Source organism: Apteryx mantelli, chromosome 14 (genome assembly GCF_036417845.1).
Source record: "Apteryx mantelli isolate bAptMan1 chromosome 14, bAptMan1.hap1, whole genome shotgun sequence".
Lineage (NCBI taxonomy): Eukaryota > Metazoa > Chordata > Aves > Apterygiformes > Apterygidae > Apteryx > Apteryx mantelli.
In genome coordinates, this window is record NC_089991.1 from 18,821,687 (window position 1) to 19,398,402 (window position 576,716).

Below are 576,716 nucleotides of genomic sequence, written 5' to 3' on the forward strand. Positions count from 1 at the left end.
TCTTGCCGTCTACTCTGACCACTTACTCTGCGCTCTCTCCTTGAGCGAGGTGGGACCACCTGCGGCTCCGGAGCTGGCGGGTCCACCCCACCTCCAGGCTGCCGCGCACCTGCCGGAGCTGCTGCCTTTACGGGCTTCCCTTTCTTTCCAGGGCGCTCCCCACAGCGCCCGCACGAACACCCCTCTGCCCCGGCACCACCCAGCTACCCACGCCTGGAGGGCTCCTCCGCGGAAGGCCACGCTGGGCTTGCACGCAAGCTCCAGGGAGCAGCGGCGCTTTAACACACACGACAGAGGCCGGGCGCGACCGCTGCTGCAGAAGTCGCCCTCCTCCGCCCCGTCTCCCCACAAGCGCGCTGCCGCCGCAGCAGGCGCGACCGTTACCCGCGCGCTGCTCGCGCCTCCCCCGCGCATGCGCCGCGCTGGGCAGCGGCTGGGGGCGGGGGGAGGGGCAGGCGGATGGCGGCCGCTCTCGCGAGGCTTGGGCGGCGCCGCGGAGGCCGTTTTGAACGGCGGCAGCGGGGCCGGCGCGGCCGTTGGGCTGAGGTAGCTCTGGCGTCTGCGTGCGAGGGGGGTTTCCTTCGCGCGGGGCCTTTGCTGTCTCCTTGCTGCCCCTCGCCCGGAGAAGGGGGGGCTCCCGCGGCCGCTTCCCTGGCTGCGGAGCGGCGGCGCTGCGCGGGCCGGGTCGCCTCCTCTGCGTGCGGGCCGCGGGGCTCTCGGGTGCGGAGCCGTCCGTCCGTCCGTCCGTTCTCTCGGGCTCGCGTCTGGGGGCTGGGCCGGGGGCCTCGCGGTCTTCGTCAGGTCCCTCCCGTCGCCGGGCTCGCCCCGCCGGTCGCTCTGCTCGCTCCTTTGTTAGGCGAAGCACCGACGGAGCCAGGTGTCGGTTGGCTAAGTGCTCTGTAGTGACTGAAAACTCAGGTTAGAGTCGGATTTTCTTCTTTTTAATACTTGTCCACCCAAGAATATGTTCTGTGGAAGCTGAGTAGCCCCCAAGTTATCTCTGTTGTTGAGTGTCTCAGTTTGGCAGGTGAAGAAGTGGACTTGTTTGAGTAACTGAAATGAATTGTAAGGAGAATGCCTGCTCTGGGGGAGAGAAATTATGTTGCTATTTATGGTAGTGGTCAGCAGACTTCTGTAAGTACCTCTGAAGTGACTGGTGAAGGGATTAGTTGTCTTCAGAATGAAGACAAGTGTTAGATATGGTCCCTGGGATTAGCAGTGTAGTCTTGGAGGGGAGCGGGAGACTTGCATGCCAGGGCAGTGCCTTTTCATCTCCTCCCGTTACTTTTATCAAGGAGTACTTAAACGATTGAGTAAACAAGGTCCAGAGCCTTCAGTACAGAATCTGTCATAAAACGTTTGAAGGTATCTAGCCAAAAGTGAGTGACTTGGAGTTCTTAATAGATGTAAGGAGACTGGTTTCTGTCGCGCCCACCTGCTGCCTCAGGGTTGGAGACCGTTCCTCATGCTGGCAGTTACACACTGACTAGAGGGAGCACACAATACAAAGTTAGGTAAGTGTTTTAAAAGTGATTTTGGTCTTTGTTGTGGATACTGAAATGTGACTGTTTCCCAGGGACTGAAAAGCTAGAACTCTGTCTAAGCAGCAGAGTATGAAAACTGATTAATTCTGTTTTGAATCTTGGGTTTATTAGCTAGCTAATTTATTTTAAAACAGAATTCTTGAATAATCTATTGCATGTGTGGCAGGAAACTGCAAGCAGTGACTTCCCTTTATAACGTTATAGGCTTGTGAACAAAGCTTCTTGGAGCTCTCTGTTCAACCTTCTCCGAAACAGATAATAAAGTTGAGGATCTCTGTGCTCCTGCAGTGTCAGAAAAGCCATATTTATTTGTTTTCCTAATACTCAGTGTAGTATGTATACTTTCTGTTATAGTTGGAAACCCATTTGTCTTTTCCCCCCATACTTTGGGTGTAAAATTAAAGAAAACCAGAACCTAAAATCTTTTAGACAGTATCCAGTAAGTGATTTGTTAACATACAAAGATCTTGTATGCAAAACTGGAGGAGAGTGCAAAAGAGACTGAAGGAGTAGGGGAGAGAGAAAGATAAAATTCCCAAACACCCTTTAGAAATGAAATATGTATTAGAAGTAGGTGACCCTGGGTGTAGCCTGTTCCCTACTCTACAGGCTAACTGCAGAGCATCTGTCCCTTGGCAGCATTGCCTAATCTGGCTATTTGTCAACTATCTGACAGCTGCCTTAAGTGAGATTTGAATAAGATTTGCATTTCTGTGGGGTTTTAACTAGTGATCTGCATTTTTCATGAGACAGACCCAGGCATCAAGCTGTTTCAGAAAAGGACTGTTATGGAGAGCTTTGCTCTAGCTGTGGTTTATACTCATCCAGACTAGACAACTGTTGCCATCTTTAAAAAGGCAGAACAAGAGAATAAACTCAAAGACTTAAATGGACTTCTGAAGGTGAGTTAAAAATGTCATTCAAAGTTAACTTCGTAAGCTAGGAGCAATCAAATTACTGTATCTGAAATCTTAGTGTGTTATTGTTGTTTGATCAGAAAATAAACATAGGTTTTCTTATTCCTTTTTTGAAATGAATAAGGATTAATCAATCTCCTTTGTCTACACAAATTCACACCACGAGCTCTTGCCTACTTATGTTTGTAACATTACAAATTACCATCATGCATTTCGTTACTAAATTCTGTACAGTGTTTACTGTAGTTGTCCTTGTGCTAGTAATAATATTGTTGACACTTCTTAGATATTATAGGTATGCCAAATTCCTGTGTGTTCAAACTTTTTTTTTTTGGAGTAAGTGTGCAGACTTTAGAGTAAGTGTTTCAAACATAGCAGTAGATGAATATGAATACTTGAAGTTTCAGAGCCTGGCCAGATCAAGTCTATGACATGTGTTCAACAACAACAAATGCTTGAAAATATGATAAATAGAATTCAATAATTTCTGTCTTGTCACTGTGAAAGAAAGTAGCACAGTTTTGGCATGATGTCCTTCTATATTACAAAATAAGTTTTTGTTTAAACAGAAAGTTGTGAAACTCTAGTAGAAGTACCTTTATTGCATAAAAGTTAGCAAACAAAATGTGAAGGCATTACATTACAGTGGTGACTCATTAATAATCTTTTCTTTATTAAACTGTGAAATTTGGTGCGGATTAAGACAAGCATCTTTCTAACATTCACAAGGGTAATGTATGTGCCAATAAGAAATGGTAACAATTAAATTACATACGTAAAACCAAAAAACACTGAGAAAGCTCTTCAATGAAGAATGACTTTAATTTTGAGGAGTAAGTGATGCAAGAATTATGAACCTTGGCTTTGAAAAAATTGACCACAAAGATTTTTTTTTTTGTAATTGTATATTGTTGTCACTGTATAGTTTCTGAGAGAAAATTCTTTGTTCATGTTGTGCAGAGCATGACACACTTGGCAATTTCTGTCTTAATAGCATTTTTCTTCAATGTGCAGGTTTACTAGGTATTAGATTTGGGAGCTAGCTGTCGTACAAAACCATGAAGTTAGTTTGACTCCTTCTAGGTTTTTTTTTGTTTTTTTGGGGGGGAGGGGTATTTTGACCTCCTCCTGCAAAAGCAACCTTTATTTATGTCTTATGATATGAAGATGGAAGTGGATGAGTTTTCTGAAATACATGGCAAAGAGATGGTATAGCAGGGCATATGGCAAACAGATATGTTACCTGAACTGATCTAAGTTTAAAGTTGAGAACAGTGATGAAAGACGCAATTAAGCATTATGCTTTGCTCTAAAAAAGGAGGGAGGGTGGAGATGGCCCATGTTAAAATTCCTTTTTTTTTCTTAACATGAAATCTATTCTTACATAATTTCTTCCACCTCTATCTGTTTGTATATCCTGTATAATGTTGTTAGGAGTAAAATATTCTGCTAATACAGCTGCCTATATGAATCTTATTAAGTGTTACTTATGTACACAAGTAATGTTCTAGTTGGACCAGGTTTATTCTAGTCTTGTTTTTTTGTATTATGGTGGAAGATTGAGAACTGACCAATTTGTATTCTGTCCAACTGTGAAAAGAGTTTGGGATAACTCTATGCTTTGTGCTATTTTTGATAACACTAAAAATATCAGTCATATTATATGCATAATAGCATTTTTAGGAGGTTATTTCCTAGCTTGTTGCCTGCTCTTCCATTATATATGGCATGATGGCTATATATTAGATGAACTCTGTGTTTCTAATGAACAAGTTCTGTATGCTGTGAAACTGGGCAAGGTATGCAGGAATTGTATTTCTATTATGTTCCTTGTAGTTATCTGAATTTTTTTTGCATGCTTTTGAATTATGTAAGATAGCCTCTTGAAACAAGATTGGAAGTTTGAACAAGTAAACAGTTGTGAGGCTAAGGGGCTCCACTTGAATTGTTCTAGTTTAGAGCTACTTTGGTTTTGATATGGACTTTTTCTGTTGAGCATTTTATATGTGCATCACCTTTATTTTTTCTTCATATAAGATACCTCATAGTCCTATTATTCTAAATAGCTTTAGCTAGGATTTGCTTCAATTACCTCTAAAATTCATTGGTAGTATTGTTCAATGGAAATTAGTGAAGGTTTTGTTTTCCTGTTGGCTTAACTTCTCAGCCTAGGACTGAATTTTGTCCCTTCAATTGTGTTTGAATTCAGTTTAAGATGATCCTTCTACCTAGTCCAGCCTCTTTGTGTGTTTTTGTTTGTTTGTTTGTTTTCCCCCACCAGGTTGCCCTTAATAAAGGGGGTCAGGCAGAAAGTTTAAATTGTCGTATCATTGACAATATAAATGTGTTGGAATAGAGATTAGCTTGTTATTTGAAGCGGGAGTTGGAATAATGGCATGAAATGCTCAAAATGCATTTTTCTTAAAACTTTGTTATGAGCTTGTGACAGATTATGTTTTTTTGTAAGCTGTTTGACTTTGGCATTGTAGGATGTAGCTGCGTTTGTATTCAGCAGCTATTCCTTGAGCATTCATCCAAGAGTTGTATTTCTTCCAGGAACATCCTGCTGAGCTGTTTCATCGCATGCTATCACTTAAGATACAGTGAGGAATAAGATATTAACCAGGTTGACAAAGAAATAGCTAATGTTTCACTGTTCGCAAGACCATTTGTTAGTGAGCTATTTATTTTTATCTCATAGTGATACAAAAACATACTCTTGTATCCTAATTAAGAAAGAAAATCCAAATTTTCTTTCAGATTAATACAATAATTCATTACAGTATATTTTTGTTTTGTTAATCGTTTTGTGTTTGTAGTCTGGAAGTAACAAAAGCAAGAGAAATGGAAACAGAGACCATTTTAAGTCTTCGACAACAACTCAAGGAAGCAGAGAATGAACGAAGGAAGGCAGCACAGTATGGCTTGCATTTATTGGAATCTCAAAGTGAAGTTCAAAATCAGTTGGATCAAACACGTCGTGAATTGACTGACAAAACTGAGGTGCTGTTTTATACTCCTGGAATAAGAAAAAAGTCAAGAATTTTGATTTTAATTTAACTGTTTTCTGAAAAACACAAATGTTTTAGTGCCCTTTAGAGTCTAGATTAATTTTAATAAACCTTTTTCATTTAGATATTTGTAGGGAGGATTTTTTTATCTCTGCTCTAAGACACTGGGCACAATTTTATCTAGGTGGGACAGGATTTTATAGCTAATTTTACACCAAGTTGTAAGACTGGTATATGGATGTTGTGCTCACTATCATGTAGAATTAATTGTATCTAATGTGAAATGGATATTAATTCCTAAATAAATTTGTTTTAGAGCATGCATTTTGTGCATGTTTTAACAGTTGATTTATGTTATCTTCTCCCTACAAAATTTGTATTACTTAAAGCTGGAACAATAACACTACAAGGTTGTAAAATTGATTTCTTCAGTAGTAAACTTGGTTTCACACTTTCTAACTTACTAAATACCAAGGAATTCTGGATTTATTGGTACAGTTCTTTACAGTTTAGAAAAGAGAAGAGTGTAAATATTATAAGGTAGAGGTTTGTTTAATCTTTTAATATTCCTCTTAGTAATTTTGCAAAACACTTTCAATCTTGGGAATCTCTTTCACTTTTCATAAATATTTAATATTGATTTTTAGCCTGTCCATGCTTCAGATCTGCCATTTCTTTTAATCTGGTCTGCTTCTGGCTGTGGATTGCAATCCCTTGCCTGGTGATAGAGCTAATGTTTGTTTGTTTTGTGTGACCCCTGGAGGAGAGTTGCATCACCCTGCTGTTCTGAATGCACTTATTTTTATCAGTTTGCCGTTAGTGGGCTTAGTGCAAGAGAGGCAGCTGTAAAGCACATGTGAAATGGAAGCACAGCTGAATGGATGAGCAAAATGAAGCTGCCCTTCATAGTTCGCAAATGTATCTGATCAGATATAGATGGAAGCTGATTTTAAAAAGTAATTTTCAATCTGGAGAATTTAATGGGATTTATCACAAAACAATAGACATTATAAATGTCTTTACCAGACAGAATCCATCTCTTCAACAGTAAGAGAAGATTCAATACACTGTAATAATTTTTGAGACAGTTCTGTTCCATTAGTGGTAGAAATAGGACACACAAGCTCTCACTGAAGTTTTTTGTTATAATTGCAGAAAAAATGCCCATGCGCTTTGAGTGGGAAGAAATATACAGTCTGTATGAAAGAGACTGTTATACAACCAAATAAACCCTAAAAATTTAAAGCAGACTGTTATATTTTGAAACGTGGGTATGAAATCTCAATTCCCTAAGTCGGGCTGAAGCACTTTAGCAGTGAAGCTAAAGGCCTTAAGCAGATAGTGTCTTGGTTCTGAGCCTGTATCTAGTAAATTGTTCCTCAAGCATTTATGAATACTACATTTAGAATTTACTATGTTGTTTTTTCAGAAATTTGAACAAGAGAAATACTCTCTTCAGAGAGAAATTGAACTCAAGAATAGAATGCTGGAAAGCTTGAGTTTTGAATGTGATGCTCTCAAGCAACAGCAAAACATGCAACTGGAAAAACAGAAGGAACAGCTTGCCAGAGTTCATGGACAGGAAATCAGTGACCTTAAAAACAAGGTTTGGAGCTTAATATACTGCTAAAATGTTGCAGATAGCATTTTATATAATAGGTATTGAATTCATAATTGCACACTTACTACCCAAACAAATCTAACCAATAGTTATGTTGTGTAGCCCTATCTTATTTTCTCATATAAATTGAGTAGTTCGATTCAGAACTAAGCTCATAAGGTTTTTTAAACTACTTATTGCAAAAGAAAATTAAAATTTTAATGATAGCTTTTATTAAAGCTAGAACTAGAGAGAAAAGATCAAGAATGTTTAATGCAAGTATTGTTGATAAATAACAAGGTGAGTGTATTCTGCATCTTGCTAAGAATAAGTGTATAATTTAGATCAAAAAGATGTTGTCACAGGCTTAAATTATTGGCCTTAGGATAAGAGCTTGTTTGGGTTTTTTGTTTTTTTTAAACAAGCATCTGCATAGTTGCCTTGTGAATTACATCAATTTTCAAAGCTTATTTTTAAAAGCTTACTGTTAAGTTGTATCTCCAAGACACTTCTGTGATCAGAATGTGAACCAAAAGTATTGTGCTTTTGAAGAACTTATTATAAAATGGTATCACTGGGTTGTCAATTGTCTTTAAGTTGGAGAACCTGAAAGCAGAACTAGATGAAACTCGACTCACAGAGAAACAACTGAGACACAAAGTGGATCATCAGAAGGAGATAATTGCTGCCAAATCAGAGGAATTGCATATGATGTCTGAACGTGTGCATGAGACCATGTCTTCAGAAATGCTCAGTCTTCAGATGGAACTCACTGAACTAGAAAGTGTGAAGGTGTGTGACTAGTACTTGGTTGTTAGGAATGTAGGCTACTTGATAAAATTAAGCCCTTTGCACATTTCTTTTTTAGGTGCTGTGTATGTATTGCTACCTTAATATTGGCTTAACAATAAGAAAATAGCCACAGAACAAACAATGATAGCTGTAACGACCAAACCTTGATGCAACCTCTTTCTCAAAATAGTATTTTGTAATAAAAATAATTACTACTAACAGACCTGTTTGGCTCATTTGGACTTGCTTTTCTTAAAATCGTGTTCTGTAAGCTTATTATTTTGTACGATTTTTGTGATTAGGCCAATGTTGAAGAGAAGCTGAATGAATTGCAGTACAGTAAAGAACAACTGGAACTTGTAAATAGCAACTTACGTAATCAGCTGGAGCGTCTACAGGGAGAAAAAGAAGAGAGGGAAAAAGAAGTTGTTTCTTACTGTAACGCATTAGAGGTATTCCGTTAATCTTACACGACAGTACTGGATAATCCCTGAATTTCATGAGTGATTAGTGCTAGCTTCTCACTGAAATAAGGAAGGAATTTTGGGGAGGGAGGGGGAAAGAAAGAGAAGACAGAAGTGGGATGGAGGGTGTTTTGACTTACTTGCATTTTTGTTAGTATGGTATTACCTGTTCCTAAGTACTCTCTATATTGGCATTATCCTGTGGAAGGCTGCATATGGAGATGTCTTTCATAGCGTTATTCAGCCTCTTAACAGGAACTTTTCACAGGTCACTGTGATATAATTATCATTATATTTCAAGTTCCCACTGAATGCCTTTTCAAAGTTTGTTCTGGGGAGTGAAGAGTCTGAGATTCACTAACACAGCAAGGCTAATTCTCTCAGTACTATTAGTTGAATTGATAAATATCCAAGTTTTCCTTTGGAGGACTTAGTTCTGCTGTTGTCCTGAATAGCAAGCAAAATATTAAATCCTGTAGTGAAAGAAGTTTGTCTTTTTCTGACTAGAACTGCAGGCATAATTAAATACTGCAGTGCAAGATAAAATCTGTGATAAAGGTATAGGAAATGAAAAAGAGGTAAAACTATCTGACTTAATTTTTATATGCAGTATATCTGATTCTTAATTGACTAATATCTTTTTGATTTAATTTAGAAAGCTCGTGAGGCTAATCAAGAGCTTCAGGTTCAGCTGGATCATGCACTACAGCAATCTTTGGACCCTACAAGTAAAGGCAACTCTCTCTTTGCTGAGGTACAACTATGCCACATATACCTGAGAATGTATAGAGGAGAGAAGAAGAAACAATCAAAGTCTTATTTATTATGTTGCATTGAAAATATTAGAGTATCTGTGTCTGATCTGTCAGGCTTGAGTCTCCATTTCTCAAGTATTACTTTGGTGTTGAACTGTGTCTGGGAGCTGACCTATGGGGGGGGGGGGAAATTTAACCCCCTCTGAAGTTGGGGAGATGGTAACCTTAATGGAATCACTTATTTACCTGGGTTTCAGGATGGAAGACAAAGGGGCTGTGAGGGTTCATGACAGCTCTGTCTGCAGCTCTTAGTTCTGAATTTTGTTCAGCTGGTGACCCTTCTTTAATACATACGTTAACACATTCAATATTAAAAGATCACGATAACTGCCCATTTAAAGAACTTGCTGAAAATGGCTGGATGTCTGAGCATCTGAGAGGACTTTTGAATTAGTGCTGGATTGATAGTTAAGCTGGTATTAAATGGAAAGTTGTCTTCTGGTCACATCCAGGCAATCTGTTGAATTGATTTGTAGTTCATATTTTCTCCAAATAACTTGTTCTGATGCCCATGGACAAAACTGTGCTACAGTACCACTGAAGCAGATTAAATGTTACTTTATTCTGCTAGCAAAAGAACGAAAGAAAAACCTCTATTGCACTTTATTGGTTTGGCTTCAGCTGCTATAGCAGTGTATACTTACTTTGGTCTCAGAAGTAATGCCAATAGCAGATATTTTCAAGTACTCTTGTTAGAAAAGTGTTATTTTCAAAGCCAACATTGATTGTTGGATAACATTCTCATGGTAAAACTCTGCATCTGAGTGACAAATGTTATAATTTTCATCGTAATAATTGTTAACAATGTTCTGTAGGTGGAGGACCGTAGGGCAGAAATGGAACGACAGCTGATCAGTGTGAAAATAAAATATCAGTCGCTACAAAAACAGCATGCATTCACTAGAGAACAATTGCAAAGGATGAAGGTATGACCACTACTGTAATACTCCAGGGTTTCCTTGGGGTCTGGTAAGACAATGCTTTGGAACACAGCCTAGAGAATTTGATTCTCTTTAAACCAGGCACGAAATATGATGCAGCAGTCTATATGGGGGGGAAAATGGGAGAAAAGACAAGTCAGAGGGCATTGTGCTGTTTGAATTTAATAGTGCATCAGCATTTTTCTATTGCATATAGCGCTACTGTTTTATCCCAGAACTCTGAATTATGCTGGAAGTACTATGTCTGCTGACATTGCTGGCAGTAGTTGTTAGATGGAAAAAAAAGTGAAACAGCCCCTGTCAGTCAAACTGTAGCATTCAATTTGTCTTGACAATTGCTTTTTCTTTCTCTCTCTAATCTTGGTAGTGTATAAATAATTTATCTGTGTATTAATTGAGGTTATCAGTAGTGGATGTCGTCTCTGGGAAAAGGGAAAGTTTTCATTCTTTCCTCTGATCGTGCTGTTGTTTGCACCCACCACTGGATTGCTTCCTTGTCTTTTCTGGTTGTCCCTGACTTGCTTCTCACAATATTTAGTGCAAGGATAAAAGTCTGTTTTTGTCTTAGACTATTCAATTGAGGCAATACTTTAGGATAGCAGCTGGTTGGTTAATGAAAACTGTTAACTAATAAAATCTAACATCAATTGTTGAGAAACCTAGATAGTGAAGCTGTTTTACAAGGTATTGTAAAGGGGATGCCACAAAACTTTTACCTGTTTCATGTTGGTCTTGTGATTTCCCAAAACAAGGTTGGATCTTCTAGTTTTAAGCAAATATCTGGTCACACAGTTTGTCTGAGAAGAGTGCTTAATTCTCAGAATGACGATAACAAGTAGCAGTGGAGATACAGACCTGTGTTACCTAAGTTCCTGTCTTAAATCCCTGTTAGGATTCTCTCTGCTTTGCTTTGTATTGTGATTCTGTGTGTTAAAACTCAATGTATAATTAATTGGTCTCTGCTCATTCAGCGGCTGAGTCCAATAGTGTAGTTAATTATGTTGTAAAAGCATTCGGTTGCCAAAATGTCTGAATGTGACATTTACTGATACCTTCTGAACAGAAAGTAAACCATACTCCTGTAAAAGTCTTAAGGTTTCTGGAGTACTTTCTGCAGCCCATTTTATCCTTTCCAGCTTCTTTGTGTGTGTGTTCTGTTTTTTTTCCTTTGTGGAGAGGAACTGCAATTTGCAATTCTGCCACTTAGAAAGTGGGCTCTTCCGTTAAGTGAAAGCTGTGGAAAAAGGTTAGGTGTCTTCATGCTTGGAAAATGAAAGGAAAGGATTAACATTCACCTGCCCCCTACATCCTGTAAAGGCTAGTAAAGGAAATGATGTGTCAGAATCATGAATATTATTTATTTGACATAAGAGATGTCTATACGGTAAGTGCTCTTCTCTAGCTTTCTCTGTTAATCTGCAGTCTAAACTGTTTCAGTTAATCTCTTCCCTGTGACTTTGTGTCCTACAGTGTTACCTTATCAATACTGACTAAACTGGTAAAAATGCTACAGTATCACTAACAGCCTGTTAAGTGTTGCCATTGATATATTTGTGTTGTTTCTCCATCTGTTTGAATATCTAGTGTGTCACTTGTAACTGAATGTATTAAGGCCTGTATGTTATAATATTGTTATGTTAACAATACCAGAAAAATCTCCTTGAAGTGCAAGACTTGACTTTGGTAAATTTTTCCTTTTGTAATGACAAAGGATGCTTCTTTGCTTGAAATGATGCCTTCTGTTGAAGGCATAGAACTAGCTGAAATTCTTTGAATATTACAGAATGCCAATATTAAGTGCTATCTATACCTCAGAATCAGGACCTCAAAAAATGGTTGGTAAACTAGGGTGTGGGGTGTGGGTGTGGTTTTTTTGTTTTATTTTATTTTTTTATTAACGTAAGTTCTTGATGGTGTATGCATATTAGCCCTGATAAGCAAGCGTGGATTGTAGTTTGATTCTGGTTATCTTGGTGTTTAAGGTTTGAATGTGAAGTGCTTTGTGTGTCCTTGACAGCATATTAAAGGTTACTTAGTCACTAAAGAGAGAGATATGACACCTTCAGGTGTGTTCCTTAAGTTTTTGGCTCTCTTAAAGATTTTTAGTATCACCTGTTATGATAATTGAGAAGACAGGGTTTAATTATGAGTATTTAGTTAAGCATCCTGTGCTCTTTTACATTTGGGATTAGAAAAGTAATGACTAGTAGGTGAAGTTCAAGGTTTGTAGTTCCCAAAGGTTTCTGGGTAAGAGATTGGGGTATGTTCCATCACTTAAACCACTGTTTGTTTTGAGGATCTTGCTTTTCTTTTTTCCAGTTGCAAATGGCTACACTGCTACAAATGAAAGGTTCTCAGGCAGAATTTGAGCAGCTGGAACGCTTACAGTCAATGTTAGAACAAAAGAATGGTGAGATTGAAGATCTTCTTATGAAAGTGAGGCAACTAGAAAAATTTAAGGTATGTGGTCTGTGATCAAGTAGAAAAGCCTTATAATGAAAGGCTAAAATACGAGAAGATGAATTATGAAAAATCTAAAGGCCATGTTCAGGTATGAAAAGTAATCCAAAGGCTACTCATGGCTTTATTTGACTACTAATGTTACATCTTATATCTGGACAACACATACTTCTGAAGTTCAGAGAAGCAAAAAGCCTTTCTCTCTTTTTTTTTTTTTTTTTTTTTTTTCCCCCTTCCTGTTTTGGAAAAAGTTTTATCAGTGTTCCTGTGTCACACCTTTGTATTTTACATAGTTATGTCTAGTGATTCAATTCAACTATTTGAGCAAAGACATCTGATCTTAATTTCGAAGAAATGAAAAATATGTATTTTACTGCTTTTCCACTTCTTTACTGTGTGTATTTAGTCTTTATAAGTGATTTCTAATCTCAGCTATATTAGAAGTCTTGGGTACTTATTTCCTTTCTGTGATGACATATTGACTTTGCAGTTGAAGCATTATCTTTTTACCAGATGGAATTGCTGTATCATTCTGGTAAGGCACTTTTTTTTTAGCCCTCTTCAACCCTCTTTTGCAACTTGACAGCATCTTGTGAATATTTTAGAAGGTGAGAAATACAAATGAGAGCACCTGTATACACTACCGTAGTGTTTTTGATGGTAATATGTGTAGAGGTGTAAGCCTTGCTTAGTCTGACATACTCACTGACTGGTTTGGTACTTTCTTATCACAGCCTTAGAATGTGATCTTGGGTTTATTAGCTTATTCATTAAGATTATGCTCTGCAGGATAGTGTATTCTATTCTGCATTTAACCAAAGTGGCATAAAGCTAGGCTTGACCCATTTTAAAAAGCAATCAAGACAGCTTGATTGCTTGGTTGCTTCACCAGTTTTGTCATCTGCAAGCTTGACTGGCATTTGTTTTGTCTTAAGGCTATAAAAAAACAGTGTCAGGACATGGAATGATCAATTCAAGTAGCCGTCAAAAGTACCTGTGTTCAGTGAATGACATAAGGCTCTGGTATCTATGGGACAGTTGTAAATCTGAGTAGTGTTTGTTCTAAAAATATGCTAATTTGGTGACCACAGTGTCACATACAAAATGGATGTGTTTTATAAGAAGTTCATTACATCTATGGCACTTTTACTATGAACCAAATGTATCAAATTGATCACATTCTTTAGATGAGAAGATTTTGGCAATAAAAGGCTATTCACTGTCATCAGTTGTGTTCTTGACAGAAGCACAAGCTGCATCATGTATCATGTTTGCTTTTACCTTGTGACTGAAGTCCAACCCACAACTGTTAGTTCTATTTACCCTTTTAGGCACTTTTTTGGCAGTAGCACTCTTCAGTATGTTTTGCTATGCTTTATGGAATACTCTTAAACTTATTCCAGGACTATTGGTAACTTGAAACACTGACAAACAGTAATTTTTCTGCACAGGTCATAAGGAGTGGCTGTGTTCACATGAATATTTCAATCTAGATGGAGCAGTAGTAACTACTTTTTCCTCCTGAAGTGAAAATCTTTGCAATTAGTGTAAGATTATCTATTTAAATCTATCCCCAGCAACAAACTCTAATTCTGTTGCCAGCTTTTTTTTTTTTTAGTTATGTGTGTACATGTACTTCTGCTAACTCAACCAATAGGAAAACTTGCCAGCAATTTGCAGCAGGCAGAGAAAGAAAGGGAGAAATATCTATATGTCAGAAGTTGCGCAGGCCCTTCCTTTTGACCAATTGAGACAAAACCACTTGAAAGGTCTACTCTTTCAACTGAATTTATGCTGCAGACCAGAAGGTCTGAAATCTTATTTCTTGTTACTAGGTTCTGGCCCCTTCTGATGTTTTGTGCATTTTTCACACAGCCTCAGCTAGCATTTTTTCCTCTAACTGCTTTTTATCTTCTTTCATTTGCCACAATAGCATGCAAGTATGAGAGTCTAACTGGCCTAAACTAAAGAAGCACTTCAGTTCGTTGTTGAGCACTTAAAGCAGAAAACCTCTAAAAATCAGCTAGTGTAACTGAAGCCTAAGTATACTACTCCTCCTCCCCCCCTCCCCCCCCCGTATGGTTTGCTTGAATACTGGGGAGGACAATGCTCGATTTGGGCATACTTGCTGCTGTACAGACAAGTGTCTAAGCCCTTGTCCAGATCAAAATAATCTTAATGAAATTGTGATGTGAAATTGCTCTGGCTTTTGGAAGAAAACTCTAAGAAATCTGCAGTTGTCTTAACATTCAGTAAAACAAACTTCACTGGATAACAGTAATGGGTGCTGCTACACAAGTTTCCAGGGTCCGAACATTAGTCTTTCTCCCTCAGACTCCTGCACTGGAGACAAATGCTAACCTGCCTTGTGAGCTAATGGAAAGGGAAGAGAATAACATTGCAGAGAAATTTTTAAACTGGTAGTGATGTTTCCTGTGAAGTTTGCAGCTGTAGGGGTCATCATCTTTGTGTCTTTGAATGTTTCTTGTTGAAATTAGCTACCTTTTGAGATTTTGGCTGCTGAAGTCCAGAAATAAAGGCTGAAGGAAATCCCCCATAATTATGCTAAGTATTCTGTATTCTAAAGTAGAAAAAGAAGATATTCTTTTATAAATCCATCTAAAAACCTTCTAGAGTTGATAACTTGCTTTTTTTCCTTTTAGTGAATAGGAGAGAACTGTAAATTTTGGTGCTCTTTGACACTAACAAACTGCTAAGTGCTCAGAGCAACTAAGGTTTCCTGTATATTTAAATGCTTCTGCAGAGAAGGCTTCTTGATAAAAATGGATGAAAATTTCACTTAAGGACTAAGCTAGTGTCCTTCAGAAATTTCACTAGTTGTTGACAACCTGATACTTTTTCTTTTATCAGATCTTACATGAGAACACAGAAGAATTGAGAGCTAGTACTAGTTCAAAAGGAGGAGAATCTGAAGATGGTTACTATGCAGACTTGCTTCAAATGAAACTTGACAACTCAAAGTAAGTGCCTAGGGGTCTGAGGCCTAGAAGTTGGTTGTAGTCTGAGCATCTTCTAGCTATTTTTTTTTTTTAATTTTCACTCTTCTGTTAGTGTTTCTCTGTATGTAGTCCATTGACTGTATGTATGAATATGCACATTATCTAATGTTGTTGAACATTTGTTTGAACTTTGTTTGTAACAGGAGCTCAGACATGTTCTCATTGTCATTCTGTTTATTGTCGCAACAGATAGTTGCGAAACTAATTTTTGTTTGTTCTTTTTAGAAATAAGTTGTTAATACAGTGTTAGATATGAATAAGATAGTTGATAGTTGTCAATTTAAAAAAGGTGATATCTTTGTTTTTGCTTTGTTTTAACATACAAGGGATCTTCATGAATTTTCTTAAAACTTATAGGCTGTAAATATTTCTCTTTTTTCTGAAAAGAGCCTAAAATCTAGATGATAATAACACCTGAAATTTTTCACTAGGCTATCTAGGTGAGATATGGAATTCACTACCAAAAAAAATATATCTATTAATTAGAAATTCCGTAGCAGTTGGTGGCCTCAGGACTGTTTTTAAACCCTCAGGTGAGACTATCTTCTCCTAGGAGGAGATACTGATCTGCTGTAGGAGTTGCTGTTTCATTGTTGCTATTATTATGAGAAACCGGCATGTTCTGAGTGCCTTGGGAGCACTGAGGACTGATGATTCTGTGCTTATGGTGTGGAGATTAATGGCCTCTGAAACAGTACTGAGTACTCCACTGAGTACTAACATAATCATTTGTGGTGGTTATTTATGGTACCACCTTTGGGTAAAGCTTGTGTTGTCACGAATAGAAGTATTTATATAATTTATGCACAGACTAAACTTAATAGTGAATTTGTAAGCTAGGGGAAAGTTCTCAAATTAGTTAAATATGCATATATGTGTATTTCTGTACAGCTTTGTTTTTAACAAGCATTAGGTCTTTAGTAACTTATCTTGCTGCTTTCTGTCAAGTTCAAGTGGTAACTTTCACTGTACTAGAAGACTGCTTCCAGATATTGGTACTTTCTGCACTAATGTATAAATACATGAGTTTCATGTGAAGTAGTTGAATGTTTAGTTGACTTTGTACTTGCTGCCTAAAAAAACTGTCTGATTAGTGAATACATAATTTTCCCCTCTACCCCTCCCCAGTAAAGAAACTGAAACCTTGAGAAATGAACTATCCTTGCAGAGAATGAAAGCTTTGTATGAGAGCCAAAGGGTTCTGGAAGTTGAAAGGAAACTCTTCACAAATGAGAGGCATTTGCAAGCTTGTCAGAGTGAGAATATGAACTTGAGAGTTATGCTGGATGAGCTAAAATTGAAATATGAACCTGAAGGTAAATATTTCTTCTCTCTATGGAAGAAAGAATATATCTGGTCTTCTCAACCTCTGTTTAATTAATGTCATTCACCTTATAGAGACGTTTGGTTAGTTTCAGATATAAGCTAATGGTAAAATGGTTGCTTTTGTGTAATAACCTGGTACAAAAAACTGATGAACTGAAATAATAAAACCTTACATTGCTCAAGGACCTTACTTTGGTATGTACACTAACAGTAATTCTAGACTGAAGCGTAAAAAATCAGTGTTCTGAGGCTTTAGAAAATAGCTAGATATGCCGAGTGAAGTGCACAGGAATGAATCCTCAGGAGGTACTTTCTGTAATAGCAGCGATATCCATGTCAATGAGAAGTACTGACTTTCTCAATATGGGCTGCTGATGTGAGCTTTGTGATAAATATGAAACAAATTAAGGAAAAACTGACTAGCTCGACTTGATGTGGACTAAGTTTTGACAACAGTGGCCCACCTGAAAAACAGCTGGCACCTGTGTATCTATACACACAAGGGAGTTGTTTTCTGTGGAGGAAGATGAACAGGGAAATAGATGAGTGCATTGGTTTTGGTACTTGTCCAAACCCAAGGGTTTTACTGAAGACTTCTTTTAAAATCTTAATGGTTGGAAGCTTACCTCAGCAGCCTCCAAAATGGAAATAAAATAACTGAGAGCATATTCATGTTGTTCAGAATGTGCACTTAAAAGTCTGGGCAAAAGTTAAGGTAAAGGTGATGGGGAGAAGGAGGTCTTTTTCTTCTTCTTCTTTTTTTTTTTTGGTGCTAACTTCAGTTGCTGATAACAGACTGAAAAATGAAGAATGGGTATTCTTTAAGGGATATGTGTTGGTTATTAAGAACTATTCCAAGATCTTTGGCAGTGTGAATTGTGTTCTTTATCAGTTTTGATAGCTCGTATGAACATGTTGGTGGACAGTAGATTAACTCTAGTTTTGTTTGTGTACAAACAGTATATTCCTTTTTTCTTTCTCCTCAGAGTTACTTAAAGTTACTAAAGCTAAAAAGAAGAGGGAGAAAATTCCAGTGGACTCTACCTGTGAATACCTGGACAGCAAAAATATTTCAACAAAAGAAACTGCTCTCACTCAATTGCCAAGTAAGGATGAAACAAAGATGAGTTCCAAGAACTTGGAGCAAAGTGATGCCCCTCCAAAAAAACATGCCCTTGAATCACCACCAATAAATAGAGCTCTTCAAGCAACGCACAAAGTAGTAGAAGCTGAAAAAGGAAGAAAGAGAGTTAAAATCAGAGATGAGCATCATGACACCTGTACTTCACATGACAGAAATGGAAATAATTCTTTGACTTCAGCTGCCCCCAGGTCAGTGTCAGCTTCTGTGTATGCTCAAGGCAATCAGCCAAGACCTGCATCTCTTTTCTTTCGCTGCATGAACTATGCTGTCCAATTCTTTATCTGTTTCCTAAGTGTTGCATGCAATGTAATTCCTCAACTCCAGCTGCCTACATTGAACATCTCAAAACTTTTTAGGAAGACTAAAATGATGGCTAATGAAAAGGACTCTTAAAACTGTGTAATAGCATCTTCGAAATAATAATGTTCCTATTGGTTTAAAATGTTTAAGATGTGCAGGTAGCATGACAGTTCACTCAGTTTGTTCTTGCTTCAAAACAGGACTGTTTTCTCGGTCCATTCAAAGCTGCCAGACAACTGGGTTGCATATCCAAGTGACATGAATAGGTATCATGCTTCAGTTTCATACCAATTCCAGCCCCTGCCAGCTTTCAAATTTTAGCCTTAAATATAAAATAATTTAAATAGTTCTTCATCTAAACTGGGTTAACAGAACTTTCATTTTATAAGATAACATTTAATTATGCTATTAATTCATCTGTGTTGACAGACAATTGACTTTCATAATCTGTATGCATCACAGTTTTTGAAACAACTCTTAAACCAAGATAAAGCTTTTTCCCTGAACTGAGAACTTAAGTCATTTTCTGATAAATAGTAAAGTAACTTAGCACAGTAATTAGCTCCAACTTTTTTGCCTTGGTAAAAGGGATGCTGCTTTTTTCCTGCTGATGCTTTTGTCTTCTGTTCATGTTCCTAATCTAAGTAATCTACATTTTTTTGGATATTTGAAAAAAATCTGGGCTAGTGTTAGATGGTTTGAGCTTACAGCCTGCTAATGTCTGCTACTAAAAACAAGAACATTTTCTCTTCCCTCCCCATCCTTCCTTCTAGCTTTCTTTACCATTTAACTTGTGATTCCGTACACATCTGATATCTGAGCAGACAATTGTTTTAAACCATCCTTCAGGAAGATATGAATAGATTGTTTGGCAAATGTACAATGAAGTTTTTCCTAAACTTTTTTAGTTTTGTGAACCCTCCCACATTTGCAACTTTCTTTTACTCTTCTGCCTTAGTTGTAACACTGCACTGATACGAGGGTGGGGAGGAGAGACCAGGGTAGTTTAGGAAGCTGGAGTGCCTTAAAACCTAAACAATCCCAGTCCAGAAAGCTGTATTCTTGTCTGCCCCACAGTTAAGTTTCCATTCTTCTCCTTCAATGAGTATTTTGGCTGTTGCTTACAGGGAGGGTTACTTACCATGTTCACAGTATCAGTAGCTTTATATTCAGCAGAAGCATCTAATGAGGCTGCAGCAGTATTCTGAAAGAAGTAAATTAACAGTTTCTTTAGATGATAAGTTTGTGTTGTTTTTATGAAAACTTTATTCTAGACATGACTGGTTATGAGATGAACTGAGGAAGCTTCATTAATAGTATCGCTGACTAGTGATGGTATCATTTACTGACACTTTTAAAAATAGCAGTGTAACTAGAGTTGAAATTTAAATGATTTGATTAAAGAAAACAATGTATCTTGATATTTGACATTCCAGAGGGCATGTTTGTTCCAGAACAGGCTCTGACTTGGATTGAAACACAGAAGTGAAGAAAGCTTAAAGATCCTTTAGTGTGGTATGGTAAGATACTGTAGTTACTGTCTGGGAAAGACTATGATTACTTGAACAATATTTCAGGTCTTGTCAATAATGAGTACCTTTCAGACCAGTTTGAGTCTGGAATGGCAGCCAACTTCAAAGATAGCAAAATAACTATACACATAGAATTCTGTACAGTATATCCAAAATTAAGGACATTCAGAAGTAATTGAATTGATACTTTGACTTTTGGATCAATTCTTTACAGTTTTGTTGGATACAATTAACAGACTTAGTGCAACTGAACAGTACTGTCTTCTGAAACGGTCTGGAAAGACTGTTGTGGAAATAGTTTAAATAGCTATGTCAAAGTACGCAGAGACTGTTATTGAGGAGGAAAGAGCAGGGAGGTCAAAAATGGGTGGCGAAAGTTGATCGGAGAGGCTGGATAGCAATAATAGTGCTGAGTTCTGATGATATTCTGTACACATGAAGAGACAAATAGCATGTAACCGGGGTGTGAAAAATGTAACTTCAGTTTGTCGTATTTGCTCTGGAGAGGAAGGTACAATGTCTGCCAAGAGGGAGTTGTTGGAAAGTTTGTGTGAACTGAAGAGGCAAACTACCAGAGAGGAGGCAGCGACAGGAAGTTATTGTATGGAGCTGATGTTTGGAGGCAGAGAGTAAGATGCAGTAAGAGGAAGGTGAAATAATAGTTCAGAGGGGAGTCCTAATTTTCCACGTGTATTTCTTTATGGCATTTGAAATGGCAATAAGAACCTATAAAAGGCAAATCCAGATAGGTTCTGTTCATATTTCTGATTGCATAAATGGACAACTAAATCCCCAGTTAGTGATCTTGTTAAGTTAACGATGAAGACTTCCTTAACACTAACCTGTTCTGATTTCTTATGAGATAGGAAGTCATGATGAAATCTGAATATTTGAGAAGTTGGGTTCTTAAAGACTAAAAGAAACTAGGGACTGTTCTCTCTTGGATGTGGTAAAACCTACGTATGAATTATAGCTAATGCAAAGGCACAGAAATACAGGCAAGTTGAGCTGGATTGTAGACTTAAAAATGGAAAGTTCTGGGGAGAAGAAATCACTGGCATTTGCATGGTTGATAATTGTGAAAGTGATTTACTTTGTGTTCAGCTAGTGTGACGCTGCAGCTGAGGAGGCTAATGTCATTGGAGATTATTTTTGGCACTTGAGTGGTTTACTTGTGCAATAATTTGTCTAGTTCTGTTATTGCTAGTCCATGAAAGGAGGCAGTGAACAGAAGGGCTGCAGCAACTGTGAATGCATTAGAAACTTCATTCCTACCAAATGGTATTGAAAAGCTTTGTCTTTCTAGATTAGGAGGTGATTGGAAAAAATGGTCAGAGGTGATCAGTATGTACTTATATGGGTGATAAATTGCATTGCTTGATGAAGAGTCTTGCTTAATATAATTTAACAAAGGAAAGCTAAATAACTTCTGCCTAACAATTAGTGAATGTTCATATATGTGCAGTGAGTATGTGTATGTTTACAAATGCTTAAAGTTAAAGAAGCTTAGAATACGTTATCAGGTTATGGTAGATTTGTGATCATTGAAAACACAATTTAGACTGACTATTTAAATATTTAATTGTTTGGGTTTTTTAACTGTCACTGCTGTTGTAATATAGGCAATGCAAAGCTTATAGGCAGTGATATCTTCTGTTAGGCCAACTGGTCTATAAAAAGATATGCTTCTGCATTGAAATGCTGTTCTTTGCTTCTGAAATTGAAATAGCAAGTTTCAGCTCTCACTGTCCAGGTTAGTTTACATTTACATTTGAATGTGCTTGCTTCGGTTTGATCTAAAAAAGTGATTGTATGCCCAAAGTTTATCTGCTCTATTAAATTGGCTAGTGAAGCTGGATGACATATACATCATCTACCTTTTCTGGACTTCTTTCAAACAGGAGTTCTTTAACAGAATGCCTGTGGCCATTTGACTGAGCATGACATCTAGATAACTAATAATCTGTTTGGTGTTTTAGGCATGGCATTCATTTTCAGGAAGTAAAGCCCCATCTGATGAGATTGATTAATCTTCCTAAATGGGTAGAAAGAGCCTCTGTCATGCCACCTTTATCAAGACTGCAAAGCCGAAACTTGGTAGAATCAAATCATAGTTCCACAAACATTTCTTTCAGTGGAAGAGTTTATTTAAATAGCTTCTGCTCTTGTTTCTGGCCCATCAATTTCCCTCTGCGAATGCTTTATGGGATGTGCCAGTGCTGTAGGGGATATTGCGTGAGCTGACTTTAGAGACTTACCAGGGTTTCAAAATTGCTTGTGGCTGGCTTGTTTTTTACCTGGATTAGTGCCTTGCTTCTGTGGGGCCATGCAACAAAGAGTTGTACTGGCAACAGTAACAAGCTACAGTTAGAGGACAAGAGGTGAAAACAAGCAGAAAACAGAGGTAAGAGCTTCTGAGGGGAAACAGTGCTGTCAAAAGAGGAGTTGTTATTGAAATGACATTTTTTCTTGGTCAACAGTAGGTTCACTTTGAAATTAAGACTACCTCTTTGGGGATAGCTGTCCTTCATGCAGGAGTTCTTGAGATAACTTATGCACCTTAACTTGCAACAAACCTTGAATTTATGCTTATGTCAGCCCATATTCACTTGGCTTGGGGAGGGGGTCGTTCATGAATTCGGAGTTGTTGCATTTGCAGTTAGTTTCCTATGGTGCAAAATAAATTGTGTCACAAAACTGTTGAAGCTTCTTTATGGAAAAAAGGGTTGCTGAATTCTGAAGTCGGGCACAAGAACCAGACTGTATGAAAGAACTGAAAAACACAGAAGTGTTCTCATGCAATTTCTCAAGAATTGCTAGGTTAAATTACTAATTGAAAAATTCAAAGGATGTTGAATGAATGGTCAGCAAGGCAGTCCATACAAGAGCTGTAGGGCAGCATGAGCTCAGTAATGTTACTTTTTAATAATATTGCTTACTGAGGTACAAATGGCAATTTGGTGTTTTACAAGTAAACTGGGATTAGGGTAGTAACTTTCAGCTCACTTAAACTGTGACATAAGTTTCAAAGAACTTACTTGCCCTAACTTTTCAGATGAAACTTATTTATCAGTTAATCTCATTCCATACATCTTGGAGGTGTAATAGGAGTTTGGGAAAGGGGATACAGTTTCCTCTGGAAATTCTGTAGGGTTACGTAACTTTGAATAATGAATGTATTTAAAGTAAATTGCTTTTCTTTTGATTTTCAGCATAGCAAATGAAAGTATGTACTCCAAGGTGGGATGTTTTAAATGTGTTCATATTTAACATAGGAATATGAACATCCATGCAAAATGATTGTGATTGTATTAAAAAAAAAAAAAGAAATAGTGCTACTGAGGATTAATTTTTGCATTTAAGTTGGAAAAAAACAATTACTCCTGAAAGCTGTTTAAGTTGTGCGGTTTTGTTTGTGTTGGGGAAGCTTTCTTCTTACCACTAGTGAAGAGCAGACCTCCTAAACTCTTGACTATAATAGCAGATGGAGTCTTTTTGTGCTGAGTACTTACCTTTTTATGCATAACTTGTCATCCGACTGAAGTATTTTACTAAGAAGTATATCCATTTTAGAGTTAAACTGAGGCACACAGTTGAAATCAAAATCCATATTTGGAGGGTGACTGCAGAAATAGTAGATATTGGGGATCTTAAACATGTTTGAAACTTGTACTTGCAAGGGGGGTGAGGGGTTCTATAGTAGGTAGCAGTGTGGTGGTCCTGAGTATATTGAAGAGATGGTACAGTTTTTCCGGGCCTTTAAGGTGCTTAACAGTATTGCTTCCAACTTGGAGTGTAGTTTGAAAAAGCTCACTCTCCAACACTGCCACTGCAGGCGGTCATTGGATCAGACGCTTGTAGCCACCCTGTGTTGCACTGGCATCACGGTGAACCAAATGGAGGAAGTGGCCTTTTGAGGTTTTCCAAAATTTAAACGGTGTTTCTTGGGTCAGAACCCTTTTTTGAAAGAAATAGTAAGAGTGCTCAGCTGGTTTATTGAGGCTGTAGATATTTACTGTAACAGGCTCGCACTAGAGTGCTCAAAGATGTGATAATGTAACATGTTACTACTAGAAGGCTGTTAGGAAAAAAACGAAAAAAGTGGCTGAGTTTGAACTCTACGAGACTTCATTTCGTAACAAAATGCGGAGCTGTTCTCTCTTATAGAGCCTGTTAACTGAACTCACAGTAATTTGTCCCTTTTATATGTAGCAGCATGCAGACATTATCTATTACACACTAAAACAGATAATTTTCCAAAAATTGGATTCAGCATAGTAATGAAAGTATGGTTCAACAACTTGTAGGCTGTAGAACAGCCAGTGCTGAAGCGTTTGCAGGCCAACTGTAAGATGCTAAGAATGAAAAGTCTGGAGCTTGGCATGAGTTGCTGCCATTCGTTTGCTTGGATTGTAGGCCTTATCTTCTCTCTGCTACCTTAAAGCTCAGACTCTTTGAATCTTCAGGCATTTCTGAATATCCCAGTATATATTACCTTAAACCAAGGTTTTTGTAAGTGGACGTAAATCATGCTAATCTATTGTTGATCCAGATAATAGATGTAAAAACTTAAAAAAGGGGGGGGGGAGGGGAGCGCACCAATGTGAAATGGCTCGTTTGTTTCATTTTCACAAGTCGGTGTCTGTCCTCTGATAACTTCTTTTAGGTATTTATTAACATAGTTCTATTCTGAGGAAATTACATTACTGGATGTTGACTTGTATACACATTTTGCTGTGCATCAGTAGCTTAAAAAGATGAATTTTTTCTTTCTTGTTGAAGTAATGAATTCTAATACCTGTTCCCTTTCATTTTATGAAAATATGGTGTTTCTGACATGAATTTGCTTTCTAGAGGTAGCACATTCTGCATTAACACAACTACCTATTACTGTAAAATGGAAGTGTTTTGTATAAACCCAGTTATGCTGTTTTGGAACTTGTTTAAAGTTAACTAAATTTCATTTGGCCTTTTGATTTGTGTTTGAGGTTTTGCTTTTTCTGTTTTTTTAACTTTGTAGGGCCTTCTGGCTGGAAATTTTGACCACTAGGCTAATGTTTGGGGGGGGGGGAGGGTGCAGTTTTTTAAGGTAAAAGAAAGGCAGAACAAAGGAAGAGAATCTAACATGGAAATGGATGCTTAGGCACAAGCTATCTGTTCCTAATTACAGCTGTAATGGAAGCTGTAGACTAAAAACTAATGAGAATATGATTACTAAGAATACACTTTTTTTGTCTTCCCTAAATTGGTGGTGGTTCTTGTCATCACGTAGTTGTCTGACCGCTTAGAAGTTGCGGCACACCTAAAACGGGGTGACAGCTGGTGAGAGGACAAAAGATGGTTAGCCATCAGAATGACAGTGGTTTAGGAGCAGAGGAGGTTCTTGGGTAGAATGTAGCTTAATGAGACGAGAGATTTCTCGCAAAGTGAGTGGTGGAGCAAACATTGCTCGCCTAGGGGGAAATGCTCAGCTCCTCAATCTACTGAGACAGTGCTTGCAGGAAAAATATATGTAGAAAAAGGTATGCAGCATGCTTAAAAATGGATAAGAAGGCTTTATCTGATATATTTGTTTATAAAGATAGACTTAGGAGTGAAAATTCAAAAAAAAAACAAAACAAAAAAAACGGTTGTAGCTCCTTTCACAGTCCTTATCTTCTGCTGTATGTCTGTAATATTAGAGGTAAGTCTCTAACAACTGCAGCAGCTGTTCTTGTTTGGAAAAGCACTATTGAAAGCAGCTGTAGATGGTTGTAGGTTAGCCTATAATCAGTAGATGTTCTTGAGATCACTAGAAGCCCACACAGTTATTAGGGAATTGCTTTCAAAGATAAGTGGCAGTGAGTCAGCATATAATTTGCATTGCTATGTAAAGAAATGCTTAAGAACTTCATTTGCCATAATCTGTTTTGCTGTGGAAACAATCATGTGTAATAGTTAATTGGTTGCAACTGATTTGGCTGAGTAAATACCACTGGTTAGCAACTTGTCTTAATGAGTCATTTGTATGCTCTTTAAGTAATTCTTAAATAATTTATACATCCGGTTGAGCTCAGATGTCTAAATCTTGTTTTTAAGTTACCTCTTTAAAAGCAATATGGTAGTTAACATTGTATTCCTGTTTAGGTTCATAGTAGAGTTAAAACATGTCACTGGAAAATGATGCAACTTAGATCCTGAAGAAGTGGGAAGAAACTTGCTATATTTTCAGATGTTCAGGAATCAAGATAAGGGTAGTAGTAGCACAGAATCTGGTTGGAGATTAGTATGTTGCTTTGTTTGGTCCCTATTTTTTTTTCCTATTGTTAATACAAAATGTTCAGCTTTCTCTCTTTTGTATTATATTGCTGAGACTTGTTTTCGCTTGGAGTTGTGCTTTCATGTGACTTCATCTTTTACATGCATGGCACCAGAGGTTCTTTTTGAAGGCTGATCACAACCAGTTATCACTGCAGCAGATAAGACTTTAAAAAACGCACGCGCTATCAAAGTGATGAAATGTGGGGGAGAGTGATATAAATGAATGCTTTGTTTTTGTCTCATTTTATTCTTAAAAGCTACTTGCTCTATCTTCATGTATGGCTGAGCCCTGTGTTCTAGTTGGCTTGTTGATTTTGTTTAAAGTTTTGTTTTAGCCCTGTTTTTTATTAACTAAATATGTATTTAGAATGGTTGCTTTGCCTATAGGTTAACTGCTGAATCCAGACTTGAAACTACGGAAGATGAAGAGAAGAAAGAAAATATAATCACGACTGAGAAGAAAACACACAAGAAAAAATATACTACATTATATGTATCTTCTAAGCCAAGTCCTGAAACACAATGTGCTCAGCAATAAAACTTGCATTTCTGGAAGGAACCTTAATAATTTGCAGTTTTGCTTCAGCAGGAATTACTGAGTAAACTTATGTTGCACAAATATACACAGGTTCCTAACTTAGATGTCTATCTGCCTTGTTTTATGAAGAGTATGACTGCACTTTTGGTGTCTTAAGTTCTGAGAGGTCACCTATTAAATTCGCTGGCAACATGACCTGAAGTATTGCCTTGTCTTCAGTTTTGGATAAAACTGAACGTTTGTTCGGCATTGTTTCTGTGACGCATACTACTATTCTGAATGATAACAAGGTGCTGTGGAATTTCTATTAGGTAATAAAACAGGGGTCAGCTCCGAGCAAGAGTTCACCAGACAATGCTGATGCAAGACTCAACTAAGTCATGTGTAATTGCTCCTGAATTTCTTCCAATTCCTAAATCCAGGTTTCTTAACTTTTCCCCTAATGTGTAATTGTTTAACTCTCAGACTGACTTGATTGTGAAGGTATATGTGAATGTTTTATGCATTTTGTGGGATAGTACTTTTTTGAAACTCTAAATCCTTGTATTTATACTAGTAATTAAAATAAAGCTTTCTTTTTATTTCTTTCTAAAATGCTAGTCAATATTGCATTTGATACAAAGCATCATTTTTCTGAAGGTGTCAATTTTTTTGAGTGACGGGTTTTGTAGAAAGGTTTTTGTATAAATACCACTTAATAAAAGCGAAGTAGTTGTTTGTAATTCACGTGTGTCTTATTCTTAGGGGCTTTCTGTAATTTTCTGATGATGTTTGCTTTACTAGTATTTACTTTACTTTTAGCTCGTTCTACTGACTTTCAGTGCTTCTGTGTGAACTTAAGGTCATCTCGTTTGTTTGCTTGTTTTTAATACTATATTTAGTTTAGCTCCCTCTAGTGAATGGCTTAGCCATTTTCCAAACAAAAGATACAGCAGTCAAGATGGTAGAAACTCTTCAGGATTTTTTCATTTTAAAGCCATTAGGGACAAGATCTCTTGAGAAAAATCTTATTCACAACCCAGAGATTTTAGATTTAATGACATGCCCAGCTGTGTGTTAACTACCATCTGTAATTCTGAACCTGAAACTCTCATTATGCTTTCTGTACCTAAACAGATGCAACTTCAAGCTTATTTCAGATACAGCTAGTTAGGACCAGGACATAGTGGGGAATAATAAAAGGAAACATGCTATATAAAGAAGTTCTTACTATATTCAAGCTTTGGTCAAATCATTGTTTCATTTGGTAGTTTGTACTATGGCAGTGATGCTGACTGAAATTTCCTCCCTTCTAATAAGAACTTTTCTAGGCTACATAAAAGTGTGTCTTAGAAGTATAATGTCTTGGTTTAGGTCATCTTTGGTCAAAATATGATTTTCCCCACCCCCCCAGGTTAAAAAAAAAAAAAGGGGGGGGGCATGATGATCTCTTGCTTTATAGGTACCTGTAAATTTTATAGATAACTTTTGAACAAATTGCTAAATAAAATGCCTTTATGGATTCTGTTGAATGTACTTGTCTAAAGACAGCTGCAGGTATGGATAGACTTGCATATGTTTGTTTAAATTTGACAGTTCTTGAACAGAGGTGATGCCTAGTTTTGTTAACTCTGACTCTGCCAGGTGGTAGCTTTAGGTTATGTCGGTCACAAGTTGTTTTCTCTTGGACATGAAGATTATACTCAACAAATAATTAGCTATGATATTCTTAGTAATAACAGAAGTGACTAAAGATGTGGTAAAATAAACATAATGAGCAGATGTGGCTTGTCACTTTCTAATACACTGATCATACCAAGTTAATTCTGTATTTCTACGTGGTTGAATTTATTCATAGCGTTGGCTGTTACTGTTCTTGTTGAACAAAATCATACAATCAGTGTATCATACAATTAGATTGTATGCTCTGAAGTAGACTTTGACAACTTAAGGGATATAATATCTATCCAAATCCTTCAGTCTCTTTATTAGTTAACAGGAAATAAGTTTTAGACTTAAGTTTTTGCTCATGTATTCCATGCTATTATAGGAAGCTAATGTATAGCCCTAAATCAGTTCTTCTGCACGACGTTCGCTTCATGTGTCCTTACATATACCACATTGAAGAAATCATACTTTTCATGGAACAAAATGTTAGCAAAACTCTTGTTTCTGTAACTGGTAAAACAGTTGATTTCATTTTCTCGCTGTACACTGAAATGCAAATAGCATGGAATAACTAAACTACATAACTGTTTTAATAAGTTGATACTGAATGCACATGCCTTTAAATGGGCATATTGAACTGTTATGTAGATTGTCAACTAGGACAGTTAACTGTTATCTTGCATGTGAAATTTCTAAATGAGTTTTTTAAATTGAAATAACTATTACATCATTAGTTAATGCTATAATAAAACATCCACATCATTTCAACAAATGAAGAAAAACTGCTTAAGGTTATCAGTTAACCCAAAAAACTATCACTTTTTGACCTGTAATGCTTTGGTTTATTTTGAGCATGCAGTCTCTATCATCATAGGTAATACATGCACACTTACAAATCTTTTATAGAATTACAGCTAGCAAGTGGGGGAAGGTGTCTGGAATCGAGGCTTTTGTTGCTGTGACATTTTTAAGGCTTTGTCCTCTATAAAATGTATGAAAACACTTCTGTTTGTTTTTTTTTCTTTAACTTCTACAATGTTACAGCAGTTGCTTTACTGCAACTGTGCTCAGAGATCTTGGAATATAAAATCTTTTCAGCAAGTCAGATGCAACTGTTTATTTCTGTTTAATTTTTTTTCTGTATAACAGAAAAAAAGTATAGCTAAAAATTGATTAGTATAGAACTAGCCTTTTGTAAGAAGATCCTGTATTCTAGAAGTGATAGCAGTATTAAAGGAAGTAAGAAGTCTCTCCCTTTCTTCCCCTGCCTGTTTCCCAGCCCCCCGCAAGTAAGTTCTACCTGTGTGTTCCCTAGGTAGAACTTTTCTACTACTTTTCTACTTGCCTGCGGAAGACCCTCTTGGGCCTGGAAAAAGAAGACTTAAGGAGAAGACAACACCTGAGGTACATCAGGGTAAAGAATGATTATCCAGCCCCTAGTTTCTTTATTGATGATGAAATATGGCATAGTAATTACACAAACGACAAATATTTTGAACAAATGTCTTCCCCAACAAAGGGCTTGCTTATCTTCCACTTTAATTCTCTAGATCCTTGTTGAGGTATGTCCCTGGCTGTAGTAATATAGGATTTTAGGGCTACCTTGCCTGCTTAGTTCCTTGGATGTGTTTTCCTTTCTTAAATCCCTGATGGAGCAGGATTTTGGTCTTGTTTCTGTTGCTTAATCCATTTGTTAAATAATCCATTTGTTAAAACTCTAGCTAGGACTTTCTCGGAGAAGGTCAGATGAGGAGAGTGTCTTAGCCAACTTCCTTTCCTAATGGGAAAGTGGCAGTAGGTGTCAGTAGATAATGATGAGATCTGAGAAAGCTTTATCATGAAAACATGGGAGAAGGAAGCATAGCAGATGCATGTAATGGTGAGAGTTGGATGTGGGGGAAGGGATCCCAAGGGGAAGCAGCAAGGACTTGAGCGGCCTGAGTCAGAACGCTCAGGGTCAGGGCATTTTTGATGAGTTGGGATGGTTAGAGGGGGCAGGGGCTCTGATCAGCTGGGGGCAGAGTTGCATGCTTTGCAGTGATGTTTGGATGCCATGTAGACTTGCAGGATCAGATCTCTAAGACAGAAGAGACTCAGCAGATCACAAGAATACTTCTAATTGGATCCCAGTTCGGAGGTGAAATTTTTTTTATCACCTCTTTTCAAAATATAGTAATCTTTTTATCAATTTTACTAGTTTAAATGAGTTTCACTTTAACAGGAAGCTGCCTGGTCTGCAAATGATGGTACTTATAAAAAATTATTAGACCTACTTGATCACCCTTGCTTTTAAATGAAAGGAACAATTTTCCTCAAGGCCTTTGTATTATAGGGGAGCATCTAAGGAAGAGCAATATAGAAGAAATTAAACGCGAGTCATGATCTCCTGGCCAAATAAGGTGTGTGGGAAGGGGTGAATTGCTGCAGCAGGGATTCAGAGGAGTAAGGAAGTCATCACTGGTTAGGAAGTTGTCTATCAAAATACATGGTAAACTAAAACATCAATTGATTCGGCCTCCAAATCCATGTTTGGGAGATAAATAGTATAAATTAGGTATTCAATGGAAAAGAAAGATTTAGAACTCCATAGATGAAGCTGATTTGTAGATGGAGATAATCTCAGTTGCTCAGAATCTAGCACACTTAAAATTAATATTTTATCCTTATTAAATGCTGTTTTATGAGGAAAAAATAACCGAGGGAAGCACTAGCTAAATCCTTTTACTAAGTTGGTATGTGTATGTGCTTGAGACTGTGGCAATTCAAGCAAATCTGTGCTAAAATTTAAGCTTTGTTTCCTCCAGAAATGGGTATTAGAATACCATCTGCAACAAGGTAAAGTTAAGATTAGCAATCTGTGCTTCTCATGACTGTTGGATAAAACCACCAAGTGACATGTCATGTGTTATCAGAGAGTATCCTGACGGCTGTAGCACAACACTCTGTTGGACAGTTTTGATAAACAGTGATTGTTAATTTACCATGTAATACCCAGAGGACAGGACTGTCATATGAATTTGTTATATTTGGGGGGGGGGGAGAGGGATAAAACAAGCAACAGTACATCTTCTAAAGCGTTTTCTCTTGTTTAATTCCCAGCTGCAAGTAGAGACATGAGTGAAGGTGACCTGACTTGTCTTCAATTTAGTATGCTGTCCTTAATCCAAACTAGGAATGCCTTGGCTAGGTCTTTGCACACTCCAAATTTCAGTACATAAGTTAGTTCACACAGGAGCCTGTGTGAAAGTGAAGGCTGTAAATATGTAATGAATCAGTTTCTGAAGTTTTGTTTTGACAATGGTTCTTTAAGAAAGTGCTTCTTTGTTTAGAGAATAAAGGGGAAAATCTCCTAGTTATTCCTCCAAACTTAAAATGAGAGAAATAGTTTCAAACCGCACCCATTCCTTTTTGTGGTGTGTGTTCATCTCATTTGTCATAAAGGGGAAGTATGCTATGAAAAACAAATCTCCATTCCAGGACAGGTTAAAGTAAAGTAGTTCTTCAGATGGGAGTGTCTTGTAAAGCAGACTGTTAAAATCTGTTTTTTCATGTAGTTCAAGAAATGAAGGCCCCTCTCTACATTTCAGACCTGACCTAAGCATTCGGTGTTGAGAGCTTTGGTTAGTGGAGCCAGGCTTTGCAGCCAGGAGCCTTCCAGCTCAGATCCAGGTTAGCAGTGCGGTAGGTGGGGGAGGGCGTAGGTGTTGGCTCCTCTTTGCCTGTTCCTATGTTACTGCCTGTAGCATGTAACCGAAACAGCCAGCCTGGGTTTCCCCTCCCCCACAGAAGGCAGGACACTGGGTACAAGTCTCTTGAGTTGAGAAAAGAGGAAGGAAGGAAGCTCAGTGCTCTCGGCAGCAAATCTCTCAGAACCTTAGCAGCTGCCTCAGCCATCTCAGTCTCCTCCTAGTCATCGCTGACAGTAGCTGGGAAACGGATCCTGCTTCCAGCTCCTTTGTTTGTTGACCATCTTGGAGTTTGCATCCTGTAAATCTTGCTTTTTGGTGGCGGGCATCCTTTGGAGCCTCACGAACTCGTGTATGATGGCCAGATGGCACAAGACGGACAAGAAGAGCGGCGTGGGTATGTAACTCAGTAAGCTGCCATTTGAGTCTTGTGCTCTAGCTTGTGAGCAGGATGTGGGCAGGTGTTTTCTCTAGTGTGATGAGTTAACACCCTCTGCTTTACTGTCTTGGGCTTAATTGAACCAAATGATTTCATATAAAGTTCTAATCTTTTCAAAGAAAATTATAAGAAACAAATGAGTGTCAATTTGGGAGACGTAAGCCTCTTCCGCCACACATACCTCCCAAATCTTGAACTTTTTATGGAATATTGCATTTCTATTCTCACACTAAGGCAGCGTTTCTCACCTCAATATTCCAGCAACAGACTGAATAATTAAGTAGCATATTGTATGATGAGTAGCAGCTAGAAATTATGGTGAACAAACGTTGTAGGGGAAGGGAAATGCTACAGTTGCTTCTGAGAGATGATGAGCACTGTCACTTGAGCTGGCATTACGGCCAAACCTGTATATGAGTTAAATTAAGACCCTTGTACTTTTTGGAAGGAACACCTTTTTCCAATGCTTTTTTTTTAAAAAATAAATGTTAATTTGCATAATGGACTGAATTTTAGTGGGGAAAAAAAAAACAAAAAAACTTTAAGCAAATTAGGAGTTGGAGCTGAAACACTTGAAAACTGTCCTGCTGAAGTTAGCTGCAGTTTCTCAGGACAGTGGTTGGTGTTGGGTAGGTTTTGTGTTTTCTTTGCTTTCTACCTACTAGTGCATAGTTATTAATCTGAGATCCCCAAATTATTCTAAAAAACAATCATCATAATTTGTGATATTAACTAAAAATGACACCTCCCCCTCACCTGTCTTCATGAGGTAAAATGACTCATTAGGGAATTAATAAAGGGAAAAGAATGCCTTCCTGTTCAGCTTCCATGTGCAGAAGTGGCAGAATTGTGAAATGGAAGTATCCTGTTCTGGTGGCAGTTTATATTACAAAATGAAGGATCTAAAGATGTGTTTTGTTTCAGTTTTACAAATAGAAAGAAGAAACAAGTTACTTCATTTAATTTCGCACTTGTTTTTCTGAAAGCTACTGATTTGGCAGAATACAACCGGATTTGTGTTGGGTGCTGGCTCTGTATCTGGATGGCAGTTATGGATGAGAGCTCACATGTGGATGGAAGTATTTATCAGTTACAGGACTAATATGAAACAAGCTTCACCTTTACAGGCTTTTTTTATAGGGCACATTGTGGGTCAGGGTGTATTTTATACAACTACAAAAAAGTTGTACTATTCTTGCACTGCAGTTTTTAACATGGGGGACCATTATATAATCTAACCTCATGTTAATTGGGGCGTTAGCAAATGAATTTCACACGTATCCCTGCAGTGGATCTACTGCTTTCAACAAACCTGTCCCCTGAAAAGGCACCTAGTTTTGATGGGTCTTGGCCATTTCCTCAACAGTCGGGCTGCCATGCTTTGTTTACAGTGAAGTTTTGACAATTTCTAACTTATAATCATGGAGTACTTAAAAGATCATAAGATCTGGGAGTATTTATAGTCTTGGAAAGCTGCAGCAAACTGCACAAAATAAAAGCAGTCTTATGAAATACAGTATTTCATAAACTGATGATAATTTAATCCAGTGAAGTTTGTTTTCATGAAGATTAACAAAGACGCATCTTGGCTGAACAATTCACTGCACTGTTTTATTCAAAATGTGCTACTTGGAACATGTGATTTTTTTGCATAGCAGTAGAGTGGCTTTTCAGAACTTGTATACCTCTGATCAAAGTGTATATATATTAAAATAGTAAGTCTTTAACTGGAATTATTTATCATGAACATTTTAATGCATAAAAGGAAATCAATTATAGAAAATAACATTTAATGGCAGTATTTAATGTTAAGTTTAAACTGCCATAGAGGTAGTACAAACTCGAGAATTTTTAAAAACTCTCAAGGACTAGATTTTATCTTATGTGGCAGGGGAGCAGTGAACTTGCTTTCTCAATCCTATGTTGTCAGCCCTAACAACTATAGCTGTCGCATTTTAGAGTGAATATGTACTATGTGTACCTCATAGGGTGATATACGTACAATCACTTACATACAGGTATCATTTTCTAAAATGCAGTCTGCTCTGAATATTGCTTCTCCTTCTCCCTCTCCTACCCATCTGCCGGATAAGACTGTTGTTTCCTTGAATATGATTATTTGGGTTTAATGACAGAGCCTGGAATTCTTGAAAATGCTCTGTTAGCATAGGAAGTCTGTGATCCTTAGAGCTGCTCATATGCTAAAGTCATATTTGTATTACTTGGGTTAGACCCCTCGCTCAGTACTCTGGAATCTCTTGCATGATGTGGATGAGGAGTCTTGGGACTTTGGAAATTTGTAGGTTCCACCATAGTGGAAGGTAGCTTGTGGACTAGGGGTCAGAACTGGTGGAAGTAATCTGCTGTCATATAAGCATTTAGGACATTAATGACAGTTGTCTCATGAACAGCGAAGATGATGGCAAAGTAGAATTTTGTAAGGTTCTTTTTTTGTATTTGCAGGTTATCTCAAATTCATTTCCTGTTGCAAATGAAGAACAAAGTTGGTTAGCATTTGAATTACTGTTGAGATTATTTCGAAGAACCAAACAGCTGCAGTTTGTCTGTGAAAAATCAGCAGTGAGCATGAATAATGAAAATTAAGTGCACAAACTAGGAAATGGTGCAATTTATTATCTGCATCTTTAAGGAACTCTGCTAGTGTTTAAAAGCAGATAACAGATTTATCATAGTTTGATGAATATTCTTTAAATGAGCAAAGGAAGTGATATATCCAGTTTGTGATGCAGTGGATGGATTTCTGCTTTACACTATGATAACTATCAAAAATATTACCTTTTCATGTATCTTTGTCCATAAAGTAAACCTGGTTAGACAGAAAGGAATTTGCTCAAGAATAAAGAATGTACAGCCTCGGTGTGCAGGACTAACAATAGATCAAGTGAGATTTGACCTACTGTTTATAGGAATATTTCATCAAGTTTTACGGCCCTGGGGCTTAGGGCAAATTTGTTTACTAAGTTATCATTTGCAGCTGGCAGATATCAGATCTCAAAGAACCCCTGACAATGCATTTCAGAGCAGGAGAATAACAGTAGCTGTTTAAGATTCAAGTCACATGTCCGCCTTTAATATACAGCTCTGTGCTGCAGTTACCTTAGCCATAACTGATCATCGCACTGCTCAACTAATTGTTTCAGATTCCTCCGCTGTGTGTATTTAACTGCCCTTTGAAGAAGGGTGGGCGTGATTGTGCTTTCCAGTAGGGAATCCAAACCAGAATCATATGATTTGAAGTTCTAGAGCAGGTCACTGGGAAGAACTGTGGCTGCAGACCCAGTACCCGCTGTTCTAGGGTACACGTGCATATGTGATCTTGATATAACAGAGAAGCTACGCGAGCTGTGTGATGGTGTATGGTAATAGTAATGCCACTGTTCTCAGTGTTTCTCTGCTCACCCCAAGTAAATCCACTTCCTGGGTTACAGAAGGTTTTTCAGTGAAATGTTGTATTAAGAGATTTTTTTTGTACTTCTATGTCAAAATCTATAATCATATCCATGTTGGAAGATTGTTCTGTTACAAAGCAGAACACAAAATGAGAAGAGTGGTTAAATGGACTTTCCAATAATAATAAAATAGAAGTTAATGAGTACTCATGCATTTTTTTTTTGTAGGTCTTTTTTTCAGTAGTGTGTGCTCTGTTTCTGCTGTTGTACAGTTGTTTTAAGTTCATGCATAACTGCAAATCCAGGAAAGTCTGCAAGCTGAAAGAAAAGCTGTACCTTATATACAGGAATTCTTTCTTGGCTAAGCTAACTATTGGCTCATTCTGTTTCATTTTGCATTATTTATGTTTGGAACTAAGTGCATTTGCTCTTTCATTACATAAGTTGGTGAGACTAGTCGGAGAATCTTTTGCCCAGAATAGCTAAAAAGAACAGTTGCGGAGTCACACTTAGGTTTTAGTTACAGGCCTTTTTTGGAAAGGTGTTCAAAGAAGTTTCTGGAAATGAAATAAGCTTATACTTTTAGAATTTGCAGGAAGAATAGCATAATTTAACTTTCCCTGTAGCCAACTCATGGATGGAATATGGGGTAATGATAACTACAGTCACAAATTGAGTGCTTTCTTAATTTAAGGTTTGTGTTGTAATCATAATTTCTGTCTCTCAGGAAAATCCAGAGAAACAGGCAAACTGAGTCCACTGACACATGAAGTATGTTAAAGTGGACAAGTTTTTGGAGTAATACAGATTGGAAGCTTTGTGACCACACAGGGCTATTTCTTGTTTCACTTGTTTTCAAAAACCTTTGTTTTCACATCTCTGAATAGTTGTCATATTGAATGTCTAAACCTTTTATTAACAGTGTGTCTGACACCTTCCAATTCAGCTCCCATTGATGAGCACAGTTTCAGCTTGACAGTGTTTGGCCTAACCTACTTTGGGTCAGGCTGAGTAGGTTTGGAAGACAAAGCAATCCCAGTTGGGATTCCTGGTTGTAGGCCATGTCCCCACTTCTGTCTTTTACCTAATTAAATAGCATACTCCAGATACCGGATTTTCAGCCTTGCACCTGGAAACCAGATTACTGCTCTTATGCATGAAGCTTGCTCTTAGTCCTGAAGCTTTCCCAGCCAGCACGGATGTGTACTACTTGTATGACCCGTACAAGACAGAAACATGGTGGAAGGCTGTTTGTTTAGGATGACGGTTTCCTAGTAATGTATAGGATGACAACTGGTTGATATCTGCTCAGACCTTGAGGAAACTGTTGCATTAGTGAAAAAGTTAAGAGTTCGCAAAATATTATGCCTGCACACTAAACTTGAGTGTCAGTTTTACTCCTGTACTGCTGAATCCGAAAATGGTTTGTTGTGGATTTGAAGCATCAGTCGGGGGTAGGGGAGGAGGGGCTGACTCTTAAAACTGTAGAAAAGCATTATGCTCAGCATGAACTCAGAGGGCTGTGACTAGCTTGTCTGCTTTCATCTGTTGAGCACCCTTAAATTACTTTAAATCTGTATAAAACGTAAACAGATTGAGATCTAAGGGAGACATAGGTCAGTTCAGGGTAGGTTACCTATTCCATTAAATGTGGCCCCTGAACCCCACCACACTGTTTCAGTGTTTGGGAAGCAACAGCTTTCAAGTGAAATATAGTTCATGGCACAACAGAAAGTGAAGCAAGATGAAGACAAATCTGTGAAGGGAATCCCTTTATACACGATCTTTCAGAATAAAGAAGAACACAGTAATATATCCTGTTCTTGAGAGAGATCTCTACCAGAAATGACCATACTACTATTTTCTACGTAAAGGTAAAGAGTCAGAAACTGTAACTTTCTGTAATTTGGCATGTTAGAAGTTACAGCTTCTTGTATTCCATGCTAGCTTTGTAACATTTAAGAAGAAAAATAGGTAGTGTGTTAGCTAAGTCTCCATTTGGCCACAAGGTGAGCCATATGAAGAAATCTGTTTTCAGCTCAGCTTGGTATCTGAGAACTGAAAAGTTATTCTTTGCTGAGCCTGATTTACAATGGTTCATAAGTCAAATTAGACTCTAACCCACCTTGAACTTTGCACATGAATTGGATCTGTGAAATCCTAGTTAGAGCTCAATCTATGTTATGTTCATTATAGCTGACTGGCTTTGTGGAAGTTAGAGATATTCTTAACTCAGAATACTGGAACACAGATTTTTGTAGCTTCCCCCCACCCCCAGAAGTCAAGAAATCCCATTAGGGCTGCACAGGATTCTCACACAAGGTTTGTCAGTGTCTGTATTGGGTAATCTTGCACTGGTTTTCCTGAGAAGGAAATAGTAGATGGATACAAGGACTTGATTGATCAGGAGAAAAGGTACTATTTTTATTCTTAACAAAAGTAGAGTTGCAATAAAAAGCTTGTTTAAAAGCAAAATGGAGCAGGTTATTCATTAGAAGTTGTTTGAACACTCAATGAGGTATTACATAGAAATCATTCCAGGTAATTCTCTTGCTGGGGTAAAATGAAATTAAGAGCTGGTTCAGCAAAGCTGTGCCTCAGAGGAAAAACTTTGCAATTCTGTTTAAGTGGAAAGGGGGAAAGTAGCCTGGGAAGCCAACTGGAAAGAAGGCTATTGCTAAAAGGTACATCTGAAAACCAAAGCAATTTGGTGGCTGCATTTGTTGTAAAGAGTAGGATAAATGACTTACCATGAAGAAACATAGGCAGGAAAGACAGGGAGATTAGGGTAATAAATGGCTTCAGTGTTACAGGTTTGTGGGATTTTCCTTACTCACCATTCCTGTCTTGCATTAGCTTACAGTCTGATCATGCCAATACCAAGAAGCTAGGGCTTCTGTTAAAATAAACGATCACTGAGGAAACTTAGCTTTTGAAGGAAGGGATTCTGTTACCTCGATTCCTGTGGGGTTCCTACAGGGTTTTGTGTGTGACCCTCTCCATTGAGGCACAAAGTACGATTTCTGATTTGTCCTCTTCTATCCTGAGGACATGTAATCTAAATTAAATAAAATGTTAACTGCTTCCATGTCTTAATCTGCAGTTATTCAAATTCACATTTTTAATAGGAATCTACTCTGAGCAAAGAGTGACTGTTTGCTTTACCTTGTGTGTTGGATTGTCAAGATAAATGTCCTTTACAGATTTTCATGATTATTTTACTTTGGAAAACATGTGCATGCTTGATGACTTAATGAAAGATGCTTCATAGTCATACAAATTCAATACCATATAGATGCATTGTATATATTTAGTGGGGGGAATGTGCATATGTTGCACACTATGGCCATATATGTGCAATAACCTATCTGGCAGCACTGGCTTTAACAGGTATATAGGAATTAAATGTGAATATAAGCGTTCAGTTTAGTCTTCATACTGACTTTTTGCTGCTGGGATGGACTTTGTTAGGTGTCTTGATGCTCTGGGGCCGAATGCGGGAGAGAGTTAGACACTGAAACTTCTTTGAGTAATTTTCTTTACAGTGCACGTGGCTTTTGGCTGAAAGAGAAAGGATTCCCGGGCATTTCACATTAAGATGTCACTTGCATCTTTCCTAGGTAGAATTCAAAGCCCACTGGTGCCAGTGCAGAGTTCAGTTTGGAACATCTTTCATGTGACCTGTCTGACCTAGTTTTGTTTAAGTTTGCTTTGTGAAGCAATATTGTGATTGTGTTGGCTTTCAGTTGATGATCTCCTGAGGCAGATACAACAAACACCTGTATTTTAAGGGTTTTCTGGTATTGCATTGGTGTGTGTGTGTGGGGGGGGGGGGTTTCTTTCTTTCCCTCCCTGCCCCCTTCTCCATCTCCTAGCTATAAAATTCAAGACTGTGGTTTTGGAGGGCTCTAGAAAGTTGGCATTTTTCATTCTTTGCTGGGGTGGGGGAGTATTTGGCAACTGTATTCTTCATTAACGAACTCTATCATCCATGTCTTGGGACAATGTTTTAAGGACGTGAGGTCCTGGGCGTTCTTCATGCCTTTCTGGGCACATGCGGTTAATTCTACAGCATCTGTATACAGATGTGTTCATGATATAGAAACCTCAGCATATTACGGATAAAATGCATGCTGGCTGCTGGGGAGGGGATATGCTGTCCAAGTCTCTCCCACTAATCTTACTGCCATGATATCAGTGGCTCCTGAGCTCAGTAACTGCTATTGGGATTAAGAAAGAATGTGGAGCCTTAAGCAGGCTCCCTTCTGCTTCCTGCGGACAGCATCTCCTTTTGTATTCACGGCTGGATAGAGGACACGGGAGTGGAATGGGAAGAGGGTCTTCAGAGTACATAAATTTGAAGGAGCCTTTCTACTGACTGGAGAGCTTATTTTTAAAAAGCCTTGTTGTGGATATCCTACCAAATAACCTTTATGTTCATACAGGTTTTTCATACACTATTTTTGAAGAGCAAAATAAAACATGTGAATGTGTGTGTGCATGTGTATATACATACTTCTCCCCCCCCCCAAAAAAAAAAAAAAAAAAAAGGAAATCCCTAAGGAGGGGAGAGGAGGAAGGGAGAGGTATTGTGGCTGCTGAAGTCTGAGATGATCCTCGCAGTGGAAGAGGGTCACAGTTTGTGAGGGAAGTGGTGCTGGCTGGAGCTGATAAAAGATACAGTAATCCCTTTTTCATTCACAGTTAATAGTTCAAAAATTAACTGGTGTGGTAGTTAGGCTGCCTGGTGCTGTAGGTAATACATCTGAGGGTAGGTGATTGTATTAGGTTGAGTGGTTTATAGAATTTTTTGCAGCTGTATGTGGGAGATAATTTCTTATCATGAAATGTCTGGATATGTCTATTGTTTAAAGTTTTGTAAAGGATTTTGTTAAACTCATCATACCAAACAATCCAAATTCTACTATGAAAGCTGTTTCATCAGTAAGTTTCCACTTACTCATTTAGAAAAGGCTTAGTTGATAAAGCCACTTCCTTTGTCAGTTATTGGGCTTTTCAATATAATAATTAGTGTTAAAAGAAGTTATTGCCAGAGGGCAAAACCAATACGCAACGTGAATGTACGACTCAGTAATTTGCATCTGTGTTTCGACACAAATGCAACAGTAAGTAGAGTGGTGCATATTTTCAAATACAAAGTATATGCTAGTCAACACTAATCTTAACCCGTACGGACATTTCAGGAAAATAATAACAGCCCATCTCCACCCTTGCACTGATGGAATCGAGTGGCAAATTGCTTTAAATGTTGTGTTACCTTACTTATGAAGATTGTTTGCCATCTTCATTTACTGAAATCAGTTTCAAGACTTAATGAAATGAACTCAATCAGATATGATTACATATCTACCACTGAAACTCAGTTTCTTGTTGAGCCAAGTCAGTTCTCTGAGGATCATTCAGATCAAGATTCAGATCAAGATTCTGTTGAATAAATGGCTTAATCTGGAAAGCAGAGCATCACTTCAAGGCTTTTCTTCTTACGTCTAAAGATTCAAGCCCTGCTCTACCCAACCAGGAAGAGGGAGTGGGGGAAAGGCATCTTCATGTGAACTGAAGTAACTTATTTTTGGTCAAATAAGACTTCTTATTAAATAGGAAATTCCTTTTAATTTCTGTTCCAGAAATGTAATGAAATCATGGCAAAAGAAATAAGTAACATTGTTTATGGAACATTTAAGGAAGTGAAGAGGATGAACTGATTTATGTCTACTCCTGCCTTAGGCTCTTTCTTGAAAGGCAATTTCACTTGATTTTAAACCTCATTTTAAGTAAAATGTTTAAGTAAAAGGTGTCATTAGTATATATTTTGACACAGCAGAAACCAAAATCCTGCCTCAGAAGCCTGGAGAGGGGAGCAAAATGCAAGAAATGCAGGAATATGTTTTCTAGATCAGTCTTCCCCTACTTCAAAATATTGCAAGTTTGAGCACTATGTGTGTATATATATGTGTGGATGGCCTGGAAGACGGTCATGAGAAAAGAAAGAAAACCCTGCCAACTAATCTCTTTACTGCACAACAGAGGTCATGGTTGTTAGGGTATTGTTCCTTGTTGTGCAGTTTAACTGTGGTTTCAGGCTTGCATATTTTAAATCATTTCCCTTGGTGATGTTAGCTTCAATAACCATTTCTATCCTGTAACATTATTGTAAAAGTCTATAGCCAAACCCATGAAGAAAAGAATATACAGAAACAAATGCTTTCCTTAGCAGCCCACATCCTGTAGCCCTAGAATGTAAGAACTAATAAAGCTTTTTTTTTTTTTTTTGAATTCTTGCTGAAACCTAGCTTTTTTTTTTTTTTTTTTTTTTTTTTTAAACCACATACAGATAAGCTCCTGGTTAGAAGAATTTTCAGATCTGCTGCTTCGGGGTCCTTTTCACAGTGATTAAACACACAAAATGAAGAAACTTACTGTTCCTATATGAAACATGATTTCATGTTAAGATGAAACATTCTAACCCAGGAAAGAATTCAGTAAATTCAGTTTTCATGGGTTTCTGTGCCCCTTCTCCCCAGAGCCTGGACATAAATTTATGTAAACTGTGCACTTTAAGTCTTAGACCAGTAGACTAACAAGTCTCCAGTACAATGCACGTGCATATATTGAAGACCCACACCTAAATAGGTGTTCTAAAACCTGTGCAAAACAGTTGCTATAAATCACTTGTTCTCAAGCATATGCTGTTTTTTTTTCCAGTCCCAGCCATTTTTGACACCTTAGCATTTTCACAAGGAAATGATAACAGAAGAAGCTTGTCGATAGAATTATGGTTCCATTTGCTTGCTTATTCTAGACTATTTATCCTAGTACCAAAATCTTAATAAGCATACATGTTTTTCAATAAAATTGTAGTGTATGGCAGTATTGAAAACTAGTATTTTTGTCCTTTAATTTTTCAGCTATATACAATTTCAAAGGTACAGGAATACCACAGCTACCTCTTCAGATTGGTGATGTGGTCCATATCTTGGAGTCCTGTGAAGGTAAGTCAGTTGCCTTCAGGCTACAAATTTCTCTGGTTACATAATTTAATCCTGTTGTTTCATACCAGTTGCCCATTTTACATAAGTAGTTGTCTAATGGTATTATTTGTATTGGTGGTGTTAGTCTATTTTGAGGAAGAACTTACTCATTTTTGGAGACCCAAAATCAGAAGTGTTATAATACATGTGGTTTCCCTGGGAAGCAATTATCAAATGAGGAAGTCAAGGTGAACTCTTGTCTGTGAATTCATACCAGTTTGTATTATAGCTGATGGAAGATCTAATGGAATACACGTGTGCCTCTAAATTAAATATTTGTTCTTAGGGAGTATTCAGTACCCTAATCATCTGATAGTACGAGATGGAATGCTAGTATTTTTAAAGTAGTCTGTAAATTAGCATGATGGATACTTCTGAAAACCATCTAACTTAGCGGACATGCTAAACAGCAGTAGTTCTAGTTAGGTTAGACATGGTACGGATACTCAGAAGGCTGATCCAAACATATGGAGTAGCTGCATGGAGATATCTGACCAATAGGCAGAACTGTAAAATAAATACAAGCAGGAAAAAAAAAGAGATTATAAAAAGAAAACTTAGTAGATTTGTGAAGCTGAAATCATTGTCTGTACTACAGTGGTAGTGTATTTCTCCTTATTGCTTTGATTTGTACCTTCACAATCTTACTGAATTCTCTCTGAGCCATCCAGAGCTACAGAAAACTCTTATTTGTATAAAAGCAACGAGAGTGCAATTATTGTCACTAACTCAATAGTTGAGCGTCTTTTGAAAAGTCACTGTAATAGTAACTTTTTTTACAACCTGCAATGATGTTCTTTTTGGGTAAGAGATTTAAAAAAAAAAAAAGGAAGAAGTGTTTCAAGCTTTGCAAAATGAATTAAAAATTATCTTCTCCTTCATCCTACTCCAACTCTGTCAGTTGTATCTTAATAACTACACATGTTAAAGAGAGAGGGCTGCTGCTGCATTCTGCAGTTGTAGAGACAGCTCAGTTTTGCAAGACACCCGTAATATGTTGTGGTTATAAAATTGCAAAGAATCTGGGAAGCTGCCTGAACCCAACGCATTCCAGCATGTAGAGCTGTAGGTTGCTCTGGTCAGAAACAACGAGTACTTGGGCTTTTAAGAAAAGAGCATCTGAGGAAACCATATCCCCTTAAATCAATGCAATGTTTTGGAATGCAGAAGCAATTTTTCTATTTGTAAAGGAAATCCAGTAGCTTTAAACATAATTGAAAAATGGATGCCAGTCACTAGACTACTAGTGAACAGATGCATCTCTCAGTCATGAGTGAGGAAATGTCCCCTCTTAAAACATGAGAGGTTTGGATAATGCTTTAAGCCTCCATAAGTCTTCTAAACATTTAGCTAAGGGGAAAAAATACATTGGCAAAACAAAGCTCCTCATCTTTTATCCTATATCATCTCTGTTTAACATCTGCAGAAACGAGAGGTTTTTCTGGTTTCTGGCTCATGTGCTATGTCTGTAGTCAAGTCGTCAGCCCAGCCTGACAAGTTGAGTGGTAATATTATGGGTTTGTTTGTTTTCCTAGAAATCTGTTCTAAATCCTCTGCCCTTAACATGCGATGTCACAGCTTGCTTTATGAAATGTATTTGTCGGTGAAGAAGTGGAATCTTTCATGTTATGCAAATGAGGAAGTTCCTCTTGTATCAGTATCTGAAAAGAAATATGCTGCCAGTTGCAGCTGATGACTGAACAAGAAAAACAATTATTTTGTGTGCACATTCTATAGGCCATTTTTGCTCATTTTGCATGTACAAAATATGCACATAGAATGTTTGTAGTCACGGCAAATGGGATGAAATAGAATAGATTTTCCACAGTTTGTTGTAAATTAGACATTATGTGCAAATAATTCAGTTTTAAAAGTGAGTTGGAACTCTACTTGTTGAGAAGATACTGGCAAAAATTCTTAGCGCTGAGAAATTTGACAAAATCTCTTTCCTGAGACTTTGCTTAAAGTCAGCGATACCCCTGAGATTTTTAATAATGCCTTTCCCACAGCATTGTTTGATTTCAGTGCTTTGGTTGCCTGGCTGAAATACCTTTGTGTTAGAGATGTGAGAAAGAAAAAATGGTAGGAAAAAGTAGCATCTGTTCATGAAAATATAGTCAAAATTGTGAGCTTCTAGTCATAAACCCCCTTCTCTGGGGCTAAAACAGAAGTCAATACAGAGTTGAATACTGCTGCTCTGCAGGTAGTGTTTCATGGTGATGGAGTGTATGAGCAGTGGACACTGCTCCTTTGCTTGAGTAAGGCTGAATTCTTCATTTTATGCTCTTTAGAGAGGTTTGTTGTGCTTTAGCAGAGCTATAGGCAGTACAAAGCCTGATTTAGGGTTTTTAATTACTGCTACTGCAGTATTGAACTTTGGGTTTGGGTTTTTTTTTTTCCCAAAAGCAGTTCCTAATTGATGAATGGAGCAAAAGCCCCATAGCAGCCCTTCATTTTTTAAGAGTCTAACTTGAACTTTATACTTGGAAGCTGCTTTTTTGAGTTGGCTCCAGAAGCTATAGTTCCTCATGACAGAAAGAAGACTTTCAGGGAAGTTGGATATGTAAGAGCCATGTATTGCATTGATTTAATACTGCACCTAGAACACAATCAGAAGACCTTCATGGGCTTTCTATCACCATGAGTGATCTTAGTTTTTATATATTTATACAATATATCTATATATGTGTGTGTGTGTGTGTAATATAAAAATTCTTATCTTATCCTATCTCTTTTTTTTGGAGGGTGGTGTAAATTCTATGTAAAGTTATCTGTTCTTTACAACACTGGAAAGCAGATCATATGATCATCCTTGTTAATGTATAAGCCATGCTAAGTGTGTTTCCTGCCACTTGCTTTGCTTTCACTTGCATATTTTTCAAGTAACTACTGAATTTTTAAGCATCCTATGACAGATGGTCCTTATATAAAACACAAAACATGACTTTATTATATGCTGGTTTATGTACGTGTTCTGTTATACTCAGTGTGCTCTTTCTTCCTTACTTCTAGATTGGTACAAGGGTTATCTAGTAAGGCATAAAGGATCAGAGGTAAGATGACGGTATTCATAACTATGAGACTCTGGGTTTAAGGAATCAGCACATTAAATGAGGCAATTTTTTTTGTCTTTTTTCAGTATGTCTTATCAGATGGTCTTATACTGATCACTGAAGTCAGCCATATCCATCCTCTCTTCTTTCAAGATGAATAGAACGATCAGCATTTATTCTGAACAGTGTTAGTTAATATTAGAAGTCAGGACTGGGAGAAGCAAATCAAAGAAAAAAATAATTACTGTGCCTTCAGGTTAACAGGCTGATGAAGATGGCACCTGAAATAACTTATTGAGGTTAATTTACTGCAAAATGTGTATGCTTCTGCATTTTTTTTCTAAGGGTTCCTAGGGCTGCATTCAATATAAACACCTCCCATGAGGCACAAGCTTGTAAATACATCTTTAAGCTAAGAATTTAGTAATCAGAAAAGTCAATATTCTTATATGTAAAGATGGAAAAACACAAATGATAGTTTTTAACCTGAGCAGGATAATTCCAGAATCAGGTTATGAGAGGATTTCTTAATAATATGCACCTTTCTGGAAGAAAAACGGATTTTGGATCTTGTTATTAGTATCAGACTTTTTTTGAAGCAGCAATGCCAAGGGCATTTGAAGCTAGAGACTCATGGCTATATAACAGTGAAAACATTTGGAGGAAGTTGCTTCTCTGTAGCCTGGAAAAAGGATGTAAAACCTTCACAGCCACTTAAAAAGGAATATCTGGGGAGCAGAAGGACAGTTCTTTGCAGGGAATATATCATCAGAAAAAATCGGAACAGTCTTAAGCCATCTGTTCTTCATGTTTTCTTATTTTGTATTCAACAGCTTGTAGGTATTGGCAATAACTTGCTGATCTTGGAGCAACTAATTTGTGTTATGTGACTGTAGATGATAGTAAAATATTTTAGCTTCCTTTATTGAAGTATTAGATGGTTGACTTATCATTTAACTGCTCAATGATAGCACATCCTAAAAGACAGAGATGAGTAATTGTTTGTGGTGATAACTATGCATAATCTTTTTATCCAGACTTCTATCTATTTCTTCTGTTTTATGAGCTCTAATAATACTGAGCAGCACCTTATTTGCTTGCTTCCATTTCTAGATTGCCACCGATGAGGTAGAAGCAGGTCTAGTGATAAGGTAGTTTACCATAGCTTCTTGATATACTGTAGCATTTCACAGGAAGCTATGCAAAGTAGTTACTGTGTAGTTACTATGACCATGTTTCCTCTAAGGCCCAGTCCTAATAGAAAGGATGTTTAAAAGAAAATGGCTATAAACTGTAATCTAACTGAAAAAAAGGCATTGTAAAGTTTCAGATATGGATGTCAGTTGTTTAATAGAGATGAATTCAAGCAAATCCTAGCTCCATTACCAAGCCTAGCTTTTCTAGCTAACCTGAGGGTTGTCATGGATGGATTGACAGTCAAACTTTCCTTTAGGATAAATTAAAATGCCTCAGCTGTTGTAGTGCCAGGGCCCATCACAACAAATAACCTTGTCTGGTCACCTTTTTTCTGCATAGGTCAATTAGAATAAATTCTGAAAATGGGATGAAATCTGATGCCTTCTTTGCTACACCTTGCTGGGCATCTTACTGCTTAGCCTCAAGTTGCACAAAATGAGCTCATACTCTCAACTGTAGTGGTGCCACATCTGCCTAAGGGTGCTGAAGAGTTTATGGTTATACTAAGTATCTCCCTTTATGCTTTGCAAAAGAAAGGATTTTCTTTTCTCCTTAAAGCAATTTTGAGTCTTATGCACAGTGTTCTTGACTTGCATGCTTCAAAATAAACTTTGGGTCTGATGAGTGCATCATCCTTCATGTCAATGGGAATGCTAATCTGTGCTGTGCTGCTCCTCCTGGCTCATTTCCTCCACCTATCGATATTGCTTTCACTTGTCAAGCTTATCTTATATCAGTTTATCTCCTTTGGCTTGATAATTTAATCTTTAAATTAGGCTGCATTTTTTTCCTAGAATGAGAAATATATGGGGTATAGTGCTCAGTATCTGTGTCTTCCTTTAGAAGAAAGAAGTCAATGCACAGAGAAAATGTTTTTTTACTGTATTTACATTGTATGTATTGTTTTTCAGGGGAGAGAACGTGGGAGGGGAGGGGGTTCCCTTAGAAGGAAATATAATTCAATGCATTCTGTGTTTCCAGAAGAGGATATATATATATATATATATATATATATATATATATAAAATTGCTACTATTCTTCTGTCAAACAGAAATACATCTATCTGGACAGAACATCACTAGAAAACCAAACTTGGAGTGGTTAATTTGAGGATTACAGGTTATGTTCATGGTAACAGTTTTAGGAAAAATAACTGATTAAAAGTAGGTTTTGGAAAGCTCTCATTTATGTAACCTAACTGTTCTTGGAGATTTATAAGTGAGTGGATTCTCTTGTTTCTTTTTTTTTTCCTTCCCCAACAGGGAATATTTCCTAAATCTTTTATCCACATCAAGGAAGTTACTGTTGAAAAGAAAAGGTATTGAATTTTATTGTTTTAATAAGTTAAGGATCTTGTCTGCTAAAGAATGAATTTTAAGGCATTTATATGCCTTAAACATGGTAACTACAATATAAAGCCATGAAACTGAAATATTCTTTTATATTGTGTTAAATTTTCTTCTCTTTCCTAGACATACAGAAAATATAATACCTGCTGAAATTCCTTTAGTACAAGAACTTACCACTACACTCTGGGAATGGGGCAGCATCTGGAAACAGCTCTATGTGGTATGGCTTTTGTATGCCACATGTGGCCTGTTCATTAGTGCTATTTATGTATTTTGAGGCCTTATTCAAATTAGTGTCTTTCCCTAGATGGAAGGCAGGGATTGGCAGGATTTAAGAAATTATTTCTTCATCACCACTTAGCTCAATGCAGTTTTCTTCTATGACTTTAAGTTAAAAGTTATTGCTGAGAAGTAGTGTAATTTCATGCCTCTAGATTCAACATTTAGTATCCTGTGCTTGATAAAATTTTTCATGATTATTCTATGTAGAGTTGATAATTTTCAAGATGGAAATATAAACATAAGATGTTCAAACAAGTTTCAACGTGTGTTTGGGACTCTAGAATAAAAGCTATTCAAGGATTACTGGTAGTGTGTAGGTCTTAGTGACAATTGACAATTTCCAGAAATCAGTCCCTTTTTCACTTGCAATGTCTTCATTTTATATTCCTTAAAAAGAAACAAAAATCTATTTTTCCATCTGAGAGAAATCTGTTTTTTCCTACCAACTCTTTGTTATGCAAAACCAATATATAAAATGTGCACTGAATTCAGAGAAATTGGTCAAAATGGCCTCCATACTGAGCATCTGCCTTCCTTGCAAATAAGTTATATGCAATGATGGTGCTTCTTTGCATGCAATTGTAATGGCCACCTGGTAGTGTCCTGTTACAAAAAGGTATTGCATAGTTTTGGAGAAAAAAAAACAAACAAAAATAGAACTGTGAGAAGTGATTCATGAATATTTAAAATGACCCCCTTTTATAGGAACACAAAATAGTTTTGCAGGCCTCAATTATACTTTATCGAGAGACAAAATCTTTCTTATAATAATCTACCTGTGCTGCTGACCAGTGGATTTTGAGTTCTCTGTAGTCCCCTTAAGTATAGACGGACCTGGGTGGCCAGCAGGACCTAGAATGTTGTCAGCAAGTGGCAGGGGGAAGAAAGCAGGTCTAGAGGACACTCAGAGAGATATAACTCAAAATTTAAGTAAAGAAGGCTAATCTGAGTGCCTGCATATCATAGAGTTTTTTTCATGCTGTAAACTAGTATTAATCTCTATTGATTTTAGTGACTTGTTTAACTTAGGCCTAATCACCAGAAATGCATCAAGTATTGATTGGAGAACATCAGTAAGATGCTGAATTCTCCAGTACCCTTAATAGTCTGTTCTAGTAGATAACCCATTCCAACGAATTGCACTGTCATTTGACTGTGTCTTGCTGCAGATTCCCAGCCATTGGATTGCGCTTTTTCTCTGTTGGGAAGCCTTGAATACTGTGTGTTTTTCCTCATTGATGTATTTATATTCTGAAACTGGTCACTTCTCAGTCTTCCTCTTGTTAAAGTCAACAGATAGAACATTTTATATTTCAGCGGATGACTCTGGAATTGCTCTAGTGATTTCTATGCATTCACCCACTTTTCCCAGTAGCTTCTTAAATGTATTAACACACTGCAGTCAAATGTTCTTATTTCCAGCATGCTCTCATCAGTACCCTAAACAGAGGTAAATTGCTTCCATAATAATTTCTACTGATGAGGCTTCAGTTAATGATTTTTAGTCCACAGAAAAGCACAATTATATAAACAAAAATTAATGTCATTCCCTACCCACTCATGAATTGATTGAATTTTATGTAATTTCTTTCCTATAACATGGGGGATTGTCCTTAAAACTTTGTATAATGAGAGGAGGAAGGGAGCCAGGCTCGGTGACCTTAAATTGCATGGGAGGATTCTTGGAGGAATGAGCAGAAGTAAAGAAACAAAACAGGACTTGGATTGGTGGGGAACTCTGCTTAATTCTTGACCCTGGGAGCTGAATGTTTAGCAGTAACTATGATGCATCCTTTAATTGTCAAGGCCAATGTTTCACTTCAACTTTCTACAAGGCTTGAAACCTTTTATCTTAAACCTATTATTTATCTTAGGCAAATAAGAAAGAACGGTTCCAGCAGGTACAGTCTATGATGTATGACTTAATGGAATGGAGATCACAACTTCTCTCTGGGACTCTGCCAAAAGATGAACTCAAAGAACTTAAACAGAAAGTCACTTCCAAAATTGACTATGGTAACAAGTAAGTGGGCTACATTGCTTCTGGAAAAGCACCCAGCAAGAACAGAGATGATAAATTTTTTCTGCTTGCACTTTTGTAGCCCACAAATGTGGGATGTAGATGTGTTAAACCCTTGTTTTCAAAATTCTCCCTGTTAATTCCTGTGGTAAAAAAAGTTCCCATGTTGAGGTTTCTTACCCCAAAGAGCTTTTTCAAAATATTTCACTTGTTAACTATGGAATATAAACTTGTCAAATATTCTAGGTCAGGTGACTGTCCTTTATATACATATAAAGTCAGTGTACTCGGGACCAGAACCTTTCACCCATCCTTCAAAAACACAGCCTACCTCCTAGTAGCATCATGCTACTGCATGAACAGTGGTGTTGAGAGACTTTAGTGGTGGATGAATAGCAGAAGTCTGAAGTGTAAAAAGCCTATCTTGAAGGCAAAATCCCCATATTTACTAGGGAATTTCCAGGCAGAACTCTGGTTCTGGTAATGGAAGTGAAACTACTGTAGATAGGATAGTTGCTTGACAAATGCCTTGTCTGTCTGTTGCTGATGAAATGTCATTGCAGCACAAGGCATTTTTTAGCAAAAATGGGGTTATGTGGGGTTATGAATGGTACTCCACTATCTGATAGAGGGGAGAGTAAGCTTGGTAAACTAATTTTCATCATACTGATATTATGAGGCAATCTGCCCATAAATTGTCTTGAGCTATTGCAAACGACTGTGGTTGTTGTGGCTTGAAGGCCTATATATGGCTGAAAGCCTCAAGCTGCCTGTGGCTAGACATAAGCAATGACCATGAGATGTTAGGAAGCTCTACTTGTTCACTGTGATTTGGACCCACAGATTGATGAGTTCTATTCTTACAGAATATACTCTGGGAATACACATAACCTGTGATACACTACGTGGAGCTGAATGTAATTCCAAGACAGATTTTTACTTAGAAATGCTCCAGCCAAAGAAGCTCTTAGCTCTGTTCAAGACAGCAGCTAGGGGAACTGTAAGACAGAAAACTGTAGTTTCTTTGCCCTTAGATTTCCCTTTTCCACTCTTCTTTCCAAATTATGAGGACAATAAACTTCTTCCTTCGGAGGAGCAGGAATGGAGGGGATGTTTAAAATGGCTTGGGATTGTATAGGGGAAGAGCGCAAGCTAGATTAGCTCTTATAAGAGGCTGAGAGTGGAGGATGGAGGAATGAGATCCTGGATAGGCAAGAAAGGAGATCCTTTGGCTGAGGCAAAACCACAGCCCTGTGGGCAAGAATACATAGGCCCTAGGGTGATGAGACTCAAGAGTTTTGAACATGGGGCAAAAAGTAAGAGCTGAAGGAAAAGAAAAAGGTATGACTTGTATGAGAAGAAGAGAACAAAGCATAGCTGTTAGAGCCAAGTAACAACACCAAGAGAGTAAGAGCAATGTAAAAGCAAAAGGTATGTGGAAAAACCTATGCACCTTACAAAGGTTTACACAATAAAACACAAAAGAGATGATGACTCATTGAAGTGAAATATGAATTTGAACACAGAGAATGTATTATGTGCTAGGTGCTTGAATGCTTTAGAGACAAAGTTATAAATTCCAAAACAGAAAAATATTGGACAAGAGCTTGAAAAAATGGTAGTTTTTGATTAAAATTTCTTTAATGAAATAGCACTGCATGTATTTAAACTGATTTTATCGCTTTAAAACCTGAAGAACTCAGAGTGCATTACATCTGTGAATATGCTCCAACTTGATTTTTATAGAAGAAAATAACCCTGCCATATTGATCTTTTTATTTTCACAGGATACTTGAGCTAGACCTAATAGTTAGAGATGAAGATGGGAATATCTTGGATCCAGATAAAACCAGTGTCATTAGCCTATTTCATGCACATGAAGAAGCAACTAATAAAATCACTGAGCGGATTAAGGAGGAAATGGTAGGAATGATGGGCCAAACCTAACACTTTGCTAAAACCAAAACAAACAAACAAAAAAAACAAGTAGAAGGCTCAAAGGATGGAACCTTCTACCATAAAAATTGGTAGAAACTTTTGCCTCTGATTTAAATTATTTTCACATTCCTATGTTGCAAATATGGAGATTTCCATCTGTTAACTCCTAACTTGTAGAAGTAACAGTTCTGTGAAAATGTATTTGAACAATTTGTCTTCAAGAACTTGTGCCTCAGACTGAGTTAGTTGCATTTTTATGTGTGCTAATTCAAGGAGGAAGAATGGAGGATGTGCAGTGACTGGCACTCGATTCAGTCTGTGGGCTAGGCTGAAAGCCTATCTCTAAAGCTGGCTCTAAATCCATTCTTGGGTTTCTGAATGGAAGTAGGTCTTAAGCAGTAGACTGTTTAATAGGCTGATTCAGACAGTGGTTATATACTTTGAGTTCAGGCTGCAAGCCATGACTAACCAAAGCTCCTTTCTAAAGGATCCTTTGACAATATTGGTTGTTTACGTTGCTGCTTGTCAGATAGCCTGACAGAACTGAAGAATTTAAGTTCACTAAAGTAGGAAGCTGGTGAACTTAGAATAACCCTGCGGACACCAGCAGTTACCATGCCTAAGCAAAGCTGATGAGTGCAGAAGTTTCATATTTTAAAATGCAAAGCAGGTGGTAACACTTCCTTGACCTTTTCAATATTAAATTTGTTCAGGGACATGATGACTTGGGTTCTTTTGTTCATTCATGAGAAAGTGAACAGTGCTAAAGGAAATAAAACATTTGACAGAAAAAGTTGTGCCATCATGACATTTTAATAATGCCCATCAGAAATCTCTGGAAAACTCCATCTGAGTTTTCTATCACAATAAATGTCACTGAATAACTTTTGCTTCCCAGATAACAAAATGTAATTAGCTGACAATATAAGTATGGAAAGTTTAAACCTGGTACTCTGCAGTAGAATGTGTTGGCTTCTTTTTAAAGAAAGAGCAAAACAATGGATAAAAGGAGCTTTAGGCCTGAAACCCGTAAGTGATTCCTTCTAGGTGGTTAAAATGAGACGTGGGTAGAACTTAGGTGCCTATTTCTGAGACAGTGATCCTGGTCAGCTCTCTCCAGATCTCAGCATATGCCCCTTTGATGTGATTAGTCCCCTCTTCAGGAAGCTGTACTTTGTCTTGCTAGTGTTCCTAGAAATGCCCCAATCTTGAGAGCTGAGCATTGAGTTTTGCCTGAAGCATACTCAATCAAACCCTAATAGGATGCACACAATAGGCCTTCTGCTACGTACTGCTGGGTTCAAAAATAATCTCTAGCATATTTGTAGGATTGCCTCTGTAGTGACAGCATGATATTTTCTCTTCTGCCATTTAAAAGAAAGAAGCGGCAATAGTGTTTCACCCTTTATATAATTTCTTGGTGGCTGAAGAACTGGCCTAGAATATGGAAGTCAAGTTACAATCTCTTCTCTTAAAGGGATTTAAATTTTCACACTGTAGCAAAAATATCCTGAAAACTTTTAGGCACAGTCCTTTATGGAAATTTTAATGAAGGACTTCTGGATGTTTCCATTGAAAGCATCCTGCTTTCCTTGAGAGGTAAGGTTTTGAATGTATTCGTACACAGGAGGGGAACTTAACCTGGCTCTTATCTCCTGAGTGAAAGTAAATAGATTTTCAAAAGGAAGGCTTCTGCAGGTAATGGGAGAAGGGAAGGGAAACAGCCTAACTATTGTGTTCTTTGGAAATATTTGCAAAATAAAAAGAAATAAGTGATCCCTGTTCCTTTTCTAAAAAGAGATGCAGAGATGATACCTACTTAGTGAGGATAATAAGATTTGAATTCCAGACAGGAAGTTCTTACTGGTAATACTGATCAAGTCCCCTAAATCCTGCAGAAGAGTGGATTAAGGCATGTCTATCATCAGGGTTTTCATTATTTGCATGTTTAAGTAGCTTCCCCACTCTGGGTACAGCATTTTGAAGAACCCACTCTCAGCTATCTTGCTTCATGGTAGGAAAGGATGTTGAAACACTGGTGAAATATGAGGTGGGGGAGAGGGATGCTCAGAAACTTATTTCTTAGTCACATTTGCATTATTCAGTAATCTCTCTCTGGGGAACATACAGGACAATGGTTATTTACTGGAAATAAGGTTTTTTTGGTTCAAATTTTGTTGTCTGATGGTTCTTTAACTGCACAGAATGTGGCAATTTTCAAGATTAACTGCTATATATAGGAAAACTTGAAGTTGTTTCTAGTGTCCTACCATGGATCTAGCTAATAATTCTCTTCCTTCTGAGTAGTCAAAGGATCAACCAGATTATGCATCGTACTCCCGAATGTCTTCATCCCCCACCCACAGTGTGTATGTTTTTGTGCGGAATTTTGTTTGCCGAATTGGGGAGGATGCAGAACTCTTTATGTCACTATATGATCCACAGAAACTAACAATTATAAGGTAAGTTTACTTTTTTTATTCCCCAAAATAATAGTGAAGGGAGCTGGCCAAAACGGAGCGTAATAGTTGCCAACATACTAGTAACGCAGAGAACACATAAATAAAAGGAAGAAAACCAAAGGGAAAAATGGGCATGGACAGATATAGGCTTTGACTACTAAAGGATTCTAGGGCATGTGATTCCAAATCTTTTGATGGGTAATTCCTGGACTGTGAGTATTTCAAAGTTTTAGAGAATTCCAAGATGACTTCGAAGTTTAGAGATTATTACAGTATAGTGGAGGGATTTTTCTTTTAAATAAAGAAAATTTCTTTGCTGTTACCTTTAGAGCTTGTACAGGTCTCAGAGAGAAACATCATGCAATAGATGTAGCAACTGAGACATAACATACCAAATTTTATGACTGCCAACCCAGCCAGAGGCACTCAGTCAGACTAGGTAGAATCTGAGGCAATTGTTAAAACTGGTTCAAAAAGGGGTGAAGGAAGAGGGAAAAATAAAATCCCGCTGTATGGTCATTGTTTTTGCTGGTAATCTGAAGACATCCTTGAGGCTGTCTCCATAAATAGATGGAGATTCTTCTATTCTGAGGATGTCTGCCTGATTGCCAAAGCAGAAATTTTTACAAGGAACAATAGGGAATTCAAATATTTGACCATCAATAATAGCTAAAACTAATTTAACTGCAATAAATGCTCTACTTCTTTACCTAGGATCATTACAGAAGAAACTATATTTGTAGAAAAGCACATAGACATGCATATGTATATGTGTATCTATTTATTTATATAAAAGCATATGGGCCAGAATACAAAAATGGAAGTTCAGAATGCAACAAAAATAAATGCTTTATAGCATCTAGATGATATATCAAGAAGACTTGATTAGGAACACACAGATTTAACTTCATGTTCATCATCACTTATAGAGTCAGTTTTTAAGTAAGCAAATAAAAAGAACTTGTGCCCTGGGGAGTTTAACAAAGCTAATAAAGCTTGTAAATTTTTAACTGATGCCATTCAATGAGAACTCCTGCTTTCAGAATAAGATGGTAAATATACCTAAAACTTAAATCCAGCATTTAGAGGGTCTTTTTTTTTTTCTTTTTTCTTTTTTTAGCAAGAGGATAATTACATCAGGTTTGTGCCCCCTGCCCTGATAGTGCAGTACTGTTATTCCTATCAGGAAATAGAATATTAGAAGAGTAAGATATAGAATAAGTTATAGAATGAGAATAAGTTCTGAAGTAGAGTAACTTAGATTAGAAGGAACATCTGGAGGTTAACTAGTCCAACCTGCCTCTCAAAGCAGGGCCAGCTTAGATCAGACTGTTCAGTCAAGTTCTGATCATCAAGGATGGAGATTCAGTAGCCTCTTTGTGTGCTTTGTGATTATTCTAATTTCTCTGAGTATGGCCCTTCTTAGCTGTATGAGGAGAAAATAATATTAGATTGTGACTGTCTAATGTCACTTCCAGGCCTGTATATGAAGTCTTGATTTGTTTTGCTAGGCATTCTGTACAGATGCAATGAAAACAGCCTTTATTATTGAAATTTGTCAAAACCGGGTGCCTAACAAAAAAAAGCCAAATACTGATCAGGATAAGGAACCAAGAATGACTTGGAATATCACTGGCTTCACTACACAAGCTTCTTGATGAGGAATGTTCTGTGGTCTGGGATAAAATGCTCAGACAGTGGGGAGGGAGGGATAAGATGGGAGGGACTTGTGAATGCAAAGATCAAGTAAAATCTTTTTGACTGTTCCTATTGAACAGATTACATGGATATTAATGTTTCCTCCAAAAAGGGTACCATTCTGTATGTTCTGTTTAAGTTATCTTTTGTAACTTGCTGATTACTTGTGTTGTATAGTCTTTTTCTTTTAGTCTGACTTTTGCTTTCAAACAGTCAGCACAGAATGTTGTCTGTTACTCAGCTTATATATTGTGAGTTTTTTTATATACTCTAAAAAGGTGATTTTTAAAACACGTGGTAATAAGTTGTTTATCTTCAAAATAGTGAGAACTACTTGGTGAGATGGGGGAGCAGAGGCTTTCCAAAGGAAATCGACATGCTCAACAATCTGAAAGTAGTGTTCACGGTGAGTACGTGTTTTCCGGTTCTTCGTACTTTTCATTTGCAAATCAGATTCTCTCTTCTCTGTGGTTGCTATCAGAATCCATAAAATTTGAGTAAGATGAGAAAGAAAGCAAGAAGGCATCTTAGAAACAGGGCAAGATCACCAGAGTCAGAGTACGTCATGGCAGTGATAATGAATACTTCAATATCTTTCCTCAAATCAATTTCTCAAGCATTTCTCTAATGCCCGCCCCATCAATTTCCAGATGATTTGATGCTTCTTATCTGCTGTAACTCTTGGTGCCTTCCTCCATTTATTTTTTCTTACATTTTCTTCTAATGTTGAAGTGTCAGATTTCCTTACACTATGTTAAAACACTGTTTTCATCCTTACTTTGGACTCGGTTTCTTTTTCTATTACTTACTGAAGCTCAACTTATTACTAGAGGTCCTGTTTAAATTTTACAACTTAAAATTCTTCCCCAAACAATACTTTAGCTTTCCTTTTTGTTTGCATCTTAGGATCTTGGAAATAAAGACCTTAGTAGAGACAAAGTTTATTTAGTTTGTCAAATAGTCCGAGTTGGAAGGATGGATCTCAAAGATAGCAACTCCAAAAAATGCACGCAAGGACTGAGACGGCCTTTTGGAGTAGCAGGTAACTGGTGCCTCTTATGCTATACTTGAAGCAGGAGTCCATTGATGCTTGCCAGTCTTGGATGGTAGAATGTCTACCACGACATGCCAGAATATGAAACAGCTGTATCAACCATCTTCCATCTGATTTTTGGAGTCCACAAAGACTGTATCTATGCTAAAGTTTTAGTTCAGCTCAGAAATGTGTTTTTGAAATGAATTTCCCAATAATGCACACTTATCGCTACACAGCGCAAACCAAAGCACAGTACCAGAGTATAACAGTAGGAATTGTGCATGGCTGCTGGCGATGTGGGGGGAGCCAGGGTCCCTGGGCTGGTGCCCTGCCTTGGCCAGCGCCTAGCAGCTGACTAGGAACTGATGTGGACCAGGGGGATCTGACTGTTTAATAAAAAGAAAGCATCGTGAAGGCCTGCGGCAAGTGTTAATGCAATGTGATTCTTTTTGCCCAGTGCTCTGCCCACCCAACCTGTCTTGAAACATGGACCAAGGAGTCTAGTATGTGCTTGTCAGCAGCTTCTTGAAAGCCCACAGTGCAATTCCTTTTGGGTGAAATAAAATCAATGACGGTGCTCTAAGAGTGCCCCTAAGGCATTCATACCTTTATTCCCAGGCTCAGACCAGAGCTACTCCGAAGTAACTCTTGCCTCCTTTCCCAGCCACATCTGTAGTGTGGACATTGCACTAAATGTTCTGCTCCATAAATCTGTCCCTATTGAGCTACGCTCCTTGCTAATGTAGACATAAGCAATGGTTGTGGTTGTCATGTAGAATGTTACTCCCCTAAAAGAATGGTAGGAGGCACAGGGTCGCGTGTGCAGCTGAGACTCTCATAAAAGAAATGTCAGCTCACGTGTATGCTGGATCATGTGTGCTTGCAGTTTTGTCTGCGTTGATGAGAAATACATTCAAGAACAATGCTTTTTTATGGACTCAGTTGAGAGAGTAACCCTTGTGTGTCACTGTTGGAAGTTCCAAACTACAAGTTGCTATTTTTGGTGCTTCTTAGTATTAATTTGGAGAACAAAGAGCAAAGTTATCTAACTTTTTTTTTTTTTTTTAAGTGGAGGTTTGTGAACCCATACTGCTAATTCAGCTGAAAACTATTTTGAGTAGGAGAAATAGAGCAAACATGTTTGGGCAGGAAAAAAATGTAACAGAATCTGAAGAGCATTTTTCTTCAAATTTCATAAAATTAGGGATAGCAATGTAAGAAGGGCTATGCAGCATCACTTCTTTTCATGTTAATGGAAATCCTCAAAGGATTTGTGTGTCTGTTTCTCATGTAGAATTCATCTTGCTCCAAATACAGCAGTAGCTTCCATGTAACTTAAATTGGCAACATTCAGCCAAAATGTTTGCATTCTTTAAGTCTGAGAGATCTAGGTTGCAGTTAAAAAAAAAAAAAAAAAAAAAGAAAAAAAAGAAAGAGAGAGAGAGAGAGAGAAACATAATTTTAGCAGCTTTTCTTAAGGTAAGAACAGCAGCAGAAAATTACTACAGTACTTTCTCCCTCCTGTAATTATCTGAAACAGGCCATAATACTGTTAGGATTGTTTGATCCTAATTAGAAATGCTATAAAATAGAATTATGATGCTTGGTCATTTTCAAATGAACTTTGAGAAGAATTGTGGTTGCACTTGTAAACCTTTGGAAGAAGGTTGCAGAACAGTCATCTTCTTTAAAGATGGACATTAACGACATGAACATTTAAAGCAAGCCACTGTGAGGTATTTAAACATGAGCTGCCAGAACCATGTTTTCTAATAGCAAAGGAACCCAGTATCCTGTAAAGAAGTAACACTTCCTGAATTGTTCCAAAGTTTATATTTCATCTTTAACTAAGAAATCATTATGCCTCAGATTACTCCACAGTCGCATTTTCATTATTATTCTTGTTCTATTGAGCCACATGTTCTTTAATTGGGAGGTTTTTGTTTTTGTTTTTATTTCAAAGCCAAGAGGGGGCGGCCTACAGAGGGAAGAAGAGAAGGGATTCCCACCCACTGGAAATGTTCACGTTTGGGTGTGTGTTTATCTTCCCTCCTCCCCAACCATATGTCAACAACTGGCATTCCAGCCTGAACATAACTTCTTTTTATGATAAAGATCATCCATATACTGTAGAGGAAATACTTTGTACTGATGACAATAACTGATGAAATACTGACATTAGAGCACACAGTGCTACTCTAATAAACTCTTGAAAATGTGTAGTTACCTTGAGGCACAAGAATATATAATAAACTGCATAATACATGAATAAGAGGAGACTTTTTTCAATGCCATTATATGTTTTGATGATTTTTCTTTTACTTTTCTAGTTATGGATATTACAGATATCATAAAAGGAAAAGCTGAAAGTGATGAAGAAAAGCAGCATTTCATTCCCTTTCACCCGTAAGATGGTCATAAATATCTTAATTTTATACTTATGCAAAGATATTTCTACATGAAGAAATATCTCTGTGAATGCAATGATCTCTGAAATGTTTTATGAAAAACAATCACTCTTCCTTTTAATATTTTTGAACTGATATGTAAATAATTAGCACTACTACAATATAAAGCGCATTTAAGACTTGACAAGGTTTCCATAGCATGTCAAATAAAGGTGTATTCCTATAAATGTCTTCCTTCAGCCATGTGGTAACATGTCCTATTTAATAAAAACCAAGCAAGTTAAGAAACATCTGTACATTCTAAACAATAAGCTTCCCAAATATGGGTAACTAGTAATTTATGTGCTTCATTTTGTTATGAATTTGAGAAAAATCTGAGTAAAACTGTATTTGAGTAAAAGTAGTTGAATTGCCACACATTAACCATCTTCAGAAGCAATGCCAGACCAGCTGTCTCAAAATGAGACACACACAAATCAAATGGATAGGTATCAGTACCTGCTGGAAACATCTTTTAAATAGCATTCTATATAACACTGCTTCTATGTTCTATGGAGAAAAAATTTGAGAGTAAATAATTTTGTTAAACTTTGGGTCCACCTCACTTGTGTACCATTTGATCTGACTTGTTTGCTACATGAGAATTAGTTCCTAAGTTGAATAGTAGTTGAAAAGAATTCAAAGTTCATTTGTTTGGCTGTTCATTAGGAAACTGGATTGGGCAGATGTGTTGCTGAATATATTCAGGTTCTGCATTCCTACAAAATGATAGGCTTTGGCAGTGTGGTCAGTCTCATGGTGTGGGCCTCCTGAGTTGTCACTTCCATCTTTTCTTCCCTTCAGTCTGCACGTAAACTTAACATGAATGGTCCCTCACTTCAGCATTGTGTCCTTGTTTCTGCAACTCATAGGGCAATAGATTATGAAATTAAAGAACACATCCTGTTTAGGTGGTCACAGGGTGTGTCTAGGTCAGTATTTTAATCTGAGTCAGGAGTGTCCTTCTAAGGTAACCTGATGCAGCGCAGAGCAGTCTTGGACAATATGAACGGGATTTCTTTTGAATCCACTCCAAGAATGCAGCTGAGGCATCCCAGCTGCTAAAGGGCGACCAGAGCCACTCTGAAGTTAAACTCCCCAAACGCTTGTAGTGTGGATATCAGCTCCTCAGCACCAACGGTTTCGTGCCACAGAGCTGCTCTTATGGCACCACACTACTTGCTGATGCAAACAATGTCTTGCTGAAATTTGATATTCCAGTTAGAGGCGTGGGTTGGTTTTTTTTTTTTTTTTTTTTTTTTTTTTTTTTTGCTTTTTTGAGTTTTGTGCTACTACTTAGATGGGGCCTATGATTCCCAGGCGTTTTCAAAACTTCTTTTGCTAGATTTTTGACAAGAACATAAAGGATGTTTCTGGAGTTCTTATTCATATTTTTTCCACAAGTCCTGGTCCCCATTTGTCCTATCTCTGTGGTGCCTAAATCACTGAACTGTCATAAAAGTGGTTTTTCTTTGTAACTGAAAGTATATGGGTCTATTTAATTTTCTGCTGAATAACTATCTAAAATTGTTAGACACGTTGAAGTAGCTAAGTTCAGTCATTGTAGAATTGTATTATAAAGGGTACATCTGAAGGCATTTTCAGTTGTAATTAATATGCATAATAATCTCTGAAATAGAAGGAACTCTGGCAATGTTGTCTAACTGCAAGTAAAAATTATATTTTTAGGGTGATTTTTAAGTGCCTGGTGATGGAATGTATTATAAAATCAAGTATTGGAAAGAGAACGAAAGCTGAGTCATGTGTGTTTGTTTGATATATTTAGTGCTTAATTTCTAGTAGACATTGTTTTCTTTCTCCTGTAGGGTAGTGGCAGAGAGTGACTTTTTACACAGTCTCCTAAGCAAAGTCACAGCATCAAAAGGAGACAGTGGTGGACAAGGTAAAGTAGATTATTTTTGCAGAGTAAAGTAACAAGGTATTTTAGTGGAACTTCACTCCATATTGTTTACATTTTAGTGTACAGCTTTTATATTTTAGCCATAGCATCACCATGGAGATAGGTGAACTGTGCAGCTGAAAGTGATAGATCATGAGACTATGGCAGAGTGTGGGAGGCTATTTAAATTACTAGCTATTGTTTTGGATTATATAGCATTTTTTCCAGTTACAGGAAGTGAATTCTTATCACAGTTTTAGTGGAGGAGAAAGAGATGATAATCATCTGAAGAGAGGTTTTTTCCTTAACATAAATGTGTTGTAATTTTTTCCTCTTACTAGGTCTCTGGGTAACTGTGAAAATGCTTGTTGGGGATGTGATTCAAACTAGGAAGGACTATCCACACCTCGTAGATAGAACCACAGTTGTTGCTAGAAAGCTGGGATTTCCTGAAATAATCATGCCAGGTAGGATACGATTTTTTTTTTCTTCTGTAATAGAACTAGATTTTTGTCATTCTCTGGGTTAATGAGCATCAACTACAAGCTTAATTAGTGATTTCTGTAATGGGTAACTCAGAGGTTGTTTAGAACTCACTCTTTATGATAAGTAGTGTTCCAATATTAGAGATATACATCAGAGTGAAATCCTTGGAAAGTATTATACAGTACTTAAACAGGAAAAAAGAAATCAAAACAGTGACAGATAATCCAAGTTCTCTGCACATAGCTTTCTTGCCTGCTATGTAAATTATAGTAGATTCTTCCTTGAAATTTAAGTTAACCTTATTTTTTGTAAATTAATAAACATATGAGTTCACAATCTCTTTTTGGGTTTATGATAAAATATTTGCCAATTAAAGTCACTTATGGTCTGCAGTCCTCCTTTAAAAGTGTCAGGATTTGAATTAAAGGGGTTTATTCTTTAATGTCATCTTAATTTCCTCACAAGAGAAAATTAAAACATGATGTTCCCTCTGGAAAAAGAGCTGTGTATTTGGGTAAAACTCTCTAATTACATCTTGACGTCGCCTCACCAGCAGGTGTCAGTGCAGGACGAGATTTAGTTGAAGTTGCTTTCAGGAAACCCATTTGGTTGCTTTCACTGCACACTGTACTATCTTCTTTGCTTAGAATAGCAGAACTGAAAATTTAGGTTCAGATGGAAAATATGACCGTTTAATATGTTTTGTTGCAGAAAAACAGGTGCTCTTGTGAAGCTAAGCTGAGCTGACCCTGTCCTCTCAGCGTTTTCACTGATTTTTAATCTTTCCATTTCTCTTGTAGGAGACATAAGAAATGACATTTATATTACATTGTTGTCTGGAGATTTTGATAAATACAATAAAACAACTCAGAGAAATGTAGAAGTGATAATGTGTGTTTGTGATGAAGAAGGAAAAATGATACCAGTAAGTTTTGTTTTGTTTTTTCTAAATGATGGACATGTAAATCTAAAATATATTTTAAAAGTAAGCCTTAACCTTGTCATATATTTTCGTACAACACCACTGGACAATAACGTGCAGTCTTCACTTGTGTTGTCTTTTTACTGATGTATTTTATGATGTTTAAAGTGACATATCTATTAAAGTCCCATAAACGTCTTGCATAGAAAACACAATACTGATGGAATGGAGAAATAACACTGAATGACCTATTTTAGCTTTGACTAATGAACAAACAGATGAAATGCTGCTTCTGACAATTGCCACAGTTTTACTCCAAGATTTTCTTGTGGAAATTCCTGGAGGAGTGCTAGCAATGCATTAAAATGTTAAAGTACCATCTCCTTTGCATAACTAACTGCTGGCTTGGGCCAGGAAGACAGATTTTGTCCCTTGAATGAAAGAAGTGCACAGTAGATTAAGCTGGTGGCAATAGAAGAATGTGGACACTGCACATATGCAACATAAATATTTAGTGTTTTCATGCTTGTCTTTTTCTGTTTTGAGGAGCTTTTCTTAAGGCTTTCTAACACCTGCCCAGTGCCCACGGGGATTTTTGGCCTTTCCTTTTTGAGCTGGTTTCTGGAGCTGTACTGTGATCATGAGGGTGAAATCATAATGGCACTTCTGGTGATAAAATAAACATGGAGAAACTCATTATGGCTCACGACTTGCTGAAATGGCTGTGTGTTTATGAAATTACAGTTACATGCTTGACCTAAAATGTAACTTTAAAGTTTGAATGAAGAAAATCCTAAACCCACACAGTGTCCAGGATCCATGCAACAAAATGTAACCCTGGTGGTGAAAGAGTACTAACTGCTGTGAAAGCAGCTCACCACGACTTGCGTGTACAGGAGAGAACTCTGTTGTGACGCAGGCTTCGGTTACAGACTGTACTACGTTGTTGTCACAGATAATATACTTAAAATATATTTGCTCAAGCACTCTTTAATGCAATTAACCTATCATAATGCATTAAAATGTCACTTCTTTTAAACTTTTCATTCCAATATTATGTATGTCTAGTTCTGCAAATGCATTAGCAAAAAACAGATTAGTCCCTTTGTCTGACCAAAGTATATGGTCATGTGCGCTTTCTGTAGTAATATACCTTTAGACATGTTTAAGCAACCATTTTGACAACATTTAAATGCTGCTGAATGCTGATAACAAGAGTGGTTTTCCCCATTAGCTTACAGAAAATCAATGAATATTAATAAATTTTCAAACACACAAATTTATAGGAAGTTCAGTGCTTCTCCTTACTGCATTATCTATGAACCAAATAAGTCTGCGAAATTTGTGTTCATTAACAGGGAATTTGTTGGCTCTAAGTAAATGTCGCAGAGCCCATTTAAACTTACTTCTGGCTGGTGCATAAAGCTCAAAAAGCCTCCTTTGGGTAGATGGACATACCCTGCCGCAGCACGGCGTTTCACGAGCTCAGAGCCAGCTCCAAATCTTCCTCGGGTACCACACGCTTTTGGTGCTGCAGATGTTAGCCAGAGGGCTTCCTCGTGTTTCAGGCAGATTTCTTCCAAGTTTCACTGGCTTTTTAGCAGGAAGCAGCTCCGCCTTTGCAGTAGTCAGCATAGCCAGCACGAGGTTAGCTTCACCTGTGCCTCCAGCAGAGGACTGAGCACCTTTGCTGGTCTCATGTATCGGGGAGGCAGGGAGTTTCGCAGCCGGTGCCCGGTGAGGTGTCGGCGATGCTGCTTCCTCCGTTAGCAGCGGTGGCAGTGACTTGTTCCGCACGTGCGACCGACCCTCCGCGGCGATGGGCGGAGGGGGCAGAAGTCGCTGAGGCTCTCCACGGGTTGACTAAACCAACTGAGCTCCTCCGTTACAAGGAATTTTGGCCAGCTTGATCAAAACTGAAGCTAGCTCCGTACTGTAGTTCAGATTTTCATTAGAACATAGTAATTTATGGTGTGGAGTGTGATCAGATGAGAAATAAATTGATAAAATTGTTGGGGAAATAGGCAAAATTGATCGGAAATTAAAATATGAAGAAAAAAATGTTTAAAGTGTTTGCTAAGGAGATTTAGAATAGGCTGTTGTGAGAAATGTGAGAAAGGATATCTATAATGAATAAAAAAAGCTAGACTACAATCCAAATGGTGAAAAAGAGGAGGGAAGGCACACTAAGAATGCATCTACTGTATTTTCATTTGGAAATCACCTTCCTAGTATATGACTAAATGATTGTTAAATTTTGCTGGAGCAGAGTACTTAAAAAGAAACGGAGAACTCCACAAAAGAAAGAACTGTATCATTATTACTTTGCACGTTTCTCCTCTTAGTTTAGACTATGCCTTGGTTAGTGAAGTGCCTTAGTTACTCCGAAAACGGGAATTGGGCCTCTGCCTTCCGCGCCTAGCTCCTCTCACAGGCCTAACGGGTGTAACGCACTAACCGCAGAGCGGGGCCCCGAGGCCGGGCCCTCGAACGCGGCCGCCGCCTCCAGCGCCGTTCTGGGGCGCAGGCCGCGGGGCGGGGCCCGGCCGGGGGCGGGGGCGGGGCCGGGGCCGGGGCGGGGGCTGGGGCCGGCGCCGGGCGGCCCAGCGGCCTCGGCGTGAGGCGGCGCGTGGCGGGGGCGCGCCCTGAGGCGAGGCTGCCGCGGGCCGCTTTCTCGGCGGGAGGCTGCTGTTTATTGCCGTTATCATTTCTAGCTCAAGCGACAGAAACTCGCAGAAATTATTGAGGCGCTAAGCACGATTTATTTTTCTTCTTTCTGGAAGAATGCTGTTTGCTTGGGAGCAGGGGACAAGCCTGTGAGCGAATATAGATCGGTTCTCTACTACCAGGTTAAACAGCCACGTTGGATGGAAACATTAAAGGTATGGCACAGGTAGCTTTCATTTGCCTTTTTCTGCTCATTTGTTGGCACCTCGCTAAAAAACAAACAAAAAAACCAAGCTGATGCTGTGCAACTTTAAGGAAAAAAAAAAAAAAAACAAGCCTCAGTCCTGAATGCAGCTAGAAGCATGGCGCCTTAGTCATACATCAGTTATAGGATATGCGATCACCGAAGCTGAAAATTTGGCCTGGAAAATGATGTTAAGATTTTGTGTAGCAAAGCAAATGAGATCATCTTAGATGACCTTGTGCCCTAACGTGCCTCGTCAAAGAAGAGGTACTGCATTTGTGCTGCTGCTCTAAAATAGTGGTGATACGAGCCTCGACTGCATGAGAAAAACTTAAAAATATACATTTTTAGAAATAGCCATCTTGGATTTCTTTAGAGAGACACAAATAATTGCATAATCTTTAATGTAAGCTTGGAAAATGCCCAGAAGCTGCTAAAAGATGTTCTTATAAAGCATGTCCCATGTTTGCTAGTAAGCACGGTTGTTTGAAGAGCGTTACAGAAGATGATGCTGCTATGCCCAGTAAGCCTGCCGTTACACTACGGTGTATTGCTGAGATTGAGCAGGAGAGGACAACGAAAGGTCATGTGCAGCAGAAACTTGTGTTTCTTTAAAAATGCTGACGAGCCCTGTGTTTTGCATAACATACTTGTTTCTTTTTAAATTTCAGCTATAATTCAGACTTTTACACAGAATCATTAACAGTAGTTCCTTTTGAAAAGTGCAGGTAATGTAAAGGAGTGTTGTACAATAAGAATTGTATAGGGAAGTTATGTGAATGAACATAAAGGAATGTGTTCATTCGCAGACGTTTAAAGTTTTAGAACTTGATAATGTAAAAATCAAACTTTTTTTTTTTTAAGACAATTGGAGGGTTCTTTTTCTTGTATATCTGTTATAAGCAAGTATGCTACTTTAAGAAAAAGTGACCATGATTCCTTGGGATTCTGTTCAAGGCTTTGAAATGGAATTAATTTGGTCCTGAAAATAGACTTAATTATATTGCTAAAATTTTCTTTCTAATCTTACAAGCAGATTTAAAAAAAAAAGTTGTTATCTGTGTAAAATGTGGAAGGTTCGTAATGCTGAGGTATTGCATAATATGGTTAACATGGTAAAGCATAAGACTGTAGTATGTTTATCTTCTAGTGTACAAGCACATCTGCCTTAACTTACTGGGTTTAGTGCTTCATTTCCTTGATGGTGCTAGACTTTGAGCAAAGCTTAACACGTAATTCAATATCTTCCACCTCTTCTGTTACTGTGATCAAGCTCAATAGTTTTACATGGTTTACAGAAGGCATTGTGGGGCGAGCAGAAATGGCAAATGTTTATTTGAAAAAAGAAGCTTAAAATGAAAAAGGTGACTTTACCCATTCTTTTACATAACTCTATTCATTATTTTCTGATTTTACAAAAGGTAGCAGTCCCAATTGAAGACATGCAAAGGATACATCTGCGCTTCATGTTCAGACACAGGTCATCTCAAGAGTGTAAGTAGGGAATTTTTGCTTTAGTGAATTTTAATTGATTGATAGTCAACTGAAAGTATTACTTTGCTTTGCAGCTAAAGATAAAGGAGAAAAGAATTTTGCAATGGCCTACATAAGGCTAATGAAAGAAGATGGAACAACTCTTCAAGATGGTGTTCATGATTTGTTAGTCCTAAAGGTATTTATTGGAACAACCTTTTTGTTCAACCTTTCCTTTTTCCCTCCCATGAGACCTTTTTTAACACTGTGATGTTTAACTGTGTTGTTTACTTTTCTAGTGCTAGTTACATCTTATTATTTCATCAAAGACAAATATTAAATCTTCCATCTGAAAAAAAAAAGGTTTGATGTAGTTTCTTTCATGATTACTAAACATTACTCTAAATTTTAATCACTGATAGATGTATCAAAGAACAATGAGAAACAATTGCTCTTCCTCCTATTTTTAATGTAGTTAAAATGCTTTTGGCCTTTCCTAGTATTGAGGAAGTTGCAGCAAAACTCAGTATGTGGATGTAGATCATCATTCAGGTCATAGGGAAGAAAAGTGAATAATCGAGGAATGTGATCTTAGGTAATTTGTTGTCTGAGACTGCTTTTACTGTGTAGTTACATACAGAAAAAAACTCAGAAGTTTCATGAATTTGATTTTGAACAGGAAGAATATTGTTCTTGTCCAGCCTTGGACAGAGATAGGGTTTTTGTGAATCAAAGCAGGGAGCAGATGTTCTTAAGGTTTTTTTTTTTTTTTAATTTCCCTTGCAAATTACTCACTAGTAAGAACTTTGAAATTACTGCCAATATACTAGAACAATTATTTATTTCTTAACGTTCTTAATAAACTGGTTTGATGTTAGTTTAATAGCAAGTGGGATACATACAAGTAAACTAAACTGTTCAGATAGTCCAACAGAGATGAATGGCACTGTATGGTTATTTGTCTGCTCTTCACTGATACTAAAGCTGATAAATATTTATACCAGAAGGACACACAGTAATCATGTTGTTTGACTGGTTAATGTTTGTTACAAAAATTCATCAAATGTTTTCCTGTATCAACCCTGTAATTTTTGATTAAGTGAGAGCATATATGAAAGAAATGCAGTTGCCCTACTTTATTTTTGGGAGAAATGGACAGATTTTCTGACATATGTTTGCCTATTCTAGAGTTAAATACAGCAATTGCAAGCTGTAAATGTTTTTAAACAGTTGTGCATCTGGGCCTTCAAAATAAGTCAAATAAAAATTGCAAGGTTTAAAACGTGTGCATTATTTTCACTGCCTTCTGGCACTACCTCTTTTTGAGAGACTTTTGGATCAAATTTTCAGGTCTTTTCCCCATGTCTAATTAACTTGTCTCAGAAAAGGGAAGTCAAGATTCTCTTCTAGTTCCAGAAATTCTAAATGGTGAGAGTTAGTAACACTGTCTGTCTTGCTGTATTTTGCCTTTTGTCTGTCTAGATCTCTTTATTGTCAGTTTTGGACCTTTCTTCTTGTTTGATAGGAAATAGAAACTGTACCTGTACATTTATGGAAGCACATAAAAACCAAATCATTAGAAAACCATTCTAGATGATCTTTTTCATAACTCCTTGTTCAGGTGTGATTGTAGTCTTGAGAGTATGATGTTATGCTTGACTGAATCAGATCTGTCATGTTGTGGTAGTTGTAAGTGACAGAGCTCATCAACACATTGGAAACATTTTCTAGACTAGTTTTGTTAACAAAAACTGTAAACAAATTTAGGAATGCTGTTTTGATTTTTATTTGTCTAAAAACTCTTGCTGTCCACAGCATCAGTCAGAAGTTCATACATACCAAAGCTCTGTTGTGAGTTGTGGCATGCAACTTGATGAAATCAGGAAAAAAAATATGCATTTGGTTTGTTTAGTACCATTTATCCTGCTGAAAAGCATAAATTCCATGATCTCTTTGTCTGTGGCTTATAGAGTCACTTCTTCACTACAGCATATTTTTTAGTTTAAAGTATAATCTCACTGTGTCCTGAAATTTTTACTGAAGGTCCGGGTATTGAGTTAAAATGGACATACTGCAACAGAGCTGCTATTCTTTCCCTATTGGTCCCTTTTTTTATTCTTGTGTGCAGACATTGTAACTGTATCATGTATATCGTGTTTACAGTCTTCAAGGTGATGCTCATCACTCTTGTGTGTACATTAGCTACTGACATTTTAATGAGAAGTCTGGTCTTGCCTTTATTCTGCCAGTGATGTCACCTGTCATAATTCCTCATGGCACCTTAAAACACATAGCTTTATATTTTCAATATTTTATTTTTCCTGTGTGCCCATTGCAGCCTGTCTTGCTGACAAGCATTGATTCTTGGTTTAGCTGCACTAGCCGTTCTGGGACTTTCATATTCCTTATCGCTAAATGCATGCATTTAATTCCATAGAAACATAGGTTTTTTGCTCACTTTTGCAGTATGTCTTTTATAATACTTTTTATATCCAGTGTCGTAAAATATGTAATAAATGATATGTTGTTTTTTCAGGGTGACAGTAAAAAAATGGAGGATGCTAGTGCTTATTTGACATTACCTTCTACACGTCAACATGTAGAAAGTAAAGGAACAACCATAGGCAGGAACTCAAGTATTGTAGGAGGGCTCTCAGTAAGCTCACGAGATGCGTTTTTTATTTCAACTCTTGTTTGTTCTACAAAATTAACTCAAAATGGTATGTATTTTCTAACCAGGTTGAAGTTTTAGAAGAATACTTTTGCACAAATGATAAATCACATATTTAAAATTTTAATATCTGTCTGTTTTTTATTAGTGGGTTTACTAGGTCTCTTGAAGTGGCGTATGAAGCCAGAGCTGCTACAGGAGAACCTGGAAAAATTGAAGATTGTGGATGGAGAGGAAGTTGTGAAGGTAGATCATCTTTTGCTGTTGGGACTTTGCAGAGAGTGGGCAACAATGCAAAACTGTTCTTTTCTGGATGCTTTTACCAGCTTTTTGCTTTTCCTTTGACACAGAAAAATGCTTTATTCACTATGTGTTTGTGTATATCTGTGTGTGGGTGTATGTATTTACATATATACAGACAAACATAAAATAATGCTGGTAAAGACAGAGAAGTATATGAGCTGGTACTGATCATGAAGTTAGTGGAGCAAGAACACCACTGTTGCTCTAGAACTTTCCCCCTTTTCCTTTTCTTGACTAAAACTGGCTGACTGTACTTTAGGAATAGATTTTCCATTCTGTTTGTTTTTTCAGAATTCGGTTGTTTTGCTTATGTTTTGTCAAGTAGACTGAACTTCTTACAGGAGTGCTTTGCTGCATTGTGCTGTGAATTATGCTGAATAAATAATTTGGAAGATGCTTTTCTAAGTATGAATTTGTGCTCCTATTGAGGTAGATTCTCTATTTTGATGCAAAAAGAAAAGGAAACAATAATCTTCAAAATGCTCAAAGTTATAAGCTGATAGGTTTGAAGGAGTGTTTTGCTGTCAAGTCTGAAATGAGGAAACAATAAGTAACTGGTACCTGCTGTTAGATTTGATCAAACTTAATAAAAGTATGTCCTTGAATATCTATTTTTAGTTACCACTAAAATCTTAGTTAACTTAATAGCTTGGCCTTAAGTCTTACGTCTTTTCTCCACTTGGTACTATGGTTAAGTACTCTAGTGTATTAGGCATCTGCCATCTGTCAACACTTGATTTATTTTAGGAAATTTTCCCTAAAAGGTTTGAGATGGAGAATGTTGTGTTCTGTATATTAAGGCATCTAACTTGCAATATTGTAGTCTTTGGCCAAAGTAACAGTATGTATTGGCCAGTTCTAATCGTTCTTGCTCGTGCTTATCTGTTAAATTACCTAGTTACTTCCCTTGTTTTTTCTCAAAGACTCATCTGATTTCTATTTTTATTTGTAACCAGTGACCTATTTTAGTGCTTACTAAAGAAAAATATGTGCAAGGAGGTATTTGTAGAGGACTAGATGGTACTCTGCACTTGAAGGGTGGCATGATTTTTACAGACAAGATTCGATGAGAAGGGCATCCTTTACACTTCCTTGGCCACTGCACCATTACAAGATACTGCTGTTCAGCAGATGTAAAATTACATAGGCACTGATCTGTGGTAGTACGCAATCAAGTGAGAACTGCCTAACAGTGCTTCAGCACGGTCCCTGAAGTCTGCCTTTCTACTGAGGAAGCTGATATATCTTAAGTTTGATGTACCATATCTGTGATTCCTCATACTCTAGCTTTTTTGTTTTGGTGTCAATAGAATGTCATATTTTTCCATCTCAAAATGGAAGACAAAGCAAATGTTCACCTCACTGAAGCTCCAAGAAATGACCATTGTTCAGAAAATCCTTTCATAATTTGTTTTTTAGATTGTTTACTAAGTTTGACTTAAGGTAGTGATGCTGGTTTTGTTCTTCAGAAGCCTTTAGTGCTGTTGGTTTTCCATCCTTCTCCTGAAAACATGGATGCTTTTTAGTCATACAAGAAGTATTCATGGCTAAACTCCATGGTAATGCGTATCCCAGCTGTTGGAATATTTACCCTATGGGATAAGTCTTAAGAATAGCACATAATTTGGTATCATAAGAGAGTAAAGCAATAAAGCCCAACTTCAGTTCTTAAAATGTACTGTATCTTGAGGTTACTTCACTCTGGTTTTAGATTATTATTTTTTTCCCTCTCTCTTTACAAATGTAGAGAATAGAAAGTGAGTTGACATTTGGGTTGTACTTTCTAGTATACCATTTGCATCTTTTCAGTACAAATGCAGTGTTGAAGAAGAGTGTCCATGTGCTGATGGCCGAAAGCTTTGAGAGCAAGAAAGATTAAAAATTAATAGTTGTGGGAATTGCCAGTAGAAACTGGAAATATTTGAGTTGCATTGTCACTGGGCTTCATGTTGCAATTAAAACACAACTGTGTACAGGCTGTTAACATATCGGAACTGAAGAAAATGATTGTTATAAGTCACTTGATGCTATGTTCCTGAAGAAGAGCTTTTTTTCCTTCACTGCAGTATATTATCCAGCAGTCTTTTTTTGTCTGGGACATACTACTGTGAGATTTCAGTGAGCTGATGCATCCGTTCATCATTTGTCTTCATAAGACTTCTTAGAATATTACCTTGTGATACTGAGCAGCCCTTCTAGAATGGCATGTTTTTGGTTTCTCTGTCAGATTGTTTGTGTTCTGACAAACTAAATCTATCAAACATTAAGCTATTCCTGTAGCATGCTACCTAGTACATTTCTGAGCATTTAAACAGTATGTCTGTGCTGTCCTGTGGGAATTCATGGCTGCTGTTCTTTGTTGGAGAGGGTGCATACTAGAATCCTAATGAAAGGGGAAACAGATAGAAAATGGACAGGAGCAGAATTCCCCACAGCTTGTGAACAAGTTTCACTTCAGTAACAAGAACCCTGATGAGAGCAATATTAAAAATTGTAGAAGTAAAATGCAGATTGAGTAGTGGTATTTATATAAATTTTGAAGATGCACAGAACTGAGTAGACCAGTATTTTTCCAAAGGCTGTATTTCTGTTGAAGAATAGTAACAGTATGAGTGAAGCCCATTTCATAGCGGTTCTGGTTCTTTCTACGGATTATATAATGTATTTGAAAAATATGTATGTAATTTTATTTAGATCAGCTTCAGTTTCTCTTAGCACTCATATTCCAAATTGTTATTAACCTCCCTTGCCAATTCCAGCACCCAAAAAAAGCCTTTTGTCTGACTTGTTAATGACAGTTTGCAAAAGACATGATCCAAGCTCCGTGTTAGAGAGGGAGCAAGAAAGCGAGCTTCTGGACAGGATTCTCCATAGTGTTAGCCTTTTACAGAGCTTTCTACTGGTTTCTCCCAAACATCTCTGGTATTGGCTGCTGTCAGACAGACTGTTGAGGTTAGCTAAATGTCTGCTTGAATCTGCCTGTTATCACTGGTAATTAATTTTTTTGGATTCTTGCTACTTTCTGTTGTTTTATGTTACTGGAAACTTTGTGCAGTGAATGCAGAATTCAATCCCAAGAGTATTAGTTAGAGACATTGTTGCTTTGACCAGATGCTCAGCTATATATTATAGGTAAAATATAATTTTGAGCTTGTCATGCACAGGCAATTTTATTTAAAAAAAAAAAAAAAAGGATATGAGGGCAACAATAGTAAAATATTGTCCACAGTGTTCGTTAAGGGCGTATTTGCTCCACTGTTTGCTTTGTCTATCTGATATAACATAAACAATTCTTCCCCCATTCTTTATGCTTCTTAATATTAAATAAATGTAGATTAAAAAAAAAAGTTCAAAATGTGTGGTCTATCCAGTGGAATGCTATGTTAATTTCATGTGTATAATATGTATAAAAATTTATTAATATTCTGGAAAATGGCAGATTTCAGCCTTCACATTAGGAGTCTATTATATTTGTGTTACTCTTTAAATATGAGCAGTAGATGCCTCTCTTGAGAAAGAGGAGGAAGGAGAACCTACAAAAAGGAATTTTGAACCAAGCAAAGATTTGGTTGCCAAGTCAGTGGGAACCTTTCCTTTGATTCAAAGCTGGCTTTGCATCAGACCGCAGAAGTATGAAGCGTGCTTTTAATTATCACTGAAGGGTGCAAATAGCAACTACTAATCCGTATCATTAAGGAACGAGGAATTCTGTTTTAGAAACTGTTATATGTAATATTATAGAATATTTTTAACTTAATTCCATAAGCTTTGAGCTAAGCATGTATTACTGAGTGCTTATGTGTCTGAGGATTTAGATTCTTAAATTAAAGAAACTAGAACCTAAATCCTCTGAAGTGCATTCTGAATTTAATGATATTTCAGTAAAGGTTTCTGAAATTCCAACTTAAGGGGGAAAAAATTTTTGCTGTCTGGAAACTGAGTTGTGTGGCTTTCAAGCTGAATTGATTGCTAATTTGTCATTTCATGTTATTGTTGGTATTGTGTAGTTTCTCCAAGACACGCTGGATGCCCTGTTTAACATCATGATGGAACATTCCCATAGTAATGAGTATGACATCCTTGTCTTTGATGCACTGGTAAGAATTAGCACTGAAAAGTTTAAGATGTCTAAGTAAAGAAACGAATGCAGATGAGCCATCAGATTGTTTACAGCAAAGAATTAGTATTACAATCTCTGCATAATTTTTAACTTTTTAACTGAAAAGCAATTTTTTTTAAAAACTCTTAAAGTAAATAATGGATTATCATAAATTTGCAAGGACATTAATATTTTTGACCTCATGATAAATGCTAATCATATCCGTCTCTTTTTAGATATATATAATAGGACTTATTGCAGACCGCAAGTTTCAACATTTCAACACTGTTTTGGAAGCATATATCCAACAGCATTTTAGTGCAACTTTGGCATACAAGTAAGTTTCTTTTCTTTCTTTTTGTTTTAAACCTCACCATTTCATTAAAAGAGAAAGTAAATTCTGTTTTGCGTTTTCTGATGTAATTGATGATGGCTGTTGTTTTGGTGCTGTTGTCTGTTCATCTGGAAGCAGACCTACCTGTGAGAAACAGATATGATTATACGTAGAATTAATTGACAAAAATAATTGATTTGGGGTTAATTGATCGTCTTTGACAATTTTCTGGATTTCCCTGTGTCTGAGCACTTCACCTGTATCCTGTCAAATTTGTCAGAAGATACTTTGGTGTAAGGCCTCTTCCTTTACATTCCTGAACTTAAATGCTCTAAGTGGGGACTTAAGAATATCTTTAGCACTTTTGTATAGGCTTCCACATATTCTTTTACAGCAAACAAACTTACTGGAAAAATCTGTTTGGGAACTGTCAGATCTCTTCATATGCCACTAGAAAGGTTTCACTATTCGGTACTGTGAATGGCAATCTTCAGATTTGTTATGTAGTCGTGCCAGTTGGGAAGCAGAATCTGGGGAAGGTTTTGTTTTTTGGAGTTTCCAGATGTGCCCGGAGGGAAAGGCATGGGTACATAGAAGAGAACAAAAGCTGTACGGATGTGTCCAAGTCCAAAAACTCAAGATTTCATAGAGTTCGCACCACAGGAGATTTGAAAGGAGAGTAAAAAGCTTAGGGTGTGAGGCATGACAATTTATAGCATATGGAAATAGACTGCAAATTTAGCGATAGATTGACATAGGTCATTGCATAGGAGAGGGGAAGTAGGCTTTTTCTGATGCTGGCAATGATGCATTGCTAATTATCCTTGCTCTCAGTGTGATGTGAAGAGATTTCTCACAGCCTGTGTTTAAAACTGAGCGCTGACCCCCCTTATCAGGTGCCACTGACAAGGCTAATTGAATCTGTCATTCAGCTGAGCAAGGATGATTTGGTGAAAGTCATTCCTAATAGGTGTTTTGACTCCATTAGGTGATATAGTATTTTGGCCAAACTGTGAGGGCTTTATTCAGTTTCTGTGTAGTCATCCATTTGCACCTAACTTTTATAGACTTCAGAGATGACTTAACATTTAGACGATTGAGGGCCCTTGAGTGGACTGACACTGCATAAAAATTAGTGGGTGATTTTTTTCCAACTTAGTACAAAGGTGCAATTTCAGAGAACCAATACAAAGGAGTAATCAGAAATACAACACGGATGTAGTGCCTGTGAGGATGAGTGGCCAAAAGCCTGCTATTTTGATCCTGAAATCTGAGTTGAGATTTGAGTGCAGAGGATGTATCCATCAGTTAACACAGCTGTATATATTCTGTGCAGTAGTTAGCAGTGTTTGGAACTATTATTTCTGTGTAGGTATGTCCCAAATGTCATACTTATCACTCAGTAATGTTTCATCAGTCCCATTGATGAACTGTTAAACTTTGTCAACAAGTAAGTGCTAGTTTTGTTTTTTAAGCTAGGGTATGGTAAATTCCCATTCTGGTAATGGTGTAAGAAATAAAATTCAGCTCTTGGTGTCTCTATTAAGATAAAGATTACATCGTTAATATCTATTTCATCATTTAAGATAGAAACTATAACTATATAAATGGAGGGACTTGAAAGCCCAGTTTGGAGCTTATTTTAGTCAAAAGTAACTTCTGTTTTCCCTTTTTCAAAAGAGCTCTTGCATTTTATTATTGTGAGCAGGTTAGGTATTAGTTTAGCCAAAATTGTCTTGGGATACAAAAGCAGGGAAGTATGTAAATAATGTATGTAATTTAGGCAGATACTGTAGTCTACCAGAAGGTTGTACCACTTGCATTCAGTTAATTTAGAGCATATAGTAGTGTTTAATCACTGTATTGCTGCTTTGTGTCCTTGAGGTGGTAGGCAAAAGTAACATTTTGTATTATCTTGTGCATGTATGTTTTAAACTTTTGTAAGAGCAATGTTGACGGTTTGGGGAAGCCTCTGAATAAGCAGCTGAAAGAGCTTCCAGAGTTGTGTGAATTACGCTGCTGTTTTGAGATACCAGCTTGCTTTCTTGCTTGTACAGTTAGGAATTTTCTCTTCATTTGTGTTATACTGATAGAATTTGTGTAACAAACACAAAAAATAAATGCAGTATGTTTTTCTCTTCTGCTTGGCTAAGCATAAACATTTATTTAGTGTGGCCAAACTAGTTAGAGAAATTAATTTAAAAATATCATTTGAATTTTTTTTTTTTTTTTTTTTTAACTTCAGGAAATTAATGACTGTTCTGAAGACTTACTTGGATACCTCTAGCCGAGGGGAGCAATGTGAACCGATCCTAAGAACTCTGAAAGCTCTGGAATATGTTTTCAAGTTCATTGTTAGGTCAAGGACATTATTTTCACAGTAAGTACTCATTTGACTGCATGAGCAGTGCAATATCACGAATAGCAGTAGACCTGTAGAATAGAAAAAACTGATTCCAGAACAGAACTCTGTTTTTCCTTTTTACAAATATAACATAAAAACTTACTTATATCTGATGATGTGTCTGGCCTAAAATACAGACATTGCTGAGATAAGTTTTTTGGGAGGGAATCATCAAAAATCTACTTTCTGATTCAGAGTGTAAGTTATAGAAATCTATTTAGTAATAGTGACCAATTTCAAAAGGTGATCGTTGCTTGCGTCAGCTGGCTTGGCCCAACATGGGTGAATGGCCTAACATTGTGACAGATGGCTTGAGGCTGGATGCTTGTCCTTGAGATCATTGTATTCAATAGTTCAGGCTGTGCATGGCACAGTACAATTTTAGATAATTGTTGTCTAACTGAATTTAGAGTTTCAGACCTCCTTATTTATAGGGAAGACTAAAAGGACTAGTTATGTATAGTTCAGCCAAACATATGGGACATATGTTTAAAAGTGGTATTCAGCTATAGGAAAAAGAGATAGGAGGAGAATGAAAGAGTTTAAATCTGAAGGAAGAAAAACTATTTCACAGAAACTGTGACACCCTTTTCCTCTTCTAGCCCTAGTGGACCCTTACTACATCCCACAAATCCCATCCACATCTTTTTTCCTCTCTCCTTTTTTTGCTGTGTCTCCATTTATCCTCAGCTGCTTTCCCCCATAATAGTTGTATTGCTTTTCTACCTCTGCTACCTGGAATTTAGATACGCAGTGGCAAACTCAGAGCTATGAATACACCAAGTGGTTGGCTGTTACATCTGTGTTTAATAGCCAACAGAACAGAAATGTTTTTGTTTTGTCTGCCTTTTGGTCAGTATGTGCTCTGGTAGTACTTTTTTTCTGCTATTCTGGTGCCTTTTCTCCACAAAATCTGGGGGTGGGAGGGAGTTTTGTAATATTAAGTATAGTATTAGATAAATTATGAAATGTTGGTTGAAACAGGGGTAGACTCAGAAGTTACTGGCTGCTGATAGATAGTCCCTTAGCAGACATATTCTTGTTTCTAATAACTTAAAATTTATAGATGGATACAGACAAACAAGGTGAGAAACTGTAGAAGCAAGGAGGTGATGTTCATGAGAGTAGAATACAGCTGGTAGTTCAAATACACCTGCAGCTTTGCCCTTAATTTTTTTATAGGTGCCATAGCAAAAGGGGATATTAGAAGAGTTTTGGTGGAGAAAGTTTTGAGATAGGTTGCAGAAAACTTATTGCAAGGATGAAGGGTATAGTCGTTCTGTCAGATTTAGTCAGGAAAGCTCCAAATTTCCACTTACATAAAAATAATTTTAAAGAAACTTTATTTACTTTTGCAGCAATGTTGATAGTTAATAAAAGCTATATCAGTGCATTACCTAAGTGACTTTAATAAACACTTGTACTGATACAAAGTCGCATTGTTACAATTTACCTGTACCTCATTACTATTGAAAAATAGCTGTAGTAGTAAATAGCCCACATATCTTAGACTCCAGTATATGAAAAAAACTCATTTAACCAAAAAACAACCTTCTAAAACAGAGCTTGATAAATAATAACTTTTCTTTATAAACATTGTTATTTTAGAGCTTTATTTATTTCGTTCTTTCATATCTTGTCTTTCATATCTAAGTTTTTCTATTATGCATTTTTTTTAAATCTAAAATGCTTTATTGGGGTAGTACCTCAAGCAGTGTGCGTTGTGTATGTGTGTGTATATGTCTATATAACTTTTTGTCCTCCAGTTAATGTTTTGGATTTTGAGGTCCCTTTCCAATGATTGACTTAAACCTCATTGACAAGCATTGATCCAAACAGTGCAGAGGCCACTGACCTCAAAAGGATACCTCAGTGTTTTCTTTCCCTCAGAGGTTCTTGTCAGTCACTGTGTGCTTAGCGCCTTTGATTTGCCTTGCTATAGACAAAAGTTCTTCATTTGTCTTTTTTCTTTTTTTCTTTTTTTCCCCTATTCTGAAAGATAAGGCAGTGCATCTGAGGTGCAGAATTTAGTTCACAGTATACCACATGTGTTTCAGGCTTCTGTTGTTGCCTTGTTTTTTTTCTTAACTTATTTATTTGACTTTTGACAGCTGTTTTAGATAACTAACATGATACTAATATTTTTTACTATTTATGTAAGCAGTAGCTAGTATTAACAGCTAGTGCTAACAGTACTGAAGAGATACGCTGAAGGATTTAAGCTTTAAGAAAGGGAATGGAAAAATAATACAATGAACTAATTTAAATTTACATTAAATATGTAATTTTGTGTTTAAGTGTTTAAGAACATGAATGAATTGGTTGAGAAAGAGCACATAGGCTGAAAAGGTGAATTGTGAGCTGAAAGCTGCCTGATCTTTTCATGATTTTTTTTTTAAGCATCAAGCAGAGACTCACTTGTTTCAAAAAGAAAACTGATAGGTCATGAAAGTAAAAAATAGCTACTTGAAATAGTGATAACAGAAGTACAAAATGGTGATAATGATTATAGTAAATCAGAAAGTAGGAAACGTTGAACATTGATAAGGGGGGAATAATTTTGCTGTTGTTAATGTATTGTATGCTTGGCAGAAATAAAAGCATTGATTTAACTTTCATCTTCTTGCCAACATCATATCTAACTTTTGGCAGATATGAGTTCATCTTGAAATAATAACTAAAACCTTCATATGAAATTCTTATCTAGCATGTCAAGAACTCATCACTAACATACCTGATCAGTCATTTAGAACTCTTGTTCATTACAAACTATTTTCCATGTTTGCAGCGGATTCCTCAGGCCACTGATGGTTTTGGCAGTTTACTGATGTTTGGTCAGGAGTATTGCCAGAAATAATTGAAGGGGCAGCTGAAGAAACTGAATTCACATAGCATTAGCTGTGATTAAAAAAGAAAAGAAAAACAAAAAAATCCACAAAAATCCACTGTTTCGGTATGGTTAGCTTACATCTACCTTTATGACTGCTCTGTAGAGTTATGGATTAATATTCATATAATACTTACATTCAATAAGTGTAGGATGGAGCCATGTTTGAGATGACTCCAGCTCACCTTCTGCTCTCCTATGGGACAGAAATGCAACAAATGGGTAGCTACCTGAGACTTCTCCAGAACTTTCAGATGACTTTCAAACTAGTAGTCTTTACTACGTAAATGTACGCAGGCAGAGGCTTATCTCAGAAAACTTTACTTACAGGTGAATGACTTCCATTTTGTAGTGCTATGCATGTATGTGTGTATGTAGCAAGACTTTAAAGGTTCTTATTATTTTGTACTTGGATGTGGAAATCTGTTATGCAGTCAAATGTTAAAATCTTTATGAAGTCCGTGTGCTTCAGATATTGCTTGATTATGAAGAGGGGAGTTGTAATGGTGAGCTTACTCACTGCGATGGCATTGTGAAAAAGACCATGTTGAAGTTCAATCATCCTGCGCCTAGTACTGATTGTGTAGGACAGCTATAGTAAGACCCTACTTCCGCACACCCAAAATGTGTTAGAAAGTTTTGAGATAGTGCTGAGATCTCGCTATCCTACATGAATGCAAAACAGGAGAGTACCTAAGAAAACGAGTTGGTTTGATAGAAAGTGTCATCAAGTTATGATGTGCATAAAAATTCAGTGCAACTCTCCTGTAAGTGAAGATGAATTGGCTTTTATAGCTGATATTATTCAAGGTGCTAATAATCTCTGCTCTTCTGATCAGCAAAATGTGTAGTTTGACATATGGCTAGTGGTGAACATCTTAATGGGGAGTTAGGTCTTTTGAGCACTAAAACACCTGTGAACAATTTATACAGCTATATTACAAGGTAGTTTTATCCCACTGTTAGGTCTATTTCACATTATGCTTCTGTAGGAATCACTGTTGCTCTCATTTGTAAATTCCTATCAGTCTGTGTTTGTGGAATTCATTTCATGGCAGGGGAGGTGAATTCATTACTTTATAGAGCACAAACAACCTATACTTGTGCCTGAAATCACCTGCCTTGCATTCTCCAGACAGCTCAATCCAATCCTTTGCATTGTCTTTTCATAATCTGTCATGTACTCGCACTGGCCTTTTCCTTTGTTCTCAGCATCAGTTTTGCCACCTCTGTTTGCCTAGCAGTTAAATAGTAACAGCACTAACTTGCATGATTCCAACATTTGGGAGTTGTCAAAGGCTTTGCATTTAGCTTGACTGCTTAAGCAAGTGAAGGCATTTGAAGAATATGATTTACTTCACCTGTCACTGAACTCCAGGAGGAATGGAAAGGGTCAGGGCTGAAAGCTGTTCAGTCTCCTGTGGCTGTTTGGTATGGAACCTGATTAACTGCACCTGTATGAACCAACAGAATAAAAATGTGCAGATTATGACTGCAGTGTAGTGAAGTTCGTGTACTGACAGTGCTAGGATTCTGTAGAAACAGTATCCTAAGGTTGTGAGTACTCAGAGGTAAGTTCATGTCTGCATTGATCTTTAAGACATGACAAAAGCAAATATGTGTTGACTTCTGTCTCTTATAATGGTTTTGAGGTCATCAGCTCCATTTCTTAAGAAGGTGCAAGTAAACTGGTATAGTCTTTTTATATTAAGACTTCATAATAAAATAGATAAAAATGTGAAGATATGTGGGGTATGAAGCTCATGGATGCCTCCTCCAGTGCTACTTCTGTTATGCTAAATATATCTGAAGGAAAGCCGTACCCCGGAAATTTTGGACACAACCTGTGTTTTGAAAACAGAAATTGGATAACTGATACACAGTGAGGATATACAGTGGGATATACAGTGAGCTTTGGTTTGAGAGGACCTCAAGAGTTGGGCTTGTGTGGTGTGATTCAGTTTGAACGTGACTCATGATTCCTTTGAGTGTGTACAAATCCTCCACTCACAAAAGACTTCTAATTTGGTTAGACTTGTGCAAGCATGAGGAGGCATGTACTAGGGGCAATATGTTTGCCAGTGCTTTTATGTAAATACTTTTCTTTCATTTCTTATGATGATGTTAGTGCTTGTGTATGTGTTGTCCTTGTTGCTTTTAAAGGGTATAAGTATTTTTAATACAGGCAAAATAATATTGTTTTTTCTCTGCTCTTGAGTTGAGAAATGACTGAACTGTTTGGCCTGTTGTTTAGAAAACTACAGGCTCAGCCAAACCACACATGTGAAAAATACTATCTGAGAGTAGCTCAGTTATAAGTGAAAAAAGTGTATCACAATGTGTCTATTTTGCATGCAAGTCACTTGGAAAGTGAAATGCCATTTTTTTTTATTTCTGAAACTTCAAATCTGGAAAGTTTTATTATTTAGAGGCTTTTTCAAGGAAAAAAAATGGAAAACTTTTTTATGTTGTGTCAAGTTGAAGACTCTCTACTCAATAGAATGAGTAACATATATCCCTTGGGCGAGGTATATATGTACCTAATATTGGCTCAACTTTTAAGATATATTCTAAATGAATATTGGATTTGGTATGCTCAGAACTATGATACTTTCTGATTCTGAAACTATAACACAATGCATCTCTCAACAGGTTATATGAAGGCAAAGAACAAACAGAATTTGAGGAATCTATGAGGAGACTCTTTGAATCTATCAACAACCTGATGAAAAGTCAGCACAAAACAGCCATTTTATTGCAGGTTGGTGTGCTTGGAAACAACGTTATGTTTTTTCTTGTTTTGTGGGGGGTTTTTTGAAATTGAGGGGAAGACACTCTGAGATAATTTTTCCTTTGCTACTCTCTCACATTTGTCCTTTATTGGAAGACCAAGTAAGTAGGTGAACATAGCTAACATATGGATGCTAGAATTTTTCAAGGAATCTAAGGAGGCTCTGGTGGGAGTTGAATATTTAATTCTTGAGTTTTTTCAGCTAACGCTAAACAGCTACCATTTTAGTTTGAAAAGTAAACTTTATAATATCAGCCTTTTGGAGGTATGTAACTTAACTGAAAAGGCTGACTAGGATCAAGGTTTTCCATTTATGCCAATGTTAGCTACTCTTGTGTTTTGGAATCTGTTACTATTCTAAGAAAAACAGAAAAGAAGGAGCTGTTAAGACCATTAATAGCAAATAATTGCTATGTCATTCTGTTTCCAAATAGAAAATTACCAAGGCTGAATGTACACTTAAAGTAGAAAGCGGAGGATTTTATTGGACAGCCATAATATTAATGCTTTGTGATTTTTTTTTTTTTTTTTTTTTTTTTTTTTTACTGTGAACTCTGTGTATGATTGGGATTTTTCTCTTGTTATGTTGTGATTCTTTTTTGCTTTAAAATCAGTAGAAATGGGAGCCATGAAAAACTTTCTGCCATAGCTGAGTGAACGTTCAGGTGACTGATCTTTCTGAGATTTGTGTTCTTGGACACTTTGCAAGGAATGATGCACATAACTTCAAAGGAACTAAAAACATAAGTGTCTACTTTAGTGGCAAAATACTATGACTGCAATAATATTCTAAATGCATTTGAAAATAATTCAGGTATTCTCTGTGGCTATTTGACAGTTCTGTAGAGAGCTTGCTGGAAATAGTTTATATATTTGGAAAACATTGCATCAGAAGCAAGGAAGTTTTTTGGATAAAACATAGTCTTTGCTATGAAGTAATGCTGGAAGAGTTTGTATAATAATGCTTGTTCTTGTGTTACTTGCACTGCATTAATATGTTGATTATCTACCAAATAGATTTTGGAGGCTTTTATCCTCTGCAAGAGGGACATGTCATGTCATTAGCTGCCTGCCTGTCTTAATCTCAAAATGGTCGGGTGGGATTGTCTGTCTGTGTTTCCTCTAATGTCTAGGGTAGTTTCTTCGGCCTCTTTGAGAGTGACAAGAGGTAGTCATAGAAACAATTTTGCTTGCTTAACCATTGCTGAGATATGTTAAATGGGTTTGAAAGCTGCAGCATTGACTCTGAACCAGCTGACTTGTGAGTTTAAAATTGGTCATATTGTAACACGAATGGCAATATGGCTGTGTGTACTAATGGGTATGTAGATTGTGTTTCTTATGATTTTCATATTTCATGCTAGTTTTTAATATTTTACCTGTTTTGAAAAAATACTCTATAATTTTACTAAAACTACTGTGGAACAGCAAAATCTTGAAAGCATAACTAAGCATCTTATCTCAGAGATTAAAAGACAACAGAAGTCTATGTTAATTGTAATAAGCATGATGAAATAGTGATGCTTTGGTGGGACTATTTTGTATTTCAGATGCTCAGCTCATGCATTTGCAATGCTTATTCATAAAATTTTTTGTCTAGACTAATCCTTGTGTAGTAATTGAAAAGATTTTCCTATTGTGTGAAACCAAGATACAGAACCTCAGGAAGAAGAAAATCTAATAGTTTGTTAGATGTTGTCTGCCTGAGATTCAGTGACTTGTTGACTGCACACAGTTTATCTATTAAAACATATATGGTTCTGTTGTGTATTTGTATTTCAGTTGAGACTTCTCTGCTGAGAATGGCCTAAACTTGGATATAATTTCTGGTTTGGTCTCATTTGAGTGTTGCTTACCCTTTTTCAGTCAGGACAGGGATGAAAGTCGTACAAGAAATGACAACTGATCTATTTTAAAAGGATAGCAGGTGTATATAGTATGATTTCTTTGCCTGTTTATTTTGTTGTATGGAAGTCCAGAACAGCGTGGCTTTGCATGAGATGGAGCAACAAGTTGATGTAGAAATCTTATAGAATATCTGCATTATTTTCCAGTTCCAGCTCTATGATCTAATTACAGCTCTTGTTAGAGCTTCTGCTGTTGGGAGAATCAGTCTTGTGAGTTGTTGCAGATTCCTAGCAATTCTCTAGGTTTGTTGTGTAGGTTTGTGTAGGACAAAGACTTGGATCTTCTGTCCATGTCCCAGTCATAAACCTTCTGTTCTTTTTTTACTTCATGTCAATCTCATGATTCAGGAATGCTTTTCTGACTCTCCCTCCAAAACTCTTCTCGAGTTTCTTCTCCAGGAGAGAAGCGTTTAGCTTAATGGTTAAAATATGAGTTGTATTGAGTCTTATTGAAATGACAGGAGAATTTCTTGTAACACATGTGTTACAAGAAATGTGTTGATTTGTGAGACATATCTTTAGTCCAGTCATGTTAAAATTGACTTTTGCTTTTTCTTCGTAGTAACCATGAAACCACTTTCCACCAGTGATTTCTGAAATCTAGTGTGAGAGATGGAAGCTGCTTTTATAGTATTATTTTGAAAACACATCACCTTGAAACCTGAAATATTTTTGTTTAAAAGCAACTCTAGACTTATGTCTACGCATAAGTGTTCAAGAATTTACCTAGATCTTTCTGTAATAACTTTTTGAATTAGTGGCTTACTGTAGACTTAACTAAACCATTTGTTTTACCTTGTTGCAATTTAAATTACCTTATACTGAATTTAAGATACTTAAACGATTAAGAATTGTGTTATGTTGTTTTCCCCATTTACAGTGGTTTGAGACTTCCTATGATCTGTAGCAGTAGTTCATAATTAAAAAGCACATTTGCTTGCAGTTAATTAATTCAGTCTGTTCAGTTTAAATATCTATGGACTTCAGGGTCTAGTGGAAAAATGCTTCTGTTTTGGCTTTTTTCAAAATTTGTTTTGGTTTTATGATTTGCCAGTGTAAAGCTGAATGTGTGATCTCTTCTGGGTTATTACAGTTCATACAAACAAATGACACAAAGCAAGAGCTGTTCCTGCTTGCAAGGCAAGCAATAAATTCTACTGTTCTAGGTGAAAAGAACATATGTAATTTCAGCATGCGTGTGCTGAATCAATCCTGTAGGGTACACCTTAATGCCTAGAAGAGAAGACAGTAAGCCTCTATGAAACCCATATTTTTGAGATTGTTCTAACTCCTTTCAGGAGGCCAGTGTAAATTACAGGTGGTACAGGCCTAATACATAAAGTAGAGCTATATCAGTAATGGAAGAGTTCATGTTACTGTAACATAGATCTCAGCAAAATGTTAGTAGAATTTTACACCCTCAAATTGCATAATGAAATAAAACTGTTATTACCTTTGTAACGCTCATAATCTGGACCAAGAAGAGGTTAGTCAAACTATAACTTCGTGCCCCTTTTCTGTTTGGTAAGGTTGAATTTGTAGCAGCATGAAAAAGTAATTGCTGTAATTATTGGAAAGCTTTTTCTTCAGTTGTTAGTTAATCTCTGCTGCCATCATGAACTATAGCTTTTGCCAAAGATTTTTGCACAATGACATAAAATGGATACTATGGCAAGAAGACATTCTGGTCACTTGAAGTAAGGATGGGGAAGATATCTGATCTCTTCTAGAGAAACAGCTATCCGTAGATGATGTTCTTCTTGACAGTGAATGGTTGCACTGCATCTGGATGCAGATTTGAATTTCTCATATGGTTTCCATGAAAAGAGCCTACTGTACGTGACATGTATTGAAACAGAAAGGTGGGAGTGAAGAAATAAGACTGATGTCCTGCTCCAGATCTGTATTGAAATGGCCAGGTTCTCCTTTTTGATAAATCATGCAGAACTTTGAAAATATTTTTAAAATCCATGAAGTGTATTTTTAACTTGAATTCATTACCGCTTTTAGCCAAGAAGTATAGCATATCCTTTTGGCTGTGTGAAGTATTTGAGAAATACATTCTTGTTAGTGGAAAGATATAATTACAGGCCATTTTGTCAACATAAAAATCCTTGTAGGAAGTTCTTAATATCCAAAAGATAGGTAAAGAAAAATGCAGATAATGGCCCAGTGGGTGTTTAACATGTTTAACATTTCTGCTTTTTACTGTAAGCTTTTTCACTATGTGTGTTTTCAAAAGCTATTATAGAGGCTATACACTTTGAATCTACAAAGGAACTTTACGGACCCCGAGTAGTGCAAGTTAATGTCTTCAGGGATGTTTGCCTTAAATGTTGATGATAATTTTGAGCTTGAAGATTACCTGCTTGAGTATTCTTGTCTGTGCAAGAATAGTAATGTGTGTCTTTTTTCTTACTCTTGTCATCTTTTAGTGTTCTCTTATTCCATTAGACTGTCAAAATACAGTTAAGAAATGGATGGGATAAGATTTATCTTCAGGCAGTTCAGCTGCAGAAGGTTGGCTACAGAGATGACACTGTTTGCTCTTTTCCTGAAAGTATATCTTGTAGAGTGGATACATGGCAGTTATCACTTCTGCCTACTGCATGGCACATTCTGGGACAGAATTGATGCAAAAGATGTCCAAGAGCTCCTACTTCGATCGATGCTTTACACTTTTGCATGATAAAGACATTCTTATTCTGTGCCAGTTTTGGAGGCCCTTCTTTGGCCTATGAAGAGAATATGAACCACTCCATACTATTGTATTTAAGTTCCTCTGCATATCCTCAGCAGAGGAGCCCTCCTGTGACAAGTGCTCTATGATGAAATTTATGTTAAAGTATAAACTTTGAATCTGAAGGACAAAGTCCAAATTTACCTAGTTTGGTTTGTACGTGTATACGTGTACGTTTCAATGGTGTGCTCTGTATTACGTTTGTACGCTGCATGCAGAGAGAAACCTGCAATAGTAACACAATCTATTTGTCAATTCAGGTTGCTGCCTTGAAGTACATACCATCAGTTCTTCATGATGTCGAAACTGTCTTTGATGCCAAGCTACTGAGGTAGGCTGCTTTTGAACATTTAGTAGATGTATCAGATGATGTTTCCAATGCCATGCAGATTCTCACCCAGAATAAATTATTATTGATCAGTTTAAGTCAATAGAGCTATGCCAATTTATACTAATCAAGACAGTGATGGAATTCAGAGCATGTGTTTTTAAAAGGGAGTTCTGATCTTACTTGTATAATGATAGTATTTAGTATTGAGGCTCAATCCTTATACATTAACTCAGTGACTGGAATTAGCAAGTGGAGCAATGCATCTTTTTTTTTCCCCCTTGAGTAAGCACTATTTCAGGAAACCAAATCTGTTTTTAGTGGTTTGAAATTAGTAGCTTAATTTACTTATCAGATGAAGATAAGCTTATTGGCCCCCCACATACAAAAATATTTGTATTGCATGGAAGAAATGGAAAGTAATAAATATTTGCAAATATGGCCAAAATCTAGTTCATCCTTTTCTTGTTTCTCTCTGAAGATATCTTTCAAACCTGCTATTGATCTCTTCCCAATGTGATATAGGAAATAAATCCTAAAAAGAAATAAATATTTAGAAGTATATAATTTTTTGCTCTTGCTGTCTTTCTTATTAACATACGATGAATTGATCTGTATCTTATTTGTGACATTTTTCCTATATGTGCAGCCAACTACTATATGAATTTTACACTTGCATTCCACCAGTGAAACTGCAGAAGCAGAAAGTGCAGTCCATGAAGGAAATAGTACGCAGCAACCTTTTTAAAAAACAAGGTAAAGATAAAATGTCTTTAGAATTTAAATTAAATAGGTACAAAAATGTTGACTGACTTTAGTGTAATTCATGTTTGAAATTGACCTAAGAGTTAAGCGAGAGTGAATTTTGGAAGTCCTAGTTCTGAAGAAGATTGACCACTTTCTGCAAAATGACTAGTGTGCAAAACCATGGTTGCTAGGCTAGAACCGAGAGTAGCTGGGTCTCAGAGGAGTAGTTTGGTGTGTACTTCCTGTGATACAGTATTTTGATAGATGGATCTGTATGTGTCCTTTTAAGCTGTATAGTGAAATAGGAACATAAAATGAAACCTTGTGAAGGCAGCTTATGTTGTGTTTTAATATGAGGTCTATGCCTGGGCAGAGGAGAAAATTTTGATAGTGCAGCTGTAGTATAGTTCAGCTGCAATGCAGCCTCCCTGCCCTTTAGGGGAATCAGGATTTTTCACAGCTTTTATTAGAACTTTGCAGAATCGACCCACTGTTCCAAGCTCTTAAGAGCAGATGAAACTAGTTAATTTTCCAACAGATGTAATTTTGTATTCACAAATTTTTTTGGATGGCTTACTGTATTTAGAAGTACATTCTGATATATCATTGTGTTAGCAGTTACAGTCCTTGCTGCTGCTAAGGTCAGAAGTGCCTGTCATAAGTTTTATCTCTGCTTCTTGTGGCAAGTGGCATTTAGACCAGAAGAAAAAATATTCTCTTATAAATTTGAAAGACCTTTGGGTTAAAATAATGCACTCTCCTGACGTGTTAGAATTCAGTCAGTTACCTTGACTGAAGTTAACAGTAAGAAATGACCCAATGCAAGCTATAATCACCAGCTCTTTCTGCAGTGCTAATGATTTTCTGTGCAGACTGTAGATACATAAGATGCTAGCCCAGACTGTCAGGCAGTGAAAGCTGTAGTTCATCTCCAGTAAACCCACTGCGTTATTATCTGCAAGAACAGTCAGAGATTTAAAGCAGCTGTGTAAATCTGGTTCTAATAGTACTGAGGTTATTACTTTTCCTAATCTGCCTTTTGCTAACTTTTATGCTTTTACTGTGATACATTAGTCTCCAGTCAAATACCTCCTTTGCTGGAAGTAAAACTCAAATTTTCATCATTGTCTCAGAATCTTCAGAGTCAGAGAGTCAGAGCTGGCACTGCTGTGGTGTAACAATAGTTTCATAACTTTTTCCTTTAAAGAGCTTGTCTTATTGAAATGCATTTGTGCTGGTTTGTGTATCAGGAGTGTTTATCAGGATGACAGCTTGTATAAAAAGGAACAAAGTCCTAATAAAGATCCAGAAGCAAAATAAGTGAACATACAGTAACCTGCATGCTTTGCAGTTGTATAAACTTGCATCTTACTCCTTTTGGTGTACATCACACATTTAGCTCCTTCCTTCCATATCTATCTATGCTCCAGAGGAGAAAAGAGTTTGTTTGGTTTTGTTTTTGTTTGACTACATTGTTTAGGACTATTCAGGGATATTTGGGGATACTCTGTGCTGAGTATTGTACAAAAGTGGAAGAACAAGTTGCTTGATAGCAGGAGCTAGCAGTTTTAGTAAAAGGAGTGAGACAGTGTGGCTCCTTGTGATATTGGTGCACCAGCAGCATAATGATTGTGTGGCATTTTCCCTCTTAGTTGAGAGAAGGGAAGATGTTCAGTGTTGCTGCACCATATCTCTGACCCTTCCCTTACTGTTAACAGCACTGTAACCTTACTTTGTCCCATAGTTTATGTAGCTAGTGAAGGTGTAGTCCTACTGCTGGTATCAATGCAGTTATGGAGGCTTTTTCTTTCTTTCCTGTTGCATGGAAACTATTATGCTGAATTAAGTTGTTGTTATTACCACTTCTGAAATGTATTGCATCAAAATTCTAGTAAGCTTGAGTTCGCAAGCTCCCCTCAGAGTGCTGGGCTTGGGGGGGGGGGGGGGGCTCTGCTAGGTTGGTACAAGGATACAGGAGTCTCTCATGCAGCACTCAAGCTGGAACTTCGATGCTTGAGGCTGCTGGACTAAGAATATTTTGAAGTGTCATGACAGAGAACAGTTTTGTTTATGGCTTTAGTTGCTGTGTCTTTCTAAGTAAATTTTGGGATCATTCAAAATTGTTCTCATGCAAAAGAGATACAAAAAAGGTGGAGATTACAGGAGTTTGTATGCAAAGGCTTGAAATCTTCTGTGAGGATTGACTGCAGCAATGTAACATTTAAGAGGTCTGTATTGACATGGCTAAATATGCGCTGCCAGATATCTGAAGATGAATTTGAAGAGTGTTAAACCGGAAGTGGAGTTATGTAATAGTAATGGTGGTTTTATGACCTTATAGTGAAGCAGCGTGAGGTAAGTTACCTTCATTATACTGTAGCCAAGTGTCTGTGTTCACTTCCTAACCCAGTGGTGCCATTTTGGCTACTACTTTTGTGCTGGGGAGTTCATAGGTGTCCAGCGGAAGTTAGGCATTTACAGCATTTCCTACAGTGTCAGAATTCAAGATCTGCTGAATACTTAAATAGAAAGATGCAGTAAAATTGTTGTGAGTTGGTGTGCACTGTTACTTTTAGGCAGACCCTTCTTTTTTGAAATTTTGGGAGTTTGTGTGTTTTGATTTGATTATTTAGGTCAACAACCTTATTGATGCATGTGAACCACTAGTTTTGCACTTGATTAGAAATATGTGGCTTCAGTTAAGTAATGAAAACTGAAATTTGCCACTAAGAGTAGGATTCGCATCAAGTAATATTAAATGTTGAAGTCTAACATCTGCATTTGAATTAGTGATTTTAGATTCCCTTTATAGTACTTGGAGACAGATGAGCATGTCTGAAGAGCTATTCATCTCACCTTAATGTCCTCTCTAAGTACATCTGCTTCAACAAATTGCTACAGGGTGAAAAGTTACTTTTTGTTACTTTGTGATACCTGTTCAATGGTGATGTGAGATACTTCATTTACCCCAGAGGAATAGTCTGTCTTGAATTCATTTACTATGGGGTAAAATCATATATGCAGGCATTTATTAGGGAAATTATGAAGCAGGGACATTTTTTCTTGTGGTAGGTGTTTTTAGGTACTTGTTAAAGCATTGGAGCTTGGAGGCCAACCCAGTATTTAGAACTGAAGTTCTAAATGAAGTTATTCACTGAATGCTCCACAAGTGTGTAAGTAATGAATTTGAAGATGGTGTATCGATGTCAAACCAAAAACTTGTGTTGGACAAATTCATGCTTTTGTGGTAGAACATTTTTGACAATCATAAGCATGTGTATAATACTAATACGAAATATCAGTAGAGTGATCTTGAACGTGGTGATCTCAACATATACATACAGCACATGAGAAATGGAAATATTTTCTTGGCAAATATAGCAATAAACCCATATCTGAAGTTTTCTGGGTATGTAAGCTCATGTTAAGTGTCTCTTAGAGTGGAAGTTCTGGCAATGTTAGCCTGCTGAGACAGTCTCCTGCCATAGGGCAGTAATGTAATGCAGGTGCCTTCAGCGTTGTCCAGGCATGTAGTTGCCATCCAAAAGACTTTTTTTTTTTTTTTCCTGTTACAGCCCCAGTATTTAATGCTTTCAGAGCATTTGATTGCTTGTTGTCAACCAGAGTTTCACCTGGCTGCAACCAGTAAAAGATTTTTCAGAGGGATAAGGAAGCTGCTTCCCTGTTTTCAGATAACAGACTTGTTGGTGCCAGCAAGTAGCCTTGAGTCTGGAATCTCCTGGGGCTATGGCCTTTTTTGTTTGAATTGGATTGGTAAAACTGGAATTTATTCAGCAAACAGACTGCAGGATCAGTGCCTAGGTGTGTGAGAAAATCCTGTGCTCAGGCTATGCTCAGCTAATGCAGAGAGTTAGGGGTGGAAGGACGAAGAAGGTATATGGAGATAAGGAGAGAATCGGGGCTGGGGTGTGGGTGGGTAGACTTTTGGTTAAACCGTTGCCCTAGGTTGTTGCGGTACCTAATGGCAAACATCTCCTTTACGCAATTTACAGTTCTCTTCCTAGGTATCAGCCTTTGGTTATTAGAGCATCCTAGGCCATCTTTGCTGTTGTTTACTTTGTTTATATTATGCTTTTATTGTTAGCCTGTGTGCTACTCGTGTGTCCTTTCTCCAAGTCTGCAGTTTGTCTAAAGGTGCTGCACTTGTTCTTAGTTGTGAAATGGCGTCCCGCTGTAAGAGAACATACAGCTTTTATCTGATTGTGTTGAAGGAGAGTCTTTTTCTTAGCTCGCTGTTGAAGAATATGTCCTTGTGTGGGAAGGCACAATTGTCCACTTAAGTGTGAAATGTTTGTTACTCCGCTTTTCAGTACTGTCCTTCCCGTTGACATCACTCAGGCTTGGAGTGCGTTGTACTACTTGACCTTGGAAATCTGGCAGCTGAAAAGGTGTGCGGTTGGTGAGCTCTCCCCTAGCTCTGGGGAATCCAGCCATCCTGCAGATTTTAAGGAGGTTGTATGCTATGGGAGTCATTTGGTCTTGGTCACCGTTGCGCAGTAAATGAAAGCTCTGTTCTGTGTTTGTTGTCTTGGGCAATCACTGTAGGATTGTTAATAGCTTAAGTACTGAACCCATGGCTGGTAAGGGGAGGGAAGAGGGACTCGCAGTTGTGGGTTTTTTTTTTTTTTTCCTTCCTGTTTTATCTAAGCCAAAATAAAATTTTCATGTATTTACTTATTGTGCTTACTTTGGATATGTTTATTTGATGGCTACGTCAGTAATCTTATTCTAAGCATAGCTTTGGAATTTACTATAAAGTCTGTAGAAGATGTTAATTGACAACTGCCCACAGTATGAAATCATCAAATAAGCCTTTTAAAGCAACTTCATTTTCAGCTATTGGAGGTGTTAGTGAAGCAGCAGCTATGTCTTGTTGTAAATGAATATATGTATGTATATTTATATTGATTAGGGAATTAGAGATCACTTTGGTGGGAGTGTTTAGAAGACTAAATGGTTGGTTTTAAACTTCAAAACACAATTCTATTGGACTGACGTTCATTAGCAACATATTTCAGGCAAATGGTTAGTTCTTGCACATGACTAACCATTATCATTATATATTCAAACAGTTAGTCTCCTTAACAATGTTATCTTAAAGTAGCTGCGAATATGTAATACCAAAGAGCTGATATTGTGTAGCTGGCACTGAGGGTCCTTGATGCGCTTAATTGCTTGATTCCCTTTGACAAGCGAAGCCAGAACTGAAGCAGGTGACTTCTCCCCCCATTTGGGATCTCCTGTTTCTAGCCAATCTCCAGCCTCTGGTCTCTGCTCCTGGACTAGGTGCTACAAGAGGCTCCCGGGGGGAGGTGGGGGGTTCCTTTCCAAGGCCGTGGCATGTACTTTATTCTGATGCTTGGCTGTTTGCTCCCCGCCCTTTGCGAAGTGCCTTTCCCGAAGCGAAAGCAGTCTTCTCCCAGTTCTCAAGGTTATCCTTGTTTAGTGGTCTTTAATCGACAGTCAGTAAGTTACTGGTTGTTCTGGGGTCTTTGTTTTCAACCTGCCCCCATTTTTTGAGACCTTTGCTGTTACTTCCTGCTTAAATTCTTCATCATAATAAGAGATGCCTGGTACCAAGCTCTGGTTCACACAGCAGGATCTCAGAATAAGTTGTTAACAAGTCTAAAGGGACAGGGCTTGGGTAAAGCACGGGTAGTGTGAAGCATGGTTAGCTTAAGGCCTGCTATTAGTAATGGCAGGACTAGTTTTACTGGGCCTCAAGGTACAGAAATGCTTACACGTTTGTGTGTACGAGGATGCTTATGTTGGGATTCAAAACAAGCTAATGTTAAAGTCTGCTAGTGTGGTTCTAGTTTTATGGGTTTAACAGGCCTTTGCTTTAGCTACGGTCTGTTAATGCAAAATATTCTGTAAAGGTCTTACTGCTTGCAATAAATAGTAAGAATAGATTGCTGTTTCTTTGTAAATACAGCTTGTCTGAAGTCTTGAAATATATAGCTGGTATATCATCAAAAAATGTCTACCATAGAACATGTCATGAGTTATAAAAGGGATATAAATTTTCTGTTTGAAAATTTTAGGGTAATAATAAAAAATTTTGCTGAAAAGATTTCTAAATCTGAGGAGCTTGTTTCAAAGCAGTAAGTGGTGCTTTTGTATACTGCTGACCAGATAATCAATACGTTTTTAATTGTTCCCAGAGGAATAGGCAGTGGGTTCGTTTATTCTTAAATTTGTGAATTTAAAAATAAATAATGCTTAAAACCTCTTGATGTGGAATTTTTGCTAATTTCAAACATTTGACAAAAAACAAAGCAGTTGACTGTTTGCGTCAATCTTCTTTTCCCTCTTATCTCTTGATATACAATGATTTTTCAATCACTTATAGAAAGCTTTCTGAAAATTCCCTATTTTGTGGAAAGAAACAGTTTTCACTTTCATTTTTTTAAGCATTATCATCAAGACAAAGTTAGCTTGTTAAATTCCCTTATTTGCTGCACACTTCTGCAGAGTAAGCATGAATAGTAAAACACACCTTGTCCCAGATATTAAGCAGTAAAGAGGGTTATTAAAAAGACACCCTGCCTTCCCCCCCCCAAAAACAAAACAAAACAAAACAAAACCCTACCAAGTCCATGTGGTGTCTGAAAGGCAGTGGTATCAGTTGTTCCCATATGGACTGTCTGGCCAGTATGCTGCTGCTCTGCTTTTCTACAGATAGCATAGTTTTTCTCACCTTTTTGTACTGCCTTTAGAAATCTTCGTTTTCCCGTTTTGGTTGAAGACCCATCCCACAAGATTCCTAAGCAGTGCAAAAGCCATGAGACTTTTTGCCTATTTCATTTATTGAATCTTTTTATAAACCAGTGCAATGCCATGTATTTCATAAACTTCATAATTGTTATGTTCATATAGCTTTTAACGCAGTTTTTCTACTGGAAACCACCTTTGGGACTTCATGATTTGTAAGTCAGTCGGTCTCTTGGTCGGTTTTTTCTTGTCCCTGAACATAGATAATGTGTGAGAAGTCAAGGCTGTATTTACCAATATGGAAGTTCAAGTTCTATTTCATTAAATCTGGACAAAAAGCAGAATGTACATATGGGAAAAGGAAAATTGAGACGGGTTAATTACTTTTCTCAAGAATGTTGATTTCTAAATATGAAAAATTGAATTTTTGCAAATACACTTCTTTGTTTAAAAAATACATACACATATTTCCTTAGTTCTTCACCTTTAGCAGCAATTCCTAGGAATGTTGCTTTGTGTGCACTGACATTGTGAGCAGTTCTGTATTTCCTAACTTTGGCAGATATAACTTAGTCAAAAAAATTACCAATTGTATATCTTGACTGAAATTAAAATAACTCTAAACACTTGAAGTAGTGTTTTTTTTTTCTCGTGTTCTAGAAAGTGTTACCATAAAGAATTTTTGACATAGCTAATGTTAAGCCATGTGAACAGAAAGCCAGGTATTCTCAGTAGTGCTATCCAGTGATTCGACAAGTGGGTCAGCACTAATAATAAATTGAGTTTAAAAAAAAAAAAAGAATAAAAAAGTGAAAAGTCGTAAGCAATAACCGTAAGATAAAGAGAGAAGCTGCAGCCTGAGTGACAGGTTTTCTGTCCTAGATGAAAAAATGTGTATATATGTACAGAAAGCAGTGTGTTTGTAGCAGTCTCACTTCAAAGAGGGGTTTTCTTTGTGTGTAATCATGGATGATTCGTTGTTAATCTGCCCTGTATTTTGCTTTTCCATAAATTACTAAGGGTTATTGAAACACTAAAATAGTTATTTGTACATAGAATGAATAATATATGTATGAATATAATTCAGTTTTAAAATTACAGCATTTTTTCCTGTAACTGTCATGTTAACAGATTTTAAAAGTGTGTGTATTCCTGCAAAGTCATAAAAATCTTTAGTATCTGAACGGGTCACTGTGATCCAAACTTGCTCTAGGAGTTGACTGTGAAAGCGTGTGCAACTGATAAGCACAGAAGCAAGCTAGTATCTGTACATATTAAGGTAGCTCTTGCATATGCAATTACCGTAAGATGAGCTTACTGTTATATTTAGATTACTAGAAAATACCTAGAAGTTATTGTTTTCAAAGGAGCATGGGGATGATTTTTCACTTACTAGCTTAAAGTAAAAGATGATTTTCTGAAGAAGCCGTTCCCCAAAACGGAGAGAAATCAAGTGGATGTGCTTTCTGTAAAACATGTTTCTATTAGCTGATTTCAGCCATTTTGGATTCAAAACAGCCCTGAAAATAATAGATACAATCAAATTTCATATAATGCAATAACTGTTTAAAATTATGCCTGTTGAAATACAAAAGTGTCCAATTAATATCTAGACTGAAATACTACATTTTGTTCACTTCAGATCATCACATCTATAGCAGGAACTTATTATCTCTTGTTAGTAAATAGGAATTGCATAAGAAAAGCACCATAAGGAAACAGAACATGCAAATTAAGAGGAATTTTTAGTATATTATTTAAAACCAGGTTTGTAGAAATGCGTTTAAAAAAACCAAAACAATCCCAAACCTTGTGAAAGTATGTACTGAAAAAACACGGTAGTAAGTAAAAGATGACAAATCTTAAAGTATTACCTTAATTACTATTGTTAATACAGCATAAACATGTACTTATTTAACAGAACCAATGGCTAAATGGCTAATTTACCAAAAAATTGATTACACCGTACTTCCTCCCTTTTCCATTGTTATTCCTTCATTACCTCCCACTGCTGTCTTGCTCTCCCTCCCGTTTCGGTCTGCCCACCAAGGAAAACTGGAAGTGTAGTCTGCAGATCAGGAAAATTCTTGCTTTTTGATTCCTGATCCTTCACATACCATGCAGTGCGCACACTGCTCAGCCTTAACTTGGACCGTGTACTACCATATTCTTTTTAAAATAAAGCTAAAATATGCACAGCATAAGTCATTATCTTGCTAATTAGAGAGTAATTTTTTAAATATTTTGTACTTCAATATTTTGATGAAGTGACAAAATAAAGCTGCTTCTCACCATCACTGTTAAGAGCTAAAAGTTCATACGTATATGGACCTGGCAGGTTCTCTGCTCTGTGATGCACTTTGATCTGGTGCATTCCTTTTTCTCTACCCTCAGTGCAACCCAGTGGCGGCCCAATGGACACTTCCTTTTCATCAGACCTATCACTGAAAAAGTTGTCATCCCTCTGACACTCACCAGCCAGCAAACAGCATTACTGTTTCCAAATCGCAAACATGGTGGTGTCTGGGTGTCTTGGGTATGGCATTTATTCATGGTTTCTCTTTTGGGTGATGATTGTAACTTTCCTTGCCCCCACCATGTCCTAATGCTGCTAATGGCAGAAAATCAGTCTTCAAATAAATGCAAGGTGTTCTTACATCTATGTGATATTTTACAGTTATTTCCATTTATTTTTTGCTTTCATATTACTTGGAGTTAGCCAGCAAATCATAATTAATATAGGAAAAATCTATAACATGTTTATTTGCAGGCACTGGAAAATGTGAAAACACTGATACACAGTTATGTATCTCTGATATTATAGTAGTATGAAAAAGTTTTTGTACTGTGCTGTTGTAAAGCTGTGCAGAATAAATGGGAAATGGGAAACAAGTCCTTTGCCTTTTATGTTGCCATGATTTAAGAAAAGAAAGAAACCTCTGAAAGAAAGCTTTTAGTGCTATACATTAAATACGATTGATTCTAAAATTAATTCTATAGAAAACCAACTGTGTTTATAAGGGTATAGACACAATGCCTGATTCATTACTCCAAGCAATGAGATGGAAAGTGTTTTATGAGAAGGAAAACATATGTAGTGTAGCACAAAACAGGATGCAGCAGGATAATTAAGGTAAGATTGTCAACAGTATCGTTAACTAAAGTTCACATTCATCTAGAGCCAGGTAATAGGTTTCTGTCATAAATATGAAATACATTTTACTACATTGCCAATTACAATGGAGTCTATTAATTTGTGTGCATTTCAGATTATCCATTTTTCCTCCAGGCTCTAGTGTTTAGCCTCTTTCCATCTAGTTCATTAGAGTTCCAGTTCAGTTCATTTGCTTTCCTTCCCAATGGTATTGTCTATATTCTTTATAATTTAATTAGATTTTGTATGTTGGTATTTCTCTTCCTTCATCAGTTGATGTTCACAGCATTTTCTCAGGAAGTGGCATTGGGGAAATGCAACTGAAAATGTGTTTTAAAAAAAACCAACTCTATTGGTTTTATTAAATAAATTACATGTGAACCTGAAGTTGGAAGCTGATAAGCTCTGAGTTTAAACTGAATTTTCTGGTATCTAGTTCCAGGCATTCGAAAGGTTTCACTGTAGATATCTTAAACAGAGTGCTTTTATCAGCTAGGATGTGCAGTTAGTGCTGCAGTAACTGATCCTCAGAAACCCCACAAAGTTACAGCACTTCTACAAGCTTTTAGATTTCACTGTCCTTTTTTTGGTGAGTCATTGATTTCTTGTTCCCACTCTATAATTATATTTACTACTAACAGAGCTATGGTGGTTCAGCTGTTTCAGTGGTTGAAAGTGTCTGTCCAAAGGAAGATTGATGCTTTCAGCTGCTTGTGGACTTTCACTGTAAAGTCTAGGAACATTCTTGCGTGATGTGTGAGCACGTGGACAGATATTTATCCAGATTGTGTCTTCAGATGTTCTTTCTTGATCAGAAAATGAAATATTTATCTTTAACTTCATTTCTGATACTTTCCTTCCAGACCCCTTGAAACAATTCATATTTTAAAAATATTAGAGGGGGAAAAATGGATCTTGCTGTGTATAAGCGCCCCTTACTGGATTTCAAAGTCTCACCTATGACGCAGGGAATGGGTCTCCTGTCGAACATCTTTCCCTTTGTATAGTTCGATGTAATGGCGGCTTCTTTCGCTTGAAATTCTCTGTTTGACCTGCCAAGATTTCCAAGGAGAGTTTTGTTAGGATTGTTTGGTTTCTGTGTAAAGCTGCTTTTGATACATTGTTGCTTTTTAGGAACCTATTGCCAAAATTCCCTAGCCGTTTCTTCTTTCTTGAGAGATCACTGGATTTGGACATATTTTTTAAATTACATGTGATTTTTTTTTTTTTTTTTTTTTTTTGGAGTCAGTATTTCTGAGCTTACAGTGTTTGGAACATTGATTTTTATTTTAAGCTGTCCGTGGAATATTCACTGACATAATTATGTTGAAATTTATAAACCAGTTGGCCTTGGGAGGACTGTTTATGGGTATGAATATGAAAAACTTTAAAATTAAAGCATTTAATAAATCAGTTAAATCATTTAAATAAATTTTTATTTAAATTATATTATTATATTTATTTAAATAAAACAAATCAGTTAAAGCAGTTTATATAAAGTGTGTATTCACGTTGTCGCTTTTGGCTTAGTACTCTCTAGAAGTCCTGTCCAGATGAGGAGCTTGGCTGTGCTGTAGCAGAGCACAGTGAGACAAGCTACTCCAAAGAATATAAACTAAGTAGGTCACGCAGATGGTCACTGGCAGGGGTGGGAATAGAGCTTCAGTCTCTTGGCTCTAAACGCAGGGCCTCTGCTCACTGTGGCTGTAAACACAGCTACTACATGCTCAGCATATGCAAACCACTTGCTGATTTCTGCAAGAACATATGCAAAAGGCATATGTTAACACTAGGGGTTAATTTGCCAGAAGAAATGATGAGACTGTAGTGTGGTGTGTGTGTTTTTTGTTTCTTTTTATTGCAAAGCTCATTCTACTTAGTATTGTTTAAACAAGATATGTGCTTGTGTATATCCATAATTACACTGATCTAATATTGGTGTATACATGTGCAAGTTATATGCATGACAGCAGCTCAAGAAAAAAGGAAATTTCTGCAAGTTACAGAGTTTCGATATCAATAGAATATGCTGATTCTTTCACTTTACTGCTTAAAACCCCCTGAAATTTCTTGTGTTGGTGATCTAGGAGGGCAAAGATACAAGTCAGGTCTGGGATTCATCCCTTAATAAACAATACACATATAAATATTTGCTTAATTTTTGAGATGCAGCTGAGGAAAACTGTCAATTGACTGGTCCTGTGCTATCCATGTTATGTGTGTTGTTAATTATGGTATCTTTTAAATCAGATCATGATCTTAAATACTGTAATATTAAATTTAAGCAGTCACAGTAACTTGAAATAAAATGGATAAACTATGAAATTTGTAGTACATACCACATTTCTCTGCCTGTAGTTTTAATTGGCAACCGGAACCATAAATTATGCATATATATAGTGCATAGTATAATAACGATTTAGATTCTTGCTTAATCCTTGAAAAATGTGGAAAGTGTAATATGCTTCAGTAGCTACTAGTCATCTTTGGGTTTAATACAGATAGGTAGATCTGACAGTTGTATGAAAGATAAGTTACATCACTACTAATAAAAAAAATTTAACATGATAAATAGTGCAACAGCTAAGTTGCATGTAGTACTAATGGCAGAGGCATTAATTCCTGCATCACCACGCATAGATCAAAGGCTCTGTACAACAAACATCCATCGGCATCAGAACCAGATATGTGGTTGTTAGAATTGCCCCAAGGCAGTTTACTTCTTTGTGTAGTATGAAAGATTCTTACACTTACTACAAGCAAAAAGAATGTACCGTAAACAACAAATTTATTTCAATCACAAATTGTTTCTTTGGAGTATATATGTATTCCTCTAGTATGAGTGAAAATATTTTTGGATTGTAAAGTTGAAGCAGAGAAAGGTACAAACTGTAAAGCCTGTCCCTCTCATTTTTCAGAAACAGAAATACTTGCGTGCACTTCTAACAACCAGCGAACGAGACGGTGTTAGGGGCCTTGGCGGGTGTGAGGAGAAGGCGTTGCCTTGGGTAACATGGCCTGACCTGAACACGAACGGGGCTCGTAACGCTACGTTTTCATACAGGAGAGCCCTAGCGATGTAAGCTTGTCCTGTGAGGTACTTCACCAAGCTTCTCTGTCGGAGAGAGCAGGAGCATAATGACTTCTACTTCCATGTCTTTTGAATCCTTCTTTCTAAAGATTTGAATCTGTTACATATGGGGCATGATACATCAGGAAATGCAGGTTTGTCTCGTAGAAACTGTGTAATACCTAAGTTGCACAAGGAATTTGTACCCTTTGATCTTTTTTTCTTTTAAGCATTCAGACTGTAAGTGCATGTTTTGATTTCAGAGAAGTGCAAGTCAGGGTCAACTAACGGAAATAATTGGCATAAAAGTGACAGAGAACCATTAGAATCATGTCTGTGGTCTTTCTTCTGTGTAACACAATTAAAAACTTGGAAATATATTGGTTTTGCCTTCAAAACTTTTAAGATAGTTTGGTTGAAAAACAGTAAAAGGAATACTGGTAATTTCTGATTAAGCCTCTTGCCATTTAATTATTATTATTTTAACTAGTTTTAACTGTTACTAAAATCTTAGGTTGTGCTGGTAGTGATGTGAGCTCCTTCAGCCTAACTTTGATTTTTCATTTTCTGTCATTGTTTTCCTGCTTTGTGTTCAGCACAACTTCCCAAAATTTTTAAATGTTTGAATGTAGGAGTTTGTTAATGCATTTGACTCTCCCGTTTTTAACTATTGGGAAACTGAAAATGGCCACTGTTCATAAAAGTTGGCTCTAAGTTGAAATACAAGTCAAGTCTTTTGTGTGGATTCATTCTTGAATTTTGTACTTAGCTTAAAAAAAAAATCATCTAAGGAACATACTTTTGAGTGTTGTTTTTATTCCTTCCTCCCTTATAATATGCATGAGTGTTTTTAGGAGCACATTATCTTTAAAGCATTCCTTCTCAGATCCTTTAGTCACTTTATGTCAGTTTTATTCCTGCAAGAGTTTGATATGGATAGGGATGGTATATGCATGTGTTAAGGTATCTGCATACATTTGTGGTGATGCATGTAAATGAAAGCTGTTAGTTTCTCCTGTTTGTAGAGGAGTATGTGCCCCTGGTATCTTTTTGTTAGTCTTGACCCATTGTGGCAGTTTTTTGGTTATAGTTTAAAAAAAAAACAAAAAACTTTCTATATGGAGGAAAACATATCAAATTAGCATGAAATTAAGATGCTAATGAAATTTTTTTAATGGTGAATTTATTCTAAGTTCATATCCAGAAACTCCTCTGTTTACAGCTACTTTAAGTAGAAAACAGAACAAGTATGTCACAGAAGTTCATATAAAACTATTACTTAATTTAGAAAAATCCTGTATATATATTAGAAGAAGTGGAGGAAAAATGTTGGAAATCATCAATATTCTATTTTCTATGTCCAAACACAAGGCAAACTTCTAAATCTGCCAGAATAGATATGCTGACTAGCATTTGTTGCAGGCTGACAGACTATCAAGTTTGCAAACCATATGGCGTCTAAAGAGGTGGGAAAAGGGACTGAAAGCTCTCAGAGGGTTGTTTTTGTGACAGCCATGGTGTAGTGTTAGATGTTGCTGTGGCTGCCTTTGAATTCGTGGTGTTACTCTGTTCCAGTGAGGAGTGGCTGAACTTGAAGATAGCCCTGTTAGCTGGGAAGGAGATGCATTCTTCAGGGTTTTAAGTAAGTGTGGTGGTGGTGTGCTGTGACTGTTAACGCTATACCTGTTGCACATGTAACCTCGCTTGCTGATATTTGCTTTGAACAGTCAGCCTCAGTGTCGTGTGCCATCTCCATGGGATTAGCCGTTGCGGTTCTCCTCCTTGGGTTGGCACGAGGTTCCAGGAGAGGAAAAAATGCAGGGCTTCCAGCGCTGCCCGAGAGTCTGCTGGTCACCTATGGTACTTCCCCTTCCTGTGGCTCTTGCCTAAACTGAAATTTGAATGTAGATGTACCAACTGAAAACGCGTACAATTTTTCTGCACCACTGTTGTGTTCAGAACAGAGTTAAACAGTGAGTAATGAGGAGGAAGACCTTTAACAGAGAGATGCCCGCAGCTGTGAGCGGATGTCCTCCTTTGTGAAGAAGCACGGAGCTTTATTTGCGCACGGACTGCCATGAGACGTCTCGCCTTGTTGAAAGGACGTTGTTCGCTGATTTTGTTTTTAAAGCTTTGCTCTGAATCTGTATTCAGATGACACCTATGCCCGTATTAAATTGGCACACCAGTTTTTAAGTGGGCATGAGGCCATCCTGACAGATGGATGCGACTACAGGCATGCCAGGGAATCAAGAATAGTGTTTTCGAAGGGAGACGCAAGTGATGTTGAATCTTTATTACCATTTTGGCTGCACATATGAGGCACTTGGGAATGAAGCCTGCCTGTGATTTATTTATTTTTTTCTGAAGGAGACACAAATGTCTCTTCTAATGATACTATTGCATTAATGATTTATAGTGTTTGAATTTCACTTACCTGGTACAGAAGAAATCATTAGATATCTTCTGGAAATCTCATTTACCTGGAGGTGGATGAGGAGAATAGAGAAATTAGAAAATTATATGCAGCTGTGCTTAATCTTTTACCAGACTGTAGCTACCTGACTCTGTTCAGGAAGCTACTGCCAGGAAACTTCTCTGAGAGGCATGTTGGAATTTGGGGCTGATCACTTCATAAGGAAATATGTGTTTCTTTTGATACATGTTAATGAAATAAATGTGAGTTGTTCAAGCTATGGTGTTGATGTTTTATGTGCCCCAATACAGTTTGGGACAAGACATGTTTTTTTTATTTAGTGCATTCTAGGTTCTGGGAAAGGCAAGTAGTGGAACAGTTGCTTTATCATGGATTTTAACATTAAGAAAGAATGTGCATCTCTGTGCTGGACACCTTTCTTATTACATTGCTTATCAAGCCCAAAAGTAGGTGGTGCTTAAGCTTGAAGCTCCTCCCCCAAGCACCCCTCCCCTGGGTCAGGCTTGCTTTTTTTTTGGGGGGGGGGGGGGGTTGCTTCATGAATTCAAGTCAGCAGATACCACAACAGAAACTTTTACTTTGGCTCTTTTCTCCATTGCTCTAACCTTTCCTGTGATTTTCCTAGGTACCACTGCCTTTTTCTAGCCAGCGAGCTGTTGATGCACAAATGAGCACTTTCCTTATTTCATGTACTTAAAATATATTTTCTTCTGTGGTGATACTTTAATAGTATAAGCAATAATTAGCCCTTGAATAAAGTTTTCTTTGTCCTGAGATAAAAGGAGGATTTCACGTGTTGTATAACTTTCTAGTGAAATGGATTTAATGTAAATATCTCTTTTCTTAAAATGAGAAGGCATGATGACAGTTTTATGTTTGTATTTATCCACCTGTAGGTTCAGGCTGAGATTAAGGCTCATTTTTTGCAAATACTTCAATTTTTCAGCAAATTTTTCAATTTGTTTGATGCATTTGTTTGTCAGAACCTCGTGGAATTGCATCTTCATGTGGGATGTCTTTAGCTGGTGGGTACTTTAAGTAACCTAACTCTTTTTCGTACTTGAAGACCATTGATTTTATTTCTGCATAATGCTCTAGAAGTGCATTATCCGAGTTCTTTCCTACACAGAAAATGAAGGAAGGCTTCTCTATTGCCTTAAATAACAAGCTTTTATCTAGCAGCCAGTCACAAATTGCAACTGTATAGCATAATCTAAACCCAAATAATTAATGCAATAAATAAGATTTGCTTATAAAAGTATATTGAACAGTTCCCCATTATTTACAATTGCAGGGATAAAAAGAAAAGGAGGGGGCGGGGGGAGTAATAAAGCTAAGGCTGTTTAAACAACCTTTGAACTTCCATATAGTTTGGCACTTCAACATTGTTCACATCTGAAAATTCACTGTAAATAATTGATCAGCTGCATATGTTAAGTCCTTATAATAGAATCTACACATATCAAATGTGGGCTCTTTTAATTTATAATGGGAAGCATTACTGTGAGTCATGAAGCTTGTACAGAAATTAGCTTTTCAAACTGGGGGAGTCAATTGTACATTCTGCCTCACTGTCCTCGAAGTAAAATAGGAAAATTTTGTATACACAAGAAGCCCTGCTTTCTTCATGTTTATGAAATTTGGAATGACTTCATGCAGAAAAAGAAAAACTATGTTAAAGATTTATTTCTTTTACCTTTTTGTTTGTGTGTGTGTGTGAGATTTAGTCAGCAGTGGGCACTTTACACTCTGGTAGGAAAAATTTTAAATGGCCTCTGAAACTCTGACATGAAGGAATTCTAAATTGCTTCAAAAAATGAACATTAACTTCTCTTTAAGGTGTTTCAGTTAGAGCTCATGATCTTCTCCCTACTGTCCAATTATTGGTCAAATGGGTAAAGATTTTATCTATACTGGTGTCACTGGCGTGAGAAGTGAGATTTAGTTGTTATTAATATGCACAATATAATACCTACCTTGAAGTCCTGACTTTTTTTCTATATAAGTACAAATTTTAAATGCACTTGAGCTAAAACACAGTATTTCCCTGGGGTAATGTCTCTGCTCAGTTTGGTCTCTTACTTTAGAAATCAAGCTCTGTAATACAGATTTTTATTATGATTTATTATCCAGGTGCTTCCTCTAACTTTAAAAGCTACCCTAACAAAATTTTTTATTTCTGCTAGGTGTCCAGTATCTTGAGAGGAGACCTTATTGGTTTAAAAATGGAGCTGTATATTGTTTTTGGGGAGTGGGGGCAATAAATAAATAAATATGTTTATCCTGGTGGGTGTGAAACTGGAATGTGCACATAATGGTCCGTGCTGTGAAAGGTGGCTGAGGTGCCACATAACTTAACGACTTTGAACTTCGCTATTATCAGGGGGCCTGTTAAAGTGATTATGTAGAAGTTCCTAGTGATTTTTTTAAGTGGAAATATTGAATAATAGATAATATGATAAACTTTTTAAGAAAGGGCGTTTGGCTGTAAGAAAACAGCTGCCAGTTAAATTTCTTACATACTGTCATTTGGAATGTCTATTTCTACAAATGTGATTGCAGATCAGTTAAAGGTTGGATGTTTGTGTCTAAATGTACCAGTTTTTCATGTTACATTCATTTTAGCTGTTATTGTGCCTGTTGCAGAATGTCGGATTAACAGTTATGTATCTTTATAGAAAGTGGAGTTTATATACAGCAGGTTTAGAGCAGAGAATATTTGTGATCCAAAATCTTGCAATGTGTAGGTTTAGATGTAACTGTTTGCACATGACAGTTATATGTATGCAATATGCAAATCTGTTTTATTGCCTATCATTTGGGTTTGCATGTTGGCTCCACAGTACTATGAGAAAGATGGTTTCTTTTCTAGCTTATATGTTACTCCTTATTATAATGAATTATTCCTTCAGCATATCTAGCATGCAGTTAGAGAATCTGAAAAGGAAGGCAAGGATGAGGTAGAATCAGAAATAAGAGAAATAGAAATCTTCATAACCCTCACTGCTTGCTGCATGGGTATTTTAATACAGGATAAGTGTACATGCGGCAATTTTTCCTGCCTCTCTTCAGGTGTTGTGTAAGTGCTATGAGATTGGATCAAGAAGAAATATGTTTCACCCATGTGTCTTTAGAATTAAGATTTTAGTTTGGGGTATTGATGTCATCAGTTCTGGTACAGCAAGCCTTGATGTTTGAGTCTGATGTGGATGAAAAAATGACAAACATCAAAAAATATCAAGACTTTAACTGCATCTGTATGCATGTGAAGGTTGTATGTAGAGATGTATCTTCATTCATAACATGCTGAAGGTCTCCATTTCCCCAAGACTCAAGATCCAGCTGTCCCTGTAGATTTCTTGCTCTGTGCTGGCACTTGGTTGTTTCCAGCAACCAGCTGCTGAATCTTCTGTACCTGAGGATTAGCAACTGGTCGTTTGTACTGCACCAAGCTACCACTAGGCTATCATTAGTTAAGAATCTTAACAGTACAGGATCATAGGATAATTCAAGTTGCAATAGACTTGAAGTCTCTAGTCCAACCTCCCACTCAGAGCATGTCAATATATGTGTGAGACTGAAATATAACTTGCTATTTGTATCAGTTCCCCAAATTCAAATAAGGACAGATGTATGCACAGCTCTTGCTCTTTGAAAATGAGCTTGAAAAGCCTTTCATTAGAGTCCTTTCTTTGTCTGTATTCTTTTAAATGTTTTTAGTAGGTAAGTTTTAAAATGGTATTCGTAGAACACTTCCACTGTTATTTGCAAAGAATAACTAACAAAGTATTGTGTTTGTCTTGCATTAAAATCCTGTCCCTCCTTAAGCATAGTGTATTTCCAGGTACTTCATATGTAAAGTCCCTAAACACTTGGGACAAATTAAACAGCCTTCAGAATTCAGCTGAAGCATTTTAGTTGGATCGGGGGGTTGTTTTTTATATATGACAAATACTGTTGACATACAAAAATACCACACAGGTTTAAGAGAATCCCTGAGGCCTGGCTGAGAAATCAAGAATTTCACAGTGGAAGAGACTGTGGTTGTTCAAGCGTATTGTGTTTTGCTGTTTGGAGGAGGATTTATTTGCAAATAGTATTTGATTTACCTTTGTTCTTAAAATCTTTTTTTCTGCTTTCAGAATGCAGGGACATTCTGCTTCCCGTGATCACTAAAGAGCTGAAGGAGTTGCTGGAACAAAGAGATGAGCAGCAGCTCCAAGTCCAAGAGAAGAAGTACTGTGTTGAATTACTAAATAGCATCCTGGAGGTTCTGAGCTGTCAAGACCCTGTGAGTATTGATGATCTTGTAAATGGCCCAAGACTGTAGTAAGCCTGAGCTGATTAAGTTGTAAATTATTGATACTGATGAATTTCATTTAAATTTTTAATACAAGTCAGTGGCAAATTGAACTTTCCTCCTATTTTTCATAAGCTTAAATCCAATAGCAGTTAGGTATTAAAGATAAAATGCTGAAATCCATGGTATCTTTTTTTTTTATTTCTCAATTTAATATTCCTTAAACAGTTGGTTGCTGTAAATGACTATAGTAGTATTAAAGACAGTGAGGCTGCATTGATTTACTCTACCAGAGGCTCTGGCACTGCTAGTTTTGACTGTTAAAGATCAACAGAATAAATACTATTTTTCTAAGTATTTGAAATAATTTTCAAATTTAATGTTGTTTCCTTTTATAAAAACCTTCCTGGCTCCTGAAAGAAATGTTTTCCAATGTGCAAATATTGCAAATTATGCTTTTTGCTTTCAGCAATATGTGAGTAAAACAGATTACTCTTCCATTTACTATACCTCGTTTTGAGATTGTCGTTTCTTTCTTGAGCTCCCATAATTAGGAATACTGTAGAAATTGCAGTTTGGGTGACTTTTTTCCTTAGAGAATATTGAACTGACTTTTTAGTGCTTTGCTTTTTAATGACTAGTAGGTTGTTCAGTGAAGTTTCAATATCATTTGAGGAATTTTTTCTGAAAAGAGCTCAGAGTTAATTACCATAGGAAAGCTGTAATTCTTCCCTTATCTAGTTGCTCATTTATCTTGAACTATATTTTCTGATACATGTCTCCGAACTACACAGGCTTTGGATGAAGGCAAGTTCTCATTTCAGTCTCTATTTTTCACTAGGGAGCACTGGGTCGTTTTCTAGTACTGGCGTTGTTACCAGGCATTGTTTGGTTTCATGTTTGAGAGTTTGAGACTGAAAAGGCTTGTCTGCACAGGGCAAATCTTTTTCATGTGTTTTATGAGCCATTTTCCTTATTGTTTTAGACTTTGTTTGGAATTGTTTGAATTTCAAATGGAATTTGTAAGAGAAATGGTGAAAGTATGATCGATTGGGCAAAGAGTGAGTTTAAGCATATGGGGTTGTAAAGCAAAGCACTTATGTTACTGTACACGTTAAAAGATGACGATACAGCTGAAAGCGAGATAGGTTGATACTTTCTGTATGTGTATCACATACATTAAGTTTATTTTCAAATCAGCAGTCACTGTTTGTAGTGAAAGTGATGGATGTGATGTAGAAGTATTGTTAGCTCCTACGGAGAGGCACAGCCGTGAGCATGGGTTTGCAGCTCGCGTTCATCTGGGTGAGCAATAACTGCTCTCTGTAGGGCAGTATGAAGAAGTCGAACTGCTGTTGCTGGTGTGCATGTATGTAGCCCCTTGCTGTCTGAAGACTATTTTGTTCCTTTTAACTTACCTGATTTCCAAGAGCAGGAACTGGGTTATCCAGGTTGATGCAGAAACTCAATGCGTTGTTTTTCAAAGAAGAAACTGTCTTTTTATTCTAAAAATGTCTCTCTTTTGACATTCCATATTATTTATTCCTCAAATGTCGATTTCTAAAGAAAAACCACCCTTTTCAACATGTGTCCTGGTCATATTTTATTTTGAGTGTGCCTGTTGGCACAAAACCTGTTACTCAGTAGAAGTCTTGGTAAGAAATGTGTTTCTGTTCATTTTTGGAAATGCCTGAAAGTTTCCATCTTGGGAAAAACATTTTAAAGTGTAGCTAGACTTTTATTCCTTAATATTAGTAAAATCCATAAAGCTTGAGGGATAGGAGATGACCTATATCAGAAGTCATACATTTCCAGTGAAGTGCGAAGGTGATTGAACAGAAGCCAGTATTTGTTTAAGTAAATGAAGGATTTTGTTTGATGTTTGTTACTGCTGGTTTTGGATGGTTCTGAAAACAAGTTAATCTGTATATGCCTCAAGGATAGGAGAAAGAAATCATTAGACATTTTAGGTTTCCATTGGAAACATTTTAGTTTGAAAACTATTTGGTTACTGTTGTGTTGCTAAGAGCTTTTAAAAAAGGCAGTTACTTTTTTTTTTCCCCCCCTCATAACAGGAAATCATTTTTTCCTTAATATGTGGCAAATGCTTAGCTGTATTTAAAATGAAATGCACTTTCTTTATTAGGGAGAATTATGTCTTTAATAATAGATTTTTTTTTCTCTTTAAACCCATCAATAATATGATGCATATGTCTAAACACAGTTGGAGACCAGAGGTTTTATGGGTGTTTATACTGTTCAGAGGTTTGGATGTCAGTCTTTCTTTAAGTTTTTTAAAGTCTAATTAAAATGATGTAATTATTTGTACAAAATGATGTTGCATAAAAAACATATAATGGATCGGTCCATTAACCCCCATTGGAAGAGGTAATTACCAGAGAGATTTCAAGTACAGTAGAACATAAATATTCTGGTACAATAAATCTTTACTAAAGCTAAACAAAATCAAAGTAAAGGTGTCTAACTTTACATAAAAGCCTCATTTGCATAACTGAAAAGATTGAAAACCTGAATAGAAAAAGAAAATCCATTAAGTCCTCAACTTTGATATGATTAATTGAATTTAGAAAGTGAACATTATCGTTTTGGGTTCTTTGCCCAAGAGGACTTCTCACTTGGGTTCTTGAGAAGTAGCCAGACAAGCTTTTTTCGTGATGATGAACAATGGCTTTTTAGGCAACATATTACCAATTATGTCCTGATAGAATTTAAACCTAGATTTAAAACAAATACAGTAGCATTTCTTCAATAACTTCTTTTAAGGAAGGTAACCTGTCTAACTGGAAATACTCTGTGGGATATTTGGGTGGCAGTTATCTACAGTGTTTGCAATAAATATTAATAAATTTTTAATGTAAGGAGAAAAGGCCCTTGGAGTAGGTTTAAATCCAATAGTAGTATTAGCGTGTGACTGCCCCTCTGGAAGCATCGTATTCCTGATTATAGGAAACATTGTAGGATAATTGGGACATCAGCAAAAGAACCAGACGCTTCTGCTGGGAAAAATACATTCCCTGTCATGCCTTGTGACAGTATAATTGCTGCTCAGAGACAGCATGGGTGTTAGAATGCGTTTAGGTAAATGTCATTAAATGCGCAGTGGTTTTTGTAACTTTACAAGAGAAAATGTGGAACTATCACTAGCAGTTTTTCTTCCTTTGGCAGATAATATGCAGATCATGAGCTCATTTCTTCTTTAACTATGCTAGATGCCAGTCCTGCTTTAGTAGAGGAAATCCACTTTTGAGATGAGTTATCTGAAGGAGGAAAGAAAGACCAAAGGAAAGGAGCATCTTCAATACAGCAGTGTCTTTGGCACCAGACAGTAATTTATCTTTCTTACCAAGGCAGTGCAGAAGACTTCCCCCTTGAGTGCATCATGGATGTTTGCTCTCTAGGTAGTGTGGAAAAATCTTGGTTGAAGGATACACAGTTTTATGTATTCTTGTGTATCCTTTGTGAAATACGTTTCACAATGTATTGAACATTGTGAAAGCCTTGCTAACCTAACTAAATGAGAAAGACTCACTATATGAACAGATTATTATTACAGAATTATTAAGGTGGGATCCTTCAGAATGCCTTCTTACTGTGTTTATCGTATATGCTTACCTTAATATATACCAGTGATGAATTTTTGCATTCAGTGTGTTCTAGATATAGAGTATTTTTTGGTATTTAATCCAATTATTCCTTTCCTCCCTTCATGGAATTGCTCTTGAAGTTACAAGATTAATGAAGTTCTGTGTTGAGCAGTTAATTTCCTGTATCTTTTCACATCTTTCTAGGAAAATGGATGATTTGACCCACTGGAGGAGAAAACTTCAGGCTTTAGTGGTAGACTCACTTTACAATATTAATCATAAGTTTAACTCTTTCTTGAAAGCACTAGCTTCTTGTCCATATTCCTTCCATTTTTCCATCTCAATAGAGAAATACTGTTTTGGAGCAGTATTTAAAATATTATTTGTATAAACTGAGCTTTGATACTTCTGTGTTGGGTTTGTTATGTGAATGTCATCAAAAGCAGCCACTGCTTTTTAAGCTGTTAACTGTATTAGCAAGCAAATTTAGAAGCATATTATAGTTGTGTAAAAATTCATATGACATTTGCCTAACGTGTCAGATTTTAGGAATTTAGCAAAAGAAAATTTCAAATTAATTCAGTCAGGGCACCCACATTCTTTTAAGGCCAGATGTTGAAGTTCTTCTGCAGACAAAATTTTTAGTCAGAACAATGTATGATTGTGGACTATTGGATTAAACAAAAAGGAAAGATGGTTCTGCTTTTACGTGTACTTTTTGTGTGTGTGTGTGTTAGAGATAGAACATAGGAAGAAAATTAAAGTACTGGATGCATAAGAGAGATAGAGAAAGAAAATATGGTTACTCTAAATAAATGCCACTTTTGCTTAGTAGTTATCAGAGACACCATAGGTATTTTCTATTTTCTAATACTGGGGAAATGGCAAAGCCTGAAACACTGTGTTTTAGTAAGTGCTGGCAAATGCTTCACATAACTAGTGGCTGAGAGAGTAAGAACACCTGGCTCTCTGAAATTCCTGGCAACAATTTTAATTCTAGGATTGCTTTTAAAGGTAGCCTGCCTTGTTGAAGAGCTACCTACGTGTTGTTGGCTCTCTTCTTCAGTCCATTCTGAGCATTTTTGTAGGATCTACCCACACAAGTCTCTGTTAGAGGGGAATTTTATAGTAGAATTCTATGTAGAAGAATATAATCCTTCGGAGTACACTAACCCTTATGTGTTGAACATTCCTTTTGAGCTGTATATCCTAGCGGGGGGTGGAAAGGGAGTTGGCTGTGTTCAGGTGATAGTATTAGGTGGATACCACTTGCCTTCCTTTAAGCAAACTTTTACATCCCAGGATTCTCTGAAACTGCGTACAGATGCCAACTAAGTTCTTGTGTTCATGTGAATTTTAGCTGGTTTTGTTTAAAATCAGAGAAGGAAAAATAATTATCCTCTTCATCCTACAGTTGAGACATTTGCAGGTGACACTGTTGCCTAAGCATGGTCATGCAACATTGAAAAGTGTTTCTCGTTAGTAGTCTCACTTAAGTATTGTCTGCTGTTCCTTCTGCCAAGGCTTGGAGTTTTTTCTTCAAAGTAAAACTAAATGTGATAAAAAATTACATCCCATTCTTACCAATGTTCCTTCTCCTTAAACTGGCCATGATGATTTTTAAAAGTGCCTATCTATGTCAAATCTGACCACTGTTTTTTCTGTCAAGCAGACCACTGATGGCAGCTTATTCCAAAGTCTTCAGGAAAAGAAAATCTGTGTTTTATATCCATCCTAATAACCGTGATTGGATATCTAAAGTAGGAATTTCTGTGCAACGGTCATGTAATTTTGTAATTCTGAAAGAGTTATTTGGTTAGTCCAAGTTTGTCACTGTCAAAATACTTGAGCACTGTGTCACACTGGAAGGAGCATGGTTGTCCCTGAGACAACAGAATCATTCTGTTTTTGTCACAACATTGTGAAAGCTCGTATACAACGTGAAAGCTAAATCAAACTATAGTTGTTATTACCCTGCACTGATGATTTTAAAGAGAATGAAGTTTTGTTTGTTTTGGATTTTCTTTTAACTTATGTGTATCAATCTGGTGGGGTTTTTTGTTGTTTGTTTCTTTTTTTCTGCCTTGGCTGTGTAAGAAGTTTTGGTTATGTCTACGTTCATAAGGAATTTACTGCAACAGGAGCAGGTCAGTAGATTGCTGTGGTTTGCTGTGAGGCTCTGGATGACTATTGTATATGTCTTGGGGAGTTTACTTTGAATAAGATGTGATTGATCCTCTCGGTCAAACATCTCTGTTTGTGCATATGGCTCACAGCTTTCTGAAAGCAAAACATGTTAGAAGCATGCTGGGGGACCTTGAAATGCTGTGACCAAACATTGATTCAGGGCCTAGTGTCCTCATTTGAAGCATTGCAGAGGAGCTTCTAGTTAATCCTTATCCAGAAGCAGTCTAGTTTGTGTGCAACGAAACCGCTCAGAACAGAAGCAGTACATAGTAAATGGAGGTGACCAAGGGTTTTGCCTGAAAATTGTTCTGAACCAAATTGCTAATGTAGACACAGGCATATAACTTTGATTTCAAGGGACTTGATTTATGCTTAAGATAAAGGTGTTATAATTGCTGTATTTCATTGTTGTAGTTATGAGGAGTAAGTTATACAAATAATAAAGTTTCTCAATCTGATGTTTGTTTTCTCCAGCGATGTAAATAAGAAATGAAAAAATTGGGGATGGACTATATAATTGTTTAAACTTTTGTTGTAGTCCAGATTGCCTCCTTTTTCTTCTACTGCTGTGTTAACTAGTAGCTTGATTAAAATTATGTATTTTATGACGTAGGTCCTCTGCTGTCCTAGTATACATTCTTTCAACGATAGACAAACACTGTTGTTTGAAACAAAATGCTAAATTTTGACTATTACCCTGATGAACAATGGCAACAAATGGTCTGCACTTCAAAACAAAACCTCGGAATTATGTAATAAATGTAAGACTCTGGGGTAAGTGGTGGCTAACTGCTTTTGGGCAGAAGAACACGACTAAAAAAATCCATTGCTGTACAATCAAAGTTCAAGAAGAATATACAAAAAAGGTTTAAAACAAAACAAAAAAGCTGTGCAGACCTCTGTGCAAGTAAAAAAATGTTCATCAAGAGCATGCTCTGAAGCTATGTTAAAATCTCGTCCAGAGTGTAGATTATCAAAAGCTAATTATCTCCAGAAAGTTATGTTTGACAATATAATAATGCTAATAATTATGCAAACCATTCAAGTTCAAAGAATAAATAAGATGCTTTTTTCAGAAACACAAAATCCTACTGAAAACAGCAGGCGTCTGTAGCAGGTGGATGGGTTTCGCTGCGAGGTAACAATTCTGCATCTGTATCTGCAATGCTGTTGTTTCCTCCATCTGTCACTAAGTGTAAGCTGTGTTATTAAATAGAGATTATTAAATTAATAATGATTATTAAATAAATAATAACTGCAATGTAGTATTTTGAAAGAGTAGTGAAGAATCTGTGATCCAATCAAATGTTTCTGTAATGCATATTATAGCCTGGGGAAGAATAATAGAGATGGTAAGAACAGCTTGTTCATCCTGTGAGTCCAATAAAATTTATTCTGTTTTACTAAGGATGTGTTTCAAATGATGTTTTGCTTTCTAGTCATATAAACCAGTTTAAAAAGTGAAAAAAGGTAAAAACGTTTGGGCACAGTCTGGTGCCAGAGGCTGCCACTGTTCAATAATCCAGCTGCTAGGCTGCACTTTCCTTTTCCTGCTGTGAGGTCGGCTAAGCTGGTACAATTGTGCGGAGGACTCCGATATACCGCTTCTCTGGACTGTAAGCTAGCCAGAGCTGGGTATCGCTGCGTGTTATAGGTACTTGCCTTGAGGTGCTATTGGCTCCCAGCACTCTGCTGCCTGCTCCTCAAAAGCTGCTAACGTATGCTGATTCCTAGTTTGGTGTACGTAAGAGATAAGTATAGGAAATTAGTGTAATACAGTTCTGTGTGAGATCTTACAGAAGGGGAAAGTGGTTTTATTTTACAAAACGTCTAAATAAGTTGGTTTTATCCATGCTAGCATCTGGGTACTCCCCAGCCCAAGGAGTATGTCTTGCAGGGGGTCTGACTAAGATCGCTCATGTGCAACATAGAGGAGAAAGGATTCTGGTTGTCGAGCCCTCACCATGCCTTCTTGGTTCTTTTCCATTGGTGGCTATGGTTTTTAGATGCACCTTTTACATTATTTAGGAGTGGGTGGTGTTTGGTTGTCTGCCTCATTCTTTTGTCTTTTAAGTCTTTGCCTGGTTAACTTATTTTAAGTAGTTTGTTCTTGATCTTGCTGTCTAGTCATTTGAATGAAATCATACATTCTGTGCTCTGCTGACAGATAGCTTTCTTTAACCCTCGTTTCTGCTGTTAATTCTGGTGTGCTCGCCCACACGTGTGCATTTCCATTTGTACCAATCTTAGTATCTGTCACAAATCTCTTCAGAAAAATTTCGAGGTGAGAGATTAAGATTCTGAAGTTGGCTATCTTGAAAGCAGTAAATTTTGTAAAACTTAGGACAGTGACAGTTCAGTCAATGGCACAATATAAATATGCAATTAATTGATTTATCTTAGATTTAAAATGAACTGAAAACTAGCTATGTAGCAGGAAATTGAAGTTATGAGACTACATACTGGGTTTTTATTGCTCTGCAGTCAGTTAATATTAGATAACTAGTATTTCTGAAAAAAATTAGTAAAATTAAGGTTAGAATTTTGTTTTTCTAACCTGTTTCTTCAGATGATAATGTTGGGTTGACTGGAATGAAGAAAGGAAATTTTTTGCAAGTTTTCAAAGTTGTTTGAGAATGATGGAATGGTGTTGTGCACTTTTTTAAATTAGCCTTTTAAGAAGACTTTGATAAAACTACAGGCAAATTCATTAGGTGTTTGCTGTGATTTGAGACATATTTCAGAAACAGTGTCTTGAATGCTGTCAATAATCCTTATTTTGAAAACTTACAGTGAATATGGTAACAAGTAAACCATGCAAACAACTTGAGTGAAAAGTGTTTGATTGCAACTTTGCATAAGTCTGAAGAATTTGGTTTATGAACTTTGTCTAGACAAAAAGTGGTTATGTTTTACTGTACAAAAGTACAATTTTATCTCAGAAGTTTTTCGGGCGATTTAAAAAAGAAAAGCCGGTAGAGACAAATTTATTTTGGTAATCATTCAAGTTGACTTGGTGAAGAGATGTATGGAAGGTTTTATTTTAAATTTCATATAGATATTTTTAGTGCATTTAAAAAACAAAGCCAACCCACTGGATGGTTTTGTATTGTTTGATTGGTATAAGCCTGCAAGCTGACAGTGTGTACATGGGAAAGGGAAGGAGGTGGAAGAGTGGCTTTGTAAAAGTACTCTAACATTTGTCTTCTATGCAGCAACTGTCAAGTGTGGTCTTTATAAATCCAGGGGTGTACCAGAAGAGTTTAAAATTTAAAAAATATATATATATATTTTTATATATATATATATACTGCAAATATGAATACCCTGGTCATTTGTAGAATATAGTAAGTTTTGAAAGGCTGTGACTGGCAAGAAGACCATGGAGTGTGTCAAAATAAAGGGACATAGACTGTATATGGTAACTATAAAATTGGTAGGTAGGATGGATGTGACATTTGCTAAGGTATGCTGGCCTGATCGAGATTAATCAAAACAGGAGAAAGAGAAGGGTGGCAGTGTTGGACATCTTGGAAAGGAGGAGTGAGAAGCAGTTTCTTGTGGGTTGGTTTTGGAGCTCAGCCACCTGGCATACTGTTGAGATATCCCTGTGGCTTCTGTGGCTGTGGTGTTCATCCAAGACTTCATGTGAGGTTAAAGGGGTGGCTTGTTTGGTGTAGAGTAAATTTCATTTTTTACTTTTCTATTAGATATTTTTTAGACCTTTAACTGAGAGCCAAGCCTTTTTCTTTGCTGGAATATGTTGCTTGCTTTTTTCCTAAGTTTGTCTAGTGATTGGAGTAAACTTAATGAAATTGGTAAGCATGAGATGATACTACTCTACCCAGTCTGAAAAAAAGGAAATGCTTTATGCATGCAACATGCCAGGTGTATCTATCATTTGATGCAACTTGGTCAGTATTTGCCACTGAACTGCAAAGGTCAGTCAAAACTTGGTGTTGACAGATGGTGGGTCTCTGCTTCAGCCTCCGCTGGCCCGGTAGACCAGTAGTTCTTTGTTAATGGGTTCAAAGAGCTGACCATCTTCAATGCGGTGTCCTCCCAGAGCCCCAAAGTGAAACTAAGATGCCTTTCTCTTTTAATGATTAAATTCTTTGCGACTGCAAGCTAAGAATGGTATTGAGTTCCAGACTATCTTGAGGACCACTGATACATGTGGAAATCTATGATACAGTTCTGCTCGATTATCTGTTGTCAGGATGTTGATATTAAGTTATAGCCTATTCAATTAATGGTAAAACACGAGCCCCTTGAGTGGGGGGTAGGAAGTGGCTCTTTGAAACGAAACAATTATGGGATAGGACTAAATCTGGATTGTGTCACTTGAAATGAGTATTCCCCTGAACTTGCTGAAACTAACGAGCAGTGTGAGCAAACAGGATTAGTATCATTCTTTCAGGAGGGTGGTGGCATTGAACAACTGGAACTGTCCACATGGAAGTAATTGGTTTCTTCCTTGTTTTACAGGAGATAGGGATTTAATATGAAAATTGCTTTTTCTGATTTACAGACATCAACTTATCACCATATTCAAGAAATAATGGTACAGTTATTACGCACAGTGAACAGAACTGTTATTACGATGAGACGAGATGACCCCTTAATTGTGAGTAATATTTTTAATGCTTTGAAAGTCATTTCATAGTTAACTGTAAAAATGAAAATACAGTACTTGTTGAGTGTTTGTGGTCTTAGATAAGCTACCTGTTTAGATTTAAAATGAAAAGTTCAAAGCTTTATTCTCTCTTCATTCATCCATGCCACCGTACTGTCTTTCAGAGTGTAACTGAACACTGCTAGTGAGATTTGTGCTTTAAAAAAAACTATCTAAAATTAATTGCTCTCTGAAGAAAATAACTAAATAAATAAATATATATAAAGGGCACACTAACACATTGAAAATAGTGTTTCTACTAATCTAAAGAGGATTGCTGGGTAAAATTAAAAAAACTATTCTGAGTAGCATATATAAATAATTAAATTTGTGAGTGCTTTTCTTCTTCTAATTTTTCCAAATGCTTTACTTTTCAGAGAGTTAGAGTTGCTATGGAACAGCTGCTGTTCCCAGCTTTTTTTTTTTTCTGTAGAAGGAAGATGAACACTTATTATTGACAGAGGGAAAATGTCTTGAGGTGCTCTTGCACAGAATACTTGTCTGGGGTTCTTGCAGAGAGTCCATGGGTTGAGAGTTATATTCAAGGACAGATTCTGCAGTTTACCTAGATTTAAGTACATATCTGATAAGCACTTCTCTTGACTCAGGCTATTTGTAACAAGGAAGGCCAGTCTCTGACTCCTCAGGCAGCAGGAGATAAGGAAGTTGCCCTTCCGATTGTGCGCTTAAGAGATTATGTACATTAATTTTTAGTCTTACAGATGTTTACAATTTTCTGCAAAATCATGAGCAGCATTTACTTGATTGTTTCAGCCACAAAGGATCCATGATATATCTTCTCAAATGTAATTTGTTTCCATGTTCATTTCTGTTGGAAAACCAAGATAAATGTTTTGGAACACTGTCAGTCTGTCGTACGTGTGTGTCATATGGTGTTTTAGGATCCTTATAATTAAGTTCTTCAGAAGGATATTTGTCAATAGTTGCTTGACGTAAGCTTTTTGAAACTCCATGATGGTGGATCTGCAAGTTTCAGAAATCACATCATTATATATTTATAAAAATTCAGGTCTCGTTCTTTTTTTTCTGTGCAACCCTTTAACATGTGTGTATGGTCATAACAGGAAGAGGTTTTGAATAAAGATCCAAAGAAGCTTTCAGTTCTCTGCGGTTCTTGAAAATGTTTCTGTACTTGCAAACAAAGCATCATATGAGTTGGATGCCTGATGTAATCAATCCACCAATGAATTATTTCTGGGTACCATAAATAATAAATGAAGAGGCAAAATGAAACTGTAGTAATCATTCAAAAAAGGATCCTTATCATCAGGAAACAAGGGCTGGTTACAGTCAATTGAAATGGTTTGGAAAATCAAATTTTTTCTCATCTACTGTAATGTTCTGCCATTCTTAATTAAAAAGATCAAATCCAGTGTTAATTTGGGAATCCAGATGTCTGAATGCTGATAATGCTCATCAGCACCTGTGCATCTGTGTATATTGGACACGTCAGACATGTATCAAAGCAGAAACCATTAGAGTTTGCTGGAACTGACACAAGGTCTCTCAACAGAATGGTCCTTTACACATGAAGAAATTGTTCGTAATGAAGAAAATTCTTTTGCATTCAGAAAGAATTTGCAAAATAAGCTAGTTTTATGCTCAGGGGACTATCTTTAGTTCAATCAGTTAATTTGCAGGTTTACTTTAGAAACTCTTGAAAGGGCCAAACTTCTTGATGGCTTGAAAACTTGTGTTTTTAAAAATCAATCAGACAGAAATTGTGGCTCTCCACAGAATGCGTAGGTGAGCTACGGTTACTGAAAGTGTGGAGATTTGGCACTGCAAGGACAGGCAGAACGTACGGGGTAGCTGCAGTCCAACAATTGCTTTTAGTGTTGACTTGCGGCTGACTTCATCTCCCATTTGCTTTTGGGAAAAGGGGAAGTTGCTCTTCAGACTCTTTAGTTTGTTTCTATGTTTTTGAATATTGGAAGTATTTCATGATCTTCTGCTGTGTAGTTCTGCATAAGTTCAAAACAGAGGGCCTATTATGTGAAAAACAATGCCAATACCGTTATTTTAATATTATAAACAGAATGATTACAGTTTATGTGACCTGTAATTCTTTGAAAGTTTAAATCTCTTGTGCCTGATAGAGTCCTGCCTTTTATCTGTTTGAGATCTCTTGCTTTTTGGCAAGGAGGAGCAGGTAAATTTTCCTCTTCAGGTGTTCTTTTCATGATCTTCTAGGCTGTCAGTAGAGAGGGAGTTGAAAGGCATTTAGGCTTACAGCTGCCTTTATTTTTTCTTGTGGCAATGTCAGTTGAACTCTGCCTTGTGCTCAGCAGGGTAACAGTGCTCTGTGAAATGCGTTTATGTAATTACTAGAAAGGGTCAGGCTAAGATGGGCACGATTTCTATTTGGGAAAAGGTGGCAGTGGTGAAAACATAATTTGGCTCTCTGTAGCTACTGTGGAGAAGGCTTGCTTAAATGCCACGGAGGGCTTCACTGTGATGTCTTGCCAATTGAAGTCTTTAATGATGCATTGAAATCCTAGTTCAGGAATTATAGAAGTAAAATGCTGTACTTGTTTTCTGTATGGACTTGGTTATATGAACAAAAATATAATAAATACACCATATGTGTTTTAAAGCTCTCCTTTGGTAGACCCAAACTTGGTTTTGTTTGCATTAGCAGTTTAGCATGGTAAAAAGGCTTGTAGTTAGGCTACATACATCAATTTTGAGGCAATATTTGTATAAAATATTGTAAAAATAAAGATTTTGCAAAAAGGAAGCTAGGTGGAGTTTCTTCTTTTTTTTGTTGGTTTTCATCCAAAGGCAAGTATAAAAGTAAGGATTCTGGACATAGACAATTACTGGCGTTTTAAGGGGATTCCCAGTATCCTAAAAAATAGGAAGATGTGAAAAGCCTATGCTCTGTTAACCAAAGCAGCCATGGTATACTTTGTCTTCAAAATACTTTATTACTATGCAACATTGATTTATAATGAGAATTAAAAATGTGTAAACTTTAGATGGCATATTCTTGCAAAAAACAAAAACCTTTTGGGGAGATAGTGACCAAAGCAGCCATTTTGCAGGGCTGACGTAGTTGGTAAATGTTATATTCAAACGTTCACATGAACTATCTAAAGCTTTACAATATTTTTGTTCAGTATTCCGGTCCAATTTGAGTCCAATCCAATCACTACAGAATATGATTCTGTAAAAGAACCATTACCCATTCTTTTTCCTTTTCCAAAGAATAGTCTTTTACTCCTTGGTAATGTTATTGAGTCCTGAAACCTAAGAAAAGTATCTCATTTTATTGCAAAAGATAACATCCCATTTAAAGAACCTAGAAATGTACAAAACATACATTTGATTAATACATTTCCTTAGGAAGTTGTTTTGTATTTGGGCTAGCATAAGGATCAAGTATTATGGCTTTTTCAAAGAGCTATAGTTTATGAAACTACGAAAACCCCTACATCAACTGATGTTACATGATAGAGAGAAATCAGTATTTTATTCATACCTTCTGAATTTTTTAAAAATGTTAGGTTGACTCTTTCCATAAAGCAGCAAGTTCAAATGCAATAATTGAATGTGCCGTGTGCTGTACAGTATTTTACAAATAGCATATTGTAGATCTCATTTAAATATGTATTTTTAGAGAAGCCTATTATATTATATATACAAATACTATCAAGAAAATATGTTTCTTTAAAGAGTGTGTTCATGTGCATTTATACTATTTAACTCTGGGAGCTGTTGTGGGGCAATACACCATAGTTTTCTACAGTAGAGAAATTTTTTTTAGCCAGTACTATTATTTTCTAATAATAAATCTATTTCTCTTGCTTTTCTAATCCTGGCATCATATACCTGTGTTGTGTTTATCTTATACCATTAATTTTTCTATTTCCTATTTGAATTATTAAAATCATTAATAATTTTAAAATCATTAAAAAACAAAATAATAACACAAAAAGCAGCCCTCGCACATTACATTCTCATGTTGTTTAGATTCTGCAGTCATGCCGTGTTACCAGGGTATATATTTTTCTGTATTTGATTTATGTTACCAGGATATACCTGACATACTTTTACTTGAAAGTTACATTAAACTATTGCATTTTTAAGTGCTTGTTGTAGTTAGAGAATTGTGGAATTTCTGTTTGTGTTCCAGAGAAGCCTTTTGTTTGGATGTTAAATGGGCGTTTTAGAAGTTGGCTGGCTTTTGCTACTGCTAGGACACTGTTTAGGTGGCTACTGCTGACTCATTCACTCAGCTGGTTTCTTATGTTATCCTCATATAAAAGAGATGAGCGGCCAGCTTTTTTGAAAGAATTTCCTTTACTTGACTGAAGTCCTGGAGTTCTGTAGGAGCAACCTGCCGAAAGACAGTGCTTGAGGGGAGCTCTAATTTCATATTTTCTTTCAACAAAACCATGTGTCTTGAGGGAGGTGAATTTGAAAACACTAGACAGTCTGAGGGTAGGCTGAAAGAAACGTGAATATTCTTCTTCAGTTGCAGCGTTGGAAGCAGAGCGCCAGCTGGCCTTAGGTAACTTAAGTGTTCACTACTGCGTGTGTATATGTTACAAAGAGAATTTCATATCCACCTATGTATAATCCCTACTGTTGTGATTGAGAGAGAATTGGAAAACAAAAATCGAGAAGCATGGCAAACAAAGGGTGAGTTTTGACAGGGAAAGTAAGGGTTAAAAAGTGTCTACGCTTCTGAATGCCATCAAGGTCAGACATTAAAATCTAAAACCAGTAACCCTTTAAGTCAGCATGTGTTTTCCAGAAGTACTGATGTTTTTTCAGATCGAAAGAAAGACTTAGAGCCTTATGAAACTATCGTGGATGGACTTTCTTAAAGTGAACAGGGTATTCCTGTTCTTATGTAGTTTTACTGACCCCAGAAATTTACTGATAATACATGACGAACCAAAATACTGAGATTCATTTAAATTGAATAATCTGGATCCCTCAAAGCTGTTTTGAAGGTATATTCAGTATGCTTAAAAAAAGAAAGACAGCTTAAAATGAAACTTTTAATGCATAATAAAAAAGGAAAAAGAAAAAAGATTCCTTTCATATAATAACAAATTGTTGAAAATCACTTCAAGTACAGAAAAATCAGTACAGTACAGCACTGGCTTTGCTAATATGACTCCTCCCAGTATTGCGTATTATTCTACCTTTCCTGCAGAGGATATTCATCTTTAAAAAGTTATTTTAATAGAAAAAAACACATACTAATAGATCCTTCAGTGTATCAATTACAGATACTAATGCAGAATAGGTAGGAATGCCATAGGCATGCCAGCATGAGCAGTACATGTATTTGAATGTGATATAGTGATGCGATCTGATGTAACGGTTTAGTTCTGACCTCCGATATGTCCAAAAGTTGTTATTGAAGAGCTTTGCTGGCTCGCTGAAGGTATGCTTTTTTGCTTTTTTCCTCTGAAAAGCCCTAGAGTAATGAGAATTTTGTGCCTGTGATTTCCATAGTGAATGTACTTACATGCAAGTGTTTTTTAAAACTCAGTCCTTCAGAATATCGATAAGTTAAGCCATGTTACATAGCATATTTCTTCTAAATGAAGACCAGTTTTCTTGCACTGTTAGTCCTCCTTTATATCTATGCAAAATTATGTCTTTTAATGTGTTTCTAATATCTAATTAACCCTGCAAATTGGGGGAATGCAGAAGTGTACAAAAAGTGCACAGTTTTTAAATTAATGTTGCACAGTTAATACAATATGACTTTAAAATGAGGATCTAGGGATTAATCTGTTGAATACACTGGCACCAGTTGAACTCATTAACCAGAGTCACTTTTAAGAATAGTTCTGCAGTATGTTCCACTAAACCTAAAATACCTTTTTGGCCTTTACATTGTGCCTTTTGAACTTGCTTTGTAAAATGTTTTTTTTTCCCTTATGAATGGTGATCGCTTTGTCATAAACAAAATAATAACCTCGAGCCTTAATTAGGTTACATTGGAATACCTAGTACTAGCTGGTGCCTCAGCTAGTTTTTGAAGGTTAAAAAAACCTACGCTGACAGCTGATGAACTTGTTCTAGCATATATAATTTGTTTTGGCATAATGCAGGTAAGTTCATTTAAAAACTAATTTTTAGGACTAATTTTGTATCTTGTGGACCTGTATGGGGCTATTTCCTTAGTTAAGATTAAAAAATGTACTTTGGGATATAGTGATACAGGTTTTAAATGCATAGTGATACTGGGTGGACAAATTGGGAAAGTGGTTTAACAGGACAGAAGGCAGCAGGCTGAGGGAAGTGGTTCTGGCTTAGGGGAGAGGTTTTACTGAATATCTGATGGGAGGATAAAGAGAAGATGACGGAGCCAGGCTCTTCTTGAAGGGGCATTGGGATTGGACAAGATGCAGTGGACACATGTTAGAACATCGGAAATTAGATTAGATGTTAGGAAAAACTTTTTCATTGTAAAAGTGGTCAAATTTTGTAACAGGTTTCCCAGAGAGGTTGTAGAGTCTTTGGATATACTCAGACCTCAACTGGACAAGGCCCTGAGCAGTCTTATCTAAATGGACCTGCTTTGAGAAGGCAGTTGGGCTCGACTTGTTTAAATATTCTCTTATTTTATGATTCTAAGATTCTTTCTACAGAAGTCTATTAAATTATTGCTTTTTAAATTGAATGAATGAAAGGGAAGAGTAACATTTAATCTGAAATTTTTTTCTTTTTTTTTTTGTTAAATATTGGATGACGGCAACCAAAATATTTCACTGGGGATGTGAAATATTTGTAATTGTCTCCTTTGAGAAGTTTTTTTGGTTTTTGTTTGTTTTGAGCAACATATATCATCCTGAACTTGTACTTGGTTATGTGATTCATCTAGTGATCAGTGCATGTTCTTCTATTTTTCAGTCCATGTTGCTTATAAGTAGGAAGTGAAGACTAAATGATGTTCTTATCTTTGTCTACACTTGCTTTTTAAAGTAGAGATTTAATTGCCGTCATTATGGAAGGTTGAAAAAAAGTTGTCTTTACAAAGTATATGAAAGTGTCCTTGGAGAAAAATGAGAAAAAAATTACAGTTCTTTGTTGAAAATAGTCTCTTCATGTGTATTTATTCAGTGAGATGATTTGTTAAGTAAATTCAATTCTTCTGAGTTTTCAGATACTCTATTAAACTTTTTTTAGCTTTCTACTTGTGATTTCATTATAGCAGAGTTTGCAGGTGTGTGCTCTCAAACCTCTTCATATGTATTCTAGTGTCTTTTGAAATGTAAAAACTCTGTGTTTCCATATATGATCCACAAGGCAGTCAAATCCACCAGAAGCATTTCTTTTTCACCTTTTTTGTTTTCCTTCTTAATTCCTTTTTCTCTGGAATTGGAGGATCAGGTGGTAGCTTTTGAGGAGAAGCTGGAGCTGGACTTTGCTCCACGTGATCCAGCCTTTTCAAAATCTGATGAAATCTTCCTTCTTGTTGTCTGAAGTCATATTCTACACTATGGAAAAAATGAAGAGATTAAGCTAGTAAATGAGAAATTCCTTCTTTAAAAACATGTGGAAAAGATGCATACTTTGTTAGAACAGAACATTATTCAATATCAGAGCCTGGTTAAAATGCAAGACAGTATAGGTTGCTGCCTTGAAAGAAGTTCATCTATTAACCTTTTCTGAGGGGATCCTCTTCAGTTTTGTGAGGTAACAGCTCCAGTGTTGGGTCCAAACACAATGGGACAAGAATTAAGGGGAAAAAAAATTACCCAGGGTCTATAATGTTAGATAACATTGTCCTTCATTTGCATAGCAGTTCATATGTACTTATATCTTTCACCCATTTTTTTTTCTTTTTTGCATAAACCAATAAAACAAAAATCATGCTTGCATATGTGCTGGCTGCCTATATATGTGACAGTTTTCCAGAACAGTTTAAAATATAATGAAGAAGAAATGGCCTATACAATTCATTTTCATTATGCTCTGTAGTTTATTTTTAGCCCACATGTTGCACGAGATGCGGAGGTGGCTATTGCTGTTTATTTTTGTGACTTTGAATTGTGACTTACTGACAGTTTAAACAGGTATTTTCTAATGGTTCCTTTTTTTTAAATGGACAATATGCTCTTGCTTTTATGAGTGGGCATCATTTTGTTTCAAATTACGCTGTTCCATTGTGCTGCTTTACAGTTGAGGAAGATGTTAAGTTTAACCTGTGTGAACTTGACCACAAGTAGCTTAACCATAAAATAAAATTCCTCAAAGTTTGCGCTTTCTGTTGAGATAAGCAGTTCTCTGGAATGACAGTTTCTTCTTCCTCCCATTCCTTGTTAACTGCTAGTTGATGCAGTGTCTTGAACATACAAGCCAAGCTTGGAAATGAATGAACAAGATGCAACATTTGTACTAAAAATATACAGATAGTTCAGACTTCTTACCATTATGGTGGTAGTTAGATTTATGTTTTCCTTAGTCTTCTCCACATGCTTGTTGGCCACTACCAGCCGTTACTCCTGTTCCTTAAACCTGGTGTGAGCCCATTATTGGGGGCCCATGTAGGTAAAGGGATTTGACAAATAAATGATTCTCTTTTTTCATTCTGTCAATTTAAGGGAGCTAATGCTTTTTTTTATAGTTATTTTTAAGGACCTCTATTATGTGGCAATTTGAGTTATTTGTGAAAAGAACATTTACTATGAGAAAGTATCAACAATTAGCTTTTACCTTCACCCAAGATACTGATGACCAGAGATCTGATGAGAATAAGAAGCAGCTGTCTAAGTATAAGTAGTCAAGGATGAGATGAAAAATGATTGAATCTGTTTCATGTGCTATGGAAAAAGCCTAATGAAAAATGATTTATATTTGGGCATTTAAATCATGTAGAAGGCTGAATGGTTAACTTCACGCTGATCTTTGTAAAATTTCAGTTGGCAGGGGATTTAGAGATCCTGGGAAGTAGCTATGGCAGCTTGGAGTCTGGGGAGTGTTACTTTGTATGTAAATAAAAGTGGCAGTTACTTTTTTTGGTATAATAACTTGTCATATTAATGCAGGGCAGCGTTCCAGCCAATTGCATTGAAAACAAAATTTTCTTTAATATGAAAATCATTCCTGATGGTAAAAAGTAAAGTACAGCATTGTATACTGGTGTACAGAATAGGAAGAAATCTTAAAATGGTTCAAGTTGCCATATTTGTGACACTGAAAATCAGCTGGTAATTAACAACTTCATAAAAATGCTGCTCTTTAAAGTTACATCTGTACTGAGTAACCAGTATTAATCCTTATTCCAACCACCTTTTCTGGGCAGGCGAATGGGAGTTGTCAGCTGAATTTGTGGGAGGATGGGAGAGGAGGAAGGAGCTGTTTGTTTTTTCCATAAAGCTTTTTGAAAGGAAATAAGGCATCGTCATTAGGTGTGTTTGTATAAGACGTCACAAGCAGGCCCTGTTCCTGATTCGGGCCCTGAGAAAGAAATCTGTAAAATCAGTAAATATGCATGTTTATATTAAGACTATATTAATTACATTTTGCGTGTGTGTGTCTGTGTGTATATTTATAGATAATAAAAATGTATGAACATTGTGTTGAATAATATGTTAAAATTAACTAGAAGCTTGTTTCCCTTTATAATTAATGTGGTTGAGTTTTTAACTGAAATAAAGTGACTAAGTTGGCAAAAAGAAAGAAACAGAATTCTAATGCATAGAAGAGCTGGAGAGAGATCTCTGGTCAGGGAGTAATATGTAATAAATTAAATATATAATTATATAATAATTATATAATTAAAGGAGAAGAAAGAAAGTGATGTAAAAAACAAATTTGATCTGTGTGTCTCTTCTACTTTATCAGCGTAGTGTTAAAACTGCAACTTAATGCTTTTTAGAAGTCACAGATCAGGAGCGCTGGAGAATGAAATGTTCTGTTTCTAACATACATACAACAAGGATAACATGTCTTCATGTTCCTTTTTGCTTCTCTTTTTCCACTATTTCTAATTTAATGTTGGAGAGATCGTCTCCAGAGGCAAGAGATCAGTTCAGTCTCCATTTAATACTTGTCCTTTGTATTCTGAGCTAACTGTTTGCTTTTGGTTGCTACTTCCATTTATTTATTGTAATACGAACTTTTGTCTGATAGGATCTAGACTGCAAGTCCCAAGTCATTTCACATAACACTGCTTGAATAGTTGTTAATAAAGCTAAACTTATAGCCCTTATATATCCGATCTGAATTTTCTGTGACTGTAAGAATGAAAGGTCCTCTATTGCTTTACCAGTCAGTTTAACCAACACCTGGACTGACACGAGGTTAGTATATTGATGGGTTCAGTGACTGCTTAAAATGTACATAATAAAAGATGATTCACTGACAGTAATACAACATACTGCTGTATTTGGATCACTGATGACTTAGGAGCAGGGAAAGGGAGAACAAGATGAAACACTTGATTCTATAATTAATGACAACAGTGAAGCTACATTAGTAGAAAAAAATACATGCATCTTTTAGAAAAACTGATGAGCACAATTACTTTTTTCAGAATGTTGTCTAATGAGTCTGTAATGAACTTCAAATTTTGGTTACTCTGAATGCTTTATTGTAACTGTCTCTTATGCCCACATCTCTATAAAAATGAATATTAATGAATAAGAATGATGCTACTGTTTTTTCTTGCTGTCTTCTGCTTTGTCTGTTAAGATTAGAAATTGTTCAGAGCAGGAACTGTGTTCTGTTGTATGCACTCTACTGATCATTGTAGTGCCTCCAGGCACCGTTGCAATTAAAAACAACCAAGAAAATCAAAAGGCACACCACTGTTTTGCTGTTTCGCCTGTTCTTTACTCCAGACAGTTATGACTGTTGCTCAGAATCTCTTTCCTGGATTGGGACTGTGTAAACTAAAGGGGTAGGCGAAGCCACATAGTTTACTCCTCTGCAGAGGGAAGGCATCTTGTGATAAAAGGTAGTTTGTATATATAATCCAGAGAGTGGCCTCTTTTGCTGCAGAGTCCAATAAAAATGCACAACTTTTATGGTCTCAGGGATCTCAGAGGTTGTTCGTTGTGAAGGATGACAACATGACCAAATAAAGGAAATCTGTCTTGTCCTGAATGTGTATGTTTATGCAGACTTGCTCTTTGATCTCGGATAAGTCATGTAACCTCTGGAGTTTCTGGTGTACTGTAGAGAAGACTAACAAGTTTGTCTCGTAGACAAGTTGTGGTGTTTAATTAGTGATGTGTAAAGTACTTTGAGAAGAATAAATACTATGTTCATTAGCAGGAGTTAAGGACATCAGCACTCAGTTGAGTTGTATGTTGAACAATAGGCTGCAATGCTATGTCCAACCCTGACTTTACCTAATAAGCATATCAAACTCTTTAATGAGTTTGGCTCATCTAGAAAATATGGTCTGAAGAACACTTTTGAGGGTATATTTTATTGCTTATATCCATAAAAAAAAATTAAAAGGAAAAATGCTTAAAGCTTGTGAAGCTAAAGGTTTGCCATATTCTTTGAAATAAAGAAAATCTTTTCAAGCTAAAGGAAAAAGTCGTTTGTCCTTTCTTGTTGTACATTAATCTAAAGAATCATTCTGCCCTGCCAGCAATGCAGTGCCACAAGCGCATTTATAGTCCAGGTCATAAATAAAGGGCTGGTTTTATGTAGAGAACTTGTTCACATATCTAAAACTTCTGGAACATACTAGTATATTCGAAGTTACAAAAGATGCCAGAGAATATGTTTCAAATCAAGTTCTACCATTATGCACTGTAATTTCTAACTTCTCCGCGTGATCTTCACAATGTCTGATTGGCAAGTTCATCATTTCCACAGAGCACTTCAGTTCTCAAAGGAAGAGAATGCATAAGAGGAGGTTTCCTTTGGCCATAAATAAATGTGACAGAACTTGGAGAAGGAATGCCTTCATGGTGTGTTTATTTTTTAAAATTACATTCTAGTAATTTTGCTTTTTAATGTATATTAGTTGTGTATATTTATTATGAACAGTAGTGCAGATCTTCCCATCTGTACATTGTTTTTGTGAGTTGTCTTGAACTATGAGACTGTTTTGGAGCATGGCACAGAGGTTAATAGATGGAAGCATTTTTTTCTTAAACAAACTTTAAAACATTACAACACATCAGAAATGCAATATGTATAGAAGTAAATTTTTTTATTGTGAGGGAGGAAGAAAGCCAGGAAAATGAGTATGTGATTTCAGTAAGCCAGCATTCTCATTAGCTCATCAGCTGTAAAGTCCTGGAAGTAGAGTTCCCTTCCCAAAAAAAGAAGTGCAACAAGACAGGGTTAAAATAGCAATATTGTAATTTTCCACTAATTTTGGTTTGAAACATATTCCTGACTGTTTCAAATGAGGTCTAAGATATCATATGTAAATTCTGACTGTGCACCCGTCTTTTTTCTTGTCATTCTCTTAAGCCTGCAGTGTATGGCATTACTGGAAAGGAGGTAAAATGGGGAATTGTGAGCTGCAGCTCTGTTCATGCTGCATTTGTGCAGTAGGTTTCTTAATATTCTGAAGTTAGAACTTAGTAAGTCATATACTGGAGAGACTTGAGTAAGTTTATTGGCATGTTTTAGTTTGTATGGTGATGCTATTAGTTGCAGTTAAAATGAAAGTCAGTTGGATATGCAGGGAGTTTTGCAAATCAGCCACCTGTTCCAAATGCCATCTGTCTTTTTCTTGCAATTTTTCTTTAGCTTTCCTGGTAATTTGGCCTATATAGGACTCTGTTTATATAAATTAATGCTAAGTGTGTAGTTGTTTCCATTTTACAGATAGGAATACAAAAATGTAGTCATCTTAATATCGTACAGCCATCAGAAGCTAGGCAGACATTTGAACTTGGAGTCGCAGCCTTATGCTTAAGACATTAGGCCATGTTGTGTCTCTGTACGTGTAAAACTGATTGTCCTTCTGGAGCATTGGTGGTAGGTATAAGAATAGGAGCGGAAAGTTAATGTGAAGATTTAACACAAAAATTTGAGAGATTCAAAAATTCTGTAACCATTTTTCCCCCCTGAGAAATAAAGCGCCCTTACTCCCAAAGTATTCGTCAATCTTGGTTTTGCAAATGTAAGAGGATGTTTTGGCTGGTTAAGTAATACCAGATCTGTCCTTCAGTTTCTTGTCTTTTCAAAATCTGTAAGCCATCAAGAGAGGAAAATGAGAGAAAAACAAAAAATTTGAATTGTAAACTTGGTAGGATGTGTGAGATGAGAGCATTTTTCCGGGTATCTTTTGACTCGAACCTTTGGTGTTTTTTTCCAGACACATCATTTACCAAGCATGGTTAACGTCTGTTGTGCCCTATGTGGAGTTAAGGACATATTTTAGAGATATTTAAGATAATGTGTCTGAAAATATCCTGCTCTGAATCAGTCTCTTATAGGAAAGAAGACTGATCAGTTTACCAGAGAAGGTTTTTACTTGTCTTTTTCATTTAGTATTTAATTTTGAGTTTGAACGCAGTGAGCTTTGAGCCAGACAGTGATTCAACAGCCAAAGTTTGGTCTTGCCTTGTTTGTTCCTGAGGACACTGAGATATGATAAGGAAATTATAACACTTTTAATTTAACTTGGATTAAAGTGAAGCAATTGTTTAAATAATTTCTTTGTTAACATATGAAATCATGAAGATTAACATTTAATTAATTAATAGAATGACTAAAGGAAGGGCAGGGAGAGGGAACCTACAGGCTCAGGGAAAGAAAGATATAAAACAGTCTGCAAGCTGAAAAATCTCACTTTATGGCTTTCTGTTTTGCTTTCTTCAGTGTCAAAGAAAACTAAAAAAAAAAGAAAACAAAACAAAAACACAAACTTACATTGTAATGTTGGGAAGAACAAGTAAACATTTATCATTACTTTTGAAGAAGAAAACAAAGCCAGAGATTAGTTATTTTTTAATCTCTGTGTTCATAGGCAAGTTGTAGCTGATAACAAATAATGTGTGTGATAATTTGCTTTCAGAAGAAAGATAATGTTCACTGAAGAAGAAATAAGCTTCATGTTCTACTTTAGGTTCTATTATTAGAAGAACCTGCTGGAATAATGGGCATGTTAGCAGTATTATTTTGCTTACCTGCCTTGGCTTAGCTGTTCCCTGAAGCTCGTTGTAATATATTCTAGGGCACCCAATTCTTGCATGCAAAAGAATTTATTTTTTCACATTTTATAGCCATCTTGTAATACATGAATATGTAACCATGCTGTCAGAGACTTTTGACACTATGAAATTTCATGCTGTTTTGGTATGAAGTTCACCATAACTGCCACGTGAGTGATTGCTTCAGGAAGCCCAGGGAAGTTCTCTTTTTGCCTTTGTTGGCTTATTAGACCTATTTATAACTGTATCGTAGAATTCTGGCTGTATTTTGGGATGTAAAGATGATCAGCTCCGTTGCTTTTATGTAATGTAATTTTAATATTTCTTGGTTTATAAAAATATATTTTTTCCTATTCAAAGTAGTGTGCTTTTGAATAATCATGAGAACAATATAAATGAAACTTCAGCTTTATTTAAAGTTTTTGAGAGAGGATAATAAACAATCACACCTAAGTGTGTCCCTGAAAATACTGCTTATTTTATCCTGGCTGTGAGAAGAATGTTTAGGGATGGCCTGGTTTTGTGAATCATAGGAAGACCAAAAACTGACAATATCATTTTCTGTTTTATGGACAATACTTGTGTTTGGTTCTAAGTAAGTAAAAATGGCAGTGATGTACTTACTGTAGGAAAAAAAATCTGCAATTCTTACTATGGGAAAGTGAGGAAAAAACAATAAACACCCAAAAAACCTCCTTTCTGGGCAGGTGGCACATTACCAAATTGTAACGTACTGGGTGGTCAGTCATTGAACAAAACAGAAGTTCAGCGGTTAGACAAAGAACGAGCATATTCCCAGTAGCATGATGGGGAGCATAAACAGGAACAACAGGCAGTGTTGGAAGGATATGAGGAAAGAAATGGGATTACTGTGGGCCTAGGGATTTTAATACTATATCAAGGAGTGCAGCATAAAATAATTTCTCTCACAGAAAAGCAATGGTAGGTTAGGCTTCCTATTCGAGAAAACTAGTCTCCAAATAGTTGTGTGAAGAGCGTAGTAAATCCTACGCACTCTACCTGAAGATGCATTTCCTGCCTCACAGTTGAGGCAGCAGGGATCGCCTAAGGGGGTTAAAAACTGATGCAAGCTCTAGCAGTGCCCTGCCGAGGGACAGGCTAAGCGTGCCGTGTAATTGCTAGCGGCCGCGTAATGGCTGGCAAGCCGAGGAACTTCACGGGGTCTCTGTAGATGGCACGTCTGGAACATGCGCAGCTTAAAGAACTCACTGCTACAAAGTTAGCTGGTTCATAAGGGTTTAACATCAACTGCAGTTTATCTCTCAAAATAATAACAAATAAATATTCGCTGAAGTGAGAAGCATGGGATTTTTTAGTTGTGGTTTGCATATGAACATGAACTGTAGCTATAACTTACTGGCATCTAGAGAACTGATTCTTTATCTTTTTCAAGATCAGAATTTATTACAGATATGTCAGGTTTAAAAATGTAACATACACAGGGAATTTAATCATCAGAAACCACTTAAAGATTTTCAAAGCGTGCCTGTAAGAATAATGCACTGAAGGTTTCTCCTTGGACTTCACGGAAGGGCAGCACCCCTGTCAGATAACCCCAGCATTAACTGCTCTCCCTGTGCTGGGGTGAAAAGAACATAACTCAGATATTCCATTTGGTCATTTTTAAAAACTTGATTTGTAGTAATGGACCTTTTTATAGTTTTAAGCAAAACATTGTGCATTTGTGAGGGACATACAGACAATACCAAATAGCATGAGGGGCTGAGGTACCTGTAAATGATACATGCAGTGTTCTGACAGGTGCTGCAGTTGTTGAGGTCTTGACCGGTGTGGTAGAAGTTGCGCCTGTAATAGACAATAGTTCATGTAATTTGTGTTTATAGATACATTAACATATCTCTAGGATTCTTTCATTTTTTCCTTTTTTTTTTTTTAAATAATTTTGTGCACCACCTTGCTAAAAACTCAAGTGTCAAATTCTATGATTAGAAGATAGCTTTAAAACAACTGAAACCCAAGTTAGTTTATATTTTGTTTTTGTCTTTGTGCTTCCTGCTTTTGAAGATACTAGTTTTCGGCTCTTACTTGAGTACTTGTTACAAAAACATGTGGTCGCAATACTTCTTATAAACACACTTGGAAGTATTTGAATAGCCAATGCTTTATGTGAATCAAGTTGATCTTACCCTCATGGTTTCCATTCTTTCATCTTTTCTTGTTTCCTTGCTTCAGATTTTTACTGCTAATAGTTCAGAAAGTTAGACTGTTCAATAAAATAAAAAAAAAAGCTATTTTGAATTTTTATATTTTTGCAGGTACCATCAGGGCAATTTTGATATATGTGTAAAGTAGAAAAACAGATTTATCCCTACCTGCTATGAAATTTGCTCTAATGAATAACCTAATAAAATAGGACATGGAAGTGTCATTTCTGAAAATATTGTAGCTTGGGATTCACAGTAGTCTAAGATTGGTTTAACAACAACTAGAGTTAAATCTTTTTTATGCTGCAAAGATCTGGATTAGAAACACTGGGGTCAGTGGCTCCTTATATCTGAAGGAATCATTACATTTATATTGAGCTGGTTTAACTGGAATTAGAAGAATTCAGATGGGACCAAAATAGTTTTCTGCTTGTTTTTGGAATAAAAGAGGTCTTTCTTCACAGAGGTTGTTATGAGACTTCCAGAATCACTAATAATGTTCAATTTTACTGTTGTAGTTTGTAGATGGTCCTAGCAAGCTGGGATGAAGTCATGCCTGTCCCATGCAGAAGTAGATGCATGGGAGAAGGACTGGATGTTTTTTAATTCCCTGAAGACCCATATTTGGGTAGTAGTAATATAAAATGTAGTATAGACAAGGGATTGCTTAAACCTGACACCTACTTGGAGGTTTGCTCCCCTGTCCTTGGATATAATCTACTGAACTAAATTTTGTTCTGGTGTTTTAGAAATGTTTTTGCACTTCTGTTATGAATTTGTGTGGATGGATTTCTCTTGACAGCCCTTTGCAAAGTTAGTGCTAGAAAATTGTGTGGCTTTGGGGATAGAGAAGAATGAATGAGAAGGACTGTCTGAGAGGATAGTTGGAGCTGAATTATATGGAAAAAATGTTACATGGGAGGAAGGCTGACACACTGGAAATAAACAGAAGTATCTTTCTGCTAACAAAAGGATGTACATTACTGGATAATGTTTCCAGATTAAAAAGGTAAACTGTACAGAGTAAATAGATATTAACTTGAGCAATAGGATTTTTTTTTAAAGTATGTGAAAATTTGTATTTGGATTGTGAATTGGAAAAAGGGGGTAATTTCAGTCCCCAGATAAAATACTTCAAGAATGAAAGAATCCTTCATAAGAAAATCAGAATAGATATGTTATTCTTCAGAAGTTATAGGAAAATGGCAGAGTATACAATGGCAGCTTTAGTCAGTTTTATCCTAACAAGTCTTTGGCCATGCAAACCTTTTTGGTCCACATGGGGGTATGTGCAAAGTCTTGCGTTTGAGTCACGAGAGTGAGTCATGCTCTGCGCTTTGCTTTTGTGCCCGTGCGCCTGCCCAGCGCGACCTCCTCTTTGTGGAAATGCAGAAGGTTGGGTCAGATTGTACCAGGTTTATCCATTAATTGTAATCAGGAAATACTGTTGATAAAAATTATCTGATATTAAAATGAAGCATGCAATTTTACTCATGCATCAAGCACACATAGATGATTAATTCTGGATGCCTAGGTTAGTTGCATTAAGTGTGAAAGTAAATGTGTGATTATATTAGACTTCACCTGGTTTTAGCTTTAAAAAATGGAATCCTTGTTCCCATGATACTTTGAGGAGATATGTTTGCCATTTTTTTCCAAAGATAAAAGTTATTTGAGGGAAACAATAGATTATTTTAAACAGAACTTGGAAATTTAACCTAGACACATATACTGTAAGTTGGAACCACTGCTGCTGGTTTGGAAAGCATTATTAGGACGTTTTAAGATGTATTTTGAGCATAGAAGTGTTTTAAATTCTGTTTTAACTTTGTCATACAAAGATGTGAGTTCTTCAGTATTTAGACATAAGCTGCATTTATAGTATCATTATTTATAGTGCATAAATAAATTACATAAATAATTCTTGCAGCCCTGGACTAGTAGTCACTATGAGAACATACTAAGAATAAATACAGATCATGCACTCTTGCGACAGTACAGGAAGCAGTCGTTCTAAAATCTCTGGCTGATAGTCTTTAAATTCTTGCTAACAGTCATCGCATGCTCTGTGTTCATGCTTTAATCCCTTTTAAGCCCCCAGCGCCACCCTCAGGGAAATCTTAATAGCACATTGAACCTCTTGAAGTTGACTCACCGTTGTGCCTTTTCCTATTCTTAAAGCATTCCCCTTAAGCAGCTATGTTGTTCATGGTGCCATGAAATGCAGCCACCAATGTGGTGCCCAAAAAAGTCTGCAGATGCATTACTTTGGCCACGAATACTTCTGCTTGCTTATGAAGGCATGAATTATTTATTCAACAGAAGCATGTTTTTGCTAATGCAAACCATTTCAGCAGTAAGACTGCTTTGTCATTAAGTGCATATCTGACCTTGATAGTAAGAGACAGTTTGGCTGCCATTGATTTCTATTATATTTCATTAGTACATTAGACTGTTGGGTTTTGTTGTTGCCACTGCATAGAGATTGTAGCTAGATGGAGGCTGCCAACTCTCATGTGTTGGTGACATTGTATTTGACACCATAAATCTAAATAAAAAGGGGTTGTTAAACAGCGTCTCATACTGGATTTAGTAAAGGCAGTGTTAATTAAAGCCAAACTATAAAGAGACTTGCTTCTCTGCAGAGGCCCAAATATCAGAAACAGTGGATGAGATACAGTTTTGCAAACTCATCTTTAAATATTTCAAGGAAAGATTTTTTTCGATAGCAAAGGTTAAAAGAATGCTAACATCTACTTCAGACTTCTGATAAATTACCAAGTAAAATAGTTTCTAATATTAAAATGCACCATACCCTTCACTGAGGGCTCTGGCTTTTTCCAGGTCTTGAATTACATTCAAAAGGACTTTAATCTTCTCCTGGTTTGACTGCAAGGATTCCTCTACAGACTGCAGCCTGCCTTGTAGGGCGCACAGTTCCCCATGTGCCAAATGAATTTGATTCATTTCTCTAATCTCTTTGTTGGTTTGTGGTTTTATTTCATTCCTTGGCAGATAAGACTTTATGTGAAATCCTTCTATGCAGTTATTACAGTCTGAAACATCTGTCTGGGTGGAATTTTTCTTGATCCCAGTGTGACATGAAGGAATGGATTTTGATGCATTACTGCTGGTCAGTGACATTATCGCATGATCGTCATTTGTTAGTGTCACTGTGTCATGCTCTCCGGACCGCTGATAATCTCCGAGGAAACAAGGAGGTAAACTGTGATTTGATGGAGGCAACAAAGGGGTCGTTTCCTTACTACTTGCGCCTTTGTTGGCTACAGGTAACTCACAATCTGCTTCACAGGAGTCAGAATGTGGATTGCATTCACTGCAGTAACTGGAATTGCTTAAGCAAGCATGCGATTTTTCGGAATTAGATGACAGTGTGCTGTTTTCATTGGACTGATTTATGACAGTAGAAGAATGCAGTGAGTTACTTAAATCCATGGTCATGTCTAGTGCATCCATGGAAGCATTGCTGTCCTGTGGAAAACTCAGATGCATGTATTCAGGCACCTGTATAGAAACAGTTGTCCTTTCTGGTGCTGAGAAATCATCAGAGTCTGGGTGGATAGGTCCATTGCATTCTGATTTTGTTGTTGGTTTTTGATGTAACTGACCGTCCACCTCACTTTTCCTGAATCCATCTTGCAAATGATTAGTTATTCTTATGTAGGAGATGTCTGAAGGCATTATGTCTTGCTCAGAAAGACTGCCATTTACTTGGATGGCATTTGCAGGTTCGGTTGTCATTTCTGTTAATGATTTGCTTACTGTCAGCTTTTTCCTTTTAAAAACTGGGAAGTGTTTCCTGAGGCTTGGAGACGTTTGTATGGCAATATTGTGAAGGCCTTTCTGAGCCCTTGGGAAAGGTGGAGATTGATTTGGCAAAAAAATTTGGTGCCTATTTGTTTTTGTATTTCCGGTCAGGACTGCTGTATCTTGGGCAGGGTGAGTATCCGTTTCAGTGACACCCGTTGTCTTTGTGTTCATACCATCATCCTTGAATCTCACTTGCTGAGATTTGCTTCTGCGGTGGTGTGGCTGCCTCATAAAATCCACTGAGTCCAGACTGTTCCTTTTCAATAGTACTGGGCGCATTTTCATGTTTTGCTGGGCCATTGAATCACAGTTTAACATCTGCAAGTAATGTGTTTCTTTGCGACCCATTTCATTAGGTCATTTGAACAGCATCTTGTGGTTATTCCTTAGATATAAAGGAATACCTTAGCTACTAATAAAAAAGGGAAGCCTTTCGTTCTTGTTGTTATTACATATAATTCTATGCTCTCTTTAGGAATGCTCTTTCAAATTTTGGTTCGATAAAATGATACTTGTAAGTACAGGTAATTAGTGATTAAACCAAGCACACTAAGGTAAATAAATGAAATAACAGATTTAAGGAAAATTTTCTTGTAGCTAGGGAATGTAGAAGTTTGGGTTTTTTTTAATGATCTGAAGCTAACATGATCTCTGTACTACAAAATTGTCACAGACTGATAGGCTTACAGATAATTAATTTAAAGATAAGTTTGAGTCTATGGCTTTCCTAATGGCTGTTATTTGACAGTCAGCTCTCCATTAGTGTTACAAGTTTTTTATCATAGACCAGTCACATACTACTTATATGCATATTGCATAAACAACAGGCATGAAAGCTTTTGGGGGCACTTTTCTTCCTGATGCATAGTTTTACTATATCCATTAATACCAAAATGAAATGCTTTCTTTAGAGTTGCTTTCTCTTCTTCAGCCATCTTTTTATTTTAGCAGCCACTTCTGGCAAGGGAAAAATACAGCATCCAGCAGGATTCAGTGAAAGAAATTACTGATGTGTAGTTGTTACTTTAGTTTATGCAAATATAAAGCCAACAGTGTCTGAGGGCTCTTTCATTTTGGCAAGTTCTGCAAGTACTTTGGCATCAGCAGAGCGGTCCAGACCAAGTAACCAGGAAATGCAGAAGAGCAGGTAGTGTTTCCTGAAAGTAAGAAGACAATAGTTGTAAATCAATAAATTGCCCAATACTGTTGTTTTCTCCTGCTGTCTCTAACAACTTTTCATCTCCAGCGCTTTTGTTACTTCAGCGGTTAGACACTTCTATATAACCTGAAAAATATCTTATAATTGTGAAGTATCTAAAGTTTTCCTCATATGGAATATCTTAAAACAATCAAATATATATTCCAGATATTCAGAGAAGTAGATTTTTTTCTTTGTTGTGATCTGTACTCCAAAGTAATGCTATATGCAGGCTTGAACCTGAAATCTTAAACGTGGGCCCAAAGTCTTAAATCTTGTTTTAGATTTGAATATGGCTACATAGTCTATTTATGGTTGGTTGAAATACACAAAAACTGAAAAATATAAATGTGAGGTTTTTATTTTGGGGCAAGTTAAGGTTCAAACATGACTCTTTTTCTTTTTTTTTTTTAAAGTGTTTCCCATTGTATGTGTTCAAATTGGAGAACAGCTCTTAGACAAGGGAGAATAAATTTTCTTGATATTTTAAAATAAGACTGATGCATGTATGGAACACTGTGGGCTCACGAAATATCTTTTCTGTGCAATATAAAATATTTGTTCAAGACTGAAGTTGACTGCACGAGTATGTGAAGTGTTGCTTGTACCAGTTTATCACAGCTGCCATTTTAATTATGGGATTAGTTTGCCACAAAAACGTTATTTTCATAGATTAAGGTGTAATAAGCACTGACCACTTCTCAAGTTCTCTGTATTTATTCCATAAAAATAATATTAATGAAAGTTAAAGTGCAAGTAGCTTGTCACTGCATATGCAGATTACGGATGCATTCCCTGTGCTGAGTACCATGATGGATCTTCCCTAAGTTTGGGCTCGTGGGTAACGTGGAGGATTACTTTAAGCTAGTCCGCTGTGCTGGAAAGGAGCGTTTAATGGTATGTTCTGCTTATTGAAGGGCTGCACAGTATCGTTGCCTCTTTCGTGCAACATCAGCCTGTGCGCTAAGTGTAGCTGGCTGCGGTGACCAGCGACGCAACACGGGTGCGGGAGAGTCACGTAACAGTGCGTTGTTAATGAACATGCCAGGTACTGAGGCTGCGGTAAGAAAATATAGAGGCAGTAGGGGTGAAAATTGTCTTGAACTTCAGCCATGTGAGTAGACAGCTTCACGTATGACTGATGATCATATATGGCAAGAGCAATATTGTTTCAATATTTTCATATTCAAGTTACTTTGATAGAATATTTTGGCTTCTTTTCTGTTACAGATTTAGACTCATACTGTCTTCTTGGGGTGGAACATGTATGTGAGTGTGTGCTATATATGCTTTTGTTCATATTGTGCACTTTTGACTTGATGTGCTTTTGATAAACCTTTTTGCCAGGACTTTTCACAATCCAGATTTCCATGGTGTTAAGGGTAGTTTTGTTGTTTCCCACACAAATAATCTGCATGATAGACTTTCATTTAAATGTGAATTTTCTACCTTAATCATTCCAGAATAGATTGGCCAAAAATTCAGGATGTGCAGCAAATAGCGCTGGACTGGTAGCAGATCTTAAGTCTTAAACTTCAAAAGTCGCTCATGAGATGTACTTGAAGAAAAATATCGTTCCTGTATATTGTGATAAAACATGCTAAATCTGAAACCAGCTGCCATTGTAGAATAGAATAGGGGCAGGAAGAGAAATTAATGCATATGGGAATATGGGAAATATTTCACAGGATTTTAAATAATCCTGCATGGTTTGCTTTTATGATTACAGCAGTTCTTAAGACTGAGACTAAATTCTCACCATATCATTAATTCAGGTTAGTGTTCCAATAGTGGCTTCATTAGCCTTACTGATTTTGTTATCTTAAGTACACCTTTTATTTAAGCTTTGAACAGGCTTCACCATATTTAATTTGCAAGAATTGATGAGATGGGTGTAGTGGGGATGATCTTGTCATAGGATATAGCAGACTTACATAGCCTCATGTTACATTCAGGCAGTGTAATATAATTTATGCAATGTAATAATGTGATATTATTCTATCATCAAGTTTTAGGAGAAAATGAAAATGTTGGATGATTTCCGATAATTTTGGGAATGCTTCTTTCTGCAGAGAAACATTTTGCATAAGATGACAGGAAACAAAGATGTACATTAATACCAAATTTTACTTTTGTGATATGCTAGTATCAGGTGGCTCAAATCATTGTACTGTTTATTCTCTATAAACAAGTATACATAATAAACAAGTCAGATAGTTTCTGCAAATAGAAATAAAGCTTCAGTGCCAAGCTCTGAATTCTCTTATTGTCTGCTAATTACTGGAGGCTTGTACAGTTTTTTTTGAGAATTTATCCAAATATTGCAATGGCATTCCCTACTTCCCATCACAGCTGCTGTGCTCCAGGCAGATGGACTACTTGAAAGTTACTCTTGCCCAATTAAATTCCAATAGGAACTTTACAAAGCTAATAGCTCATATTTTATATACAGGTAAAAAGCCTTTTTTAGAAGGTTTTTAGAAGAGGTTGCTACTCTGGCTACAGGAGGCACTTGAGCTAGATGCTTGCATTCTTAGTCTGCAAATTACTAGTTTACTCTAATCCTGTGCGATTTTGCTGCCTTTGCATGTATTGATCTGGAGTTGATATGATTTTCTATAATGAGAGTTTTAATGCTGTTATTAAATCAAGTTGGGATAAGTATATTTATAGATAGGCATTCTCAAAATGTGTTAAAAACCCTAACTAGTGAGTTTTAATGAGTTTTATGAAGGTGCCTGTGTCTAGATTTACAAGTTAATGCAACATTGCCAGTTACAATGCTTTAGATACCCTCATCTTGGGATGATGGTATCATCCCGTTTGCTTTCCTGACACAAAAACTGATGGGCTTTGTTTTGCACAGTATTTCACATGGAAGTATGAAAAATTCTAATGACCTATTTCATACGAAAGCCTTTAATGTGTTAATTTAAATTATGTCAAACCATGTGTCAGGTTTAAATTTTTATGTTGTAACAATAGAAATAGCTTTGGTAGGGGAAATTTACTGGGGTTTAATTTCTGCCAGGGTTCCACGACCTTGCTTCAGGCTATCCCTGCTCTTCCTCCTCCTCCTCCTCCTCCTGTCCCTGGGCAGCTGTTCATTAATCCTCAGGAAATGCCTTGTGCATCGGTTGTTTTGCATAATTAACACAGTGGATATGTTCCAATCTCTTCATTCACTGGTTGCTGAAGCAAATGGCCTATTAGGTGCTTGATAGTTAATGTTTATTGTTAAACACTGCCGCTAATATGGAGCCTGTTTCATGCTTCTCTTTTCAATGATTTGAGAATGTAAGCCTGATCTGTTTGCCTTCCTTTTTTGGGGGGAAGGGGGAAGCATATTTTGCCACAAAGAGAGTTTACAACTTCTGTTCTAAAGATTAAGCTCTTTGGGGATAACTTCCAAATATTACAACTCACATTGTCTTTACAAAAATGTTTGCAAATATTAATTCCACCTGTCATCCTCTGTGACAGTAGCAATGCTTCTCTGCAACTGAGAAATAGTCCATCGTGATCTGCTTATTGGCATGTTACCTGTGTTTATATGTCACTTTAATAGAGCTATGCAAGCAGTAGAAGAAGACAGGAATGGAAATGAATTGCAGGATAAGTTATCTGAAGATGAGGAAAAATTGTGGGATGAAGTCAGTATTGGGAGCAGAAGACTGGTAGGACCAGAGGGCCTTTTTTGAATAGTGGGTGGCCAAAAGGATGGCTGTACTTGGATCCTACTTCAGATGAGGCTTGTTATCTTTATTGGAACGGTATAAGTGAATGCTTACAAAAGAAGTAATTAGTTGGCTGAAGGAGGAGTGATAGCGCCTTGTCATGTCTGAAGAAATTAGGTCCAAGTCCTGTTATACCCATCTGTTTCATTAGAGGAAGTGAATGTGGACTGATAGATACTGTTAATTTTTTTCTGTTGTGCTTGGTTTATAACGTTAAAGCAAATTGTGATTTTTAATGTCTGTATATGCATTGCACGCACACTTCATAATATTGATAGTAAATCTCCAGTGTAATTTTTTCCAGCTCCAGTGTAATTGTATTCCAGAATGAAAGAAGTGAATTGCCTGGAAAAGACAAACGTGCCAAGCCTGCCACTTCGACTAGCAGTGAAACTAGTTCTCCAAGCTCAAAACTGTGTTTTTGCATAGTTTATTTAGCCAACCAGGCAGAAGAAAATTGTCCACAAGAGAAAGAATTGTACTTTCCGATAATTATTCTTCCTTCGTCCCTGCCCTCCTTTTCTGGTTTCTTGAAGAGCCAAACTCACAAGTTTTTTTTGTTTGTATTTCAGTTTTAAGAGTAGAGGGACTGCAGTTGAGAAGGATGAGTGGAGATTATGGGAACTGCAGGAAGTGAAAAAGCAGGTGGTGCAGGGCAGTGGGGACTTTGGAAGGGTACAAGTGTGTGAGTTTGGTTCCTCCGGGGTTTTCTGACTGAGATGCAGCTCTAGTTTGAGGAAGAAGTTAAGCTTTTGACCTGTTTTCAAACTCATTCAGTTTCCATTTGACTCCCTAATTTTCCATTTTACTAGTCCGCTTAAAACAAAAAGTCATTTTTTCTTATAGTGACTGTAGCGAAGTATTTTGCTCTCCTTTTATGCACAGTATTTCTTGGAAAACAAGTTTAGACAGGCCTTTTAAAAAACACTAAGCATAAAACATTTTTGGAGGGCTTTTGGCATGAAGATGATTAGTATAATTTACCTCTTTGTCTTTTCAGACATCAGCACTTTAAACTTCCTGATTCCATCTAGGTTTTTGCCACTTCTAAATGACCTGTCTACAGAGGATGAAATAGCAGATGAATTCAAGTGTTATAGAAATAATGATAGCTGGCAGAGCTATAGTAACTGTAAGATAATATATTCAGACTGAGTAGTTTTATGGCACGTGTGATTTGTGTTTTATCCTGCCTAATACAGATTTTCTATGATATACAACTGTATTGACACTTTTGTTTCGAAGATTCATATTGGTTTATTTACTTTATTGTTTGTATTTTGTATTAAGCTGCTTCCTAAATGGGGACGTAATCCCCAGTTTTGAACAACTTTATATGTGGCTTTGCCACCTGACTACATTTTCTCCTATGTTCCAGACATTGCCAATCTCTCCTGTATTCACAGAGCACTGGCTGGGCAAGGGGCTACACGTGCTGTGGCCAGTTCTGAACCACGTGCTTGTTTAATGGCTGCACGTCAGGTGAGCTAGGGCAGGGCATGACTTCCCTATGTAGGTTGCTCGCTTCTTTGAGATTCCTGGAATAAACAAATAGCTCAGAAGTGGTCAGGGAGAATGCACGAGTGATTTTTTTAGTCTTAGCAAAGCTTCTGCAAAAATTCTAAATATGCTAGTGCTGTATTTCATCACCTAAAATTTTGAAAAAAATAAAGTCTGTCACTGGCTTTATCAGAGTTAGGTGTTCTGGAAGGCCAATCAGTTGATATGTTTCCCCCCAACCTTTAAAAAAGAAAATCAGTATCTGCAGTGGAACTTTTTTGGTTGACAAGAATGAGTACATGGTCCAAGTTCATTGGTTTGCATGTCAGTCAGCTTTATGTTCAGTTTCTAACCATCGTGAACCTTGAGAGTAGATGTTGGCCAAGTTGTTTAATTTAGCCAGGTCTCAAATGTTTACGATAAAACTGGTGGTGGTCTTTTTCCACAAAATCATGAGAGGTGTTGAGGATAAGCTACATAATGCTTCTGAAATCCCTACAGACTAAAGCAAAATGCACACAAATAACTAGACAGAATGAGTAGCTAGAGATATTGTTTTAAAACATTGAGTTGGACAATGCTGAAAATTCTCGTGTCCCCTTTTCCTGCCCTTTTGTCATAATACCTCTCAAGCTGAACTGTATTGGATCCTCCCGCCACCCCACTTAAGAGTAAATGTAAGCAGTGGTTTGAAGTTGACTTTGTTTTCCCCCCAGCCCCAGGCCTAAGTCATGTTTAGATACTCTGTCTTCTCTCATTTTTCAGTGCAGCTTAAGTTCCAAAGCATGCATGCTGGCAAAAATGAGAACCTAACAGAGATTGCTACATGTTTTTCTTTTGAGATGTAAAGCTTTTGCAGCTTGGCTGAAAAATACTGTATACAAAGTAAAAGTAATTTTTAAAATCTAAAAGTATTAAGTGTTTTCATAATTTAATGGTTATGTAACACTGTCAAAATTCTTAATCTGAAAATAACAAGACAAAAAAAGTCATTGTCCAATTCTTTCTTTGTCCAGTGTTCTCTTGATGGTAACTTATAAAGGGACAGTCGGTAAGTCATTCTAGGATGTGTTTTAATGAACAACTTAAACTTTTGTAATGCTAGAAACCCCAGTGGAGTTCACGCTCCTATTTTCTGCAAAGATTTAAGTTCTGTAAGGCCAGTAAGGAATTTATTACAGTTTGATGGGCTGCAGAATGAATATTAATAGTTTCACCTTAAATTAAAGGTAGCCTTTGTGTTTTAGCAGGCTATTTTATTGTATCCTCAAGTTATTAGGGGATTTTCAGAGTCTGGAATAAAAGAGTCAGTAAATTTTGCATTATATAGGAGTCTCATAGTGTTCTGTGCAAATCACACTCTAAAAAAACCCAAACTGTCAAGTAATTTGGAAGTAGGCAAAGATGATCAGTTATTTATGAATGTACTTTTTCTGCAATTGTGAACAGTCTAGTATTTTGTAGCCCCAAAGAACTATCATTTCTTGTATTTTAGCACCTGGTTCAATAACTCAGAAATCCTGATGCTTTTGATGTCCTCGTGTTTGCAGTGCCCCTCCTAGCACCACGTGCATTCCAGGAGTGGAGAAACGTAGTTCAGTTTAGGTCTGGCATGTTAATTTTCATCCTCTCTTCTCAATTGGTCTGTTGTTGTCTGTTAGAAGGGGAATGGCACAGGGCTTACAGAGATGCAGAGTATTTTTACAAAGCACTTAACACCATATGTAAAACTTAGGTGGGAATTAAGTGCCTAAGTACTTCAAGTGTTGTATAGAAAATATTCTAGATTTGCTATTGTGCTTAGGTGTCAGAACATTCCTGTGTGTACACAGCTGGAGTTGTGCATTGCACATGGCTTGGGGCAGGGTCCTGTGGGCTGAGTTACGTGCATCAACGGCCAGTTTCCAGTTACACCTGATTTGGATTAAGAAATGAGATATTTCCATGCATGTGTTCCATGTAGAACTCAAACTAGAACAGGCCTGAAATCTCCATCATCTGTAGTTCTGCAGTTTGTGTAAAATGTGCCCACTTGAATACGAAAAATTTTCCAAAGAGAATAAAGTTATGAAGATGATCTATAGAATACTTTGCATGAGGGACTAGTTGATCTTTGACTGATCTTGTTGTATTTAGAACACCGGTCGCACTGCGCAGCTGCAACCATGTGATGCTATTGCTCTGTGTTAAAATTGCAGGGCTTTTACTTGGGGGGGGGGGAATATGCAGGGTGAAAGAATTTTGTGAGTTTAGAATGATAAATTGCATTACACAGCTTATGTGATATTTATAACTAAACAGCAGACTTTGGTCAGAGTTTAGTGTAAAGGGTTCCAAATAGATTGAGACTTCTGGCTACTAATGAGTTAAACGCATTCTAGTAATTTAAATTAGCATGAAACTGATTTTTCTTAAATGACTTTTCGTGGATTTTTGTCCAGTGCTCAAATTAGAATATAACAACATGTAAACATTCTGTATAAATGTCGTAAAGCTTGACAATTATAAAAAATCTTTTCTTCCTCTCTTTTCCATATAGGGCATATGTTCTTTATTATACCCTTCCTCCAAAGTAGTACTTTGATTATTGTGATCTAATATTAAAATATCAACCTGTTTTCCTAAAATGATTTTTTGAGAATATTCTCAAGATCAGTATCACAGAGCCAGAGTAGCAACTGCATGAGTTTCTTCTGAAAAATACCCTCAGAGCCATACTGAATATGAAGTTAAGTTGTAGTACAGTGCCTGCCCTAACACTTTGAATGGACTCACATGATTTTTAAAGCCAATTTACTTACAGTGTTTTAGAGAATCATACTTTTTTTTTTTAATAAAAGTAGTCTCTTTGCAATTCTGGTTTTAGGAGAATGTGCAAAATACCATTTTTATGTGAAGAGTTTTCTAGCATGATCCAAGGATAGAAGTGTGAAGAAAAACAACTCTTGGTTTTCAGCTATATGTGCAAGGTTGAAACAGTCATTCAAGATTGTGAGTCAAGAAGTCTTATATAACATAGAAGATGTTTTTGCAACTCATTTGTTGCTTGTTCTCATAACTTTTTTAAAAAATCATTAGCAGACTGAACTGGCTTTGGAGACTCTCTTATTTGTGAATAGGGCTGCTTCAGAAATTTCTTTAGCCCCTTTCTGGCTTTCTTCCTTTTCTATGTAAAGTAATCATAGTTGACATTAATAAACTACTGCCTCAGCATCTATAAATGCATTCTTGTTGAACAAACACTGAAATAGCAGCTGAAGTAACTGAACAACCAATCTGAATGTCAGAATTAGAAAAAGATACAGGCACAACCATAAGAAATTTTCAGTTCCTCGGTTCAAAATTGAGAAACTAGAGAGGGAGCAGCAAAGGGCTTCCATGGTGGTCGGGACAGTGCACATGGCCTGGACGGAGAGGCTGGTAACGAGGAGGCTATGGGGCAATGCTGTAGCAGACCACCACTACTTGAACGGGAGTTACAGAGATGGTGAAGCCAAACCCCTCTTGGTGGTGGCATATGGTAAAATAGGGCAATGACTACAAGCTGTAGTGTGGGAGGTTGGAGCTGGACATTAGGAAAAACTTATTCACCAAAGTGAATAAGTGCAGTGCTGGAACAGATCACTCAGGGAAGTGGTTGAAGCTCTGCTCTTGGAGGTTTTCAAGATGTGGCAAGGCAACACCACAGCTCATCTGATCTGGTCTTGCAACCAGATATAGTTTTGAAGAAGAGGCTGGGCGATTCCTTCCAACCAACACTGATGTTTTTTGTTACATTTTTGTAACGAATAGTTTAAAGACGTCTATGAAGAGACATTTCTTTACTGTACACAAGTTATGAACACCTGAATAGACCATGTCCTTCACTGAACCCAGTCTGTTAGTTCAAGGCAGCCTTGCACCAAGCTGCTAATGAAAGCTGGTGGTTTGTATTTGCCTTCTGAAACTGCAGTGTACTGCATATTCTTTTTAAAATGGGTATGGGGGTCATCTAGAGTGCAACGTTTTTGACTGACGTATTCATACAAATATATGTGTATATTCTGCATGTGTAAAGTAGTGGAATTTCACCAATCAGTGAATGCTACACTGAGTGGTCTATATATTTGTATTCTGTGAGAGAAAGAGCTGTAAAACAGGTTGGTTTAAAAAAAAAAATCTGTTGTAGCTTTTTATTTTTTTTAATGGGAGAGGTTTTACAGAAGATAGTGCAGGTTCACTACTATTAATTTCAATTTCTGAAACTGTGGCTTAAAAATAGGGATATATTTTATATAGGATAAAAGGCCATTTTCCAGTATCTAGTTGTTGATTTATGTAAATCCTTCAAAGTGGTAAAGGTCAGAAAAGGATTAGAAAGTAGTTACTAATTATGGGATCCTAAAATCAGACCTTTTCTATCCTAATAAGGACAAAAAAACCTGTTTTGTCTCATTATGCGGTTGCAGAAGCCGTGACACGCTACTAATGTGTTTTGCAGTCAAAGATGCCAGGTTAGATTCATTGTTGAAAGCCTCTGACTTTGGTAGTGTCTGAGCCTGGTTGTTCATCCCATTAATGCTAAGTTCTCATATTTTCTCACTTAATTTCTGTTTTAGTATATTTCCTTGTTTTACCTGTGTTTTGCATCACATACTAACTTGTATTAATTAATTCTTTCAATAATATATGGAACCTTTTCAGCACATGGAAACTTTCAGATAAGTAAAAAGATTCATCTGCTTTTTAATGCTGCAATTAGGAGTTGTGATGTGCAAACACAGTACATGAAAATCATGATATTGCGCCATCCTGTAGGGCATCTCTGTGGAGGTGGGATCCTCCGTGCCCTGAAAGATGCCAACAACTTTCCATGGAATGGCTGCTGTGATCGAAAGAGAAGGTGAAGGGCCATGTGTTTCTGTGGTGTATTTTCACTGATTTTTCTTCATGCTTGAGTATATTTCAGAAATCACAGTTGTCCATACTACATTTCCTAGAAAGTCGCATCTATAAGACCACAGTAAGCAGAAATATTATTATGTGCTATCACACACATCTTTCTTGCCTGGCTAAGTGAAATCCCATTCTTTTAAATGAATTGAAACGTTTTCAAACTTCTTTACATAAATCACAATGTGGGTACCTTCTTAAAGATACATTAAATAAGGCTGGTATCTCACTGAAACTTTGCACCCCTTTGCATGATAAAAGCATTTCTGTATATATCTCATCCTAAAATGTACCTTGAATATTTTCAGTTTTAATACAGTCAGCATGATCCATTTTCTTTAGTAAATTAATTAGTTATAGATATTTAAATGAAGACTTTAAAATGAAGTTTAAATGAAGTATGTGCTGATAAGGTTAGTGTTTTAATTAAAGTTTTCATTTTATAAAGAAAAAAAGATCCAATTCCTTCTGAACAGATTTTCCTTTGCATATTTTCCTGCATTGTTTCAGATTTGCAAGGTATTCTCTAACTTTACCATAGGCTTATTGTGTGTTGCAGTTGGCTTTGAATATTTGTCAGATCTTGAAGTTAGAATATCATCTAAATTACTCCTGTCCTGAACCATTCCAAGTCTACTCACCTGTTTATATGGCATCTGCAGCATGGTTCAGCTTCACTCATTTCATCAATGTCCTGACAACTTCTCAGCTTCCCCAGGCTGAACGGATTAGGGGTCATTTCCTGAGCACAGAGAGGGTACGTTGCTGCTGTTGGTTTCACAGTAAATCTGCTAGTCTGGAGTTAGTGCTGTCTTGATTAGGAAGCCTTTGGATCTGAGAAGTCTACACTCAACAACTGCATATTAAAAATGAGTTGCATATGTGATTTGTGTTAGGATGCTCGCTTCTTGATTCATTTAGTGCACTGGTACGATCGTATTTCATAAGGAGCTATGTGCAAACATGAACTGACTCCCATCTGCTAGCTGTATTTAGTGTTAAGAAATAGATGTATGAAGAAAAAAAAATCAGGAGTGGCCTGGGGAAGAGACAATACTTGCAAATACTCTCTTTTACCTGTCCTTTAATGGTTTTAAAAAGCCCTTTCAGTATGTCCCAACTCCTAAAGCCCTCAGGTTTTTACTTGCAGATTCATTGCCTGACATTGTTCATAGATTTTGAAAAACCTTTATTTAATTTTTTTTTTAATTGATAATGAAAGACAGGTAAGTCTAGGGGATTCTTACTTATGAGGGCACATTACAGCTTTCTTACGTTTATTATACCCAAACTTTCTTCATGTTTAACAGCAATCATGGTAATTTCAGAAGTTCTGTGTGCATATTGCTTAACTTAAGTTGGAGTTTCCACAACCTATTGATGTAGTTGAGACTAATCTTTCACTCCCACTAAAAGGAGGATGGAGTATACAGAAAAAGGAGACACCGGTATGCAGTAATCTCAGAGCTTCCTTTCTTCTATCCACAGAAGTTCTATCTGTAAAATCACAAGCCACCTTTGTTTTTCAATCAAAAGACTGATTCTTTGAACTTTTATCAGCATTATAATTGACTACAAATTGGAAGAAATTAAAAACTGGAGTGTATTGCTTGGTCCTTTCAGAAGGTACTGTGCCTAGCCTGTCCGTGATGCTGGGAAGACAGTGGAAGGGCAATAGTTATAGAGGAAGCAATGACAGAGGAAATAAATCTTGGTTGTCACAGAGGTGAGGCTGGAAACACCTGAACACGTGTTTACATTCTTACTTGCTTTATTAGCTGCACGATGGGTTTGCTTTTGCAACTCTGCAGCCAGGTGAGTTGAACTGAAGACAGTATATGCATTTAGTAAAGAAATTTCCGTACTAGTTATGACATTAAGAGAGCTTTTGAATGTATGGCTCTGATATATTTTAGTTTTGCAAATATCAAATTTTTTTTTATAAAAGCTTTAGGTGACTATTTATATATTTCCCATAGGAAGGGGTAAGACCCAGACTCTGCAAGTATAAGCTAACTGTAAAACTGCTTCTTTGTGAGACTACAGACCCTTTAAGCCGTAGCTAGGGAGCCTTTCTGAAAGATTTTTCTTCATTTGTTTGGATCCCCTAAGAGTCCTTTCTTAGTGTCATTCCCACACAGCAATTATTTCATTTTTATTTTACTGCATGTTGTTACAAAGTGTAGGAGAATCAAAAAAGAACGAACATCAGATGAAAAAAATAGACAGGTACTAGTTAGAAGTGATGAAAGTGAAATCACTGATGCATTGATGTGCAGTCACTTTTTTTCCTGATATGTAATACTTTTTTCAAAGACTAGACTTTGATAGCATGGAAGTATTATACAGCTGAGTATACATCTGTACAACTTTACGGATTGTTATCCATTATTATGAACTACAAGAAGATTTGGTAAGGTAGAACCATCTCATCTTAGGAATCAGCTAATGGAAATTCTTCCCTGTTTTTTTCTTCTACTGAATACTCTGATTGAGAGTAAAGCATGTAATTAAATGTTTTCAGAATTTTGTATGAGAAACTCTAATGATTGATATTGACCCATACCATCCAGGAGAAGGCAGTATTAAAAATCTGGGCCTTTCCATTGTGACTCACTGTTTGAAGAGGCAAGGTTTATATGCTTCAGTAGGCTTAAATGGAAAAAGTGGATCAACTTTCAGTCACGTACCCGCTTAGCAAGATCAGGCTTATTTCAAAAAAAAACCCAACAGATTTACAATTATGTTTATCACTTGTGCTTAATTTTTTATACTGTAAAACACAATTGCAGTATTGATTTGTAGTTTGCTTACAACTCAGAAATAGACTGGGTGTATCCTCAAATTTTTACTTGAGTTTTGCATGAACTAACATAACTTTCAAATAGTGTGAACTAAAGTGTGTATCAGTTGCTCATTCTGTCTTCATTGTTAAGTATTCAGACATGCACTATTCTTAGCATTGTGAAATAGTTATGTTAAATAGGCTATTTGGAAAAAGAATGAGATAAATTTAAAAATCTCATTTTGTATAGAATTTTTTTTTTCTTTGCTGGTACCTTTTAATGGCAAATTGCCCAAAGCACAGTTAGTTAAATCATTGCCCAGAATTCCAGAACTAAATGCAATTATATTACTCATATTTACAATTCAGACTTTAAAACAAACCATGTTTATACTTTTCAAGAGTCAATTTTTTCTTTTTTAAAGAAAGTTTAATTTTGTGTCAGATGAAGAGTTTGTGTTGAAATAATAGCAAGTCAAGGAATTTATTTTTTCAGAACTAGCTGGAATGAAGTTGGTACTGCTTTCTGTTCTGAATTTTGCTGAACAACTTATTTGATGGGAAGGGTACTTGCTAACATTATTTGCATCACCAAAGAAGATTTTATATGCAGGTCTTAATAATGTACTCTTGATACAATATTGAGAAGATGGACAGTGCTGCAGTAAAGGCAGTCTTTATAATTTTAGGACATTGAAAAAGCAGGTATTTAATGTTCAGTGAATAGCTCTAGTAGCAATGTGGGACACAACAAGTGCTATTTTTCTTCTGGCACTTTCCCCTATTGGTTTCACAATAGTGCAGTTCCCAGGTTGTAGGTGGCAGAAATTAGATTAATGTTGAGGCTGTCCTTTAATAGTTTAATTCAGTCTTAAAAGCCGCCCTATGAACTGTTGCAGTGCACATGAAAAATGAAGTTGTGAACTATGATCATCATCCCATGTAATTGTTGGGTATCTTGGGTGCAAATCACTGAATTTCTCTTCAGATATATGCTATTAGCCACTTGGCTATATAGCATGCTGTTCAGGTCCAGTCTAACAATTCTTTTATAAATCTCTACTACAAAACTTGCTGGGATGGAACTATTATGCAGTTTCTGTCAGATTTGAAAACATTTTTGCTGGTTGGCAGAAGAGATTGTGACAAAGTACAGACAAAACCGTACCTCAATTTGCTACTATCTGAAGTAGCAGTTACAGTCTCTAGGACACAGATATAACTTTGTAGTTGAGCTGTGTTTAGAAGTTATTGTAGTTAATAGTAACAGCTAAGTCTAATAATATTTTAAATTTCAACTGCTTTGCTTTTTCTCCTTTTCATGTAAATTTCTCAGGAATATCATATTGCTAAGTGAGACTTTCCCAGCTGGGAAATTTTTGGTCCATTCTGTTAATCATTTTGTCTGATTTTTATGATAGTGGTGTTTTTATGTGGTCCAGGGATCTTCTGTCTTTTTGTTGTTTAAACAAACTGCCTGGCTTGATTCTTTAATGTGACAATTCGTTTGCAAAAATCAGAAGGCTATCTACAGACACTTTTAAGCCATGTAGGCCATTTTACTCCATGATTTAATGCTATTTGATGTTACAAGCCTACTACTGATCCAGATCAACTTATTTATTGTTGAATATTAATATTGTGAAACTCTGTATAGAATAAAGAGGATCTTTATATAAGTCTTTTTCATTAATCCCTTTGGGAGATTTATTCTTCCCTAGAGTCCTAGGATGTTTGGCTGTCAACCTGCTTTCTATCATGTCATTCTTGCATGGCTTTTGTTTTGCATAATAACTTTTTCAAGTTTATCTTTTTACAGTGTTCCTTTATATATCTTTCAAACCCTTCCTCTCAGTTGTCCATTAAGCAAACTATATTTGATATAACAATATTTATATCTTATTTTTTAATCTATACTTTCAATGCAAGATAGATATTGATTGCTCCTGGTTTTCAGAGCTTCTTTTGTACTGATGTCCAGAAATGATTGCATTATGTCAAGTCTCTTTTCATCAGAACAATATACGGGCATACCTCGTTTTATTGCTCTTTGCAGATGCTGCTTTTTTTTTTTCTTTTCTTTTTTTCTTAAACAAATTGAAGGTTTGTGGCAACCCTGCTTTGAGCAAGTCTGTCGTCACCATTTTTTCCAACAGCATGGGCTCACTTTGTGTCTCCATATCACATTTTGGCAATTCTTGCAATATTTCAAACTTTTTCATTATTATATGTGTTATGGTGATCTTGACGTTACTACTGTAATTGTTTTGGGGAGCCACGAACTGTGCCCATATAAGAGGGTGATCTTAATAAATGTTGTGTGTGTTCTGACTGCTCCACCAACCAGCCGTTCCCCTCTCTCTCTCCCTCTCCTCAAGCCTCCCTATTCCCTGAGACACAAAAATATGGAATTTGGGCAGTTAATAACCCTATAATGGCCTCTCAGTGTTCAAGTGAAAGGAAGAGTCGCACGTCTCCCACTTTAAATCAAAAGCTAGAAATGAATAAGCTTAGTGAGGAAGGCATGTCGAAAGCCAAGACAGGCTTCAAGCGAGGCCTCTTGCGCCAAACAGCCAAGTTGTGAATGCAAAGGAAAAGTTCTTGAAGGAAATTCAAAGTGCTACTCCAGTGAACACACAAATGATAAGAGAGCGAAACAGCCTTATTGCTGATATGGAGAAAGTTTTAGTGGTCTGGATAGAAGATCCAACCAGCCACAACATTCCCTTAAGCCAAAGCCTCATCCAGAGCAAGGCCCTAACTCTCTTCAATTCTATGAAGGCTGAGAGGGGTGAGGAAGCTGCAGAAGAAAAGTTGGAAGCTAGCAGAGGCTGGTTCATGAGTTTTAAGGAAAGAAGCTGTCTCCATAACATAAAAGTGCAAGGTGAAGCAGCAAGTGCTGAGGTAAAAGCTGCAGCAAGTTATCCAGAAGATATAGCTAAGATAACTGATGAAGGTGGCTACACTGAACAACAGATTTTCAATGTAGACAGAACAGCCTTCTATTGGAAGAAGATGCCATCTAGGACTAGAGAGGAAAAGTCAATGCCTGGCTTCAAAGGACAGGCTGACTCTCTTGTTAGGGGCTAATGCAGCTGGTGACTTTAAGTTGAAGCCGGTGCTCATTTACCGTTCTGAAAATCCTAGGGCTCTTAAGAATTATGCTAAATCTACTCTGCCTGTATTCTATAAATGGAACAACAAAGCCTGGATGACAGCACATCTGTTTACAACATGGTTTACTGAATATTTTAAGCCCACTGTTGAGACCTACTGCTCAGAAAAAAAGATTCCTTTCAAAATATTACTGCTCATTGACAATGCACCTGGTCACCCAAGAGCTCTGATGGAGATATACAAGGAGATTAATGTTGTTTTCATGCCTGCTAACACAACATCCATTCTGCAGCCCAAGGACCAAGGAGTAATTTCGACTTTCAAGTCTTATTATTTAAGAAATACATTTTGTAAGGCTATAACTGCCATAGATAGTGATTCCTCTGATGGGCAAAGTAAATTGAAAACCTTCTGGAAAGGATTTGCCATTCTAGATGCCATTAAGAACATTTGTGATTCATGGGAGGAGGTCAAAATATCAACATTAACAGGAGTTTGGAAGAAGTTGATTCCAGCCCTCATGGATGACTTTGAGGGGTTCAGACTTCAGTGGAGGAAGTAACTGCAGATGTGGTGGAAACAGCAAGAGAACTAGAATTAGAAGTGGAGCCTGAAGATGTGACTAAATTACTGCAATCTCATGATAAAACTTTAACGGATGAAGAGTTGATTCTTATGGATGAGCAAAGAAAGTGGTTTCTTGATATGGAATCTACTCCTGGTGAAGATGCTGAGAACACTGTTGAAATGACAACAAAGGATTTAGAATATGACATAAACTTAGTTGATAAAGCAGCGGCAGGGTTGGAGAGGATTGACTCCAATTTTGAAAGAAGCTCTATTGTGGGTAAAATGCTATCAAACAGTATTGCATTCTACAGAGAAATCCTTCGTGAAAGGACGAGTCAATCGATGCGGCAAACTTCACTGCTGTCTTATTTTAAGAAATTGCCACAGCCACCCGAACCTTCAACAGCCGCCACCCTGATCAGTCAGCAGCCATCAGCCTCGAGGCAAGACCCCCCATCAGCAAAAAGATTATGACTCGCCGAAGGCTCAGATGATGGTTAGCATTTTTTAGCAATAAAGTATTTTTTTAAATTAAGGTATGTACATTGTTTTTTAGACATAATGCTATTGCACACTTAATAGACTACAGTATAGTGTAAACAGAACTTTTATTTGCACTGGGAAACCAAAAAATTTGTGTGACTCACTTTATTGTGATATTTGCTTTACAAGTGGTGGTCTGGAACTGAACCCGCACTATCTCCGAGGTATGCCTGTATAAAGATTATCTTTTTTGTCTGGTAATTAACAAACTAAGGTTTGGCCCCAGAATTTTTATTAGGGTCTGCAAAGGACTTATTTGAAAATGCCATAGGTGTCTGGTTTCTTTTCTCTTTCTGGATATTCTTTATTATTTTATTCATGATGTTAGTGATGAACAGTTGTTGCTATGAGCTTTACTTTTTTGTTGGTTGGAACTGTTGCAGCTGACTGCTGTGGTACTTGCCCTGTAGTCTGCTGCTGAGAGAGACCTTTTAAATGGCCCCTGCAAGTAGAGAGGGCCAGTCAGCAATCGCAACAAGGAATCTTAGTGCTTTGCGCCACACAACAGTATGAAAGCGAATGTGTTTATTACAACAGGAGATACAGTAATTGGGATAGCATTGTTTACCAAGTGGATGGTATCTGGAGTTTTCTCCAGTGCCTGGGTTGTGTTGCCTGGTATGCTTTCTTTATGAAATCTTGTTGGCCAGTGCACAGGATATCCTATTCTGATTATGAGCATGCCTGCAGAAGAGTTTTGTCTGTATTTCTGTTCTTGTACGTGCTGAAAAGGTCCCTGCTGCAGTAGTTTTGGTAATGCTGTGAATGACCCTTGTTCAAAGATCTAAGAAACAGGGGCCTAAGAAGCAGACATGAACTTTTTTTTTTTTTTTTTTTTAACAAATCTTGCTAACAGATGTTTGTGGGCCAGAGTAAGGTGGGGTCAAGATGAATGGACAGGAGGCGAAAGTTATCCAATGTGACAGGTTGGTGTGTTGGAAAGCGTCCAAATAGCCGGTTCATAGCATAAGATGTCATTGTTCTGTCTTATCTAAACCTGGTGTTCTACTATTTTAAATGATGTTTGTTGAAAAAATATTAGGAAGTACTTCATAATGTTTTTTAAATATGCGTGCATTTGTGTTAGACCTTAAATTATTGTAAATTTACACTCATACTTTATAAAATGTTAACATGTATGTGTATATTGAAGTCTATACATATGTGTATATGTGCAAGTACATGTGTATGAGAGAGATTATGGTGCTATGGAGGCCTTAGTCATTTGTTTGATTGCAGACATACTGTTCATGAGACTACCTGTTTTCTTATCATATATTTTCTTATCATATATATCATATATTATACATAGGTACAACAGATCATTTACACCATACTTACAACAACTAGGATTAGTTCTAACAACTAGACTTAATATTTTTCCTGATTATTATAACATAATAGACTTAGACTGTTTTTGTGGTGACAGGTTGCCCTCTATTCCCCTCCCCCTTCCTCTTCATGTCTCTGTTGAGAAGAATACTAAAGGAAATGTGTATCATGGACTGAATATGTGTCTCTTGGCACCTTTGCTGCGCAGTTATGAGTCCTGCCATCCCCTAGGTTAACTGACACTCTTAAGCTCAGCTCTTCTTCCTTCAGCTATCAGCTGCTCATGATTACAGAAATATTCTTCCCTATATCCTTTGGTTTCTTTCTCTTCTGCCAGTCCCTTATCATCCATCATATTTCAGTCCCATTTTGTGCTGTTTGTTGGTTTGTCCAGTGGAGTATCAGCTATAATTCAAGATACCAACACCCTGCAATATCATATGTTTTATTAGCTGATTTTTTGCGCTTGATAAGCCAAACCCTGGTTCAGGTGAGGAAAAGAGATCAAAAGTGTGTTTTAACTCTAATTCCCTTAGTTTCCAGGAATATTAATCTTCCTTCATAATATCCCTACTGAATTTCTCCCTGTACTGTATTTGCCACTCCTGTTTATTTCTTCAGTGTGTGCAAGTATATGAGAGGAGCGTTACTCCTGCCTATATCACAAAGCTTCGGGATGTAACGGGAGACAGTGAGAAGGAATCATGCCTGGTTCCTGCTGAAATACATTTTCCCATTGCTTCTGGGTTTCCTGCTGAAATATTGAAACCTGTGTGGAAAGACTGTGCCAGTTCTCGTCATGGTAACAGGACTGGAATTTAAAATCTGCATCTTGAGGGGGGTTTTTTGCCTCTTCCTTCAGGCCAGTGCCTGACAGAAAATATGCATGTGGCAGTATATGTTGTTCCCATAAGATGTATTTTGTGTACAGTTCTGAATATACCGAGCTGAATCTCTTTCCAACTCTTGACTCTGAAAAACATTTTCAGTGTGAGAGAATTGAATTATGGCAGTTTAGAGACTGGATTACATGAAAATGGCTGACAGTAATCTCTGGAGAGACTGAAATTATGCTTATTGGCTTTGGCAGGATATATGCAGAGAATGACATTTCCCTTAAGCTCCCTATTTTTGATGAGGAAGGGCTTCTGCAGGTGGAGAAGGAATCTAAGCGAAGGTGTAATGAGCTCGGACTCCTCTGAGGAAAGTCTGGTATCAGTTGTGATCATGGCTGCTTCTCAATATCAGAGAAATGTTTTTCAAGTTTTATCACTTTGTAGTCTATCCTGCTAAGGCAATCCGATGAGTCGGCATGTCTTTTCTTTGATTTTTTGCAAAACATAGCAGAGAGATAATTGTCAATAAGGTTGGTAGCTGGGGTTGTTGTATAGATTGTTTCATGCTATCCCCAGGCTACCTGAATTACCTGTTCCTTGGAGGGACTAAAGAGAAGAGTAGAGCAGTAGAGAAACCACTGCTTACTATCAGTTCCTGCTGTACATCATCTTACCTCAAGATGTACCAACCTGATGATGCTGAAGAGGTCAGTGAAATGTATTTTGGGAGATTGCAGGCAAATACATGAGAAGTACGTGACAGCAAAGTCTTTTGGCCCTCCGTTTGTTTCTCGGGAGTTCATTTGCTTTAGTTTTACATTTGCAAATGTTTTTTTTTTTTTTTCCTGGTTAATATGGTGCAGATTGTAAAGTATGTTTCATGTTGTCCTTGGTGCAGGCTTTATAGAAACTCATAATTTAGGCTTATGCAATTGTTAAAAACACAGCACTTAGTATCCTGACCGAGGATTTAACACCCCAAAAGCTTGGTGGTGGTAATAAATAATGGAGAAGTGCTGAGACAGGTCATTTGGCTTTGCTTGTTTCTGGTCCATGCCGTACTCCTCTCTCAATACTTGAGAAAGGGTCACAGGTTTAGTTTCTTTCATGAACATTTTGAAGACAGTTTCAGTTTTTCCTCAGTCATGTTTTCAGTCTGGTACACTGATTTATTTGTAATTCTCTGTGATTTTATTCTGTCATTTCATAGCCCTTTTCTCTCCTGTATATTTTAATATTTTTATGGTTCAATGTTGTTTGTGAGGTGTCTAGATTATTATGCTGGGGAAGTACCTTTAAAAATAAATTGTGGCATCATTATGCCTGGCTACCGTTTCTAAAGCTAGAGAGGACTTGCTTTTTAAAAGCGTTGTTATTTGCTAGGAGAGGGTTTGAAAAAACATTTCAGTAAATTATTAGCAGCCTAAAAAGTACTGTAGCCTTACAAGTTCTCTCTCTAAGCTTTCCACTGTTTCCAAAATCATGAGCCCTAGGCACTGAATATAAGTTTCTCTGCAGCTCATTTTTTGGTCGGGGGTATCGATCCTACACATATAGCATTATTGCAATGTACCTGAGCCTAAAAATTGTTCCTCAAAGAAGTAGAAAGGCAAATCAGAGTCAAATCTGGTCCCGCCAGAGTAAGACAAACAAGTGGATGATTTGTTTTTCATACTTTATTCAAATATTATTCTTTTATCCTTTTTTTTGATGATTATTGCTGACTCAGGACAGGTTATGAGAGTTTGATACTGCCTCAGTACTAACAGCTTAGAAGTGTTCAAAAATGACTACTTTGCCCCTTGGGATTTATGAAGAAAATATAGTCATCCTTATCCAAAGCTTGTTTAGTTTTGAGTACATTAATTCCAAAAGGTCTAAATTACATCGGGACTGAACACTCAGCTGGCTCCCAAATGCCCTTGATGACTTGTGTGCTGAGGTTGACATATGTTAAAAACCTGGAAGGATAAATTTACAGCTTTTCTATCTACAGTGTACCTCTGTGAATTAATTGCTTTGGTATATTCAGCTGCTAATCTTGATAGTATTTGCTGTTCCTTAATAACAGCTTTAACATGTTTATGTAAAGAAAATGGGACTTACAGTTTCAAGAGGCTATTACCAGATGGCAGAGTGTTCTAGAGGTAAGGGCCACAGCTTAGTTACTGTGGGTCTTTTGGCACAGTACACACTGCGTGTATAAAAATTGAGTATGAAGCAAATTCTGTGCAACTGCATAAGCTTAGGAGGTTGAAGTGCAGTAAGACCATGAAGAGTCTTAAGTAAGTAACAAGATAATAAAATCAATATGATATTTAAGAGGAAGCCAGTATAATGTCAGAGAAAAATGAGGTGATATTTTAGTATGTGTTTAAAAAAAAAAAAAAGTATGCCTAGTCTGTCCTGGAATGCCTCCAAAACAGAGAGCTGCAGTAATTTGGTAAAAATCACAAAAGCGTAGATAAGCATTTCACCCTTGAGAACGGCAATGCTTCACCTTGTGTTTCTGAGGTGGTAGAAGACGCAGGATGATAGGTCATCCTTTACTGATCTCCTGATGTGGTCATTAAAGGAAAGATTAAACTCTGTGAACACACCAAGGGCTCTGAACCTTGCTGAAGAAATTGCAACATGTCATTTCTGTGGGCAGGTAGCCTGTAACTGATTTTATAACTTGCATAAACTCGCATTTTATTTTTAACTAACAAACATATTAGTAGATGATGATGGAAGTTAATCATTGATAACCATCTGCGTAATAAACCTCTGTTGTCCTGAGCTATGTGGCACTTGTTTGTCAGCGAGTGTTAGGTTTTTTTTCAGTCAATTTACGCAAGCTGGTGTTTTGAAGCTGTCCTGGAGTTATTTGTGGAAATTGGAATAAGCATCCTTAAAAATTGCTTGGAAATAAGTATCCTCAACAGCTTTTGTAGTTGGAAATTAGATTTTCACAAATGAAGACAGTAAACTTCAAAAGATACAGGAAGATAGTATACATGCAGTAGGTTCTACAAATTAACAGAAATCCTGCGTCTCATACGTTTTTAGTCCTTCAAAATCCTTATAAGGTAATGTGTAAGTTGTTTAATGATATAAGCACGTATTATCTTAAAATAACTTTGCCTGTGCTTTTTGGTACTCAAGAATACGGAATGACCATGTGATAGGTATTTTACATGATTGTTGCCCCTCTAGTGATGTTGAGAAGAGAGCTGCAGTCTGTGTGCTTGAGTGGCGTACTCAGTGGCTTGAGTATGGCCTGCCCTGCTTCGGGCTCTCCAGAATGAGCAACGGCTTTCTTCTAGCTGGTCTGCATTTCCCTCGGATGTCCCCCTTGTGGCTGGTTATTGTCATATCAGTAATTTTCTAGAAGTTGTTTCCTTTCTTCATTACGTAATACCAGCAGTGTGTTGCCTTAGTGACTCTGAAGCGAGGTTATTTCCTCAAAATTGTATTGTTTTGTCTTCTAAATTACAGTTTTATTATTAAAGGGCTCCTTGGGAATAGCTTCAGATGTAACTTGGGTAAGCAGCAACCCAATTCTGTGAAAATTTGGAACGTATTCCTGTAGTATTGACAAGGCAGATAAAATCTGTAATGTGGAAGATGTTTTTTGTAGTGCTTCAGACATAAGTCAGCATGCAGTTTTTTTAGATATTTTTCAGATAAAGTACAAAAAAGAAACCAAATACTACTTTGCCACGAAGTTGGGCAGGGCAGGCAACCTAGAATCTGTTAGACAAGCTTGGAATATCTTACGTTGTGTTAGCAAAGGTAATTAAATAGGCATTTCACTGTCCTTTTGCTTGTTCTTTATGTGTTATTAAATTTAAAGAAAACCTTTCTAAAAAATAATCTATGCTCGATCTCAAAGATATTACTGTGGCTAATCTGTCAACATTGCTATTTTATTTTCCCAACTTTAAGCCCAGGAAAACACTTGTAAGGCAGGAATGGCCAACTGGCAACCCGGAGGCATATGTACATCCTTGCGTACCAGGAAAATGGTTCAGTGGGAACTGCGTGTTCACACATCCTCTCATGTTCTGGCTTAATTACATATCCTGATGGAGATGTTTTTGTCTCTAGAATTACTCATTTCATGGCTAGCTTCCAGAAAACTGTAGGGTTCAGATAGGTGTGTCTGGTTCAGTAATTCCTCTGAGCTGCTGTTAGATTATGAAGACTTCTTTTCATACATTTTGCATGTGTCCATTGTACTAAATAGGCTTGTACATCATGTTGTTTCCTCATATGTTGTGAGTCTTTATTTTGATTGACAGGCTAATTTAGCCTGTCCTGAAAAGCTGATGTGCCCCAAGGAGGTTGGGGAGCACTGGAAAAAGAGCTGGGAGAGCCAGCGACAGAGAACTGCATTTGAACAACTTTTCCTTTGCAGCTGCTAACATTGGCCAGTTTGAGCTACTCTGCCAGCCCCTGTCTCTATGGTTTTTTTTCTTCAGTTTTCTACAAAACAGTCATCCTTGCAACCACAGAGACTCCTCCTTAGCCAGTGCAGGGAAATTCTGAGTAATATCGTATTGAATAGAATGCGAGTTCTCCTCCTGTTTTCTCCAAACTCTTGGTGGCTTTTATATTGGTTTCCTGCTTTCATACTGTGTTACTCAGGTCTTCCAGTGCATCTGGGACTTGAGCTGTACAGCCTGCTAAGTCCAGACTAACGCCCTGGAACCCTCTAAATGCAGCACTTGCGTTTGGATTTTTATGATCAGCTGGAAGGAGTAACGGAGAGCTACTTCTTTATTTCAGATTTGCTTCTCCTCCTATTGGCTTATTTATTAGGTGTCAATAAGTGTACATATAAATCTCTCTCCTCCTCAATTGTAAATACCTTTTTCCTGTTGTATTTTTACAACATATGATTCATAATTAATGGCCAAGAATTTTGTTTAAAAATTTTAAAAAGTAATGAGAAATAAGCCATCACTTTTAAATAAAACTTCCCTAATCTATGGCTATAATTATTGCCTGGCCCAAATAGCTGTGTATGTTGATGGTAATTCCTAATTTTCTGGCTGATGATACCTTTAAGTCTTCTAACTGCCAAAGATTATAATTTGCCTTTACAGTTCTCTGCAGTCAGATGTTTAAGTAGCGTCCTGTTTTGCAGAAGGTTTTTCTTTTTTTTTCCCAGCAATTCAAAATATTCAGGGAATATGTGTGCTGATATTAAACTCCACTGCAGTCAACAGGGCACACTAATTCCAATCAGTTAATGCTTTTCATCTTTTTTTTCTTTCACAAATCTTACTGAGGAAAGATATAAGATGATAGAAAATTATCATTTGTTCTATTATTTTCATTGCAAACAAGGGAAATCATAAAATAGAGTCTCACATTTTTCATTCCTCATTTCCATTCTTCTTAAAGCTTTGCTCTCAGTGCTAAAAACATGAAAATCGAGACAGGAAATGCTCCAAGTCATGCAAAATTTATTTTTGTGATTCAGATGAATTGTTGGCAATTCAATCTGCCAAGTCATCATCTTGCTATGAAACAAAAGAACACAGAAATTATTGAGCTGTATTGGATCTGTCATATATCCATCTTGCAATGGCATGTACAGGTATTTCAGAGGAAGTTTCATGAGTTTCCAGAAGAAAATGCTTACCAGTTTTTAAGAGGAATTGGTTTAGAACTTTAAGGATGAGATTTTATATCCTTACCAAACTCCTTCTTCAAACAAACAAAAAAGTACTTTTCCATGGTGTAGTTTTCTTAAATTCTTTTTTATTTATCTGTTTGCCAGGAGGTACAGTCCAGTCTTTCAGTCTCTTTAATTAAAAAATCTTGTGTATGTTACCCACCTTCTCTGAACAGGTTTGGCATGTCTTCTAGATGAAGGTAAACAACTTATATTTTGGCACATTTTATTTTCCTCTTTCTTCCTTGTCCTTCTGAATGATGAAAGGTTGGTACTAAGAAAGTGAAGTTGTTCTATTGGTGAACTGATTGATCGTCCATGGTGACTTGAATTGATTATTTGTGTTTTCAGTTTAACTTTTGTGTGTATAGTGTATGAAAAGAGAACAGTCCATCTAGTGTGCGTATTAGTTATTCATTCTTCCAGAAGAAGTTACTGATTTCTGGACGGAGAACCTGCTTTGAATTTGAGACCTGTGTCATAGGATGGGTTGCACTAATTATCGAGTGGGCTAGTCTAGCTTTAATGTCTGTAATCCCTAGGGGAAAAGAGTTTGTGTTTAGCCACGTTTCTCTCTCCTTCCAAAATTTATCTGAAATGTCTCCCTGAGCACTGGAGTATATTTGCTCCTGACTCAGATGCTCATGCATATTTGTGTTACTGTGGCAAGTTTTTTTTTTTTTTTTTTTTTTAAAGCATCTATAATGGATATAGGGCTATAGAAAGAGGCTTAATTTGAAACCCAGAACTACTTCAGTATCATTTGTAGGTTTTTTGTGCTCTTAAATATAGCTAATTTTCTATTTCTGCCTACCTCTTTATTACCATTGACAGTGTCCATCATGAACCTCCATTATTATAAGAGTAGAAATAGCCTGAAACAGTGATTATATTCACTGCATATCAATAACAGAATTATCTGACTACCAAAGTGAAAAACAATGACTTAGTTATTTGAGGCTAACTGATTGATCGTGTTAAAAATCTGCCTAATATTCTGATTTTGTGGAAGTACTGCATTAATTGGATGATGGAAGCTAATTTGATTTCAAGTAGGCTGCCATAGCCATTCTGCTGAAAAGAGGTTATTCTAGCATCTTCACTGTTAGAGTACATACAAACACATACTGCGTTATGGCAAAGAACTAATCTTAGAGTTTTAACCTTTGTTCTTATTCCCCAGCACATATAGGTAACTTCCAATAACTTGAATGGAAGTAACTTTTATCTTGATTTCCAGACAAATTCCTTATGCATACCACATGACAACACATGAAAATGCTTAAAATTTGCTTTTAGCCCTTGCTCCGTATTCTAAATAATGCTTATGGTAAGATTATCTTATGATACACTGGGGTTAATAAGCAACCAACTTGGACAATTTTGAGAAGTGGAAAACCCAAGTATGTTGTGCCAAATGTTGTATAAAATGTATTGAAATAGAATCTAATAAATTATTTCAAGCATTAATATTTTTATTAATTTTCCTGTATAAAATACTGATTTTTTCCTAGTGTAATACAGTTGGTTTTATTTTTTAAAAAATCACCTTCCTTCCTAAAAATAAGTTAAAAAAAAAAATCTATCATTCTTAAGTTGAGAGTTGGGGCTGTCTTACAGCAGCCATGTATCATTTGCAGACTGCTTGAGGAGTTGAGCAGAAGCGTTGGTATGGGCACGCGATCACGTGGAGTAAGCTGCTGTTAACCTGGGCAAGCCGAGACGCATGGCTGCTGCTGTTTAACGTTGCAAGTCAACACTAAGGAGAAAAGAAGATACTATCTTTGCAACGAAAAATGTTTAACCAAATCAAAACTGTTATTTTTGCTTATTTTATGCAAACAGAAAGTTACTCTTCCTGTTTAAAAGGAAGTATTCAATGATCATAAGGAACACTGAAAGGTAGTTAAGACCAGTATTTTCTGTAACTTTCTTTCAGCGTCACTGAGTACAAACCGTGCACTCGCTTCTCACATTGGTGGTGATCTTGCTCTGCGTGTACAGCAGGATGAGAGAGCGTAACCGTCCGGTAGTTTATGTGGTAAATCCAGGAGTCCTTTTCTCTGACTGTTCTTTTTTTTTTTTGACCTGATGTTTTATTTGCAATCTCAGTCAGAGATCAGAGCATTGTAGCAAAAAAAGAGGTTAAATAAGCGTCAGTTTTAAGTTAAGTGACTACAGTAGATACCATTTTAAGAATATAAATGGCCCTGGTGTAGTGAATGCTTTCTTGCAGTATGTTCTCTAGCTTATAAGAAACTCTATGGAAAAGACATTATAGCATCTTGTGCTCTCCTCATTTTTTTTAATAAAAAATACTCTACGTTATTGAATTATGTTGTGGCAGTAGCTCTGCAGTGTCTATAATTTCTAGCAAGTTCTGTTTTAAGCTATAAAATAATAGCAGTGTCCCTTTAAAATAAAAAATGAGCAGACAAATTTTTTTCTTCTTGATATAGCATACATTTCTTAAAAACTGATAATGTTCCAAATGGGAAATTTGATTCCAGTCCCCTTTTGAAGTTCAGTAAGGGTATGAGATTCACTGCTAGCTTTCCAAACTCATTTCCTATTATTTTCAGGTTGCAATCATAGTTCTGAGAGGGCCTGCTGCCCAGCTTTGCTTGAATTGAAGCCACACAGTAGATCAGAAGATACAGGCATTGGGAAGCTTTACCATAACATTCAGCTCAGTGGGTTTATGCTAACTTAAATGAGAAAAGATTATTTATAAAACATTCTGTAATGGTGTCCTCAAGAGGTTAGTTTCTTAAAATACATTGCAAATTCTTTTGAATATATGGTAGTATAGCATCTATCAAATGTATGTTCTGTCCTTCACAATTCTATAGAGTTGATTGTATAGCATATGCATTAGTAAATTAAAATGACAAAAATTACTTGCTTCATAAACAGTTCCCTTTGTATCTTCTCAAAAGAGTGGTATAATAAGCATGATTCTGTATAGCATGAATTGTTAAGTTTTTAGAAATAGTTTCAGTAGTATAGTTCAAAAACTGCAATTAAATCTAATACCATTAATATATAAATTAATTAGTAGTGGTATAGGTTGCAGTAGTTCTAATAATCTTTTTTGTCTGTTATGTTAGATATATACTGATGCTCCCACACATTGTTATTAATTGCTGTAATAAGAAAAATACAGGAGCCTTATAACACTGTTTGGGGAGATACATACACAAAATATCAGTGGCATAACTAATTATTTTCTTCTTTTGTGCCATTTCTGGCTACTCCGGCTTGTTGATCAAGACCACTTATGTATAAATGTGCTTCTGATTTTGTTTTCTGCTAGGAATACAATTCCTTCAGCTCTACCAGCAAGTATCACCTAACAAGTATCTACTGCATCGTTTTACTGTTGGCTTGGTTCATGAGGTGTTAGTGCCCTGCTTTGTCCGTAAGGCAGTCTTCTCGGGTAAAATCATGGCTCAGGGACTAGGAGATACCAAACCCTTCCACAAATAGCCCTGAATATTTTGACACTGAAGCATCACAGAAAAAGCAGCACGTCTTGGTGCGGAAGTGTCCTCTAAAGGAGTTCATGTGGCTGGGTAACACAGCAGCACAAAATATTTCTTGATATGCATATGTTTGCTAAAATGCTAGAAAAAGTTTGAAAATCAGTTTGATTTTGGGAACATCTGTTGTAATACGGTACTTCTATAGCTATACTCACCCTTTATTCTTAGGAGGGTTTGTGTATTGTGTGTGCGCGTGTGTGAGAGATGAATTTCAGAATGAGGATGTCATTTGTTGTTAGAAGGATTTACTTCCAAGGTAGCAGAGGTATCTGCTTTGAGTACGCCTGTTTGCATTACAGAAAACATGCAGCATATAGGAAGGAAGGCCAGTATTTTGTCATATGCTTGTGTGGCATTTTCTTTCCTGTTCTGCCATGCTTACTGTGCAGTAGGGGAGAAGAGGGTGAAGAAAACGTACGTAAGCCCTTGTGGAAGAGGAATGTAGTCTTTTCCCTTTGCAGGCGTAGGATTCAGAGGCTCCTAGAACTGCAGTCACTGAGCAACTAAGAGTCATGCTGCTGATGGAAAGTGAGCTGGGGCTTTCTGGAATTCTCCCGCGTGCACTTTTCCCCTGAATTCATTGGCAGATTCCTGTCCCAGCTTGAGAGAGCAATGGTAACCGATTGAAAAATCCCCTTTGGGGAGCAGCTTCGGCAGTTAAGAAGTTTCCTGACCAGATACAGTTTCAGAAGCGTTCTGAGCAGATATGAACTAAGTTTGTTCCCTAAACGCTGCAGTTGAAACAAGTAACTTTTAATAAATTCTAATGATGGTTTAAAGTAATACTTTTCTTGAGGAAAAAATTGGTTCTTGTTCAGATTCTTTGCAGAGTTTTCATTATCAACTTGCAGGTATAAAACACGGTGAATATGTTGGATATTTTTTTTCCTCCTGTGTTTCTACAAGAAAGTGTTTTTTGTATGTATGGTTGCGTGTTTACCATTAACTGTACCAATTTGGTGATTATCCATCTCCTCTACTAATAACTATTACAGGCTTCAGACAGATTCCTCTTTTGCTCATTAAATAAAGAAGAAAATCCAAGAACTAAAATATTCCCTAATTAATTTTTTCAAACTTTGTACTCCTATTTTTATCCCTGATAGAGCTTTCTAATCAGTACATAATAAATTCAACTCTCATTGGGCTGGTGCAAAGAGACCTGGTTATTACAAGCATATTTCTTACTCTGCCAAAGCCCAGATATAGTGTGATAGGTATGATGTAATCCCCCCGAAAAGGGTTATGAGCACATGCACAAATTATTGGTGTGGAAAATGCTATTTTGGTTAACTTTCTTTGCATTTTCTCAGTTTCGAGATTCTTCGTTTCTGTGATGTTATAGCTTTGAAACTAAAACAACTGGCGTATCTTAAGAAGAGGCACACCTTAAAAAAGAGACACACTTGAGAATGATGCTTCTTGGCAATAGCTTGCAAAGGAGCCCACTGCAGGAGGAGGTCATTCTGTAGTTTTTAATAGTTTTATCCTTCCATGTTTATAAATGTGTTCATGGTTTTGTTTTGTTTTGTTTTTTCCTTTCAGTGACTATGTCTATGGTTTCTATTACCAACTAGTAACAAGATTCAATATAAAAAGGTCTTTGTCTTATAAAGACAGTTTTTTACTATGAGCTTTCTTTTTTAGCCAGTTATTCTGCTAACCAGACTCCAAGATTTACTTCGACCTTTAAAATGGACCCAATTATTCTAGAAGAAGTAAAACCCAATATAAACTCCTAATGGATATATTTTAAGTATATTTCATATTTCAAATACAAAATAAACCTGTAGTTGCTATTTACTCCTTAGGCTTTACTGTAAAACCAGCACATGGTTTCTTTGTACTTTGTCCATACTTGGACCTGTGGCAGAGGGTAGCAACTCTGCAGAACTAGGTGGAAAAGTTTATCTAGCACCCGTCCGCAGGCTGGCTGGCTTTAACCGCAGTGTCTGAGTTGTACAGCCGGCGTTGAATGGGACGTGCTTGTGCGTGCCGGGCCGCCCTAAGCGGGGTTCGTCAGTCGGCCCCTCGCCCCCTCGGCAGAAGCGCCGGTGCTGCGAGCCACGGCGTTGCAGGGAGCTGCGCGGCGCTCGCCCCCCCTCTGCTTTCGGCAGCCGCTGGGTTGCCTTACGCTTGGGGATCCTCCTTCGAGGGTTTGGTGTGCGGTGGGTGGTTGGCTGGTTGGTTTGCGGCCCTTCCTATATCTACTGTCCTGGTCTTGAAAACTCTTTTTTATCAACATTGGTGTTATTTCCAAATGTTTTTTTATCCCCATTGGTGTTATTTCCCAAAGAAGAAACAGACAAATGAACTTTGTCTTCAGGCGGGCTGAGTGTGGAAGGTTGCTTCAAAGCAAGGCATTGACAGCTCCCCCAGCTTCAGCCAGCCTGCATTTGCCGGGTGCCTGGGGTATGCCTTTTTTCTTTTTTCTTTTCCCTTTTTTTTTTTTTTTTTTTTTTTTTTTAATCCTTCACCTCCTCCACAGACTGGAGTAGACCATAGTTAGACAGATTTCAACTTGCAAGAATAGTAGCCAAAACAGTTTTAAAATATGGAGGTAAAGATTTCTGAAGACTTCTGTTCTTCTTTAAAAAAAAAAAAAAAAAAGCTTAAAAATTCCTATCTGAAAGAGCAAGCTGTAAACAGGACAGTATGGTATTATCTTCTTCTATTTCCTGCCTATTTTTGTTGCTTTTTTTTTTTTTTTTTTTTTTTACAAAAGTTAAACAAATAACCAGAGTACTATGGTAATGGTCTTAATGTAGGTGGAGACTATAAATGACAGTATGACAGTCAGAAGTAGCAATTTAAAAGTGCTTGGCCATGAGTGGAGGTTTGACATATCAGGAAAAAGTACCAGGCTCCTTACATAAAACAGTTTGAGTTTATTTGGTCATTGCAGCGACTAAAAAAGGGACAAAGTTTTTTAATAAATTTAATTTCTTGGTAACTTGATCTTATGTTTTACTTAGCTATGCCTGAGTGACATAAAAGTACTAGATATTAAAATTGTAGACTCTGAACTAACAAAAGGGTTGTCCAGCCAGGCCCCCTTGCGCAGATGAATCCCAGCTTACCACACAATGACAGAGGCTTGTGAGGAATTGCTGATTTTAATCCCAGTGTAAGTGGTGGCTGCATATTGATATTTGCCAACGTTTCAGTATTTGATTGTATTTACTTTGGCACAACCAACTTTTATTCTTCAGCAAGAGTGTATGGTGATAAACAGACTTCAGAAGCTTTGCCATGAAAGTCTTCAGGTTTTGGTGAGATTTTCATGGCCTTGTGATGAAAAACTTTTGAAAGCTCAAGTGTAGCTGTGCTGTTGCTTAAATAAAAAATAATGTTAAAAAAGCTTATGCAATCTACAATAAAATATACTAGTGGATTGCTTGGAGATCACTATTAGTTAATCCAATAAATATGCAATTGATAGATTTGTCAGTGTAATAGATGTGAGTTACTGGAAAAATTTGGGGGGGGGGGGGCTAATTTTCTTCCTAAGAGTAATTGTAAAGTAAGCTTCTGAAGCTTTATGACTTTCATCAGCTTTAATTGGAACTTTTATGGTAAAGCTTTGTTTTGACAATTTAGAAATATATTGTATTAGTCTCATCTGTGCTCATGCAGTCTGGTTTTTAATTTAATTTTCCTGCTCTTGTCCTCTGTAAGTGCAGCTGAAAAAGAACAAAGTCAGTTACAGGGTGACTGAGTGCTGCGTCTACAGGAGGTGGCTCGGTTCAGTTTTAAAGAAGTGAACCAGCAGCTAAGCTATTTGTCTTCACAGTATGTATACATTTAAAAGATACAACTTACACAGAAATAAAAGAAGCTACCTCACTTTGTGTAATGAACTACTTTCCCCTCTCTTTTATCTATCCAGGAATAAACTGCTCAGTTGAATTCATTTCTCCTAGATCCGGCTGTTGGTCTCCCTCGCAGCTGCTGTGTTCTACTTTGTAGTCCTGTGGAGTTGGTTATCTCCTCTTAGCCCTCTTGGTCTGCTGTGAAGTGTTATCTCAGGGCAGTGGACTAGCTCCAGCTCGTCCCTGCCACTGCATCACTTCCTTCAAGTTCCCAGAGCAGTGTTCAAACCTTTTACCAGCAAGAGACTGGCCAAGCTTTACTGCAGTAGATAACTTAGTTCTGACTGAAATAAATTAGGGATAATGTTTTAAATCTTATCTTTGAATGCTTGTATATTTTGTGTATGTATGTAGTTTCTGTGGAATATTAACCTGTATCATCTTTAACTTGGGAATGAGTGCAGTGGGGCGGTTGAAGAGGCAGGCCAGGTCTCGACCCTCTGGTTTAGTGACATCAGGGAAATAGGATAGCGCTTAGAATAAGAAACTAATGAAATAAGCAGCCTGACTGCACAAGGAAATTTGGGGTTCTCAGTGGATATCTTGTGTACCGGGGTAGGAATTTTTCCAGACCAGTCTGGATACTAAGCTAGAAGTAATTGTAATGGAGCAGTTAGTGGATTACAGAGGAGGAGGGAAGACATGCAGCGTGCAGTTGCGTGGATCCCTGAAGGTAAGGATGGAAGATTCCCTCTGATACAGAAGTGCTGAGGTTGGGAGTGTGGACAAGTGACTGAGGAGGTGAGACAGTGGGGGTTTTGTGGTTTGGTTTTGTTTTGTTTTTTTGACAACTCTGTGCTCTAGACAAACTTACTCCACGCTAAATAATGTTTGTATGATTTGTTCGTATGCACACCTTTCAGGTGATCACAATATTAATATTCTGGGAAATGCAGTGAATTGCACAACTGTGTTTGAGCACAGACTTACGCCTAAGTTATAAATGAGTTGCAGTTGAGCCTTTGTCCTAGCCAGAGACTGTGGAAATTCTGCAGTGCATTAATGGTCTAAACGAACCAAACAAAAAACCCCAGCAACAGCAGCAGCAAAAAAGTAGAGAATGAAAATCTTCTCTGTGGGATATTGCTGGGAAATCAACACCAGGTAAAAGATTAGATGGCAAAGGCTCTATTATAGAAACATCATGCCTGTTGTATATCGTATCATATGCCTTTGTCTAACTGCTTTTAACCAACTAGGAGAAAATGACCTGTAGCCCTATGTCTGAAAAAGCCTAAAATGAAATAATTGTGAAATTGCTGTGATTGTCTAGCTTGTAACATATCTTTAAATCTTATAGAGCAGCTGCTATTACCATTTCACTCAGTTAAAAAATTGTCCTGTAGTTTTCCATCCATTTATCTACCATTTATATAGTTTTATATCCTTTTGGCTAAAACATATGTGTGTAAAGAAAAGAACAAGCTAAAAAAGCCCTGCATGGTTTCAGTCAGAAATCAAAAGTTGTCAGTAAGATGTTCCAATAGGATGCCTAAACTTCTGTTCAGTCATCTATAAAAGACAGGATGACAGGTCCAATGAACTAAAACAAATAAACGGAAAATTAAAAACTTAAACCTACTGGAAGAGTGGATGAATCTAGGTTATTATAAAATAATTATTAGTAAAATACACACATTGGTAAACCACCTGTCTGCATGGATTAGGTGCTGTTTCCCATTTCCGATGTACTCTGTGCATCCGATGAATACTCTAGATGGTTGCATAGCAGTCTGTTCTAATGTTATATTTTTGATGTTTTTACAACTGAACACAGTACAGTTTAGGAGAGCACATGCATTGGCAGAGACTTCTATTCCTAGCGAAGAAGCAGAACTACTACATAAGCAGATCATCACTTCAAATTCTGCTGCTTTTTTCTTTTCCAAGTGCTTGTTTTCAGTGTTTGCGTCAGATGGTAAGGATGTTCGTGCCACCCTCTGCGTGTGCCAGAGCTCTTAAGGTTTCGTGTGGTTTCCTGAGGAACTGCGATTTTTACCATTTATGTCAATAAACTTTGACCCATTGTGGTCCTTCATGGCATCAGTGAGCATCTTCCAACTTTGCATTTATGGTAATTATCATGTTGCTCTTAAGCTCGTGATGCTGAGCAGGTGAGATGATTCAGTAATTCTATGAAGAGTATGTACTGGGAGATCTTCTGAATTATGTGTATGTGCTACAACATAAATAATGCACATTTCTAACACTAGATTGAAACAGTTCGTGTGCTGGGTGTTCTTTAGTTGTACTAACAGTAACATATTTATTTGTCACTTTTCTTCCAGAAAGACTTTTGAACTCTTTTTTTGAACAAAAAAGAACTATTTGGCCTGTAGATGCTGTCATCCTTTTTTATATGCACCATTTTTTACAATTACTGTCACTAGCAGACACTGAGTTTTAAAACTCCTGGGTTAACCTGAAAGGGAGCTCAGAATTAGATTGGACGTACGTAGTGTGATCGCTTAATAAACTACGAGAAAGTCGGGTCTTTTGGATGCGACTCTGACCAATACAGGAAGCGGTGCGTTAATTAGTTGTAAGCGGTCGTTGGTGAAAATAAGGGTTGAGGATTGTGAAGATAGTGGTGTGTCAGGGAGGCCTCTTAACTTGCCTTAACTGTGAGCTTAAGTAAAACGAGTATTTAAAACTTAAGTTAAAAAGGGGCAACTTACTGTTCAAAAGGGAATATAAATATAACTACCATGTGTTTGGCCTTCCAAAGCCTTTGAATTATTCATGTTTGCATTTTATTTGATTGCTTTTGATGATGTACATATGGTTATTATATATGTAGACTGTACATTGGTAAAGATCTCTATTAAGGAGGATAAATGTTACTTAACTGGCTACAGGAAATAAATACCCTCCTTTTTTATTCCAGAAACACACCTGCATGAAAACTATCCACAGTACAGTCGTTCAAATGCTCTCGCTAAATTAGTGTTGAAGTGCAGCTTCGTTCCACGTTATTTCTATTGCTATTTCTTTTTCCAGTGCATTTGCTTTATTTATTCTTGTGGTGCTGGTACATTATTTGAAGTTACTACGGCAACCTGTCACCATCTGCTATTATAAAGTATGCTGGGATTTAGTTGCTAGGTGCTGCTAAAGTTTGTCATCTTACTCATATGACTTAATATTTTTAAGAGGTTTCTTTTGCTGTAAGACTTGCACCCACAGCTCCCATGCACTGTAGGAATAGTGGGGCAGGTAATTTTCCGCGTGCTCTTTCCACCTTGACCTCCGAGTGCCCCGTCTGTTTTCCTGAACGCCCCTGTGATCCCCCTGCTGCACTTGTATGTGCACAGCCAAAACAGTCTTGGTTTTTAGCTCATAGTTTGCAGTGTTAATACTAAAGCCAGCCAGCATTACAGTTCACTGAAATTTGATATTAATCCTGGTTTTTTTTTAGTGGACAGGGAGTTTGGTTCCTGAGAGAAGAAATTTCCTCCTCTATGTCTCATTATCCTATTTACTCTGTACTCCTGCTAGTGATAAAAGTGTAATGTTTATACCATCCATTTCCTTATGTCCTCACCTATTTTTTGAAAGGCTGTCAGCCAGTTGGTTAAGTCTAAAATTAGAATTCAGCACTGTTTCTATTCATGAAGTCTTCTAAATTCAAATGTAACTGAATGTTTATAAATTTAAAAATATGCACTTGTTACTGCTTCTCTTCAAAATAGTGCAGTATATTCCAAGCAGATTTTTCTGCTAATGTTTCTGTTAGTATTCCCTTATTAGTCAAGTGTTTACTTTTTTTTTTTTTTACACATTTGACCTACTTCCTATCAAGCATCTCTGCTGTGATACATTAGATAAATCCTCACAAGCCTAAGCACAGCTGAAATGACTTCTCAGGGTTTTACTTGAAGAATTGCATGTTCTCTGCTGCAACCTCTTTTAATATTCAGTCCTTACATACAGTGCTTGATTTTAAAAATGAACAAAAAAAAAGTTTAGAATCATAAGCAGTAAACTACTGTGTGTGTAGGTGGTGCTTGATTCTGCATTTCTTCCGTCCATCCAGTGCGGTCAGAGCCTGAGAGATGGTTCTTGTGCAGAACTTGCTTTATTCCCAAGCAGTTCGTGATCTTTGCGCATCCCAGCAGGAGGCACGGGGGCAGCCCAGGGGGTTTCGGTGCCTGCCCGCCGATTTGCAGCCTTCCTCGCAGGGCGCTCGTCCTCGCGCTGACGTCCTGGCGGTGAGCGTGGTGGTGCTGAGCGAGCCCCAGGACCGGCGTGCGAGGCGGCATCGGGGAAGTGCGTGTTTATCGCTGGCCTCTGGCGATGGGGAGGGAGGGGCGAGCTTTTAACCCGAAAAGGAGCTAGCAGTTCATTTCGAGTAGTTGCCATTGCTGACAAGAAAATGATTAAAGATCAACCAGTATTGGTGTGTTTTCCTGCTTTACAGTTACATGGAAATGGTGGAGGAAGTTTTCGTAGCAAACCAGCTTCACTGTCACTGTCTTTTTTTATATATCAGTCACACTGATGGGAACATGACAGGTTTGGTGTGAGGCATTGGCTAACAAACTGTGATCTCTATTTATGGGTCTGTCTTCAGTGAGCAAAGCCTACCATATGTTAATTTTAAAATGACCATACACAGTTACTAAGAATAGGCATTCATGCCGTATCATAATAAGAGACGTAGCTAGACACATTTTAGAAGTTGGTTTCAACAAATAAACTAACATTCTTAAAGTCTTTATGCCTTTAAGCAATACAGTACATCTATTCAAGGCTTGTAAAGAAATCCTACTTATTTCAAGAAGTGATTATTTAAAATGAGTGTAAGGAGACATTCTGTAGCATCTGTTTAACTACTAAAAATGCAAACTGTTTTTTGCATGTACAATATTCTCTAACTTTTGTCAGTAATTTTTTTAAATTAAAATCAAGGCATCAGAGCAAAAAATACCACAATTTCATTACTGAATCCTTTGCAGTTTGCTATTGCTAACAACTGTGGATTAAACATCACAGAAAAGACTTGTCTCAGCCATACCTGTAAAAGTAAACTATTATAGCAGGAAAATCAGCATTTCCTTTTAGAAGAGCATCAGTACCCGAGAACACACGGCTTCTTACCTGAAAGCTGTGGGTTTACCTGCAGAAAATATATCTTCTTAATCTTGCGAAGTAGGCAAGCCTCTTGCTAGCACTAATGTTACTCCAAAAGAAGGTATAATAAGTCCTTTATATTGTAATTTTCACTGTTTATGTGCAAGAAGTGTACTGGATCTGCTCACGTAGGAATAAATAAAAAAAAAAGCAGTACAAACTGAACAGCAGCTACCATATGAAAGTAAAAGACCTCTAGTGGCCATAAGCTGAAGCTAGCGAAAGCTTGCTTTCTCTGAGCGGTAGACAAAATGGTTGGGTAAAACAAACCGCAGTTGTTACTTCACTAACGTGTGACCTTGTTGCTTTTGTGATGTGAAGGAAATATGAGGTGGATCAGAGTTAAAGGGAGGGAGAATGTGCTCTCTGAAGGCCAGGGCAAGATGGAAAGTAACTTCCGCTCCGAGGGACTGGGGGGTCGCTTGGATCAATTCTAAACCAATAAAATAAAAGTTTCAAGTAAACCTAGAAAAATATTTTGCATGCTGGTCTCCTTCATATTCTCTTACTTTAAGAAAATCAAAGCATTTAAAGCAGGCTCACTTAAAAAGGATAATTAAAATTTATAAAATAAAATATCAAAATGAAAGGCATTGATAGGAGGATTCTTTACTGTAACCTTAAAGGAAAATTCCAACCATTAAGCTCAGTATTATAGTTTGAGTGATAAGAAATGTCTTTGTCACACTCAGTAAATTGCAGTGAAAACCTACTTTATATCTTACAACATTTCTACTTTAGGAATTAAGAGAAATAAAATATTTCCTTTTGAGGAAGTTTGAGAAAAGTTTTGAGAGATGAAAGCAATAGTATTAGTGTATAGATATTTTACAGAGTTCTGTAATAGGTACTCAAAAACCTGGAGAATGTATGTCCTTTCTTGCAGTATTTCCTCTTTTGCAGTACTGTAGACTCTATTTTTAGGATAAGTTGAAAATTTTGATAGTAATATTGTACTTTCTGCGGATTCCTGATGGAAAAGTCCTAAGCAACATAACGCTCTTTTTAGGAATCTTAAACAAATGCTGAGTTTTGTTAAAACTGCATTCTCACGCAATGTGTGTTTGCATGTGGTGTTTCATAAATGATGCCACTTTTTCACCAGAGCCGACCCCTTCCTGGAGCAGCTTTTGTATTGTCTTTTTGGAGTTCTTTCTGCATTTCTTCCATCTGGGCTGGCAAAAACGTAGTGTTTTGTTAGTATAATAATTCCTTTTTTTTCTTTTAACATAAAAGGATTTATTAGACGTTTAGAATACTTCAGCATTAGAAATAATACAGTCCAGCATCTGAAATAATCGAGATGTGCATTATCTTTCTGTTGATATCTTTCTGGTTTTCTTTTAGAGTCATTTTGTGGCATGCATGACAGCAATCTTAAACCAGATGAACAACCAACATTACTCGGTTTATATTGAAACTTTTCAGACAAGTTCAGAACTAGTGGTGAGTACAAAAGTAATCACGGAGTTGATAAATACATAATTCCATTTCTAAGCTTTTTATTAGCTGTGAAAAATCAGCAGTGTTGTTTTGGATTGTCTTGTCTGGTTCTTCCTAGCATGAAGTCTGTATGTTTCTGTATGTTTTCTGTCTCTGGGTCATTCGTTGTATTGCCCCCCTCTTCTGGTGATGTGCTTGGGTAATACCGTGGTCAGAAATTTGGAAAGAGATAAATGTCACTTTTGTTAACCCCAGTACCAAAGTGAATAATTTAATAATCAAGAATAAGTAATAGGATCTTTTGTTCTTTTGTTCTTCGTTTCGCACACAGTCGTCCATTTCCACTTTTCATTTTCGATACCGAGTCTACTTCTGGCCAAGATAATGTTGTGTGCTAAATGCAGCGAATCCCTTATTCTCATAGAGCATCTTTTTATACCAGTTGTTCCTACAATAAATTAATGATACCTAAGGAATATCCTAATTTATACCAGTGGTCACTCTCTTCTAGACAGTTTTAGCAGACTTTTGTCTGTCCCTTTATTTACACTCCTGGCACAACTCTGAATTAAGTCTGGGTATTGGCAAAGGCTGCAATTACACCATCTAAAGTTTCTCCGCAGAGGTAATATTTTGAGTTGGCAGATATTTGTCCCTTTCACATTCTTTAGTATAGTCAAAGTTGTCCCATAACTGAAATGCTAACAAATCAAATCTTGGGTAGCTTTTGCAATTTTTCAAATGCTTTGGGTTACTTGGTAACATAAGAGTATTTTAATGTAATTTCAGCTTCCAAACAGTTTGGGTACTTAGTCCTAGGTTATATCTAGCAGTTTGAATCAAATCAATTGCAGTAATCCTTAATCTACTCGAGCAGTTCTGCACAGCAAATTGTAAATAAATAAATAAATAAAATATATCAATATATTTAATGGTTTTACTTTTTTTCAAGACATTGATTTGTTGTTTTTTTCATTTTTGTAGGTAGTGTAAGCATACGTCAGTGAAGATGACAAAGATTTATTTTCCAATAAAGCTGTTGAGACTTATTGTTCATTTGGTTTCCTTTAAGTAATTTGACAAGAAAGAGTACAAATTTCTGCAGAGAGCTGCTTGTGAGGCTTCGGTAATAGATGGTGACATATGAGCTTGCTAGCCTCCCAGAGTTTCTGTGGCCTTGGTCAGAAGCTCAAGGGTAAAACTGCCTCTTTGCAGTAGATATGAAGTAGACCTGAAGTGATTCTTTTCATTTTCTTTGAGTTCATTATACAGTGATCGTCACATTCTTTTAGAAAAAGACAAACTGTTTGTTTTGTTTGAACATTTGTCTTCAATTTTTAATTTAGAATACTAAATTTAGACTAAATGGACTAAACAAAAAGTATATTTTTTAATCTCTTCATTCCCTATGTATTGAGAGGCTGTTCTGATAAATAATAAATAATTCGGCAGTTTTACTCCAAATTACTGTAACTTTTTCTTTCCATTCATTTATGACTTATCTTTTTTTAACAGGTGAATGTAATGACTTTTAGTTTTCATTTTGAATCTATGACTTCAGTCCCAGTCTTGGGGTTACTGATATCTCTGGGAATTCTTAAACTGATTTCACAGGGAACAGAATGATGCCCTGCCTCTTGGTTGCCTAATCACAGCAGGAGCACTTGAAGTCTTTGTTTTACACAGTCTCAAATTACTGCATTTTCTTATTTTAGGACTTCTTGATGGAAACGTTCATAATGTTCAAAGATCTCATTGGAAAGAATGTTTACCCTTCAGACTGGATGGCAATGAGCATGGTGCAGAACAGGTAAAATGGGACTGGAGGATCAATGTTCTTGTTCTATGTGCTAGCGAAAAATAAACTTGTTATTTAAACTTGTTATTTAAATAATAAGTAGAGTTTTGCCATTTCATCTAATATCGGTATATCATGCCAGTGAATGACAAGAAGGCTTATGTCATCTGAAATGATTTACTGACAGTACACTAAATAACTAACTGCCTGTGCTGCACGCCATTTTTAAAAGAAAGGGAAAAATGTATTTAACATAGTAAAATGGATGTATATAGTTGGTCTCCATGTTGACAGTCAGCAGAGGCCAAACTGTAAAAACTTTGTTTAAATCTTAAATATATGCTTTCTGTATAGGATTAGAATGTCCTCAGTAATACGTCAGCATATATAATTCATTGTCTTGATGGCTATATGGGAAGATTAAGATCTCTCAGTACCAGATAGAGTTCTACCTTCTAATCCGATAAACTTTATTCTGTAGTTGTAGAAAAGTTCATTGTGATGGAAGAGTTATCAAACACAATTTTCCTCTCAGAGCACTGAGATAATGCTTGGTCGGGTTGCTGAAAGGTTTGATGAGAAAGACCAAGTCTTTGAGCATAGCTCAATATTTGTAAGAGGAGGTTGGATCCAATGTGCTTAGCGTGGCTCATGTCGTTGAGGAAATACGTTGCCATGCTCTATATCATGTGGAGTTTCAAGATGTTTGATTACTTCTAACTTGGGTATGTTGTGTCTGTACCTGAGTCTGAAGTAACCATCACAGGACCACTGTGGTCATGGTGTTAGGATCGCATGCAGCATAAGTGAAATATGATATCATATAGATTCTGCTGCCACTTGAGCTCTTCAATTTATCATTTCCTCTTTGTGTGATACCAAATTGGAAAGGAGTGAGAAGTGATCTTTGTGCATCTCCACCACTGATAATGGGTTTAGGGAGCTGGCTTGAGCCAGCATATCACAGATGGAGTCCCTCAGAGTCTCTTTGAAATATTGTTTGTTTGAAGAGGAGGGAGATGTTCTTCCCTTAAGGCGTCAGCTATGTTGTTTATAATGGGCATCGTTTGGAAACAAATGTTTTTGGCAACAAGGAGAGGCTAGTATATAGGGTGCTGGATGGGCTATGTGAGAATGTATTTCCTAATAATTGTTTCTAGCCACTCAAAGCTACTGACTTTTCATATCTCTAGTTCATAGCTGAGGAAGTTACGGGAGAGTTGGACTGAGAATGCAAAGTAAATGCTCTAAACAACTTTAGGTGGTTTTTTTTGATCAGCTGTGGAACTGCACATGAGGGAGAACTTCCTCAGAGCGTGAGGGTGTTTTAGAGGTTTCACCAGTGTCTGCATAAGAACAAAATGCAGCTGTGAGCACATGACCACCTTACCTTGTGTTTTTTTGTATTTGCTGGATTTCCTCTGCTTCACATGACTTGTTGGAAATCCCAGCTCTCAATCTCATTGAAAGAAATCTGGAGGTGGGGAGAAATTTCTCTTTGCTGACATATTTCTTAATTGGATGTTACCTTCAGGATTGAATTTCTTCTTGCTTCTAGCGTTTCTTGTTTTGGGGTTTTTCTTTTGTGGGTGTTTTTTTGTTTGTTTTGCTTTTTTTTGCAGACAGTTTATAGAAATGCTTTGTACTTCTCTAATCTACCTGCTAGATTGATTATGGAGTGAATTTGCCTCTTGTATTTTTTCAGGAAGACTTCTATTGGGAAGATGAATCTTGATTACTTGTACTATCGTTATCTTAATCTTGTAGAAATGGCAGTAATACTGAGTTTCGTAGAAGCCTCAGAGACACTCTCCTAAGGAATTTAAAGTCTCACAAGTCCATACATGGCCATAATGTGAAAGATGCCACAATTACCTATTTTTAGTTTTCCAGTTGTATGATATTGAAAAGGAGTGAACAGAGAGACTACTTTATTAAGTTGAGAGTCTCCTGGGAGTGGCTGGTCTTGAGGAAAATACTGCTTTAAGACAAATTACAGGGTTATAATGTCAAATTCTACTGTTTTGCTGGTAGATACATTTTGACCTAGGTTTTGAATGGGATGATTTTAAGTGAAAATGTTTTTGTTTGTTTATGTGTTCCATGATTCCAGAGTCAGTTTATCATTTTGGTGGTGGTCTGTGGTGATGTTGGTGAGGCCTCAGGTGCCTACACCTGCCTTTCTCACCCCCCACGCTAATGTCCGTGAGGATGGTTAGCTAATCCCCTGTCTGAGGTGGGGAGGCGCACGTGTGCTAGCGGCTATGTTCGTTTAGAAGAACTTTCAGTTAAGGTTCTATAAACGGTAGTTTCATCCCTCTTCTTTCCCTGTCCGAGCCAGGTTTTGGCCTATAAAGATAAAATCTAATTCAGTGCACGTTCTTATGCTGCAACTACTTGCAATTATTTTTTATGTACCAGTGATTATTCTGAAAAAGCATCAGCTCAGTACTTAAGTAACTTAGAAGTCTTTTGTTGTATGCAAACCTATCAAACTTTTCATATATATAACCATTTTGTGTATCTGGGAAACCCTGCTATCTGCATTATTCACAAGAATAGGATTTTAAATTCTGTAGAGAAAAAACATGTCAATCCTTGCCCAAAGCATTTGGGAATGGGGGTTCACTGAATAGTATCTATATTGTCTCAGTTATTGATATTAGAAATTCTCTTGTGGTACTGTATATTTGTTGCAAATGCCTCGTAATGACTCTGAATTTTGTGGACTAATTTGGTGCAGTCAGGCTTTGTTGCTGTAAAGCTTATCCTTCACTGGAGAAATCAAATGAAAATATTTAAAGAAAAAAGTCAGCATTTAAAAAAGATTTAAAGTTATTTAACAGTGCTGCTATAAACAGGTTGGTTACTTAAATTGACTTGACACTGTTTATCCTCTTTGATTATGTTGCTGTTCCCAAGATTAAGTGAGGAAAATGAGTTGTCGTTCTTACTTTCGTGCCTTGATTTTAGGTTGTAGTAACCACAGCTGGGAGGGGGATGTGGTGTTATAAGTCATTATAGAAACCATTTCTTTGGGGGGGAGGGAGGTTTAAGAAATAAATTGAAGGCTAAATTAGATTTTTGGATGTGTCTTATTAACGTGCTTTTCTTCAAACTGGAGATGTAGCAAAGGAAAAATTGAAGGGTGACAGGCCAGCATTTCTTAAAATAATGAGAGAAAAAATAACTGTTCAGCACAGCTCAGGTTTTGTTTTCTTAATTTTAGCTGCTCTGAGTGGTAGGCTACACGTCAGCCGTTTCAAGCCCCCAAGGAGACGTCTCACCTAAAGAGTGTCCCCTTTCTGAAGAGCACCAGTCACAGGCTGTAGGGCAAGTCTATTCTGTAATGCAGCCGACGGCACTTCTTCCCTGCAGGCCTTCGGCAAAGGCTGACAGCCTCCCCCACGTCATCGCGCCTGTGTTGTGCCCGGCGGGGAAAGCGGCCGCCGGAGGGGTTGGGCTGTAGCATATGCGGCGGTACAGAAACGTAACATCGGAGTGCAGTTAAGGACAGAGCGAAGGGAAGAGAATAGACTGGTACTACAGGTTTGCTCCTGTTTGTAGGTAAAGCTATTCTGAATTACTCTTGTAGGTAAATACAGACAGTCGATGCAAGTATGATATCAGGGATATTTTTATTTTTTTTTTTAGACACCTAGTTTAGATAAAGGGAAAAGCATGAGAGAATGACTTCTCTAAGTGGTCATGGAGAATTTTAATAAGTGAGCATTTTTTTTATGGGAGCCTTCAAATGTCTGGGAAGTGAGATACCTCCACCTGAAGGAAGGGAGAATGGACATGTTCAAGTCTAGGTGGAGCTGTGGGAGGAGAGTCAAAAGAGTGGGAGAAGAAACTTAATTGACTGAACTAACGTAGTCAAGCTTTGTCTGTATCAAGGTGGATTGCTTTAACTTGAATTCATTTAAATCACTATTTCTTATTGGGCAAACTTGAACTTCGGACATTTTAATTTTGCCTTGAATTTGCAATTTTGTTCTGTTTCTTTCTAAAAAAATAGGTTCTCATTGACCAGTAACTGCATTAGCATGCCAGACATAACTGCTTTCAGTGCTCTTTTGACTGATTATAATCAAAGTGGCTGTAGTGTCTCTGGGTTTTTTCTTTTTTTCTTTTTTTTTTTTTAATCCTATTTAGGAGGAAAACAGTCAATATCAATCTGTCTGGCCTGTTCTTCTGTATTTGCATAATATTGTTGTGCTGTAAACCTTTGGTCTACATCTGTGTAGTTCATAAGCACTAACAAAATAAAAATAACGTGCTGCTGTTTCTCAAAGCGTATTCTTATTCCCAAAGCCATTCACAATTTGAAGGAGGCAGAGGCTATATGTGCTATTCTCCCTGGACTGAGAGGTCTGTTTGTAACTAAGAACCTAGAAAGGGAACAGATTACTTATTTTTTGTCTTCCTTTAAAATCAGGGTGGGAAGAATGTTCTTTTTCTTGGCATGCTAGATGGGGCAGAACATTTTGGGAAATAGTAGAATCCTCACTGAAGTCATTAGGCTATAATATCTGAATATTTCGTGATCCTCCTTGGTAGATTTAATTATCTCCTGTTCTAATAAAGGTTGCTTACTGCACACTTCTTACTAGCTGTTACTGCTTGTGTGTGCACTTTATTCCGCTTGTGGTACTGATAGACTGTTGGCTATTAGCTTATTAAAAGCAGTAATTCCTAGGTACATGGCATTTGTGGGGAAATGCTTTGCTTTAATACCATATAATATGCTTATCTCTCCGCTATTCAGAATTTTAATTTAGAGACACATAATTCCTCCTGGGAAATTCCCATACCTCATTGGCAGCACGAACTGCATAGGGAGTGAGATTCACTGAGTGAAAGAAATGGTTCGTGGGATTGCAGCCAAAGGGAAGGATTCACACCCTTTCCTTCGGTTCCTCTGGGCTTTGAAATGGTCATTGCTAAGATAGCTTGGAAGTAGCTGATTTTATCATAAACAGTGCTTGGAATCAATTTTGGTTGCAGTCCAGCCTAAAGTTGTTTAGTCAGCACTTGTATTGTTCGTGTGTCCATCTGAACGGGTTTTTGAACCTTGTTGGCATTATACCTAGGTATTTAAAAAGTAAGAGGAAGTAGGCTTTTTTTACCAGTACATTTCGAGGTCAGACCCTATTTGCTGGAAAAACTTAGCTGTGATAACGCTGTGCGGTATTTTCTAACACCAGCAGTTAGACTTTTTATTAAATATGTTGTCCTTACCTGTACATCTGCATGTTTTCAGATATCTGTCTGAGTCAACAGTTCCCTTGCCCTTTTTAAGTCTAACTTGACAGGCTTAGCACTGCAGGTATTGGGCAAAACACCTGGAAATGTTCTGAATTTCTCTCGTTATATGCACTAAAATAGCTGCTTATTTGCTGATGAACTGCTTTGTGACACCCTTAAGACCTGGTTCTCATGTAGCTCACGTGTTGCAGCAAAATTATTAATTCAGCCAAATCTCATTATGGCTTCAAGTCAGTGTCAACTGTACCCCCCAGAGCTCGCTCTCCTGTTGGTATCACCAGGTCCTGGCCAACGAGCAGCCTGAGGCAGGAGGAGTTCCTATTTGTCACCCACGACAGGGAAATATTTTAGGAAAGGGAGGTTAGGGATTTCAAACCCGGTTTTTCACACACCATCTGCAAATGGCTGAGTTAAACTTCTGAAGAGCAGGTGCTCCACGCTATACACATGCATGGTTTTGAACATCTCTACCTTTGAACAGAAGAAGTCTTCTCTTCAGAGTAAGTAGCTGCTTATAGTATTGTTCTGTGAATCACAACAAAATATTGCCTTATAAAGAAGTGGCATTTATAAAGTTGCAGGCCCAAACTTTAAGTAACAAGCAAACATTACAAATTCAGTGACTGTTGGACTATGGGGTTTTTTTTAAACTTTGAGAGAAAACCTGAACAGCAGGTAGTCACAATTTAAACATACTATTCAAGGATAGTGTTTATAATAGTTTGAGAGGGAAGGGTTATTGAACACTGTTGGCAGTAAATAGGGAGATGTGGCTTTTTCAAGCAAGAGTTTAATTTAAGTATTAGTGGGAGAGGTATTACAAACTATTTGTTGTTGCTACCAACTTAGCATATTTCATTTAAAAAATATTAATTCAAGTATTAGAACGTCTTCTCAGTCTTCCATTTATCTGTTGGTGGAACTGAAAGATTATCTTCTTTTCATATTTTAGAAATATTTGGTTCTGTTTTCTACAAAAAAATGCTTGGCTCATTATTTGTTTGACTTGCAGAGAATGCAGAGGCACATTTTATTTATTTATTCCGAAGAGAAAAGATATATATAATTTGGGTTCGTTTTATTCTTGTTTTTCAGCAATATATTAGGATTTAAGATTCATTTATATAACCAAAGATGGATGATGAAGGTTATGCAGAAGAAGGTTTTACATTGAGCGAGTAAGACAAAATTTAGGAGGCCAGTCTGTCATATACAAATAATTTTTTCTTTCCTTTGATCTCATTTTCCTCCAGAAACTTCTGACTAGCCTAAACAGAGTTGACAGAATTCAGTTGTTTTTAAGTGCTTGAATTTTTAAGGAGTCAGAAGGTATTTACACATAGGCTTACGGCATATTGCAGAACTTTGTAAATTTAATATCTCAAAAAGTATTTTAAGCAACAAATATAAATGTTTAATTAGAGTACTCCTGTATGCGTACATGCACAAAAAGGTAAATTAAATATTTTAACAAATTCAGACACTTTATTCTGTTCAGTCATCACTTTAATCATGTGTACTAATAAGATGTGTACTTGGATGGTTTGTTTTTGCCATGAGACTAAAAATGTTCTTGCAGAAATGCCATTTTCTCTATTAATGTAAATGCCCTTTCAGAGGCAAAGTATTTTTTGTAATTATTGTTCTTGGTGGGATACTTGGTACAGTGTCTCAGGATGCTCAGATTTGTATCTTTTCATTAAATCTAAATAATTCTGTTTCTCTTGTCTTTCCCAGTTCCCACAAAAGTCAGCACTTGGAATAGGGCAAATGGAATAAGGTTTATCCTGGGAAAATGGGACAAGGCAGATAAAGATTAGAGGTAGTTGTTTCAATGTGGTTTGTAAATTTACTTCCATGGAGAGTTAGGTGTCCAGGTGTGGCTCATGTGGCTGACTGAGTCATTGAATGCTCTGCTGTCGGTAACAGCTATAGCACAGAGCATCTCTTCCATCTGTAGGTGTTTCAGATGTAGCGTGATGTAGCCCTGCTTTTCAGTCACCTGCATCTTTCTAGCACCAAATGCCACAGTCTGCTTACTCGGCGCTAGCTCTCCATATTGCTCATTGCTACCCATTTTATGGGAACGTCTGCTTAGTAAGAATCTAAACTCTTAATGACTGCAGCAGATCATCTGTTCACCAAGATAGGCTTTTGCGTATCATGGGCACGGTGCATGCTAGATGCCTGTTAAGTTTTCACTGCAGTCATTTAGCCTTTTATCTGAAATGCAGAGAGGAAACACGCTGTGAAATATCCTTTTCCCACTCCCACTACTTAGTATCCCATCTTTCTTGATGTTGACTGCTAAGATGCACCAGCTTCTAGGGATGGGCTCTCCAGGACTACATGTAAAGTCTTCAATGGAGAAAACAACCCAACTCTGATTAAAAGCTTGTTAGTTTGGTATGTTCAGAAATCCAGCAAAGATAAACTGTCATTTTTCCAGATACACTTTGACTTGCATCTAAAAATCTCCAAGAGGAGAAACAGGATCTTTGGAATTAGTTTGTTATCATAAAATCCTTCTAGCATGTCTTCAGCTATTTTTATTTCAGTAAAGCATTTAGGGGTTAAGAGAGTGAATAGTATTTTCCAGCCTTTAACACATGCATGCAAATGCGTAGAAAATTATGAGGAGTTTATCTGTTTATAAACTATGTTCTAAATGTGTCATTACAGAAGACACTCAAATGTCATGGGTTCAGTATCCATAATTTTCATAAAGTGTTGTAAATGCTACTGAGCAATTGTTTAATGCTTCCCTTCCTGATATAGTAAGTTCAACCAACGCTTCCTAACTCAAAAATTTTCAAGGAAATCCAATATATCCAATTTTCTCAAACTTAGCATAGTCGTGCACAGTTATCTTTATATTTTTAAACAGCAGCGTCACAATAAAGCCTATTAGTAAATTATCCATTTGAGGCTTATCTTTTTTTAGGACACTGATTGAAACTTCTGAATTCATACAGTTTGGGCTATAAAGTAAGCTCAGGTGAGCAGCAATTAGACAGCATAGTGATACATAGTTGTCTGTGTCTGTAGTTTGTATTCGTAGGTTCAGAAGAAGCTGTGCTTCTCTGAAAGTAAACAAATCTATGCATTCTAAAAGAAGGTATTTGCTTTCTAAATACTCTCAGTAAGAATGTCTGAAAAATCAGAAGTGCATGTACTGTTATGTAATGCAGATATAGAGAAGTGAATTCACATACAGAAAGCTTATGTAACAAAAGATATGTTATTTAAGACACCTTTTCTTCTTGTGTAAGAATAGACAATGTATTATGTTGTTTGATGCCATAATTTTCGTAATATTGGAGTTTTTAAGGGTAAAATAATGTTTGGATTTCACTCTATTTTACAAATTTTATGGTGAGTTTATAAATAAAATGAAGAGCTCGAATGATGCCATTTTTTAAAAAGTCCGAGATAGTGTTGGCCATTAGTAATCCACAGCATTATCCATTAGTTTCATACAATTCTGCAATTTTAATTCTTTGGCATTTGAAGTGATAACATTATTTCTAGAGAAGGCACAACAGGTCCTAGAAACATTGTTGTCACTGAAAGTTTGTCTACAAAGGTATCACCTCTACAGCGAGTTGAGATATATAAGAAAATAAAGACAATGGTATGCACAAGTATTACGATAAGAGTGAATTTAAGTCAATGGGTGAAAAATAAAAATTAATCTAAGAATGGAGAAGTTACTTCACAAGATGAGTTCAGACTTCTTCCAAAAGTGTAGACTATAAGACCAAATTTTTATTAGTGTATGGCATCCTGATATAACTATGTTAAGTAATTACATTCATTTATACTAACTGGATTCTGGCTTTGTTTCCTATACCCAGACTTGACCTAGTACCAAAGACACCATGGCTTTTTTTGTTGTTGTTGTTTTTAATTCAGAATATTTCAACTCTGCAAACAATTAGCTGGAATGCACAAAAGAAGGGAGTAGACCAAAGTGAGAGAATGCTCATAGTATAAAGGAAATTACTGAAAATACCTTTCAAGTTAAATTACTCATATCGGGGTCCATTATGACAGCTTTTTGTACACTTATGTTTTAAAGAAAGGAAATTTCTTAAAAGCATGCTGGAGATGATTTTGTAAAGAATTTGGCATTAGTGTACCTCATGTGCAGTTCTGAAAACAGATTTTGAATCCTAAATGGGAGACGAGTAATCTTTATAATGTACTGTAAGTGGATGCTGAAGGATAAGCTACATACAAACAGACTGTTAAGAGAGAGATCTTAAATGGAAGCTGCCATGGTTTGCCTTTTGTTGTAGTGCATCAAAGCAATTGCTTATTCTTATGAGCATTCTAATGCTCTAAGCATCACTTCTTGTACTGCTGTCAAATTACCTCTCATACGTTATAGCACGTATTATTTTTGTATGCTTGACATAGCTATTCAAGGTGAATTTCTGACTAATAAGCACTTTACTAATAAATAAAATGAATTGTACATAACAATTTATAATTGAAACAAACAGAAGCTGGATAACAGTTATTTTGAAGCAGTTATTTTCTGACCAGGATATTCGGATAGGCTCTCCTGTGCTACATTGAAAGGATGGGAATTTAGGAAAATGACAGTTGCTTTATCACTAGAATTTAGTCTGAATCATACGAAATAATTATGCTTCAGTCTATTGAGATACTGAATTGAGACAAAGGGAGAACTATGATTAAATTATACTATTTTCTTTGCACTGCTGGGCATATTTTTCCAGTTATCAGGGAAGTGGATTGCTTCATAAATGTTGCCATCATTATGCTCTTAATAACTAGGTTTCTCATCACCAAAAGGTTTTTAAATGGCGTTTCCATCCTGCATTTCCCTTCATTTCTAAATCAATGATAGCTTGTCACACTGTTAGGAGATAATTTCTGCTGTTACTTCTTAAAGATTTTTGTTCTCATCTTTTCAACTGTTTTATCAGGCTTTCTTCTGATGCTTTGTGTTTTGCACACTGAAACAGTAAATGAGGTTTTAATATCGCCTGTCACCGCTGATAGCTTGGCTGGTCTCTCTTCTGTGTATTTTATATCTTCCAGGTTCAGTTTGCAGTTGTTGATTGCTATTTCAGTCATTGACAATGATCAGCATTTGAGGTTAGGTCTGATCCACCTTGCTTAGTCTCCTCTAAATTTCACATGTCGTCTTGTAGCTTTCTACAAGAAGGAAATAGAGACATGATGGAGGCTGGCAAGGGGATCGGTTAACCTTAGTAGCTGCTTTTCTTTTGTTGTTGCTTCATGTTAAGAATATCTATCAGGTGCTTTCTGCAAACCACTGTATGAGGATGCCTCTTAACAAGTCAGCATAAAATATGTAAGAATATTATTTCAGCTCTGCTCTTCCCTAATCCAGTTTTAATATAATTGGTGTACTGGCACAACCATGCCTGTTAAAACCCTAAAAATATCTTCAGAATAATATTCAATGTATCTTTTAGGCTTTGAGACTAAGAACCCACTTCATGCTCCTTGTCTGCTCAAGTAGAGGCTTCACTGATGAAAGTGCAGATTGAGCAACCTTTTGAGTTTTTTAAAAAAAATACTGAAATCAGTGTAACTCCTTCTCTCTTTGTGGACCAAATCCTCTGGAGGAAAAGTGATTAGAGTTTGGGGGAAGAAGTTCTGAGTTTTCAACCTCTCCAAGTCTTCAGTGGTTTTCAGACTTTATATTAAAACAGCATATATTACAAGTTCTTTATAGTTTCTTCTGGTAAGAGCTTTCAAAACAACACAGGAAATAATGTTCTTCTAAAGCTTCTCTCTTCTTTCTGTGTCTGATTATCCAGTAAAGGTCTGTACCTGATTAATTCTTTGTAGCTGTCATTACATCACTGTCGTCACAGTTTTAGAAGCCACAGCAAACATGGGTTTGACTCGCTGCTCAAAACTCCTGAAGTGAACTCAGCCTTTAGCTTAGCATCTGGATTACTCATCTCAAGATTGGAGCAGTGAGCTCCCCAATTCTACACAATGTTGTGGACGTGAAAAGACTGAAGAGCATCTTACTGCTGTTGGACCACTGCTTTAAGACTTCATGTATGAGAGGCAGAGGAAAAATCCTTTCATGTTTTTGGGAAAAATTTATAATTCTGTACCTGGTTTGGAGAATTTCCGTAAAATTATAGTTTTGTGGACCCAGAATTTTCTTTCTTTTATCTGGGAAGGAGACTTAGAAAGCTGTATGTACAGGGCTAAGTGAAGAACGTGGTTTAAATTGTGAGCAGTAGAGGAGAGCTAGTTAGCATTCAGCCTTTGCAAAATCAGGTCCTTTTGTTTATATGGCTATTCATGTATTTAAACACATGCATCGACATTAGGTTTCCATTTCTAATTGTCTTCACCATAGCATACAATGTATGAAACTATGTTTAGAAATAGGCCGACTTTTACAAAGCCACCTAAGAACAGGCGATGCTACCTTAAATTGATAGATTGTACTGGACAGCCATGCCATATAAATAATGCCTTAATGCAGAGTTTCCTGGTTTTTGCTTGCATGCATGAAGTCTGCTAAAATTCACTTTTTTTTTTTTTTTAACTGTAATCATTCCTTTGCTTTATGCTACAAGGAGCTGATGCACTAATTCTAACTTTTTTGCTAAAAATAACTTGGAGTTCCAGATCTACATTTTAGCTTTATTCATCTATTTGCACTTCAAAAGCAAGGACAACATGCAGACCTATTTTGAGATTAGAGTCATCATCTCCTCATAATAACTCTGGAATCCTACTTTAGTTAACAACGTGATGTTTACAAATACAAAAATATTTCTTTTTTCCATTACAGCTCCTCTGTTGTATTTTGTGTGAGAGAGAATCAAATTGAAATCAGATGTTTATCTTAGGATGATATAAGTTTTCGGCTTTGTTTGACTGAGATCATTTGTCTGTGTTACTTACGGTTTTGTTTTAGCCCTATTTAGGATATACATCTAAGATTGCGACTGTCCTTCCTGTATGATTCTATTCAATGGATTTTAATCTAAAGACTTTCTACTAATTGTGCAGATCAAACTTTGTAAAAAAAAAAACAAAAAAACAAAAAAACCCAAAAAACTGTCAGTATAGTAAAGGAGAGCAGAACTAATAGTAAATACAGAAAGGTAAAGGAGACAGCAGCAGCTGAACCATGGCTATCCTGTTGGTTTTATAAGCCAAAAACTTGCCTTTTTATACTCAAATGAAGTCCAAAGACTTTAGCTTTGGTGAAGGTCTTGCATAAATCTCCACGCTGAAGAGATTGGTGTGAACTGTAGGTTAGAAGCAGCAACCCCCAGACGCTTGCGAAATACTGTCAACGTTATTTTGCATAAAGGAATTACAACAATTTTAGATTAAAATTATTGAAACTGATGAGAAACTAATTCCAAGTAACTCAAGTAACTGTAGAGAAGTTCTCCTAATTAAACACCTGAAAGAACATAGGTATAGTGATTAAAGTCAACGGAAAATCTTACAAGAGGAGAAGGTTAACAAGAAAAAATATTTAATGACATTATCTTTATGAGAAATCAGGACAGTGGCCTTTGTTCAGTCTAACCTTGCAAAACAGAACTGAGCAAACTCTGCCCAAGTTCTGAGAAAAGCTCAAGTGATCTGTTAGAGAGGCAGGGGAAACCGAGTTATGCTACGCTGTGGCAAGGTAATCAGTATTTTCAGTATTTTTCATAAATAACTTCTTCTGAATTCGGGTAATACACACAGCATTTTTCTGACCTGTTTTGGGGTGCATTCTGGCCATCCCTTTTCCATCTCTATCTTCTCTGTTATGTTAATTAGAATAGTACTGGTAGTGAGTGGTTATTTCTCTGATGAAATGACTAACTCCTCTTGAATCAATATTCAGTTCACTGTTAGGAATATGCTGTTAATAATAAATAAATTTATGCTTTGTTCTGTTGTCATCAGGAATCTCAAAACATTTTATAAGTATCTGTTTAGCTTTCCACTTGGGGCTAGTTAATTAATACCCCCTATTTATGAAAAAGGGTACTGAGGCATATAGAAACGAAGTGAATTGCTATAGGTAGGACAGCATGGCATTGACAGGAGCCAGAAATAGAATTCAAACCTCTTGTCTGAATGACTTCCAGTGACAGAAATAGATGCACCCTCTAGGCAAAATAAAAATGCATGAAAATATTGCGTGTTTCCTGCAAATGTGTCATTCCAGTATGTCAGATAAAAATATCTGTGAGAATTAAAGGGGCATTCACAGAAGATAACCCATGTAGGATTGTATTGCATAGGACCTTGTAAATATGTTTAATATTATCCATAATTTTAACTGGAAATTAAGTACCTCACTAAATTTTTTCTAATGTGTCTTTTGGGCTTTTCACCTGCGGATGACATTAAACCACAAGCTCTTCACAGAAGTTTTAAAATATGACACACGCAATACTACATCATAACTATGAAATAGATTTGCACTTTTCACATGTTTGTTATGATTGTTTCTACTGTATCTTGCACCTTATTCCTGTGCTTAAAGACAAAAAGGTAGCTAAAAGTTTTGGTTTTTTAAATGTGAGACAAGTCATCGTCACAGAATCACAGAATCCCAGAATCGCTGAGGTTGGAAGGGACCTCTGGAGATCATCTAGTCCAACCCCCCTGCTCAAGCAGGGTCACCTAGAGCACATTGCACAGGATTGCATCCAGGCGCGTTTTGAATATCTCCAGAGAAGGAGACTCCACCACCTCTCGGGGCAACCTGTTCCAGTGCTCTGTCACCCTCACAGTGAAAAAGTTTTTCCTCATGTTAAGATGGAAGTGTCTGTGTTTCAGTTTGTGCCCATTGCCTCGCGTCCTGTCGCTCGGCACCACTGAAAAGAGTCTGGTCCCATCCTCTCGACACCCTCCCTTCAGATACTTGTACACGTTGATAAGATCTCCTCTCAGCCTTCTCTTCTCCAAGCTAAACAGGCCAAGCTCTCTCAGCCTTTCCTCATAAGAGAGATGCTCCAGTCCCCTAATCATCTTTGTGGCCCTTCGCTGGACTTGCTCCAGACGTCACCATGCCAGATTCTGCCCAGACAGAACATTTAGGTGACAAGTGCTGGAGCAGAGCTTAAAAACCCCCAGCTGATGGGAAGTAGAAGAGGTCTCAAAAACTGAGGACACCTGTTCCTCTGTCAACAAAAAAAAGGCTTTTTGAGAGAAGGGAAATGTTTTTTGACTCTCTGAGCAGCTGGAGCTGAAGAACATGATTATGTGGGTTGGCAAGAAATATGCTTTGCAATTCAAAGGAGAAGCTAGAGGAATATAGTTCCACAGAAAGGAGTCAGAGCGCTGAAAAGGTCTTCACCCAAAACTCCTCCTCGGAAGAGTAATGGAGGCAGAGACAGACAGAATAACGTGTAGGTGTCCATCATTCTGCCTAGCTGTGTGGTTTTTGTGCTGTCTAAAGCAGACAGTTCTTTCTGCAATTCCTTTTTTGCAAAATCTTAATGTGCCTCTGTCAAGTGTCAGTTATTTTTGCAGAGATAAATGCCTATGAGAGTGAAGCTTGAGGGAACAGTATATTTAGTTTTGCTGTGGGGAGTCTGGAGCAGCTTACTGAGGAATCTTGTTTCAATAATAATTTTGTTGGAGAATAAGAGGCTGAAAAGAGAGTCCAATAGCCTGTTCAGACCAGCATAAGCTAAAATCACAGGGCAGTTTTGTGAGTACATAGAGGTTGTTTGGGAGAACTGAAGCTGAATCAACTGAAATTGGAGTGTTGAGCAAAATCTGATGTGTTGAACTGGGGTGAGTTATGACACTCAAAACTTCACAGATCAGCTCCTTAATTGCAAGTCTCACAAGAATATCTAAGGTTGTGTTAAAAGACTAGATCAGGCTTTGCCCTAGATCTTGGGAAACAAGCTTCTCTGAATGCACTGGGGTGATGTGGTAGAGAAACACATCACCCTTGAAAAAGGGTTACCTCCCAGTGCCACTGTTGCTGTAGTAGTTCAAACTGTAGCGTCCCTCTGATCACATAAAAAATTGGTGGAGTTGGTGAGATGCAGCTCCATGTACAAATCACTGCATCTTTTTGATCATATCAACATTAAGGAAAGACGTTAGGGGGATAGGAAAAGAATTATTTCTTATGTTTTCCCTAGATGGTCTTTTTGCTCATGGGAAGCCATAGTTATAATAAAGGATTTTAATCTAGCCAGTCAAGTTGTAGTCCTAGTGAAACAATGCACTTAATGTACTTCTCTGGATTATTGCTTAATGGTTAAATAAGATTCCTTGTCATGAGCTTGTCGTAACCTGACCTTTTCCTTTACCTCGCTCATTAAGAATCTGGATTTAGCTCTTCCAATTTTTTCTTTTTTTTGGTGATGAGACCTAGATCCATTTCACCCAGTATTCTGTTTCTAATAATAGCTCCTAAGAGATGCCTACGGAACAGTATAAGAACAAAGCCAGGGATGTAGTAACATTGGCCTGCTGTTTTGCCCCAATCTACAGCGACTTGGTGACATCAAATAGTCCTCCTTTGATTTGTCTAATCACTTTCGAGCCCATATAAGCTTCAAGCATTCAGAGCATCTTGTAGAAATGAGTTGCACAGCTGAACAAGACTAGCATAAAAGCCATGTCTTTATTTTTAATGCATGCATCAGATGTTGTTCAGTGTTCTCTAGTTCTTGTGTGAAAAGCAGAAAATGGTAGGTATCTGTCATCTTCATGGTACTTTTCATTTTATAGATTCTGCCATATACCCCCTCAGTCACATCATTTTATCTGACTGGGGAAACTTAGTCTCATACACCATCCATAAAATGTGTTTGATCTTTTTTGTCACTTTCTCCTGCTTTTTTTTCCTTTCTTTTTTTTTTTTTGCTGTTTGTGTTTGGTTTATCCTTTTGAGATGGTAGACTAGAACAGCACATAGTATCCAACACAAGGATGAAACATTGCTTTAACAGTAACATATGGATGTTCTGCATTCTCCTAGTCTTTCCCTCATAATTATGAGGGAACTCCTAATTATAACTCTTAAACTTTATCTGTAAGGTAGCAGGAAATGGGTAACTTCTTTTCCAAATTGTAGATTGATTGAAACTAAATTGCTGAAATAAACTTCATAAATAGTGAGAGATACAATTGATTTTTGTTTTACAAAGGTACAGTGCTGGAAAGTTAGATGAAGAAATTTGCTTTCTAAATGGGATATAATCTTCTGCTTTAATAAACATAATAGTAAACATAATAATAAACTGTTTAATAAACATAAACAGATGCTACTTTTCAAGCTAGAAGCATCATGTTTTCAGTCTTTGGAAAAATAACTGTGCATTAACTCAACTTCGAATGTGTTTTTATAATCAACCTGAAGAGGAAGATGGGCACAGGTATGAGGTTCTGTGAGAAAACTGAAAAGTTGCACACAATATCTTGTAATTGGGAAAATTTACTGGCAGCTCCTACCTAATAACATAAGTACAGGAGCTCTTCTGGCTGTCAAACGCATGAAAAGGAGGCAATAACGTTGTAAACAAGCCACATTTGTCATATAGAAGGTAAAATTGTGTTTGAAAGATTTATTATCTGTGTATTTTGTCTGAATATTGTCTGAATTTTTCCATGAAAAATCAAGAAATGTTTTGACAATCCTATACTTAATATTTTTGTGATGTATTATACATAACATGCTATTGCACAGAATGTATTTATGAATGTGTAAACTTTTGCTTCTTATAGTGTTTGCAGTATTTAAATGAGTTTCCATCAATACTGCATATGGTTGGAATGGAATCCCAAGGATTACATACATCAAGTTGTATCATTGCTTTTCTCTTTTAGGGTGTTTTTGAGAGCTATCAACAAATTTGCAGAGACAATGAACCAGAAATTTCTGGAGAATATGAATTTTGAAGTCCAAGTAAGTATTCAGGCTTTTTGGCCAAGCAGAGTTAGCGTATGGCTATTGATTTGAGTGTTGCGAGGTCAGGTCATCTTTGATATGAAGTGAAACACTCAATTTGTAGACTCGTAGTTCTTTCTTTCAGAAATCATTTAATATTGGAGTTTTGTTAGTTTGCTTAGTATCCTTCTTTATGGCTTTACTTTTCAGTCGTGCATTTTATATGTTTGGCTTCAGATAAAAATAAAAAAGTATATAGTGTTTGCATTAAACAGTTATTAAAAATGTAAGTACAGTTTTACAATCACAGTATGTAGCACACGCTGCCTGGTTATGGTTTGTGCTGTAGATAGAAAGCACACTAACAATGTGTTATGAAGAATGGCTCCATTTCACTCTTTATGTTAATTGTAGTTCAAAGTAAATCCCTTGTAAGTTTAAAAATGCTCTCTGATTACAAAGATGTAACCTATTCAATAGCTAATAACATTGATGCTAAATATGAAGTTCAGAGAAAGTTTCAGGCCCATGCTGCCTTTGTTTCTTGGGTGGTATATTTTAAGGTTAATCTTGTGATTATTAATCTTCCATCTATTTTACGTGATTGTGCTCTATGGCATGTGAATGTTTGGGCTTAATGTGCTAAGAACTGTTTGGGTGTTGATCTTTTGGTTATTAGCATTAGGACTTCGATCACAAATAGCTACAGAGCAGTAATGTAAAGTGTGTTACACAGCAAGAGTTTAAAAGTTAATAGTGAGAAAAGGTAAAACATTCAATTCATACTTGGTTATGATGGCCTGCAAGAACGGAATGTAGTGCTTTTCCCTTTGTCTGTGGTTAAGTCTTGTTACTTATTTTGTATCTTTAAAAAGTGTGACTTTCCAAATTTAGATATATGTAAGGTTAATTCAGATGTTGAACCATAGGAGAAGATGTTTCTTTGATAAACTAGAAGTTTCTTCTTGTAGTACGTATTGCTGCTGAAAACTCTGAAATCTTTGACCTATAATATTTATGATATGATCTCCCTTCAGGCATACTGATTTACCAATAACCAATCTGTAATCTGTCGTGTCTGTATCATCTGATTACTGCTTCCTGTGTCAGTTCATTCTAAAAGCAAGTAAAATATATTTGGCAGCCGTCAGAATGTGTAGGCTACCAAAACCACAGACAGTACTGTAAAGATTGAGTATCTATCAATGTTTTACTAAATTGTACACTGCCTCTTTCCAATGTTAGAGCAATAATGTAAACCTAGTACTTTTTGCTGTGGCATTTCAATGCATTCCAGAATGTTACTAAACATAACCAGGGTGTGTAGTTTGAGGGACTCTACTAATGCTTTTTCTTTTACTGATGAATTGTCAAATATCTGGAGGCTTTAAGATAAGCAACTGCATTGTGAATGTATAATGTCATCTAAAGAATTGTAGTACCCTTGTAGTTTTCACAAGAGATTTAGAAGTACAAATCAGGCCAGATACCTTATTTTTCTTGATGAATAAAAACTTTTAAGAACTTCTAACAGTACGTTAAACATATCTGTTAAAAAGCTGCTCCTTGTCAAGAAATGCCTGAATAATGCAAAGTATATTGTCTAGCCTATTTCTTAATAAAAGATTGGTATTTGACAATGCAGTTTTTCTAAGGATCAACTGCATCCAAACCATTTCTAACAAGATTTGTCTAACTATTCTATGGCCTTTAATGATAAGAGATTCCATGTCTTTCATAAACAGCCTATGTTATACTTACAGTTACAAATATTTCTTTAATGCTCTAAAGCACCTTGGAATAGCATTGAGTCGTAATGGACGGGAACAAAGAGTGGAAGCGATAGGGAGTGGAGAGAGGAATCACTTAAACCACTGCTGCTTCTAAAGATTTTCTCTTTTGAAGCCATAGCATAGCTCTCCCTGTTCTTCGGAATAAACCCGTCTGCTGCCCTATCCTGTTTTCAGTGGTGGAAAGGTTGGCTATGGAGGTGTAATTTTGTGTGTGTATTGCACTAACTTGAATTGTCCTCTAATAGCATTGATGTTGAAGTTATTTGTTACAGTCCAAGAAAATTTTTCATCCTCACTAGAAGATGGAGCAAATGACAAAAAAGGAGAAAATGTTTGTCTATATCAGTGTATTTTGGTTGTAAGCAAAGATGAACAGTGGTTCACCCCAAAGTAAATGAGATACTTCTGTATTTTGTAAAGTATTTCATTTTACAGTTTCCGAGTTTTTTATTCTTTATAGATTTAATATGTGTTTTTCCTTAGTTGTTTGGAGATTTCTAATTAAAAACAAGAAATTCTTCTTTGTGTGCCTGTTGCAGTGCTTTTATGTTTTTATTTTAGAACTTAAGGTACCACAGGCTGATATAATAAAGTAGCTTTTGTTTTAGTAGGTGTTTTGCAAAAGAAAGCTCTGAATCAAACTTCCTTCCATTAGTATCTATCCGTCACTTCATTGTTAGACTTTTTTGGTACAGAATGATGATGAGAAACTAATGCAAAATTTTTTGCTCCCCTTTGTAGGAAATGACTTTTTGTCTTTGGTATGTCTTTGGTAAAGTATTTAAAAGAAATTTAGGTGTTTAAAGAAACATTTGTTTTAACAAAAATAAGCAATACAGTAATGTTACACAGGGAATACAGTCATTGCCAAAAAATCATACAATAAGTCTGCAGATGAAAATAGAAATGCTAGAAAATAGAATGTTATTAGAATGTTATTATGAAAAAGTTTGAACCGAATATTGAGAAATAACTGTTATAATGCAACAGAAGCATCAGTGTGCGAAAAACAGATTGGTTACTGATGGAAGCTCAACATCATTAAGATACATTTGAAACTTCAAACCACTTTGGAATCTGTGCATATAGCTGTATTTCTGTATTTGTTTGTATTTGTACAGGAAAAAATTACAAAGTTGAATAAAAATATTTGCTTTGTTATTTTGATCTGGGAGAAAATCTGGAAGTATCATAACTTTCAGTTTTGTTCTTAAGAGCTACGAACTGACAAGCACACGGCCTTAGACCTGTTCATGTAGGTGGAGTCGGTCCTGGGAGCAAGGGCAGCCTGTCCTGTGTTCCTGCCCTAAGGGCATTTTGGTCAGGTCCCACCACCACCACAGCAGGAGGCTGAGCACGCAGGCAAGAAGGGAGCCACAGTACACACCAGGAGGTCTCGTGGCTGTAATCAGCAGGCCAGGTATTGATTAGGGTGAATATAGGATATGCTTTTGAAAACCCGGATTGAAGTGGTCCTGTACCATGGAGTGCAAGTTAACCTCAACTGTTTGCATTGGGCTTTTTCTCAGAAGACAGAGAAGATTCTGATCTTTAAACGCGTTTTCCCTGTTGCTCAACCTGTCAGATGTTTTAATCTGCTTTTTGAGATGTGTTTTATAAATAACGTCCAGCTATTTCTCTTGGTATGACTATGTAATAGGGTTTGTGCATCTGCATTTATCTTTTGAAAGATGCAGTGTGTCTGTGTTAGATAAGTGACTACTACAGATGTAAAAACCTAAGTAAATCATTGCATATAGTGTTTCTGTGGAACAAGTGGATTCTCATTCCAAAAAGAAGTCCCAGACAAAAGCCTCTTTATTCAAGGGTCAGTGATTTAGTATGCAGCAGCCTTCAGGCAAAGTAGTCTCTTGTTAGGAGTATGTCTACTGGTGATTTACTGTTTCAAAGAAAAAGGGGTGAGTAAAGTCCAAATCATATTTATTACTGAGCATGTGCAGTAAGAATGATGTCTTATTTAAATATAAGAATTGGGAAGCTAGAACAGATGCAACTATTTTAATATCCCTAATAAAAAGTAAATTTAACCTAAATAGGTTATGTTGGGGTGGAGAAAATAGAGATGCATATCTTTGAAATCTCTAAACAACAGAAACTCTTTACAGAAAAGTTATCACTTGGTACAAAACCAAACCATCTTGCTTGGCCTTACACAAGAGTCTAATAAGGAGGTCCTAAGAATCTTTCCAGCACTTATCTGGAACACCCAGGAAAAACAAACAAATGTGAGATATGAATTTCTTGAAGACAAAATCAATATTTACAATAAACCCCAGAGGTTTATCTGAATTAAGAGCCCCTGAGTGCTATGTAGTTATATATGCAAAGTGCGTTGGGTCAACCATCTATCTAATTTTGCATGCTCTCTCAGACAGTTAAAAGTAATTGATACTTGAGATATTTATAAAAACTCTCAAAGGCCATCGGCAGAATGCAGTATTCATAAGCGAAGTTTCTTGCTAATCCTCATCATTTTCTCATTGATCTATGTGATAAAGCACAAGAATTTACGTTACATCTTGGAATATTTATGCATAAAGTCCTCTGTATTTGAATCTGTAGTTTCTCAGGGCAAGAGAGCACACCAGAAGTTTAAGAGCCATTAGTATATATAGTTACTGTATCTAATAGATAATAGTTGCATGTTTGTGATGTCTTAGAGTGTCATCAATCCAAACTTATTCTCGCCTACAAGAGTGTGAGTTTTTGAAAGGCAGTGTATTATGGTAAAGCACTTCACTTGATACTTTTTTGGAGTTTCATAACTGCTGTCCACAATTTAGCAGCGTTACTTAATTGCCCACTCTTTTTTTGCCTTTCTTTGGCATCATGAGATTAATGTGACTGGCAGTTTACAATATAAGATCCAAATTGGCTAGAAATCCATTTGTAGGATAAGCAATTATTACAGAGTTTTCAGATTGTACACGGTAGTTGTTCAGACAGCAGCTGTTTTCCAGACTGAGGCACAAGGTAGGTTAGGAAGCAGCCTTGTGTGGAACTGCACAGCAGTGAATTGTCCAGTTGGCTATCTCAGGTTGTACTTATATTGAGAGTTTTCAGTATTTTTGTGGATAAGGGATCCTAATTGTAGACCCAAGTCTTTAAGAGCAGAAAAATGTCTGGAAAGGACAGGGAGACTGCTTGACTTATATTACAGCTGAAAACAATTTTGCACTCTGTTGGCACTGGAGGGTAATGCAGATTATGAGATTGTGCATTGGCAGTGGTCAGTCAGGAAATGTCAGAGTGTTGTTTGGGTTCAGACTCATAGCCGATTCTTAACGAGATAATTAAAAAGAAAAACTAGCTTAGTGTCTAGTTATATCCCTGGAGTTTTGCATACAGAGTTTACATGCTGGATGTGTTGAAAATACTTCAGTTGCTATCAGAAAATAGGCCAGAATTTGAGATTACTTGCAGCAGGTGTTCTTCAGTGGCATAATACACCACAGTCTAGAACAATAAGGAAGAATAACTAAAAAGGCATATGTACTGGAATATTTACTGTTGTGCCTATGATAAAAATTATTAGATACAGAGCACATACCCTTACAGGGGGGATGAGAGTGAATTTTCATTAAGTGATTGACAAAAGATAGACCATAAAGCAAGTGTGACTGAGGTCTGACAATATTCGTGGTATCTTAAGCTTGTAATGCATACAGTAGAAATGGGAAAAAATTGTATGATTATACATCAATGTGTATATATATGTATATACAAATACATATTATAATACATCAATGTGCATTACTCAGTACTGCAATTGAACTGGAAGATTAAGTTTTAATATGCAGAAATCTGGATTTTCGATAGGATTCACAGGAGTAAGTAAAAACCTTCAATATTTAGCATTTTATATTCACTTCATGCCTGTGTATTTGAAATATGTTATTGGCTAGGATTTAGGTAAGTCATGAAGACAGTTGTGTATTGAAATAGATTATCTAGAAAGGCTGTGAAATTCCCTCACTGGATGATTCTAAAGAGTTGATTCAACAGATATCTGTGAGAAGTGGTTTAGCTGATCCTGCCTGGGGGACATGGAGCTGCATTAGGTGACCTCTCAGGTTTCCGCCAGGTGCATGTTCTAGATTTACAATGATAAGAAGTTCATTGAAGATTAAATCATGTCATTGAAGGCTTGCAACTCTGGAAAGTATACCAGTTGAAGAAACTTTATTCAGAATTAGCATATTAACATAGCATAAGGAGATACATTGAAGTTATATAAGCAAAATACCTAAAATGATACAGAAAGGCAGGTCTAAGGTTAGACTTTTCTTGTCTTTTTACATTTGCTCTCAGTATTATACTTTTTTAATATGCAGTCATGACAACACTGTTTTAAACACTTGAATAAGTATTTTTAAATCTTTAAAATATATAGCCAGATTTTGTAGACATCCATCAAATATGGAAAAAAGCATGATATTGAAGAAACAGTGTATAACTTTTTTTTTGAGACAGAATTGCAAATCGTCTGTGAGATCAGACATAAAAAACCAGCTAGTATATTTTTAGCAGGTATCTGTTTCCTTTGCAAAGAACAAATACAGTCTGGAAAGCAGGCCAGGTCTTACAGGATGAAAGATCCACTGAAGTCTTTTTATGTGTCTGTGAGCAAGTTGTTTGGCTGTGCAGAGCTACCTTTTCTTTTGCATATCCATTAAACATGCAGCCGCCAAGAAGAGTGCCATGTAGATCAGGCATGCTTTCATCAGGGATTGTTTGTAATTTAGGCTGAATCATAAATTAAATTAGGTTTAGCCTCTTATTTTCCCCTTAGTTTATTGTTTTAAAATAAGTGTTTCCATGTGTTAGAGGATTGTGTGATCAATGGAAATACTCATTTTAGTCTGTGTATTAACTATTACCTAATGTACTGTGTGTTAATATTATTCAGTTCAAAGCCACTGATTGTGGATTTGTTTGGAATTATACTACAAAGGAAATAGGTTTGTCATATAAAACTAACAAAGGCATATAAAACCAGATTGGAAATTATATAATGCTATCCTGAATACAGGGTTTTCTGTTCATTTTCTCGAAACACATCTTTTGCCAGTGCTATTATGCGTGTATGTTTTGTCTTTTGTAGTGTGTAATTATAGAGCGGGTTTTGCTTGAAGAGCCTAAGGAGCAGCAAGGACCTTTCTGGCTACCAGACACCTCTTAACTGTCATAATTTTCCTTATTTTTATGAATGCAAAATAGGAAAGAATGGGTTCTTTGGTTTGATTTAGTTTACTCTGGTAGAAATTCCTTTTTCAACTTGCAAGTCATGGGTTTTTTCCTCTTAGTTTTATTTAGTTTGGTAAAACATAAGTTGGTCTTTCAGAAACAGAAAAATGAAAGTACTAGTGTTTAATGCTTACGCGTCATCTTGCATCTTTAGTTACATTTGCCTGTGCACACATGTACCTTAATAGAACTGTAGCTGTTTAGACCTTATGTAACAACTTTTTTTCCTGTTGGTAGCTGATGTCATTAGGTTGGTGTTACCTTGGGGTAGGAGAACAGAGCATTCCCATGCCCTGGTGTGATATCACTGTCAACTCATGGATCCATCAGCTTTGGTTTTAGGAGAGTAGTAAATATCTCCATTCAGTGCCTGAACCCATCAGCAGTGTCCATTGCCACCCTTAATGCCACTTAATTCCTTGACATGACTTTTTTGTGCAACGTTCCTTTAGTAATGTTTCTGATTGGAGATGGCAGCTTCACACATATTAGGGACAGGGAAGATTGAACTAAGAGAATCCATTTTGTTGTGGTACTCTCGGGCATAGCTATCAAAGAGTTTCTGCTTTGCAAAATATAGTGCTATTGATTCCTCATCCCTCCTTCCCTTCACCTCCATTAGCAGTGTTTTTACAGGGTTTCAGAAAGGATTATACTTCTAAATCTGTACTGTTATAGCAATTATAATTTCATATTCATCATCTATAGTCCTGCCACAGAATTTTATTATAAAAGACACTGTCCCCATTCCATTATAATGTCAATGTCTCATTTGAAAGAATATGCTTATTTTTCTTCTTTTTTCCCATCTTTCTTGCATATACTGGGTACCATGGTTAGTAAGTCAACATTAATGAAACTTGTGTTTTAGAATCACTATCACCATTGCACAACTTATTTTATTTCTTTACATCTTTAGTTAGAAACCCCAAAATCTTTTGATTTTGCTTCACTGCATTACAAATATACAGGGGAAAATACACATTTTAGTATACAAATGTGTATGCGGTAGTCATGGACCTTACAAAACACCATAACAGATGGCTGATGCAGAAGTTAATATGTAATGAATACTTCATTCTAGCAACCATTAGAAAATTTAGCTAGCTATATTAGTTATACTAGCTCTATTACAAATTTTATATTTTATTTATTTATTTTTTATACATCATATTTAACACTTGAAAACTGTCAAGCTTTAGAGTTTAAGTTCCTCTTTGATACTTCTACCAATGTGTTGCAGGGTCTTCCTGTAGTGGCCTATGGTAAGTAATTGATTTTTGATGTTCATCTGCAAATTTCTTTGGACATTGGACTCATTGTTCAGGATGAAGGGAAATACATGGAATATAAATTCTGGAAAATTTGGCATACATGAAGCTTATTTTTACTGGATTTGAGAGTTCCTTATTTCAGGGGTTTGTGATGTTTTGTAACACAAAGATGTAGATGTATGTATTTTCAACAACATACAAGTCCTTATAATATTGAATAAGGAGGAAAGCAGTGGTGTATATAGATATGTGGTGTGGTTTTAAGAAATTTCAGTACGTTATTTAAGAAATTATTTTCACTACTTTTTATATTAATCATCAGTTGGATAATTATTTTCAGTAATACTACCTACTAAACTATTACAAAAGAGAGCTATAAAATTTTCATAGACAAGTTATTTTAGGGGATTCTTATAAAGGCCACTTCAATCTAAACAATTGATGCAGTTGCTTCTCACTGTATGCCCTTCAACCTCTTTCAATAATATTTTCAGAAGTCTGGAGTAGAAGGTTTTTTGTGAGTATTTTAGTTTTAATGCTTACTTTTAAGTTTTAATGTTTATCAGTTGGTGAGTTATTTTGGATTTTAACTTACACCATGCTTATGCTTCTGTTTTTCTAGTGCAATGTTCTAAAAGAGAATACAAAATAATTTTCATACATGTTAGTCCAGGCTTTTAAGGCTATATGGTGAAGCTCTGTGTGTTATTTTGTTTACACTTACTTTCCATAGAGATTAATGAAAATACATTAACATCTCCCCCAAACAAATCAATATACTGATTTTTTTCATCATCTTTGTGCAACATATCTGTTTGATCAAAAAAGCAGAAATCTGTAGTGATATATCTTGGCAGAAGCATCTGAGAAGAAGTGATGATTGAATTTCAGTATTTGTGATCAATCCAGAAGCATATTTTTTAGCTATTTATTTAAAATACAAGTTGGTATTCACTTGTTTGAACTTGTGTATACTCAAAAGACTAGCTAAAGATAGTCAATACATCTATTTGTTGTAAATTATTTCATTTTAATTGGTGGAAAAATGTATTTCAGTATGTGAGAGAGATAAAATGACTGGGATGAAATTATCACATGCTAAAAATGTGTCTTATGTCCTGGATGTGGGAGGAACATCTCTTGTAAGCATCATTCACAGTTTTGAAAAGGTTAGCTCTAGCTAACCTAGCTCAACAGCTAGGACAGCTGCGTGTGTTTTGCAGTTACGCATATGTGGAGAATTGTAAGTGCCATTTTTCCACAAAATGAAAGCAATGAACCCAGTGTCCATTTGAAATACGTTATATCTGTGGTCTCAAGGGGCTGAGCTTGCCTTTTCCATAATATTCCCCAATAAAGTTTACAAAAGTACTATCTAATCTTTTAGACATTGTGAAATGTTAGAGTACTTTTAGTATCGTAATTAGTATCAGAAACTCAGAAATGTCAGTCTAAATGTCCTTTTTACTTAGCTAAGTCATTTGCTCTCTCTATTTGAACACATCTGTCTATTTGCCATTGTTTTTCATGCTTCTTTCACTTAAAAGTCTTCCAAAGAAAGTCTCTTTCAAGTTTTTTACACTTACTCAAAAGAGTTGAACAGAAACATGCGCAGAGAAGAAGGTGGGTAAAAGGCAGCCGTTGGAAACGGTGTCAGGGGGCCGCTGGTTTCCAGGTTTGTACCGAGGGGCAAGCAGCATACTGCTTGCTGGAGTCTTTACTTTTGGTGCCTATACTGATAATATCCAGATCTCTTCTTCCTTACGAGATGATGAGAAGCTTCTTATTATATATTATCTATAAACTTTCCAATCTGTCAGCTGCCGCATTTTCTAGTGGGAAGGCACCGTGTGTGTTCTGACAAACACGGGATCAGAAATCCCCCTCCTTTATGTTTATTTAGCTCTTATATACCCAGGGGTGTTGTCAGATCTAAAGGCGCTTAAAAGAGCTGTGAAACCACCGCATGCGAATTTTGCAGTTGAATTCAGCTCATGAACATGTCTCTGAGTGTGTGTGCGGTTAACATCGCGCTCAGGCACCGCAGGCTCCCCGGGCTGAAGCGTTAACACCCCCGAGCCCGCCTGGCCTGTCGCTGCCGGCGGCTGCCTCGCAGCCTGCAGTGAGCGGCTGGTACCTAGCTGCAGGCAGCGGTCGCTCCTCAGCCCTAGCCTCCTCGCCGGCTGCTCCGTCCCCAGCCCGCGGCTCGGCCCCGGCGCTCCTGTCGGCGGGAAGCAAAGGGCGAGCGTCCGCGCTCTGCCCGGAGCTCGCCTCCTCTCCCGGAGCTGCGCTACCTCGCTCCAGCCCTGCCGCGTGCTCGGCGGCTTGTGTGCAAGCGCAAAACATTGGAATGCTGCTGTGGGCCTAAGAGAAAAAACTGACCTCGTAAGCTTGTTATTTGCCTGTCCTATCTGTTTCTACCTGCCTGTGCCATTTTTTCACCATTGAGAGACTGCTGTGCCTCACCAAGTTGGGAGCCTGGTTCTGGTACTTAAAAGCTTGCAAGTCCTTGACTTGAATACAGTGTCGAAATGCAAAGTATCCTGTTTCTTCAGCCATCGTAGACTGCTCTGTGGAAAAAAGGAAACACATTTTATAAATAAGGCTATTGAGAGGGAAGTCTTCAGGGTGTGTCTCCGACAAAGGTAGCATTGAACTTGGAATTATTACGTAAATAAATAGACCATTAGCCAGAGTTGCAAGGCTTCATTTGCCTCCCCCTAAACAGGAATGATTTGAAAGTTTTCCATTTTCCTGGTGTAACTGACCTATGCAAAGTTATATTTCCTATATATTGACAAAAATACAGCTTCTCAAGTCAAAAACTCTAACTTGGTCAAATTAATCTTATGTAACTTTTGATGAGAGGAAAAACAGGCCCTTTGGAGCATGAATGACATTTATTGTGGGGGAAAAGCGCCCTGAGCTAGTATGTACTACTTTAAACTGTAAAAAATTAGATATGAACATAATTTAAATGTTCCTATTAGGAAAAAAAGCTGTTGCCTTAGTACCGCTAATATTCAAATGTAATTCTAATAAGGTTGCGAATGGTTTGGATGAATTCAGACCATCTTTGAATGGTGTAAAATGTAGCAGATTAATAAGAGTCTCCGGTGCAGTGCTGCTCGAGTCTGTGGGTCTGCACCAGGGATAACGGTGCTCTCTGGCCTGTGAAGACAAACCGGCCTCCGAAGGGCTTCTGAGCAAGCCAAGTCTGGTAAGGAGAGCTTTAGTAAAGCCTTGGGCTTCTAACAGAAGGAATAAATTAGATGCAGGAGCTTTTTGACATTAAAGAGGGTGTTTGAGAATTTCATTTAGTATGGGAAATGTCTGTATGCTTTGTGTGCGTTTTTGGGGTGTTGGTATCTGTTCTTCATGGGTATTTCTGCACGAGAGAGTTTTCCAGATTGTAGTGGACAGAGGTCACTTACGTTGAAGTGTTGACATGCAAGTTGAAGTGACATGAAAGGTTGCATTTCTACAGCATTTAGTGCAAATTCCCCAACCTAGGACTGTATTTCACCATATAGAATTAATAGCTATGTAATAATGTTGTTTTGTTTTCATACTTTAAATTACTGCCAAATGCATTTACTATTGCCTTTCTATGGTCTCGATAATACCATAATGCATATTTTTAGATACAGATAAGTTTTTAAAAGCAATGTCTAAAACTATTGCTGACTGTTTAGAAGCTTTTGAGAACAGTATTTTCTTCAGCTGATCTTGAATAATCATCCATTGACCAAATGTGAAAATTTGTGTCTCCATGAATTTTAGTGCAGTTCCTGTTTTCTTTGCAATCTCTAGCATGTGCGAGAGGGATTTAATTGTGATTATCTGGGAACAAGTAATCTGTTTTCAGACACAAAGGCTTGTGCACTGCAAATGTGAGGGTGGTTCTCCCAGTTCAGGCACATGACTCTGTACTAGTTATGCAAGGCCCTATTTTGTCCTTGTTTAATGTAGAGAGCTCTTACTGAAATAAATTAGGGTTTCACCCAAGTCTGTTGCTGAATTAGAACCCAAAGAGAAGATGGTAGATGCCTTTTGAAGAAGCTCTTAAATACAGTGTAATTACCTTGGATGCCTTTAGTGCCACACTGTTAAGGTTCACTGGCATGTACTGTATTTCACTAGTCCTGCTATGGTTCGTGGTTTAATGTTGTTGGCTAATGAAACTCATATGAATCTTTTTTAGCAATATTTATTCAGAAGCTGTGTTATTAAGAGCAAATGCAAACTAGTGGTTATTAAAATTCATCTCTCTAGTATTATGCAATTAGCAGAAAAGCAAATGATGTATATCTTTGCATAATGTAAGAATCTCATATGGCTTGCATCATTTGGTTTCATAAATTATTCACCATTATGCATGGTTTAATATTACTCTTGCTTTGCTCAAAATCATTATAATTTCCTTATATTCAATTTACAGCTGTGGAACAACTATTTTCATTTGGCTGTGGCTTTTATTACCCAAGATTCACTACAGCTAGAAAATTTTTCCCATGCAAAATACAACAAAATCCAGAACAAGTAAGCGAAAACATATACTTTAGCTTATATCTTTTAATTTTGTAATAAAATGATGATACCGATAATGATAAAGATATCTTTCCTTTTTCTTTCTTTCTAGATATGGAGATATGAGACGTTTAATTGGATTTGCTATCCGTGACATGTGGTACAAACTTGGTGAGTAAATTCATGAAATTAATTGCAACCAAATCCATAGCATATGTCATGTTTCACTGAAAAAAATCTGCCATGACCTGCTTTTTAAAATATTTGACCTTAAAATATATTTTTACTCCTGCTACTAAGCTTGCAACCAACATGAAATATTGTATGACTGTTGCCTATTTTTTATTTCTGAGAGAACTCACAAGATGGCTGAACTCAGAAGGTTTCAGAAACATCATCTTGCTGAAATTGAGAACCAGATAAATCTTCCCCGAGAAGGTTTCTGTTCAGTCTGTTTCCCCAGTTCCAGAAATCAGTAGACTCAGAGTTGGATTCTGTTTGGATTTAAATTCCAAAACGGGATCGTTAATGTTTTTACAGTTTGTATGCAGCCTTGTTTTTTGACTGCTTCTTTGAGAGTTTGGAATAGATGAAACAATAATGTATTATCCTATGAAAGAATATACTTTTTTTTTTGAAATATGATATGAAGATAATTGTGATAATACCTATGATTATACTTTGAAATACAGGCTGGATGTTAAATTTCAGACAGCTATTCATGCAAAGACTAGATTTCATCAGAACGTTAACAGAGAAAAGACATAAGCTTTTACAACCATTCTGTCTGCTTGTCAGGTCTCTAGCCAATTCTGGTCTGGATCCTAGGGGCCGGTTCAATGGGGTGCTAAGCATAAGCAAATAACCTTTCTTTTTTCCGAGTTGATCATTGTGTCAACTCGGCTAAAATGCCGTCATTTCATCCAGAAAAAGTCGTGTAATTGCTGTGTATGAGACGTTAATCTTGTAAGAATAGTGTGAAATGTTCTCAGTGTATGCGGTAGAAAAGTATTTTTTCAGTAATGGGAATATTTTTAGCACACTGTTAAAATTTTAGCCAGAATATACATGCAGTATCCAAAATTTTAAGATACTTGAATTGAAATGAAATTTTTTTCTTGTCAGTTCAGTGTTCATGTAAATAGTTAACGAAAAGCTGGTTGAGCAGATATGATATTTTGTTTAATTAACGTAAAAAAGGAGCAGCGTTTTAAAGTATGTTTTACCAGCAGATGGTCATAATCAGAAGTCCATTGGATATTACGAAAAGTAAAAGAATGAGCTGGAATTTTAAAGCATTTTGACAGTTTGTCTGTCATATTGTTGAAGACCAAAGCATTTTTTCTTTTCTAATATCACAAATGTGTTATTACTTTATTCAAATAATATTCAGTCTACATACCCCCTGGAAAAACAGGGGCCTGCAGATTGAAAAATGTTTCAAACTAAATGTGCCATAGTTCTCATTTATTAATAAATGCCCTTTCCCTTTATTTTTTATAATGTTCAAGCTCCTACTATATCTTTAACAAAAAGGAATCTACATTCTAAAGAGCAATACAGTGTCTCAGGTATAAAGCACATTTGGGGGATATGTATTTAAAGCAAGATTCATACAGGCAAATGCATGTCAAAGGATGTCATACTGTGACCGCTACATATAGTGCCTTTCGGTTTATAAACTGAGTGGTTCTACGAGGCAGATGATCGTCCTTGGGCCGTTGCAGTAGTTGTGGTGTTTGAGGAGGTTTTGCTTTTCTTCCCTGAAATGGAAATAACAGTTGCTGATGGCAGGACAGACTTTCAGAAGAGCCTTTTTCACAGAAAGTTGCATGCTAAGGATTTTTTTGGTTTAAGGCAAGTGTGAGATTAGCCTCTTGGTCAAGCAATATATATTGCTATTATTTAGCTGGAGATTTCTCTTTCTTTTTACTACTCTTACCCAAGACTTGCTTAGGAAAGTGAAGATTTTTAGAGGTGAATGGATAGTTACATTATATGTGAATTTCTCTAGTTTTCAGAAATTACACAGACCTATTATGTAGGTATTAGAAGCGGTTCAGTCATGATAAGATTCTTTTCAATCTTACTGATGTTAGTGATTTCACTAGGATTAATACAGATTGAAGTCAATGTGAGCAGAAGGAAAAATAATGTTCCGTAAAACTTTTGAAATAATAGTTCAGTTATGCTTAGAGTTACATCAGTATGGAACTGATTTGAATTTTTTACTCCTTTTTAGCCTAGAAAGGGGAACATACCATATAGTTCTCTCCTACTGATAGAATTTGAGGGGTTCTTAGTTTTTTGATTACTTTCCACTCATAAACATTTTTAAGAAAATATCAAAAGCTGAAAAATGGAAATATTCCCTGAAAGTGTCAGTTCAGTCAGCTGGCATACGTGCTTATTTCTGGTACTGAATTCTGGTGCATCTTGGAATGAGACAATATCCGTTAATGCGCTTTCTGCTTTTGAGAGGAGTGGAGACAAGTGACTAACTGTAAGACTCTTACTAACATAGATGGTTAAAACACTGTTTCAAATGGCTGCATACCCTAAGTCACTTCCTAACAATTTTATTGTTTATTTTATTATTTATTCCAATACCCAATCTGCCATTCTGTTTTAGGACAGAATAAAATTTGCTTTATTCCGGGAATGGTTGGGCCCATCTTGGAAATGACTCTTATTCCAGAAGTTGAACTACGAAAAGCCACGATCCCAATCTTCTTTGACATGATGCTGTGTGAATATCAAAGGACAGGAGAATTCAAAAAGGTAATAACAAAGAAGTTGTGCAGAAGCTGTTTGATCATAGCATTGTGAAAATATGCTCAGAAAACAAAATCATACTCTGTGTGAAAACTCATTAAAATGGCATGTAATGAGTTTATTTTTGGTAAATATATGTGGTGTGCGGTTTTCTGCTTACAGAAACCAAAATGCAAAATATTAAGAACAAAAGGAAGAACTCCTGTTCCAGTGAGTGCAGGCTCTCCAAGGTGTTTTACTTGGACTTAACTAAAATGTTCTTCACAATGGCAGCAGTAAAGCACTGGAATAGGGGCCCGGAGAGGCTGCAGCATCTTCATTCTTGGAGATGCTCAAAATTTGCCTGGACAAGGTCCTGAGCAGCCAGGTGTGACATTGAAGTCAGTCCTGTGTTAGGTAAAGATTGGGTTTAAATGACCTCCGGAGGTCCCTTCTGCTCTAAATTTTTGTATGACTCTCCTTTGTGATACAGATCTTGAGACACTATAACTTCGAATTTTTAATACAGAACATCTGACTTAAGTTGCAGCATGAAACTAATTGCGTATTATTAGATTTCTTAGAAAGCCCTAGCTTTTCTCCTTTTTTTTTTTTTGTGAGAAATAGTCCCTGTGGAAAATTGACAGTCCTAAAATGTTTTTTTACAGAAATTTTGACAAGGAAAAAGGTTTTTAAATTACAAATTTTAAATTAAATATTTTGATACTAAAATATTTTGTGTTCTAATTATTGTATTTATCCCTCCTTTCATTTAAAAAGGCAGAAGGTAAAAAACCTAATGAGGGAGGGGTTTTTTGTTTTTTACAATTTACTAACTAGAAAGAATTTGAAAAGTAAAATCTGTGAATCTGTAATATTGGAACTTTAATCGGGAAAATGAATATTTAAAAAAGGTATATTGGAAAATAGATTTTGTTGGTGTCGCTGTTGATTAAGCCTTGTTTTCCAACTGGAAATCTTTTCTTTCTCAAAAAAAAAAAACCCAAACCCTTCAAAACCTGACTTGTAAGTCTGTGAAACTCGTGAGTGGCAACTGAGCGTGGTTCCTGGGACAGGATGCTTGGCAATACAGCCTAGGTCTCCTGCCACCGCTCACCGCGCGTCCTTGGGCATTCACCGTCTGGCCTTTTCTATCTAACTTTTGCATTCTCTGCAGGCTCTTTGGGGCATGTAATTACCTTGTTCAGTGTTTGTACAGTGCCTTACATGGTAGATTTTAGCTTGGATTTGTAGGCACTGAGTATACGCAAATAATTAATTCAGAACAGTCTGTGTAGCAGTAAGTGACAAACAAAAAAGTCATAGTTTTAGAGATTGTTAGGAAAGTAAATGTAATTATGTCACTCTTTTATACCCAGCCATGTTTAACACTTTAAGTCATATGGGGCATTTTTGGGTCAACTAAGTGCGGCGCAAACCAACAGATGGAATTTCCATTTTGGTCAGTATTTTACCACAAAGCTTTTGGTTTAAGGCCAAGATTTTGCCACTTTGCTTCTGCGCATCTGTTCCCTCCATGGCCTAATAGCCCTATATTTGCCTTCTTAAAAATGTTTTTCTGCTCTTGGCTTATGCCTCATCTCTTGGGAGAGAAGCACAGATCTGTACAGATCAAAAAACTTTGGAAACTCATCCAGCTGACTAACAAGGGCACCAGCTTAAGAGCCTAGGAGATGCGAGATGCTTACATGAGCCTTAAATCACTTCTTATGCTTATATAAATAAGCTTCAGGTGGTATTTTTTAACTGCTGAAGAATGAGCACATTGATTTTATTACAGCTTACGAATAATAGTTAATGTTTTTTATCAGATTGCACTAATTCAGTAATTTAGCATGCATGTGTCAATGGATTCTAATCATTCTATTTCAGAAATTCAGATCACTTACTGATGGAGAATTGTGTTTTCTCTCTCCATTCTTATGGATGTGGTAATTAAGATAAATTTCTCAAAATTGCTTTTTTAAGTTTGGCAATTCTGGTAATTTAAAAATATATATTTTTAAAGGAAAGGTGCATTGAGTTTTATTACTTAAAATTATTACTATTTCATTTAGAAAAGGGAAAGAATATGAATCAAAAATGATTTGATATGCAGATGCAAACTCTAGCTTTTACTAGTGGACAATTTTGAAATAGAAGTTGGTGTTTTATATTAGTAGGATATTTTATTAAAGCCTTAGTATAAAATTTTGAGAATGATAAAGTTTCTTTTCAAGACAGCCTTAGGCACTCAGGAGTTGAGATCTCATTGACATTCAATTAAAACATAATTGTATTGATTAATTTAATTGGCTTCTAATAAGAAGAGGGAGGGGGGGAAAAAGAGCCCATACAGAGACCTCTGGGTCGCATACAGAGTCTGCCCTGGCAGTGAAGCCAGAGCGCTTGTCTGGCCCCTGACCCGTCGGTTCCTAGGCTTTCCCCAGAGGCTCGTTTCCTCGACGTGACGGGGGGCTGTGCTGCGACGTCCGCGGCGCCGTGCTCCGCTCTGCGTGGGCATGTGTGCTGGGCTGGTGCTAGCTCAGGAGGCTGGGTCTTGCTCCCTTATGTGCAGTATATGTGCTTTTATTCACCTGACTCCTTTTGAAAAGTATATGCTAAGTGAGGTAAGTGTATAAAGGTTATTTAACTTTTTCAAACAGGAAAATTATTTTTATTTCCTATTTCTAGGAAATTATAACTAATCCCAGAGAAAACCAAATTTCACCTGTAGTTATCCTAAGAATGACATACTATTTACAGACATACTTCATATAATGAAATATATACGTAGGTTTGTGACGTATGCGTTTTCTTTGTGATCCTTCATTTTACTTTGCACATGTAACTTCCATTTGCCCAGAAGAAATTTTGTATAAACTTGTAATTTTAAGTCTAACTAAAGATGCAGGGAGGAAGGCTTTATTATCTACTAATTTTAACCATCAAGGCTCTGTCTATTATTAGCTCAGAGAGCTAGAAACCTTGGAAAGGCAAGTTATTCCGCTTGCGTTAGATATGTGTGGATAGAACCAACTTATTGCTGCACTTATATCCACTTCTCCTTCAGATACAAAGGGAAGCAAGTTGCCTCTCTGTCAGATGCATGATATTAGAAGAATCCCATTCTTCAAATACTGATAAGCCATCTTTTCCTGAAAGAATCAGACTTTATATTTTATCAAGACTTCCCAATGCAGGGCATATCAAGCAAACTTGTAGTATTTGCTGTAACTGATAATGTGACTTAAAAAAAAAAAAAAAAAAAAAGCTTACTTTAAAAATACTTTAAAAGCAAAACCAACAGATTAGCTCTTTGCAGAGTAAAAGAAAATATCATTGAAATAAACGTGGATCCAAGTCATGTTAAAGATTTAACTTTGGCTTAGGAAATATTAATTCATCTGTAATCATATTTCTGTCCAAATAAAACTTTCTGTTCATGTTTGGAGTATTCACTTTAATAGCTCTGATTGGTTCCATCAGTTGCTGAAGCCATCTGTGGAAATATTCTACAACTACTTTCCTTCCTGACCGTTGCTGAACAGAGCAAGTAGTTCTGACCGATGCCGAGTCCTTGGGCTTACGCAGTTGCTGATGGCACTGGAGGGCAGACGTTCACTCCTTGTGAAGCTGCTGGACTCATGTGTCTTTCTGAGCTAAGAGTGGTGAAAGGTCACTAAAGGAGCGAATGCAAGTGTTCTCAGCAGGCTCCTTGCTGGAAATACCACTATCATACTCTCATATTTTATACTCTTGAAACTTTATTATACTGAAGGATTTTAGAAGCACGTGAAATCACCTCATTAGCAAAAAAACCTTTATTTCAGTTTATATAGCTTGGTGCTTCAGACAAATCCATGTAGAAAAAATAGAGATGGTATGTGGTTGGTGCTGAAGTGTATTCAAGGGTGTGGAGACTTTTGTGGTCTTTTAATTAGATAAGCAGGCAATTTTAAAGCCAAAATCATGCCAAGTACAGTTAGGCACACTCTATTGAAGTTAGTGGAGGAATAATCCTTACCAGGACTGAATCTTAGTACAAAGACATTAAAACTTCCTTCTGTATTCCTGCCAGCTCTTTTATTTATTTGGTTCAAGCAACCAGCTTTTTTTGCAGCTTGTTGAGAACAAGATGATGCTTAGAAAGAGTTTTTTTGGTCAGATCCAGCGTCTGTGAAATTATTGCCTCTTGGAGGAATAATCAATTCCCTACCTGCTGAATAAGTACTGGGGAAGGATTTTTAAGAGGTGGATGATTTTTAACTGATGCTTGACTTGCACTACATTCACAGATTTCTGTCTACAAAATGATTGGATTGGATGTTTTTGTTTAATATTGCCTTATCCTGAAACCACTGCGTATCTGTCTTAGACACACTAAATACAGATGAATTCTGAGCCCTTTCAGAGTAATTTTCTTCCTTTGCTGTTTCTCAGTACCACTGCTACATTTCAATGAAAGCTCTTTATTCTCTAGTATTGGTACAGTATGTACTGTTCCATTGGCAGTCTGTAATTTGGCTTCTAATTACAGAGCAAGAGCTAATACTGGAGCAGCAAAACCGACAAGTAACAGAAAGGGCAAAGAATTGTTCTGGATCGCAGTGCATTTGTGAAGTACTCCTAGCAAACCAAAAGTGTTTGTGGGCTCTTCAGAAAAATTAAGGTTCCCTCTTACTTGGCACTTTTTGAGAGAGGCAACAGCACACTTCTTCAGTCTTCTTCCCAAGAGCAGTCTGCAGCATCAAGGTGGCCCAGCAGACCTGGGGTTGGATGCGCTGCATCCGGCTGTTGCTTTGATGGATGCTGATGGAGCGATCGTGCTCTGGAGCAAAGAGTTCTCCTGCATCTGTGCCGACGTGTGCTCACTGCTGCGAGGAAAGGAAAGCTGAGGAATTCTACTGTGAACAGATTCCCGCTGGAAGCAAGCACGTAATATTTTTAACTTAAAACTCTGAATTTGAGTAGAACGTGGATTTTCTTCTGTTCTGCCCCCAGGGGCACATCTAAGGCTTCAAGCAAGCTCACGGCTTCTCTCAAATGTCTTCTAATCTGCACTCTTCTTCATGCTTCTCTCACTCTTGTCTTTCCTGTGTTGCATCCTTAGAAGAAGTTGCCCATCTGAACATCTGCACTTAGTCCCAGGGCATGAGCAAGCTTTCATTTTTAGTGTGGCCCTAGCTGACTCATAGGGCAGCAGAACAGACACAACATAAACAAGCGGTTTTCCTTTCTGCTTCCTCACCATGCATTATTTAACAGAATATGAAACATACAGTGCTTATACAAAAAATTTGAAACAAAAAATCAATATATGTTTGTTACATCTGAATAATTTATTCTTATGCTGTTCAAAGACTTCAGTAGAAATGGGGGAGGAGGGATTAGGAAGTATTGAGACTGCGTAAAGAGGACAAGCACAGCTGTGTTAGAAAAGACTTAAAATGTGTTGGTATTGTAAACTTCTAATTTTCTGATGGTGCCGATTCTTTACAAATCGGTATCATGGCTGATGGTATCTGAACATGACACACATAGCTGGGCGACAACAAAGAATTAACTGTTGTAGCTGCAGTAAAATTTCGAGGTTCGTGTACGCCACTTCCCTCAGAGGCCATACGCAGCAGAAGGGAAGTGTGGTGAAAGGGTGTGTGCAGGCTTCCAGCAGTGCTGAAAGTCCGCACTTTGAATCAAAGCCTGTTAAGTTAGTTGCTGTGCGATAGAGGGTAAAAAGTTGCATCTAATTGAAAAATTGGTAAGAAATGTAAACTGAAGAATGCTAGTGGGGATGCAGTAATGCTAGGAAACTCTTGTGGGCATTTTCTAAAATATTAGAGTGCTGTATAAAGTATAAGATTTTAATTTAAGAAGCCAAAAGGATATCTCAAAGAATGAAGACTCGAAGGCAATTATCAGACAAGAGGCTTAGAAACAGTGAAGGCTTTCAGTGAAGGCCGCGCACAGAGCGGCGTTAGGCTGGCTGAGGTTGCCGGAGAGGCTGAGCGCTGCTCCCTGCTTAGCTAGCTCTGCTTAGAGCCTGGCTAATAAAAGAGCGACTCTGCCTTTAAGGGCTTTTCCTTTGGGTGCTCTTCTTCTATTTGTGCTGTTTCCAACCTGCAGGTGCAAAAAGATACCCGTTTCTTTGCATCATAATATTTGAAGCTTAGAAAAAATTATGCTAATAGGCTGGCTGCCTTTTAGGGTTTTTCTAACATCCTAAAACCTGCAGCATTTCAATATTAAGATTTCTTTTTGCTAAGATTATTGAATTAAATTATTTTTCTCCATGCAACATTTTTATATTACATTAATTGTAATTAGTTTTCTGTTTTCCAAGATTAATATTTTTAGTAAGGTTATTTTAAAATGAGCTCTTTGGAACACTTTGTTTTCTTCTAAATTATTTTAGATCATGTCTGGAGAACAATAATAGGCATTACCCAGTAATTTCATCCAAAATGCCTTTATCTACACTGGACAATATTAATGGGGGTATATTTTTCTTAAAATCCTTTCCCAGTGAATTTCCAACTGACTTAAGATATTTTATGTATATTTTTAACTTTTCGAATAGTATTTTTCATTTTCCATTATAAAAAGCGCTCATCTTTTGTTTCTGTTGTTGCTAAGAAATACTGACTTTCAGTGACGCCTTTGAACATACAAATCTTAATGTTTTAAGCCTCTTGGAGAAGAAAGAGGAAACCGTATGCATTTATTATAATTTCCACTTTTTTCATTTCCTGAATTTGAATGAAGTCTGCATAATGTATGGTAAAGACCTTGCAAACGAATTACAAATTCTCATTTCAACGTAGTAAATTGACTTACCTTTTTCAATATGACAAAGCAGTTTCCTGTGTATAATATATTGCAAGAGATTTGAGATGACAAATTACAATTGTATATTCATATTGCAACACAATAGCATTTATAGTTAAGATGTGATCCTGCAAAGTGCTGGGTTAAAATACAATCTAACATGTACTTCCATTTCTTTAAGAATTAAGGTTATATTACTGACCTTGAACTTCTCCGGAGATTTTGGCTGGAATTTATAGCACTTTAAAGGTGTCAAGCTATTGGCATTGATGATTGAGGTACATATTAGTAACTACAGTTTTGCAGACTTGCTTTATTTGCCAGATTTTTTTTTTTTAATCCGTGTGACAAACTTGGAAAATACCTGTTTTATCTTTTATGAGTGTTGGAGACATTGTTCCCTCGATTAATTAGGTAAAGCCACCTGGTGAATATATACGTAGGAGTTTGTTACAGCCTCTAACAGGAGAGGCAAATAATGCAGATCACAGCTTCAGATACCCGGCTTTCAGAAAGTTGTCGCAGGGATGACTGAGCCCAGCGGTTAGGTTGAAGTTAGAGGGACGGCTGCCCAGGCTGGGGTGGAGTGCTTCTCTGAAGCCTAGGTTTGGCCTCGAGCCCTTGGAGCTGTCGGAGCTGGCTGATTAGGGATCGCTGCCAAGCTGTGAGTCACTGGAGACATTTTAACAAGTTTTCTCTCTTTTTTGCAAACCAGCTGCGTAGATTCCTTTTCGGTTCAGAAAGCAGAAGAAGGTGCTATGTTGCCTTACAAACAGAGGAATAAGGCTGCTGACTCCAAATGAAAGTGTCGTAACACTGAAAAATTATGTCATAACTTTTGGATAGCTTGTTTGGTATTTTTGACAGTTAACATGTCACTGCTTCCTAGTTAAGGTACAGATAGACCTAACAACCGGCAGTTAAATAAGGCATTGCATACTGTGGGATTGTTCATTCATGTTTCGTCTGAGTGGAAGTGATTCCATTTCGAGCTGGAGTCCAGCACTGCAAATCAGAGGTGTTCTGTGAAAACCCCTAGTACGGACACTGTAACCCTGTGTCCTCAGGTTATTTTTTCAGTTCTTACGAAGGAACAATCATCTAGAGATGGTCAGTCTGGAGTGTGTTATTCAACTGGAATATGTTCAAGCCTCAGGGATGTGTGTGGCAGCTATGCAAAGATATTCTTATGATGTCGTTTTGAACTTTCTTTAACCTCTAGGTATCTGCTCAATGTTTTGATTTTTTTCTTTCTTTATTAGTTTGAAAATGAAATCATTTTAAAGTTGGACCATGAGGTGGAAGGAGGACGTGGAGATGAACACTATATGCAGTTGTTTGAGTCAATGTAAGTAATGCATTAGAATAAATGTCTTCAGGCTGTGCTTTTATCTCATTGTTCCCCCAGAGATTATTCTCTGAACTTGCATAAGGTGACAGTCCTGGGATGAGAATAGTGTAAGGTGCTACAATTTAATAAAAATATTTCTAAGAATTCTTAAAGCCTGAAATGGATAAAATAGACTTCAGAACGTACTGACACTTTTTCAAATATCCTTTTTTAGAAAAAGGATCAGTATGCAGTATAAAAATACTCTTTGAATCTGTTACACTGACAAGGACAGATTAAGTTTTAAGTATGTCTCTTTTGCTTCCTAGCATGTAATGACTATGTAAACTGAGAGCACTAAACTCATTTTTCAGTTTTGAATGTTTACTCTTTGGCTGCCAATCTTAAGATATCGAAGAGGTGATGCAGACTAGCTCTTGGTACGACAGAGAACAGGCTTGGAAGAAGAGGGTTCTCTTATCGCACTGCCTAACCTGTCACTACCATTCATCGTCTCTAATATTGGAGATTCAGCAAACACAGTAGACGTTTATTACAGTGCTTAACTTTCCTCGCCGGTAGTAAGTTTTTTTCCAAGCATCTATACTAAATCTTTCTTCCCTCAGTTTAAGCCAATTATTTTTTGTTGTATCCATAGAAGGCATAAGAAATCATTTATTCCATTTCTCTTTGCAGCAGCTTTTAACAAATTTGAAGACTGTGATCAAGTTTCCTTCAGTCTTCTGTTTGGGGTAAACAACCCCAATTTTTTTTTTTTTTTTTTTATCATATGCCATGTTTTCTAGACACTGATCATTCCTGCTTAGTCTGCATCTATCTTGAAAAAAGTTACCTTAAAGCTTGAGCGAGTGTTCAAACTGAAACCTTATCAATGTTAAGAGTCAGGATTCCTTCACATCTCATGTATGAGATTCATGTTCAAAGATTATTTCCATTTTCTGAGCTGTGTAACAGTACTTGTGCTCAGTGCTCAGTATACTCTTGCATTCAAGTATTTTGCTAGAGAACTGGTACCTATCCAGGTAAATTCCATCTTGTAGTTGATTAGTCTTATCAAATAGACTACGTTTGTAAGGTGCCTTTCTTTCTCTTAGACCTGTCTCCCCCCTGCCCTCCCCTTAATACTTTCCCACACTCTGGGAGACTTCAAGATACTTCAAGGCCTCTACATTTCCAAAAATGTTGTAATGTGGTTTCATATTGCGTGCAGATTTTCTGTTCCATCCTTAACATTGCTTAATGATGCAGCTAAAGGGACAGTTGCAGCAGAGGCTGGTGACCAACCTGTCTGACCTTGTTCTCTCCTTTTTTTTTTTTTTATCTTCCTACTTTCACACCTTCCAAAGCGGGGATTTCAGCCTTCTACCTGCAAATTCCTATCCCAACTGGGCGGAGACCCAATTAACCTGGATTCCAGCTTTATTCCTTTGCTCTTATTCTTATCAAGTTATTTCCAGTAACTATCTGCATCCCTGCATAGTTCCACTTGTCACGTGAATGCAGATACTTAGCAGCAGTCAATAACTGTCTTGTGATTTGCGCTCACCTTTGCGACTAACACTTACCCAACTAGGTTGATTGCTGGGAACTTGCTCACACCCACTGCACTGAACAGGGTTGGCAAGGTTTAAGTGCTGCCTTGCAGGTGTCCGTAGTCCTGTATGTTTGTTAGCATGCGCCACAGCAGGGTTGTGGCCTGTGCTGCTGAATGCTGTCCCAGACAATACCGAAGAAGAGCTGGGTTAATACGGAGCAGGTGAGCGGCTGTTCCAAATAGACAGAACAGACCAGGCCACACTGTTTGAGGAAGAGGAGGAGGATTTGGCTGCATGAATACAAGCTGTGCCATGGCACTTGTCCTCAGGCTCAGACAGTGAATCCTGGCCTGTTTTAGTTACTGGTCTAGACAGAGCAGAAAAGAGCATCTGGGAGCTTTCCAGTTCTTCATCATTGCAGTGATCCATGCTGTGTGGTTGTTTTCTCAAAATTTATTGAAAATATTTTTTATTTTAAAACTTTATTTTTTCAAGCTTTATTTAAAACTTCTGAGTAACTTGGTTCCAGTATCTGGAAATAAGCCTTCTTCTTACCCTCTCTTGGAAAAGTCTGTTAAAGTTTTACTGCTTTTTTTTTTTAATTGGTGTAACTGTACGCAGCTGAACAAGATAACTTTTTAGATCTTCCCTCATGAGCTACATATTGCTTTCTCCTGTTCATCCCGTAGTCTTCCTCTAAACCTATTGCAGTCCATCTTTCTTCAGTGATTGGAACTGTGTGCTATATTGTCAGTGAGTTCTTAGGATTAGCTTGTGTTTTATGTCAGTGGTTTTCTACCTGTGTTGAGGGAAAAAAGTGATGCACTGGTGACTCGTGTTCGTTTCATGATGAAGCAGTGTTCACGGGTCTGTCTTGTTTGCTCTCATTCCAACGGAACCTATGGCAGAAATGCCGAATGGTCTCTGAGGTGGTGACTGTACTGTCCTGTGCTACGTGTCATCCTATTTCTGATACTCCCATCTATAAAATAACCCATTTTTTCCTGAATGATATTCCAGTCTCCTATATGATCTGAGGCTTTCTAACTTTCTTTTCCACAAATCTCATTTAACATTCTCCAGCCTTTTCTGTGTTCAGTTTTTATCTGTTAATCTCTGTCTGTCACACCTACTACAATATAAATATTCATTTGGACACACATGTACACCCTTCCTCTGTCTTGGGGAAATAACTATATTTTGGACCTGTACAAAAAAAGGAATAAACATTAGGTGCTGGTTTTACTTTGCTTGAATGAAAAATTCAAGACTGGTACTTGGCTGAGGCCCCATTCTAGGCCAAAGTTTGGAGGATTTCTTTGCAGTAGAAGTTAATATGAATATGTATTTTCTGAAGAAAATCTAAGTGATTCTGAGAAGTTAAAAAATGATATTACGATTAATTTAAAATATATTACTTTATAATGAAAGTTAAAAAATAGTGCGCTTCATTAAGGATTAATTATAAATTATTAAATATATTTGCATATAAATTGAGAACTGTTAATGAAACACTAAGAGGTCAAGAATTATGGAAAATGTATCACTGAAACTGCCCTACTTAGGCATGTAGCATAATTTCAGTGAGAATTTTGCAATTGCTAGCTTGTTTTCACTATTTTCCTGCGACATACATGGTGATTTTCATATGTTATTAATAGAATATGCCCAATATGCATGTAATAACTTGTGTGTGTCTATTAAAGTAAAAATAAAATGGGGTTTGTCAGACAGAAGCCCAGTGCAAGCTGAGAATCCTAAGGAGAAACCAACTTTTAAGCAAAGAAAGAAGATAATCCTTAATGAGATGCTGGTAATCATTTGATATGTTTAAACAGCTCAGCTTGGAAAACAAAGCTATTGGGAGTAACATGAAGCTTCTGCTCCTTAATCACTTCAGCACTTTATAGCAATAGCATGTGCTAATGTTTTGCTAATGCAAACTGAAAAATGCTGATGACGTATAAAACTCACTTTCCCATCTTTTTATCAAAAGAGCACTAACTGCTTTTTCTGAGTCCACAGAAAAATTGTCATTTGGTTTTGCTTCTTTCTTAAAGGTAGATTGCTCTGGTGAAGTCTTTTTAGAACATATCTTTTTTGTGACTTAAAATTTTAGTTTATCTTAGTTTGAACTTTCTACTGAAATGTAACTTTACAAAGAGAAGGAAATATTTGTTGCATTTTATGTTGCATGGTAACAGGGGAAAGGAAGGTCTAATATTTATTGTGGTAGCATGACGCTCAAGAGACTTGAGTTCATATTCATGTTGTACCACAGACTCCGTTTGACTTGGTTTTAAAAATATACATGTATTCCCTTGGATTTGCAGTCATTTTCAGACAAGAAGAGTAAATATTTCATTTTTTTGTCTAGATTTATTTCCCATCTGTCTTTCGGCTGTCTAAATTACCAACCCACAAAGGGAATTTCCAGTGCATTCTGTAGTTGTTTTAGCATCGTAATACAGTACTTGCCTCCAGATCCAGAGTTTCAACTAATGGGACACTAATTCTGGCAGCACTGTAAAATCATGTTGTTGTCTGTGTTTGCAGTCTTACAGAGTGTGCATGTCAGTACCCTGACATCTTTAACTTGGTTGAAAGTTTTGTCAACCTAGTTAAAGGCCTCTTGGAGAAGCTGCTGGATTACCGAACTGTGATGAGTGACGAAAGCAAGGACAATCGCATGAGCTGCACTGTGAACCTGCTGGTACGTTCTCTTCTGTGATCCCTGTGTGAGAACGGGGAAGGCCTTCAAATCCAGTTACGAAAGATGAGAGCAAATCTTCCTGGGGGAATGATTTACAATGCTGAATAGCGATTTAAACCCTGAGGCAAGAGATTTTTATCCCTTCTTTTTTTTTTTTTTTTTTGTACATTTTAGCCTTTCCATTATGTTTTTTGGCAAAGTAGAGGTATTTAAGTTAACGCAGGTACTGCAAACAGGTAAATAGCATCTAATCTGCTCTTCCAAGCAAGAAGCTAACCCATGTGAAGGTAGAGTGGTGATTAAAGTATCTGAGCATTACATTGCATGCATAGTAGGTGAATACCCACTGACTCTTAAATCTCGCTCTGACAAGTGTCCCCCTTAAAGATATTGCACAACAGGGTTAGATGTATCAACTCCAGTCAGTGCCAACCAATGGCTATTTTGTAGCCAGCAGGTATAGCCAGAGCACGTAGTATCTTGTGTTAATGCCCTTGGATAACCATATTTTCCTCTTCTCCAAAAGAAGAACTTGACAAATGATTTCTTTTGAGAATTAAGATATTTACTATGTAAGTATAATAACACTTACTAATAACTAATTAAAATGTTAACTGAAGAAGCAATAGTACCAGGTCTAAAATTAAGATGGTCTGTAAATAATGTATACCTTACAATGATATTCATAATTTCAGCTTTAAATTTTTAATTGAAAAATGTGTTCAGATACAGAATTATGTTTTGTTTTGTGTTGAATACAATGGAAAAGAAAAGCAAAATTTCAGCATAAATGTTTTTATCTTGTAAGTGTTTTAATAAGAGAGATTAGAAAATAACATTTAAATAATGTTTCTGTCCCTAGAATTTCTACAAAGACATTAACCGTGAAGGGATGTATATCAGGTATGGTGGCTGCTCTGTTGGCTCTGTTTTGGAGAGGGCAATAATACCTATGAATCCTGGTTTTTATCATCCTACTTGAATTTCTGTTACTCCATGGTAGTTTGCCATCCACAATGACTATGTTGTATTTTTAATCTGTTGTTTGCTAGACCTGAGGTTTGATGGAGGGTATATCCTCCATTCAGATCGGCAGAGAAACCATTCATAGTTTGTAGAATTGTGCAGTCTACGGAGCGTCTTTAAACATGCAACACACTACATGGAATACTGAATTACTAGTAAAACACTTTTCTGTTAGAACTGTAGCTATGCTGGCAGATTTTTTCTGATGTGACATGGCCTCATATTGTCTCCCAGGGTTTTTCGTATGAACTCTAGCAAAACTTGCTGTCCAAGAGCTCACTGTTTCCTGCCTCTCCTGTCATTTTGCAAAATCAGCAGAACTCCCTGCGCCTCAGCCACTGCCGTGCACAGCTCAGAGTCTTAGCTGAGAAAGAGCGCTGGGGGCGGTTTGGAGCTAAGCCTGGAGCTATGTGCTGGAGTGGTCGGGTGCAGGTGATGCTCCCTCTGCTGCCATTGCTGAGGGAGAGTCATCTCAGTAGGGTTAACAGCTGGGTGCGGTAACGCCTCCAGCTGCTTCAGCAAGGTGCGTCGGAGTCCCCGTGTCAAAACCCCTGTTGCGTGCAGGAGGATATGCACTGGGCCAGCCCACCTTTCTCTGCGCTGCTGGAAGAGAGGTGGCTTCAGCCGTCTGGTGGGCTGTGGTTGGACTGGTGACAGTAATGCTGCCCGAGGGGTCGGGGAGAGCACTGGCAACACATAACTTAGAGCAGCTCTTCTGCCCCTGCCACCTTGCCAGGGTGTACAGAAGTCTCCTTTGTCTGTTCTTCCTTTACCTTGTGTTATCTGCTGTGTTTGCAAGTATTTACATGCAGTCGAAAATGCTACAGTGAAAGGCAGCTATTTTTAGGAACAAACCACTGGAATCGGAGGTCTGACTTACACCTCAAGTTGGAGAAGTTGTCTTTCCTCTTCCTCTTCGAGGTGGGCTTAGCAGTAGTTGGTAGAAGGAGCTTAGCTCTTTTCCCTCTATTTGTGCAAGATGTTTCAGTATACGAAGAGAGCACAGAAAAGTCTAAACAACAGTGCTTTAACCTCACTCACACAGTATCTATGAAGACTCTTTGGGTAGTGACTGCATGACATCTTTGAAGTTTCCATTAAAGAGTGTTTATCTAGAACATTTCTGACACTTAGCATTCAAGTCGTGTATACCTAGACTAATTCTTTTTTTCTCCTCTATTAGATATTTGTATAAATTGCGAGATCTTCATTTAGATTGTGAGAATTACACGGAAGCTGCATATACCCTTCTGCTCCATACATGGCTCTTGAAGGTTAGATATTCCTAAACTGAGTAGATAGATAAGCTTTTGCAATTTTTAAATTTATGAATAAAAAAGCGGTTGTCTTTCATCTCTGATTTACTGCATATTAGTTATTTTCCTTAGTATTCAAGTTTCTAGTTAAAAATACTGTGGCAGGTTATAAAAAATTAATTATAGGAAAGATATGCTGTATTTTCAGTAAGTGATTCAAAGCCACATACTGATAAAACTAAATATTGTAGCAAGAACAGCTTTACTTAATAGTGAGAACATAGTGTGCAATTTTTGAAGCCATTTAACTTGCTTGTGTTGAATTTGCTATTTTCTTGCTATCCCAAATACAACACTGATCAAAATTAAACACCACTTTTCCAGCAATTACAGGGGGACATCTTACTCATCTCATTTTACATTGTTGGGATCATGCTGCCAAAGTATGCTTGCTTGCTTTCATAGATGATATTTATTTTCATGACAACTAATGTTTATTCTCATTGTAACTGATGTTATCAATTGAAATGATCGGTAAGTTGTACTTCCATTTCAAGGGAAAATTCAATATTAAATATTTTTGAACAAAACTTGAAATTTCTTGTGGAATTTATTTTTATGCAGAAACATCAAAATTTGGCCTTTCACAGTGCTATTTCAATTAAACTTAATTTTGACTTATAATACAAAGCTAAGAGGTATATTATATATCTTGGTATAGACAAAGATAATATTATGCACATATATTTTTAGTACAAAAAAATCAAAATAATTATTCAAAATGACACCACTGATATAAAATCTACCAAATGGTTCCCATAGATTTTGATCAAAAGTGTCAAGGGGACTTTATTTAAAAAATGTGGTATCTGGTCTTGGTTCTCACATGAAATACAGAGGTTTTTGAAGAGGTGCTGAAAGCTTTCACAGTGCCTTTCCTGTTGTCTGTGGTAGGTAAAAAGCTGGAAAAAAACACTCAGAGCAACCCAGATTTGGGGGGAATAGGGGTGTTTTGGACTCAAAAACTTACTTTTTTTATGTGTTTTTATCCTCAGTGGTCAGATGAACAGTGTGCACCCCAAGTCATGTCAACAGAGTTCCAGTGTTCGCAGACTCATCGACACTTGAAAGAGAATTTGTACGAGAAGATTATAGAGTACTTTGACAAAGGAAAGGTAGGGTTGCAGGGTCATTCCCCCCACTTTCCCGCCAGTCTCTTCTTGCTGTGTTACTTTGTATAGCAGCATTTAATGAGTGTTCTCCAGAGAAAACATTTGTTTGATTATTGTTTAGGAAATCCTCTTTGAAATATGGGTCAAATAAAAATTGTGTCCTGAAGGCTTATTCACAGAGTACATCTGTTCTGTATAAACATGTTCTTTCAATAAGCACATTTACAAAGGAAGAGGCTAATGCGTATACTGGTCACATGCATCTCTGTCAGTTCAGGCTGCAATAAAATAATAACAAATGTTGAATGTACTTTCCTTTATTAGGAAAAGAATATCGACTATACAGGTTGCATTTTAAATCATTCGGTTATTGTCTCCCCAAAAACATAGACAGTTGAAAATGGACCTATGTATTTGTTTCAGAGAGGTCTGAGAATTGTATCTCAAACCTAAAATGCAGTAGTTTGCTGATCCGTATCTGGTTTTAAGTCAGCATTTTTCTGGAATCTATTATTAAAGCTGCCAGTCACTACAGTGACAGTAGAGCTGAGCTTTTTAGAACTAAAACAAAGTACTAGAAAGTGGGGAAACAATTTGTAGTGCTAGAGAATAATTATGACCCAGTAAGGCCTTTAACTCATTGTGTCTTGTTCAGCTGTAACTGAAGGTATGAAGGGGGAAGGCTGTTCCTTACTGCTCCTTACAAAACAGAGGCATAAAACCCCCACCGAAGCCCCTATAACTCAGAAGGTAGGAAGCTGATAGTACCTCAGCACAAACCTGTTACTGAGCAGCAAGAAGTAGTGCTATTTAAAACAACACAGGTATTTTTCTGGCATCTAAAATGAGTACAATGTAGCAGCCCTCACCCACAGAATGAGAATAATCAAATCATGATGATTTCTGTTCTGCCTAACATTCAGGTTCTGCTCAGATACAGCAGAGGAGGTTTGCAGGTGGCTGAATGCCGCTGTCTGGTTCGGAACTACCTGGCCTAGGGGTGTATATAGCACTATGTAAAAACAGTCACAATGCATGGGACCAACAGTGACCTTTCATCAGTAGAAAATTAGGCTCAGAAAACCCTTTTTGTCTCCTTTATTCTGAATAGGGGAGAAGACTGGCAGAATCTGAGAAATTTCTTCAGGAGAGGGAGTTTCTTCTTGTTTTAAGACCACTTTTGTGCTGCACACAATAAGTGCCTTCAGCAGATGAGAAAAACTGTCCTAGTCTTTCCAAGGCAGTTCTGTAATTCTTTACAATGATTTTCAGAGGTAGCTATTATGTTATGTAGAAAGAAATAAGCTGCTACTTTGGGCAAGTGGTAATTTAAATCTAAGCCTTGCAATTTTGTAGCTGACTAGGAGGGTTCTCCTGTGCAAGACTAGGTATGAGTATGTATGCGTCGGAATTGCTTGTAAAATGGAATGTGTTTGTTTTCAGGAGAGGTAGGTGTCAGTCCCCTGATGCACTGTTCCTGTGCTTGGAGTATGTACTAGATGTTGTGCACCTCAGTGATTTACTATTGTTGTTTATTGTTTATGAAAGATTAGGTGGGTTTTTTGGTAACCTTATTGTAAGTATAAAAAAGGTTTACTTTATTCCTTCTTATAATAACACTTTTATTCTGTACATTAATCTGCTTTTCAGAAGTTTATGATTGCCTTGGGTCCTCCATTTTAAATGTACACTTAATAAATGACTGCAATTTAAAGATAGCATAGTCAATAAAACTGTAGTTAAATAGTGATGCCTTAAAGGCTTATTTGTTGGCACTGGATTTACTTTTTGAATATGCGATTACATTGCAGATGTGGGAAGAAGCCATATCTTTATGTAAAGAACTTGCAGAGCAATATGAAAAGGAAGTTTTTGACTATGAACTTTTAAGCCAAAACCTGGTAAGAACATATACAAATCTTCAAAAGTATTTCAGTCACAGAAATGAATAGTTTTGAGCTGTCAAAAGGTTGATGGATAGAGAGGCTTTGAGGCTGCTTATGAGCTTGTTGTCTACAATTTTTTTAAATTCATTTTGTGCAAGAATAAGCCTTGACCTTTGCTACAGTATCACAAGATTCCAGTGGTAAAACAGAAATTAATAAAGAACTGATTATTAAAAGATTCATAAACATTTGATTACTAAAGTATCTTGAAACTTCTGTAGATGAGATAAACCTGTTCTCACTTTGTGTAATTTAAAGGTGATGAATAAAAGAGATGGAACAGGCTTTTGAGGTCGTTGTGCTGTTTTATGTGCTGCTTAGGAAAAGCACCTGGCTGCATTTTTCCCTGAAATTTTTCTTTAAATTTTAGAAACTCAAATCTTGACAAACCTGAAAAATTCTGCCCCAGTCGGGGACTGGGGAAGTAATACATCACAAGGAATTAGAACTAGATCCAAAGGCTGGAGGGACAAAATATTTTTAAGGCAGATTGTATAAAAATTCAGTTATTTTTTTTTCTTAAAAACTGAAGTAATGCAAAAAAGAACATTCCCCCCCCTCCCCTTTTTTTTTCTTTTTCTTCACTTGCATAATCTTTATTGAATGATTAGGGCTTATGCAACAGATAACCCTGAATATCCACCAGGAAAACCTGGGAATAAAAACTTGATGTTCTTGAACTGGTTAGTGCATAAAGAAAGCTTCTGTCCCTCCCAGTCAACTTTGGATTTATCAAAAACTGAAAGGAAAAGACAGTATATTTGCCAATTTTATTTAAGCTTCAATGTTGAACAACTTGTAAGTACAATACAGGAAACAAATTAAAAATAATAAAGCTAAATGCCACTTCATTTTTTTTATGGAAGACATTGTTCTAAGACCTTTACGTGGTCAATCTCCTTAGTATGATGCTAGAACAAAAGCTTGAGCTTTATCCATTGCACTGAAGTAGCAGATATAAATTCCTGCAAAGCATGACTTCAGTGCTTGCGGGTTTTTTTTTCTTTTCATATTGGTAAATTAAGGGTAATCCTGATTCTGAGGTCAACTAATTGAAATGGAAGCCATAGACATTTTTTTTTATGTATTATATTTGCATATAAATGTAAACAGTATTTAACATGTCACAGCAGAATGTCATGTGCATATTAACTGATTATTGCTATAGCTTACCAACGGATAATTGAAAGCTATTGTTATCAATTGATAGTATAGAGTCTGATTCCCTTAGCACAATATATACTACTGCAGAGGTAAAAATAAATGGAAAAAAAAAAAGCCAGAAGTAATCATGATTGGTTTTGCTTTCAGATTCAACAAGCGAAGTTCTATGAAAACATCATGAAAATTCTAAGGCCTAAACCAGACTATTTTGCTGTTGGGTATTATGGCCAAGGATTCCCCACATTTCTAAGGGTAACCCTGTTTAAATTCTTTATTTTTTTAATCTGTTTCTATATGCCTCTAAAAATACTAGTATCCTGTACTAATGCAAATGAGCCTCTGGGGAAAATTATCCTCAATTTACTTCTGCCTTGGTGCAGGATTGTAGTCATAATTTGAATTGTTACTTGTAAGAATATGCATGATGTTTTCGGGTGGGTTTAAGTTGATTCTTTTTCTTGATGTTGATTGTGTAAATTAGGAGTCATGGCAGGCATTAAAGATAATGCATGAGAACAACATGCAGCAATATGCAGTAATTTTGTTTGGACAGCTGCTATGGTATTTGTTTCTCAGATGTATCCCCAAGAAGAGTATTAATAACTGACAGAATGCTGCTAACTAAATGGAGTTCCAATTAAATCTGCAAATCTGCTTCACTTAAGAGCTGGACATTTTTGGTGGACCTCATGAACTGACAAGAGCTTCCAGTTCTGCTGCCTCGCAGCTACAGTTGAAATACATAAAGAACACAGAAGTAGTGCAGTTTGGTTTGGTTAGACCAATGCACTCTGTAGACCGACACCGTGTCTTTAGCTGTGGCAAGTAGTAGATAACTACGGGAGGGAAGAATACAATGCAGAGCTGGTGTGTAGTGATATTTGTATGTAGGTATATATTCCCTACCTTCCATGACAAAGGCTACTTAGGTTAGAGGCAACACCTTTGTGTTTTCTAGCCCTTGATGGATTGTTCTACAATGAAGTTGTCCAGTTGCTTTCTGAACTGATGCCTTCCAGGACATACTGTGGCCATTACATCTCTGTTGGAGATTCACTGCTGCCTTTTCTTTGTCACCTAATAATTTCTCTACACTAGTTCATATATTATGACAGAGATTAAACAGTTGTGCCTTACTCACCTTCCCCACACCATTTATGAAAATATTGTTCTCTGTTATACCCTTAGCTGAAGAGTTCTAGTTCATTTAAGCATTGCTCTTACCAGAACCATTTTTGATCATCCTGGCTCCCTTGCTGTACATTTCCTAGTTCTTGAGATGGTAGGACAAGAACTGTACATATTTGAAGTGTGGATGCACTATGAAATTGTTCAATGTGATACTGATGTTTTTTCTCTTGTTTTCTTTTTTCCTAACAATTCCTAAAGTTCAGTTTGCTTTTTTTTTTAAAAAACCTCTAATATGCACTGAGCTGACATTTTCATACCAGCTATCTCTTATTAGTCCAAGTTTTTCTTGAATGGTAACAGCTGGTTGATATCTTAGGAGAGTTATGATAAGTCTAAATTGTTTTCACAAACAAACATCCGTCCACTGTGTTTGCTATCTCTGGGGATTTTTTGCTTTTCTCCATTTCTTCTACCAGGTATGAAATCAAGAACCCAAAGGGCCTGGATTTTTTTGAGAAGCCTGCCAAACTGAGTAACTAGAGGACAGTTGGATTTTACTTAAGATTAAAAAAAAAACGCAAAACACTGCTTTCTTGTAACAGGATTTGCCTTGACCACCCCATTTTTCAGTATTATTCTGTCAGCAAAGTGTTCTTCTCCGGAGACAGGTTTTAAATGAGTACAGTCCTTACGTGCCGATTGCTACTTAGATAGGAGAGCTAACTATTAGACTCTTTTCTCTGATTCGCAAGATGCATTTACCTAACAAACCAACCAACCAACTCCTCATATACTGACTGTGAGAAGGTTGTTGTTGCTCCTACATCTGTTACTGCAGCAGATGTCTTCAGAGTGTAAGACTAACTTGAATATTTGACCTTCTCTTCTAGAGAAAATGTTTTCTTACATACCATGATGAATACCATGATTACCCCATACTTGAAAAGCAATAAAAGACCTCTCTTTTCCAGTCTTCAAGGCCAAAGTTGCCTGGCAATGTTAGAAAAAATAGTGAAAAGATGCGTTAATATTACACCAAAGGAAGCCTGCATATAAGTATCCTGTTAATGAAGCAAACTGAACCACAAAATTAACAGATTTGGGGATAGACTATTGTAAATGAGGGCATTTCATAACACCAAGGGGAAGGTGCAGGCAGAGGAAACCTATATATATATATATATATATATATATTAGTATTATTAGTAGTAGTATATATATATATATATATATATTAGTATTATAAAGCTGTGAAACTTGGACCTAGAAGGTGTTTTAAAGTAAATCTTTTTTCCTTTGGCAACAAGAAGAACAGGAATTGAAGTAGTTTACCTACCTGGCCTCTCTGACTATATTCTGTTCTAAAGGAGCATCCTCAGTGATGCCGGTTTTGCCTTCATGCTGTCTTACAGTATTAAGTATAATCTGTGGAGAGTCAGTGATGCATTCCAGCACATGGTCAAAGTGGTTTCTTGCTTTATAAGCCATTAACATTTGTATTGCAGTAACACCCATTCCAAAATTCAGAGAACCCATTGTGCCTTTGTACTGATAAACATGTAACTTCTGCCCCAGCAGCATTCAGCCCAAAAAACCTGGTATTTGTTCCCTGCAGAACAAAGTATTCATCTATCGTGGGAAGGAATATGAGAGGAGAGAGGACTTCCAGGCACAGCTGATGAGTCAGTTTCCCAGTGTGGAGGAGATGACCACCACCTCAGCACCCGGAGAGGATGTGAAGAACTCTCCTGGTCAATGTATCCTTCTTAGACATGGGAGATGACAGAATGAAGGGCAGCAGTGTGGGAGTGGGAGAAGGGTTTTTCTAGTAAGGCAGTTTAACAATAACGTTGCAATGTCAATGAAATTCTTAATTAGCATGTCGTATTGTGAACCATGAATGCTTGCTAAATTGTGTTTCAATGAACTTGACACTTCAGAGTTCTAAATGTCATTAAATCCCTTAAATCTCAAAATGATGAAAGGCGAGAACCAGCTTTTCCTTATATCTATTAGTTTCTGTAGAAGAATCTGTAAGAGAAAAAGAGATTTCAATACACAGATGTGACTTGAGGTGACGCAGGAAGTGGTTCTGCTGGTTTGGAAAAATATCTGGAGGCAAAGGGCTGTTGTATGTGAGTGCAGTATATGACACTATAAACTGCATCAGTAGTTAGGGGACTTCACAGAAAAGTGTCTTTTCAACATACAGAAAATCATATGTATGAATCCTCTTTTCATTTATAGGAACTGGATGCTCCATGTCTTGTGTACTAAGCAAAAATAAATTGTTTATAGTTTGCAGCTGCCTAGGCCACAGAACAGACTGTGCTTCCAGAATGACCCAGACCCCTTGTTTTCCCATATTCCTCTCTCCCGGCCTGGATTGAATCCCAGTGGAAGTGAAAAGTGAGGGCTTTGCTTTACCAAAATAGTCGAGCCACTTTAGTGGCTGAACTTCTGTGTTCCTCTGTTCAAAGCACCCGAGCAGGTGGTAGTGACTGCACTGCAGAACAGTTTAGAATTTCACAAATTTGGAAGACCAGCAAAGGAAGGGCTAACTGGGTAGGTAGAGGTAAACAAAATCAAGCCGTATTTGAACTCCAAAGGGGTAGAAAATATACCAATTATGAAAGCACAATTTGTTTATGCTAGTAGTAGTAGTTTATGTAGGTGAGGAAAAAATAAGGTAATTTTGATTATTGTATTGACATCTGTTTAATGAAATATGGCCTATGGCCACCTTCTCCTAGATGAAGAACTGAAATATATGTATAAATACATATTTCTGCTTTTAATTGCAAAACAGACACACTGTTATTCATTATTAATTCTCTTTGTGCCCCAGTTCCCTTAGCTGTGAGATAAGGGTTAGAGTTCTTCAAAGATAAACTGCAAGGATATTTCATGGATATTTAATAAGCACTTAGGTTGTGTTGAAAGGATCCCTGTGAATGCAGATAGTTTTTAAATACAATTAATGCATTGCTTTAGTTGATAAACTTAGATTTTTCAAATGCCATTGAAATGATTTATATCCTTTTATAGCATACTGTTTATATCATTCTGATATTTTTTGAATTCCTTTTTCCCATGATCTTTCTGAACCAAAGGAAAAACACTGTATATTAGAACAGTATATATGAATACTACAGTTTTTTATACTGTGCTTTTCATAGTCCAAACTGCGTGCTACCATGCATGTAAATTCTCACAGCTGTTATGTATTTGTGCCTTTTTAAAAAGGTGCTGTAGAACAGCTTCTCAAGGCGTCATCTTTTTTTTGCTGTCCCCTGATACTCGTGGAAAGAAAAGCAATTAAAAGAGAAGCTTTTATCGTTCTTGATTCCCTTTTTACCCTCATGTCTCTTAAAGGCTTTAGAAAAAGATGTATATCAGTACATAGATGTGATAGTTTTTGAAAGCTGTGCAGCCTGTTCCTATCTTTTGAGTTTAATTTTAGGAAGCCATTGTAATAGATGTTCTTTAGTTGTACGTTACAACTGTCCTCAAAAACTGCAAACAACAAAGCATGGAACAGCTTGCTATAATTATTTGTAAGTAAATCTTTTACACATTTGGCTAACATCAGCTCTGAGTCAGTATGTACCCAGTCACTGGGCTGTTTCATGTCAAATGATCTTGAAGCTTGCTTTCCCTTCTAAAAATATTTTCATGTATTAAAAGCAGTTGGTGGCACAGCAGCAATGCTTCAGAACAAGATAGCTTTAGATGTCTCTCTCCACCCCAAATGCACCAATACTACTTGCTTTAATACTTGAATTGCCTTTCTGGTGTTTTTTTGGTTTGTTTTTACAACTAAGATTTCCAAGTATGGTTTTCACTCAGGGTGTCGTAGGAAACTTTTTTTAAAAAAAATCTATTATTGCCAAACAAAACTAATGAGCGGTAATCTGTGAGTTGTTTGTCATGAAAGTGTATGAGATTACAATTTCTTAAGCTGACAGATGCCAGTAGTATCTGAAAGAATTTAGTTGTGTGGATCAGTCATTTCCTAAGAGGGATGAAAGCTTATTCAAGTGGCAGTTCAGCTTGCAATTTGACTTACATGCCCTGGATGTCTCTTATGGTTTGTTCCTGGAGGTGTTTGCTCCTGTTTCTTACACAACTCTAAGCTGACTGACTGTTCTATTCTTCATTCCACTTCATACATGGCTTACTTTTCCTGTCTTCAAGTTTGAAAAGCAGTGATGAACATTTGAATTGGCTATTTTTAAAGCAGCAGGTTGTCTGTTACCTCACATTCTTACCTTTTGTGTCTTCATATTAAATTCAGATCTTCCGTGAGCATTGTTCTGGTTGGCACTGTTACTCACACATCACCTGTCTGTCCTGGTAACCAAAGCATGCCTTATGTCACAAACATTTTCGCAGAAAAATCCATCTCCTAACCACCATTCCCCACCTTTTAGAATGCGCTAAATTATTCTTGTTTAGGAATACTATAATGGTTGATGCATGTCACATTTTTCTTCATGTTCTGATTTAAATCATTACTGGCTGAGCAGGTATGGGATCACCAAAGCATCAGACATTCATTTGTTTATTTTTCCTTTATTAATTATCATGGTAATACTGTAACATTTCACGTGCTCTCTTGAGTCTACAGTATTCTGATAGAACCTGCTGGAGTAGCAATGGAAATATTGCTTCCTTTTTGCACTATTGGGACTGAAGCAGAGTGTCACTGTCTTGCCCAAAATAGTACATTAGGTTTGAGAGCCAGGCATTCATGAGTTTCTTGCATCTTAACTAATTACTTTTTGTTGATCATATGCTTCAGTCCTTCCTTGAAGTATATTTTGCCTAAGTCCAGTTGCAACTAACAGGAGATATACTACTTATGCACTTAAGAAACAGCAGTAGAATCTAACTTGAGGGTGTAAGATTAAAATACACTGAAATATGTAAGAATATGATTTATTTACAAATACAGTATTAAGATTAAAAGTAACACTTGCTCAGAAAAAGAAAATCTAAGGTAGAAGGGCTGTTCAATTACAGATTGCAAAGATGAAATGCTAAACATCATGACAGTATGTATGCCTCAAAGCTGAACAGTCAAAGCATTGACATCAGATGTTGTTGATGTTCTTTCTGCAACTTGGCTTTGCTTTAAAATTTAATGAATGATTCAGTGTGATAAATTCAGCTACAGATATTTAAGCTCAACAAGTAATAAAAACATTCACGTAATTGATACTGCATTTTATATCCTTTAAAATTAATGTTAACATGGTTACTACTGGCAAATTTCCCCTGCAGATTTTTCTCAGGAAATGTCTTCCCCCGCCAAGCTACAGTATTTCACACTAGTGGTTATATGTCCTTAACTTTCCGTCATGATTTCAGACATCCAGTGTTTTACAGTGCAGCCAGTCCTGGAGGAGCAACCCAGATTCAAAAATAAAGCAGTACCAGATCAAATTATAAAGTAAGTGGATTTCTGTAATATACATTACAGTGAAAGTCAATCTGTAATCCTAAAACCAGAACCATTACTTTGTGAACTCGGCCATTGTCCCTTGAGTCTTGGAGCTTGTATTGTCTTTGTTTACTGACTCTTGCGTTCCTTGGGCATTGCATTAAGAGAACATCTATCACTTGAACAATAGCATATGATTACAAGGGAAAGGGAAAAAATTCCATGCTTCAGGACTAAACTCTTGAGGTTTCAACGCAGCTTCTAAGACAACTGACAGAGGGGATTTAGAGGTGATCGGCAGGATGAGAGTGCGTGAGTTGAAGCTCTTACTTGTTTGACAGAATCTTGTTAGGACTCACTTTGCCAAGCGCAAAACCTTTGGTGGCCGGAATGGTTTCCATTGATACTGCAGTTATCAACTGAGACTAGTTCATTTCTTAACTGTTCCGCAGTTGGATTCAGAGCAGGTTTCACCTTTGTCCGCAGCCTTCTCAATAGAGTCTGTACTGGAATTGCAATTGGTTCACAGTGGAAAGATAAGAATCAGCCCCACACACACCCCAAAATAAATAAAGCAGGTACAAGCTCAAGTCTTGCACTATAAGACAAAAAGTGAACTGTGGTCCCAGTTTCAGCTGGAATTCACTTTAAAATCAGTAACTGACAAGATAGCTTAGGAATCTGGTCCTGTTTGACTAGATTACAGTGTAGTGCCAGCCACATTTTGAACCTTTGATGGACTTATTTAAGTGCTTCGCAGAGGACAATCTTTTGCCATATGGGAGATCTTGTGATTATTTGTTTCAGGTGCAGAATTTAGCCAGACTCCTAATTTCGTCTGGTCTTACAGGAAAAATATATTTTTATGAGAGTACTTTATTGGTTCTATAATTGTTAGTTACATTATTTGATGGCAATGTATTCTACCAAAAAGTTTCAGTCCTTTCAGATGGAACTGTCTAAGTGACTTGACTTGGTATGGCAGATTTTCTTTCTTTTCTTTTCTTGAAGAAGATAAACTTAGTAGCTTGGATCAAGAAGTACAGTTTCCTGTGAACTAGCAAATCAGAAGTCCGTTTAGCTCAACTGTTTAGGGTCTCTTCATTTATTTGTTTCCCTGGGCTTCCAGAATGTGACTTGGTTTTAGTGTAAGATATTTCTAAAATATTTTTTTGCTCTCTGTAAAATTAGCTTTTACTTGACATTGCTTTAAATTGAATTATTTTTTTAAAACAAAAACTTCATGCCAAAAAGAAATATACTTCCTCTGAGCAGTAAAACACTTAGAGCTGTGTGATGTCTGTTCTTTCAAATTAGCCAGTGCTGAAAACTGAGTGTTTAGGAGTTGAGTGGAAATGTGTGTTCACAGTAATTGAGGATGACTCATTAGCTAAGTAGACCATAACATGAATTTACAAGAGATCCTTTTATATTGATATCCCCCTCTATAGGAGTTTATATACATTTATTTACACAGCAGAATAAATTGTTATTTATGGCTTCATATATATAGTTTATTTGAATAGCTATTGTTCTGCATTGTAAGCGGAATTGCTAGAAGTGATTAAACGGATTTGGCACGGGCAGTGGATGAAAAAGGACATATTTCAGTCTAAATGAATATATCCTCTCTGAGTCAGTTATTATTTTTAACAAAATATATTCCTTTTGTGTGCAGACAAGCAGTATGGGTGTCACAGCAATAGCACAGGAAAGCAAAAATATTTACTAGAGATTCTTCTGTAGGTTCTAACATTAATCTGGAAGTTTTGTACCTGGAAGTTATACCCAGTATACAAGATGAAGCATACCTTCCTGTAAATACTGTGTTGACCCTGATTTATAGTTAAAGAAGTTGTATCCTGAGTTTTCTGTAAAGTGTTCTTTTTTCCTGAGCAGTAAATTTTCTTTTAATTAAAAATACTAACTTGAGATGAAATATTTCACTATGATAATGGGATCCAGAAGTTTCTGAATTCTGTATTTTATTGTAATCTTTCTTAAATCTTTCAGTTTTTATAAGTCCAACAATGTGCAGCGGTTCCACTATTCAAGACCAGTCAGAAAAGGATCTGTTGACCCTGAAAATGAATTTGCTGTAAGTAAATGAATGACAGGGTGACATGTTTTGGTAGCAATTAAAATTATTAAAGTTGCTGTGATTGAATTCTAATCTAGATCCTTTCTTGGTCGGTCTCAGATTACTCATTACAGAAGCCTTGATTTTCGGATCTGGTTCAAAAAATGAAATAAACACAAGATTTCTCTATTTTGGCATTACCCTATATACTTATTCAATGATACATCACTGTTTCAATTTTAGGTAAATGTTATGTAATAAACGTGTTAAAAACAATTGTATAAAGCAGTGAAGTTTTCCTGTACAAATTTTCATTATTATCAAGGTCATGTAAATAAATAACAAATGATTTGCCACTTCCACTTTAAGCTGCCAGGTTGGCAGTAAGAGGTGTGTGTTATCCGCTTCATTAGTTCTGTGAAATCTTGACACACCGGAGTGCTGTGTATGTCATTCTCACTCCCTTGCATAATGGTGTAATGGTGACAAATAGTCTTGATTATTTAAATAGTCTAGGAAATCTGCAATGCTGTAGATTATTTTTCAGTGTCACACATAGAAATGTAGTGAGTTTCTATACTGTAGTTATACACATATACAAAAACCCATATCTTTTAATCTTTATGGCTAAAACTGTGCCCTTGGGAATACTGCGGGGAAAAAGCTATTTATTTCAAAATTGTACAAACCATTTCAGTTGTGTGTCCTGATCAGCATTGTCAGTGGGCTTCTTAACTGCAGTTAAATCAGATGCTTCAGATGCAAACTCTACCGTGACATTCCAGCTTTGCAGTTATCAAGATTCATAATGCACGTTGGCTTCCTTTGCAAACTGGAGAGTTTTGAAACCATTTATACATTTACCTTGAATTTGTGTTACAAAAATTGAATGGTTAATGTCTTCATTGCCAGAGAGAATAAATAATATTTGCACTAACTTCAGATAGGTGGAAATCAGGATAGTTAGAGTATGCCTTCTTTTCATTCATTATTACATTTCTCGCTACTGGAAGTTTAGATCAGCTGATATCGGAAAGAGAAGGAGCAGTAGGGTAAATGAACTAGTTGAATTTTAAATTACCAGTAGCTAGTCTTGTTCAGGAGAGGAAAAAGTAAAAAAAGAATGCTGGAATCTTGCCACAGTGCTATTATTGCTGGTAATTGCAGAAATACACTTTAAAAGTGGAAGGGGAAAGTATAATCTGGGTAGAGAATGTGAGAGTGGGTCATTTAGTCACAGTCAGTCAACCTGTAATGGCAAAGTTAGGAATAGATACTAAAAGATTGAAGAGTAATTTTCATTTTCTTCTGCTTTGTGTAGGCTTAGTGCCTAAAGATGACCTAATTTGAAATCAGGAAAATGATTTGTGCAAATTGCTGTGCTGGCTTCATTTTGCAGTGTCGTCTTATGCAAAAATAAATGTCCATACATTTTGCATCTAAGTTCTTTTAACTCTGACATCTCAGAAGGCAGAAAAGATTAAAATTTAAATCTTTAAATCACTTTTTCTCCCTTCTTTCTTTTTTAATAGTCTATGTGGATTGAGAGAACATCATTTGTTACAGCATACAAACTTCCAGGAATTTTACGATGGTTTGAGGTTGTCTCCATGTCACAGGTGTGTATTAACATGCGAAGTACCCCTAGGATATATATCTGTATGAAACCTCATATATAAATAGTTTGCAAATTTATTATGCAAAACAAACTATTGTTATTTCTTTTACTTTTATACTTACAAAACTGCTGTTGTTTATGGCTTGGGGGGGGCGTTTGTTTGTTTTACTGCTGGAACGATTAAATATTGATCAATATATCTTACCTCTGAACTGGAGCTTTAGGACCAAGTCCTATGAGAACTGAAAAAAATTTGTTTTTGTTGAAGTTTAGGAGTTGAAAGTTTTTCATATACATGAATATTTATAGAACCAAAAAGACTTTCTTGTCTGTTTCTAAATCTTAGAACCTTTTACAAGAGATTAGGTGTTTGATCTGTTTTCTTTTTTGTTGTGTTTGTTGTCATAAAAATTGACTTACCTGTTGCACTGAAAGCAGTAAGAAATACATATTTTTACTGTATCTTTTCAGAAATATGGCACTTCTGTGAGATGATAAAACACACCATTTGACAAATGTTATGCCGTATTTTAAACTACTAGAGTTTCACACATAGAAATGACTTTAGCCTGACCCTATTGTGGTTGTAAACCTGGTTTGAAAGATGCTAACCAAAGGCTTAATAAAAGACAGAGCTTCCTAAAACAATGAATGTCTTTGGCAAGTCCCTGGGCTACTGAAATATTGTATTGTCAATATGTTATCCCCCAAAGAGGTAATAGGAATTCTTAATACAGAATTAATATTTCTGCAGTTGCATAGATTGTGACCTATCACGCTTTCTACCATTTGTCAACGGTGTGAAAGTATTAATAAAAAGGTTGTTTTTCATTTATTTTAATTTCCTTGACATTTGTTTTTAATGACCATCTTTGACATAATTATGCTCTCATTTATCTTAAGGTAGTTCCTATAATGCTGGCTTAATAAAAACCTGATAAGGGGATTCCCTTGAGATAAAATGAAGATGATAGTTGTTGGGGATTCCCTTGCCAGTGTCTCATGAAAGTTTTCAGAGAGTGTTTTTTATAATTACTGAAGTGTGCCTATGCCAGCAAAGACTTATGATTTAATTTGAGGCTTATTTTGTCTTCTCAGTTATTCTATTTACTCTTTAGAATGGATGAAAGAAACCTATGTGAATAGTCAGTTGCTTTCTTTACTAGTATGTTTTTAAAATTAAAATTAAAAAGATAAGGAGAGATGCAAAGCAGAAGGAAGGAAAGAACAGTTTGTCTTTTTACTGAAATATTTTGAGGCTTAAACTGTGAAATCCTGCACTGGTTTCTGCAGCTGTCATGTTTTTTCTCATTTTCTGTCCATTCCAATTCCTGGGAGTCTCATTATTCCAGTAAATACTGTGAATAGTTGGGATATAGTGCATTGTAGCTCTGGAAACCACACCAGCTTGCACAGTATCAGCACATATTTAGATGCACTAAAAGAAAGGTGCATCCAAAAGTGTCTTCCATTAAATCTAAAGAGTGCATACAGTTGGAAGAAGCTTGTCTGTCTTGTTACCCTTTTTTAATTGATCCAGTGAAAATGCAATTTGCCATAAAAGAAGGCACAACTTCCAAGACAGGAGGTTCCTGTTAAAACTACTGTACTATAGCTCCTGTACGAGCCTCAATTAGTAGGGGGGAGAGAGTCTTTTCCATAGAATTCGTGGAAGATCTGCTGAGTGTCAGGTAAAAACCCTGAAGCCACCTTGAAAATCTGTGGGACTAACCTGTGTAACTAAAACAAGCCTTTGCTACTACAAATAAAAAAAGCCATTGTAGTTTACTCTTTATAGAGAACACTTGTACATCACCAAGGTCTAGAATGAAAATGATGTCTTGCTTCATTTTCTTGTGTTTCTGCACTAGCTAAAGTGATAACCTAGTTTAATTTTATTTTGCCCTGCTACTTCTCTTTAGAGTTTTTCATAAAACTATTTTAGAAGAGATAATATTGTTTGGCTCACATTAACAAACCAACTGTCATTTCCTTTTTCTCCTAATTCTGTTATTTTCTCTGTACTGCATTCTCTGCTGTACTCAATGCAGTTTGTGTCAACTTCCACATGAAATGATGCATTCTATGGCATAATCTTCTTTTCTCCTCAGATCTTTCTTTAAAACTCCCTGGTGGCTTTCTACCTTTGTTTCATGCTCTTCTGTCATCTGGTCTTCAACCCCAGCATTTTTTAACAACAGAGGATCTCTGCCTAATGCCCCCTTTCCAGTTTAATTTTCTATTTTTTTCTCTTTTGTTCTCGTTCTCTCATCATTGCACATTATCTTATCTGATGGAGAAACTCCTTTGATCAAAAAAACCTGTCATTTCTCTGTATAGTGTCTTATAGTGTTATATATGCAACACCAATCCCTTGAATTTTAAAAGCTTAAGTCAACCACCAAACAAACTAAGGCTTAGCATTTCATTTGCATGATCTACAATATATCTAACTCATCAGAAAAGAGAACAGTGTACAGGTACTACGAAGGATGTTTAAGTTTCTTGCTGCCCTGACCTCAGTTGGTGCATTCTGGGATTTGGCTCATCCCAACATCTCTCCTGCATTTAAAGCAGTGTTGCCCACGCGACAGGGAGTATGGAGGCGGGTCTGTTTCCATGCGCACAAAGATGCGGTTTGCATCACGTTTTGTACTATGATGCTGGGAGTGTCAAACCAAGGCACAGTAATGCCTCAGCGCTGCACACGTATAGTTACCACAGTTCTGACCTGCTGTGTGTGTCTGGTGTCAGTCCCAGCTTCCTTCCAGGCGTTGTGATGTGTGTCCCAGCCTGCCTCAGCAGCCTCTGGTGGGGATATTTTAAAAGGAGCAGAAGAGTCATTCCCAGTCACTGTACGGTGCATGGATAGATTCTTTACCAAAGCCTTAAATGCCTAATTGAACATTACTTACCATTTTCTATGTAACGACAAGTTGTTAAAAGAGCAAGAATATCTACATTGGTTTCTTTTGCACTTGTGTTAAAATAAAAAGCTGTCTACTTCCTTATCTGTACAGCACAGTAATGCAACAGCTTCAGGAGGAGAACATCGTGCAGCGTGATCTCTTACTCCTTCCTTGTCCACCTTGCTCCCCTTCCCCCAGTCCCCTGGCAGTGTATTTAGCAAGGATATTTTGCTGTCTCCTGGTGCTCCTTCTTCACCTTTCTTTTGCTGCTTTCTGTAATTTGAGCATTGTCACAGGATCCATCTCTTTTATTTTTCATGCAAATAGTCCTGCCCTGTTACCAAGCCTGAGAGAAAATAGAGAACAGAACATGCTGCTGGCAATAAATAAAATTCAGAAAAACCCAGTTCTTCTCATCATCTTTCCTATTTTTGACAGAACCCAAATCACTCCTGCATGAATGGAGACAAGATCTTGCTCTAAAAGACCTGATGGTTACAGTAGCTGCAGTATAGACAAATGCATTATACTTTAATCTAGAAAGGGAGTATGGATGAGAGAAAATATCAACAAATGTAAGAGTCAGCATCTCTGATACAGTGAGATGGTTTATGACTATTAGCTGTTCCATTCTTCACAGCTGCAAGCTAGCATTTCAAAATTTCCTCTGCTAGACAAGAAGTTATTAAAGATATATATATATATTTTTTTTACTAAAGGACAGCTGCATGAAAGAGGGTTTTGTCCATTTCTTTGCTGTTCATCTCTTGTTACTTTTATTCCTCACTTGAAGTCATAATCTTCTATTTATAACATGTGAGTTACCTCACCATCGGTGGCAATTTCATACAATTATACAAGTAGATTATGAGATCAGGGATGAAATATTTAACGGCTGTACATCTATTCTTTAAAATCTCTAATTCTCTTAATATGTAGATGTCCAGAGGTAAAAGGTTTGAATAAAAATGCGGAGGATTTATATATGAGGACCTGTTTTTTGATTTTTGCTGCTGTTACTGTTTTGTTTTCCGTTCCTTGGAGCTTTGCTGTGAAGGGTCAGTTGCTCTTTTCCTGTCTTTACACGCACATGCAAACCAGGAACAATGTTTGCTTTTACTTAAGTGCATTCAGAAGTCAAAATACAAGTATAGGCGGAATGTAAATCCTTTCTCTACCTTTGGACATTCGGCCTTTTTGAGTGTGGACACAGGGTGATTTTTAAAGCATTAATCAAGCATGCCCTTATAGATTGTGGCAGTTACCACAACTGTTACTTCCTGCCTCCTATTTGAAGGTTATCAGTGTGTCAATGAGGTAGTTAGTAACTGTTTCTGAGTGTTATTACCACTAAATATTTTTAGCTTAAATCACTTTCTGTTAATCATCTTAAATATTCCAGTTTAGCAGAAGCCTGAAGCAATTGCAATTTTCACAAAAGGAATTTTGGCATCCAGTCCCAAACACAAAACCAACTTCAATTCTCAGATTTTGAAATTCCAACAAAGATGAGACTGCAGTAGGATTTCTGGAAAAACATACTCTGGTGAATAGGCTCCTTTCAAAATGGGAAAAAACACATGCCTCATAAATTGTTAACACTGAATCACTGAAGTTCACTGATCAGTTAGCTCTCCTTCCTTGGAACAAAGAAGTATTTTTTTTAATGTCAGACTCTTAGCACTATTCCTTGATTTCTGAACCTGAAAGCACATAGGAGTCATCATTCTACAAACCTGGCTAGGTCATCTTTACTGTGTACTTGTACAGCTCCTAGCACAGGACATTGAAATAAAGAGAATCCATCCTATGTTTTCCCTCTGTGTATTAAAATACACCAATATTTACAGCTTGAGAAATGGCATAAGCAAGAGCAGATGATTATGTTCATCTGTCAAATGGATGTTAGAGCAAATAGTTGGTGGGTAATCCATGGATTGTTTCCTTGTATGATAGATTCCTGGAATAAACAGCTAAAAGCCAGTTTATAGAAACTACAAAGAAAATGAAATCTTCAATTGCATATACTTACCTGGATGAATAAAAGTTTGGGAGATTTTAAGTAAAGTAGATTTATTACATATTTTTTCATATTTTGTTTTTTTATAGACTACAATTAGTCCTTTAGAGAATGCTATTGAGACTATGTCCACGACAAATGAAAAAATTTTGATGATGATTAACCAGTACCAGAGTGATGAAAACCTTCCTATTAATCCACTTTCTATGCTTCTGAATGGAATTGTTGATCCAGCTGTTATGGGTGGCTTTGCTAAATATGAGAAGGTAAGAGCTTCAAGGTCAATGTGAAGATCATATTCATATGTATTATTTCATAATCCTCGTTAATGATGCTTCTTTGTCCAAAGTGGCAGTGGAAGGTAGGCTGGGAATATGAAAGTCACAGCTCCACCCTTCTATCCAGGTCACATCTGACACAGTCTTTGACAGCAGAAAGTAGCATAGATGCAAAACAGACATTGGGAATGTATCTGAAACTAAGCATTAATTGCCATCATGAAGGTTTTCATATACATGGGGGATGAGATATACATTTTGTAATGAAATAGGCTCTTAGGCATCAAAAGGTTTGGTCTGAACTAAATCAATGTCAGTTTTCCCTATAGCAGGTCTGGAGGATTTAGATGTAGGTTGTCTATTACATTCTTACCAGCTTTTCTCAGTAACTGCAGCCTCTCTTCATAGCAGTTTTTGTTGTTAAAAATGGGAATACAAATATAAAGCGTTCTACCAATACATTGGAAATGGAATGGCTTAAGGAACTGAACTGTAGAAAGTTTGTCTCCAAAGCTCCTCGTTAAAAAATGGGGGGGGAGGAATATTAAAACTGTTTTATCTTAATTATTAAAGATTATGATGAAACTGAATGTTACCCTACAGCTGTAGACTTCTATTATTTCTGCCTGCCATTTCCTGATGGGAAGTATGTGCCATGCTCAGTAGGCTCAGCGTGTCAGACGTGCTGCAGGTATGCTGAACAGATGGCATGTATATATGCAGTAAGCATGACATATTCTGGAGGAGTATGGCTTATGCCGTGTTTATCATAGAGTATTATTTGTTTAGACAGTTGGCAGTCATGGACAAATAACTACATTTGTATTATGTACATGGAGGAAAAAAAAATCTTTGGGCCGAAAAAGGCAGTGTGTCTGCAATATCTAGCTCTGCTTATCTATGAAAGAGTTCCTTTTCCTCCTTCTATAGCATGCTGGCTAATGTCAGGTTAGGATACTTAAATGAAATGACAATTAATATAAATCATGGTACTCCAAATATGTGTGCACCTTATTATTTTCAGTGCATATTTAAAAAATATAAACAAAAAATTGTTTTCACAATAAGGATCTCAAGCTCAGAAGTGTGGGACAAACACTGGATGTCTTTTAACAAAAAAAAAGAGCACCTCAGTTCTCAGTTGATAAAATAATGAATTATCACTAACAACACCTGGTAGAGGGGCATGCAAATATCTCTTCATTTAATGACCAGTATTATGGTCACCAGCTGGAGTCACTGGAGAAAGCACTGTTTTCTTTTCATGTTGGAATGAAGGACTAATTTATTTTTATGCCTGTCTCAGGCTTTCTTTACAGATGAATATATCAGAGACCATCCAGAGGATCAAGAAAAGCTGAACAGACTCAAAGATCTAATTGCTTGGCAGGTAATACCCTATTGGTAGTAGTTCTCTGAGGTTTCCGCTGCTTTTTGTTTTTTCTGTTTCTTTCTAGCAGGAGAACATAATGTCATTTAGATGACTGTGTCATTTTTACTGCTACCCTATCCACTTCTTAAAGGTCAGGGGGAGGAGGAGGAGGAGAGAGAAAGAGAAGGTTCTTGTTAGAAACTATCTGGTTAGTGCTATGTTAATGCTGGCAGAAAAAGTTACTTGCAGAAGGGTAGCTAAAAGTATATTGCATAAATCTCATAAATCACCATCTTCAAAGATTGAAGAGTAATAAAATGTCTTTGAAAGAGAGAAGTGCAAAGTTTCTCTGTGTGACCATGTACATTATTACTTAAACAGCATGTAAAAGTGTGCTATCCATCATCTTTGAAAATGAGATTTGTTTTAACTGATTATTGTTCAGCTAATATAATAGCAAAGATGATAACAAAATAAAAGCAAGGATACGAAAGGATTTGTAGGGAAGAGGAGGTCAGAAAAGTATTATTATCATATTTGCTTCATTGTAAGATTTTTTTTATTCAGTAAGCAAGCCATTCCTTCTGACAAAAGGATTTTTAAGAGATTTGAGTGGAGGGGGTTATTTGAACTGATACAGACAGACCCTTTTCTAACCCTTTTCTTATCAGGTGTTCTCCTTTGAGGCAGTGGGTGTCTACACTTTTTTCCAGTTATTTAAAAATATGGTCATGTGCCTTTTTCCAAATCTACTAGATCAGAGATCTTGCCCCCTTTGCTTATTTGACACTAGCCCCAGCCTGAAGAATGAGCTGGAAAAAAGGAAAGCACTAGGGTAAAATAGAGCAGAGTGAGCCTGGTTAGTGCAGACTGTCTCTGTTCATGACTTGTTTGTTTTTGTACTGAAGCATTATTTTGATGATTTTTTCTTAGAGATATGGGAAGTGCAGAGGAAGACAGCCGAGTTAAAGAGGGGAGAAAGGAAGAGGTCGTATTCAGTAACCAGGCAGTAGTACATTAAATTGCTGCAACAACTGTCAAAGTGACCATGTCCTTAAGCCCCCAGTAGACTGATTTAATCCTTCCGCAGTCACTGAATCCTGCATTTCAAAGTGAAATTAAGAGTTTGAAGCCACTTGCCTGGAATCCACTTGGATATTTTTTCATCCCTACTTTCTTTCCAGTAAGGTATGGCAGGCACCTTCATTAGCAGGTGGATTAGTACAGAACTGTGTCTTAGAGAAAAGCAGGTAATTTTTTGCAAACTCTGACGTGGTGTTTTAATCTCTCAAGGGATTAACATTAGATAGATAAGAGTGACAAAACAGTCACTTCGAGGCACTCACGCATCTCCAAAAGTTTCCTGAGCAAGTCCACTTTTCAAGAGCCCTCCTCAATTTATAGTAAGATGCTTCTCTGCTACTAAAAGCTCCTGTGGAGTAATGAGACCAGCTGACAAATCTATCCACCAGGCACGATAATGGTTTTGCAGTTGACTTGGCAGATACTCCAAATGGAGTTAGAGTTATTGTCAGACCCAGTTTAATATTCTCACTTGTTTTTCTTTTTTTTCTTTCTTTTCCTTTTTTTTTTTTTTTTTTTGGTCCACTTCAAGATACCTTTCCTCGGGGCTGGAATTAAAATTCATGAAAAAAGAGTTTCTGATAATCTTCGTCCTTTCCATGACCGTATGGAGGAATGTTTCAAGCACTTAAAAGTTAAAGTGGAAAAACAATACGGAGCCAGAGAATTGGTATCATTCTCCTTTTACCTCCTTTCCCTCTCCTGCACTTTATTTAATATTGTTCTTCTCTAAACAAAAGCACATACAAAAGCACAACTTTTGTTATTTGTGGGTTTTCTTGTGATCTGAAGGTAGTGAGACCTGAGTTTTACCATCAGAGAGTTGATTAATTCTCTGACTTATCAAACATTCTGGAAGGTTTGGAGTACTTTACCATCTCTATTAAAATTGCAATTTGTTTCCATGTTAGAAGGAAGTAAAAACAAATTCTCATGTTTCTCCTCTGTAATTTTTCTTGGTAGTTTAGAGCTTTGATCAGCAATTGATGTCCACACCTCCCTGTGCTAGCCACTTCCAGCTGTGCTCTAAAGTAAAGCCTATCATGTATATAATACTGTATATATTAGCTGAAACTGAACTGAAATATATGGGATTGAAGGATAGCTTCTAAGCACAAACTCTTCCAGACAGTTGGTGGGAGCTAGTAGGAGGGATGTTGTTGGTTGTTTTTTTGGAATTGCACAGCAGTTGCTTTGGAAATTATTTTATGCTGCTGTTTTCATTGTTGATGATTTTATAAGAGGGTTTATTTATTCTGTTAGAAGAAAAAAAAATAGCAAATTTCTAACTTAGATTTTGGACATTGTGTTGTGATACAGACCTATATAATGCAAATTCTGGTTATTTATCTAGATATATTTTTTTTATTTTTAGTCCCATGACACCATCCTTGCAATAAGAAAGAGGCTGTAATCTACTATTTACAGTCTTGCCTAATGCTGAATCCTTCTGCACTTGTTTAGATCAATTCTTAGAAAAGAACAACCTATTTAAAATTTTGCAAGAGCAGAGAATGCACTTTCTTTGTGAATTCCTCTTTCCTCTCTATTTAAATCTCTACTTCCAGAATCCACCATTTTCAACAGTCTGTCAAATCAGAGTTTTTCTGTCTAATTTAATCTCTGAGATTTTATGATGACGTGCTCAGGATGGTCTGTTGTTCAACCTTAGAGATGTAGTATCTTTCATACTCCTTCTGAATGTTGCAAAATTTATGTTACATAGCAGTGGAATAAGTTCTTGCAAAATGCAATTTTATTCAAAGATATGCGATAGCACAGAAAGAATTCTTGGTTCAAGAAATCTCTCATAAATTAATAAAGTTTATGAATAGCAGTATTTATTTCTTTTTGTTGTGTACAGGAGAGCCAGGCATTTAAAAAGTGGCACTACTTCCAATTTACCGTATCTAATATTCTTTCTGTTGGCTGCCATGAGTTCTTTTTATTTAAAAAAGAAAAAAAAAATTAGGCAGTCATTGTGTCTTATCAGAACATTTTAGACATTCACAGGAGCAGAAATTCTCATTTCATGTAAACTCTGCAAAATACTTGCAAATAACTCTTGAAACTATGAATGTTTCCAAGTCTTCTGCTGGAGATAAAAGTCTTGGTGAAAAATGACATCATCAGAAACCATGAGTTTGGGAACTTGGCATATGAAGTGATGCCTAAATTTTTGATGTTTTCTGGATAATCAGAAGAAAATGTAACTGTGTTTTAATATAAAATGTTTCCAAAAACATTTGTTCATATGTTTCCAGGAGAGGAACTGAAGTAGGCTGGAAAAGCAGTTCATGGTATACACGCACTGGGAAATGCTCAAAAACTTGCCTCATTTCATGACACGATGAGCTAACTGGGGGCAGGCGTACTCATCCCAGGAAATACTTGTGCAGAGGAAGAGGAGAGCACAGCTGTCTGCACAGTATAATTCTGCCTCCCAGAATTCACCCCGCAGAAAGAGAACGGGTGCAGAACTGGCCAAGAAATGGGATCCTTGTTCCTGCCTTTAATAGCAAGAGGAACAGGAAAGCATCTGGAAATCTCCCCAAGTCAGACTGGTTCAGTTAACTTAGTATCAGATTGTAAAGCATAAAAAACCATTAACATCAAGCTGAATATTTGCATTATGTTAGCCAATCTTACCTATTAAAGGAGATTTGGAGTGAAAACTCCCTTTTTCTCCTTACATTGCAGAAGTAGAGAGAGAGATGCAGAGAGAGATGGTGCAGCACATATGGCCATGTGCAATACAGGTACATGGGGACCTAAGTAGTCCTGCTGTTCTTACAGGGTCCTGTTCTTACTGGCTGACTATTAGGGAAAGACGAATTTCATCCATCCACCTGCAAACATATAAAGAAAGAAGGCAATATTAATGTACAGAGATGGCAGAAGGTTGTGGGCTGAAGAAGAGAGTGTAATTACTGTTGTGGCGCAAGGACTAACTAAAGCTATTTGCCCAAGCCAAGTACTTTAGTAGCCTGCCCCCGTCTGTTCAAAACAGGATCGGTCAAGCACTGTTTCTTTTTATTTCTTTTTCAGAAATTGTTAATTGTGGTTTATTTAGCTATAAATCTGTTCGCTGTATCATTCAGCTTGAGAGGTCTTAGAGAAAGATTGTATCCAGATAGAAGAAACAAAATCACAGTAATTAATAGTGATGAGTAACTTCTTTCATGCCATATGTTAAAACATCTGTGCTATCTCAAAACCTACTGAGAAGAGATGAAATGAGTTTCTCACAAACTTGGTTCATGGAACATGCTTCTCTTTTCCATCTTGTAGCCAGATTTTGATGACAAGAGAGTAGGACGGCCGAGATCAATGCTAAGATCCTATCGTCAGTTGTCAGTTATTTCACTGGCTTCCATGAATTCAGACTGCAGTACTCCAAACAAAATTGCTTCGGAAAGGTCGGTTATGAATATAATACAACTATGACTATAATACGATTTTTTTTTCATTCTGTTTTATGGGAAGAAACTAAAAGGTTTTTTTTAATATTCAAGGATCAAGACAACTAGCAGTCTCTTCAGACTATGCGAAAATTCTTTTTAATTGAAGCTAACATTTCCTCCAGGCTTAAAACTACAATATTTTATGCTAGATAGGCAAAATATACTCAAGAAATGTCACTGAGAAAAGAAAATAGAGGCATTCAGTTTTCAGGAAACAAATATTTCATTATTGAAATACTATTTAAAAAGTACAAAGTTTTGGTTTTTGCAAATTAGTTTATGAGTGAATGCAGCTTTAAAATTAGTTAGCATCGTTTTGCTTGTTTTGCTTTCAGCTCCACCACCATTCCCCATAAAATCCCATGTGAGCTCTGACCTTTTTTACTTTAGATGTCATTGAGCTAATGCACAGATCTTTGAAAAAGGATTAGATTTGCACTTCAGATTAATATTGTACATTCTTTGTAACATTTTAGGACATAATACCTCCTGAAGGCATCTTTTTAGTGTCTAGAGTTACCAGCTGAAGGACATTATATACGGTACTTTTTGCAAGGCTGCATAAAAAAGCCTAAGGAAAGGATGACCTGCATTTATATTTCTCAGGGAAATGACATCAGAATACCAGTGACTTTTAAAGTATAATTTAGCAATTTTTATTGTTTTTCTTTTGTCCTTGCAGCTTTGAACTGGAAGTAGTGCTATCAAAGCCAGTAAAATCAGAATCAGAGGAGAATGCTCTGCAAATTAACCCTCACCCTGAGGTAAAAATGAGAAGGTCCAAAAAAAGAACAAAAAGAAGCAGTGTGGTGTTTGCTGACGAGAAAACGGCACCTGATATTTCCGTCTCCGACATGAAAAGTGTATGTTACTGACTTAGAGCGTTATTTCTTGATTCCTAAGCACACTAAGTTTCAGCAAGGAGTGTAGGCAGGCAAAATAAAATTACTTTGTTTATCTGTTATCTTAATGGATGAGGCTAGAAATAAGGGGTGAATTTAAATTTTTACATCTTGCCCTTCGCTGAAACATTACTTGTAAAGTACAGCCCTCAGAAGGCTGCAGTTTATTCTCCTGTTGTCAGGTCTTTATAAAGAAATGGGAAGAAAGACTTTGATCTGTGACTACAAACCCTTAAGTACAGTGGTTTTTTTCTCTTCAACAGAGGGATAATATAATTAATGTCTCAGGTATGAAAAACTGAATCATTTGTAAAATGTGTGTCTCATGGATCGCACTAAGTGCAAGTTCCCCATTAGTTCAATGCACATTCTTTGTGCATTAAACAGGCATGACCTCAGCCTGGGCTAGTTCTTCCTGCTCATAAAACCAGGGAGTGAAAACTCCTTAATGCATCCGTAATGATGCAAGTTGCCTAATTTGTATTTCTTCACAATGGTTGATGGGGTTTCAGAAGATGTGACCAGGTTTCCTGAAGTCTGAGCCTGTTTGCATTTCACCTTAGCTAGAAATTCAGCAGAATGGCGTGACTGTTGGCTGCTTGGGTATCAAGGACAAAACTGGGTTTCTACAGTCCAAGAAATTTTGAGCAGGGCGTGAAAAGCCTCTGAACTAGTCTATTCACCTTTCTGAACATTTTCTGGAAGGCACACTTCAGCAGGAAGAATTGCATGCATTGAGTAGATCCACGACTTCGTATTAGCTCATCGGTATACGCTGTTCAGACTGTAGGCATTAGTTTCAAAGGACAAGCCATCTCTTTACAAATATTAAATGTATGTAATATAACATATTTCCATTTATAATTTTATGTATGATTATGTGATACAAACTGTCTAGGGTAGCTTGCTCATTGTATATTGAGATTTTTAAGTTTTTTGCTGCCACAAAGCAGGGTGACACTTTCCTAAAGAGAGCAAGCAGTACTGCAAACGGGAAGCTGTGACACAGAATAAAATACTGATCTTTGCTGAACACTGTGCCCTGCACTTAGCTCCCTAGTAGAGCAGTGCTGTAAGCAGTATTGGAGATGAAATGTCTTGTGCCTGTTACGCTGAGGGAAGCTCTTTCTCAGTCACATACATAAAGTGAACAAGTTTTCACAAGTGAAGGAAAAGTTACTTACTTGATAGTAGCTAAGGGTCTTTGGGACAATCAGCTAAATCTTGCAACCTGCCATATGTTCCCCATAAGTGGGGAAACTTATGGAAGATTATGACTGGCTCACACTTCCTGCCCTCCTACAAGACACATGTAAAGCACAGGCATTCTCTGAGAAGCTCTTATTTACAAAATGAAGCAAAACCTTTGCCTTTTGATTACATTAGATACAGATACACCTGCCGTGGGAATCTGGGCACATATTGAGTCACAGATTTATTCTGCTTCAGAAAAGTAGTGACAAGCCTTAGTGGCCAAGCTGGCAATGTTAATGCAATAGGGAGAAAGGTTTTCAAAACTTTATTTTCATTTCTGAGCCACAGTCGGAGCTGGCTGATGGTGTTTCACCAAGCATGGTAGTAATACCATCCTACAGTTCCAGATTAGTCTCTCCTCTAGCAAGCTTTTTTAGAGTAACAGTTTTTGTGTGAAATGAAAAATACTTATCTATGAATCATCCTTAAAGGTTTTACATTGTTTTAGCTAGTATATAATATTATGTGTGGGCCCAGTTCTACTACTGTAGTTACTTTTTTTATTTACTCAACAAATAATCACATAAAGCACTCGGGCTATGCATGATCATTTATTTATTAATTATTTCATTTTATGTTTTTCACAAGATAGTATTTTGCTTAGATATTCATTAATTGTATCTCAGTTCATCATTAATGGCTTTTTTTTTTTTAACTAAACAGTTGTCAAGGAAATACGAGTTCATGAGTGACACCAACCTCTCAGAGCATGTAGCAGCACCTCAGAAAACATCTGTCCTCAAGCAAATGAGCTCTGTCAGTCGTTCCATGCCAACTATCCCAGGTAAGCTGCTCAGGAAGCAAGCAGAAGCGGGTAGCTGTCTCTGTGTCCCTGTGCCTCTGAGACAGAAGTTACAATTTTGGTGTGGTAGTGTGCATGTAAGGCTGGACTGCTATTATTGCTTGATAACATTGTGCTGCCTGGTACTAACGTATATCTAAAAGTATTACTTCTGGAGCTCTGTATTTTGCTTCCTTATTAGGGTATAAGCATGCCCCTTGCCTTGACAGAGCCGGGGTTCGTTCATCTTCCCTGCTCTGTAGGGCCTCACTTGCAGAAGCAAGGCTTCTGCAGGCTGCACTCACAAATCGGAGTTAGGGCGTTTGAAACAGGAAGAAACGGTTGTTCTGTGCCTTGCTTTGGCAGTTGAATGTCCCAAAAGGTTGCCCAGTAGAAGGGATTTCAACGGTTGGTATTGACATTAGAGAAGAATCCCCTGAGTCTTCCTCATGGTAACAGGAAGGGGAAACAAGGTAACTGCCCACTGGAGAAGCTGACGTTTGTGTGGCAGAAAAGGACGAGTGTGACTGCGGGTGCACTGCACTTCTACGCCAGGGCATACAGAGAACGTGTGCTCTATTTCATCATCATCATCACCCCCTCCTTCCTCTGTAGCACATCCCACTTCTTAGCCTGCACTTCATCTATCCCTGTCACTGTCCCTATGCATCCAAATGCCTGTAACAGGCATTTATCACAACAAAACAGTGGTTTCCCACCCAGACCATCATGGCCAACTTCTTTTTCATCTGTGTATCTGTTTATCTTTTTTTTTTCTCCTTTGGTCAGATTGGTTCGTATTTTTCACTATTCAGTTTGATGTAATTAAGTTTAATGCAATCATGGGGAAATTTTTCCTTATTTTTGTATTCTGAGGATATCATTAGGTTACAAACTCTCATTTCTCTCTGGTAATTGCAGTAGTTCATTATTTTGAATTCTGCTTTCCCATACGCTGCTTTTGACTATCCTTTTTCAGTTTTGTTTCGTGCAACCAATCTGTTTCTCTTCTAAGGATTAACGCTGTCGGTCAGCCCCGCGGCACCTGAGGAGACAATTGCGTCACATAGGCTCAGTCAGCCAGTATTTCCTTCCACCTCAGATGGTGACAAGAAAAACTTCAAAAAAAAGAAAGTGAACCAGCTATTTAAAACAATAGTAAGTTCTGTGTGTTTGTATGGGGAAAAAGAAGGTATTACCTCTCTAAAAATTCTAGACTATAAAGTAAAATTACGTCATTTTAAAATGCCTCAAGCCCCGTAAGCCCCCCCATTCTCTCCTCAGGCGAGGAGTGGAAGCTCTGTAGGGATATATATTTGTCTCTTGCTGTGCTTTTTGCATTAAGGATGTACATCTTAGTATGTTCAATGTAGGAAGGCTCAGATGTGTAGTTTTGTATCCATACCACAAGAGGTCTCATTTGACCGACTGATGTTCTCTAATTTGATTTACATAACACTTATTAGCAAAAGAGGAAAGCAATTATTTGTTGTTTGATTTAATTATATCGGGTAGTTAGCACTAGCATCACAGGAAGGTGAGCACAGTGTATATGGCAAAGCATGCACAGTGCGAGTCAACTTCTGGTGTCAGATGTGCTCATTTCAAAGCAGAAGTTGGCTTACAGTCGAGTCAATAATGCTGCTTAGAACAGTTTGTCTTCCTTTAATACAGTAAACCTTTCAATGATTTCTGTGGAAATTAAAAAGTAAAAATAAAATATTGAATTTAACATACTGTTTAAAGGCAAAATATATATATATATATATATATATATATATATAAAAATTATTTGGTGCCAAGCAGTGGAAGGGTTACATGTAATGCAGATGCTGGTAGCTACTGAGATGCATAGTACATAAGTATTTCATGACATCTGTAATGTTTTACATGTCAACTTTATCATGCTTTGCAAAACTTGAATTTTTCATATTCTTTTGGGGGGGGGGGAGAGGGGAGGATAGGTTTCATTTTCATTCATTTGTTTCTGCAGTCTTTTAAGAAACTTAGATAGCTACCTTCAGGGAGAATACAACAACATTTAGGAAATTCTGCATTCGATGTCTTCATACTCATTTTTCTGGTAGGAACAAGAATAAGCTATTAATTTGAAGTGTGTAAGGTTTCACTTGTACTGAATATATCACATACTTGTTCTTTTAAGACCCAAGAATAACAGCTTTTCAGCATGATCTCATCACATTTAAACCTAACTTAGCATATAAAGTAAGAAGGACAAGATGTCCTATTTTACAAGTCTGCAAAAGGACTGAATAAAGCTTAAAACCCTTTTCTATAGTGATTCCACAGCATCAGTAGAATCATGCGAACAGATTTAAGTACAGGTTCATAGTTTTGCAGGATAGAGAAATTAGCCTCAAATATCCAGGATTTGGTCGATGCCTTTTTCCCTAGTCACAGATTAAGGACACAAGCTAGTAATTAATATACATATTACTGAATCTAATACGGTGGTCATTTTAATATATGGCACTCTGTTCCTCTTTTTTGCAGCGCATTTCCAAAGTTCTGGAAGATGGAAAGCACTCTGTGGAGCACCATTTCAAATCTTCTACAGATCTGTGAATTCATTTACCTACAAGACCACTTTGCAACCAAAAATAATGATATATACATATAAATAAATAAATAAATATATATATATCCTTTTTTAGATGACTGTCTACTGTAGAGAAAAGCACTGATACTGTAGATGGCTAGTAGAGAATACAAACCACTGTATTCATGGGCTCTGATAACAGTTACTTGTGATATAGGAATACAAACTAATAGCATTTGGAGAAAATACTACAGGATGTGCCAACCAGGATATGGAACAAAAGTTTATTGAGCCTCTTTATTACACAAGTCAAAGGGCATTGCTTGTTCCCTGGTGATAAAACTCATTCTGGCAAAGAAAGATGTTAAAGGGCTGTCTGCAGTGCTTACCATACAATGTAAGTCCTAGCCTGTTCTTTTCAGACAGCACAGAAGTTACTGTTTTGCGTAGCTTGTGTAGATACACCCAAGCTAGCTTTAAACTACTGCTGGCAGTGTAGTCAAGGCAACAGGCGGCTCAGCACAAAATAGCCACTGAGAATTTAATCTATGGCTCTTGTTAGGTTTACAGCGCTCATATCGGGCTGCTGCCCCCACCACACTGCTGTATATCATCAAAGCTTTCTTAGAGTGATGTCTAAGACATGGACACCATATTTCTGAGTTCTTTTCAGAACAGCAACTGCTGTATTGAAACCATGTGCAAAAGTTTATTTACACATGTACAAGTTGATATCACATCCAGCAGTATGAGATAAAGAAAGCTGCGTTTTCTGCTGTTCATCAATAAAATGTTAAAAAGTTTCTTTTATTTGCCTTGAACCTTTCTCACTGGAATCTCTAGATGTCATAATATGTATTAATAGTATCTTACTGACAACAAATGTAATTCTACAAGTCCAAGTATAGTGCTTTCCAAATGCAATTGATTTTCTGTCTCTCTGACACTCATGAGGTAGAGTTGGAGGATAATGCCATATCAGCATGAAACTAGACAGCGATGCAGGTCAGCAACTCTCATTTTCTAATAACCTGCCAGTTCTTTCTAAAGGAAAGGATGTTGCCCAAAATCAAGGGTTTCTCAGTGTGAATAATTCATTTGCTTCTATTGTCCCTATATCTCTCAGACATCTACGTAGTTTTATATTCATTAAATAAAATGTGACCATGTATAACGTTGCAGATGGGAGACTGGCCTTGACCATATTTATGGATGTGGGGAAGAGAAAGAGGTTAAAATTGCTCCTTGCCAAGTGTTGGAATCAATGGAAAGGCAACCTTGGTTTGATCCAAACCTAACTACTTCTCTAAACACTTTTACATTCAGCAAGGGTAATTTATTTATTGAATTTAGCCTCTCTTTGCAAGTGGTCAGTGTGAAGCTGTTTTCTGTAGAAACGATTAGCAGTTGTTTTCTCTGAACATTCTGAAATATTAGCTTTAGGCTAATACTGCACCAAGAAATCCTTTTCATTAAAATAACCATAGGCCTCAAAATCAAAGGGGTCCAGTTTTAACTAATACAGGTTTGTTGGCATGGATATTGACAGAATTTTTTTGCTTCATTTGTTTTTCAAAGCAACTTAATACTGTTTCTGAGGAAGCCCAGAGGAAGAACAAGGCTCCCCCCCCCCCAAAAAAAATCCCCACAAACAAACCACCAAACAAAAAAAAACCCAAATTCAGTTTAATAGAGTAGGTATCTGTGGAAGAAAGTATATGGTTGAGGGGTGCATGTTTTACATCTTGCTAACCTGGGAGAAGTAGGGGAGGGTGCCCAAGTTGTCCTTCAATATTATTTGCAGATACATTGAAGAAATACTTTCATGGCAAAATAAAAGGTATTTTAAAAGAAAGGGTTTGGTTTTACTAGGAACGAGTAAGGAAAGGATGATTTAGCTACCATTTATTCTGTGTAAAGATACCTGTTAAAGGTTGCCTTTTGCCTATTGTATCTCGTAGCTATTTTTTCATCTGAGAGTGGAATATAAGTGTTTTAGGTCAAGCAGTTATAAAAATTATAATTACTGTGCTTCAAAAGAGAAGAACAGAAGGGAAAGAAGAGTCCAGAAACAAATACCAGGAAGGCAGGAGTGCAATGTCCAGAGGAAGTTTGGTGTCAAGTTGAGTGTTTAACCAGTGATGCAAGGTTCGGACTTGTATTTTGCTTTTGGGTTTAGTATAATTTTTGATGAAGGGTGTAGATTTACACTAAGCTGATCAAATATAAACAAAATCATATTGGTTGTCCAGTATCACAGATTTGTACTGTTCTTGCCAGCCCAATTTGGATCTGTTTTAAGCCTGAAAAAGTGTACTTTAGCATCTGAGTAAATGTAGTTGAGCTCTGAGTAGAAAAGAAAAATTAACTAAGAAAAAATAACTGCTAAGCACAAGTTGTACATGAAATTGGAATTGTAAGGATGTGTGTTTGGACAACAGCTTTAGCCATTCACAAGTTTCCAAAAACTGCAGATACTGACATTAGTCTAAGTAAGCAACATTGTGTGAACAACGGGATGCCGTGAGATAATAAAGCGTAAGTGTGGCCATCTGGCAACATCTGTTTGAAAACGTAAATTAGATAGCACTGATTGTTGCCATTTCTGTCACAAACTGAACAGGCTTTTAGTTCATGTGTGCAGAGAAGGATCTACGTGGGCTGCACGGAACCTAAGCATTCGATATTCTTTGAAGTGAAGCACAGAGGGTGTAGAAATTCACTCTAGCATAGGGTCAGGCTTAGGTTGCTGTCCCAGGGAATTAATAAAGCAGATGTAGCTTCACCTGAAATCTGTATAGCCTCTTCTCTTCCCCACCACCTCGCACCATGCAAGGTCAAAAAAGCATTTCTGGAGATAATGATGCTTTCATGTGCTTTCTGTATCAGAGCTATTTCATTTCTCTCAGACATGTCAAATAGTCTGAACGCTAACAGCCAGACTTTATGGACTGCATGGCACTGATGTAATGATTAGGTAATGGGAATCTGTAGTAAGAAACCTGTGTTTTAGCCTGGCGTAGGTAAGATTCCATGCGCTGGCAAGGTTTTAGATGCTGATCTGTAGAAAGCTGTTACACTGCAACAACATAAGGTATGTTTGAGCTGCGTGTCGCGTATGCTCAGTTGGCTAGATGCCTGAATTTTAGACAAGCACCCAAGCTACCTCTATCGTGGAGTGCAACACCATGTTAATGAATAATGCACTAGCTCCAGAAGAGCTGCTGTGTCAATGCAGTGTGAGGTCTGGTCGTGGATGGCAAAGAGCCATTTTAGCATTTTGCTACATCAAGCTACTCTGGAATGTTCTTTAGCTAACTGATTTGGCACTAGCTTGCATGGTCCACCTGCCCTTGTTTGCTCTATGTAATGATACTGTCCAAGTCCTCATTATAAACTCATGAGTTAATTAGTTGAGTTTGGGGGGAATTTGATGTTGTTAAAATGTCAATAAAAATCAGCTGAGCTGACCTGTAGGATGGTGTGCAGAATATCAGTCAGTAAGGGTCAAGTTTCTGACATGGAGAATGGAGTGGGAAAAAGTGTTTTATTAAAGATTTTACAGACCCCAGAATGCATTATGTTCTTGACCTGAGAATTAATGTAATACACCTGAGTATTTGGTGTAGGTACTGCTTGACAGGGAACTTTTCATCTGTAACACATGCAATCTGTAATCTGTTTTTTATTAGACAGTGGAAACTTTGGATGAGTAAGGGGTGCCATATGGGTTATTGAATATGCAGCCCACAAACACATTGGGCGTCACTGGGGCTGTGTTTTCCATTCTCGTTGTTGATACTGTTTGGCCTGGCTTTTGGCTTTTGCTCAGTTCACTACTGGTGAAGTGGAGAGGACCTGGAATATTTGATTTTATCAGTTTGAATATGAAATCTCTTAGCAATTCAACAACTGTGAATTACAGAGTAGAATCCGTACCCAGAGTCATGATGAGATTTTACATTGATTGCACTAATGAGCATAAATTCCTGCTTTGGACTAGGGTAAACGCGTAAGTACTTGCCTGTACTTACAACTATGCAGATTCTGACTCAAAGCTGCTCATTCATGTTACAGTCTTGCAGCAGCTGCATCATGTCTGGCTGCTTATCCAGGGTTTTTTATTTCAATGCAAGTCAGAGCAACAGAAGTACCTTTGAAATAATGATGATATAATTTAAATCACTAAAAAGCCAGTCAAGCTCCCACATGAAGTCTTTTTCACCCTGATCATGGGAGGAGAGCCCTTTTAAATGAGAAAAGCTGTTGAAAATGTTTTTAAAATAGCAAGGTAGGGGAGAAGGCAGGTTTGTTTGTCAGTAAATCTGGCTTCTGTTTAAGTCAGCTGAGGTCCAAGATTTGTATTTAAAGCCATCTAATCACGTAAATCTCTAAGCTAGCTCTTCCATTTAAGGATTTTGGGTTAACTGAAATGAAAATACCCCAAGTCCATTTCTTTTGTTCCAGCTTCAGTGTAATGCTAATTAACAGGTGAAATGTTTATCCTAGAAACTGGTTCCATATATACTGACCTCAATAGAAATCATCTATTAATATCGGTGATCATAAAATCAAGCCACTAGCTAATGAAGGAAAGAAAATACGGATGAGAATGCAGAGAAGGCCTATGGCATTCTGTTTAAAACAGCAATAGCAAAGGTCCATTCTCCAGACTACAGGGAAAGGAATTATATACTTTCATATCCAAACACAGGATCTTTCCCATATAGAAATCTACAGAATACAGCCAATTTAAAGCCAAATTGTCTTTTGCCCCATCCCCCATTGTTTTATTTTTTTAACCACTTATGAGAAGGAAGTATAAACCATTTAAGGATCCTTTTCCTCTTTAGTTTTTGGAGAGGGAATATTTCCATCTTGTTACATTAAAGGAATATGGAAGCCTCCATGTAAAAAGCTCGCACTCATTTCTAATCCTGGATGCCTTAAGTAACCACTAGTATTCGGCTGCACATTTTTCCCCTTCCAGAACTGAGTTCCTACTTGCTCTCAAGTATTCAAGGTCTTTTCGAGAGAGAACATTGAGCAACATTACTGGGGCTGCCCACAGTTCTAAGGACTTCAGCATTGGCAATATTTACTGCTCTGGGGTGACTAGAGCAATTATTCTTTATTGACTCAGTCTGTAATTTTGTATTCTGATTTGCTGTCATGATACAGTATGTGCTAAAGATTAACACTGTAAAGGAATAATTGTTCTGCAAACAAACCTGAGCTAAGCCATGCATTTCATAAACTTTAAAATGTTGGATAAATCTACCTATGGTTTTAAAGTGAGTAGGACAGTTTGATCTGATTGGTTTGGGGACAGAATTATCCCATTTCAATGTGTTCTTTTGCCTTCTAGGATAAAAGAAAGCCCTGCTGTGCCATGAGTGATATTTCATACAGCTGACCCTAGAATTAGATGGCCACTGTGAGAGTATTTCTGCTTTAACAAATATGGTTGCTGTGTTACATGAGTATTAGTATGTGCTACAGCCCCATATGCACCATTATGTACGTTGGTATTCAACCTGCATTTACTAACAGGTTATTGTGAGAGGTACGAACAGTCTGTCTTGTTCACAAATAACTCTTCACAGGCCTGCCCGTTAACTTGAATGAATCAGTTCAGCTGACGGTAGGTGGCTGTTGGTGTTGATACAGTGGGTTTAAGTGATGATTATGATGGAAAAGGCTTAGGGAAGGGAATGGGGATAAGAAAACAGTCATTTAAGGTATCTGTGCCCTGAGTTGGCAGGCTTACAGCCAAAGAGGAAACTGTTTACATAAAGAAGTAGTAGAAATCTTGTACTGTTTCTGTAACTATATTAAGGCTAAACCCCACCATGTTTTACAGAGATTTTAAGGTAAGATTTTCCCCAGAATGTTTGCTCGTATGTGTTTATACAAGAGAAAGTAACCCTGGATAGAGATGATAAGCAGCTCTTTTAGGCAGGGAGGTTGCATTTTATCATGCAATAAAGCATGATACGGTTGCATGTCCTGGTTCTACAAACATTTAGGAATGTGAAGTCTTTCTATATATGAATTCAGTTGCTTTGATGCTCTCAGCAATGCTTCAGTAGTGCATTGGCACACTCAGTAATAGTAATGCACACTCAAGGTGGAGCTAAAGCTTGAATTTGTGGAGTCTTAACAACTGCATTTAGGGTACTTTCGCAAGACAAGTAAATAGTTGTATTAGAGATCAGTATTAGCAAAGGAAAGCGAAAGAAACAAACCTAAAAGAAAGATGTTGGAAGTTTCTAAACATACCAGAATTTCTGTACAGAATCTCAAAAGCACTTGAAGGACTCTAATATGAAAAGGTGAGGAAGGCTTACATATACTATTGGTTAGTTTTACAGATCCCAAATCTAGACCGGTATAATGTTGCTCAGCTGACAGTGATCACGGAGTAAAATACATCTACTGACAAGGGATCTCTAAGGCAGATCCCGACTAGTTCAATGAACTTTCAAAAGTTGTCACTAGGGGGAGATAAGTGGTTGCAATACTACGTCTGTATAATACAACAGAAACTAAAGATCTGTCTACACAGACATTAAGAAAACTAAAATGAAGCAACTGGAAGTGCAAGGATAATTAATACTTTAAGCCATCCCGTTCAGAAGTTAGATGATCTTCGTTTCCTGCAGGTAAATCCTGGTTAAATTAACCTTAAGTTTATCTATGACTGGACACGTTCACAGAGTAGTTTACTGCATTTGCACTTGTACCAATTCACTTATCAGTTTCAGTTGCTAATTAATTTTCCCCAATTGTTTGTGTTGCGCAAGTACCAAAGGGTGTAGAACACTGTGAACAAAACTTAAAAAAAAAAAAAAAAAAAAAATTTATATTTTCTGAAAAATCCTTCGTTCTAAAATGTCTTTTCAATAATATCTTTGTTTAAATTGTGCAGGGGGAGGCACTGATTTATCTGTACAAGCAAATACATTGATGCTGAAATCTGGCAACAGAAGTATTAGCATGTTACTATCTTTTTCTTTGTATAAATTATGTTATGCATCTCACTGAAATGCACAGCAGTTTAAACTTACTTTGAAGGGTTTTGGAAAGGTGTAGAGATTAATTTCCTTGGTAAACACAGTCAATGTTCATACAACACCTCATTTAATTTTGGCACTGTTTATCTCTATTATAAACAAACATGAAGAGTAGCAGGCATACAAGAATAAGCAGACAGTCTGAAACAGGCATTTCAGCTGCTCGGAAGCTGCTAGCAGCGGTGCGTATTACTGATTGCAGGGAGTGCCTATATTTGCACTACTTTCCTCTAACTGAGACAGCTCGGATTATAACAGAGAGGAGCTCCTTGCAGAAGCTCTCCACGTCTGGTTTAGCTTGAGGTGTCCCTCCCTCAGAAGGGTGAGCATGGCTCTGTTTCTTTGCAGCAGATCCCAAGGGAGCCACAGGCAGCCAAATGGAGGCTCCAGACTTCCTGCTGCCTGTCACGAGTCAGGAGACTCGTAATTCCTTCTACCATATTATGTGTTGGGAAGATGGTGGCAAGGCCTTTGTTGGAGCAGCAGCTATGACTGCTCTTATCATAGTTCTTATAATCAGAAAGCACCTACTAGCACTCATGAGGCTTTATAATATTCTAAAACCCCAGTTATAAAGGGCTTTAAAATGCACAGTGGATTTGGTCTGAAAGATCCAAAAAGTCTAAGGGCATTCTAGCATTGCAATATTAATGGCACTTGTCCAAAGGATATTGCTTTTCCCATTAATTTAATGTTCAACCTGCATTTCTGGAAATAAAGCTCTTAGTTCCCCTGTTTTGCAATAGCGTATTTTACATTTCCCAAGCTTTTATAATGACCTTGAGATGGCATTGCTTTGTCTGCTACACCTGGTTTCTTCTGATGGTCGGATTTATTTTGTGCATACACTGGGCAGAATAGTATTGGAATATGGGAAGAAGACTTTTGCAAGTACTTCACTAGACTGCTGAGAATACAAAGAATTTGTCTTTATGTGAAAACGTCTTATGGAGGAATACTGAACTGTTCCTGAATGCATTGCATGAATTGTTTGAAACAAGCTGGGTTACTTGCTATACTGAGTTGTAGATGAACCCTTCCTCTTTTAACACCATTTTTCCCTCCTCTTTGTGACCATATAAATAGTCTATATGATCTTTTCTTCAACAAAATGTTAAACTGTGATCATACATCAGGATTGGGATTATACACAATGTTGCTAGTACAGCCTAAGGCTCCATATTCTTTAAAAATAATATAGGATTATCTGGCAATACATATGATCTGGATCCAATGTGGGCAATCAATTTAGTTTCTGGCTAATTAGCTAAAGTATGTGGTACCAAGTGCATTATACTGGCTGTATGAGGGACAAGGTTTGCAAAGATGAAGTTACTATTTCAATATTTTGAACCTCTTTGAGCAGTCAGAGTGGGTTTGCACTACCTTGTGCTTCACAGCATGCAGCTGTAGTGTTTTTGATCTAAGTTCTTGTCACACTGTGGAACAGAATTATGACCTGAAGGTGCTTCTGATATTAGAAGGTGCCATGCTTTATTTTGCTTTATCGTTTCACAAGATCCAGTTTGTAAACTAGATTTGGGAGTATCTGAGCCTAAGTATTTCAAAACCCTACAAAGTTCCCCTTATTACTCTCTACCTTGTTGACCCCATGCTTTTGCTTTTTACTGTGTGTCCCTGACTTCCATCCACACTTCTCCCAAGAGGCTGTGTTTGAGAAATGCTGAATGTATAGGATCATGAGCGAAAGTGCTAAGAAATCCCAGTTTTTTAATGAAATTAGATGGAACTTTTCATAACCCAAGATTTTAGAAAATGATGTAAATTGTAACAGGGCAGCCTGTGTGAAGAAATGTTACTGTTCACTGGAGTAGAGGTGTACACAGGAACTGACTTAAAGACCTATAGAGAAGAACGGTTCTGTGGGAGGCTTGGCTTTAACCCTGCAGAATTTGGAGCTTCACTTTATAAATCCACAGGAGCAATTCTTCATTTATCACAACAGTTGACGACAGCCTTTGGTTACCAGACTTCCAGCTGATAGAGATGTGTACGCTCAGGGCTGTATAGTACTGTGTTTTAGTAAAAGGTATTAAAACATGGTGCATCCTGCCTACAAAGACCTCACCAAACCCAACACATTGTGTTCTTTGGAACTAATGCTCACTGAACTCTGACTTCAGTATCAGGCTCCTTTTTTTTAGACTTTTCAGCCCTAAACACGATCTGTCTGCATAGCTTTGGCAGTAAATCACCTGTTCCCAGCTTTTTTCTATGGAAGCCTCACTACTTTTCCTTCTCCTTTCCCCACTTCTGGGATTGCTACTTTCTCCTTCCACCCCTGCCAAAACCAGCCATCTCAGTGGTGAGACATTAATTCTGGCTGGACTCAGCTGCACTTCAGACCAGCCCTGCTCAGAGCAATCACAGCTTGAACAAAGTTTATTCTTTCTTTGCTGTGTTTTGCCTGCATAAGCAGTCCCTGTACCTGAAGTGCTCTGCTAGAAAAGGTACCGCGCTGATTCTCAGGGTGTGCCCACAGTACTGACAAAGTACCATTTTTACTGGCGTTGTTTGTACTCCTATCTGAGTAGATCAGGCACAGTCAGTTGGAAGAAAAATGCTGCTGATCGGATTGTGTCTGTGTTAGAAACTGTGGCCACACACACATGCCAGGGAGGGATCAGACCTTTGCACTCTCTTTCGGAGAGGCATAGGCAGAAGCCTACAGCTGCCTTCGTGTTTCGTTGCTCTAAGAGCACTACTTGCCCTTCTTCACCCCAGTGCTCTCTTCGCTAGTTCTGTGTGATACTTCCTAAAATGTCACATCAAGGTAGGTCTGGTGACTTGACCATTCTCAGGCAGTGGCAGACTGCAGTTAGGGGCTGACCTTGCTGATATGTACTGCGCCAAAACTTCATAAAGCTTACAACCTCCTTCAGTCTCTGGTTGCAGAAGTGATTTTTTTTTTTCCTTTGTAAAGCCTGGCATATTTTTAAAGCATGTATTTACCCAGCACCCATTTCAGTGTATTTTAACTGTAAATAAGCATACAGAGCACTTCAGGGAGTAAGTATTTAGATGCCACTCATCAAAGTCCCTGTTGCAGTGAGCTGAATTTTTACTTCTTGGAATAAACAAACCTTGAGCACTAATAAATTAACTTTTTTCTTGGGTTGTTTTTTCAGCAATAATGTATTTTGTTCAGAGGATCAAAATTTTGTCATGTTTTCTTTTCACACAATATTCTGGGTGTTGATTCATTTTAAAAATGACTCCGGCTTTTACTCATTTGAGCATTTCCTAAACATTTTGTCCCATTGATTCTTCTATAACTACTGGTGTTTATTAGCAATATTTGTAACAATATTTGCAGGACTACAAATGCACCTTGAAAATATATCTATATGATACATTTTTTTCTTGTACTGCAAATGAGTTTATGTGAAGTGAAAGCATGTATTTATTATATAACAGCTTCAGAGAGACATTTCTGAGCTGGCAAATTGGCTAGCTTTGTCATTCAGTACTCTTTCAGTTGTAATGCAAGTGACATTTTTTTGATATCTGTCAAAGCAACAACAATACAAACATGTTGGTGAATCACTCTAATACTTGGGGAGGAGGTAAATCTTGGTGGCGATGCTGCAGCACAGAAGATTCAGTAACTTGATGAATGTGTGACAAAGCAAAAAACAAGTCTTTGGAACAGCCAGGAATTAAAATCTGCAGGACAAAATTTAAGCTTCTGCAGAAATCATGGGAGTAGTGCCATCTTAAAGGCCTTCTTGTCACACCAGGACTTAAATATTTTCTTTAATTGCATAGATTACTAAAGCTGAGTCTAGTTCCAAATGTATGCACGTAACTTACATGTAAAAAAGAATATGCAAATGTCACTGCTTTTGTCTGAAGAGAACTGTAACTATGCGTTTAGTTACTGTACAGTCTCCTACGCAGTTGCACAGTCTAAGAGCCATCCCCATTCTGCCACATGCACTGGGGAGGATGCAGCTTTCTTCTTTCTCCTTTGTAAGTATAGGGTGCCAGTCAAGGCAATGATAACTATTTTTGCAAGTCGTGAAAGGGCTGGAGGTTTTTGCTTGTTACTTATTACTGCAGAATCAACTTTTGTTTATATAGGTACAAATGAAGTTCTTGGAATTCAGCTGAAACAAGAGCTATGCTGAAAAGTGTCTCTTTTCTGCCTGGAAATTCTGGTAAGAGGTTTTATGACCTCTCTGCACCAGTCCTGCAGCAAAGAGGAAGCAGCAAATAATGATTTCCCATCTCAGTTTACCTATTTACAGCTCTAATGAAAGGTTTGATAATTAAGCTTGAATTTTTTTTCTCACAAGATTAAGCCTTACTTTAGTGAGTAATTCCATTTAAATCAGTAAGATTACTCACGTGAGTAACCGGTTGCAGAATTTGGCTGCAGTACTATGATTGCCTAGGGGGAAGTACAAGTAAGTCTGCAATTAAAATTACAGAAGGAAAAGGAGATCTGACCTTTTAAAAAAAGTATATGTATGCCTACTGTTTCATTGAAGAATGACAATGGCTTTTGCATTCTGAGGTGTTACTAGCAGCAATACATAACTCCTTTTCTTTAGAAAGAAAGGCATAAAGGTAGAAAGAGGAGGATCTCTGATTAGGGCTTTTAACTCCAAGGCACCTTAGGCTTTCTTTATGTGCATTACATGAGTGGAAAATTCCTTCATTCATTTAAAAAGATAACCAGTTGTAACTTTCACATTTCGTTGATGTGACATCGATGACTCGCTGGGGCTGCCAGCATTCCCAAAAGGATATCGTCCTCATCTGCAGCCACTCAGGGCTTCGGGGTGGAGCCTGCAGCGCAAGCCGAAACATTTACAGGTGCATAAGTACGTGGGGAAGGGCACAGGTGATGCACCTGTCTCAGGAAAGGAGGACTAGCGCAGGTGTGTCTTAACTCAGTCAGCTGCCTCATTTAGAGCATGAGCTCCTTTGATCCACAAACGCACTCTCCACCACGCTGCAGCCCACAATTTCCAAATATTGGTCAAGAACCTCCGGAGATGAGTATCTACTATGAGAACTTTTTCCATCCACAGAATATCCCAAGCCCACAACGACCTACCACCTTTGAGACAACGGACTACAACGCCACTCCCAATCCTTACCTCTGGCTAAATGGACCTTCCATTACCCCACCGCCATACCTGCCAGGATCCAATGCCAGTCCCTTCATTCCTCAGTCTTATGGGATGCAAAGGCAGCTTTTGCCTAACATGCATGGCTTGGGAGGAACTGACCTTGGCTGGCTTCCTCTCCCATCCCAGGAAGAGCTGATGAAGCTGGTTAGACCACCTTACTCCTACTCTGCACTAATTGCCATGGCTATCCATGGAGCGCCTGAAAAGAGGCTGACTCTCAGTCAGATCTACCAGTACGTGGCTGACAACTTCCCGTTCTATAACAAAAGCAAAGCTGGCTGGCAGAACTCCATACGGCACAACTTGTCTCTCAATGATTGTTTCAAGAAGGTGCCCCGAGACGAAGATGATCCAGGTATAGCTTTCCTCCTTCTTTTAAACTTGATTAATTTTAAAATGCCTAATACACTGTAAAGAGACAAAATAGGCCAGATTCAGGGCATATCCACAGTAGCTCCTCTATTTTCATAATGCTGTGCTGGAAGGCACCCATGCATACTTGAGATCTGAATCAATGTTGCTAATAAATCTTTGCAAGGAAGGGGATTCTTTACTGCCCTAGGTCTTTCTGAGACCTGATCAATGTGCTGAGCACAGAGCAAGCACAGGAGCAGCCTAACTGAGCAAGACCCATTCAAAACCCATTTGGTGTAATGCGTATGACTTATGTCTAACTTAACTGGGAATTAATGGAAAGGGGATAAGACAAATTCAGATATGTCTATGAAATTCAGCAGCTTTAGGGATTCAACAGTTCTCATGAACAGTATGCTTTTGTTTCGTTTGTTTCAAATTGAGTTTTGCTTGGAATCACAGCTCTTCTGTTTCCAACCACTTGGCCAGTTTGCTGTCAGATTGTTCCTTTATTTATTGTTTTCTATCAACAGCTCTTGAGAAGCATTGAGAACATTTATAAACAATTCAATTACTCTGCCACAGAGGGCCAAAAATCTGGTTCTGTCTCATTAGTAGCCTCTCCTACCCCACTGAATGAGGAGGAGCAGCCCAGAATATGGTTTGATCACTCTGTGCTGTAAATTCAGAGGACCAGCTTAAAAGCTGAAAACTTTTACTCAAAAAAACAAAACAAAAACAAATTCCCTGTGGCTCCACTTGAAGTTTTGGCTTTGTTGGCCATGTGCTGTGTTGGAACTATGAGATTCAGGCCAACGCTTCACACACTTCTCTGAATTCAACAGACTTCTGCTTCTATGCAATTAAAAATACGTAACCTTTTGCTCTTGCAATTGTTATGTTTCTTTGAAGAAGTGAGAGAAACATATTGAAAAGTCCTATAAAACTGCTCTGTGCTGTCTATGTGCATACTTTTAAACTAAAAATGTGTTTTTTCTCCTTTTGACAGGAAAAGGGAATTACTGGACTCTGGACCCAAACTGTGAGAAGATGTTTGACAATGGAAACTTTCGCAGGAAGAGGAAAAGGAAATCTGACACTGGGACCAGTGCTGCCTCTCTTGCATCTGAGAAGTCCGAGGACAGTGCCCTGACTGGCAGCCCCAAAGCTATAGAGCATCAGGATATCTTGGAAAACTCATCACCCGGGACTGACAATTCACCTGAGAAACGATCTCCACCTCCATCTTCCAGTAGTCCCTGCCTCAGTAACTTCCTCTCCAGTATGACTGCATATGTTAACGGCTCTAATTCAGTGAGCCGATCAGTGCCTTTGGGACTCAACACTGAACCCATTGACAAAATGGGACAGAATATGGTAGGCTTTAATTCTTATTCCCCACTCTCTAATATCCCCAGCCATGGTGTGGGAGAGTGGTCCAATTCCATGCCTTCCAGCCATCTCGGCTATAGCAACTCAGTGCTCAACCAGTTTAACACCCATTTTTACAGCAGTATCAGTACAAATAACACCTTGTATCCTAGGGAGGGAACAGAGGTTTAAGTAAAAAAGGATTGTAAGACAGCAAAGTGTGGGTATTTACAAGAGGTAATGTTCTGTGGGCAGATGATTAGTGTTAGCCTGTTGCCTCGGGGACCTACATTGCATTCTGCCTTCTGACAGCCCCACACCTGTTACCCATTAGACTTACACAAATCACAAGCACTCCACATTTGGTAGCTCCATGTAAAATTTCGGGGTTTGTAATGACAACAGTAGTGAAGAGTTATCCTGGAAGATAGTGTATGTACTGCTCCCAACCATGCTCTTTTGTGGACATCCTTGAAGAGCTAGTGTTTGCCTTTAGGCCCAAAACTTTCTGGCATGGTACTAATATTGCTATGATGCTTTTAAAGTGCTAATATAAATGTGATTATATGTCTAAATATCCCTTCTTACTGACATAGGCTGTCTACACTAGACATGTTTGACAAGTTCTTATTTAGACGAAGCTATTCTGAGACACTGAAATTTGCAGTACTCCACCAGTATCTATAATAAAAGGTACTGTGTAGTGAGTAACAATCAACACTTGAAGGGCAAGTGTCGTCCTTGGTTTTCTCTAATACTACTAATACTGCATACATTGGCTAAATTCTGATCTCTTTTCAGCCCTAAGGGGAATATGGTTGCGAAGCAGGCTGGCAACATCATGGACATAACATTCATTTTGAAACTGAAGGGAAACAAAACAAAACATAATGGAACTGTCTTCTGCCGGTGCAATCTGATCTTACTGTTTTCAGTTCTAAATACAGGGTCAAATTCTGTTTGCGTTACACACGCAAATCAGTTCACATAGGGAAAACAGGTTCTGCCCTGAAAAAAAATATATATATATACATATAAAAAGTGTATATATATATATATATATTTTTAATACATGTGTTCTCTGAGAAGAAAACACATTTGTTCTAGCTTAAATTTCTAGATAAATCATTTGTATTAAATAATGAATTTGAATATTGAACGGGGGAAGAAAGGGGAGGTAGGTGGTTTAACTGTCTCTGAGTTTCAATTCCAAAGGCTGCATTTTTCAAAGCATCAATTGCAGATACTGGAAAAAGTCACTGTACTGTATTTTTTTTTTCTTTTTTGTAAAAGTCCATGCAATTGTCTTGCCCTTGTATAAATTTTAGGAATAATGATTATTTTTCCTACGCTGTGCTGTAGCCACAAACAAAATTTCAAAACATATATAACATTTTTTTTCAAGCCAAGACTTGAATCAAGTTCCACATTCATGTAAGTGTAATTTCTCAAACTGGATAGCCTGCAGCATACATAGTCAGCAGGTTTAACTGTTCACAGCTGTGCACTGAGCAAACTTCTAGAATGATGCAAAACATATGAATGTATTGTAATAGATACCACTTTGTCTTGATTTTTTTTTTAACTGTATATGGATACAGTTTTGTTACAGGCCAGCCCAGAAGCATTTTTAATAAAGCATTTGTATAGAAGAGTGTGTGTGTGTGTGTGTGTAGTATTCTTTTCATGCCTTTAAAAGTCATCTTAATAGTTTAACTTGTGCAGTTTACCTGAGAAAAAGTAATATATTATTCACATAATGTCAGAGAGTGAAACAGCTTATGTCTATGCAGCAAAATTTGCATGCCTGAGGAACATAATTGATATAATTGGCTGCTATTATGCAAAATACTGCCACTAAGTAGAAATTGTCCCTATAGATTCCCTGCTGGAGCTAAGTGCTGCCAATCATTTAAAATTCCAGAAACCGCTCTATTTTTTCACATGCTAATTGGTCAAAAGATGACTGCAATCTTTTCTACATTCTCGTTTGTTATTTTATTTTTTATGTTCAGAGTTTTTCTCTATGGCACCAGCCTTGACTATTTATAGTTTTGTACCCACTATGGTAAGTTTTGACTTAGAAGTTGAAACCTAAATAGTTGCTCAATAAAAAATCAAATGACCTTCTGCTGGTGTCCTTCTGCCACAATTACAAGTTCCTCTGAAGTGAGGCACACGGTAAGGCCTGAGCTGCAACCCCTCAGTATTTTACAACCCTTCCAAGAATCCCAGCCCAGTAGGTGGCCATAATATGCCCTGCAACTCAGCAGCTGGCATCATTTCCTACACAGGGAATTGCTCATGTGACAAGTGAGAAATGCACTGAGTCAGTACTCTAAGTCTGGGATTCAGCAGAGATGCAAAAAATTACAAAGAAATATAGTTCCTGTCGAGTATATAGTTCACCAAAATGAGGGGAAATTGATTTGTTTAGTGTTGGCATGGAAAATGTTCCACTGAGGACCTACACAGCAAACATGGAGGAAAAAATATACAAATTGTACCAAGGAGATTGATGTTGCTGAAGAACAGCAGGCAGTAGAAAGCAACTCTTGTCACTCAGCATTTTGTTTGACCCTCCTGGCCCCCACTCCCAAATAATAAAAGGAAATCGGTAAGTATGTGAAAAGACAAGAGATTATGCCTTACTGCTTCCCACGCCGCTGTCAACGAAATACCATGCTTGGCCTATGGGTAATGAGTAAGTGCTACCAACATGCCAGTTTTTCACAGGCTGAAGTGTATTCTCCGGTGGGTTCCCAGACTGCATAGGTTAATTAGCTTGTCTATGACTCTTCTGCTGGCTTGACACATCAGCTCAAGTGATGAACCTGCTATTCAGAGAGGAGTGGAAAGGTGTTTGTATGGGAAACTTGAACCATTGCTCCTCAAGACAGACCTACTTTGTAACGCAAACACACACACACATGCAAATATATATAAAAAGAGCACTTGTCTCAAAATATATTTTTGTATTTTCCAGAAAGAATGGGCTTTGATAACCAGCCATTTCGATATGTTCCTGGAGCTACTGCTATATGCTACAGTCTGGCATGGAAATGTAACTACATGGAAATGTAACTACAGTGCACAGTGTAACTACTGCGCTCCTCTGCTGAAGGTAATGCTGCTACTCACGTATTTTACTGATATGGCAAATAAACAGTTTTCAGAGAGAAAGGCATTTTGTTTCCACCCACGCTGTTAAAGAAACACTTAAACCGCTTGTTCTAACTACAGTATACTTAAAGAACTTCTGCTCTTTACAGACCTATAAGCTACTTTACAAACATATTTACTGATTGGTGCTGCTTGAAAAGAGAATTTGGGCTTCAAAACTCTGGGTAGTTTTATCTGTGAAGATTCTTGACTGGTTATTCTTTTCTCAGAGTGAGTTTCCTGGTGTGATTCAGCTATCTTCACATGCCACCGTGGACACTGTGTTCCATGACTCTGCAATTACTTGTTCTTGGTTTAAATGTAAAGTCAGGTCTTAAAGGCTACTCCCATCACAACCCAAACACGAGTCAGCCCTAAAGAGGTCGCAATAGGTTACTTCTTGTTCTCCCTGTGTCGTAATAAAACTTCTGCAAAAATCAGAAGCCTTCAGTGGCATATTGTGTGCTTTGAATAAAGAGAAAGAGTTCCTACACATGGTTGAGGTGTACCAAAGACCAGCTGCTGAGTCCCTGGGGCAGCTTTACCCCCACAGACATCATTAGAAACACCTGCCCTGGGTTCTTATCCCCTGGTGTCCTTGTTCTGCAAGCAGGGAATCTGCAACTCTTTAGCCCTGGCTCTAGTGCCAGTTCTCAGCTTTCAGTCTGTTCAATTTAGGCCTGACCCGCAAACCATGTTAGAGATTTGGGGCTTTACAGCACAGATCTTGGCAGCCAGAGATCCTATGTGCCACAGCCTCAGAGCTGTTCACCTAGTCATTGGATCAACTGCAGATCCTGGAGTCCTGCAAAACAAGGTGCTTCCATAGCTGAGAACATGGAGCTTTCAGGCTCCTTTGCTCCACAGCAGTCCAGGCAGAGCCCTGCCTACCACTCAGGAAACTTTGCTGAACCTCTATTGCTGCAAACAGAGTGTTTGGGGATCAACAAATCTATTTACCAAAAAAGCAGCCCATTAGATCTAAGCAAAATGAAGCCACAATGAGGCAAGCCAAATGTGAGCCTCACTCATTTGCCAAATTCAAACTAGTTCATCGATCAGGTGTCAGGCTGCTTAGAAGAGGCTCCTAAGGACAGAGGAGTAACATTAGTTGCTAGGTTTGCACTAACAATTAAGATATAATAGAGAGCTGTTAGCAGTGATATCAGCCAAATCTCTTGTTGCAGTCAATATGCAGGAAATGTAATTAACCTGAGTGGCAATTTACACTGTGGCTCTTACTTGTTTTAAGGGCTAAGCCTCTGGTGGAGCTTTTACCTGGATTAGGCAAAATAGTCAAGGATCATTCTGTACTGGTATTTACTTTATTAATGATAATGGTTTGCATAGATTATGAACGCAGTGTTTAATATAGACTTTGAGGTTGCTAGTGCACAGACACTGTTGTGGCTGCACGTGAACTTTCAGCCACTCATCATCCCCTCTTGTAGGTAGTTAGTGCCTTTCCCTTTACCTTACCTTTACAATTCTGCCTGCACAAATGCTTAAGTAATCTATTCCTTGCTTTGATTCAGTGAAAATGAACCAGGCTGGGGAAAACATGCTACTAAAAATTGCTAATGTTAACTTACATAGTTTGTGCTGAACCAGGTTTGGGGTGGTTATGGTGAGTGCACAGATGCGCTGTACTTTGTCACTGATTGCAGGGCTGGGGGAGAGAACCTCCGCCCGTTCGTCAGTCGCAAGTGACAACAAGTTCACACTATCTTGTGAAACCATTCTGTAACAGGGCTATTGATTATGGCTGGTTAAAGGGGACCTAATCACCACTGGAAGATGATGTAAATGCCAGAGAGAGAGGGGAAAACTTTGATATGGCTATTGAAATCCATGGTTGCTTTCTATAAAAAAACAGGAGGCTTCTAAATCTGTTCAGCATCCTAGTGAACGTGCTGAATCCACTGCTCTTGCAATACTTGGTAAACAGTTAGCAAGATAAATGTCTGGTTATTGTTTACCTAGTTTCCAAATGTAGTATGGCCTTCGTAGTTTACTGATCATGTATTAAAAATATTAGAAAAAGAAACTGCAGGGCACTGTGCAAAATCTGATAATAATGTTTTGCAGATATCTTGGGTTTCATTCATACCTGTCATAGAGGGCTAGCATTCAAGACTGTAATATTCTTACAAAGTGAAAAAAAAGTAAAGCCAGACCAACTTAAGAAAACCTCGGGTCCCCACAAGGTCATAAGGTTTGCATTTAACTCTAGGACTCTGGAATATCTGGCCTTCCGATATTGCTAAATTGGATGAGAGCTTAAGTGCTATTGCTTGTTCCAAGATGATACTGAGTGGTTTGGTGCAGCTATCTGTAAAGGAAAACCAAATTCCAGTTCTGCCAGTATTTAATTCTCTAAAAAATAACAATGTGGACTTTGCCAGATATATTCTGAATTACAGTGCACTAGCCTTGCTCTCATAATGGGATACATTACGAAATTCCTCACTGTTTCATAGTTTAGTCAATAGTCTCTTTGTGGCTTTGGCTTTATGGGACAAACATTCCCAGATTAGGAAAATAATGAACTTCTTCCCGGGATCATTGCTAATTAGTGACACTGCCAGCATATGGCATTTTACAGCTCTCCTTAACCTCTTTCCAATGGAACTTGGAGGCAGGTGACCCAGACCTATGCGATTTTTTTGTCTGACTCCCCAGGCCTCAAGCTCTATTAAGTACAAGGAAGAGCATGCTTCTGGTAACCTTTACCTTTCCCTGCTCTAAAGTTCTGACAACTGCAAGAATCTGCGTTGCTGTAGTCCTGGAGGTACTGCTAAGTACATCCAATTGGTCCTTGTCACATGCTAGAAGCCTGCAGGGCTGTGGGTACCCGCACAGAAAGACACAAAAGTTTTTCTTGTCTGTGTTGTGGATCCAGCTATAGGGTGGCAGGGACCTTCATCTACCCATAGACCCTTTGCGGAGTGGACTTGCATTATATACTGCCTGCTGATAGTCTCTGTAAATTAATTTTCAGAATAGTTCTCCAAAATCAATTTTTTCATTTCCTGAAATGACTGAACTGCAATCACAACTATGCTTTACCCTACACCTTGTTTTTCTTTTTTTTCTTTTCTCTTTTCTTTTCTCTTTTCTCTTCTCTTTCCTCTTCTCTTTCTCTTCTCTTCTCTTTTCACATCATAAAGCATTCCTTTGCCTAATCTCTTTGCAGCAACTACAATTTTAGTCCTGTGCAGACTTCCAGCATACGGTGTCCATTGCTCTTTATGAAGCAAGGCAGCCCTCTGAGTTAAACCAACTCTATAAGCAGCTAATCCTAATTTCTAACAAATACACATGCTACTCATTTCCTATTTAAGTTAGTTGGTAAATAATGGTTAATTGTTTCTCTGAAAAAGACTCCTGAAAGAGTCTTCTCTCATGGAGTAGTCATGCAAAGTACCAAGTACCGCAATTCCAATTCCGTCCCCTTAAAATGAAACGGGAGAGCTCAGCTGCTTGCCAGCTTGAGCCAGTCGGCGGACTGATGTGCCTCCCCCTGCAAAGCACAGCAGCACGTGGGCGTCAGAACCTCTGTCAGTGCCCTTTGCTTTCAGAAGGCCTCTGCAGTACACAGTAGTTTGCTGGGTCGGGGTCTAAGGCAGTGCTGCAGCATTAACTGCTGGATTGTTTTTCCTGATTTTTCTTTTACAAGAGCATTTGTACATTCTACTCCAAAATTCTTCCCCACTTACTGAAATTTTTCTCTGCTTGGAGATATAAACACTGTCTAGTCAGAAATGACCTTCAGAAGAGCAACCTGTTCCTGTTGCCTGCTTAGTCCTTACCAAACCTCCCATAAAAAATGGTACATCAAAAGCAAAAATTTAATTTTGTATTTGTACTGACAGGAACTAAATGAATGGGGAGCTGAAGAATCTTTACAGGTCTCTGAAGCACTTGCGGGGTGTGCATGCAGGCAGCACAGCATACTCATAATCCTGTTTTACATTAATAAGATCTGATTTTCAACATTTTCTGCTCCTCTTCCTTTTTCTGCCCTAGCTCCAGCAATTTTACACCCAACAGCTTTTGGGTTTACAATTTTATGTCTCCAATTGATGTTAGGCATCTGATATTCTTATCATGCTCACAAATCAGGTAGGCCATCTAACTGCTTTGATTTAAATTAGCAGCACAAAAATTAAGCCAGATTTTATCTGGTCTTGTATCCTTTTTTTAACATAACAAAACACAATTTTTAACCAATTGTCATCACTGGCATGCAAATCAGCATAGCTGAATAGCATAAGCCTGAGTCAATTTTTAAGTTCAACACATGAGTAAACATAAACATGGCCGGAAACAAAAATAATGCTAGGGAGATGCTAAATTACATCAGAATCTTTTTGGTTCATGTAGCAATTCTTGTATTTTTCCCAAAATGCCTTGTATCTGCCTTCTGTCTGTCCCTCTACATGTTCTCATTCTCTATTAATTTTTAGTCCCAGGTTTAGCATAGGAAGGATGACAGCTGCTAACCTGCTCCTCTTAATTCAAAGCAACAAAGCAGTTGCTGGTATGTAGGCTACTAAGCAGTGCATAGGTAATGAGTGCTTTTTACTCTATTCCACAATTATAACCTTACTGCTAGAACAGGTGTGCCCATGTTATTTGCAATCCCATGGAATCATATCTCTGACAGCTGTGGAAAAGAAGGTATTATAGGTATTATTAGTCTCTGAGTTAAAAAGATCAGTGTGAGCAGGTAGTGATGTAATCCTAAACTACCAGAACACCATATAATCAAGCTCCTAATCATTTTGGTCTCAGTTAAAAATCTGTAATTCATATAGTGGAGTTATCTATGCTGTCCTTGCGACATCTGAATTTACCTAATTGCATTCTAGCTCCCCAGAGGTGTCTGCAAATTTAAGTTGATGAGCTATTCCTATTAACATCATGTCCTTAAAATGTAACATGGCATTGCTTTCATCTGTTAAATGGCTATTTATACCAGATGCAACTGCAGTTCAGTGGCAGATGAAGAAATGAATGTGAATGATTTAGATATTATTATGGGCATTTAGGATTATAGGCTTATAGTGGACCAAACCAGAACAGACCTACAGTTACTTGGGCAGCACATTCACGCAGCAGCCAAGGCCAAAAGCCACAGAGGAAGGGACAGGAGACATCTTGTGCAGAATCATCCACATCAGCTCATACAATGAGAGAACCAGAAGGCTAGGAAATTCTATGTGCATGCATTTTGCTCATAGGAAAATAAGTAGCTTATACAGTGTTAAAGCTGGGTGCATTTTAAATGCACATGGTTATCAAAAAGAATAGTGGAGTCTGACTACTCTCCTTCTGCTGCAGCGTCTGAATGCTGGAAGTAGTCCTTCATTCCTGCTAAAAGTTTCAGAGGCAACCTGAAGGGAGCCATCTAACCCTAGGCTGACAGATGCTTTCTGCATCTGGTGTCTTTTTAACATTCTTTCACTTATGCAATATACAACTCATGACAAAGACTGTTAGCAATATTCTTCAAATGTTAGGCATACTTTGGTTTGCTAACTGCCCCGAAGTCTTACTACTGCTCTTGTTCAATCCTTTCCATACAGAAATCTCTCCAGCTGTCTCTCAGTTACTAGTTCTCCACAATAATTAGTTCCTCTGGCAGCTTCCAGAAGAAAAATAAGGTAAGAGAAATAAGGTAAGCAGGCACTACGTAGGTGTTATGATCAAGCTTTGCATGTGTAGTTCCAAGAGGTAAACAGAGCTAACGCTGGGATGTTGATAGTTTCCATGTGGAGCTGTTAGAAGCTCTGATGTAACTGCATGGAGTCAGGAGAGTTTTTCACCATGTTCAATATTGTGTCTAGGTAAGCTATGATACCAGCATGTCCAGCTGGACTAGTAATACACTTTTATTCCTGTGATACCACCAGCTGCAGAAGCAATCTGCTCAGCATTGTAATGCCAAAAGTTTCATGGCAACATTGCATGGGTTAATGCTAATTATACACTGCCCAGTAAAGAACTGATGTATAGTTTCAGGCAGCTCATTGAAACGAATGGAAAATATTTGGGTCATCAGGGAAAGCGTTTTATACATTTTTATACATTCTGCATATGGTTTCATCTAGGACTCAAATCTTCCTTCTTGTCAAGATGTCCAACAAAGCCATGGAGGTTATCTTGACTGCAGAACAATGAGTGATACAAAGCTGCTGAATTTATTTCTCTTTGTTGCCTCTGGAGAGGTGTGGATTTGTTGTGGTACAGTATCAGTAGCACAGACCTGGGGGATAATACTGATGCGGTGCCTTACAGCTCAGTAGCTAATTTTTATGCTGTTGTTTGAACAATGTGTTCTGACACGAACAGCTTATTGTTTGTTAGTTCATGCCAAGAGCTTTGTGTATGCAAACTTACATGCAAATCAGGCTTAATTTATTATGTTTCCCTCCAATGAGAGTGGAGGGAAAAAGAAAACCATTTAGCTTCAGCTATACATTTTCCTATGAATAGGACAGCTATTAAATGATTTATGGGAAGAATGCTAAGAATCCAGTAATTTCAAAGAAGGTGGAGCATTATTTTTTTATCTTTTATCTGCACTTCACTGTATCACTACAAGTGGGCAGAGTTCAGATTATAGGCTTTCAAATCTGTATTCTTTACTCTTATACTCTTTAAAAAATTTTTTAAAAACATCCAGCACAGTTCTTGCATGGAAGGAGGAAGGAGAAAGAATGTGGGATTTGATGCTCATTCACTCTTTCTCCCCTGCCTGTTGCTTTGCAGGCTGCTGCAGGGGATAGTGTGGCTTCAGCTGCAAATGAGGGTGTTCTGAGAGCCTTCCCTACCCTAGGCCTGCCACAACTGGGAATAGCCCTACTTAGCTTAGGTCTAAGGAATTCTCTTGGACCTGATCTTTAATATTAGCACTGGAAACAAGTCTTCCTTGGCAAAATTGGGGATGTCTTTAGGATGCTCAAACCTCTTTAAACACTGAACTTGCATGATGATTTCTCTTCTGCAGTGAAATAGGTAACATTTCCACAAAGGTGGGTTGTTTCTTTTTTCAGATGGTGTTACATAGTTTATTAGAAAAATCCTATCTTAGCTATAAAATTCTACAGGATGTCTTAAAAATAATACTCACAAGCTGCCCTTATCACAGATCTCACTTTGTATTAAATTGGGTAGACCTACCTTAACTGCCAATAAAAGTCAGCATTATTTTTCATTTAACTTTATTGGGTTTATTCCTATTCAGTTGTCAGGTTGACAATACACTTACAAAAACCCATGCTGAACGAGAAACATGCCTCCCTACATGGACTGGTAAAAGATGTTGATGAAACAGCAGTCATATCCGGACACAAATATTGAAAACCCCCAGCTTCTGGGATGCTACATGATCCCTTACTATTTTTCCATCAATTACTTAATCTCTCTCCCTCCCTGTAACAGGAAAACTTTAGAGCAAAATTTGTCTGACAGTTTCCTTGTCATCTGCAGAAAACTTACTGGGTCTGCTACAGGTTTCATCTTGTATGTTCTAAAATCCCAGGATCTTTGATAGGACTGGCACGCCTATTTGATTGTTTCTCTGAATCTCACTTTGCACTGCAAGCTATTCAGAGCCATTCATAGCTCCCTGGCGGAGCATATACTGAGCCACAGCTCTCAAAGATGTGTGTACTGAGCCTATTTTAACTTATACCTCATCTCACATATGACTGCATTAATAAACAGGTGACTTACTTACCCTTCTCTTATTTGATCTGAGCATTAAGTTTTACTAAGCATAGATTTGTTCTAATAAGAAATGCCAAACTTACTTAGGAAACCCTAATATTTTTCCTGGACCACAAAACTATTTCCTGTTCTGCTTCCAAGTGACACATATGGGCTAACTCTAGACTAGTTCTAGAGCAAGATACTCCTCAAATCTGGCTTTATCTAATCCTGTCTCTATGCACCTTGAGTAGATATATGATAAGCATGCAGACCACGCACTGCTTTCCCAGTATACTGTGTGTATCCTTCTATATTTTTATATCACTCTGATACAAAATGGATGCAGCTAAACAGCATGACAATCTGTAATCTTCTCCTACAAGCTAGGAGAAGAAAACACAGGTCACCTGCAGGTTTCCTTGCACTATATAATTTCTGTTTATCATGTAGAATGTTATTGAAAGCAAATACTGTAACTGCATGCATTTTTGGATGCTAGTATTTATGCAAATAAATATGCAAAGTGGCATGGCCTTTTAGCTCCTGGCAGTTTAATAAGGCAGCCCTTAAACATTGAAAGCCCTCAGACTACTATCAATTAGGACTTTTTTTTCTTCTATCAAAGTGTATTTAACATTCCTAACCCTGTGCAGAAGGGGAAAAAACAAGGTTATAGCTGTGGAAAAACCTGCTAATGATAGCTGATAATATGAAAATGAAGCAGCCAAGCAGGCTGTGGATAGCACAGGCCATATCTACTTAAATAATAGAAATACAATGATATAAACATGAAAATTCTGGAACAAGAGCGAAAGTGAAGCCACTAGTTGTGGTCAGATTAATCCTTTAATACTGCTGTTATTTCCTGGTTGCCATGTGGGCCAGGTGATGGCTGGAGTGGCCTGTTATCCCAAATAATAACTACTCAGGTGGAAATAATACCAACAAACATGACAGAGGTGGATCTGACCTATACTCTGGGATCTGAATTCAGAGCACCAATGAGCAAGCAAAAAAATCTCTGAGTAAGTTGTGACTTTTCCAAATTTGTTTTACATGGGACGCTGTTTCAGACATGTGACAGCAGAAGTATCAACTACTTCCTATACGGTTCATCAAAACTGATGTGAATGTTAATGTTATAGTGGCTTTTATATGACTTTTAGAGTTCCTCAGCATGGGGAGATCATTATTCTTATCTATGTGATGAGCGTTAGACATGTCCATTGTATTACTACATTGTACAATTTATTTATTCAGATTATTCATCTGCTAATTAGTTTGCATTTGCAGATTATACTTGGAATGGATATTTTTCACCTAAAATTTATAGAAAGGTTTAATATCAAATTTCAATGGATAGTTGTACTTACCAAATACACTGTTCAGTGTACTGTGTGCACAGATTTTTGTACATATGTACAGACTGGATTTGAACCATATCGGTTAAATCAGTTAAGCAACTGCTTATCTTTAAGTACTCCTGAAAATTATTCAGATGCTTAAAAAGCAAATATATCTATTTCAGCACTTTGTCTCATCAAGCTGTTTATACAGGCTGTTGAGCTTAGGTAATTACTATTCCAATGATGGCACTTTTATACCTTATGACAAAATAACATTATTTAGGAAGTCTGCTCAGATGTGATATTTTGATTCTCTGACTGATAATTTAGTTCTGTATTGGCAAGAAAGGAACTAGCTGGCAATAATGACAGTACAGTGTAGAGTGCTATCTGGAGAATACCATGTGCAGTCATAATATGGAGTCTTCAGTGATGTCAGCAATTTTAAGCCACACTACACTGCCTCCAAGTTGTGCTAGCTGACCTTGGTGTAGTGAGCCTTATTAGAAAAAAAAACAAAAAGCAGGAGTGGCATATATTTTTAACCTGGCTCCACTCAGTGCTTGGCACACCACCACAATGAGTTGGATGGTTTAATGGCAGGAGCAGTACTATGTGGAGTAAGCCACACTTAATAGCCAGGGGCTGGGAAATGAGTCAGGAACTCCTTAAAACAACACTGCCACCAAGGCTTCCATCACAAAGTTTTGTCCATGGTCTCACATAAATCCAGGCCCTTTATGATCTAGAGTTACAAAGCCACACTCCTTTACCCTCCTAGGAAGAGTGTTGAAAAGACTTAGCACAGTCACAGTGCACATGATTGATGGTGGGTGCACAGCGCATGTTTTGTGGGTAAAGCTTGGCCTTTGTCCCTCTGTGCTGGACGCTGCTTCACAATGCTGTGTGTAGGATCATGTGAAGCTCTTGTCACCTGTGGCCTTTCCACATGCCTTTATGAAGCAAGCATTCAAGCAGGATACAGCAGGACATGGCCTCAGTGCAAGGCACCCTCCACAACCCCTCAGTGGCTTTGGAGAGCCAGCATATGAGCTAAAGCTCTGCAAGTTGTTGCTACAATATAGCTGGCAGGAACTGGGATGACAACTAATAACACACCAGGTTTCAGCAAATCTTGCTTATGCAAAACTGCTTCTCTCAGCTTTTACTCTGTTCTATCTGTACAGGTTTCGTTATGGAGCTAGCATACTACATCACAATTGTTTAAAATCACATTTCTTACCACAAATTTAGAATACCGCAAGCAAAATTTTCTGTATTTAGCTAAACTGCTGTGTGGTACACTTTAATCACAGATTCCAAGAAAGAATATATGAAAATTTTAAGCTGTTTCAAATTCTCAGATGCTTTAAAAATAGATGTGTGTTGCAGAAGGGGAGGTGGGAGTTATATTAACTTTCAGTGAGGTCTGCCTTGCTCGTTATTTATTCCCAAAGCTGAAGAACAAAAGAGTGTGATTTACATTGATTCAAGGTTCATACATATCACAACAGCTAATAGACTAGATTCACTCTGTCCTCTGGGTCCTTTGCAAGCTCTAGCCATGTACTGTAGATGCACACTTGGGCTGAAAAGATGTTGGCACTTGAGATATTTTTTACGAGAATGGGATAATTATATTGATAAATCAGAGAAAATTAGCAGCATACAAATTACAAAATTGAAATGAAATATATGGGTAATTAAATACAAATAATGGAATAGGCCAGTTTTAAGTGAATGGCTTTAAGTGAAAGGCTTACTTGAAATCTTACTTATCAAATTGCATCAAAGTTGGTGAAAAGGGCCAAAAGTGACTCCTGGAAGCAGGCTTTTGCCAACTGCTAGTTATGATCTCCCAGAGTCGCTAAAGCTACTTTACAAATCTAAGCTAGACTTACAAGCTAAAGTGAATGTAGCTGCCTGTACTCCACACGGTGAAAAACACTGACGTGTGCTGCTGTGACCTAGCATTTCTGCAGAGTCCTACAGCCTGAGAACTGGAAGTATTTCAGTAACTGGTACTTGCTGTAGACTAAATCTATCTGGAGTATGTCTGCTCCTGCTGCAGTAATGCTGTGGATTCCAGTTCAGACGTGACTCAGATATGTCTTCAGCTGGAGATCCACTGTAGTAACTACAGCATCTAATTGAAGTCACCCTCTTCAGTCACTCACATGGTTCATTTGCATGTAATCAATCAGGCAATTTACTTCCACAGTTTAAAGGAAAAAGTAATTGCTCTTTAACTTACTCCCTATAAAGAAAATATACCTGAAAACCAAACAGGCACCCAATTTTTGGACTATTTTTTCCAAATTTCCTCTCACTTAAGGTATAGGAGTCATGTGTCTGACACTGTAGAAGGTGAGCTACTGAAAAATCCGCTGGGAACAAGTTCCAGCTTTTAGAGTCCATTTCATTTTGAAACACTGAAACAAGCTACTATTCAACCATCATTATTTCCATCTGGCCTGTATAAACTGAACTCATAAACATTTCCTACCTTTCCTACCTGGAGTCATTCTCTTTTTTGGCTTTATGATTCCCCTTCCACCTGGAAGGTGGAATCTCTTTTGGAATCCACTGTCATTCGGCGCATTCTTGTTAGGAGAGGGTAGGCAGGAGGTGTCCTGAAACCGTTACAACCGTTCACTATGCTCGCACACTGCCTAAACATAAGCCTATGTGAGCTTTCCCGGTTCATGCAGGTAGTCAGTTGCTAGGCAGAACAAATGTTCCTATTAAATCTCTCATTAGATATTTAAAACACCAAGTTGCCCATTCTGACCAAAACAGAAGACAGAGATCCTACCCCTCTTCCCCAAATTTAAAAGCACATGGAGTCAATTTGAAACAAGTAAACAAAGGGCAGTAACTGAGATGAAGACTGAATCAGCTTTCCCATCACTGTAACAAAACAAAGTTCATTCATTTAATAAAGCCCACCAGTCAGGTCTTTTGCCCAGATGCACAAGCTTTTCATGAATATCTTCCAAAATTGTTTATGTTTGTCCTTCTCCAGAGCTACCTGCCGAGGCTTGTACTTGAAAGGGGAAGGATGAGGAAGATGGGCCCAACAATTTGTACTTTGCAGCACAGCTCAACTGAGATAAATGAATCTATAGAAGTCCATTTGCCTGGTAAAACTACAATGAGAACAACTAATCTCTCACAGCAATTATGTAAGTACTTGGATCAATTTTACAAACTTGGTGCTTTATTTTCTTTTGTCTGCTTTCTACTTACTTTGAACACTGCTAATGAGTGACAGAAAACACTTTTGCATGTATTAAATGCAGTCTGATATTCTTGCATGCATGTCCAGTGTATGCTTTTGCTTCCAAAGGAAGCAAAATGCTATATAAAATTTTCTTCAGTAGGCTTCCCTGTAAAATATGGATTGCCTGCAAATTATGCATTTATTTCCATTTTGCTGATTTGAAGATTGAGGTTTGGAATGAATGGACATATCTGAGGTGAGACAGTAAGCTGGCACTGCTTGCATGCATAAAGTTGTTTGAAATTTAATTTGAGAATTATCAGGGTCTTCTTAAGGTATGGAAGTGTTTCTAAAGGCCCAGACTGAGCTTCTCCTGTGTGCTCAGTAGACTAGCTTGGGAAAATACAGGGAAAAGGACCATTTTTTTCTCCTGTTTTCTCTTTAAAAACACTCAGGGTCATCAACAGCAGAAGGTGAAGGTTTTCCAGTACAGTCATCAGCCTGAGTTGTAGGAACCATTGCATTTCATATTAGTGTTCAACTAGATATAACAAGGCTTAAAGAGGAGTAAGATTTTGTTCTGAATTTCTCTGAATTAGAAACAGAATAGGTCTGGGTCAGACTAGCTTTCTGCTAGCAGTACAAAATGGTGGGCTATATGGATACTTCAGGGTTAATGTGGCATCACTGGGAGTAGTAGATTGTCACAAGACTGATCTGCTAAAACTAAAACGCTCTTTCTGCTTCAGTCATGATTTGATTCAACCTTTATGTTGAACAGAGATGAGACCGAAAGAAATCTACAGCTGAGACGTCTATACGTCTATATTTGACATGTAATGCAAGGAATCATTCTGAACAGTAAGTGCTCCTTTCTGGGAAAGGCAAAGATGTGTTATGATTTGACACATACTTCTCTGAAAGATTGTCTCATTTTCAAGAGATATCACAAAAAAAAATCCACTAATACTATGGATTATGCTAAATACTGGGTATGTGGTCATTTATACAATCGCATTCTTCTGAAAAATTCAAACTAATACAAGTAACTAATTCACTTATGCCTTTTAAGGCTATTATGAACCCTGTATGTAAACATTTTGCAGACCAATGCACTGAAAGTAAGACACATTTTCAATGACTTTTCCAGTCAGCAAGGCTGATGCTTTTTGATAAGTAAGATTTCAAAATTTCCAAGTCCACTTCTGATTGTGGTATCACATTATCCCAAAGACTTTCCCTTCCCCAAGACCTGTCTATTTCCCCCCTTTTAAGAGGCTTTTAAATCCCTTTCCATTTAGTCTGTACAGCAGCGTTGTTAATGTGACAGCTGACAGTCACAGACAGGACAAGGACACAGCATACTAACAGTTTTAGTTTACTGGGTTATTATGTGCTTGGTTAAAAGCTGTAACACAATGCAGTTCCCTATATTGCAGTCAGAGGTAATACTAGAAGCATCATCTTCCTGCTTTGCCCTGGACCTCTTATTGTATTTATGTGATTATATTTTACAGCAGGTAATTATCTCCTTGGTGCAGTCGCCTGAAGGAAGAATAATCCCTCTTTACCTTCCTTGCAGAAAGGAGTCCTCACATACTTCCAGTGAACAGACCTACTCAAACTGAATGGTGATGGCTCTTTGAAGAATTACAAGATCACACCTCTAGTTATAAAATATGTATTTATATATTTTAACTTCACTATACAGACTTTTAAAGTCAGCGAGAGCTGTCTCCTCTTTAACCCCCCGCATCTGTCATCATTTAGTTAAAAATCACTTTTATAATGGACCAGAATTTAAGCAGCACTGAGCATTCTGCAGTTATTTCTGATTAGTGGTGGTAAACAGGTGCACCCTATGCCTGTCATGGTATTCAAAATATCCCACTCTTCCCTTTTAAGAAGTGCAGAACTTTGCAAGAAATATAGTCCTTAAATCAACATTTCACACAATGGTTGTAAGATTAAAGCAGAAAAGGTATGGAGTAGCTGAGCCCTGTTACGATGTTCCTTAGGTGTTGATGATGCAAATTTATAAAGATGTGTTCCATTAGCCGAGTTGGTGATACGAACACTAACTGCATTTGCATTTTTCCAGTGCCTATGGTACTTCTGGTGTGTACATTAATTCTGTTACAGTGCATTTTTTAACATTTCTGTAATAGGAGATCTCTTAAATAATGACAAGTGAAGACGCTGTGCATTCTAATAAAATAACCTTTTATACAACAAACATAAGCAGCAAATGAAACCTAAGAAACTAAGCACAGAAAGATGTGATCATGCATATTAATGATCCTAGAATGTTGAAAATTACAGTGAAGCATGCAAAAATAAACATTACTTTCAGTTATGCAATATTTCCATCATGAAAATCTCCTTATAAATCTGTAAAGCTGTTTTCTTAAAGAATTTACTTTGTTTAGATTATTTTTATCAGTTTAATATTGATTGAACAACCTAAAACTATTATGAAAAGTTAATATTTGTTGTGTTCACATTTACTTTTCATTTCCTGTCTTGAAATGGATTCTTCAGAAGACATATTTGAATTGAAATTATTGTAGGTCTTAAAGCTTCTGACCTGTTCATAATGGTACATAAACAAGCACTTTGTCATATCCCTTCCCTATATGTGGCGTTAATGAAAAAGTAACATGTATGCAAAATGTTAGTGTCCAGAAATATAAATGCAAGAGCAAACACCTGCAGACCACTGCAACTTTAATACTGCTGTTGAAATCATCAGTGCTGCTGCTGTATCATCAGCCTGACCTTCCCACTTGCCTGCATATGTTCTTTCTTTCCTGTAAGAAGCCTACAAAGATATCCAACTTCAAGTCTTCATTGGTACTTTTGGAATGACTAAATCAATATATTTTAAAACAGACATGTTTTTCTGTGAGTAAATAGTTACATTTTTTTCTCCAAAACTTTCAGGTTACTTTTGACAGCTTCTAATGTGCAATTTATTTCATTTTATGGGAACTTAAGAAATTATATAAATGGTAGAATATACAAAAGCTATGAATAACAAGACACAATTACTTATTTTGGATATTCTGTTTCAAGGCTGAAGTGACAGTAGTGAAATTACCTTGTAAAATCCTGTTTCACATACCAGGAAAGTCCAGAGAAATACTGCTCCAGAGCATTATTACAAGGCAGTTTGAGACAATGCGGGAGAGTACCCATGCAGCAATAGCAGCTCACTGTGGCAATGAATTCTGAATCTGCATAAGGAAACACAGCGGGGAAATATAATTATATAATCCTGTAATAATATAAAGATAAAGATATCTATAATTAATAGCCATTTAGATAAAGACATTTTCAGGAAAAAGACACAACCCAATGATGTATAGAATAGAGAGAAACAGAAATAGTTGTTCTCATAATACTGTCTTATATATAGCCAGGAAAATGTCATGTTCATTATACAGTATGGAAAGAAGTAGATTATTTTAATTCTTTGTTTGCATCTTGCTGAAAAATGACCTACGAATTTTAAAAATGTCTTTGCAATTATGTTAGGAAAAACGCAACTAATACGAATACTACTGAAAAGCAAACTAAAGAGTTTGATCCTGATTCCATGCATGTGCAAGTCACAGGTGACTGCAATATCTACCTAAAACTGGAAAAAGCAAGATCAGAATCAGGCCCAAAATACAATTCTTGGGGAAAAAAATCCATATATCTGTGTTTATAATATTTAGCAATAAAATTTACAGCCTCTTATCTGCTAGCTATGCAAAAACAAACACTTGTACAGGTGGAGTGTGCCACCTGTTTATATGTAAACAAATGGCCTAATCCTGCCTTAGGGCACTGTAATGATATAGCACACAAAGCTCCAGTGAGATAGCCTTGGTTTTAGAGAAACCAGCCAGCACAGGAGAAAGTTAATTTGTCTAAACCACCTGGAGGCAATGGAAGGTGAAGTTCCAGTTGAAGCTGAAGTTCACTTACCTAAACAGTCTTGGCATAGATCAGGGCTAAGTGAACAAACAAAGCAGAAATCTGAGCTTGCCCAAATCACCCACATGAGAATTCTGTTTGAGCAGAGCTGCCTGATGGTTGCATGGCCTGCTGTCACACAGCCTTGATGCAGAACAACACGTGCTCCATATGCCTTCCTCTGGGGTCCCACTACTGCCAGTGACTCCTTTGCACCACTTCGCAGTTGTGAGGAGACAGTAAGCCTTTTCAGGCTTACCACTCTAGTCTAAAAGATACCTTCTCTCTTGAACCTTCCAGAGAATATAGAGAGGTGAGCCTTGGAGAAGGTTCAGATTTTCTCCTTTCGTCTGAGCAATTGTTTCAGAGAAATTTATACTACACATAGCATTCTCAAACTGTATTTTTAAAGATAACAGGTAATGCTTCCAGCTTCTTCTTCCAGTCACAGCCAGTGAGTTTGATAATGAAATTTAAATTAAAGGTTTACTGATGGTCAGGCTGTTTTTGTTGGTGTGCTCATCTGGTAGAGAGGAAACTGAGTTAAATGAATGTTTCAATTCTTAAAGTCAGTCTTGGAAAATTTGACAAATTCTCAGCAGTTTGTCTTCACTGGAAAGAAAGCTGTCTTTCTACTATGAATTTTCAGATTCATGACAATCAGAGGTCAGCTTTGCTATACAGCAAGCTGTAAGGAAACAAGGGGACAGGAGGAGTTGTTGGAAGGCAATGGAGAACTATGAACTTGCATCTTTTCTGCAAAGCGAACTGGTATCCTGCACAGATGAAAGTAGCTTAGGGCCTTACCCCACATGCAGGAGAAGCAGCAAGTAAGCCTCATAAAGCTTATGTGAGAAGTTTCTGTGAGGGCTGTAGCCAGCATCTGACAAAAAGCCCAAATTTTTTGTGAAAATTAGCTCTTTGATGTAAGTTATCAGACAGACTAAGGAAATGTAGGCCTTAACCAACATGAAAAGTCTGTACGTGAAGCATCTCAGGTCTGTCTTCACTGCTATAAAAAAGGAGTCACCTGAATCACTATGTATCCAAGATATGTCATGCCCATGCAGCAAGGTACATTAGCTATAAGGCAAGAGACATGTTTAAGCTTAGGAAGACTGACAACAGTGATTTTATTCTGTGGTAAAACTTAAGTGCCTTGTCATCTCTTTAACTTGGGATGGTTGACGTGTTAGATACGGCAATAAAAAGGACACACCAGCTTTAGCTGTGAAAGCTTTTTTTTTTGCAATACTACCAGAAGGGACCTCTACCCAAAACCAAGACTGAAGAGGAGAAACAGGACACTAACTGAGTTTACTGAAGTTCATATACAAGTTTGCGGGACTCTTTGACAAAGGCAGCACCTTTATTTAAAGTTAGGTCACAATGTCAGCAGCCATAGCGTAAAATTAACTCTTAAGTGAAAAGAAACCCCCCCTTTTTTTTTGGGGGGGGGGTGTTTGTAGGACTGATTTTTTGCTGTTGTTCAGCACGCATGTTTTTGTAGTGCATTTACTCTGTATCTGTAGTGCTGACTTCTTCAAGACAAATCAAAACTGTCCCAAAATATGTTCAAGTTTCCAAAGCATTGATGACCCTCCTCTAATTTGATTTTAGCCCAGCCAATCTTTAGAACTCATTTTCCTCTATCACCATTTACAACATGCATAGAGGGAAAAATTTAAAAGCTCTGGAAGTCAACATGGACTTACTGCAATATGGAAATGACACAATTGTCAACAATTGCTAAACTGAAAACAGTTGTTTTTTTCTAATGTGAATGTGTAATCATCTACTAGATTTAGGTAGGGCAGAAACAGGTCTGCCTATTTGCAAATGTTTGAGTTCTGTGTGGGCATGGTGAAGGAAAATATTCATTTGAAAAAAATCAGTATTTCAGGAAAAGTACAGTCTGACTTTGAACTGTTTAAAACCTAAACAACAGATGGTGAGGCTGCTGCAGATCAGGCATAACAAGGAAAATGACTTCCTCCTGATCCTTCACACTCTCATGCTTTAAATCTAAGTGTTTTGCTATTTTAATTTAAATCCCATCTCTTCCAATTCTCCAGCCTTCAAAAACAGGTTAAATTCCAAGTTTATACTTCTACTACTAATATTATCAGTCCATAAGCAAAACACAATTTTCTCCTGAACAATGGATATTCCCCCCTTCCCATTCTGAAGATTTAAAAGTAAACTGCTGCACTTGCACATTGAGGCCAACCACATTCTCAGAAGACAATTCAGCATCACAAAACTGGAACTGTAAGCTAGAACTAAGGCCTCATGGACTCTGCCATTTCTGTCTTTACTACATATGGCTTTGAGGGACACACATGTCTAGGCAGTTGTTAAAAAGGGATGCTACCTTTAATCTTGTCCTAGCCAGATTACTACAAAATAAGCTTTTGTTCGTTCTGCCATGTTCAGGAACAATTAAGAGCTTGCCTTACCAGCAGCCCACGAGTGCTCAAAGACTGGCTTTGCCTCAGTAATGAGTTCAGAGCATTTCCAGAGAGCTGCGGAGTAAGCACAATAAAGTATTAGAGATAGGGAAACCTCTCAGACCTTTCCTGGAAAAGCAGCATAACCGCATGCCTCTCTGAAATGCCTGTACACTAACACATGCAGCATGGGGAACAAACAGGAGGAATTATGTGCAGCTGCAGGGCTATGATCTCATGGGGATCACAGAGACATGGTGGAATGGCTCACACAGCTGGAGTGCTGCAATGGATGGAAACAGGCTCTTTAGGAAGGACAGGCCAGGATGGTGAGGAAAGCGAGTCACCTTTATGTGACAGAGCAGCTAGAATGCATAGAGCTCTGCCTAGGGACAGACGATGAGCCAGCTGAGAACTTATGGGTCAGGATTAGAGGGCAGACCAACATAGGCAACATTGTTGTGGGGGTCTGCTACAGACCACCTGATCAGGAAGAAGTAGTAGATGAGGCCTTCTTCAGACAACTCAAGCCTCATGTTCACTAGCACACTGATATCTGTTGGAAGGGCAACACGGCAGGGCACAAGCAATCAAGGAGGTTTCTGGAGTGCATTGATGATAACTTCCTTAAACAGGTAAGCGAGAAGCCAGTGGGGGAGGCACTCTGACCTGATACAAACAAGGAAGAACTGGTTGGGAATGTCAAGGTCAGGGGCAGCCTTGGCTGCCTTGACCATGAGATGGTGGAGTTCAGGATCCTGAAAGGACGGAACAAGACGAATAGCAGGATCACAACCCTGGACTTCAGGAGACCAGACTTTTGCCTATTCAGGGATCTGCTTGGAAGAATCCCACATGACACGGTCCTAGAGAGACAAGGGGTCCAGGAGAGCTGGTTGATTTTCAAGGATCACCTCCTCCAAGCTCAAGAATGGTCCATCCCAATGGACAGGAAGTCAAGCAAAGGCAGCAGGAGGCCCACATGGAGGAACAAGGAACTCCTGACAAAACTCAAATGTAAAAAGAAGCATACAGGAGGTGGAAGCAGGGACAGGTGACACATGAAGAATATAAAGATGCTGTCCAAGCACGCAAGGATGGGGTTAAGAAAGCCAAAGGCCATCTGGAGTTGAACCTGGTGAGGGTCATGAAAGGTGACAAGAAAGTCTTCTACAAGTATATCTGCAGTGAAAGGGAAAATGTGGCCTGCTCCTGAATGGAGCAGGGGATCTGGTGATAAAGGACTCAGAAAAGGCCAAGGTAATCAATGCGTTCATCACCTTAGCCTTTACTGGTAAGACCTGCCTTCAACAATTCCACGTCCCTGAGACCAATGAAAAAACCTGGAACAAGGAAGACTTACCCTCCTTGCTGGAGGAGGATCAGGTTAGGGAACATTTAAATGAACTGGACATACACAATTCCATGGGCCCTGAAGGGATATACCCACGAATGCCAAGGGAGCTGGCCAATGTCATTGTGAGGCCGCTCTTGATAATCTTTGAAAGATCATGGTGATCAGGAGAGGTTCCTGTGGACTGGAATAAAGCAAATGTCACGCCTATCTTCAAAAAGGGTAACAACAAGAACTCGGGAACTACAGGCCAATCAGCTCCATCTTGATCCCTGGGAAAGGGATGGAGCACACAATCCTGGAAGCTATTTCCAAACGTATGAAGGAAAAGAAGGCAATTCGGAGTAGTCAGCATGGATTTATGAACGGGAAATCATGTCTGAGCAACATCATAGCCTTCTACAATGAGATGACTGGCTTGGTGGGTGAGCAGAGCACAGCAGTTGCTGGTTTTCTTGACTTTAGCAAGGTTTTCAACACTGTCTCCCATAACATCCTCATAGACAAATGGATGAAGCATAGGCTGGGTAAATTGACAGTGAGGTGGACTGAAAACTGGCCAAACTACCCCACTCAAAGTGTTGTGATCAGCAGCATGAAGTTTGCAGATGATAAAAAAACTGGGACGAGTTGTTGATACACCAGGTGGTTGCGCTGTCATTCAGAGGAACCTCAACAGGCTGGAGAAATGGGTCAACAGGAATCTCATGAAGTTCAACAAAGGAAAGTGCCAAGTCCTGCACCGGCAAAGGAACAACCCCATTCCCTAACACATGCTGGGGACTGAGTGGCTGGAAAGCAGTTTTGCAGTAAAGGACCTGGGGATCTTGGTGGACAAGTTTAACAGCCAGCAACATGCTCTTGTGGCAAAGAAAGCCAACAGCATCCTGGGCTGCATTAGGAAGACTGTCACCAGCAGGTTGGGGGAGGTGAAGATTCCCCTCTCTTCAGCACTGGTGAGACATCTGGACTGCTGTGTCCAGTTCTGGCCTCCCCACTGCAAGAAAGACATGGACACGCTGGAGCAAGTCCAGCATAGGGCCACAACGATGGTAAGGGCTTGGAAAATTTCACATATAGGGAGAGATGGAGAGATCTGAGATTGTTTAGCCTGGAGAAGAGACGGCTCAGGGGGGAATCATATCAGTGTGTATAAATACCTGATTGGGGGGAGGGAGGAATAAAGAAGATGGAGCTGGGTTCTTCTCAGTGGTGCTCAGTGAAAGGACAAGAGGAAACCACCACAAACTGAAATATAACAAATTCAGTTTAAACATAAGAAAATTTTTTTTTTACTGTGAGAAGGGTCAAACACTGGAACAGCTTGCCCAGAGTGGTTGTGGAGTCTCCATCCTTGGAGATATTCAAAACCTCACTGGACCCAGTCTGGAGCAACCTGCTGTTGTTAATCTTGCTTTGAGCAGGGGAGCTGGATTTGACAATCTCCTTTCAATCTCAATCATTCTGTGATTCTGTGAAATTATTCTTATAGGCATATATTATGAAGCTACAACCTTACTATAAGATAATAAATTCTGTTGCTGAAACAGCTGGGAGAGGAAAAACTATTGAAATTTTTGAGGAAAATTAGATCCCCAAAATTCCAGCCAGTCCTAACTGGTTTGTATATGCATAGACATTGGAATTCCAAAAGCACAGAGGTTTTCTAGATCTAATTTGCTTCTTGTGTAGAAGACCGTAACTGTTTTCATCAGTCCTGCAAGTCTCCCATGCACTTAATTCACTTGGAAATAAAAAGATGTGCAAATTTATGGAAGACCTAAGCAGAGCTGCTTATACAAACGCATAAACAGTATTTCTTGTATTTCTAGATACCCCTTCAAGTTCTGCTCATTTAGGAACTAAAGTAGTTAAACCAGTAAAACCTCTTTAAGGATATGTTAATTCATGCTGAGCATGTGATGTAATGAGAGGCAATTCCTTTATTAATGCCTCTTTGTTATTATTAATCTCTCATTCATAGATACTGTACAGTTAGTTATTGTCTGCAACTATTCTAAATAGCAAAGCCATGGCTGGCTTAAAGCCAAGATTGCTTGCTACTTAGTGTTTATTGTACAGCAGCAAAATGTTATGTTTTATGATCTTTTGAACAGTATCTATAAAGCTCAGTTAGAGACAAGCAGTAAGTACTGCACTGAAGTGTTCTCACAATTTATGTTTTTGCATAAAACCACTATACACACATAAGGGAAAAGCTGAAATTTTGCTTTTGATACCAACCATCTCTGGTCTAGAAATTCATTCAAGCTACTCAACCTCCACTTTCAGAGGGTCCCCACAGCACCATTTGGTCTAGCAGCTCAGCCTTCCTTCACTTTAATACTATGAGCCGCTCACACCAAACTCTTCCCTACCTCAGAAAAAAGGATCTCCTCTAAGAGGATCTTTTGTTCAAAGCCTACCACTCTGGTCTTTGATTATGTTACATTCTGTTATCAACAGCTTAGCATTTTCTTTTCCAATAGAAAATAGGAAGATCACCTTGTTCAAGTTATTCCTGTGATAGAGAAACATCTGAAAAGTCCATTTCTGTTAGCCAAGGAAAAGCAATGACTGCATACTAGGTCAAATCATTACAAATATCCATGAAGTATAGTGAATCATAGAGCATTTCAAACTGTCAAGACAAATTGCTTTGAATCCCTAATGGCCAATGCAGCCTGGCATTTGAGAGACATGAGTGTTCTCAAAAGTGGTGTTTCTTTTTTGGATCCACAATGTACATGTCCTTAACAAGTAAGATCACATAACATAGCCAAACTCCTTTGTTAAATGTGTGTACAAACACGTCAGTGGAGCCACTGTGCCTAAAGAAGTAAAATGAAAGTATTCTGCAGAAACAAAACAACCCATGATGCATAAATGCAAGCAGCAAGTAGTTAAGGAAGTATGTTTTGTTTAATATTAAAAAAAAACAACAAAGACACAGTAAATTGGTTTACATCAGTGAGTTATGTATTCAGCATGTAGAAGTCCTCAGAGTACGTCTCAAGTGCGCCTGCTGGATTAAGACTGTAACTAGAGCTTGAGGAAAAGTACTTTCTCTCCCTTCCTCTCCTGCTTTCTCTGCCATTGAGAAGTCATTTCATGTCCATTTGTTGAATCTATCATCTTGATGATAAAGATTCTCATACGGAATGTGTGAAATCCAGCAGAGAGCAGTATCAACTGATGCCAAAGTACCATAGGGTTTGCAGCAGCATGCATGGTTTTGGAAGTAACTCTCACTTATATTTTGATCACATATCCCCCTCACTATTCTCACTAGTTTCACGAGTCTGTTTCTCACTTTGGGATTCAAATTTCATCAGTTGACATTTGCAATGTTCTAGCCATGGGATAGACAATGACTCCAGTAAATTGCTTAGTATTCCATTCTAACTAATATCACGGTTTAGCAGCTATTTTCACACAATAGCCATATTATAAGTTACAAAAAACTGGCATGATGCTATTGTTGCTCCTTAGTCTGAACAGAGATCCCATTCCTGGGGTCATGATTTAATGAATTAACAGCATCTTCAGTACTATTTCACTTACTTATTAAGAAAGGCAGTCCCATTTTTTTGGAACACACACACAAAGCATTTTTGTCCTTAAAATGCCAGCTTTCTTTTCAGCCAAGCCTCTGTTTCAAAAAGGAACTGCTTGCAGCCTTATTGCTTCACAGTTTTCTTATTCCCTCCTCTAACACCATTATTGTTGCAGACTTGACCATGTGCTCCAACTACTTGGACAAAAGACTGTTATTTTAACAATCTTGCTGTCCTTAATTGCTCTATTTAGCCCAATCAGAAGGTGACTAACCTCTCTTAGCTATCACTGCCCTCATCTTGAACACAAGCTTGGTAGCAGCTACTGATACTCAAAACAACAAAGTATTGATCATAAAGTGAATAAACACTCTGACTTTTATATATGAAAGCAAACAGCTATATAAGTTTAAGATGTTACGAGCCACTCAGTTGCCTGCCCCTTCCCTCTTTTGGAGGACAAAGGCTCTGACTCTGATGGGTGGTAACTGCAAGCAGAATGGCAAAGAGCTTAACCGGGCCTTGAACTGCTGCAGCAAGACTGCAGAGCTCATCTGACAGTGCTTGAAGACTATAAAACCCAGCATGGGACAAGAATAGAATAGGTATTAGTTTCAGAGTGGAGATTTCTTCTTCCCTTGCTGTATTTATGTCACATATTTGTGAAATATGCTACAGTAGATACCACTTTTATGTGTATCATCTGACAGTGTTACTCTGAGCCAAAGACTTTGCTACAAAAAGATATATTTCTCTGTGACAGATCTAGTGAAAACAGTGTACAGATTACTCAGTCTATAAGGAAAGGGAGAATAAATCAGATCCCCATTAGCTAGTTACATCAGTGTGAAAACTTCCTGTGCCTGCCTGGACTTTATAGTGAGAAAGTAGTTAAACTGTAGAAAAAAAAACAAAATTCCTCTCTGTTTTCTACACTGAAGACAGACATAACCTCAAGTTTCTGTGGGGTCACATCAGGCCATGGTATAGACTTTCTGTGGCTCAAGAGAGCTCTAGTGCTGATTCAGAAAGTCAGATGAACCAAGTTACCTCCAGAACAGCAGAAAACTTTCAGAACTAAAGCAATCACAATCATACTCAAGATCCACAGGCAGATACAGCCCCCTTTGGATGGGTCTCTTTCTCTCTTTCCCCCATGTTCACTTAAAGAAGGCTTAGCAATTATTCTTCTTTGACCCATAGTTTGTATTGTGGATTTACAGCTCTGCATTTCAAGACAGAACTAGAAGCAAGTGCAATGATCGTCTTAATTGCTCCATGGGCCTGTGGAGACTTTTATTTCTTGCCCCTAGTGGGAGGATCATTAGCGTTGGGTTGAGACTTGTTAGATGAGAATAAAAAAAGACCTATAATAGTGGAAGCTCCAAGTGCTGGGATGGACATTTAGGATGAACTCCATGGTTTCCTCTGAAGAATCAGGAATTTCAGATTCCCAATTCCATCAATACTCTGCTTCCCTTTCCCAGATATTTAACTCGGGAGACAGTTTTCTCTAAGCAAAAACCAAAAAACAAGCCAGCCTTTAAAAATGCTAACATGAGTACAGAATTTGGGAAATTCAGCTTTGTTTTTGGCCTTCCACAGCTTATCAGCACCTTTTTCAAAATTACTGTTTCTAGAGACTGGTTGTAAGCCTAAGATTGAATAAATTTAATATATAGGAGTGATGAGAAGTGCATCAGGACCAGATATTCTGTCCCAAGTCAAAGAAAATTCAGTAGTCCCTTTTCTTTAAGCACATGTAAATTGCCACTCATTACATTTACTGCTGCTTTGACACAAGTTTATGCCTAGTCTGTCACTGAACAACTGGCCATAAGTCTTGCTATAATTTTCTTGCTCTTTCACATCAAGTTTGGGGTAGGAAACAGCTGCTGTTTAAACACCTATTTTCAAACATGAGTCTTTCTCAGGGAAAGCTTTAACTACTTTTTTAATGTTGTAGTTGAGCGTGCCTGTATTTCCTGGGCCCATGAGTTATTTTGCTTACTGTTAACTACAACTTATGTACAAGATGAGGCAAGAAGAGTAATACCGTAATTGCAACAGGATGTACTGTAGAGAAACTAGTCTGTAAGTGACTGAAAAGTAAGCTCTAACTGTAGAAGGGTTAAACTGTTTTTAATACATAAAACAGTTTAATCTCAGTATGTTATAGGGGGAGGTTTTCTTGTCGCATTGATGCTTTGACTTTGTGTTTGCCAGGAACTGAATTGTAGTGCACTGTATCACTGAAGAAATAGGTTCACACATAAAACAGATGATTAAAAACCATGTCTGCGCTGTTTAACACACTGTAGACACTCAGCTGTTTAAGGTACAGTGGACATAACATTTTAGGAATCAAAAAACCCCCACACCTTTTCTACTACTTTGTGCACAGTATTTAAAAATTGGAAGGAAGACACTGCTTTGTGGCAAACTGAACTCTCACACCTCCATGAGTCACAGAGTTGCCTGTTCAGTATTTGGTTTATTCCAGAAAAGTAGGCCAATAGAGCATTCCCCCTTCAAATGAAATAGAGGGGTAACAAATAAATGCATGGTAACTATTTAAGTCCCTGTATTATTGCTGAAACAGTTTGTTAAACTGTGCCTTCATTCATTACTTCTGCTACTACAGAAACACTTAGCTTGATCATACCTAAAACCAATACGTTATCAGAGAGAGAAAGCAGGTGATCTTCAACCTAATAAAAAATTCTGGGGCCAAATGAAACAGCTAGAACATCAATTTGTGGAGATTCTTCTGAGAAAGACAAGCTGGAGTTATGAGCAAGAATGGTTTTGAAGTGTACATTAAGACAAGCAACAACTCAAGCATCGGAGAACCACAATTTCCTTTAACCTTTCTCATCCCCACAGGGAAGATTCCTGCATATTTAGAAATCAAAACTCATCTAGATTGATTCACACAGGAACTACTAGACTGGCTAAAGGTGCTATTGTGCAGTTATTCTTACATAGGTACAACCCAGAACGTCAGTTGTTGTGACACACTTCCTCTCTAGACAAAGAAATACACTCACCAAAGCTGGGTGGTAATCTGTATTTTAATATTGTTTTCAGTGAAAAATACTCTTTGGTGAAAATAAATACTAAAATTTTTCACAATTACATAAGTCCTTGCCCTTTCTTGGGCTTTTAAGATACAAATTACTGATATCCACTTTACCTGACATAGTAATTCAAAGGAAGTATCAAAACAAAAGAGCTCACAAGTATTTCAACTCAAAGCACAGCATTCTGCTCTAAAGGAAATCCAGACCAACATCCTTTACCTTTCTCCAATTGGTAGCAAACCAGGAACTATTTTATTAATACAGCTCTGCTATCTGCTCCCCAGAAACTGCAGTTCAGCCCCCCTACACACATTTGAGAGTACTACACTAATCTAACTGCTGCTGAAAGGGTCACTCCTGTTTTCCACCCCTAGCTGTGTATTTTCTGATGCCATGCCGAGTTTTACAAGGAAGTGGCAGGAGTATGCATCCTGCAGTGGGGAGGAAGGGAGACCATCACGTCTGGCAGCAACTGGCCAATATCCCAGTTTAATTGTGTTGTCAAACCAAACCATGACAGTATTAAATATAGCAACATTTTAACTAACTTCTGAAAGCATGTGTCTGGTAGGAGGAACTTCAGGCAAAGAATCTTTTATTTTTCAGTACATATCATACTGTGTAGCTCTTTTTTACTTCCTGCATGTGTCAAGGCTCCCCTAAATCACAGGCTGCATGTTCTTCAGGGGCTTGGAGCTCAGTGTACGGTGGCTTCATTAGGCTGTCAAATCAGCTGGCAAGATCAAAGACTCAGCAAATGGTAAGTTGTCAGTGAATGCCTGAATAAACAAGTGCACAGCACTGGCAAGGCACAGGGCCACACAGGTAACTAACTCCTGAAGAATAACAGGTTCATAGTAATGTCATATAAGGGACTAGTATGATAGGCCCAAATAATGGCATCCTAATCCAGAGCTTGCTGATTTCAACTGCGAGACTTCTACAGGCCTCGGGAGATTTTCAGTCAGTCACTAAGCAATTCACGCAGAAAACACCAGGAACTGTGAAGTGGTAATAAGCAAATCATAGCATTAGTAAAAGCTGGGGCACAGAAAAGGAAAAACTCTGGCCAAACTGAAGAAAAAGCAAGTTAGATTGTATTAACATGAATCATTAGATTAATATAAAAAGATGCAATTCAGTCTAGCTACAGCAGAACATGGCTGCAGCACTGGAAAGAGCACACAAAATTTCTTATTTTTGAAGAGAGAGGGAAAGGAGAAACATTTCACAAGTCAGCCAGCTTAACTGAACTCCAAGAAAAATCCTTTGACCATGCTAGCAAACCCATATCTTTCAAATGCCAAGAAACCAACATGCAATAGTAACTGCCAGCCTGCATTTGTCATAAAAATGTCATCCTCAGTCAGTTTAACTTGCTTCTTTTGACAGGGCAGCATGTACCATTTACAGAAGTAGCAGTAACTGTCCTATAGCTGGACTGCAGCTAGGCTTTGAGAACTACAAATATTGTGGAAGACAGACTTCACACTCAAGCAGACCAAAAGTAGCAAAACCACAAATAGCAGCAGATGTGACAAGCTTTAGGCACTGTTCTGCAGAGAACAGTGAAAAGAGATCCCAGATCCTCAAAATATGATCTACGGGGAAAAATAAAAGGTTATTTAATCTAGGGAAGAGAAGTCTGCAAGGAGACCTCAAATACTAACAGTAGCTGCAAGGAGAAATGAATCAACTGTGGGCAGGACAAAAAAGCAACAGACAGCTTGCAGTAAGGGAGATCTAGGTGAAAAATAACAACAGTATTAATAGCAAAGATAGAAAAGGCCTTTCTAGGAAGGTTGTGGTATCTCTGTCACTGCAGTTTGCAAGAAAAGTTAGACCAAGAGCTGTTAGCAATGATACAGGTACAGTCAATCCTGCCCTAAGGTCTGGTGATTTACTGTGGTGTGAAGGTACCTCCGAGGTTGCACTCCGGCCTGCTCCCTGTCCCTTCCAAGCACTGTCCCTGCACCAAAAGGAGGTGTGTAAATTCAGAGGGAATCTGTACAGACAACTCCTGAAATGGCACCCACAACACAGCAGTCCCAGCCTCGCGCCTGTGTCCTCACCAGAGCAGTCGCCAGCTTCAGCCCGCTCCCCCTGTCAGCGCCGGGGTGCCACCTCCCCTCAGCAAGCCCCGCAGCTCGCGCGCCCCCTCCCCTCCAACGGCCGGCACGCGCGCCCCCTCCCCTCCAACGGCTGGTCCGCGCGCCCCCTCCCCCCCTAACGGCCGGCCCGCGCGCCCCCTCCCCCCCAACGGCCGGCCCGCGCGCCCCCTCCCCTCCTAACGGCCGGCCCGCGCGCCCCCTCCCCCCCAACGGCCGGTCCGCGCGCCCCCTCCCCCGCAACGGCCGGCCGGCCCGCGCTCCCTACCCAACCCCGCCCACCAGCGGCCCCGTCCACTCGGCTCCCCCCGGCCGCTCACCAGCTCCTCTCAGCCCGCCAACGTGCTGCACCTGCGCACCGTGCTACCCCAGGACCCTCCCGGGGCCAAGCACCCACTGGTGCCATTTTTGGAGGCAGAAACAGAGCCGACCCTAACTCTCCGAGCCCAGCGGCACATCCTGAGGTACAGCGCCAACCCTGACTTTTACCAGGGTCTTACCTGAGCCTTGTAAGCCCCCTGAAATTCCACCTCTAAAAATACACCTTTCTCATGGAATGTGTCAAACAATAGCGTAGTTATTTAACATAGCAGGTCCTGTCTGGAGGGGAAAAAGAGCTAGTTGGAGAGGGATGAAGAAAAAGGTATTTGTGGCACTGGCTGGGTGATGAATGGCACAACACTGGAAAGATTGTTTTGAATATCCCCAAGCAGCATCTTCCTTCTGCAGCTGCACCTTCATTACAGTTATTTCCTCACAGGTGGAGGGAAGCTTCCTCCAGGCGCCATCCACCCCCCTTTCACAAAACCCCTCTTCTGGGAACTGACTGCTCCCATCCTCCCAGGGATAATGAGAGACTGGAGAGGTGAGCGTCTTGAATCACAGCGAGCCTAGTTATTACTGTGCCTGCATCATGCATTTTAAGCTATAGACAGGTATTGTTCTAGCTTTATGTTGTTTGTACAAAGTTATGAAAGAAACATCTGAAATAGTCCCTGTTCACTTTTATAGAGCAAGGGTGAGCAAAACCTGGGCCTTACTCTTCAGGGCTTTTAAGTGGATTTGAGTAGCGCTTTGCAGGTGCAGCTACTGTTGTTGAACTCTTTCTAAACAAAAGTGCAGGGACTCTGTATCTCTGGTTTACAAAGCTCTCAGTCTGAATTTAGATTGAAAATCTTGTGGCATTAGCTCTGTTGCAGAGACAGCTGCAAAAGCTGAGGAATCAGAAATATTTGAACCTTCGTTACATAGGAATTTCATTGCTCTCAGTTTGCACAAACCTGACATTTTGAAACCTTGGGGTTGGAAATCTGACTGCCCCTAAGGATTTTGCAACACTGTAGGTATTAGTAAGGCATGTTTGCTGCCCTGACAGAAAAAACAGTTATTCACATTTTCCTACAATGTCACCTACAACATTGTGGAAGCTGGGGCTTGTCCAAAATTGCGCAATCAGTAGTGGTGAGGATAAGATTGGAAGAGAAAGTCATATATTTCATAATTTGGGGAAAAGAGGATCTTAAATCATGGTTCTGTCTCTTGTGCAGTTTGCTCATTTCAACATTATTTGCTGTCAGGCAAGTAATAAAAGAGTCGTTATCTCAGGTATATGATTATATCTCATTTTGCCTAATAGAAAGGCATGGTTTAGTATAGTATACTGGACATTTCTCATTTTGATACAAGAAACTGTATAGACATGTTTGGAAACATCATGTTACCACAGTGTAAAAAGATTTGTCAGGAGAGATAATGTCAGTGCCTGCATAAGGGCAGTGCTGCAAACCATTTTTTCACTCTGACAATGAGTGGCAAGTACCAGTGTGTTACTCATTGTATCTCCAATCAAGCTGAGATACAATATGACTACAGTTCATGAATAAACTATTTCAGTCTACTTATTTGTTGCCAAGGCTAGTCTTTGAGACTCTGAAAGCATGATTGTGTGGATGAGAAAAAGCCTTCTAATTCCATTAAGCTTTTGCAAAACTTTGCATTGCCAATTTTGTCCCAAACCTGGAAATCTGTTCTATTTCATTTCAGAAGTGCTTAAATGAGAACATTTCAAATGGCTTCAAAATGAGATGCAGTTCCTGAGCTCCACGTTTAGTTAATTCACAAAATTTTTTCTCTCTCTAAAGTTTTAAAGCTTGGAGAAGCCTTAAAAAACAGAACTTCTATGGCAATCCACAGAATTGAAGAATTCAAATGTGGTTGTATTTATTAACTTATTTTTTCATTAACAGTCCTCTTCATATTGAGGTAGATATAATGTTTGTGTCTTGCTCCAAAAAGCAGTGACACATGTATCAAAATGATACCACAGGATACATCTGTTTCATGTAAATAGAGATCAATGGACTTTGATAGTTCATCTGATTTGGATGGAGATATGAGGGAAACTGGGATTTGCGTGTATATTGGAAGTGACATGAAAATGTTTTGTGTGTGTCAGATTGTACCTACCTCCTGCAGTTCAGAGACCAGGAAACGATGTGTAGCTGCCATAATTATGAGGTCAAGCAGAACAGGCTGTGCGAGAGGGTTCACAGCTGCTGTGATGTAGGTTTAGGGGTAAAGGCAAGAGTCACTAAATAATGTTTTGAAGAACTATTACAGAAATAATAAGACATACTGTCCAAAAGCACGGAGCTTTTTGGCAAAACTTGATCTAAGCCATGCACATGATCTTGAGGGATTCCTTGTATCTGACTGTTTAATTACATCTGTCTGTGGTTCGAGAGACAGTAGAGAGTGAGAAAGGAGCTTCTGAGCAGGTCACGCTGTTTGATTCTCCTTTATTCAGGGAGATGGAATTTTATGACACATATAGTAAGTTTTTACTCCTATAGGTAGCAATGTGGCAAGGCTTAGATGCTTGAGGCAAAGAAAGAGAAAGAAGTCTAGAACTACTTACCAGTGTGGATGCAGTACCCACATTTCACTTCTCAGGGAGAATGCCACAGCACTTCTGCTGTCACTAGCCAGAAGACTTCTAAGGCTTCCTTCCAGTCCTGGAGCTCTGATCACTCTTCCAGTTCAGAGTGTGACAACTTAGAAAACAAATGTAAGTGGCAGTTTCTATCTGTCTGTCCATTTTTTATAGCAAATATATAAATTTCAAGATGTAAAGTAGGGGTGATTTTTGCTGTTCCTGCCCTTTTTTCCAACCATTAGCTCTTCTTTCCTTGCCCCAAGTGAAGATAAGTTTAGGCAATTTGTCCCCCCCTTTACTCCTTTCTGTCCTCCATGATAAACACAGTGGTAAAGCCACACTCTAAAAGCAGCCCAGCAAGCAGAAAACAAACTCTTAAGACCAAGAAGTGAAAGCTGCAGTTTATAAGTTATGAAAGAATAATAAGAAAGGAGCCTGCAGTCTCTTTTTGATAGCTTTTGATAGAGTAATTTTTGGACAAAGAGGAATGCAAAGGCAAAAGAAAGACTGAAACATCAGCTGGAAATAAGAAAGATTCAATATTGTGACTTTAAAAGAAGTTTCTGTGTGTAGGACTTGATATTTGCTATGAAATCCTTTCAGAAGAAGTGTTTATTTTTAATTAGCAGGATAGTATCTTGGTAATGGCATTCTTGGAATTCTTCAGTGGCTGTGAAATGCCGAGGCCTTATTAAAGAGGAACATAGAGAAAAAGTACCCACAGGAGATGAATACACTTTTCCAATTTCCCGAATTGAATGTTTCAAGCATACAGGTTCATGATTTTCAACTTTAAAATATATTGTTAATTAAAAGAACACAATGAATGTTTATGGAAATGTCGTGGCACATTCAGGGGTGTAGCCCATCTTCTCCATTTGTGGATATGCTGCAGCCAGCATTGCTCTGAGCTTTGTTACATCTGTGCAACTCCCCGAATAAACTCTCCAGCTGACCTGAGAGTGCTTTTACTGGATTATCTTGGTTACAACTGCTTCATGTTTTTGTGAGTTTACCAAATAAATAACTAGAAGATACTTCTAAACCAGCATTAAAATTGCTGTGCAAGGAGGGGAAACACTGATTCACCTCAGGTTTTCAAATAATTTAGTTACCTGGCACTATTTGTATGCAGACATGGCTCCAGTTTTCTTTCAGAGAAGGGAAGCTATTGTGTATGAAGCAGAGACATGATAATACAGAGTGTAAATACCTTACATGGTCTTTATTCATGAAATACATGTATAATCACCTACACTGTTTTGGACCGATGGTCCATCTAGCTCAATATCCTGCCTCTAACAGTGGCCATAAATGGCCTAGGGAAGAGTAGAAAGTTGGCTGTCTCTTTACAGATCCTAAAGGAGAGCAGATTTAATATGCAAATTATTAAAAACCCTCTTATAGCCCTCCGTAAAGCTGAAGCAACCACATGCTTAGCTGACTGCCGATTCCTGGTAATGCAAATATTGATATAATTCAAAACCACTGTCTTCTGGAATTAACAGATTAATTTGATTAAATGAATAAGAAAGCATTTCAATATAACCCCTAACAGTAACACATTTAGTATTTGCATATGGTTTGAATGAAGGTTGTCAGACATGCAAACTAGAAGTTGAGAAATGTTTCTCATCTGATAGAGATCTTGAAATATAAAAGGTAATAAATATAAACTAGGTCTTTGCTGACACCCAAACTGCATTTACACATTCCTCCATATAGCTTTTTTCCATCAGGCTTTCATAATCCCACCAGAAAACCTTTTTAGACAGCTCATACATAACTTCTATTATCACATTACCTTAGTCCTTAGAAATAGAAATAAACATATATCACTCATGAGATCTAGTCCTTATGTTATGTATACACTCAAAATACACACTGTAAACTGAATAAATAGCTCTATAAAAAAATGTTAAGGGGTCACAGATGGCACCGCAGTCTTAAAAGGGGTTATGTCTACTTTTTCTTTTTATTTTAATAGATAAACAGTATATGTGAAGGCTTCTAATTTCAAGAGAGTTAGAAAGAGTTTAGTCTCATTGAATTCTAGCGAGAGATAACAGCCTAAATACTTGAAAATATCCATTCCACACAGTTACATTTTTCTCCTCCAGTGCTATTTGTCACAATTGTACTGGAAGTCTCTTCCTATAAAGAATTTGTTATTTTTAACGTGTAGGGGTTGGAATCCTGTCCTAGAAAAAGACTTTTAAAAAATAATTTTGATACTTGAAAAATGTATGACTTTTTATTAGAGAAAGTAGTATTTTCATAGCATTAACAGACAAACAGAAAAGAAAACCAGAGGCTAGTTGAACCTGTGTGCCTAAAAGCTTGTTCATGTCTCCCCTGCTGCACAGGTAGGTCTAATAAACAATCTGCAGTCCTACTGCCAACCTGACCTCCACTATTTTCTGAGACGTTTGCAGTTACAAAAGCATTGGTGTCACAAACTTATTAAAACTCAACAATAAAGTTAATCTGTAGGTTAGTTAGCATCCATATATGAGTTAGCACCCATTAACTAGAGGTACAACACCAATTATTTCAACAGAAAGACTATTCCTGTTTTATCCTTATAGCCAAATAAATCTGGTCCTTTTATATGCCTAAATTAGGCCAATCCTGCGCTGTAGCCAGTCTCTTTGTATTATGAGCTGGCTAAGGATGTAACTAATTTGCCCAGTTTGGATTTTAGAAACATCAAAGTATTTAAAACCCATAGCAATTTGTGAAAACTATGCATCCTTACAGATCTCAAGAGTAAACAGAATACCTTTAATATCCGATTCTTTGTCTTTAACTGAAAATATAAAAAGTATATAAAATTCTGAAATAGTCTAAGTTCTTGTGGATGAAATTTGAAACATGTATACATACCTTCTTCAGAATAAAGAAATTTGGAGTTCTGAATGGAATAAGTTAATGCATTCACTGCTAGTTTTAAAACATGCCTATCTAAAAGCTTAATACTTTGATCCCAGTTGATCCCATATCTCATCCAGATGAGACTTTGGCATGCATTAGCACATATTCTCAGAGTACTCCTCAAGAGAAGGGACTCTTTTATATCACTTCTTGGTATAACTACTATATAAGAATAAAAGAAGAGCACTCCTTTTTTTTCTACAAGCTGTTAGGACTAAATTTACAAATGTTGGAGAGTGACAGTTCTTGTAAAGCATTAGCTCAGCAAAGCAAAGGAGCAATTACTTGAACAGCATAGGCCTTTTTCAACATAGCATAAAATACTCTCTGACTTTTACATGAATAAAGAGTGTTTTAGAGCCTAAAGCAAACCCAGCACATTCATACTTTCAACATTACTCTCACAAGTGCACTGGGAAAGCTTCCTTTTGCTGACACACTGACTTTTCACTAACCTCTTCACAGCCTCCTTTGTTTATCTAGGGGATTTTGTTTTGTTTTGTACAGAGCTTCTGGCTTAGCAGATGTGCTTTCTAAAAGTTTCTAATTAGCCCAGTAATCTTACTTCTCTGTCCTTTCCATCTCTCAGGGAATGAGTGCATTTCTAAGGCTGTTAATCCCCTGTTTGCAGAGTCTTATATGTGATCTCTGGCTTCATGTATCATAGTTGTGCTATCTGTTTTCAGGAACCTATGCTTTAGAAATATTGTGCTTTCATCAGAAAAATTCCACAAAAACAGTAACTTTTGGTACAGTTTTGAGATGGGAATGATAATATCCAGGGAATGCTGAACAAATGCAGATTGGGATAGTGTCTTTCATATATAGAAAAGTATGTATTCTCCGGTAAAAGTAATGCAATCTCAGAGGGCATCCTGTATGGAGGAAGGATTGCATTTCGCTCCACAGGATCCCCTGTTTTAAAGTGATACTTTTTGAACACATGGCCATGACTACAAGAAATTTGAGTTAATTGCTGACTTCTAATTTCTCCAATTCAGGGATGATTCAAGGTTGTGAGGAAAAAATTCAGTATAGGTATATATTTAGACTAAGTAAAAATGGTGGAAGGAACTCCTCTGGTGTTTGGCTCACTAAATAGAGTTCTAGGATGGATAACTCTGAGCACTGCTTTTCTCCTGAAAATGCCATATACACAGTCCCATTCAGAAATTGTTTCAATTAATGAGCTTTGTTGGGAGCTTTCCAATATCATGCCTGTAAACATTTTATAAATATCTGTGAAGAATGACCTTTAGCTTAATAGGGTTAACTCTTTTCATTATAACCTTGCCATTTACCTTTAAACACAATTCAACCTCAGAAATTTTACGGAAGTCTTCTTTTTATGAGAAAGGCATAAAAAAATCTGCCAAGCTGCATGACAGCAGCACCTGCTTCGACAATCAAGATGGGTGTGGTGAAGCAGCTGGAGAGAAAGCATACCCTGAATAAATCCTGATATAAAACACATCATCTTGATCTGCCTTTGATTTTATGGTTTTTCATATTTTATTGGATTCTATCTAATGCTGCAGAAGACAAACTGAATCCAATTTTACGTAACAGCTGGGTTGTGTTCCTAGGCATCCTCATCCTCCATGAGTCCAGTCTGTTCTGGACACTTGTCTTATCTTGTCATCTAATTTTCTTGTAAATTCTGAGAGCAAAAGTTACTGATCAAGAAGATTAAAGAGCTATTAAATGTTGAGAAAGTAACTTTTATCCTAACATGCAATGACTTGCAATTGTCCACCTGGCCAGTAGCACTTAAACTACTTTTCCCTTCACCAGATTCAAAACCATAATTAAGCTGCTGAAAATGCTCCTCTCACATGTAATTTTTGGTTTTGGACTGTTGCCTTAATAGTGCTTTGGGATTCAACACAGTATGTTATTTAAAGATCTTAAACTTTTTTTTTTCCTTGACTGTTAATACAGTCTAATAATATCTGAGTTTTGCACTGAAACAGAAAGCTTGATGATTACATCCTAAATCCCTGGGAATCAGTATAATTTTTCATAAGGGCATCACTGGTGGCAGGACTGCTCATTGTAACTCATCTAACATCTCCCTCAGACGTTGCAGCAGAGGTCAAAACTTAATCTCAGCTGCTCATTCTGCCCAAAGGGATCTTTTCTCCAATCACTGTCACAGCGCTTGTCTGTGAAAACAAGACCTAGAAATTTATGATGAAGCTATTTGTTCAAACTACTTATAGCGAGTGTTCAGTATTCCAGAAATGAAGCTGGCTCTTTGTATATTTTTGCAAGCAATGCCTGGGTAATCTTAAAGTTCAGTGAGGCCTGCTTTTCCAGCAGTATGTTCTGTGTGGGTTTTTTTTGAAGGAGGACAAACTGTAGAATCTCCTTTATTAGGGGAGCAATTGTGCTCCTTGTGGAAGAGCAACTTTTTTTAATATGAGTTTGAGAATTGTATTGTCCAAGTCAGTGTTTACAACCCTTAAGGGTATTGCTTTTATTACTGTTATATATTAATTTTCATAACTTTTTATGATACCTCAAGGGCTTGATCCTCCAGCCCTTGCTCAGTGGAGCAACCTCACCAAAAAGAGAGATCTCCCTGACTTCAGTGGGATCTCCAAAGCGAGTAAGACAGATCCTATGATTCACAGTAATACGTTGGGGAAAAATTGCCTCTTGAAAGATGCATGATTTTCTGCAACTGCTTTATAAAAAAGAGAGATAAACAATACCTATATTTTATTAATATATTTATTTTGGTTTTGTGTATTGTGTTGATGTCATGTAAGAATGCACAGAATGCAAGGCACACATTATTAAGTAGTCTGTGCACCAATACTAACATCATTATATTTATGTCGCTATGTATCATGTTAAAGTAAAGTAGTTGACTGCTGACTCCAAGCAAGTCAAAGATTGTCGCAGGGAAGGGGACTTATGGGAATTACAGGAGTTTGGTTTCTTGTTTAGAGGTGATGCTAATTGTTTTAGAACTGCCTAAGTGACAGTGCCATTTGAGTTACGCAGCTTGTGAGCCATGGCACCTGAAAGGCAGTGCCACTGACGCAAACACACACAATTGATATAAGTAGTAAATACAGCCTTGTATAGGGTATTTATGATAGTATTAAAAATTATGAATACACTGTATTGTGCTTTCCTCAGAGAGGAAAACATCTGTACTTTTTCCTCGTACCAGTAACAAGGCTGTATTAGGGCTTTGTCAGTGAGACTAAAGACAGCTTTTCCAGAAAATAGGCTACATGGATTCCTCAGTTTTCATGCGTGTGTAACAGTTCCTGACATTTTGCTAAGGGGTGGTGACTCAAGGGGCAGACCATCTAAAAACCTTGGCAACCAGAAGGAACAATGTGTGCTTGCAGTCTCAGCTTTGAGTAGGGTTTGCTGCTGATTACATCACCCCTTTGGCAAATTCCAGAAGGCAGAGTATGGCTCTGGAGCAGGTGAAGAGGATGATCTCTTTTCCTGTCTAATTAATAAAGTTCTTGCTAAGCATACTGTAGGAGAGAAAGAGCTGTAGGGAAAGAAAGCTTTCCTTAATCAGTAATTAAGAGCTCAGTAATTAAGCCAAAATTTTCAGATTTGCTTGTCTAATCTTCTGGGGTGCAGCAGTAAGAAAGTCTAGGAGATCAGGACACATTTGGGAAGCCAGAAAGGGTCTAGGGGCTTGGGCATCGGCAGAAAAATCAGAAAATTTGAATTCTGTTCCCTGACTTGATAGGTGATTTTTTTTTTCTGCAAGTCACTTCAGTGAATGTCTCTGTTTTCTCACATCAATCTGTTTAGAGCTAAGTGTGCTTTTCACTGTCTGTTTGCACAGCATCTTTCATAACAGGAGCCTGATCTTTTTCATGCATAACAAGTTCTGCCACAATATATACAACATAAATGAATAAACACAGAATCAGGCCCAGCCTTTGGGCACCAAAGTGTGAAGTCAGATTGTTTGGACTCCTATGTGCACATTCTTCGGAATTAGGTTTCAGGATGAATGAATCTATTCATCTCTCACAGCTTTTTAGACCTTATTTACCTGTGGAACTTTCCAGTATCCTCTGAGACTTGCAGGATGTTGTGCATTAAGATGAAATATTTTTTTGCAAATACTTGTGCATGCAGTATATGTTTTTTAGTGTATGTTAAATATTGCTATGTTTAAGTTGAAATGAGGAACAGACACGTGGAACCATGTTATTTGCTGTGAAGTGATTTAACAAATGTTTGAACAGCTGTTGCTGAGTGGACCCTGTTTGATATAAGTGGTGTAATCATGAGAGTTGGGGTTTTGGTTATTTAAGTAGAAAAGATAAATAATTCCCTGTATGGGTAAAAGATTCAATGTATAAAGAGTTAATGTAATTTATGACTAAGTCTGATAAATCCAGCTTTGCTTCTGCAGTGAGTTTTATTAAAGATGTATTTTTTTTGATGCTCCAGAAAAGATCACAGGGTTTTGGCTAACCCAGCAGTCAAGGCAGGAAAGTTGCCCTGGAGAACAGTCAGGACAGTTGCTGATCTTAATAGTAAATCCTTCATTTGGGATTGCTTACCTAAATTCTTTTGCTTCCGGAAATGGATCGTCTGTAAACCATAATTCTAGGTGGACCAACAAAGTGACCGTCAAAATGATTGATGATTCATAGCAGAAAACCAAAGCTTTTGTAGCATCATCTGCTGTGGAAAGGTAGTGCTGTTTTGCTCTAATGTTAGCTTGCCAATGTGTTCTTAGTAGTAACATGGTAGGGGAAAGAAATAATACAGTATGTACAGTAGTGAATGGTATGAAATGAATATGTAGCATTCCTGGCATACCTCTGACTCACCAAACAGCAAAAGAAAATGAGGGTAAAGAATTTTAAATTTTTTATTCCTAAAAATGGAAACCAGGTGTCAGATACCAAACACCACACTTGAACTTCCTGCTTGTGATCTGACTTTTGATAAGAACAGATTTGCAGGGACAGATACAACAGTGGGCAGCCACTGTGACAGCAGGCAGGCAGTAACAGTGGGGCCTGGATTTTTTAGCTAACACCAAAGTGCACCAAATAAGGTCCTGAATTTTAGCACTGTGATGAAGTTTTTTGAAAGTCTGAATGCTAGTTTTAGTGCCTGAGTTGATTCTCTCTGAGTGTCTTACTGCCAGGACTCATGTTTGCCAGAGAAGACTCAAAAGGTTGTAGTGGTGGCAAGCATGGTAAGTTGCTTGAAAGAAGTGCACATTTGGGGTTAGCAAAACTGAAAGTCTTGGAGGTAATAGGGAGAGTGGTAATACAGTATGTTCTTTTGCACTACTGTTCTCAGCAGGAAAGCCAACAGTAGAAAAGTCTTAGGAAATGAATTGCTTTCTTCTGGGCCTCATAGGATGGAGAGGTGAGGTGTGAGGTGTGCTAGTTTCTACACAGTACTTTTTTGGATCATAAAGGATTTTAACATCTGCAGTGAAACATTTATTTTTGTTTGCAGTGCGCTGCACTCCATTGTCCTGGCCCCTGACCAGTTCTTCAGGCTTTTTATGAAGAAGAAAACATTTAGTGGAACATAAAAAGGACCTTCTTACATTAAGGAAAATGACATAGTGAGGTATGCTTACTGCCAGACAGATCTCAAAAGAAAGCAATCTTTTCCAGCAGAGTAAAAAGTTACTAAGATGCCTTTATGGCAAGGAATTCTGTGTAACTGTAAAACATACAATAAAGTTTATATTGCTGCTACAATAACTGAGACATGATATTTAGATAAAATAGCACCACATTTATGAGTGACACTGTGATATGAGTTATTGACCAAAAGGAAGAGTTGAACTGGATGTCAGCTTGTTTACTGATAGGTGCCAGCGTATTCCAGGTAGCTGGTTGCTCAAAGATGAGGCAGTGGCTGTGGGTGTAGAGGCTTTGTGCTGCAGTACAACTAGTGATATGCCCTGAGTTATTCTGCCTTTGGGGCACTGTGTATGTTGTATTTATTGTGCTTATCTGGGGAAAAAAAGCCTAGAAAGAGACATATTCAAGGAATCCCCATGCAACGTACAAGGCACAATGACAACATCATGAAGGCAAGCCCATGATGGATGTCAAGGTGGGCTTGAATATAGTGAGTGAGGAAGCTTGTGCTGCAACTGTCTTATTGGTATCCCACTTAGCTAGCCTAGAAATGAGTATATGTGCTCTTTTGTCCCTCTTTTCTGCAGCATAAGTAAATTCCAAGTTGGAAACATAGTGAGACTTTTTCTAATGGCTTTGACCATTGGCATTTTTAATCTGTGTTAAAGATTTCTGTAATTTTCTTTTAATGTTCCTAGTACAACCTCTTCTACTTCACCTTTTGTCTCAATGACTATGTTTAAGATTATAATTTGTTTTAATTAACACTTGGTCTCTCTAATGAGCCACTGAAGCTGGTCACCTAGACAACCAGTGGGGAAATCACTAATATTAAGGTAAGTGATGATGCACATGTCTTGATGAACTTTAATGGTAGTTGTTTCAATAATTCTTTCACTGATAGATAAAAGCTGGCCTGCAGATAATGGCTCTCTCTTCAGGAAGAGATGAGAAGTAAAAGATAGAAAAAAAAAAGCAGTTGTCTTAATCATGCTAATTTAGGCCTTAATTAATACGAGACTTGCACTCTATGTATTTAATGTTTCAATTAACTTTGGGTATCAAGTAAAATCTGAGACATCACAGAGATACAGATTCAATCCAGCGTTTCATGTAAGAAATGGTAAAAAGCTTCCTGGGAAAAAAAGGCATTGTGAAGAAACGAAATATTGGGGGAAATGGGCTCTTACATCTACCTCTCTCACAAATTTACAGTTTCTTAGGGAAAAGAAGGTCACATTTGCAGATAAAGCACCCAAGCCCATCTCTTTAGAGCAACTGAGGACCTGACTCATAAGTCCAATGGAGACTATGTATCTTCTGCTGATTCCACCTTCTGTCAGCTGTCTTAGCTGCTATCCTATGAAGTGTGCTTATGAGTCTGAGGCTTATTGTACTGAATCTTCCTGGCAGGATTAGGGCAGGCTCAAGGCTATTTCCTTTAAAATCAAACAAGTGAGCAGGCCTTTCCTGACAGTGAAATGTCAAGTCTTTATGGATTCAAAAAGAAGAAAGTCATAATCCTGTGTGACTCTACACCCAGATGTGCCTAAATACCTTGGAAATTATGGGTATTTTTGCTCCATAAATAGTAACGATATTTGCTCAGCTAGTTTTTGTGCTTTTCAAAGCTTTATTTTCAAACCAAGCAAAAGAACCTTCCCATGCTTATGTTACTTTCCCGCACAAAATGTAATGAATGTTTAACTGATCTATAAACTCATGGGATACCTGAATGATTAAACATAACAGATTTCATCCAGAAATCTTGCTTTATCCTCAGTGAAAATGCAGCCTTATTCTGTAATTATAGAATAGGTTTACAGATAGTTAATGATGCCCTAGAGAAGTGTAACCATTATCTCCAAAAAACAAAAGCAGTTATTTATGTATGTAATGACTAGTTCCTTAGAGTAAGAACTACACTGTGGCTTGAGTTCTGCTGCTCACTGAAAACCTCATTTATTGCTCATGGGCAAACACCCACTTCTTCTTTGTTTCTTTTTTACCCAGGCAAAACAACTGTCTCCCAAGCATCAACCTCATATAAGATACTTTCCACATGTGACATTAAAAGATGATAGTTAGCATATTATTGCTCAAATCACTGTAGGTAGATTGCGATTCAGCTCTTAGTACAAAAGTCAGGGTCTATAAAGAATTTTGTGCCTAAAAAAAGGTAGAATCCAATCACCAGTGTCCCAGCTTAGAGATTTCTGGCCTAAGTTTCATTTTGAATGCCTTGGCTGACCGGTATGTTGTATCTGAGCCTGCATATGAAAATGGTTTTCTTGCTATGGCAATGCCAAAAAGAAGCAAAAGAAAGTTGACCTGCATTTGTCACTCACTTCTACACTAAGGACCAGACCATATTTAGGATTCATGCTGTACAGGAATGTATACTCAGAGTGTCTCTACTGCTTTCAAAAGCGTTGTAACCTGGAGGTAACAAGTCTAAGTGAAAGGGCAACATATACTGACCCAAAGGAGAAGAGTGCGTTATAGGTGTCTGAAGAACAATATGAAATAAAAAGAAACATGAGTTTGAAAACAGTTTGCTTTTCCAGCTTTACCAGATGTACCAAGCAATTCAGTCAGTATTTTTAAAATGCAGGGCAAATTTGAGAGTTGAGCTATTTTAACAACAGTTGTCCAGAAGTTTAAAAAAAAAAAAAAAAGCAAAAATGAAGAAATGATGGCAGAACAGTATGCTGTTATTCTTGAAGTGCTTACAATAACCTTCTTCAAGAAGGACAATTAAGATACTGAATTTATGGCTGAATTAAGCAGGTACTTTATTCTAGAGATCTTGGTATTTGATGGTACATTAGCCAGAAACATCAGATAAGGAAAGAAATGAGGAAATGTGTGAATCTCAGCATTTGTTACCTTCAGGTTTGAAAGACTGTATAACTTTTATGAGGCTTAATAATAACCAGCAAAAAATATGAATTGGAAAGTGCTGGAAAAGAACCCTGATTCATACATCTTTTAAACTCTGTCTAGCTATTTAGATGGCCCTCTGTACCACTACAGTTGAATATCTCAGATCATTAATTGATTTTTATCATCTCAACACTCATGTGAAGTAAGGAAATACTATCTTCATTTTGCAAATGATGAACTAATAAAATATGTGAGTTAAATGTCTAAAGTCACAAAATCTAGGGTTGAGCCAACAATCAGTCCAAGTACTCTGAGTCCATGTTCCATTAAGAGGATATGCCTTGCAGGACATGTCCTGTACTTGTATTGTTTTTGGCATCTAAACTTCCATTTATGCTTGGTTATTTCTTCAGTAGAAAGACAGCTTGAGGCATGCACTGCCTGTGCAGTGCCTTTCCTTTCCCTGGAGATACCTTTCATATTGCCTGTATTTGGAGACAAAATCATTTGGGTCAGGCTGTTTCCCTAGGGGAGACAAGGTACATTATGTGCTGCAATTTGTGCATTTATTCCAGCTGCCTTTGAACTAGCTAATTCCACCACTCTTGGCAAGGTAGTCACAGCAAAGTGGAATACCAAACAGCTGGAGACTGCTGTTGAATACACCACTAGTACTGTGTTAACCTGGATTCATCTAGATGAGCTGCAGTTACTGTAGCATGTATGCACCCACAAATCCTTTTTAGCAAGGGAGCTGAAACTGCAAATGATAAGGCTTAGATGCCCCATCAGCTGTGCAGAAAAGCAGTAGGGAAGGTCTGTGCAGTGACTGAGCAGCTGCACAGCTGTGATGGTAGCAGAGGATGTCATTAGTTTAATTCTCTACCCTTACACGCACTTCAGCTGCCATACAAAGAGCAATACTGCTTTACATCACTCTGCACCAACTGCTGCCTGATTCCCTGGCGCATTTTTCCCTCAGCAAATACTGCAGTTCCCTTCAGAGGTTTTCTCCAGCACAGGCAGCTGCTATCTATCTTGGTGTCTAATCTGTGCTAGAAGGTAGGTCCACTTTCCAGGCAATGTTTACTGAAAACACAGGAGTGTGCCTGGCTCCCGTAGCCATGCCTCCTTCTTCCCTCCCACTCCCTGGCAGACAGCAGGGCCATAGAGGTCAGGCTGCAGGACTGAGTTTCCTCCTGCCTTTGAGAGAGCGTGGAGTGAAAGCAGCAGCCGTAAGTCTGTTAACCCTGACAGGTTCATGATTGCTCCCTCTGAGGTTCAGAGTTCATTGTGCTTACAGCTATTCAAAGTGGTTGGTAGTAAAGCAAACAGTAACATGATTGAAATCCTCAGTGGAGATAAAGCTGATGCACTAAAAAAAAAGATTTGGGATAGGAAAGCACAGTGTAAGATCAAGGCTTTGGCTGAGATCACTAATTTGAAAATGACATTTCTAAAAAAGGAGCAGGAAGGAGATAATGAAAAGGATCAGATACAAATAGCAAGGGGTAATTATGAGGTTGTTGTTGCTAACACATGGCACTGGAGAGCTGAAAGGGAGAAATCCAATCTTGCTGTAGTGCTCTGCACTAGGAAGTGATCAAACCTTCATTGAAAAATTACATTTGAAATGTTAACTTTCTTGTATTTGCTGCTGTAGATTAATCATGGCTAAAGCCCACATATTCTCACAGTTACACCCATGTGTTTCTGTAGGGATGCACTAAGATTTGGGAAATAGAAACCATTTAGGTGCTGCCCTCATCAATATTTTTGTCTGTAATTCCTGATAACTGGGATTGTTGCAAGATAATTAGGGACTTTGCTTAACTAAAATCTTTCTAGACTTCTTTGCAGCTTGTTTGGAACTAATCCACCCCCTCCTACCCTTCTTAACTTGACATGTAACCTGTCTTATTCTAGGGGCAGGAAGAGCTATATTCCTTACTTTTTCCTTAACACATGATCAGACCATCCATGCCTGTACAAGATAATTGACCTGTACATGTGCAACCGGTCTGACATATCCCAAATCCCATATTCCACATCCCAATATCACCCATCATCAGCATATGTCACACTGTCTATACTTGGTCACTTGCTTTCGCTGGAACTTGAAGGGAGTAGAAATGAAGTGAGCTGTGGGCTGAATTAATTTTTTGGTGAGAGCTCCCTTTCTTGCTTGTTGTTGGTGCTAAAGCTTGCAAAGTTTTTAAAAACAGTGTTGTAGTGGGTCACATTCAGCCTGTGAAATGTAGGGTGGACATTAGTGTTCTAAAAGAGAGATTTTAGGGGCCTACCCTGCTCTTGTTAAAGCCACTGGGCATCCTTGCATGTCAGTGGTAGCAAGACAAGATTCCAAGCTCACATCTTGTGTTCTGCATATATTTTTTCCTCTGTCTAGAAATTTCAGTCATCTCCATCGTGATTACAGATCATAACAACTGCTTGACTTTTTGGTCAAATAAGGCAGACACACTTTCCATTCTCTCTAATTATATGCTTATTCAGTAGTCAACAGAACTTTAGAGTTCACAAACTCTTTCTTGATTCTTTGAATGGCTGATGCAGAGGTTAGGAGCCATGATCTCCAATAGACTCCCTAGAGGGTCTTTCAGAGATTTTTGGCAACTACTCTTTCCTTCGTGTTTGAGGCTTCTTTAGAAAGATGAAATGGTATTATTTAACCTAAAGAACAAAATGTCTAGACTTTATTTCACTCCTATTACTAAAATGATTAGATCTTGAACAGGATGTTGAGCAAAAACTCATTTAACATTCTTGTCAAATTTGATAACCCCTGCTCCTCCTGCTGATCTCTTCTGTATCTTCTTTCTCTGGTTTACAGCATAAAAGATTGATACAGAGTCAGACCTACACCTTACTTTAATCTGAAAAAGCCTGCAGTGTGATAAACAAAGCAAGCTACAAACTGCCCCACATCTCTGAAAATCAACTGACTGATTAAATGGTCTGGTTATGGATTTGGTACTCTGATTTGGCTCAGTTGGACATTTGACCTTACTATCTGTAGAAGACTTGGAAATGAATGAATATACATTATAGGTTATATTGTTCGTATCCAATTCAATACTTCTGAAATAAAATTTAGAAAACCATTTGTGATTTGGCTTTCTACTGCATTCAAATTCGGGATTCTGTTATTTGTCTCTCAAAAAAACCCGAAAGCAAAACACTTGGTTTTAGTATGCTTTTCCAAGAAATTTATTTAATCTTTAGAAAAGTCTCTGTTCAAAACTGGAAATTTTAGGTGCCTTTTCAGGAAAAGAGGTTATCTTCCACTTAACCTTCAGTATTTGTCATTCAGTGCAGCATGAATCATAGGGTTTGCCCTTGCCATAGCATGATGAAATTGCAACAAAATACTGAGTGAAATTAAAAGCAATTTGTGATACAGGTTTGAAGTTTTATGAGGCATTGGAAATGTTAAATATTTTGTCAGTGTTTGCTCTTTAGAGATCATGGCATGTTCTGAAACTTTTCTGAAACACGAAGGTCTGTAGAGCACTGTAAAGTCCCTCTAAGTTGTGTTCCCCCCCAGCACCCCCACCCCTGGTTACTTGCTCACTGCAGATGTGATGAAGGTGCAATAGCAAGGTGTGCCCAGAGCTGACAGCCTGAAGCTGTCAGGCCATGCTTTGCTCTGTGACCCCTGGGAATCCTGCTAAGCCCTGCCTCTGTCCCCCTGCACTCAGTAACAACTTTCCCTAACTGATGGGGCAGGAGCTGTATTTTTTTTTCTTTGCTGAGATCAGTTTTGCTCTTAAGTAAATAAGTATTACTCACCTGAGAGGGGTTCCTGAACCAAAGTCACATGATGTAGTGACATTGCATGTGCAATATTTTGCAGTACAGGAAGGTGAGGAACAATTAACTTTCATTTCAGATTCCTTGTCTGAAAAGCGCATTAGATTGAGGATGTTCAGATCCTTCTTGTATGTGTATTATATTCTGTAGTTTGTGTTTTCCACTCAGATATGCAGATGTCCCAAGGAGAGAGTGCAGTTATTTTAGAGGGATGAAAAATATGGACAAATTGGATTTATACCTTGGCTGTCCATAAAGGTACTTAAAAAAAAAATCAAATTGTGAAAAATGTCAACAATAGACTCCTTACTCTGGTATTCAGAGGTAAAAGATAAAGGACAAGCCTTTGGCAACCCAAAACCTATTTCAGCAGCTTCTTAAGTGTGTCACAGACAAGTCTGCAAAGACATTTCATAATAAAACTGATAAAGATCATGTAGTATTGAACTGATCTGCAAACAGTCAAACACAGACTATTGTGTGTGTCGCTGTGCATGTATATTCATCTGGATTTGTGAGCAAGTGGCAGGATAACATTTCAAGAATTTTGTAGTAAAATAAGAGGAGTTTGTTGCTCATTGACTTTTTTTCAATCATTCTTTTATTTTGGCTATGTTTTACATTTTAAGCATATGAAAATAAATGAGATCTTTGCAAAAATATTTTTCTGACTCACCAATGCAACTAACATTTCCAGCTTTAAGGAAGGGCTGAGACTTTATAAAGGTAGGAGTACAAAAGACAGTGCACCACACAAGTCAGAAAAATGTCAATGAACTTTAAATATTGCACATGGCTTCCTTTTTCACTGTGTCTGTTCAGCAATCCCTGTCATACTACTGGCTTCTGATTAACTGTTCAGTGGTTATTTGAAGCTCAGCAAACAAGTGTTTTCTCTAATTCTAGAAACAATCATCAGTAATATGTGACTGTTTAGGATGGTGATAGGAAATACTTTCTCCATTCAAACAGTAGTTCTGGCCTACCAGGCCTCACAGTTAATCCTCCTTAACGCTTTTAAATTACTGGCCATTTTGTTGTCTTAGAAACATGGTAGCTTTTCATATTTGTGTTAATAGTACCATGGATCTAAATCTACTTCCTAAATTGCGTGGATGTGGATGTTCCTAACAATGCTTCCTCCTCGGTAGGGCAGAATAGATTTCCACAGGAGAGAAAAGTCAGATCATAAGGAAACAGGATAAAACAGAGCAATAAATGAATGATTTGATAAGAAATTATAATTTTTAATGTCTGAAAGTAGTACATCTTACTTAATTTTCTTCCTGGCAATCCTCTGCAGCATCCTACTAACCATGTCATTTAGTCTGTGACTGACAATGAAACTTGTGCCATCATCACCAAGAAGAACCAAGAATGGGGCTATTTTCAGTTGAGCATTTGTGGCGTATCGTAAAATCGCCTGGATAAGTGGAATGCTGTTTGTTGGGCATCTGAGTACATCTGGCAATGCCAGATTAAGCTTTGTACAGAAGAGATGCTGCTTTCTGCATGTGATGACACTATGATTTGTGGAAAGAGGAACCCTGGTATGGAAGGACCATCTCGGAAACCGCCTCTGTTGTGAGCTCGGAAGCAAGGACTGCTTCTGGTAATTGCAGAGTGATTCATTCTGCAGCTTAGGAGAGGGAAATCTTTCCCCTGCTCTTTCATCATCCTGCATAGGTCCTCTCTGTTTCTGTGTCTTCAGCACTGGCATCAAATTCAACTGCTAGGTCTTCCTTCAGAAAAGATTAGTGGAACCAATAATAGCTAAGTCCCCTTGTTGAAGTCAGACCTGAGATATTAAATATGTTCGTTGGAATTTTCTTGGAAGAATGCAGATCTACCGTAAATGCAGCACTGAAAGCAGAGGTATTGTTCTCTAATACATTTCTGCACAGGTCAGCAGATAAAGCTGATACATTGTGGAAGGCCAGCAGCAGAGACAGTCTGTTTCAGAGACATTTTATTCATTGTTCCAGGAACATAAACCAAGGTGATTTCATGTTGAGTAGAGAGTAAAACATTTCTGCTCTCATTTCCATACTCTCAATAATCATTAAGTACAGTAGAAGGATTGTAAGGGAATTTGGTCTTTGACCCAGTATTCACCAATAACAGAAACTGCTAACAGTGGGACTATAGTCTTTATGCTCAGTGTGCAAGAGAAAGACTTATATGCTTTTTATTATGAACAGATTTTGTAATGTAAGATTTTTACCTTTGTGGCCTGAATGGAAGCTTAGAGCTGGTTACTAACAAAATAGTAAGACTGACTACAGTTAGCCTGAGAGAAATGGAAATGTGATTAGCTTCTAAGTCTCAGTATTGAGCTTCTTCTGAACAGCATATCATCTTGCACTATGCATGCATTTCAAGGGATCCCTTCTCCTCCTCTTATGAGATCAGCATGTAGAGTTAAGATGAGCAACAGCCTTTCTTCTTGAGAAGAAGGTAACTGTAAATACTGATGTTCATACATATTCAGCACATTCTCACTCATCTTCATAGTCTCATGCTATCGAGTCTGCAAAGCACAAATTTGCAGTACAATGTTCAGGTTTCTCCCTTGCTTTAGGCATCAGTTGGAAATAATCTAGTTAGCTTGATCCTTGATCTGTCTTTGTGTAGGAAAAGGAGGAAGGGAAGGGAAAAAAGGATGCAATGCTGCTGTAGTGGAGCGTGCCCCCTACTGAGTTCTAATCTCAAAGGACAAAAGCTCAGAGGATCAAGCTACTTTAAGCTAACAAGAGACATGTCTGGCAGTCCCTCTCCATCAAATAACATGTATGCATATGATTATCTCATGATTTAACACATGGGCATGCCTCCTATGCATAACCTCGTCACACGGCCCATCCTTAGTTGGGTGGACGTGTCCCATTCTGGAAAATAAAAAAACTACTGTTTCTGCTTTTCCTCAGAAGAGGGTACTCATTTTCCTGGCTATCCGTAGGGATAAAATAGACCATTTGCTTGAACAGTGCAAGAGGAGTGCTATGCAACATCTGCAGAGACGAGCAGGATGGGAGCAGGGTCCCATTAGATTTTTTTAGCACAGTGCTCTACAGCTTCCAAATTGAAGCAATTGTGCCAACCTCACTCAAAGACACAGTACTGTATCTAAGAAGCTGCAAGACTTGCAGTTATACTTCAGTTCTCGAAAACTAGCTAAGAATTTGTTGAAATCGGAAAGGTTGAGGACTTTGTAAATTATTATTTGCTTTTGTGTCTTGCTGTTATCAGAGTGTCAAATTTTCCTTGGATATCCGTAGATGAGTCTTTGTCCTTCAGGTTCATGAGAATTTGCTGTGGCTTCAAACTGCAGATTTTTTTTGTGTCTGTTTTGGTTGTCATTCTATTTCTTCACAACCTTTGACAAGTCATGATTATCTATTTATTATATACCATTTTTCATCACAAAAGGGCTCCTGGTAGTAGGAATGTCCCTAACCAGCTAATCCCCAGAACGTGTAATAGTTTCCTTCTATATTCTGTATTAAGTGGGGTGAGATTAGGAGGCAGACAGCAATTAAACCAGTTGATGATGCTTGGTCTTCCCAAAAAAATCTTCCATAGTATCCTATATGTGCTTTAAGGACTTAATATTTACTTTCATTCAAAGTTTTTCAATCTGAAACTTTTTGTTTTCTTTCTATAGCATCTAGTACAGTGGCATCACGTTCCATCAGTACAACTCCTAGATTCTACAGCATAGAAATTAACAGCAACAACAACAAAAATAATAATTATTATGTTTTCAGGAGCGGAGTGCCCAGGGAGCCATCCCAGCACAATGGTTTATTACTCAGTCTGAGAGAAACATACCCTCTGCTGAATTCCAAGTACAGCTATTGGTAGTACCCTAGATGAAATCTGGGTATGCATATGTGAAAAATTTAGCTTGAAAAGTAGCATTTTTTGGAACACAGTAGTTCTGTAATGCTGTAGAAATGGATGTGGCAAAGCAGGCTAATTGGAAGGCCAGCATACTGCACAGCGTGTACATAGTGGTACCTAAATGTTAAGTCGTGTTTATGATACGCCCTTTTCCTTTAAGAATTTTATAGCAAGACAAGTCACATGTCCCTTAGAAAAGCCTTATTTGACCTTTAATAAGAGAACTTTTAATAATCTACTACAATAAAACTAGCCTGCAGAGGCAAAATATGTTCAGCTGAAGAATCTGCAGTACCACTTCCATGAAATTCCACAGCGTGGCCGCTTTTCATTACCTACCTTATGACTGTGTCTCCTTTAACAGGATATTCTGTTAACATTGCCAACACAGGCTCATTAGGGAAAGCTGTGTCCAACATTAATAGGAGATTAATTTCATTTAAAATAAAAGAAACAAGAAATCTCAAGGTGAGTTTTATTAAGACTGAATTGCCATTAAGCCCAGGGAAGATGACTGTATCCGCTTTATTTGATGGGAAATTAGAAATGTAGGGTTTCTTCCGAGACGTATCGCAGCGCATTTGACTTCCTGAGTTTGAAGGAAACCCATACTGCAAGAGAAAACGCAGTGAATGACTGGAACAGAATCAATGACTGAGCTAATCACTCAGACCAGCATTCCTCTTTCATAGTAGAGCAAAACAATGCAAAAGCTTGAACTGTAATAAATTGCTGTTTAATAAGGCCAGAAGTAAGTTTTACCTTTTCAGCTAATTCCTTTTCAGCTTCCCTAGCTGTAAAACACTTATTTAAGAAAGTTTAGCAGCTGTACTGTTCTCTGAGGCATGAAAAATCTTGATTGGGGTCTCTATACTGGAATCAATGAAGCTTAAACATTGATATACTGGGACACAGGGAGGGGACAAACTAAATTTCTACTCCACAAAGTGTCCTGCTGGCCAATCCACAGAGGGTTGTTTGTTTTGGGCTCTGAAAGGCAGCTTGCCAGACCTCCTGCCTATATGATAAGCATCATGTTATCTGTGCCTATCTGCAAGGTTAAGAGCAGCAAGCAAAAAGCTGCGGCCACAGAAGAAAAGGGCAGGATAGTTTAAGTGACTTTCTTTGAGGCTGGGCTTCTGGCGTTCCTGCTTTTGACAAAGAAGAAGGTGTCTGTTTGGGACAAAAGATCTCCTTTAAGCTTTTTAGACTTAAGATATTGGGTTTGAGAAATACATTTCAGCTGAAATTGATGCAAGTTGATTACGTTGACGAGTGAAGTTCTACTCTGAACCACCCAGGCAAAAATCCTAATAAATTAATTATCCTCCAAAGGAGTAGTCTAGCCTTTCACCTGCGTAACTTAGAACAAAGTTTAGACTAAGTCATCTTTTCTCTAGCTATTACAGAAATGACTATTGAGCTCAGTGTATAGACAAGTTACCCCTATAAAACACTGATCATTTTACCATAATATTAATATTAGCACTGTGAGGCTGTTTCCAGTCAGTCAGACTATTTCTCACTAGGCTTTGAATCTTAATTTTTATCTGCAGCTTTCTAAGCAACAAGGCAGGTATCTTGGCTTCATGCCTTTGTTGCCTAGACCAGATTCTGTACTCATCTACACAATATAACTCCATAGTGTTAATGTGCCTGAACAAGAAGAAATGAGTGGGAATGATATAAGCAGGGTTATACTTGTTTTTGCTAGGTTAGCACTAGACACTGCTGGCAGTGGATGTCTGGCCCACCTGACTTTATGCTTTTCTCCACGCAGTTCATGAGCCCTGCTCCAAATCCGCTTGGTCATGTCATACCCTCCTGCTTCCATCCTGGATGTTAGAGTTGGAGAATTTTATCCTCTGTACCGTGTAAACCTTCCAACCCTGTGAGAAAGGGTGTTTCTGCAGCTGTCATGGGTGTTAGTGATTCAAAATACTTTTCTAAGAAGCTGCAAGAATGTAGTTCAGATGTGCTAAGTTTCTGATGCAGACTGTCTTCAGCAGCTCTCTTGAGATTTATGTTTTCCTGGGGCTAAAGCCTCTTCTATTGTCTGAGTGAAGGAGCATGAGGCTGAGGAGTATCTGATGGAGACTCAGAATTATTCTTTCCATTTGATTTTTTTTTTCTCTTTGATGTTTCTACAAAGAAATTATAACCGGGCCCCGTTATATCATTGTACCTGCCTCAATTTAATGTATTTGTGTCTAGAATGAATAGTAAATAAAACATTACTACTTTTCTGAATAGATTAACCTTTTTTCATCCTAAAGTCTAAAAAATTATCAATTGTGTCAGCTTCTAGAGTTTCTTATCCCTAATATTAACCATTACTTTCATAGGCAGATATGACTGCAAAGGCATTGCAGGGTATAGGCAAAGGAAGCAATGGCATCCACAACTTGTGTGCTGAATACATTTGTTACTTGCATAAAGTATGAGCAGAATTTACTCCTGGATTTGTTTTTATTTACTTTAATTAGTATATATTCCCTTCCACTTTTTTGTCCATCTTTGAAGTACTGATTCCATTGAATATTATAAAAACTTTTCTCATCCCTAAATATAAAATGTTAACATTTTAAAAACTGAAGTATTCAGAGTAACCTAGGAGAGATTTCATGTGCAATGTAAGACTAGAACCCCTTTCTGTAACTCCCTGTCATCAGCTGCTATTGCAAAATATCTTAGTAAGGAAAGAAGGGATAGCAGGTGGAACAAGGCCACCTGAGCAAAACACTGATTGGGAGATAGCAGTTATAAAATCGAGAATCACGTAAAAACATTTTTTATGATTAATGACAGACTGGTTAATAAGTAACTGGCAAAGAACAGTTCACACCTCTGCACTGTGGTTATTCAGATGTAATTGGCTTTACTGAAATCATAAGTTTATTGTCTTTTATTTGTATAACCTTGTCTGATTTACTAAAAATCACTTGGGTGTTTTTACAAGTTTGTTTCTTTTTTTATTAAAGCAGAGAGACTGACTCATTCTTCTTAATCCATTTGTACACAGAAACAGTCTCTGATGTGCATGCCAGCATCCATATTTAGGGAAAGGTTCAGAAAGATTGAGACTACTTCATGTGTCTGTGAGCGTAAATGGCAGCAAATTCAGGCCTTTAGTGTCATGCTATGCTTAACAAACTTTCCTGGTGTATGTTCTACTTACAAATTAGCTGACATTTCAATGTATTAAATTGGGGTTATGTTGTAAAAGCTTGGAGGCTCTGTTTTTAATACCATTCAAAAGTTTGTTGGGTATTGCTGCTGATGCTTAGTAATGTCAAAGCATGACATTATGAAAGTACAGATGTCTTCCTCTGGACTGTCAGCCTGCTGTGTGCATGTGCATTTTGGTCCAACCATATATTCTAAAATGTTCTTTGTCAGCCTTTACGGACAAGATTCTTGAGAAAAAGCAAATGCTTGCAGTAGTTATTTAGGTTGACATTCATCCCTGCCATTTCTTCACTCTCATTTTATTGTTTTGTTGCTGACATCTAATTTCATTCAGTAATTTGCTGTTTTGACATGCACAAATACGTTAGATCATCTTGCTTGTAAGAACCATCAATACTTAGAGATCATGATAACCTAGTAGTTCTGCAGTGGCAACTTGTAAAGCATATAGTCACCTCTGCACATATTTACTGATCAATCTACCCTATATTTTGACTCCAAACGAATTCCACCAAGGATGGAGTTATCCAACTGTATCTGCATCAAAGTAAAAGTTAAAAAGAAATGGAAAAAATAAAACTACTATCAAAAGATGAAGTATTTCAGTTAGCAAATAATTTTTAAGCACACTGCAATAATTAAAGACACAATGCTTAAAGACATAATGCGGAACAGGATTAAAACAATTAGCTTTGATTTCTTTCCTGATCTATGAGTTTAAATCCTGCTTCAAAGTTTAGCTAAAGACTTCTATGTTAAAAAGAAATTATTGTCATCTTCAGTGTTTCACAGCTCACCAACTGTGCTTTGGGAATTTTCCTCCTCTTTCTCTGTGGCCTGAGGTGTAAGACGTTGGAATTGTTGCATAGCAATTAGGAGATCATAAAGCCAATTCTGTCTGACCAAATTCTGCAGCCAGAAAACTGTTGATTCAACCTTACATAAAATCATTTCTTCTAATGGCTTTCATTAAGATTATAGTGGAATATCAGCCTCGGAGCTGTTTTTCTGCTGTTTCCAAGAGAATCCCAGAGATTATATCAAAATCACAGTTCTTTCAGTCAGGTCTGCCTAAGCCATCCACCACTCAGTATGACTGCAGCTTGCTCAGCAAATTGTATTTGCATTTGCAGATAATTCCCAATGCGGTAGTTGCACCGGCAAATACCGCAGTTCTCTCTTTCAGAGGTGTGAGTGTCACTGAACTTGACATTCTGGATGGGCAATTTTAATTCTGAGCCAATAAAAGTTTCTAGGTTTTGCCAGGGAATGCTATCAATGTTAGCTTCTTCAAGACTTTGAAGCCCTTTTCTGAAATAACAAGGAATTGTTTTAGCTGTGTGAACACTGCATTTTGTAAGACAACCTTCATAAAATTATCATTAGCTTCAATAGTCTTTGGATCAGCCCTGTGGACTTTCTCACTGTCATGAAGGGAATTTTTCAGTTACTTAACTACGCGATTAAGTTTTCATATTTTTAAACCTATGGTGATGAATTCATTATAAATGTCTTTAACAGACTGCTTCATTATCAGACCAGGCTGTAGCTAGATAAAACTCTTTAACTTAAAGACTGTCACGTTGAAAACAATCTCATTGTTGCATTATTATGAGCATGAATTTTCTTTCCAAAATGAAGGGAATATACCCAAAAATGCAGTTATAGTGGTGATATTTGCACTGTTAAATTTAGGGGCTCTTGTTGTCGGTTGTTAATTTATATTTTCAAGCATTGATAAGGAATAATTACTTTAGATGACCTAAACATTTCTGCAACAGGATATAAATTGAGATTTAGGAATACCAGAACAGAAAGCTAAAATTCTAAGCTGTTTTGGAGGTTTTATGAATACTTTAATTTCACTCTTTCTCTTCCCTGACCTCTCTTTCTCCTTCCCCTTTTCCAAAAATGTTAGAGGACTGAAGATATTTACAAGAAACCCGAACAGTCTGTTGTAAAAGATTAAGCTTGTTTTTTGTTTTGTGATTTTATTGTCAGTATATTTTATAAACAAATGAATATAGGTACATGGGTTTTGATTTAATTCAGTAGAGAAACCAGGCTTAATTTATCTCATAATTACAGTCATTTCTTGCTATGCCATTTGTTTAATGACAGGCATTTACACTGCAAGTACTGCCACACTATTGCTACTCTATCAACAAATACAATATTAAATATGCTTGATAATAGACAAGTGGGATTGGAAATGCAAGACACTTATAAAGTGTTATGTGTTAGGAAGTAATTGAGATGCTCTTTGGGTGGAATTACCTTTATTTTTCTGATAGACTGAAAAGTTTTTGAAGCACTTCATGTTACCTTGTATAGTCACTGTTACATGAGTATATGTTTTTCTAGTTGGGGATGTGCCCAGAAAATGTAAAGAGAAACCCAAAAGTTAAAGCGTAGTTTTCACTAAAAATTCGTAGCTGTAAAAAGCAGTACCTCCTTATTTGACACTTCTGTTTCTTCTGTGTCAACAATTCATATCTCTTTAGGTGAGAAAAACAAGTTACTTCTCCAAAACAGGATACTCCAAAGAGCAGTGTATAGAGGTGAGCTGGACTTAGTGTTTGCCTATTCCTCACATAGTTTTCAGCTGCCTTCTGAATTTCATAATAATTGCAGTTATCTGGAAAACAGAAATAAAAAATTAAAACTCAAATATCCTATGGAGCTGTAGCAGTAGTAGAGTTCTCTTTGTGAGAATCAGCAAAATACTGAAGCTAGGACTTTGAATATTGAAAAAATAGGCTATAGCTATACAGATAGATAAATGTCATGATTTTGTATTCCTTGCTTAAAGCACTTAGATGCGGATTGATTTCCAGTGATCAAACTTCTCTAAGATATGTCAAATTGTGCACCCAAGCTCTTTAAGAGTGCAAAATAATCAAATATTTTTAAGTCTTACTACCTGAGGTACACTAATATTAGCTGGTAGCAGCAACAGTAGACTTACCTGCTTTAGAACAGCAAATAGGTGATACAGCAGACAGTGACACAGTTGCATTAGGGTTTTGAATTTTTTTTCTTAGACTAATATCTAATTCACTGGCCCTTTTCCACAAGCTTATTTAAGCTGTTTAGGTTTGGATGTTTCTTATCTGTTTGCAAAGGAGTGCACTTCCAAACCAGTGCCTGTAGGCAGCTTTTAGGTACTGTGATCATAGATGTTACTTAAAAATACAGTTCAGTGTCTTGTAAGCACTTGAGTTATAGAATTAATATAATTCAATTTGCTTGTAGTGTATTATGTCATTCTTTGCCTCTTGACCAGAAAAGTGTATTTTAAGTCATAAGACTAATAGGCAAAGAATTACCTTTAAAATATGTTAATCTCAAAGAGGACAGTGAAATCTCAAGATTGTTAGTTTTCTCAGACGGTAAATCTTTTCATCAATAACAAACAGGGCAAAGGACAGCAGAATTTGTGTCATCCCATATGAAAGAATATCTTTTCCCATATGAAAGAATTTCTTTAGCAGTTTGGTTTCAGTGGGAAATGTGGCAAAATTAGTTTGAAAATTGTTAAGGAATTGCTTTCTAATTGCTCATATCCATTTTCCTGTGTTAGAAATCATAAGAACTAAAAAGAAAGAGAATCAGTATTCTAGCATCTGGTGTATTTTGTTTGCAGTCATACAGATCTTAAATCATTCATGTAAGGAGAAGAAAAAAAAGAATACCAGTATTCTAGGAGCTGCAGTCACTGTCTTTAATTTAATAAATACTGTTCCCAATAAACATACACCCTTAGGGTGAACCTGCAGGACAGACGAAAGCTAAAAGATAACTTGAAGAATAATGGACATAAAGACTGCACACACATTCATGTTAACACCAGTCCGAACTGGACTAGCCTAGGTCTTACTTGAAAACACCTGTTTCAGGCTGGAGAATCAAGTGTCTATTGGAGAGATTTGAACTTAACTACCAAGCAGGCACAATTAGTAAGACCCACGTTTTCCGTTTATCAGGAAATCTCTTGCCAAGATGTCTAAAATAAGGAATTGAAATATGTGCTCACTGTAAGTGCCCTGAGAACTGAAGAGCACCTGTGAGCACTGTTCTCTTTAGATGATGTCCCACCATTGTTTGCCAGCCAGACTGTTCTGTGCTGCTGTACTCACGTGTGGGCAAAGAGAAAGGAAATGTGAATAAAACTGGATATAGCTTAGAAAGCTGTTCCCAAATAGACCAGACTAAAATTAATTAACCTGGTCCATTTATAATTTGCACCGAATTCATTATAGAAACTAATGAAGACATGTGCATTGAAATGATTTCTCCCAGGGCTGATTTAATAAAGGAGATCAGAAGCTAGGCTCAGAGGAAGAAAAGTAATACTTAATTCAGTACAGTGAAATATTCTGTATTATAGTGATTTCCATGGTAATTTGTTCTTTGTAGGCAAGTGTGTACAGACCTCCCCCATGGACTGCTTGTCATTTCCCTAGTTATACTCAACTCTTAGAATATTTTTCCATAATTCTGCAGCACAAATGACCTGGTCGTCAGCCAGGTACGTGCTTCTGTGTAACCTGGAGTACACAATTTATAATAGAGACACAAGGAGGATTAAATTTATCTTTGGTCTCTCCACTAAGTTTAATAGATCTACCTCAAGGATTTTTTTTTTCCATTGCAGGAGGTAGGGAAACCATATATGATTAGCAGGTTATTTGGTCAGTAAAATATTTTTTAAAATAGCTTATACTTTACATCTCCTTTGGTCTTGGATTGGCGCCTTCACAGCTGCGTGAACTGCACTTTCTCTAATTTACTCTTCTTCAAAGCTTCCTCAGAAATATGGTCAAAGCTTTAGGTTTGGGGATGTGGCAATATAAAGGTCATGATTATCATCTGCAGTAGTGCAGCTTTGCTGAAGAGAATAGCATCGTGTTTGCTAACAGTAGTTTAAGACCTGCTACTGCACCTGAACAGTGCCATCCTTCCTTCTGGAGAGGTCCCCACAGGTAGTGTGCAGTAACTCTGCTAAATGGCACAACTTAGCACAAGTGCAATGAATCTAAATATTGGGAGCTCTAAGGTACTCTGTTGAGCTTTTTATTTCAGAACAAAGCTTGCAAGGAACTTGCTCTCAAGAGAAAAGGTCCACCAGAGAGTCGTTAATAACATGACCCATAAACTAAAAGGGAGGAAGAAGAGGCCTGCTAAAGGGCAAATTAGGTCTTTGGTGGGTTGTGCATTATAACAAGATGAGCAAATGAAAGTGCTGCTGGCCACACACATATGAAGAGTATATATGGGACATGCACCAGGAATTACCTAATGCCTTATAGTCATTCAGCACATACTGTTTACCTGGATGCTCTAATACAACTATGAATGATGACAATAATCAGTACTGTTAAGCTGTTGTTGTTGTTACTACAGTTCTGTGAGAACTAGCAACCGGATCAATATTGCACTCTCATTTCTCAAAAGCATCCAAGCAACTGTCATGTGTTTTTGGCACTTATTGCTACAAGTCGAATTTTGAATCAGAAACCACATGGATGATTTTACATCTTTCTTGAATTCGCACTAGGCATCCAGTCTTACAGTAAAAGTATACCATTCCAAACAAAAAACAGTGCTTTAGGGAGTTCTACATCATGTATAGGGTTAACAGGAAAGCAGCAGGTCCTATTTAAGTCTGGTACAGGAGTTGCCAGAGCAGCAGAAATGTTGTTTTCTTTCAATGATTAATGTGCTCAATAAAACTACAGCATCTGCTGCCAGTTTTCATTAATAAATAAATGAAAAACAAACCCGCGTGGTAGGCAGTGTGTCTGGGGATAGCTTAAACAGGACTGAGCTGCTTTAGATTTCAGCTATTTTCTTTAGGACGACAGTGTGGAGCACTTTCTTGTTTATAGGATAAACACAAGGGATTGAAGTGATCTGTGTAGCACACAGGAGTGGTTGCCAACCCATAACATCGTGCAGAATGCAAAAATTCCATAGCTTGCTCCCTTGGGAGTTGTAGGCTACAATCTTCCTGCATATTGGTTTCAGTGTAAATAACAGTTAAATCATCAGAGCAGACAAGCTGCCGGTAAAACTTTGAACAAAGTATTAGTTTATTTTCCTTCCTTCATAACACAAGTTTGACAAACTCAAAGCTCAGTCCATGTATTGTTTCAGGGGACATGTATTTCACACCACATTACTACCAGTAATGCCCAAATGTAAGGCTGAAAATGTTTTTCACCAAATGTCTGCTTTTTTAGCTTCCTTGCAACAAAGCAGACTCTCTGAAATACCATAAATCACTTTAGTTTTAGCCTTGTTTTCCTATGGAAACAGGGTTTACTTGATTGTGGTGTTTTTCTCTCCCCCCTTTTGTCCTTCCTTATAACTTCTGAATCATATTGGCCAGCTGCACCCTCTTTGACCGAAGAAGAAAGGAAGGAGGGTTCGTGTACAGCAGAGTCTCTACCTAGGGAAAGGTTGCAGTGTCTACACACAGCCGTTGGAGAATGCACATAGCAGAGAACCAGTGTGAGTATGCCATCCTCGGGGAAGCTTTGGTCAACAGTTGCATCTTTCTGGATATTAAAGTCAGTCCATGAACTTGTTATCCTTCTCAGCTCCGCTACTGCTAGAGCTGCTTTTCTTGGACACTTGAGAACAATCATCCAAGGAGGTATCAGACTGGGCCTGACTTTGTATTTGTGGCAAGAACTCCACTCAGTCAGTCTCAGGATACTTACCAGTAGCATTTCGAGACTGTTTGGGGCTCCCTAGTGTAGAAATTATGTTCTTTTAAACAATTACCCAAAGAATATTTCCTGTAACAATATGGCTATCCTTCAGACACATGGAAGCCTAACAATCTCCAAAGCCATCTGCCTGTGTATTTGCAAAATAAAACTTACTAGTTCATAGTGGAAATAAATACATCACAGAATGGCAAAAACATTGCGGCGCTAAAATAAAAGAAAAAAAGAAAATCTACCAAACCATTATGGACTGAGGTACATAACAGAGTAGACCCTTACAGGGTATATGAGGAACACGGATGGCTTTGGGAACCTGAGATATTTCTTCTAATACCTGATGAGCACACTGGGCTTAATAGCAGCACAGAGAAAGCAGCTGCACCTTTGACTGTACCTATGAGCTATGCAGAAACCAAGGAAACCTTCCCTATAAATGTTAGATAGGAGACCAATGAATTTATCTGTACTGCTGTTCCCATAAAATCAGCCTCTCCCAATTACTTTCTCTGCAAATATCAAAATTGTATCTCCAGACAGAAGAGAATAAGCTAATTTTGAATAATTACAAAGGCTAAGCTAATACACATCAAAAAGAGTGTACATACCAAATATATGAGGATGATTTACAGTTCTCCTGCACTGGGTACTCAGGTAACTCATATAGTCACAGCGTATGAGACTTGGTGAGATTCACACCACCAGAGAATTTCATATTTCTGAGAACAGAACCTAGTGCTCAGTCATGATGTGCTGTAACTGTCATCAACATGCAAATGTGATTATTTGCTAATGAACAGACATCCCTCTGTACTTTAATTGCATCAAACATTTGGATCTTATATTCTTGCCATGGTGATTGTATTCCCTGTTTAGCGTGAGTCAATGGACTCTGCAGGTATGTACAGAGTGTGCTATGCAGAATGATGCATTGAGCAGGTGTGGCAAAGGACAGAGCAGTTCAGCTAAAAGGAAATTGGAATATATTTTCAAAGAGAATGTACAAATACCTTAGTGTTTGATTTCCAGGGTGGTGATTAATTGCAAACTGTAAGATAAGAACATACAGGACAATGAGAGCAATAGCCTTTTGTTATATCATGTCGTAGATTCACCTCTGGTTTAAGCTGGCTTTTGGTGGCGTAAACCAGAATGCAAGCATTCTGGCAGTGTAAAGACTGCAGTGAAAGTCTGGATTCCTTCTCTCTGATGAATTCTTGCTGCTGGCAAGCTGAACATGGAGGACACTGGGCACAGCAGCCTGTGCTGGCTGGGATTTTCTGGCACTCTGCGAGGCTATCACATATGTTACTCCTATCAGTTATGATGGTGGAAATTAAAAAATAGCCTGCTCCCATCAAAGTGTAGATCATACCCAGGCTAAAGTTGATCCTACTCATTTACTTGTACATGCTTGTGCCAGAGAGCAAATCGTGTGCATTCTGAACTCGGGGCCTACAGAAAGATTGCGTTTAAACTCAGAACTCAAACGCTGGCAGTGTGATCTGCAGGCTCAGGAGGTACAGTATATCATCAGAGTTTGTCCAGCTTAACCTCAGCTAGCTTAAAGAGCAAAAAAGATTTAGAGCTTTTACATCTTTCCCTGTATTTATAAAATCACTATACGGTTTGGTACAACTTGCAGTCCCAGCTAGAAGCAGTAAAAGTTCCTGTGTTCCAGATCATAAACTGGGGTGAGATGGCAGTGCTGTGTGATGAGGCTTGCACAATACCCACACAGCTTATACCTGACTCAAAGCCTTGCTATTAATTCCTCGCTTTCATGAACACAAAATTCACATCCCATTTCTTTTCTACGCTCTGTTCTAAAAAGAACATCTCCTATTATATGCCACAACCAGAAATCTCTCTCTGGACAGTATAAAATTCTTGGAGATGTTAATGCCATTAAGGAAGATCATCTCTGAAATGAGGCTTATGCATTCCCCCATTACCCAGTACCTCACACCACTGGAAAATCAAATAGGTTCCTGGCCTGAACGTTCCTGCTGTTATCTAACTCTCACTGTACTTTATGTCAATTATTAACATCAGCTTCGATAGAAATCTTAACACACGCTAACAAATAGAACTCCTACATCATTTCTGTTACTCTGTATTATTTTGCGCTGTGATCTTTGTTTCGTAGCCTACCTTTTCACATCTCGCTTTCCAACATGCTCTCACAGCTGGAGCATTTTGGGCTGATATATTGTTTTCAGCCTTTTGAGGACCATGTGCAAAAGTTATTAACTATCTCTTTCACCCTCCAGCCAAAGAGGTTGTTCATCATATATGATCCTTCTGCCTAGCAGTTAATTTTACCCCAAAATACCACAGAGATTTTGACAAAAAACAGTAGACACCAGGAAATGGCTTACATGAGCTCTCAGATCAGAGCATATTTAAATGCATTGAGGAAGTTGTTGAAGAGCTACCTTAGGTGTGAAAAGCCTTTCTTGGCTTGGCTTGCTCACTTACTTAATGTTTTTCCAGTGAATTTCAGACCCAGTGACACTCATTTGCATTTTCTCAGTGTAGTAAATAATGAAGTGTAAATCCTGCTAACTGCTAACAAAGCAGTTATGATGTAAAGCTTGGGGCAGGGGGAGGGATGTACATTCCAGGCACTTGGAGTGAAGCGTGAATACAAGGGGCTGATTTGGCTTTCTCTGCTTCCAGGGCAGGTTTGAGACAGTACATGCTGACCAGAAAGTACTTAGGACTCTCCACCTGGGAAGGCTGAATGTGTATCCAGTCCCCAGGGAACACTAATCTTGATACAGCATTTGTGTTGGGGATGGAGGAAAGGGTGACTAGAGACATGTCTTTCTGCTATTTCTGTTTAAAGGATGCAGTTTTAAGCTTTGCCATCTGGCAAGTGTCAAGGCAGATTTCAATCTTCTTTAACTTTCTCCAGGGTCAGATGTTAGAGAAGAGATTCAGGGAGCCATAACCTGCCTCTTGATAGCCTCCCCATCCCTGCCATCTTTGTCCAACAGGAAATGGATACAATCTGATTCTGACCCAAGAGGAGCTTGGGGAGTGACAGAAGTGCAAAACTGAGCCCATGGTATGCAGGCTTCTTGACAGGAAAATGGTGACAGTATCCAGTAAAGGGTAATTCCATTCTCATGCTTTTTTCCCACTGTAATATAATTGCACATGTGCAAACAGCATCATATCTGTCTCTTACTTTGTGTAATTGGCTAATGCTAGGTACCTGGACAGGTGAAATATAGAGATCAGCCAGAAGAAAAGATAGCAGAAACTTCTGTCACAGCTGAAGCTTTCCCAGCATCGTGTAGCCATACCAGAAGAGCTGAATACCTAGCATTCCAGGTGTGAGCTGATAATTTATTTTAGAGGGACACAGCTTTTTACTTTTCCTCTTTTCCTTTCTCAGCTAGAGAAAAGCTGTCAGGACTAATCCTTAGAGGTGAGTGCAGTCAGCTTTCTTTGCAAGAAAATTGGTCTCTGAATTGGAATGCTGAGAGGAGACAGTCTGCTAAATGTCACCAAAGCTATGGGTTGCGTCCTTTACAGGCCATACATTACAAAAGGACTAGTAGAGTTAAACATTAATGGAATGAACCAGTGATCCAGGCATTTACAACTCCTCCATTTAAATTCATGGGAATTATATAATCGGAGAGCCCACCTGGGTTAGAGAACAGTGTAGGTCAATTACAAAAATCTAGCTCCTCTTTTTAGTCATTGGCTCTCTTTTGTAAGGTGATTCTATCTGAAAGCCTTTTTGTGTTTGCTCGATTTCACATCAAGCTACCTATTAAAGGCAGAAACCTTGTAACAGTGGGAGCATCTAGTCAGGACTGTTATTTTAAATGCAGAAGTCTTAGAACAGATTCCCCCAATAAATCTAAGGAAAGCAGGACAAATTGCTATTTAGAAAGGGAAGAGGTAGTGGTATGTTCTGATAGGCAAAATGAGCTTGCATTCCAGCTGAAGAGATTTTAATCTGTTAAACAAACAACATCAAAAGAATAACTTGCCATTGCATTTTCATTTATGTTAACTGAACCTATCTGCTGTACTCCATAGCATGCATGAGATAAATGTTTATGCCACCACTTTCCTGAACACTTTTTTAAATTCTGTGGTTTGTGGCGCTCTCTGTATTTCAGTATGGCTGGAATTAGTATTAAGCTTCACTGAGCTCCTCATTCAGGGACTGAAAGAGACTCACTATTTTTAGGATGCTATGCAATGCCATATACCTTTGATAGTGTGGTGTTTCACCGTGTGTTATTTCATGTTCACATGAAATAGGCTGAGGGAAAATTGGTTGGTAAATCTGAGCATAGGGCCAATGAGTGCGGTAGCTCTCCACCTTCCCCTGGAATACTGCTCATCTCCACCCAAGCCACAAACACAAAGTTGTCTGTACCTTAATAGGATTTCAGCTGATAGGGCACTAAGTACACCTCATCCAGAGATGCACATATCACCACCACAGCAATGCCACAGTGGCCTTGAGGAAGGGTTTAGCACTCCTCCAGAAGAAAGTCCTGCAAACACATATTCTGCAGTGTTTTGATTTTCTGTGAATGTCCCCTATCAGTAGTGACAGCCCAACCATAAATAATTTGCTGTAGGATCAAAATACACAGTGTTAAGCACAAACAATTTTGGAAGAATTGATATGATCCAGATTGATATCAAATGCGAGATGCTGATTACACGAGAAATATTGTTCATCCATTTGGACACTTTTCTTGTGACAGGAGTGTTTTTTGTGTTTTAGGTCAAATGTTTTCTTGGACACAAAAGCAAAACTAACAAAAATATATAATCTGGAAGCAAATCAGGAGGATATCCTGTTTATTTATTATAATTCCTATTAAATTTTATTCATTTGTGTATTTCTGGCACTTACACTTAACGAGTAAGTTAAGGTATTCTAAAATATATATATACATGCACACACATGCACCAGTGTAGGAAACTGAAGGCACCTGCATAGAATTTACATAGTTTAGTTAGACCAAAAAAAAATATCTGGCTCCTTCAGGGACCCAGAGATATTTCTTTTTTCATTGCTATGATTGTGGGCATCATTATTTTGTGTTCATAAGGATATTTAAAATTAATGACAACCTCATCTGCCTTACATGTGTTTTAGAAGACTTCCGTGAATGCAAGCATAACAAGGGTTTTCAGCTGGCTTCTTTGACATCGTACAGTTTCAAGCAATTATTCAGCCAAGTAATATACAAATATGCATATGGCTCGTGCGCAGAGCAGATGATGAAGATAAATAAAAAGAGCGAATAAAAGGTCTGATCAAACAGAGCAGGTTCTAGAACTGCAGAATCCTTCTTATGGTCTTGTTGTTCCTTAGCAAAGTAGATGTAGCATATCATCTACTGTTTTGCCTGTTCTCTTGTCCTCTAAGCTGGTTGAACAAAAGACAAATGGCAGAACCCAAATCCATAAAGTTTCCTTTTTGTTTGAAGGGAAACATTTTCTCCCAGTTCAAACAGCTCAGAAAAAAAACAAGTTTTCCACTCACTCCCAACTTCACTATTTCTTTTACTGCCTTTGGGAAAGCATTTGCCAGACCTTAGTTCTCTGTAACTAGGCAGAAAACTGGCAGATTCAACTAAGTAAATAATGGAGTAGATAAAAGCTAAGCGTATTTGCAAGATGAATTGCTAAACTCTTTCGGGTGATAACAGAGCACTACTTCCTCCTGTACCACAGGTCTAGCATGGTTTTCAACATCTTTTCATCCACTGAATCAGTTGATGAGTTTATATGGTGCACAGGGGGAAGTGGACAGGGGTCTACTTCATAAACTATAGGGAGTTAGATAAATACAGAATGGCTTTTTCAGTTAGTGTTTATCATCTTACTTGCTCATTGAAGGAAGCAGGCAATCTGTGAATTTAAACCTCTTCCCTCCTCTTCCTCTGTCCTTCATGCTGGGGCACGTCATGGAATTTTGCCCGATTTCTTGAATACATCATGTTGCTAGTTTTTTTATAGGACCAAACAACATCTTTGTAGTCCATGACTGACCTATTTGAAGTGAATTTCTATTGAGATCAGTGGGAGCTAAGTGCTTGATTTTTTTGTCAAGTTTGTAAAGTGCAATGGTTGGTAGCAGTAGCTGCAGAGGGAAGAGTCCTACAATGCCCCTGAGACAAGCCAACTGCAGTCTGCTGCTGAAAAGAAGTGCCCTCCTTCTGCGCACTCCACATCCTTCCCTTGCATTGGCACCAGTTCTTGACTAACCTCGTGACTGGCCGGAAAGTTGAAGCTGTAGAAAACTCACTTGTTCAATTGTTTTTTTGCCAGTTTAGCTCCCCAGACCGATTCACTGTAGTGTCAATTGAGTGCCAGTGCAAGATGCAAAGGAGAAGCAGAAAGATGGGATGGGGAGCCCACAGTTACATCAGCTCAGCCGTATCTTAAAAATACACCTGAAGCGTGAATCTTCCGTTAAAAAAAGCATTTATGAACAGATAATGCCTTTCCAATGCATTTAATTTTTGCAAAGCAGGAGCCTTTCAGTAGGTGTCATATGGTTTCTTTCTACATTTCTCCTGAGGATACTTGTAAGATCTAATTGCCATGAGAATACACTTTGGCCAAATTACTTGTGTTTTTTTACTCATGTTAAGAGTATATTATCAGGACAGGAATTTTGCTTTTTAAGTGTTGAAATTTCCAGTTTTTGCAGGGCCCAACAACTTTATATTCTTAACAGAGGTTAGCTGGTACAATCATCTTTTTCACACAACTGAGTGTGAAAAAGGTCCTTTGGTTTGAAAATAACATCCCTCTTAGAAATTAGTCTTTATTTTGCAATGTACTAAGATTGTAGACAAAGAAGTTGAGAACAGTGGCCATAAAAGTGCTGTTAGAAAAATTTCTCCTCTGTAAAAAGACTTTATGATGCAATTTATCATACTGATTTCAGGAATAATTCCAGAAGGAACTCTCCTGGATTTGAGAGAGGTTTTATTTTAGAAAACGGTGATATTCAATTATAAAAGAACATATCATAATACATGAACTACTATGAGTTATGTAGTGATATGCCAGTAGTATATAATGAAATTGTGAAAATACAGTAAGAGTAATTTGAAAATTAAAATCCATTAACTAAATGTTGAAAGAATCTTCTGTAATTCTGATCTAAACATGTTCTGAAAGTCAAATTCTATGAAAAATGAATTTTGTAGGAAATTTCTGTTTTTTTCCAGTTTGATTTAAAAATTAAAATGAGCATTTAATAGACACAATATTAGATGGAATGGAAATATTACCCTTTAGTGAGGCCTAACAGGGAAGTAGAACTTTCTGTGGCAAGGCAATTGCCTGATGACATGAAAATGAAGAAAATGTTGCAGCATCTTCCATGAAAGCACAGTGTTTTTACTATGTAGAATCCACAGCAGAATCAGACACAGTGGTGGTCCACCTTGTGTGAAATAAAGATGCTTAAAGTAAACTATACAGCTGATGCCACAGCTACAAAATGGTATAGAAATCTAACATATTTCTTGTGCCTTAATGTCATCTTTTTCAGGTCAGTATTCTCTTCCTATCATAAAGGCTATTCTACATAAAGGCACAAGGAAAGGAGAGATCCAGCAGTCAGAAAAAACAGAAAAAAGCAAAGATGGCTACAGTGAGAACCAGCTTTTCTCCAAACATCAGCCCTATTGGAATTTGATTCAGATCGCTCAGGGGCAGACCATTCCTGGTAAGTGGATTCCAGAGCTTCTGCCAAGTTACCTGTTTAAAAAGCATCTCTGTCAACATTATGGCTAGATTTTTTTGCAACCCAACCAAAACTAATATTTTCTGATTTATGCAAGCTATTTGTCATGTCTCCCTTCTGTGAATCAATGCTGTCAAAAGCAGACTTTAAATTGTTGTGTTTAGAGCAGGACCTGAACAAATGTGTTTGTTTGTTTGTTTTGCTTTGTTGACTGTTTTTAACATGTTTTCTACTCACAATGTAATAAGGCAAAATACAGTGTCTCCCTGGCAGCAAGTAACATGTTGCCAATAAATTTTGTTCAAGTAAATTTATTTAATCAAAGCTCTTAGCTGACTTTGGACACATCACTGTGAGAATTATAGAAGACTACCCTAGTGAGCTGAAAAAGATGACATTAAGGCATATGATATATGTTAGATTTCTGTACCATTTTGTTGCTGTGGCATCAGCTTTATAGTTGCATGGGTGGATATTATCACCAGTTTAGAAATGGGGAACTTGAGACAGTCTTTCATTGTCTTGAACATCACTGCACAGTGCTGGCAGAATCGGAGGTTGTACCTTAGTCTCTTCCAGCTAACTGCCTAGAGTATTCCTCATGCATTTCCTCAGAATAAATGCTAATGTTGCCATCCCTAAACCTTCAGGTCTATAAATGGCAAATGTGGTGCTATGATGCATCTCCAACAGATGTGAAGAAGTATTAAGACCAGTGATCTGGGGGTACTTCATCTGGAAGTTATTATCTATCAGCTGTGCTCAACAAAGGAGATTCAAATGGGAACAGATAGAGAGAAGCACTATGACGATCAAGGAATTGGAGTGATTGTCCTAGGATAAAAGATGGAGACTTACTTAATTAGGCAAAACAGAGACAGTTGGGATTTGAGTGCTGTCTACAAATACGTAAGGGACAAATAAATGCTGAGGCTAACAGATAATGTTGGCACAAGAGCCAAAAGTTATAAATTGGCTATGAATAAATTTGGGGTGGAAATTAATAGAATGTTCCTAGCCATTAGAGCAAAGAAATTCTTCCAAGAGAAATAGTGAGAGGCAAAAATAATCTATTTTTAATATGGAGCATAATACTATGAAAGGATGATATGATGCAGTCACCATACAAGGCAACTGCACTCAATTATTCATGAGATCACCTTGGAGTCTGTGTTGCCCTAAATTTCTATGTATCATTTGAAAGCATGAACAGAATTATTACCACTTGCAGGCAAGAATTTCATTATCAGAGAACCAGGCTATTCCTTGCCCTACAAACAGTGCTATCAAAATTTCAAACAGGTTGCTCTTAGTAGGTACCGGTTACCAAAGCAAGGACTGAGAGGGAAGGCTATGCACATGTAACTGCTACGGCATATAGGATAGGTATCTGCAAACTGCAAACCTGTGTCATCTGCTGCTGCAAGTGAAGTGGGGCTATGTGGACAGCAGCAAAACAGGTGAGCTAATAATACTGCTCCTTTTTTGTGCCTTTTTTTTTAAATTAATGTTTACAACAACCTTAATGCTGTGCTGTCATTACAACCTGCTGCTATGGTTTGGCATTACTACTTTTATGTAAGGTGTTCTTGAAATACCATGCTGCCCTCTTGAGGTTGCATAACACATGGTTTGGGTTTGGGATTTTTTTATTCAGTTATGGGAAAGAAAAAGACATTTTAATGGAAATCTGTTTCTTACAGAAATAGGCAGGTTAGGCGTGAGGGTTTCAATCTATCTGTGTTTTGGAAGCCCCAAAGGAGCTGGGCATGCAAATGCTTGCAAAAATCTGACTCTAATTCCTCACCCTTAACTCCTCAAGTGATCTAGAGGATCCTGTGCAAAAGTGTCATTGGCTGGCAGTAGAGCTTGGTAGGGTTGTTTGGTTACAAACATTGTGGTATTTTGATTTGAACACAGAAATAATCTGCAGGGATGAGAGGAGACATATTTCTAATACTTTGGGTTGGCCAACAGTCCTGTAAGAGTTTGGTCCTGCTACTATCAATACTGGTAAGGCACACAGTGACAGATGTGTTCTCTGCTGCAGAGATCTTGCTGCCTGATAGTTTCTTCCAACTTGGGTGTCTCATTTGAAATTATTTTTTAAGAGAACTAAATGTGTTTAGGCTGGCCAAATGAAGATATAAGTGGCTAGAAAGGTGTTGTAAAGCATGTACAAGATAAAAGCACAGAGGAGAGAGACTGTGACAGAAATTGCTTTTGATACCACTGGGAATACTGAGGTAATACTAAAAAGGGGAAAGTTACCACAGACACTCTATGTAATAGTCCCTTTTAAATGAATTGCTTAACATGAGACTAGGTGGACAATATTGGGAATGGTATGTGGTAAAGTAGGTTGTTTAATTGCTCATTTTCCATTTATTGCTCTGGGAATCAGTTTATAGGGTGGTGTGTTCAACAGAGACAAGTAGAATGGAACACAACAGGAAGGAGCCACAGTGGAGTGTTCCTACACCACTATAAGGCTTGGATTTGACAGGATATGAGGAGACTTTTTAGCCATCCGTTTTCTCTCTTTCTGCTCCAGAGTGCCTGTGCCATTCCAGGGGATTCCTAGAGAAGATGAATGATAGCATTTAGAGGCAGATGTAAAATATGCTGGGAGTGATTTCTAGTGGCAGAAAGTTTGGCAGAACTCCTACTGCCATGACTAGAGCAAAGGTTTCCTTTTGTCCATCTAGTTTTAGAATACTTGCTGCCTGTCCCTAGAGGTTCATTTCAAAGCTCAGCTGTGTTAATATGAGTGGGATTCAGTGCCTGTGCAGTGTTGGGTGAAGCCTGTTTCAGTGTGGCTGTGATGTCTGGCAGACAACACTTTGTTGACAACAAGGGTGGGAATGACTGGCAGTTGTAATAGCAATACCAAAATGAATGCTAGCCTGTGCACTGTGAACTCCCATTCCAGCTGCTCAAGCAGGGATCACAAGTCCCTGTACTCCATCTCCCATCTGCCTGCCTTCACTAGAAACTTGTAATTGTACTTCACATTGAACAAATGTCCATGGAGTGACTAATGTTATGCACCTCAAAACCATCCCCATTACAGGAACAAGTAGTGTTACTAAGCATAGGAGAAGTACTTATTGTTAATACCATATAAAACTGCTTTGGCTATTTGACACAGCAAAGCCAATGCCCTTCTCTGGTATCTTCTAGAATTCCTGTAAAAGAAATACTGGTCCATGTATTAGCCAGTCTTTTGTATCCAAAATTTTCAGTTTACATGACCCAGAGTACTGTACTTCCTGATAAATGTTTTCAAGTATTCTTGTAGTCTCTCTGTATTGACTGGCATATGTAAAGAGTAAACACCAAAAGAAATAGGAAAAAGCTGAATAAAAAAATTACCTAAAAGTGTTGTTAGCTGACTATGAAACAGACTTGCTTTTTCACAGCTTGCTTGGTTGAATGAACATTTACATTTACTCTCAAATGATCAAATGGATATTTCCAGGTTAGGCTATACCTGATAAGGCCAGCAATCATGCAAAGAAACTTCAAGAGCTTAAGAGAGTTTTATTTCAAGTATAGAATAATGCATTTAGAAGTAATTTGAGAAGCAGAACTACTGATGCAAAAAATATAAGTTTCTTCTTGAGAATGAATCCTATTTTATGACACTGTTATTCTTCACACATGAATCTTTTTATGTGGAGTGAGCTTAACTGAGTACAATCTCTTCCCTTTCCTTAATGCAGAGCAGATATGTCTCCTTCCTCAATGCAACATTACTCTTCAGCCCCTTTCCTGCCTGATATAACATGCTGCTTCACTCATGTTGTTCATAACTTCTTACAGAGATCTATAGATCCATATGTCCTCATGCCCTAGGATGTCAGTGCACAACTGTAGTGAAACAAGTACTGAATAGGGAAAACTTATGTTCTACTGCCTCCCACCTCCCTCATGACATCATTGCTCTCATCTGTTCCCATTTCCTTTTTAAAGGTCTATTCACTGGAGAAAGGAGGAATAAATAAAAAGGAGAGGATACTAAAGGGATGTTAGTCCCTTTTTCTTGATGCCACTGACATCACTGTGACAGGGGAGAAGAAGATGGGACACATGGTGAGGATAAAAGGCCCCCCCTCAACCTGTAGCTAGTCACACTTGTATTGCATAAATTATAACAGGGCAGTCTACCCTTCTCAGTCACATCTGGGCTACATCTGCCTCCTTGTAAACCACAAATTTTCTTAGGGTAGGATTTGACTTTCTGACCTGTTCCTGCAGGATTTGGCAAAAGGCCGGGGTCATATAAGTAATGGTCGACTCAACACATCTTGCTACTTGCTTTTAAAAATATGCTGAACATGACACCCCAAAACACTGAACTTATCTCCTGCCATTTGGTAAGTAAAAGGCAAAAAGCAAAATGTCACACAGAAACCAAGAAACAAACCCTCAAAGAACCCTGGTGGGCATGCAAACCTGAGAGCATATGACAGCACTGAGATGCTGTCACTCTCTGCTGAAGGGAAATCAATGTTTTGGAACCATTGCCTAGTATGTCATAGTCAGAAAGCAGTTGTGTAGCCTAGCTATGGCACAGCATAGAGCGTACTACTAAAGCTATTCTGCTGTGTGGCATAATGGAATGGGTGTGCAGGATAAAACTGGCTCTTTTGATATCCTGATGGGGATGACCTGCTGGAGAAGTGAGTCACAGTCTCCTTTTACTAGCATGGTTTTTGTTTCCTGCATCTCCCGTAGGGCAGCCATAACTCATCTGATGTTTTAATATAGCAAGCAATGAAGTGCTCCAGGCTGTTTTCCTTATGGACCCATTTATGCACACATTTGTCAGTTGAAGAGTTTTGACCTGGAACCTCACATTGCCTCCTAGGCATGTACTAAGGGAGCCCATAGAATGTACCTTGGTGTGCCCTACTTAAGAACAAGATGGTAAAGAGTTATAAAGCTTAGTGTCATACAGCTTTCATCTAGCTACAGATGCAAATAGCTATAGGAGATAATTCAAATACATGGTGGTGAGTGGTGCTGAATCACCTGCACAATGTGTACCTGCCCGGGTACACACCTATGACCTGGAGCAAATACATCTGAACCCACAAAGTGGGGCTACAGTCAATAAGGGCATGTGAAAGAAGCCCCAGAGTGTTGGATGGGGGTGCAGGGGAACTGCCTCAAGTACTAAAATGCCTCACTGTAGTCCTGCAGTTCCAGCTACACAATTTGTTTACCCGTAAGATGCAAATAGAGAACTATAACAGACCCTGTCTGATCCTACTCCACTGCAGCCAAACATGTCCTGCTCAAGCTCCATCTTAAAACTAGCAAGGTTTTCACTTCTGCTATGTGTACTCTGTGTTCAGTCCTTCATTTGAATTTCAGATACCTTCTACTTTCCAGTCTGATAAAGGTGTTATGATGCTCATTCATTCTTAAGCCAACTTTCTCCTTGATCTTACATAGCTTTCCTTCCACCCTGCTGTATCTAAAGGTGTGTTTCTGTCCCTTTCAACCTTTGCTGGCTAGGTTAAAGAAACAAAGGTCTTCTAGCTCATCCAACAGTTTCCCCTAGTGTTCCTTCTCCATTCATTGTCTCTGCCTTGACCATGGATGACTGGAACTGTCCACAGCTATGCAGTTTCCTATTTTTCATGACAAGTCCTTATTTGAAATTAAATTTAGTAAGTGGTATATAACATCACACAAATTAGACTCCCTGACATGCTATTAGGGTCTCTTTCAAGCCTGGAGACTTCTTTAATGTATGTCAGATGAGAAGAAGTTCAAAAGGCACCATGAACCACCAAGGTTTATCCAAACTTAGTGGCCTCTAGGGCTGGTGAATTATCAAAAAAGAATCTTGTATTTTTAATAGGATAATACCTATCAGTTGAAACAAAAATCTTCTGTAGAAAACTGCCACTTCAAAGAAAAACAGGTTTTTGGAAGGGGAGAGAAGACAGGAAGGGGGAGAGAACATGAGCAGAACTGGTAAGAGCCTGATGATGAGGGTTCATGCCTGACTGGGAGTGTTTGAACCAAAGATACAAAGCCCCTTGGCTCTACCTCTTCTGAAGAAGGTCTGTTTTTCCCCCTGCTTTCTGTTTCATTCTAAACCAAAATAGAAACAAATGTCAGAAACATTAAAATTCCCGTGAAGGGCAGTTCTTTTTCTTATAGCCACATTTCCTCCTTGGTCCAGGCTGCCAGAAAACAGAAAAGACATTTGGTGGACTCTCTTTGCCCATTCAGGACTCAGCCATGCCCAGAACACATCCGGAGTAATCAATACCACTCCTTTTATGCTAATGTGGTGTCTACAAGAAAGTAGCCATAGGAACACAGACTGCACAAGCATACCTAGCATCTGGGGTAAATACTCAGCAGCAGGAGACCTTGTCAGGTACAATACTCTGCTTTTTGTAATGCAGATATATGTATCATTTTCAAAAGAACAGGTTGTGACACATCCAGAGTTCTGAGACAAATTTTAAGAATATTTTTGCAAACATGGCCAGAATGCATATTCTTTTTATGAGCAAGATTTCTGGAAGAACTCTCAGAAATAGAACTAGGGACATGATGAGAACTGATGGGAAATAGGTATTTTAAAAAATATCCATCCTATATTCTGTATCTGAGTGGAAGCCTTCCTTGGAAATTTGCTCCTTTGAGATAATATATATGCAGCCAGATCATTATGTAGCCTTATAGGCAAAGGGTACTCTTGGGGATATTTTGCATATAATCTCCTAACTCTAGAGCAGTGCTTTTCAACTTTTCTGCAGACTGCAAGATGTTCCAAGTGCAAACTTGCTTAGACATCTCATGTGCAAAAACTGTTGTAGAGCTGTTGTTGAGGTTCATGCACTTTCTATACCTGCCTTGGACTCCAGAAGTTCATGGAAAGCACTGTCCTAGAGGTCCTGATCTTTCTTTCATTAATGTCAAATTAACATTAAACAGGGATATTGCTTGTGCATGCTTAGTCTTAATTTCTGCTGTTGGCCTGGTGAAAGACATCTGACTTATGAAACCTAAACACATGCACATATTTAAGTAGAAGATGTAAAGTGTCTATATATTTGTGTGCCATATCTCATCCATTTTATTCTGCCAAGCTCTATTTGTGTCTTATTTCCCTGAACTAATGTTACGGCTTGAGCTATTATCAGGAAAGCTCAAGCTTTTGTATGTAGTAGAAATATGCATCAGTAAACAAAAGCAGCAGCTGTGAATTAGCATCTATAAACTGTGCTGGTTTATGTATCGGTTGTCTTTTAAAACTAAAATTATAAATAACACATAGCCTAATGACGAGGTCCAGTTCATTTTGCCTGAAGCCACCTGACCTTGAACTCCCAACACTGTCTGATACCAAGTTAAACAAGGTGGGTCTGGGTCTGGACTCAACTGTGTAGAAACAGGAAATGACCTTGATGATTCTGTAAGAATACTTACTCGTGGTTCAGGGAGGACACATGATCACTCAGTAAGGACTCTCTCCTGATCTAGTACTGAACAAAATGGGAGCCAAAGATGCTGGCTAAAGTGCAGTTTCATCAAAAACTTATTCACTCTGCCTCTAAATTACAGATAAGATCTTTCTTTCTGTCACTGCATTTTTTATATCCAAACTTGAGAAATTTATCAGAACATGAAATAAATGAAACATAAAGCATTACTATATTATTAACTAGTTATAAGTTGTTTCTTTCTCAGAACTGGAGGAATGTAAACAAGAAATTTGATTTTGGGAGATCCCAATACATTTTTTGAAGAAATCTTATATGGAAATCCTGTAAGAGCAAAATTTTAGTTTTCAGTGCAACAGGTTCCTGTAACAGTGCAGTATGCATCTGAAATGAAAACGTTAATGTGACTTGGGCAGATTTAAGTGTGATTTATCTGGGCTTATAACATGATTTGGAGGTCTTATTGATGGCATAGTTCTCCATAGACACTGTAAGCTTGAAAGGAGTCAGTACTACATTACTAGAATTTCTTTGCAACTGTTTTTATGGCTTTAAGATAGCATATTTACTGTAATTGCTACAGGAATCATTAGAATAATGTAGTTAGTTAATAATAATGTTAAACGATTTGTCATCCCAGGTTCTGTTTCTTGGCAGTGAGACATTCTACTTGGTTTCATTCTGCTAGCATACCTTCTTTGCTTCTGAAGTGGCACAACTCTGCCCTTTTCAGATATCCAAATTAGGAGTTTAGTTCTGTCAGTTTATACATAGAGCTGGAACTCCTACTTTTGAGATGGCTGAGACAAAAATAATAAGAGATTATGTGTATAGCAATAGAAGGCATTGTACATTCTCCTTTAATCTGTCATGGGCATCTTCCTACTGAAGTAATGAAAGAAGTTCCTGAGGACCTTAACTCCATGCCTTAAGTACAAGCAAAAGGTAGGGAGAACCCAAAACCGTCTACACAGTCCAAAAAATTTTTGTCTTGGAAAGAAGTTTCTGTCTATGGAGATAATTAGAGAAGTGGCTGAGAAGGTCTTGCATGGAGAACTTGCCATATGGCTTCTTATTCATTCTTGCCACACTGAGGCATGAGAGGAGTAGTTGTAAATTTCCATATAATATTCTGGACATATATAATCCATAATATATAATGCCAAGAAAGTTCATAATATATAACGCTGAGAAATTTGAGGTATAACTTTACTCTGAAAATGAGGGCAAATGGTACTTCCTTATTAATGACATCTTCATGCTGTACATATTCAGTTATAGCTTCATACTTTAGAAGAAGAAAAAGGATTAAAGAAACATTTACTCCTAACATTAGTCCCATTGACCCAACTCAGCTGCGAATTAGGGAACTAGATTCTTTTTCCATTCCATCAGCTGCATTTCTTACAAGGTTCTAGATGGTGATAAGTAAGCAAAGAACCTCTCATTGGCACAGAGATGATGTAGGAGTCACTACAGCCTGCAAATCTCTCTAGGTGTTGGTAGTGTCATGGTTAGAAAGAACTCATTTTGACTGAGTCTGCAAGACAAGAGTCTGGGGGCAAAAAACGTGCATGACATTTAAGCACATTACAGACATTTTTTAAGATAGAAAATGCACTGAGTGTAAAAAGAGAAGCACTAACAAACTTGACACCTTTTCAGAACCTTGAAGAAATATATTATATGGGCTGCATATTTTTTTCTCTTTCCTTCTAATTGTCTCTCTATACAATTTTTCTTCTGTGATTATGAGTCAGTCTCTGCTCAGGTCTCCAGGAGGTCTGGTGGTGGTCCTTAACTAAACAAGTATAGATGGCTATCTAATCACAATTTCAAGTAAGCATTTGTAGTTATATAGATAATATGATCAGTCATGCCATTTGTCCTATTCAGTATTTGGACAACATAACACCGTTTAAATTAAGATCAGATTATCAGTTAAAAGCTTTCTGCAGTATAAAGTTGTTTAAGCTTCATTATAGGCAAGAATTAAAGTTTTAAATTTAGGAAAATGTTGTTACAGCATGAGGGATTTCTCTTTAAGCATGTTTTAAATAAGAGATTATGATGAAACATCATCTGTATGTGACCTTCTGAAGGCCATGGTAAGAAAAGACTTCTAGGTTGTTTTGGTAACAAGCATATCACCTACAATGGCAAAACAGGACAGATTGAACTTATAAACATTACATCAGATCTGTTGCTAGAGATAACATGTTTGCTAAACTTCTCAAAATGAGCCGATACCACAAGTCATCTCCTTGTGAGCAGCAGCAGGACTATTTCCTGCTAAGACTGGAAAGTGGAGTGGTATACTATTGCTTGCCCAAAATATTGATCTTATGAAGTGCAGCTATCTTTATTTTGTGTAAATAAGAACAAGCGTTCTCTCCTTGAAGGACAAAAAGGTTGCTAGTGGATGCAAATAATGGAAAATACCTGTATGCTAAAGACATTTGAAATTAATGTATTTTTAAGGAAATTTTATCAGTAGGTTGATAGGTGCAAAATTTATACCTTTCAGTATTTCGAACAACATAATATCTATACTTTGAACTCAACAAAATTGGGCTTTGATATTTAAATAGTTTCTCTTATCATGCTATAGTATATATCTTCCTAAGTTTTGGAAACTTAAAAAGTCGTGGACTTAGTACTCGATAAAATAGGATAGAAGCTTGTTTGGGTTTTGTAGTTCATTGTCCTGTCAGAGATCATTTCATGAAGTTTTGGAAAGTGGTCTAGAGAAAACAGTGCAAAGAGTCCACTTGGGAGGGATAAAAAAAAAAAGTGGAGAAATAAGCATATAAAATTAAGTCACAGCACTTGCCTGCACTTCCAGGAGGAAGTAACTTGAATTGGTAAATGTATGTTTTGTGAAAATTCATAAGTATTAGAAATATTTCTTAGATCTTCAGGCTAATTTTAAGTGGACTGTAAAGCCAGAAGGTACTGTTATGTGCCTGTCAGGACTAATAATGAGTCTGCGGGAACTAACTCAATTCAGCAAATAAAACAACAAGTATGTTGCAAAAGCTGTTCCAGCTGCTGAACGGAAAAGCAGGGATATTTGTTATAAAGAGAAGTGCCCCCTATTCTATGCCATTGGCAGAGATAGAAGCATACAAATAAAGTGCTCTTATTATTTGCTTTAATTTGCTTAAAATAGACTTGCATGACAACCTTTTACACAAAAGCAACTGAGCTTCTCAAGCACAGATTCACTGAGGGGGTTCCTGATGACAAGCTGTATTGCTGCAGAGCCTCAGTTTGACAGTGCCCCTGCATATGTTAGCAGAGAGAAAGTCACAGAAGAACAGCACTGGCTTGAGGATAGTTATTAGAGGGCAACTAATACATGTCACACTTAACAGATCTTGCCATTTTATAGTTTATGTTTATACTGCATCCCACAGACTGTGCTGAGATCCCTGAGCCAGCTTTGGATAAACTTACTTGGGCCCTGGAAACTACTGAGAGAGTAGGGACTAATTTACATTGCTGAGACGCAAGATAAAATTAGCCTACTATGTTTTCTGTGCTCTGTGGCTAGATTATATCCGCTACATCAGCTAACTTCTTTAGAACTACCTCAAAGACCTCTGCATTAACACAAGTGGCACTTTACATGTGCCCTTGACTCAGTTTTGTTTTGTCTTCCCTTCCATTTCAGAATTCAAAGCAACAGTGCAATAGCCTTGCAGCAAATCCACAGAGTAAAAAGGCATTAGTATTGTTTGAGGCACAAAGAAATTAAATATTTGTGCATTGTTATATATAAAAAAACATTACTGGACCTGCAAAAAAGGACATTCTTCTTTTCATAAGTTTCCTCCAGAGGACTGTCTGTCCACGAATGAGTAAAAATGATCACAAAGGCAGTTATGTGTGTTTCTTCCAAAGGCACCAGTGTTCAGGTTCCACATTGTGCTCATGGTGAACGCATTCTATTAGACTCTTGCTTACAGCTACAAATGGTAACTTGAATTTGTCAGTTCTTATAAATATCTGTTTTCTTTATTTATGGAGTAACTTTGTGTTCATAAGAGACATAATATTTGCATTCCAAAGCCTATCATATCATACTGCATTTTTCTGCTGCCAAATTTGCATTTAATTCAGGCTTTGAATTATACTCAACCTGATTTTTCCAATATATACGATGAGGCTGGCTGTAAATGATACTACTGCACATAATAAAAATATGAAAGAGAGAATGCTAAATTGCAAAGCCAACAGTGGAAGAAAGACTAGCAATTTTGGGTAACTTCATTTCAGAAAGCCAGCGTGTTTGAAAGGCCTGATTTAAAGAATACATCACTGAATTTTCCCACAGTGATGAAAAGATCTGTTATCATTGCTTACTAATCAGGCTAAGTCTGAAAATGATCACACTCTAAATTTACAGAGCTGGTATCAGTCTCCTTGCATAATTGAAAGGAAAACTAAAATCTTACATTCTCAGAAATTCTGTGGGGTTTTTTTTTGTATTTCCTCCACTAAGATAACAAACTGTTCTATAACTTATGTTCAGTATTTGCAGGAAACACCCCCCACATTAACACAGCTCTAATAAACTCTAGAAGCTGCTTTATCTACTGCTTAGAAATATGAGAGATTTTTGCTCATTTGATAAATAAACTTCATAGAGTAGGAAGAGGAAGAATAAATCTTTAAAAATTATCTAGAAATTAATTCTGCCATTTGGTGAAAAATGTGATTGAAGAAGAAATGAATGAGCTTATAAAGTATTCTTAAGTAAAAGGATGTCTTTCTAAAAACAAATTAAATAACTTGAGGATACTAATCATACAGGAGCAGATGTGGATCCATATTTCTGTAAATAATCATTAACTTATCATTTCTGAATACATGGCTCAGGATTGAAGCAAATTACCAGCTACCTGTCTTATGCATCAAAAACATGTAAAAGTAAGTAAAACAACTTCACTACATGCATGTCTACATGCATTAGAAAACATTTATTACCTAGAGTACAAAATGTTCAGCACCCTTCCTATCAGAAGAGGCAGCTAAAAGTAAGTGTTTACTAATTATTTCTGATTCTTCCCCCTCCCCCCCCCCAATGCCACTGCTATCTTGCATGCCACTGTGGGCTTGCTAAATCCCAGAATTACAAGTAGTGGCAAAATTATTTTCTTGCTCCTACCTTCCCATCCCTCCCATGATTATCCAGTAGATTTAAAGCACTAGTTTTACTGAAGCATCTTAAGATTTCTTTGCATTAGGAATATTCACCCTTGGAAATTATTTGTATTAAATAATTCAACCCAAAGATCACTTAAAAATAACCTTCCTGACTTGTACTCCAAATACATATCCACACTTCCCGTTGAAATAACTTTTCCATAGGTTCAGCCAATAATCCGTAAGCGAAACGACTTATGATCACCTGGGTCATTGCATGATGCTATCCCAAGAAACAGGGCTTTCTCAAAGTGAGCTTAGTGGATCTCTGCTCTGGGATTTATAAAATGCAATAAAAATTGACAAAAAACACAAATGCAAATATATTTTAAAATATAATATTAGCATTGTCAACATGAAAGACTTTATTTACTGCCCAGAAAAGAAAATATTCCGAATAGTGTCATTTGTTTCGGGGAACGCACAAAAAAGTTTCAACAACTAACACACAGTGTTTCTTTGCAAAATAGCTCTTTGCATGATGCTGAAGCTGAAATGGTTTTTGCCCATTGGTATCTACATTCTTGTAAAGGAAGGTCATAAGCCTCTATTATTACTACTCCTTTTGGATTACCTGTCTTTGTCTTTACACAAGTCAAACAATAAATAAAGGCAGTCTGTTAATATAGACTAGAGGTTAAACTGTTATTGATTGTCACATTTTATGGAGATATTCAGTAGAGACTGTTACTGACCTTTTCAGAATTTCTTTGCCTACAAAATAAGTCAGTTATTTGTCACAGACAATGCATGTGCAATGAGAAAGAAATCAGACTCTTCCCTAAAGAGGTACAGGCTTATACAGAAATACTGAGGTACAATGAGAAATACTGATTAGGAACAGTTACTGAGTGAAAGTGCATCACAAATGCATGTCATGTTATGGCTCTAAGCATATTAGATGAGGAAATCATTGAGAAATAACAGAGTTCCTCCTGCAATTTTTGAAGTCCTCTTTTAAACATAGGCTTCTGACTGGGTAGCTGAGTTGGATTGGGTTGAGCATAAGGAAAGCAAATAGCACATTTTCTTTTTTTTTTAAGTTTATGCAGTAATTAGAGGTAGATAAATAAGCAAAAAATTAACATTCTAAATAACTGAATACGAATTGTCAACAACTGGCCAATCTAATGTGCCTTAATCACGTTAACAGCATGCTCTTACACTGGTTTGTGACAGTATTTCTGCAACCTACTCTAAATCAGAACCCACCTCAGAAGTAGGTCTGTGTGTGTTGCTATGATCTTGACACCATGAAAGTACTCCCTGACTGCATACGCAATGGAAGCTTCTTGTTAGAATGAACAGAAACTTCCGATTTGAACATTCTGAATTTTGAAGAGGTTAGAAATCCAGACTAAGCCTCCTGTGATGCCAAAAATAGTGAGGAGGGGGAAAAAAAGGGAAGATTTCATAAAAATGGAATTCTCTTTTATATAGAACAGCAACTGTTTTCAGCTTCTTCACGCAGTCTGTCTTTCAGGCCCAGGCTTGACCAAATTCTGACCATTTTAAAAGCTTTAAAAGCTGCTTCCTTCTGTAGCCCTTCCAGACTGCCTGATTGCCACTTTATCTGTGACCACACCACAGTATTACAAACAGAAGTAAATAAATCATGATGCCTCTTTGAAGAAGAAACAATATCCATCCAAGACATGGCCTTCTCTCCTAGCCTACTTTGCTCGTCTAAGAGTGTGAAGGAAATGCTCAGAGGAAGCAGCAAGGAAGTCTTACAGGCAGCTGGGCAAGGACTGGTAGTATAGCCCTACATAAAAGCAAAAGGAAGCAGGGAAGGGAGTGCTCTAGAGCAAAGTATTAGGTAGATTGGGAGCGGTGAATGAAGAAACTGTCTAACATTGCTTCTGCATTATGTCTTTGCAAAGGAGTGTATGACTCCATCTTGCACTTGTCTTCCAGAACAGAACAATCTGCAGGGCCCTGGCTGGCTGCTCAGACTAACAGAGGGAACAGAACCATCATTTCTGTTATTGCACCTTCCCTGTTTCAAAAGCAAAATTGGTTAGAAAGATTAAAATTTTTGAAATAATACTTCAATTATCAAGTTCAGGGTTCATTTCCCTATTGCTGCATGGGTAAGTAGCTCTTATGTCTGCTGACTTCAGCTACTGGAGAAGCACTCTGATTAGTTTATTGGCAGCCCACTGGTTCAGATTATTTCTCATTTTTAGACTTCCCAAAGCAGCATCTGCTGAATACTTCCTCATTTTATTTCTTCTCAACATACAATGGATTTATTATTTCCTTGCATATCACACTTATACTTTGAATTGAATTCTGTCTCCAAACAGCCTCCAGTGTTCCCCCAAATTTCTTTACAGTAGATTCTTTCATTTTCCTCTATTCCCCTCTGAAGTATCCAAGTATTTGTGAATTATCTCCATCTCAAATTTTCAATACTATATCTTATCCTAGTCAAACTGCAACTTCTATATCTGCCAAGATGGTGATGAAAGAATAGAAGAAACAGAAATGCTTTAATGAAAATAATTAGCCTAATCTAAAAATGATAAAAGGGGCAACTTCATTTTTCTGAGGTATGTGTGCTTCTACATTTCATGTTAAATGGAGAAATTGTACAGTAAAATTTTAGTGTAAAATGGGAGGTAAAAGACGTTTAGTGAAACAGTGCCCCTTGCTGGGAGTGTTATGTCACTGCTCCTTCCTGCTTTTAAAAGCTCATGTGGAGAAATTTCAATTCAGTTTCCCTTTTTAATGAGCTAATTCCTGGAGGGAATATTAAACACACTATTGGTACCCAGAAGAAGCAGGGCCTTGCTCATATTATTGAATTATTTTTAGTACAGGCTATAGAAAGAGATGGATAAAATTGGGAATGAAGGGAAATAATGTTTTCATTGCTGTTCTGACATCCCCCATTCACAAGTGTATTTGTTAGATTTGTCAAAGTGCAGTTTGTCTGTAAAACTGATCCTCAGACGGCAGTATGGGGTTCTGTGGTGACTGTGCCTCAGGAATCCAAACTGCCTGTCTCAGCAGACGAGAGGACTGTCTTCTGCCTATCTGCTTGAGATTCAAGAGTCTGAGTGAGTTCTTACCAGCTTGCACATCACAACCAATAAAGACACTACAGCCAAATGGTTTCTTAAAATAATTAATCCTATTGGTGATGCACAAGCTGAGATAGAGTCCAGCTTACATGCTGGTTTTGCAGGGAACAAAAAAAATAGGAAAAATCTACTTAAATCAGCAGAGAGAGCTGACATAATTCTAAATGTAAGCAAGGAGCAATTTGTTGCATGCTCTCTAAATAGTTCCTTTTTCACATGGTAGCCATGCTTTAAAGGAGTTTTTGCTTTGGATTAGGTATCTTGGTTGTGTCAATGTAAAGAGGCTTAAAAAACATAATTAATTTACTTTTCATGCTTTCACAAAAGATAATGACTACTTCTCATTTCTTCTGATTTTTTTCCTTGAAGATGCAGATGGAGTAACCACTATTATGAGCATGCTTTTAAAATTACAGAATTCTGGAATAAATGGATAGCCTTTCTTACATCAGCAAATAATCCCTGAAAACAGTTTAAATCCATAAACCAAATTAAACCCTTTTCTTCCCTGTGTGAAGGTCATAATGAGCCAGACTGACTTCTGTTTCTGGCCCAAAATCTCACTGCTTGCATAGCTATCCATATTGTAGTATTAGAGTAGTTTCAACTGCAGTGAAACTAATGTCTGAACATTTCAATTCAAAGTGCTTGAATTTACTGCTCATATCATTAAGGCTTAAACAAATAAATAGGAACAGTAGAATTGCTAATTGTTAATAAATCATATGTGCTGGCACATATATTCCTGTGTTATGTGCATCATATTTTATACACAGTGACATGAAAACTCTGTATTTTTATTTCCAACCCAGACAGATAGTTTGAAATATGACCTTAAGACTCTCTTGTTCTGCAGTCAATATTGTATTAATATCATGCTTAAATAAGGATTTTTGTTCTCAAATAAATTTTATTATTCAATTATTTCTAATACTATTTCACATTTCTTTGGCCGCAAATACAGAGTTGAATTTTGCTGGAAAGTTAGAGCTACTCTACTTACTTGGATTGATTCCTTCTGAAAATAGTTAAATGATTTGTTACTAGTCATATTAACACGCAACTAGTCATATTGTTCACATGATGACCTGTTGTCACTGTCCAAAATTTCTAGCCCTCTGAAAACTTTATAGAGTTTTATTTGAAGTGACTGTATGCCACTTTTCCGACTACTATTTCCTGTAGTCACCACACTTCTTATGGCAGCCTTGCTAGGCTGATAAGCTCTGCAGAGAGACTGGGAGGTAATGCATCACTGACTCATGCCCTCACTGACAGTCATGCTTCATCTTAGACAGACATTGGTAGGTGGAAATTTAAATTTCTTCTGCATCAGCTGTAATTTTTCATTTGCTCATTTTCAGGTTGCAGCCTAGTAAAATCAAATTTAGGGAGTTTTTAAACCAAGAGTTGCATTTATGTATTCCAAGAGCTCTGGAGCTGAGCTACACAGAATTTTAACCATGTTTCATTGCTGCCCGTTCTGCTCCTCAGCAGCAAGGAAGGTAGGATTTACTCAGATGGGAATCGCTAGGCAGAGTGGTAAATCATGCAACACTTTCCAACAGTGGACAATGTCATTCTGATTAGGCACAGTAGACTCTATGTCTAAAGCACTAAAAAGACCTAACAGATCTACACTTTATAGCAGCAGCAGTTGCCAACAAATCCTTGCAGATGTGATCAAAATGTCAATGAACAACAGTGTGAAAGTGGCTTCTTGCAGCTCTTCCAAAAAGTGACCAGAGCCATGCTTCTTATGCAGTAATGTTCACCTACTGATGGACCTGTGTGTCAGAGAAACTCTTAAGAAGAATGCAATAAAGCAACTTTATATGAATCATCTTTGTGAAGTAAATTGATCTCTCTTTTTTTATTTTTTTGGTGGAATGATTGTGTACTTTAATTTGTGAATGTTTTTATAACACTTCTAGTCTTTTTTTCCATTGGTACAGTTATCAATAACAAGTGCATAGTAGTTAGGAGACAGATTTCTTGATAGAATCTACAAGTAGGTCATAAAAGCCATTTATATTGAGTTTCAGAAAGCTAATGAATTTTTGCTTCACCAAAGACTGATTTGCAAGAAAAGCATGAAGTAAGGAGCTACATTACAGCAGCATGTGAAATGGGGAGGAGGGCAATAAAGGGAGTAAAACTGGCAAGTGCAACCAGGGGTGTAGGACAGAACAGGCAACCTTCTGGAAGAGAGGCTAGTATTTGTTATAGGTACACATTGCACATTATTCTGATGAGATGAGATACGATGGTTGAAAATAAATCTTCATGGGCTTTTACACTTCCAAATTCCTCTCTTTACTGTTTTTATATACTTTTTAAACATTTACCTGAAAGTTCTTGTTAGAGAACAAGCTATAAAAAGCAGCCACTGAAGGAAGCAACACAGCCTGGAAACAGGAAAAGTTAAAATGATTCTTATAAACTAGCTATTATAAAAAGCTTGGGCAGTAAAATATTGCCATTTTTCTCCGTAAAATGCTCTCAAGTCTTTCAGCTTAGTCCCTTTGTTTCCTTCATGTAATAAAGTGGAGCTAGTGAAAAGAGATAGGAAAGTGATGAGCATAGGGCAGTGACACCTAAGAGTCAGCTAGTGTCAGCTGAAGTTTAGTGAGCCGTTGTAGATATCAGCTGTGCCAAGGTAGCTAACACCACAACTTTTAATCACATGACATGGCATAAAAATGGATATTTCAATTACTGAGGGTATGTACTAGACTAATGTCATTATCTGGGCAGAGCCCTTTTATGCTGTAATATTATACTTCCTAATTTCTCTTTTGATTTTAGAGACACACCCAGATTTTAATTCTGTTCAGCTGCTAAAATGACCCAGTCCTTTAGGCCTTGGAGTCCAACCTTTCTACTGTATTCAAATCTACACTAACACAAAGATAAAAAGAAAAGATCTTGCACTCCTGTCTGAATACCGTTGGTCCTGGTCTGGGTCCAGGCCTCCACCTTGAGCTAGTAAATAGTTTTCATAGTTTTTCAAGTTAGGAGATTTTGTGGCTTCTTAGACCATTTCCTGATTTAGCCACTGACTTTTTTGACCTCTACCTCACTCTGTGCAAGAACAAGATAGGTTCATTAAAAGTACAGCTGGGCATGGGTCCTTCTTAAAAGCCCTGACTACAGTGTGACAAAAGATGATAATTGCCTCACTGCTGTGTGATGTTGCAGTAATTGTTTTAGTACAATGCTGGGCTAGTGGCTTGGCTGCTGGTGTTGTGTGCTACCGTATGCTTCGGTACTGAATATGCTGTTGGTTAACAAGCCATGAGGTGTTAGGTAAGGACCATGAAGTGTTAGGTAAGTCCTTACATCTGCTACTGCTTGTGAAAAGGGTGTTTGGATGAATGCACTGTGTGTGCACTCTCTCTCTCTCTCTCTCTCTCTCTCATCTCCCTAAGACACAGAAATGGACCAAAATTATCAGAGTCAGATGTCATATTAAGTCATATTCAATAACAGTCTGTAGTCTTTGTGTGATTTCATTTAGAAAACAAACAAAACACCCTGGAATGTGTAATCTTGCTTTCTGTAGAAAGGAAAGTGGCTGGGCAAAAGATGAATGTCTTGTCCTGTGAGATTTCTCAAGATTTTGAAAAAATTCTGGTCTAAATTGTGACAAAAGTCAAAACTTTAACCTGAAGAATAATGACTTGACTAATCAAGACAAAAACCAAAAAAAATGTTTATGTCAATAATGAAAATATTTTCTTCTGATACTTTAAGAAGTTGAGGAGGCAAGTTTAAGAAGGCAAGTTGATATGCCTTTGAAAGTCTGATCCACGGGTGTTGATTCAGTTTTATAAATGGTTTTTATTTGGGTCTGTACTTTCAATGGAATAAGTAGAAGTTTTATCAAAAATTTTTTGATCAGCTCTCCTGATTACCTGAAAATAGTGGAGGCTGATTCTTTTACAGCATTTGTAGCTTACTATAAATATTTTCAATCTACTGTGATGTTTTAAAAAAAAAATCTGTTATCAATACAGAGTTTTTAGTTTCATGTACTGCTAAATATATGTCCCATTATACATAGCCTGCCTCCTAGTAACTGGAGGCGGGAGGAAGGTAACACAGGGTTCCTCAAAAGTGTATTTCAGGAAAGCTTTGCAGATGTGAAATGGGGTATGTAACAGAACACACTCTTCAATGGATTGCTTGGGAAACCTAAAATGAGACTTGACGCAAAACTGGTAAAATGTATAAAAAGGGTGCTGGAAAATCTAATCAGAGGCACAGTAACCACTGCAGTTCTATAACAATAACCTGCAGATTAGGTGCAAATAGGAACAAGGAGCCTGACCAGCAGTGCACAACTTATTTTTGTAACTGCACAGCTATTTTATAATCTCCAGTGCAAGACTGTAAGTAAGTTTACAAGAAAATATCTTAGTGTGAAAATTACTGGAGGGACAATCTGAACAAAATATTGAGGTAAGTTTGCTCAGAAAATTTACCCAGGTACAGAAAGTTTGAATTTCATAGATTGCTCTCTTTATTTAGAGTTAGCTCTTGAAATTGTCAGCCACAAAACATGAAATATTATGCAAAAATCAGCCAGTAATGTCAGAACATTCTTACCATTTCTGTTTTACTTAATTTCAGTATATCTCACTTAGCTTTACGAGGAAATGAATAGAGACTTTCATATTGCAGAGTGCCAAAAGAGGTATTAAGCAATATTAGAAACATGAAGAAATAAACCTGCTTTGTTTTCATTCCTTCTATAGACTGAGCAGCATAGTAATGGGAGTGCACAAGGAAACTGGTGTAATACCTTTGAAGTAATGTTATGTGTGAATGCTCTATGAACTCTCAAAAGTTAAAATAACTACTTCAAATTAACTTCCTCAAGTGTTTGAGGAAGAAAGGAACAAAAATAATTTATTGTCAAATTGGCTTGTAAAGCGCCATTTTTGACTGGTCATTTTTAGGTGCATACAGAGACTAATAAGATTCATAAATATGTTGTTTCTGGATGATCTATTCTTTGCTGCAAGGATCTTTCTGCATCTTCACTGACAGCCAAACGGAAAAGGATGTAGCTTCGGACATGTATTTCAATCTGTGCGGACATATCAGAGTGTAAGGATTTGCAAATGGGGATATGCAGCTTTAGTGGCACACACACTGTTTTTCAGTGTGCTCTCTGCAAGGCTGAATGCCTATTCCTATGCAAGCATGTAGCTGGAAGACACCGCTGCCACCACTGATGGTCATAATTAAGCAAGCTCAGTTTTGGAAGCAAGTCATTTGGATGTAGTTTACATATGTCAAACAGAGTGCCTTTTGTTTAAATTTACCATGCCTTTAGAAGGTATATCTGAGGGTTCAGGAAACCCATTCGTCTGCTGCTGAGAGGTAACTAGAAGCATATGAAGATTCTGCCTTGTCTGGAATAGGACTATTTGATTGCAAGCATTCAGATAACATGCAATGCTGCAGAGGATCTAGACATTGTGGATTTTAGCGTATCTGTGATGATGGTAGGAGGTACAGTATGTAGGTATTAATTAACTCTGGATTTGGTGAAACACAAGAAAAAGCTTTTCATAATGGAGTCACAACACAACCAATATAGTTACAGAGAGTGAAGAGGCTGCTGGTATGGTAGTCTTCTCCATAACTTGTACTAGAAGATGACTGGAATCTGTTTCTTACACTACTGGAACAATACACAGCTCCAGCACCATGTGTGGAGAAGGGATGAGGTGAGGGCTATCTAAACATGCCTGGATTCGTAGGGCAAGTATTTTGTCTGCTGTTAGTAACTCTTGACAGCCTTATTCCTTTGGGGTTTACTGTGCTTACATATTTGTTCATTTTAGTGTGTTGGAAATTTCACTCACATCTTGCTCTGCCCTTTTATCTGCATTTGTTGGGGGTTTTTTCACCCTCTGTGTTCACTTTGTATAGGGTGTTATTTCTTGTTCAAATGTTTTGCAAATGTTAGCACTGACTTCCTCTATTTAGAGCTAAAGGCAACTCCTGCATTACTTTTGAGAATTGAAAGCACCTACCATTTCCTTGCACTGTGATGCCATCAGAGTGTACATCTGTAGCATTTGCCAATCTGGTAACCAAGTTACATGGATCCTTTTTATAATTTATCTAGCTTCCAAAATTCTTAAGAAATGAGCATAATAATAAAGGATTGTGAAACATTTCTGTAGTTAAATGTCAGTGCTAATATATCAGAACACACAGAAATGGATATTACATATAACTATAGACATTGTACTGCATTTAAATGTGCCTGATTTGTCATAAAGTAATTTGTGTGGTTCCAAAGAAATCCAGTAATGTCAGAAGAGATTTCATCCATTTAGATTTTACAAGAGGAACTCTCAAACTGGTTCCCAGAAAGGTCTTCGAAATTCCCATTTGTATCTTTTTTCATTGAGTGTTTTGTGCTTATACAGTTTGATGATACATTTAAATTATTTTGATAGAGAAAAAATGAAAGCAATGGTATTTACATAAAATTAATCTGAATAGGACAAATCCTGAACAGAGGCATAATTTTAGCATTATTTTTTACTGAATTTATTAGTTATAAACAAAGTGTGATGAAAGAATAGGGAGAAAGAAGGGCTTATTTCCTATATCTGCATTAGTTTTTGGAAACATGATCAATAATATTGCTAATAGGTATTGTAATTGTTCCCTCTACATTTTAGCTTAGATAGGAACCTCAAGGGAAGCCTTAACTTTGACATGTAGAAGCATTTGTTAAACACTATGTGTCTATTGGTGCTCATCAGTGGAGTCTGGAGTACTAGGAAGATGATATTATCATCACTTAATTGGTCTGTGAGCCAGCCAGATTTTGGAGATGTTAATGAGTCCATTTATCCTTCTTTGCAGGGAGTTGAAGCTTGATTAGACTTATATTTTAAAGGTCTCTTTTGTGTCTTATTTCAACTGTTTTTCATATTGAAATCCTTGCAAAACTAAACAATAATATGGCATACTTCCTTGCTCATGATACATCCAGCAGAGAAAACTAAGTTTTTCATCTTTGCTCCCATTTAGACCTGCCAAGTCTTGTACATTATGTGTGAGATTCACTCGGTCCCCATCTCACACTTTCTTACTGTGGCACCTGCAGTTCGGTAACATATTATGAACAGCACAATATCTCTCTTGGTCAATTATCCCAGGTGCCAAATACAGGAGAGAGACAAAAGCCAAGGCTGTATTTCGTTTCCATGTCCCCTCCTCTGTTAAGTGATCTGACATGCAGGTATAAACCCCTGTAGCACGTGATTCAGCTCACAGAGCTTCACATATTGGGTCAGAACAATGTTGAGAGTTGTACCTACTACTTTTGTACACGTATATTATATTTCCTTCTCCACCAGACACATACCCAGTTTTTCTTTCGCTCTCTCTCTCTCTCTGAAAATATGCTTTAACATAAATATTGACTGTTTTATTTCTGTTAATAAGTTCTATTTTTATGCTCTGTTTTGCATATTTATTTCAAACTAACATTAACATTTTTCTTATACCTGTCACAACCATTTTAACACAATGTGACCATTGTCATACCATGAAGAATCCAAGACAGGACATGCAAAGGTAGGCAGGATGAGGTCTTAGCCTTTGATGCTAAGTAATTGCTAAGGTAGCTATTTATTTCAGATCAGTGTTGTGCATATTTGAAAGACTGTATTAAACTCCAGTTGAAGAACCTGGTTTCAAACATCCTGTCTGTTGATAAGAGAATCTGGACAAAAATGCTAGTGTTTAAATTAGATTATTTGTTTAAGAAGATAATGTCGTTTCTTCCATGTCTTTTACATGGCATGAGCCAGGGAGCTCATCCAAGTAGCCACATGGTGAACATGACCAAGGTTCAAACAAATGAATTTAGATCTTTATAAACTTTAATAACATTGCTATCTTTCTCTCAGGATAGATTTCTATGCAGACACAGAAGCTGGGACTGAATATGTACAATATGATGTTTTCCATTAGACAAAGACAAAGCCCAGAGTCAAGGATGAGCAAATTATAGCCTGCTAGAGTCAATCGATTGTCTTCACTACCACTTCTAATTTCTGAACTTGATGCTATTTCTTGAGTTCAATATAGAAAACAACCGGGTCTGGGTGATAGATCTTTTGCACTGTAAACACAGATAAAACACAGCAAAGCACATTTACTTGTGAGATGAGACCTGGAAAAGTTATTCACCAAAAGCTAATTTCAGTAGAGTGAGGTTCACCTCCCTCAGCTGCCACTGTAGTCGTTGGTGAGGAGAAGGCTTCCTGTTGGGTTATTTGAAGAAGCCTGAATTAGCTGCTCTGGATGGTAGTTTGGGGAATACACACTCTGATGGTATAGAGAAAACCTAGAGTAGCTTTTGTGACTATCTTCCTTCCTCCTGCTGCATGCCTTCCCCCTAGGGTTACAGTATCACTGAGTAAGAAGCTAAAACAGTGACCCTATTAAGGCAGTGGCATTAATTAATCTGACGTCTATCACGTACTTGTCATTTTCGCATTTGGAATAAGTCATTGGCCTTTTCAGCCAAACGTATTGCTGTTGTTCAATTTACTTCTGCTTAATGCATCTGAACTGTGGGAAGAAGGGCCTCTAGTGGTTTCTCTTTTGTGGCTCTGTTGTTCTACCATTCTGATTTTCAGAGATTGTAATACTTATTGAGAGTCCATTCTGTGGGATTTGTGACATACATATTAATTCAGCATGGCCATAATTGCAAAAGTTAAGTCCATAGTGTTTTGTGTTTTTTCTTTTTCTTTTTTTTTAATTCCAGACACCCAAATTATGAAAAGCCCTCGTTACAGGGAAGTGACCCAGTGGAACAGCTGAGGCAGGAATTGCTTCAGGATCTTTTGTTGTACTTCCTACTGGCCATTTCATAAGTTAATAGTATTAAGGGAATTCTTCTGATAAAGCAGCAAAAGCAATCAAACCTGTAATTTCAAAATAATACTAGCATTTCCTATACAGATTATTCTGCTTTTGTTCTTTTAATTCTCATTTCTATACTTTTAATAGGCAATTTCATGTACTAATGGATGCAGGTTGGCAAATGAAAAATAAAGAATTACAATAGAAACAGTTAATAGAAGCTGCAACATCTACCTTGTGTCTCTAACCATTAAAGTTTATAGTATTAAATGAATTTAACTGAATGAGGCAGCATTTGCAGTGCACCAAATGGTAACCCTGATTTACTGATATTAGTATGCTCCATTACTTCTCCCTGTAGTATTTCAGTCATGCTGTTATTGTTATGAAAATCTAGGAAGATAAGAGAGCACTCTGGTAAGATATCTTTAATAACTGAGTTATTAAGCAATGCAGTTCACCCTCCTGAAGCAAGGGGAATTAAAGGGGCCCAGCATTTTCCAGAAGGGAATCTGGGACCATTGATTTGTAGGATCTAGAGAAAAATTCACACATTCCCTGGTTGTAAACTTATTTCCCCCCTGCAGATGAGGAAAATGTTACTGAATGGCATTTTGGTATGTGAAAGGATTGTAGAGAGTATGATACGAGTGTGTATGAGAACTAGCAGCAGTTCAGAGTTACAGCTCTATAGCTCTAGACAGGTGCATGCTAATGAGTAAAGGTTCATGGTAATTGTAATGTCCTGTATCATTTCAGTGGTCTTATTATGGATGGGAGGAATATATGATAACATTGTTCAGAAAATCGCTTTTACTGTGAAGTCCAAAAGGCATGATGAATATTTGAATGCTTCTTCAGAATGTTTGCCTTCCACACAACTCCCAAATGTATCTGAATTTCACTTTAAAAAGCCCTGCGTGACCAGTTGTGCCTCCAAATTCCATTGGCTGGGAGTGTCCATGCCAAGCAGGACTTCTGCTTTCATGAGTCCAGCTACTAGCTATGGTCTATCATGGAAAAGGGATATGACAGGGTTGTTACCTAGCAACTTACTACTGCAACCGTCACCCTTATTTCTGTCCTTCTCTGAACAGGAATTCTGAGAAACTGCCAACTGGTGTAAGTCTCAGTCTAATTTCGCAGTCAGAGCCCCAAATATGATTGGCAGGTTTACAGCTTCAATGTATATGTGGAAAACTACCAGGTGTTTGTAGAATAGTTGCAAAATTGGCAGAAGAGCTTTATGAGTCCTCTCCCTGTGTCTGCTTCACAGACTTGCCTCTTCAACTTAAGTTGGTAAAGTCTGAGCCATTAGCTCTCAAGTTCTCCCTTTCCATGATATATTCACCATGAAGAAAGCAATGATATTTGTGAATCTCCCAAAGGTCCATTAAGTATAATATTTATGATTAATTGACCTAAATACGCCACTAAACCTAATTAACGTTTACCATTCATCTTTTCAAAAGTTCACCAAATAATTACATTATTTTCCTAAAAAACTGAACAGCACAAGTGATCTCTATGAAAGAACTGCAAAAAATAGACTTTATTTAAAAACTCCACATCAAAATTATTCCTACTATCAAGTAGTTTCTAAAGAAGATCCCATTTGTATTTGCAACATACATGCATTTGTCTTCAGTCATTGAATATTCATATCCTCAGTATCCCATATACTTAAATACTAAACTTAAAAAACACTTATGTAGCTTTAAACACTATGTAGCTTAAAACCTTACCAGATAAAAGAACTGCTCAAACACCAAAGGGGGGACTCTCTAGGGTCCCCATACAAAGCATAAGCTTATGCTGTTTTATTGTTTAAAAATATTTTTCACAAAAAGAAGCAAAAGACAGTGCATGGGAGATTTAATGTTTCTAATTTAAACTGTCCATGCGAACATACAAAAGGCAAGAAAATTACATCTCTGATTTTCAGACCTGGTATGTGGTGAGCTTAAAAACCACAGTACTGACCAGAAAAATATTTACTGGTCAAGCAATAGAAGGAAACAGAGCTCTATATAGTCATTTCCATCTTCTACTCAGAGGCCACAGTGTATTTTATTGGTGCTTTGCCCAATGTCATGAAGGTAATAAAGTAGATGATCAGGTAGGTTTCTTCATGTGTTACCTTGAATAATCTGTTGTTGTTCGGGGTCTCCTTAAAAAAAATTTACTGTCTAAACTGGAAGGTAACGATATGTGCCTCTAAGTCTGATAATGATACACATATGGTACTATACAGACAAGCAAATACTAAATTAAATGCAGGATTCTTCATGATCTAAACAGTTTCTTTTTAAAGATATGTGAAGATTTAATCAGTTTCTTAGAGCAGCGTAGGCTTAATTATATTGCTGCAGTGAAATGCTGTAATGGTTTTCATTTTGTAAGTGGAACACTTCAGAGTTTTTAATGTCATCTTAAATACTTAAATATTATTAAAATAGTCTCAGCAAAGTGTATTATGCATTATATAATTTGTTGAAGTTTTCTTGCTGAAAACTCTTCAAGCAAAGGAATTTCACAACCCAATATACTCTGTCACAAAAGTATATTTTAACTCAGGTTTTACTCCTCCTGGTTCATGATGATTTGTTAAAGCAAGTCAGTTTGCTTTTCACTCTTTTCTACTTGTCACTCTTTGCCTTATCTAATTGAATTGTAAACTTTTCAAGACAAAGTCTGTCTTTTCCTTTACTGTTTTGTACCATGATCTGGTTAGGTTATTTTTACCGCCAGCATTTGCCAGTTTTCATCTATGCAAATCCCACATGTACTCTAAAGCTTATGAGAAGTCATATCATTTCATTAGAAATAACTGTAATATGCTCAGGTTGTGTGATTTTTTAAATGATGGTAGTTTGGTTTGGTTTCTATTTGACTCTCCTCGCAATCTGGATTAACATTTTTTTATAAGCAGGCAATGGTAAAAGAGCAGTTCCTCTTTTATTAAAGCTTTTTGTGTAAAAGTTTAATAACATGCTTTGAGCCCTCAAAGTCTCCTATTAGATCCATTAGGATTTTTTTTTTTTACCAGAACTAAGGCTTTCAAAGTTCTAATTAACAGCAAATAGCTATACTTTCAGGACATACTTCTTTACATCTCATCTCCAATGCACTGTAGTGTTTGTAAATATGATTTTCTTAAAAGACAGGCACTATTAAAGTTTATTAAGTCTACTCATTAAAATATTGATCATCTTTGAAGTGAATAGATTTCTACTATTCCCCATTAGAACAATCTTTTAAAAATATTCCTGTAACCATGAGATACAACATGAGATCATATTCTCTCTTGCTTTTTTACTTAATTTATGATTGTACAGGAAAATCAATTCACATATCCTTAGTTTTGAAATCCTCTTATTAAGTGGTTGTGTATTTAACTCTTCTACTTTTGCCTGATACGATATTCAAAGTAATTTTCCCGTCAAGGTGAGGCAGCAGTTCTGTGAAGTGATCTGCACTGTTTTAGCTGCCTGCAGTGCTTCCTGTTTCACATCATAATCCTCCATTCATGACCTGAAGTAGATTTCCAGTCTCTTCTCCTGATCTTTCTCTTCCCCCTTAGAGAATGGTTAGTAGTAATTCTGGCTTTATCTGAGATTCACCAATGTGGCACAACCGCCTCCCCTTCCATAACATAATGTATTTGCAGAAAGATTCTAGGGAAACAGTTATTTTGTGGGTTGAAGTCTCATACACAGCCAGATCAGCCCATGATCAAAGATCTTTACAATCAGTTTCAGCCGCATGTATCTTTCCCCATAAACCTGCAGGTTTATTGAAAGCAAAACTTAAACTGTGGCTCATAAACCACTAGACTGATATTAAATTGTTAGCAGCATTTTTGCAAACACTCCTCACGTGGACATTTAATTTAGTAATTTATTAATTTCAAATTTTCATTTTGAAATATTACCTTTTAAAGAAATCCAAAAAATGTTTCAGTTAAGTTCCAAGTGAACTTGATGGCAGAAATTAAATATTTCTCACTCTCTCTTTTTTCTTCTTAAAAGAAAATGCCTTGTACTATCAGTTTCCTATAGTATTGGTCATCTTGCTGGTCAGTGTCTCAAATTATTTAAGATTATTTTTAGAAAGGCACTCTACTTGGCTCATCTAATTAGGCCCAGCAACTCAGTACGTTTTTCATGTTTTGAACCCTTGTTTTCTGGTGGTTACAGTATTCTGTTTTTCTTTCTATAGTGAATACAGTAGAATTCAAGTATGATGTGGTAAGTTATTTGAGTTATGTGATACGAAAAAAGAAAACCTCTTACCAAATTTAGAAAGTAAACTTAAATAAACTCTTTGAACGCAGGTCAATCTGGAACTGTCTCCCCCATGTCTCCAAAAATTCAGTTCTCTTGTGGTCAACTATATGTTTCCCCTTCCCTACTACCATGCTAGGGTCCTACCCTTGTTTTTCCTAGCAGTCTTTACAGTAAAGCAGGTATCTATTTATTCATTATAGCCTTTTCTGCTAACCCCATTCCTTGTAGTCATTTATGCATTCTCCTTCACAGGCTATTGAAGAAAATATTTTCTGCTTATACTAACATGAATATTTTCAGGTACTTGCTAGGCTACTGTGAGACCTTATAAACTAAAAGACTGTAGTACAGGAATTAGTGCATGTATAAAGTGTTTCCTGCTTCATGTTTCTCATCTTCAGAAAGCCCCCTCCGTCTAAGCAGCATCTAGTGTTTTCTCTTTGAATAACAGTTAAACTGTTCCTTAGCAGAAACTGCTCTACTGAATTGTATTTTAACTTCACCTGCAGTCACAAAACAATACATTTAGAACACATTATTTTAAAGAAAATGTTTTGTGAGAGCAAACCCCTGAAAGAGAGGATGGAAGAGTGAACACACGGCAGACAGCTGACTTCTCTGACAGGGTCTTCTACTCCATGTCCAAGTAACGCCACTCTCTCTGAGGTACTAGTAACCTTTGCTCAGCGGTGCCAGACGGGAAGGTTGAACAAAGACAAACACTGAGCAGCAGGAAAAGTGGTTGCAGTAAATGAAATAGCAGTGCTGACAGCCATTCCTTTCTTGTGTCCCTGGCTTTAACTACTGCAGAGCCTAACACGGACTGCCCTTCGCAGACTGAGGAAGGAATGAGCAGTTCCCCACTCCAGCCCATTTCTGAGCAGGGTTTTGCTGATTGCAGTTGAAGTCAGATGTATGCATCTAAGTGCAGTGATCATCTGTTGTGCGTAAAATTGATAAATTAGTATAGCAAAGTGCCTTTCTGGTTTTGTTGAAGTTAGGTTCATTGTTTGATCTTAAGTCACCATAAGTTACACTTAGTGCCTCTGAATTTGTGTAGATGACACAAAATAACTTTATAAATTAGTTGCTGCAACATGCAACAGCATCCATTGCTGCACAAGCAAGGCCACAAAGGGTGAGGGGCAATCATCACTGCCCGCTCTCTCATTGCCACCCCAGTCCTTTCTTCCCCTTTTCTTTTGCCAGCTCTTGCGCTATTTGTGGCTACTCTTTACCTCCTGCTCCTAAAATCACAGCTCCTGCGGGGCTCTTGCAGCCTACCGGAGTTCCACGTGGGGGTAGAGACACCTCGTGGGGCTTTCCTTGCTGAGGAAAGCAGAGAAAGGTGAAGCACTGGTGGCTGCCCGCGTGCAGAGGTGTGCGCTGCGCATGCCCGCGTGGGGAGGGCAGCGGCTGCCTGCCCGGGCCGGGGAAGCCCTTGGGAGGCCCCTGGGAGCCGGTGCCTCTCGGGCCCACGGCGGGGCCCAGCCCGCCCGGCCGCACTGGCAGGAAGCCACGGCACCACCGGGCGCAGGTGACGGCAAGCTCCTCTCCTTCGCCGGGAGGCACCGTGCCGCTGCGTGCCCAGAGCCGCGGCCTAGGGGCTCCGCCAGCGCGGACGGGCCCCGGGGCGGCCAGGCTAAGGCGTCCGGGGACAGGCCGGCTTGCCTCTCGGCAGCGGGCGCAGGAGGAGGATCACGGCGGGGTGTCTGGTGCGCAGCGAGGTTTGCGGTTAGCTGTGCCAGACGTGGCAGCCGGCGTAGGGAGCCCTCTGCCAGCCCTGCGAAGGGCCGTGCGCTGGCGGCAGGCACTTCGACGGGGGTGGACGGAGGCGCCCCCGCTTTTGGCTGCCCTCTGAGCCGCGGCAGGGGCCCTGGGGTTTCGTTGCATCCCTTCTGAACACACTCAGCATCAGGATGAAATACACACTTTTTATTTTTCTTTTTCTTTCTTTCAACAACTTTCCAGTGATGTCATAAGCTTAAACTTGTTTGAGGGTTTTCTAATGTATGAGGAGAGAAGAGAGGAGAGAGCGGGGAAGAAAAATAAGAGCCCGGGGATCTGCTGTTGGATCTCAGCTCTGTTACTGACAGCAGACTTTCCTCACTTGACATCTTTTTTTTGTGTGTGCTTTAGATTCTCCTTCCATAAATTGATAATAACCAGTTATGCGATGCCTTTTTAGATTTCTGTTAAAACTTTCAATCAAAGACAATTAGTATTTTAGAATTTTGTTTGAGGAATTCTTCATAGCTATTATAAACACAGCCTTTCACTATTACTGGCCCCACGTTTAACTCCTAACAATTTTTGAAATACTGTCCCTAAAAGAAAGGAAAAGAAATAAATTGTATTCAAGATTTAAATAAAAAGTAAATCTTCTTCAGAAAGTAAATACAACTATTCTAATGCCTCAAACCCCACTTTCAGATAACACTAATGAAAATAAAACGCAATCAATGTTTTTAGACAAATGCTATTATACATCTGAGGCTAATTTACTCCACTGTGGTAATGATTTGGTTTTTGTCCTTTTAGGATCTTTGGCCATGGCTGATGACCTTAATGACAAGCCAGTATCTGAAGGAAAGAGAGACTTGGACAAAGAATCTATGTTAAATGCATGTTCAATTTTATTGTTAATCTCCATAATGCGTCCGGGTGTTCTACATAGTGACCATTATTTATGAATAGTTTACGAAATTACCCAGAGTTTTTCCAGATAATTTTTTTAGAATTTCTGGATGATAAATAGAGGGCTGATAACTATACCAGTAAAAAGACAATATATGCCATTTTATTAATGTTTTCTTAAAATTCTTAAAAAGTGGAGCTATTTGAAGAATATAGTGTAAATGAAAAAAATGCTAATGGTACTTCATTTCAAATGGTTTCTGGTCTTAATTTTCAGCGGATTTTTATGTGTTTTTTTTCTTTAATTAAGTGTTAAAGAGAGGGAATATCGTCTTCAATAGTGACATGGATTTGTTTTATGCATGTTAACTTTACAATAGCTCCATCTTGTGGCTGACTAACTGTGGCCTGAAGATTAACTCACTATACCTTTTCTCGGAAAAAAACAGGTTGGAAACAAAAATGAAGAAAAATGCTGGTGAGGAGAGGAAATTTTAGATATAATTCATTTTATTGCAGTTATTAGTAAAAAAAAAGGGGGGGGAGGGGAATTCATGTGGAATAGAAAGCAAGAATAAAACCTGAGTGTTTAGTATTTGCCATTTCTAAGTGGATAATTAGAAAAGCGGGGGGGGTAGCTAAAATATTATTACTGAGTTTTAAGAATCACATGTACAGTACCAGTTATATTTTGATTGTATTTCATACAGATGTTTAAAAATGATGCTACTGATCAGCAGTTTAACCTTGAAGCTGCGATTAAAAATGTTGATAAAATGTCCAATGAGCTGAAGAAACTAAACGGTAATTTTGAGGTCATCTCCCAATTAAACAGGAAGATGTTAAGGAATTGTTTAAAAGAATGTGCAGTTATGAATGGCTCATGTTTTCTTTGTCATAGAGCTTTTTTTAATGTAATGAAACAATAAGTTTGCTCTTTTGTTTTGAAAAATTAATGAAAATATTTACATAAATATGGAATCATATTAGCTAAACATGGAAAAAATCTGTTAGATAATCAAAGTAATTGCTTTAGAGGGACATAATAGTCTTCTAATAGAAATATTACTAATATCCTAATGCCAAACTTTATTTAACTGCCTTGGAGTAAAACCAAGCCAAAATGATCGTTTTAGTTTATGAAAGAGTTGAGGGATGAAGACTTGAAAGTGCTGCATTAAATTGCCTTTCACTTAGTATCTACTATTCAATAAATGCCATGACAACACATTGCCTTTTGTCTTTCAGTGGAAAGCCAGCTACTGCTCTGTGACCTTATTTTGAATTTCAGCCATCCCATGAAGGCCAAAGATTTAAGAGAAGCTGACGAAAAAAACCTGGGAGTTTGAAGAATTAAGTAATACTATTCATTTTCATGCATTACCTTCTATTAATAGTCCTTCAGTTTGAACTGTAAAATGATAGTATGGTTTTCCTCACTTAGAATATTGTTATTTTAAACTGGAAATGTAGAACAGAAAAATGTTATAATTAGCTTATTGATTTTAAGATACTTTTTAACACAAATTCCCCAAATTAAACCTATTAGGCTAAGAGTGACATCATTAACTAGAAAGGACAGGAAATTGGGCATGAATTTTTTCACAGGTAGTTGTCTCCTTTCAAGGACCTATTGGAACATTAACAGAAGATTTTAAATTATTTCAAGTCATTACTATCTCTTATCTCAGTTCTGCTAGGGGAAATGGGAAAAGAAAGGATCTGCAAAAGAGAAACTGCAACTTGTCATCTGATCTGCCTTCCATATTCTAAAAATGTTACTGTTGAAGGGAGCTAAATAGCAGGTAACTTCTGGAAAACCAGAAGTACTTTCATTCTAATTTATGTAGTGACCTTCTAATGCACCTAGCTAAAAAAGAAAGCAAGAGTTACTCGTTTAAACACTCTATCCTGAAATCTTATTGGCCCCAAATTTGGGCAGCCAACATTTTTGTATATTTTATTACAGTTAATATTCAAACATACTGTACTTGTGGAAATGTTTGAATGTTGAGATAGATATGTTTTTATTCAGACAAAATATATTTTTCTGAATAATCAAATCCAGATTTAATCTGCTGGTAAAAAAATACTCAGTGTTATAATTTGTTAATGCTGGTTTGTATTTTGTTGCTCTTTCATTAACAAGACTATTTAAAACAAGTAAGACACAATTCCATAGAAGGCATTTCTGGGTTGTCAGAATTTTCAAGGTGATGTTATAGAATAACATTACAAACCTCCAGCTCACATAATCAGTGGTAATATGGGGTGTGTGTTCTTAATTTTAGCATTTTTTGGATAAACATAACTCCTGAGTCTTCCTTCTCAAGATTAATAGCAAATTTAAAATATATATATAGTGCTAGAAATCGGTCTCGTCAGTTGAAGATTTTTTTTTCTATTTTATTCTTCATCTTTTGGGGTTGGGGGCTCATAGCTACATGAAAATGAAATTCTTTAGCACTAAATCCAGCTTCTAGCAAAATATATTGGAAATGAAGATAACATTTACAAAATAAATATATTTAAAGTTGTAGAACTGTTTATGAAATCTGATTATTTTATCTGAGAAGCTATACAAATTACACTGAAGATATTATCCTGCCTTGAATTGTGGTTCAGCTGTTTCAAGTGATACACACACAAACTAACTTTAAGGAAAGGAAGTGTGACAAAAAGTCAAAGGTATGTCTCAAGCTAAGGTCTTTCTCAGAAAACAAAAGTCATTAGAAAAACCTAAGTAAACAATTGGATACGTCCCACTTACAGAGGAATGGGAAAAAATTCTTGATGTAATAATTCTTCAGTAGTCTTTAGGTGCAGCTTACATTTTAGAACTGAGAATGTTATTGTTTTTCTTGACAAAATACAGTAAGAACAGAAAGCAGTTTTGTAAGAGGAACTCAGCTTATCCTGGTTGTAGCTGCCTGCTTTTTAAGAGACTTGGGTGTGGTCTGCCAGTTAAAGAATCACATGATGATGATCTGGGTGAGGTCTCCTGTGAAACAGTAGTTACTTGATTTAGGGAGGAAGAGACAGCTAAAGGAAAGCCTGTGGTAAGGAAGAAGAACGTCTTTCTGAGTGAGGATGAAGGATCCTAGGAGATGTATACTTCCATTTTGAGGAATAGGATATGCTGTCAGTGACTCACAAACGGCAGATAGAAGATGGTATCTCTATATAGTCTGTTTTTCCAAAAAAAGGGGTGACCAGAGACTGTTTAATAGATGAATAACACAGACACAAATCTTGACAGCCAGCTTAATATCCAGAGGTTTTGTATCACTGAAAGTTAGGTGTTTTTAGGGCCAGGTCAGAGTCCCAGTCTTTTGATAGAATTGTCTATTGCTGGATTTACTGAGAACTGGACTGTGAAAAATAAAGCTTTTGTTGCCTTTGTCTGCTGCTCAACTTTGACAAGATTTGGGTCTACTGTATATCACTTTACATAATGTAATTGCTATTGCAATTCAGAACTGAAAAATAGCTAACAATTTTTCTTCCTAAGAAAGAAAAGACCTGTATTGGTATGTATGTCATGGGTCCTCTAATTTAGCATGGAAATTGTTTCAATAAGATATACGTATGTTGGAAGACAGTTCTCCTCATGCGGAGTTCTCATGCAGTGTATGATTAGTGGACAGTAATAAATATATTGTAGGAAGATCAGATTTATTGCATTTAAAGCATGTTTTAAAAATAAGAGCGTTGTCCTTTTTTTCTTAATTTTAAAAGGATTTTTAATTGCTTCTTCATGACTTGAGTTCACTGAAAAAGGAAATATCCTGAGGCTTACAGGCTATAGCAGACTTTGATCCTGTACATGACCTTCATTAGGCTCTCATTTAAATATGTCCTGCAGCATATTTCAACATGCACTGGTTTCTTGAACCCCTGTCTTTTCCATCAATCAGAAGAAGAGGTGTTCTTTGGAAGTAATCAATGATATCTGCTACAGAAGAAAAATCCTGTGGGATGGAAAAATGAGAAGGCAATGGGACGATGTCAGAATCATTATTAATCAGCAGCCTAAACAAACTGTTTTTCTAAACTCTAAATATTTTGCACTCTTGTAAAGTCCAGTACATATCATTAGGTCAGCCATTTTCATTCCTGCCATAATATGCAGCTCCATAACTGTTAATCTAGTATGTGCAGGAGGTGTTCAACCTACTGTGGATGTGCTATGTAATTAATCTGTGCAGACTTGGCTTGTTTAATATGTAATGTTGTTCTGCTTGACGTGATGATTGCACTTGAAAGTCCAAAAAGTTGACTCAGAAGTTCAGAAAATTCAAACTCAATCAGAACAATAGTACGTGTACTGACCAGTCTGTCTGACACTAATAAATCCAATGTAGTATTAGTGGAAGTGATAAGCCAGCAGTCTGGGATAAAGCAGTAGAGCTGACAGATTTGATCTCAGCTGTGTATTTTCCTTATCTGGTATCTTAGTGGTAAATGAACATTCCCTAACCAGTTACATTGATTTCTAATAGCTGTATGCTAAGGCTGTCCCTTCATTTCTTGAGTGTGAACAGCTGAATCTGATTTTACTCTCAGCAGTACCATACTGTATTTGCATCAGGAACAGCTCTAAAACAATACGTAGAATTCTGCTGGAGTAAAACAACTGTCAGGTCAAGTAGCCTGACATTTTGAGAATGAGACAGGAGATAGCTTAAGAAGAAAGGAAGTAATATGAAAAAACATGTAGTACCTCTTTTCCTTTTAAGCCAGTTCCTAATAAATATATGTGATTTTGCTCCTGGTAACGAATCTGAATGTTGTATACTTTATCTCTGTATAAAACCATCAGTACATATGGATGAGTAGCAGTTTTTCTTGAGCTGTCTCTCACCAAGAAAGTTCCATCCTGAAAGATGAAAAAAATGAAAGATGACAAATGAAAGACACTTGTGGTTTTGTTTAGCACAAGAATCTTAAGTAAACTACTCATGCTTTTAGGTATATTTTCTTTCATAAATCTGCTTTTTTCATTCTCCCTAGTAAAATCAACTGTATTATTAATAAGGAAAAATGTATAGGTCATTTTTGAAATGCTGCATCTTTCAGACTGCTACTTAAAACATTCTGTATCCAATAAAAATGCAGATTTTAGGGAAGGAAGGAAGGGTCTTGTATGAAGGAGAGATTCCATTAAAGGAGGTGGTGAAATCTTGATATCAGAGGCCAAAACTAGCTTTACTTTGATTGGAAAGGAATTTCATGCCTATTCATTCAAGATTCCTATGTGATATATATACAGACAGCCCAAGATAATGATTGTGTCTATGTTATTTTGGTAGAGGCAGTGATGTTCCCTCTCCATAAGCACTACAGACTGTTTTTCTTCATTTCAAGTTGTTTTTACAAGTCTTCCATTAAATCACCCTTTCTTAAAGGCGGCTGAGGTGGTGGTCTCATAGGTTGTTCTGTAGTACAAGTTGTTGAAATGCTGTACATGTAAACTTCAGCTCATTGCATGGGCTGTTAAGAGTCACAGATTAACCATGAGTGGAACAAAGAGAGATACTGGTATTCCCACAGTAATGGGTTACTTCTGTTCTTCATTTTGCTGGTAAATATGGCCTAAAAAAGGGTATGATTAATCTCATCTAATGCAAGCTGTCCAAAACTTGGATTTTTAGTCTAAGGTCTTTGACACAGATTCTCCACTGGTGACAAAGGTAGGTGAGATGAAACTGTTCTCTGGAGGTGCATATTTTGTTCTCTTTGACTACAGAAACCAACAGCCTTCATGCTTGGTTTAGGCTGGATGCCTAACTTTTAGGTGGATAAAGGTATGCAAAATGAATATTCCACTTTCCATATCTATACTGAGCCTAAAACCTTAGTATGTTATGTACCTTCACTCTTCCTGTATGGCTGTATGGACATTTGACTAGGCCATTAAAGAGATGCTGAACATCTCCAACAATTTAAAATACCTTGTTTATTTTTCGAAGAGCGGCTTCTGCTTCCGGTCGGCTAATATCAGCAACGTACCATTCATCATTTAGTGAGTCCTGTGTTTTTTGCGGGAGAGGATAAAGGAGAAAGTCAGCTGTCAATAAATTAGCTTGTGGTGTTAACAACATGCAAATAAGTAGAGGGAAATTTGAATGTGAAGGTTTATGTGTGGACTCTGAAGGTCTGAACTTCAAGGATCATATTAGTATATATTAGTGTATGCTAGGTGGCACTAAGAGATTTTAAAGTGATTTGATAACTTGAGTAAATCTGAAAGTCTGGCTATAATACATCTGCAAGAAAGCTAGGAAGACTGATATTTCCAGTTATCTTCAGTAGAACAGTAGAAGTTAAATTTCAAGTGAAATTTTCCCTTTTGTCTGCCTGGGGTACTGACACCCTTTGCCTTTGTTTCTCTCTCTCTCTCACTCTCTCTTTTTTTTTTTCTTTTTATCACTGAGACAATAATGCAGACTTCCTTTGCGCATACCAGCCTTAGGCAGCCATACATGCCATCCCTGGGAGTGTTTTTTTCTAAACTTGCCTTATTTAAAGAAATGTGAAACTGGATTACACTTAGCATCTGAATTCTTTACTCACCAAGTTTTTTGTGGAAGGAGAAGTGAATTTTTAATGCTTGAAGGCAAGTGTGCAAAACAAGTAATCCAGCAAGCAAACATTTCTTTTGTTTTGTTCTGCTGGGTTTTTGTTTTTTGTTTTTCTTGGTGAAGAGAAAATAAGGCACTAAAGTTTGACGTAGAAAAGGAAACCAAAAGCAAATACCAACATCCTGACAATGGCTACTAACTAGAAAAACACGTTTGAAAAAGTTCTCTCTCAAAATCAGAATATTTGCTGTGTGTAGCATTTATGGTTAATACTTGTGATATCTTTGTACCTCATCTTCCTCTGTGTTTGGTGGGTGAACAGTCTGTCTGCTAGGAACTGGCAATGGCAGTCTTACATCTGCTTTGCCTCTTGAAGGAGATCTGTGATTGTTGCCTTTAAAATTATAAAATAAAAGTAGGAAAAAATTAAAAACAGAAAATAATTTAATCTGTGGAGCAGATACTAGTATACAGTATAGAATCTTGATTCTGAGAGGCATGAACCATTTATGGCAGTCTGATACTGAGAAAGTTTGAATTGATTTGACATTAAGTTTAGGCTACTGTGTGAGAATGAGTTTCCTTACATAAATTCATCCTTGGTGCACAGGGACTTTAACTGAACTCTTGTGGTTCAGGGTACCTTAAAATCATATGAATTTGAAATAGAGGTTACATCTTTTTAGTTTCTGTACCTCAATTATTCAGTTGAGAGCATCTCCAGTTATTCTAAAAATAGTTACAAGAAACATTGTCTCTTTGCATTCCTTGCCTTCTTAGCAAGTAGAAACTAAAAACTGTCCCTGTAACACATTGGCAGCTGTGACCAAATGCAAAACTTCTCTTTGCAAAGTAAAAAGATTTCTCAGCTTGCTTTATTTTTGACCTATTATCATAAGCTACATATGCAACTAAGACATTGAATTTCACATGGGAAATCTTTTCCCCTTTTTCAAGAGTAATAGTATACTTCAGTGATTTGCAGGTAGTGTTACTCAGCTCTCAATAGTCATAGCTAAATTGAAAAAGGCACTCAAATGAGGTTTTGGCAATAGTTAAACTAAACAATAAGCCCAAACTTCGTGGGAGAAAAACATCTTAAATTCAGGTTAATCAAATTAAGCAAGATGTCTTTCAGTAACTCTTGATAGTTTTCTGTTCACAGTCCAACCAGAAGCATCCACAGAAGAAAAGATTATATTAACTGAACTGAAATGGCCTTTCAACCTTCAGTTATGATTTATACGTAAAAGGGATACAAACCTAGTTGGAAGCGTGGTGGTAGTGAGCCACTTGAAGACAGACTGCTCGCACTGTTTAAAAACAAACAAACAAATGGAAAAAAACAGTAGTCAGTATAAATAATACAGTGTTGCTATACAAGGTATTTATACTCTGAAGAACTGATCTGGACTTTGTGTCTGCTCTGCAGAGTGTTAGATCTTTTTCAGGCCAATGATTTTGTAAATCTACATGGTAAATAGATCCAGTTTTAAGTTTACTTCAACCTTAGTGTCTGGGAATAAGGTAGAGGGAATCAGTAATGGGCCACCAATACTTCTGTATCGGGATTAATAGAGGAAACTACTTAAGCTTGCTGCCTTCCCACAGGGATTGGCTGTATTATTCTCCTAAAGCAGAAAGCATAGGGAGCAGCTTGCCAGATTGAGTTCCACTCGGAGTTCCACTTACATACACACTTTTCGTGTGCCTTCTTTAATACTGGTGATGAAAATGCATCTTCTAATCATAAATGTTCAACTGTGAGCTGGCAGTGGCACAGAGCTCATGCCTACAGCATCATAACACTTCCATGTGCCTGTACATGGTTTACTTGTCCTTTTGTGCTTCATTTTTCTCCTTTTTGTTAGAAAATCTACAATCCCATCTCCTTTTATGGCCTGATCTCAGAGCTCAAACCCAGAGCTTCCCAAACTGAAGAGTCCCAACCTTCAAATCTTTCTTTTTTTTTTTTTGAGAATTTCTTCACCTAATTGAGAACTCTAATTTCTCCTCTCTCCATATTTCTCCTTTGCTTAAATGAGCTGTACAAAAAGCTCTGGGATCAATATGTTGATTATACTTGCAGAACAGGGGCACCCTATCATGACTTGTGATTCATGGGAGAGAATAAACCAAATGTGAGCTTCAAATGCTAGAACAAAATGTGAAAATGGTGTTTGAATGTAATCAGAAGTGCTCATCATAGGGATAGTTACATATTTGCATATGACCTTGCTATTGCTACTGCAATGCTATTGCTACTTGGGTGTCATCACTTCCAGAGGATGTTGGTAAATGGGAGGGGTTCATCAAAGAACCATTTAAAAAATGCAGAGATTAGAAAAGTTGTCTTATCCGTAGACTCAGGGAGCCCACTCTAACTCATCAAAGACTAAGTCTGTTGCACATTACATCAGGAATCAAAATTTAGTTAAGGGCTCTTCAGTGTAGTGAACAAAGACATAGCAATCTAATATTTGGAAGCTGATGCTAGAAAAATACATATTTGAAACACAGTTCACAATTTTAAATAGGAATTATTAGGATAATTTAGTAAGGGGGTGAAATTCATTCAGATGGTCAACTGTAGACAACTAAGGTATGTGTTTTTCTAAGTTCTGAGGCAATCGTCAGTCACAGCTCTGGCACTTAATCCTCTATGCTGTGCAGACTCCTCTAAATCAGGACCTCTTTGATGTACATGCTGCACAAATTTGAAGGAAAAGATGGTCCCTTCCCAAAAGAACTTGCCATTCTAATGGAGCCTTCAGACAAAAGATGGGAGAAGGTGATGTCTTAAGAATGGTAGTATTATACCATATAGACCCTAAAATACTTCCTTGACATAAAACTGAGGTGCATTTTTCGGGGTTGCCTGACTAATTTACTTACATTATCTGTTTCACTGAATACAGAGCTTCAGTTATATTAAGGATTCCCCTTGATAATGGGAACAACACAAATCAGCCTGAAGTGTAGTGGGGGCAAGGATCTAGCTTTAAAAGTAACAGACTTCCTAAAGTAGAAATCCTGTGTTCCCCTGAGCACCCTGTAACCTCATATATACTATTATTTGCTAAATAACAAACTAATTCTGAGTCAGATTCAAAATGAATGACACATCAGTGGCTGAAACAAACCTTTCTGCACCGGGCATACTGTTGGATCCTGGCTTAGGTGGAGGCTTGACAGATCTTGAAGGGAATGTATTGGAGCTGTATGGGGGCAAAGATAGCTGTGGCACTGGTCTTTGGGGTGCGACTGTGGAGAGGAAGAGAAGAAGACTTAAAACTTATGAAACATATTGCAGTTTAATTAGATAAATGTAATTGAGTAAGCTGTTATTTTAAAAGTCCTGGATATGTTAGTTATGGAATGTAGCTTCATATGATCAACTGAGAACTTAAGTATAAAATTAAAAATAAACTAAAACAGGCTTGAGCAACATTTACATTTTCTAAGTTCTGTTTTAGATAAGCTATAATTCAGATACCTAACTGCAGTACAGCCCGTTGTGGCTTTCTTTTTTGTGTTCTCTTTTACAATGCTTCCAAATAGTGGATTTGAGGTTACCTTCTTGGATTTCATTCCTTTTTGAGATTTCTCCCATATCATCATAAACAACAGCATAAAAGTAAAATGTATTTTCTTTTAGCAGTGTCTTCAAACCTGAACTACTGGTAAGAGTGGAAGAGTTTAACTGTACTCTGCACAGTTTAAGTCACCCTCTTTTTTGTGGAGTCTTAGAGACAGTGATAAATTGCAGAGATGTGGGTCAAATGTCCAGCTTTTGTTATGAAGTCACATTAGGAACTTTATTTTAGGAACCAGGGTCATGAAGTAATTTAAAAATATTATTATTACATGAAACAAATTCTGCTTCTCTTCCTTAGAGTGAATACCATTACACAGAAGACTAGTACAAGCAGGGTTTGACTGAATATTTGATGAAAACTGGGAGGACACCAGGTTTATATGCCTAGCTATTTGATGTTGTGTACAGAACACAACTCTCTACAATATAATGCGCTTCGAAATAAGAATTCCTGCTGTGTTGTAACTGGCTGACTGGAAGATGCTATTAGCTATTGATTTTTTCTGTTTTGTGGCTTTGTTAGATATATCTGCAGGAGGAATTTTGTAAGCTTTCTACAGCTTGGCAAGGTATCACCTGACTTTTTAAAATGTCTCTGAAGAAAGAATACTGCACCTATGTGTGGGGTTTTTTTTGCTTTTTTTTTTTTTTAAGTATTTAGACAAAGAAAGACTTAAGTTTTAAAAGTCACTGCAGAAACACTTACTCTCTTCTTCTTCCTGGGGAGGCAAGAAAAAAAAAACATTAGCAGCTTACTATAGCACAGTTCTTAGGAATATTTGTTTTTTACAGAGCTGAAACCTAGGAGTCGGTGAATTTTGAGTATGCAAGATCTAGACTGTCACTTTCATCTAAAATGCTGGGGTTTCTATCTTCATGAAACACCTAATAATTTTTAAAATTCTTGTGATGAGGTGCAGCCATTATTTACAAATAAGCAGCGAGATAGCTGTCTACCACTGGGGTTTGACCCAAAGTATTTAGAAACTCTCAGCAGATGTAACCTTTCCCCATTCCTTAAGTTAAGTGTATGTTCTCAGAGTTATCTAAAAATGAATTCCTTAAGTCAGCTTAAACTAAAAAAACAAAACCTGATGTAAACAAAATCACCTCTCCTGTGTCATAAAAATTCTGGCCTTATTCTCCCTATTATCTGAAATAAAGTAATTGGGGAATAAATTGAGGTTGATCTAGAGGAACTGATTAAAAAAGAAACAATGTGCTATGAAAGATCTATCTCTATTCATTATAACTGTAAAAGAAACTAGTTTACCTCTTCCAGAATTATTAGTTTATGCAAATACTTCATTTTGTTGTAGCACCTATTCATTTACATATTTGCTTTCAAAAATATACTTACCTCAATTTTTTTTTGTGGTGGCCAACCCTGCCTAAAATGAAGCAGAGAAAACAATACATGAATCATAGATGGAATATTATTCATTCACTTGGTGTTCATTAGGCAATATTTTCAACGAAGATGTGAGTTTATGGTAAGTTTTACAGTCCCATATGAATGCAGAAGAAATTTTTTTCTCCTCATAAAAATATCAAAGATTTTTCAGCCATAATCTAAGACTGCACACCAGCCTTTAGCGCATCTTGATCCTATGAACAAGTAAAATGTCTGATGGCTTTATCATAAGATTGGAGCTTAAAAGAGGCTTTGATGCTGATGAAACATTAGACCTCAAGTCTTAAACTCATTTGTGGTACTTAGCAACACTACTGGAGCACATGATGAGCCTTCTAGCCTTTTTTCTGAAAAATTATCTTGGCTGATTAGAAGGTCTCAATTACTTTCTTATATTTTGTTTTAAAATCAGTCACATCATTGTTCAGCCCACAAGTCATCTAGAGAACTATCTAGTTATGCTAGAGAATGCTGTTTGCTGTTAACATTGAGTTTTGCAGGCTAGTAAAATCAATAGTAGGAAATTAAACATTTCTCTCTCTAACATCCTACAAAAAATGGCAATAGGATTCATGAAAGAATATTCCCTAAAGCAAGAACTTGATCTCATTGAAAATCTGTGTGTCGTATAGCTCTTCGTGTAACTTGGAAGTGAGCCATGCCCTACGTGATGCTTGTATGAGATATGTCTGGAGAGAGAGCTTTTTCTGCCCCCCCCCCTTTCTTTTTAAACTTACAACACATTGATTTCTGCAGACACTGCTGTAATGCAGAATACTATTCTATTTTGCTCATCCATATTTTTGTTAATTTAGATTTTCATTAAATTTCAATTAAATGAACTCTAATTTAAACACTTACTTTACAGGGTGTTGCTTCCTTAAGGGAGATGGATTGCCTCTTTCATATCTATCACTTGGTGGGACAGGAGGTTTTGGCATCATTGCTAGCTGTTCCCCCAGGGATCTAAAGCAGGAGTAAGATGATGAAATAAAGGTAAAAGGCTGCTTAATAGGAATAACTGGGTAATATTGGCATTGAGAGTATCTATTCAGGAGGAAAACTCTTACCTTAGCTGTGGAGTCAGAGACTGTAAAGCAATAAGGAAAAGTCAAGAGAATGCATAAATGTATCAAAATAGGTTTTAAAAAAAAAAGGGGGGGGGGAGTTCATACCTTTTCAGGAAAGCCTGGCTTCCTTCCTAAAAATAATAAAAGCTTATATTTAGAAAAAAATAAAGCTTAAGATAATTAATTAAACTTTCCATGAAACTAACAAGTTTTAAATACCACTGAAAGTGAATTTTTCAGTTTGAAGCATTCAGCCTCCTGAGATGTAAGCCAGAAAAACAATTTTGGCTTTACAAGGGGTGAAAAATTTGCCATTTCTCATAGTAAAGCATCAGAAAGATTAATCAAAGAGTTTTCAAAGTGGCATGTTTTACAATCGTATTTTCCACCCTTCAACTTTGAATTACTGGATACATTTATGCCATTCTATACTAGATAAAAGAGTTTAGATATTTCAAAAAATCATAGGGTAGTCTATTGAGATTCATTGTAAAATGTTGTTTTCTGGGCTGAAACAAATATCATTTCTATTTCTATTATTTTTCAGTTCTCAGCATTCTTTTAAGTGTGGATACCAAATTATGTATATTACTGTAAACAGACTTTTGTGAACTCTAGGCAAAAGTAATTATTTCTTCTTTTAACTTACTAAATATTCCTTTGTTCATTCACTTAAAGATTATATTAAACCTCTTTGTACAAGGCTCTTGTAATCTCTTTCTCTTCAACTAGTCCTGAGCCATTTTCAGGGTTGCTGCCTTCCAGATAGAATTTCCCTCATTCTATAAGCATTGCTCACATTGCCTTTCCTGAACAGATAGATCACTTTGTTTGTGATTGGATTTTGGCACATTTGGCTGAGCCTTGTTCTTGTGCATGGATGATATTCAAACTGATAATTTTGAGCAAAAAAGCAGCTGTTGGTATTGCCATAAGCAAATGCTGACCTGATACTGGACTTTCTCTTTCAAACAGTGGAGCAGGACGATCCAGTGGGGGTTTCGTGCTTCTGTCTATAGAAGGAGCTGCGGCTAAACACAAAAATTATGCAAAAATAATGTACTGGCATGGGTCAATAAGGCTTTGTATAACCCTGAACTGGTGTTACTTCTCAGAATAACAACCAATACAACTGTGGGATGTATGAATAAATAGCAGAAGAAGGTGGAACTGAAGAGATGTAGCCAAAAGTAAAGCGCTACAGAGCCCAGAGAAAAAGCTTTAAGAAAACAAAAACGGCTATACTTACGTTTCGAAGGCTTGATATTTCTGTCTCTGTTCAAGTCATTGTTGCTTAATGGAGGAGGAAAGGGTGGCAGCTAAAACAAATATTTCACATGTGGTTAAAGTGTGCCTTAATTTTTTTGTTTTAATTTTAGTATTGTGCCACACCACAGCTGTCAATCTTTGTGTCTGATAAAGCACAAAGAATAGGTCTCTGTACAAAGCAGGAAGACCTACACATACACACTTTTCTGGTCAGATGCAGAATTAGCTCTGTCCTTTAGTCTCGCAGGGAATACTCTAGTGGGATGTTCACCCTGGGAAGGGCATGGGTATGTGAAAGGAAAGAAAGAGGAGCTTCTTCAATGCTGTTGTATCTTTGTCCCTTCAGTGCAGCAGATATTAGTTTTGAAATCTGATGTTGAAATTAGTGGATGTAAATTTGAACTTGAGAAATATGCACTAATTCTGTATTAATGAAGGCTGCTGACTGATGGAGAAAGGGCTATTCTTTCTTACTGGGAAATCTGGGGTCAAACAGAAGAAAGTGTGGTTAGCTGCTGCAAAAATGGTGAAGATGTTTTCATCTAAGCCTAGATTTCTTCAGAGAAATGCCTTCCTATGTTCTTTCTTGTTCCAAGTAACAAAGCAGCAATACAGGAAAGCTGTCTTGAGAACTCATGACGCTTTTAAGAAACCTGGATGTTTTAAATGTAAGAACCAATTATACTGAATCAGACTGAAGGTCCTGCTATTGCACCTAAAAATTATCTTTACTTGTGTACATGGGTAGGTATCATGTCCATCTGTGCTGGCATACAGTGATTCTGTATTGCCAGTAAACAGCACAATAACTTTCAGTTTTAAAGTTTTAACAGTATAAAAAAGTAAAAAATGTGCATGTCATTTAGGGCTTTGAAAGCTTGAGCTTTTTTTTCCCCCCCAACTATATCGCTAAAGAAACACAGAGGGATCTATTAAAAATCTATAATTTAAATGAAAGAGGCATTCTTAAGTTGGTACAAATTTTTAGTGTAAAAAAGAGCAAAGTAATATGGAAATAATTTAACATATTTGTCCCATGAAATTTAATATACTTCTTTGAAAAAAGACCACCCTGTAACAGAAGTCATCTATTTTGACAGCTGAAACAGCTTCTCCTTCCTCTACATACACAATCTGAATAAAAATAATATTACACTTGTACCTCCTAGGAGCTACTAGTAAAGAAAATAGATGAAATATTAAGAACAAAACATACAGGAGCACCTCTTCCCCCAGGTGGGGCTGGCACAGGGGACGGGCCAGGTCGCTGGGGTGGTACTGGAGGCTGATTTGATGATCTAGCTGTTGAAGGTCTGTCTAAAGAAAACAAAAATCACAAACTAAACAAGTATTCAAACAATTTGGTTACTTTATTGTCATTAGATCTTTTTGAAGGAGAGGCCTTGTAGTAAGCTGCATACTTAAGTTAATACATCATTAGGACATTGTTTTAGTTCATAATAGATAATTGCTTTATGATCGGTGTTCTCTTGGGAGATAAGGGCGTGTATGTCTCTTTGGTGGTGAGGTATGTTTGACTCCACAGCTGCAGGCTACTGAAGAATCAGACATAAAAAATGACAAGCAGAGAAAGCTGATTTTCACTAGAGCTTTTTTGCTATTGTTGTGACAGTTCACTCTGTCCAAGGGACAACTACGAAAGCTAATACAGTATGCACTTGTGTTTTACTTGGTGCAGGTTCCAAATGAAAGGCCATATAATGCACACGTCACAGAAGAACAAACTTTGAAACCAACAGAGCTTGTCTGAAGTAGTAAATTGAACTTCAGAAGTCACAAGGCCACCAACATGCAGTAAATCTGTGTCACTAAATCTTGTTCATGAACTGGACTGTTGACTGTGTTTTGTTATCAGCCACTTTAAATGTCCAGTCTGTTTCCACAACAAGTTTTTATTCATCATTTGTAGTTTATTAATAACAATTACTTTTTGGTAATTACCTATATAATCTGTGTTGTTTGCAAGTGACTTTGCAGGAAATATGACATTGTGGTGTGCTTCGTCATTATTGGATGGAGGCGGCTCATAGCCATCACTGTCATGTTCTGCTTCCTCAGGTTCTTCTGTTGGTGATTCATAGTCAGCCTCATCTTCCTTTTCCTGGTCATCATCAGGGCTTTCGTAGTCATCATCTTCATCCTGGCCAGTGCACATAAAAATGGATACTGTAACAGGATGCTAAACACTTCAGTGCAATTTCCTTGTGGCTTTTTATTGTGGTATTTTTCGCTCTGGAGGATATCAAGTTTTTAAAACCATTTTGAATAGAAAAAATTATCTGTTGAAATGCAGTGGGTAAATGAGGCAGCATTTTATTAATGCATATAGTACTCAACAGCTTAAGAGAGGAAATGAGTATCATTTTATAACAGTAACCGCAGTGAAAGTTCAAGTCCAAGTGATAGCTTTTTGAAATGTTTCATTTCTGTTAGATTCACATCATTCTCATCTCACTCATTTTGAGGTATCCACCAGGGAATGCACAGTGCCATACCATATGAGTTAAGGCACCAGCAAAGAATTCAGTGCTTCCTAGAAAAATACTGGAGCAGTAATTCATAGCTGTGGATACACACTCCTACTTAATAATACGTACTCTTTAGCACAGAGCTCAACTTCTTGAAAGCACTTCAGAAACAACTAGGTCTTTGACAGGGGTCTCGGTGCCCTCCACTAACCAGAATCAAAACAACTTCATACAACTTGGAAGATTTAGTAAAATCACAGTGAAAATGTGGTAGTGGTTGTTGCCCACGTCTTCTGTGCAATGTGCCATGACTTAAAAGAATAATAAATTTGTCACTGGTATCTTGGCTGAGATTTCCAGAATAGCTCAGTATCGGCCTAGCTCAGGTGTTTTACAGGTCATTGCTTGTGACGCTAGCATTCCTGAAATAGCAGTAAAACTCCTGCAAACTTAGTAGTAAGTGCTTTCTAAAAATCCCTCTCCATATATTCTTGCAAAAAAAACATTGGCACTGGTTGGTGAGAGAGATCTTCACAAACCAGGACTGTATAACAGTCAGCTTACTCATTCAGCTAGCTGAGTTGCGCATGCTTGATCTAATGACGTTTACTGATGCATTTTCTATGCAGAAAGGCAAAAAGTATTTTGTCTGTCTAGTCAGCTTCAAGGAATTGGATTCTTTAAAATGTAAAATTGCAAACAAAATGGCAAGATTTGCCACTGAATAACATTGCAACCTTTCCTTTACTAACCACTTCTAAGAGCTTGAAATAGGAATATGAAGTACAGCTATGGTTCTAGGGAGGGCTGGTCATAGGCTGTGAGGCTGCGCTTGAGGCAGTGCTACAGGACTGCTGTTGCGAAGCTCTGTCTTGTATTACTGGTGGTGAGGCCCTTTTCTCAGTGAAGAAACTGGCATGCAATGGCCCCGATCAGTCGTGCTCCTCCATCTCCTTTTCCTGAGCCTAACACCCATGTAATTCTCCACTCTTTCCCCTCTGACCAAAGTTGATAATGCAAGACACGACAGAGCTTAAGGAAGAGGTGATCTGTTTAGCCAGTAGGCTTTTTTTCATCCTGATACTTACAAATGAAGACCAGTCATCTTCTTCTTCTTGACTGTATCCTGCATAAGGAAACAGCCACAGGCTTCTTAGCATGTACAACTTTAATATATCAAAAAGTAACAAGACAGAAAGGAAGAACACATCCCAAACCACTGCCGAACCACTACGCTCTGTCACAGCAACAAGGTATGCCTTTCAAACAAAGGCAAGCGTTCATGTGTAGCTCTTGAAAGATATTAGATATTAGGAAAAACATTGTGTTTCAAAAATAAGAGTATAGCAATTTTTTATAATGTGATATATGTGCTTTCACTTTGTTTGTCCTAGTGTTCCAGTTTTAAATACCATTTGAAGTAGAATGCTTTGAGAATGAGGTCAGACTTCTTACCTCTTCGTTTAATACTATTATAGCTTTTAAATCAGAAGGTGGATTTCTTTTTAAATTTCAGTAGGCCTGGGGAGAGTGGTAACTTGCAGAAGTTTAAGTGCTCTTGGCCCATTAAGAAAATAATTTTAATGAAAATTAAGTATGAGGCAGGCATCTGGAAACTTGCCTCTAATGTTGGAGGCTGCTAGGAGTAGGGAGAATGGAAATACATAAGCACTGATACTAAGTATCAGGTTAAACAAAGGCAGTAAGGGAATGTGCATGTAAATGTCTCTGCTCTTGCCTTGCGTTACCATCTTTTCTCTTTAAAGAGAAAAGTTTTCTTGCTTCTCCTCCTTTAACTATCTTTTATTCTTTTTGCCACTTTTTTGTGTTCTCTTCACTACCAGCTTCCCCCCCCCCATTTACTCTGCCCTGCTTCTGTTCTTCTAGACTTCTCTCTTTCTTCCTGATTCTTCCTTTCCCTTTTTCTGCCTTGCATACTGTTCTTTACTACTTCTTACCTTTTCTCACACCTAATACAGTCATTCTTATGATGGGAGTGATCCATATGAAATGTGTGCCTGAATTCAGTTAGTCATAGTAGATGAGGGGTGGTTTGGGTTAACCTCCAGCCAGACTAAATATCGGAGGACTTCTCTCTCTCAGATAATTACTGATAAAACTGTTGCACTTAAAGTTTTAAGACAAAAACTTTTATTGAATTCAAGATGTGACCAGTGTTTTTGTTTGATTTGATAATAAAGAAAACCTGGCACACAGAGATCTCTCTCTATATTCACTGTAACCAGAGTGGGCTAGTGTGTTGTTTCCCAGTCTTCTAAAGCTTTGTGATAGGCCGCAGAGGTTGGAAATGTCTGGATCTGAAAGCTGGATCCTCTGTCTGGTGTAAATTCTAATTTAGCTCATTTATCTGCAGTTAATCTTGGAAGTTCGGAAAAGGCTTATTACTCAAGCGGAGTTATTGTTGATACGCTGTTCTAGACCTTAATTGAAGATAAGCGAGAAAACCTAAGCTTATAAGAATTGCTGATATAAGTCATATCAATGACACTGAATGTAAACATTGCAAGGATTAACTTAGTATCTTAATATTTTTAAACAGTATTAGTAGTTATAAACAACTTGCCAGGATGCACTTACCTGGGTTTTCAGGAAACTTTTGTGCTTGGGCCCTGCAACAAAGATACAAACAAATTCATTCATTCCAGCTTTAATAATTAAAATGTTTATGTGTACTAAAATCTGTTGCATGGATAGCTTTAACAGTAAAATGAAATTTATGTAGATGAACTTAACTCTGCCCAAAATGCTAAAAACACGCTACCTGGTATTTCAGATACAGGTTACTAATGCAGCCTAAACTGTCTTGAAAAAGTTTCAAGTCAGTGAGGTAGAGTGTTTGGAAAAAGGGGGACTCGGTAAATAAGCTTACCAGTGGTCCAGTCCTGAAGATAAACACTTTCTTTACTATTTCCTTTGGAGCTGGTGAAAAGTCAAGTCCATAAATACTTGTGGAATTGACGAATATTTTAATGGTTTTCAATTCTAGTTTTGAACTCTTGTTAATGCAAAGGTGTAAAACTATGTTATCAGAGGGTGTAAAATCATGTTATAGGTTAGATCATCATCCTATATGAATACAAATTGTTCTTTTTCTCAAGAACCCACCCAAAAGAATCAATGTTATTGCACTTTTCAATATTTTTCTATTGCAAGAATGTTGCATTCAAAGATATGTATAAGTTAAGCATTACAAAGAGTAGCATCATAATATATAGGTCTGTAAAATGCACTAACGATGATTCATTGATGTAGTAATTTGTGTCAAGCTTTATAACATTCCTAAAGATTAATTTACTCAAGATGAAAGTTGTTTTAAATTTGTGTTACTTGTTTCTAGACATGGAAGAAGTATACAGGGTGTTCATGGACTCAGGCTTTGCTATTCTTAACAGATAACAGTAACAAGGCAGAATTTTGTTTTATAAACTTTCCAAGTGGTCCATATGACACAGGTATTGTTGATCAAAGGGAAAAGAGTCAAAAAAACCCATACATCTGAAAACATTGAAAAAGAAAGCTGATTTTTTTCACCTACCGTTTTGGAAAGAATGATATCCTTCCTTCATTTCTGTTAATTTCCTGGCTTAATTTACTTATAATTCTGTTTAAAAAAAAAACAAAAATAGTTTTAAAAAAATGAAAAACCCAACCTCCTTGAAACTTGTCAGTCACTTTCTCACCTCCTTTCCTCCCATTTTCTCTCAATTTTTGCTAAATGAAATCTAGTGATTCAGAATTATTATTTACGATGTGGCAAGGATACTTGATTTCTCTACTTATTGTAAAGTTGCAGTATAGTGTATTTAATTGAAAACTAAACCTTTTAAACATAAATAAAAACACACGTAGTTGGATCAAGTTTAAAAATCAACACTAAAAGTAGCAAACCTTACAAGTTTTGGGTGTGGGAGACATCATGCACTAGAACTCTGCTTTAAATAATGTTGATTACATTTGTGCTATTTTGCATGGAAAAAGTAATGTTTCAGGAAGCAGCTTTTTCCAAGCCTATAGTTGCAGAAGCAGGGATTAAACGCACCCTCTGTCTACTCCCTATTCTATTTAATCTCCTTCCCTCTGTAACCAAGATATTCTTAACCTGGAGTGCCTCCAGTACAGAGGATGAAAAGGTTTAGTTTCACATTATATCACGTTTGCAGAGAAAGGCAGAAATATTCAGGGAACATATGAAGACTACAGCTTTGACTAGAAAGATTTTTCCAGGTTGATGTGTTTGTCATCACTCATGTATAGTTTGTGTACAGCAGTGGGGTGAACGGCAATCAGTGAAATACAGTCTTGAGGGAAATTTCAGTCAGGAGCATGCACTCAAGTACTGTACTTTGCTTATGCTGCTATTAATGCTGGCATCCACAGAGCCTGAGAGTGAGGGATTTTATATTCACTGACTTCTGAGAAAGCTCTGAGCATACAAGACACAGTCGTCATTGAGGTAAGCAGAATTAAGGCTGCTGAGAGCAACAGGACTCTGCTCTGCTAGTAATTAAGTTGACATCTACAATTATTTCGTTTCAAAGAAAGTTTTTGTTTCAGAGAAACCATATGATAAGCCATGATCTGATTCTTAATACTGATTATTTCTTTGTGAGGAAAGTCCCACTGAGAAAGTCCCATGACATCCAAAGCAGGTTAGTTGCGCACATCTTGTTAAAAATACCCCATTTTATTTCTAGCTTATATTATTTCAGTCTACCAGACATTGTAACTGTGAAAATAAAAATGTTATAAAAAACAATCAGGAATTGAAGATGTCTGTTTAAGGCAGATTCTAAATTCTGTAAAATCTTAACTTTATTGTTTGTTTGTGCAGAATTTATTCCATAGATCTTAGATCCAGCCAACCAACTTTATAGCAGTATTTTAAAATCTTTCATTATAGCCAGGCAATTGCCAGGTAGTTGGCAATTCATTTTGTTTTTCTTCTTGTTTCATATCTTTTTCTGCTACTTGGCAACAATGATTCCCTAACTTTTTCCAAATGACCTCATTTGTGAATCTCTTTCATGTCTAACTGGGCTCACTCCCTGGGCTGGGACATGAGTAAAGCAAGCTTTGAAGGACTACAATATTAAAAAAAAAAAAAAAAAAAAAAGCCAACAAAAACATACTATTTTTTATCCTGTACCACTGTAAACATCTTGCTCTTATTTTGAATATGCCTTCCCTTGCCCTTGTTACTTTCCTAATACTTAATTTAGTGTAATTCAGATTAAAGACAAATTTAAGGCAGACAGTTGCTCCATTTGATTATAGAAAGTGCTATGGAGGCAGATCATGCTACCAACAAATGTGAGATAACAAGCAATTTCAAATCAGTGTGATGATGCTGTCTGAAAATTATTAAGGTGGATAATTTGAAGTTAAGGACATGTACTCAAGGATCCAGGTATGAAAATAGAAAGGCAGAGGAAGAACTTAATATTTTTAGTTTTTCTTTTTAAAACAGCACTTTGGAGTCTTCTGATTTTGAGCAAATGTTGTCATACTTTCCCCTTTTGGAATAAGAATGTGAACAAATGTTAATAATTTAAGAAGGATTACGGTTGTTTAAATCTGACATCCCTACCCAAGCAAATTCTATAAAGCAAGAAATATGCCAGGTTATAGGTATAGGGCTGGTCTTGCTCTTGTCTCCCATACAACTCTTCCACACTCATCTGCACAAGAATTTCCTTCTGCTGTAGCTGATAAGGAAGTTGCTGTGTCCATTTTTCTCCTGTGGTTCCCTGAATAACACAAATTTTATGCTGAAATACCAGGAAATATTCAGAGGTGTAGACCTGTGCTTTGAGTGAGAAGTAGATTAAGGAACTTGTGTGTGGCTAGTTCTCTATTGTACGAGAGGGAGAGGAAGCATCTTTCATAATGTTGTGTTTATTTTCAGCTAAAGAAGCAAAATAAAAGTCAGGCTACTAATTCTTTTTGTTCAGAACTCCATTAATACGAAAGAGACTTGAGTGTTTGGAAGCTTTCTGGACTAAACCGGGACTGGCTGCAATGAAGATTTACACCAACTGTGAGATTAAGATAGGTTTGAATCTCTGGTTTGAATCATTTTGGGAAAAACTGAAAGGACAAAGTTTGCTCATCTTATCCTGCTGCCAAAAAATTAATCATCTGCTGCTTAAAATACAGTGTCTAATCTTCACTTGAAGGTTATTTAAAATGATTCAAACCAGAGAATATATTAGAAAAAAAGAAAGCAAAGTTTAATATGGTGGCTCTTTACAGGCAATGTCAATACAGAAGATTTGTGCACTGAGCAGCTGAGTCTGATCTCAGTGAGGAAGGAAGTACCAAAACCACACTGCTTTCTGAGTTGTGGGAGTGGATGATAGGACAGGATAAGGCTGTGCAACAGCACTTGCAGAAAATGTTACAGACTTCTCTTTCTCTTTCTGCCTCCTCCACCAGACACTTAGCTTAAAACTGTCAGGAAGTTGAAAAGAAAAAAAAAAAAGCAACAGCCCAAAACAGTACTCCAAAACTGGCTTTTGTTTGCTTAAAGGCAAACATGGTTCTACATGTATAGGGACAAAGGAGTTAAGATAGGTGAGAGAAATGCAAGGCAAAGTCCTCTAGGACCAGGAGATCACATATCTTGAACACTGTCAAGAGCATAGTTTGGGATTAAGCCTCCTTTGTTTTGGCCTTTGAGAAAAGTCTGTTGGGTAGATGCAACACTGACTGAATTTCAGTTAAGTTCTAAATCTAACATTCTTCTCTAGCATCCCACCCTAGAGAGCATGTGTGCATACAAATTCACCAATGCCCCGGGCATGTTTTGTTGAAAGCGCTCTAAAATATCTTGCAGAATTCATATTTGGTATCTTCAAGTATGAACTTTTATAATGCTCTATGACTACCAGAAGTGATAATGAGCAAGAAGAAAACAACCGTGTGTGTCCCTTAAGCTGTATATTGGCCTTTTGTTTCACTAGATTTATTAACAAAATGTTGATTACGTTCTCATGATTAGATATGAGTTCCATTTTGCACTTAAGACAGATATTCAATGTCTGCTCTGTGTAAAATATACACCATATCCCCTCTCCATTCTGCCAATATACCATTTATTCTTTAAAGATGTTGCGTGTTGTTTGTGAAGTTTCAGGTGTTCATTAACCAAGGGCTATTAAAATTAACTTAAATGGATCTTTTATAAAATGTAGCAGGTATAAGAGTAATATGAATGAGCTCAGCAAAAGATATAACACTGTGGTTTTTAACATCTTTTCATGTTACAAAAATGCCAAGTGTTAAGCATAGTGTATGTTTGAAGAAAACAGGTGCACCTGAGCAAAGCTATTAATACCTGGAATAATTGCTAGGTCAACTTCTATGCTATCTCTTATTTAGGATGACAGCCACATTTATGGTGACCCAACCTCTAAAGCTAATGTTCATGCAACAAATATTTATTTTAATTTCACAATAGAAAAAAGGAGAAAAAATATGTGATAGGTATTTTTACCAATAGATTACTTAGCCCAAATGTGGCTGCTCCTTAAAGGTTTGCAGCAGTGTGGTAACTCTGGGGGTAATAGATGAACATCTCCTTGGCTAGAACATCTCCTGGATCACCACTAAATTTGTGGAGGACTGAGGTAGGGATAATCCTTCATGGTCTGGAACCTGGGGACTAGGTTCTACCACATGTAATCATGTAATATCAGGTCTTCAAACATATTTCATCAGTGCCATATTAGATCTACATCCAGCAGAATAGATATGCATATTTCTTTTCATAGAATGGCAACTGTTCTTAAATTCTTAAGATATTCTTAGTATTCTTAAAAGTTAATTTTTACCAAGTGATTTAAAGCTGGTATTCTGTATGTTCAAATCATAGAAATATTATGTGATAGCATTTTCTTCTGATTTAGTTAGGATTTAGTTAGACTGTTTAGTTAGGATTAGGAACTTGCATACAGAATGTTTCTTATGATGGACTTCAGGATGATGATATAGTTTCATACAAAGATCTACAAAATCATAATTAGATAGTGATTGTCCTAAAAATATATATATTACTGAGTCTGAAAAATGAGTTATTGCTATAAATAAATAGTTACCTATAGAAAAGGTACCGTACAACTGCCTTGTATCACCTGCTTTGGAAGGGACACATAGAAAACCATGAGCTTTTCTTAAAATCAGTTCACACTGATTTGTTTATCTCAGATACCTAAACACTTTTAAACATATTGTGATGCTATCCAGTGTGATTTTGGATGAAACCATTTCAGGTGTAGTCAAGGTTGCTTAGATGCTGTAATTGGCTACTTCTTACCTGAATGTGTGGTTTCTGATTTGTTTATATGAAACCTTAACTCTGAACTTCAGGTTGCTATGATGGTTAATTTAATAAAAAAAAAATAAATAAAAATAACACCTCCCACCCTCAAACTTTCATCACTCTTATGGTTGTGCACCTGTGTTACCAATATTATCGTATCCACTGTCACTGTTGATTCTGTATTTATTTACATGAGACTGTTCATATGTTTATGCAATTACAATATCAAACTGAATATATGAGATCTTCACTGTGGCTCCAGTTCATCAAATCACTTGAAGCAGATGCCTGAAGTTCAGCACGTGTTTAAGTGCTGCCTTCTGAACTGAAGCCTTAAGATAGTCAAAGAATCTCTCTTCGTTCCCACTGTCCCCCTGCCACCCAGAGCATTTCGGCTGGCAAAGACCAAGTGGCTTTTTCCACCTCCTCTCTCCTCTAAAGGAATAGGAAAAAGTTAGGTAGTGAGTGGAGCTGAACTCTGCCTTGCCCGCCTGGGGCCTGAGCTGGACCTACTGTATACGTAAGTGGGAATGAAGGAAAAGGTTGCATGTTAAATCAAAATATGGCATTAAGCAAAGGTAATTTTCTAAACTTCTCCCTAAGATTACTTTAATAGCAACATGTGCAAGGGGTCTTAGGGCTTCAAAGAGTGACATCATCATCACAGTAGATATTCTGAATGAGTGTATAAACTTTGTATTTATCAGAAGAAGCCACAGACGGTATAATAGTGTCAAATTTGAGTTTTTTTTTTTTTTTTAAGGCCTAGATGCTGTAAGGGAAGGAGGGCATGTGGGTTTCCAGTCATCTAATGCTCTGTTTGGCACAACTTTTGATATAGCTCAGAGGTGAAGGCAACTTTGATCATTTCAACTACGCTGATGAAATCAGTCTTCATTCAGTCTTCATTTTCCAGCCTCATCAAGATACAATGCCTCAGTGGACATGCGGCATAGATTTCTTTACCCATGCCAGTAAAGATCACCTTGTGTATGAGTCCTTAGCATCACTGGCAGAGTCTGGCAGGTCTACAAGAAAATCAAGTGGTGACCACCCACAAGGATGGGAATCATTACAGAGGTAAATGGTAAACTGTAGAGCTTACTTTATGATCCCTCAATAAATCTGTGTGTGGCCTGTGCAGGTGCAGGGAATCCTGTGCAGACTTACTTTCCATTAACCCTTTTCTCTGTACAACATTAGCCAGACTAAAATTTGCAGGATTGTCCTGATGCCTCAGTCATTTATGTATGGGGCAGGCCCCAGCTCTGCTGTAGCATCACTTCTGCTAATGGAGAATTTTTTAAATTCTTTGAATGTGATATTGGAAATGACAGATGAGCAATTTATAATGTATCAATGTGTAGTATAGTAACACATATTAACCATCATGGTGCAGTATTACTTCTTATATAAACAATGTAAATTTTTGGCAAAGTTTTCAGTAAAGAGTTCCACCTTTTTAATAGAGAGTTCTGAAGATTTTATAAAGTATTTTAATTTTCAAAATAGTATTTTAATGCTTTTCTGTTTTTTAAAAATTAGCTACAAGAAGATTCATGCAGGTGTGCAACTGTAACATGACTGCTGGAGGTTAAGCTTCAAAATCATAATTCTGTTAAAATAAAATTGTGTTTCTTATTAGTTTCAGTAAGTGAGCCCTCATACTTTGTAATGACAACTGTGATCCACTTAGACCCTGCAGAATTCCTGTGAAAGTCGCAGAACCATCGCCAAGCAGTGGCACGGTTATATTCAAAACTTGATCAGTAGATTTCCTCAAATATATATATTTTGTAAAGCCACATACTCCTCTCAGGTGGCTTGTATGGATATAGGCTGTGGTTAGCAACCTTGTACAGTTGCAAGCGCTGGGTTCTGTTCTCAGCCCATGTAGGTCATCGTAACCTTGCTAGAGTTGCTGGGTAACAATATGGCTTGTATATGTGCTTTTTATTCATTCCATTGAACAATGCTGTCACTGTGAAACTTATTATTAACGGAGGCCTTTTTACAGAATATGCTCAGATTTCAGCACTGTGATTAAGTAGACCAGGCACTATAATTACAATATATTGATATGTATTTCTGCTTGTAGAAAAACTCCTCCTACTAGGAGAGGTTTGCATTATTGTTTGCATTGTAAAAGTTTAAGGAATGATTGTGTTCTAATAGAAACCAACAGCAAGCACTTTTCATTTTGCTGAGAGCAAGGAGGTTCCAAAGTACTGAAATCAATGTTAAAAAGAGCAATAGTCCCTTATTCTGTTTTTTAAATGGCAACCAGATCTGTTCCCTATTAAAGCTCTAAATTCTTCCGTTAACCAGTGGCATATATGGAGGATCCCACATCACACTGACCTTTTCTCATACATATTCGCAGCATACTAGGGCATTATTTCCTTGTCGGTAAGTGTGGAGAAAGCTGAGAACAAGTGCACTAGAGGTACTTTTGGCTGATATAAGTAGTATAGATACATAACTCAAGGAAGAACTTGGTCCTATCCCTCCTGTAGTTTGACTACTACTGCTTCTTTTGTTGATCGTGCTGATGTGAAACTGTGATATTAAAATTGTGGAATATTCAAAATACTTCCATGTAGCCTTTCACTATCCTTAAATAAATGGCTATTTGAGCTATGCACACAAAACTGTATTTCTAATTGATGTTCTTTTCTAATTATTTCATTATTTGTTCTAGTCTACTAGGTGAGTTATAAATAGGTAAGAAGGATCAGCTGAAGGAGCTTAATTTCTATGGACAAAAAAATGAAATAAGAACAAAGGCTATGTGATGAGTATAAAACCTTTTAGTTCTACAACTTTTGTTCAGATTTATTAATTTTACTCATTTATTGAGTTCTCCAAGTGGTGCACTGAGCTTCACGGTTCTTTTCAAGTTCTTGATTTAGGACCTTGCTGAGAAGCCCAAAAGATTGTACTAGGCATGGCTGTTCACTTTCTACTAGAGTGTTATGAGGCAAGTGGACCATGAAAATGTAATTTTCAAAAAAATTTTTGAGATACCAATGGATTAGAACAGGAGCTAAGAGCAACTCCACATTGTTTAATTTGATTTTTAACTGTTCACCTATGATATTAATGTCTTGTCTGTGCATGTTTTTAAGATGTTCCACTGACCACTTCTGATTTATGAACTTTAAAGAAAATCACTAAAGGTTCTCAAAATTAAAAGTTAAAACAAGAAGAACACAAGTCAATTTTGCCAAAAGACTGTGAAAGAGGGAAAAATAATCAGAGAATTACAGACAATGTATTTAACAATATGGTAATGTCAGTTTGTCACAGACAACCTAGTTTAACTCTGGTCCCTCACAGTCTCAATAACCACAATTAAATGTGGCTGTTAACTGATAGTAAGTTCAGAAATGTCAACAATAACATTTGGGCCATCTACTGTCACAACACACCACAAATCCCCATTTTCAGGAATTTTATTCCATGAAAATACTGATATGATCTTAAGAAACACATCATGTCCAAGGCTTTCAAGTTCAAGTCTCTGCAGATATGATCCAAAGAGAGGTATTTTCTTCCCTCTAAGCTAGCCACCAGCTTAACTTTGAGCACACGACCATGATAGACCACACAGGTATTTCAGAATTTTTCAGTATTTTTAGCTTCACCAACACATCTTACACAAGTTCTGATACTTCAGAGAAAGACAAGCAGACTGTGTCTCCCTATCGAGATCAAGATATGCAGAGAGGGAAGGAGCCTGGAACTGGGAAATGAGCAACAAGGAAACAGCAATGCTGAAACAGCTTGAGTTCCTGTCCCATTGTTTAGAAGGCCATGAAGACCTCCATGTATCTCATGGTTAGAAACCTTCTAACTTGCAGCTTAAATACATGCTACAAGATTCACAGCAAAATAAAATCCATCTTTCACCATGAAACATTAGAAAAAGCTAATTTCTCTGTTACTCTGTTAACTTAATGGGAATGTTGTTCTTCATGAATAACTTGCTATGAAATTATGAAAACTATTCAGATTAGTTCAAAACTTTTTCGAGGCCTAACCCACAGGTACCATGGAAGCTATTTAACATGGAATCAGAAGTTCGAGTCTGATTTCTTTTTAATGCCTACCTAAAGAGAAAAGCATGTGATGAAAAATGCTGGAACTCTTTAACTCTTGTATACATAGCTGACATTTTTTTCCTTTGAGTGAAAGTCAACAGTTAAGCATTGAACAGTTAAATTTTACTCTGATATAATACTCCCAAAATAGGTTAGCCTTGGTTTAGCTGCTGTCAGTCAAAGAAGAATTTGAATAGGAATGAGGTAAGACCACTTCTTTTGAACATCCCCAGACAGTTCTTTTGTATTGTATCATTGTGCTTGAGCAGCCATGACAACACTCCTTTGTTTTTATTTAAGAACATCCTTCTTTTTCTCCCAGCAAGGTATAATAAGTAGGTCTGTAACTAATTGTTACCAAAAGGCCCCAGACAAGAAGGAGTCTCAAAGGGAGGGGGAATGGGGGGAACTGTTACCAGCTCGGACAAGAAGGAGTCTCAACAGGAGCCTCAGACAATCAGTTCAAATAATTTGTCTGATGTTTACTATCAGTTTTCACTGCAGACCAATTAAGATAATTTTTAATGTAAAATCTGTTTGGATTTACTTACGGCACTCTGAGTTTGGGAAATTTCTGAATATCATTTTCAGACATGTTCTGAAAAGGAAACAGATGGTATATATTAAAAATTGTCCACAGAGCAACCTGTGACTTACAGCAGTTTGCATATTCAAAAGCATATTCAAAAACATGTCATGATTTTTCAACTGATAGGAATGTAAAGTATGTAGAAAAGTAATACAAGAAAACAGTCTGCCTGTCCCATGGACTACTGGTAAATAAAACTTAACAGATGTGAACCCATTTTATTAAAAAGTCCTCTATAAATTTTTCTCTCAGTTTTGCTGAAAGTTGGCTTTCACTTTATGTTGCTGTCAGTTATATTCAGCTAGCTAGGACATTAATAAACATTATGTGTATTTGTTTACACAAATTGCTTCAACAAAGTAGTTAATCGTGTCTAACTTGAAAGAAGTATTCTGTAGCTAGGATGATTTAAGGATATATGGTAAGAATGATCTGTAAGGAGAAGTGATATCTTAGACCTGCTCTTACCACAGGAGAGCTGGGTAAATTGATGTATTTACAGGCATATGAATTGTTCTTCTAGGATTAGTTTGAAATTAATGGGACTCTGTGCAAAGTTAAAGTCAAGCCTTTTGCATTCCTGAATTGGGTTCTAATCCAATTCTTTATTGGTGTTATATTGTTACACCAACCTACAGGCAAGGTTAAAATCCATCCCTGCTCTGAGTCTGCCTCTCAAAAGAGCTCCCCTGCAATGCCCTCCCCCCCCCCCACAGGTTTTCAGAGATACTTAAGCTAAAGTGGGAAAACAGTATAACAAAAAATCCCCAGAATATTTTTAATTGAAGAGTCTTCTATTTTTTTCCCCTCTTTTCTTTCTCATGCTTTCTGGATATTGGTTTTCACTGTGCATTGCCATCAGCTGTATTTATCTAGCATGTAGGATAATGTATCTTTTATGGATTTATTATTAAAGATGTCTTGAGATATTGTAACTCATCTCAGTAGACAATGTCACACCATTTATGGAGAGCTACCCCCCGATGAGATCCTGTCCTAACTATTATGCAAGTGAGCTCAACAGAACATACATGGTCTGCTTGTAATCATGATTAATGACTACAGAACTCTTCCTGGAAATTTTGGAATTATACTTCTCTCAGTAAATGCTAAAAGAATATTTCAAATGCTTTTTTTTAAACCTTTGTAATTTTAAAAGCAACTTGTGAGGGAACTGTTGTTTGTAAAGCACTGTTCCTGGTAGGGAAGGCAAACTTTTACAGTAGACTCTGATTTTAGGCTATTTTGTTTCACGCTTTTTAGTATTGCTAAAAATCTGGTATTTAAGTGACTTCAGAAACTTCAGGCTAAATATACTTGAATTTCTTCATGTCTTTGTGATGAAATCATGCAAAATTGTGCTTGGTCATGAAGTTTCTGTGTAAAACTATCAGCTTTTAAATAGTGGCATGATTTGCTAGAGCAGAGGAGAGCTCTGTGATAAGAACCGTCTCTGTATCATCGCATCGCAGCGCATGTCATGTGACGTGTCCTAGTGGAGGTTTTGCACAAGCTGAACCGTTAGCTGCTGTGACAACACCCTTCGCACAACCCCAAGGGTGCCACAGCTGTGGTGCTGCTGGAGGACTCCCTGGACTTCAGAGAGTAGCCTTGGCAGCCTAGCAAAGCTTAAACACGGACAAATGGTCAAGGCAAAAGCTCATGTGCTTTTTACTTTTAAAAAAATCTTTCTAGAAATGGGGGTTTTCTTCTCCTTTCTGCCATAAAATAGCAATTGCATTGCAGATTGGTCCTGAGGACGTGAGCCGAGGCATGCTAAGTGTTGAGAGCTTTATGGCTGCTCTGGCAAAAACAGTGGGCCTCTCCCCTGTTGTGTGCTGTTGGGTGACTCCAAGCTTAGATCAGATCAGTGCCCTGTGGAAATTTTGAGGAAGTGTTTTGTTTAGTTAATCACCAGCTTTGCAAAGCCTCTTTGGAACATGGAGGACAGTCTGGTTCTTTCTGTCTTTCTCACTGCCAGCAATAAGAAGTTTCTAATTACACAGTGGTTCACAATGGTATCAATGATTTCCAGGACAGAACAAATCCAAGCTGTGTTTTCGAGCGCTATTTTGCCCCTGGGAGTACTCACAGGAGGAAAACACTGTAAAAATGTACTGCCTTTATGGAAATGCCCTGCAGTATTTACTGAAGAATCTTAGTTTTTTCTAAAGACTCTTTAAACTTCTCTCTAGAATTCTGTTCTGGTGATAAACCTGACAAATGTTATGGGTTTAAACTCTCCTAAAAAGGCCACGTCACTCTATTAAATCTTAGAGAATTTTATTAGATTAAGTTATGTGGAATCCCTCTGGTTTTATTCCTACTACATTTCAACTGGACTTTCATTGTGGTAGGCAGCAGAAACAGAAATGTGACTTTGAAACTAGGAAGCTATTCTGTTGAATAGAACAGTACTATTTTTGCAGGCAGGTTCACCATAGAGATCTAACAGTGATATAAAACCTGCAAACACTGAATCTTAACTGTTCATTGTGTCCAAAGGTAATTTGGCAGTTTCCAGTCACTTAAAGATGGCAAAAGATATTTCCCAGAAACATCATTCGTATAGAGAAGCAATTTTTTTTTTCAAGATTGCTTTGCACTCTGGAATAATGCACTTAAATTCTCCTATTGTTCTATTTCATGGGCGAACATTTTTTGCATTATAAAATTGTCAAGTAGGTCAAAAGCTTAAAAACATCTGTCTCAGCAGACTTGAGCAGCTGCCTACTTAATAGAAAAGCATCCTCTGAATCTGCTAGGATGTTTTTGAAGAAATGCTGCACTCTAAGCTATGTATTTATAGAAACACTCGGGAAACAATACAGAAATTCAAAAAAATCACTTAGGAATTTCACTGCTATTGCTATTGTTATTTGTACCTCACACACTTCCAGGGTTTCATAATGTTTCCACAGCCAGAACTCCCCCTCCAGCCACAGATTCTCAGTGCTTGAGTTAAGGAAAATCTCTTAGTGGTTAGTGTAATAAATCCTATGACATACTGAATAATTCTGACACCATCCAGTAGGAGGGGGAGGTAATCCCCCAGGATTATCTGTTCCTACTAGAGATGTTGAAAAAATTTTGTGCTTCATTTCTATGAAATGTCAAAAAACTTGATACATTAGGACAAGTAAATAAGAAATAAGAGGGCTTTAAAAGAAATGCGCACAGATTTATCCACTGTGACTAATAAGGCAGCTAATCAAAATGTGGACTTTTGGGAAAATCAAATAGAATAAATAATAAACTTGGAAATAAAATAGAAATTAAAAAAATGAAATAATAATTAAAACCTTTACACATCTTTATGGATGTATACTTAAGACCTGAAAACAGCGGCTATATAAATGGGAATTGTCAGCTTTTCTAAAGTTAAGCCAAGTCACTGGTACAGCCTGGACCATGCATACTACCTTCCCTATAGCAATATTGATTTAAATCCAGTGGGACTTTGCTAACTATTTTTGATGCTATTACAGTTCATTGCTTGTGTGTTGCTGCAGAAGAAATCTTATTCTAACTCTAGAGGCATGAAATAGTGACTTCAGCAGAAGACCACTTGTTGTGGCCTTGTCCACTTCTTCTTTGGTAGGAGAGCAGAACTGATAAATGTGAGGTTTTTCTAGTTAATATTTGAAAACAAGCATTTCCTATAAAGAAAGAGATGAATTCAGGGCAACATTATGGCTTCATAGCTTCCCTGTCCGTTTAAAAGATACTAAAATACATACATATTAAACAACATTCTTGGGTTCCCAGCATTCCATATTCTATCCGTATCCAGATATTTAGACCTGATTAACCATCTAGAAGCTAAATGCTGATCCAAAGGAAGGAAAGGTCAGAACAATGACCCCATTTAAAGAATTTTATAACTCTACTTACCAAAAACCTTTGTCCATTTATACTGTGCTTTCTCACGACTTTCTCACAATCTTTGTACTTTAACTGCCAAAGAAAGGAAGATGATTATTGCACACTTAATTATAGGAATGGGCTAAGGCACTTATCCACATGGCTAGCTTTGAGTAGATGCTTCAAATTAGCCTCGTGTATGAGACAGCCTACTGTGTCTTGTCTGTCCTAGGGATCACATTAGTGAACAATATATTTTTTAATCTTCATTGGAATAAACTCATAAAAACAGACAGATCTGCAGTTCATGACCCCACTTAGATGCTATAACTTCATATTTTTCTGTATCCTGGACTGTCAAAATGGTTCATTTTGGTCTGTAAACATGGATTTTTAAGACAAAGATCCTTCAGTGTATTTTCACACATTTAGGAACATTAAAGTTCCTGGTTCTACCAGGATAAAATTTAAATGTAAATTGAGGGACTCGCAGAAATAAAATAAAATATAATAGCCACATTTGGAAGGACATGACTTTTAAATATTTCCAGTGGGTGCCTTAAGTTTTAGATTTGAACTGAAGTAACATCCTGTGAGAAAATAGCTTATCTTTTAGATCTCTAAAGGATTAAATAAATTAATTATAAAGGCTACAAGGCATTTCTTTTGTTTCAAGTAGGTAAGTCCATGGCAGAAGAAACCCCAAGAGCAGGCAAAGTGACTTTTTGGAGAACTTTTTATTCTCAAAATGAAAGAATGGCTGCAGTCTTGCCTGGGACTTCAGCTAGTCAAAGTTATACAGCCAAAAGATCCTGGGCTGCTGGGAGATCTCCTCTACAGTAGAGAAAGTCTTAAAGGGAATATGATGTCCTTTCTTCATTCTTTTTATTCTAGTCCATTTTAAGGAGTACAATTAAATCTTGTAACTAGTTGTTGTTTGAGACCAGATCCCCAAAGCGTTTGAACAGCTGAGAGTTTATGGGAGCTGCCTTCAGTTACTCATATACAGAAACAGACCTAACTCTGTTAAACATTTTCAAATGCAGATTAAAACTTTTGTGCCGACTGAAGATTTAAACCTCTAAATAATGACTCTTTCATATAATGAATACTATTACGATATTGCCAGCACAATCCTGACTGTAGCAGCGAGCAACTGCTAACTAGACTTGACAAAGATCTTAACTCCCACTGCCCTATGTCATGACCAGTCACTTCGTTAGGTGACGGTGGAAGTGAATGTGATTGACACCTTTGAAAATCATCCCTCAATTATCTCAGTTTAGCAGGAAAAGAATTGCTCATCCCTCTTGGAACTGAATCCTAAACATGTGGCTGCAGGATACTTCCCAGGCAAAAGATAGCAGTCAGATGAAAATAAAACATTGCTAAGGTATAATACTAAACCCTTTAATTCTATGTGTGAGGGAAATTGTATGGGTTAATTTGGGGAGAAGGATCTGGTCACCTAGCCCAGACTTGTCTAACTTAGGTTGACATCATTGTCTGACAGATTTCCTGTGAGACTTTGAGCAGCTTTTCTTGGCCCTGATTCACCCCTCTGTATCCTGGGGAGTCTCTGTGGATCAATAGAGGGGAGATACTCAAAAGCTCGTGTTCCAGGGTCCGTTTAATTACGACAGAACTTATAGTTAATTCCTGTATCGCTGTTGGGCAAATCACTGGCAACTCTTTCAGGAAGCCATTTCATTTGTCTGTCTCTTGGAAATAGTGATCCAAACCACCATGCCCCAGTGCCGTCATGTTTTTCTTATTCATCTGAAGTTGGTTGCTGATAATGAGCTCATCTGCTCTATCTCCATTTCTTTGTTTCACTTTACTGTGCGTGCCGCTAACCACTGTGCTTGGAAGTAAAGGTTTGCAGATAGCTGGCAGTTTCACGTCTCTGGAGATTTTGCAAACACTGACTTTGTGTTTTATCTGTTTGTCTTTGTTGCCTAGTTTTGCATTCTAGTTTCAAACTTACCCCAACTCCCCAAAGAAAACTCTATGAAAACTGTTGAAACCATGAATTTTGCATGATTTCAATAGCAAACCCTAAAGTGTTCCTGTTTTTTTCAAGACTAGTCTGATAGCCCACTTGAAAATGAAACAGGTATGCTGGCATTGCTTGAAAATGTTCCCAAATCTTTTGATTGATCTGAATGTTAAATTCCAAGCTGACAGTTTGGGATTTGGGGAGGAACATATTCTGTTGTGAGGGAGATAGGCAAGGCACCATCTCTGAGGTGAACGGAAAAATGAGGAATTTGTAGAGAACATATAGAAATGAAATTTCAGTAAAACTGGGTCAGTTGCACATTCCTGAGTAATTACAATGGTGTCAGCATTGCTGCGTAGAGGATTGACACTGAATTGCCATATTACCCTTGAAAGTATTTCTTAAGTGTGGAAAATCCTCCACCTTGTAAAATGAAATTTAGAAATGGTCACCAGTGAAAGAAGTAAAGTCCCTAGCTGGCCACCCAAGGTAATTTCAGAAAAAGTGACAGTGAGGGGAGAAAAAGGGTGGCTAGGAACCTTGTTGAAAGCTCTCTCTTAAGCAGGGGAGAAGGGAGGAACTGAGCCATGAGTTTTGTCCAGGAAGTTTTCAAGCAGAAAAGTAGAACCACAAGGCAAAAGGTTTCAAACTGACCCTTTTTTTCGGGAGTGAACAGGAGTTCACGTATCCCCATCTGTGAAGTTCCTGGCTGAGTTCATAGGGATGCCTTGATTAGCAAAGACACTCAGAATCTCATTTGTGAACACTGAGCAATTTGAAACATCTCATTTCTGAAAATCATTGAAGAAGACCTAGAAAGCTTGTAATCTTTACACCTTAATGTATTTTACAGCTCTTAATATATGGTATATCAACAGTTGTTATAGTAATGTGTGCATTTTCTCTGAAAAAACGTCAGTTTCTCTTACAGTTAATTTAAAATACACTTTCAAGATTCATTTATAGGTTTCGCTACCAAGTTTAGCTCAGTTTCTTAATTGGTAGTGATTTGGGGTTTTATTTTTGCAACAAACTTTTTCTGTTATAAAAATATCTATATTTAGCATAAACATTTTGCAGTAGTTTGTTCCTCTGTCATACAAAGACAAAACACAGTTAAACTCACCGTCTTAAAATATTCTGCTAAGTCATCTGGGTTCCACGTAACCACGTCTGAACGATAGGGAATGTTTCTCAAATCCATTGTGAGTTTTCTCTTGCAGGCAGTTAGAGACCATTCATGCCAGTAGTGTCGATGAAACAGCCATATATCCCGTGTGTGTGATCACCTCCAGCGAGTCCAGTATCCCTTTGCCTAGTAAATGCCCAGCTCCTTCTTTTAGCAGTCTTTTTATTTCAGAATCACGTTGCTAGCACATCCAAGAGAGATACTGCTTCCTCTAATACAAAATGGTCTCTTCTCAGAAAAGTTGTCAGCTAGTCAGCCTTACCACTTCCTTTGTCTGTATATAAATAAGTAAACAAGGAAGCACAGCAACCTGGTGAAAATGCTCTGCCTGCTACATACAAGTAAGCTCCTCTGGACCCTCTCTGCTTGTAATTACATCACAACAGTCTTTGCATATTTGTATACTATATCCAGTATAAAAATATTGGTATATTAGCTGCATTGGTCTCTGCTTCTGTGCAAGTCTTGCCTGGGCAGTCCCCCCAAAACGAGGAAAAGTTTACTTAAGAGAAACTTCTTCACCATATCTCACCACCCGCAGTGTCACATTGGCTTTCTATATTATAATCTAACACGATTCATGCAATGGGTTTCTCAAACTCATACGCAAACTCTAATTAGCAAGCTCTGCATTATGTTTGTGGATTTGATCAAATCGTATGTGTATAGCAATATGCTATTTTATATTAAATACAGAAAATAAAAGGTTCTTATTGGTACTGAAGATAAGAAACTATGAATGAATTAGTGTGAATACAGCCAGCATTTGTTCAGTCCTTCAGATTTAGGATGGTGACTATCTCTCAGTGAAATTAAAAAACAAGCATAGATAAAAAGTGATTACATTGTCATTATTTCTTCATCTAGCTCCATTTCTCAGCTGTCTGTAATGAGAATTTTTATATGTCTGAAAAAGAATCCACAGAAACATAATATTACCATAGGTACATGATAAACAGCATCTGTCATGTATAGCCAATTCTGGTACCATTCATTCAGTGAGACCCTTTGGTGAGACTACATCGAGTAATTCCAAATTTGCCTGTTTTTAAAAAGAGCTAGCGTGTTCATTCTCGCTTTTCTTGACATGGAGCTTCCTCCCCAGGCTGTACTGGTGTGACTGCTTGGGGTCACTGTTCACCTCTGCTCCAGTAGAGAGGACAGAAAGTGGTATTTTGTGAACTTTCTATATTAGAAAGAATAGAGCATAGCTCTGAATCACTGGAAAGGCAAGTTTCTCTTCTTTCTAATGAAATGCCTCACTCTTGCTCTTTCTAATCATTGAAGACCTTCCAACATTGGGCCCCAAATTCACCAGTTTATTGCATACAGCTCTAGTTGGGCTAGAAGTCTCTCTAGTACCATACATGAGAATTTCCCTTTTGAAATTTACAGTCTTCATCTGATTAAATGTAGCTTACTTTTTTAGAGAAATATTTTGGGAAATGATAGCAGCAAGGTATTTAAAACTCTAAAACTAAACTGCTGTAACAGCTGTTCTAAACACAGCATTGCATTTATCAAATACATGGTAGGGCTGTGTTTTACTGGTTCTCATTTGCACTGGCCTCTATAAACCATCTGAGGCATATAGTGACAGTATCACAGAAACATCATCACCTCTTCATTTTAAATTTAGGTCTGGAGATGAAATAAGACTAAATGAAGGTGTGACAAAGGAGCCCCGAAGGAGAAGTTGTTTTGATGGTGCAGCAGCGGTAAAGACGAGGTTATGTGGCACACATCTCAAACTCCCCACCAGGCACCATGTCTTTCACCAAAGAAGCAGTTTCCTCCAGTGCAGACACGGGAAGAAGACCGTGCTGTAATTTCTAACTGTTCGTTCTATTACCGTTTTTCATTACATCCCACGTGGCTCTGAAATCAGATTTCTATCCCAAGGTAAATCTAGTGTAGCAGCTCTAATTTCAGTTGTATTATTCTTTACTTACATTAATATAAAAATTATTAGCCAGATTAAAATTCAGACTGGCACTGTTATATGCTGAAATAGGAGAAAGTCAGTCACCTTTAAAGTCTATCTACTAGTTTAGAGAGCCACTAACACAGAAAGTGTAACACATTGAACTCATCATTTATATTTGCTTGGATCCCATGATGGATGATCTTTTGTTTTACATTGTATGTCGCTGTAAATGTGTCATAGGTACATGCTTATTGCATGCGTTTTACAAAATCCCCGCTCACACTTACTTGAGCTTTCTCTTTGCCTAGAACCCTTTTTTTGTAATTTGATAAAGGCATAGGATGTGGTGGCCGTGTCAGGGTTGCAGAGGAAACATAACTCTGAGTTTTCTGCATTTGAGTTTTCAGCTATACTGCTACAGCAATGTAACAAATTTGAATTGCATTTCTAACCTATGTACATATTGTAGTGCATCAATGGAAAATGTTGCTCAGCTCACAAATAACCACACGTGAGTCATGTCCTCCAATCCCAACCGAACTGCAGAGAGTTGCTGTTATGAAAAATGCTTTTAAATGTCTTTCTCTGTGGCCCAGAAATGCAATTTGGCAAATCCTGTATTCAACAAAGGGAAATCTTGGTCCTGGAAAAAAAAGGACATAATTTCCTCTCTCTTTCCGTTCTTCCCATGTTTACTTTTCCGGTATATTCCCACTTGTTTATTGCTTCTCTCTCTGTATACAGAGCCACAGTTGTTGCATCTAGAATTGGCACTTTCTCCCAGATGCCCCTGTTGCCTCCAGTGTCCTCTGTTCATGGAAAGGCAACTGCAACACTGTGATGGCCAAGAGGGGAAATTGAAAGAGAGAAAGTTGAATGTCCAAGTTTGGGAAAGCCCATGTCTGAATCTCTAGTCGGATTTGCGTACGAGGGTAAAGAAGGATGTTAGGAAAGCAATAACATCTGATTTTTATGGAGGAAGACAGAATGACTGCAGGGTGGTTGACTGAACCACAACCAACAGACAAGGCCACAGAGAGCTCATATAGAAGCAAGCAAAGTTTGGCAAGCTGCATGCAGGAATTTGGTTGAGAACAAAATACATTTCAGAGGGGGCAGTCCTCACTCTCTGCTTAGATCCTGCTATTGCATTTTTCATGACTGGGAATGATGACACGCTTTGGATCTTAGTAGTCCAATCTTAGATTGCAAGCAAGGATAGAAATGAAGACGGAATGAGTTTGCAGCACAATATACATTCGTTCTGTAACTGAATTTGTTATATACCTCAGGTGGCAATCTTCCATGAAATGGACTCAGATATAGATTTCCAAATTTCTCCTAGATTTCCAAATTCTGAGGAAAACGTCGATGTTGCAACTGTTACCAGGTGCATACCTATCCTTCTGCGAGCGTTTTTTCCCTTTTGAAAGAATTAGGTCTTTTATAGTTGATACCTGCACTGACACAACCTTGACATAAAAAAAAGTGCCTCTTCAAATAACAGCTGCCAGCAGAACAGTTTTTTCAGATGTAGCAATGGTCTGCTAAGTAGTATTTGAGACTCTGAGAGTCTCGCCATTTCAGGCAGTGTGGGAGGGAAATTCACACTGCCCACATTCTGCTGTGTTTGGAGAGCCTCACTATTTTCCATATCCTCTTACCTCTTCTGTCCCCAGCACCCTGCTCAAAGTGGAATCAAGGGCTTACTCAAAATAGCTTTCAGAATGGTTTATTTTTCTGTAAGAACTCAGTTCCCAGGTCAAATTTTCTAGACCCAAGCAAAAAAAATCACATTTTATATGAATTTGGTCTTCATGTTCATCTCCAGCCCAAAGCAAAGTGGATTCTCATGACATGTTTTTCTATAGTCCTAGCCAATTTTGTTTTTCAAAGTTTGTTTTTATCTTGGGAGTATTTCTCATTGCCAACCTAAATTTTTTTGTTTATCATTGCATCCTCTCATTCGGAGTCATATACGTGCCTATAAAACATGGTAAGAACGTTTTCATTTTTATGCCCTTTAAATATCTTTCTAGTATCGTTGTATATTCCATGCTATGTTTAATAATCACGAAGCCACACTTTCTACTCTTTGAATGTCCTTATTCATTATTCCCTTCAATCTTGCAGTCAAGCGTTAACCTTCACTTTGCAATGTCCGTGCAGTAGTATGAGATGCAGGACCGAGTCTTTGAGAAGTTAACAAAAAACCGCTTTGGCTGGAATTGAGCTACAAAGCTGCCTCACCACCTAGTGGCTAACCCACAGAGAACAGCAGCGAGCAGGGACTGCTATTTTAAAGCAGAGGCATGGCACGCTGAATAGCTGACACTGTGCCAGTCTGGTGCTTGGGTTATGTACACGCCACCTTCCTGAGAACAGCAGCTGAGGGAGATGCTTACCGGCCTACCTGCATCTGAAATAAATGGTTTGAATGAATCTATGTCTGAGATACAGGCTTCAAATCCTATTTCACAAAAAAGTTCTGCATACTGTTTCTGAGCTCAAGCCTCAGCAATATCTTTTCTGCTTGGAAAAAAATGTACATACTTGAAGAAACAGCTTTCATTGCGAGTGAATTGTACTAGTGTGAGGAGGTGGGAATATGGAGTTGAGGCAGTTGGGAAATGCCTGAAATCCTAGAATACAGCCACTAGAGTGCAGCTGAACTCTATTCAGAAACCAGAAAGAAACAAATACAAATTAAGGTGCTGTAAAAAGGCAAATAGTTTGAGATATTTTAGCAGTAGTATAGTTTTCTTAGGTAAATGTTTTGTTCCACTCTTTTAGGGTCATACATGGCATAAGGTGTCTTGTTTATCCAAACAAACTGGACAAGCACAGAGGAGAACTGGAAGGGTAAGAACCTTAGAAAATACGTCTAACGAAGAAAGGCTGGAAAATGTTTTGCTTAGTCTGGAAAAGGGAAGTTGGGGACGGGAGAAGAAAAAGGAGACAAACGTGGTAAGTTTGGGGGATAGTGATGAGCTGTACTCGTGACCTTTGGATGTGCAAGGCTCTGCTAACAAGGAAGGCAGCTGCGTGCTTGAAATGAAGGTATTACAAACTGAGGATTTCTCCTGCCCAATAACTGGTCTGCTCGGTGCAATTCAGCAGCTGGATTCATAAACTGCCAAACAGTGTCAGCTATGCTGGGACTCGAAAGGAAACTAAGTGGGCTGGAAAGGATGTTCTGTTTTGGATATGATATTCCATTTTAGTACAATGTCTTTCAGATGCTTATCTCTACCAGCAAACACAGAGGTTTTCTAATTGAATGTGCGAGTTTGACAGAGATGCTGGATTTATTTAAGGTGAAGATGGAGAAAGTTTGAAATACACCATTTAGCCTGGGGTAGCTGCTCTGACTCTTTCCACCTCTGCAATCAAGGAGCACGGATTTTCTCCCACCACTTTTCTAATTCCACATTTCTAACACCTGCCGTAATGAGGGGAAAACTCTTCATTTTAAACTTGCATGTATACTAAAGATATACTGAAGGGGAATGGTTCTGAGTTTCAACCTGAAGGATCTCTGTGAACTCAAGACAGATAAAGGCCTTCCTGAATTTCTTGAACACTCCAGACGACTGCTGCCGAGCAGGTTCAGGAGTGTCCTTAAAGTATGCCTTCAGGGATGAGAGTTTTGCTTCCTATTGATCATACGGGCTTTACTGGATTGCTCTCTTGTGCGTGGTTTCCCCTTTGCCTGAAAGAAGTCTGCTGTTTCAAGCCCTTCCTGAGTCAGTGTTTGCGAGTGGGCTAATACTGCCCATGGCAGAGCGCTGAAGGTAGTTGCTGGGGAGGGGGGCAAAACCCGCAGTGGTTAAGGCTGTTTAACTCCTTTACCGCGAAACAGCACCTGGTCATGGTTAGACGTGGTTTTTGAATCCTGGGGTGGATCTGCAGTTGCAGATGGCTGTCGCCTGGGCAGGGAGCGCGGCGCGGGCTGACCCCTCTGCTGCCGGGGGGGCCCGGCAGGCCCTCGCGACCCGCTTCAGTACTCGCAATGGCACAAATGGTAACAGGGATCTCAAGGAGGAGGAGAAGCTTTCACTACCGTCAGATAAAATATACACAAGACACAATTGCTTTTGCTTTTGTTTTTGTTGCTGTTGGGGATGTGCCTTTAAAAGGAGCACAGGAGTGCAAAGGCGAGGGAAGACATTTGTACAAACCATGACAAGGTTTTGCTTACATTCGTCTGGGACTGGAAATAAGTGTCTCCGGGAGCTGTTAGTGCCTAGATGGCGCTGAAACCCAAGGTATTCCTGTTCGGTTCTCCGATAGGAGGGTTTCAATATGCATTTTTTTGATGCCTGTTTATTTTTAAAAATTGCAAAGAACTGTTCACTTCCAGCACAGATGACTGAATAGTAAAACAAACGTGATTTTATTTGATCAAACAGTTTTTTAAACCATAGCATTTCAATTTTATCCAACTATTCTGACAGTTACATATATGATGATTATTTCAGCTTAGCCCATTTTGGTATTTTTATCAAATGAACTATTGACACCAACAAACAGCTTATTGGGTCTGGCATTCAGATCGGAAGTGACTTCTTTTTATTTAGACAGGCAGTTGTTTTCTTAACCTAAGCAAAGCCTAACCTTATGGAATGGAGTTTGCATTGCCTTCAGCCTAAGTAAGTACCGGTTAAGAACATTAAATTTGACCACTGTACAAATCACAATAAAGGCTTGACAATCCAATAAAGATGAAAGCAATTGCTGTTCAATTTAAAGTCTAAATCTAAAGTGAATGCTGCAGTTGTAGAGCATCTTGTCCCTACACGAACTCAGGCCTGGATCATGATCCTTATATATTTCAAATTCTCTAAATATTTAAACAGCTCACTTAGCAATAAGAAAACCATTAATGATTTTGCAATGCTGAGGGGAAAAAAAAAATCAACAATTGATATGCTGATACATGTTCATTGCACACTGTTATGGGAAACTTTTTTGTGAATCCTAAAAGGTCCGGAGAGTCGATTTCATGCCAGAGCAGCAAATGTGAGTGAGACCATTTTGATGAAAATGATGATTTTTTCAGCATCTTAGTGACAATCACAACCACATAGCAGCTACAGATCTTGGCATGTTCCTTCATCCCTACAGTGTTCCTAACACACAGAGCAAGAAGCTGGGACTCGGAAGAAACACTTGCCGTTCTCATCTTTGCTGCACACATTTTTCCCTGCAGAAAAAGAAGATCTGTGAATGCTAGAATATTTTGTTCTCTGTAGATTTCCTGAGGGCTTCAGAACCAGGAGTTTAGATGCATCTAGAGCAGCATGGTCTGGTCTGGAGGCACAGATGTCTGGGAGAAACAAAGAGCTGCTGCTAACCAACATAGTCTTGCATGTAGTTTTGTTTTTAGTGTTAGTTTTGTTTTCAACATTTATATTCCTCTCTGTGACTGTCTCAGAGTTTCCGAAGAGCTGAATTCATGAACGCCCCATGCTTTTCAGCTTTTCAGTGTTGCTTTATGTTCAAAATAAGGTAAGCTGATAAGAAGAGAGATTTCTTCTCATGCACAAGCGTTTTGCATTTATTTTGATCTCTTCGCATTTCCAGTAGTGTGACTGGACTTAGAATCTGCTCCTTTTACTCTTCTGACTCATTATGAAAGAGGGGCAGCACAGATCAGAAATAATTATTCAGGTGGGGCAGTCCTAGTCAGTCAGGTCTCTCACCCAAGCTGTCTTCTAGGTTAAAGAAAGAGCGGTGCGAGTGGAATTTCACCTTGCTGCTGGCGGATGGAATACACGATACACCCTGTCCCTAGGGACAGGACTGTCTCTTGCCCAGACTAGTGCAGGGAAGTGATTTGGGCTTTCTTTACTGAAACATTGGCTGGAGAGATGTAAATCTCAAAATTACAGAAGGAAGACTCGTGACTGCTGAACTTTCACACACACTTTCAGACAGCCTTAGCTGGTGCTGCTGCTGCAGGCGGTAGTCCTTCCCCAGCCTCTGCTTTCCCTCTCTGTGCTGCCCTCCGGCTGGGCTGGCAGAAGCATTTTCATGACCTCTTGAGCAAATAGGATCAGAGACTTTGCTGTGTTAGCAAATCTGGCAAAAAATAATGATGAAATAGTTTCAGATTGTATCTCTTCCTTGCTGTGGCTTTGCTGTATGGCCATACAAATGGTTGTGCCCGCGCAGGGTAGGAGGAGTAGCATAGCAGGAAAAATGGTTGGTGCTGGCAGCAGGGGAGGCTGGGGCTATTTCTTTTGGCAGCAATGCCAGTTCAGACTGTACATCAAACTACAACGTAAGCAAGGTGGATCATCCAGAAAAAAATGGATCTGCATTTTAACTGTGGTGTTAATGTCATTTCACCACCTTGTTGTGGCTGGTGGGGCACTCACTATTTCTTGTTTAGGATTTAAACTTACAGAATTTAAATCCTGTTTTCCAGAGCAAATTGAGCATTCATTTAGGTACTTCTTACTACTTGACTGTTATCTTCTGTTTAGCCTAAAGATTGCAGAATTTAGACATTACTTGCAAGCAGCTTTATCATAAATGACTTATAAATAACATAATCTATGAGACTGAAAGAAAGCTTCAGGCAGACACTGAATTGTTTGAACTGTCTGCTGCTTAACTCAGCACAATGAAAGTTTCATCCAAGTATCTATTTTTAACTGTTCCACAAAACTCCCACTTGTTTCTCATCCCATACTGCTTTTACTCCTAAGTTATCCAGATTCAGTAAAGAAGATTCTGAATTTAGCTCCTGGATGGTTGTTTGAACTGGCTGTATGACACCAAGCCTGCAGAGAAATAGAACTGCTCTTTGTTATATTTCTATGTCTTTTACAGGTTTCTTTGTTATAGAAAGGCACAGATTGTCACTGATCTTAGATTCTGTGAACAGATTTTCTTTCCTCATTGTCAATTTATAGCTTTCTTACAATACTGTTGAGTTTTCTGTGAAAATGGAATTCTTATATATCTGGAGAGTTTGGGTATGTAACCATTACCCCTGTCATCTGGGTCTGATCGACTCCTAAGTGCTTCAGTTTCTAACTACAGGCTAACTTTTCTAGAAGCGGCATGCTCTGTGTAAGAACTCCACCTTCAGATGTCACGTATACTGTATTGGGGTGTTCAGTACCACAATTTCACTTTTTCTCAGAACCTTCACATTATATTAGTGCCTTCAGCAATGCAGAGCTTTGCAGAGCAGTGTACAAGGCTCTTCTGACAGGCTCTACCTCCTCCTAAATTTTAAATCCCTGCAAAAGAACTATCTCAGGTTTCCTGTGGTTGGGGGGAGACTTGCGAACTGACAAGACCGAAACTTAATGTGATTTGGGAAAAGTTCATTTGGCTCCTAGGCTGTATGAGTGCATTTTGTAGGAATTTATCTTTCTTTGTGAACTCTGATCTCCTGGGTGATTTTCAGAAATAATTGATCTTGCACTTGCACTTTGAGTCCTATATTAAACAAATATTAGTGTCCATATACTATCCTACTAAGCACTTCTGCTTGCCACATTGGCTTGTGATGAAGCTGTGATGATTCTCAAAGTCTCACATCCAGATGTTATCTCTGGCCTAGGTGCTCTGGCTTGCAGGAGTTTAGACACAAAAAGCTGCTTTGCTTTCAGTGGTCCCAGCTCTCCATCTCCATGGTTACGTTCTAAAGATTTGACTGACTTCTGATGTCACCCTTGTACCAATTGCATTTGGACCATCAGCCTAATGCCGAAGCTAAAGAGAAGGCAAGCAAGCCCCACATTTGAGAAGAATGTAGTCCTCGTTACAGGAAGCTGCAGATATCAAACACATCATAAGCTAATAGATTTTCCAGGTCATTATGTCACTCACAAATTGGCCTTGTTCATGATGACATGTGTCTGGATGAGGAAGTAATGAGTGTATATATAGAGTCTGCAAGCACCTGCTCTGCCAGCAGAGTTCTCTCTTGTGTGTCACTACCAAAGGCCTGGTACTACTTTTCACCCAATTCGTACCTGGGGGAAAGCTGTCCTTGGAGGAGCTAAGAACATTGTCCACATCCTGTGTCCCTATGCAACAGGGCCTGAGGGCACTAATAGGCCTTAATGGCCCTAACCAGCTTCACCTGGGCCCCCAACCCAGAACAGCCCATGGTCCAAGGGTTCCTCTTCAGTTCAGGCCTGTAGCTCTGTATCTGGCTCTGCCCCCTTTTGCTCCAGACTGCACTCCCCAGAGGGACCCTGGCCGTGGTTGTCATTTGCCGTGTCCAGGACTGTCGATGGACCCTGTGACCAGCCATGGCTCTGCCACCACGCTCAGGTCCCGTGGGGCTGCCCTGTGTTTTGACGTGGCCTGTGCTGGCCTCACCCTGGCACCCTGCCCTGAAGGAGCCACCAACCCTCCCTGCTCCCAGCTGCTGTTTGTGTTAACAAGTGTAACTTTCCTTATGGTAGAGAGCTCCAGGGGTGCAGAAGTTTCTGACTGGCCTCGTCATCCTCAGACTCTGCTAAAACTTTTGTCACTGAAGACTTGAAGGGGCACAGAGAGGTCTCCTCAGATAAGGTACTTCTTGCTTTCTAACAAAGTTTTTGTTTTTGAGCCAAAGCATCTGCTTTCCATTCTTCGTTGCACCAGTCATAGGCTTGACATAACATTTAAGCGGGGATGACAAATGTCTGGATTGCTCTAATTATGTTCATTTAAAGACAAGGGCTGCTCAGTGCTCTTATTTATGTTACCATGTTACTTTAGGATGGTCTGGAAAATGAAAGATTCTTCCTACTGTTGGTAATTTCAGGAGGGTGAAGTTGAGGATGAGTTCATTGACATTATCATAAGGTGCAAGTGGGACTGTTAGGCACTTTCTTCCCCAGAGGTTGCTGAGACATAATGGGATTAAGGAGCTGAACTAGTTCTTCTGTAGATAAGATGGGATATAGGTGAGATGCTGTATCAATCTGATCTTTGCTGTACAAGATGTTGCCTCTGTATACTTGCTATATGGCAGAGAACATGTGTGGGCCCTACACAGCTGGGTGAACACACTTGCATGTTTGCAGTGCATCTCCAACTTAGAAGCTATATAGCTGTTTTAGCATGCAGTCAAGCCTGGGCTATTAATTTGTGCTGGGAGATGGGACTCCATATCCCCAGTGCCATCATTAAGCAGATATAACTGCTTTCTGACTATAGTTTTCACTCATTTGGCTGGTGTGGTAATGGGAGGAAGGGCTGCAGTTGCCTGTGTAGACATGCCTACTCTCAGGCCTGCAAAGAACACTCCCGTTGAATTTCATATTGTCCTATTGTCCAGTCTGATTAATCCAGACTGCTCAAATGCTTGTCCAAAAAGGAGAATCTCTTTTTCATAAGAGACTTTGAATTTCTCATGCAGTTATTGCTGTTCTAAAGCTTAAGATTTTAGTCCAAGTCAGACTGGGTATGGTCAAGATACCCATCTACTGTGGCCTGGCAGTAGAAATGTGTGTGCATGTGGCCTCAGAGCCAGTTGTTCCTCCTTTCTGGACCATAGTGAGGCTCATTTGACACCTGCAGGTTGTTCAGAAAGCAGCAGCATGGTCATTAGTTTCAGCTGTAATGACCAGAGATCCTTTATCCATAAGATCATAAGATAATTCAGGTTGGAAGGGACCTGAGGAGGTCTCTAGTCCAGCCTCCTGCTCACAACAGGGTCAGCTGTGAGGTCAGACCAGGTTGCTCAGGGCTTTCTTCAGGTGATCCTTGAAAATACTGATGACACTTAACTATGCATGTGTGGATTCAGGGTGATTTTGCAGGGAAGATTTTCATGGAGGAATCTTCCATTCTTGTCTTTTTTGTTTTGAGTAGCAACTCTTTCCTGTTGACTTTTGGGCTTGGATTGTTTCAAGTGTTACTGAATTTTCTTGGAATCAGGTTCTTGTTCATTTAGACAAGCTTTTCTGGCTCACTAGTTTGAGAGTCTATAGGTCAAGATAAATTATAATTCTTGCAAAGTGAGACAGTAGTATGTCTAGCGGAAAGGGTAAACTTAAAAACCTCTTAATTCATGAATAAAACTTCAGATGCAGGGTGAAACGCTTACCTCATTTATACCCCTGCCCCAAAGTAAATGTTCTGTAAATATAACTTGGAGCAGATTTGGGGCCCTTTTTTAATTTCTCCTTAGGAAACATAGAGAAATTATCTCTTTCCATTTTTGTATTTCCACAGCAACAAACTTGCCTTTGTATTTTAATGTATTAAAGCATGGATGCAGTCCCCCGGAGTCTGTGCAGAGTCTGACTGGTTGATTTATTTTGTTGTTGTTACTGTTTTTTGTTTGTTTTAGGTGTATGGGGATTTTTTTTTTTATTGACTTGCTTTGCCTCAGTTGAACCAAGACAGAATCACTACTGATCAGCATGAAGTTTTACAAAGGGATTTACATTGTGATAAGCTTCCTAGAGATGGATTTGGATAGGAATCTTGGAGTTATTTGGTCCTTTCCTCAGATGCCATTTCTAAAATAAAATTGTTCCTGTTTGTGTGGAGATGTATATAACTATATATAGGAGCAAAGAGGGAATATTTTCCATCGGTAGCTGCAGTTCAGGCTTTGAGCCATCTAGCTACATGGTCATGCTCTTAGGGTCATATGAGATACTGAATTTGTTAGCACTAAACTGAGTTGTAAACTTGGGTAGCCAGTGTATATGGCACGTAGCCCATGTAAACAATTTGCTAAGCTATGCGCTTGTGCAGTTCAGTCAAATACACAGCTGCCAGTTCCAGATTGCTTTTGGATAATACTGAGAATCTCTAATAGCCAGTGTAGTTCTGGAATAAACTTCAGCTGTCCTTGTTAATGGATGGATGGTTTGACAAGAGAATCCATTTGTGCAAAATGAGCTCAGGTTCCCATTTGTGCACAACAATCAGAACTGTATCAACACAGCATCTGTCTTTATAAAACTGCACGTATAATCATTTACTTTCCAGAAGAACATATATTAATTATATATTAATAAAAATCGGTCCATTCTGGGTATGTCAGTGTTCAGGCCCCAGTTTCTTAAATTTCAACATTTATTGAGACATTTTTTGGTAAGAGCAGAAGCTCATCTGAAAAATAAATAAAAGGAGATTATGTAATAAAAGCAATAGAGTGCTACTGTGGGTATTAACCAAATTAAACTTTATTATCTTGTCTGTATAGAGAAGAAACTGGTGCATGTGTGGCAGACGTGATATGGAGGTGTCGGTGTAGAAATCGGGTATGAACTGAGGATAGCTTTTGAGATGACGAAGGGAGCAAGGACACCCTGTTTGCTTGCACAGTGTTTGTAGGCTTATGAGGAAAACGTTGCCATGAGCCGCTCTGACCAGTGGAAGTGAAACTGTATTACGAGGGGTGGAGTTAGAAGCAGGCAGCTCAGGGCCAGGATCTATTATGGAGGTACAGGGACATCTGCACGTGGCCAGTGATCCACTGGGATTTACTGGTTTTGAAGACAGGCTCAGCAGGGTGTGTGTGAAGAGGGGCAAACCGCAGCCCCTGACTGTTACGGAAAGAGAGCCCTTAAGACTCACCTTGCCTCGCCATAGGCTCTACTGCGGGATAAGAGGATCCAGCCTAAAGCGATGAGCAAAGCTGAAGCTTGGGTGAGTTCCAGGCAAATGCAATTTGTTAAAAATGTGCCTCAAAATAGACATATGAAATACTTTCCTCAGAAAACATGAGAAACTGTATGCTCAGTCTTCTTAGGGGTGACATAAGTTATTGAAAAGGGTAGTCTGAAAAGGTTGCAGGGATAAGAGTACCAAAATACTTCTGAGGCAAACAGCCACAGAATCACGGGCAGTAAGAAAAATGAAAACATTAACAACTGATGTCATTCAGGGTTTAAATCAGTTCAATCTTCAGTTTTTCAAGATCAGTTATAAAGACTATGTTATACTTTCTTTGCTTTAGACACTATATGTTAGCCTGAATCTTTTGCTCATGGAGCATCCACAGGCAAGACAGAGGACCAAAGGAGAGACAGAGGATTAAGTGCCAGCTGGATTGCATGGAAAGGCCCAGGCTGAGGCTTGCTTTATGCTTTGGGCCAATTTTACTGTGGCTATAATAAGTTTCAAGGTAAAATATTTTTATTTATGAAAAAGTTGTAAGCAAGCTAAAATTGGGTAGGGCTGGGAAAGAATTCAAATCATTCTTTAAGCATATTACTTTCTGAGGCAGCGTTAGTTGTATTCATATCTTGATTCACAATATTTCCATTTCCCAGTGTTTATTATTGCAGAATTATTCATGAATTTAAATCAGGTCTGAACACTGATCTTTGACAGAATGTTTCTAGCTTTCCTCTCCCAACCACGCATATCACCATTTTACAAAGCAAACTGCAGGGAATGAGGCATGTGTAGTATAACGTATTTAGTAATTTAATTATTTAGTTCTAAAGACATTTTCTGAAGAGCAGCAAGCCGCATTCTCTGATGGTCCTTGTAACAGAGAAAGCTAATTTGCTGAATAAACTGCTGGTCAGAGATCAGGTGATGGTGAATTTTGCATGGGGAAAGTAAGTGTCTACATAACTGATGTTTTTCATTACATTTCTTTTCCCCTCCAAGCTCTGCATGTAAGGAGGACAAACTTCTAAAGTGAAGCAGGAAAGAAAACTGTGTCTTTTTTGAGCTACCTCTTAGTGATAATAATTTAAATATCTCCTTTACAATTTCCTCTTACAATACTGCTTTGATGCCGCAACTGAGATGCGGGCCTTAGCGTAGTAGCTTCTTCTGAAAGGCACAGTTCTTGCCCCAGATAATGTATGGGAAGATTGTTGAAGAGGTATAGAAGTTTCTCAGGATTCCAAGATCCACAAAGACCACTGCTTAATATTTAGGCATTTCAGCCTCTTGAGACATGTTACATTTTCACCAAAGTACCTTGCAGCAAGGCTGCTGTTCTTGGGCTGCCTGGAGTGTCATAGACATGCATTCCTCAAGGAGCTGCCTAATGCAAAGTGTTGTGACACAAAGCACACAATGATACACCCCTCTATAGACCTTGTAAAAAATGGGAATAGGAAGGTGAGAACAGAAAGACTTTACAAATTAGGGATTGACAACTGCTCTAAAGTAATTGGATTAGTTTTCCAGGAACGACTGACCATCAGCGTAAGCATCATCTTCCTATCTGAGTGCAAAATCTGTTCCTTTGACCTTTTCCTTTTGCTAATGCAAATGTGCAAGTGTGCATGAGCTGGGAGGTGCTTCGATATTAGAGGGATGAGCATAGCATAAGAGCCTGTATCGTACAGAGTATCACCAAGGTCACACAGAAAGTGTACAGCAGAGCAGGGACTTTAATCCATGTGCTCCGAGTTCCAGTCCTGTGCATTAACTGCAAAGCATCTTTCCCTCGGGGAGTAAGCACTGTAGTCAAAGAAATTATGCAAGGCAGAAATAGATGCCTTAGCATGGCTTTCTGCCCAAATTAGTGTATACTGCTCCATAACAGAGCTAATCAGCTTCGTACAGCATCACACTGCTTCTGCTATACTGCTCTGGTATCCAAATTATGCATAGCATAAACTGACAATTTTTACATGGGGTTAGTGAGAAACTTCCTCTGCTGATAAATTCCTTATGGGAATTCTGACTTTGTTTTGAAGTATCTTCTGCTGTTCACAGTCAAATAGATTCAACTGGGATCCTGTGGGACCCAGATAGGGTCCATCCTGTGTTCCTCAAGTACTAACAATATTGTAGAAGGTGCTATACCTCCTACAGTGGATCCTTTGAAGCAATTTAACACCCAAAGCTTTGCTGGAAGCCTTGTTCGAATGATCACGGAGATCTCTGATGTGTGTTTGGGCTCTCCTTGGAAGGGGCTGTTGGGAGGGTGCTCACCGCATTCAAAGGCAAGAGGCTGAGCCAAGGGCACTGTATCTGACTTGATAAGAAAACTTTTAACAGATGAAAAGTAATCTGGAAAAAGCAGATGTATTAAGACTCAGTAAGAACAGCAGTACTGCATAGTGTTGTCAAAGGCTGTTATTACAGACCAAGCTCGAGAGAATATAAAAATAAGCAAAAGAACATCAAGTTCCCTGGCGAACTAACAGAAATCTTGCAGGAGCTTCTCATCTATCTTGTTTGTGTCAGCTATTTGTCCTAGTCTTGATATACTAAAGAAACACGCTTCACTTATTCGTAATATACAGTGCAGTTGATGCCAGCTGAGAAAATGGTAATGTTCCAAGCAATTCGCTCCTTTTGTGGTATGAGCATGCTCGCAGGGCAGAGGTTATAGTGACACCAACTCCGTCAGTCCACTAATACCCAAAGAAATTTTAACATTGCTATTCTGGTGCACATCTAACTCTAATTCTGATCTCGTGCAAGGACTTGATACATGTCAGCATTTGCAGAGTCAGAATTAAAACAATAAATCTGAAGATCGAATGCAAATGGGGGAGGAAGTGACTGCAACTTGGAATAGTGCCATTTTGTGCTCCTTTGTGTCTCATACTTCATCCTCCACTGCTTTGCTCTTTTCTGGGGCTTCCCTCATACTCATTTCTTCTTGATTAAATGGATCCTCCAAATCAGGTAATATATTTGTTATATTATATCTAAAAGTAAGATAAGTGAGGTTATTTCCTCCTTCAATTTTTTGTTTAATATCTTCCCAAATATAATGGGTCATTAATCATTGCGCAGCATAAGTCTGAACAATTTTGCTATCTTTGCATCAGTCAAGAATTTGTTCTGCCATATAGAGGTGTTATTTGGTTATTAAACCAGGTGTTTCCTGCACTGTGGTAGCGTCCGATTCATATTAGTCACAAAACCATTTTGCTGTTACTTATCCTCCAGAACAAAGGATCTCCGGCATAGGTAAGGTGCTGCAGGGCGTCCCCTTACCCCTGCGGTGCCTGCCAAGAGACAAGGTGACAACTGTCTGGCTGCTTCAATTAGTGGGAAGACACTGGCATGCCCAGAGCAACTAGTAGAGTGGGAGAGTGTAAAGGCGGCTTAGAGCCAGGCTCGCATACCCATGGTTGCCTTCAGCCTGAGGGAGCACCATCCTCTTCCTCAGCTCCAAGTCAAGTCATATTCTTCCACTTTGATCCTGCGCCTCTGTTACGATCTGTGAATGAGAGTTCGTTCTGAGTGGACGTGAATTGAGTGTCTATCCTCTGGAGCAAAGGCCTTTGGTTGCCTCAATGCAATAAGACAGGCCTAACTCGGAGGTATTTTGAACCTGTTTATAAGTAGCTTCCAGTGTGCTGTGTTTAAAATGAGTTGCAAATGACACATAATTCATCTAAATTTAACTTCACCCTTCACAAAAGAACAATTCTGAAAAGGAAAATATGGTAAGAAATTGAATTAGGTTTCCCATTGCTGAAAGCTTATGAACAGCAGCCTAATGCAGTAAGCCTGATAATGAGGATGGAGTGCAGTGTTAGTGAGACCTTGACATTAAAGGGGAAAAACAGATGATTTTATGAGACTGCTGGTGTTGTGAACAAATGATCTGTATTCAAAAGAAAGCATAGAGCAAACATTAAACTTTAATGGAATAATCTCAGGGGGAGGTTATTTTCATGCAGCTGAACATTTTTCTTATTAGCATAACACATGGTCACTCTTGCAACATGCATAATAATGTTGTTCATCACCCAGTTGTTCTGTGTAAAGGTTAAGTCTCCTTGGAAGTGTAGTCAAATAAAGTAGTTTATTATGCACTTTGCAATGCAATTCTCCCTGTGAAGACAGCACACTCAAGTTCTACGTACTACTACAGTGCTACTGGAAACTGCACATATTTTGAATATTCAAAAGATAAAGGGATAAAGGATAGTGCTAATGCTTTGCGTTAGCTGCCTTTGGAGATCAGACTTCTTTATGCAATATCTGTAAGGACTCATCTCACTCTGTCCCTTGTGAGATGAGAGAGGTTCTTAGTTTGCATGTGGGAAAGTTGAAAGATTGTGTGATTTGGCCCCAAAATTTCAAAGCTGGATATGTCAAATGAGGCACATGATTTCTTAACTGGGAATTCTTACGTTCTGAAGTGCTCAGTGGCAGCTGGTGCTGGATTCTTAAATACATGTGGAAGGAGGGACTCTTCTACATCGGTTCAGAGGACAGTAACCTTTGGCAGCCTTTTTGCTTTCTGGGCTGCATTAGCTATGCTGCCCTGTTCATCTGTGAGAAAGGAGAAGGGCTTTGCAGGCTTGCTATGGCCACCTGTGTGGATGGTCTCTGCCACAGAACTAAAATACTACTGTCAGGGAGCGAGTTCAATATGGAATCGGTGAGCACTGAAGCTGTAATTACCAGAGGCTGAAAATCAAGGTCTCTGATATCGGCTGGCTGATATCTGCCCGCAGATGAAACTGCCATGTAAAAGCTAAACATCTGTTGCAGTGAAGTTCGTTTTAAGAATATTCTTTTGCCCACTCTATGATCCTGGTCTATTTTCTTCAGGATTTTAGATGCATTTTATAAGACAGCTGGAGGCAATGAGTTGTTGCAGTCCATGCTCTGCACGTAGTCCAGCATCTGCTTCTTTTCCCTACTGTCGTGCTGGCTGATGTGAGCAGCACACCTCCGGCCTACGCCCTTTGCACGAACTCCTGCCTAGCTCCACTCTTCCCTCACCTTCTCCTGTACTAGCAACCACCATTATTATATAACTGCTAAACCTAAACCCAGTTCCATACACGCAAACGTACATGTATATAGAGACAGATACACTATAGACACACAAACTGTGCATCTAAGCTTGACTTTGATTGCTTTCTTTACACAAACACTTGAGTTTATTTAGAAAACAGAAGTACTTCAAAGGGATGTTTTCAGATTTGTAATGAGATTTTTATATTTTTTCTCACCTCCATATCTGTCATTCAAGCTTGCTGTATGCATCTGCCAAGAAAGTTTACGAATTTATTACAGCAGGAAGCTGTAGTTTCTGGGGTCGGTTTCTGATCTTGGACAAAATCAGATAGAGATCTTAAGCCTTGGATTGGTCATCTTTGAAATGGTTCTACTAATGTCCACATCATGGGAGGACTGAATTTCCAGGACTGATCCTGTTAGGTCCCGAGTTCCTCAGCTCCTGCTGAGTTACCTGTGTTTGAAACACAGAGTCCCTCAAAGAAGCAGCATTGAACCTTGCTGGCTCTGGCTGACAATTAACAGAAAGGCATATACAGAACACGCCATTACTATTCATTATTTTGGCAACACTAAAATAGAAATATGCATGTTGCGAACGTAGGCTGTGACTAACTCATTCATGAATTTCTTGAATTATGGTTGGTCATGTTGTAACAAGAGTTCAGGTTTTGCATTTAGAAAAGCACCCACTGTGATTTGCAAATGTGAGTCAGTAGGATCTGCGCTCCTAACTTACGTGGATGCTTTCCTAAATCCAATGCAGGAAGCCTATTTCCCATCTTCCTCTCTAACTAGTGCAAATCAAGGTTAAACTCTTTCAGTGCATAGTGTGTTTCTTGAAATGGTGAAAACCTTACAGCTGATTCTTTATAATTTTATTATGAACTTCTCAGTAGTCACTTTTTTCTCCTCTAAAGCTCGTCTTCACGGTGTATAGGGTTTTTTTTTGTTTGTTTGTTTTGTGTTTTTTTTTTTTTTTTTGCCTAACCTTTGCAGCAGAGATGAAAAACCCAGGTGTACACTTAAAATGTATCTACATTTTTAAAAACTCATTTATGTAGCTTGCTAATTGGGCTAAAGCCTTACAGGTAACCCTGAGCACTGCACTGTGGACTCATGACTTGTAGCTGAAGATCCGTCTTGGTATGTGTGATCCACGTTAAGCCTGCAATTGCAGGATGCTTGGTGTCTGGATTAGCCAAGTGTTTCATTCTGTGTAAAACTTTTAGATTTTAAGCACGGAAAAATGCTAAGTAAAGTCATATTGTTTAGTATTTTCCTCATAGCTATTATGGTATCTCTCACTTTTATTGATATATTATCAACTGAAACCATTAAAAGCTATGGATGTTTTATAACAGTCCTTTTAATGGAGACATTTAGGACTAGGAAAAACAACTATGAGCAATTGCTAAAGATTTCTGAAATGTGAACCCTGTAGCTAGTCTCTCATGGAGAAATTGTATACATTTGTACTCACTCAGTCTTTAGCTACTCACATATCTGTTGTGATGAGCCAAATCTTTCTCTATTTTAAAATCAGGTTATCTCCAATAATAAAGATTAGACTCTATGTATTGCCAACACTTAAACTGATTCTAAGAGAAAGATGATTGAGCAACCAAGGCCCATTAACCAGTTTACTTCTGCTCGGTTATTCCAGTTGAGGATTTGGCCTGTTCTTGTTTATCATGTCATTCAGAACTCAACTAGATCAGGGGCACAATTTTAAAAGTGAGGGTAAAAAATGAGTAGTGACTACGGATGAGATGACTGGCAATGCTTAGATTTTTTTATTTGTTTTTGGAAACAATGCCAAACTTCATGTGAACTGTGAAGCAAAGTCCATATTTTCTTATAAACTCCAGCTAGCATAAGAGAAGAATTTAAACATATAAGTAAGAATATCATCAAAAATTGCCTGCTCTGTCAAGTACACAGTCCAGAAGAAGGAAAAAAAAGTGAACATATGTCAATCAATTTTGACTTTTAAGGTATATATTTTTCTGCCGTTTTTTAAATGACTGGAATACTATCCTGACTGAAATAGTTGAAATATCATTCCTTATGTCTTTCCAATGAAGATGGGCAAAGCATTTATCCAGTCCTGTTCTGTTTATCCTGTTCAAAGAGTGAGATGGTCTGCATGATTTTACAGGTCTCTCTTTCTAATTTTTATGACTTATATGGTGATCCTCCAGGACACTAATTTATGTCTTATGTCAGTAGCAGAAGCAATTAAAATATCTGTTACCTGGGAAGCCCATGTGAGACCTGCTGAGTGACTCTCAGTTCACTTTCATTTATATGCATCTTGATGTTTTTCATAGGAAAGGTTAAATTTCCTCTCTAGGTTTACACTATATATTGTAGCAGATCAGCTCAAACAACACCTCGAGGTTGCTGCTGAAGGACCTGTTTGATTGGCGCAGTTACCTGACTGTAAATATGTAAAAACGCGTTTGTGAAGGAGAAAAAGCTATTTGATGAAAACAAGTTTGTGGTTGAAGTTGCCAGACATACAAAAGAATCGGCCTCCCATGCTTTTTATTTTTCCCACTTTTAGAAGCCAGAGTTTTTCAGATTTAAGATTTACGCATCAGATTTTAAGCGACTCCTACAGGAGTATGCTCACAGTGATGTAAACAGAAAACCTACTCTTGCGTAAGATGTCTGTTACAACAGCCTGTTGTCACCAAGACAAAATAACGCACTGAAAAATTTGCAAGTGAAATAACAAAATCAAATGAATTTGTGCAAAAAGTTGAGCCTTTCCTTGTCAAATTTTCTCATCTCTAATTATAATCTCAGCAAGACAGTAACAAGTTAAACTCAGCAGGTGCATTTTAGCTAATGGAAATTACGCATTTACGCTTCTGGGAAAGGGGGGGAAGAGTTTACTTTCCTTGGATGCTTTAATGGAAGTAGAATAATATAAAGCTAGCGATACTTCGGGGTTGCTTGACAGTCTCACTGACAGAAGTCACTTACTGAGTCTGTCCTTTTTTCCAGTGTTGTGACTGCCTTTGCAATCAGATTAGCATCTACCCAAGACTTAATCTCATTTAAACTTTTTACAACAATGTAAAGTCTTTTCTGATTGAGAACACTGAATTCCCTTAAAAGGAGGGAGCAAATAAGCTGCATATTGCTGTTACTGTATCATAAATCTTTTACTTGGCCTTTCTACCCTCCCACTAGACACCTTCTGGACACCCCTTGTTATGAGCAGTTCTGGAAGCTATACATGGGGGTTGCTTTAACTTGTAATGAATCCAGCAAAAGGTTCCCATTATTCTGAATGGGAATTAGACTGAAAATGATGGGATTGTTCTTGCTTTTATTTCCTTACCATTAGTCTCTTGCACTAGTTAGATATTCAGTGTATTGTGACTTTTACTGGTGACATCCCTAACTCATTTACTCTAAATAGTTCTTGTCAACACATGTTCCATTTAGTTTTAGCTATTCTGAAATTGAAAATGCTGATTGCAATATCAATCTCTGTCATTCAAAGTTTTCTGACACTGGATGCTACCTTTCTGATACTGATGCTGTATTTGTCCCGGTTCTTATGAAAATCAATGGAAAGGCCTAGGAACATTTAATTCAGAATTGCACTGAGCCTGTATATGTTTCTTATTGAGCAATGTAAATTCCTTGTATTGTTTATATTCTAAAGTCATATAATCCTTCCACTTTCTCAAATATTACTAATAAAAAACTTAATACATTTTGGCACTTGGGAATGGTGGGGAAGTTTGTCCAAATTGTGACATTTATTGGGGCTATGCTTTTATTTGAATAAAGAAAGGTCAAGAAAATGTGCCTCTATTTGTATTTAATAAAAATATGGATGAAATGTAACAAGAGTTCTTTTCCAGGAATTTTCTAGCATTATCTAAATGTATGCTATCCAGCAAAACATCCCTTTTCCTTTGCATGAAATGATCCCAGTTATCACAGATGATATTTAATTGCTTCTAATTAGAGATATGATCCAGTTTTGAAGTCAACTGTAAAACTCGAATTAATATTAAAGGGTTCTGAAACAAATATATAGAGTCAGCCCATCTGGCTGTGTTACAGCTGTCTCTGGCCTGTAATAGTATGGTAACAAGGGTAGTCATGTACCACTTACCATGAAGTCATTAAATCCCTTTCTCCCTGGCTCTATGAATGCGGGTCAACAACACTTTAATGGGGTGTGCAGTGGTACTGTTCGCCTGTTCACTGTACAGCAGTGTATGGTTTCTCCTTAATCAAGGCAGAGGTTAAATGTTCTCAGGGCAGGACTCTTGAGTAAAGAAGGAAACAGAAGGAGAGGGAGCAGACAAACGGACACTTTAGATCATGGGGCAAAATCCACTTGTTCGTCAAATAGTTCCTATCGTTAGAGTAAGAACAAGAATCCCAATGTGGAGGCACAGCTGAAAGGAGCCGGAGGTGGCAAGCGTGGTACTCAAACGTACCTGCATCTCCAACGGGTCTTACGCCCGCAGTGCTGCAAGGGAGGCATTAGCTCAGACAGCAAGGAATAACAGTTGTGAAGGAAAACGGAAAGCCACGGGAAGGACTTGCTGAGGCAAAAATGGATGAAATAAATCTTTCAAAGCACTCCTAGCATTTAGAACAGAGCCTATGGATTAAGAGCCCAGAGATGGTATTATTTGACTGATGCCTGGTTTCTTCAGGAGAGAAACAGAGACAAGAGGAGATGGAAATCTGCAGTTGTCTCCCTAGTCACAGCTGCCAAATGGGAACTGATCTTTTCTAAGATGACCTGTGCACACCATCCTTTTCAGCTGTGCAACTAAGCATATGCTTAAAATTAGTAATTTTAAGAGGGAACACATCAATGTGTCTTTCACATTAATATGCTCTTCCTGTACTGGCCTGGGATATGCACAGTGCAGCAAACTACTGAGGCTCCCACTGGGTGAGTTAAGGATGGAGTAATCATGCTGGGTGTTGAATCCAGATGAGGGACTGGCTTTACGTCACCTATCTTCAGCTGTCTAATTTACCTAAGTCTCCAGCAGATGGAGAGAGGCCTCTCTTTCCTTCTTCTTGACTCAATAGTCTTTGCCTAAAATACAGTCATCCTAAGAGAGCCGGGTTCATTTGCCCTCTAGAAATGTGCTGTTCTCTTCAAGGGGGCTGAGGCTTAGCCTGGAGGAGTAAGGTTAAATTACACAAATATGCACTGAGAGATTTTATTACTCATCTTACAAAGAAGAAGCTTTAGTAAATCTTTTTTATTTTTCAGTTAAAAAGTTTGTGTTGCAGTTTCACTGACTTCTGCTTCAAAATTCTCTTGTAGGAGAGATGATGTGGTGTGTCAGGGTTTTTTTATTGTTGTTTGTTGTTGTTGCCAGCCCTGGCAGTGTTTGAGCTTATTTCGTTTCAGTAAACTTGTTTGTTATTGACTCAGGTGTAGTCTTTCCTGCACAAGCTTGGAGGCCGCCCTTATGACCTAAGCCAGAGAGAGTGAACCTGTTTAGCAGTCCATGAGGAGGTGAAAATGTTATTTGACCTCTTTTGCATTGACTTAAACAAAATTGGATATAGAGTTTATGGATTTCAATGATCTACATGTGTATTACTGTCCTGGATTGGCTCAAAATGTTTTCATTTGCCACTCATAAATTTGCTATGTGCTTCATGATACATGAGTTATGCTATGAACTAACAAACTACTTCCCCTGCAGTGATCTCTGACCCTTACAAAAATGCATGTGAATTGGTGTTTTCTCAGGGGTATTTGGGGGTAACGGGTGCATCAGGAGCTGTATCTCTCTGACTAATGGGTAAATCTGGAAAGGGGTGTTGGGTTTGTGAGCTGTGGGGTCAGTCCCTGCACCCCATTCTGTCTATAGCACAATTCGGTAACTAGCACTGGGGAGGGAAGTGCTGGCTGGTGCACAGACAACACAGTAACGCTTTGCAGATCCCGTGTGTAGGCGGCTGCTGGGGATGAAGAGCGAGCGCAGACTGCAATACTGCTGCCTCCCTCTGGATGCTTGGCTCTTGCTGCTTGTGCTTGTGTTGGCTTCCTGCACTTCTTAGCTGTATGGATAATCTCAAGGTCTGCATGAAGTTTGGCAGAAAGTCGTTTAGAGTCCTTACTAGGCAAGGCAGCAGAAAAATCGTTCAGGTTTTGCCTAATCCATTACCTTCTTGTTACTGCTGAAGAAGTGCTCAGTGTAGCTGGTATTGAGTCCTGGGTTCCTATGGGAGACCATCAGAGACTTTAGCTATAATTTTAACAGTTTGGGGTTTTCTTCCTTCCCTTGATCTCCTTAGAAACTTTTGAGGTCCCGTTTTCTATTGTAATTTTCTTCTTTACCGTATATAAATTTAGACAAGGAGTCTTCTCAAGCTTGTAATGTATTAATCTGTAGTTCTGAGCAAGTTCCTTTTTTCTTTTATTTTCCCTCTGGATTACTTTATCTACGTATTAGATGTAAGGTGGCTGAGTTAATGCCTACAAAGCACTTGGATTGATTATTTGGCTGAATTATATTACTAGCACTGTTAGTCTTGCATTCCTACAAAGTTAGAAAGCGAGCTTCCTGGCAGCTCCCAGTTACACCACCGATCCAAGCTGTTGGTAGAAACTGTGTTCTAGTTAGCAAGAGGAGTTGGCTGCAGAGTCCGTTCTCTGATGCTATTTTGTTTATTTTCATGGGACGTTTAATTCCCTGTACACTGCAGGACTCAAGCAAGCAACAGATGATGGCCTCGTGCTTGTTCCCGCGCTCCCTTTCCAGCTGGCACTTTGCTTTGAAGTTTTCTCCTTCAGTCCCTTTTAAGGGCCAGTGACACCATGTCAGATCTGTCATCTTCTCTTTGAGTTTCTCTTGTTTTTTTTGAGAAGTTGCGTTCAAACTTCCAAATACAACAGCTTGGTGTACCTTGTGAGCCTTTGCCTAAGGTACGTGTGTTTTCCCATGACTGCCTGCTGTTTCTGCTATGCCATTATGTGAAGATCCATAATTCCTTCTCACAGATAATTCAGCCAAAATACAGCGCAGCAGTTACGCTCCTAGTTCCGGGCACCTTCCTTGTTTTTAATCATTCCACTAATAGTGTTGCAAATGAAATTACATTGAGAATGTAAATTACATCTCACTAAGTTTTTGAGATTACAAAATTTGCTGTTCCTGTTTAAAAAGCAAATGTTAAATACTGGAAAAAACAAAGCCCAAGTTTGCCCTTCTTGATTTTCTATTTAGACTAGATTTTGAAGGAATTGTATCAGTTTCAAAAACTTTTCAAAAGAACCTACTTAAAGGACTACTAGATTTTTAATGTAAAATAGTTCCGTCTCAGTTGCACTGACCATATCTAGTTCCAGGTTCTTTGTACAAGGTTCTGAGACTCTTCAGAGAGTCTTAAGTTTTCACTCTTCTGTTGACTAACATTTTTATATCTGTTATTCGAACAATCCCACCATCATTTGCTTTCTTGTTTGATATTGCACTCAGCTCTGGGAAATGAATTTGTTCTTTAATCATCTTTTTTCAACTGAATAAATATTAGAAAATTGGATAATAGTAGCTATATGTGGGAAGTGCTGAGTACTGGTCCATGCTATGATTAGTGGGACTTAAGAGTGTGCAGCTGAGTGTATGAAAACATTTGGTCTTTACAATAGCTGTTGGATTTAAATTTTAAATATTTTGATGACGCTACAGATCAAGGTGAGCCATATGTATAATGAAATGTCATAGCATTCCAGAAGTGTCTCTCTGTCTCTGCAGATCAATTCCTTCTAGATAACCCACTGGCATTTATCATGCCAGTGCTTTGTAGTCACAAAATCTTTCAAACACCTCCAGAAGCATGATACTTCAAGTGTGTGCAGTGGTTTCTTGAAAAGAAGTGTACCATGCGTCTTGAAACATCCTCCCCCTCAGACCTGTCATATGATTGAGCCATGGTGTCTAAGGGCAAAGTGGGAGATATAAGAGAAATAATTGTCATTTTATACATCTCCAAATAACTACTACAAAGCCTTTGTAGCTTTTATTGCCCTATTCTGTGATGAACTCTATGTATGACATTTTCAAAACAGTAATAGATTATAAATTCATACATAGGTTAAACAAATCCTGCAGCATTTGGGCAGGCTTGACAAATGTTTTTTATACCACTTGCAAAAGCATGTATAGCTAATAACAAAGGGAATGATAGTCTGAAGTTTACAACGCTCACGATGCAGTTAGTTATACCTTTATCTATATAGAAAATACTCTCGTGTACTGCAAGTTGTCTAAAGGCTGTTGTCTGTAGTCGAGTGTCACCAAAGTAAGGTGCAACTTGGCACGGCTTCTGAAAGGGCAGGAAGTTCTTCAGTCAGAGCACTGCAGGCTGCCGCGGAGCTCAGGAGGAAAGACAGCCATTACCTCCCCTGCTGAAGCTGAATACGCAATTAATCCCTTCAGTCGCGTGGCTGAACTCACTTAAAACACCTCTTCAGAATAAATGCAGGCAGGAAGTCAGCGGTGAACAGAATCAAGAGCCTCATCCACTTGAGTTTTCAGATAAAATGTTGACACCCTGGCCGGCTGCAGAGGAGTTCTCTTTAAGAAAAGCACCTTGCCGTATGATAGCAACGCAAAGTTTACCCACTTTTCTCTACTGTTTCTGTAATGCAGGTCTCTTATTTGTGTGAGAGAACATGCATCCCAAACAAGGACGTATATTTTCCATTTTTAGGGTTAGTGCAATAAGCAGGTAGTATCAAATTCACACATGCGCAGAGTGCCTACGCAGGACCTCTATGTAAGGACATGAGAATTAGTGTTCTGCTGTAGATGCTTGCAGAAAGGTGGCAGGACAGACTGCAAATGCCACCGAAATTAAGATGCATGTAAACAGAGAGCGCTATAAACCACAGCACTGAAGGAAGCACGGCTAATTTAGGGTGAAACATTGAATCCTTTTGCAGGTTGTAACTTCTCTGCCTATTTCAGTATAAAATCAACTTGATCTGAATCCTTTCTTTCTGTCCATTCCTTAAGGTGTCTAGAATGAAAATCTGAATCCAAAATTTACAATATGTGATAGTGGATGTGGCTCTGAGACCAATCAGTCCATAAGAAGTCACCACAGAAGAGTTGATCCATTTTAATGAACAGTTCCTGTTTATAGTGGAATAACTAATCAAGAACTACTCCCTTAGACAACTGAATTTATTAATACAACATAGCTTTTCAGCTTTTTTTCTTAAAATCAATCTCTAAAGCATTCAATATTAGCCAGGGCTATATCCAAAAATGCACTGAATTGCTGTTGACTTAAATGTATAGGATTTGGGTAGCTCTGTTCTGTCTATGGGTCTTTAGTTAGTTGTGACACATAATGTATTGGGTGCTAAATTCTATTTAAAATCCGTCTTCTACAGTAGGTGCCAAGACTGTAAATTCTGGTCATGACCTTCTTGGAAAAACATGTTTTATCTCTGTGTTTTTTAAATAAAACTAAATGTTCTTTAGAGAACCTACTCTAGCTGTCCGTGGTTGTTAACTGGAGCTACATCTTAATGCCATGAGGGAAAAATAACCATGTTCAATGGGCGAAGCAATATGCTTAATGCAGACAAAAGCAAAGCCTTTATCTGAAACCTGATGTGAATAAAAGTCTTACCAGCCATTTATTGCTGAGGTTTTGAGGCACATAGTGAATATACAGGTCATCTCATGCATTGCCATTTATTGGTTTCTAAAGACTTCTTCCTACTCTGTAGAAGAGCAGCACTTAGTTTCCACTGAAATTGGGACCGCGTTGTCTTAGCTGCAGTATAAGTGAGAACAGTTAGTCCTGGATTTAGAGCTTCCAGTCTGCATTAGTAGAAGAAACAATCAAAGAAATAACATTTTTAAAGACAGGAAATTGAGGCTGCTTTTCTACAACGCTTCTCTGTTATGTTGCCTCCTTGCCTTTTTAAGCTTTTTGGCTCCTCGTGGTGGGGACTGTTCTGGTTTCTCTACACAACGCCATGTGCAGCTGAGCGCCATACTGAAAGGCTAGCAGGACTGAGAATTCACACAGATTTGTTGAGTACCAAATGTGATGATTTAGTCACAAGAACAACTTATTCTTGCGCAGTACTGCTTAGGGATGTGGGATCATTGCAAACACCATTTTCCAATGGTATTTTGAAAAAGAATGACAGCTTTGTGCTGACCTGATCTGTCTTGAGGATGACTTGGCACCCAGCCCCAGTGAAAAGGGGAGGCCTCCTACAGAAAAAATTTGCCCATTATCACAAAGGCAGAGAACCTGGCAATGACATAGCCTTGAAAAACTTGGTTTTGATACGAACGCTCGCAGGAAATCATACTTTCCTTGACTTTGCGGCAAGCAGAATGCTAGGTGCTCATAATCTGAACTTTAGATAAAATCAATTGTTATTTTGGAAGAAATAGCATAGTCTTCACTAATGACAGCCAAGTCTGTATATTAGTGCAAGTAAACCATTATTTCATGTTTTCTCATATTGGGTTTATGAAGTTCCCCTCTTACGTCCTTGTTTTAGTATCTCCTCTTCAGTGCAGAGATTCAGTGACGCAGCTCACTGAATGTATTGCTGTTTCCCTGGGACTGAGTGCTTGTGAGAACTCTGCTATAAAAATATTTCAGCTACAGATGCACTGAAATCCAGGACAGAAGAAAGATGAATAATTAATAGAACAGCACACTGCATGCCCAGCCATGGAGGTCACCCATTCTCAGTGATTTTCAGTTATGAAAAAATACAAAGTATTTCTGAAAGTATATGTCACATGCAATTAATACTTCTAAGGTACAATGTTCATCCAGAACGACTGCCAAGTGCTTCCCTAGCTAGTGTACCTGCCACACAGAAGACAGCATATCAAAACTTTAACTTAATAAAAGGAAAAGGTCCTACGTGATTTCCTGTGAAGCTGGAGAAGTTGCCTTTGCTGGAGAAGTTGCCTTTCCTTTCCTCCTGAAGAGAACCGAGGCAGGATTTAAACACCATGGAAGCATCACCAATACAACCAGATTAGTTTGTAGCATGACTTTTGTTTTTAAGAGAACAGTGATAGTGGGAATCGTCTCTGACTAATTTATGTTAGTGTAAATATTTCCTTTGACATACTAGGAGAGTTATGTTGGAATACAATACTGCTTAACTGGTAAATCAGACCCACATTAGTGAGACTACTGTAATTGTACTGTAATAACAAAAGCAGCAAAACTGCATTTAAATACTTAAGCACTCAAAGTCAATTGGAAACTCGCTGTTGATTCTCATGGAAGCAGATTTTTACTTTTCTTTTTTTCTTCACTTCACACGTGTTTTCCAATTGCAAATCAGGGAACCTGCAATCACTTCTGCCCGTCAGGTTTGCACGCAGCGCTGGGGTCCCATAAGTTTCAGGGTGTGGAGGCAGAAACCACAAAACTTTTGAGATAAGAATTGCCTGGTTTTGCTGTGTATCTGTACAGAAAGCGGTACGGTGCTTGTAGCTCCTAGTGCTTTATAAATAATATACAATTTTGAATTTAAAGATGCATTCCCTGACTTTTAGAGTACTTAACAGCAGTTTTGGGGAAGAAGATATATTTATTTACAAAATAAAAGAAAATATTTAAAAGGGTAACTTGCCAGAGGTAGGTTCTGCTCAGTCAATGTGGTTGGGTTTTTTTTTCATTTGATTTTGTTTAAAGAAAAACATTAAAAAGCAACAAAAGCCATTGGCAAAACAACATAGCTTAAGGCCAGTATGTTTTACACAACACAAACTCACATGTAAACAAATTAAAATACTGCAGTCTCAGTTTAAACTGCTGTCAGGAAGAGCGACTCATAACGGATAGGGTAAATGAAGCACTTAGCAGCTGAATACGCAGACCTAGTTACGCACGCACAGACCCAAGAAGTATATCCGAGTAGCTCGTCTGCTCCGAGTTTACAGGAGGAAGTGTTCAGCAGGAAAGCAACTTCAGGAGTTGTTCAAGAGTACAAAGCAGATTTTAAAACCTTTGTTACAAGAATTTCTACCATGTACCAGAATCAAGCTCGCTCAGAATCATTCCTTTCTGGGACAGAAATTATTTGTATCCCATGTCAGATGAAAACAGCATATCAAGTCTAGATCCTTTACTCTAAAATATCTGGGATCACCAAAAAGGAGGAGCTCATGCTCACTCATACTTACTCTCACCCTTCTCTCCTGCCCTTGCAGGATGATCTTTTGCTCCAGCCTGCTGCTATTGCCCTGGTAAGGCCCAACGGGAGAGTGCCAGAAACTGGAATTCGCCCCTCAAATCTGACGAAGTTGGACAATCCCAGAAAATAATTTTTGTTCTGTGGATCTGATTTTTAGTGTATTTGTTTATTAAACCTTCAAAGTGCTCAGTGTTCAGATGTGCAGCTTGGGACTAGGCCTAGTCCTGCATGCCTTGATGTACTGAAGCAGATTCTGAGCTTTAGGTACCAAATGCTAGACTGCGCTTTAATCATGGCATGATTATGAATTGCCTTGTGAAAGGCATAACAACTAGTGAACATGAGGGTTCACATACTTGTTGGCCAGTATGGTGAAAGGGAAATGTATGTATGTCATAGCTGTTAAGGTCCTACAAAGCTTACCAGGTTTGGTAAGAATCAGTGTTCAGCTCAGCATCCCTTAGCGAAATTGGATGTTCATCCTTTTCCTATGAAAACTGCCCTTCCAGTGCGGCTCAGGATAGCTGTGCGAATGGAAATGACTGAAATAATAGTAGGTGTGAGAGTATGGGCTTTCGATCTATAGACTTCCAATTACTGTCAAATTCGGCAAAACTGCTGCCAGGACTTTTTGGAGAGGTACAGAGACGCAGAGGCGTCCTGGCTCTACCTTTTAGGGGCTAGTTTGATTAGTCAAAGCCCTACTGTCCCTGGTAGTTCAATAGCTATAGTGAGTTTCTCAAAACCATGACTGTCCTCTGCCCCCGTTCGCACGGGTGACCTGGTTCTCTGTTGTCCTTCATATTACCTTGTTGGTTAAACTAACGCAAGCGCAACATCCTAACTACCCTGATTTACTACTACTTTATCTCAGTTTGGGAACGGTCACAGGTACAGGGCCAGCCAAAGTATGATATTGCAAATTTAATATTACAGAGCTGAAGCACTACCACTGTAGTTTCTTCCATAAAAGTTAATCAAGAACTGGACTTTTATATTAAAAGACCCATTTGTTTGCCAAAAAATGTACACTTTAAGGACAACAAAAAAGTCATTAATTCCATTCCAGAAAGCATTTTTGATATTAAAAAAACCCCCTGTGAATGTCTTATTTAGACATTTTATAATTAAAACATTTTTTAATTCTACATTAAAAAAAACTGTTTTCAAGCTACTGCTCTACTCTACTGCTGTTAGAGAAGTAGATGTAGGGTTTTACTGTCAATCCATAAAGTCAGTGAATCCTACAGTTCTTGCTATCAGCAATTGGTTTTATTCTGATTGATTTTGTCCTTGAAAGTCTATCTTTGCCTGTTGAAATTTGAAGTTCCTACCTCCTAAAAATTCTCCTGCTTGGTAGTAGCTTTCAGATTTCAACCCAACCTGCTTATTTTAACTGACCTGAAAGCTTGGTTATTGAATTAGGAAGATCATGAACACAAACTTCTAGAGATCCACACTAATTTCCTTTTGTGGCAAAAATATTGACATTTTCATGCATTTCTCACGTCTTTTAACAAAAGGAAAGCAGATGTCTGGCTGACTGAACACAGTTCAGAGTAAAGTTGCTGTATAATTTATAGTGAGGTTATTGTTAGAGTACATTCCTGACAGAAGGATGCCTCAGGCTGAGTATAGATACTAGGAATCATTAAGACCGAGGAAAATCTTTTGATTTGTCATTGTATAGTCACTCCCATAAATAATGCTATGGGGCTTTTGACTGGCTACTTAGAAGAATAAAGCAAATCTTGGAGTAGTGGGTTTTTTTGTAGTTTTTTTTATTTGGCTTTGAATTTTGAAACTTTCTCAAAATGATTCATGAGCTTCACCCACTGGTGCTGAATTTTGAAAAGCTCTATTGCTTTTACTTTGATGCATCTGATGGCTCCATAAACCATCAAACTTTCCTTCTTAACCCTATTAGGTGGAAGGGCAAGAGGTAATCAAAACTATGTTGCAGTTACTTCTACATTTTTGGTTGTCAGGGAATGCATCTGTGCTCTTCTGCAGCAGTGCCAATACTGAAATAAATAGTGGCCTAAGGGCTAGCTGTGTACACAGTCTTAGAAGACAAGAAGCTGGAAGAGAAAATATGTTTAGGTGCTCTTTGTCGACATTATTAGAATGCCAAATTGGGGAAAACAGACGATTTTGTTAAGCAGCTTTCTGACCAACTCCAAGGTTTCCAAGTAGAATCATAAGGAATTGAAAGGCACAAAAGGGGATATGCAAAGGATAATGAAAATCAAGGGAGAACAATTAAAAAAAAAATCCATAAAAATAGTAAGATAGTTTTATAAATGCCTGAGGATACTAGAACTGGGCCTACTGGGATTTGCCCTCTCATAACACCCCCCCACAAAATAAAATAATCCTTCCTTTCATCAGACTGTCCTTTTTACCAATATCTAAGGTTTCCTGAGCTCTTTTCACATTGTTAAGTGAAGTTCTTCCCAGCTCCAGTGGCTGTTCTTCTAACCTACGCTGGAGTTGATTGCACAGCTGCAGGAGGGGCAGGTTTTCTATCAGTCTTCTCCTGCTGCTAGACAGTCTATGTCATTTTATTGCCTCCTTGACAAATCTCAACAGCTTTAATGGATTTTAAAAATAGAAGTGACAAAAATAGGATGAAAACAAAAACACATCACCCATTGCTTTTCCTGTATAGTGCATTATCCCTGACTTTCACTAAGAGCAGCCAGCAGCAACGATCACGGAAGCAATTCACCCAGCAATTTCTGAGTCGGAGCCCACTTCTGTTACATGTACAGTTTACCAACGGGTAGCTAGGTTTTCTGGCACTCAGCTACAAAGTGCTGGACTCAGTGCAGGACCAAAGTTCTGTAGTCTGTGTTTTGCAGAAAGTCAGAAGGGATGATGATGTGCAGTCTTTTGGTTGAAAAAATTAACTTCCTTGTTAATGACTGTAACGCTCAGGTAAGCATGTAGAATGACTAGGGCCAATTAGTCAATTGTCATTTCGTCTCCTTTTAGCTGCCAAAACTACTCTCAGGGCACAAAAATCAGGGCATGCTTTACCCAAGGAGTGCGTTTGTAGGGGAGAAAGCTTTCAAATTCCTGTGTTCCCCTGCTGGAAGTGATGCAGAACAGTGGTTGAAATCGTTCCGCCCTTGGCTTGTTGTTGTTTGCCTTGGTCTTGTCTTGTAGGTCCACCGTAATTCCCATTACACGATGGCAAGATGGGAAGGTTTGTAAGGAAAAAAAAAGTCTGTAGTGACTGACAGAGAAGGGAAAGGTGTTCTGAAGGGGATGAAAAGATAAAATATACCCCAAATTAGCAAGTGGCAGTAGTCTTGTTTTTGACTAAATTGAAATTAGAGTTTACTTCTTGAATTGAAGGAATCTGATCTTTCAGGGCTGGAGCTGCCTGGTAAACGTCTGCCTTTATAGCCTTGTTCTAGCATGGACCACCTGGATGGCACCTGTCTAGTGAGAAATGGTACTGTAAGATACTGGAGTTGATGGGATAAGAGATTGTGGGAACAGCATATAATACCTATAAACACATTTTGAAAGACTGGGCTTGTCTAAATGGGAAAACAACACAAAAGAAACAAACAGAATATTTGTGTCACTTTTAGTTGTACAGGTAGGTTGGGTTGCAGCGCTTATTAATAGAACACTAAGACACGAGAGGATGTGTTTTATCGCTCCAGTAATAGCTGCTTTGGGTGTGTTGAGGAGTAACCTTGGACCATTGCTAATTATCACTAGCTGATAATTAACTAGAAGAATCATTACAGCTTATATTAAATTTACCAGCCTCAGAAAACCTTTCAAATAAGATCAATGTGGGGTTGGAAAAGACGTTATTGCTTATGAGATGAGGTGGCTTTCTGTATAAGACAGTGGACTGGGAACTAGGAGACCTGGTTGCTGTTGTCCCAGTTACAAAATTCTGTATGTCACTTTGAGCTTAGTTACTCTCCCCCTTTCCAATCATTTATTTACCTTACCTATTTACACCTTGGTCTTGCCTCATACCGAATGAAAGTAACCTGATAGAAACAGTCCCATTCGGGCTGTCAGCAAATAAGTATGTCTTTATCGTGGCCTACGAAGAGTAGAGACTGATCAAAGTGTATCTACCATGAGTTAGCAGATGCAAATAATTGTCAGGAAGGTTTTGCTTGCTTGCCAGGTATCCTCTTGGGATCTGGTAAAGGCCTGAAAACATTAGACTATACAGGTAGTTCTCCCTGTTTCTCCAAATTCTTACAAGTTTATGTATAGTTTAAATAAAATAGTGAAGAAATCTCAGCGACACAATGGGAGTTGCACATATTATTATTATTTCTGGGCCTCAAGCTCTTTTGTTTGTCTGGCAAAATTCTCTCTGGCTGGTGCAATTCAGAGCAATGCTGATGAGCCAATGCGACACACTCTGCTTAGACTTCATTTCAGATGGATTTCATGTGATTAGCTTTGAGACAGAATGAAACAGCAACCAAAATTCCACCCAACGAACTGCAGTTTTAAGAGCTCTGACAGTTTTTCCCCAGCATGCTGCTCCGTTTCGGAAGGTTCTTAAGCCAAAATGCTATGTCATCATGCTTCCTGATGTACACTAATCTAGGAAGTCTTCTTTGGGTGGGTATGCAAAGTTGAACATGCATTCACGTTATGCTGAATTCATCGTTCACATGATGGGCGCAGGCTGATGCACAAAGGAGGGCTCTCTAAATGACCATGTGAGGGCCTTGCACAGCTCCAGTGTGCAGGGAAGTTGGGGAGGTGGCTGTATTTATGTAGAAGATATGATGTCTCTGATATTGATAATGAGTGTGGTGCTTAACAGTTCCTAATACTGTTGCTGAGCACACTCAGAGAAAGCTAGACAAGCAAGTACCAAGTACCTACACACATGCTGGAGTGCCTGAAAGCGTGCACGGAAAATGGAAAGTAGCACAAAATGAAAATGAGGAAAACCATCCTCACTCAATGATCCAGCCCATCTATGACATTAAGGGGCTGTTTAGAAAGGGACGCTGGCTCTTAGTCACCTGCATCTACTGATGGACCAGTCATTTTCCAGAAATTCATTCTCGACCGAGGTACAGAGCACGGGGCTGCAATGTAGCTTGTGTCCATCTCCATTGCAGGAGACTGAGCACGTCAGGCGACCTCCTGGCACCGCTGCTCTCCACCTGGCAGCTAGGGAAAATACTGTCTTTTTTGGTGCCTATTTTTTTAATGTTTACAAAGCACTCCGAGATCCAGTGATAGAGTTCATGTGATGTTATTTGGAACGACAATTAAAAACCGGAGTAACAAGGCTTTGTCATGAAGAGGAATCAGAGGTGAGCAAAAGGCACCTGATATGTGGGCACTCATGAACAAAGGGCATTAATGGTTAGAGTAGTGCCTTTTATGCCATGTGGGCAGCAAAAATGAGCTGCAGTGAGTAGAGAACTGCTACAGAAAAGAGCAGACTCCCTGTCTCACTGTTTAAATAGCAAGAATGAAATCCTAGGTTTGTTGAAGACAACAGATAGTTTGTCATCCAGTTACTGGAGCCAGGATTTCTTCTTTTGATGCCAAATGTTCCTAAAGCACTGTAGGTAAGGTAAGAAGGACATGTACTTCAAAAAGATCATGGGTAAAGCTGATTGAATAATATTTATTTATGAACCTACCTTTTACTTAATGAATGATTTTAGAATGAACCTCAGCTCTCAAATGTTCGGTGTTTATAAACATTTGTGGAGCAGTCCCGGTGAACAGATTTCACCTGTGGGTAATTTACAGACTGTTTACTTTGATTATGCTGTAGTCATACACATATGGTTAATCTGCTAATTCACAGGATATTATGTCTACTCTGTGTTTAGCTGACTGACAAATTTTAAATGAGATGATAATAGATGTATCATTTATATATTTATTAGTGGCATTTTCAAAACAAATGGAATTTTTAAAAATACAGGTGGCCTAAAAATTCACAAGTGATATCATCAAACTGTCATCAAACTATTCTACTCAGTATTGTATTGTATTACTCTCTATCACAACAAAATGGTCCCAAGACTCTTCTTCAGAAGGCAGCTATGATAGATTTCTTCAAATGGTAGAGTCATGTATTAATCTGAAGCTTTCCAAAACCCATTTATAGCTTTCCATCTGTTAGAGATTTGTCATTTAGTCATTACCAGACTCAGACTGTTAACAGACATGTGTGTGCATGTGCATAAATTTATTTGCTAAAAATGTAGTTGCAAGGGGTATAAACCTATTCACAAAATCAGACTGATATTGATACACATTCCAGTTTTCAAATGAAGAAAACGTTTCCGTAGGAGTTCAAATACTTCCTTTTTTAAAAGCTGAAATGACGCATCTCAATTTTTTACTTTGAAACTACTATTTTCTAAAGTTGCAAAAATAGGCTGGGGATGTTCTCTTAAATTAAAACAATGAAGAAACCTTAAGAGTTTTTGAATACTTGTTTGTTTGGATCAATTGTTTTGGGTTGTTGCAACAGCCTTTCCTGCTTTGCTTCATTTTTTTTTTTAATTCAGCCAACGGATTGAAAAAATCTTTTATTTTACATAGCTATTACCTGCATTTATCTGAAGAATGATAGATTCAAATTTGGAGGTGAGTTTCATTCACTTTAACTAACTGTGATTTAGTCAGGAAAGGCCTTACTGTTTGCTCATAAGTTTCAGCACCTATTTTATGCCTAGGGAAAAAAGAATTAATGAAGGCAAAAGGAGATCAGTCAGGAGGTATGACCTGTGCTTCCCAGTCCTGCTTTATCTCATTTATGTAAGTCTTATTGCCTTCTCTAGAATTTATTTTTCTGAACTAGAACAAGTTGTTATAGTTCATTAAAATGAAGAAGTAGGTAATCTCTCTTGCTGCTTTTTGAGGAGTTCAGTCTCTGCTGCACAGATTAATGCAATGACACCTCAAGAATGGACAGCATGCAAAAAGAAGTACAAGATTATTGAATATCAGACAGAAGAAGATTGGCTGGAGGTGCTTTGCTTCATCATAAGGCCTGTACTAAGCTAAAGACGGTTTGTCATAAAGCAGCCACATGCCAATTCATTAAACCTTACTTTATTGAAGCAAATAGATTCTTGGGATGCCAAAAATAAGTATGAGGTAGGTACATGTTATTAGATCTATTTCATAACAAGATACAAGAAATGGAAAGAATATATTCAATCAATTCTGTCTGAGAAAATTACTGCAATGTAAAGAAATAAAATGCTTTGTGTAGTCAAGGTATATATCAGGTTGTCTGTACTGATGAATGCATCAGTGAACTAACTCAATAAAGCCGAGTGGAAATCTGGTATATAAGGAATAGGGGTAAAAAAAGGAAGTATATTTCTAATTTCCTCTGAAATTAAAATGTTAAGGAAATTTCATTTCGGAACCCCCATGACATAGTGCCTCTGAAAGGAACTATGCTCTCCTTACCACCATAGTTGCTTTGCCAGCTGAAGTTCTTACCAGTTTTACTTCATTTTCTGACCCATTGTACTACTGAGGTACTGAAGCACGCCTAAGGTATTAGCCATTGCCTTCTTCCTTCATCACTCAGGGACACTCAAGCTTTGTCATGCATGCAGTGTTGATACTATTATAAATTTAAATGTGTGCATGTCTCCTTGTCATTGGAGCTGAGAGGCGTAAGAGCTGCCTTTGATTCAAGATAAATACTTCCAGCCTAACATCTGGCGACCCCTTTGACAAATTGTTGCCACCAAGGTGAAGGGATGCATGGTTTGATTTCTTTGCCTAATTTGGTGCTCTGTAGTCACCTCTGCCAATGCTGACTTATCCACAGAGCTCACACAGATATTTATGAGAAGTGATTCTCTTGCTTTTTGACTAGTCCAGTTTTACTGGATGGCAGACGTCTTTCTGGGAAGGCTGCCTTCACCTCACACTAACCCATGTGCAAGGGCAAGATCATTACCACCCTTTCCTCACGTCCAGCTTTACAAGCTGACTGCAGTCGCTGTGTTCAGTACATCTTCCGTGAACAAAGCTTTGCAGCTTTCTCCCTAAGGAGCTCTGTATTTGCCAAGTAGGGTCTCTGTCTTCAGTTACGGTTAAGAGAAACATGATTTAGTTTGAATGACAGAACAAAGGAAGAGTATTCCTGGTATGCCCAGCCCTTCTCCATGGCACAACTATTCCCAAAAATACAGGGCTAAAGTGAAAGCTAAGTGGGATCTCATTAAAATGTCGACATCACCTCACTGCTGGCAGCATGGCAGCTGCTGTGCATTTCCCATGCAAACCGCAGAGTTTCCAGCTACTGCTCAGAATTCGCTTCCCCATGCAACATTTCTCTGGAGCCTGAGTTTGGCTCTGCTTGTCCTGCTTTTAATCTCCTACTGAAAAACATATATGTGATTAGGGCAGACATAACAAGAGCTAAGAAATGCACTAGAGGATTGCCTGGAGTCTCACAGCCAAGAGCTGCGAAGCTGGGAGTAGTGTTTGGCTAGATTTATGTTTTCATCCTTTTTGACAGAAGCGCTGTGTTATTTTCTGGGGTGTGGCACAGCAGCCTTTTGTCTTGGAGCTTGAATGTATTTAAATCTATTCAAGAGTCTGAAAAAGTATCCACTCATCCTAATCCGAACTATGACATTGCCAGTACATTTTAGCAAGGTTGGCAAGTTTAGCTCAAGAAAAGTCCAGGACTGGAAGATCAAGAGTGCTAGAGGCTTGAACTTCAGCCAATTTCTCTGTAGGAAGCTTGCACGGCGAGTCCTGTGCTTGGCTTGGAAAGAGGGATCTAGGCCCCAGTCCCCAGCCTCTTCCGTAAGGGCAAGCTCTGGCTGCACAAAGCTCCAGGGCAGTCAGTGGGGCTTTTCACAAGCAGAGGCAACCACCTGTGACTGCCAGGCCCAGGATGTCAGGCTGCTCCTAAAAGACCAGAATTTTTACTTCAACTTATATGCGCTCTGTGTGTATATGTGTGTATTTCAGACTAAAGGTTTTGTACCCAACCCTTGCTTCTCTTAGTTTCTCATCTGTGCTTTAAAAAGACCATTTTAGTGTGCGTGCTTTTTCATAAGAAGCCCTTCTTCCTCTAGACTTCTGTATAAATAAACAATTAGAGTCATGTTTGACAGATGGGATATTAAATAAAGAGATGATCCAACTGGAGTGCACAGTTTGTAGAAAATACTGATGTGGAGCAAGCTATATGCTCCTCTCTGCTGAGGAATGCTGCCTGAGTCTGGAGATAACCACTGTGCCATAAAAAACAAGTTCTGTAATGACAAGGAAATCTCCATGCAATGTTCCAGTGGCTCTGATTGATAATACTAACTGGAATTACAGAGTGCATGAAAATGCAGTACGGCCATTATCTGCCTGGCAGCAATGCCAGAGAGCGGTGGTGAAGATAGTATCAGGGCTGGGATGCTGCTGAAGCGCTGAACTAGTACAAAGGAGACCTCAATTCTGATCTTCTCGCTGCCACTTCTGTTCTTGGTAACCATAGGCAAACGAAAAATCTTGGTAATCATAGGCAAATCATCTGGTCATATGTCAGTTTACCAAGTTCTAAAAATGGGGTATTAGTACAAACTTCCTTTGGAAAAGCATCTGGAGTTCTATACAGAAAAAAATGCTAAATATATTATTATTAATGGTATTATTATTGCAAATAATAGTAATGACGTGGGACATGATATGCTCAGAGCTCTGCCCACACAGGCTATATGTATTCAAGTAAGCTGTCAATTCTTCATTTTAAGTAGGTCAGTTTTCAAAGCTACCCTTTGAAGCTATACTTCCTGTCTTAGTGATGGGGCTATAAATCATGTTGTATTAATTACCTCTAGATTTGAAGAAACCGAGGACACAGTAGTGTTCTAGTAGGAACAATTGCCCGTTCTCATTAGACTTGCTTCCAAACAGATCATCAGAATCTCATTTATGGCCTATCCTGAGACACCTGTGCCTTTGGGAGTGCAGTGAAGATGATACAGTATGTCTGTGTCAACATTTTTGGACCCAAGAGCACACCCCAGCTCCTCTCCAGCTCCTTATCGGGTGAGCCTTGGTGCAAACCAGCTGCTCCCGTGTCTCTTCTCTGGGAAGGAGAGCTGGGTGTCCAGGTTGGGAAGGAATCTCTGGCACGCTCCAGCTAAGTCTCTAGTTCTGACAGTCAAGACACCAGGGCCCACCAGGGGGGAGTCAAGGCTCAAGCCGAATACGCTGAGATTGAAAACAAAATTCCCAGCGCAGGAGAAAAGATCCTACTCTTTCCTTCTGGATTAATGTAACAGTTTGACATATCAAGATGGAAAAAATTAAGAAAAAAAAATCATGGGAAGGAGTTTGACAGAAGGAAATTTCTGCAATGATGCCCTTTCCCAAGCCACAGGGAATGGGAATGACTAGGATTTGCCTTCTTGTGGGGAGACTTTACAGCTTCCATGCAAAAGTCCTTTGGCAGCCAGATATAAGAATGGACCAGACCAAATGCCTAAGCAGTTGATGACTGTCTCTCATAGTGGCAAGTAGCAGTAAATTAGGGAAAGAATATAAAAAAAGTGAGAGTGTATTCTGTCAGTACATCCCAGGATCCATGATGTATCCCAGCTGCCATCCCCTTTGCCCTCCAGCCTTCACAGCATCATGACAATGTCTGTGTGAGATGAACCTGGTAACACAAATCGCCTGGCAGCAGGTTGCCATGAAACTGCTCTTTACAAAACCTCATGCACCCACAGGAAAAAAAGGGGAATGTCCTTGAAGCAGGAGGAGGCAGTAGGAAAGCAGGACATCCAAGTTCACAGTCTGTTTGTTCATACCTGTTGTGGAACTTATGCTCAAGCATTTGCTGTGTGGTTTCAAGTTAAGGGATTAAATTCTCTCCTGATGCAAATAGGACTGAACTGCCTTTGATGGCAGTGGAAACAGCACTGGTTGAACTCCTGGTTGAACTTAGCCCAGATGAGTCTTATATACTCAGAGAATTCCTTCAGCTCTCACCCGCCCACACTGCAATCCTGAATGGCAAATTAGGAAAGAACAATTTCCTACAATGTACTTACTTTATATACCTTTGGGATGACAATTAACATGTTATACAGTGCTTTCAGATTTTATAAGCAGAAAATAAAACCAAGCATGGGTGTGAGTAAAACAGTTACATTCCTGAGTACTATGTAACTACCATATTCCTTTATTAAGCATGTTGAAAATCAATGTAAAAGAAATTACAGGATTTATTCTGTGTATTATTTTGGAGTTTATTACATGAGAGCCTTCAGGGAAAAATACTTTCCCCTACATTGCAACCTTCCCTTTGAATAACCATACCTTTGCAAGCCTTTCCAACTTTAACTGACCTGCTTAGACTTCTGATCAAATAAAGAAATGTGCAGTATCTATTTATACTTAGCTTACTGTCCAAAATGGCCGTTATAAAAATGGATCGGGAACAAAACACCTATTTTTTCCTCAGAGAAGTTCTCAGCCAGTCATTGAAAATCATCTACATATGCCTGCAACCAGAATAAGCTGCCTTTGTGCTCTCCCAGAGATAAGACCAGAGAGGATTCGAGGCCCTCCATGATCAGTCTCTTCCACAGCATCTCATTCACTCAGTCAGGATGTTGACTTCTGCAGTTATAGCCAGCCTTGATTTTCCAACACACTGAACTTCAAGTAAGCAGCTCTGTGCTTTCCCTTACACTGGCCTTTGCAGTTGAGAAACATCTACAAAACACCATTAATCCTCCTGCCTTCAAACCTCCTTTTCCCGTTACGGGTACAGGCACTGCGGTTAGCCAGTGCCAGCACTAACCATGGTCATGCTGCGCAGCTTGCCTGACAGTTTTCCTGTGCTTCCCAGTCTGTCCGACTGTATCCAGCGTTTGTCTTGTTTCACTCTTAGCTTTCTCGAATAAGAACCAGCCTTTCTGCTCTCATTTTGTGCTGCACCCAGCACTGACGGAGTCCTGGACCTCAGGAATCTCCATGCTACGAGTACTAAATCACTCCCCCAGCAATGAAGAATATGCAACGGGCAGAGCAACTCTGTGCCCCTGAACTCTCATTCACATGCGTTGTCTGTGAATGTTTCCAGCATACCTTTATTTTTTAAGCTTGTCAGCTTTGGCGCTACATTTAGAGGGTCTTTTGGCTGCCGAGTTTGTGCTGGAGGCCTGATTAACTCCCGTTTTCCCTGAGCTGTGGGGCTGTGAAGCTCCACCACCCTGCTGAACCACTCCTGTTACCTCCATTTTGTTTCTTTTGACCCGTTTTCCCTGTGCACCATGGGTCAAAAGAGGCAAATAGGTCTCTGAGATGAAATCTGGTTCTCTGTGGCAAACTGGGGAGTCGGAGAGGCTGAAAGTGCTTTCTGGGTTCTGACACAGGTTTCTTCTTCCTCCCACTACCTGAGACCTCTCAGCTTCCACAACCTTCCCATCATGCTGCTATGTCTGTTGTCCTCTGGCCGGTGACGGTTCGGGTTGCGAAGGGATAAGTAAGCGCCTTGTAACGGAGTCCTTTGCTTTCCAGCTGTGACCGTTATTCAACTAAACCACTTTCTGACCCACATGGGAGTCTTTCAGCCAAATTTTGAAATCAACTGTGATGCACAGCGATGTGTTTCCATTTGTTTGTTAAAAATAAAACAAAATAAAAACACAGGAAATTTCTGGAGTTAGATAACTTGGTAATATTTCCCCCCTCTGGGCAACCTAGCTGTGGCCAGGAATATCTGCCCTTAGGACAATATGGTACTTTCTCTGTTAAATTTTATCACGATATATATAAATGCAATTAAGCATGCTGCAAATCCTTGATATAGAAATATACTGAATTAGCAACCTGCTGATTCTTTGATTTCCCCATTGACATTTTACTGCCTTATTACAGTTGTGGTTTTTTTTTTTCCTTTTGAAGACTCACCTTTCCAACTTTGGATCTCTGGAGAGCTGTCTCTGGAGATAAAGGACAGTCTGGGAGATGGCTTCACGATGGAGTTACCTAGGTCTGTATTTCTACAAGTCTGCCACTCATTTTGGGAGGTCACTCAAGGTTATCGGGCCAAGAATGGTCTAGAGAAGCAGCCCGGTGGAGCGCGAGCACGGAAAGAGCAAAGACTTTCTGCAAACTTCTGGAGAAATGTGGCTGAGGGGTTGTGCGGCAGACCGGCCACCCGCGCACATGGTGCCCCGGCAGCGGGTGGTGGAGACGCCCCGTGGGGCTGGCCGGCCGGCGAGGGGCCCGGCACCGAGGAGCGCCGCGCCATGCCGAGGCGACGGCCGTGACGGCCATCTTGGCAAGCTGTAGCTGCTCTCTGCCGATCACTTCCGTTGAGGTTTATTTTGAAATTTTCTGTGAGGGACTGTTCATTTGGAACAAAATTCAAAAACCTAAACCTGAGCTCGAGGTTTTTAGCTCCAGGTGCAGCCCAGTGAAACTCAGCGTGTGGTAAAAAATCCGGTGTTTTAAGGGCCAGCTCAGTGGCTATGCCCTAGAACTCAGCTTTTAACGACTGTTACTAAAGTCAGCTTGTCCGTAGTCTGCTTTTCATGCGCAGATGTCCCTTTTCTTGAGGTAAAACGAGGCGGTATGAAGCTGATCTCACACCGCCCGGTGGCCCCGGTGTGGCGCTGGGGGTCCCGAGCCCGAGGAGGAGCAGCAGGAGGAAGAGGACGAGGCAGAGGAGGGCTTTGTGCCGAGGGGGGGACATGGACTGTTGCTTGCCTCAGTGCGAGGTGAGCCATTTGGCAAAGTCTTGAATCCCACCTGAAAGGGATGTAAAGCTACACTGTAAACCAATTTGGTGTCCCCTAAGCGTAAGGGATTATCTTTATTTCCTGAAGCGGGAACTGCTGGCTGCACTTGGGTTTCAGGAGAAGGCCAGGACCAAGCAGTTCACCACCCGGTGGCCACAGTGGCCTCCCTTTGGGAAGGGCTGATTTTGTGGCCTCCCTTCAGGAAGGGCTGATTTCACTGCCTAACTGGCAGCAGCTGAGCACAAGCACAAGCCTGAGGTAATCCTTGCACCCCACCCCAGGGGCAAGGAAACAATGTGGTTTTGGGCTGTTTGGAAACACCTGAGAGGACTGGAGCATGAAATAAAGCCTAAGGCTGCCAGCCTCACCTTAGTGCTGAGGCAGTGCTGTTATGCTGCTCCTGGACATGGCAAATGAGAAATCTTATTCAGAGTGGTCCAGGCATGCAGGAGCAATCGGGTGAACAGCAGAATCCAGAGCTGTGGCTGTTACTGGTGAATAAATTCACCATACACCAAGTGAGAGACTTGTGAGTGTTGGACAAGTGTAATGCAATGTGGTGTGTGCAGAGCAGCATCCTGAAGCACTGCTGTGCTGTGTGGCGTTGGAGGTGAGAGCCGCTCACTCCCCCGGAAGCTGATGGGCACATCGCCGCGTTGTGAACAGGTAACCAGCTGAGCAGCACTTGGGTGGGTAAAATGGAAAGAAAAGAGACTTTCGCGGGTGCATGGCTCCCATAGGAGCGCTCTGCAGCCCCCTGCATGGGCGCCGTGCCGGCAGGACTGCAGAACGCTTCCCGGGCCCGGCGGGAGCGCGGCTCCCAGCTGGACCGCGACGAGCCGGGAAGGGGCGCGGGGAAAGCGCGCGCCACGGGCGGCGGCTCCGTGCGCTCGCCGCGGTCCCGCTGCCGCCTTCGCGCCGCCGGGCGGGGGCGGGGCGAGCGGGTGGCCCCGCCCCTCCCCTGCCCCGCGCCGGCACCTGCCGGCCGGGCTGCGCGGCGGGGGCGGCGCCGGCACCTGCGGGGCGGCGGGACGGGACGGGACGCGCCTCCTCTCCCCGGAGCAGAGTGGAGCGGCGCGGCGGCGGGCAGCGCGGGAGCGGCGGGCTGCGCCCCGACTCGGCGAGGGGGCTCCCCGCTGCTTCCTGCCGGCCCGCGGCCCCGCGCCGGAGCCATGAGCGGCTGCTCCAAGCGGTGCAAGCACGGCATCGTCAAATTCGCCCAGACCCTCTTCAGGCTCGTCACGGGCACGCTGAGCAAAGGTGAGAGGCGGCGGCCGCGGCGCGGCAGGTGCGCGGGGCTGCGCTGCCGCCGCCTGAGGCGGGCTCCGGGGCCGCGGCGCCGCCTCTCCGCCGGGCACCGGCCGCCGTTTGCGCGCCGCTGCCCCGGGCGCGGGGGAGCGGCGCCCCGCTGGCCCGGCCTCTCCCGCGAGTTACGGAAACGCGCGGTTCTTCCCGAGTGCCGGCGGCTCCGCGGGTGCTGAGCGCCGTGCCGGGGTCGGGGGCTCCGCTGCCCGGCTGCGTGCGAGCGGCGGTCGGAGGCGGCCTCGTCGCTGCCCGCTGCCCGCGCACGGGGCTGCCGTCGGGGCCGGGCTCCGGCGGCCTCTGCCTGCTCGTCGTCGTCTTGGCGTTGGTGGTGAAATCTAGGCTGGACTGTTAGAGGAGAGATTCATACGGAGCTGGAGAGTCTCTGTCGTGTCCTTTTTTTTTTTTTTTTTAAACATATAAATGTCTGAAGCTTTTTGATGTTTTCGTAGCGGAGGAACAGAAGGGAAGAGTTTATTTTTCCGAGAGTTTTGGAGTCCTCGGAGGTGCTGTATGGCCGCGTCAGCTGTCGGGAGCACGTGTGCTCCTGCGTGAGTTTTAATGTTCAAGTTGTTTCTTAGGATAAACTAAATGCACGCTGCGGTGACTGTTAAAACGGCACTTGTGGAAGTGCCGAGAACTGAAATACTTGTGCAGCTTCTTTTTGTAGGAACCGGGGAAATTACTCACTCTGTTCTTTGTCTGTCTAGAAAACACAGTTGCAAGGTAACTTCTGGCTTTCAAAAGAAATCTGCACAGCAAAATGCTCAGTTTCAAAACATGAACACTGGACAGTTTGGTTGTTTTTAAAATCACAATTGGTTTAAATTTACATCTTCTTGTTTTTGATGGTTCTTTTGCCATTTACACCTTTTCTGTCATCCATAGGGTGTTAAAGACCAGCAGAGGAGAGGTTAAGAACTTGCAATGGTCTGTCTGACACTGTTATAATTTGTGATTAATGCCAGGATGCCTTTTAAAAACGAAGGAGAAATTCCCCAAAGAAAGTCTAGTGAAAGAAACTGCATACTCCTGTGGCTAGAGTTAGCGAAAGCAGCCGTGTGATGCATCTGCAAGCTCTTGTCCTCTCCAGTGAATCTGCATGTCGGTGTGTATGGTGTATTTTCTAATTTGTGCTTTCTCAGGAGCTAATGGACCTTACGGTGCGTATTTCTATGAGGCACCAGTGGTCACTAGTGACAGCTCAAACTTTGTACTGGTGGCCCTAGCTCTCTAGGGCAGTGGGAAACCTCGTTCTGGTTGTGTTTCCTTATGTGTTCAGCTAGTGCAAGTCAGCTAATGGGGAATTTGCCAGCAGCCCGCAGATCGCTGCTGCCAGCCTCGTGTTGGCACAGAAGTACAGCAGCGGTTCAGTGTGAAAATAGAATAAGATTGTGCAAGGGGGCAGAAATGAGAGTCAAAAATGTCCAAAATCATGTGTCCGTTCCCCCCCCCCCGAAGATGCCCGTGTAGTGCTTTCATTGTCTTTTCTGCTTGGTGCCCAGTGCCGTGGTATTGCTTTGTTTTAGCCATATCTCTCCTATGGCATTGGCTCATTTCAAGCTGCTTGGGTTATCTAAGAGTGGTATCCGAGGGTTCAGAGAGCTTAAAACGCCTATAAACTTTTTTTTTTCCCTGCTGAGCTGCTTGTGTTTTGAACTAGAAGTAGCAGATTCAGGAAGGAATAAACCATGTGAATGAGTTTCTTGCATGGCTATCAAAGACCTGCTTTAATTAAAATAAACATTTCCATATCACTAGCTATGAAACTCCAACTAGAAAGAAAATGATCAGAAATCTTACTCAGAAGTGCTGATTTAAAAAAAAAAAAGTGCTGGAGTTTATTTATACTTTTTTCCAGAATTTATTGTTTAGAATTTCTTCCAGTCAATTTTTTTGCATATAAAGACAAGACATGGGAACTGTTGTATACTGTTATTATGTACATTTTGGCTTGCACCATCTACATGCTCTTGAATATTCAAGAGTTATCCCTTGTTCTTCACTACACTCCTCTTGTCTCCTTACCTTCATGTTGCTTAATACTCTATTTTTACTTTAAACACTCTTTACAAGAAAATCCTTTGAGGCATGAGATTCATTCTCTTCTTATGCCTCCATCTTTCTGAGGTTTATTTAGGTGAGAGCTACTCCAAAGTTCTTGAGATGTAATTCCTAGCTGAGTTTTATGGCTTCGGCTTGTCTTGGTAGTAGTGGCGGTTCTTATTTATTTATTTTTTGACTATTTACAATAATAGAAGGAAGCTGTTAGGGCTGCAGCTAAAAAGTCCGTCCTCTTGCAGTGGGATGGGAGGAGATGGCAGCATCCCCTTGTAGTGGGCAGTAAGGGAGCAGGCACACCTGACGCAGCTGTGTGGTGGTCGGTCTGTGCTGATGTACATCCACAGCAAGGCTGTAAGTCAAATTCATAACTGAGATCTCTGCAGAGCTGGGCTAGCAAATCTCGCCTATTCCCCTGTTAGTGCGTTCTTACTTGGAAGACCTTGGTGATGGATCAGAGGTCACTGCTGCTGTGTGAGAGAAGGTCTTTTCCACAGTGAGCTGTGTGTAGTGAGGTGTATGCATTAAAGAATATGGGCGTAGAGAAGCACATCCCTCTTCGGCTCCTCAGAGCAGAACAACAGCGACCTTCTCCTTACTGGCTTGGACGAAGGTCCAAAACTTGAAGGGAAGAGCTCAGACGAGACTTCTGGAAGCAAGCTGGTGCATTTACAGCCGAATGCGAGCAACAGCACCTTCGCCACAGTTCCCTTGTTAAAAATACGGTTTTGTGTGAGGATGTGCTGTCCTTTCCCATTATCCCTATTGCGGTATGGGGAACGGTGGCTGATCCTATGTGCCCTGGGAGCAAGTGGGGTAAGACTGAGTTTGTTGGGACTTCCCATGGGGCAGAATGACTGAACAGCAAACGTCCTGCTCAGCATCGGGACCTCAGGCTGTGTGTGCAGATATTGCTGATGTCATTAAAACCCTAGTACTGGACGGCCTTGCTGAGCAACTGAAAATCAAGCTGAATTGAGGCCTCTTGGATTTCTATTAATGTGTTATCAGTGCAAGAAAAACAAAATTATTTTAGGGAGCAAATCCTTCAAAATGTTGCTTTTGAAAAGCAGATAAGCTTCTGCAAGCTAACTGCCCTTTCACCTTTGTTCCTGGGCTGCCCCTCTTTTAGTTATGCAATTAAAACACTTGCCAAAGGCTCTCACTTCTGTTCTCTTGCTTCTTCCATCTCTGTTCTGCAATGCAATTCATCTGGAACTAGTAATTTGTCCATTTTTCATAGTTCTAATTGCTTAATTATCTGCTCCAGTGCAGTGATAAAGTCTTCAAAGATCTTGCTCTCCCCATAGCTTCCCCCAGCATGAAAGAAAAGTATTCTGAATATATTACTGCAATGTGATTTGGTTTGCTGCTTCTTTGTGCCTCTAAATTACAGCTATTCTTCTGAGATGTTATGTGAGATGATAAGGAAAGTGCACGGTTTCCTATAGTCATACACAGGCTTTGCCTCCTCTCAGTGGAAACTAGTCTTGCTCCTTCAGAGCATGCTGGCACTGGATTAGGTTTGGCTTTGTGGTTGCAGCCTCTGCAAATGTGAGGGCAGGGTCAATGGTGCTAGATGCCCTAAAGATACAGGAAGGTTCATTGCAGTTGTTCAGGAGGTGCTAGGGATCCTGCACCTGTGTGTCATAAAAACACTTTTTGATTCTCCTGTTGGTGTGTAGCCCACCCTCACCCCTTGAGTTCTGGCTAATGCCTTCAGATCTGGAGCAGCTGTGATTCAGAGTGCTCTTGGAAAAGCTCTTGAGCCCCAGTTCCTTCTTTCCAAAATTTCCTGAGCTTCGTGAATGTCCTTTCAAGAGGAAAGTGGCTTCAGGAGCTGGATGAATGATACACTTTTACACTGAGCAGTGTTAGGGCTTGTCTGTGTATTTCCATGGTCCTGATAAACTGGTGAAAGCTTCTGTGCGGAAAATGCTGGCATGAACCCTCCGTTGGAGAGGGGCTGCCAGGGTGAGGGGCGGCATATTTGTCTGCAGCGCACATCTTGGAGAGGAGAGTCCGCAGCTAGTGACGCTTCACCGCTCGGCACCTGATCGATCCCAACTCTACTCAGTGAAGCCCTCCGGTTGCATTGTCCAGGTGCTAGAAACTTTTTTTAGCCAGCAAACCTAGCGACACTCTCCGTGCTGATGAACCCTTGCAGCCGTATGAGTCATTAAGTAAAATGCACTTCTTTGGCATGCTGCACATTTTTTTGTATGTCTATGAAAAATGAAGTGCAAAAAAAGTATCAGTTCAGCAAAGGCTGCACTAGTTAAGCAATCTGTATATACGGACATGTGTACCACTTCTTTCTCTCCTCTGAAGCAAGGTGGGTTTTAAGAACTGAGAATGGGAGGAAGTGGAAATAGTCTATTCCTCCTTTTTAAACTCTTTATAAATCTGTGCTTGTGGAGACTAATACCTCTGGAAATGGCCAAGTAGTTGCATGTGTGCTAGAAATGGGTTAAAAGCTTCATTATTTGCAATGACGTAGCCCACAAAATGAGTATGTAATGTCAGTTTTTCAGAAAATGAGAAAAAGTGATCTCATTTTCTGGGAGACAGAACGCAGGATGCTTTCTGTAATGCTGTTTTGCAATAAGCATGTGTGGATGTGGTGTCTGATAGCCAGGAATGCTGTTAAACCCTGGGACTAGTCAGATATGTCAGCGGGAAAATCAGGTTCTCTTTCAGCATGTAAACTAATGACAGTAATTGTTATAATCATGATATTTCTAAACTGAACATGCTTGGAAAAATGCTAAGGATATCAATTTAAATGTCTGTAATTTTTTTTCTTGTATGAGAGTTCCCGGGACTATATTCATACAGTTTCTGTAGCGAATTTTTTGAGTAATGGATTATTCTGCAGATTCTGTAATGGAAAACAATATAAAAGATGAAGCAATAAGGTAATCCTACGTTAGCTTCTATTGCATTGAAGCTATCTATGAAAATTGAGTATCCTGGAGTGTCTATGTGGTGAGGTTTTTCTGTGAGCTACACTGGAAACAAGCTGCTAGAGAAGGGCTTAAGGAATTTATATCCATGCTGCAGCTAAATAGATATACTAATTTACCTCATATGTTTGGCCATTTAAAATGGAGCAAAATGAACATGCCGCAATACATTTTGACCTAATTAACCATGTTAATACCTGCCTAATGAATGAGTGTAAATAGGTAGCTTTGGAACATCAGTGGGTAGTTGCATGACTGAATTAAAAAAAGTATTAAATCAACATAAAATTAGGTTAAATTAGCATGTGATGTATAATTTCATGTGTGTAAGTGTGTGGGGTTTTCTTTGTTTTTTAAAATAGCATTTACCTTTTCAATAGCATGATCATCCTCTAGGACACTTCCAGAAAAGACCACAGTGAAAACATTTGGCAGCAAATACAGTGGCTGCAAAGTTATCTCCAATACTAAAGTTTTGTAGGTGACAATATGGCAAAACTTGTCAGTCTTTCCTATGTTCACAAACTAGTCTTGAAATGCAAGTCAGCTCTGTTTTGAGGTGATATTCTTTATGCATTTTTAGGGATTCCTATTTTGTAGTGTTTTCAAATACTGACAGCTTGCCTCAGAATATGCAGTGTTTCTTCTGATCCCGGCTGTGCACCTGGGAAAACGAACTCGTGTGAGCTCGGCAGGAAACCTACTGTTGGGAACGCAACGGGAGCTCTGTTTTGGCTCTTCTTTGTGATGGTGTTTGTGGGGTTCCTCTTCTTGAGTATTCATTTTTGTTGTTTGAGTATGATTACTGTTTATGAGCCAGACTAATGTAATGGAAAGCAGGCATGGAAAGGTTTTAACCATGGCTGCATTTTCAAACTCCTGATGTAATTGGAATGAATATTTATGGCCAACTTCTTCCACACTTGCGCAGCTTGAATAAAAACCAATAGCATGCATATATAATTTGGCTTTCACTTCTCAGCTGGCTCTAACTTTTAATTTTATTCTTTGTAATGACTGTTTCACAACATTTGGCTTGCAGGGCATGTGGGTGGAGTACATCTAATGCTGATAACTAGGAGTTAAGTAGTCTGAGGTTTAAAATAAGAGCGATTAAGTCTTTCTTTTATAAATGGGAGACCTGGTGCAAGAGCCTTACAGTAGAGAGTGAAAAAGAGAAATTGCTACCACAGGCTTGATGAGGTGCTAATCTTGTAAAGCCAAAATAGTGTTGAGAGTGTAAAAATAAAACCTTGTTATGTAACTTGCATAATTGCATCTAGCAAAAGTTAATACTTTTTTAATCTACTGCAATCTGAAAATTGTCTCTAGCATTTAAAAATCTAGTAAAGAGCAAGCGTCTAGCTTGCCTGTCTTTGAGATTTTGAATGACACCCTCAACTGCTAGGTAAATTTGTCTTTCAAATGTGCAATAATGGCTTGATATTTTCTAATGCTTTCTTTAGGTTATCTGCTATGATGTGTTTTCTCTTGGCATTTGTAAATTCTTATAGCTAGAAGTTCAGACATTATTTCAGTAAGATTCTTGTTTAAATAGAGTAACGGAACAAGTAATGAACAAATGTTCTTTGTGAGCAAGTACGGTGTATTTGACTCAGTGGAATAGCAACCATCTCGTACTGAAACTGCTTTCCTAACTGAGGCTATGAAGCATTCTGAAAGCTAAATCAATATGGAAAATTAGATGGCACTGAGGCTCTCAAACTCCGGGCTTGTCTGCTTCCTTCACTTTCTAGCTAGGTATAGATGTTCAGTGCCAAAGTTACTGGTAAGTGTGAGGAAAACCATGTCCACTCTTACTAGAGATCTTTGGTGCCCTAGTTCAAATCTGAATCCCTGGAAAGTTTTACCCCAGCTGGGCTGCCTAAGCCACATATGGAATTAGGCCAGATAAGGGTGTTGAGATTTGGGTGGCACCACCTTAGTGAAGCTGTTCCAATCTGTAGACCTCATTAGGTAGCTGTGGTGCAAATTGGGAGTGTGTGCGTGAGACCAGGGTGCTGCCTATTGGGACTGGTCTGCCTTTTCTCTGGCCTGGGTGGAGATTCCCTCTAATGAGGCTCGGTCATTCCCTTCTCCGCTTGTCAGCTTCTACCAGTCGCACTTTGACGGTACCAGCTGGATCACTTGGGACAGGGTGTCCAGCTTGAGTCCCAAGTGGACGTCAAGGTAAGGATCCTAGTGTTTTTTGTCTTTGTGGCTCCAGCTTAACTTGCATAGAGCCTAACCTAAATGCAGTGTAATTAATGCAGTACTCTGCCTGGCTGAAATTGTTCTGTGAAGTTTTCAGACATTGCACTTAAGGTGTTGGTCTTGACCAAACAAGCAAGTTTTCTTGTTTTCTTTTCATTGGCTCTATTTCCATATGATCTGATCATGATTTGATATCACTGGTCAGCTGTTCTGCTGTTTTTCAGCCTACCCCCTCCTTGTTCTGGTATAAATGCCACTTATTCTTTGTATGCTGTCTTATCTGTAAATTTTATTACCGTAAAGTTGTGTGCCTCAGATACTTGAAGGTGCCCCATAACACTTTGCAATTAAAGCAACAATTCAAATTAGTGTCGCATACAGCATCCAAACTAAATTAGAAATGTATGTTTGGTACAAATGAAATTAGGAATAGGCATATGGGAAGCCACATGATTGGGAATATCATTCTCTTCAGAGTTTTTGTATATTCAGTTGAAAAGCTAATAATGGAAGATGATGCTGGGGTGTCAGAGTTAGATAAGTGCTGCTAATGTGCTTTCTCACTGTTCCCACTAGATCACACAGACAGCAGTTTTCATGATTTGTACACAGGACTTTCAAAGCTGGTGGGGTCAGCAAAGAGGGCTGGGAGGGAGGGCCATGGGGTGGTCTTGTGGTAGCCATCAGCTGTCTTCTAGGGAAGCGTGGCGGAACCTTGTAAGCTTTATGTGTAGTTAGATAACAAATTCCTACTCTTCAATTATAAGCATTGCCATGTGGTGTGGAGGACAAAATGAGAGCTAATTGCAGTTTTGAGATTTGAATAGGTTATCTGTTGAAATAGGCACATTTTAACAAAACTATTCATAAGCTTGAGTTGCCTTCATTTAGCAGTTTAAGATGTTAAGTCTTGCTTTAGTGTTAATAAACTTAGAGTAAATGATAAACAATCACTTCTCTTTCTAAGAATACTGAAATCATACATAGCAATGCTTAGGGAGGTACAGTCTCAGCTTCTAGCTCTTTACATTTATAACTTACCCATGAAAAAGCAGTTCACTATTGCATAGTAAGGTGATTTTCATCGTCTACCTTTGATATTCTGTGAGCGTTCGAAGAGTTGCATGCAATTCCTGGAATAAATTGGGAATAAAAAATCACTCGTGCTCTTATTATTTACCTTTTGTTAAAGGCATATATGTTACTTTACAGCTGGAAGCCTGAGATGTTCTACATGCTTAGCCTAATGTTGTAAAACATGGCTCATGTCAAGCCTCCCTTAAAAAGTAAAACTGCAGCAGGTAGTTGATAGAAATTGAGTAGGAATCATGAGGATTCGGTCTAAGAGGACATCAGCACAAATGGAAAACACTATTCTAATCGTAAAACCAGGGGGAGCTTAGTAAACTATTAGCTAAGGAAGGTGTAAAAAGTGAAATGGACTCCTTGAATCCTGACTTAGTCTGTGCTCGCTGTGGTGTGTTGCTTGATTATCCCATAACCGGCGCGTGCTGGAGGATTGGCACTTCCTTAGGCTGCGTGTTTTGGGGAAACTCTCAGTTGTCGGGGAGTTCTTGCCTCGGCTCTGGAAGTGCTTGCGAGCTCTCCCGTTGTCAAATTGTGTGCTTGCATCGATATTCTGAAGGGGATTTTATCTCTTAGGCTTCATGAGAAGCAATCTGAGATTCGATGACTAAAGCGTTTCTGAAGGTAGGCGGTGCTGCGGGTACCTCGGGGTGTTGGGTGATCACCAGTGGCAGTATGGTGAGCTGTGATAACGAAGGCCCTTTCAGACGGGCTGCTCATGCTGTCCTGGCGATGCTAATGATCCTTCCCAAACAGGGCTGATGGGTTCAGAGGATGCCTCAGGCTGTGCCCTGTGTTCATCTTTTATGGCAAACTTATTTAACAACCTATTGTAAATAATTGTATTGTAAATAAACTTTATAAAAGTAGGTAAAAAGAGAGTACTTTTAACCGCTTCCACCCTGTAGGAAGGTGGTGAATTAAGGCTTGAATGTTTGTTAAATGTTACATGCAAGTGTCATGCAGCTAATGGCACAAGCAAGGAAGTGGCATTTAAAACGTTCTCCTTGGTGCAAGAACCATTTGAGGTGGAGTGCAGCAAAGCAGACTAAGGGGTGAAGTGGATCTGGTAACGGAGATCCAGAGGGAGTCGCCCTGTATGGCAAGGACGGGGTATGGAGAGCAGGAGCCTGCTCCAAGTTTTTTTCTTCTTTCTTTTTTTTTCTCCAGAGAAACTCTGTGTGATGCCAGTCTTAGAGTATAATTTAGCCTCTTTTTTTTTTTCTTGAATGCTTTTGTAGGAACTTAATTGTTCTAATCCTTCTTCAGACTTGCCTTGCTTTGCTGTGCACTGAGTGTGCCAAAGGTAAGAGCCTACAGTGTAGGCTTAAAAATTGAGGTGGGATGCAGGGAATGAGAGGGGACAGAATGTACTTGGTGTCTTTTTGACATGGTTTGGTCTTGTTTTTCTGTAGCATGTCACCTGCATGTCTGATAACTGGGTATTTTTTCATTTACATGAAGTTATTTTGTAGTAACCCTCTTTCAAGGATGAGGCTCTGGACTCAGTTTCTGTAGAGCAAAATCTTACACAAAGGTTCCTCCTGTGTTTTCTTTTTGGTCTATAGTTTATACACTAACTTGGAAGGTGCTTTGTCATGCATAGAACAATAAAGGTTATTTGAGAACATTCATTTCAGGAGTTATTTATTTTGACAGTGGCTTTATTTAAATCCTATTGAGTTTTCCATGTTGGGGGATAAATCCTTTTACAAGGAATTGAAAATGGCAGAAAGAAGATTTTATGAAAGACCATCTCTCTCTTTTTTTTTCCCTGAAAGACAGAAATACTTGCATTGTACTTGTGGCTTCAGTATGCTGGGGTGAAAGTTTGATTTGTATAAAGAAGTGAGCCATGTGCACACCCTGCTCCCTTCCCCCCCCCCCCCACTAAAATCAGCATTTACCTTGTTGAAGCATATCTAAGTCCTTATACAAGGAATTTCTCCGAGTCACCTAATGGAGAAACCTTGCTGTGTTCAGCAGTGTAGTTTGAATGTAGACTATTCTTTACAACTTATTTGAGAGCAGGGGTTTGCTGGCAATTATGAACTTGGCCTATGTGTTTTTGGTGTTGTCCCTTGAGACAACTTCACTTAAAGCTGGATGATATACTGTTATACTGAGGCAGTTCTAGCAAGAAGTACTTTATACTGTGGATCCATAGACACTTAAGATGCTTATTGGAGGCTCATTTTTTCTTTTGTGTGGGAACAACATGAATATTGAAGCATTGATTTACCATGCAAAGGGTTCTAAACTAAAGATGCTGTGGCCAGATCTCCAGCACAGGAGAAGTGCACAACTCTGTGGTCCACTTGTTCAAGTGATCCCTATCATCAGTTTGGTACTGGATGCACCTGATGGAAAAGACACACTACCATTGGCAGAGTTAATTTACCATTTCCAGTTGGTGAAGTTTCATAAATGCTAGCCCAGAAAGAGCATAATATGCTTGATAAGTTTAAGTGTGTGTGTGTATATATATATATTTTTTTCCAAGTATGAGAACTTTCCTTCAAAAAGGGCACTGCAATTTCTTTCAGTCTCTGTTCCTTGAAGGTGTTTCAGCCCCCTTTGTTCACTGTGACATGTCCTCAGGGATAGACATCAGTTGATGTTTGAAAACTGGTCTATCCTTAGGTAATTAATTTGATATATCTAAATTGCAGGTTGTTCCTTAAATATGTCAGCTTAGGAGGAGATAGAATAAGATATTTTAGAAGAATTTCTAGATTATTGTGAATATAGTGCTGGTTCTTTCAAACTTTTGTTTGATTGTGAAACTTCTGACCTTCTCCATGCATGAAGAAGCATATCTATCTCTAAAGTAGATAAACATTTGCATGGTAATGTGAAAATAATTCATGCGTATAATGGCATGTCAAGAATCTGGTGAGTGCTATCACTGAAGAAAGTAAAATAAGACTTATCATTGTGTTTCAAAAAGCTACTATATTCTCTAGACCTGTATTCCATGCTGCTCTCCAAAGTACAGTGTTTTCTCAGATGAAATAAACTGGTGAGTTGCACTTTAAAATGATAAACTTAATTGCGTTTTCCTAGTAAATTCATGACAATTTGGATTGGTTCAGGTATTCCAAACTAAAAGTAGCTGAAAACAGTCCCCCATGCCCCGTAAGGATGCAGTAAGTAGTATTCATGTTGGGCAAGACTTTTTTAAATAAAGCCTTTGTTCTCTGGTTTGAAAGGGGTTGGGGGAAGGGGGGGAACTCTGATACACTTCAAAAAACATCATATACCCTGCCATCTGGCTGCAAGGCCTATAAGTGCTTCCTTATTGAAGAACAACTTGACTAAGTCCTGTTAAGTGTTCTTTATCTCTTAAGAAATGAGAGTGGCATAGAGTTTGGCATGTGGTTCTCTTAGCTGTAGTATAAAATGAATTTTAGAATTATGGCCCTTATTTTTGCTTGCCGGATAAAAGCAGGGAGGTGATCTAGCCCACAGGCTTAGAGGGAACCTGCAGAATAGCACACAAGATGTTCACACCGAGCAGAACATGCTTAGGTATCTGACTCCTTTGTCCTTGCTCTTCAACTTCACCAATGTGACTTTAAAGGGCCACAGCTGGCAGAGGTTACAAGCTTAGTCCCATCTCTATCTTCTGCCTTCTGACTGGGATGAGTTAAGCTGCAGGAAATGCTGAACTGGCTGGAAGTCTTTTCGTCTGGCTGCCGTTTATCACCGCTTTCTGCTGTATGCAGTAAATCCAGTTTTCCTGTAAACTGGAATGCTGCCCTCTGTGCTGATGTACTTAAGTGTACTTCTTCCATCTTTTACCCCTTCTTCTTTTAACCTCTTTCTGTTCCAGTTGTTGAGCTATAGTTCAGCCCCATTTCTACCTTTATCACTTAACTGACAAAAAGTAAGATAAAACCTGAGGAATGTCTCATGAAAAAGAAATGCTTTAATTCCCTTCCTTGCATGACACAAAAATGTCCTCATCCATGCAGTGAAATTGCATGGGCTTTTCTGGGCTGAGCCCTTTCCGAGACTGAGATGGAAGTTGTTAGTTCTGAAAATGAATGGACTAAACCAGTTTATAAGTCACGAGGCTGAAGTTTAGCCTTGGAATCAGCCCAGTGGTTTCTGAAGGTGCTCCCTCTGACTGCTTATCCATTTTGTGGAGCATCTTTTTAGTTTCAGATGTTCTCCATATGCATGCCAGATTGGCATGGTGAGGAAAAACCACTAGCATCTGCTTATGAAAGGTTGTATCCCATCTAAACATGACTACTTTCAAGGAAGGGTATACTTCTGGCATCCTCATTAAGGTGGAACATCCCTTATTTTCAGACAGTCCAGTCCTTTATGCATTAATCACGTTCAACACTTCTCAACTGCTCTGTCACAAGGTGTTGGTTGTGAATGACTTAAGTACCAGGTCTGGGTACTGAACTGCTGGCCTGTCCACTTGTCTTCTCACACTAAGCAGCTATTGACTCCTTAAAGTCTGGCTGCTTGGTCTGTAGATGGGAGCGAAAAATCAGTTGAAAGCTAATTTCTGAAGGAGATTGTGTGACACTTAATGGTTAAGTCTTAAATGATTTATTTTTATAAATATTTATATTTTAAACTTAGTTCTTAAACTTTTCTTTATCAAATTAGGCCAAATCTTGAATTTTAACTCCTGGAACTTTGAGATATTCTACTGGTGTTGTGTAGATTAAGTTCTCCACAGGTTTTCTTGCTTTTAGCTGTTGTCATCTTGTCTGTTCTCCCTGATGTTTCTTTGTAAAGCTGCAGTAGTACTGTAATGTGGTCTGTTTTCATCTTCTGTCAAAATAGGATGTACAAATGACTGAATTTTCCTATTTTATAAAAAGGCTACTTCTAAGGAGGCTAAATATATATGCTCTGTAGGATGAATGTTGATAATAACTTCTTGGTAGCAAATACCTGGATATAGCATTAGTACCTATACAGAGCACTGATATAGCTGACACTCACGTAAATTCAAAGCAGACTAGTAGCTCTGCATACACAAATAGTGCCTGCAAGCTGCTCCGTTCCTCTGTAGGAATTAAACTCTCTAGGGGGAATTCAACTTGCTAATGCCGCTGTAGAAATGCTTGGTGGTGTGCGAACCGAGACGCAAACTCTGAGCTCGCTTGCAGCTCTCGGGGGTTGTAAAAGGGCACAAGGAAGCGACTGACGGCATTTCTGAATGCTGCCTGAGATCTTGCATCCTGGGGCCTTATTTCTGAGCTCAATGCCTTAAGTATAAGGAACTAAAAAAGATGTATTGACTTGTGGGTCACTTAACTGGCTGCTAAAACCCTTAAAAGTTGGAAAAATGTGTGTGGCACTAAAGAATTCTCTCCTGTCAGCTTATGTCTAAAAACTTTCCTTTCAAAGTGGTTGGCATTAATACAGAGCTCTAATTCAGGGAACTAAGCTAAATTGAATTCCACTGCTGTAATAATATAGTGGAGTCCAGTTAAAAAATAACCCTTCTTATGTAAATACTGACTTTTTTAGCAGCCTTTAACCTCTTGGGTAGGTCAGTGGGACTTGTTCTAAGTTCCTAAATAAGTTTTGAAATGGCATTTAAACTCCTAAACTCTTTAGGCATGTCTTAAAATTGGAGCTTCAACAAGACCAATACCGACGTGTAGCTGTGTCTGTGCAGTCTGAGGTCGTCAGGCTGGCGGCGCTCTCAGGTTGGGGGCCAAGGCGACACTGATGGGCTGACTAAATACAGCTCTCACACTACTATTTTATTTTTTGATTTTACTATCTCGTATCACAGACATTTGAATTGCTCTATTTCACACCATAGCACAATTATGATACTTATTAGGCTGCAGATTACCCAGGGTGAGAAATGCACTTGCTGGCGGTCTTCGTTTTCTGCTGTACTTCCTAGCAGAACAGTATGCAACTGGTGTATCGGTATACTGGTCAACCAGAGTGGAAGTCGTAAGGGCCCTAAAAGACAGGGGATGCTGTGATGGTATTGCGAGAGCAGAAGCTAATGCATGAAGTTGCACAAGGGACTCGGGTGCGGGAAGGAGTGTTAGCGTGAAAAGGAAAAGCAATGCTAGGCAAAGAAATTTTCTATGCAAGTAGTAGTTGTGACGCAGCATTGCTATCATGCATCTTTTCTTTGCTGCAGTGTGAGCGTCATTGATATTAAACATTTCATTACTGGAGATCGGTGGGACCTCTTGTAAAAAGAATCTGCCCAAGCCAAACAAAATTCTGTGCAGCAACTCTTAGGTAGGATTTTTATCCCCTGGAAACTGGAAGCAATCTCTTTTGTCCCGTATTTAGGACGTGAATGCAGTTTCTGTAGGGCAACAATCATAAAAATCGTTCCTGCTGACTTAGGAGCCCTACTGAACTATACAACTTCTAAGGTAAACTGCCTTTGCTCTTCCTTGCTCTTTCTTCCGAAGTCCTTTGTGTAAAACTATTTTTCAGTGCCTTGAGGGACTAAATCAACTCACCTTTATGCATGGAAGCACAATACTGCAGAGTTCTCAATTCTCTTTTCTGTGCAGGAATTAAAGTTGGCGTTTTTCTAATGAGAGCAGCAAAGGCCCTTTGAAAAGCAAGGGATGGATGCTTTTTTGCTTACACTAGGAGCTGCTTATTCCAGGAGAACCATCAGAAATGGTGGTTTTATTTGCTGCCCTGTTTGCTGCAGTGTGGTGTCACGCTGAAAATACTGCATCACATCCTCGTGGTTTTTCAGCTTGCACAATATTTAAGTTTTTCATTTTCAGTATCAATGTTACAGCTGCTTGAAATATGTTCATGCTGTTAGAATCATAAAATGGGCGTTTCAGTTTGAAGATATTGAAGAAAGAGGCTAGGGAAATTAATTTGTGTGTCAATGCCTGTGTTTCAATGGAGAAGACCCTGTCATAACTAAAGAATGGCTTCAATTTATGCTTGGTTTCATGTCCTCCGTGTACAAAATTGTCTCTGTTGCTATCTCCCTTCCAGGTAAAGCACATGCAGTAATTTAACTTCCTCATTATTCTCCGTCCTTGTGTTTGAAATGGCAAAACCTTAACTTTTATCTATAACTTAAAGTTCATATCAAACTATGTGAGCATTTTTTTCTTCATAAATTCATTAGTTCACTAATTTTTGTCTTTTCTTGTTGAATTTCCTGTAACATAGTGTAAGAAAGCCAAGAAAACTGTCTGCTGGAAACATTTGTTTCAATGATGATTTTTTTTTATTATTAGTGCCTTATAGGAAAACCTTTGTCATGCCACTTGGCAGGGTGGACACAAGGCTTAATTGTAATGAATATCAATCACTTTTGCCTGTTGTACATTAAGAAACAACTCTGTATAAAATCTTTGAGCTTGCCCATCTGTTCCATAACGGATGTAAAAGAGCAGCTCTGTGCTTGTCTACTCAGTAAGAAGTAGAGCTCATAGGAAGGTCTATCCTGGGATGCTTCTTTCCTTGGAGCAAGACAAGGAGCACTTTGCATATGCTGAAATAATTCCAGGAGCTCGTATCCTGTCTGTTACTTGCTTCTAGGTAGTAGCTTATCTCCGAGTCTGACAAATGCACCTGTAGGTTGCTTACAAATTGTTTGGGAAAGCCTGTCCTCCTCATGGAAGCACAAGTGCAGGAGCTGAGCATCTGCAAAGAGAAGTAGTTGTTGAGTGACCTCTGTGTCCTTCTTCCCCTGGGCTCCTCTCACTGGAGCCATGAAGAACATGAGACCACAGGGTGCCTCTTGGGCTGGAAGGTTAGTTAAGGGATCCATTTGTTCCAGACTGCTTAGTGGGAATCCTCTCCCCACAAGCAGTAGTCTGAGGGGGAGAGAGAGAGGTTGAATTCGTGTTGAAGGAAAACATGGTACTATCTCCCATCTGATCCCAGAGTCGCAGCTCTCTTGGAGCTCTGGCTTTGTAGTGAAATAATCACTTTACAGTGCTCCTTCCACCTGTCTGGCATTAGTCTATGAACAAGCACCATGCTTACAACATTATTTAATCCCAGCTTTTTCACTTTTATTCATGACTAAATTAGTGGTGTATGGAAATCCCTGCTTCCATACTGTTCTCACACCTAGCAGGTTTTGAATAAGTGAAATAAAACTTCAGACAAATTACTTCAATGTTCCTTTCCCATAGGAGTTTCATCCTGTTGGAATGAGCATAATCTGTATTTGATGACAAAAGTTCTTAATGACAGGAATAGAAATAATGTCTTTTTTTTCTCAGTTTTACTTTTTGAATGTCTTTTATTGCTCACTCAGGTTGAGAAGTGATTCTTAGCTTTTTAATTTCAGCTGCTAGGCTAGGAATAAAAGTCCTCTTTTCCTTTCTTTAAATAATGTGTGAAGTATTGCAGTGAATTTATCTGTCACAGATGAAGATGCTATGTTTGTCTCCATTGTAATCTGTAAATTGGTTTATGGATTGGAAATCCTTCAGAGTGTCACAAATACAACTGATGAGCCTGAGTGCAAAACTTTGCATTTAGATTTGAGTTAGCCGAAAGATGTTTTCAAAAAAGAAGAAAAATAAAAAAGAGTGCGAACAGCCAGGCAGTTCAGTATTGGCTACCCGTCTGGAGCAGCTTAACTGTTGCAATAATTCCATGACAGGTGGAGAATAAGTTGTATATGAAGAAATTTGTAGCAGATGAACTGGATTCAAATGGCTGTACACAGGTAAGTTGGGCTAAATTCTAACTATGGTATAGCTGTGATTCTTAGAGATCTGCCATTGTGTGCACATAGCAATCATTCGCAGCATTATTCTGTTTTCAAATCAAAGTAACTTTGATTGGTTTGACTAGGGAGTAATGCTGTTTCAAAGTCCTGCACTGGAGGATCATGCACATGTCTTTAGAGACTGTGGAAGAGTAGTTTGCTGTTCTTGAAGACCTTTGCCATACTGTCAACCATATTCTTGAATAGATGCTTAATTCTGAGCAAACTGAGGGTTCAAGCAATCAAAGCACTCTCCACATTCATGCTAAATATGAAAAGCCACTTAAGCAATTCTGTATTACTGCACTATTATTTCCAACTTTGTTTTGGAGGAGGCTTGGAAAGCTCTCTTGACAGAATGTCTAATATAGTGGGGGACATCTTAGTCTCTGTGTGGTGTTCCTAGGCTCTCTTCCAATGGGAAGAATTGAACAGCTAATGACATCAAGGCACAAAAAGTTAATGACTGCTTTAATCAAATTCATTAAACTTGGAAATAAACTTTTAGAGTGTACCATCCTCACTCATCCGAAATGAAATGTCATGTAAATGCAAGTCTCTTATTAACACCCTAGTACCTAAGTGTTTTTAATGAAAGCCTATCTGCCCATCCTGTACTCAGGCCTGCTGGGAGGTTTTGGGAAGACAGCATTACTGGCCAAGTTACTCTCAGCATTGCATGTTGCTAGAGCCCTGCTTTTCTTATCGACGGCTAGCTGCAGTGCTTGGGAGATGTTGCACGAGTGTGCCTCTAGTCTGGCTTTACTCCAGCCTACTAACAGGAGATGGGAGAGAGGAGAAGCATGCTTCTTCCCCAGTGCTCCAAGCACTGGCCAGGACTCTGTTGCAGTGTAAGGTTGGGGGGATCTGCCTTCACACAGGAAATAAATTCTTTACCAGTAGAAGCAGCCAGCGTTTGACGCATCTCTGGCTGTCTGACTGAATCCCTGAACGTTCAAGATAAGAGAACTTTTCGTTCTGGGCTTGACTTCGGGGTAGGCTGGAGCTGTGCCTATTGATGGATACTCATTGCTATTCCTGTGCTGCCCAGCAAGCGTAAAAAGGAGGCTGCAGCGCTCTACGTAAAAATGCTGCTGTTTTCCTATTATGCAAATGGCAAACATTGCAAGTTATACAGGCCAGTGAAATCATTCTGATCTGCCTCTTAACACACTTTGTTCTTTATTTGGTGCTGTGTGCTGTTGTTTATGTTCATAATGCTTAAAAAGTCCTACTTCCATATGGTTCTGTTTTCAAAAAAGCTTAAAATATTGTGAGAATACTTGTCCTCTACTCTAGTTCGCAGCAATTTTGTTTCTACTGTGCACCGTATGTCACAGTGAGACTAGATTGCAATACACACTTTTAATATATGCTGCAGAGACTTGGAGTTTTTAAGAGTTGAAGATTTTCAAATTTGTGCAGTCTGAACCTTGAAAATGCTGATGGTGAGAAGTTTGATACGTAGGCAGCAATTTAACAGCACTTGTGCTGTGAAGAGCACCCCATAAATACATGTCAGGATAGCTTATTACATTCTGCTTTTCAAAATAAGAAGTAAATTGTGTACAATACTAGCCAGCAAGACCTGACTTGAGAAATAAAGGCTAATGACTACCTTTTTATTTGGCTTTGTGAAAAATCAATATATTTATCCAACAGGTAACGTTCTGCTTGGGTGCAGCCATTGGTGAAGGGAGCTGACTAATGTCTGAATGAAATGTTTGCTTCAGTCTTCTGAAGGGCTTGATTGATTACCTTTTCCTAGTCATCTATTTGATTAATAATAAATAATGCCTTCTGCTAATTTAAACTGATTGTGTTTTTGGCAATGTGTGCATATTGGGATGGAGAGATCTACAGGTTCTTACTTTCCTAATCAACCTACCTTGGGATGAGAGCTGATTTTTCTGTCCGAATGCAGAAAAATCCAGACTTCTGTGAAAACATCAACCTGGTTTATAGTGGCAGTAGGTATTTAAAATCCATATAGAAAGCTAGACTTTAATTTGTGACAAGTTTGAGTGCTATGACACCCTGCTGTTAAATTCAGTGTAGAACCAGACTGAAGTGGGAACACGGAGTACTGGGACCTGCTCATTGATTAAGTTCCTCTCAGGAACTGCATAGACTGTGCACTTCTTAGGGATTTTGGTTAGAGCAAGGCAACAACAACAACATCAAAGAATTGAGCAAATACTGTAACATGAAACTGCATTTTTGGTGGCTGTACATAATTGCACCTGGATTCAATATTTCAAAAAGCTTGGCCAATTTTTTTGATGTTTTCACGAGGGTATGTTTGTTCACTTTTCTGAGCACTTGAGTGCTGTCATCAAGGGTTAGCTTTACCTAGTTACAGGAGGAGGAAGCGGATCTCTTATTTTGGGCGTGATGGCGCTAGGTCAGAATTGGGGAGGCCGAGTCCGTTTCTTCCTCTCCAAGCAGGAGCTGAAGGTATCTCTCATGATGTGCCTTCCATCATAGGATCCCACCATTCCCTGTCACCATCTCTGGTAGTCTTCTGATCCTGCAGTGAGCTGGCCTAAAACTAACTTTGTAAAGAAAACCCGGCTTTTCTGTGAGCCAGGTCCCCATGCTGAGGTGAGAGGCTGAAAGGGAGCACTGGGTGTGAAGAAGAAGAGAAATGGGTTCCCCCTCAGGCAAAGCTAGCTGTGGATCAGATTAATTGTAATGTCGACTCAGCCGTTGGCGTTCTCCAGTGATAAGGTTTTGGGTATTTTGGGGTAGAGAGCTTTCAGTCCGCAATGCTCCAGTGCTGTAAGGACAGTTTTAGAATTGGGGGTGATTGAGCAGCCCCACTGTTGGGGCACTCGTTGACTCCGTTCTCTGCACTGCCTGGGAAGGCGATTTTGAGGCCAAGGCATCATGATTCCCAAGAGTACTATATGATCAAATGATAGTTGTTTTGGCAGCATGTAAGAAATGCAAGTTAGAAAATTTTAAAGCAGCTGATTGTTCTCAGAGTAGCGTTGTTTCTTGAGTGGGGGTAGGTAAGGTGTAGTATGTCTGAGTTTTATGTGCTGTAAAAATAGACAGCTGAAATGTTATGGCTTGCCTGTATTACGGGGAAAGAGGTTTATCGTAACTTTTCAGACTTAAAATATTTTAAGTCTTTGCTTAGAAATGTATACTTTTAAAAGGGTGGTAGGGCTTCGGTTTTTTGTTTTTGCCTGTTCTATATTTCCCCTCTGCCCTAAAGGAATTGCACAGGGTTTTCTTTGTTTCAGTGATGTTTGCCTATAAAAGAAGGTTGGAAGATGTACTACACTAAAATTTTTAACCCAAGCAAGCAGTATTTTGTTCCAAATGACATTGCAGCACTAATGCAGAAGAGTTTAGAAATGGAAGTTGAAATTTAACATGGAAATGGTTCTGATTAATGATAGGCATCAAGGGTTATTTAAGTGAAAAGTGGATTTTAATTGGATGAGTTGATTAGTCTGATTATACACAGAGCCGATGCAGTATTTGTGCATTTTCTTTTTTGGGGAGAAAGAGCAAGGGGACTGACCAGGCTGCCAGAAGCGCAGTAAGGGTGATGGGAGGGCAGGAGCTGGGCTCGATGTCTGGTGCACACAGGTGACGTACAGGAACTCGGTAGTGCTAACCTCAAAAGGGAATTGAAGCAAGGTGCCTTCAGTGGTTAAAATGGTGAAATAGGTGGCTATTAGCTATAAAAATGTAAACTATTATTTCTCAGTCTCCAAATTCAATGCATAAGGATTCTTCTCTTGAGTTTGGGCTGCTAATGTTTTTCATTACAGGCTACTTGTTGACTGCTACCTCTTAAAACAGAGTCTGTGTTTTTTGCCTCTTTTTATTAAGAATAAAAGATCAGCGAGGCAAAATTAGAATAGATTTCATACAACTGGTAGGGTTTTTTTAAGTGTTAAATGAAGTCTTTATGACATTCTCCAAAGTATAGACACATGAAATACAGCTTTCTCTCACAGCAGTTGTTTTTTTTTGCGCACTCTTTTCTGAACTACCTTCTTTGCACGCAGTTTAATGGTGCTGTAGATATCTTCCTTTGGCAGTCCTAGCCTGAATTTCCTTATGAAAGGATTTGAGCAGGAGGGAGCTCACTGAAGTGTAAAAATAAGTCTCCAGTAAGTGGAGAGCAGAACAAGAAATCAGTGGAAAAGCAAGCAAACAAGCACCACAAAAGAGAAAGGAAAGATAAATTGGAGCAGAAAGAAGAAAACAAATGCAGAAAACTACATAGCCCCAGTGCCGCACTGCTGCGTAGGAGAGACTCCATTTGTTTCTGCCAAAGCTGCATGTAAACAGGCAAAAAATTCCAACGCTTTCATGATTAAAAAGAAAGATTGATGCACAGGCTAGACCCTCCAATCTCTAATGAAAACTCAGCCTTAGGTCTGTTTAGCTCTTCAACCGTGTTCGTAGTCGTGTTGTCACTGGAGGGCGAATTAATACTATTTAGATCAAACGTGTGTTATGTTGCACTTGTGTCTCCTGCTGGAAATGCTTTTTTTCCCTTTCTTTTTCCTTCCCTCCTCCCCTCTGCTTGTTTGTAGTTGCATGATGGGAGGCGCAGAGGTGTGCGTGTGTGTGTGTGCGTACTGCGGCTCATCGGCACAGCCGCGCGTTGTGGAGAAGGATTACTACTGGCCATATTCAAATGCTATCTGGCCATATTCAGACACTAATTATTACATTTATTATGTGTACAGATAAGGAAGCTAAATGTTACACTTAGTTACATGCTGAAAAGATCTTGAGGATCTTGGATCAGTCAAAGTAATGCTGTGTCAGTGGGCAGCCTGTTATTAAACCTTTTCTCACTGTGAAAATAAAAAGATGACAACATTGGTTTGTTTATCCATCAAACTTTATTTTGCTACACTGCTATGTCTGTAGAAATCTTCATCTCTTGGAAATGTGTGCTTTATTTTGCTTTTTCTGTTTTGACTTTATCAAATGTCAATATTTGTACTAGCCATAAACAAATTAAGGGCAATAAATAGCTCTTATACATATATCAGTTATGTAGTGAATTAGATATTATGGTGTGCTGGATGATGCTAGATACAGGTCAAGTAAAGTTAAGGCATTTATTAATACAACTGGATTTTGTTGTTTTGTTCTCTGTTCAGAACTGCCGGGTTTCAGGGTGGACTTGAAGGCTCGGCGGGTGACTGGGTAAAGAGTTTCATATAAATGCACACTGAAAAAAAGCGAGGGTAAAACCTCAAGGCTCAGAGGGCTCTGCCCCACCAGGGGAGAGGGCGCTCCCGGCCCCTGCGAAACGGCGGGGAAACAGCGGACTCCGCGGTCCTAAAGGAGGAAAGGAGAGCAGATGTGAATAACGGGCTTCAAAAAAACCCTGGTTCCAGCAGGCTTGGGAAGCGTATGGAGAGTCTCCTGGGAAGATGCTTTAAGAAAGCTGGTCGCTGCTGCAGTCTCCCGTTAACGGCGCCGCAAGCAGCGATCCCGATTGTAAAGCAAGATAAGTGCTTTCGGAGGCTAACGCCGGTGAGAGAGTGGCAGCATGTTGGGATAAAATCAGAAAGACCAAGGTACAAAATGTGTTATTACAACTGGTAAAGGACTTACGAGGTGGCAATAAAAGATTCTAAAAATTTGCCTGAAATGAGATGTACATCAGACAAGGGTGGTAAATGCTGAGCGGCTCAGGGCTGGAGGACTTGCTGATTCTCCTGTTAGTCTGCAAAAACCAGTTAACTGTGACTAGTTGCTTCACACAATTGCCACAAAGAAAGAGAAACACAGATGGGAACATGGAAATAATAGGTGAAAAAACTTAGGCAAGTCAGACACGACTGAATCCGTACAGCCTGACAAAAATCACCGAGTGCTAAATCTGTGCAATCTTGTCGCTGTTAGAATTTATTTGTGGGAACTGGTGGAGAGTGGGGGAAATTCAGGAAGAGCAAATATTGTCTCTATAACATGGAGCAGGGAAAAGAACTCTGAAAGCAGTAGGCCAACCTTTCTTGCACAGAAAGTTTGTGGGATAAATTATTTAAAAAAAAAAACCACCACTGTTCATGAGAAGCCAACTTTGAAATAACTTTCTCTTCACCTCTTATTGCCCATCTAAAAAGAAGAAAGCCCCGAAGCTAGCCAACTTTGTTTTGTCTAGCATCAAGCATCCAAAAAGTGCTTTCTTTAGCAAAATGCTTCTCCCAGCAGGGAAGTTGGAACAGTAGCTGCAATGCTTCTTTGACAGTGGTTTTTTTTTTTCTTTGCTACTGTATCTGGCATTCATAAGCAAGGTAAGGAAATATTATATAGGTGGAACTGCCATTAAAATCCCCCCCCCCCCACACTACCTCTTTTGAATGAATACCTTAAAGGGGAAAAAAGTCAGTAGAAAATCACTAGCTAGCAGTGAAACTCAATCAAATTGCTCGATATGCACAGTGAAGGTATATTGGGATCAATTCTGTGTCTACCTCCTATTCATGAGTAACGTGTGACGGGAAGATCACGTGCAGATGATCCTGGCAAGGAGGAACACGGGCATGCTGAAGGGTAGGAGCAGAGCTCAAAATGCACTACGTACCCTGGGTAAACAGTGATGCCAAGTGAAATTAGAACTGAGATGACTCCAAGTAAATACGCTTAGGAAGGAGAAGTCATATGGTCATATAGAATATGTGAGTAAATGGCAAAGAGCAGATCTGTAGTGGGATAGTGAATTTTATTCACTTTGAGACCACAGAAGAGGTAATGCTGGCAAAATTACATTTATGGAAACTTGGTCATATCTGAGATGTGTAAGTAACTTCCTTCACTTTGGGTTCCCAGCAGGAATGCTATGCCTGCTTTGGGGCACTGCGGCTTGAAAACAGCAGATAGATGAAAGAGGGCTAGAAGAAAGGATGACAGGCAGTTTGGAAAATGATCATGAAGAATGGCTGCAAGAACGGGGCATTTGTGGTCTCTGTGCCAATTTTCTCTTTTCCTAGAACATGATAAATCTTTCTGTGCTTAAAACCTTCTTACAAAGATGACAATCTGCGGTAATGGACGGTAGGTCCAAAAGCAGTGAATCTGCAAGAAGAGAGGTGTAGGTTACATAATTAGAAAAATGATGATAATTTGGGATTTTTTTAAAGCTTATTTACAGTAGAATCTGATATGACTGTACAGGAGGTTGTAACAAATGCTGTGAGAGCCGCTGTCAGGAGTGAGTGGGGTTTGCTGGACCCCGCTGCGGAGCAGCGGTGCGAGGTGAGCTGGGAGCCCCTGAGAAATGAAGTGACGCTCGCGGCTTTGCCTTTCTCTTTCGCTCTGCCCCTCGGTCTCACGCTTATTGCTGCAGATGTGTCCCTGGTTTTATGCTGCTACTTCACTTTGCACACGAGTGCTTTAGCAGTAAATGTGAGCTGTTGGTGTGCGGGCTTGCTTGCCCTTTTTTAAATAGGTCCTCCAGCTCTGATATTTGCTGAATCTGCTGGCGATTTGCTGTGGTTATGTAGATGCAGCTGGAAACTCTTCTCTTCGTTGTTGGCAAGGTGAAGTGGCAGAAATTGTGATTAGGAGCATTGCAGCTCTGGAGAACTTCATAGCATGAATGTCAGTGTTCTGCAATACCGTACAAAAGTGACTGGCAAACTGGTAGGGGGGTTAGAAAACTTTTTTGCTTTTGTTTTGGTGATGGCTGGGCCCTTGAAAGCAGTTAGTTAATTGTATCCAATTTGTTGACATGTGATAAATTTACTCTTACATTTTTTTTCACCTGTTCCCTGGCATTGTCCACAGCTTGTCAGCGGTTGTGTAAAGCAACCTGTAAGTTTGATTGCTTTGGGGGGTTTTGTTTTAAACTGTGCCACTTCAGCAAAGGCAATGTCCTGTTTGGGTTTCTGAGCTGCTATGGGTGTCTTGCAGACTTGCTCCTAACTGGTGTGAACGGCTGTAGTCTCCCCTGGGCAGGACTTGAAAGGAGAGTGCAATTGCTTTGTGAGAGCAGCTTGGGTGGGCACCAGTGTTCGCTGGCATCTCTAGCTGCTAGGAAATAGGAGCCCCAGCCCTAGAGCACTAAATGCCACTGGTGTCCTTAAAGAATTAGGTTTCTCTCCTCCATAGGGAGAGACCTTGGAATGGTCTCAGGTGGAATTAATTTTTAGGTCTTTTATTCACTTTGCTCTTAGTCCTATTTGCAACAGAGTGCAATCCAATTCTGAAAAAAGCAAAAAGCATATGTTAATTCTTAGAGCTGGGATTCATACCTTTTGACAGTCAGATAAGTTCTTAACTTCTGGATTCAGGCTTCTGACTGTTGCAAACGGGCATGGTGGCTGCTCTTGTTCTGGAATTAAGTTAGGCTGAAAAGGGTGGGCAACAAAATTGCACTTCCTTTTTGGTCTTGTATCAAATTCATTTTTCTGTCGGAGGAAGAAATTTTCTAATCTTAATATGTGTAAGTATATTGCTGTACATCGCTTTGATCTGAGATCAGGAAATGCCATCAGTCAGAGACTTTATGCTACCCATACATTCTTGATATTTTTTTTGTTTCCTATACATTCTTGATATTTTAAAGCTGTGTAAAATATATGCTATCAGTGTTACTGAAATCGGGAGCAAAACTCCTTAACGCCAATGTAGTATTCAGAAGCAGGCATTCTCTTTATTATGGTGCCGGATGCACGGGGGATCGCTCTGCCCGACGTGCATGCCCTATGTTGCATCAGCCAGAGTTTATATTGCTCTGTTACATACATATGCATTAAATTTCCTGGAATGATTATACAAATTCATTCTATTTCCTGGAACTAATTATCATATTTGCATAGCCATTATGCTTGTGGTCTGAGTCTCCAGGGGGGCTTCTCTGGTGGTCCCTGGTGGTTACTGAAGAGGTGCCTCTTAGTGTCTTTCCATGAACTCTGAGCTCCTTTTCCATGCATGGTCTCGGCTTGGCTCATCTCTTTGTTTGAAAAAGCTGTCTCGTTCCCTGTCTTGGTTTCGACTGGTTTCTGCTGGTTTATCTGTACTCCTTTAGGATGTACCAGTCACAGTTGCGAGAATTATGTCCTTGGGTGTGTTCTTGTCTGAGGACCCTGGTAACAGTTCCCCTGTTCCCCCCCTTTGAGACTTCTTGTCTGAGGCCCTTGGTAACATCAGCACTGTCTGAAAGACTTTAAATGTCAGTTGGATGGATGATTTTCTGCATTTCCATGTAGATAAATCTGCAAAGGTGACCAAAACAGTGCTGATTTTCAGAAAATTTCATATTATTAATATAGTAATGATATTAATATTGTAACGGGACAAGCATGTCTATCTTGTTGCAAAATGGCTACTTTAGCTTTTTCTTCATAACTTAAAAAAAATGCTGCTCCCCAGTGAAGGACTGAGGAGGCATCAAGCTTCCTGTATTGCCCCATCCATTGAACTTGTAGAAGTGGGACGAGAGGATCGACTCCGTGATTACTGGGAGTTTTTCGAAGTGGCCAGGGACTTTGAGAGCATCAGTGATGGGTGTCCCATGGTGACCACCATGTCTTCCTGTGGCACTGCCTGGGATTGGAGCCTCCTGGGTGTGGGTTGGGTGTCCAGGCTGGAGCTTGCAGGTGAGCCGTGCTTTGCTGGAGCAGCTCCGGAGCTGCTGCCGTTGCTCTCGGAGATGTCTGGAAGCTGCACAGTGCTCACGCTCTGCGCAAAAACAAACCAGAGGCTTTGTGCTTTTTGAAGGTAGCTGGCTCGTAGGCACTGTGGTGTGTGGAGAATGTTGAAAAAAATAGTTTTATCGTGCAAGAGTGCTGTTGTTGCAGTGAGTGTTTTGTACGTATCAAAGATTTATAGCTATTCTTCAGTAGTCACTGAAATATATATTTTTAAATAGTTTTGAGCAAATTCAGTAGCTGTCATTCTGAAACCCAAACTCATAACATTTTGGCTCTTTCGAAGCAATATGCAACTGAAGTGTATGGCTAACTTTCTCTTCAGGTTAACTTGTAGTTTACTATAGTAATATCTACTGGCAAAGCGTCAACTTTTTTTGTTTGTTTTTGTATTTCTTTTCTTCCCCTCTTACAGTAAGCTTTACTTCTGAGGCTAATACTGTGGTGTTTTCCAAAGAGTTTCTCGACTCCCCTGCCTTCCTGTCTCCGGCCCTGCTCCTCCGCACCCCTTCAGCGTAACCTCCATCGCCCCCTCGCATTCGCAGGCTTCTCTATTGCCACTTATGTAGAGTGCATTTAAATGCCTTGGAAAAGCAACTGATGCTTTAGCTATTAAACAGACCATATAGTTTTGTGGTTTTGATAAGCACCTGATTTCTGGGAGGCAGATGTGACAAGGGCTGAAACCTGAGGCTGCGTTCGATGCCTCCCTGACCTACGGTAAAAGCGAGGCGGCGTTCGGCAGCCCTGTCCTGAAGCGGCCGCTGCAAGCAACAGCTATGAGTCAATTAAATACTTGACGCTTCTGCTGAAACCAGCACTAATGGAGTAGTTGACACTTATTACTGCCTTGGAGAAGGGATAGCTTTTCCTGATCTGGTGCCTCGGAGCGTTGCGGACTGAGCCACAGCATTGCGCGGCTTGCGTACAAGGTTCACCTCTGAGCCAAAAATTCACTTAACGTCCTCCTCTCCGTGGCAGAACCAGCCTTCTAATACACGCTGCTGCGTTAAGACCAGAGCCAGGAGGTCCTGTACTTTAAATGTGTCCTACTGTCTGCACTTTAAGAGCAGTATTTATGCAGGAAATGCATAAGTGCCCCTTGGGGTGGTAATTTTCTGGCAATACGGCCATTCCGTATGAATCAGTTCTCAGCTCGCACCGAGCACTTATCTGGGGCACGTTGGCAGCGTACGCCGTTGCTCTGGGAAGAACTCCCAAGTGCCGAGCCATTACAGCTCTGCGGGCTGGGAGCTGCCGGGAGCCGATACGTGTGTGAGCAATTCTGATGTCTTCCCAGGTTAGTTACTCTGCCCCAAAGTACGTTGCAAGAATATTGGGAGGCTGAGAAAAGTCTGTGGCTGCCACACAGGGTGCAATGACTTGTTCCACGTGCTCAGGACGACTTGGTTCTCCCAGCCCAAGCTATTTACTTGCATGGGGCTCTTTGGCAAGAATCAGAAAATAGGTGGTGCTTCTACCAGAGTGTTTTCCTGAGATGCAGGGGAATACTTGAATTTGCTTACAGATTCCTCAAGTGAACATGCGACCTAAGTTATCTGAACTTCAGTAACATACCATTCATTCTTAACTGTAGCATGTTTTAACACTTCCAAAAGCTCCTGCTGCCATTTCATTGCTCTGCTGAAAGCACTCGTGGAGGCACTGAATTATTCCCTGTCCACTGCTTAGCCACCGAGCTGGTTCCTCATGCTGGTGGAGGAGGAACTGGCAGGAGCTGTAAAGGGAACAGTGGAGACTTCCAATTTTTGTCTGTTGAAAGGCAGACTAGTAAACTTTTTGACAATGCATGATACTTCCCTTGCATTCCCCCCCCCCCCCAAAAAAAAAAAAAGGAGATGTAGTACCTTGGTTATGGGTGAGTCTTGGAAATCTGCACTACCAGACCTTGGCATGATGGAGCAAACCTTTGCTATGCTCTTGTGGCTGCTGCAGAACTTGCCTTTCGTTTTATACAGCTTAGGAGAAACAGTTTCAAGAGTTTTTGTTCTTAGAAGCTACAGAGAGTTGTATTTATTTGCATTTATAGTTGCTTATTTGTTTTGCAGCTGACAATCCACCAAAGGTAACTGAAAGACCTATTTTTTTGTAAAAGAGAATAATCCTTATGGAAATAGTTGCTATATTTAATGATTTGAAGAGGTTAGTTCTCTACTTAAGCTGGTAAGGATACGCTCCTTCCCGTTGGAGTGAACCTTGTCCTGTTGCTGGTTGTTAGCACCACTGCCACAATCTTAATTCATTTGTCATGTAACTAACAAAAATGAATACGTGTGTACTATTTCGCCTCGGCCTGAGACAGCGTTGAGTCTCCGGGTTCGTTGCACCGTGGTCCAACAGGACTCTCCTACCCGGGTGCTGTTTTACCTGTGCATGGACAGTCTGGACTGAGGAGTCCCTGGGGCAGGGAGCTGGGTACGGTGAGGCCCCACCAGCCGGGCTTGGCAGGGAGAGGAGTCCCCGGGGGCCGGAGGGTGGCGGGGAGAGGGCACCCGCCGGAGCGCTCGGGCGTTTCGGTGTGCTGCGGCCGGGGCTGCCGCTCGCCTTCGGCAGCGTCTGCACAAGCACCAGGAGACGTGCAACGGCTCCGCAGCCTCGGTGCTGCAGCTTGAACAGCTTCACTGCGCGGAAGCACATTTACTCGTGTTCCTTTGGAAATGAGACCAAAATCCATGAGGCTGCTCAGCTTTTCACAGCCTTTAAAAGAAATGTTTCTTCCTTCAGGTAGTGTTCTGCGTTTCTCTCCAAACAGATTTCAGGCAGCAAAATTACTCCGAGCGCCCAGCAGTCGCTGCCGCAGTCGGTGTGCTTGGTCCGTCCTTCCCCCTCGCCTCCCTGGGTGGCAAGAAACGAGGCAGCTTTTGTAATACAGCTGTTTTAAAGCCTTTTTTAATGTGCATCTTTACACAGCTGCCGCAGCAGTGTTTTGAATGAGTTCCTTGATACAGATTTTCCCATACAAGTTTCGATCCAGTTGTTCCAATCCGTTTGTGGCTGATAAATGAACATACGTGGAAAGCTTAAACAACAAATCATATAGTTATTCCTTTAAAGATCAAGTATCTCTTTAGTGTCAAGTCCAAGAAAATAAGTTTTGTGCAATAGGTGGAAATAGCTCAGAGGCTGGAGAAGGAGGGATCTTTACCAGCTGCCGCTGTGATCCGGCTGTCAGTGATTCACCTGGATTCGAGCTCCTGCGGGGCCCAGCAAGGCAGGCTTGGACCCGGAGACGCGAGGTTTTGTAAATCCCTGGTATTCCAGGCATCCACGGATATGGATACAAGTGTTTTGTTTCCTCTACTCCTGTCACCGGCTTCAGGATCACAGCAAAGAAATCAAACTGTTTAAAGGCAGTGTAAACCTTTTGGTCACAAACAGTGTAAGGGGACCTCTGTTTAACGAGTTCACTATATTCTTAAAAAAAAAGTGCAATAAGGGCAAAAACTGCAGTGCCACAACTCTAGAGGGACTGGGTAATTTATTTGCTTCTGTATTTTACATTATGTTTTTTGTCCTAGTTGTGTATTTCATAGGCTGCAATAATCATGTGCTTAAGATTATTCTGGTTTGTAAGATTAATTTTTTTTTTAAGTAGTGCTTTGTACAATTTGGAGGGTAATTCAATGTCTAGGCCTGCCAAATCACTCTTCTTTCTGTCTATCAGCATAGCACAAGAATAATTAAGTGGAGGCATCTGCCCAGTGGAACCATTTCATGAGCCAAGAGGGGTTCATTACTTTCCATAAGCTAGGCTGCAAGTCTGGTCTTATAGTTCCCAGCTTCTGAGGCAGGCGGCCCTGTTGATTTAGGGGTCTATATGATTAGCAAGATTAGTCTCCAAAAAAGTCAAGTTTATTACTATTTTACAAATGGGCATGTCCAGCACTGAGATGTTCCGCCAGAGAAACTACGCAGCGCTTTAGCAAAGCATAAACCAGCAGATGCATCGGAAGTCCTTCCTCCCACCCACCCCCAATCCGACCTTTATCTTTGAGCTTTTTCCTCAGCCGTCCCTCTAGTGCATTGTACAGTCTTGTAAGACTTCTAAAGCTCGTGAATGAAATGATTAGTTCAAGACTAACTGTTCAAAGAGACTATATAAGAATGGCCTTGAGTTTGATTGGACTAAGCAGTCTAAGTGTGGTGTGATTAATTTATTGAATAGATGGAGGTTTGCAAGCAACTTTTTTTTATTTGCCAGAAACTGTAATATTTACTTCTGTTTTCTTTTTGCCAAAGCTGAAGTCTGTTCAGGTGCTCTGCTTCAGCTTGCTCTTGGTGCTGAACGCGGAATAAATTATTGTTCAGCGTTTTGAGCCTTTCTGAAAATCTGTCTGCAATGGTGAGGGGTAAGAAGTGGAAAATGTCCTTAATGTTCTGGTTCCTGCAAAAGGCAATGAAAGTAATGCTTCTTTGGAAAAGAATGTATTTGCTTTTGTAGGAGAGAGATTCTAATGTCAGATCTTTGGATTTATTAGAGATGGAGGTATGTGATCAAAAAAAAAAAGGAACTATACCTGTTTCTGATTTGGGTATGGCACTGGGAGTGGTTTTGCCCCAAGGCAGCTTAATTTCTGCCCAGTTGTCCTATGGCACTTCTAGTGGAGGAAGTGCAGGCTATAATGATGTTACTTGTGTTTATTAAAGAGACATGGGTATTTTTAGGAAACTTGGAAAGAACAGCTTGTCGGTCCTTCAACTGATTTTTTTTTAAATCATCTTAAACTGAGTAAGTTTTTTATTATTCAAGTAGAGCATAATAATAAACAGCTGCTTTCTTTAATCTGTATTGCATTGACTATTTTATCCAAAGCTGAGTACAGCCACCTCTCTTTACCTGCTTTCTCTTTTTCATTTCTTTCTGTTAGTGCTCTTGAGGGTGTGGGGGAATGGGGCTCAACAAAGAGAAAAACATGTAATATTGTGGCTCCCCAGTATAACCTATATTCATCAAAGCTGGCACTTAAGTTTTACAGCAGCACAATAAAATCTCGTTCCAGGACAACTAAACAGCAAAAAAAAAAAAAAACCCTGCATGCATTCTTAGTATTTTTATTGTTTACAAATACTTTAGGGGAGAAATCCTTATCTTTATTTAAAAAAAAGCTTCTTTAAAAAAAATCCTTATTAAAAATATCCTTATTATGTCCTTATTTAAAACAAAAACAAAAAACATTCCCAAGAACAGAGTAGCAGGTACACTGGGAGACATGTCATTGCCATGTGCAGTGGGTTTATGCAATGAGTAACCTTGGGGATCAGTCTCCTCTGTGGTAGTTGCCCTGTTGCTGCTTTGGGGATTGGGAAGTTCAAATAGAAGCAGTTGGCAGGATACTTAAATAATAGCAGATGCCTTTTGGCTACCTTTGACAACTTTATGTAGATTAAAAGCAGGCTGGAAGACTTTCAGATGGCTTCTTACTAGACCGGTGTCCCTCCTGTAGGTTCCCTATGGCTGCCACGGTTGCTACTTCTTCCAAGTTGCAGATAGGTAATCTTATTAAAAGCAGATGAATGTCGAATCTATTTCATCCAGAAAAATACCTGTCAGTTATGGGATGAGCTTCATTTTAAAACCTTTTGCAATATCTTTTTTTGCCCTCTGGGAGAAATGCCAGTTCCCTCAAGAAGAGTGCTGGAGCTTTTGTTTGCTTCCCTCTCTTTGCCAACAGTGGAATTGCCATGTCCTGCCTTATTTGATATCTGCAAGAAAAATTATTCCCAAGTCTGTGCCCAGCACTTGAAAATAGGACTTCTAATAGTTTCAGCAAAACAATATTATTCATGTACACATATAAAAAGCAGAGAAAAGGGTCTGCACTACTAAAGTATTCATGAAGGTCTAAATCCTATTCCATTCTTCAGGAGTTCTCTCCCATGTTCCAGTCAACCCCAGCACTGTTATGTGGTCTAAGCCTCTCTTCTAGCAAAGTCACTTTTGCGGCTACTGTGTAATCAGACTTTAAGTATGAATTTAATCTCTGGCTATTTGCACTGACGCTTCTCTTCTTCTGGCAGGAGTTTTAATGGTGTAGTATATACCTCGATCATCCACTCCGCCTTGAGACAGTGAGCTGCGTGCATTTGACTGGAACCAGTTTGGTAGTCGCTTCCTGATCAGTCATCCCCACATATTTCTCTGGAGGCATCTTATGTCTGCCATTATTTTTTCCTCACTTTTTTTTCTTCTAATGGCTTCTTTTTATCTTTCTTCCGTACGGTCGGGCAGAACAGTATCAAGCAGGCTGCTAAGACAAGTGTGATGCACATAAAGATTAAGCACTCTTCTGTTTCCGGTAGCTCTAATCAAGTTTGGCTATTTTATTTTTACCTGTGTGATTGCTTTGTGATTATAAACATGTTATTGCTCAACAAATCTGTCTATAACCAATTCTATGTGGAAGCCTTTTCGGGTTATTTTAAATCAGAAAGTTATGATCTATATTGAAAACTATAAATGTCTTTGCTCAGTATTGTTACCATGGGTAAAATCCCCTTCCTTGCTCCTCCTCCATCTTGTTTGTGCTGTGGGCTGATTATCTGGCTGCCTCTTGCAGATCGTCAAGGCTGGGAGCAGTGAACATTCAGAGGTCACGTAAATGGGTAGCAGAATGGGCTAAGGCACTGAACTGTGAAGTCTCAACCTGAACCCATATGGGCCAGGTGTTTGTGCTATCTCTTTCCATATTTTATTCTTCACTTCTGTTCTTTGTAGAGAATTTTAAATAGAAATGTTCTCTTACGAAGTAGTGGTACGTTCTTGCATAAAGCTGAGAAATATGTTTTTCTGAGGCTGCAAACCTAGGGAAACAAAAAACCCAAATGGCCCACGCTAGTGTATCTGCATTCTGGAAAGACTTTACTGCTGCGGTGAAGGAGACCATGAAGTAGAGTACATGCGTGAATCCTCCTTCACCCATGGCTTTCTATGAACCACTTGTAGCTGTTGATGCCACTGATGCACGTGAGTGAGGGTGTGCTGCTGACTGGTCTCTGCTTGCTCTACCTGAACACCAGGTCTGATCTGATATCTGAGTAGTTTTGTTAGCTGCCCTCTCAGTAGGGTTTACTGAAGTGAAGCCTTTGGAGCTGATACTCTGTTGGCCTAGTGTGCAGGTGGAGCAAACTTAGGTCTGTCTGTTAATAGGATGGACGAAGGGATAGAGACAACCTTGTTAACCCTAATCTATTAAGGTATAGCTGGAAAAACTGGACAAGCCTTCAAGCACATTAGTTCTTCTGCAGAATATCTGCAGGTCTACAAGTTTGTAAGGCTAAGCTATAAATTAGTTTAGATGCAATATTTACAGGCATCTTTTAAAATATCCTGAATTTGGGGAATGAGCAGATTGAGGCCATATACTTCTGTGCTTGACAGTACGTGGTAGACTATTGAAACAGTGTGAACCCTCAAGGGCTGAAGGTCTGTGCACAGAGCTGTATGTTACTATTCTGTTTAGGTAGGTCTTTGGTGAAGAGTGGGTTTTACAATCTAAGATCAGTCTGTGTTAGTAATGTGTGTTAGTAATTCTAAATCCTTACTAAGCTTTTATTTCCATCTTTGAATTGGAACTCTGTTAGTGAGCAGCAGTCACTTGCAAGACAGCTGTTGGATCACCTCGCAGCCTCAGAGCGGCAACCATTTGGTAGTGGCTTGGGATAACATTCAGAGAGATGTGCCTCCATTCTGCAAACCCGGAGTTTATCACATGCACAAAAAATTTTGGACCCTGAACCACAAAGGCAAATGCAGATGGTCTGTATAGACAGTCTGTTAATAGTCAACAGGCCTGTCTTCCAAACTGTTTGTATTTCAATATTAAAGATAGAATCTTTTCCTGATGGCAGTCACCAAAACAGCGGTGCAAAGTAGTGTCCGTTGATCCGAGGCTGAAAAGTCGACGCTCGTCCTCGGTGTGCGGGTTAGAAGCGAGGAAGTGGGGACTGAGTCCTGCTAAACAACCTCCCCGCAAACTTGTGCGCAGGCCGTCAGGATAGCAAATGAAGACCTTTTGTGGAACCGAGGCAGGAGTTATTAGCAGAAACTGCCACTCGATTAAAAACACACCATTCTCCTACAAAAAGGTATTTTCATTCTTTGTATAAGAAGCGTTTTGCACTGTTTACAAGCAGGATCAAAAAGCAGTCTATAGCATTTTTATTCAAAAGATCTGAGAGAAAAGGATTAGACTCCTGCATGGGCTGTAATAATAAGGCAAACTTTTGAGTTACTTTCTTTTCTCATTTGATTTATTTTTGTGGATTTAAATGTTCTAAGTTTGTCATAAATTGTTTTTCTCAAAGAGGGTGTTGCGTGGGGTGCCGCATAGAATATGAGGAAAAATCTGTTAATTTGGCTGATGAGGTTGGATTCTGGTAAAATTAGTCCAGCAAAATATTCCTATAACGAACACCTTGACAGATGCTCTTGTTTTGCCCTAATACTTAGGGTAACTTAAATATTTGAGTCTTATAGTTTTAGTGACAATACAGAATGCTAAAACAACAAAGTAAGTTTAATCATCCACACAGTAAAAATGCCCTTGGTGTCGCTTTGCTCTCCCTTTAATTTGTTTGGTCAGTCGTTGATGGCTTGCTAGGTAACACTTGGCAAATTTTCAGTCTGTTATTCCTAATGTTTTCATAGGTGTTACTTTGCAATACAGAAGCATTTAGGAAAAAACTAAAGGAGGAGGAACACTGATGGTTCAGATGTACACTAAGTTTCCACTGTAAGCTAAATCCTCCATTTGGAGGAGGTTGGGGAGAGTAAAGCAGTCCGAGGAGGTTAGCTAGCCCACGTCAAGGGTGTGGGAATGGAGCCGGGACAGCTGCCTTGCAGACCAGGCAATGGTCACTGCTTGCTTGGAAGCACTTCTAATAGGAATTATTTTGCTAAATCTCATCAAAATAGAATTTTATTTATCAGATTTATTGCAGAACTGACAGTATGATCCGCTAATAACACTTTAAAAGGCCATCTAGCTCCTTTGTGCGCTGTTGCGGGAAGCATAGGGAGAATTATTGCAAGTTCACTAGTGAATTACGACTTTTGCAGATGGACAAGGACAAGGAAGATGTTTGCTGAAGTTCAAGACTAATCCAGTAACCTGCCATGCTGATACAATACTTAGTTTCTGCTTTAATAGACAGTGAAAGAATCATTGAGCAAAGGAAGAAAACATCTGTGACTTCCTCATTGCCCATGTATACAGTGTTGGGTATTTTCCTACAGTTCTGGTTAAAGTGTTACTGAAAAGTAACAGATTTCTGTGGTGCCTACACATAAACACATGCGCACACTCACACGTGTGCGTGCAAATATATAAGATCAGAATCACACCCACCCACCCCACTTCGGAAGGCGTTTCACTGAAGTGTTGTACAAAGATACAAATACTTTCCTCTTTGTGGAAATACCTCTCCACCTATATTCTACTCTTTACAGCCTCATTGCATTGCCTGAATTTAAACCAGAATAGCAGGTCACTTCCCCCCGGAGATTTCCCTCCATATCGATGACCCTCCATGTTCTCCCAGGTTGAATGAGAATTGCTGATGTTAATAATTACTATTTTGTAGTATCCTGCTCTAATTTTGAATTGCTGATCATGGTGAAAAGCACGTATGCTATTTCTGCCAGCAGAATCTGACACCATTCCATTAACAGTGTTGACAAATACACGTCCTGGGCTCTGTTTCTGCATGCCTCTTCACAGTAACACCAGGGAGTTGTACCATGTTGGTTAGGGCAATTTTTTTCCAGCTACAGTTTGCATTTACGTTTGTATCCGCCCTCTGAAACTTTCCTGTGAATGATAGCAACTGACTGGTTCATCAGCTGTGTGATGAAAAGGCTCGTGTTCGTTGTGTCCCAGGTCCCAGTCAAATACAGCGTACAGGAGAAGTCTTATGTTCCTCCTGTGTCTGGTAGCAGTCTGGAAATTGGCTGAGAGACTGCAAGTCATTTTCAGAGAACAGCAAACCTATCCATGCATGCCGCAGAGTATTCCTAGGAGTCTTGGTGCTACAAACACACACTTCCATAACATGAAAAATCTTTGTGTTAATGTGCCAGCTTCTGTGGTTACATGAGATTGCTGTACTTGGTAAGGTACATAGTGTTTTTACTCTTTAATCTTTAATCATACTCCTTATATCTTGTTTCCTTTGCTTAGCAGTTTTTTTAATATATGAAAATTGCAGGAGGGTAGCATTCCTTGAATGGTACACCCTTCCCTGTTTCAAAGTAAAACAAAGATTTTGAGATTTGAGCTGAATGTAAAAGCTCAATGCCTGTAAAAGCTTCTTTACTATATTCTATACTTTGTGCACATATTTATTGTACACAGTTTTAGGTGTTGTGAATTTAAAATTTCTAAGGCTTGTTTTTTATTTTCCCCAGAAAGAGAGATCCATGATACCAAATATTTGTTTGGACCAATGCAAGGCAGCCTACAGGAGTATGCCATGAATACATACTGTAGCAGTAATGATGTGTACAAATGTTATATACACTAGTAACTGGACCAGGAGACCAACTGGTCTCAACTGGATGGAAAACTAGGACCCTGTCTAAAACATGGAGTAAGAATTTAGTAGTAAGAATTAATTGTAGTTCTGGTTCCTGTAAAATAACTGTACCCCAAAAGCCCAAGGAAATAATGGATGCTACCACAGTCTGCGTTCTTCTGAGGTATTTTCATGCAAACCTTGGAACTTCAGCTTTGTATTTTGTCCTTGTCTAATGCATTGCCAGCCGCAGTAGATAAACTGGGAGGTGTCATTCAGTTTTTCTAGAATGCCTACCCTTGGACTGCTGTCTGGTATATTTAAAAGTCAAAAATATCAATGACGACACACAGAACAAAGGCATTTAATCTTGCAACTCTCTATACTAGATATTTATTTTGTGTTGCCAAGCAGAAAGAACAGAAACATACTGACTGATTTTTACCAGGACGATAATCAGACATCCACCAGTGAACAAGAGTGTAGGCCAGAGGAAAGCAAAGAGGAGGCCTTTGGGGGGGTAAAGTCTGCTTAAAATGACATTCGTCTGTGTTCCTCCTGGGTCGTAGTAGCATGGGAAGGTCTGATACCTTTTGAAATTGCTTGCAATTGTTTCTATTCGCGTCTTCACTTCTTTAGGGTTCTCAGAGTTCCCTGGGACATAGGAGCACTAGAATAAAAAATGAAGATGATTCGTTAGAGCAGATACTCTAATGCAGGATTTATAGTGAAGTAAGATTGAGTAAAACTAACATGCTGGTACTGACAAAGACTTTCATGGTTTGGATAGCATCTCTGGAGACTCTTGTTTGTCCTGCATCTGTAACCACTTGCCATGTTCCTCTGCTGCCTGTCAATGTGTCTGTGCCCCAGTTTTGTAGACTTGCACATTGATGTAATGTCATTGGAAACTAATAAAACATATTATGTGCTCAAAACTAAACTGTAGACTTTGGGACCGTGCCTTTATTACACTACCAAGCTCTAATTTCTAGGCACTAACATGGTAGAAATGTATTGGTCATGCAGAAACTCACAGCTAGGCTATCCAGAAGATGACCACCGGCAGCAGAGGAAGGGCTGCTTCTGTTGATCATGCTTTCAAGGTTGATGCTTAGCCAGGCTGTTCACTGTAAATATTGAACCATGCTGAAGGTTGCTGAAGTAAGCAACTTAGGAATAGCAGGAGTGTGTTGGATACTAAGTCACATCACTGTGTACCTCTGGTCATAATGGGTAGGAAAATGAGGAAGACACAACAGTTGCAAGCTTCCTCCCTGTCCTCTTAACAAAGCAGTTGCTTTTGTGGCCTGTAGTAATGATGCAAAATTAATTAGTCCTCAGTGGAAATACTAACTACTAATAAGACTTTGAAGAAACTCATCAGTTTTTTTTTCTACACTATTATTTCACATATATAATAATGCCTCAATGTTTTAATCAAGCTGGAAACTGGCCGAGGCAAAAAGGGGAAGGTTCCTGACCCGAAGACTTGCAGTCAAGGTAGTGCAAACAGTAGGTGGGAAGGGAAGTGAAATCATTTTTCATCCACTAGCTGCCACTTCACCTTGCCGTAAACAGGACTCTTGTTTGAATTTACAGTGGGTGATTTCTGCTGTTTTATGTTATCAGAATTGTAGTGTGTGAAGCTCTGATTTACATAAGCATATTTTTAAGAGGATGAGCACTGCTAATACAAACCAGCACACATGCTTGCATTCTGGAAGTGCTTCAGTCTTGGGCATCCAAGATCTAAATATCACTTCGTGCTCCCGCTAGAGTGCTTGGCTGAAACTCTTGGTACATTAGGAACAGAGCTGGACCTGACCTTCATGTGGACGGTGTTCCTACAGGAATGCTCCCTCACTTGGAGATGCGAGGGAGCAGGCTTATACAATGTTTAACTCTGCGCTCATTCCCAAGCGGAAACACTGGCAGCAGTGGAAGAGTGATGCTCCACTCTCCTCTTCGCCAGTCCTCCCATACTTCCCAATGCCAAGCAAGCACAGCACATACTGTTCGGGACCAGCAGCCCTTCTGCACTCGGGGGCACTTGCCCACTCCTTCTGGGAAGAGATTCCCAAAATAACGGACCAAGGGACCAGTATTGCGATACCGAGTGCCTCTGCCTTTGGCACCACTGCCTTCATCTCCATGAATCCTGGTTTCTGCTGCCATGCTGGCTAGAAACAGTTGCAGACCAAACCAAGGACGAACCAGTCTTCTGGGTGATGATCTTCCAAAATTGCTGGTTTGTTTCTCCTTTCTGTCTGAAATGTGTCATGTCCCCAAAGGAACCTTCATCTCTTCTCTCTCCCTGTTTTATTTCCTGCTTCACATCACACACTTCCAGAATTGGAGTGAATTGGGGATTTGTGCCCCTGCTTAGGACAGTATTTAACTTCAGGTCTCCTGTGGTAATTCAACAAGCTACTGAGCAAACCACAGATTACAAGTGATTTCTCAGTATTGTACTTCAACTTGTAGAGACTTATGTATATTTGAATGTTTATAAACATTTAGTTTGTATAACTGCTTCACAAGTATCACCTTAATGTTTGATGTAATGTTTAAAGTAAGTTCCAAAAATGTTTTATTTTTGAAAAATTTAAAACTGCCTTGGTTTAAACACAGACATTAACGTGTAAAAGATTAGCAGCTCCTTCTACTCTTACTCTAATACCTAGTTTAAAAACAGACATGCCTCCCCCTCTTATTCCCTCCTGTGGAATCAAAGATGTTAGATACCAGCAGAGATTGATTTGTTGAGTTTATATTACAAGTACCTTCGGATTTCTTTCCAGTGTGTCTTCAGTCTGATACAACATAACCTCTTGTCCTGAGGCTGTCAGATTAACCCACACCTGCAGACAAGGGTAATGAAAGACAGTCTCATCCTCCGAGTCCTCACTTTGCAAGCAGTGGACTTTTTCCTTGATGGTGGCTTTGAGCACCTTGCACACAGTCTCTGTTGTCCAAACACTGCAATAACAAAACAAAATATTGCTTTTAAGTGCTTTGGCAGCATTTGTTAGGGGTCACATGCTGGAGATCCATCTGCATGTGCCAGTTGTGAGTGGGAGTGTGGAAAGGGTTTGCGGCCGCTCGGTGCTGGTGTGGGGGCTTCTGCCCACTCCAAATAGGCAGCTGTGCCCGGAGAAGGGCTGCTGTAAGCAAGCAGTGCAGGAGAGGATTTACGGATTTTATTTGTTGTCTGTTGTGCATTTTGTCCTTGGAAAACTAGGTTCTAACCTCACAGGTACTCTGTTTCAAATGTTATTCGTGGAAGGAAAATGACTATAGGTTTTAATGTTTGGTAGCAAATACTTGGAAGTTCAGTACACGGGTAAAACCTGGCCTCATTTTTCTGAAATCTGGCTGAGCACAGTACAGCTTTTGATGTCTCAAACATTTTGGCTAATTCTGTTCAGTAAATTTCAAATTCTATAGTTACCATGTTTTTTTCTCCTCTCTATTAAAAGGACCATTTGCACAAATAAAAGCAGAATTTTGGCTGGCAAAAGTTCGTGCATTGCTGCTTTGAAGACTTTTTCTGTTACTGATATCATAGTATGCTTTTGCTTACAGCATACATTTTGATGGCATAAAAAGCAGAGAAATAGTCAAGGGCGCTCCCAGTCTTAAACAAATCTCTTCACATGCCGATGTCTTTTGTAATGTAATCAGGAGGATGGAAAATATTCTCTGTTTTAAGAATAATGGTTTCCAGATCCTAGAGCAATGCTTTCAAAAGCTTTTTTAAATGTTACTGAACTTTCCTAACAATGATACTGTCAGTTAGGAACTTCGTGGCTATCATGAGGCTGGAGACTGGCTGCTCAAATTTTTGTGATATAAAAGATAACATTTATACATGTCAAAGTATAAGCCTGCTGTTTTTGAGCTTAAAGGTGCTCTTAGCCAGAAGAATGAAGTGTGTGTACTTGCCTTCCCTATCGAGAAGAAAATCTCCAAGCCTGAAAAGGATGAGCTGCTGGAGTCTGAACTGAAATGCCAGGGCATGCTTGGTTTCATGACACTTCGTTTCTTTGCAGACTGATTTTGTGTGTGGAGGGGGAACTGGCAAAATGATGTGAAATGTGGGTAGCACTAGCTCTTTCAGCATTCAGTGTGTTCTGCAGTTTGCTGCAGTGGACTGGGCTGCTGAAGGTCCTAGTGTCTCATGAGGGTTGATTGCAGGCTTGCCATGAATACCATGAGTTCTGTTGCTGAAGTCTTTCATACTTTATTAAAAAAAACAAAAAAACCCCGAAACCCCTAAGACTGAAAAACTATTCTTTGCCTTTGCACTTTCATAGGAGGTTTAGCTTTTCATTATTAGTCTTTGATTGGTCTTCAAGAACATACCATTTAGGTATTGCACAGCATATCTAACATCTTTTGGCACTATTCCATAATCATATTCTATGCTGACAGCAAAAAGAAACAGCTTTGTATTTATAAAGAAATGACTGTCATTACCTTCTAGTGTAGGATGGCACAATTGTGATCCCAATAAAGAAGTATATCATCATGGAGCATGCAACCATTCCTAGTCCCAGGCACAGGGCTCTCGTCTCCCCTCTCTTCTGCGCAGTCACTAGCTTTTTTCCCAGCATGTTTTAGAGTCATGAAAACTGAAATCTCTGATTCTGGATTAAAACAGGAAGAAAAAAACAGGGAAAATATGACAAGCTTCTGGAATATTATGTATCCCATTGAGGAACAATCCCATTTCTGAACAAACCACAACTTAAATGCTATTGATTTTTTTCCCCCCCTCTTGGAAACCTGTTTTTACTTCCTGATACTTGCCATACACTACGGTTTGGTCTATTTTTTCTATTTTTGTCTTTTTCGTATTACTGGTTGTCTGAGGTAAGAGATGTGCTGGGTATTGGTAGAGGCTGCAAGAGGGGAAAATCCTCCCACAGTAGAGTCCATGTTATACTATGTATTCTCGTCTGGATTAGTCTGAAATGTGGTGGTATTATACAAAAGAGCTGCAGTAATTTAAAACTTAATTAGCTGCCCGGTTCTGAATTCTCAATGTTCGTTGTTTGGCCTTGCCCATTCTGGGATGCTCAAACTTGTTGTACGACCAAGTAGTGGAGAAAAGCTGCATTTTCTTGACATGAGAAGTATGATGCCACTAAACCCAGCTGAACAGGGTCAGAAAACACTGCAGTAGTGTGCTGTTTTTCACCACTAGCATTTGATCCCGACTGGCGCTGGCGCTAGTGGGAGAGTATAAGGTGCTAGGGAAGCCGTCGCTGTAACAGCGGGCGGCACTGGCTGAATCCGAGCTCCGGAGCTCCTGCCACCTCCCCCTGCTATGTGGGGGTTTAAATGATGCTCTTGCTGACACCAAAGTTAATTGCTTTAAAGCTGTGACAAAGAGAATCTGAAAATAATTACCAGGAATCCATATGCCGTTAAATCAGTATGATTGATGTACAGGTTTTCTGGAGAAATGAGATGCAGACCAACCACTGAAAGTTCAACCTGTCAGCAGTGCCTGTGCTCCCCCGGCAGCTGCACCTAAGCACTGCTTTAATGAAATGTGGTGCAAGCCACTGAGGCACATGAATGAGGCTTTTTGGGGAGAAGAAAGGAAAGAGTAGGAGGATAAAGGGAAAATATATTGCATACGCACCACAGCAAGTTTCAGTCCTGTTTTCACGTGCAAGACGATGGGGTGCAGCTTAGTGCCATAATCGGGTGCATTTTCAGGATTTCAGCTTCAGGTGTGTGCAACTACTTAGTGTTTATTCTTACTGCCTGGCTTTCGGTACTGCATGGTACTCTTCCAAATCCACCTGTCCATCAAGCGCCTGAGCAAATACTGAGACTTTTACGTTTAGATACAGTGTGAGATAAGCACATGCCTAAGTTGGCAAATGTGTTCTTCTAGTTAAAAATGAGCAGGCCTTCTCAAGCTGTCCTGGACTGGTAAAGCTGCAAAATATTACTTCCACACCCCCCCCCCCCCCAAACTTGTTAGAGAAAGCCTTTGGTGAAAAAAGACACCTTTTAAAAAAAAAAAAAAAAAAAAAAAACTCTGGAAGGAAAGAATGTGGGTGTAATTTGAACATTGCTTTCTTCTCCCATTAATTCTCAGTTTTTCAATGGTGCAAGTGCCTTGCTCTGTGTTAAATGGCCAAAAGAAAAAACCTTCAGTTTAGCACACCTAGGGGCTAGTTACAGACATTTCCGTTGAAATACATATTTAAAGTAGATGGGAGAACTGCAAATATAATGTCAAAAAAGAAAAGATGTTTTGAGGCCTCCCTAGGAATAGGAGGAGTTACTGTTGTTGGAGCAGTGAATTTTGTCCAGTTCCGCATTCAATTCCACTTTAAATAAAACTTCAAGCTGCACTGTGAATTTTGCTTGCGGCAGTTTGAGGGGAATTGTTTCTCTGTCATGCATAATTCACTGATGCTGCAGGAGGCATTTTCAGCTGGCGGTTGCCATATCATGAGGCCTACCTGTTTAGTGGTATTTGAGTTTTGTGCAGAAACTCCATGCAGCCATGTGAGCTAATGCCCTTAAATAAGTCTGCATTGTGTTTTCCTTGGTCGTGGGGCTATAAATAGAACATCTGGCAGCCAGCCCGGTTAGTGTGATCACTGTGTGCGTGCATGCTTGTGTACAGTTGTGCATGGTTGCACACTCGCCCTGAGGAAACACTGCATGGGAGTAAGTGTTAACAATTACTGTTACGTGGAAACTTCTGTCCTTTCTTTTATTCTGTATGGAAGAAATGGAAACAGCATTTTCAGGAAACAAAGAATTCCAAAGTACTGAAAATACTGGAACACTGCACAACACAACATTTGAAGTCTAATCGATATTGAACTGTCTCTGCAGTATTCGACTCTTTAGCTCTTGTGTGGCTTGGTCAGAGGGGGGAAATGGAATAAATTAATAGAGAATATTCTCTGCCCTGGAGCATGGGTCCAGGGACCATATGGTAGTTGAGTTAGTCCCTCATAATGCAGTGGGGATCTAATGATGGACAGTTGAGACCTTGCTTTGTTTTCAAGAAATTCTTACATAGAGCAATAATAGTTCATCTGCAATCAGTGGTCTGGGAAAATGAAAAAGCGTGCGTCAGTGCTGCCAGCATGACTCAGGGACACTTCTCCCAGTGCTCTGGTGCTGCTTATCTCTGTACTCTAGCAGAACTGCAATGCTTCCATAGCTGTCCCAGTTATGCTGAGAAATATCTCATTATATGGAAAACCAAGAACTGTGGGACCGTTAATCAAAGAATTGATAAGATTTGTAGTTGCCCCCTCAGTCTGCTTGGAGGTCATCCGCACATGCAGCAGAGGTACCAGCCAGCTCGTCCTACCTGATCATCTTAAACTGCCAGACTACCTCCGTAAGAAACGTAATCATTCCCGTGTGAAAACTGGAGCGGAGGGTGGTCGAGTGGTTTTCCCAAAAGTACAGCCAGCGTTGTGTCCCATGCTGATGCCCAACAGGCTGCCTGACCCTGGATGGACTGTTGGCTGCTCCTGTTTCTCCCTGTTCCCCTAGTTCATCAGATGTCTGCTCCGCTCCAGAGTGAATAAGGACACATGAATTATGCAGGGCATGTTAACAAGAAAGACTGGTCTAAAAATATCCAACGGAGTGCTTCTATAAACACAAAAAATAACCGGCTAGGTCTGCAGGCAGGGTAAATCAGAGATGCTCACATCACTGGTGTGTTGCTGCACCAGATTAGCTGTAAATGTGGTCCCTAAAACTGAAACGCACGCTTCCTGAGGCATTTTTGATGCTTTTAAAGTGAGTGAGAAGACCAGCAAAATCTGTAACACTAATCAATCCTTATGCAGAATTACATCAGAGGAAACCCAGGGAATGTAATATGGGAAAGAAGTTGGTGAAGTAAACCACTATATGTATTTTTTAACTTCCTTCCATATGTAGATATTCTTATGTTCTTATGTTATGTTCTTATGCTGAAAGCCCTGCATTTTCCGCTTTGAGACACCTGAATGCTATGTGCATATAGAAAAATGTGTTTATATGGAATGTAATTTCCCCACAGTCTTCGAAAGGTTAATTTTATCAGATTATAAATTCTCCTTTTCTGTTTCTAGACCCATGAATGTATGTTAGGAGGAATGTTGAAAGAGCTCATTTAATGATTTTGTCAGAGGAAACAATTTTTGAAAAATGAGACATTGCAGAGGAATCAATTGGCCCAGGAAGTCTTAGAATGTGTTTGAATGTGAAGATGTTAAAGTGAGTACTGTGGATTTCAGTCCTGCTTCAAGAGCAGATCTAAATGTATCTTTTGCACTGAAGATTGCAGGGTGCCTCCATAATTATTATGAAAAGATTTGGAGCTTATATTTTCCTAATGTCCCCTCTTCCTAATCTTTTTCCTCAATCTAGTTAAATTATACAGTACATTAGCCATGCAATTTCAATGTATAATCACTGCATTGACAGCTGCTGGTGATAATCCTCGGGTTGCCATCTGCTGTGGCTTGGAAGAGAGGACTTGTTTTCATTAGGAGATGTCTTATACTCGGTGGGAAGTTTCTGCCTGCCCCCACCATCTCTCGAGGAGCCTCTAGCGCTGTGACCTCTGCTAGTGCACAGGGGAGCTGTCTCTGGCCACCCCAGGGTGCAGGAGCACGCAGGGTGTTGGTAGCACTCGTGTATGCATCTCCTTCTCCCTCAAGCAGAAGAAAGGGTGCTAAGCCCAGGCTAACCCTGTCAAATTTAAGTTAGGAATAGATATCAACAGTAGGCTAGTCATTTTCTGAGCTGGTTTATCCTGTACCGTATGGTGAATTTCCAGTGAACGCTAATCTATTACTTTCAGATGAGCACCGAGTGCTAATGCTGCGCCATGCCAAGGAGAGGGTGCAAGTTGTCCGCATCGCTAAAGGGGTGAGGAGACGTTAAAAAGGCCTGGGCCCTTAGGCCTCTACTGCCTCTGAATACAGACGCAAAACACCAAATACAAAACAGTTATTCGCTTTCTCATATCCAGTGTCAGCTTACTAATCACCTGATTTTATTCTTCCTGAAACGCCCTAGTGCAGGCCCCGTACGAGTCACCGTTTCTGCTGGGTGTGGGAGAAGAGCACCGTGTTCGTTGCCGCTTTAGTGGCCAGACGCGGCGTATGGGAGCCAGGGGGCAACTGGACATTTGAGACCCATAAATGCGTGTTTGCTACTGGTTACTCCACTGCGGCAGAGCCGCACAATTCACATATTCGCTAGAGTCTCTTAGTGAATTAGTCTGATCACGCACATTTGCTTACTTCTCTCATGTTGTTTTAACACAGTTTGGCTGCTTTTCCTGTTTCAGTCCCATCCTTCCCCATTTTTCTTCTGCTGCCTGTTTTTTTATTACATAATGTGACACAATTACATTTATTTTATGAAACATACTGTATCAATTTACATTAATAAAGAATGTGACACTAGAGTGTGGACTAAAGAAATTAGCTTTTCTTTGTTGTTTAAAACCTATGCAGTTGAGTACTTCTAAGTTAGCTTTTAAACCTGTTTTTTCTTACTAAAAACAAAAAAAATTACTTAGTATTTCTGAAGTATTTCTAGAGCGCTGCATTTGGGTTCAGTGTAGTGTGCAATTAACCCATCAGAGTGGGTTTCAGAGGCGCCTGAAAGAGTTGAAGCGCCTGGATCCCATGCAAGTGTAACTGGAGACGGCCGAGCGCAGCCCCCAGGATCACTGAACACCTGCGGCTGCAGAGCTCTGGAAGGTACAGGCATGTTTGCCTTTAGCCTCAATAAAAGCACTGCTGCTTTGAGGGCTGCAAATTCCCCAGATTGTTGTTTGTAAAAATATTGCCCTAATGTGTGCTTAATTATGCGGAGTTGCCAGACTGCACCCCAATTTACCAGCTACAGAGATGAGAACGACTCAACTTCTTTTCCGTAGCAAGAGAGCTCTCTGGGTTTCCAGCCTAGTGCTGCGGGTTTAGAAAGACTGTTGCTTCTAGAAAGACAGTACTTCCCCCAAACCAAAGCCGTCGCATGCTCCCAAGGAAAAACATTTGCTTAGGATGGTACTTACTGTTTCTGAGGCAAAACTGCTTTCTCAGAGACTTTGCTGATGAAGGAACTTCTGTTACATGGCTGACTTGGGGCTAAAATCTTTCTGTCAAAGATAAAGTAGTGGAGCTCAGAGCTCAAAGTGTTTTGTCTTGTTTTTCTCTTTCCTCTGCTTCTCTGGATTTGCTTTGCTCTGGCTGAACTCCTAACTTAGTTCTCCTACTATGAAGTTTTCTGTAACCATAAATGGTAAGGTATGAAAGAGTCTGTCCTTTTTGAGATTAATTGCTGAAAACCAGGAAGCCGCAGTTCTAAGACTAACAGTCCCTTCATCTGTAGTTATGGTTTTAGTCTGTGTGTTTGTGTGTGGGGGTGTTTGTTTGTTTGGGTTTTTTTTGCGCACTAGGGTCCCTTTACCACATATCTCATATCCCAGTGGGTTTGCCATAAGTTGCTGCCCTACTCCTCAGGCACAGCTTCACCTTAAAAAGGTGTTAACCCTTCTGGCTAAGCTTCAAGGAAGTGACTGTATCAGTGATAGAAGGTTTTTTTTTCTCTCCTGATTATTTTTAACTAAGTTCCAACACTGTGCTCTATACCTATTTTTCCTCTCCTTTAACCCCCTTCAATCATGGATAAAGATGATGGAGGTGCTGCAAAAAAGACGTGTCCTGCAGGGAATCAGGTCAAAGGGATGCGGCACTGGGCAAACTGGAGAGAGGATGTGACTAGTGGAGTACGCTGAAGAAGATGTGGCAGAACAGATTGGGAAACATTGAGCAGAGGACAGGAAAGGAAAATAAGGGATTTCGTGATTAAAAAATACATTATATGAATGTGTGCATGCTTATATGTGCATGAATATACATATATAGCTATATACAGATATGTATGTATTTTTTTTCCTTTTTATAAGCCCTACTTAGCACCTTGATGTGAAGCTGGGTGACTTGAGGCTGGAGTGGAATGAGCACAGGTCCTTGGGGAGCTTCAGGACTTTGCTGCTGTGTTCCTGTAGGACCAGAAGAGCTCACGCTGTCAGATCACTCCTGCTCCCCAGGATCCAGTTTGCTTCCTGGAAGCGCTGGCAATTGGCAGAGCGAGGAGAGCGGGCAGCGCTGGTGGAGGGATGTGGCTGGAAAGCGCGGCGCTGTGCGCGCGTCTCCCTCGCCGGGCACCTCTGCCCGGGCACTTTGGCAGCACAGGAGGGCGGTTTCCAGTGTAGTGTAGCTGCAACAGTGTCAGTGCAACACAGCTGCAAAGCACAGCTGTGAAGTTTAACTGCATAAAAAATTTTGTGCTGCTGTGGCTAAACTAGCGTCGGTATCCAAGACAGCTCATCTAAAATGAGCTCAAATAATACCTTTGGCTCCCTTTGGCTCCTGCAGTGGAGACATGGTTTATATCTAGAAGTAAAGGAGCCTTCTCCTCCTAACTTCATCCTCCCCTGGTAACAATAATCCAGAGCACTGTGGTATGTAAATCATAAGTATAGGTGACAACTAAGCTGTGTGTGAAATACTGGGTATTACTGGTAGATGCCTTGTAGCAGTACAGGATGCCCAATGCTGTTGGCTTTCTTGCAGAAGAGTAAGTTGTGTGATGCTCTTGTGCCAATGGTCTGAAAACTGGATGCTTTACTCCAAAGGGAAGCAACAAACTGACATAATGAAATTTTCATTGTGCGAAATAACTAGTATGAGCAATAGTGAGCCTTGCTTCCTCTCTGAACTTTTCTAGTATTCCTCAACTTTCAGCTGGGGAGACAGTCAGGGAAAACTCTTTGGCAAGAGTGGAAGGTGTTTTTCTTTTCAAGATCTGAGCAATTGCTCATAGAAACGCTTGAATTTAATACCTAAGCCACTAATGGCCATGTAATTGCTTTGTTTCCACTAGTTTTGGTGAATTTAGAACAAACGGGTAATGGGAATGTGGCTGTGTACATCAGAGCTTTATAGATGAGAGCAGAGAATTCATCATGCTCGAGGTGCATATACTGTCCAGTGTGTTCCTGTGAATAGAAAAGAATGTGATTCTGGGACCTGTGAACAGATGACTCCTAGTGGGGAGGTTCAGAGAGGAGCTAAAAGACTTTTTTAGAGAGAGAGAAAGAAAGGGAAACTCTTTTATCGGGAAACTAAAGGAACTGACATGAGTTTATCCAGCAAAAGCCTTAAGAATGTTCTGCTCATTGAAAACAAGGGTAGGATCCTTTCCACCCTGCTTTAGATACCTAATAATTACCTGTCTCAGCTTACGCTGATCTTCCAGGCTTTCTTTGGAGTGAAAGATTAGCAGTTGGCATGTTCAGAAAGTACATGCTGTCTGAAGATAACAGATGAATCTCCTCTGAAAGTCCCTTTTCTATTATTATTGATGCAGAAGAGAGCACACACAGCTAGCTTGGATTTAGGTAACTGTCTGTTAGACACTTAACTTTAAGTAAGATGAAGCCTGTTCCTGTCATCTAGATCGGAAAGATTTATGATTGTAATCGCTTTTTAAAATTTGAGAAGTGATGTAGCAAAATCTTAGGAATGAAACTTGAAGTTGGAAAAATTGCCCTATGAACAAAAGTTATTCCCAGCTAAAACCTTCACCAGTCTGGTGGAGTTTTCCCTCATCACTTGCTATTTAGAAAACAAGACTGGGTATTTCAAAGATGTATGCTCTGGTTCAAGCAGAAGTCATGCCTTAAAGGAGGAATATATTAGGAATGATTTTTTTTTTTTTGGATTGTGTGATTATGGAGTAAGAGTTGAAAACACAGTAACCCCTGCTGACTGTGAAATTCCAGAGTTTCCGACTCAGGCTGTCTGCTGCCTGCTCTCCTTAATTGCTCTCGGGGTACAGCAGCCATTGAAATCTGTTCTGACGCTGCTGATCCAAGGGTCTTTTGGAAATACGGGTTTCCAACCACCATTTTGCAGGGTACTTTCCAGGCTTTGCTTGGTGGGTTGTATTTGAGCCCTGACTAGAATTTGGAAGCGCAAAGGGAAGAAAAGCAATGTCATGGGTGGGCTTTCCTGAACCTCAAATACCAATTTTCAAATCTGACCAAGTTTCTCTTGATTCTTTCTCATTTTATTCCAATGTATTAAAACCTTTGGCTCAGGCTAAAAAAAAAACCCAAAGAAATTTGAGGGATAATTTTCTGTGATTCTTTCTGAAAACAGGGCTTCGACTTGAATAAACTTCTGGGACTGTAAACTAGTGAAGCATCTACATTTAGAAATAATGGGCTCCAGAACTGCAAGGAGTTATCAGATGAGGAGAAATAAAATATTACTGAGGAATTATTTTTCTCTGTGGTGATATGCTTAAATGTTTTAAGTGCTAGCGGAAGAAAGTGTGGGTACTCATAATGTATGAGTTTACGGCAGTGAAAGAAGGGAAATTGTGCATACATTAGCATACAAGGATTGCAGCATGTATTGTAAATAAAGATATGTGAAGGGACTGTATGCATTATGGAAGTGGTAGGGAAAATCACTTCTGATGCAAATTTTTTTTCTATTTTTTTCCTGCATTGCTTCTGAAGTGAGTATTCAGATTCTTGTCCTTTGTGCGCTCCCTGTGTTTGACTAAAGCATGGTAGCAAAGAAAACTCTTCTGGAAAAAGGTTTGCAAGACTTGATCCTTCATGTCGCTGAATATCTCCAACTATTTTTGGCGTTTTCATGTCGGAACAGCATTTGTAGCATGTAGCCTAATTAGACTGGGTTCTCTGGGAGGTTGGGCCATTCACAGGCATCTCAGATAAGGTCTAAAACAGTAAAGGCTATAGTTTAATCAGTGGCATTTGAGGAATGAAAGCTTACCACACTGTGTTAATTCAACAATTATTTGTCCCTTCTATTATACGTGATGTATAAACTGCACCTTTCTCATATGTAAATAAAAGTCACGCTCATCAGCTCTAAACTGACTGCAGCAGCAGTACTGGCTAATGTATTCCCTCGAGGAAGGAAAAGGTAAAATTTAATTGGCAGTGAAGTGCGGGAGAAATTGTGGAATGATTTGTTCCATCTCCTTTCTGTTTCTGATGGGGCCTTGTCATCACAGGGGCGCGTTTTGATTTACGGGACTCTTAAACCCCCGGAGAGACTGGTCTGACCTTGCGGCGATTCTGAGGTGTGGAGGAAGCTCAGGAGAGCCTGGTTCAACCGCGTGTGCTACCTAATGGTTTCTTGCTGGGACATCGCATGAATGAAACTTGTTTTGTGTTTTTATCAGGTGACCTGTTATATGGGAGGTGGTCATAGATACTGGGTAGTTTTGGTTGGAAGTCCTAGCTGGGTTATAAAAACAACGTCAAGCATGGGTGACGTTCTAGAGCTTGTGAACCATGAGAGCCACCTTTTGCTCTAATGTGAGGAGCAGTTTAGGAGTTAAAAAAAAAAAAAAAAAAAAAGTGCGTTAACGTTTCAGAAGTGTTCATTTCATTCTTCTAAGCTGATCATCCAAAGGGTTGTTTTTGTATTGAAACGTAAGGAAAATCTAATGGCTGTGAGGCAGAGCTTGTCTAATAAGTATTGCTGTTTTATTTCCAGGACTTTCTGTTGCATCTAAAGAGTCAGTGAGCTGTGAAATGAGAACAGTTGTTTGGATCTTCAGAAAGCCCAGCAAAGTTATTAGCGTCCCCCTTCCTAATTAAAACATATTCATAGCATTGTACATTGTCATTTTTAATGGGCATCATAAAGAGACGCTGTGGCTCTTGAGCAAGGAACAGTCACATTCTGAAAATGATGCGAGTGAGAAGGGGGGAGATCTCTTAAGTGTTGGTATATCTAAACCAGATGACAGCCAACTTTAGGAACTCGATGCTTTCTGTTAAGTAACTAAATTAACAAACTGGTTGTCAGATTTGCTGATAACTCCTCATTTTTTTGAGAGCTGAGGGAATACTCGGAACTTGTCACCTAGGTACCTAAGCAGGGATTTTGAATCCAACTTCACAGCCTTTTGGCTACATGCTGGTGATGAATCACTGAATGAAGGGTAGCTGTGTCATGGTGGTCCTCCCTGGGAAATATCATACTTGTAGTAAAGCATAATAGTGTGATAGGAGTTCATTTCTCACTGAAGTTCTGCAGACCTCTTTTACTACTGTTAGTTGAAGCAGAAGCTGGAGAAGATGCTTTACTGTTTGCTGGATCCGGCCCATGGTGGATGCTTCCTAACTGGCATCAGTGAAAAGGTGCGTGCTTGTTCATACACTTGTTTGGGTCTTGCACTGATGTAGTCATTCCCTACTAATGCTCTTCCAGACAGAGGAGCCCTCAATGCTTAAACAAATAAATTAAAGCGTCATCCTCTCTAGTGCTGTATGGTATCTTCAATTGCAGAATTAAAAGTGCTTTACAGGGGAGGTCATTATTATTTATCCTCGTTTTCTAGATGGGAGTGAGGAGGTTAGAGCCGTTGGCTGGCAAGGGAGAGCCAGCTGGAAAGGACAGCCAGCAGCCCACCACGAGCAGTAAGACGCTTTGGTTGCTGAGCTTCTGCCCAGTGCTCTGTCTAGTTTGCAGTTGGTGCAGGGGAGGCCTGGAAATAGCTCTCCAAGATGATGGACTCTTCCACCTTCGTGCTTTTCACCATCACAGTGACATGTATTATCTCTTAGCACGTTATGTTTTTTAATCAGTCTGGCAGAGATTTCTTCTCCCTCTTGCTATAAGATGTTTATCTGCATTGGCAGTAGCTTGCAAACCTGAGAAACAAATTTCAGCGTGAAGTCAGGAATCAGTATGTCTGGTTTAGTTTGAAAGTGCATCTCACAAGCATCTAACACATTTCCTATGCTGGAGTCCACGCAGGTGTAGAGAGCAAAGCGAGCAAAGATCACGTAGTGAGCGGCTTTGGACGCTGACGGGAGCAAAGACCGAGAGCAGAAGCTGGGTTCGAGGAAACGGAAGCTGCTAGGAGCATAGCATCCATGTTCGACTTCCCATGCTCAGGTTACATATAATAAGCAAACATGAGGCCTTTTCTGAACTTGTAAACTTAGTGAAGCAACTTTCTGATACAGTAGAGTATGAAATGTATGTGGGCATCATATGTTCGTGCTGGGAGACGTAAGGGTTGCCGCCCTCCGGGAGGGTGGCGGAGGTGGTGTTAGCACCAAGTCTTTGCTGTTATCTGTGAAGGGGGTTTCTAAAGTAAAAACGGGCAAGTTTCTATAACCTCCCCTGTTCAGTGCTTGCACTGTATCTAAAAGGAGGCCTTCATCTCCTCATCTATCAAATGGGAATGATAGATTTCTTACTATCATAAGGCCAAATCCATTAATTAAATGTAATGCCTTAATGGAAGGCACTTAGTATATTAGCTGAGTATAATTCAGAACATAGCCTGGCCACTGAATGGAAAATTTCTTTTTTTTTTTCTCCATGTATTGGATAGTTCACCAAGCTGACAGAATGCAAGCAGAAAAGAGGAGAAATGTAAAGAAGCTTTCACCAAATATGATATCTAGACATGATAGTGTGTGATGTTAAGTAACCCTATGGGAATGTTGTTTTTGAGCAGCTGAGTAGAATTACATAGTACTTTGTAACAGAAAAGATTAGAGACTTATAATGACTTTTTTTTAACCTTTTGAACCTAACTAGAGCTCCTACATTTCTGTCCAACAAAACCCAGATAAAAGTATGGCTGCTTGCGATCTAATGGATTCTGGTATGAACCTTTTGGCTTCCTAAACTCCTAAAGCAGATAATGCTGAAAGTATGCCACAGCCTTTCCACAGGGAATTTGAACTCCCCAGAAAAATGGGTAGGGAGGTAGCGGGGGAAAGGATGACATTCCTTCTTTTTCCAGAGTTAAGTTGCTTTGAGGAAGGATAAAAAAAATTTCAAAAGAAATGCATTATAAGATGCTCTTCCTTACTACTCCATATCTTTTCTATATAGAAAAGTTCACAATTTTTTTTTCCTTTTGTCAAAGGTCAGATTGATATAAGGAATTAAAAGGAAAACTTCTTTTCCTTAATATTAGTCTTCTGTTGCAGAAGGTTACTGTAAAGGAGATTGTCATCTATAAATAATAGCATTGATCTTGTGTTCCCTGAAGCAGTTAAATTTTCTTTTTGGAGTGCAGTCCCGATTCCTAGGCATTTTATGTGCTTTACTATGCGCTTTTCATGAAACAAGATTACTTTGAGCTCTTGCTTTACCTTTGGGGATTTAAACCATTTCAAAGTAATGTTGCCCCAAGTAGTTAACTGCATATATGTTTCAGGCTTATGGAATAATTTCCAATGTGATTTAAAAACTTAGATGAACTTGTGCAAAGGGGAAACCAATGGCCTCCGCTAAGAGAGGAGGTCATGCGGGCTGCCAGCAAAGCAGCCTGGCTTTGGACGTCTCCCTCGCAGGTGGTGGGGTTTGGTTGAAGGGTGCCCAAGATCTATGGTAGAGCAGGGGAACATATTTGCAGTTTATATTTTTTCAGATTCACAGGTTCAGGCTTACTGCACATAGAGAAATAAAGGCTTTGGGTGCTTGGCGTGTGGGATAGGGGAGGGAGGTGGTGGAAGGAGGCATGTGGCAAGAGTTTGGAGAGAACTAATGGACGGCTGGCTTTGTAAAGTATCAGAAGCCCTAACTTGCTATATTACATCCTGGTAGAATAGAGGTAATTTTCTGGCTTCTCCACTTTTTCCTGCTGAGCATGCACTTGGCAACTAGATAATGTTTTATGTAATGCTTGGTCATTCTGGTGCCCTTCTGCCTCTAGTTTTACTGCTGTTTATGGGCTGTCTTCTCTCGGTGCTGTCTGGCACAGGGAGGTCCTGGTTGCCAGAACATGTGGTAAAGCAAGTAGTTATGCCACCTAGATGTGTTGGCATTGCAAACAAGGGAAAAAGGACCTGATGGAAATACCAACTCTCACGTTCTCTACCACAGAGAGCACAATGCAGTTGCATGGGCAAATTAAAGCTTTCCAAAGAGAAAAGGGGAAGAAAAGCTGAGCAAAAGAAATTATTTAGGCCGGTAGGACATATATTCTGTTGGAAATGTACATAGGCTGTATTTACACACAGACAACTCCCTCCTCGAGCTCTTATCTGTCTCATCCCCACCAGGGAGATCTGATGAAGGCATACCAGCCTGGACTTGATTCAGCTTGTGTAGGTTCAGTTAGACCACATGGACTTTTCACTAATAAAAATGTGCTTCAGTGTGTAAATTATTTCTCCTCTCCCTGATTATATTTAAAAGTGTATGTTTGAGGTAGGATGAAAGGTGTCTGGAGAAATCCAGCTGAAATTTGAGTTAGTTTTGCCAACCATCTCAGGCTGAGCTTGTCAGTAGGTTATCAAAGATGGGAATCAAATTTGTGCTGTTTTAGGAAACAGCATTAATTATTTTGTGTGTGGGGGGGGAAGAATCCAACAAAACCTACTGTGTCAGCTTTCCTTGCTTAACAGTGTATTTCTCCACTGGACCTTACTAGTATTATCACTGTAGATATCTAGTTTCCTGGTTCCTGTGTCATTGCTGCAGAGGTTGCACTGCTGTGAGGAGGACTGGACTGGTGAGCTGAGATGGAAATCCGTGAACGTCAGGAGGAATTTGTCTGTGCAGCCACAGGAATCTGCCCTCGGAGAGGGAACGAGGTTCCGCAATACCGGGAGCCTTGCTACAAGTGCAAGGGACGAGCGCTTGGTTTAGAAGGTAGGGTTTGGCCTTCTGCTGATCTTCCACGTGTGGTGGAATGGCAGAACGGCTGAACTGTCACGGCCTGAATGTTTCAGCACGTACTTTGTTTCAGGAAGGGATGTTGTGCTCTCCGGCGTGCTGCACGGGCTTAACCCTCTTGGAGAGGAGCCTCCGCCACAGAACATACTATTGCGTGAGTTGCTTTGCCCTGATGTACCTTGTTCTTAACTATAAATGCAAGTGCGACTAAAATAAGGACATTCCTTCTATTCCAGTAAATCAAGGTAGAATATTCTCTTGGATATCCCAGATGCAGTGAGTGCTGGTGCCTGTTTGGCTCATAGCCCCCTGTGACAAGACTTGGTTTCTCCTAATGCAGGATTCTCCCCAAGGGAAGACCTTTGTAGCCAAGCCGGACCTCCTTTGAAGTAAAATGTTTCCGTTGCACTTAAAAATAAGTATGTGAAGAACTGGGTCCCTATAGCCTGTACTTCACTTTCTCTTGTAGAGGAAGCAAGTTGGACACTAAAGTTACTTATCCTTTGCATCCTATTTCATGTCTCATGGTGCTGTAACTGGAGAGCAGTAAGCAAGAATACAGGAAAACTAGTTTCAGATCATAGTTCTGATTGCCTAAATAAGAAAAGTTGTTGGAACCAGAAGCAAATTTTAGGACAGTTCCCTAACCTTTGGACTACAGAGGATTCTGGAGTATGTTATCCTTCTCAGTATTCATGGGGAAGCTTTGCTGTTGTACAGAATAATTAGAGATGCCTGGGAAAAGACACTAGGAATTGGGCATCCTGTGTCCCAAAGCAATGACCTGGTCACAGAACATGTGTACTTTCCTCTTCCCAGAGAGAGAAGTGTGTGGTGGTGTTTGGTGTTTTTTTTTTTTTTTCCCCTTCCCCATATGTTTATTTGTGTGTGAAGTAGAAAAGCTTCAGCATGCATGAGAAACTGAGAGATGCTTACTCGATCCCACCCTCAAACCGAAGGGAAGAGGAGGGTATGAGAGACAAAACAGCAAGATCTCTATTCAAAACCTCACTTTAAATTAAGAAAGAAAGATTTTAAACTCAGGCTCTGGAGATAAATCTAAAACAAACGTGTTACTTTAGCCTCCAAAATGAAGCATCAATTGTTTGTATTGTTGGAGGATTGTTTGTATTTTTGTAAGTTGTCTTAAAACTTTTTTTTACTGCTTTCAACACACAATTTCTATCCAAAGTGAACATAGAAAACCCAGCCCTTCATTAGAAAGTTTCATGAGTGGCACGATGGATGTTATCGGGGGCTTCTGAAACGGTTTCTCTGATTTGGAAACCTCTTGATGAAATGCGGTGGCTTGTTGCTTGAGGGCATAAAGAGCGGCGATGTGTAATCTTTGTTATCGCCCTTCGTGCTTGATCAGCAGCTCTGTGCTCCCCCTGGATTCCGTTGTTTTTAGCAACATTATTTTATCCCCCTCAGGTTCTTTCAGTCTGCTGCTTTTTTTAATTCAATTTCTAAGTGAAAGCTTAGAAATTTTTTCCTTTTTTCCTCTCTCTCTCCTCTCTCCCCCCCCCCCCCTTTCAGGCTGAAGGAAAGACTACACGAAAGGGTGAAAACTGTTTCCTGAACTTGGCATAGGTGTGACCAGTTATGAAAAGTTGCAGTGTTCTTGTCTTGAATGACAAGGTTCTGGCTTTTTTTTTTAATGGTACCTATAGGCACATGTGAGGATTACTAGATGAAAAGCAGAATTTTCTTCTCTCTTGACTCTGCTGGATGGGATTTGCACAACATGACTTGAATGGCAAAAGGATCTGTGCTGACAGCCTGTGCAGACCTTCGGTGTTAGTGGAACTTGGTGCAAGCAATGAAAGCAGGATTTTGCCAAAAAAAGGAATCTGTCAGTATAACACTTCTCTCAGCGCTTGGTTTGCTAAAAGTAACCAGAAGAAAAACTAAGAATTTGGGGGAAAAAGCCCCAGAGCAGTAGTCAGGCAGAGCCACATCTGTAGCATCTTTCCTCCAGTTGCTGTGTGCGTGGGGCTCGTTGAGTGGCTCGTAGAGCAGCTAAGGGAATAGTGGATGGTGAAATGGGAGGGGATAGACCTGTGGTATATACCAGGCGAAATTCAGTGTATTCGAGTAGAATTTGGCCCAGAATGCCCGTTTCCTGACCCACGGCCATTCTGTCAAACGGTGAGGTTACAGAGAACATGTGACTTGAGTTACAGCCTGGCAAGGTAGACGGTGCCTGATGTCTGGTTTCTGCGGGTGACGTTTTTTATGCTCTCGGTGGGTTTGGAGGGCACTCTGAACATGTCATGCCCTAGTCCAAGTTTACTATTTAGAACAAAGACGAGCGTGCAAGTCAGCTGTGGCAGAACAAATTGCCTAAATATACCTTCTCCTTGGGTAGTAGTCGTGCTCTCCCCCTTAGATCCATAGTTCACAGATTTTAAGGTAAGGAAGTTATAATTGCCAAGCAGTGCTCATTCACATCAGAAGCCACTTTGTGTTTCATGTATGAAGTGCATACAGTCTGGCAGAGCTGTGATATAATTTGAAAAACATTTAATCTAGATGTAAAGACTTCTCAGGCAGCATAGGCCACAACTTCCTTTTAGTTAATTTTGTATTTTCTCTGCCTTGTGGCCCCCGTCACTCCGTTACGGTACTTCTGTTCTGCTTTGAGAAGAAAAAAAGAAAATTAACATGCTTGGGTTCAAGAAATAAATGGTTGGAATTAGTGGTCTTTAATAGATAACTGTTTTTTTCAATCTAACTTATTTTTAACATGTCAGATGCTGGTCAATATACTGAATTTCTACTAATATAACTAAATTGATTTAATCAGATTAATGCAATTTTTCTATGGATTGCTTCAGTGTGAAACTATATTGCATATTCATTTAGAGCCAGACTGTGTGGTAACAGTGGGGCTAGAGTCTGGACTGGAACTGAAAGATGACTTCAAAAAAAAAAAAAAAAAAGTCTTTTTATAGACTGGATATACTGCAGTTCATGAGGAAAGAGGTAACAAGTACAAAGTTCTCAAATTGAAAATAATTGTCAAGCATGACAGTGTAAATTGTGTCTGAAGCCAGTCAGACTTGTGAAAACCAGAGCAGTGATGTATTTGTATTTCACCCCCTTCCGCCACCCTGCTTTTGATGCAGGTGCTCTCCAAAACGGTTACAGATTGCTGGCGTCGACACGGTGGGGGCACAAAGTGGGATAAACTTCCTCCGATTCCTTTATTTTGTCATGTATTAAATAGCTGGGTGTATAAAGTGCCCTTTATAAAAAGTGGTTTAGTTCTTGCCTTTAAATTTGCAGGGTAGGATTCCTGCAAGGATAATAGTTGTGCATGGGAGCAGCTCCATAGTTTCTTCAGTAAAACATACTGGAAATAACTGAGGACATGCTAGCCAAAACTCTTCCAAGTCTGCACAAATTGGCAGGTGTCCCTCAGTAGGAAGAGGCAAGAGATTTTGTCAGGATTTTTGTAGGGTTCGCAAACTTATTCTTGCAGAACTTTAGAGCAAAATTCAAGATGTCAAAGTGCTCCATAAAAGATTAATGTAGGAACTAAGTTAATGTGACTGTCAGGACTTGGAGCCACGTTGTGTGCGCCCGATCCCCAGCGCGCCGCCTTGGCCTGCCCGCCCTTCACCCGACAAGACCTCTTCGATACCCGAACAAGAGAACGGCGTGAATTCCTCATGCGATGCCCTGCAGGTTTCTTCTGCAGGCCAAAAAGCAAGTGCATCCAAACTTTTAAAAACCTGGACTGGGGCTGTGCTCCTTGGGTGGGTATTGGAGAGCCGCGATAGCGCAGGGCCGCGAAGGCCGTGCGTGCCAAGGCCGGGCGATGGTACGGTATCCAGCTGCTCTAACATATTGCCTCGTTTGCCTGCAGTATGCTCCCCCGAGGTGGCAGCTCGCCCCTGCAGCCTCCTGCTGCTCTGCTGGTAGCCGGCTGCTGGGACAGTGCTGTGGTCCCGCAGCAGGGGCTTTAAAAGAGGAGCGTTTGCCAATTCTGCTGTTTTTCTTCTTGCGTCCAGAAAGGAAGACTCCTTGGAAGTGTTGGCAAGCAGACTTGATGTCGTTAACTGCTTTAGCTTCAAGTTTGATGGTATTAAGTTTGCATGCACGAGGAAAGGTCTGTGCTGGCCGTTCTGCTGGGCAGAGCAGGTGGTGTGCTTTGCGCTGACCCGTCTGGCTTCCCCTGTTCCTCCTCGGTGCTTTGACATTGCAGCCCCTGGGCAGCTCCTGATTCACGCCAAGCTTGTTGGACTCGGTTCCCGGGCTGAAGTCATGCTCCTGAGACCTCCGGACAGAGCTTTCCCACTCTTCTCATCAGCTCAGGAGTCACGATTCTGCCTTTCCTTATGGTGCTTCCTATGAGCGTATTGTTATGTACAGTCAAAGCTCTGGCTTTTCTCGATATCCTTTCTGACCCACAGACCTTGCTTATGCGACACTTCTACTGACTTTGGAGCATTTCCCATATGCTGCAGTTCTGAAGAACAGCTTGTTTTTAGAAAGGGAAGAGGGGCACTTTTCTTGGCGATAGTGCCCAAAGTGAAAATATAGCAAATCTCATAATGTTTCTTTCTTGAAAGTAGTTTAGACTGAAAAAAACCCACATTCTCTAGCATTGACTCTTTCAGAATAGCATTTGAGTGGGATGCTGAAAACACCAGAAATGGGCTTGTAAGAAAAAGCATGAATTTTTGGTTTTGACTGATCAGCAAACTTGCCCAAATGTCATGTTTTCAGTAACATTTGATAGCAATGAGAAAAAGAAAGTAAATACTTCTGCCGTGTATGCAGACAGTGGTGGGTTGGTGTAGAGAGCTTGCTGGTTCTTGTCTCAATCTTGTGTAAAACAATTGTGGCCTAATAATGTGTTTTAGGGAACTTTGGGAATTAACTTCCTGGATCCCTTTGCTTTTGTGGGCAAAAGATAGCAGCATATGGAAGGCACCATTGCATTTAACTGAGTAGTTGAACAGAAGAATATGTTTGGTAAAGCCCTAGAAGAGGCGACGCCGCCCGGCCAGGCAGGGCTGGGACGTGTTGCTGGTGAGAGTGCCAGCAGTCTTCAGTAGGTGTCTGCCAGTAGCTGTGCTGTGACAAATACCACGTGTGCTTAAACCTGAAGCGAGTTAGTCTGCAGGCCCCTAACCTGAGCGGGACAGGATCATTTCCCTAATGGCATGAAGCGTGTCGTGGTGCCGGTACGTCTGCATCAGCTCTCGGACACCAGGCTTCAAATGGCAGAAAATGGCTTCTTCCCTTTTTCTGCTGGCAGACAGATTTTTGGCCTTTGTTTATGCTTGAACAACGTGCCATGCTGAAGGTAACCGTTGTGACTTGTTGCTAACTGGGAGCTGGGGTGGCTTAAGCATATTTTTGATGCATTTTCCTGTTATGCTGTTAAGGCCGTTGTCTGTTCCACTGAGAAACAGAATGAAGAGCAAAGGAAAAGGAAAGAAGAGAAATTACAAGAAAAGAGTTTGCTTAAACAGGGAAATAGAGGATAAGAAAGATCAGAAGAAATGAAGAGCAATTTTCATCTTCCTTCTTCCTGCCTGTGACAGTTGTGGAGCTCAGTAATCATGACTCTGTGGGGCCGGTCCCTGGCTGGGAAGATGAGTAATGGGAACCAAAATCTGTCATAAGACGTTATTGAAAGCTGACGTTTCCGTAAGTGCGTGTTCAGATCACAGCCCTCGCTGAGCTTTGCTTATCGCTAAGCCTGTGAATAGCTTTTGGAAATGGATGCTTTTTTGATTTTATTATCCAGTATACTGCAGAGAGGTAGATAAGAAGCCGGAATACTTAAATTTCTTTGTCATCCATCACTCCATCTGTTTCAGGGCTTAGCAAACATCGCTGATCCTTCCCTGCCTCTGTTGTGCTGTAAAACTAAACCATATGGGACATGTTTGGTCTCTTATTTATTTGGAGTGAAGAGGGGAGGAGCAGTGCGGGTTCAGGAATTGTCTCGCTCTCTGGTTAGCCTTCTTAATTTTGCTTCTCATTAACCATTTCAGGTGTCAGGCAAACTGCCTGCTGCCTACCCTTGTGGAAAGTTTTTCTGTTGCAAATACAGCCTGCACATCGCTGTTGACAGGTACTGTCAGTCGAAAAGGGAACCCAGTTCTGCCTGTGGAGGCCTTAATAAACTGGAGATAACGTCTTCATCTGGGGTGTCTGGGAATGGTCGGTTATGCCAAGGTCTGCGAAGAGCAAATCTTAACTAATGTGTGGATTTACACTGCTTGCTTTAAAGATCTACTTGTGTTTTGTGGAAATAATAAAGCTGCCTGTGGGGAAATTTTTTTTAAAACCTATTTAGGAGATAAATCTGAGTTTTGGGAATACTCTGACTTGTTTGTTTTTTTTTCCAACCTGCAACAGCAATAAGTGAATTTTTTTTTTTTTCAGACTTGCTGTTTCAAACTCTTCCCCGAAAACCCCAGTCCCAGTTTTGACCTCCTCCTGTTCTGCAGGCATGGTCTGGATTTGGGGGCAAATTCCACTGAATGAAGCAGTTCTTTTGTGGGGATGGAGCAGGGAAAGGAGGACTCAAAATACCAAGCTCTGAGGAAAGTTGACAGTATTTTATCAATGACTAAGAAAGGCAGGTCCTAAGTGGCTTAAACACTCAGGTAGGATGAAGAAGATGCGCAGGGGCTGGCAGTGAGTGCAGGAAGATAAGGATGCCTGCTTATATCTGCTGTTTTGCGCCTAGAGCAGTGCGGACTCTTGTATTTGGGCAGTGTGGTGTCCGTGTGAGCACCAGCAAGGCTTCAGATCAGCATATGTGCACCTTACACTGACATGTTGTGTCCTTCAAGAGTGGGTTCAACTATGAAAAGAGGATGACTGGAGATGCCCCTTCCTCCTTAGCCGGGTTAGTGATCAGCACGAATCCTTACCACTAGGGTTATAAATTACTGCCACAGCCACTTTAGTTGTGAGATCTTAAACCTGGGTGGCTCATATAACCGAGGTGGCAATGTTTGCCTTGGTGTCTGGGATTAGCGACTCTGGCCCTTTGCTGGAAGAGCTGTGAAGACAGCTTGCAGTGGAGAAGATCAAAGTCCACTGTGTTTTCATCCCTTTTTTATTATTTTTAATCTTGAAAATTTATTACGTGAAAGATATTACAGAAAAGAGCATACAAGAGGATGGATTAGTCTGGTTGTACCTATATGAGATACAATGTAGTTCTGGATGTCTCCTTGCTTGTCTTTGCTAAATACCTTTCCTGGGAGGAAGGAAAGGTGGTGTAAATGTTGTATAAGGATGATTTGTATGGAACCGGATCAATCAGTGCCTGGGACTTTTTTTTTTTTCCTGCTGAGAAAGCTAAGCTATAAGGTTGGTCTAGCAGAGAAAATTCCCCAGAAACATTTACATAAAAATATTACCTGCTTCCCAGGCTCTCGGGATGCTTGAGGAATGTCTCATGAGTTGGACTGCATGAGACCTGTTCAGCCTGCTAGAAGCCATCTCCTGCCTCTCCTGCCCCATCTCCTCGCTGCCTGCTGGCAGACATCAGCCAGCGTCTCCTGGTCCGCGGGGTAGCGGGGGCAGCTGGGACGGAGCGGCCCTGCGAAACGGCTCCTCGGCGTCCGGGGAGGTTTCTCCAGCATCCTGTTCCTCGCCCGTTTGCTGTGCAGGAGGCATTGGCCTCGGCGCAAAGCAGCGGTGCTGCTGAAGGTCCGCTCTGCTGAGGTGCGGCAGGGGGTCGCGCGCGGCTCTTACTCGCTCCTCGGGAGTCTGCCGTTGCTCGCTTCAGGCAGCCGGGCAAGAGAGGCTGGAAAAGTTCTTTAAGCTAAACTGTTCTTAAAGATTTTCAGTCCTCAAGAGCGAAACAGAATCTGCAGAGATTTGGCCCAAAATTTATGTTCGGCTTGTTCAAATTTCAGCAGGTCTTCAGAAATGATGTATATACTTTTTTTATTACTATTACTTTGAGAGGATGAATATGCCTGTCAACTAAGGTCAAAAAGCTTGCTCAGGAAAGATGCCTGTTTAATATTAATCAGAACCCTTTTTTTATTATGGCAGATATCTTTTCTGTAGGATGGATGTTGAAAGAAGTCTTGGCATCGTTTCCATTTCCATTGTTTTGTTTTTCTCCCCCCCCCCCCCCACCTCCTGGCTTTTTTTCCTCTTCTCATATCAGCAACCAAATCTTTGCTCTATTGATGGTTATGCATGACTGTAATATACCCTCCTCCAAGAGCACAATGCCCCTTTTTAATGGATCCCAGTGACAAAAAATCCTTCTCAGATGTGTAAACATCTGCGGCACTCATTAGATCTCACATTAGTGGATTCTATTTTGTCCTTATTTTCCATATTGCACTATTCTTCCTTGCACCTGAGAGAGTCTTTTGTCACATTGTTTTGAGACTGAGCCATTCTGAGCAGGTTGCTCCATGTAACATTTATGTCAAATTCTCTCATTTCTTTGATCCCTAGAATCTGGACTTTTAGATGATGATGTTCTTTCAGGAGAGATTTTTACTGTGAAGACGCTGGGTCAGTTCAGGATAGATGAGATGCAAAAACTGTTGCCATCTCAAGTCTTGGGAATCTTCTTATAGATTCTCTAATAAGATATTTCAAAAGAAAAGACTGTCATGAAAAGGAGAAACCTACACAGTTTCTCTTAGTTAAAATATGGTTCATTGATCCCCTAGCCTTTAAAACTAGATTTGCCCCTGAATTTTGCCATTAACACTTTTTCATATAATTGCTTAAAATATTTTTGAGGGGTTGTTTGCTCGTTTTTAAGTTTCAAAGTTGAGCTTTGTATGATTTGGTTTGCCCATTTTTAATTGCTGTTAGAGAAGAGGGGGTGAGGGTGGGTGCGCGCCGTGCCCCGGGCTCCTGCCGAACGGGGCTCCTGGGCGCAGGTCACAGACGCTCGGTGGTGGCCCAGAAACAACTGGTGAGCTGCGTGGTCTGTCTCCTTGCTTCTTGTTTCGGAGTTGAACGTTACTGTTCCTATTTCGCATAAGCAATGCTGTTATTACAGTGCTCCAACATGTAGTTCTTTCTTCTTTAAGGGCAGTAGTATTTAGTGACTGTGGGCCAGAGATCTATAATCTTGCATTTAGTACAACAGGCAGCGTGCAATGAGCAGCATTAGGCTTGGCTTAACCTGACCTTAATTTTTTTGAGTTTTCTGTGGACGTTAAAAATTTTGGCATACACGGTAACGTACTGCCTGCAAGCTAGGAGGTGTTGCTGCTGGCTCAAGATGTGCTGTGCTGTGTAGTGAAGCACCGGCGAAGATCTCGGCTCAGCTGTAGCCTGCTTTGCCGTACAGCGCAGCGCAGCACGGCCGCATCGGCGCGGCGCTGTGCCCGCGGGCGTTAGCTCTGCTGAGAAGCGGGGACTTCTAGCCTGGACGCAGAATCCCTGCGAACGTGGCAGTGCTGCCCGCTGGTATCTCAGCGAGCCGGTCTGCCGGGGTGCAGCACTGCTGTGGGGGCACACCGGCCTGGTGGTAGCCCTGCGCGGGGCCGGGAGAGCTGCGAGAAACGTGGCATCCGGACTCCTTCAGTGGAGGCTGTGTGCCACCCGGACTAAATGTTTTGGGTGCCATGTTTCATTATGGATTTGACTCTTTGAGAAACTCGGTCCTCAGCTAAAGGCACTGGAGGTAATAATGCTGAATATTTATTGAAAGAAAAAATCTGAATGTCAGAATCGGTTGAAGGTAAATGAAGGATGAGTGTCTCTCTTGCACACGCACTCAAAAGATAATGCTGCGAGGATTACAAGCTTATTTGAGAGTTCCCCAGGACTCCTTCGAGCAAGGACAGTCCTTCACAAAGAGATAGTGTAAAAAAAAAATAAATTATTTATTACTTTTTTCTAATATTAGTATTCTGCTGTGCACATGGACATCCAAGTATGTTTGTTTGATGTAGATGTATTTTTTTTATTCGAGTACTTTCTACTGGATCAATTTTAAATTCTGTGTATGTTGCAAAATTTATTCATCTCAGTCAATATTAAAGTATGTGCTGTTATTAGACATGGAAGTTATGAAATAAAAGAAATTTAGTATCTATCTACCTTCCAGTCAGGAATGGATGAGAGAATAACCTTGTTATTGTCTTTTACCCGTTTTCATACCATTTTTTACCGAGGTTGGTATAAACTCAATTGTACTCTTATGCAAAACCTTTTTTTTTTTTTTTTTTTTAGAATCTGTTTTTAATTTCTGTGTGTGTCCTTCTGTTATGCATGAAAAAAAGTTGAATCTTTGATCCTTTTCAGAAAGTTGGGCAAGAAAATCCTAGTATGCTCTTGGTATAGTTCATCTGTGCCCTTTAACTAAAACTTCTTGTCTTTGGTGGGATTTTCTTGCAGTTTCAATGTTGTAGTGCTATTCAGGATTAAAAACTCAGCCCAGCAAGTGATGTTACACACAGAGTACTCCCAGCTGGGGTACCTGTTCCTCAGAAGCTGGTGAGGTCTGGGATTGTGCATTTGTTGTTAGGAGCACGGACAACAGGCCGACATGTCACGTTGGCCTCGACGGTGTGGCCACGGAGTGGGCATGCGCGACGCACGGAGCGTTTCTGCAGCCGTGCGTGGCCTGGCTGGCACTTGCCCTCTCGGGAAGGAAATTCCCTGGAATTCCTGCTCAGGGAGCAAAAGTGATCTCCACCCCTGCTGTGGAAGAGGCGAGTCACGAAAGGTATTTCCCCCCCCCCCCCCCCCCCAGCTTTCTGGAAGTGAGAGGTGGCATTAGTTGGCAAGGTGCAAGAAGTTCCCCAGGGCGTTAAGTTCACCAGGCCCCGGTGCAGAGCTGGAAGACGGCACGGTCTGGCTCTAATGCTCTGCTCATGGCTCGGATAGAAAGGATAGTGTAAATGGTGGCTGTATCTGCCTTCAAGATGCATTTCATTGATCTGTCAAGTATTATGCAGGAATATTTATGCTGTGTTGGGCGAGTGTTTCAGTTAGATATCAAAACTACTCTCCTTGGCATTGCAGAACGGGCGCATAGTATGCCTCATCCAAAGTCTAAAAACATACAGCTCGTTCAGGCCCCTTCAGGTGGTAATCCAGTCCTTCTGCTCTGAAAACAAGCTTTCTGGCAGCATGGTTCATCTTGGTAAAAAGGAAAAGGCGTATTATCCGTGCTTTCACCTGCCTTTATATATGCATGGATCAAAGAGACTCTTGAGCACAAAGCATTGCTCTGAAAATGAAGTTGTGTATGTGTTTATCTTTTAAGAGATTAAGGACCAACTAGCTCCAGTGTCTACTGAATTTCTTACTGATATGCTTACTGTATCTAATTTGCAACGTTTTTTTGGGTGACTTGAATAACAGACTTGCTAACAGGCAGAGTTTAAGAAAAAAAATCTCCACGAGTTCCCATGGCTAGCTCTGGTCTGCTGCCAGCCAGCGGTACTGCGTTCCAGGTACTGCGGGGAAGCACCCTGAGAAGTTCCTTGCTTTTCCCTTAAACTCCTCTCCGGCAGCATGCTGGCATTTCACTAATTTCTACTTTTGTGCAAGTTGATGCCACCAACCCCCTAACACAAAACATCACCTTGGAATAACAGGCATTATCCAGGTCCTTGCCCCAACTGCAGGCGGTGGACAGCTGGTAGCCCTGTTGGTGTGTGATGCGAAGCCAGATACATGTCCGTGAATACATCAGTGCCTAAAGGCTCCTGCGCTGCGGTGCTCTGAGTGGCAGTCCTCTCTCTCTCTCCTTTCCCTTCTGCTGTGCTTTCTCTGCGCTCCAAGACCCCTGCTCGTGGCCATGTGCTCAGACGTCATGCTTGCTGCACCACCGGGAGCTCCCTGAGCTGCCCTTCTCACCGGAGCCTCGTGCTCTTGCTGGCCGGTTCTCCCACGTAACCTCCGCACATAAAACCAGATGCAGAGAAGGACCCAAACTGTAGGTGGTGAAGCACTTGGCAGTTAATTCGCTGTTAAGCCTCCTCAGGGATGTCTCCAGAGGATTAATTGATTAAAAAGTGAATGGAGAAAACCTCTTCATATCTGAAGCACTGTTCCTAACTGGTCACACAGCCGACTTACCGGTTTCCGCCTTAGCCCAATTAGCAAACAACCCCAGGGCTTCTGCCGTAGGGAATGTCTACCGGTGGGATGTGCTGGAAGGCCACCAGGAAGGCGTGCGGGAGCTAGGAAGGTAGGAACTGGAGTTGCATGTCTTCATCGGCAAGTCAGAAACCTTATAGGTTGGTAGGATGCCTGCCACTCGTTGAAAAGTTGGAGGTCAGTCTGAACAGCAGTCAGGCTCACCGTTTTGCACTGGTTTCAGCTGTATTTAGGGACATGGAGTTAAATCACATATATGGGTTGCATCAGCCTGCACCTAAAATGATTAAATAAAGCACTACTTGTAAAGGTATAAAAAATACTCATCTACTCTGTAGAAAATGGAATGCAAAGAGCCTCCTCGCGTGCAGGGAACCGCGTGTGCCCGAGGCTGCCCTTGTCTTGCTGCGCTGATACAACACAGTGCTAAGGGTGACGCTGCAGTTAGACCTCAGTGTAGATTAGGGTGTTTGCCCACGGTGGGGTTGAATCTAAACAGCAGTAGGCCACGACTTCAAAAGGAAGGAATTAGGTTTTAATTTCAGCAAATTGGCTAGCCTTGCCCCTTATGCTTTGGGTTCTTCACCCATTTAAAAGAACTGAGAAGGAGAGAAAGACATACTATCTCCTGTTCCCTCGCTGAGCGATTAGCAGTCTTGAATTTATGCTTTCATGCTTAATACAGTTTTTATAACGATTACTCTTTGCATATGAATTTTTTATATTTACAAATGGTATTTTGTATTGGTGCAAGGAAATAGGAAGCCAAATGTAAAATAAATAAATCGACTCTGCTCCAAAGACTAACTGCTGAGGTAAAAATTTATTCAAGGATTGAGCTTGTTATTTGCTGATCAGTCCTACACTGAGGGAGAAATCAGTAGTGTGTGATCTTTGCGTGTGTGTAGATGCTCTTTCCTCAGCTGAAGCACTGTCCCCTGCTGAGGACAAACTCCCCCTAAGCCAGGTTTCTCTGAAGTGCGTAACTGATGAGCAGGATGTCTCACAAATAGTCTCCTAAGTATTTACTCAATTCTAACTTAATTTTATTCTTATTAGGGTGCATAGTTAATGCTTTTGTTTCTCCTTTTAAAACAGGATCTGTGTTCTCTGAAAAGGAAGTTTTAACAGTTACATCACTGTAGCAATACAGTGCAGACTAGTTTAAGTCTCTGTGTTTAGACACTTCAAAACTCTGTCTCTGCTCAAATATGCACAGAGTAATCGCTGGTCAGATAAACAGAATAAAAATTGGAGGGTGTGAATAGAAACATAATCATGGCCAGCCGACTTCAATATTTGGACTGTGCTGAATAAATCAATTGTCCTATTTCAAGCACTTCTGGTGAATTCTTGATATGGTGATGCTGAACTGCACATGACAACTGGAAAGTAAAGCTAAGTGTAAACAGAAGGGGTAATTTAATAAACTAGTAGAATCTGCTGCTTGGATGGAAGAAAATGCAAAAAAAAAAAAAGTGTTAAAATAGATGCATTTTGTTGGTGCGATAGGTACAAATTCCCAGTCTCAGATTGTGGCAAGTTTGGCTCACATCCTGAGAGTGCATTACCTAGACTCAAAGCTTTTGTTGAAATTTTATTTTGAATACTTTAAATTGACTTCTTATCTGATGTTAAACTAAGTAGCTATTGAACAGCAAATGCAATTGCAAGTGCAAAGCTTGTGTGTGTTGTGTAGAAGAGCATGCAAATCTGGAGGATGCAGTAAATGACTTCTTTGCTTTTGCTTTATGAAAATGTATTTATGCATTGAAACATGACCATCTCTCCCTCCCCCCCCCTTTAGTGAAGGCATTACAAAACTTCTCATGCTCTTGCACACTTCAGAAACTTGGCTTTAATATGTATTAACATATTTAGCAGTAATTCAAATAGTAAATCTCAAATGGTATCTGAAAGGGACCCCTGCTTTTTCTTTTGTTTATTACAGAAATAAGCCAAACTGATGCTCAGTTATTCTTGTAAGTCAGTGCCGTAAGACATTATTTGCAAATGTTATTGTGGCTTAGTTACTTTTTTGTCTGCTTATATCCAAGGCATGCAAATATAATCTTTGTTCTGCATTTCACATATTTTCCTTTTAAATTGTCATCAAATCACCTGCCTTTGCATGCATGCAAAAAAAAAAAAGGGGGGGGGGAATCACTTAGTGTTTTTAATTTAATTTTTAAGTTTTCCAGCCTATTTTATTAAATAACCTCAGCAGCCTCCACTGCAGAAGTTGCTTGGTACTGTCCTGTATAACTGTATTTGTAGCGGAAGATGCAAACCTAGCGCGACAGGCAAACCAGCCAGCGCGACTCGCAGAAGAGGCGCTGGGATGTGGGCTTCAGCGTCCCCAGAGCCCTTGGGGACTCAGCAGGGCCGTTGCCGCGCCGCCATCCCCGGCGGTGCCCTTGCTTTCGTTACGCGGGCTAACCTGCGGTAGCGCTCGCTTCAGTGAGCCCCCTCCCACCGCCTTCGTGACCTCCTTGGAGGGCTGCCTCTGGTTTCCATCTTGGTGCTCTCCTGGGATGTTACTGATATCCAAATGCATGGAAATGACTGAGCTGGAGCGGGGTGCCGTGTGGGACCTGGAGAGGGCTGGTGCAAAGGTAAGTTCATGTATGGGGTTTTTCCCTCCCAGGTGTATCAGATGGCCCAGTCAACCTAATGACCGCTCCACTGGGCGTATGCTCAGCAAAAGAGATGTCGCATTTTTGTCAGCTTTCTTAGCCCGTGTTCTCAGCACCAACTTCCTTGGAAGTGATATTGGAAATATCGCTTATGGCTGTTGTGCCTCACCATGAGCCAGGCTCAAAGTGCTGCTGGTGTGAAATGGCTCTGGCGGCTGGGGGAAATCACACGCGAGAGCTGCGGGGTGCTGCCACAGCCCTGCAGGGAACCCGAGGAGAAGCCGCCGGTGCGGCTCAGTCCCCAGGAGGACAGTCTGCCCTGCTTTGTCGGGGCTGGTGTTTGGTAGAGGAGTAATTGGTCAAAACACTTGCTTTGTTAACAAAACCCATGAATGGCAGAGCTGGTTGCAGCGGGGCATCCTGCAGCTGGATTGCTCTGGTGGTGACGCAGCCTTGCCTGCAACTGCCTGCTGTTGCTTTAGTAAAATCACGCCCTGCATGCGGGGATCTTTAAACGGGTTTTAGAAGAAGGGAGGGTGCAGATGAAAGTGTGTAGAAAGCCCCATTAACTTTGGTTATGGTGGTCTGTCATAACCCGTTTGTAGCTCAGAGTGGTGGAAAACGATTTGCAATAACAACTCCTTAGCGGACTGTTCAGCCGGTTCCCTCTGGTGCTTTACAAGGCGGGTGACTGATCTGCCCGTTTCTGCAGCTGGGGACAGGGGTAAGGAAACGGCTGGTTGACTGAGGACATGAGCAGACCAGCAGCAAGGGGTGTGTGTGTGTGTGTGCGTGCATGCTGGAACAGGACCCAAGGCCTCCAAGAGCGGGTGTTTTTGTGCTGAGACGGTGCCAAACAAGACCAGCGAATCTTCCTGGTGTGTTGCCTATCAGTTGGGAAATAGAAATTTTGTTCCTTTTTAGGTTCTTGGGCAAAGCCTGTTTATTCCAGGTCTGTGTAGATAGATGTGAGGAGAAAAACTGTTTGTGGGGAAGCAATAACAGGAATCCTTTGACTAATGAATAACTTGCATCTGGCTGAATAACAGTTTAAGTGAGGAAACGGGCGGCTATAAATCACGCCGTGGCGGTGTTTCTTGGTTGCAGCATGCCTGTAGATTGTAATTTAGACGCTGCTTATCCAAATTCATGCTCTTTCCTTTTCTCCTTGAAAGGCTGCAGTACAAGCATCATGCAATTTTACAGCTGTTATCATCGAGGCACAGGGCGATGGCACTTCTGGAGAGGTTCGCCGTACAGCTGCGTGTTTGCGGTAACAGCTGTGTACGCCGAGATGCAGCCAGGGCAGTCTGGCTGAATCAGTCCCGATGTTCCTGGGCTTGAGGTTTAATCAAAAAAAGCAGTACTTTTCTTTCAAGGTAGACTCCTCCTAGAAACCGAGTTTACTCTGGAGTGATACCATTGCCAGTTGCTTTGTGCGGCTTTGTGCTGAGGAAAGCAGAGCCTTTTCCTTGGTTTCCTTCGCCGCCTCCTCCCCCTGCTCCCCTTCTTGGCACACACAACGAGTAGGCAGCTTAATACATGGTTTCCCAAACCGGGCTGGTGCTGCTGTGGAAAGGAAGGGCCAAAAGCAACAAGGAGCAGCTCTAACACAGACAGCAAAGCCCACTTGTTCCCCTCGGCTTGTTGAATGGGTTGGTTTTCGTAGTGCTCTTTGCAAAGCCTTTTTTCTGCTGGGCTCAGAAGAAATAAAGTTCTTGACTGGAGCAACGTTTTCAAAGAGCCCAGCTGGATGCTGGCCCTCGATGTGTGTTTAGGAAGGTGAAGGGTGCAGAACTTAGTTTTGTTAGTGCACTTGTTTCTCCCAGCCCTTGACAAGCATGTTATCTGGTGTGAGGACCACACAGCACCACGGGCACATGCTGTAGCTGAACACCCAGCAAGCAGATTCAGGAGGCACGAGCTTGCGGGGCTCAAGGGTTTCCTTCAATGAGCTGTACTCCCGTGGAAAGTCTGTTGGGCAAATGTGCTTAGGGTCTAGTCCAGGCACCTCTCCTGGTGCCTGGCTGAGCTGCACGCTGGGGGTCATCTCTCCTGCCCCGGGGAAGCCCCTCTGCTTTCCAGCGCACTCAGCAGTGACAAGGAGAGGCTTGCAGATAAGGCTGGAAGTCCATGGTGCGAGTGAGGGGTTACAAGCAGGCAGCTGTACTTGTAATACAGGTTAGCTACAGGATGCTTTCTCACCTGCGGAAACGGGCTGGCAGCTTCTCTGAACTAGCACGTTGCATTGCTGATGGCTCATTTTGTTATGAATGATGCATTTTGGCTGAGGGAGGAGAGAAAAGATGAATCCCACCGAGGTGTTAGATGCCCTGTCCAAGTCCGTCCTGGGCTTGAATATGAGCTTGGACTCGCCACATGTTCTTCTGTGGTATCAGCAACCCTTTCTGTCCTTTGGACGAGGATTTCTGTGTTATTGTGGGTCAGATGCTGAGTTTTGTGAAGAACTTTTCATTGAAGGCTGTAGAAGTCACTCAATGTACATACAACTGACACTAGCTTTTTTCTGGGTTATATTGGTTTTGTACATGAAACAAATATTTTAAGTTCCTAGTTTTCTCCCAGGAGAAATAATTTGGGCTGTAATGTGTTTATGAAAAAACACTTTTAACCTTTGAATACATATAATGTCCTTGACTAATCAGTACTGGTTTTCATTAATATTGATAGCTATAGATGACATTTATGTTGATGGTATGGCTCCACTTCAAAGTGAAGTATCACATAGGTTTATTAAAGCATTTTCTTTCCTGAATATTCAGTTACCATGTGACTGAACATCATTTTACTGTCAGAGGAATTACCATAGCTTTAAAGCATCTCCACAAAAAACAGTGGTCTTTCAATAGTAAAAGTCTTCTTAAATGAAATATTTTCAGAGTTAAGCTAATGTGCGTAAGCCTGCAAAATTCCTGCAGCGGGACTATGTGTTTTATGCATTGCTGTAAAATCCTGTTGTGCTGAAAGGGACGGGTTGTGGTCCCTGCACAAAGCATTCGTGCAAACACCTGCCTGCTGTAGGCAACCACTTCGGCCATGTGTAAATGGGGACAGCGAGCAAGACCCGCTTTCAGGTGCGTGTTCAGCTGGGTTAGCCACCGAAGCAGCTGTTAAAGCTGCTAGTCCTGCGTTGCGCTGTCGCGGGGAGGAGCGCCGAGGCGCGCTGCCCTGGGCTGTGGCCTTGGGCAGGCTGTGACGGCCTCGGGCTTTCTGGTGTGCCCACTGTGGTCTCGGGGGCTCTGGTGGCTTGGCCACCGCCTCTCGCCTGCTTCTCGGCTGCTGCGTACCGCAAAGGCGCTGGCTGTGCCGCTCGGTCACGGTTTCAGCTTTTCACAGGAGCCGCACTGTGGCCAGCCATGACATATTGGATATTATATATTCTTCAGAAAATACACAAAAGATGAGATGGGAGAGTGAAAGTGTTATTAGATTTACTACAGGGAGCTGAAATGCAGAGAGAATAAATGGCTTGCCAACGAGATGTTTGCATATCGAACTCGGATCTCATGTCTGCCTTTTTTGCTTCAGATCATTTCTAACAATTTCTGGGTTTTTTGCACAGGCAAACTTTGTTGGAAAACCATTGCTGTCCTTGTTAAAGGAATAGGAGGGATACTATATGCTTTTTGGTAGAGATCACTTTAAAAGCTGTTGTAAAACCAAGACAAGCGTATGTTGAATTGATTTATTTGCTTCAAGAGGTTTAAAAAAATCTTTTTTTTTCCTTGCAAGGTAGTTGAGGTAAGCTGTTGATAGATGTTTTAAATTTAAGTCTAACCACCACTGTGAATTTAGTCATAAAGCTTAGAAAATGGTGTGTTTTCTGTTTTTAGATCAGTGTCAATTAATTATTTAGAAAACAGATCAGCTTTGGTTATGACTTTTTTACATTCCTCCATGCTCTCCCCCCCCCCAAAAAAAAAAAAAAACCTTGACAGAAATCTTGAAACTTGAAATCTTGAAATTTAGGATTCATTTAACATTTTGCTTTCACAATTGACATTTTCAATAAAACTTTCTATAGTTGTGTAAGAGTTATTCCAAAAAGTGAAATCAAATACTGCGTTTTCAGAATGACAAAATTAGCTGTTGTATCTCTTAAACTCCTTTGTGTGTGGGTCAGAAATCAGTGGAATCAACACCTGATTACATATTTTGGCATTGCCAAATCTGCACTTTCCCTGAGAGTAACTACAGCATGAAAACTTTTCTTAGTTGCACTTTGCTAGGTAACTTAGGCCACAGTTCGAACCGGAGAGGCTCCTGGAGAGCAGAACTCTCCTGGGGAGCCGCTGCTGGCAGGCAGAAGAACTGCTCTGTGCTCGCACTGGACACATCTCCAGTCACTGCACATGGAGATGCCGGATGTTCCTAAGGAACGTTTGTGTTTGAAAGTGCAATATTGTCCTTGTTCTTCACGTTCTGAGCACGCTCTGTACCGAGGTAGGCTAGAGGAGAAACCTTTTCCTAGGTATTGTCTTTTCCCTTCCTGCAGTGGTGGTTGGTTTTTGGCGTTGGGATTCAGGGAGGACTTTTCTAACCCACTAAGTTCAAGGCAGCCTGTGGTGGTGTCCTCTTCAGTTGGGTGAGGAAGACACGGAGGGATGTGAGAAAATACCTAAAGAAGACGACAGCTGTGGGGAGAGGCTGTACACCCGGTGGCTGGAGCGGTAAGCCAAACAGGCTCACGGTGCTTCAGGGAAGCTCCAGGTGTAACGAGCACGTGAAGCGGTAAGCAGAATTTAGGTACAAGTTAGCTAAAGAAATGGATGAGTCTGGAGCCAAGTGAGAGGAGTAGGCTTGGGGCTCGCTTAACATATTGCTGGCTAGCTCTAAAGCCAGCTTCCAGGGATATTCTGTTAATATCGATAACAAAAGCAGAAATTGCCCTCAGTATTTGTCCTGGAAATACCTGGTGAAGCCATGTACCCTGGAGTTAGGTCTTCTGTCCAGTGCCAGATCCACGAAAGGATTATAACGGGCTAGAAGCAGTGTCGTCACCTGCAGCCGTGAACACCCTCCTCACCCCCTATTCCCCCCCGGGGCTGTGCAGGCTCCGGAGGCCGCGTGCTGTCCGGCGTCCCGGCTCCCTGGGGCGTCTACCCCCGTGTTCCTGCATTCCCCGAAGCTTCGGTTTCCAGAGGACGAAGCAGCTCAGTCCCAGCCTGATCGGACAGGAGGAATCTCATCTTGGGCCGAGGTTCTTGACCTTGTAAGTGTTTGCCTGCCTCCTGCTTTTCTGTTAGCAAGTACCTGTCGTGCTTCTTGCCAGACAGAAACTGGTGAAAGAAAACAGATATATAATGTGTCCATTAGTGGAAGGCAGCTCTCCCAGAAGAGGAAAAAGAGAAAAATATGTATATTAATTATAGAAATTACAGCAATAAAATGGTGTTTGGAGGGGAGGGGAGAGCATAACCCTCAAATATTGTGTTAGTCTATCTGGGACTAGATGCCAAGCTGTTTGAATCCAGTCTGCATACAGTCTCCAACAGTCTTGGTCTCCATAAAATCTTACCTGTTATCTATTAAGAAGATGAATTTGTCCCTTTTTTAAATTGTTAAGTCAGGGTGGAAGTGCGGTAGAACCACTTTACTGTATAAATATATATTCTAAATTCACATCAGTATAGCTTGTGGTTGCTTAATAAAAAGTTGAATTTGAAATTTCACTGCCCATGGGGTTCAGAAGAGAAGCCTGGGCAGTGCTGGTTTAAATGGATGGAATGAGGCCACTGGAATAAACTTTGATTTATATCAGTTGAACATCACATCCAAAATTTATAAGCAGTTAATATTGAGTTAGTTCAGTTGGAAACTGGCCATTGAAGAAATCATAGCTACACTGAACAAATCATGTTGGAAAGTAGCTGAATGCAGGATTTCAGTTTGGGTATATGGGAAATGTCAGTGATCTTAGTCAATCAGTTTTCATGCCTTTTGTTCCTCAGCCAGTATTTCTTCTGCTGCAAATTAGAGGAAACTCTATTATCACAAATAGAATAAAATAAGTCATGCTCAAGTATTTCAAGTGGAACAATTCTATATGTAGTTTAATTTCATGCACTAATACTTTTCTTTAGAGACTGTCTTTAGTTTCAAAACCCTTAAACCAGTGGGACTTTCACATCACTGATGTTATTCCATAAAGGATATATAAAAACAATGGAAAAGCCATTCTGAAAGCAGGATTTTCAAATTAAACATCCTAATTAGGTTTTCGCTTGCTGCACCTATTGTAAGTCAAAAAGCTTTGGTAGAATAAATCAGAGCAGAAAACAATGCAAACCACCCTTATTATTTAAATATATATATATGAATTCAGAAAACTGGACAGAATTTTCATTAATATTTTAGTGTAGGGTGAATGCAAGATTGATCCTCTAAGATTAATATTTTATGATGAACACTTGTAACCATGTCCTGTTGTCTTAGTTTTTTTAGCCTCTCCAGGGTTTTTTTTTCCCTTTGGATTTTTTTTAACAGTTCTACTTCTCAATGCCAAACACCTTGAAAGAATTGAGGGTACTGTGATATTAAATGTGGACAAGCTTGGCTTTACAGAACTAGATTAGACTGAAGCTTTGAGAATTTGAACAGTGAAAAGTCTGGCATCTTAAGAGGGCCTAGTGGCCTCTGTGACTTGGGAGTTCTGTATCCAAAAACATCTTTGTACCCTCCATATCTGACCTCTTCAAAGTTCACTCTTTAACCAGTTCTTCAGGTTGATGCAAACTATATAAGCAGCCAAGCCGTTGGTCCCAAGGAGACTTGCCATTTGTAATATTCTGAGGTGTTGCTTGTTTTTTGATGTGTAATGTATTTCTTTTATTCACTGAAGTGTGCGTGTACATTTGCCTCCAGCTTTTTATCTTTGTTAAATCCTGACTATGTTTTTGTTTCATTTCGGTTCCATTTTTGGATTAAATAAGGCCACTTTGATACAGTAGGAGCTATTTAAAATCTTAATATTGATTGCATGTGGAAGTTAAATAAACTATAGTTCCTAGTGAATTCCCCAAGCGCACAGAATACTACAGATAACCCGGGTTCAGCAAATGACTGTTAGAATATTTCTTGCCACATAAAAGCATTTGGAAAAGAATATAAATTGCTGTTGTGTTCAACTTGGTGTGGTTGTGATCTAGGGTCAGAAGCCTCTTTTGTGTTAGTTTGATTGAATAGCTTCTACTGGAAATGTAGGAAATTACATTTTATGGAGAAAACTAAGCATGGAGAAAAACGCACATGTGGAAATGGCTGGAATCAGATTTCTTTGGCATCTGATCTTTAGGTTTCCTGGATGACCTCATTGCTTCAGATCATACCCTTCCTGCCACCTGTCAGGCCCTGCTGTCCCTTCTGTTGCCTGCCCAGGTGCAAACAAGCCCAGGTGTGTTACAGGGGATGTGCAGAGGCCAAAGGCACGAAGTAAGATCAGTATGTGGGCATGTTTCTGAGCTCTTCCAGGAGATAGGAATTCAGAGATGATTTTGACTTTGGAAAAAGCCTTTGGAAGGCAATCGTAGTTAAAGGCATCCTAGGATGAAGAACATAATGGTTTGAACAAATGATCTTCTGCTTTCATGTTTTCAGCTACTGAAGTAGGGGAAGGAAAATGATGATGAGGGTAGATGAAGATAGAATGAAAATTTAAAGCATTAAAGAATTAAATAGTCTCCTATGTCATACTGGATGACTTCAAACAGGAATAGTTTAGAGGAGATTAGTGAGGGTAATAAAGAAATAATAGTATGTCTGTGGAGTAATAAGTGACCAATTCTTTGGAAGTAAAGCAAATCCTAGAAGTATTGTCAAAACGTACAGCCTGTCGAACACAGGAAGGCTGGATTAGAGTCCCAGTTTAGCGGGTATATATCTAAATCTATGCATATGTAAGGTTTGGGAGTGGATGGGGGTTGGTCGAGTTTTTAGGCTGTGCTTTTTGGGGGAAGGGGGGGAGAGGGAGGCTGTTTGGGGTTTTATTGAGCCATGGCTGCTGTTCTCCAGCTATAAGTCATCGGTGTCATTCTGGGACACTTAAACAATCCGTCACGACATGAGAAAGACATTGCATATCCCCTTCCCTTGCTGCTTCTCTTACAGCCACCTTTCATCACCTGCCTTGAAAGCTTTCTGTGGCTTGTACCTCTGCTTGGTGCCTGCCTCCTTCACCCAACACACAAGTCAACATCTCTCTATGCTTTGTGTTAAAATGGTGTGTCCACTAAAGCAAACGTGTAAAACAGATCTGAAGGAAACATTTTTTGGAGGAGGGGTAGCAATGAGCAGTATGTTCACTTGTAATCTGCTGGAAAAAGATATTGTTTTATGGGCAGGTGTATGAGGACCATTCTTTTAGAAAACACTTTTTACATAGTGGTATTTTTGGAACTGTGTTTGGAAACTGTCTCCAGGTTGCTTTATTTCATTGACCTTTCTTTTTCCAGTACGTCTCTCTCTTTATGATCTTGCTGAAGTAGCATCTGAGCTTTTTTAATTCTGGCTTCATTCTCCCTCTTTATGCTGTTGTTACCATGCTCTTTAGTGTCTGTCATGATTGTATTGCTTCCTCCTCCCTAACCTCCCCCTCATCCTTTAGAGCTCCCACCTCTCTCATCTTTCTTCCTTCCTCTGGAGCCCTCGCAAGTCCCTTCGCTCTTTGTCCTCCTCCCTTCTCAGGCTAGTCTGTCTTTTCTCCTACCACTAACTGTCCAAGGCTGTTGGGCAGGATGGTGCTTCTAGGTATACTTGTGCTTTTGTTCTCCTCTCACTTGTTTTTTTTGCACACAAATGTGCACATTTACCAAGCTATGTGCAATGACTGCAGATGGACAAATGCCTAAGAGCAAATGTAGAGAGTGAAAGACTGAAGAGATGGCAGAGGAAAGGGATTTAAGTCTAAGCTCAGAAGAATGTGGGTTTTTTTTGTTGTTGTTTTTTGTTTAAATGCACTGGGGCTGCAGGGAGATGGGATGAATGTCCTTTCCTGGCTTTGAGTCTCAGAAAAATAGAGTGTAAGGATGTCCACACATTGCTTGGGATCATCTACCTTACTACCTCCCACAGGCAGTTGGTGTTTTCAGATCAGTGCCACTTTCTGTGGTGGCAAGGAAAACCCAAGTGCCTGGAAATAAACCTGGATGTCTGAAAAAATGTCCATTTATTGTTGTTGCAAAGACCTAATATTCTGTGGGACCTTTTCATGTTACTAGTCCTCTCCAGCCTAGCCAGCAATTGAAAGCATTCCCAGCTCTTTCGCGATAGTCTCCAGCAATTTAGGAATTCCCATCCCTGTGTATAACAGTGGTCCATCTAGTCTGATATCCTTCCACACACAGCCCTGAGTTCAGGGTTTAGAAATGCTTTTGACTGTTCAGAGCCTCAGGGAATGTCGACGAGGTACCAGTCTCCTGATGTTCCTCCCAAATCTGCTGCTGCATTTGCCAGATGGGTTTTGACTCCTAACAGAAGATTGCTGAGGAATAAAAATAGCTGTGGTGGCGTTTCTTGCTATCAGCTTTCAGTTGAGAAGTTCGACTATTATAGCCCCCATACCATACCTCTGCCATGCTCTGCATTACAGCCAAAATTTAGTATGGGAGATGTAGATTAATTTGCCATTAGCCATCAGCTGTGTAAGTTGCTCCAGGGCCAGTGGACATTCAGCTTCTAATTGCAGCTTGTTTTGTTGTTCAGCTCAATTGTTTCCGCTGTTTTCAATAAAGTAAGCCTGCTGAAAGCAAATTCTCTCCTCATTAGGACTAATTAATAGTTGCCTTTTTCCAAAGAGTTTCATATGGGGTTCTGCACAGAGCAATAAACTGAAGTATTGTCCAGCTGTAGACCAAATGTCAAACTATCAAAAGAACCAGATGTTGTGTAGAAATAGCTCTGCAGACCCTGGTGTTTTCTTTGCATTTTATGCTCTTCCAAATGGCAGTCATTACTTTCATTCTTTTTTCAAACTTGCAAAATTTGTTAAGTCTGGAGGGTCTGATCCAGCTGCCCTGGAAGTCATGGGAAGCAGGAGCTGAAAACAGTCGTATTTCTATAACTGATTCTCATAACATATTTCCTGGGGAAATTCTGTTCCGGGGTTGCTTTGATCTAAGGTGTTAGGACTTCAGATAATGTTTATCGGTCTGTACTGCTGGCTGCAGTACTGTCATGTGGAGAGCCATCAAAATAACTTTTAGAGAGTGGGAGCAGAGACAGTGAGGGATCAATTAGCTTTGCTCTGCTCTTCCAGGTCACACAAAAGTTTATGCCTTTTCATCACTATTCTCTACATATGTGTAATTCAGTTACTGCGAGGCAGAGTGCACCGGTCAGGCAGCTCTGTGGCCATGAACCCCCCCAGGAGAGCTGGTGCGGTGGCCGCGGCCAGGGTCCTTGGCCGTGCCTTGGTTAGCCCCTTCGTCGTTCCTCCGGGCATCGTCGCGGGGCTGATCCCTTAGGCGACTCTGGTGCCTTGGGCTCCAGGAGCACCAGGAGGCGTGAAGCTGTGCACAAAAAATATATCTGGAAAAAAAGAAAAATGCCAGTGCTGAGAAGCTCTGCTAGCTGTGGTCTTTTTGCCTGTCCCTGCTGGCGTGGCAGTGCTGCTCGTTTGCCCGTCAGCCTGCACGGAGCTGGTTGCGCTGGGAGCAGCGGGCCGGGGCGCTGCTCGCTGCCGAGGGTCCCTCCCCGCCGCCGCTTTGCGCGGGCCGAGTGCACGGCAGCGCTCGCTCCGATAGCGCTCCGGCACTTGCGCGCTGCGCCTCTGCCGAGAGCAGAGAGGAGCAGAGAGTGACCCTGTGGCTTTTACTGCCTTCTATCTCCTGGTGCAAGTGGGCATTTAACTTTGAAGTTTGCAGTCTCCAGCTCAGGAGAAGCATGATTTTTAAAAGCTAATGGGTCTCAGAGGAAAAGTATCAGGAAAAACGACAGGTTAAAAAAAAAAAGGCAAAATGTAGTTTTTCTTCTTAGTCTGGTGTCTTTTCTAACTGAAGCATCCATCCTGAACCTTGCTGAATGGTGCTTGAGCCAAATTTCCAAACTCCTCCTATTTTATTAGGTGTTTCTGATAAGCGCATGATCCTGAATGAATGAAAAGGGTATTGCACCCGGATTTGTGTGGATTACCAAAATTGCTGAACTATCCTAGAGAAACAGAGTTTAGGTAAACAAAATGATTGTTGTCATTGTTCCTCTTGGGGTTAATTCTGGGACGCGCTTCTGGTTTTGGTCCCGGCTCTGCCGTGCTTTTGGAGATGCTGTGATGAGGGCCAGGGAAGGGTTTTTCAGTTCCACAGCTGTACCCAGTGCTGGCTAATTAAATGTATAATTTTTGTATTTTCCTTGCCAAATAATGTCAGAAAATGTTGTTCGTTTGAAATGAAGTCTCCCTTTGTTTCAGAATATAGAGTTTTACTGTGGACGTGTGTACAATAAGCAACAGAAAGGGAAAAATTCAGAAAAGGAGGATACTAAAGACTGCAGGGGGTGAAAGCCCTCATTAGGTCCAGGTGCAGTGGGATGCGCTTTTGAGGGTATCTGAACCTGCCTCTCTTAAACTTAGGAAACTCCAAGAAGAGTCAAAGGTTGGTAGAGAAGGAGATGGGAGGCCACATTCTCTGTATGTCTTGTAGTTACCAAATCTGCTTTTTTTATAAGGAATTAAGCATTATTTGGAACAGGACCTGAGACCCAGGAATCCCTTTTCCCTGGCCAGTGCTGTGAAGGCAATTACTTACACCAAATGGGGCAGAGGGTAAAGGAGCAGGGATTAAACACCACTAGCTCCTAGACCATGTCTTTTCCAGGGATGTAGCTGTTGCAATTGAAACTTCTTATTGAATTTGCCTTAAATTTGTGAGTTTTAGGGGGGAAATTGAAGTTATATTTTTATGGTGAAGTTAATATTTGCAGGAAGAAAAATAGCTTGGCTATGACCTAGATGACAACGTTATTACCTCCATGTTTACATAAAATTAGACAAGGAAAAGTGTCATTTCAACGGTAGTATCTTTGGGAGGCACATCTGCGGCTCTACCATGGCTGCAGTAGCTGGCATACCAGCAAATTTGGAATCTGTACTTTCCCAAGGTAATTATATTACCATTTTATAATATGGAGAAATAGGTGCCATTTATTTTCAAGATAGGATGGACAGAAGTACTGCACATCTCCTTATTGGTTTAATCTGCCTGGTAAACATTTCAAGACTATTTCCCGTGTCGGTCGAAAGCTGGGCAGGGCAGTCATTCGCTCTGCGGTAGCCTTGCGCACAATGGAGAAGTTTGCTTGAATTCTGACATTTTTTAACTCTTGTTTTAAGTACCCTGTTAGGAAAACATGAATAGCAACGTTATAAACAGAAAAACCATGTAACAGCTGGCATCTGGATTCTGGTGCTTTCGCTACTGTGGTATTTAAAAGCTGCCAGACTCGAGCAGAGCAAGCGAGCTGGCAGGGAGCAGCGCTGCGGTGGCAGGCGCGAGCCGGGCGGCAGTGCCCCAGCCTCTGCCCGCGGAGAGGTCCTGCAGCAACGCCGTTACTGCACCGCTGCTGGAAAGCCTGTATTGAGCCGATAGATGTTGGCTTTTGCTGTGAAGCCCAGTGCTTTAACAGTGATTTAATCAGTCCACTGTGTATTCATTCAGTTCTTGCTTTATAACATCACCTTATTTATGGCAGAAGGTAATGGGATATTAAAATTCAATGTTTAGTTCTGGTGGCTTGGTGCAGCTGGCTTTTAAGTCTGCTGAGCTTGGTACAGCTTGACCCCACGTAGACCCTGTCATGATGTAAAACCAGGCGAGTAATTCCTTGAGTAACAGATGTATCCCAGTTTCCCCATCTTTATAGCTCATATTTGGGTCGGAGAGTGCCTTTCTTGGAGGTTGAGTTTTTCCCAGTGTCTGGAGTGTTCATACCTTTGTTCAGCTGTGTGGATTTTCTCCTTCCTGAGAAGGACGAAACCTCACCCTGCATGGAGGCATTAATATGGTGTCTGTCCTCAACCTGGTTGTCTGTTTTCTTGGCTTTGGAAGGAGAAGATTGTTTTGGGGACAGTTCATCCTCTGTCACATTCAGTTGAAGTTGGTCAACTGGCGCGAGAGTTATGAGGTGAGGTGGTATGATTGTGTAGTGCTTCTTTCCTTAAGAAGCTGGACCAAAAGTTACTGCGAAGGTTTCCTTCTCTTTCCAAGCAACTGTAAGTATAGTTCCTTAACAGGTGCTCGCTCACCCTGCCTGGCCGTGCTCTAGTACGTGTTCCTCAAGCGGTTTAGTTACCCAGTGCCAACAGGTCGGAGGTCCCAGAGGACCTTAAAGAAGGCCCCATGCCTCCTATAAGTGGAATACCGAGTCTGCTTTGGAAGGTCAAAGGAGCTGCTTTTCCCTATCACTTTGGCTACCTGAATTCTCTCCATTCATGTTGAGCTCCTACCTTGATTTCCCGTAATAATCGACATTCCTGCCCAGCTCGTTTACCCCCTTGAGAGGAACTTTCTTTAATAACAAGAGCTACCTAGAGGTTTTGATAGAGATTAGACCAGTGGGGTTCCATAGGGATGATTTTTAAGTTTATTGAAGCTGTGCCTTAAGAATTTCACCCTACTCCAACACTGATATCTGAGGATTTTTCCTCCCTTTGCTTGTGATAAATTCAGTTCCAAAAAGTAACTTGATCATTTAAACCAACAAATAGTCTCCACAGTTGAGCAACGAAATAGAGTTTGACAAACAAAGTTTATACTCTAATTAAAAAGAAATGTATGAGCAGCGGAGTTGGGTGTCTATCATGAAAGGGTACCAGTATACATAGTACCACTTCCAGGAATCTGAGGTAATGGGGTGAATACTTTGGATAAGCTCCAAGGACGTTTTCTTATGGAAAATATTTGCAAGGTATTTATCACTCGATACCTATTCTTCCGATGCATATGCAGACACAGGAGCTCTGGGTTTTAGCTCTGAGGTCCCTTCCCTGAAGGGTGGAATTCTTTGGAGACAGGGACATATTAACGTGTCAGACTATTATTAGCAATAGTGTGAAAATAACTTTTTTTTCATGCTCTTAAAATAACTGCTGCCCAGGACTTTTGAGTCTGAGTTTGGTTAACAAGTTGTTAACTTTGGCATGGTGTCTTTAGGACATTCTCTAACAAAACTCACTGTACTCAAGAACAGAGACTATCTTAACATGAACGCAACTGTGAGCTGTTGCCAAGCACAGTCTGTAATAAAAAGGGAGTTCTGTTATAACAAATGGATATTATATTTAACCCAGCCTTGGGGGAATTCCCCCCCTCTGTGTATTTCTAAAGCTTATAATAATATTACCAGTGCAGAAAGAAAATGGTAATTATTAATCTGCTAAAATAATGTATCCCTTCAGGCACACTAGGGAGTTTGAATATTCAGTTTCAATATTTGTTTTGAGGGGGGAAAAGAAAGTGCTGAAGCTGCGGCATTTGGTTCTAGCTGAGTATGCCACCCCCGGCTGGGGCTCCAGGCTCTGCAAGCAGACTAACTTCACTGGTGGCACCGTGTCTGCTGCCACTTCTTTCTTTTTTTTTCCCAAATGAACCTGCATGACAGTTAATCAGCAGAGAGCACTAGAACTAGTAAACAAAAATACGTATCACTTTACTTTCCGTCCAGCTCATCCGAGCTGTTGCTTGCATTTGCCATGCGTGTCCCTGCCCCGAGCTTGCGGAGACTCGGAGCTGCAGCGACTCGAGGTTATGGATGAGAAGATGCTTCGTACGTCCTTGCTTCTCACTGCTTCATCTCCTTCGCGCAGTTAAAACAGCTCTTTCCAAAGGAGCTTTATCAGCAGCTGCCTTTACACGAAGCTGCACTTTCTGCCTGGGCTCAGACCGGATGGGAAAACTGCGGGATTTTCAGAGGCTGAGCTTAGTGCTTTGTGCTCCAGTAGTCGGGGGCTGCAGCTGCAGGTCGATAATCCTCAGGTTGTGATCCCCACACTGAAACCGTGGCGCGGTGAGTAGGAGAACACCCTTTCACATGCCCAGGCAGTCACAGGAGACCCGCTGCTCCCTTTTCGGATGATGCTGGGTGTCCGGCTCGAGATCGAGCAAACTTTGCTGGCCTTGGCCATTTGGCAGATGGCAGCAGGGATTATGCAGCCCGGCCGCGCTATTAATCGTGTGAAGCAGCTATGGCACAGGCCCCGTGGTTGACGCTTCGGAGCTGCGTGTGGCTCGGGAATCGCGGGAAGGCTGCCCTGGACCTAGCCTGGCCTGGCCAAATCACGGAGCTTCAGCCCGGGGCTGGACAGCTGCGAGCCGTTCCTGCTCCGTGAGCACCCGTGTCCTCCCCGGGGACAGCGCGGGAGCTGTCGGGGTGAGACCGCCGTGTTGCCCTCCCATTCCCCTCGGAGAACTGCTGCCACCTGGGCCGTGCCGATTAATAAGTCCCCTCCAAAGCTTTTGCCTCCTGTTAAAGAGCTCCTGCGTCTGCCCCGGGAGTGCGACGTGGCCGCAGAGAGGCTTGGACTCCACCTCTTTCTTCCGAGCTCGTAGGGCCCCTCGGGAGGTACGCGTGAGCTATAGCAGCGCTGGGGACCAAAGCAGCCCCTAGCCGTCTGTACGGGCACAACGATTAAAGCTTAGCCTTTGCTTCCGCGTTTCCCGGGACCTGCTCCTGACCTCAGCAGCTTAGGCTTCCAGAGCGGGATGCGTGGTGGACATCCTGATGTAATCAAGAAAAACGTTTTCCTCAGTACGCTCCAGGCCCTTTAAGTAGGGTCATTTAGACACTTCTGTTTGTAGTTGCAATAGCTTTTGGCGCAGCACTGTACTTAATGCCTTTTTTTAATGTTTTATTGGATGGCAGCATTAGTTCATGGCGCGGCACCTAGATTGCTGTAGTGAACAGAGACATAAAAATAAGAAAGCGCTATCATTATGGCAGCAACAGCAGTTGCTGCCAGCCATTATTAGCCAGCTAACTTCATCTCGGAAACAAATCGTCCCCTCCTGTGGACGAGGGCAGTAGATTATGCATGCATTATATATGGAGCAGCAAAGCCTGATGGTAGTGCAGTTTGCTTTGGAGCCACGTGGCGTGTTACTGGGCAATTTTATGGAAGAAGCCGAAGCCTTGTCATCTGTATTTGAACTTGTTCAGGTAAGGCTGAATGGGTTTTTCCAGGCTGCTGGCTGTGACCCTTCTCACCCGGTGCTTGGGAGGAGGGTGGTGGGTCTCCTTTGCTGGAGTGGCTGGAACAGCCTTGCTGGCCTCCTCTAGAGCAGGTCCCCTGCTCTCCTGGCTGCGGACGTGGGTGTTAGTGGCACATCCTGGCTGTCCCCATACTCGGGAGGACCCGCGAAGCTGCTGCTGTTTCAAAGTGAAGGTAGGGGCTCTGACGTGACAGCATGGCTGTGGGAGCCTTGCTCGTTCTGTGTGAGGCTGTGAGGTGAGCGGCTTTAAAAAGTGAGGATGGAATTGGTAAAAGCAGTAGATAGTGAAAATCAATAGATAAGCTATCTTGTTGCAGGATTGGGATAAATTCATGCCTCGATCTTCATTGGGTTGCTGCTCCACTTTGTAATTTGTCTTTCAACGATGTATCTAGTGCTTTGTCTAAAACCTTGGTCTTCCTTGGACTGCTTTTCTTGCTCTTCCCATTTCTCATTTGAAATAAGTGAAGAGGAGACCTAGCAAATGATCTTCCTGCGCTACTAGACAAGGTATCTTTTCAGTTCTCCTTGTTATGTAGCAATTTCCATTTGGAAATCTTTTGAGGCTTCACTGGCTCTATCCTGGCTTTTCTTTAACATCCTGCCTCCTGCCGGCACTGCTGGAAGCCTGAACCTGATTGCCCTTCTCTCAAGAGCCTCTTAAGAGGATGCTCTCCAGTCGCAGGAGCAAAGCTTTGCAAGTTAATGACTCTGCAGTCCCTTTTCTTTCTGATGTCTGCCAGGAATATGACGACTTTATACCAATAATGGGTTAAAAAAAAAAAAAAAAAAAAGGAGGAAGCTTGGTGAATGCCCTTGGATAGCTGTAGGATTTCTTCTTCACTTACATGTAAATGCTTGCTTAAGTACTCTGCTACTATACAGAGCAGTTCCCATTAATGTATGTTATGAACGGAAAATAAAAGGTTCAGTTGTCTGGACTTAGTTTGCTCCTTTCCACCGATTTCCCACTGATGGACCGTGTTCTGCATGAGCAGGCTCTGTAAATGTGGGTCCTGAGGGTCGGAGTCTCAAGTGCTATAAATCTGTGCTGAATTCACTGGCTCGAGACTAACGTACTGTGGTGTCTGACTCTCAGTATTTGATGTCGAAGGCAAAGTTACTCAAGCCCTTAACATCTGCAAGGGCAGTGATCCCCCTGCTCCCAAGGGGAGCAAACTTGAGACCTGCCTGCAAGCAAGGGAAGCTGCCAGCTGCCGCACCGCCTTTGCTCTCCGTTTCGGTTACCCGGCCTGGTGGGGGGCCACGGGAGCTGTGCGGGAGCGGTGGGCGCCGCGGGACGGCCGCGGAGCTGGACGCGCCTCCGCCGGCAGCCGGTGCGCGTATCGCAAACGGATAGCACACTCCAGCGGAGCAAGGACGCACTTCGGGCGTGCGGGAGTCGGGAGGAGTCTGCTGCTGCTGTCTGCAGCTTCCCTCCAGCCTGTCGCTTGCCTGCCTCGGGCAACCTGCGTGTTTCTCTTTCAAACAGCATTTAAGTCACTGAAATGAATTTAGCCGAATAGGATTCTGAGCAAGCATTTCTTTCTGTTTGGTGCCACTTGTTTTAATTTATTTCTAAACTGGTGCAATTGCGGATGCTCCTGTTCCTTTTTCATCATCTGCTGTGCAAATACAGAGGGGGAGGGACTGGCTGGGAAGAGGGAATCTCGGCTGAATGGAGCCTTTTTATTCACGTCATTGCTTAGCACAGTCTGAGCTGCTGTGTTTGCAATCTGTCTTGCACCTTTAGTTTTTATATCTTCCTCTTGTATATTGGTAAAAATACTAGATATGAGAGAGCTATGCTGTGCACCTCCTCATGCTAATGGGAGATTGAGGCCTCTTAATCTGAAATAACCATTTAATTGTGAGTGTGTTTGAAAATCATGGCAGAAGTGTAATTTTTCCTGTGCTCTAAAAAGGTGATCATGTCGTATAACTGAGCGTCACCAGATGGCACTGTGGCAGATCTGTCTTGCGTGGTGTCTCACTGTTGCCTGGGATGCAGACTCTTGCACGCGTTGCACGTGCATCATCTGCAAAGCGTGTTTTAGTTTTGATTCTCAGAATTATTCTTCCTGGGCGCAGTAGGCGATACTTTCATAAAGAGAGCAAATAGCACATGCTGCGAGACTGCTTTGATACTGGAGAAGCAGCGCAGTGAAGGTATCCGGAATTTGTTGTATGCAGAAGCCTTGAGCAGCACTTGCACGTTGTCTGGCTATAAAGAGGCTTGCACTCGTGTGTCCCCAAAGCTTTTCCCTTTGGGATGCAAAGTCAAGTCAGCAGCTGTTTAAACTTTACCACTCGAGCAGGAGCGCTAGGAAAGCCCTACGGACTTTTGTTTCCACAAACACGAGGTCTGCTGCACTGTGCTGCGCTTCGGGTGGTGGCAGAGCGAACCTGAGGAAGAGTTTGGGCTTCAGATCTCTTATGTAGAAGGTTAAGTATATTTTACAAACTTTCAAAGAAAAAAATAGAGGGGTGAGCCAGTGATGCAGGAAAATAAGCAGGAACTATGCACTCTCAGATGTTAAACACTGGTGGAGTCTCGTCCAGTTAGTTTAGTCCCAAGTAATCTGCACAAGTAGAACAAAAAGTTTTAAAAAAACCCCCCACAAAATAATGTGTGAGTAGAAAACAGTAAAATATATTTTTCTGGTTGAGGTGAAATCTGGACATGCTAAGAACTTGGTTGTGAGATGTTGTTTTTTTCCCTGTTTTTTCTCCATTTGCTTTTTGGCTTTTGGAAGTTGTGTGTTGCCTCTGGGCACACTAGTGGTTCTTATTCATAAAAGGTCTTTTTTCAAAGTTGTATGTAGTTGGCCAGGTCGTGCCATGCTGTATACATGTTTAATTGCCAAGGTAAAAATATTTGCTTTCAGTGGCTTTTAATGAGGGTTAAGCTTCTCTGAAAAGTGCTGACTCCTAAACTGCCGGTCTTCATTCCAGTGAGGAGCGCAGTGAAATCTGATTAAATCAAGCTCTCTGTGGTGTGCAACCACTTAAATAAATGTTTCATGTTGTCTGCATGGCGCTTAAAAAATATGGCAGTTGCCTCTGCAACCGTTATGCAGGAAATTAATAATTGAAGGGGTTTATGGCAATCAAACAGTAATTTCTGCTTGCATTTTGATGATGGAGAATTTCATAAAAACAATTTGTTTCCTCAAATTTGTGTTCAGAAAAGAGCTCGAGACCAGTGTGGAGTGAGAAATTCTGCACAGTTAAGGATTTGTCTGTGATTAAATTCCTTCCCAGAAATGGTCGGGCTGCTCGCAAATGCTTAACGAATGGTTGTGAAACGGGTCCTGCGCGTGAACGTTGAGTCTTGTTCGTTTGGGTCTTTTTTTGCTTCTGTTCTGTATTTGCTGCTTGGTAGTAGTTTAGTTTAATGAAGCAAATTGAGCTTGTAGTAAATAAGGATTTATTTATTTATTACTGTTTAAACCATTTAGCCATGTTGCAGAAGCTGCGTTAGTGCTGCCTTAGTGGACTTAACCTGCCGCAGTGACCGTAAGCAAAGAAGCGCTAGAACGTGAACGGCAGCGTTTCCCCGTGCCCAGCGAGACGGGTTTCCCTGCGTGCCGCCACCGTGGTCCCCCCGGCAGCGCGGCCGCGCGGGGATCCCGCGGGCGCCGATGGGGCGGGCTGCGCGCCCGCAGGGGCTCGCTCTGCGGAGGGGCCGGGGCCGTCCTGCCTTCGACGGGCGCTTGGGAAGGCAGCGGCGCCCGGCAGCACGGGGGGCTGCTGCGTGTGCTTATGGGCCGCGCTTCCTCCTCTAACTGCCTTGAAAAGGCTCGGAGAGAGCGCTTTCCTGGCTCTCGCAACGCCATTGAAATCACTCCTCTGCCATCTGAAAAGAAATCCGCGGTCGCAAAACACATGTAACTGAATTTTTCCTCTCGGAGGGCCTTGCCGTGGAGGTCTGGTCCTCGGCCGTTTGCGCACGTGCTGCGCGGTGGACACCCAACCTCTGGCCGCGAAGTGCTGTGAGTGCCGCCGGGACTAGAGCCAAAGGCTTTCTTGCATGCTGACTTTTGATGTTCTTCTTCCCTGTTTTGCACCTGCGAATATAGGACTGAGGAGTCCCAGCACTGAGCTCTCCTTGCTTACCTAGCCGAAGGAGAGAGATAGTTTAGCGTGCTGAGGAATAGCGTTTAGACCCGACGTTGGCTTTAACAGGCTGAGCAATTCAGTGCCTTAAAATGAGAAGGTGCCAAGGCAAAGAGAGCCTGCGTGTGGTGCCAGGGACAGTGCCCCGCGGGTTGCACGAGAGGGGCAGCATCTCTTCTTCCCGTCACCTTCATGCCCGAAGCTCTGAAGTACCTCGGGAGAGTCCTTGGTTTGAGCCTCTCTCTGTGTCAGAACGGCAGAAGGGCACAGCTCCAGCGCCAGAGAAGGGGATTTGGACTGCTAAGCTGTTGGGGTTTGGGGGGAAAAGCGTTGATCTGAGGCATTTAGAACTGTAATCTCTTTGGTCAACAAGAGGCGCTTCCAAAGCCCCCTTAGTGCACGTCTCCCACTGCTTTTATTTAACTTCAGGAGCAGTATCAAGGACACTTCGTCTCGCTCCACTCATCCTAACCTGCGGGTGGGCCCAGCCTCCATTCGTATTCCCTCCGACTCTATGGATGTTGCACTTGGAAGTATGCACAGTGCTGGTATCCGAGCAGCACGCCTATCACTCTGGGGTGAGTTCAGCAGGAAAACTTAAAGCTGTGCACACAGATAGGATCTGTGTGTGGCAGGGATCCACCTCCCTGGTTGCAGTGCAGGGTGCAAAAAGGTTGTTGGCAAATTTTGTGAAAACAGTTTGATAAATAATCTGCCAAAGCCCTAATTTTTAATAGGCTGTGCTAATAGTGCTCTGATTCACCCTTGAGTTCAAATAGTCTTCAGCCCTCTCTGAATTTTTGCAAGTATTTATGTAAAGCTGCATGTACAAAATAACAAAAAGAAGTAATTGTTTCTGATTTTGCAGGAGTATTTTTTCTGCAATGTCAGCTTCAGTCATTAAGCAGTATTCCACCCCTCACCATACCCTGCCCTAGGTAAATAGGTTGGCTGAATTTTTTTTTTTCCTTCTGCAAGTGTTTACAAAATTTCCTAGCCAGTAAATCACAAGGGAATACCAAGATTTCTCATCAAGAAAGAGCTTTGCAAAAGGACGTGAACACTCCCTTGTTTTAAAGGGGAGGTCTGTTGTGAACGGTCATGGGCAGGGTTTGTTTGGGGTTTTTTTTGGTTTTAAGTTTTAGTGTGTTTTAGGATGAGGCAAGTAAGGTGTCAGCATGGTAGAAACAGCTGTGGGACAGCTGAGAAATTCATGGGCTCATAGCTCAGCTTTAAGCTGCTGTGCCTCTCTCCTGGGGTGCTCACGCTCAGCTCAGGACTGTTTAGCTGGCTGGACACTGCTCACTTCCAAAGGGGGCTCCACGCTGTCATTTGCTTTTCGTGAGTGGGGAAGCTGAGGAAAAAGGGAAAAGCAAAGGGAAGGAGCCCGAGGCCAGAAAGCACATCTTCAGCAAAGCTCAGCGTGCCCTGGCCCTCGCCAAATCTCCGACAGAAAGACCCAGCCAGAGGCTGCCAGGTTTAAGAGTATTTAACGCCCTTTGGGGCTGGATGGGCAAGGGAGCAGAATGCTACACTGAGGTGTATTTATCACAATAAATGTTATTTATTACAGTAATTATTTCAAGGTCCGACTTCTAAGACTTGGAGCTTTGCAATAGAACGTGTTGCTCAGAAAACTCTGCCCGCTTCTCTTACCTGATTTGCCTGCAGCCATGGATCAAGTGAGCAGGGGTCATTATTTATCTGCCTGGATTTAGTGTATTATCTTTTCGCATTAATTGGTTTTCTCTCCCTTCTTCCCCCAATAATGAAACTTGAATGAAAAGCAATTGAATTACAAAGCACTCCCGTAGTCAGGTTCGGCAATCGTTCGGGGCGTTATTAGGTTATGCCTCGCTCACAAGCAAAAACGTAGTGGCAGTGCCTGTGGCGTTCCGCGCCTCGGATCCAGGGCCGGGCTCCGCCGCGTCGGGCTCGGCCTCGCTGCTCTTGAGCAGAGCTGGTGCAATGCGACCCTGCTGTCAAACCATCGGGCTCTGTGAAGTCTGGGCTGCTGCTTCTGGGGGTTTCCAGTCTCTTACTAAAAGAGCAGAGCAGCCAAATAAGTAGCAGGTGCTCTAATGGACGTATTCTTATATCTGCAAGGAAAATTGCTGTGCCAGGATGCACACGTCTGCCGCCTTGGTCCATGAATTGCCTGCCTGAAGAAGCCTTGCTCGAGTCTGAACAGCGTTCTTCAGTGCCTTTCAGATGAGGATGCACCTGCCCGCTCCCGAGAAGCTCCAAACCCCCCCTTTGATGTGCAGTAGATCTAACTCAGCTGTTTGATCTTCGTTGCCGTAGCATTTGAGCCTCGCGCAGTCCTTAACAAGCTTATCTGGGCATAAAAACTGCCATTTCTGCATTACAGGTGGGAAATTAAAACGGTCGCAGGAGAACTGTGCTCCTGCGGAGGGAAGGCTGGTGCCCCAGGTGCCCTGGCCCTTGTCCTGGCCCCGGGAAGTTCTCCCTTTGGGTGGCTGTAGTTCTCCTCTTGCAACTTCAGGCTCTGAAGCAGCTGTTACCCAGATTTTTGCCTGAGAGTTTTCTATCTTAGGGCAGCTGTGTTTATGGCACTCTGGCCTAGTGTGTGAATTTAACCTGTATTTGTTGCTGTGCATTAAATTCTAGAGTGAATACTTTCTCAGAATCCCGGTGCCCATTGTTTCTCTTCTTTTACTTCATTTTCAAAATAAAATAACTCGAATGAAGGCTGCTTTAATTTTGGCTAAAAGTTGTCTGGTTTAATGCATGATAACTAATTCACTTAAAGCTATTTGAACATGGTTTCCCGAGTGTTCCTGTGCAGACTTCTTGCCTATTGCCACTGAATCCTTGTAGCTGCATAATTTTCTTCACTCTCTTTTTTACTAAACAATCCCTGAAATGGTTTTTTTGGTCATAAGTGCAGCCATATTGGGACCAAAATATCCATTAAGCTCAGTATCCTATCCTAGGTGGTGCAGGTAGCAGATGCCAAGGGATGAGTATACATACTGCCCCAACACGTGCTCGCAATCTCTGGAGATCAGCAATTCAGAAACTTTCTGACCTACAAGTAAGACCTTCAAATTTGATAATGTTTCATAGATTCCCCCCCCCACGAATTTGTTCAGTCTTTTTGAAATGATGTGAATTTATAGCCTACAACACCCGTGGGAAGGAATGCCCAGCTTAATTATGCTTTGCCCAGTGAGGGATCGTCTCTGCGTTCGGTCTCTGGTCTCGGTGGCTTCGTTTTTCTCAGCCTCGCTGCAAGTATTCCCTGGGGTAACCTCTGTCGTCTGAGGTTTTCTCATCTTCCCTGCATACGAGGGGTTCAGGGTTGCGGTTTGGGGTGCAGGAAGGGATAGGCTGTTGTTTGGGTGCCCCGAGGCAGCTGGGCGTCTCGGCTGAGAGCCGTCGCAGGCTGCCGCCTCCCCGTGGGGAGGGTCGAGGGCAGCGCTTCCTATCGGGACGCGCAGGCTGCAGCGGCGGCGTTGCCTGCTTGTGCCCTTGCTGCACGCTGTGGATGTGCTGCGGAAAAGCTCCAAAGCTGCTCGGGTGTTGAAGGGATTGAGATGTTATTGTTCTGTCTGATCTCTTCTTTATGATGCAGAAGCTGAAGTTATGTTGATGTAATTAGAAACACCTATAAATGTGTCTTTTGATTAAACCAGCTCAGGATTGATCAGTCTTTTGCAATCGGGTTGCTTTGTTGGCTTGTGAGAAGCACAGTCGGGGTGCTCCAATTTCACCTGTGCCGTCCGTCCTTGCAGTATTTCCTGAAAAGACTGAAAATGCAGGCATCGTGCCTCCTCCATGAAGTCGCCCTTAGCACTTTCAGTTCTTTTTTGCTAGCTTGGAAGATGCAGCACCTGGGGCTCGCTAGCTGTGTTTTCAGAGGATTGCTGGGCTGAAATCCAGGTGGTCTCGGCTTCGCCTGGTTTTGAGCAAATCTTGCATGGAGCTCAGCCGTGCTGGACCACCGGCCGTCTGCTGGCTGCTCTGCTGGCCCCTGGGTTGCTCGCCCGGGTGGGCGCGGGGAGACGTCCTCCCGTCTGCGGCGAGCCTGGCCTGGGCCCGGCGGCGTGACAGCCGCGGGGACGGGGCTCCCCTTGGTCGGGGGGTTTCTCCTCCTCCGCCCCGTTCGCGCGCACGCGCCGTTGCAGGGGCTCGTGCAGGACCAGGGTGGTGGCGAATCGCCCCGGCCGTCGGGCTTGGGGCCCGTGAGCCGGGTGGCGGTGTGCGCTCTGCCGGTGCCGCAAGCCGGGGCGCGAGCGGGCGGCCCCGCAGGAAGGGAGCACCCAGCGGCCGCGACCCGGCCTCGGCAGGGCGCGCTCCACCTGCGGGCACCTTCCCGGCACCGGCGGCTGCACCGGAGCCGCCGCGTTTCTTCCTCGGCCGTCTAGCGACGCGCCTCCACTCGCTTCTGATGCGGCCAGGAAACCGAATGCGACGTGCGCGAAGGCTAATAAACAGGGCTGAGTATAAATTAGAAGTAATATATAAATGAATATAAAGAAGAAAGAAAACTAAGTGACTTTATTTCGATACAGAGATACTGAAAATATATAATTTGGTGCACTCTAGAAAACAACTCTTTTTTTTTTTTTTTTAAACCTCTGACAACTGCATATCCAAAATAAGGAGCACTGCTAGCGTGTGCAGAGCTCGATGCGCGGCGCAGCGGCTGCGAGCCCAGGTGGCCGCTGTGGCGCTTCGCGGCAGCCGGGAGCAGGAGGATCTCGCCCCTCGCCGGGGCAGCGCGAGGAGAAGGGCCCTGCCGTGGCCAGCCGGCAGGCAGCACTTGTGCTTTCCTACAGCAGAGGGTGGTGTTACCTGCGTCTGACGCTGGCAGCCGGCGGGGTTCAGAACGGTCCCTGTACGGAGGCTTCTTGTTTCCCGCTGATGCGGAGCTGTCGATATTTTTGGCAGACGTATGCACGCGTCTTTGGCGCTTCGCTGGCCGTCTTTGCGGTGAAGCAAGCACAAGCGGTTAGCTCCGAGAGGCCGAGCCTGCAAGGCTTAGCAGGCTGCTGAGCTACTGGCGCCATTCAGCTATCACCTCTAATAAAATTATGGCTTCTCCAGTAGCATTTTGTCTTACCGTTTTTTCAGTGTAAAATTTTATCCTTTCACGTTTCATGCCTTTTTACAAAAATGCGTGCCCTCTGGCGGCCTCCTCTCCCAGGTGTGTGGATCGGATATGCGAGATCCGCGCAGCAAAACCTGAGTAACGCTGCCAGCCGTGTCCTCGCCCTTCCCGGCGGCGCAGCTCTGCCGGCGGGCGTTTCGCGGCTCTCCGTCCTGCAGCGCGGCGCTGCGCCGAGCCACGCGGGTGGGCGCCACGCTGCCGCCTCAGCCGGCGGGGAGGCTGCGCTGCCTGTCGCTGTTTGGAGGCAGCGATCGCTGCCAGCCGGCCGCAGGCAGGAGTGTGTGCATCCCCGGGGCCACCTCCGCGCCTTGCGTGTGAGCCCTGGCCCAAACTCGGCCACTAGAGGAATGTAAAAAGTGCGACAAATGATACGTTTGGCAATTATTTGGCTGGATTTGTATTTCATTTCGAACACCTGACATCATCCTTAAATGCATTTTCTGTGTTTGGTCTCCGTTGCTGATGACTTGCTTGGAAGCAACATCCCCTCAAGGAGGGGGAGAGGGAAGAGTTTGCGCAGACGGCTAATGATTTCTGTGGGGCGTTTTAATGCCATAAGTAGGAATTCAGGTAGGAGAAGCTGGAATATGGTCTGGCCGGAGAGTCTCCTCCGCAGGTTCCTGGTTTGTAGAGGTGCCTTCAAAGCTGCGTGTGCCTCGGCGCGGAGCATTGCCCGCTCCCGTGCGGGCCCCGGGTTCCCCACCGGCACGCCGAGCGCCTGATCAGTGAGCAGCTCCAGCACTCGTCCGCTTGTCTTGCGTCTCCCTCAGGCGCGAGGAGCTCCGTGGGCGAGTTCGTGCCGCTCTACCGAGGCCGGGGCAGAAGCCTGGCTCGTGATGCTGACGCTCCTGGAGCTGTTGTGGGGCTTTTTCTTCGTCCCAGTTTGTCAGTCGGACCTTTAAACTGTGCATCACAAGGGAGGATTGAGGAAACCAAACCTTTTAACTTTTAAAATGTTGATCTATTGTGTTTCATTTGTTTGCATCACAAATTATGATTTTGGATTTAAAAGGTATTTTGACTCCTCCTCTTCCTCCTCCTAGTCTGCTGGTTTTGAAACTGTGGGAAAAGCAGTATTAAGTTACAATTTTTATTATATTTTTTTATATATTTTCTCTTTTTGTATTCTTATTTTCCTTTTTTTTGCCACTTTTGCCCTTTTTACTTATTTTTAAACCTTTCCTGTCAAAAATGTCTGCTTCACAAAACTAACTTGATTCTGGCCAAAGCTGGCATAGTGCTGAGAGCGTCTTAGTAATTGCAGTTGATAGACTTATTTTTAATATGTGATTATGTCTCTCTGATAACACACAATCATATTTTCTGCTTAAAAACTGAAGTTTAAACAATACATTGCTTAAAGAGGAAGGGAAATTAGAATTATTAGGAAGGAGGAGCAGAATCCCCGTTCAGAGATGGATTTGCAGATCTCGTTTAAGACGTTCCTGCTCTGATGGGTGCCTGGACGCTGCGCGTGGGGTCACGGCGGGCCTCGCAACGCTGGTTAAGGTGCCAGCAGGCCGGAGTAGCGCCGCACGGCGTGGCTGCGCAGCTCCTGGTGCTGCAGCGACCCGTCGCTCGGGAGCGCGCCGCCTGCCCGCTCGCAGGCAGTGCCGGTCGGTGCAGCCGGTCCTTCGGGCGCCGCCGCCGGGAGCCCCGGCGGCAGCTCAGGCGTGCCTCGGCGAGGGGCCTGCTCTCGCCCCTGCACGGCCCGGAGGGCGCGGGAGCGCGCCGTGCAGCGCTGTCCCACGCTGCGTTTTGCACGCGCCTTCGATGTCCATCTCCACCCTTGGCTCCTCCGCAGCCCCCTGCAGGGGCTGGTTCCAACCAGCGTGGATCTCTGGGCAACTCCCAGCACCTGCTTATTTAGGAAAAAAAAAAAACAACTACCTACCAGAAAGTTGTTTCTATCGTTTCCCCTAAGGTAAGCTTTTCCACACAGAAATAGCCTAATCTTGAATCCGGGGAGAGGGGACGTTTAGCGCTTGAACCAAGACTGGATTTTCAGCCTGATTGCGCTTTGCTTTCCCAAAGCGCGCTCTGATGCGCTAAGCTGCAACAGTCCGGGTTGCGTTGCTTTCTGCAAAGGCAGCGCTAGCTCTGCTTTTTGTGTTTAATGCATGTTAGGCTTGTTTATAGTGACCAGTTTTACAGTTTGCAATTTTTATTAATTCTTGTGTGAAGACTTCAGGACCATGCATTTATGAGTTTAGCCTCGGAGAGCTGTTTGCATATCCTTGCTTTTTGCTGAACTTCTGTGTATGTATCTGTATACTTAAAGATACGAAGGCACTATGAATTTTAAATCAGGACCGTAAGTTGTGCACATGGGCCTAGAAGTTAAAACATCTCTTATTAGGAAAGAGTTGATCTTGTAATTCAGAGGAAAACATCCACTCCAAAACCAGTCTGCAGTCTGAAATCAGCAAATAGCATGAAGTTCCAAATAAATTAGCATGTGTAAGAAAGATCATGTATTATAAACTATTTGTCCCAGAAGATTAAAAATATGGGATTTGGTGTGACAAATGAATTGCAATACTGAAAACAATTCATGTTTGGAATGAACTGTAACAAATACTGATGTGAATAAGGGTTGACAAAACATGCTCGCTCACAGGGATGTTTGTGATTTCTTCATCACAATTGGGGTAATTATTGAAAACAAGTCACAAATTTTTGTTCAGGTGGTGCATCTCATTATAATAATGCCTTTTAATATCTAAAACTCATTTTAAAAGTATCTGGGGATGGTTTTCAAATCAAAGGTAGCATGAGCATGCTAAGGTTCAAAAGGAGAAGACCACTTTAGTAAGAATTTTGAGTGTTTGGGCTAATCCAGATTAAGCAATTGGATGTGAAAAAGTAAAACATCTGTTTAAAAATGAATAAGCAGATGTTATTTAAATGTTGCTATATTTAGCCAGTCTGAGATAACAGAAATGTTCCTCGTGCTTCAAATGCGATGTAGCTGCAGACTCTCAAATATTAAGAGATTTTTTTTAACCTGTTCTTAAATATGATATGGCAAGCATTGTGAATCATTAACCTTGAGATACAACAACCTCCATGCTTTGGTCCTACCACCAACTATCAAAAGACTCTTTGTAAATTGTAGCATTACACCTATTTTCTTTAAAACATAAAACTAGAGCTGAAACACCTTTGATTTGTTTGATACTGCAGCCTAGTGATCACGGGGGGCTTCTAGTTCTTTATAATTCTGGAGAAGAAGGTGAATTTTGTTGCCTGAACATGAATTGGGAACTGAGAGTTCAAAGAACCCCCACAGGGCAATGAGAGTCTTTGTTTCCCAGGTGTGACGCACAGTAATAACTATCATTATAATTGCCAGAGCAGTATAGATGTTTCATGAGAATTCCCATAGGACTGAAGTACGATGCATCTATTGATAACGGTAGGGGAGAGGAGACAACGGCTTACGCTCAGGAGCTCTGAAGCTGGCCTTTGAGGTCCTGGCAGACTTCAGTTCAGAAAGGCTCTAACAGGGCTTTGGGGCATGCATCTGCATGAAGTTGAGATCACAGCAAAGGGAACAAGTCACAGGTCAGGTTTCTTTATTCTAAGTATATAATAAGTATTTATAGGTATCGTGCAAGCAGATGTACTGATTTAACTCTTTGGGTTTTTTGTTTTGTTTGGGTTTTTTTTTCCATCTTGATAATAAAAAGTCTTGGTTGGTCTATCTCTTCTCACCTTCAATGTCTTCTGTTTATTTTGATTCCTTTTAGTCTAATTTAGCATGAATTTACCCAGCTGAGACTTGTTACAGTCTATAAACTCCTTTACTCTTGCTTTTCTGTTTCTCCCATATGAGATGTCATATTATATAAAAATCTAAGACCCTTTAAGTGAGTTAAGGTTATACATCAGTTGTCATTGAATTCATCACATTCAATTAGCATGTAATAGCTCTCCAAGGTTAAAAATAAATGTGTGACTGTGTATGTACTCAGGTACTTACAAGCGTGCATGCATACAAATTCTACTTGTTTTCAATATATCAAAGATATTACCAGTGGGACTGTATTCAGAAAAAACAAAAAGAAACAAGTGACCTTTCTTCGCAAGAAGCATATCCTACTGTGTTCATTTATGCCTTATTTTTCCAAAGAATATGCAATTTACTTTCTTCTGCAGAAGTGGGACCTAGCCGCGTTCCTGGTGGCGCTATAGAAGGTGTGTAGGGGGGTAGAGAAGGCTTGATCTATGGGAACACAAATTAAGCTGGTGAGTCAGAGAAGTAAGAGGTTGCTTAGTCAAGCTGTTGAGCAGAGTTTGCCAAGGGGCATTTTTGACAGTCTGAAGGTTATATAACGGGGTGGGGAGACTGTAGGGGGGCGGGGAGCACACTTCTGTAGCCTTGCTTGAGAATCCAGTGGGTAGGAGGTCATCTCGACTTACGGAAGCAGGACACTAACCTTCCTAGGGTTTTTTCCGCGTTGGGTATGCAGCACTTGACCACCCGCTCTGTGGCAAGTTCTCAGGGGTAAGATGTGTCTTTCTTTGGGAGGATTCTTCTGTGATTGGAGTAAAAAACAGGGAAACCTGGATGTCTGTTCATATATTTGCCTGTACTCCAATATTTGGTTTCAGTCAATGTTTCTAAATATTCTCTTGTTAGTTTTAGGGACTAAAACTATGTTACTATGACTAAGAGAGCAATTTCCTTTTGAAGAGTATGTACTCCCTGTCTGTCTGTCTGTCTTGTCTTATGGTAGATATCCTAGTTGCAGGCTTATGCCAAGAACTTACTTTTTCATCTTTTGACCGAAATCTGCACACAGTCACCTCTGTTAAGCCTTGAAGTTAGTCCTGGTGCGGGTGGGAGCCTGGGCTGAGTGGCCAGTACAAGCCTGTCAAATTTGCACTGTTAACAGACTCTCACCCTCGCTGAGCAACCGCTTCTTGCGGCAAGGGAGAGATGAATGACAGCAAGTCTAAGCCAGGTGACTTGGCCTCCCTAGAATATCAGAATAGAGCAGCAAACTTCTTCAGTTCAAGTATCATCTTGGTCCAAAGCGTTTGTCGGTTGTGGACCTGTGTTTGCAGAAGTGGGCCTTTCTGTATCTTTTTCTCACTCTTTCCTTAAACTGGTGTTTTTTTGAGGCTTGCTTAGAGGGCTTGGTGTTAAGATTCAAGACCAATTTACATCACATGTTTTCTCAAGTATGCGTCTCCGTGAAGTTATCCAGGAGCATCCAGCCGCAGGAGAGATAACGAGATGCAAATATACTATCATGCCTTTCTTTGGCAAAAATTAAGATTTACCATGATTTCATGTGAAGAGCACGCAGGCAGCTGGGAATGCTGAAGTCATGAAGCGAACGTACAAAATGTCAAACAGAGTCTACGTTGTCCACATCAACAGTTGCACGTAGCACTCTTGTTGTAGAGGTGCATAGGGATACACAGATATACTGAAATAGCTATTAAAATGAGTTGCAACAAATAGCAAGACGTCTTCATGCAGTATGTTTGGCAGTAGCAGTTTGTTCCTAGAGATATGCGTTATTTCTGTTTGTGGCTGGAGGAAGCCTCCTCACTCAAATGGCCTGTTACACTCCTGAGAGGGAGAGGAGCAGCATGCCGGGGTGATGCTTGCAGCATTGCCTTGACCCAGCGATTTAGACCTTGCTCCTGTTGCCCTTACTCAAGCTTCAGTTTGCGATAGGAGTCTTACTTTACTGTAGTTTGCAAGATCGAGGGTCACCTTTAACAAACTTCTGAGGATCTGCAGATCTTTCAAACATCAGGGTCAAGATTATTTCATGTGAAGTTTCTAAAACAAACTTCCAGTTCTGGGTTTGGACACTGCAGGAGTCTAGGGGCTTTGGCTCGAGGATCAGAGAAACAAGTTTCAGTCACTGCATCCAAAGGGAGGTTGATTTTGGATATCCTCTTTTTCTGCATGTATGTGCACACTTGCCCATCTCTTTGCCAGACCAGGGAGACATTTTTTTTCTCTGATGTTCTGACTCGGGGCCTGTTGGCCGTAAATGTTCCCGGATAGAGCCTTAGGTGGGAGTTGTTTCTCCATTTTTTTTTTTTTTTTTGGGGGGGGGGGGAGGGGGGGTTATCTGTTCCATTGACACGTGGCATAAAAATACATACTTAACTGATCTTCTTGTGCTTTGACGCAAAGCCTCAAGGTATGCTACATCTTTCAGTAAAAGTCTTTGTTTTATGAATGACAGCAACAAAACTGTGCTGATTGTGCAAGAGGTCTTAGGTGCCAGAAATGAGATGACCAACAAACATAGCTACCAGTGATGCAGCAGTGTATTAGACTGATTTGCTGGGGATTTCTTTGTTTACTTAAAGATTACTTGGAAGTTGAAAATATTCCCAGCCATACAAATAACAGCTGCCTGTAACTAACATGTAACTGTTCTTAGGTGAATGGTGGTTTACCCAAAGCAAATACCGCAGAGAGCTCTGCACTTGGGAAGTTGAGCCGGGGATGGCTGAGCTAGCAAAGTAGTGCAACCGTGTCCTTTCAATATGTTTCCAGGGCATAAAAAATCAACTGAAAGGCAAGTTCTGTGGAAGATTGCTGATGGGAAATCTTCGTGATTCCCTTCTGCCCTAACAGCAGGTTGTCCTACTTAGACAGACATGAAAGTAGCAATGTGCCTAATGGGATTTAAGTTTCTGTTGATTTGCAGCTGTGCTTTGCTCCTCGGATGATTTGTTCATGACTCTCTGCTTTTGTTTAATTTTTACTTGCTCCTGTCAAGCCTAGGCCCAGTGCAAAGGAAGAATTGCTCCACTGAAAGGTGAGAAGCAAGCCTTCTTGCCTGCAAAGTGTTGAGCAAAGCTGCTAATTATCTCCAGGAGTACTCCGAAAGCTCATCCGAGATGCTAAAAGCCGAGGTTTCCCAGAGGAAGGTCTAGAGCAACAGCGGGGCCGCTCCAGTCCCCGGGGCGGGCTGCCCGCTGCGCTGCCCCTTCTCTGAACCGCTCCCGTCCCTCCAACTGCATCTGCTGCGGTCCGGCGCTTAGCTGCAAGCGAGACATTTTATTTTTCTAGTTAGTTTGTTGCTTTGCACTTCATGAATGTCTAATTTCTTCCATTTGGCTCCTGCCTCCGTCCTCTCTAGCCGTGCTGCGCTGGAGAGGGGAGCCGAGCGCGGTGCTTGCCGCGGCCCCGCGGTGCTCTCACGACGAAGGCATGACCGAATGCGGAGGAGGAGGAGGCGGCGGTGGCAGGTGGAGGCTCATCTCGCGCAGTGAGAAGGCACCGTTATGCCCTCGTCTGCACGCTGCTTCAGCAGCCCCCTCCAGTCTGGCATCTCGTGAAACTCCAGGTACTTCCTTCGGAAGTCAGCCCGCCTCGTGGGTCTGTGTGCCCGCGGTATCGATGCAGCTCAGAACCTGTATCAATAGTGAGGTTCGCTGAAACTCATTAACTTTTCAACTGAACCTCAGAGCAATTTCCAGCCGTTTTTGCTGATTTTACATCAGCTCGATAGGTCTGTCTTTGGCGTGCAGAACTCATGAATTTCAGCAGAATTTTGTTTTGAAGTTTGGGCTCATTCACACCTGTGGTGGGAAAAAAACAGAAGGTACAAAGCCAACAGCAGCTAAAACCTCTGCAAGGTGCTGCTTGCATAGCTGTGCATACTGAAGTCCTTTTAGAGGCTGTGCTCTGGCAGCTACAAGAAGCATCGCTTCTTGGTGTAGTAATGTGGACATATTTGAAAGGATTACATCAGTTTTCTTCTTTGCATAAAAATTAGATTAACCGTATCAAAGTCTCTGTTTATATTCATTTGGACCTAAGGATGTGGCCTGAGATTTCCAAAGCTCTTGTATATAAGCATAACCTTAAAATTGCAAATGAGACTGTAAAGTGACACACTGTTTTCCTGAGTCTAGAAAAAGCGTACGGGCTGCGAACTCGCATATCTTCCTGGTTAAATTTGACACGTGCATATTTAGGCTGAGGAAATCATGACCTGAGATGCTCAAAGCTGCTTCAGGGGTCTCAAGGCCACATTCGAGGCCTGTTTTAAATGAATACTGTCAGCTCTTAGCTTTAAGAATCTCAGTAGCACGTAAGCATTAATTATTACACCATTAGCACTCCTCTGTGGGCTGTGGGTATAGCAGCAATTAAAAAAGCTCCAATCCGAGCTGGTAAAACGGGCTTGTTCTGTAGTGCTTTTGTAGTCCTCCTCACCTTCATGACTTGCTGCAGCGTTTCATCGTTTCCCATGACTCTGTAAATATATTTTGCGTGGTTTTGAGGACTGAGTAATTTTGTTTTTTCTCTTGCCTACATGTATAACACTTCTGCATTCTTCTGCTTTGTCTGTTTACTGCCTCAAGCCCACAGCTATGCATGCTTTTAATCCCCATATTCCCAGCAATCGCCACAAACCTAACCTTATCATAGCTTGCATTCAGCCTTTTAGTAGCAACTGTCCCCTCATCAGCTCTTCATTTTCTCCAGATTTTAAGTTTTTCATTCAGATTTTCACAACGTTTTCAAATCCAGCCTCACGTGAGCACTGATAAATGTGATTGGAAGAGTTGTTTCAAGCAGAGTCACATCATCAGCTGAGAGTACCCAGCCCTTGGCTCCGGCTCCTGCGTTCGCAGTCTGTCGATGGCAAATCCTTTGGTTGCAGTCTGTGCTGCCTTTCCAAAGTTATCCGTGCGCCTGCCCGGTGTTTTCCTTCCATCTTCTCCTAGTGGTTTCGTTTTCTTAATGGTTTTGGCACAGCGTTTTTGAGATGCTGGAGGTTATTTGGGGCCGTGCTTTTTCTATACCTTTTGTGCTTCGTTCTTTGGCAATTTCTTGCTGTTCGAGCTATGAAATCTCTTCTGAATTTGTACCGTTTTACCCTCTGGTTTTCAGTTCCCTCTCCCACGGGTGAGTCTCCAGTAGCTTCGCCTTGCTTTCCTTCTGGCGTTTTCATCCAACCCAGTGTGACTTTTCGGAAGGCAGAAACAGCCCTGCCAATGTATCTTATTTGTCAGCACTCTCCTCTTTAAGCACAGTCGCTGTCTTATTAGGAAAGCTGCCAAACTACCATACTTCTGTTTGGCTTATTAATTTAAGAGCAGTCAGAAGTGCTTCTGAGGGCTGTCCTTCCTTCTGAGGCCTGTACAACATCATCCTCCCAGCAGGTGTTTTGCTGAATGCCGTGTTCTTCAGACGTGCAAACGGCAGGTTAACAGCTTGTCCTCCCATCCTGGCTTAGTTGAATGATATTTAGGAGATCAGTATCTTCAGGGCTGGCACCGTTCAAGAAAAATCGCTATTTTCTGTGCGTCTGCTTTGTGCTCCAGTCCAGCTCCTTCCTCGCGGATGCGAAAGCCTTGTTTAAACGTTCTGTGATTTTGAAATTTTATCAGTGACTGTTAAGTATTTAGGAGCTTTCACTGTTGCAGGTCTTGTTCCTTTTCATGCCCAATGGCTCTTTTTCCTCCGGTCTTCGCTGCTTAAAACACCCGCTCCTTTCGGAGACCTGTCCCCGGCACCAGCGGCTGCACGGCTCGCCCGCAGGGGACGCGCGGCAGAACGGCCAGCAGTGCGAGCAGCCGTGTGACAAGAGCCCACGCCGGCTGCGTTACAGTCGGACGGCAGAGCGTGACCGGCACCTCGGGGGCTTCGCCAGTGCCTTTTGCTCCGCGGAGCGACGCACTTCTGCTTGGAGCCTGTGCTGTTCCCATAATGAAGCTCCAAGATTTTTTACAGTTGCTCATAAACGAACGGCAGCAGGTTCTTCCTCTTTGCTGGTTTCCCCGCTCTTTAGATTTGGTTAAAGCATGTGATGAGGAGCAGCATTTCGTGCAAGCGGCAGGTACGCTGAAGGCAGCTGCGCACGCAGCCGCCGCTAACCCTGTTTTGCGGATGGCGCGCAGGGTGTGCGTGCACGTGCGTGCGGTCCAAGATCTCGGGGTTTGCCTAGACATCTCCTCTCCTCTTCCGATGACGAGAGCGTGTCCCGGCTTCGGAGAGTAACCAAGGAGGTGATGCCTCAGTGCACATGGATTTCTGTCCTCCTGGGCTTTGGTAGTCTTTTAACTGGACCTAGTAACCATAAGCGCTTTGGTCACACGTAATTCAGCTATTTATATGTCAAGAGAGCCAGGTATGAAATGAATGTTACAAAAAGAAATGAACCAAAGGGCCCATTCCGGTCCTGTTTTCTTAGGATAAGGGTATTAACTCCTTTTCAAAGAAGGGGGATTTTCACCCTCCACAAAGCTCCTAAATTATTTCTGAAGTGCAGCTGAAAGGCTGGGAAATAAAAATGGTGGTGAAGGACTGCTGCCTGCTCAGATTTCATAGGGTGACGGTTCCCGGAGGCAGGGAATATCAGCTGACATTTGCTGTCCACGAAGGAAATCTCATTTGCTTCAGAATTCACCTTAGAAAAGAAAATCACGTGTCTCTGTTCTGCAAAGATGAAAAGCTTTCTCCGGCTCTTCTGTATGTATGTTTGCATTAGGAAAACTGGTTTCTGAAGGTACAAACCTGCTTTTCTCTATCCTAGGCAACCAGATATTTCTGTTCTGCTCCCCAAGGCCGGATACTCTGGATGTTTGTCCATTTTTTTGCTCTGTCCGTCAGTAGTGATGCTGGTCGGGGAGGTCCGGTCTGCCCCCGGGCTCTCTGGCAGGACTGACTGCTCGGTTCAGAGCCTAAAGGAGCTCTGAGCCTCCACCGTACAACTGGCGAGGACTACATGCAAATGAGAGCCTAATGGAATAATTGCATCCTTAATAGCGCAATACAGTGTGAGCAGCACAGCAGGAGCTGTCTTCTCTGCGCTTGTCTTACTGCTGTTTGGATTTCTTTAACATTAGAGCTCGCTTTGAGCGTTTTTTTCATTCAACAAGGATGCCACTAGAGCCATGTTTCCTAAGAAATCAAGAAATTCTGTCTCTTTCTTACTTGCTCGCAGTCTGAGTTCATCAGTGTTAATTCCAGAAGGTCTCAGGATGTCTCAGGCCACTGTTAGGTTTTGCTTGATTTTGTTTTCAGCAGGTATGGCTAGAACGCCTTTGCATCCCAAAGCTTATTTCTACCAATGGTCTGGGTGATGGAGGGAAGGAGCAACTTTGGAAACCACCATTCTGAAAAAGGGCACGAACACCCTTTCACACTGTAGGTATGCCCAGCTCTGTTGTAGCTTTAACTTCTGCTAGATTTGATGCTGATGTGAGTTTTTCCCATCCCTCCGCTCCAGCAATAGTCATGGGGTTCAAAACAGTTTTTGTTCTAGAAACTGATCTTTCTGATTGCAAATAATTTCCCTACTAATAAGAAAATGTGAAGCTTGTGCTCTCTAAACTTAGAGATTAGCTCCTGGCAGATGTGTTGCAGGCAGTCACCTTGTTCACACCCACTCACTCACGTGAGCTGACTTAATTTGCTGCTTAATTACAAGCAAGTTGGTGGTGTTTTGGGGGTCTGCCATAATCAGCGCTGGTGCAAGGTCGCACAACGGCTGGCTGCATCTTGTGACGTGCTCGTAAGAAACTCTGTTAATGTGGGTTATATGAGAAGGTTCTCAGGAGCTGGGTATATAGAGTAGCTCCACGAGGACCCTTTCCATGATGGCAGCACGGACAGTTGCAAAGGGATTGACACTGATGAGGTGAGGCCCAAAGCAGCGGAGCTGTTGCTGCGGCCGCCTTTGCTTTCCCGTGCCGTACCTGACGTACAGATGGGGACACTGGGAGAGCAGAAGTTGCTGCTGCAGCAGCAGCACATGCCAAAGTCGAGATAGGAAGGGTGTATGAGAGGAGAGGATTTGCTTTCCCCTTCAACTCTGACATATACTGATTTATGCCCAAATTACTTACTTGTCAAATAATATCCCTTGGTTCTCCTACAATGCTAGTCTGACTAAATATCTGATTAAATACTCCTGGATAGTCTGCTGCATCCCTAGTGCTTATGCACACAGCAGAGAGACTGGCTGGTAAGGCTGAGGAGACGGACGCTGGGAGAAGGTGCTTATTTTGGGGCATTCCCCGAGGAACAAGGAGGGCAGTAACCAGCAGATGAGTAGGGCTCACACCGAGACGCAGCATGGACTAAAGGAACGTGCCCAAGGCAGCGTGTGACATGAAGTCCTCTGCGTCCATCTCCTTCTGCTTGCTGGTCTCCTCCCCTCTCCGGGCATGGGAAGAGCAGAGATCACCTTTCCTTTGGGGAGGGCAGGGGGCGATGCCGCTGTCTCCTCTGGAGGAGGCAGAACATCTCTCCTGCTGGGGCAGGCGCCGGTGGTGGCCGAGGGGCCAGCGCGAGCCCTGCCGCGCCGCTCGCCGGGGTGTCACGCATCGCTGCCTCTGAAGCAGCACCGCGGGCTCCTTCCTGCCTGACATGCAGCGCAGGCCGCGGCTTTCGGGGCCGCCTTTGCAGAGGACGTGGTGCTGCAGGTGCAGCTGGGCGTGTTTTCACATTTTCCCTTGTGGTGATGAAAGATGGAAAATATTTAAAACCAGTCCTTTGTGCCGTGTCTCTCTAGGAACTGCAGTAGTTGCACTTTAAATGGGCTTTCTTTAGATGACAGCAACGGATATTGTTTTTCTTCATTTTTTGTATCTGCAGAGGAATATAGATGCTTTAAATTAGGTGTCCTAAATAAGAATACAGATGCTTAAATCTGAGTGTCTGAATTTGAAAGATGGATCTGTTTTAAAGCCTGAAGAAGTTTCTGTAACAATGTCAACCTGGGGACATTGTATATATCTCCATTTTACTGTTGATCAAATGAATGACTCAATCCTTATGTCTTTCAACCATATTTATTGGAATTTGATGAAGCATTCTGCCAACCACGCTACTGTGGCGAGGAAGGTAAAGACCCTGGAAGGGCGCTTTGGCTAAATACATTTTTCTCTCTCACAATTCACTCTGCTCTTAGTGAATAGGCTTGAAGCAAAGAATAGAGTTCTGGTTTTGAAAAATAAAGCCAGAACATTTACCTCCTAATCTGAAACCCCCTAATTTGAAAAGAAGTATCCCTTTGGTTTGAATATGCTTTAATAATGCTGAGGAACATTTTAAAATAAGTTGTTCTGAAGGGAAGCAACGGAAGAGTTTCAGTTAGGAAAGGTAATGTAGGAAATGTTCTGGCTCTCTAAAATGTTGGCTTTTGTTTTTTCTTTTCACGACTCAGATATTTTGGAAGAAATGAACAAAATTATGATTTAGTTTGCAGTGCAATTCTGTATTTTTCATTGAACTTTTCTATCCTTAGTGACTATATAGATAAGACATTTCCAGTTTCTCTTGCAACTGCTATTCTGAATATTGCAGCATCGTGGAAGCTCTCTCTCCTCTTTCTCCTGGAGGGCAGCTAGGAGTACAAGGCTTTTTTTTTTGTGAAATTATAGCCATCTCCTCAAAACAGTTGATGTGAAATACTGGCAACAGCGAAGCTTAAAATTTTCCATTGTTTGTGGTTGCTGCTTTACCTCCTGCTGCTGCTTGGAATATGCCGCATGATTGCTCCAAATTTGGGTTAGGGAAATGCAATCGCGGTGTAAAGAGGTGAGGTTTTGCCACTGAGAGGCAGAGCAGTGATTTAGGGCCCCCTCCACCTCCAGCTGTGCCTTCTCCACCTGGAGCGTGTGGGTAAATTCGCTGGATCACTTCTCGTAGTCAGTGACGAAATCGGAGGTAACTCTTGGGAGTCACTACAGTTAACGTGCATAAAATTAGTCTAAATATGAGCAGTAAGTCTGGAGACGAGATTTTTTTAGAGACGTAGTCCCACATGCATACATGAAAACAATAACCCCGAAACGCGTTTGTTATAGTTACGGCCTCTTAGCGGAGCACGTGTGAGCGAGAGCAGGAGCTGGAGCCGCCAGGCCACGAACGTGCACCCAGCCCTAGCGGCCGGGCGGCTGAGCGCTGGCCGCCCCGCGAGTCCCGGCGGTGGCTAGTGAGTTCGGGTGGTCGGCGTGCCGCCGGGGCTGCTGCTTGCGGCGCTCTTGTTGGGCGATAGGACTTTCCGCGCGGAGGCTTGGGAAGCGCCGGGCGCAGCTGGCGTTCGGCAAGGGCCGGGTCTCGCCTCCGTCGCGGCGATCGGAGGCGGGCGCTCTCACTCCGGGGGGAGGTTGCACGAAGCTCTAAGCCCTGAATACGAAAAATGACCAATTTTTTTTCCACAAGTACTCCTCTCCCTTCTTCTGATGTGCAAAAGTCCGGGAGGATTGTGCCCGGGCTCCGCTGTGGCCCCTGCCGAGCGTGGGGCGGTCTGCGCGACTGTGTGCCGGAGCTTGAAGATGAAAGGCAAAACTTGTGAGGCGGCTGCAAGCAGAGGTACCCGAGAAGCCTGCGAAATGGATGGCCTCGTTGCCCCAAATTCCTCTCTCTCGAATAATCCTTGACTGTTTTCAACAAATATTTTCATAAATAGTCCTTTTGGTCTCTGTTGTAAATTGGAATTTTGTGCAGGAAAACGATAAAACTTTGACTTCCTGACAGTTCAGTCTTCTGCCCTACTTTACCTTTGCGTACTATCCAAGTTTAGTTGCTCTTCACCTTTATCAAGAGCGTTTTTAAGGCTTAATATAAATCTTGGTGTGCGCCATTTCTGCTGGGAAATGTGTGCTTAATTTTCCCATGGAATACACAGAAGACAAATGCCAAAGTGATTTCTTGCTTTCAGGTGCAGTCAAATCTAAATACATGTAATATTCATTTTTAATGGTACGTTGTGGGGATTCTCATGTAAATAGCTTCTACTGTAGAAAAGTTGGGTGTTGGGAGGTTGTAGATAACCATCTAGTGAAAGCCCATTTGGATCTGCATTTTTGCCGCGCTCACTGAGCTGGTTTACGTGAGCCTGTCAGCATTACTTATTCGTTGTTCAGAGCGGTACAAAGCTGTTGCCAAACTGCCAGTGGTGTCCAGTCTTTATAAGGAATTGCCAGAAAAAGTCCTGTTTGGGAGTGCTTGAATAGCTCCCCAAGCCATCTGGTGTAGAAAAATATATGAACATATGAATTAATTAACTGTAGCTAGTCTCCACTGAGTATGTGCAAGATGAGATTTTTCAGAGGTTTATAACTTGGACAAAAACTACCTGGTAGCCAATTTTTAATTCCCTTTAACAAAGCGCAGAGCTGCGAGAGCCTCTCAGCTAAGCAGATGTGAGGAATTGCTTCACGTTGTCAGAATGATGCAGTCTTTCCCTGCCTCATTCCTCAGCGGCTGCTGATGGGTTTCTGCTTGCAGCTTCCAAAAAATACTCTATAAGAGACAGATGCCTGGTATGGTAATTTACACCTCAAATTTCATAAGAAAATGGAATTTTATAATAGAAGTATTGAAAATCCTTCTTTACGTGCCTGTAACTGCATATTTGTAATGCAAGATGGAACAAAACATTGCTTATTTATATCATATGTATAATATTCTCTTATTATATTTGATACAAAGACATTTGTTAGCTAAAAATAAGGAAACAGATTTGTCAGTGTGTAGCAATGTATGCCTCGCTCCTTCCGAGATGTTACCTGTGCCTTTACATCTTGCTGCTGTTGGACAACACAGCAGCTCTCTACCGAAATATCACAGTGTATAATTTGGTACCTCAGTGCAGTCAGGTGTCCTGCGGTAAAACCGGGAAAGACTTCCTCGGAGGAGGAGGGCCCGGTGGTGCTAAAATACGAATATTGTAAGTCACTGTCTCTTTGTGAAGGCCCTCTTTGCTTTTAGGAGATGTGTGCAAGGAAGGAGGAGATCTGATGACTATTTGCAGTAGTGGGAACTGATGTGGTAAATCTCCACAACGTTCTGCGTGAAATGCAATGACAAAATTCCCTTCGACTTCAACACCTTCAGAAATTAAAAGCAAAGGGGTTTTGATAATTGTATTTTTTTTTTCTTTCTTCTGTAAATTGCTGGCTTAGCCTTGCTTTTCTTTCAGCTTTGACACTGGAAATAAACTGCCATCTCTGATTAGAGAAGAAACATCGGATTGCAAATTTTGCGCTTTAACACTGGCAGGAAAATGTTTGCTGAAGATATATTCTTACTGGAGTTCAAAGCAAGCTGTCATCAAGGAAGCACCTTGGGTTTTCAGAAAGCTGATTTTTAATAGAGCCTAAAATTGACTTTGTTCTATGCCTAAGGTTGTGTTAATGTTTGTGTATTGTAATTGTGTGCCCATGGGACTGTTGGGGAGCTCTTGCACCTTGGGCCTGTTATGGAGAGAGCAAACCTGGTGGGCCTGTCCTAGGGCTCTGTGCCTAACGGCACTGCTGTCGGTCGTGCGTGCTAGGCTCCCTCTGGACCTGGTCTACAGTGAGTGTCATCATTCACTCAGAATTTCCCCTTTTCAGTTTCTATAACCCAGACTGAAGATAGTTGGCTCGGAGGTGGCTAGTGCAGGCAGGCAATCCCTGCTATGTTTGACCCAATCCTTACAAAAGCTGCTTTGAGCGATGTTGTATGGAATGGGTCTGAAAAGCCTGCAGCGGCTGACAAATGCCACCGCTTCTGGTGGAGCTGGATGCAAAGGAATGGGAAAAGGGTCCAGTTCTCAGGGCATCTCCCGGGGAGATGCAAAACCTTGGAAACTCATTCTTCCTTTTTTTCATATCTGGTAGAGCATTGCATCCTGAAGTGCCTGTTCCTTCTCTAGAGAAACATGGAACATCAGAAAGTCAGCTTCCTCCTGCTCCAGCAGCCTCTTGAAGGACGTGCTCGTGAAGGATTACTTGCGCTATTAACATGTTTTGCTGAACTGGAGACTTCCCTTCTCTGTGAGGAGAAGTTGCACAAGAAAGTGTGGGAAGAGACAGTAATGCCAGCAAGGAAATGGATGGAGTACTTCTGGCTACCTGGGAAAAGCAACATGTTTAAACAGGGCTCTTCGCAGGGGATGCTGCAGTGAGAAAGGCAGGGTAGGAGACAGTGATGCAGGGGGAAGCATCGCCCTTGCCGCTCCAGTGCAGCGGGACGGACCCGATGTCTGTAGCTCCTTCAGCAGCCTTGGCAGAGCTGGGCGTGGGGCTGGTCTCGTGTTGAAGTAGGATCTGGGAATGGCACTGAAGGAAGTGGAAAAGGTTCATGAGCTCCATCATGAGTAGGTTGGAGCTGATTTTTACCTCCAGAAGGTCACTCCCTGACTTCAGTTATTGAGTAATTCATATCTGTTAGTCTAATTCACTTTACCTTTTGTAGCCAATAATAGACTAATTTATTTGAGATTGAGGGTAGGACAGACAGAAAGGGCAATTTTCTGCTGGATTCTTTTCAGTTTTTTCACCCAAAACTAAGGGACCTTGAGGGACTCATATTTTGAGAGAGGGTGTAGATATGCTTGAATGTGCAGCTTTACTACAACTTATCTAAGATGAAAGGAGCAATGAGCCAGACTATTTTTAAATGACTAGACTATTAATGGTAAATATTTGCTATATTGAAAAGCTCCATCAGTGACTGATGGAAGATATATGCGTATATTTTGTTCTCCTGATAAAAATGCGAAATCTCCATCTCTGGAAAAATCTCCTGTTGGAATGATCAATCACTGCTTGCAGTGATTTTTCTATCTTCCTTAAATGACAGTGTAAGCTTTCATCAGGGTGAGTGGCAGGTACGTTAGAGACCATGTACTGGGACCCATTCTTGGCATGTGGTAAATACTGGGATGGGCCTGAGAACAGGCGTTCTGAGGTTTTTTCCTCCGTATTGCGCAGCATATTATACCTCTGTTGGGCAGTTTCTGCAGCCGCTTTTGATCCTGCTTGATGTCTTGACATCTCTTCTTGTGTTCTGATAATTAATCTCAAAAATTGTACATTTCTTCTTAGTAACGTAGACCTCATCATTGCAAAGAAAAGATATTGCAAGAGAAAAGATTGCAGTCAGCGCTGAAGACAGTTCTGGAGATGCTGCTCGCTCATCTCTGTTCTCCTTTTGTAGCTGTGATAGGGCTATTCATATGCATAAATATTCATTACGTTGGACCTATTGGCAAACTCGGATCCAAAAGCCTCCCAACTTTGATTTGAGATTAATTCTGAGTCATTTTTGACTTCAGGCTTTCTTATACACATCTTTTAAAATAGATGATCCAAATTTCAAATTAAAATTGAACTATTTTTATAGTTCAAGAACATTTCTTTATGCCTTGTAACAGTGTATTTTTCACCGTCCTGACGTTCATCTCTTAGATGACATAATCATTTTTGGGATCTTTCTTTGTTGTACTTTACATTGCATCTGTACTAGCGCTGCCTCAAGCATTCTGCCAGTGTACATTTTAAATGATTTTTGCATCTGGTAAAGTTGTGGGGAAAACTAACATTTTCGCAAAGAAACATGAACAACATTGTACTTTGTTCTATTTAACCTTGTAAAAGCTGGAAAAGAAAGAGCTGCTCTTTATGCCTCTCACTAAATTACCAGCTGAACTTCATTCATCAATTAAAGGGAAATTAAATACTTTGTTCTAGCTTGGGGCAAACTGTAGAGGAGGCTTTTTCTGTTGGAGTGGCTTTTAGGAAATGATGGAAAATCTAGTATTCAGTTGTTAAGTAAGTAACCTACCCTTACCTTCCTTTCAAAGGAAAAAAAAATGGAAATATTGGAGATTGAAATATACCTCCTTAACACACAAATGAGAGCCAGGGTTCGTGCCGGTATCTCTGAAACCTGCCTTGTGCCTCTTCTGCTGCCCGACTTTGCTCTTCCAGGAAACTGAAGAGCTTGCACGTGTTGAGCCTCACCTCGCCAAACCTCTGCACTGCGTCTAATACTGAAACCAGTGAGTGTTTGTGGGTTTTTTGGTGTGCCTTTTTTTTAAACTTTAAACTTTTAAAATTTTTGGCACGGAGCCTGCGAGAGAGGAAGCCCGGTCCCCCCAGGTGAGCAGCGAAGGAAGGGCATCGCTGGGAAGCATCTGCATTTATTGCTGAAGGCTCTCTGTGTGGTTACTAAAGACGGGGTTGCGCAATTAGAAAATTTTCGAGAAGCAGTTGTCGTACGCGTTTGTACGAGTGCGGTTTACAAGGTGGGCGCCCATAGAGTGGCTGTGTTTCGACCAGCACACTCTTCGCTCTGCAGTGATTTATTTTAGCCTCCTGAGTGAAATGCACCAAATGTGGGGAGACACTGGGGTTTCTCAAAGACAGCGTGGTGTTAAGGGAATGGTACGAGCAGCCTGTATAAACCTGGGGGGAAAAAACCTTCAGAGGTTTTGAATTAAACCAAATAATATATTATTTTGCAAATCACCAGTCTGAAATAAATGGGAACAGTCCACTCCAGGGGAGGCACACCAGCACAGGCTACTTATACTTTTGCAAATGTTTTTAGCCAGCGGTAGCTTTTCCTCTCTTATGTTTGGGGAAAAGTGGATATGCCAGAATGTCTTCTCTGTTTTTCTCGTTCCCTGCTAACATTTGCTAGGTACCGCTGTGTAACCTTAAGCCATGGAAATGGGTGTGCATGGAGAGAAGGGAAGTGCTGTAGTGGCTCAGGCACTGGTGTAAATAACTGTAGCTATCAACTACACATGCCCCTTTTTGCACGTGGCATAGCATATAATATATAGTGTTTTTAGGAATAGTGTTTTCATGGGGTGAGAGACAAGACTGATATAAATAATTCTTAAGGGGGTGCTTCCAGGTAGAGGGGAATAACTTAGGTAAACTTTTCCAGAGTTGTGCTTCTACAAGCAGATTTCCAAGCTAGGATTTTATCAAGAATCAGGCAAAAATATAATTCTATTTGCTAAAAACGTGTGTTGTGTCATAGAAGTGAATGTGGGCATACTGAGAAATGCAGTCCTTTGAATATAGGACAGGAAATTAAAACAGAAGGCACTGAGAGAGAGAGAGAGAGACTCCTGGCAGACGTGAAGGTATGTGCTCATTTACGTGTGCACCAGGCATGGTAACACAAGGGGAGGTAGATGCTTCTAATGCTGTAGCTTCACAGAGTAGAAGCAATGTTGAAGGTGAAAACGGGACTGGTCCAGAAGCAGCACAGTAGCACAGTTTCATTACTGAAGAATATATTTGCAGAGTCCCAGGACAATATTTTTGGCGCTGCTTATCCTGCCCCCTGAATTTCCACACTGCCAGTGAGAAGTCAGCTAAGAAAAGAAGAGCCATGGCAATGTAGAAATTGAAGGGATATAGGTGGATCCTCTACCTTATTTCAGTGGGATACTTCCTAAGTAGACTTTTATTTGGAGAAAGCATTATGCCACGTACAAATATTTGGTTATTCTCCTCTCTCTTTGTGCAGTTTTGCAGTCTAAATTTTCCTACCTAGGAAATGAATCCCCCCAGGGTTCCTCTTCTGTGGTGCAAGGTTTGTTGTGTGGGAGTTGGACATGTTATAGCAATTTTAAATATAATCTGCTATTAGCAGTGTTTGGGGCCTAAATGACAAATGTGCAATTTTAAATAATAGCTCTTTGAATTGTAGGTGGAATTACAGGAAGTCACAGTGAATTTCTTGACTCGGCTGTCTGATTTCCTCTATCGTGTTCTTAAAGCGGATGTGCTGGACCTGGAGTT

General features: G+C 39.1%; 6 protein-coding genes across 14 annotated transcripts; 3 read left to right on the forward strand and 3 right to left on the reverse strand.

Moving 5' to 3' along the window:
- The first annotated feature begins 491 nt into the window (after positions 1 to 491).
- On the forward strand, positions 492 to 27,426 carry SPDL1 (spindle apparatus coiled-coil protein 1). Of its 5 annotated transcripts, XM_067304850.1 has the most exons (14): positions 494 to 546; positions 1,296 to 1,514; positions 2,298 to 2,446; positions 5,281 to 5,464; positions 6,902 to 7,078; positions 7,670 to 7,864; positions 8,167 to 8,316; positions 8,984 to 9,082; positions 9,959 to 10,069; positions 12,404 to 12,544; positions 15,416 to 15,525; positions 16,693 to 16,880; positions 17,877 to 18,222; positions 26,554 to 27,426. In XM_067304850.1, exons 4-14 carry the CDS (start codon positions 5,306 to 5,308, stop codon positions 26,702 to 26,704), a joined length of 1,827 nt encoding a protein of 608 aa, XP_067160951.1. In that variant the 5' UTR covers positions 494 to 546; positions 1,296 to 1,514; positions 2,298 to 2,446; positions 5,281 to 5,305; the 3' UTR covers positions 26,705 to 27,426. The 5 variants fall into 5 exon arrangements, with proteins under 5 accessions (XP_067160949.1, XP_067160951.1, XP_067160948.1 ...); XM_067304848.1 differs by lacking the exon at positions 26,554 to 27,426 and having other exon boundaries at positions 492 to 546; positions 1,405 to 1,514; positions 17,877 to 18,427; XM_067304847.1 differs by lacking the exon at positions 26,554 to 27,426 and having other exon boundaries at positions 17,877 to 18,427.
- A 4,847-nt stretch (positions 27,427 to 32,273) lies between these two features.
- DOCK2 (dedicator of cytokinesis 2) lies at positions 32,274 to 260,414 on the forward strand. The gene is made up of 52 exons (XM_067304597.1): positions 32,274 to 32,434; positions 42,813 to 42,896; positions 45,948 to 45,988; positions 48,449 to 48,504; positions 48,659 to 48,755; positions 50,692 to 50,840; positions 52,625 to 52,760; positions 55,083 to 55,237; positions 57,260 to 57,341; positions 57,842 to 57,977; positions 60,302 to 60,377; positions 62,245 to 62,321; positions 62,660 to 62,785; positions 63,605 to 63,729; positions 66,510 to 66,608; positions 68,059 to 68,131; positions 68,206 to 68,309; positions 70,647 to 70,830; positions 70,930 to 71,027; positions 75,092 to 75,181; positions 75,420 to 75,520; positions 77,763 to 77,897; positions 83,461 to 83,569; positions 88,507 to 88,577; positions 89,224 to 89,330; positions 108,860 to 109,008; positions 119,341 to 119,436; positions 179,743 to 179,841; positions 181,554 to 181,648; positions 198,749 to 198,827; positions 211,586 to 211,686; positions 211,787 to 211,845; positions 214,307 to 214,455; positions 222,519 to 222,604; positions 226,699 to 226,855; positions 227,718 to 227,758; positions 229,065 to 229,155; positions 230,193 to 230,312; positions 232,121 to 232,210; positions 233,567 to 233,671; positions 236,166 to 236,307; positions 239,924 to 240,005; positions 242,010 to 242,094; positions 243,609 to 243,695; positions 248,713 to 248,889; positions 250,208 to 250,291; positions 251,889 to 252,026; positions 254,648 to 254,775; positions 255,503 to 255,683; positions 257,640 to 257,760; positions 258,773 to 258,915; positions 260,272 to 260,414. The coding sequence occupies exons 1-52, from the start codon at positions 32,392 to 32,394 to the stop codon at positions 260,341 to 260,343; spliced, it is 5,511 nt and encodes a 1,836-aa protein (XP_067160698.1). The 5' UTR covers positions 32,274 to 32,391; the 3' UTR covers positions 260,344 to 260,414.
- On the reverse strand, positions 126,788 to 139,975 carry INSYN2B (inhibitory synaptic factor family member 2B). The gene is made up of 3 exons (XM_013953657.2): positions 138,612 to 139,975; positions 135,363 to 135,437; positions 126,788 to 126,974 (listed from the first exon to the last, which is right to left on the reverse strand). The coding sequence occupies exons 1-3, from the start codon at positions 139,973 to 139,975 to the stop codon at positions 126,788 to 126,790; spliced, it is 1,626 nt and encodes a 541-aa protein (XP_013809111.2).
- Positions 260,415 to 272,336: 11,922 nt separating the features above from the next.
- Positions 272,337 to 274,472, forward strand: FOXI1 (forkhead box I1). The gene is made up of 2 exons (XM_013953675.2): positions 272,337 to 272,910; positions 273,919 to 274,472. The coding sequence occupies exons 1-2, from the start codon at positions 272,337 to 272,339 to the stop codon at positions 274,470 to 274,472; spliced, it is 1,128 nt and encodes a 375-aa protein (XP_013809129.2).
- A 106,858-nt stretch (positions 274,473 to 381,330) lies between these two features.
- Positions 381,331 to 414,344, reverse strand: LCP2 (lymphocyte cytosolic protein 2). The gene is made up of 21 exons (XM_067304939.1): positions 414,083 to 414,344; positions 410,985 to 411,047; positions 407,053 to 407,099; positions 397,614 to 397,679; positions 396,656 to 396,687; positions 395,146 to 395,183; positions 393,531 to 393,729; positions 392,785 to 392,885; positions 391,549 to 391,618; positions 391,247 to 391,330; positions 390,405 to 390,430; positions 390,300 to 390,319; positions 390,091 to 390,195; positions 389,176 to 389,206; positions 388,522 to 388,534; positions 387,361 to 387,481; positions 385,481 to 385,530; positions 384,508 to 384,611; positions 383,588 to 383,665; positions 382,357 to 382,512; positions 381,331 to 381,604 (listed from the first exon to the last, which is right to left on the reverse strand). Exons 1-21 carry the CDS (start codon positions 414,158 to 414,160, stop codon positions 381,482 to 381,484), a joined length of 1,605 nt encoding a protein of 534 aa, XP_067161040.1. The 5' UTR covers positions 414,161 to 414,344; the 3' UTR covers positions 381,331 to 381,481.
- Positions 414,345 to 497,590: 83,246 nt separating this feature from the next.
- KCNMB1 (potassium calcium-activated channel subfamily M regulatory beta subunit 1) lies at positions 497,591 to 507,488 on the reverse strand. Of its 5 annotated transcripts, none has more exons than XM_067304950.1 (5): positions 507,303 to 507,488; positions 502,884 to 503,061; positions 501,710 to 501,879; positions 500,014 to 500,209; positions 497,591 to 497,897 (listed from the first exon to the last, which is right to left on the reverse strand). In XM_067304950.1, the coding sequence occupies exons 3-5, from the start codon at positions 501,844 to 501,846 to the stop codon at positions 497,613 to 497,615; spliced, it is 618 nt and encodes a 205-aa protein (XP_067161051.1). In that variant the 5' UTR covers positions 501,847 to 501,879; positions 502,884 to 503,061; positions 507,303 to 507,488; the 3' UTR covers positions 497,591 to 497,612. The 5 variants fall into 5 exon arrangements, with proteins under 5 accessions (XP_067161051.1, XP_067161050.1, XP_067161049.1 ...); XM_067304949.1 differs by having other exon boundaries at positions 502,884 to 503,072; XM_067304948.1 differs by having other exon boundaries at positions 502,884 to 503,078.
- Positions 507,489 to 576,716: the final 69,228 nt, after the last annotated feature.

Excerpts from the sequence above, each read along its gene's own strand:
- SPDL1 (XM_067304848.1), top strand. The coding sequence starts at position 5,306 with ATGGAAACAGAGACCATTTTAAGTCTTCGACAACAACTCAAGGAAGCA. Across the intron at positions 7,079-7,669 it reads TCAGTGACCTTAAAAACAAG|TTGGAGAACCTGAAAGCAGA; the intron begins GTTTGGAGCTTA and ends ATTGTCTTTAAG. Across the intron at positions 15,526-16,692 it reads ATGAAACTTGACAACTCAAA|TAAAGAAACTGAAACCTTGA; the intron begins GTAAGTGCCTAG and ends ACCCCTCCCCAG.
- DOCK2 (XM_067304597.1), top strand. The coding sequence starts at position 32,392 with ATGATGGCCAGATGGCACAAGACGGACAAGAAGAGCGGCGTGG. Across the intron at positions 52,761-55,082 it reads AGCGGATTAAGGAGGAAATG|TCAAAGGATCAACCAGATTA; the intron begins GTAGGAATGATG and ends CCTTCTGAGTAG. Across the intron at positions 222,605-226,698 it reads ATGCAGTTGTTTGAGTCAAT|TCTTACAGAGTGTGCATGTC; the intron begins GTAAGTAATGCA and ends CTGTGTTTGCAG.
- INSYN2B (XM_013953657.2), bottom strand. The coding sequence starts at position 139,975 with ATGGGTCGCAAAGAAACACATTACTTGCAGATGTTAAACTGTGATTCA. Across the intron at positions 135,438-138,611 it reads GCCAGAGCCCTCAGTGAAGG|GCGCAACTTCTACCACACCG; the intron begins GTATGGTGCATT and ends TGTCTATTACAG. Across the intron at positions 126,975-135,362 it reads ACTGCATGTATCATTTACAG|TGTAGAATATGACTTCAGAC; the intron begins GTACCTCAGCCC and ends TTTTTTCCATAG.
- FOXI1 (XM_013953675.2), top strand. The coding sequence starts at position 272,337 with ATGAGCTCCTTTGATCCACAAACGCACTCTCCACCACGCTGCAGCCCA. Across the intron at positions 272,911-273,918 it reads CCGAGACGAAGATGATCCAG|GAAAAGGGAATTACTGGACT; the intron begins GTATAGCTTTCC and ends TCCTTTTGACAG.
- LCP2 (XM_067304939.1), bottom strand. The coding sequence starts at position 414,160 with ATGGATTTGAGAAACATTCCCTATCGTTCAGACGTGGTTACGTGGAAC. Across the intron at positions 393,730-395,145 it reads AAGATGACTGGTCTTCATTT|GATGAAGATGATGACTACGA; the intron begins GTAAGTATCAGG and ends TGCACTGGCCAG. Across the intron at positions 390,196-390,299 it reads TCTCTGACTCCACAGCTAAG|ATCCCTGGGGGAACAGCTAG; the intron begins GTAAGAGTTTTC and ends CTCCTGCTTTAG.
- KCNMB1 (XM_067304950.1), bottom strand. The coding sequence starts at position 501,846 with ATGCTGGGAAAAAAGCTAGTGACTGCGCAGAAGAGAGGGGAGACGAGA. Across the intron at positions 500,210-501,709 it reads GTGCCATCCTACACTAGAAG|TGTTTGGACAACAGAGACTG; the intron begins GTAATGACAGTC and ends TTGTTATTGCAG. Across the intron at positions 497,898-500,013 it reads CACTGGAAAGAAATCCGAAG|TGCTCCTATGTCCCAGGGAA; the intron begins GTACTTGTAATA and ends TTTTTATTCTAG.